The sequence below is a fragment of the Anser brachyrhynchus genome (assembly GCF_964034855.1).
Source record: "Anser brachyrhynchus genome assembly, chromosome: 26".
NCBI lineage: Eukaryota > Metazoa > Chordata > Aves > Anseriformes > Anatidae > Anser > Anser brachyrhynchus.
The window spans coordinates 5,208,324-5,648,243 of NC_137719.1; the positions used below are offsets into that span (position 1 = coordinate 5,208,324).

Consider the following 439,920-nt stretch of genomic DNA (forward strand, 5'->3'; position numbering starts at 1 on the left):
GCAGCGACGCTTCCCCTGCCTTCCCAGCTTATTAGCATTTTGTTATTGTTATTTGGGCTTATAAATAAAAAACGAACGCTCTCCTTTTGCAGAGCGCCGGTGAGCAGGGGGGTTCCTGGAAGACAGAGGGTTGTTTTTTTTTTTTTTTTGATGGTGCTTGAAATGCCTTTCCCAAGGGAGGCTCGCTTTGAGCTGGCAGGATCTGCTTCTCAGAGAGGGTTTTGATTATTTGGAGTGTTACCGTTGTTCTTTGCACCCTCTTATCCTCCTTGACAGCTCTCGGAGGAACCAAGGAGTAAATGACAGGGAGATGTGTACTCGGTCTGCTTTGCAAACGCCGCCCGTGCCCGCGCACAGGAGCTCCGAGGGCGCATTTTGGCAAGCTGCCCCCCCGAGGTGGTGTTGCAGGGAGCCTGGACGTGGGGATGGGACGGGCACCTCGTGCTGTCTGCTCCTTTTTCAGCTACATCCAGCCCCACGTGGGGCCAAGCAGCTGCTTTTCCCCTGCAGCCCCCCAGCTCCCACCCAGAGCAGAGGTCTTCACCGCCCTCACCCCGCTGTCCTGGCTTGCAGCATTGCAAATCATATTAATGCAGATAAAAATACCCGTAATTAAGCTCAGCTCGCGATGCCAAGGAAAACAAAGGTCGTAAAACCATCGAAGCCATGCACAAGGCTGCTGCATCATGGGGACAGGAGCACGGACCCCCCCGTGAGCCCATTGCAGCCAGCACAGCCCTCCGGCAATGCCCCCACAGCTCGGTGTCGCTCTGGAGCTATCTGCAGGCACCGGGAAGGTGTTTGCACGGGAAACTTGGTGCCCAAGAGGAGCAGAAGCAGGAAAAGCAGCTGCAAGTGGAAGTGCCCGGGCCAGCACGAAGAAGCCCGGAGTGACAGGTAGTGATCAGCCAGGGGAAGGATGCTCCTGACATCAGTCTGGGAGCAGAGCGGTGCTATAAATACGCCTGCTGACACAGCAGGCAGGGCTCGCAGCGGAAGATGGAGACAATAAAAACAATCAAGGGACTTGGGGATAGGGCCAGGGACCCGAGGGGACAGCGGAGCAGGACGCGGCTTTGGCCATCTCCTGCAAAGCCTGGGGGGGGCACAACGCAGAAATTCGTCTCCAAATCGCTTGGGCGCAGGCAATGCTGCTTTAAAGAGGGTGTGTTTGGGGAAGAAGCGTGAAGAATACCCCATTAAATGACGCTAAATAATGCACGGGGCGGGCTGTGCATCACCACCGCTGCCTGGGCACCTGCTGCTTCGCTCACCCTTGGTGCCGAGCCCAGCCTGGCAGCACCTTGCACCGGGCAGCGAGGATGCTTGGGGATGTTTGGGGACCTCCCTGGGGACCCCCACACTGCTTGGAGCCCCCCTGCAGAGCTCACCCCTCGCCGTGAGCGTGCTGCTCCGTAGGAATTCGGGGCTGTTCCCTGACACGGGCCCCATCCTGCTAACCCGCTCCGACAGCGGAGGCACGGGAAGCTTCATCCGATTATGTCAGATCCACTCAGGGCTCCTGCCCCACCGCAGACCACGGCAATTACTCTTCCCCAGCAGCCGGTTAGGAGATGGAAATCTCATTCCCCAGGACCGGCGCGGGGGCGGGAGGGGGCAGCCCAGGCCGGGCTCCGGAGCTTTTAGTGAAACTCGATTTGCTTCGCTGCCTGATTGCGGCTGAGTGTGCGGTGCTGGAAGTGGCCTCATTACCCTGCCCTTCCCCACGTCATTCCCAGGGCAGCTGCAAAGCCTCTTCTCCTCTGTGCCCTCGCCTCCAGTCCTTGTTTGCTGGGAACAAGGAGCTGCTTGCACAGGGAGGGTGCTGGGGCTCCATCCCAGGAGCTAAAATTGGGGTGTCCCTGATGCACCCAGAAAAATCACCCCATGGGGTCCCTTGGTCCAAGCAGGGCAGGGAGCCCCAGCTCGGACACTAAGGATAGAGCAGAGCAAAACCAACAAGTCCGGAAGAAAATCCCCAACTGCTTCTCTTCCAGCTCAGCCAGGTGCCGTGGTGGTGGATGTAAATGCCGGGTGTGATTTGGGGCTGTGCAGGCTGATGAGAGCACGACAAGGCTGCCAGCTCTGCTCAGCACCCCCGTTGTACCCGCGGGAGCCGGCCGCCACCCTGAGCATCACCAGCTCCATCCCGCCTTTCGCAGCCAGCTGGGGGGAGGCTGCATTTTGGGGCGTTTTCAACCTGGCTTGGAAAAACCCATTCGATTAGCCAGGAGCATCTCGTCCTCCCCAAATTATCGTTTCCTCTCCAGCAGGACGGAGCTGGGAGCGGGATCGATGGCGCTGACGGCTGTCACCGAGCTCCTTCTTGGGCTCCTTTTCATTCAAGGCTTCAGCCGATGGGATGCGGGCAGGGGATGGGGATTGTTTGCCCTGGCAGAGGTTAAAGAGGGAGAATCAGCTCAGAAAACAGCAGCGAGGGAAAAAATAGCCTGAGTGTGCACGGAGCTGTCGGGGCCCATCAGCGTCGGGGCGCTCTGAGGACTCCCGTGGCCGGTGGCTACGAGCTGGCTGCTGTCAGCAGTCCTGCAAACGTGGGCCCCGAGGAGGTCCCCAAGGGGTGACAGTGCCAGGATGAGACCCGGTGACACCCATGGGATCAGCCCCTGGGGATTGGCTCCTTGCAGCAACCCCGAGGTGGGAACCCCGCGATGGGACACAGCGTTTGGGGGGGGGACGGAGACGCAAGGCTCCCCCAGCAAGCGCGCAGACAGGCACTTGGCACAGCGAGGGGTTGCACGAGTTTCTTCCCCTCTTGCTCAAAACTAACACAAAACAGAGCTCCTTCTGCGAGGGGAGAAAACGAACGGGCAAAACCCAGGGGCTTGGAGCTAAAAGGCAGGAAATAAAATGGAGCACGGCCGCCCTGCCCAGTGCCCCCCAGCAGGGCTGGGTGACGGGGAGCTCGGCGCGGGGCTTGGTGCCATCGCTCACAGCCCCACGGAAGGAGGACACGGAGCTCGGCGTGCTGCTCCCCAGCCCCTGCCCTGCTCCCTCTCCCTGCGGGGCAGCTCAGGAGGCCGAGGGCAGGAACGCAGCACGAAGGGACTTGGGGTCACCCTCGTGCAGCCCCGTGCCCTCCCCATGGCCAGCGGGACCGGGAGAAGGCAGCGCGTGTCGGGGCGGGCTCCGAGGCTGGTCCTGTTCCCCCCCCCGGATTACACTGCTAATGTATAATCCATCACTTGAACAACCCTGACACCCGCTAATATGATAATGCTCTGCAGAATTAAAGTCTGGAGTCAGGAGGGTAGGCAAATCCAGCTCATATTAATGGGGCTTAGAGGGAAGGAGGGGAGGAATCCCCCCACTGCCTTTATCGGTCCCTCTGCAGAAACAAAGCGAGCTGCCCCGGCCCCATGAGAGGTCCCATCCTGGCACAGCCAAAGGGATGCTGTGCATGGGACCCTTGGCAATTAGCATCATTATTTCGGTGGCATAATAAAGCCTTTTTTTTTTTTTTTTCCCCAAATACAGATATTTGCAGGGTAGCACTGGAGCACGCTCCTCTCCCCAAACCCAACAGCCCCCCTCCGCTCTGCCTTGCCCCGCTCCAGCTCGAGGCTCCCCTTGATTTAAGGAGCTATAAATTCCCCCGGGATAAATCACAGAGGAGAGGCCGGGTGGCTGGCTGCTCCCGATAACGCCGGGGCTGGGACGTGCCACACTCGGTGCCTGCGGTGGGAGCGTGGTCAGGATTAAACCCCGTGGGACGCGGTGCTCCGGGCCCCCGCCTTGTCAGGGTGCTCGTGGCCGCCCTGCTCCAGCCCGGGCACGCAGGGCAGGGGCCTGGCCACGAGGATAAAGCAATTTTTAAGAAGGATTCCTCGGGTCTGCTCAGCGTGCAGGCTCCTGGAGGGTTCAGGGTGATGCTGGCTGGATGTCACCCAAGGGAGAGGCGAGGGGACCCATCCTGCATCCCCTGGGGACCCAAAGCTGCTCTGGGTCCTTGCTGGGCGCTGTGCAAGGGAAAAATAAAATAGAGGAGAGAGAGCAGTGGGGCCGGAGGATGCAGGGAGGAGAGGAGAGCTGTTCCCTTCCCCTGCTGGGCGCTGGGGCGCTGTGAAGGCAGATTTTTACCATCCCAAGGGGGAGATGGAGGGGTCCTGTGTCAGCCACAGCTGCTGGGCCCCGGCATGAAGAGGGGAGCGTGGAGAGGCACAGCAGCTTCTTTCCGTGGGGACCGGCACTTTTGGGTAAATCCTACCGGAGCAGCGAGCCGCTGCGAGAGCTGACAAAATTAAAGTGACGCCGGGCAGCTAAGGACACCACTTTTCACTGCTGTCTCCATTTAGGCTCTGTGAAAGCACAGGAACATCCTGCTAAGTCAGTGTCGGCTTTTTTTCTTTTTTTTTTTCTCATTTATTTTTTATTTTTTTAAGAGAAGGCAAGCCAGGGAGAGCAAAGAGCAGGAAAAGAATAGGACGGGAAGGATGTTACCCGAGAAGCCTCGCTAATGCTTAGTGCTCTGATCCGTTTGTGCCCCCCCCCCCCCAAATTTCTTTCTGAACCTTTTCCTGGGCCGGGGAGGACGGCAGGCTTGGAGGGCAGCGCTGGAAGGAGGCGGTGGTGGCCGGGGGAGCCAGAAGCAGGCGAGCCCCACGCCTCTGCACGGCCCTGGGTATTTGTAGGGGCAGGCAGAGGGGTCGGGACGGAGGGGACCCCATCCCCAAACACACCAGCGGTGATGCAGGGGGCGGGGGGGGGGGCACGGGGAAGGGCTGAGCTCGGGGCTGCCTGGAAGCGGGCTGTCTGCGGAGCCGTGAATGAATGAATAATTCCCCCGCTGGCCGCGTGCGCGTGCTGCGTGTGCACACACATGTGCGGGGGTGTGCGAGGCCTCCCACGCGCAGATCAGCTGGCAGGTCCCCCCCCCCCTGCTGTCCCCCCCCTCCCCAAAGAGCTGGTGGCATTTCTCTGGTTGGCCACCTCCTCGTGTCCCCGCAGCCCGCTGGGGTCCCTGCTCCCCATCCCCGGGGGTCACAGCGGGGCTGGGGGGTGAGCAGGCCCCTGGGGGCTGGGGGGGGGGGGAAAGGGGGGGGCTCACCTTTGGCTCTGCGGCGGTGGTGGCCGGAGAGGGGCACCCTGGGGTCCCCCCATTGTGTGCAGGCGGGGGTGGTTGTGGGGTGATGGGGGACAGGGGGACGGGGGGATGGAGGGATGGAGGGACACAGGGATTTGGGGACATGGGGTGGGGGGACACAGGGATGGAGGGACACAGGGATATAGGGACATAGGGATGGAGAGGCACAGGGATGGGGGGGGCACAGAGATATAGGAACACAGGGATGGAGGGGTACAAGGATGGAAGGACACAGGGATATAGAGACACAGGGATATAGGGACACACGGAGGGAGGGACACAGGGATATAAGGGACACAGGGATAGAGGGACACAGGGATGGAAGGACAGGGATACGGGAACACAGGGTTATAGGGACACAGGGATGAAGGGACACAGGGCTGGAAGGACACAGGGATGAAAGGACACGGACATAGGGACAGACGGAGGGAGGGACGCAGGGATATAGGGACACAGGGATATAGGGACACAGGGATATAGGGACACAGGGATATAGGGACACAGGGATATAGGGACACAGGGATGGAGGGACACAGGGATATAGGGACACAGGGATATAGGGACACAGGGATGGAAGGACACAGGGATGGAAGGACAGGGATTTAGGGACCCAGGGACGGAAGGACCCAGGGATGCAGGGACCCAGGGACGAAGAGCCGTCCCTCCGCCACATCCCCCCGCCCGCACCCCCCCCCCGGCCCCTACCCCACCGAAGGGCGGCACAAGGGCGCCCGCAGCTCCTCTGCCCCCCTCCCGTTCTTCTCCCGAGCCCCGCCGAGGGGCGGAGAGGGCAGGGGCGGGGAGGAGCGGGGCGGCCCCGGCGGCTCTGCCCCTTCTCCTCCGCCGGGGCTCGGCGGAGCAGCGCAGCCGCCCCTCGCCGCGCCCCCCGCCGGCAGCCGGAGGCGGGCGCGCAGCCCCCGCTCGGCTCAGAGCCGCCGGCAGCCGGCGGTGCTCGGTGCCCGGTGCCCGGTGCGCGGTGCCCGGTGCCCGGTGCTCGGTGCCCGGTGCCCGGTGCGCGGTGCCCGGTGCCCAGTGCTCGGTACCCGGTACCCGGTACCCGGTGCCCGGTGCCCGGTGCTCGGTACCCGGTACCCGGTACCCGGTGCCCGGTGCTCGGTGCCGGTGCCCGGTGCCCGGTGCGCGGTGCCCCCCGAGCGCGGAGCGGGCCGGGGGTGCGGGGGGGCTCCGAGCTCCGAGCCCCGCTGCCGGGCGGAGCGCCCCCACACCCCCCCACCTCGCCTTTCTTCGCAGAGCCGTGCGGATTTGGGATCTACCTGCTCGTCTGGGGGCTTTGCTTCCTTCCCCGATCCTTTTTTCCACCTTTTTTTCCCCCTTTTTTTTCCTCCTTTTTTTTTCCTTTTTTTTTTTTTCCTTTTTTTTTCCTTTTTTTCTTTTTTTTTTTTCCTTTTTTCCACCGCCCGTGGAGGAGCTCGTGGATTTACTAACATGATCTTGGCAAACGCCTTCTGCATCGTCCTCTTCGTAGGTGAGTGGCAGCCAGCCCTGCCCTGCCCTGCCCTGCCCTGCCCGCGGGCTGCGGGCGCTGCGCATCCGCTGCCTCTTCGTCCGGATCAGGAGGGGGATGAGGCGAGACACCGCACGGCAGGATTTCCACTAGGGCCGGGAGATTCTGCCTGTGCTCTACCCAAGCTTAAAGCAGAGGGTTAAACCCCGGCCAACCCCTCGGAAGCCCCCCAGGGGCACCGACGGCGGGGACGTGGCTCTGGCCAAGGCACCGCGCAGGATCTGCGGCCGGCGCGCGGCAGCAGAGCCCCCCGCACGATCCCGGTCCCCTCTCGCCTTGGCAGCACCGTGAGGATTTGCATTTCGGAGGATTTTCCCACCCCGAGCCCCCCAGCGCCCTTCGTGCCCCCCGTTCCCGCAGGCGCCTTTGAGCTCGGCGTGGGGCAGCGGGCTCGGAAAGTTGAGCTAATCGCGTGTGCGTGTGCTCGGGGAATCGCCGTCCCCGCTGTTGCAATCCGTGCGCCTTGCTTTCGATCGTGCGTGAGTTATTTGGGAGCTCTGGTGGCTGCCAGGAAGAAGGCTTCGCATTTCTAGGGCAGCCTCCTGCGGCGGCGGGGAAGGTGCAGCTGGAAAGGGATGGGAAGGGGAGAAGTCAGAGGTTGTGTTGGACACGGGGCGTAAAAGAAGCAGAGGAGCAGGGTCCCGTTTTCCCCCCCCGGGAGGCCAGCCAGCTGCCCTGCTGTGTGCGGGGCTGCGGCTCGTGTGCTGTGTTCCAGCCGTGGCTACGGCAGCGCCTGCACCCCGCTGGCTCTGCGTGCGAGCGATCCCGAAAGCTCTGCAGCAGCCTGGAAAAACTCCGCCGAGCTCGCCTCGGCTGCGAGGCCGAGGAGGAGGGACGGGGAGCCGCAGAGGGCTGGCACGCGAACCTCCCGAAAGGGCACCCACGGCGGAGGACCCACCCTGTGCAGGGTGCTCAGCACCTTCCGGGGATGCTCAGCGCCCTGGGTGAAGGGGGGGCAGGTGCTCATCCCCTCTGCTGCTCCCCGATGTAATCCTGCTGGCTGGGGGGGGGTGGGGGGGATGCTGTGCCGTGGTGGAGAGGGGTCTGCGTGCTGCCCCCACGCTGGTGCGGATGCGGGTCTGGGCGGCGGGGGGCTGAGCCAAAATTTGGGGTGTCCTTCCCTGTGACCTGCTGGGGAACGTCGGGGTCCGGGCACAAAGCTGAGCCAGAGGGAGCGAGGTCTGGGGGCACGGTGGGGGCTGCCGGGGGGGGGGGGGCAGCCCCATTTGTAGGCACGGCTGAGTCGCTGGTGGAGGTCTCACGAGGGGGCTTCAGGAGGGCAGGGACCCACCGGGATGCTCCACCTGAGGCATCTGAGCCGCGGTCCGTCCTCCTCGCAGGGCTGGCAGCCCAAAAGCCAGACCCTCAGCCCCTTCCCCGCGCCCCTGGGGCTTCCTGGGTGCGTGGCGGGGCCGGGCAGGGAGGAAGCCCAGCTCTCGGTTCAGCTCTTAACATCTGGGCTTTTCTTTCCGGAGAGACCAAAAAAAAAAAAAAAAAAATCCCTCTCGGCTGGGATAACGCAATTGCTACCACGACAGCAAGGCTGGGAGGCTGCGTGCTCCTCAGCAATTCTTTTTTTTTGTTGTTGTTGTTTTTAGTCAAGTTGCGAGGATAAATATTTCCCTCTGCCTGTGTCCAAAGGTCTCTGGCACGACCAGTAAGAGGAAAAAAAGCATTACAGCTAGAAGGGAACGGTGGCTACGGAGCCTGACGCTGCCTCGTTCCCTGGCTGGCGGAGGTTTGTGCCTCTGCCTGTGAATCCGTGCTGAGCTCCGACCCCCCCGAGCCGGCCGAGGGTTAGGTTGAAATTCCCTGCAGGTGTTTTATTGGTACGAGTTTAGCCAGGGGTTTGTCCGTGACGTGATTTGGTTTGGGTAGATCGAAGGCTCAGCCTGCCCCACCTTGCACCCCTGCAGGGTTTTGGGGGGCTTTGCTCGGCCTGGCCGTGCCGTGGGGCAGGAGGGGAGGGGGGGGGGGTCCCAGAAATAACACCTTGATTCCAGCCTGTCCAGCCGGGGCTGAGCGTGTGGCTGGCTTTGGGGCAAAGATCCAGGCTGCTTCGCCCTTCCTCCGGAGCAGGAGAGCTCCGTGCCCTGCTCCGCGGCGCCGCTGGCATCCGCAGCTCGGACGTGGTGGTGCTCGGTGGATTTCCTGCTGGCCTCCCCACCCCGGCACCACGCCGCCCAGGGCGCTGGGCCCCTCGGGAGGATGCTCCAGGAGCTCCAGAGCCTTTTGCATTGGAGCAAAGCTGTCTCCCTTCCCCACACCCCCCCGGCACCTGCGGACCCTGCCCGGGAGGCGCACGGAGGCGGCGAGGAGAGGGGAGCGCGGCCGGAGGAGAGGCTCAGGACCTGCGGCGAGGCTTCGTGGAGGCAGGAGCACGAATTGGAGCCGAGCTCTGGGCTTGGGGCTGGAGCCAGAGGGATGTGCAGCCGGGATGAACGAGGAGAGGCGGCGTGGTGCCGAGCTGTGGGATGGCTCTGCCTGTCTGGCAGCCGAGCGCCCTGCAGGAGCAGCTCGTCCCAGCTCACTGGGAGGCTCAAGGCTGTGGTTTCCTGACGTGCACGGACGCGGAGCCGGCCCCTTTCTTCTCGCAGCGCCACAGCTTCACCCGTCTCGTGGCGAAGAGCTTGCATTTCAGCCCTGGGGAGCGTTTGGGGATGCCAGCTTCTCCCCCGCCGTGCACGGACCCTGCCTGCTTCCCCTGTGGAATATAATCCCGAGAGGCCGAGGAGAGCCGTGGCCAGGGACGCCTGCCACCCCACCTTGGATCTAACATGGACAGAGGGGCCCTGTGGCTGCTCCTGCGCACCTGGACGCCCTCCCGACCTCTCCAAGGACACCGATGGTCTTTTGGGGCCACCAGCTGAAGCCCAGGAGGACAGGGTCCCGGCCCTGCATCGCCCCGTCCCTCCTGCAGAGCCGCCCGAGCCCCCGGTGTCCCCTCTCGTGCGGTGGCAGGGGACGAGCCCTGCTTGCGTGGAGCTCCCTGCGTGGCCCCGTGGGTGGGGGGACACGGGTGGCCCTTGTCACATGCCTGTAGGTGTCACTGTCCCCACGCCGTACCCGGACGAGTGGCCACGGAGAGGGAAAGGGGCTTGGAGCTGGAGGCTGACATTTGCTGCTCCAGGAGCCGCTCCCCGTGGCACCACGGGCAGTGACACCCACAGCTCGCGGCGGGGGCGTTGCACGCAGTGGGGTGTCCCTGCGCATCACCCCCTGGGGTGGCCGAGGATGCCCCCCACGTCCCGCCGTGCCCATCTTTGCTTGCTCCAGGGCTTTCCCTGCCTGCAATTGCAGGCTTGAAGACGGGGGCCCAGGAGTGGCAGGGGCCCTGCTGTCCCCTCCCTGTTCCCATCGCTCGGCTGGGGACTGTTGCAGCCTGTCCCCCTTCCCCATGCGCCCACGAAGGGACACCCGCCTTGTCTGGGGTTCTGCTTAGCCAGAATTTTTTTGGAAAGCAAAAAGCGAGCAAGCGATGGGAATAACGGGAGAGCTCAGGGAGTGCCTGGCAGGACGGGGAGAGCTCAGGGCCGACGGCCAAGGCAGGGCCCGCGGCGAGGGCAGGAGCTGGAGCACGGCCTCCTGGAGGGGCGCAGCGCGGAGGCAGGCAGGAGGCCGTGCTGGGGGGAGAGCTCGTGCCGAGCCACACTGCTCTGCAGCCCTGCCGAGCCCGGGAGCTCAAAACCCATGAGTCAGATGCCCTAAAAATCCCATGGCCGGGCTGAAAATGCTGAGCCCCAACCTAAAAAAAAACAAAAAACAAACAGCAATGCGCATGGGGAGTTTGGGCTGGCTTGCTCTGGAGATGTCGTGTGCGGAGGCTCGTCTCCGCGGGCACCAGGGCTGGAAACACGCCGCCTTTGTCCGTTTGCTCTTTGCTTTTCATGGGGAATGGAGAGGCCGGTGTCCCCCTGCGTCACAGCCCCCTGGCGAGGCTGCAGCTGAGGGCAGGGGCTGGGAGCGGAGGAAGGACGCGATCCCTCCCCGGGCTGCTGCGGGGTTTTGGGGGGCGCTGCGGGGTTTCGGAGGGTGCAGCTGAGGACACATCCAGGCAGGGGCTGCGAGTGAGGGAAGGATGTGATCCCTCTCCGGGGTGCTGCATGGTTTCGGAGGGTGCAACTGAGGACACATCCAGGCAGGGCCTGGGAGCGGAGGAAGGATGTGATCTCTCTCTGGGGTGCTGCGGGGTTTCGGAGGGTGCAGGGGAGCAGTGGAGAGGTGCAAGGGAGCGGTGCAGGGGTGCAGGGGAGCGGTGCAGAGTCTGCTCGCATCTCTCTGTGGATTTCGGGGCTGGCATCCCCCCCGAATCAACCCCAACCCTTTTCCCTGCACCCATCCGCCCCCCATCTGCACCCCGCTGCAGGGCACCTGGCTGGGGGCTCGAGTTCGGCGTCTCGGGGCGGGTGCGCACGGGGCAAGGACTTCTCCCCACCAACGCCCCCTCACCTCTCTCTGCCCTCCTCTCTCCTCCCCGCCTCCCCCGGGCCAGATGAGACCCTCCGCTCGCTGGCCGCCCCCCCGTCCCCCCCAGGGCAGGACCCGCAGGGCTGGCGGGCGCCCGTGGACTGCGTGCGAGCCAACGAGCTGTGCGCGGCCGAGCCCAGCTGCAGCTCGCGGTACCGCACGCTGCGGCAGTGCCTGGCGGGGCGCGACAGGAACACCATGCTGGCCAACAAGGAGTGCCAGGCGGCGCTGGAGGTGCTGCAGGAGAGCCCCCTCTACGACTGCCGCTGCAAGCGGGGCATGAAGAAGGAGCTGCAGTGCCTTCAGATCTACTGGAGCATACACCTCGGGCTGACCGAAGGTATGGGCGCTGCGGGGTGGTGGTGGGGTTGGGGGTGATGGGGCATGGGGGTCCCGGACTTATTCGGGGTCTGGGGGGTCTGGGGGTCGCTGCTTTCTCCAGCAGAATGGGGCTGGGGGTTGCGCAGGGGTTGGTGCCCCCCCTTGGTGGGAGGATGCTGGTGTGGGATGGGGTGGGGGCGGTGTGCCCACGGTGGGCTTGGGGCAAGGGGGAAATGGGTTTGGGGGCTGCGCTGGCAGCCGCAGCTGGCTGCTGCCACGTGGTGGGGAGGGAGCTGAGCGTGGGCGCAGGGCTCCTCTCCTGCCACTGCCTCCCTCCCGGTCCTGAATCGTGTCCCCCAAAGGCTGCGGGGTCGTTCCCCACGTGTGAGCAGGGTTTGCGGGCTGTACCCACCCCGTTCCCCCCTGCAAGAGGCTGGGGTGCGGGGGAGCCTTGGAAGCAAGCCCCACAGCCTCGTCTGCCACGAACGCTGGAGGAAACGGGGGCTTTTCCCTGTGGTTTTGGGCAAGCCCCACGTCTCCTCTTCCCATCTGAAAGGCAAAGTGCTCTGAGGTCTGCGGACAAAGAGGGTAGGAGGGAGTTTCCTGAGAGCATCCGGCCTTTCCCCTTCTGTCTGCCCTTTCCAGGGGCACCAGGACCGGCACCGAGGTCTTTGCAGCATCTCAGGGGCTGTGGGGATCCCCTTGGGGTGCAGAGGTCCTCGCTGCCCCCCAGACCCCCCCCCCCCCCCCAGTCCTTGCTCCGGGAGGGCTGGCAGCAGGGCGGGCTCGCTGGGATCGCGCCACGCAGGGGCGATGCTCCAGAGGCTGCCGTAATTGCAGCCTGGTGGAGGAGTAAATCAGAGGCCGGAGCAGCGCAGGTAATTGAAATTGGATTTGGCCAGGCCGGGGCTGGGTTGTGCATCGAAGGCAGGATTAGTTGCTGCCTGCCCGTGGGGGCTCCTCCTCGGCCCCTCGCCCCTCTGCGAGGCCACCACAGGGGCTGGGGCTGCCCCATCGCCCGGCTGGCTCCTGGCCCAGGGCTCAGAGGGGCTGGGAACTGGTTGGAGAGGGAGAAACTGGTGGTGAGGGGCTCGCCTGGGGCTCGGGCTGCTGCTCACAGGGTTTGCTCTGCTCTCCGGCCACCCCCGCGCAGCTTTGCCAGGCTGGGGACGGGCAGAGCCAGCACCAGTTTGACAGCACAGATCCCTCTAATGGGCTTACGGCCGGCTCTGCGCATGGAAGCTCTTAAATCCAGCTCCAGCCTGTGCAAAAATCTTGCTCCGGAGCCGCCGGGTCACGGCACAGCCCATGCAAGGGCATGCACCCGGCTGGGCAGTGGCAGCTTGCGCGCAAGCACCTGCAGCGCAGCGTGTGGTGGCAGCTTGGCCCCATTTCCACCGGGAATCTGGGCGTGGAAAAACTCCCGGTCCTCTGCTGTTCGATTGTCCTGGCTTAAATCCACCTCCTCAAGAGGAGTGCAGGGGATGGGGGCACGTTTTACAGCCCACGGAGGAGAATCTCTCCCTGGCAGGGGGCAGAGCATCCCCCCTGGCAGACCCCACAACCATTCCCGCAGTGGGCACGGGGCTCTGCCCACCCCCGGGAGCTGGGATTGAAGGCGGAGGAGAGGCTGGTGATGCTGGGAGCCTTCGGTGGCAGGGACGAGGAGTGCTTGCACCCCAGCGCGCAGCCCCCTGCGGCGAGCCCTGCTGGAGTTGCCTTCAAATCTGGGTCAGCTCAGGGATGAGCGAGCCCCCAAACCCGCCCAGAGCAGGAATTAGTGCTTAATTGTTCTCTACCCCTCATTAGCCGCCTTCCTTCAGTGGTTTCAGAGGGCTCTGCAGACATGAACGGAGGGAGCTTTGGTGCTTGATGGGTACTCCAGGACCTGTGCTTTGATTTGTGGGGGAAAAACAGGAGATTTTTACCAGGTCTGGAGACTCTGGGGAGATCCAGCAGCTCGTAGCTTAAAGATGCTCAAACCAGCGAGTGGGAGAGCCACGAGGAGCCCGGGGTAGGCCCTGACCTCGTGCCTTTAGCAAGGATGCTGCGCCCCGGCCGCCTCCATCCAGCCCTGGGGCTGCGGGCTCGAGGCAGCCCTGCCATTAAGGAGGGCTGCTTTCACTCCAGCCTCGTTCCTGGAGGTTAATTGCATCTCAGCGAGCTCAAGAAAAGTCCGCTGCCCTTTTAATGCTCGGTAATTTTCCTAGCAAGCAGCAGGGTTCAGCTAGTATTTAATTATTTATTGCATTGGCAAAGCAATATACCGTGAGGTTACAGTGTTTCCTAAATGCACTTTAATAAAGGTGCTATTTGTCACTGGAGCATTAGGAAACCCAGCAAAATGGGAGGACACGCTGCCCGGAGCCTCGTTCCTCCGGGACCGTCATCATCATCAGTCCCTGGTGGGGGTTCTTGCCCCCCCCGTAGCATCACGCAGCATCCCCCTGAGCACGGCAGGGCTGGAAACCCACGGCCCCAGCCCCAGCTGGGGTCTCCCCATCTCCCCTCCCCAAAATTCCCCAGGGACAGCGCTGAGGGGCTGCAGGGCTGGGTTCTTGCCCTCCCCCATCGCTCCTGACCCCATCACGAGCTTGTTTTCCAGCACGTCAAGTGGCTCCTTAATAATCCTTAAATATCCTTCAAATTAACGGGATAAATGCTGCTGCCTTGGGCTAACGGTGGCCGGGAGAGCTGCAGCCGTGGGGCACAGTGGGGTTACCCCCAGCGAGGGCACCAGGGCGCAGGATCCGGCCCCGAGGGCTGCCAGGCACAATGGAAATCGATGCTCCAGGCTGGTGCTCAGCCTCTGACCGGGGCTTTCCAGGTCCGGCCACTGATTTATTTTTATATATATTTTAAATATATAGTCTGTGTTTTTTTTTTTTAAATCTTGCGGCTCATGGGGTTTGAGGAGAGCATTTCCTCCCCCGAGAGCTGCGGTTCTCCTGAAATCAAATTTCTCTGGAGTTACACGAAGGGCGCGCAGCAAAAGCACGTGGGCTTGTGCTTAGGGCAGGGGGGGAGAAGCGGCTGGGCTGGGGATTCCCCTGGCAGGTGAGGAAGGAGGAATTTAGGGTGGGTAGGTCGGTGCTGAAACGATTTGCTTCTCCGGCCAGCTCTGCGCCCCCCCACCCCACGACAACCATCGCTGAAATTTTCCCATTTCTCCAAAGCGCACCAGAGGCAGAGCGGAGCGGAAGACATTTTTTACAGCCTTCTTTTTTAAGGAAATGCTTTTTTCGTTAACAAACAAACAAAGAAAAAATCCGGCCTTGAGTCCAGACCCTTAAAGCTCCGGCGTGCAGCTGGCCGGGGCTGTGCGGCCGTGCCGGCGGGACGTTGACCTTGCGCGTGTGAATTCGCTGAACCGTGGGGCTCAGCCCGAGCTCAGGCCAAACCCAGCTGGGGCAAGGAGCAGAGCTCATGGCAGCCAGCAAAAATCACCCAGAGCATGGCCCAAGAGGGCTCCTCCTGCCCCGCAGGGCTGTGCTTGGGGTGCTTCTTGCTTTGCCCTTCGCCAGCTGGAGGTGGCCGTGCCCGGTGCGGCCGCGCTCGCTCACTGCGCTCTTTTAATTTGCTTCCTCTTCCCCTTCTCTTTCCTCCCTCCCACTCCAGGAGAAGAATTTTATGAAGCTTCCCCCTACGAGCCGGTCACCTCTCGTCTCTCTGATATATTCAGGCTCGCTTCAATTTTCTCAGGTAATAAAAGCAACATGCTTCCGCCGGTTTGGCTGCTCCTGCCCTGGAATACAAACCTGCAACCCAGCTCCCTGCCGGTGAAACCCTGCAGCTCCCTCCCCTGCAGTTCACCCCAGCACTCCCCCAGCCCACCTTTGGCCTGCCCAAAATCCCCCTGCCCAAAATCCCCCTGCCCAAAATCTCCCTGCCCCCTTCTCCTCCATCTCCCCAGAGCTGGTGCTTGGGCATCAGCCGGTGCCGCCCCTTCCCGGAGCACCGACAGCGTCCTCCTGCTGGGCTCTAAATTCCCCCCAGGCTGTGATTTAGGTTTTTACCTCCTGGACTCCAGCCATGGGTGAATAATAAGTAGAGAAGGTGGGCTTTGGGGTTTGTAAGTCACTCGTTTGTCTTGCCACATCCACTGGGGTTGTGGCATGAGATGGGGGAGGCTTGGACGGGGCGCAGAGCCTCCCGCTGCCCGTGGGTCCTGCATGAAAAGCCCTTTGTGTCCTGGGAGCCGAGGGATGCCCTGTCCGTGGCCTCGGTGGCTGGGAAGCCGGGGGGGGACCCTGTTTGTCCCTCCCTGGGGTTGCTGGCCTGGAGCTGAGCCCTGGGATGCTGCTCGGAGGAGGAGCAGAGCCCTTGGGAGCACCTCTGCGCCCTACGCCCTCCTCTCCGAACCCAAACCCCACCACCACGGTCCATTAGGAACTTTTTTTTTTGCCATCTATTTCCATGACAACCCTCAGCTCTGCCACCACCCCTCTTCCGAATTAGGTCAGCAATGCCTTGGCTTCTTTCTCCTCTTAACCCTTTCCCTGAGAGCCACCCAGGGGTTTCGGGGAGCCTTGTGCTCCCCCCGGCACCCCTTACCATGCGCCCAGCTCATGGGTGCACCTCGGGGAGCCCCTCGCTGCCGTCACCCGCCGGGTTTTGGCTCCTGGAGCCCCTCTCCGAGGCTCCCCGCGGGGAGCTCAGCGCCGGTTCGGGATGCCGATGCCACCCCCCTCCCATCTCCCGCGTGCCTTTTTGGATTGCATTATCGTCAAGGAAATATTTCAGCTGCTGGAAAGTCGGAAAAGCGGAGTGTCTGGAGCGGGGGATTAAACGCTCACGGCTTGATTTATTCAGAAATGCAAGGCGAGAGGGGAAGGAAGCCTCTCCGGCTTTTGGGGAAAGGGGGAACCGGGGGCTACGCTCCGCAGATGCGCCGTGGCCACCGGGGTGGCCTCGCTGCTGCTTCCAGCCCCTCTCCATCCCCCTCATGTGGGGCTGGGGGTGCGGAGAGCCCCCCGGGACCCCCAGCCCTGACCCGCAGCCCAAGCGGCTGAAGCAAATGAGCTGTTGCTGTTGTTTCTGGATAACAAGGCTGAGCCGGCGCGCTGTTAATTGCCTGTGGGGATAGCGCAGGGATTACGTTACCTTGCGAGGAGGAAGGGAGGGAGGGAGGCGATGCTCGATGCTCGATGCTCGCGGCTGGGCTCTGATTTCTCGCGCCCCGGCTGGGAGCACGAGGGGAGCAGGGGGCTGGGGGCAGAGCCCCCTGAGCTGCATGGGGCAGAGCAGAGCATCCCGGTGAGGATGGATGGTGCCAAACAAGAGCCTTGCCCAGTGCCCTGCAGGAACAGAAGCCGTGGTGAAAGAGGCGGGCGTGGGCAAGAAGGAATTGGGGTAACTGGAGCAGCGAGATCAAGAGGCTCGCCCAGCACCAGGGTTTGCAGCAGCTCCCCGCCAGGCTCAGCCCCTTGCTTGGGAAGCACGGGGCCAGCACCCAAGAATTGGTGGGCACCGGGTGACCAGGCTCAGCCCGTGCTGCCTTCCTCATCGCCCTCCTCCTCCTCTGCCCCCAGCCCCGTCCTGTTCCGATCAGGCAGGGACAGCCGGTGGCACCGCGTCTCCCGCTGCTCCCGAAGCTCCTTGGCCCCCGTCTCCTGCCCGCCTCATGAAATTTTCATGCCTGTGCTTTATTAATGAGCTCCCCAGGAACCCTGCGCTCTCAAGCACCGGCTCTATTAAAATGCATCCAGGTCCCTGCAGGTCCGGGGCAGGGCAGGCGCGGTGCTCGGGAGGATTAGGCGGTAAGCCGGCACTTTGCATAGATCCCACGCTCGTGCTGGAGAGCTGCTGGCTGCGAAGGCTCCCTGCATCCCCCTGCAGAGCCAGGGGCTGCTTTGCACCAGCAGAAAGGAGAACTGTGCTCCTCCTTCCTCTTCAAACACTTCATCCCCTCCTGCTCCTCTGGCATCGGGGTCACGAGCTGGCTCCATCCTCAGCCCTTGGCTGGAGGGACCCCGTGGCACCGCCAGGCTGGGGGGGCTCCTGCAGCCAAATTCCTGCCCCGTCCCCTCTTTGGGGTTGCACAGGAGGGCGCAAAGCTCCTCTTTGCTCCTTTCTCCCCCTCTCACAGCTTTATTCCCATCACCCTCCGTAAAACATCTCTCCCAGCTTCTGTGACCTCCTTGCCTCTTGCACCATTTCTCGAGGCAGATGTGTTTATAAATCAAATATCACGAGACGCACTCACTTTAGGTGTGTTGTATCGAACCCCCCATCTCAGGGGGCATTAATCCCACCGGCGATGTGTTTGATGGCACGCTCAGAGCAGCTTTCCCCAGGGATGCTGGCGGGTGGGCTTGGGGGCTGGCAGCACCCCTTCTGCACATAGGGTGGGAGCCGGGGGGGTTGCACGGGACAAAACTGGGGAGAAATCAGGTTTTGTCTTCTAATTAGGACCTATTAATGCAGGTGTTGCTGCTTGCAGGAGCTCCAGGCTGGGGTGCTCATGCCAGGCTGGATAAAACTGCAGGAAAATGAGCCCAGGTTGGGTCCTGGGCTGCAAATGGTGCCCCCAAAATGTTCCTCACCTGGAGGGCCAGATCCTGCACGCCCTGGGTAGCAGCAGGGCCGTGGGCATCGCTGCACTCAAAGAGGCAAAGCGAGGAAGGGGAACCATGCTCCCCAAGGCAGCTGATTGCCATTTGCTAATTACCAGGGCCTTACAAACACGCCCGGTAGGAAACCCTCCTCAGTGCTGTCATTTGTCTTTGCCAGTGGAAGCCAGGAGACAATGGAAGAACCCACGAAATTGGCTGGGCTGCGAAGGAGAGGAAATTAGGGAAGAAATTGCTGGTGCAGTCAGGTGACTTTTAAAATAGCACCTGGCCTGCCAAGGGCAATTCATCATTTTGACAAAAACAAAGCAAAAAAAATAGAAAAAAAATCAGCGTTTGTTCCCACTCGGTGGTTTGGCTCTGTCCATCCTCTCCCTGGCTGCTTTATTTGCTGACACCTGGGATTCCCGGGGTGGATGCAGGACACGGCTGGAGCCTAGCTCTGTCCCCATTGTCCCTGCCAAGGCAGGACTTGGCCCTTTTGGGGTCATGGCTGGGGGTGACCTGGTTTTTGGGAGCCCCAGGAGGGGATACAGGGGCTGGCTGGGCCCCGTGAAGCTCATCAGATTATTCTGCTTTGGAGCAGGCTGGATAATTAATAATTATTCTTCGAATAATTGACTGGAGGAAAAAAATGTTGTAAATTCATGGCGTGAATTATGCACTGAGGACGGTTTAACCAGGTCCCCATGTGTGCTTGGTGTGTGTGACCTCCTTCCCTGTCGGAGGAAGGCTTCCAGATCGTGCAGGGGGTGAAAGGATGGGGGGACCGTGGCAGCGCATCCCCTCCCCACCTCCAGCACAGCAGGGACACGGCGGTGCCAGCCCCTTCCTGGCGGCACCTTGGGGCTCGAGGACGTGTCCCCAGCAGCTCTGTGTCCCTCGGGACCAGGCTCACCTCTTCCTCCCCTCTCACCCTCGGGGCAGGAATGGACCCGGCCACCAACTCCAAAAGCAACCACTGCCTGGACGCGGCCAAAGCCTGCAACCTGAACGACAACTGCAAGCGCCTGCGCTCGGGCTACATCTCCACCTGCAGCAAGGAGATCTCGGCCACCGAGCACTGCAGCCGGCGGAAATGCCACAAAGCCCTGCGCCAGTTCTTCGACCGCGTGCCCAGCGAGTACACCTACCGCCTCCTCTTCTGCTCCTGCAAGGACCAGGCTTGCGCCGAGCGCCGGCGGCAGACCATCGTCCCCTCCTGCTCCTACGAGGACAAGCACAAGCCCAACTGCCTGGAGCTGCGCAACGTGTGCCGGGCCGACCACCTCTGCCGGTAAGGGATCCGCGACGGCTTCTGCTCGGTGCTGGAAGGGGGATTTTGCACGGGGCCGTGGCTGGTTTTGCGTTGCTTTCTTGTTGCACGGCTCCTTTTCATGTTTGCGGGTTGCCCCGAGGCTTTTGCATCCTCCCAGCTATGTGTGTTCACCGGCTGGGTGTCCTCCAGCAGCCCAGCATTTTTTTTTTTTTCCGTGTAAAATGGGGAGGGTTAAGGGTTTCTGGCTACTTGTGGCGAGGTTGGTGTGCTGGGAGGGGGCCCAGAGCCTGGTCCCCCCGCCTTGTTGCAGGGTGAGCCCACGGGTTTGTGCAGGGCTGTGTATGGTTTGTGAGCTTTGGGGGCTCTCCATCTCCCCGAGGCGTGGGGAGGACAAACGTTCATCTTGAGGCTCTGTGGCACTGGGGACACCCACACCCAACGAAATCCCTCGGTGCGCTTTCAGCATCCACAGCGAAACTCCATCGCTGGCGAAACGCGCTCCTCTCCCCGTGCTGAAGCAAAGTCGGGGGAGATCAGGCTTTTTCTCCATTATGAAACTCATTATTCATAGGGCAAAAAACCTCCTGTCACCCTCCAGGGTCCGGATCAGCCTCGTAAAGAATAAGTTTGCTACGAGGAGGAGGGTCTTGTTGCCATCACGGTGATGGAGGTTCCCACAGCCCGGTGGCAAAATAAATAACGGCGCTTTGGGTCCTCCCCCGGCTGCGAGCAACTGCGTTTGAAGTGTGGGAATGTGGCTTTTTATCAAAAAGTAATACAATACGCCAATGTCTATGAATAAAAGATATCAGGGCTGCGCTGAGCCGCGGCCAAATTAATGGCAGCACCTCTCCGTCAGCAGGAGAGGCTTGCTCAGGCGTTAAATGCTGCGGATGTGCCCAGCTCGTGGCGGGGAACAACCCGTTTTGGGGGTTTGGGGCTGTTTGCTCTATGGGGGAAACGCATTTTCCGGCAGCAAATGATGGTGCCCGGCTAGGGAGAGGTGCCCCAAACCCTGATTTATTCCTGGATCTGGCTTTGAGCATCGGTGTGCAGAGATTTTTTGCCTTAATCTTGGCTGTTTTCTCCCCACAATGGGACCTGGCAAAGCTGTCCATGGTGCGCATTGACCTGTGCTGCAGGAAGGTCCCATCCTGTCCCTTCTGCTCGGGGGGGGGCTCCCCAAACCTTACACCCCCATCACAAGCAGCTGCATTAACCAGGCTGCAGCACGGGGGTGTAAGAAGGGTTAAGAGCCTGCGGCGGGGAGCCCGGGGATGCTGGGGATGCTGACACGCTCCAGCAGCTCGCTTGACCTCCTCGGTTTTGCAGCTGCGAAAGTGTTTAAAAGCGGTGACCTATCCGGGGGTGAGCGGTGCCTGCACCTGAGCTGAGCTCCCTCCCCGGAGGCCAGCAGGAAAACAAAACAAAACAAAAAAAAAAAAGAATTTTTTTTGCTGTATTGATGCTGCTTTGCAAGTGAGAGAGGGTCTGGCTTTTTCATCCCAGGTATTTGGGATGGGAACAGCTCTGGCAGAGGCTGGGTGTGCTGCGTGTTCCCAGCGAGCAGGCGTGCATGCACGGGATGTGCTTTATTGCCCGGCTGCTGGTTTGGGGTCTCCTCCATCCTTCCCCCTCCATCTCTGTGCTTCTTCCCCTTGGTGTTCAGCCTGATCCAAGCTGAGTCCCAGCACCTCGTCCTGGGGCTGGTTTTGCAGGTGGGGAGTGGTCTGTGGGGCTGGTGCTGGGGGCCTCCGCTCTCCTCTGCCTGTAGAAGTAACGAAGGGCTGGCGAGAGGATTGCTGCCAGGGTCATCACCGGGTGCTGCGATCACGTCTAAGCAGTGTGCAGGCTTTGTCCTGCTTCCCACAGCTTGCACCCACTGAGGAGCAACTGGGCATGAAACCCTCTGCACCTTTGCGCCCCTGCCCATGGCACATGCGGCTTTCAGTCCCTTGTGGGATAAGGAAACATGCCTGCACTTATCAGATCAGGATCACAGACTGATGCTCGTCCTTATCAGAGCACGGGACTGGCAAGGGCAGCGAACTCGGGAGCAGACTGGCTGCTGCTCCACCAGTGATGGGAGATGAGATAACACTCCTGCGTGGACTCAGACCCTAATTAGGCCTCCCAGCTGAATGCCTAATGAAGGGTGAAGCCCTCAGTACAGAGATGTGCCTTTATGGGGACATTCCCTCTGCACTTTGCAGTGATCAGCGCCAAGCTGGGTGCATGGGGATGCTCGGAGCCGGAGCACCTGCGAGGCCACCGAACCCCTCCGTGAGGTTCCCGGTCCCCAAACCCAGCTCCAGCCACGAGGGCAGGGCGCAATCAAGGCCAGATGGCTGCAATTTGTGCAGCTTTTCGTGCGGTGAGCTCTTCCCGGCACAGCGGAGGAGCCTGACAAACTCCCCGAGCTTTGTGCCTGATTGCAACGGACAGGTTTTAGCTCCCAGAATATAAAAACCTTTTGCAAAACACTAACCTCAGCTAAGGGGAAAGGGAAGGAGAGGGGAAAAAAAAAAGAGCTGATTTCAGCAGCTGCAGTTTGCTGTATTTTTCATCTTGCATCAGCAAGTCGGGAACACAAATAATCTGGTCTTATATGCTTCACTGATGCTGGTGCTGAAGAATTTCCCAGCCTCCACTGGCTCTTGCTCCTCAGCATCCAAAGGCAGGGTGGCTGTTCATTTTCCTGACTTTTCTCTAGTTTTCGGTGTATTTCAGGCAGTGTTTGTGGTGGGGGGGAGGGATGGATCTCGCCCGGCTCCTAGCAGGACCCCTGTGTCCATGTGTGTGTGTTGGTGAGGTTCATTTTGGTAAAACTGGGCAGAAATAGCCTCATTTTGGCTGTGGTTGTGAATCCAATTCCTGAGCCGTGCCCTGGGGAGGGGGAGCCCTGCTCCATCACTGACGACCCAAGGGGGAGACTTGGCTCCGTATCAATCAAACACCAAAACACGGGAGCAAAACGCTTTCTTTTAAGCCCGCGTCCTCGCCTTCACGCCCTTTGCTGAGCACAAAGTGCCATCTGTAATGGATGTCGCCTTGATAAACAGCGGCGCGCAGCTCAACTTTCTCATTATGCCACGTAATGAGAGCAGCTCGGAAGCGTGGCTCAGCTGTCTGTGGTCGGGGAGGAGCAGGAGGAGGAGGGAAAAATGCTCCTGGATTTAGCAGCAGCTCCGGGAGAGGCAGAGGGGAGCAGTGCTGGCATCTCAAGGGGGAACAGGGCATGGTCAGCGGGGTCCCCAAAGTGGGTGCCTGCATCAGGGCTGCAATTACCTGCAAAAACCTCTGAATTGGACCTAAAATATCAAATCTGTGAGGGCTGGGGGCTTTGGCTTCCCACCGAAGGAAGGAATGGGGAGGAGAGAGGATGTAAGTGGGGTGCCTCTCCCCGGGGACCCCGTGGGCACCCATGTGCAGAGGCAGCCAGGAGCGATCTCAGCTCCATGGCCACCTTGCTCAAGGCTGCCCACACTCTTAACACAATAATAAGTCAATTCGCACTGAATAATTAAATAGAGAGCCTTCATAAGTATTGACTTAATGTGACAGCAAGTCTATACTGACTCAGGGTTTGCTTATGTAAACACAATCTCCTGTTCGGCTTAGTTAGCAGTTCAATGAAATAGAACAGTCCTTCAATTAAAATCAAATGATGCGTGTGTTTAATTCTTCCCTTCCCTTACCGGGTAATGATAGGGTTTGAGCATAGGCAAGAGGATAAAAAAAATCATTCAACCGCTCTTACCCGTGATGAATCAACATGCAGTGTCCTAAAATACATCTGGTAACTAAACTTCTTAACTAACAACTTCCAGCCTAGCCCCTGGTCTCTCTGTCCTCGTTTCCTTTTTCTCGAGCTAGCTTGGCTCTTCTTACTCTGTGATTTTGGGGTTCTCCTTCGTTTTGTTCTCCTTTGGTTTGTTCTTTTTGCCTCTTTCCTGCTGTCCCCATCTCCCTGGGCAGCTTTGGGCTGGTCATGAGCACCGGTGCTCATCCTCCAGAGGCGTGATTTTCACTAAATCAGGTATAAAGCCAAGTTGGCCGATAACTTTTCCTGGATAAAACAAGTATTTCCACCCATCCTTTTTTCCCCTGTGAACTATTTCCTAGCTTTTACAGAGGGTCATCCGGAGCAGTGGAGTCCTGCTCTGGCTCCTCTTTCATTCCCTTAGCCGATGCCATCCCCACGCCTCGCTGCATTACCCGGCCATGCCGCCCTTGCTGTCGGATGCTCAGTTTTTATTTCTGCGTCCCCTGGCTCCAAATGCATCCATCTCCAGCAGGACAAGCGACCGGGAGGAGGGCACCCAGCGGGTCCCGGGAGCTTTTTATGTCTTGCTGGGCTTTGTGTGTTGTCACAGCTTCTCGAACATCCACCGAGCTGTGGGGAGGGGGGGCAGGCGTTTCTTCTATGCCGCCTCTCCGCGCTGATGTCTATTAAAGCCATTTTTCCTTGGTCCCTGTAAATTGTCTGTGAAAAACATGTCTTGAGTAATCTCTGCAGCTCGGACATTTTCTGCATGAAATATTCGAGAGCCTGATGCCGTTCGCTTTGATGGGTAGAGAATTATTACCAGCGCCGGGCTCGGACTTCTTATAGGCATGTGGTGATGGGAACAATTAGCACCCAATTAGGCACCTCGCATCTGTTCCGGGGATTTTTCTGCTCAAAAATTGCAATGTACCAACAAGTGGAGAAAAAAAAATAAATCTGAAATTCTCTGCTGTGCAGGTAACTTTTAACGTTGGAGAGAAGGTGTCACGTTGGCAAGCTGCTGAGGCTTTCCTGCGTGGTACCAAGGCAGGAGATGAGTTATCTGGGATGGGTGCCCAGAAGGAAACCCCACTGGGGTTGGACCTGGTGCTTAGGGGCATGTGGTTGACGTTGGTAGCAGGGTGATGGTTGGACCGGATGATCTTGGAGGGCTTCTCCAACCTTCATGTTTCCATGGCCTTGCAGAGGGGCTGGCAAGCACCTAAAATGCAAAATGCAAGTCCTGCCGCGGAAGGGTTGGCTTTGAAGGATGTATATCATTAGGGGGTTGTCCTGGAGGCCCTTCAGGAAAGCAGACATGGTCGAGGTCATGCTCGGTGTCTTCCTTTTTTCCCCATCACTGACTCCAGCTGCCAGCCCCGCTCGCTCCTGCCCAGCTCTCATGTATCGAGGCAGGGACTGGCTGAGCCCACCTGCACCTCGAGCCGCGAGCCAGCAGTTTGGCACAAACTCCTCCTGTTTCTGCTCGGATGGACTTGGCTCCGTCCCCTTTTTGCCCGGGCACTTAAAAGCAGAAATCTGAGAAGCCGTGGGCTGGTTCCAGTAAGGTTTATTCCTGGCAGTTCGAGCCTCATCCACCGACTGCGAACTCATTGTGTACAACGGAAAGAGTGACATCTGGCTTGGATATTCTGGAAAGATTACCAGCTGGCTTGTCATGTATTATGAAAAGAATAACATTTGCCTTAGAGGATGCTACAAGCCAGGAGCAGGGCCCCGGGGAGCAGCGTGACAAATTTTCATGGCACTCGGTGATGAACTTGCCACAGTTCTTTAAGGGAACTGACGTGCCTTCGCCTCTGATTTGGGCAGAGGGAAATGCCGTCGGAAACTTTATCTCCCGTGGAGCGAGGGAGGGAGTCCAAAATACCTCCCTGCGGTGGGAACCACGAGCAAGGAGCAGAGCTGGGGCTTTGCTGCCGTGTGATGCCCACCCAGGCTCTCCCCTCTGGGCCTCAGACCCCAAGGCTTCCCCACGCGAGCGAGCAGACATCCCTGGCTGCGTGTCTTGGTAAAAAAAGGGTGCCAGCTGCCTTACTGCTGATTTTTAGCATTCCCCACGTCTAGCGAGCGGTGCCCAGGAGTCCCATCTTCTCGTCACGAGTGCTCCAATAACCCAGATGAAGAGGCCGACCTTGCCCTGGAAATTTGTGGTCCGTTGGGAGGCGCTAAGTGGGTCAGACAGCTGGTGGAAGCGGGGAAATAATCCAACTGGCACCGCCAGCCGCCGGTTGATGGGCAAAAGCTGCGCGCAAGCCGGCCGTGGGAAGCAGCAGAAGGGATGCTGTGGGGTGATGCTGGGGTGTGAAGGGTGGGGGAGTTCCCGAAAAGAGACTCAGCTGCTCCATGAGAGAGGGATGCATCGGTGGTTTGGAAAAAGCCCCGGTCACGGGTGGCTGGAAACAGCAGAAGTCTCCAGGAAAAAGGCTGTGCCGCACCAAGCGCTGCGCTCCGGCACGGAGCAGCCGGTGCCCTGGAGCAGCCCCAAGCAGCTGGGCTTTGTTCCCTCCTCTGTCCTTCCCCCGGTACTAACACGTGAAGCTGCAGCAGGCTTCTGGCCGCGTGCTGGTGAGCAGGATCTGTCCCCTTCCCTGGCACTGGCTGCGATTAGGCGGTGCCTGCGCCCCCTTCCCTTTAGCGCACCCAAGAGCGGTTGTGATGAAAAGTGCTGGATAAATGTGAGGTATTGCTGCAGATCCCTTCTACCTCATTCAATCACTGCTTCATTTGTTCCTCCGTTTAATTTGATCAAAAACCTCCTGAAAACAAATCATTCCTATTTAAAAAACAACAGTTTCTAGCCTTTATTTTCATCAGTTCTTGTGGCTTTAGGCAGGTACTGCCGGATGATTCAATCACCGGTTGGACAAAGATGACATTTAATTAAGAAGGAAGGAAAAGGAAGCTAAAGAAAATAATGTATGCTTTCTTCTTTCTATATGACGCGTGAGAAAAAGAGCCGAGGAGATTTTCTGTTGTGAAATGCAAGGTCTCATCCACGGTGTCAGCAGCTTGGCCGCTTCGCAGCGATTGCTCCTTGTGATTGAGGTCCAGCCCGGGCCACAGTTCAGCCTCGTGTCTATCCATCTAATGACCAAGTCAATTTGGAAAACTGCCTTCCATCCGTCTGTCCATCCCCTTCTACATCCTTCACATTTCTTGATCCTTCCACCTCGGTGACTTGGTTTGTCCCAAGGAAAGGGACACGAGACTGTCCCAGCCCCCTGGGCTCTCCGCGAGGCTCCGGTTTGGTTTTTTTCCCCATCTCAGCCACAAAAGAAAAACATACAAACCCCAACCTCCGGCATTTTAATTGCACTCTGAGCTTTAACGTTTCAAGGGGAAGATAAAAACAAGCAGTCAAATTTTACAGTCGCGTAACGACGCCGGGAGCGGCGCGGCCAGATGAGGTGGGGAAGTTTTATGGGGTGGCAGAGGTGGGGTGGGGACTGGGGAGCAGCAGGGACAGGGGTGGGGGTCCCTGGGGTGGGGGGTACCTGCCTGGGGGTGGGCGCCTGCTGGGGTCACGCTGCAGCTCCGGAGCCTTCAGCTCTCACTGAGCTCTCCTCTATGTCCTGTTCATCCTCTTTCGTTTCCTTTATTTTTTACAAATTTCGCTGCTGAGTCGCTCGGTGCCGGCAGCGGAGGTGAAATCCCGTCCCTCTCCCTCCTGTTTCTGCCCCCAGGTCCCGGCTGGCTGATTTCCACGCTAATTGCCAAGCCTCCTTGCAGTCCCTGACGAGCTGCCCCGGGGACAACTACCAGGCGTGCCTGGGCTCCTACGCGGGGCTCATCGGTGAGTGCTCGGACGGGACACGGCGAGGAGGGCTCTCTCCATCCACAGCCCATCCTCAGCCCCTCATCTCTCCTCCTCTTCCTCTCCCGGGCGCAGGCTTCGACATGACGCCCAACTACGTGGACGCCAGCACCACCAGCATCACCATCTCGCCCTGGTGCTCCTGCAAAGGCAGCGGCAACCTGGAGGAGGAGTGCGAGAAGTTCCTCAGGGACTTCATGGAGAACCCCTGCCTCCGTAAGGCGCTCCCCCGTCGCCCTCCTTCCCCTGCCCATCACGGCCAGCGCCCCGTTCACACGGCCCCCACGTAAACGTCTTCTCCTGCCCACCCAGGAAACGCCATCCAGGCCTTCGGCAACGGCACCGACGTGACCCTCACCCCCAAGAAGCCCTTGCCCCCCATCACCGTGCCGCCCAAGACGGAGAAAACCCCGTCCCTGCCCGATGAGATCAGCTACAGCAACACCATGTACGACACAAGCGTCATCACTACCTGCACCTCCATCCAGGTAGGAGCCCAGCCCGGTCACAGCTGCAAACTGGGGGTGCTGGTGCAGTGCTGGGCTGCTCTGGACCTCCAAAAAACCCTTCTGCAACTGGCGCAGCTCAGTGCGAGCCACGAGCGCGCGGCTTGGCTTGCATGGGCTGTTGGTACCCAGGTGCCTGGCAGGATCCGGCCCCCCTGGTCCTGCTCCAAGTGGTTCTGCAGCACAGGAGGTGCTGTGCCCGCTGAGCACCCTTTGCACGGCTGCAGCCAGCACCGTGCCAGCGGTGGGTGCGCGCAGCCAGGGGAGCATCGCCTCCGCCCGCAGCACGTGCAGGCAGCAATGTCACCCTTGGGCAGCCTCTAATTAGATGCGGCACGCTCGAGTAATTACCTCTTCTGTCTTCTAGTTACCGCTCCATCAGACAATCACAGCGGCTCCACTTCACGCTGGAGCACAGGGACCCGGCACTGCCCCCCCTGGGGCAGCACCCCCCCCCCCTCTGCCGGGTGGGACCGGGGGTCCTGGTGCAGGGAAGGGAGGATTTGCATCCTGCTCCATGCTCAGCACCCGGCCTGAGCCCCAATTCTGCCCCGGGCTTGTTCAGGGTGCGAACAAGCGATTGCGTTCCATGTGGTTTTGGGAAACTGGGAAAATGAGTTTTCTCGTGTTTTGCTGGGCTTGTGGTTGGGTGCCTTGCTCCGGGGATGGGGGCACCGATTCCTGTGGGTTTCACAGTGGTGCTGAGCAGGGTCATTTGCCAGGGGAATGAACCTGGGGCTCAGACGGGGCTGTGTCCACGCTTGCAGCTTCAGTTTTAGTTGCAAAAAAAAAAGGGACCAGCGAAGATACTGATCTGCCCGGGGAGCCCAGCCCTGGGGTTCAGCCCCGGGTGCAGGAGCCTGCCCTGAGCCTGCCTCCTTCCTCCCCTCCAGGAGCACGGACAGAAGCTAAACAAGTCCAAAGAGCAGAGCCTGTGCTACTCAGAGGTAACCTGGGGGCAGGGGAGAGCCTGGGGAGGGGGGTGCTGCTGCGGGGACCTCACCCCAGGGACTGCATTTCTCACCGACCCATGGGCAAAAATAATAGGCTCTTTCCCCCCCCCAAAAAATAAACCCGAGGGTGTCGCTGACTGCCTGATCTTCCCTCGCCCGCAGACCCAGCTGACCACGGACACCATGCCAGACCAGAAGACCTTCGTGGACCCCAAGGCAGGCGGCAGCCGGCACTGGGCGGGCCGGATCCTGCCCGCCGTGCCCGTCCTCCTCCTGGTGCTGGTGCTATAGAGGGACGGGGACGCTCGCCCCAGCCTCGGCCACGCCGCCGGTGCCGGCTCGGGAGCATCGGGAAGCGAAGGCTCACCTCGGGCTCCGGACTGCAACGCTCCCAAACACCGGTGATGCCACCGCGGCACGGCGGTGGAAGGACCCTCGTGGCGCTGGGAAACTTTTGGTGGTTTTCTTTCCCCCCCCTTGTTTTTTTTTTATTTTCCTTGCCTTTTTCTTTTTTTGTTGTTCGTTTTACGGTGCGTTGGGTTTCTCTGCTGAAGCAGGAGCCCGATGGCTCGTGGCAAAACCCGCCCGCGCCCTCCCCCCCCAAAATGGGGAGCCAAAGCTGTGAACGGCACCGGGGAGGGAAAACGAGCGTCGAGCAGAGCTCGGGCAAGGGCTGGCTGCAGGAGCCACCAGCCCGGGCACGCTGCGGGGACCCCGTGGGGACAAGGGACGTATCCTCATCACCCTGCTCCGGAGGACGACCGCGCTACCGGAGCCTCTCCGTCTCCCTCCGGCCAGGGAACTCGCTCCAGCTCTCTACATCGTTACTGCCTTTGGGTTTTTTTTCTTTCCCCGTTGTCGGTGAGAATTTTAAACCAGAAAAGAAACCAGTATCCAAGCGGTGTGAGGTTGTCCTGATGCTTTCGCTCTGTCACTTGGAGAGGGAGATTTTTTTTTTGGCATCTTTTTATATTCCATCCTTCGTCCTGTCGGATTTGGGTTGGGATGGGCTCCGACCCCAGCAGCGGTTGGAAACCTCTATATGTTACTCAGTTTTCTTTTATATATACATATATAGTGTATGTATATAGTGTTCACCTATACCTACATATATGTATGTATATACATAACCATATACATCTACAGTGTGGCTTTTTTAAATTTCATTTCCCCTTTATTTTTAAAAAAAAGAAATGCTCAAATGGCAACGACTACAAATGTATTATTGTAAAGTTTATTTTTTTTAAATGATGTCTATAATGGAGGAAAAAAAAAAAAAGAAATAAACCAAGAACAAAGAACCAAGCAGAAGCAAGAGCCGAGCTCGGCGGGCCGGGGAGACGCCGGTGCTGGAGCTGCGGGGTGCAGGATGGGGTCCGTGTCCTGCAGAGCACCCCAAATTCTGCCCACCCTGCTGCTGCAGGAGGGACCCCGGGTGGGCTGGGGGATGCTCGGCTACCGAAACGCGCGGGTTTGGGTCAGTGGAAATGTTTTGCAAGGCTGCGAACAATTCCCTGTCTGTTTTGCTCCGGGAGACAAGCAAACAAGCAAACATTTCAAAGGAGCTGACACGTTCCCAAGTGGCAGGGCTTTTTTTTTTTAATGCGAAATAACTTTGGTTTTGAAAATATCATCTCCTTTCCTTTGTGTGTTGTGTTTTTTTGTTTTGTTTTGTTTTGTTTTTTTTCCACAGCCACCTGACAGCGCTTAAAACCCAACTGAAAGCTTGGAATTTGGGTCATACAAAACCTCGAGTTTCTCGAGTCAGACGCCCCTTCTCCCACATCACTGCTCGTGCTGGGGAGCAGAAGTAGGGATTTGCAGGCAGGGGCATCTCGGGGGGGCCGGAGGGTGAAGCAGGCTGCTTGCAGGGGCTCTGGTGCCCCCCCCGGGATGCTGCCGAAGGGACCAATATTCCCCTTCGCCAGGCAGAAACCCAAACCGCGTTTGATGTGCGAGTTGGCGGGGGGAAAATAAACATGTCACGTCTCTCGCAGGAGCCGCGCTGCAAAGCCAGGCTGCTCTTTAACATATCCTCTCCCCGAACAGCCAGGAAAATGACAGCTCGGAAACTGGGAGCCAGATGTGCTAAGCTTCTCGGCACCGAAAAAACATCGGCACGGCTCGGTGTGCGGGGGGGAGGGCGGCGTTTGGGGGGGCTCTGCGGCCGAGTTTGGGGTTCCTGGTGCGTGGGGTGTGCCGAAAGCCTGCTGCCAAAATCAGCCCTGGCTGGGATGTTTCTGCAGAGGGTGGAGGCAGTGCGTTTCTGTAGGAAAGGAGCTGAGCGTAGATGTGGTGTGGAGCGCTCCTCTTGGCAGCGGCGTGATTTCCTCCGCTGCTTATAAAGGTCAGAGGGAAACATCTGATGCCACATCTGCCGAGCGTTTCCCTACCCTAACCCCATCTGCAATCCTGACGTTTCTAGCTTCTCCTTCTTGCTCCCTCCTGACTGCCAGCAAGGCACCCGTCCCGTTCCCTGCAGCTCTTCGGGTCCTCCATCCCCAGCACAGAGCTCCGGGTGCCGGGGCTATGGGGTGTCCCCCTTCTTCTGGTGGTCCCCAAGTGCCAGGGGGACAAGAGGAGGGCAGCGCTTGGAGATGCTCTGTTTGCTGGTGCTGTGCCCTTGCTGGCAGGGTGCGAGGCGCTGATGATGATGATGAATATTCACCTGTACAAGACGAAGGCATCAGTGGTGCCGGTGAGCCCTCGCCCCGTGCCTCCGACCTCCGGCTGCTGGGAGCTGAGCTCCTCAAGGTGGAAATGCTGATGCCGGGCTGGGCACGCCGAGGCTGAGATGCAAAATCCCGTCGAGTTATCCTCCCAAAGCCTCGCTAAGTCTCTTTATTTTCTGAACACAAAGCCTTTCCTGGAGGGAGGGCAGTGCCAGGAGACACCGTCTGCTTTTGAAGCAGCAGAAGGCGGAGTGGGAATTGTTCTGGAGGATGCGGCGGAGATGATGCAGCGTGCTAAGTCGCTAACTTTCCTCCTGACAGCAGCTGCAGGATGCGTAAGGGGATTTCATTTGCATGGCGTTGTTTTGGGAACCTCCGCGAGGAGCAGCGCTGAAGGCACCGGGTGGGCGCAGGGTCCCCAGCCCCTTGCAGCCAGAGCCAAGCCTCACCTCACCTGGATCCAGAGCGACCCCGGGGGCATTTTGGGGACCTTGTGCAGGCTCCTCTGGGGCCCCCAAAATTTTGTGGTCTGCGTCGCAAACCCAGCACCGAGCTGCTCTGCACCAGGCCTCGTTGATGCAAGGTGTCCAGGCAGTATGGTGCCCACGGGCAGCAGGGATGCCCTGGTGGTTTTAAGCTCGCCGCAGCTTCAGCTCAACGGGAGGAACAGAGCCCAGCCTGCAAAGCCCCTGCTGAGAAGCCACCACATTTGCTCTGATCTCCTTGCAGAAAGAAGAAGGAAAAAAAAAAAAAAGAAAGGATAAAGGATTAAGGGCTGTTCAGCTCCCTGCAAGCAAGCTCTCTAGTGTGCTGATTTGGGATTTGGACATCTGCGGGACAGCCCACTTGGATTTTGTCTCTTCTTTCACAGCAAAGGCAGCTGCAGCAGCGCTGGAAGACTTTTCCGACAGGAGAGGTGCTTAGAAATGGACGGGACGGCCCCTCTGCCCCCAGTGACAACTTGATGTTCTCCTTTAGGCACGGAGAGAGCACGGTGGGGCACGGAGGTGCCGCCTTCCTCCTCCCTTAACCCACAAGTTTTCACCTTGGGGCTCTCCTGACACCTCCAGCTTTCCCACAAGCAGATATTTTTGCCTCATTAACTTTTCCAAGCTGATTCCCTTCACAAAGAACACCCCCCTCCAGACCCCCCATTGTACCGTGTTTAATTTTAAAGGCACAAAAATAACATCTCGCACTTGCGAGGTGGCCGGGGACGTGCACAGAGTGGGGTGTTTGGGTTTGGGAACTTCTCCATGCCCAAGCTCTCAGCTGCAGCATTCCCCCATGGCCGTAGGAGCGGGCACGTTTCTCTCAATTACCTCCCCGATGGCCTCGTTCCAGCAACAATTAGCAGCCTGCGAGGGACTCTGGTGTCCTGCCTTACAGCTTCCTAATATAATTACCGCAGCAAATGAGCAGTGAATTAAATCAAGGAGAAAGGCAGGGGGAGGAACCCGTTGTGTGTGCTGCCAGGGGTCAGCGCTCTGCTTGTCTCAAGGTAGGCAACCCTCGGGGCTCGGTCAAGGCTTTTCTCCTCCAAATGTGTGCTTGGATCAGAAATAAAACCCTCAGCTAGAGCAAGCTGCCGGCATGGGGACACCTTCCCGGGCTGCCACCGTGGGGAAAGAGCAGGGTTTAGCTGGTGGCTCTGAGCTGGCGATGGATGGATGGATGTGTAACTCTACTGTGAGACCTTACAGAAGCAAAAGGGTTTTTTTTTATTATTTTAAGGCAGATTTCACTCACCCACAGACACATAAGCCTCCAGCAAGGTACCCAGCCTGCTCAGCACCCACACAGCCCCACCAGTGCCAAACAGAGGGGCATAATCCTGTCCTCGAGCTGCTTTCCACAGCTTTGCGAGAGCAATGTGCAGCCCCCTCTTCCTCAAATCTTGCTGGCGTTTTTGCTTGTGTTTCCTTGCCTGCACACCCTGACAAGGGGCTCTTGCGCATCAAGGTGTGATCGGGGGCTGGCACACGCAGTGCGTTAAGGAGAGGAGCGCCCTGTGCTCGCATGGAGCTCCATCAAGCGATGCTTGGTGTCCGTGTGCCCAGCGCAGTGCTGGGGGAGCAGCAGGGAGCAAAGAACCGCAAGGTTTGAGTCCCTCCCTGCTGCTGGCGTGCTCTGGGACTCGGGACGAGAGCCGTGCCTGTGCAATCGGGGTTCCCTTGCACGGGGAAGGAGGCTGAAAGGATCCCTTCACCAGAAATTCCCTCCGTGGAAAGTGGCCACGGGCAGGGACGGCGTCGGGGAGGCTGCGTGCGCCCTCCTGGGCTGGCGGGGCGCTTGGAAACGCTGGACCGGCGACAGCAGCAACTTCTGCTGCCCATATAACTCGTTTTTTTGGAAACCCTAACTTTCACCAGAGCGCACAAAGGGCTGCAAGGAAGCAGACTGCAAGGCGTGGAAATCCCAGAGCTGGAAACCGGCCCAGGGAGCGCTCGGCCTGCTCCATTCCCCTGGTCCCCGCTGCTCGGGGAACTGATGCCTCCCCAAGCAGTAACCCCGGCTGCTTTCTGCAGGGCGTTCTGAGCACATTAATTACAGGAAAGAAAAATGCCTGTGCTTCCAGTTACTGCGTGGTAGTGAAAAATGACTGAGTGTAAAACATGTCTGCTAGATAATTAACTTCATAGATAATTTCTTCTTCATTTTGACTCAATTACTTCCTTGATATGAGAAAGTGCTGAAAACACTATTTTTTTTTTTTTGGATGTTGCATAAAACAATAATTGAAGAAAGCTGCTAAAGCTTTCCCAGAGAGAGCCTTCCTTTTCTTAGATAAAGGAAGCAGAGGATAAATTGCCTTTAATTCTTGCTCTGGAGTTACGGGGTACAGCTCAGCACTTCTACGCTCCTGCACCTCGGTGGATGAAAATTGCTCTGCATTTCTCAGAGCGGTGCCAAAATCATGGCAAGGGCCCGGAGGCACCACAGGAGGGTTTGCACTGAACGGCAGCAGGAGAACCACGTGCTGGGAAATGTTTGTGCTGGGAAATGTTTGTGCTGGCCTTCTGGTGACTTCGGGGAAGAAAGGATGAGCTGAAACGGGGGGTTTGCTCGTGTGCGTGGCTGCTGCTGCTCCTCGCCTCCTGCCGTGCCCCTTGCACCCCACGTGCCCTTTGCAGCCATCTCGCGGCTCCTCCGACTCCACGCTTCTGCGAGCTCGGTGTCGAAGTGGCAGCAAACCGTCTAATTATAACAGATTAATCCATTAGGGTTTCCTCCTCTGTTTACTGGATGGAAGTCGCCACTCCGCAGCTGTGCCTCGCATCCAACCAGCCAGCAGGCAATTTAAATATAGAAAGCAATTTAACCTAGTTGGAGACCAAAGCATCTTGCTTAATGCCGTGCGTAAATTCCCCAGCTCTTTGCTCCTGGCCATCGACGTCGCGGCCAGCTGCTCTGTGCCCCAGACACCGGCAGAGCAGCGAGTGACACTTGGGGACAGGGCAGGGCAGAGGGGACGGGATGCTCGTGGCTTCCCCTTCAGCCTCCTGGCGTGCTGGTTTTTTTTTTTTTTTCCTTCCCTCCCCGGGGTGCCCACCTCTGCTCTGCCCCTTGCTGCCATAAATTGAGCTCCGTGCTCAGGCTGGAACGAGGTCTCTGAGCCTGCTTTCTGCATATTTTTTTAAAGCACTGACAAAACTCTCTGAGCTACTTGCAGGAAATGCCAACCAGTGGGAGCGCTGAAAAAAAAAAATAAAGTGTTTTCAGAGATATTTTTAAAACTAGCTTCCGTTTGTACCAAAAATAGAAAAGTACAAAGCTAAGGTACCATCCGAGTTGGGGGGGGGGAGCACTTTCTAGAAAATTGGCTTTCTGTGGGGAGCTGAAATTTGCTGGGATGGGGCCAGAGCAGAGATTTCTCAGGGGGTGGGTGGGCACAGGGCACCCCAGGGTGCTCTGAGTCCTGTGCAAGATGGTAATGGGGTAAAAAAAAAACGGAATGAATATTCTTCCCTCCTTCTTCCTGGCCAGGTGTATGGGGGCTGGAAGGATGGATGCGAGGACAGGGAGAAGTGGGAGAAGGGATTTTAAGTCCCATAAAACTGCCCGCCTGGTGTCTGTGTTAAAAGCACGAGCCCCTCGTCTTTCACCAGGACGAGTTACAAGCACCGAAGCTCTTTGCTTAACCTTTGGCTTCGGGAGGAGCTCGTTTGTGCAGGAATTTCTTGGTTTTAGCTGGGTTTTTGCCTTAAAGGGCTGGATAATTTGGTAAAGGAGGCTCAAGAGCCTCTGCGGTGGCGGGTGTGAGGTTTTGCCGCGGTGCCAAAGCCGGAGCGGGGGCGATGCCGTGCGGTGCCTGCCCAACTCCCTCCTCCTGCCCTCAGGAATTATTCCCCAACGCCAGCTCGAGTGCCGCGTCCTCCCGTACGTTTAATTAGACTCGGCGGGTAAAATAAAACCGAGCAAAGGCTCTCCTAATTCCCCGTCTGCGCCTTCATTACTGAAGCAGCAGCAACTGGGATGTCAAGGAGGATTAAGCGGAGAGCCGGGAAGTCACAGGTGGTTGCAGCAGGCGTTGCAAAACCCTCCAGGCGTGCACGGGGAGCTGCTGTGGGATCGTGGTGGGGCAGGGAGCAGCAAGGGCTGCCCGAGGGCCTCCCCGATGACCCTGGCAGCATCAGCACCACCCCATCGCCTCCCCTTCGAGGAGCACGGGCCGCTCGGGTCCCGGTGCCCTGCAGAAGGGGAAGCAGCAGCGCGCTGGTTGAGGTCACTTGGTTGCAGCCCGTTGCACTTGGCAGCCCCGGCGCTGACAAATGGGGCCGGGGGCCCCGTTCCCAGGCCTCTCCGCATAAAGGCAGCATTTTGTGGTGCGCCCGACCCCTGGCCTGCGGGGCGCACAATGGGGCCGATTCTTCCCCGAGCTCCGAGCTTTACTGGGAGCTAAAATGGAACAAGGGCTTTAATGTTTCCCTTGGGCTCCGCGGCCCCGGGGTCCTCTCGGTGACCTTGCACAGTGCGATGGGGAGAAAATCAAGTTTAAGGGGAAGGGAGAGATGATTCCCGGTGGGTCTGCCTCGCTCCCGTGTCCTTCCCATGCCCGGGTGATGCTGGGGGCACCCAAGGGTGCCCTGCTGGTACCCGTGGAGCTGCAGCTCCTCTGCTTTTGGGGTGCGCACACATCGCTCGCCCCTTCTAGCCCAGCCACGGCTCAGCATTTTTGGGAGCCAAACCACAGCGGGACGGGGGCTGGAAGCCATCACCAGAGCCCAGCTGCGTCCCGCTGGCCCCGGCAGCGCGCAGGGTTCCCCACGAGCGCGCTTGGCCGGCGTGATTTAATTAGCTGCCGAGCATGACGCTGGTTTTAATTCCGTGCGTTCGGAGACGCATGTTGCTGCCCACACATACCAGTTGCCATAACAACTTTAATTTGTTTTGTAGCCTCCGCTCTGATGGATTTGGGGATTTTTGTTTGTTTGTTAATCTCCTCGCTTTCCTCCCCGGTCCCTCCTTCTTTCCAACTGCACTTGTTTCCCCCTCTCTTTTTTGCATTAACAGGCAAAAAGGCACCACTTGGGCCCTGCCCAGCCAGGCATCCCCAGCCTGGGGACCCTCCTGCCGAGCTGGAGGGATGCTGCAGTGGTGATTTACCCCGGGCATCCTGCGTGCCATCATCCCCACCACCAGGGCTGAAGCTGTCACCTTCCCAACTGGCCGTCCTGCTGCTGAAAGGCACAAAATGTGCAAGGCTTCCCCTTCGCCCACTGCCCTGACCTGCAGACCTTGGCTGAAAACCGTGAACAAACCTCTCGGAAGGCAGGGCTGGAGCATCGGGACCTCGGAGGGATTGTTTGGATTGTTTTACAGAGACTGACCATCTGCTGAATTATTTAGAGAAGTAAATACAAGGCTCGGGAGGGAGAGCCCTGCCCCTGGGCTGGGGGAGCTTGGCAAAGTCTCCGGGCTTTCTGCAAGGCTTTGGGGAGGGGGCACCCAAAAAATGAGGGGTCTGTGGACCATGGGGGGCTGAAGCCAGTGACCACCTTGGGCAGCCTTTGCATTGGAGTGGATGTTTAGCAGTGACGGGGCAGCTCCGGGACCCGTTGCTGGTGGGTGTCAGGCTGCCTGCCCCTTCCCCGTTCCCTTCAGCCCCTTCCCCTGCTCCTGCCGGTGCCCGACCCCATCCCACAACATCTCCCCGGAGCCCTGGTGTGATGCCAGCCAGGGAACGAGCCAAGAACCTGCTGCCAGGGGCTCGGGTTGGAGTTCCTGGCTTGCTCTGGGATTTCTCAGGCTGGAGGCAGGGAAGGGCTACGCCTTGTTCTTGCATCACTGCAAAAGGACAAGAGGTGCCTTGCTGGCCAAGCGGGGCACGAAGCAGGCTGTTCTCCCACGGGCAGAGCAGGGAAAATAGTTCTCCACAGCCCCTCTGTTCAGCAGCTGGGACGGAGCTGTGCACCCTGAGGAAGAAGAGAGCCCTGTGGGGAGGAAGGTCGGGCTCTCGCTTGGGCTTACACCGGCTGCAAAGGGGTCCGGAGCCCCTCGCTCCCCTTCCCCAGGGCCGTGGGCACCGGGAGCACAAAGCAGGGAGCGAGTCCTGCGCACGCATCCTCTGCCCCGCAGGTTTCTGCTCCCCGAAGGATTAATTTGCGCAGGGAGAGGTTTGCAGCGGAGCTGACGTTAATAACAGGCTGAGTTAGAGCCCCGCTGCGGAGCGGGATGTTAATGGCTCTGCTCGGCGATGGAAGGGGGCTGTTATTGAAAACGATCTCTGGGCTGTTGGGTTTTGCTGAACCCTGGAATTACAAGGAGTTTGTGGGGAGGTCGGATCTCCCCTGCCGCCACGGCAGGCAGGGGGGGCGGATGGCTGCTGCCCCAGCCCGGCTGCAGTAAGGGGTGGTCAGGACACCAAAACCCCAGGAAAATATTCATATCTGCAGCCTGGCAATGGGATAAACCTTGATTTTTCCTACCGGGCTGTTCGTGTGCTCTGGCATAGCTTGGAAAATCACAGCATTGGTCCTGAGCAGCCGCGAAGGTGCAGGGAAGGGGGGGTGCAGGGGTGGGGGATGCTGCAGAAGGGGGTGCTGCAGGAAAGGGGACACGGCACTGCTGGGGAGCAGCCCACCGACGAGATGCCACACACGCCGTCCCCTCAATGCCATCTCATCCCCAGGTCCCCTCCCTGAGCAGAGCACCGAGACTCCTGGTGGCTGCGGTTTTTACGGCTGCCCATAAACAGTCCCCTCCATCTCTCTCTCCGTTTTTAATTACCTAGAAAATAACCTCCATTCAATTTACAGCTCATTTGAAGCTACGAGCAAGGGCCCATAAATATTTAATGTGTTTAGAAGTGGCACCAACTGTCCAGGGTTTTTTTTTTTCTTTTCATTTTTCCAGGAGTCGCCTTCGGTTCAGCATATTTACACCCCCCCCATCTTTTACTTCTCCACCCAGAACCTCCTGTGAATAAAGGAGCAGGAGGTAAAAGACAGCTGGCCGAGGGCTCGACCCCCACGTTTTCTTAGGAGAGATGGACTGAAATCGGTGTTCAGGGCAGCTTCTCCTCTACTAGGGCAATTAGTAGGAGCATCTCCGGGCTTCCCGAGCATCCCGAGAGCCCTCTTGCTCTCTGAGACCTCCTCCCCGGGTTGTTCTCGGCTCCCCGCTGCACGGAGCCAGCTCTGCAGCCTGGCAGCCAGCGCCGCTGGGTTAAACGAGGTTTTGCTAGCAAAAGGGGGATGGCACGCCAGGATTGCTGCCTTCTAATCGTGGCTGCGTGTAGGAGCTGGTAGTTAGCAGAGAATTCAGCCTGAAATCTGACCTGCCCTACTTGCAAAGCTGTTTTTTCTTCAAATTAATAGTTGTTGTTGCAGCTCAGAAGACTGCCCAGGAATTTCTGTTGATGCCGTGGTTTCAGCCACCGGGGTCCCAGCAGAAGCTGGGAGTGGGGTGATGGGGTTGCCAGTTCCCAGGCTTTGCCTTCAGAAATCCCTTGGAAATGGGGATTTGCTCCTGCGTGCCACAACCCAGCACTAAAATCGAACGTTTCCTGCCCAAAAGCAAACTTCTGCCTGCCTGTGAAAGTTTCTGAAGTCTTGACGACTGCTCCAAGTCTTGGCTATAGCACCAAAAAGCGACTGCTGCTCCCAGATTTTTGTGGGCTTACCCAGAACATGCTTGGGTTGCGTGTATTAATTACTACAACACATATTTTATTGTAACATAATAGATATATTTACTGTACGAGGAGTGACAGCATTTATTAATTATGCACAAGCGGGCCTAGGAAACGGATTTGTTTGCTTTGATGTCTAATGCGGCAGACTTTTTTTTTTTCTGCTTGTTAAACTTAATCAAAAGCAATCAAAATGCGCTCCCATAAATTACGGCAAATTAATTTCAAACAAAAGGGAAAAAATATTAGGTAACACAAATGGAAATAACAGAGTACGCGAGATAGAAGTCATGCTAATTTAAATACCACATTCGGTTTCAAATCTTGCTTTCCTTCTGGAAGGACAGATCAGGGAGAGGAAAGGTGCAGAAAAGTGACACCGAGGGCTTTGGTTTTACCCCGAAACCACATCCCCCCTGACATCAAATCCCCAAAGCACCCTGAGGTCTTGCACTGCCCCTCTCCACCTGCCTACAACCAAAGCCTCCTCTCTCTTCTCCCTGTCCTCATCCTGCAAAGTGCTTCGAATGTTCAGAGCTTTAAAAAATTAAAATTTAAAAAATTAAAATAAGACGAGCATCTCATCTCGTCCTGTCCTCAGCAGCTGGTGCCAAAGGGCTCTCCCCCGGGCACCGCGCCTCCCCACGGCACCAGCACCGGGCTCTATTTACACAGTGCTATTGACTTTCCGAGGGTGAAATTATGTATGCCACTTTAATTCACTGTTAAATTAAATTATGAATGTTTGGAACGTAGTAATTTCTTTTGTTCTAGGAACAGATTGTTTTATATATCTGCCTATATTACCAAGTTATTAATTTAATGATTTCATAATAGCAGTTCATTCCTTTGGGTAATATAAAGAGAAAAGTGTGCTCAGTGCACAGCTTAGGCTGCCTTGCTTGTCCCTACACGGATTGCAGGGCTTTAGGAATAAAGACATTGTTTTTGGCACAGCTTAAGAGGTTGCGGAGCAGGATAAGGCACGCTGCTTGGTTCCTCCTCCTAGGAGGCATTTAGCAGAGCAGCTTTGGGATGCTGCCGGGCAGGGATGGAGCAGGAGCAGTGGCATCCCTCCTCTGCACCTTGGCTCCAGTGCTTCCACGTGCTCGGACACAGGCTCTGGGTTTGGATGCCCTCACAGCTTCTCCTTGTCCGAGGACTTGGGCTCACCCAGGTACCGAGCTCCTTCTTGTATTTTAACTTGCTTGAAAGCCGGACCCGCACGAGTGATGCAACTCACAGCTTCCAAACAGTTTGCCATTGCTTTATTGTCATTATTTTTTTTTTCTTGATAAGTTCAAGTCTGTTGCACAGGTAAAATAGAAAAGTTTTGCTTTTCTCCATGACTTTCACCCTGATTCTGCCCAGCTGCCTCTCTTTGCTGCTAAAAATCTAACAAACGCCAGAGCTGGCACCGAGTGTGTCAGAGCATCCTCGCTGGGTCTCCGAGCTTGGTACCAAACCCAGCAACATTTCAGTGCATTGCGCTTGAGGCCTGAGCTCCTGGAGCCAAGTGACTTCTCCTGAGCGTGTATTTACATAGACATGCATCTTTTAATCCTCCCTGGCACCCCCTGCTGTGGTGCAGGGAAAATCTGGGATCATTTGTCCACCGACACGCTCAGAAATCAAGGAGCAGCAGCAGAAAAAGCAGCAGCAAAAGCAGCAGCAGCGCCTGCCATCAGTTGCCCAAAACCAGGGCTTTGCAGCAAGGGGCTGGGGGCTCCTTCCTTCCCCAGAGCCCATCTCCAACGCCCCTTGGCTTCCTTAAACACACGAGACCTTCTCTGACCCCCAAATTTCCCACGGGATGGAGCCCGAAGAGGCAAAACTCCCGGTTTCGCAAGGGAAAAGCCCTCGCTGCCCAGCGCCCCGCCTCGCACGCAGCTGTGTAAATGGCAAAGCAGCAAGTAAATCAATGACCCGGTGATGAAGTGCAGAGAATCGCTGAGCCTTGAACAATCCCTGCCCAGCCCTGCGAAAACTCCCAAATAATTTCCATTCTAATCTGTGCTGCTTGACTTCTGAGAAGGTAATGGCTCCTGCGGCGCGTCCCTGTCCTTTAGAAGAACAATTTATGGCCTCGGCTTCAGCTTCCTTGTGCTCCTGCAAGGCCTGTGCAGGGGAAGCCTCTGCCTCGCTGCACGGTTGGTATTACCACACCATTGCACTCCTGCATGATTGCTTTCCCCTGGGCTTCCTGGCCCTGATCACCAGCTCAGCTCACCACCAGGTGCTGGCGATGCCGAGGGCAGGGATTTAAGAGGAGAGCTGGGGACGTGCCCCAGACGTGGGGCAGGGTGAGTGCTGCAGGGCTCTGCCCTGGGCAGGGACCTTCTTGGTGCTCCTTGAGCAAAAGCAAACCAGGCTCCCTTGGCCTGCTTCTTTCCAAGCTGTTTTGTTTGCTTGGATTTGTTTTATGGACTTTTTTTTTTCTTTTTTTTTTTTGCCTATTTCTTTCTTCCAATCCCGGATGGAAAACAAGTTCTGCAAAAAAAAAAAAAGGGGGGGGAAAATCCAACTTTCAGCTCCCCGTAGGCACCGAGGTCTTGCTGCGCGTGTTGCAAGCGAGCCTGCTGGCGCAGAAGATGACACCAGGGACCAGCACAGCCCCACAGGGCCCCAGGAAGTGTCTGCATGCGAGGGAGCCTCCTGGTGCTGCAGCGTGTCTGTGAGCACAGTGCAATAAATGCATTAAGCTTCTATAGGCAAGCTCGTGCATTATATATGTAACCCTGTGCATGTTGCATCTTTTTGTCCTGGGGTTTTTGGAGCCTCTGGGGTGCAGAACAGAGCTGGCTGTTATTCTCCTGTGTGAGCAGGGTGGGTGCTGGCTGCCCCCTGCCCCCAGCTGGATCTGGAGCTGTTAAAAGCTGAATAATCCCTCCATTTGCTGACTCCCTGCTCCCGTGGTTAACCAGCCTTGCTGCTAAAAACACGTGCCTTATTTTTCCAGTGGGAAGCCGAAGCCAGACACGATCAAACTCCTGGCTCTTGTTATGTCTTTCTTCACTAGATTAAAGATACTTCAGCCGCCTGTGTTTTCTCCCAGGAAGATACTTACACGTGGCAATCAAGTCACCTCCGTTGTCCTTTTGATAAACCAAGCAGCCGGAGCTCTTTAAGCTCCTGCCTGCTCAGGATTTCTTCCAGCACTTGCAACCTGTCTGCGTGTCTTCCTGGCATCCCTGGGGGCTTCTAGGGTCCCTGCTGCAGGTGGCTTTGTGTACGGGATTGCGGGCTGGGGACTTCTAGGGCTGTCTGCTGCCTTGGGGACGGCTCTGTTTGCTCCCTTGAGGAGATCCCTCTGCATTGCCGCTGATCTGGGGGTGCAGGGGGTGAGTGCCAGCCCCTCCAGCTCCTTCAAACACCCACCTGGTAGCCTTAATGATATTGAAAGAAATGCTCAGGTGGAAACCAAGCAATGCCAGTCAGAGGACTGATGCCACTCGCCCTGTAAGGGCTGGGATTTTTGGTGCCTCTCCCTGTAAGGTCTGGCTGGGATCATCTCTCTCGGCTCTGTGACGCTCGTGCAACCTCCAAGCGTGAAGTACGAGAATGGACGGAGCTTTTCTGCCTCTCCTACAGCTGCCTGGGAGAAAACCGCATTTTCTTGGTGGGGTTTGCTTGTTGCCATCAGGGACACACCACCCCGCACGTGCCCACCTCCTGTCTGAGCGTACATCAGCTCAGCGCACCGCAGGCACAGGCTTGCGCGAGCGTAGACCTGCGCTTCTGCTTACTGCCTGCTTCGGGGCTGAGCCCCGGGTGACAGCGCTTAAGGAGAGGAGCGTGGCGGAACTATCTGAAATGGGAACAACCATTCTGCTGCTAATCGCCGCCCCGGACCCGGCCGTGCCGCCCGCCATTCAGACACGAAGCGAGGAAAGCTCTGAAATCGGAGCTCGTGTTCTAATTTCCCTCACCGCGGCTTGCGCCGTGGATACGGGGCCGGATAAACGAGGCAGTTCAGACATTAGAATATTTGCAAAGTGGTGCTCTGGAGCAACAGACACTTGAAATAATCTGTTTAGGCACCGGGTGAGTTCGCTCCCACCAAAGGGCCGTCATCGGTGTCAAAGACACTTAGTGTCAGGCCGGGGAGTACCTACTCCTCGTTAGCTCCCCGACGCCCAACAGTAAACACATTTCCCTGTTTTGCCATCTTAAGGAGAGGAAAAAAAAACCTTCCTGACAGCTTGGTTAACCTTTCCCCCATCCCTTTCTCACTTGTAAGCGCTGAAGTTCTCAGCTCAGGGCAGCTGTGAAGAGCAGAAAAGGAGGAAGGAGGTGTGGGGGGAAATGTGTCAGATAGCTATTTTTTTTTTTTTTTCACGCTGGCTAAAAATACGGAGCGTCTCACACGTTCTGCCTTCCCCCTTGTAATTAAAAGGCTGGTGCATGCTGATGTAAAGGGTAACCCTAATTAGAAGGTGCCGAAGGAGGGAGTGGGGCTGAGCCCAGCACCCGGTCTTTGCGCTCTGGTTTTATGGATGCAGCAGAGCTTGCTGGGGGGGTGTGGGAAAAGCTAATTTATTTTAAATCAGGAAAATATTCTGCTGGTTTTCAGCCCAGGAACTGTAGAAGGAAGCGTCCCGTGTGGGATATTGGGGGGAAAAAAGTGGAGAAATGTTTAGGGGGAGGAGGAATTGAAGGAAACCTGTTAGCATCTCCCTGCGGGAGGATGGGGAAGCCGTGGCCAGGCAGGGGCCCCGTGAACCAGATTCTTTTCAGTTTTGGGAATAAATGTCGGCACCTGCAAGGAGCGAGGGCTCGGGATGCGTCAGGGAGCCTGGAGCCAAAAAGTGGAAATCTGGGGAGTGCAAGAGATTAATCTGTTTTGGGGAAGTTTTTGGCTGGATCCATGCACCCCCCTCCCTGGGGCTCTGTGCTGGGGACGCTCCCTTACGCGGGGAGGAAAAGACGCAAAGCAGAGGTTCCACGGCTAATTGTGGTTTTAAAGCAAATAATTGCACGAGTCAAAGTGGTTTACTGAATTAACTTGTTCTGCGGGGCTGGAGTTTTTTTTTTTTTTTGTTGTTGTTGTATTTGTTAAATACAAAGCTTTAACAACTCCTGTGCTGGTGGTGCACAGGGGGAGGCTGGCTCCGTGTTGCAGCGGCGCTGGCTCACTCTGGGATTTACCACCTCGAAATGTTGGCGATGTGCAGGGAATCGGGCACTGGGGACAGGAGGTGCTGCCGTGGCTCTGGCTGGAGCCAAATGTCCCCTTCCAAGCCCAAGAAGCGATGGTGCTTTGGCCAGCAGCGCCCCAGCAGGTGGCCTGACACGTGTGTGCCCGTCCTGGGCGTGAGGATTTCGCCCTTTTCCCTCCGACTCCAGTGACTCACTCGGCTCTTCAGAGACAGCTCTGGCTTGTGGGAGCTGTAAAATCCCCAGCGATTGAGAAATGCAAGACTTAAAACAAGGCTCTTTTGGCAAATACCAGGCGGCAAATCTGGACTTGGATTTTTTCAATTAAGCTTTTTTCTTTTTTCTTTCTTTTTTTTTTTTTTTCCTTTTTTTTTTTTTTTTAAAGGCGAATTAATTGATATTTACTTAGTATGTCAAAATAGCTCCAGTGCGTTGGAGTGCTGCTCGCCGTGCGTTTGGAACAGGGCGCTGGGGAACGGAGGCATGAGTCAGTGGTAAATGAATTAAAAGCAGCAGCTCCCGATCAAGGCCAATTACATCCCGTCCTCGGGAGCGGGAGGGAGGCACGCGGGCTGCGGAGGAGCGGCTCCCAGGAAACCTGCCCCGGCCCCTCTGGAGGAATTTGCCTCTTTGTCCCTTTGTAGCATGATTGGGAGCTTGGTAAAAGTGGTGCCTGACTTCTACCTTGGGTCTGAGGCCAAGCTGCAGCTTGGAGGCTGATGGCCTTCCTTGGAGGGAGGCCGGGAGGATTTTTTTGGGTTGGAGGAGACGGTCGTGGGTCGCATCTCATGTGGTTGGATAGACACGTCCTGTGCGCCTAGATGTGTTTTCCTCCCTGCTAGAGACGTGTTGGCATGTCAGATGCCTGCTCAGTGAAGCATGGCCTCTTCGAAACCTGAGCTACGCCTATCAGCTATATGTATATATTTTATAATGCAGGGTTGTGGAAGCTGGTGGGCGAGGAGCTGGGGTGTAGGAAGGTGGCTCATTACTTACAGCAGCCCTTGCACAGCATCTTGGAGGGACACAGGATTTGGCCAGGGCTGTGCTTAATGCCAGCCCTCCCCAGCTCCCATTGCCTGGCAGTATATGAAAGCCGTATTTCTCGAATTACCGGGGTTACAGCTTACACAATTAAAGCCCTTTCTTCGTGCCCTGCTGCCCTCCATCCTCCTTCTCGGCTCCCGTTTATCTCCTCTCATTTGTCATCTTTATTAGTTCTTAATCTCCCATCGGTGCTGCGGAGTTAAGAGCGGGATTAGGGGGAAGTTTAATTGGATGGCACTCCGCGGCCCTCCTGGCATCAGATTCAATAAAACTTTATGAAAAGATAAAAATCGCACCGGGTTTTATAGCTCTGGACAGAACAAAAGGGACTGGAGAGGAGAACAAGGTAACTTTTTTTCCCCCCTTCCTTTTTCTTTTTTTATTCCCTCCCGACGTCACACGAGCGGTTTCACTTGATTAAATGAGGAAGGAAGGATTCGTGCGCGCGAGCATCGGCGCGATCCCTTTTGCTGTGCGTAAGCAGCAAGCGGCCCCCCCGCGCCTGCGATCTGCCCTGGCAGCACGATGAATTGGGCTTCGGCACGTGAGAAAAGAGCTCTTATTTCACCCCAAAAACACGCTCCTGTGCCAGGGCAGCTGGCCAGGGAGGTTGGGGCCTGGGGAGCGGGGACGGAGCCGGGTGTGCAGACACCCTTGGTGTGCTGAGGCTCTTGCTTAGCATCTCTGATCATCAGAGGCTGAAATTAACTCTCTGTCCAGGCGTTTTGGTGGGCAGGAGAAGCTTTGGGCGCTCCAGTTGCTTTTGGGGCACCTAGGCCCTCTGGTCCCCCTCCATCCGGACCCGCATCCCCATCCCATGCCGCAGCACGCAGAAGGGACCCCGCTGTCCTTATCCGCTGCCTTTTTATCCCAAAGATAAGAGAAATGATTAAGGGCTTTCAGAGGAACCCCAGGGCATGGCGAGAGGATGAATGGGAGCTGATTGAGGCTGCCTCAGGGCTGCGTGCACGAATCCCACCTCGTCCTCTGCCACGGCCCCAAATCTTCCCCTTTTGGGCACTTTCCTTGCAGCCAGCCTGAAGCGGAGCCACGGCCCTTGCTCCGGAGCAGCGTGCAAGAGCTGCCGGAGTGAGGAGAGGAGGAAAGGAGGCACGGGGCACGGCTCCTGCCGCACGCAGGCAGGCGAATCACTGCAAAACGCCACTCAGAGTTACGGGAAATATCCGCTCTCTGGGTTATCTGCTCTCTTCTCGCCGGTCTTTCTTCTCTCCCGCACGATGGAAGCTGTTACTGGTAGAAAAAAAAAAAAAAAACACAACACAAGCTAATCTTCGTTATGGCTTTCCATTAGAGTTGTAATTGTTTCCATTCCTGTTAAAAAAAAAAATATCCTGGTGGCTGGTTTGCTCTGAAACACCCTGATACGCCTGTGTTTCTTCTTTTTTGGCTCCTCGGCCCAACTTTTTTTTTTTTTTTTCTCCTAAAGTAACATATGGGGGGGGGAGAGAGTGGGGGAAAGTGTAAAGAAAGAAGGCGGAACAAAAGAAGGCACAAAAATAGAGGAGTGGAGGCTGGGTGGCATGGGTAGGATTAGAGGAGAACTCGCTGCTCTCGCGCAGGTGTGCAGAGGGCAATAATTTTCCTGGGGGAGAAATGGCAAAATGCCTGAAAATAGGGGAAAAATAAACCCATGGGGCTGTGATGTGCATCCCTCTGGGCTGGGGCACTGATCCTCCCCACAGCCGAGCAGCTCAAGGGGTTTGTCCCGTCCCAGCCCACCCTGCAAATCCCCTCCTCTGCAAGCCCCCACCGCGGCTCCGGGGAACGCATCGACCGGCGAGCTGAAGGCAATTACGGGCAGAGAGAAAAATCCTCCGGCTGAATCAGAGCGGACGTCTATTCGGTGCCAGCTCCTCTGGGGACAGCGCGGGAAATAAAGGGACATTGTCAAGTCCTTTCGGGCCCCGAGTCCAATTTGGTCAGAGGCGTTTTACAAAACCGAACGGGGCGGCTGCGGCTGCCCGGCTCTTGCACAGACCAAACTCCCGTGGCTGTGCTGGAGCAGGGCTGGCAGGAAGATAAATCTTGAATGGAGCTGAGCTTTCAAAACGAGTATTTAAATCTTCTCCGCAGGTAGAAGGGACGGTCCTGCTGCTAGGGCAGGGAGCTGCCACTTAACACGCTGCTGCTGGGCTTCCAGCTGGTTGCTTTTTTGGGGGGGGGGAGAAATGCAGAACTGCTCCGTGCCTCAGCTTCCCCCTCTGCTGGGCTGATTGCATCCCTCTCCTGCCCTATTTTCATGTCTTTTCCCTGCTTGAAAAATCAGATTTTCAAGCACAGGTGATGAAACCATGAAGCAAGGTCCCTGGGGCAAGGGGCTCGCCCATCCCTCCTTTACTCCAGGGGCAGGGGCTCGCAGCTGGGTGGCTGCAGCGGGGTCTGCACCCCGTCCCCCCCCCCACCTTGTTGCTGTCAGGGGCTTTTTGGAGCTGCTGCTGGGCGAGGGAAGCTGGGGCTGGGGTAAAGGAGCTGCTGCGTGCCTGGGCTTTGTGCGGGCTGCCCTCTGCTCCGCGGCTGAGCAGCGCCATAATGGACTATTTCCAGGGAGAATGAAATGGTTTCCCGTTCGGTGACCCCGACCGCTCCTCGCAAGCAGGCTAAGTACTGATTCAAAGGGAAAAATCCCAATTTCCCTTGCCTTGTGGTGCTTGATACGAACAGCAGCGGAGCGGAAGCATTGTCAGAGTGGATCAGACCAGAAGCCTGTCTAACCCCAGCTCCCCGCCTCGGAGAGTCACCAGTCTCAGCTGCTTTACAGAAAGATGTGGAAAATCAGAGCGAGCAAAGGCTGCTCGAAAACAAGGCTTTTTTTTTTTTTTGAAACCAAGGCTTTTTTTTTTTTTTTGGCCCTGCTTCCTTCTGCTGCTCTGCACGGGGGAGCTGGTTCATGGCGAGAGAGGGGGCCGGGATGGCTGAAACCAGCCGCGCTAACCCAAACCAGCACGAGGGAGATTAAAATCAGGTTCTCCGCGTCTAAAAATGACCGAACATCATCAAGAGATGAATTAATTGCTGGCGCATCGCTAATGAAGCATTATGAGTCAGCAGCACCGCTCGGCGCTGGCGGTTTGATCTCGGGCAGACGGATAGGAAGCCGTTTGAAATGCCTCCCGTGGGCTGGTTTGGAGGACGTTTTAATTGCTCTCGTCCCCCGTTTGCCACACGAAGGTGCCATGGGAGCACGGGGTGCCCTGCGGGGTCCTGCCCCATGCGATGCTCGTGGCGTGCTTGGACCCGGAGCTGCCCCCCAGAGCTTTTGGATGCTGCAGTCCAGGCGTGCACCACGCTGCTCCGGGCCCTTCGGGGATTGCTGCCAGCCCGTGCCCTGTGCGTTATGAAACATGGAACAAAAGCACGGGGTTTTGTGGCCGTGCGTGGCCCTGTGTGCATCGAGGCTCTTGCTAAAGGCTGCTGCCCTGCCAGCTTCCTAAAATCCTCCCTGTCGGGGACATCGTCTGCAGGCGCTGCCCTTCCAGCCATGCCTCAGCCTCACCTTCTGCCATAACAGCTTGGGAGAGGGGGAAGGAAAATAAAACATTAAGAAAAAACAAAAAACAAAAAACAAGAGGCGGGGGGGCGGGGGGGTGGGGGGGAGGCTCTTTTCATCTGTATAATAGCCTGTTTCTGACAAGGAGCTTCTGTTCTCCTCCAGTGGAAAGCTTTTAAGAGCCCCGAGAAGGACAGGCAATTACAGGAAGGTTCGTGCACCTGATGGGGTGTTGTTACAAATCACTCAGCGTCCTCCCGGCGGCTTGGAGCGCGGCCATCGTGGGCTGATTGCTGCACCGGGGAGGAGAATTTTGGGGGGAGTGGGTCTGGGGGCCACGGGGGGTGAGATCCCCGCAGCACCCAGCCCGGGACCTGCCCTCGCCCCGGAGCTAATGGAGCATCATCTCCGGGATGGAGGGCTCCGCAATTAGCGCGTGGCATTAAGGCTGTTCATCAGGTGTGCGCTCCCAGCGCCGCTCCGAGGGGAAGCTAATGCTCATCAACAAAAAAATCGCTGAGAGCTCTAAAGGGCAAACCTGGGAGAGAAGGGGAAGCGCGCTGATGAATTTGGGTTCGTGCTCAAAGAGCAATCGCCAGCCGGCTCCTTCCTGGGAGGGCTGGGGCTGGGCGGCGGGGGCACCTCCGGGCTGGGGGGGGGAGACGGGCGAAGGATGCTCTGCAGGGTGGGATGGGTGGGCAGCACCCAGAGGTGATGCGGATTGATGCTTTAAAGCGCTCCCCGGAGCCCAGATGGTCTCCGCTGGACCCAGGGGAGGCGAGCAAAGCAAACCTGGCGGCGCCTCGCTGCGGCATCGGCTGCGGGGTTAAATCCAGCAAGGGAGCTGACACCACTTGTTGCTTTCCCAGTCCCAAGTGGGAGCAGCCGTGTTTGTCCCCAGTCAAAGCGGTTTGGGGAAGAGCTGTGGGGCGCAGGGCAGCTCCTCGCAGTGGCTCAGCCTCCTCCATCCAGGGCTAAAACCCTGAAAACCCCACGGGAGTGCCTGGACCTGGGCATCGCCTGCCTTTCCCTGGGCACTGGGACGGGACGGGGCAGCCTGGCCAGAGGAGCCTTGCTCTGAATTCGCACAGCTTTCGTGCTAATGAAACCCGTGGGCTCGGCAGAGAGGGGAGCAGACGGGGAGAGCACCCCGTGTCTCTGGCGAGGTTATTTCTGGCTCACCTTAATGTGCTTGAAAGCCACGGTAATACTGCAAAAAGCCTCGGCCATGGGATAACTTAATTAAACTTTACTTAAGAGAGTTAAATATTCATTATTGGGCTTCATTTGCTGCTTTTGCTGCGTGTCCCCCACGCTCCTGTTTTCACGGGGCCTAATTAGCCTAATGGCTGCTCCTTGTTCTGACCTGTTTCTGATTAAAAGAGAAAAAGAGCAAAGTGCCACTGCATGGCGTGACCCGGGGCCCTGCACCGAGGGGCCGGGTCGTGGCGTGGATTCACGGTGTCACGAGCCCCCCCGTGCTGCTGCAGAGGATTAATGGGGTGTGTGGAGAGGGATTTTTATCCTGGGGGGGATAAGAGAGCCGCCGAGGTGCCCTGTTTGCTGCCGGCAAGGTGGGCTGAGGAGTGGTTTTGGCATGTCCCTGGTGTGGGGCTCATCCTGCCCGGGTGCTGTGCGGCATCCGCATGGCAGTGCGAGCTCCCCTGCGGCAGGGCGCCAGGAACAGCGAGGTATTTCCTTGGCTGGACACACGCATTTAAATCCGAGCCTCGGTGCAGAGTCTGTTCCCACCGGGGGAGGGTTTTTCCACCCCAGCTCCCGTGCCACGGCTCCGTTGTGCAGCCCCTTGCCCCGAAAGTGGAGGGGGCAGAGGAAAAAAACAAGCCGTGTGCCCTCCCATCTGCCAGCACCACCTTGCCCTGAAATGCTGTGGTCACCAGTAGCCCTTCGAAGGAAATAAGCGGGTCGGGATGGATTGCAGGGCTTGGGAAGCCTCCGTGTCCCACCGGGCAGCAGGGACCCTCCTTTCCCAGGGGATCCCTCCCAGGCACCTCTCGCTGCCGGTGCATCCCCAATTTTGGGGCTGGCAGCAGGGTGGCCGTCCGTGCAGCAGTGCTGCATGCTTGGAAGTGCAGCCAGCGATCCCCTGACCGCCTCTGGGCTTGGGTTTTTGCCAGGGGTGCAGAATGAAGCCCCACAACCCTGCCCGCGTGGGCATCCCTGCGGCTCTGTATCAATAAGAGGCACTCGGCACCGGAACGCACCCGATCGATAGGTAACTGCATCAGGGCTGCCCTGTCCTACCGCCGAGTATCGCAGCGGCGTTTTGGACCTGAGCACTTGGTTTGCTCCGTTTTTGGGGCCGGGGAGAGGAGCGGGGCTGCAGGATCGGCCCCTCCTTGCTCCGTCAGGGAGCAGCGGTGCGGAGCTGCGGGGGCACCCGGGAGCAAACCACCGGCGGTTTCAGAGGCAGCTGGAAAAGGTGAGATTTGTATTTTGGTGACGCAGCGGCAGCGTAGGGCAGAGAAGCAGCAGAGGAACACGGATCGCCACAGGGTGCACCAGCAAAATTCTCTCTTCAGGCTGATTTTGAAGCCTGGGCTGGTTGGGACCAGAGCCAGCCCCCGTCAGCAGAGTTTTGCTCCGCTGCCATTGAGGCGGTGATATCCGTGAGAGCAGGGAAAAGTCCCAAACCCACAGAGCCTGCAAGCGGGGAGACTCAGGGGATGTCGAGGTGCCTCTGGCGGACAGCACAGCCGTCTGTTTTGTGGGATTTTGGTGCAGAGCAGAGAGGCTGGCTGGGGGGATCGAGCAGGATCCGAGCGTGCACAAAGCCCCTTGAACGAGGTTTTCCTCCTGCAAGTGGGTCAGAGCCGCCCTGCGGAGCAGGGACCTGCACATCAATTTTAATTTCCCACTGTGCGCCGCCTGCGACTGCAGCTGCTCTGTGCCTTTATTTATCAACCTTTATTTAAGGTTTCTGGACCCGCTGCCCCGGCTCTCCCCGGAGCACCGAGCGGGCAGCGCCGCCCCTGCCCGGGGGACGGAGCAGAGGCTCCTTGGCACAAGTGGCGGTCCTGGAGCAGAGAAAGAAAAAGTTGCTTTGTGGGTTTCTCCTTCCTCTCCCACGCACAAGAATCCGCGGTGGTTTTACGCATCACTTGGAAATGTTGCTATTTCAATGTGTTTTCACTTGAATCCTAATTCTGGAAAAAAAAAAACCTCTTTCAATACTGAGTTGATTTAATATTTTTTTTTTTCCCCTCAGCTCTGTGTTCCATTAAAGCTGCCGTTGCTTTGACTTGTCTAGGACGGAAGAGTGTCTCAGGAATCCCCACGAGTCCCTGACATTTCCACTGGCACCCTGTCCTCAGAGGGGGGAAAGTGAGTGAGAAAACCCACTCGATTCCCTGGATAAGGTTTTTCTGAGCAAAACCAGCTCAGACACTGCACTGCGTCTCCGCCAAGCTCCCATCCGAGCTGCTCCACAGTGAATTTCTTGCGTCACCGGCAACTGCGGGTCTCCGTGCACTTCTTGCCTTTTCCTTGCTCTCTGCCCAGAGGAGGGGACAAGCGGGGACACCGCCACCGCTGCCAGCCCCTGGTGATTGAGTCCTGCCACCGGCTGCTGTGCCACGCGAGCAGGTATCTCAGCCACGGCAGAAAACAAGATTATTTCTTGCGTCAGCCGCCTTCGTTGGGCTGCCAAGGACTGTGAAAACCCTTGCTGTAGAAATGAGCTTGATTCTGTAAAATAGTTACCATCAGGACAGCTGTCAGAAAATCAATAGCACGGTGTAATTATGCCCATAAATAAGCCGGAGGAACAGGACGGGTCAAAGGGAAACGGGGCGAAATGGCAGCTTTTGGGCCCGAGCGAAAATAACTCGTTTTATGCATGTGTTAGAGAGCGAGTTCCAGGAAAAGAATCCGATCCATATGGCAGCTCCCAGCCACGGCTCGACGCTGGGGATGGGAAGGCATTTGTCTGGAGGTGGGGGAGCGAGTCAAATCTGGCTGATACGTTCGCACCCGATGTTTGCCCTGATCATTTCCATGTGCTGACACAGATCGTTCCCACAGCGGGAAGGTGGCAGCCCGAGAGGTCCCGGTGCTCTTCCCAAGGAAAAGCCACGGCCCCGAGCATCGGCGGGCACGGCGATACGTGCGGGAAGGGCTGCGCCCCCCCAGGGCTGGGTGAAAAACCCCTCCTGGGTCAGGCAATTCCCAGGCTGGAGAGGAAGGGGAGGACAGCCCGGGGAGCGGCAGCAGGGGGCTGTTTTGGCCCCAAGCCCCAAAAACTCGTAAGCAGGGTGCAGAGCTCTGTGACGCAGCCCTTGCATGGGACGTGGGGACAGATCCGGGAGCATCTGGCTGAAGCAGCGTCTCCCCGAGTGCTTTTTGTCCCTTGTCCCCACGGAGCAGGCTGCTGCCTGTCTCTGCCCTCCGTGCTGTGCCACGTGGAGCTGCGTGGGCCACCGCAGCCTCACCATTCTCTTCCTCCAGCACTTCTCCTCTGCCCCCTTTGACCCAAGGAATCTTCAAAGCCTCCCTGCCCGACCCCTCCTCGCTCCCGACGAAGCCCCAGAGGTGATTTATGACTTCTGAGCTGCCAGCTCTCCCAGTTTTATTACGGTGCTCACAGCATTCGCTATTTTTCCGGAGAGCCTCCCTGTTTGGGCTCGGGTGGTTTCGTGCCAATCACAGTTTTCTTTCCTTTTCTCCGGAAAGCTGCTGGCCCTCGTCGTGTTGCGGAAAAGCTCGGAAACTCATCCCAGGAGAGCTGTATGGCTTCCAGGAGGAAAAAATGAGAAACCCGAAGCTGTTGGGTTTTAAGGCAGAAGGAAGCAAACGGCACGGCTTGCAAGGCAGGGCCCTGGGAGGTGGGTGGCACCTTGCAGCCTCGTCCCCGAGGTGTCCCCAGCTCTGCCCGCTGGGACCGTGGGGGGCAGAGAGGGTTTTGCTGCCACCTCCCATTGCAGGCACCTAGGTGATGCCTCCAGGTGCCGAGCTGGGTGCTCGCTGGCTGTCAATACCTCCTGAAAACCCCAAAATCTGCTCTGTGCCGTGCCCTGCAGGGCATCACCGGCCTCTTTTTGGGGTGTTGATCACACCATGTAAAAAAACAGAGCCTGCAGGGTCCGGATGGTGGGGCCAAGCATTGAGGGTCAGGGGGGACCAGAAGGGATGGGGTCAGCCCCCCAAGCTGTCCCCTGCTCTGCTTCTGTGCCAAATCTCTGCTGCTGGCTCTCCTTGCTGGTTGCTTTCCGTTATTACTCTTCCTTATTAAATAATTATCTCCTCTGTTGTGCTTTACACTTTCAAAGCACTTCATAATCGCTCGCTAATCCTTGGACGCGATTGCTGGCAGCCAGGGGAGCTGCGTGGGGACAGCGTGGGGCAGGAGAGGGGACACGGCAGGGACAGCCCCGGGGGGTGGCGGCCACCGGCTGTCCCCAGCCCGGCTCCCACCTGCGCTCCTGGCGCGGCTGCGGCCAAGCCATCCCTCAATCTGCCACCCCCTCCGTTTCCCTGCTTTCCCGGTAGCGAGCACATAATACTTGTCCTGCGCTGTGCCACAGCTTGCAAATAAGCCCGAAAAACGGGCACCGAGCCCGGAGGCAGATGCTTTCTTGGAGCGCGCTCGCTCGTGTTTTGCTCGCCTGCTTGGCTTCGCACCCCGCGCGGGGAACGCGCGGCTCCCGCTGGCAGGGCTGCTCCGTGCAGCCCCGTGGTCTGCTGTAGTCACAGCACTGGAAGCACGTCGCCTCTCTGGGAAGGTGCAGCTGCCCTTCCGGAGCAGAAAAGCCAAGGGCAGCCTGCTCAGGGCCAAGCACAAAAAGAAGAAACTTTGTGCAGACGGTGCCGGTGACGAAAGACAGCACTAACGATGTGCTCAGCTGGGTTGGAGCTCGGAAAACAGATTTCCCTGGGTATATCGAGCCCTGCAAGGTAGGGACCTGTAGCCACTGGTGCAGGCTGTGGCAGTGATGCTGCACCATGGGTTCTCCTTGCAGCTTTGACCCCACGCAGTCTGCCTTCACTGCTCCTCTTTGCAAAGTTCCCACTTCTCTTTGCTCAGCTGCTGTAGCATCCGGCAGAGCAAACAGGAGCACGGGGAGGGGGCAACGCGTTTATGTATAAATGGGGTTGTTCAGGGGAAAAACAAATTCAGGTTTGCAGGAGAAGTGTCAGCCTCCAACGCCGGAGCAGAGATTTACAATTGTTCAGGTTGGTGCTGCTGCAGATTTACAAACGTGTTCAGGAGCTGGAGCTCCACGAGATGCATGCTCTGCTGGGCTGCTAAAAGGAGCAGGGAGGCAGCGTGCACGGCTGGAGGGAGGAAAACAGCAAGCGTGGGGCTGTGCAGAGCAGCAGCTTCTGGCAAAGCTCGGACTGGAGTGTGAAAACTGCTTTATTTCATTTTTTTTTCAGTTGAAAACACACCGGCAAGAAGCAGTCAAACAGTTTCGGTGGTGGTGTTTCGTAGGCCAAAAGCCGTTTTATAAACCAGGGTGGGGATTTTTAAAGACGAAATGTTTCATGTTTTTTGCATGTTTTGTGTTCGCAGGGTTTTTTTATAAGATGTTGCAAAATCTTAGATGCCTTCCCATCGCTTCCCTTACAAAAGCAACCCTGGGCTCCCAGGCTGCAGGCATTCAGGCTTCCTAACGCATCTGCACGGGCAGGCTGGTGTTGTTGAGGCAGCAAAGCACCTCGGCGTCAGCCCAAGGTGCCCCTGAGCTTGGGACTGAGGGACACAAATCCCAGCACGAGGACCGGGGTTTGCCCCAGCCCCCTCCTCCCTTGTGCACAGGGCTGCAGTGGGCTGGCATGGGGCAAAGCGCCGGGGCAGCAGCCCGACAGTCTCTAAATGCCAATAGCGGGCAGTCGATGCAATCAATGCAGCGTCTCTCCTGGAAATCACCCTCTCACCAGGCAATTTTCTCTGCCAAAGGTCCTCGTTAATAGGGCCAGCTGTCGCTGGCCTTTCACGGGGAGCAAAACGATGCAGGACGCAAACGCTGATGTTACAGCCACCGCCTCCTCCTCCCGGCTTTCTCTCCTGTCCGGCCGTAGGACAGCAGAAATGCAAGGCAGAAATGATGGAGATTTGCTCGTGCACGGGCCCGCCAGGTCGCAGCATCACCTCTGCGTGCTCTCGGGCTGCTGACGTACCAGCCGGAGCTGCTTCGCCTCCTCTCGCTCGCCGAAAGCCACCCCCCCCCCCCTTTCCCTGAGACTGCGGAGGAAGGCAGCGATAAATTGCTGACTCCTCCGACATGAATATTGTTCAATTATTCACAGATGTGTTTTGGCCCCGGTTTGACAAAAGCCTCTGCTTCAGCAGATTTCTGTCTGCTAACCAAAGGCAGTCATGCTAATGCGAAATCAGCCGTCATTAGCACCGGCTCGCACCGGCTCCCAGCCGCTCCGTGCCTGCCGCTTTTATCCCCGCCGTCATTTCCTCTTATGATTTAATTAACGCCAAAGAAGCCTAGTTCTCCTGCAGCTCCAGAAAGGCCAAGAAATTTGCTTAAGGACCCCCCTGAACCCATCCCACGAGGTCTGAGGTGCCCCTTGGGTGTCGGTGTGAGCACCCTGAGCTCTGCCAGGCGCTGTGGGTGCGCGCCCCACGGGAGCAGGGCGCAGCTCCCCCCAGCTCATCCACCCGAGTTGCTCCACAAAACCCCTTTTTTATATTTTTTTTTTTCTCAAGGGCTTTGCATAGCAAATGTTCTTGCCCCGTGGCGTGTACTTGTCTTGCTTGTCGAAGGTTTTACACTGCCAGCTTTAAATCACCGGGGTTAACCTCGGGTCCTCGCCAAGCCTGCCTCGCTGCCCTCGCGATAAGCACCCAAACAATCCTATCTTTAATTAAACTGCCCCGGCTTTCTTCTCCGTCAAGTCCTTTTTGTGATAATAACCAATGCCAGGGCTTTACCATGCTCCTAAGGCTTGCACCTTTCCCTCCCTGGTGCCCCCATTTCGTGGGGTGACAGCTCCTGCCCGCCTCCGTGCTGGATGGGGTGCAGTGATGTGAAGATGCTCCAAAAAGCCTGATTTTGGGGAAGGGCAGCACGGGGTAGCCGGGAGCCGTCCCATGTGCTCCCCAGGAGCTTGATGCTTCTCAAAGGCTTCACGCTTGGGTCGAGGTGGGAACAGCTCGGGTTGATTTCTGCTCGATGCTGGTAAAGGAGCGTAGTTGGAAGGTGGAAAAGGCAGGGTAATGAAACCGCTTTAAAACCTGGACGTTGGGATAAGCGACACGGCTTTCTATTAAATATCCCAACCCTCTGGCAATGCTGATCCCGGCTTCAATTTACCCTGGGACTAATTCTGCCGACCCGTGAGCAGGACCGGCCGGGAGGCATTTCTCCCAGCCACGGTGGGGGGGAGAAGCTGGCAGGAAAAATACACCGGGGCAGCATCCCCACCGCCCTCGCGTGCTGTCGCGGTTCGCACGCACGCTGACCACGTGCGGAGGTTTCTCCATCAAGCCGACAGGCAATTACGGCTGACGGGAGCAGGCTGAACATTTTAACTCATTTTCAGGATTCAATTAAGCACACAGGTGCCCCAGCCTGGCATCCGTCCGAGGAGCCTTAATTCTCTTCCTCCCTAAACCCTTCAAGCCCTGAACAAAGCAATAACTAACCGGAGCCCGACTTCTGCGCGGGCAGGGAGAAATTGAAATTCCTTTTGTCCCCAGGAGCTGCTCGGCTGCCAGCCTGTCCCTGTATTTATGGGGCCGTGCTCATATATACATAGCTCCCCGGTGGCTCGGGGCTTCGGGGGACTTCGGTGTTATTAGGGACCTCATCTTCCAGCCCTGCTTCAGCCTCCCTAGGTAAGAGCAGGGAGCCCGGTCCCCAACCCCCAGCACGAGATGCTCACAAAATGCTTTTCTGGTGCTCCGGGGTGAGCCCAGCAAGGAAATTGCTCCGAAGCCAGGGTGACCCCTAAGTGGTCCCGAAATCCGGCACAGCGGCTCGGGGAGGCTGCCTGGAGCTGCTCCCGTGCCAGCACTGCTAATTCCTGTATGCTTACAGCCAGCCAAGCCGGCTGCTCTGGAAGCCGGGCTACCTCCTGGGTTCAAAGTTAACCTTGCCAAAGCGGGAGAGGAATTTTAATGGAGGGGAGCCGCTGCAGCTGCTGCTGGAGAGGGAGGGAGAGAGAGGATGCGCCTTCCCTTTTCATGGCTCCGTGAAGGAGATGCTGGTGGTAGCGCCTTGGTTATTGTAACAGATTCTTATTTAAATTATATATATATTTTTTTTAATAAAGGGAATGTTGTTTGCCTTTGCAGTGTTTTTCAATGAGCCAAGGAGGTTTTTTTTTTTTGTGTGTATTTTTTTTCCCATATATTGTAATTGATTTATTCTGTAATGCAATATTGTCTAACATTCACAGACTCATTTGACTAAATTATTCATCAGCATATTTTTAAATAATGCAGCAACTTTCTTTTTTGCAAATTCCTCTCTCATTCCCCGCTCCTCAGGCTGGGGCTGGAAACTAACCTGCACTAACAGCCTTGCCCCTCGCTCCGAGTGAAGCAGTTGGGGACGGATGGCTGAAGACTGATTAAAAAAGAGCCATTATCCAGAGCCCAGATTTAATAGCTGGCCCCATACCTACCGATGCTAACGGGGGAGCTCCGATGGCTCCGGGTGGGTGCTGGGTCCGGCATGGGGTAGCCGAGTGGTGGGGGAATGGACCTGCCCCGCTGCAAAGAGGTTGGACTAGGTGATCTTAGAGGTCTCTCCCAACCTGAATGACTCCGTGATTCTCCGAAAGAGCAGCGTGGGGGCCTGATTCGCCCCGGGGGGAGCTGCTGGGTGGCAGCAGGAGGCGAGGGACCAGGGTGGTGGGGACCCGCAGGAGAGGGACACGTCCGTACGGGACCGCGCGCGAATTGGCAGCTCCTTGGCAGGCGTTGTTGTCCCCGGTTGCATTCAATTATCCCACGGTGGCAGAAGGGGGGGGTTCCAGGCAGAGATATGAGGAATGGTTTCTTTCAATGCTGTCAAATTTACATAGCATTAGAGATCCCAGCGGCAGGGAGACGAGAGTAATAAGCCTTTTGCCTTTGAATCACGGAGCCAGATCTGATTTGCTTTCATTTTAAATTGAGTTTCGAGCAACCATTCCCCACCCTGCCCCAGTAAAAAGAGTAGAAAGGAGTGAGATTTGACTGAATTTGTTTAGGTAAGGGGGGAGAGGGACCCTGGAGGGCTGAGGGCCGGGCTGTCCCCAGCCTCCACGTCGGTGGGACCCGGCCGGAGAGGCGCGCGCGGCCTCATCTGCATTCCTCTGCGGCTGCTCCCGCTTCCGAGTCCCAGGATGTGATGCTGATGAAAGACAGTTAATTCAATTTCAACAGAGAAATTGATTAATGGACTGGATTAAAATAAATCCCTGATGTCCCAAGGTCTCTGCGAAGCATACCAATTCCCCGCTACCTGCCCTCACCCGGCACCAGCCCTGCGCGCTCTGGAGAGGGAAAAGGGGCAGAGAACCAAGGGGTGGTTAGGAAAGGAGGTGAAACAGCAGAGGGAAGTGCATCCACACGTGGTTCCTCCAGCAGCTTCAAACAGTGCCCTCCCTGCATACGTTTCCCCAGCTGTGGCTCAGTCCCTGATGCTGTGCTGCGTTTTGGGGGGAAGATGATACGGTTTGGGGCCGGGATTGTGGGGACCTGGTGCATCCCACTCCTGCCCTGCTCCCCCTTCCCACCAGCCAGGGAGCTGAACCGGGGCGCACACGGTGCCGGCTGACCTGGTTTCCTTCCCCAGGACCCCACTGGGGCTCGTCCCCATAACCAGTGCAGCGGTGGCAGGCACTCGGTACATGCTTTGGGCTCCACGTGCGGTCCTTTGCACCTCCCCAAAAGATGCACAGTCCTTTCTGCCTGCCTCTAATCCCTTCCGGGGGGGGGGGCCGTACGGTGGTATGCACATCTCTTCCCCATATGTATGTATGTGGATCCATGGCCACGTGTGAGCCAGGGTGTGCATGGGCGAGGAGAACAGCCCTGAGACGAGCCGAATATTTCATGCTGTCTCATCAGCATCGGGAAAAAAAAAAAGTTGTGGAAGGGAAAGCACGAAGAAATGGAAGCTTTGGAGGCTTTACCGAGTCATGGAGAAGAGAGGATTTCAGGATTTTGTGATTAGTTTTATGCCTGAGGACTCAAAACTTCCAGCCCAGCAATACCCGCAGCCTCCCTTACAGTCCTTGAGTTCAAAGGCAATTTGTCTGCATAAAATTGGAGCAACCATTAAATAAGGACCTTTGATACCACGGTGAGTGGCAAAGCACAGAAATGAGATGCACTGAGACCCAGCCCGCTAGGACTTCCCCGAGCAAGGAGCCTGAATAATGCGGAGCCGCGATTAATCCCATGTTGTGGTTTATTGTGCTTTGGATAGCAAACACAGGCGTGCGAGCACTGCCCCGAGGGCTCAGGGGCCTCGTTTCCCATTGCTCTGCAGTCATTTATACCCGTGCAAAGTGAATATAAAGTGCCGCTATTCTGGCTCTGCTGGCATTTGACATTCACTTAGCGCTGCCACTGCGCTGGGGATGGCTGCGGGTGTGGGAGCGGAGCCCCTCTGCCCGCCCCGCTTGCTCAAGGCAGCCTCTCACGGGCGATTTTTTTCCCTTATGGAAAGTTTGGAGGAGCCACTTGGCGTTTTCTTCCCTTTTTCCCTTGGTTCCAGCTGCACGGTTCATAGCTGTTATACGCGCTTTTGTCTTCAAAGCGGTGCAAAAGCTCATGTTTAAGGTCAGCCGCTGAATCTGGAGCTGAAAGATAGCCCTAAAAAGTGGAACAGCAATGCCACTACAAATTAAAAGCCAAAAAGCAATCGGATTATAAAACCCCTTTCCTTCACTGAGAATACGAACCACTGGGAAGGCAGCCTGGAAGCTAAAAAGGACAATTTGGGGAGATGTTGGTTCTTTCTGTTGCTTTCCCATCGTCTCTCCGCGGTTCAGGCGCGGGGCGATGCGGTGCCGCGGGTGTCCCTTCCCTCCTGCTGCTCCCTGAGCAGGGCTGGCAGCACCCCGCGGGCTGGCTGGAAAGGCTGCCGCTTCACAGCCTGCCTATCCCTTTGGAAATCTGGAGCCTTTCCTATGATCTTATTTTATTTTCCTTAAGAAGCGCAATCTGATCAAGGAACTGCTGAAACGTTTCCGTAATGTTGGATCGTTTCGTTTCAGTGCTGTCAAAACAGCCGCTGCGCTCAAGCAAAACCATTTCATTTTGATAATGCCAAAATGCTGCAATCCAAGGTAATAATAACAGAGGGCGGAGAGGGACGGCGGATCGGAGCTCAGCATCCCGAGCTCTGGTGCCCCATCGGGTGCCGCACGAGCGGGGCCCCACGTGAAATATCCGTCCTTTGCGCCGCGCCTGGGATGCTGTCACCGCTGCAGGGGTGTCAGCAGCCCAGCTGCCGTCTGCTTTTCCGCCACTCTTCGTGTCATTTTCGAGCCATTTAGCAAATTTTCGTCCTTGGGTTCCGAACGCGAGCTATCCCCGGGGCAGGGCTGTGCCGGTGACGGGCTGTCAGGCAGCCGAGCCTCCATTTGCAGCCGGGAGGGGGAAGGTGCTGGGATTTGACTGGAAATGAGTTTGTGGCTAAAGTGCTTTTTATTGAAGCTTTCAGAAACGTAAATGTCATCGGTCCTGTCAAAAAGACATACGGGAGGAGAATAACGGGGGCAACGTGCCCCGGTCTGCAGGGACCCCGAGGGGCTCTGCGCACCCGGTGCCGCAGGAGCAGCACAAAATTCCTTCCCAGTGATTTCCACCCTGGGAGCTGAGCACCCAGGCGTGCTCTGCCGCTTCCTCTAAGCCCAGGAGATGAGTCACAGACGGAATGGGAGTCGTTTAAATGTTTAGGAATTCATCCACCTGTACAGGAGCAGATTTTGTCGGTACGGTGGATCTGTGGGTGGCTCTGCTCTAAGAGAAGTGGCAGGAGGGGTGCCAGGCTGTCCCCCTGTTGGCTGCAGTTTGCCCCAACCAAAATAAGCCCAGGACGAACACAGTCCCAAAGTTAGCCCTCGAGGAGGAGCACTCCAAGCCCTGCTGGGGCACAGTGGCTTGAGGATGTCTCCAACAAGGGGCAAAAAAAGCTGCCCGGCTCCACCAGGCTCACACCAAATCCCCGTCCCACTTGTCATCGTCGCTGTGCCAGGACCACGAGGGGCACAGGAGGAGTGGAAACGAAGCTGTCACAAAAACAAAAAAAATAAAAAATAAAAATTAATATATAAGCCCAACTCGTTTAGGGAATCCTATCCATCTAGCTAGCTTCCAGATATACCCATCTATCACTCAGCCCTCCCCATGCTCTCCTATCCATCAGAGAGAGTTGAAATGAAACATTTTTATTGATCTCGACTCTTTTTAATTCTCTGTGTTTCTCAGTAGACATTTCCATTCCTTCTGGCCTTAGCGGGCCATTTCCCGGGGTGCAGAGCCCCGTGTTTCTGCAGCCCCTCGCTCGCTCTGTGTCACCCAGAGCAGGGGTAATATTCGTGTCTCCCCCGTGCCGTGGTCCAGCGAGGCTTTCTGAAAGCGCTTCCCTAAATATAGGAGAAAGAGAAAACAAAAAGGCAGCCAGGGAGGCTCTGTGGCAGGGTTTAACGCTTAGCCCCATGCCGGGTAGGGCAGGATTTGGGGGATGAAGGAGCAGCGCAGCTGCTGCAAACGCAGGAGTGTGCACCGAGGTGTGCAGCGCAGACCGAGCCAGCGACGCCGAGTATCCGCTGCTGTCCCAGTGCTGTGATTCAGAGAACCAGCAATAATAATATCCCGGAACCAGCCCGTGACAAGCGTGTGTTTAATGTGTCAGAGCCCAGCGCATTAATTGGCGTGCTGGAATTGTGCACGTGTGGCTCCGGGAAAGGCTTGGGCCGCCCATGGAAGCACGTTTGGATCCACGCTGAGATGCGAGCGCTGCTTCGCCTCGTGTTTCTGTAGAGCAGGCTGAGCCAGTGCTTCCTCTGCAAAATCCCTCGCAGCTCTGCCAGAGCTTTGGAAAGGATTGCTGAAAACCAAGGAGAAATACAGATGTGCTCTCAGATCCGGCAGCCAGCTCGCTCGCTGCCAGAAGGGCTGACTCGGTGGATGCCGGCTTTGGGCTGGGATTTGTGGGGCTGAAGGGGCTTCCAGGAGGCAGGTGCTGGGTGCGTGAGGGGCACTGGAGATGTGCCACGGAGGTAATTTTGGCACTGCTTTTCCCCACCCAAACCCCACTGCCCTGCGCTCCCTGAGCTCTCCTCTTCCCGACAGCACCGTGCTCGCTCTCGGATCGCTTTCCAGAAAAAGCACAGCTTTTTGATTTTGCTCAGCCTCTGCCTCACACAGCTCGCTGCCAAAGGGGCCTGCAGGTTCCCCTCAGGCATTTCATTCCCTTATAGAAGTTTTTGCTTTCCCTTCTGCATGCAGAGCCAAAGAAACACTGCAAAACTCGCTGGTGCCATGGGCGAGGCTGCCGGCGCAGCGGCCACGTGCCAGCAGCTCCAAGCCCGGCCTCTCCAAAGCTTTGCCCACCCTGCTGAGCTCCCGGAGCATCCGAGGGATGTTTTGGGGGGGGATTTGGTCCCTGTGTCTCAGCCTGATGCCCAGTGGGGACTGGGGGTGCTGCTCCCAGGGCTGCGTGCCTCATTTTCCCCATGTGCATTGCCAAAGCTCGGCGGCATCGCTGCCCTGGGCGGCCCTGGGGGCAGGATGCTCTCCCCAGCAATGATCCCGTCCTCAGGGAGAATCCTGCCTCCAGCAGCGATCCCGTCCTCGGGGAAAATCCTGCCGTCACAGGTAATTTGCTCTGAGCACCATCCCCAAAGCGTTCAGCTGCAGGTTTGCTGAGCAGAACCTGCTCGGGGACAAGCCGAGCGCCGGCAGAGCCCATTAGCGCTCAGCTGCGTTCTGCTGCTCGTTCCGCTCCCGTTTCCTTCCCAGAAACAAATTAAATCTCTTTTATTAGTTCCCTTTTTGTACACAACTCCTTGCACAATTAGTGAATAATTTTCAAGAGCACAAACTAATTGCCTTGCTCCGTCCTCGCCCCGCAAAGCTTTTTGCTTTCATTTCGCTTTCACTTAATTTCTATTAGGATCAAGAGAGAACAGAAACTCAACCAAACCGCCGGTAACAGCAAGAAAAAAGAGCCTGGTGCTCTGGAGCAGAGCTGGAAGGCTGTGCAGCCCCTGCAGGGTGAGCAGCTCAGCCCGGACCATTTTTTTCCTAGTGAACAGGACTGTGCTGATCTGCACTGGGGATGTTTTGGCCGGGCAAAGACGCAAAACCTCTCCCTTTTAATTAGTTCTTAAGGACTTTGCTTTGCTAGAGGCTCACTTTGATTTCTCGCTGCAAATCGGCGCTTCGCCTTGCTGAGCTCTTCACCCACCTGCCTCGGCCATGCCCAGGTCCACGACGGGAGCACCAGCTCCGTTCGGGGTCAGGACAACCAAAATCCGTCCGCCCTGACCCCAACCCAGCGCCTGGCCCCCTCCCACCCCTGCCTTTTGCACACTCGGGCACACGCTGGCAACGTTTACAAGCTATTTGCTTATTAACCATGGCTCGAGCTGCTGCTATTCCAGCGTGGGGCTCGAACCGACCGATCGATGCTGCCCCTTTTCCCTCTGATAGATTCCCGAAGCTCCGGGGACCCAATCAATTGAAGGCGACATAAATCACGCTAATTAAACCATCCTGCGAGCGCGTTTCGCAGCCTTCGGGGCTGGCAGCGGTGTGCACAATGTCCCCTTGGAAATCCGAGCGTGGTTTGCTGGCTCCCCTCTCGTTGCAGCGTTTGGGGTAATCGATTCTGAAGCCCTTGTCCTTTTAGGATGTCAGAGCCCCCCCCCAGCTACCTCTTCGGGGTCAGTGGCAGCCAGGATGGGTTTAATTAGCTGCTCTTTTCTCCGTGGAGGTGCTCGCAGGCTGCACTCAGCAGCAAAGAGACCCGAGCATCGCCCGCCTCAGCGCTGCTTGCTTGGGATCCTGCCTCCTGCTCCATAACCGCCGGGAGCGCGGGTGCTAAAGAAGCACCCTGGGGGCTAAAGGAGATCAGAAACCCAAATTACGGGGGTGCTGCTTCCCAAGGAGCTTTGCCCGAGCTGTCCCCGCCGCGGCTGCTGTCAGAGGTGTGCCACCGGCCTCCCTGTGAAGGCAGCAGCACCGCCGGTGCACCGCTCATGAACATTCACGCCGCGGCTGCTGTGCTTTCTCCCGTACTGTGCAATTATCATTTTAAAGGCTCGCAAACGCTTATCGGGCTGGAGCACGATTTAAGCGAGCGCTGAGCTGGTGCCTGCGAGGGGTTGGAGCTGCGCGGGGGGCTCCGCTGAGTGGGCAGGCGCGTCCGTCCGTCCGTCCGTCCGTCCATCCGTCTGTCCGTCCGTCCCCACCTGCGTGACAAAAAGGCTGGGACAAATGCAGGGCTACTCAGGGGCTTCATAACCACCTACGTGGGGCAGGATGGTCACGGTGAAGCTGAGCCGAGCAGCCGCAGCAAGCTCGGGGGCTGACGGCTGCCAGCGGGGCAGGGGGGACCTCGCGGCGCTGCCGTCCCTGCTCCGCCGTCATCATCCACGTCCCGGGAAACATCCAGTAAAAGCCTCTCCGCAGGCAGCTTCCCATGCACGCACGAGGTTTTTTTAATCACCGCTAAGACGAATTTAAACCAGAGAGCAAGCAGAGAGATGCTGCGTGGAGGGGGCTGTCAGAGGAGAAACGTTCCCATCAGATGTCTGGCTGCGCTCTGCGTGCCGCGCACAGACACCACGACGCTGCTTCTAGAGCCGGGGGTCCTGCCTCACGCCCGGGGCCTCTGAGAGCTTTTGCAAGAGGAAAAAAAAAATAAATAAATAAAGGGGCATGGTTTAATTGTTAATAGCTCCCGAGCATAAAAGCCAGTTGCAGTTCACACAGGGAAGAGGGCCCCTGGCAGCTCTGCAGAGAGCATGTGGCATCGCAGCTTGGCTCGCTCTGCCGAAGTGCTGAGCATCCAAAGCCGGGGCTGCTGAAGGGACGGGAAACGAGAACATGATTTTGCAAAAGCTACTGCTGCTTCAGGCTGGCTCTGCGTTGGGCCCTTTCCAGTGCTGACTGGGAATATCTTCTCGCCGGCTGCCCGCCCCCGCTCCGCGTTGCACATGCTGCTCGGCATATGCCGAGGGTTTTCACTGAAAAACCTGAAAAACCAAAACCTGCGCGAATGTTTTCAGGCTCGGCTAACCAGAACCAAGGTAGTGTTTTAGTTTTTCCGTTTGCGCTGCGAAGAGGTGTTTCCCACAGAAACCTGTGGGAACTCTGCTCTCCTCGAAATCTCCATCTGCATGCCCTGAATTTCGAATTTCTGTGCCTGGCCTCGTGCATCACGTACAGGGGAGGCTTCAGGCTCCACATCCCTGCTCAAAAGGTCTGTAGCTGATGCAGCAGGGCCACTTCCAGGGGCTGTGGGACCCCCACGAGGTCCTGCCGTCCTCCGGGGAGCAGCGATGGAGGGCGGCCTTTTGGCAGGTTTGGCTCCATCGATTTTATAATTAGCGCAGGGCCTGCGGAAAGGATGCTTGCAAACGGACTGTCTGCTGCCTTGGGTTTTTCTTCCCCCTTCCTTCACATCGGGTTATCTCCAGCATTATCACGAGGGGGTTTGCTCCTGCCAAGAGTGCTGGATGTTACAAGTGTCCTCTGAATGTGCAATCACAGCAGGCGACTCCCCCTTCCCTCCCTTCCCGGGTGCCTGACTCGGGATCTTGTCGATGATTAAGCTCAGCGTCTCATAAATTATGTTTCACCAAATTGCTACATTAATAAGGGGCCGTGTGTTCTTGGAGGATCATTAATTATAGATACATTTTTATTTTCCCTGCAAAATTGCCCGTGTCCCTCGCTGGGCTGATTACGCAGCCGCATCAGGTGCCGGGTAAGGGACGAGGCCAGGCTCCAAATTCGGTGGCTCCTGGGGTCCAACATCCCTGGAGGACACCCTGGGACCCCCCCCCCGAGCTCTCCTGCAGCAGCACTTTGTGCTTCAAAGCCGCCCAGGGCAGCAGATCTGATACCATCCTATCAATAAGACGCCTCCCACAGCAAAGCTGCCCTGCAGGCTCCTATTATCATTATCGATTCCTTATTAGCGAGCGTTTACGCCGGGCCGAAGGTTGGGGCTGAGCTCCCCGTGCCCTGGAGGGCACCCAAGGAGCACCAGGAATCGATGGCAGGGAGTCCCCAGGCGCTGGGGACACCCAGCGATGAGGGATTCCCTGGAGCCGGCGGGGAAGGGATGCCTCTACCCAGAGATGATAAATTCCCCATTTGCAGATTTATTACCGGCACTCAGAGGGGCGGAAAACGGGATCGTGGGGTGTTTTCCTTTTTCGTTAAAGCCGTTAAAGTTTTATGTCGTGCCGTAATGGTAAATGAAGTCAGCCCTGAAGTCTAACTAGTCGCTGATTAAATACCTTCTCTTCTCAGCTGCTCAAAAGCATCACGGGCTCCTCCTCGCTGCGGGCTTCTGCCCACCCCAGTAGGGCTGGTGCCACGGGTGGGGGCTGGCTCCTGGGGCTGGCAGAGCCCCCCAACCCCATCCCCAAACCCCAAGGGCTGGGTGCAGTCCCCGGGGGTCCCCCCGCACAGATCCCCTGCGAGCACGCACGCGCATCCCTCTTCTCCCCTGATCTCATCAAAGGTTTAGCAGCGAAGAGACAATGATATTTGCAGGGAGCTCACAGAGGCTTCGTCCTCTTTGCAGGATACATGCAGCACACTTCCCAGTACGTTAGGCAGCGCTATAAATATTTAAAGCTAAATTATCATTGCCCAAATAAATGAGCGAGATGCAGCTAGGAGGGGTGAGCCCCATGCCCCGTCCTCCTTCCCTTAGCCCGGGCGGTCCTGCAGGGCTTCCCCAGGGAGAATTGAGGGGATGCTGCTTCAGCTGGAGCTGGTGGCAGCTAAAATACCGTCTTCCCAGGGAGCTGGAAGGGTTTTTACTGGTAAAAACCCATCTTCTGAGACGGAGCTAAATATTTACGGGGGGAAACCTATAGATCGAAGGGATGGTCGAAAATTGGCAAGGCTCAGTAAGCTCGTGCGCGCAGCTCAGCTATACATCAGCGGCAAAAATAAATACATCGAGAGCTCCCCTTTGGAAAAACGTCCATGAATTACGGTTGCTTGATGTTGCTAATAAGGCAGTGGGCAATGTGATCAGCATGTTCGACCTTGGCTCCCGAGGCAGACACTTGCAGACCTCGCCTCCATCCCCTCTGAGAGAGCAAATCCCAAACCCAGGAGCAGTCACATCCCTGTCCCAGGGCACGGCAGGACCCACGGAGGGGCAGCTTCTCCCGGCGCTGCTCGGTGCTGTGATGGTACCACCGAGCCTGTTTCATATCGAGCGATTTCCTGCTCCAAACAACACTTAATGTCAATTATTGCGTGCGGCGCAGGCAGTTTTTCAATTAACTGCCCTATATAATTTTATGTTTCCAGTCTACTCGTATGTGGTTTGTGCATAAACCTTGCGAAATGATGGCCCAGGCAGGCAGGAGCCATGAATTTATTTTTAAGAGGACGCAGCTGAGAGCCACAAAACCCAGCTCTTGTTCTCTGCAGCCGCCTGGGGCCTCGGGGCTTTGCCCTGGGCTGCCGGCCCCTGGGGACAACGGGGTCCCTCCGAGGGACCCCACCTGCCTTCCCGCACCTGCGCTCAGAGCCACCTCTGGAGCCCCTTTTTGGGGTACAAATGGTGGGTTTGATCCCATTCCTGTGCCCATGCTGAGACATACCTGGAGAATGTGGGGCAACGGCGCAATTTGGGCAGGAATCACTGCACTTAGCCATTTACACTCTCTCCTGTGACCGGAACCAAGCTCAGTTTGCAGCTATTTGCCATTAACACACGAGCACTGGTTCATATACGTATATTCGCCCTAATAAAATCCAAAGCGCTTTTTTTTGTTTGTTTGTTTAAAAAACCAAAAAGGCTCCCAGCAAAGGAAGGCGTGAGACCCGTGCTCCGCCTGTCGACTTGATGAATGCGCCGCGGTCCGAGGCAGACCACTTGGCTTCCCCTCGTGCTCCCACTAATCCCCGTGTCCATCAATCATCGGGGGAAAAGCCCCGGCCCCTCGTTTATTACGGCTCCAACCAACACGCGTGGCAGCGGCGGCTTTTCCCTACAGCAGAGGCGCAAGGGAGCGGGGAGGAAGGAAACCTTTTTGCTCCTCTTACCCGGAGTTATTTCCAGCCTCCCGAATATTCGGGGGGGGGGGCTGGGGGGATGCTCTGCCCCCCCCTTGCAGCAGCCGAGGGTGTAAAGCAAATAACCGAGCGCTCAGGAACGAGTGTGCAGAGCAGGAGCCCGCGCCGGTGACCCGCGGCACTTAAGGCTCGGTAAATATGTTCCTGATAATCAGCCGGTATTTGTTTAACGCACAGTAATGCTGCTGCAAAGCTCCGGTGAAATACAGAGTTAATTAAAAATGTCTTTGAAACGGGGCCTCTCGGGAGAGCGTTTTGTGCCCTCCGAGGTGGGTTTTTCCCCTTCTCGCTGCCCGTCCCCGCCGTTAATTTGCTGATTTCCTCGTTTCCCTGCAGTCCGGGGGCTGCCTGCGGGTGGGCACCGGGGGCTTGGCTTTCACCCCCCCACGCACCCCCAGGATGGATTCATTCCCCTGCAGCAGAGCAAAACGAGCTTTATTTCGGCACAAAAGCTGCAGGGAGAGGCCGTGGCACCGACGGGCACGGGGACAGGGAGCCGACACCCTCGGGGGCTGCCACCTTGCCGAAGGTTTTCCACGTGCAGGGGGGGCACCGACGGCGCTGGGAGCGCAGGACCCCGCTCGCCGCAGCCGTCCCTTCCCCGGCACGAAGGCGAGGTGATTAAAAGTTAATATCGGGCCGCGGCTGGAGGCCGTAAGCCGGCTGTAATTACTCGGATGTGGGGATATTAAGGGCCGGTGTAATTATAATTCCAAGGTAATCGAGAGAACGCGCTCGAGCGGGCTTTGTGCTAATGCTGTGTTTTACATCGGGCTGCTCAGCGCCATCCCCACGGGCTCTGCCGCTCGGCCCCGGCAGGTTTTGTCCCCGTGCCACCCCCTCTGGTCACCCCCGGCCCAGCCCTGGCACCGGGACGGGAGGTTTGTGCTGAGCTTGGCAAGGGCTTGCTGCAGATGGGGGGAAAAAAATAGCGAATAAAAAGCATCTGATTGATTTTTTTTTTTTTTTTTTTAACTAATGGAAGGGTTGTGCTGGGGAACAGGACACATTTGTGGCCGGTCTCAGAGCTTCCTACGGGACCGTGGAGACTGCGGTCACTGTGCTGGAGGACAGACCCCCCCCCCCTCAGGGACCCGTGCTGCCCGTTCTCCACCAGTCAAACTGGGAGAACTGGGAGGGAGGCTTTTACGAGCTGAGGGTGCTGGCGTCCCCGAATGAAAGCGAATGGCGTGAACAAGAAGATGGGGGTGGGAGTGCGGGGGGGGAAGGAATGAGGCTGAAGCCTCTGAGCTGCTGCCTCCAGTCCCACCGTCCCCGGATGAGGCAGGATTAGCGACACCGCAGCCTCGGAGCCAAGGCAGCCGCTCTGAGCCTGAAGATAAGGCACGGAGGGAGAGAGGGGGAGAGGAAATCCTCTCCGGGCAGCCCAGCTCAGCCGAGGGTGCGGAGGGGGAGCCGAGCCGTCCCGCAGAGCCCCCAGGCTGCTGCCGCTCTGCCTGGGCCGGGTGGATTTGGTGGGGAGGGTTTGTCTCCTAACCGGAGTTTAGGTTTGGGTTTTGTTTAGGGTTTGTCTCCTAACCGGAGCGTGGTTTGCGCTCGTTTCTTCCTTCCGGCACCTCGGCCGCAGGAGCAGGAGACGCTGCGGGGAGCGGAGAGGGCGAGATGATCAGAAGTCGTTTGAGGAGCAATTGGGGTTGATCCGGGACCCTTTGGGATCGCGGGGCTGCTTCTGCCGCTCCCAGCTCGTGTCGGTTTAGCTCCTGAGAGGCAGCGTGCCAACACAGGGGGGCTTTGGGGATGTGCGTATTCCTGGGGCAGGCAGGAGACCCCCGTTGCATGAGGCACAGCCTGGGACCACCGGCAGGGGGGCAGGACACCTGTAGCTCACCCTATGTGCCCTAGGACAGGCTGCCTGCACGGCCTGCTTGGCTATTGCCTCCTCTGGAAGGTTTCCACGTCCTTATTTACAAGGCCTCTCCAGCCCAGAACAACCCCCTTTGGAAGATCAGTAGCGCAATCATCGCTGGGCCATGAAATAAGACCTGAGGAAGTACGGCGGAGCGTAATTTACCTACCGCACGGCTGAACCTGCTGAGAAATAAACCTCCGTCCGCAGGGAACGAGGCACCGTCTCTCCGATTGCGCTCTTAGATCACCGAGCCATCCCCGCGGGCAGCCAGCTCCTGTATATTTGGCGCAGCCTCTTCATCCTGCGCCGAGCATGATTCTTCCCCATAGTCCCTAATGCCCTGCACGCAGGATTTCTTCCCCCCCCCCCCTTTTTTTTTTATTTCTCCATCACCTCTTGTTTATATCAGGTGTCGCCTCCATCCCGGCGCTTCTCCCCAGCCCTTTCCATTATGCATGAGCACGGGCATCGCGGGCTGGAGCCGCGTCCTCCTCCGTTAAAAACCCTTCCCTGCTCCTCTCCGGGCTCTCCTTGCCGCCACGCAGACCTGCGGCAGCTGCAGCCCGAGCATCACCTTCTGCCTCCGCCGGCTGATCAGAGGCTTTTTTGTCGACAGCCAAAGCCTCGCCTCGCACCTGCACGGGGAGCACGGAGGAGCGGAGCAGCTGCGAGCCAGCTGCTGCGGGTGACGGCGGCGAGGGGGACGTCGCGGTTTGGGCTTCGGCTGCCTTGCATCCCTGGTCTGGCACCGGCCTGGCATCGCCTGCCCTTGGCGGGGACCGTGAGGACAGCCAGGGAGGGACGGAGGAGAGAAAGCAGAGGAATCACCTTAGGACAGCCCGACAACCCCGCTCTGCCCACGCCAGCCCTGCAGACCCCAACACGAGGGGAGCTCGACCCTAAACCTGCGCTGAAACGGAGGCTTCACATTCGCAGTAGCGGCTCAGCTCCCCGTGGGCTGTGCACTGCAAATAGGCTGGGGGGTGGAAATCTGCCTTCTTTTCTCTGCTCTTTCCTTGTGCTCAAGAGAGAAGAAAAGGAATAATAAAAAAAAAATGTTCAGGCTTTTTTTTTTTTTTTAAACTCCCCACTTTTTTTTTTTTTTATCCGAACACTTTCAAAGTTAATTTCAAAAAGCTGGGAACACTTGATAGTTTTAATTAATCTGCCGCCTAGGGAAATACAATTTGTGTAGCCAGAGCCTTTCGCCTGCCTCCGGATAGCTATCTCGCTCCGGGTAGCGCTGACGGTGGCAGCGTGGCAGCGATTGCAGCGGTGGCTCCGGCGCTTTTATTCCACTCGATCCGAGAGCGACGTGCGGCGCGTTCGTCCTGCCTGGGCTGTGCTCTGCCGGCAGGGCCATGATCCTGCACAGCCCTGTGGGACGCTGAGCCCCCCCGCCTCCCCGCAGCAGCCCCCCTGGTGGAAACCATGCGGGAACAGCGTGTTCGCCCCGAGTTCGGATCAATAGAAAACCAAATATTGAATGATTTTCTCCCCCCCCCCAACCCCCCCGGCTACTGGCCAGGTCTAATTCGAGACGCGCACTCAGGAACATGTTAAGAACACCGTGCTGCGTTTGAAATACAACATCACGTTGAGGATTATTTATTTATTTTATCTGCTAACTCACTTTAATGAATCAGAAGCGAGTAAGAAGCAGGGCAAATCACGCTGTCTGGCTTGCTGTGTGCCACCGGTTGGGGCAAAAGCAGGGGCTCAGCACCAGGGGAGCCCTGATCCTTGCACCAGCTTGGTGACCCGAACGGCCGGCACTTTCCAGCCCAGGGAGCGCCGTCTGCAGCCCCAGGTCCTCGGTGGGCACAGGGCAGCGAGGAGCAGGGCGCTGCAAACCCCGGGGGCGCGGCGGCCGGGCTGAGGTCCACGTTGCTGCGAGCCCCGGCCCTTCTTAGCCACACTTGGTCTCCCACGTGGAAACTCATCCCCGTTCTCAAGTGTTTGCTAATGCACCGTGTGCAAGCAGAAAGGGGAAAAAAATAAAATAAAATAAAAATTCCCTGGGCGCACAGGGCTCCCTCCTGCGTGGGGAGGCAGGATGAGGGTCCGGGGTGGTCCCTGTGCATCTTTAGTGACGGTGGAAGGAGCGCGGCCACGGAGCGCCCAAGGGGCCCTTTGCTTTTTGCAGCGCCCCCGTCTTGCTCCCATCAGGAGGTGAGCGGTTCGGGCCCATCACTCCCCATAATCGAGCATAAACACTGCGTTTTGTAGCCACTTAGCTGGGGCTGGCATTTGGAAATGACATTTAAAGGTCACTGCCAATCTTCCTGCACGGGAGAACATGGAGAAGAAGGGGCGCGGAGGAGAGGGGCGCCCGGCGCGTTTGCGGGGCTGGGAGCTCTATGGGACCAGGGGCTGATGTGGACGATTTGGGCTGAAACGCCCCAAATCCCTGCCCAGCTCCTGCCTGTCGGTCCTGGGCACGGTCTGCTGGTGCCAGGGCAAATCCCAGCCCTGGGTAACGGGACCGGGGGTGCAAGCAGCGGCCACGTGCAAAAGGAAAGGTGCTGAGCTGGTCCGTGCCTCCCCATCCCTCCTGCCCTGCTGCGTCGTGCTGGGCATCTTTCTCCCTTTCCCAGCTAAGGATTTCTCCATCCCTCTGCAAGGAGGATGCTGTTTGAGGAGATTCACAGCAGGATCTCCAGGGGAGAGGTCTCCGTGCCACGACGCCAGGAGCGGAGCCCCCCGAAACCTGTGCCCAGCGCTGCAGACATCATGCAGGAGGCAGCGGGGGGACTTCAAGCAACCTTGCACCATCAAAATTAGCATTAATTGACCTCAGCGTGACGGGGAGCTGCCGCGCACGTGGGCAAGCACGCGTGTCCTGCGTGGCACGGCCGTGTTGTGTCTGCCAAAGCTCGCCCCGGGCTGCCGAAGGCGATCCCCAGCAGCTGGGGCGCTCGGGGAGCCTTCAGGAAGCGTTGGTGCCGCGGTGCACGGCGCGGCGACAGCCCTGACATTTGCCTTATTACGATTATTGTTACTATTTCGCTTGCATTCGGTGCGGCGCATTTTCTCTCGTCTAGCCCACTTCACAGCAACTCCTCAAGTGGGGACATAATACACATTTTAAAGCACTGAAAATCACACTCCACGTATTCAGCTCCCAAAAATAAAAATGAAGAAGTCAATACAAATTAAGTAAGAAAGAAGAGACAGTCTGTTTCCATTCTTTAAACCAGGTTTCCAGGCAATTATTCTCCTATCTCCCCCATAAAATTAATAAGAATTCTGCTTGAACATTCAATAGGCTTTGGTTTTGCATAGCATCTTTGAGGCAAAAGGAGGACAGAATGCTTAATTAGTTTCCTACAGCCTCTCCTGCTTGCACAATATGTAGATAGCGTTGCCCGTAGGAAGCTGTACATGCACAGGGCAAAGCCTGCCGCGCAAGGGGGGGCTGCCTGGCTGGGTAATAAGGATGGGGTCGGGGGAGCAGGGGGAAAGGAGGCGAGCTGGGGCTCAGGACACGAGGAGCGTGATCGATGGCTGCCCATCGATTCAGCCTTCCCGAAGGGGGAAGGAAAGTGCTCCCGTATCGACGGGCGCTGCCGTGAGCTGCGTCCCCGCGAGCAGCCGGCCCCGGCGGGGTGAGCTGCCCAGAGACTGCAGGTATTGACCCCGTCCCCGTCGGTCCGAAGGCTCCTGTACGCCTATCGATAATCGAACAGCACAGGGAGGTCATTAAAAGATATGCAAATAGTATAAAACACCCAGGCGGCGTTGGCTGCCCCCAGCGTGCGCTGCCAGGTTGCGTCCTCGCAGGGCCGCGCGTTTCCCAAGCATCAGCTCAACGCCCCAAACTTTGAAAATAAAACTTTTCGAAAAAAAAAAAAAAAAAGAGAAAATCTTTTTTCTCTTTTTTCCCTTTTTTTCCAGAGGTGTCTTTCTCCTCCCCAGCTTCCTCTCCCCCCGTGCCCACGTTCAGCCTCCCCTGCAGGAGCTATCTTTCCTGCCCGTCTGTGCTCTCGGCAGCCTTTCTGCCTCCTCCGTAAATAGCAAAGAACTGGATCCTGTGGAAGCAGGAGCCTCAGAAGTAACAGAGCGATAGATAAATGGATGTGTCCATATGGAGAAAGACAAATAGACGGGAAGATAAGGAGACTGGGTAGCGAGCGGTGTGTGTGTGTGTGTCTGAAATCAAATTAAGAAATTTCTCACATATGTTTCGTTCCATCAAAACCTCAATTATGCAGACTGTGTTTCCTACCTCATCACCGTAAATAAAGCACAGTCTGCAAAAAGGACAACAATAATATTACACTAATATTATTGCCGCCCATAAATAAGCACAGCGAGAGATGGCTCTGATAATCAGGAGGTCATTTCCAATTCAGCATCGTGCTGCTGAGCACCGTGGCACAAAGTCTGCAGCAATTGTGTTCGAGGGCCAGGCCCTTCGCTGGGTAATATCAGCATTTCTCTGCAGCTTAGGAGAGCCAGACTATCAGTATGGATCCAATTAACTGCCTGCTTTTGGCCACGTCTGAAACCGGTGTAAATCAACATAATCCCATCGACATCAGTCGAAACACGATGATCTATATCCACTAAATAGCTGTCCATCCACCCATCCATGCATCCATCCATCCACCCATCTGTCTGTCCACGCATCCGTCCCTCCATCCATCCCTCTCCCTGCTGTTCACGCCAATTCACATGGCTCTACTGAAATATTTGTAAATATATAGAGATGCATGTGCATATGTGTTTATTTTTCTGTTTGGCTCTATTTATACACACATATGTACGCATATATAATTTTCTGTCTTTAAAATATTAAAATAAATTACATCTTTTCACAGAATACAGACATTAATTCTGTTTCCAGGAGATTTGTCAAATCAGTGGTCTGTGTTTGCATAACAAGCTCTTTGGTTATGCTGTGCTGCATATAAATTACCACGTTGTCAGGCTCCAGATCAAAATCATTGGGTTTTAAGCAGAATCTCTCACATTGATTAAGATGTGCTTTACGTTATGTGCATCCATTACATCTGGTGGTGGGGAGACGAGCCCTGGAAGCAGCTTTGGGAAGACGCTGGACGCGGACGAGGCTCAGAAACCTCAGAAACCCCTTTGCAGAGGGGTTCCCTCTCGCCCTGCCATCACTTTTTGGGACGTGTCCTGGAGGGATGGGCAGGGGTGGCCGCATCCCTTTGTGATGCGGACACTGGAGCCTCACATGCAGCTTGGGCTCGTGGTGTTATCACCCAGCCGCACGCACGCACGAGGAGTCTATTAAATGTACAACCCCCCGACTGTATCTCCTCCTCTTAAAAGCTGAACTTATCTGCCAAGGCACTAAACAGCTTGGGGTTTATAAAGTGTAATCATGAAGCGCAGTCCCCCTGTCGACACAGGCAACAGTCATCTGCTCGTTTGTTTTAATGAGATAAAATCCTCTCCAGAAGTCAGGGAGATGGGGTTTGAGTTCTTTGCTCGCCTCTGACTTTTCTTGGCACGGCTTGCCCAGGACCACGGGGACCAGCTGCTGATTTATCTGGTGCCTGTTGGGGTGCATGAGGTGCGCAGCACAAGGTGGGAGGACAACATCCCAGGCAGGATTTGCGCCGATAAATGCAAAACGCACAGATGTCCAGGAACCCAAATCTGGGAGGGCTGGCGTCTCTGCAGGGCAATGCCAACGTGTGGGCAAGCAGATTCCTGCCAGCAAAGCCAGTCAGCACACGGGCTGCTCTTATTTCTGCAAAAAGAGAAGATATTTCAATTTTTTATGGAGCACCAAGTAGCGCATCAGAGCTTCCCATGGGATGGAGATGCTCGTTTCTGCTCGGCTTCTCTGCAGCACCATTCCCACGTTGCAATCACCTTGCCAAGTCCAGGACTTCCTGGGGACATCTGGACATTTCTTGTCGGAGCCAGCCTTGCCCGTGCAAGAAGACTTCGCCAGCCAGGTGCCGCGGTGGATGCGACGGAAAAGCACCTTTCCCAATGAAAAACGAAGCCCTGCTCCGTGCCAGAGCCTGGCTTGCTGCAGCTCTCAGGCTTCCAGGAGGCTGCCAAGAAGCGGGTCATTCCGGGCTGTATTTTTAGCTCGCTGGCACCTGCCCATGAGGAACGGAGGTGAGACCTGCCAGCGCACTTCATGCAAGACTCTGGAGCAGCAGCAGATGGGAGCAGTTCCTGGCTGCTGACAGGGATGTGAATAGGAGCTTAAATTAAAGCAGCTAAGTTATGGGTGCTTTTTCTGGTAGTCTAGCCACGTGTGCCAGTAGTATTTTTCCTTAGTTTGCACAGAGGCACTGGGGAGCCAGCTACAGTTTAATTGTATTTCTTTAATTTTGCCAGCCAGGAGCCTAAAGGCAGAGGCACATGAAAGGAAATTATGATTCGGGAGAATTCCTCTTTTTGTTTACCGATTTAAAGTGCACTTCCTTGGTGTTTTTCCCATTCACAGCAGAGAAAGAAACCCACAGAAAAATCCAGCAAAATGAGTTTTGAAGTCCCCTACTGTGCCTGCAGAGAGGAGAGGCAGGGACTTGCTGGTGTCCCGGGGTGTCTCGTGCCATACAGCTATTATTTGGGGTTTGGGGAACCAGAGAGGCTGTGAAGCACACTGACTTGCTCCAGGCATCCTCAGGGTCAGAAACCAAACCCAAATCAAGCACACGTTGAACATTAAAAGTTTTGCATCCTTGGATCCGTGTCCCCTGCATAGCAGCACAGACGCACGTCTCTGCAACATCCCTTCGAATAACCCAAGGCCACCGAGCACGGCCGGCAGGAGGACCCTTAGGGCTGATACTTCTTCAAAGAGCATCTCCCAGTCCATAAATATTTCTACCCAAATGCAGGACAAAGCATAATGTATAAAAGATTGAATAGAAGATATATTATGCTATTGCATACCAATCCTGTCCTCGGGAATTTATGGCTTCGATATATCCGCTGTTAAAAGAGGGATTCTGGCTGGTGGAGGAATTCAATTCATCTCGAATCCATTGCAAACCATCAATATTATGGTTTGCCCATTTCAACTGGAAATGGGATCAATTTTGTTTTTATTTTTTGGCTATTTATGGTTAAAAATAAGTAAATTAAAACCCGTGTTGCACCACTGATATGGCGCCTGCTCTGGCAGCTCAGGTGGGATCTTTGCCTTTCCCACCCCACTTCACGGGCATTTTGAGTCTTGGTTATGGCTAGAAGCTGCCCCAAAAGTGGCAGCGCCCATTTTCATGGCAGCATCCTCGATATTTCCCCCACGCCACCATATGATCGTGCCCACATCACCTACAGGGTTGGCTTTTATCCTGCTCATTTTTTTTTTATGGAGCCTGTGCCTCTATGCTCCATCAAACCTCCCCAGCATGGAGATACCTGGGCTCAGCGCACGCAGGCTAACAGACACATCTGGAGGGAGCAGCGGGGAGATGAGGTCTGGGGGGGCTTAGCGAGCGCTTGTGCAAATGCCCCTGCTCAAGGAGCCTCTCCAAAGGCACGGCCGTGCGTAGCTGCTTTGCAACCTGCTCCTGTGCTGTCCACGCTCTTGCAGCTGGCTCCTCGGGGGTGCAGCTGGCACCCTTGTCCCTTGAGCACACACGTGAGCTGGCCCTGCTCACGGGTCACAATTAGGGTTAGGGTCACTCATAGTTAGGGTTAGGGTCACTCACTGTGGATGCGCCACCTCGTTTCCCATGCGCTGAACTTCACAGACCCAGGGGGCTCTCTCCAAGAGCAAGGCAAGGAGGCGAAGTCCTCACGGGGACGGGAGCACTGCACAGCGAGCACCGGGTGCGAAGGAGCAGCTGGTGCCCCGGGGAGCTCAAAGTTAAAGAAAAAAGAAAAAGAGTGGGGTTTGTTTTTCCAAAAAGCAATCTGTTCCAAAGCAATTATGCCCTGCTACCTGTGCTGAACTTCCTTGTTCTTCATTGCTGTGACATTTGCATGAGAATGGGATGAAAAGCATTTTTTCAGGCGGCAGATTCCCACCTGTTCTCCCTGCTCCTTCCCTACCCGAAGGGCTTGGCTGCTCCAGCACGGCCCCAGCAGGGACACGGAGGCAGACCCAGCTCCCTGTCCCACCCCTGCCTCCTCTCCAGCCATCTCCTCAATCCCAAACGCGCGCCACAAAAAAAGAATAAAAAAGAAAAAAAAAATAGCTGGTCCTTTTCTATTTGTTCGGTAATCATATTTGATTTAATTTCATGTTTCCTCCTCATTCTTTTTGCTGTGCTTGCTGCTCAGAAATAATGATGGCAATGTGTTGCAATTACTCCTGCCTATGTAGCTGATTCCTCTCCTTTCCTTCCCTTGTCATTTCCAACCCTATTTTTTTTTCCCCCTCCCTTTCATACAAAGACTCTGGCATTTCAGCTTACTCACCTGGAAACTGCTACATTTCCTGGTTCATTCTGATTAGATTGTGTCTCGCAGACGTGTACTGCTGAGCCATTTTTAAATAAGATGTTCGCTTAGCACAATCACCTAATTATTTGGAGTTTAGTGCCATTGTATTTTTACATAAGCTCTCACAATTGATTTTTTGGGGGCAGGCAAGAAGAGCAATTGTTCCCCCCAAACACCGACACATTTTACACACGTTGGTTTTTGTGTGCGCATCACATTTTGAGAAAAATCAATGGGATGTATTTGCTCAGCCCGAGACAGGACACGTGCAGCGGGGCTGGGGCCGGGAGGACAGGGCAGGAGCTGGCACCAGGCAGACACCCGTTATAAAACACAGAATTACAGAATGATTGGGGTCGGAAGGGACCTTAAACGTCACCAAGTTCCAACCCCCTGCCCTAGGCAGGGATGCCAGCCACCAGATCAGGTTGGCCAAGGCCCCACACAGCCTGGCCTCGAACACCTCCAGGGATGGGGCATCCACAACCTCTTTGGGCAACCTGTTAAGCAATCTGGGCAACCGTTCCTGTGCCATGGGCAACGAGCCTGCCGTCCCCGCATTTATCCCCTGATTTATCTGTGCCCCGTGCGTGCCCGCTGCCCTCTCGCCGAGGCTCTTCCCGTGCGCATCAGCCCGGCCCCAACGGGGATAAAGCAAATCCCAACGGGATGGGGCGCAGAGGGACAGGCGGAGGAGGAGGGCACTTCATTAGTGCCCCACGCTAATGAAGCACCTCCCGGCACCCACAGCGCACGCAGACATTAGCCACCAAAAAGCTCCCTCTGCTCTGAGCGCCGTTCCAGCGCCGCTGCAGCCATCTGGCCCTCCCGGGGGGGGGGACGCTCAGCTCTCCGTATTTAAAGGATTTGTAAATTTGTCACAAACCGGTGAAGCGAGGGGAGCGGAGCCGCGCAGCGGGGTTTGGTGGCCCAGCTGCTCGCCGCGCCTCCCCGCTGCCCGGGCGCGAGCACGGCTGGTAACGAAGCCTTTAATTACACTTGCCGCCAGCCCCATAGGAGCGTGGCCGCGGCGGTGTGATGCTCTCAGGCACTGCCCCTGCTATAGCAGTTTTTATTCCCCCTGGCTGATTTCTGGGCTCTGCAGCAACCTTGGGCCCTCCCCGTCTCTCTCCCAGCCCCAGTTTCCCTTCTGTATGAGCAGCAATTAACGCTAACGACATTTCTGCCACCCGCCACAGGTGAGCCCAAACAGAGGCAGGGCTTGGGTCTGACCAGGTGTTGGTTTTACAGCCAGGTAGGGCAGGCAAAAAAAAAAAAGAGAGAGAGGGATTTATTTCCTCTCCAGTTCAAGACTGACAAGGACACGGCTTAATCTAGGGCAGGCGTGCTCGAAATCCTTGTGCTCTAAAGAAAATTTACGGGCCAAATTTTTGCCACATTGGTATAAACTGCTTTTGACTTGGATTGCACTGGCTGCGCCTCAGATTAAGTGGAATCAGGGATGTAAATCAGGAGCAGCCCCGTGAAGCTTCCCGGCATCGCGCTGCTGTCACCGTGCTCACTGGTCCACATCAGCAGCATCTCCATAAACCCGGGTGACATTGCATCAGGAGCCGTGATCGCCCCGGTGTAAATCTGGGCAGGCACTTGATTGCGATATTATTTCACGGGGACAAGCGAGGAAGAGAGGAGCCGGGCTGCTTTTGGTGGGGAGGAGCCACAGCTCAGCCGTAAAGGGAAGTTCACCTTGGGTGCTTCGCCCATGCTTGGCCACGAGCAACTTCCCCGAACCGCTCGGATTTGGGGACGGATGGGGATTTGGGGACGGATGGGGATTTGGGGACGGATGCAGATTTGGGGACGGATGCGGAGTTGGGGACAGATGCGGATTTGGGGACGGATGCGGATTTGGGGATGGATGCGGATTTGGGGACGGATGCGTTGTGGTGTGGGGAGCTCGGGAGGCCCACGGCAGCACGCACTGCAGGTCCCGGTGCTTCGGCTGCAAGCGTCGTGCAGGGACGTGGGTGAGAGCAGTATCGATCAGACTGCGTTATGATCTCTAAGTAATTCTCGGCAGCCGACGGCTTTGTTAATAGTCAGGAGGCTGATAATGTGCGAACGGTCTCGGCTGGAGACGGCTGCAGGAGGAGGGGAGCTGCCTGCGAGTTCCTGGGTGCCAAAAAAAAAAAAGCAGCCTGGACCAAAAAAAAACCCAGCCTGGACCACAGCGGCCCTCCTGAGCTGCTGCGTGGGTCCGCAGCACCAAAGGGTTTGGGGTCTGCGAGGTGCTCAGCATCCTGCATCCCCCTCCCTGCCTCTCCCCGGCTGGCAAGGAGCTGGCTGGAGCTATGAAAAATGCATCGCTCGGGCTTCATCTTCTCCTCGCTTCGGGAGTTGCCAAGTTAAACCGCTCCAAATGATGATCTGGGCAGCGGCAGCCCCGCGCGAGCACGTCGCACACCGGGGCTGGGACGGCGGCAGCGTGCGGGGCAGGCTCAGCGCCAGGCGGGCACGGGCGCTGCTGCGCAAAGGGGGAGCTCAAAAATAAAAAAAGGATTTAAGGCTTCCCCACTCGGCACGCAGCGGCACGCTCCAGGTACAGGCTGCTCTGTCCCCCTGCCCTTGGATTTGATGCTGGTGCGGCAGAAAATTGGGCTAGGAGTGGACGAGAACTGATTTTATTGCCATCGGCGGGCTGCACGAACTTGGGTTGAGTCCGGTCTCAGCATTTCTGGCACCGCTGTGAGATCCTTGGCATCACTGAGAGAGTGACGAAGGCAGCAGGAAGGGCAGCGAGGGGCTGGGGGAAATTATTTGGGGTGAGGTCCCCGGGCCTTGTCACAGGGCCTACCGGTGCTGCCTTCAAGGAAAACCTGACTGCCATTGCCTACGTGCACTTCTGCAGCCTCTTTAAGGGAAAAAACGGGCAGATTGCACCTTTAGCCCGATTTCCTGTTAATCTGCCATTAAAATACCAGCCAGGGGACAGAAATAGAGGGGTCCATTCTTCATATGGACAGCAGGGCGCATAAATTGCCCTGCCGTTTTGGCTGAAACAAGGTCTTTGTCTGAGGCTGGGCTGACCTCTGCTCCCTGCACGCTCCTGGCGGGGGGACACCGATGCCACATCTCCTCGCTCGGCCCTGATTTCAGCAAACGCTGAATTTCTTCACATCTCGCGGCCTCCCCAAGTTGCTGGCTCCACTCCCTGCTGTGCCATAGGTGAATTCGGATGGGAACGAGCACCCAGCCTCCTCCTGCATGCCCAGGTCTCCTCCGAAGCCACCAGGGAGCTGGCAGAGAGAAGCCAGCGGCGCCTGCAGGGAGCTGCAAATCAGGCTCACCATTCGCACTATATACATATGGAATGAGGTTTATTTATGAAGGGGAGAGAGCCCATAAAGAAGAGTTATTATGTCCAAGAGGAGCTGATTTATAGAACAGCAAACTTGAGGCCGTAGCTCAGAGTGGGGAATGACAGCCCCTGACAGGTGGCCATGAATAAATCCAAAAGTTTTCCTGCCTCCGGTAGCCGGTGGCCAAACACTTCGGCAGGTTGGAGAAACCTCCACCTGCCGCGGTTTTTAATAGGCAAGGCGCGGGGAGGAGAGCAGCAGAGAGCTGCCATGCTTTGGTGCAATGCATTGTTTTTTTCTTTTTTTTTTTTTTTTTCCTTTGTATTTCAATATTCCCCAGCCCCGGGCTGATCTGTATGCAGGAGCCCGGTCCGGCCGCTCACGCTGCCGCTGTAGCTCGAGTGTCTGCATCGGTAATGGCACGGAGAGGAGCCGGCCGGCGGGGCTAGGTGCAGCCCTGACAGTGATACACGAACCCAACAAATCCCCAGCGACCGGCAAGTTTTGACAAGCCAGGACCACGGCGTGCGGCTGCGCGGCCTCGTGCAGGATAACCACGCCATGGTTTGGGGTGAAATCAGGCTTGTGGGCACTCGTAAGGCACCTTCTGAAGGACGTGAGTCTTGTGCCTGCCCTTGGTTTTGCATTCCCCTCTGTAACATTTAAGTTCTTTGGCCTTTTTCAACCACATTGTGCTGTCAGTGTACAAATCACGCGGATTTGGGGTTTCTGTGGGTTTTGTGCCCATGGCTGAGGCTTCCTGGGCAAGTCCCCTTCGCTGCACAGGCACTAACGGCTGCACAGACTCCTGCCTGAGAAGCCCCGGGGGATAATCGGATGCTTTCGCCTCTCTGAGATGGATATACAGGCACGAGGATGCTCCTGACTCCCGTTCAGCCACTTCAAGTGCTCGTAAACTACTCGAGGCAGCCGCCAGCCGCCAGCAGCGCTGCGCGCCCAGCACCGCCAGCCCCTCCGAGAGCCCGCCTGCAGACGAGAAGTTTAATTGCCAGCGTTGTAAAGCCGGGGCCAGGCACAAACGCCTGGTCCTGATGGTTTCCAGCTCACAGTATCGACAGATTTATTTGCCTGTAAACCCTCCCAGAGCGTAGACACGGGTGTTTTTTTTTTTTTGCAAGCACGTAAAGCAGAATTCATAACGACGCACCACAGCTAGACCCGTTCTCCCCTCCCCGGGTCACATCCCGCTCAGAACCGCGTTTCACTGGCAGCGTGGCCATACTCGTCGCTCCTCCCAGCGTCAGGGCCAGCAGCAGCGACGAGCTGAATTTATCTGGTTCGTCCCAGCCCCGAGATGCTGAACGTGGCTCGGCCCCGCCAGCAAACCCAGCTTGAGCCGGCGCTCCGTAGGGCTCCCTCCAGCAAAGGCAAGTGACTAATTAACTCCTGTACACTGCCGTAATTGCACAGCTTGCTGGCTTTATTCGCTTTGGAGGCGATCAATTTTTTTGCTTAGGAAAGGTGAAGCCACGCACGGCCCTGCTTGCCGCAGCCCCCTCCCAACCCACCCGGGAGGGCTGCTGCTCTCCTCCTCGCCGCCTGCCACCGCCTGCCTCCGTTCGAGGTGAAAGTACAGTTTAATTTCTAAAACCACCCAGCCGTGGACGCGGTGTATGAATTAGGCTGATAATGAAATATCCGTGCTGAATATTTGATGAAGAGGAGCGCTGCCGATCAGCGCCCGGCGGCAGCAGCCTGCGCCTCGGCTTGATCTAATTGTTCCCAAATATCTGAAGAACTGTTTTGCAAAGTTTGCAAAGGGGAAGATCTTTGATTCTTCGCAAACACAATGCTCTTTAGTTCCGATTAACGTTATGATCCTCGCTGCCAAAAGAGCCCATTCATTTCAGTGAGCAAACAAGAGAGAGGAGCAAAAGGGACTCTGGGCTGATAGCCTGCAAATAATGTTTTCCGTTTGCTAGGTCTTTCCAGCTCAGAATGGCATTAAAAAGGAAAAAAAAAAAAAAAAAAAAAAAAGGAGCATTTTTCAAAACTTCGCTTCTCAATTTATTGCATGGCATCCTGCAGCAAACAGCAAAATGAAATAGGTCCTTGTTATCTCTCCCCCCAAAAAGAGACAAGCTGTATGGGAGAAATAGATAATTTCTATCTGCTTTTTTTATATGCTTCATAAAATGCATTGTGCAGGCATGTAAAATATATGTGGCTTGTATAAATATGTTTAAAGACATAATTTTAAAGCCAGGCTGCTGGAGTTATTTGGAAGAGGCACCGCAGAGCACAGCGAGCTCTGCAGCAGCATCGCCCGGGGCTGGCGCGGGGGCAGAGCGCGGATGCTCTGGCACATGGGGCGTGCTCGGGCTTCCCCGGCTCCCTTTTTTTTTGAGGAAATAGAGACACGAGGAGGTGAAAGCCGCCATGGATCAGCCCGGCGAAGAGCAGGATGGGGAGCAGTTTGTCTCCAGGCTTTCTGCAGAGAATCGGCTGCTGGGGAACGTGCTCCTCCTCCTTGCCACGGCTGCCGGAGATGTTTTCTAGAAGACAGAGACCCCGCTGCCTCCAGGCCTCCATCTGCCTTTCCTGCTCCCATCCCTGGGAAAGATGCTCCTGGCACCGCTGTGGTGCCTGCGGAAATCCCCTCTGGGGCTGCCGACCCCGTCCTGCAGCCTCTGCTCTGCCTGATGTCAGCCTCCTCCCCGCTCCATCCCAGCGCCCCCAGGAGCCACCCTCCCCGTGGCACCCCCCAGGGAACACGGCATATTGTTTTCAATTGCAATATGCGAATAACAAAGTGGGAGAAGAAGTCTTTTTTTGGAGCCAAAGTCGAATAGAGAAAATATTGCGCTATGCGAAAGAGATAAGGAGAAGAGCTGTTTATTCCCTCGGTGGCATGAGGCCTGCCTTTGAAGCAGATAAATCTTTGCTGGTAATACAGTACTTAAACCAGAACTGACACCTTTTTATATCAATTGCTGAGAATTGCCTTTGTGAGGCTCTGATATAAAGGCTGCCTTGCCTGTTTCTTGCATACCAATTCCTCTCCAACCTGTTGGCTAACCTGCCTGCTCTGCCCCGCGCCGTGCCGAGGGGGCTCGCTGGATGGGGATGCTGCTGCCCGGCTGTGCCTGGCTTCTAACTCCGTTCCTGGGACCAAAAAAAAAAAAATGGGAATCTTGGCTTTTGTCCCTCATTCTGCCCCAAATCACCCCCTGAATTTTCGAGGAGCGTTTCACCTCTTCAGGCGCCGATGTTCTGTTCCCTCCTTGGCCCTGATGCAGGTATTTCTGTAAGGGCACCGGCGAAGCGATGGAGCCTGCGCTTATACAAGCATCGTTTGCATCTTCAAGCCCCAAACCCAGCCCTGCCACACACACCTCGAGCTGTCCCCAGCCCTGTTGCTGCCACGATTCCCCCCTGGGGACACTCGCAGCATGCCCACGGGGCTGGTGGCTTTAGGTTCTTCCTACATAGCCACTGCAGAGTCAACACAAAGCACCCTACAGCAGGGACACTTCTAATTTAGGTGATTATAATATTGTACAGCACACTTGTAAGTGCTACAAGCTTCTGAGAGAACAACAACAAAAGAATCCCCTCCAAAATCGTATAATGGCTGAGAAATCCTGTAACAAGCAGCAAGCTGCAGCATAATAAATAGTGTAGCTAAAAGTTCTTAATACCTTATTTTATTCTGATCAAGGATGCAGCTTATTGTGAAGAGAAGGGGAATGATCTGGGACTTTGGAGGACTCTTACATGCCGTATGGGTTGGGTCATCTTTTGAGGGAACAAGGAAGAAAGAGAGAGGTTTTGGAAGAGCTGGAGAAAAAAAAAAAAATGGACCAGATCATTATTTTTTCAAATATAAAAGAGTGAGGTTGGGGAATGATCCAGCTCATGCTCTGCTAATACACAACGGTGGCTGTGTTTGAAGGCTGCTGACTGTACCAGTTGTATCATCTTAGATATTCTCCTTATAACTCTCATCTGACACCGCTCACCCAAAGAAGGGATGATAATTAAAGACGTGTAAACCCTCCTCCGCTCTCTTCCGCGCACGAGCGCGAGGCTGGGAGCGGCGAGCTCCTGAATTCTAAGTGCGCCGGAGGAAGCAAAGCCATTTTCAGTATGCAAGAACTATATGCAATTTATTGATTTTTCCGCCCCTGGACTGAAGCTGCAACGCTGCGCATTCCCGACCAGCCCCGCTCACCTTAACCAGCACGCACAGCGGATCTGGGGGAACCGCTCGTGCTTCCTTCTCCCCCTTTTCCCCCTTGGGTTGCTGTTGAGCCTTGCAGCATGGGGACGGAGAGGGCTTCACCCACGTGGAGCAGACGCAAGGGTGCTGCTGGCATTTGGGTGTTGCCAAAGGAATTTTCGGCTGAATCCCTTATTTTTATAAGCCAGGAAAGCCAAGGCTGCACAGTGCTACAGACCCCTTGGCCCCATGGTGCAAGGCACAAGGCCAAGCACAGCAACCCCTGCCCAGTACAAGCAGCCAAAGCAGAGGGAGGAACCAGCCCCTTACCGTGATTAACCGCCGGGCTGGTAATTAGCTGAAGGAGGCCAGAGCTTGAACCAGAGCTGGAATCGCTTCTGATGAGCCCGATGGTTTGTGCACTCATAAAACCTTGACAGGATACAAGTGCAGTGGGGATGAGTTGCCTTATCCCTCCGCAGGTTTCCCAGGCAAAGACAGCATCAGACCGATCAGATTGGATTATTCCAGCTAATATTTTCCCACTCTCTGTTAATTACGATGATTAGAATTAATTACTGCTGATTAGAATCAGATTTATGTGTGGGCGCATCAGGGGATGCTGACTGTGAAGGGGGTGGGAAGTGGTCACCCTAAAACACCTGGCACAGCACCCAGTTTTGGAGATTTTCTGCCACATCCCCGTGCGACCTTGGTCAAATCTGTTCCCCTCTCGGCTCTTCCCGCAGCACACGAGCTGCTTCTCGTGCAGATTTTGGATTTTGGGGCTGCTCGAGGACAGAGGCACGACAGTGTCATCTGCAGGGACAGAGGACGCACGCTGCTAAATAAAGTTGGTATTATCCCTGCACAGAAGGAGGGAGGGATGGGAGCCCAGGGAGATGCAAGGAGAGATCGAACAGGTAGTAAATTTTCAGAATTGCCCCCAAAAAGCATATCTGCTAAGTAAATCCAATAGAGTGGGCTGTCTGTCTACATATAATGTATTCCTTATTAATAATGTAGCCATGATAGAGCCTCTTATTGATCTTCAATATATAAATCTAACCTCCCTATGAATAAAAAATGTAATAAGATCTTGGAAATAGACTAAATAATAGCACATGAACCCTAAATGACAGGGATAAATTGCTGCGCTGTGGAAATTGCTAATGGATGGCAGCCTGTGCCACCTGCCCGGGATCCTGCTGGCGACGGACGCGGTTTGGGCAGCGACACCGACCTCGAGCCTCCCGGTCCTCCCCGAGCCGAGGCTTAGCTCAAGAGCAAGGCTCAGAAGCGCCCAGCGCTGCTTTAAACAACAGGACGCGCTAAGGAAAGACACACAGCCCCCCTTCTCTGCTCTGCTCTGCTCCATCCTGCGCACCGCAGGCACCCAAGTGCCAATAAAACCCCTAATAAAACTTATTAGCGACCCTCAGGTGTTACAAGCGACCGTCGCAGGCTTTGATGCGTGCTCAGTTTGCTCCGGTCCGCCTGCTCCTCTTCCCCCCTCCCCGATTTTAATGCCTGGTAGAAAACCCAGTCCAAGCTGCCGCACATCTCCTGCCTTTATGCTGAAGCCATAAAGGGGCTGAGGCTGTATATTGGGCTGCCTGTGCTCAAAACTTTGCCAATATTAGGAAAAATAGCCTGTTTCTATTTTTTTTGGGCCCTGTGGCAGAAATTTGGTTTCCCCTCCGGATTACCCTAACCACCTGGGATGTTTCACCCAGTTTGCCCATTGCGTCTGCAGAATGGGGACGCTGGATTCTGCCTCCCCGCAGAGCGCTGAGGGATCCGCCAGCAGGTTTGTTCCCAGCTAATACACAACGTGATTGCTATTCACATGTCACGGAGAAACTTCTTCACAGCTCTTGCTTTTGCTTCGTGAAATAACCCCTTTTAGTGTTTAACTTTGCTCAGAAAGAATTATATCCCCAGAAACACTGGCTGTGCAACTTTCTTAATAGCAGCTGTCAGCATGGTCAGGCATCCTTTGCAGCGGAGACGAGCGATGCAATAATAACAACATCAATAATATCTACCTCTGACAGAGTGCTTTTTTTGTCAGTGGATTTCAAAATATTTTACAAGACGGTCCCATTTGCGGGATGGGAAGAGCAACACTCGGCTCCGGCATCGGAAGGAGCCGGGGGCGGGGGGGGGGAGCGGGGAGCCCTGCCCCTGGGGACCCCCAGCACCCAAAACTGGGGTGCTGAGACAGCCAAACCAGTCAATGCCAGGACATTAACACCACCAGATGGTTCACCTTAACACGAGGCGGTGACAGCATTTCGCAAACAGCCCCGGGTGGGGAGGAAAGGTGAGAGGGCAGCGGGGCCGTATCCAGCCCCCCAGCTCCTGGGCGAAGCAGCAGGGTGAGGATGACACCAATCTTTCTCTTTTCTCTCCCAAAACATTTGTGCAGAGGAGCAATGTGCATGGGGAACCAGAGAATATTTATCATCTCTTTGCAAAGTAAGTTAATCTTGCCTGCGCGCTGCCTATTGCCGGGGTTATAAAGCGGCTCGCTTGGCTGCTATTAAATCTGTTCATTAGCAGCGCTGTCGTGCCAGGCAGCTTTGGGCCGTGGCCATGTCCAAGCCCATCAATCAGACACTCTGCTTCGAACCTGAGAAGTCCACAAAGTGCCAAAAAGCACGGCTTTTTTTTTTTTTTTCCCCCTACGATGGTTTTTCGTCCCCTGGACTCCCCTCCCGCAGCTTTGCAGGGTGGCAGGATTGCCCCCGTCGGCGTGAGGCTGCACTTGGCAGCTGCCGTGCTCCGTCCCGGCAGGATCTGGCCGTGCTCAGAGCCGGATGATGGATCCTGCTGCACAGCGCCCGCCGCGGAGCGCTCTGGGATCCATCGGGCTGAAGCACGGAACATAAACGTGACGGATGATTACGGCCAATGCATTTGGGTCTACTCATGGCAGGACTGGGGTGCGCGTGCGACTGCCAAGCAAGCTGCAGAAACGCCTCCCTGTAGCTGCAAGGTGGTTTACGAGCCGAGGAGCACCCCCCCGGGTTGGTGATGTTGCTCCGGAGCCACCACGGCTGCTCTCAGCCCCGCGCTGCGCTCCGTGCCCGTGCAAGCGGTGCTGGCGGTGCCTGCCGTGGGCATCGCCCCGTGCAAACGGCCCTGGCCGGGGCGGCCTCGCCGCAGCAGCTCCAGCAGTTGCTATAGCAGCGTGGGTGAACGACGGAGGTGCCTCGAGTGCGGTAAAACGAAGGACACGCCGAGCCTTGGGGGGTCTTTGCAAAACGCGGCGCTGCCAGCTCCGCGCATCAGAGAAGAGCAACTCCGCATCGAGACCCAGCTCTGCCCTCCAAAGCTTTGCCTGCTGCCTGCAGCCCAATTTGCGCAGCTCCCCCGGCCCCAGACCCCATCCACCCCGCGCCAGCCCCGTCCCGGTGGAAGGAAGCGGGGGCTCAAATCCCCGAGCCCCCCCGGCACGGGCGGCCGCGTGCCGCTCGCTCCCCCCGCTGCGATCGATAGCGCTCGCTCCCGGCGCGGAGTGACAGCTCATTTCGTGGGACAGCTTGGCTTCACAATTGCTTGCTCAAGAGGAAACCTGATACAAAACAACAGGCTGTTTTTTTGGGGAGCAAACCAGTGTATTCTAATTCCGGCTTGCGCCTCACTTGCCGCGCCTTTTTCCACCCCCTCTCTCTTTTATTTCCATTTTCCAGCCCCAGCAGCTCCTGGTATTTGCGGTGCTATCGCTCGCATCCAGCCTGAGCTTTGGGGACGTGGGGCTCTGTGGGACTGCAGCGGTGGCAGTGGCACCGGGACCCTCCTGCGGGTGCTGTCTGCCTGTTTCAGGCCTCCTCTCGCCGCAGCACCAAACATAATCTGTTGTACAGAGGTCTGAGGTCCCTGGATAAAAGATAGCTAATCACTGAGGGAAATAACCCGCTCCGTTAGACTTGGAGAAAAACCTTTTCACACGCAGGGGAAAAATAATTAAGACATCGAGCTTTTATGGGAACCTTTCTGTGGCTCAGAAACAAAAGCCTGAAGCTGTGGCTTTGCTGTCTGCATCTCCACTCTGGCTTGCAGCAAAACCGCAGCGCCTGCTGGCGTCTCCGAGCATCCTGCCCTGCACAGGACCCACAGAAAGCCAGGGGCCGTGCGATGCTCATCCTCGTGGTATGGGGAGGTCCACGGTGCCCTCCCAAGCCGTCGGTGGATGGCGGGGACCCTCCTGTTCCCTGCCCATCTCTGGCTGCTCCCAGAGCCACCATCCGAGCTCAGGGAAGGGCTGCAGCAGCAAGGGAAAGTGGTTGCGATTATCGGGCAGACAGCAACAAATACATATGTTAAACACATGGAAATAAGAACAAATAGCGGGGATGGGAAAGCAAATATTGAGCAGGGTCCAGCACTGAGACTAAACAAACAGTGGGAAACGAGGAGCTCGCTGAAATGAGATGAGCAGCAGGAATATGAAAAACGCTGTGAATTGAACCAAGGAGCGAATCAAAGCAGAGCCACCCGGCGTGCCTGGCACGGCCACCCCGCGCTCCTCGGGTGAGAACCGGAGGCAGGCACAGCAGGACGGTGGGCTCTTCATCACCCCTTCTGCACAGAACATCCCTGGCACGCCGGGTTCGCGTGTCGGACGCTTAACTCCCCAGCCCTGCACAGCTCCGGTCATGCAGAGGCTCCGACACATGCTTAGCGCTAGGAATAAGTCTGGCTCATGTCTTCGGTGAGGACATCCAGCTACACATGGGCGTAAGTGATTGCGGGATCAGAGCTTAATTCTATCGAGCGTTTGGATACAGCTTGCTTGAAAGAGGCTGAACAATAAGTCTGCATTGTCCTCATTACAACCCAGAAATTCAAGAGAGTTCATTCCCTGATTTAAATCAGCTATGTTACTTGAATGAAACAGGCAATTTATTTTCAATTCCTTTTCTAGATTTCCCCCCCACCCCTCTCTTTTTTTTTTTTTCATCCGCTGACAAAGTCGCATTTATTTCCAGGGGAGTTAAGGAGCGGGGGAGCTGGGTGGGCTGTGCAAAACCCAACGCTGCCATTGCATCTATGGAGCTGGTTGTGCCTCCGGGGAGCTGTGGGCTCAGCAGAAAGCCCCTGCTGGGGGGGATGTCCCCCACGCCTCCACGAAGCAGGCAGACCCCAGCAGCCGGCGGCACCAGGTCGTTGGCGAGCCCAGGCTCTGCCAGCCTCCTCCTCGCAGCCCTCCTGGATGTCCGGAGCCTTTCCCGCAGCACAAAACACTTGGAGAGGAAAGGGGAGGACTGGAGACCGATCCGCCCCCAGTCTGGATGCAGCAAGCCTCTTTCCTGCTACAGCCGTCCCTCTTCTCCGTGTGTTTTCGGTAGATGCTGAGTGCGGTGGAAGAAAACCATCGATGTGTGCCACGGCTTCCAATAAAACTTATTAAGCCGAGAGAATCAGCTGGATTCCTCTGCGACTTCTTAACCCAAACCAGGCCCCTGACCCTCCGAAGACCTAGGCACCTGCCTGACTTTGCACGCTGTGAACAGCCCCCGGGGCTGGCAGAGCAGAAAGTTAAACACTCGAGTAAATATTTGCCCCATTGGAGTCCAAAATAGGCAACAAGAAGGTAAAGCGTTATTTTTTCTTACAGAAGAAATTCAAGTGCCAAAGGCTATTTTGCCAAGGGTCACCCGTTCCCACCTCTTGCTATGATCACAAAATCAGTGCCGAGCCCCAGATTTTGCTTGCTGCAAATGAAGGCCGTGATTTCGTATCCCACCTACAGGGGATATGGAAAACAAGCAACTAAGAACTGTGGATGTCAAAGCTGTGACTGTTTTCAGTTTAAAACTGAACTAAAAGAAAGGATTTAAATACAGTAAATTGTTTTGCCACTGTTTCTTCTAACTTCTTATCCAACTTCTTCCTCTTTTTCCCAATTACTTTGTGGGAGATTAATTTTAAAGACAATGTTAGGGCCTAGAAAAGGTGCAAGCATTTATTTGCCAGCCTAATGAAACTGCAGGATAAATATTTAGAGACGAAGAAAGGGAGAGCGATAAGGAACCAGCCCTTCAGAAGCAGCTACGGAAGATGAACACAGGGACAATATTTTCACAATAGCAGAATACAGGAAAAAGGTAAATCAATTGGTACATCAGCCATAAAAGGATACCAGTTCCTTTAGCGAAGTTAATGTTACGAGCAATTGTTCCCCAAGGCTTAGTTCTTTGGTGCCTGTTCCTTTACCAGACTAACCGGTCCCCCAAAAACAACTGGGCCTGCCTTTTTCTGGCCCGATTTTCCCCAGGGTGCTGGGTGTCAGGGCAAGGTTTGGGAGCAGCAGCATCCACCCAGGGGGATGTTAGGGGTTAAGGGGGGGCTGCAGGGATTTGGCACAATCCAGTGACCCCCTGCGCTCCCACCCCTGCCAGGGTTTGAGCTGGGGGAGCTCAAATGGGCCAAAAACCTCCGGAGGCAGCAACCACGTGGCAGCAGCCTCGTGCCAGGCTCAGCGGGTCAGGACGAGCCTCCCCATCAGGAAAACCTGTGTGCGCAAAACTTCCCGAAGTCTCCAGCTCCACATTTTTCATTTTCTTTGAAAAAAGACCGAGCGCGCACAAAATACATCCAAATGCAATCCAGCTCAGTGGCTCGGGTCATTGCACCGTGCATCCATGGGCACCCTTTCATTTTTTTTTGTTTCAGGCGTATTGGATACAAATTGCTGGGGTATGGTCAGCTGCTTAGGCTCGGGGAATTTTACAGCGGGGGCGAAACCGAGAGCACAGGAAGCAGGGGGAGCTGAAATAGAAAATTGCTGAAAAGCCTCCTGTAGCTTGTCAGGAGTATTAACTTAGGATGATGTAGGGGAAACAACTAAGTGGTTTTTGTGTCAGCTATACTGAATCAAACTTGTTCAAATATATGCAGGCGTGTGTGCAGTGAAGAATATAACCTATCTCCGGAATGGAAAGCAGGCTCTTAGTTGGAAGAGGGCTTTTTTTTTTTTTTTTTTTTTATGTTTTGCAAATATGAGGAAAGCTATGCATAAATTAGATCAGGCGTGACGGGGGAAAGAGCAGGTGGGGGAGTCGGGGAGCCCTGGGCAGGGATGGCAATGGGACAAGGGCCCAGCTGAGGGCAGGGAACCCCTCGAGCTGGCACTGAGCACATCTTGGTCCCCCCGAGCCCCCAGGGCCACCCAGCACACCCACAGTTTGCCGATACCTGTGACACCCCCTGTGACACCCCTGCTCTTACGCCATCCCTCTGCGGGCTCCCTCCACCCTGTTTTGGGGTGGTTTGGGGGCTGAGGCTCTGCGCACACACGCGTGGGGCTGTGCCCGTGCGTTCGTGCGGCGTGCGCGTGCAACGCCAAGCCAGGAGCTGGCTCGTTTCGGGCCAGCAGCCCGGTTATCTGCAAGCACCCTGCTGGCTGCTTTCTGGGGTGGGTTACAGGCTGCTGGGGGGATGCCAGCGGCCAGGATGAAGGAGCAGCCGCGCTTGGCACCCTCGCAAAGGGCCGAGGGGGGGAGCAGCGGCAGCACCCGCCTCTGCCGCGGCATCCGAGCCTGGAGGGCGGGTGGCGAAGTGCCCAAGTGCTCTCAGGGGCCCTGGCACAGCAGCAGGGCATCGGAGCCGCTTTCCTTTCTGCACCACTGCAGCTCAATGACTGGAAGAGTCGGCGGCAGCGAAAGGGCCCCCGCTGTCCTGGAGGGGCCCCGAAATCCCCCAGAGCTGCTCGCCCCCACGGCGCGCTCTGCGTCTCGCGGGACGAGCGCGTTCCTCGCCTCCATCTCCCTTCTGGCTGGCGTGCCGTGAAAACCTCTGAGTGCCTTTTTTTTTCTTAAGGCACGTGTTTTGCAAACAGACCGCGGGCAATTATTAAGGTGCAGAAATAATTGTGCGACCACGGGCAGCTTCTACTGGGAGGGAAGCCAACGGAGCCTGGCTTTGGCTTCCCAGCAGTTGCAGCGGGAGCCGTGCGGCGCTTTCCACACCGGGCACCTCTTTCTGCCACACGAGGCCCTGTGGACGAGATGCTCTCGGGGGAGACTTCTTTCCCACCACAACCTTAGGTCTCCTCCTACCCGAATTCTGCAGCTCAGGTGAGTATTTCTAATTTTCCCCAGCCTCCGAGTCCTTTCCCAGTGCCACTCTGCTGCTCTTTGCTTCAGCAAAGGACAAATGGGAATTGATGGCCAGCTTCCAGTTTGATAAAGATTTACACTGGAGAGGCAAAGACTGCTGCCTGCCTGGCCAGGCGTTGAAACCAACAGCTCCAACAAGGCCCCCGCAGGAGCAGCGCTCTCCCTTGCTGGGTGTTTTTTCCCTTTAAGCTTCTTGTTGCATGGGAATAGGGCTGGTGTCAAGGAAATGTGCAAGCACACGCTAATTCTAAGCGCTTCTTTAAGTGCTCGGCTGAATCAGAGTCATAAAAACATGTTCTGCACCTCGAGGACGTGCAGGAGGCTGACGCTACCCGCAGCCTGCCGGCAAAAACAGACCTTGGAGACAGGGCAGGGTGCTTGGTTATCATAACCCCCCTTAGGTACCGCGGGGACGAGCATCATCTGCCCCCCATCACCTTAAAACCACCGGCTGCAGGATTTTGCATGGGCTCTTGCTGGAGCCACGCGTCTCTGTGTTGATAGACACGTCTCCCAGGGGACGCGGGATAATGGGAAGCAGCTCCAAACGGCCACGCTTTAACAACGACAGCAGAAAGTTAGGACGAAACATAACCTCGAGCTTTGCTCGAGAAACAGATGGCTTAATGTTTGTTTGAAGAGCTTTTTGAGTAAAAATAATACTAGTAATAACATTTAGTCATTAGCAGCGCTGTGCATGCGAGGCTCGCAAAGCACTGTAACAGCACAAGGGGATTAAAGCTTATTTCTGAGCAAAGACACGGGGAAAGGTAGGTCAGTCCCGGCAGCAGCACTTTCAGCCAGTGAAGCAATGCAAACCTCTGTACCTGAACCTGCAAAACCCCAAGGGCCGACACTTTTGGTGCACAGAAGTGCCGGCAGCGCCAGCGTGGCAACACCAACCCCGTGTAATCGCCGCTAACGTGCCAGGTCCCCGCGAAATAAATGCATTCCTACCCCTGTAAGGAAAAGCATTTCTTTTAGAGTCTCTCCCAGAAATGTATTGCAAAGGATCCTTCGGTGACACGTGTTTTGCTCCAGCTCCCTTCCCTCCCTGGGAATAACCTTTAAGAGCCTTCAAGAGCAGCTGCACGACACTTCCAACCCGAAGCCTTTGGTAGGAAAGGGGAGAAGGGGGGGGGGGGAGGAGTGCAAATTGTTTGCTATATTTTTTAATAACATCTCGCCAGCTGACGTGCCGCTTTCTGTAACAATTACGCTTCTAACCCAGCCGCTTAATTGGATTTTGTTTAGCAACTTGTAAGACGCGGGCTTTCGGCTCGGTGACGCGGCCGGTGGCAGGGAAGCAAAGCGCCGCGACGCCGAGCCGGCTGCTCCCAAATCCTCCTCCCGTGGGGATCAGCTGCAGGGTCGTGGCCAAGGGGCGAGGAAAAACCTGCAGGCACATGAAACGGGCAGAGGGGCGACTCCAGATGCTCTGGGGAGGGCGTATAACGCACCTCTCCCCGTTCTCTTTTGAGGCTTTCGCCACGACACAGCTGAATTTTGGCTTGGTTTTGCTTTCTGGCTGCTCTCCGGGCGAGAGTTTCGTGAGCATCTGAGGTTTTCTGTCCCTGTGATTCCCTCAGAGGGGTGAATGTGTGAAGATGGAGCTATGACAGAAAAAAATAAATACAATAAAACAAGCAGAAAAGCAAAGCAGGGCAAGGTCCTGGCATTCCCGGGGTGCCTGCCCTGCAGCAACGGGGCCCGCTCCTGCTCTGCCCATGCCCTGGATGCCTCCAGGGATAAACCCATGGAGGCTGCCAGCAGGATCACCTTTCCCTAACATAAAAGTCACTCTGGATTAAAAAAATAAAAATCCCCAGCAGCAGCATTATGTTTCCTTTTTTTTTTTTTTTTTTTTTTTTCCTCCCTTCCCTCCCTTGGTAAGGCAGAAATTACAGCAAGATTGAAAGCTGAGATCCTAATACATTTTCCCTCAGGTGTTCTTAAGCTCTGAAAGGTGCATACGAGGACTTGTTTAACAGAGATAACGGTGACACCGTGCCAAATAAATTCCAGCTGTAAGAAGAGCTGCTGACACTTAGACAACTTTGAAAAACCTTCTAGTTAGAAACAATCCTGCCAATATGCCACACGTTTCCTGCGCTCTCCCTTCCTCTTTATCGCTCTGGAGAAAGCAAAGGTGCTGTCAGCTAAGCCCACCGGCCCGGGGAAGTGAGCACGTGCCTTCCAGGAATAAAGGGAGGGGAAAAAAAAAGAACAAATATTCCAGGTTTCGTGTGGTTTCCCGGCATCCTGGGAGCCTCTCCCTGGATGGAGAGGAAAAACCAGCAGGAATGAGGGCACGGCCCGTTCTGCAGGGCCCAGGTGCACACAAAGCCACACTCCGGATGAAGCAAGGTGAGGAGGAGGGGGCGAGGAGAACAACCGCATTTATTCCTCCTGCCTGCTTTCGCTCCAAACCTTGCTTTAATTACCCGGCGTGGTGACGGAGGCGCAGCTCCCACCGCACGGCCTCCCCTCCCGCAGCTACCCAGCAGGAGCTGCCGCAGAGGCGCCGCGGGATTAGACGCCGGCCCCGAATATTTCGAAGCCCAACAGGAACAAATCTGCAATTATACAGCTCAGCGATGCAGCCCCGTATTGGCAGCTGGGGAGGGGACGGAGCCGCCGCTTGGGGCTCCGGGGGAAGTTTCCCTGCCGACTCCAGGCCATCGGCGTGGTTTATTTCAACCGAGCAGCCTTTGCGCCGCGCGCCGGATGCGGCACAGGCGGGAGTGCAAACCCGTGCCCGGCTCTTGCACGGCCGCTTCCCACAACGTGGCACCGTGCAGCTGTCGGGAAGTTAATTAAATGTCATGTAGCATTAAGCGCGACAGCTCCGGTCGGCGTGGCGGAGGATTTTTGGGTCGGTGCGTTTGCAGGCGGCGGGGCAACCTGCCTGAGCCGCTCCGGCTGGAAATTAACACAAAGATCTCCCAGTCTGCAAGTCCCTCTACACCAAACGCACGTCAGGTCATCGTGTCCTCTTAGGTGAACTGACTCCGAACAATCCTGATGGATTAAGCCTTATGGTTTGGGTTTGCAAACCAGGAGCTCGGATTGATTTGGATCGGGAGATTTTATTACCCTAAAAGCGCACAAATGGGAGCCGTGGAACTTAAAATGCTATTTTTTAATAGTTGAGTTAGGCAACTGCTAGCCAAAGCCAAGACAAACCTCATTTTCAGCTGTGCTAGGCTGAACCGGCACTGCCATCGCTCACGTCCCCGCCATGCAAATCCGACACAAAACATGTAATTAATTTCCAGGCATCACCTCCCCGCTGGAAGGAGAACGAGGCTACGTGGCGCACACAACTCACGCCTCTTTACCTTTTTTTTTTTCATGTTATTAGCGGTCTGCAAAGGGAAAACTGTGCTAGATCATTGCAAGGGAAAAAAAATAGCGACAACAGCATTTCCAGCCTGCCTGAAAGAGGAAAGCACTGGCTCGCTCATTTTGGTTTCCCTGACTAATTGACTATAAGACAGTATTGCTGACCTCTTACTTAAGGGCTAAACACGTAATTGCAGCAGGCAAGCACACCAAACCGTGGAATATTACAGTGTGTGCTCAAGCATTAAGGCTCCTCTAAATAACTACCCACCAAGCGGAGCTCTTAAGGATATTTGTAAATAAGTGTTTGTTTTTCTCTAATGTTTTCCCCAATATTTGCCCTGCGCCGAGTGCTCCAGGCAAATGAAATCAATGTAGGAACGGTTTTCTTCTTCCCTTCTTGGGCCCGGTGATTTGTTGTCGGATTAAATATAGCATCCGCTTAATGGGAGCTGCATCATCAATGGGAGGACCCCGTCCAGAACCCGCGGGAGGTTAGGCTGGATAGGCTAATAGGGCTTTAATGCCTCTGCCGTGATCCTTAAATACATTTGCCATCGCCAAGCTACCGCAGCAGCATATCTGAATACAAAAAAAAAGAGGAGAGAGGGGAATTCAAGGAAGAGCATCTGCATGCCAAAGACTCGGACAAGGGACGGGACGAATGGCTGGGAAACGGAAGGAGGAAGGGCCCGGGGATGCTGTTAATTAATCTGAGGGGCTGGACCAAACGAAGGGCTGCAATTAGCAGTGGAGTGCGCGCAGCTCTCCCCAGTGAGGAGCGGCGCGTGGCTGAAGCCCCGAGCGTTTCCAACTATTTGTAGCAAACAATTTATTCATGAATTTAGCTTATTTGCTGTGCGAACGATCAGAGAGAAGACGTGGTGTTTTCCTGCACGCCTCTGCGTTTCTCATATATATTCAGGAGAGCACAGTTGCTTTAGGCTGGTGCCTGGCTGTTCGCATGCACAGCGTCCCTGCCTGCCCGGGGTCGGGCACACGCGGCCGCGCAATTCTCCCGTGACCGCAGCAGCCCCTGGGGAGGCCACCAAATAACTACAGACAGTGCCAGCAGCACGGTTTGGGGCTTAGGGATCCATCTCTAACCTGCATTTCTCCAGATCTTCAGGGTTTGGCTTAGAAAGTTCCAGTAAATGGTCAGCTCGCCCTTTCCCTTTAGGTTTTGGTGACTCTGGCATAAATCATCAGAATTCTCCTAATCCTGGCGATTTTAATCCATTTTCATCTGCCCTCATTAGGCCTTTATTCACGTCCCATTTATCTCTGCTGCATCCTCCAAATGAGAATTTACAGCCCCTGCCCTCCATTTTCCTGTTGATGCTTATTTACAATCGCATTTTCAGTGGAAATCAGCCCATTTATTCATTAACTTTAATACGTCCCCTTTGGTGCTCCGCTACCATTCAGAATTTTATCATCACTTACTAGGCCTCTTTCTACACGTCAAAACTTTATTAAATATGTTTCTAACAGGGTGGGAATGTATAAAAGACACTGAATGCTTTTAAATTGTGGCAGTTTTGCATTTTGTTGATACCCTACCCGAGCAATAAGATATGACAGGCAGGCAGTGCTTTCAGAGGCAATTATATCACACTTCAGGAGGCGGCATGGGGAGCGATAATATGGAATGGGAAGGAGATAAAAGGAAACAACTTGCTCTCTCGTTCTCTCGCACACATCCACAAACCCACCACGGTCCCGCGGGGACGAAGCGGGGGAGGAGGGAAGGCATCAGAGGTATTATCGCGGTTGATACAAGGCAGGATAAAGAGCAGAAGAGAAAGAAGGGGAAACTCAGCAAAAGATAGCTTCAGGTAATTAACCGAGAGATAATGGCCCGGATCCCGTGATGCCGGAACGAGGGCAGTTTATCCTGGCCAAGAAGCTGATGCTGCTCTGGGAAGTGGGGAACATCCGACCGTGGAGCATCTCCCATCTCGCTCCTGCGTGACTCAGCCACCACGGGAAAAAAGGAGCAGAGATTTATCTATTTATCCACTTAGTGACCCAGCCAGCATCGGAAACAAGATGTCTGTTTATCTACCCATACATCCACACGCACTTTTATAACCACCATCCTCTCCTCTGCTTCTCTTTCTTCCCGTTCTCTGACACATTCATCATAGAAAACAGGAGAGAAAAGGATGTTTATCTACCCAAAGGGCATGTTTCCATTCGCTTCGTTTTTCCCCCACGCTTAAAGAAAAAAAGGGGAAAAAAAGTGGTCTTTCTGAGATAAAACGTCTTTACAGCCCGGTGAGGAAAGGAAAACCACACAAAATTAAAATCTCCTTGGAGGCAGAGCGAAGGGAGCCCCAGCTGCTACGGGCTCCGTGTGCCAGGTGAGCTCTGATGATGTGTTTGCTTGACCACTGCAGGAACATCGAGAAGTGGATTGAGCCCCAGGGTTGAATATGAGAAACCCTGGGGGATTTGGGAGCCCTGAAGTGCTCTGCTTGTATGCGGAGCAGAAAAAAAATCTGAAAAAAATCAGAAAAAAAAAAAGTGGTGATGGTGTGCCCGCACCGGGAGGGACAGGGCTGCGGGTGGCCCTGTGGGTGCTGGCCCTGCTCTGCACCCTGGGAGCTGCAGCCTTCGGTACCCACAGGGCAGCAAGAGAGCGATATTGATAAATTCACAGCTAATTCCCCAATGGCAATACGGTATTTGCACCCCAGGGTGAAGCTCCCCCCTGTTCCATGCTCTGAGTTGGTTTTTGCCCCCAAACCGAAGGCTTTCGGTGGGAGGAGGGCGCGAGCACGGCACCGGCGCCTTCCTCTCCCCAGCCCAGCGTGCACAGCTTATTATTAGGTTAATTAAAACCATAAAAGTGAATGCTGATTTGCACTGAGCATTTGGGAGCAGATGGCAACAAGTACCGTGCTCCATAAAAGAGAATTGGAAGTGGTGAAGTGGCTCCGGCTCATCTGTGCCGAAGCGCCGGGGGAGCAGGGAGGGGAGCGGGCTGGGGCCGCCGGTCCCACGAGCTCCGGCACTGCCAGGCACCAACGTGCAGCTCCTGGGGACCTCTGAGGCTGCAAAGTCATTAATTTTTAAAAAATGAAGCCTGAGACTCTCGTGTTGAATCCTCCCCGTACGTGAGAGAGCGGGGAAGTGACGGGCAGGGGACGTTCATCTTCCCCGCTCCGCAGCTCTCCTGGGCCAGGGGGTGACAGCAAAGTTCGTGAAGCCTTCAAAGCAAGGGTGAAGCTGTAACTGATTTCCATTCCGCACAGGAACAATGTGGCATTTGATTATTTCAGCTGTGTTTTGCTCTGCAGAACCCCGTTCGGAGCTCTGCAGTTTCTGATCCAGCTGGTATTTCCAAAATACCCCGTGCAGGCAGAGAAGTTGCAGATACCCCTCGGAGCCGACACTGGCAGCTGGCAGAAGGCGGCACTGGAAAATGCAAGAGGAAGCAAAGCCTGGCTGGGTTTGTGACGCCACGGGCAGCAGAACCCAGCCCGGAGCATCGTCTGCCCCTCGCCACGGGGTTGGCAGCCCGGGCACCTCGACCCATCTCCGGCGTGCGCGCACACGGACAGAGCGAGGAGAAACGCCTCGCGGGGCAGGAGTGTTGAATGGAAGAAAGGCAGCAGGAGAAATGAGACAGTCTGAGCTCCTTTGTTCCTACTGCGCACTCGAGAAAAGAGCAGGTGGTGCTGTTAAGGGAGGGGGGAACCAAAGAGCTGGCACGAGGTCCCCAGGGGGCTGCACCGCCGGTCCCCCGTGCCATCCAAGCGCACCGGGCATCCCGGGAACAAGGCGAAGGGCTCAGGCCACGAAGCCTGGCTCTGCCCTGGGGCAGCTCCCCCGTTCGGTAACACCCTCGAGGGGGTCAGCATCCCCCCCGTGCAGCAGGAGCTGGGCTGCAAAGCTTGGGGTGCAACGAGCCCCAGGAGGGCGCAGCCACGTTGGGTTGTGCAGCCCCCATGGGATGAACCCTGCCCTGGTACGAGGCGCCTCTTGGATCATTTTTAGCACCACTTCCACGAGCAATTTAAGAGGCTTGGGATGAAACCAGAACAGTGAAAATAAGCAGAGAGAAGGGCCGGCTTTGCTGGTTTGGGGTGGATTATATCCACAGTGGCAGCCGGGCGTGGGAGATGCACCCCGAGGAGGTGCAGCTGCCTCGGGAAGAGGCTTTGGGTGCAAGGCATCAAGAGGGGAAGGGATCTTCTGCAGAGCAGGGAGGGATGCGAGGTGCTTTGGAAGGAAGCTGTGGTGATTGGAGCCAGGTCCTGAGCACAAAGAAGGGGTTTATTAGCAGGAACTGCGGCGCAACAGCAAATCCTCCCTCTCCGAGCGGCACGACGGCAAGGAACGGTTCCATCCAAATGTTAATGTTTTTTTGTTGTTGTTTAATTTGTGAACTTATTTATCTGGTAGTCTAGAAAGGCTGCCTTGTGCTCAGGATGCTGAGCACAGCCAGTCTGTGCTGCTATGATTAGATGGCTAAGACCCAACCTCAGCAGCTGCTAATCCTGACTATTAATTAGAAGATTTGGGGTAAGGATTCCAGCACGGAGGCTCAGTTAAGCTCGAGCAGTTTCTGCATTTTCGTCCCCCCTCCTCCTCTCTCCCCGCAGCCACCCATCCCTGCCATAATCCCCTGCAAAAGCCACGCTGCCAGCGGGCCCCGACCCCGCCAAGCGCCGGTGGCCGGGCGCAGGCTCCGGTCCTCATCCCTGGAAAGAAAAATCTGGGAGGCTGCCGCGGTGACACAGGAAAGTCATCCTAGCCTGAAATGACAGCGTCCTCTCCTCGGGCCAGTTCATTAATTTTTATATCGCGGTGGCTTTGAGAGCCTTCAATTGAGGTCAGGGCCCGCTTTCTCGGGTGCTGCGTGTGCGTGCTGCGCTGCGCTGCGGAGTATTTAGGTCTTGCTCACATCATTTGTGTAGCTGCCTCATTTCGGCTCTGTGATTACTCCTCTATGCCAGGGAAATTGGGGGCACAGCTGCCTCCTTGCCCCAGGCCACGGGGTCAGGCACCGCTGACTGCTCTGGCTGTCCCCAGGCTGTCCCCAGGCTGTCCCCTCTGCTCCGACCTTCATCCGAGCTGCTCTGGAGGAGCAGGATGCTCTCGGGCGTCTGCCAGGCTCCATTTTAACATGCAGAGTAAGGTGGCATCCCGAAAGCTGGGCAAACAGAGCCCGGCGATTGCCGTTCTTGGATTATTTGTTTGCACTGGAACCTAATTTGCTTTAATTGTGCGGCGCTCCTGAGGACGGGCACCTCGGGTCCCTGGGCAGCACCAGGAGCGCTCGGCTGCTCCCTGCTCCCGCGTGGTTTGAGGAGCAGCACGCCTGATGCAGGCTCTCCGATGACTTCCAAGGAGGGAAAATAAAAGGCTGAAGAACTTTTCCTGAAGATGATGGTGGCCGTCTTCATCCGGACGGCTTTGAGCTCCTCCGCAGCCACCAGATGTGCAGAAGCCTCCTGGGGCCACCTGCACCCACCGGGTGGTTTCGGCTGGCTCGGGGAGAAGGTCAGAGCCCGATGCTGATGCCTCTGCAGGGGACTGATGGCCCTCGAGCCGTGTCCTTGGCCAGGGAAATAGGAAAGGGGCTGCGGGCTGGTGCTCTGAGCAGGATGGGGACGAGGAATGCTGAGGTTTGTGCACCCCTGCTGCTGTTTGCCTGTCCCCAGGCTCAGGCTGGCTGTGAGGAAAGCTGTCCCCGTTGCTCGGGGGGCTCGCCTCGGACTGCGCCCAAGGCAGGGGCTCAGAGCCATTACCTCCGCCGAGAATAAAATATCGACGGCCAGAAAGCTGTTAGCAGGAACAAGAGAATTGGCAATCCCAACACCTGGGATCCTGCCTGTTCGGCTCGAAAAAAAAAAAAAAATACAAATTAAAAAGAAAAGGAGGGGGAGGACCAACGAGAGCGAATGCAAGGGAGATAAAGCCGGCAGGGCTGCGGGAGGTGAGGGACCCGTGGGCTGGCAATGCACAGCCAGGCCTTTCTCCTTTTTTTTTTTCCCTTCCCCTTTTGCATTTTATAAACTAAATTGATTTACAGAAGAAAGGAACACTCACCACATTCAAAGTGAGTATCTTTCTCTTTCTAAAGGAGGCAACGGCTTTAATTGAATTTCTGAGGGTTTGCTTTTTCCGTTCCTTTATTTTTTTTTTCCTCCCCTCCTCCTGTAAATCGGCGCGCTCCATCTGAACGAGCAGCAGGCACGCAGCCAAGCCTGCGCTCACGAAGCCGCCACCCGAACCTCCCCGGGCAGGACGGAGGGAAGCAGGAGAGGATTCCCCCCGCTGCTGGGACCCCTCGTGCTGCCTCTGCCCCTCCACCAGCCCCTGGGCGAGCCTGGGCGCATCTCCTTCACCCCACGGCTTCGACCACCGCTGCTTCACGGCAAGGTTTTGTCGGTAACGGCAATGGCAAGAGCAGGTCCCCAGCGGCACCGCCATCCCCCTCCCCAAAACGCCGCGAGCACGGCAGAGCCCTGTCGGCGCCCACCATCTGGGCGCCTTTCAGCTTTTTTTCCCCTTCGTGCTGTGGCTTTTCCTTCCCCCCCTCTCCGCTGCCACATTGACTAGAGAAAGTTTTTTTTTTGTTTTTTTTTTTTGAGCGGGAGATAATTAATTCCAAAATGAAACAAACATTTAACCTTGGGTCAAACGAAAGACTGAGTCGATCCCCAATGATTTCCCTTTTTTTAAATCCTTTTCCCCAAATAAGAATAAATTACTTTCACAGAACCGAAAAAAAAGGAAAACCACCGTGATTTGCCCGGCCCTGCTGCCAACAGCATCGCTCAAAGAAGCAGGAGCCGGCGTGAAGGAGGACGACAGGAATTCATTTTGGGCATCTCGCACCAACCGCCAGCCACCTCCCAGGCCGGGGGGACCGGAGCATCTCCACAGCCTCGTGCCACTGCATCTGTATTTAGCACAAGCTTCGTTATTTAATATTATTTTTTGAGAGAAAGAGCACAATTCACAGCTTGGGGTAGATTGGACAGGGCTGGATTAAGACTGAGGTCTTTTTTTCTCCCCCGCCACAACATTTTCTCTATTTACTGCATTTTTTTTGGTACATGAATCACACGATGAAAGAAGAGCTGCTCTTTGGGTCAAGAAATTCTCCTTCTGAATACCAGAACAGCGATCAACAGCCAGAATACCCTGTTTTTCTCCCATATTTCCTTCTCGGCAAACACCTACGGAGATGCTTAAGCGCAGCCCTCTCTCCCCGTCTGCGCGCACGGAGTCTGTGTGCACACAGCCACCGGCTCTAAATACCTCCCCGCGCTGTTCGTACGGTGTTATTGAAGCACTGGGATCACCGTCACGTCTGCCCCTCTTTTTTTTTTTTACACACCAGAAAATTAAATTACACACACACCGAGCCCCGCACGCGCGCGAGCGTTGCCACCCGCACTGCACTTTGCGCTCTGGTTGGGAGCGGGCTGCTTTCGTATTCCCGCCCATATAACAGCCCCTTGGTCCCCATAAAGCCACGAGTGGTGATTCCTGCGGGTAACAGCAGGAATATTACACCACAAGACACGGCGCTGCCACCAAGGCAGGTTTCTCTCCCCTTTCCCCGTTACACCGCGTACCTGTGCCCAGGTGGAGAGACCTGGAAATCGATATTGGGTTGGATGCTGCTACAAAAGATGCCAGGGTTTGCTCTCGGGGGCTGGGTTGCCCTCCTGGAACATCCTCAATAACACACCTGGAGTCCCCGAATTTAACAGAGCCCCCACCTGCGGGGGCTCTGCCCTGCTGCAGCTCGCCCCGGGGGCTGCTGCTCCCCCTGCGCCCCCGTTCCGAGAAAAACTCGGTGGGTACGGGTTTTAAGGACCGGTGCAGCAAGGATGGTCCTGAAATTCACCTCCTATGTCCCGTGGGGCTGGGGAGATCGATCCTGCCGGGCTGTCTCGGTGTGACCACCTTTCTGAGCGAGGCACTCGGACCAAGCCAGACAGTGCCCGCACGCTCGGATTCTCGTTTTGCTCCCCCCACACCTCCCCTTTGCCCATAGGAATCCCATCTCGCAGCTCGGTTTCTGCCTGACATTTGAAGGATGAGCTATTAACGATACCAAATTAACAACTGTTACAGAGTATATTTGAGAAGATCATAAAAAAATCAGTAATGTCATCGTGTCAAGCAAAGTTTCTGGTCTTTTTTTTTTTTTTTTAATTATGCATGTATTCTATTTTTTTTTTCCCCTTCCATCATTGATCTGAAGCTTTCAGGGGGCCATTAATATACCTGACCACATCAGAATCCTTAATTATTCCTGTCCAGCCAAACAAGCAATTCTCCGCGGGCTCCCAGAGGGCCTGCGATTGCTCCCGTGTGTGTTCCCTCTCGGAGCTCACCCTTTCCCTTCCTTCATTCCTTTGCCTTCTGCATAAATCAAAAACCTATTCCTCTTTTCCAGCCCCCATCCCTCCTTGCTTGGGAGCCTGAACAAAGCCTGGAGACCAAAGCACGAGGCATGGGGACGGGACTTTGCATGAGCATCAACGGCCAGCACAAAGCCGCGCGTTTTCTCCTTTTATTATAATTACCCCCAAAGTAAATCTGCCTATTTCTGCCAAACGGAAACAGCAGGTGAAAGATGCTGTCAGCCCCCGGGCGTCGCAAGGCTCCAGGCAGATGACCAAGTGCTTTCTTCTTCTTTTTGAGCTATTTCTAATGCGGGGCCGAAGTCCTGCTCAAAGCCGGGTCGGCCCAGAGCCCCTTCGCTTCTCCAACCAGGACCAGGGCAGGGTGGTCCCCAGCCAGGTTTGGGGTCGGTTTTGCTTTGCTCCCCCGGACAGCTCCGAGCTGTGCAGGTGCGGGGCTCGTCCCCACCACCCCCAGAGCCTGGCGGTGGGGGCTGGAGATCAAGGGGCCGAGCACAGGTAAACCAGGCGGGTCCTGGGGGAAACGGGCTCCGCGCTGCTGCCAGAGATGCTGTTTCTTCCGGCGACTGTAGAGGGAAGTAGATGACTAAAGAGCCTTTTTGCCTACGGCTGAAGTGGCCTGAATCCAGGATAAGCCCAGATCAATACCTTCCCCAGGAGAACTTCCATCCCGAGACTATTTTTGGGGCCGTGCCTGCAGCCAGCGTCCTGCATGGGAACCCTGCGGCTTGCTGGCTGCCTCGGCCCCTTGATATTGCTAATCCCCAGCCGTCACGTACGGCCCCAGCCCCAAAAAGCGCTTTTTGTGCCCCAAAGCTGCTCCTCTGCCCCCTTTCTTGTTTGTGGCAGGAGAACAGAGGAGCCTCGTCCCCCGCTGCAGCTTGGGGACCGGCAGCGAAACCCCCCCAATCTTCATCCCGCTGTACGGCAGCAGCAAAACGATCGTGATGTTAAAAAGCGTGGTTTATTCAAGGATTTCTTCTGCTGGTTTTTCTCGTGGCTCTCACCTTTCCTAGCCTTTCCCTCCTCCATCCTTCCCAGGGAGAGCTCGGTTCTGGCTGCCTACACAGCAAACGCCCGCACCGAAACCTCCGGTTACTGCTCTGGCATTTGATACATTATCAGTAAAGATACACAGAGGGAAGAAATATATTGTGCAAATTACTTGATAATGCACAGCAAGCAGGCAGCATGACCTTAAAAAACTGCCTGTTAACAGGAAAAGAAAAAGAGAGAAGAAAAAAGACAAGAAGACTTTGCTGGGAGCCTTGATAGTCCGGGTGGAAAATGAAATCTTTTTTTTTTTACGATTTCCAGCCTGCTCTAACTCTGCCCTCCGGGTCAATAATCTCAGTAACAACCTTTTCCTCCAAGAAAATGTTAGAGCTCACGCTGGTCCCCGTGGGAATTGAGGTTCAGGTGCCTGCGAGAGGCCGCTCATTGCGGAGCCGTGTGCCTGGAACCAAACCAGTGCCCGGGTGGCACTGGGACCAGCACTGGGGGCCAGCACGAGCCCAGCAGCCCCCCAGGATGTGGCAGCCACCCGGGGGGCTGCCACCGCCTCGCCTTGCACAGGCTTTTCGCCCCCGCCTTTTTATTATTTCCGAATTTATCATCATCCCCCTCCCGGGAAAGTTCCCCCGCTCAGCCTGGCGGTGCAGAACAAGCGGCCAAAAAAGAAAGGGATGGGTTTCCATGGCAACTGCCTTCCCCGAGGAGGGCTGCGGTCACCTGGGCGCGCATCCTGCTCGCCGCCAGCCCCTGCCAAACCCCTCCGGGGCCGTGGTGGGCAGGGGCCAGGGCCATCACTTTGTGCCCTATTCGTGCCGAGGCCGACGGCCGGGCCAGGCAGGACGATAATCATCATCATCATCATCATCATCATCACCACCAGGCTCTTTTCCCTCTAAAGGCAGAGGCGTCTCCCCAAAGCCCTCGGAGGGCAAGGGCTTGCCATCCTCTTCCCCCCCAGCGAAAGAAGGGCACGCCTGCAATTACAAGACGAATCGATGCTTTTCCTCGCCGGCCTTATTTCGGAGCTGCGGGAGCACTGCCTGAGATTTCGGTGCAGTTGGGATTTGTGATAACGCCCATTGCCAATTTGGGTTTTTCACCCCGCAGCTCACGTCGCGCGGCTTACCCCAAGGCCCACGCACGGTGTCAGTATTTGAAGAGATTCAGCGTAACACAACCTGACGTTCGGGAGCCGAACCGGAATGTGAATAATGCCTCTCTGGTGCGCTCGGCCCCACCTTTTTCCTCCCCTGTTTCCTTTCATGTGTGTCGCATGCTGGGGTTTTTTTACACCTCGGATCTGCAGAAGAGGGAACACAACTTCCAACAAGCCGAAATTGCACCGGGGGAGAGAGGAGGATGGCTCAGACAGTTCCCTGCATGAAACCCCTCCTCGCCTGCCCAGCATCGCAGCCTCCCCATCCCGGCTCTCCACGGGGTTTTCGCCTTTCTGCCTCTTCCCCTTGGACCCCCGGCCAGGCTCCTTCACGCCGTAAGATTGAGCCAAGCTGCTCAATAAAGGCAGCCATGGGGGGCTTTTAGCAGAGCTCCGGGTGCCGGGGAGCTGACGACGAACACATCTCGGTGTCCGGAGGAGAGGGTGATAACAGCTTTGGAAGAGATGCGAGGAAAGCGTCAGCAGCTCGGTGCCACGTTCAGGCGAGCGTTGGCAGGGCGTGCTGCGGGGCAGGCTTATGGTGATACAGGGAATTTGGGGTGAAGAGGCAGCACTGCCAGTGGACGCCTCATTGCGGGGAGGCAGAGGCAGGTTGGCCTTTTGCAAGCCATGCCCAGGGCACCCGGATAAGCAGGGTGCTTGAAGGGGGCTCCCCCAGCAGCCCCAGAACTACGCCTGCGATGCTCGGCGGTGCCTACGGGGCTGGGGCACAGCCAGCCCTGCACAGATCCCCTTTTACAACAGCAAGGTCTTTGCCAGGATGTGGTTGTGACCTCCACATCCATGGGGATATGCATGAAATAGGGTGGACGTGTTCCTCCTCTGCATCCCCATCCACCCCGAGCCATGCATGGGGATGCTCCGGGGCCCCCATGGTAGAAGCAGAGCACGAAGGGCGAAGCCAGAGTAGCAGCCTGGCTCCAGCAGAGCCACATTTATGATCCCTGTCTGCCTGTGCATCTGTAATCCTGCTGGAAAGATGCTCTGACGAGCTGCTGTGCATCCCGCTCCCCCCACGCCGCGATGGGGGAGAGCCTGATCGCTGCCCGCCTGGGCGTGCAGGGACCCGCACACTAGCAGAGGGCTCCTCCTCCCCACAAATCAAGCCCAAACGGGATGTCAGAGAAAAATCTGCAGGGCAGAAGGGTAATTTTTATTGTCTTTGAACAGCTGTGCACACAGGCAGCCTATTGTCATGCTGCTCAGGAGCGCCGGCTTGCTCCCCTTGCCTCGCTGCTGCGGCCCCGCTCGCAAGGACGGACGTGACCGCCGGCTCAGCCCAGCGGGCTGGATGCGCGCCCTGCTCCTGCTCCTTCCTCGGGACCACTGCAAAGCACAGGGGGAGGGAGGTGAGGGATCGCCTACTGCAGCCTCCTGCCCTATCCCTGATGGATGCTTTTCTGTCTTATTCTTAACCCCCGTCAGCAAACATCCGCCCCCTCCGCCCATAAGAACCCCAGGGAGGGTTTGGGTTTTCGCTGTGGCTCACCCGAGCACCCCAGCCCACGTCTGAGCTGCAGACCCCTCACCCTTTGCGGGAATATTTTCACCCTGGAGCACCACGAGACCACCTCAGCCTCCTGCAGACCTCTCCCAGGTGCCCAGCAGGGCCGCGATGCTCCAGCCGAGACCTCGGCACAGCCTCTCCCCTCCCGGCTCCCCACACCACCGGCAGGGCACCTCCGGGGGCAGCCCTGCCTTGGTGCCCAACCTCGGAAACCTCCGGGGCTGCCCAGTTCCCACCAGTGACCCCTGATGGTCCGGACCCCTTCTGCTGCCTGCTCCCGAGTTCATCCCTCACCACTTTGCAGCCCTGGACCGAGCACGTCAGGCTCGTGCGGCCCCTGTGCGGTGGATCAGGAGCATCAGAAAGCTCAGGAGCAATTAAAAGGAAAAGTTGGGTCTGTTCGAACTTCCCCAGCCCCGGTCGCGGTGGCCTCTGCTGCGCTGGCATATTTCGTGGCAGCGACAGAGACCTTGCCGAGTGTCCTTGCTCGGAAGGAGTGTGATGGATCTGGCTTTTACAAGGAACAAAGAGGCCATGATCTGACATCGGCGTGATGAATCGTCCTTTTTTTCTCCCCCAAATGATTACCTGAGAAAACTTTGCAGCCCGTAAATATTTACCGGGGAGACCACAGCCGCCACCTGTCCTTTCGGAGCGCGGAGAGATTTGTTTTAATTAGGGGCAGCACTGCTCCTTGTGCTCTATGTGAAGTCACAGCGCAGAGCACCTCCCAAAGCATTTTGCTGGCCTGGCAGGAGGAAAACCAAAGGGTCCTGCTGGCCGAGGGTGGTCGAAGCACCCCGGCACCCCAAATCCGGAGGAGGAGAAGCCCCGAGGCTCACCGAGGAGCCAGCGCCCACGCCAGCCGGGTGCTTCGGCTGGAAGCCGGCCAGCCACGGAAGAAAATGTCTTATCTCCAGCTTAAAAAGAATATATCAGGAAAAAACAAATGGAGATATATACGAGGGGAGGCGAATTTATAAACAGGAGCTTATCAGAAGGCAAAGCAGATAATAAACAGCTCTTCAGATCTAGGTCTCGAGCTCACAGAGGACAGAGGAGAGAATGGGATTCCTCGGGAAATGGAAAGGGCTGATAAGAGTCCACAGTGACTTAGCAAACATCATTTAATTTTTTTATATATAAAAAAAAAAACAACACAAAACTCCTTTGTCTTCACAGGAGACAATTACGCAGGGCCCCCAAACAGACTTTCAGCTCCAACCCGCACGAATTAGGAGAGGGAAAACCAAGCCGCTGGTGCCTCCCGGTCAAATTTAGCCCAAACGGACTGATTGGAAATCCTCTTTCAAGGCGGCTTCGAAGCAGGAGGGCGGCCTGGCGGGGGCGAGAAATCAGGGGGACAGCCGGGGAGACCCCAGCACCCCCCCAGAGCTGTGCAGGATGCGGCCAAGGTGCCTCGGGGCTGGGGGAGCCGAGCTCCCCTCGGGTCCAGCGGAGCAGAGCCCGGGCTGTCACCCGCAGAGCTGCTATCCGATGGGTTCTGTCTAATCAGACAATTTTTTTCGCCGTCGCTCTCGTTACCTGCGTATTTATTTACAGCCAATTGTTCCCTGTTTTCGCTGCGTTTATGTCCCGTCTTGTTTACGGTGCTGCTTAAATGCCTGGCGCCGAGGTAATCGTGTCACTGGGAAAGCAAAGCAAAGCGCACGCGTACGCTCACAGAAAGGGAAGGAAACGGTTTTCCTCCACGCATACACACACAAAAAGGGAAGGAAACGGGTTTCCTTCACTCCAGGGGCTGGAAGCTCAGCCCGGAGGGAGCTGCTGGGCTGCGGCTGGGGACGAGCCTCGGTACGGGGGCATGGGGACGTCCTGCCCTGCTCCTGCCCCGCTCTGGTGGCAGCAGGACGGGCACCACCACGCCGCTCAGGGCCCTGGGCTCGTGGGGATGTGTTTTTTCCTCCTTCCAAGGAGGATTTGGTTGGGCGAAGGCTGGTAAAGGCACGGAGAGACCGAACTGAGAGCACGAACGCCGCATCAGCACTTGCTGGCTTCACTTCGCTGCGTGTGCCTAATAACTGAGTTATAGTTTTTCAGCCTGATGAATTCATTTACTCCCGTTCAGCCTTTCTTCTTATTATTATTTTTGGTAGCCTTATCAAGGGGCGATTCTCTTTAAGCCATTATAATCAAATTTGCAGAGGCAGACCTGAATACGCAGCCTGCCACAGAGAGCTGCAATCCCTCCGACGTGCTGCCAGCGCCACAAAAGGCTCCCAGCCCTGCTGAGATGCCGAGGAAAAGCTCATTTATTTAACGCCTTGGCCAAACCCTCGCAGCCCCACTCCCATCCGTGTCCCCCAGCATCTCTCCCTGCTCCCTCCCACAGCCTCCTGCGGGCGCTGCCACCTCCGTATGCGCTGCAGTTTGCTGTTTCTGGCTGTTTCTTCCTACCCAGAGGTCATAAATTTACTTGCTCGGGTGTGATCAGAAGCAAATACAGCCCCACCGTGGGTCAGTGCTGCCTGCCCCAAGCACGGACCCTGCCGCGGTGCCGGGTGCCCCCAGCTGAAGCCCTTGTAACTCTACAGAAATTCACCGTTTGATTATTATTATATATATATATTTTTTTTTAGCACTCAGATATTTTACAGTAAATTACCTCAGTTTATAGCGCTTTTTCTTCTTTACATAATTGTTATAAATAACCTTCAAACAACATAAAAGCCATAAACATCGCAAGGCAAGGAAGAGTAAATTACAGAGATTTCAAAGCAGATGAAGGAGGGCTCGCACGTTGATGAGGTGGGGAGGCTGCCGGAGTCGTTCTGCTTGTTCTTTTTTTTTTGTTTGTTTGTTTCCCCTGGAAAAAAAAAAATTTGTTTCTCTCGTATTTCTTCAATACATATCCAACTGCAAATAAATATTTCCTCCCCTGGTCACGGGGGATTTGGGAAGCAACGTATCCAACCGCGCCGCGGGGAAATGTCGAAGCGCAGCTGAGGGTGCAGGGGGGCAGCCGGAGGGGGCGGTTTGGGGAGCACGGGGAGAAGGGGGGGGCACACCCCAGCGTGAGGGTGGGATGCCCCCAAAAGCAGCACCCAGGGTCGTTCCCATCGCCAGCTCTTTCCCTAATTCCTGGCAGGGTCGGGGACAGGCAGAGGGGATGCTCGCAGCCGGGAGGTTTCTGCAGGCTGGGACCAAAAGGACACGCTTTGTGCCCAAACGCATCCCTGCTCCAGGCGCACGGCACAAGGCAACAACCACCCTCGGCAGCTTGAAAGCCTTTTTTTCCCCTAAAAAAAAAAAAATATAGGAGAGAAACGTGCTGTTTCTATGCTGCAGCAGGAACGCCCAGTGAAGCATCCCCAAACTACAGCGAGCTCCCCGGTGCCCCCCTGCCCTGATGCAACCCCCCGGCGCCACGATGCCAGCGCCCACGCCCAGCACCCCCGGGCTGGATACGGGGAAGGAGGCAGCAGCCGAAGACGGGAATCCCCCCCCCCCCAAGATTTGGAGGCAGCCCCGAGCTGAGCACAGCACCCACAGAGCGACCACCTTTCCTTTCCTTTTTGCGGCACACAAAGCTCGCTCCGCGCGGCGGCAGGGCGCGAGGAGGTGCTGCTGGCACCAACCCCTCCTCTCCAAGCCCGCGTCACCGGCCTGATTTATGTCAAGATGTGCACAAAAAAAATTCCCCCCAGCAGCAAGCCACTGATCCTCCTGCTTCGGAGGAACCTCCACCAAGAGCCAGGCAATTTGGGCAGCGATGGGGGGACAATCCCCATGCAGGGAGCCCATCGCCTGCCCCCAAATCCCGTGCAGGAAGCCGGGCTCCGGGGATTTGGAAATAAATATTTGATCTTTAAAGATCATTTTGTTGCTCGTAGCAATCAACGCAGCCAGGTTTTTAGTGTTTGTTTATGGTTTATACCATATGATTCAATAAACCCTGGCTGAGAAACATGTGCATAATTAAGTTTAAAAGGCAGCCGCAGCTCCACTCCGCTGCTTGGTTCTCCAGCCAGGATTTATGTAACAAATTCTGTTTATTGCTGACACCGATTTCATCCTTCCCTCCCCTTCGTTCACTGAATCAAGAAGTTATTCGAAAGACTGAAGGTCTTCACCGTATGGATGCTGTACGGGAAAACGCAATCTCCTTTTTGCCTTAAACCCGCTACCAAATCTCGGGTTGTTTCTGGCATGGCGAGAGCTTCCAAGGGATGGAACGTCCCAACAAATGTCCTATATTTTTCCCCCATATGAATTATTTATTGCAGTTCAAGGCATTTCTAGGGCAATCTAGGTCTTAATTACATCTGGACACAGCCACCGAATGGGGGTTGATTCACGCTGTCCCGACGCACATTGTCCCCACCGCTGCAGCGCTCCCTCTTTGACTTTGTGAGCAAACGGAGCCTCACCGCCGGTAATTTTTCCTTTAATTAAAAAATACTGTTTTATCAGAAGCGGAAATCAGAAAAGGATCTGTTTCAATGAATTCTCCCACACTTACAAAAGCAAAGAGCTGAAATAATCAGAAAGTCGAACTCTGATGCTTTCAAACTGAGACCTCCGGCTTTTTCAGCTGAGAACGCCTTCTCATTTTGAAATGTTAATTGATGGTAAGAAGTATTAAAAGCCAGAGAGGAAACAAAAACGTTTCCCTTCTTTGCTGTTTTGTTGACTGAAGAAGCTGCTTTCTGGTTTCGGTCCCCACCTCCTGAAGAACTTTCGAGGTTTCAGTTTTACGGCCTTGCTCGAGGCAGGAAAATAAGGAGGAAAATTTGCAGCAGCTGCCGCTGGAAGCAGAGCCCGGCCCCGTCCGGCCCCGCTAACAACCCGCCAGGCAGCAGGACGTGTCACGGTTTTATGGGGGTTTTATACAAACATCTACACTTCTACGGAAGTTTTATGTAAGCGTGAGGATTTCGGCTCGGGTACCGGAGCCTGTTTAATTACCTGCCGCGGCACGTTTGCTCTTTGCCACCGCCTTCCTTCGCGCTGCTGGGAAATTGCTCCTCTGGGGCATCGTCCCCCGCTCCTGCGGGTTTTATCCCTCGGGGTGGCTGCAAAACCTGTCCCCGGGGCCCTGTTGCATTCCCAGCAGCCGCTCTGAAGAGAGATTTCCAAATCTCTCCCAAAATATTGCGCCCCCCCCCAAGCACACCCTCTTTCCCTCTCCCAGCCCAGCGCAGGGGCACCCAGGGCCGGGATGCTCGCCCGCTGCCGAGGCTGCAGCCGTGGTTTTGGGGTGAAACCCTAATTTCATTGCCCGTTTAACGAGCTTGGCTCTGCTGAAGCGTTTCCTCCTGCAAGGTTTGCTGGTGGGGAGTGATTACCGTAGAAAAAAAAAACCCTTTCACTCAGTTTGATTGAATGAGTCCTTGTTACAAACCTAACAAGCTCTTCCAAGCACGGTCGGTTTTTTTCCCTTCTCCCTTTTTTTCCGGCACCGGGTGAAGCACGAGGAGGGCGCTTCCCCCTGCCCGCCTCCGCCGCGGGGCACGTTTGTGGCTCTGAGCACATCTAGCACACCGAGCTGCTCATCTGAGCTCGCAGCAATAAAGCCAGGCTCTTACCTCACTCTTTACATCTCCGAAGTGCCGTACAAGCGTTAACTAATTAATTGAGTTACGGTGAAGTGCCTTTTATTTGTTCCCCCGAGGCGCAGGGGAAGGGGGGCTCCAGCCCAGCTCCTCCCCTCCTCCTCTCGCGGCTTCGTGCATCCCAAGCTGGGTTTTTCCACGTGCCCGTTGCTGTAGCCAAGAGGATGGAGAAGTGGGAGCAGCACCCAGAACCCGGCTTCGATTTCCCCTCAGTAAATTGGGCCGAAGTCCTGGGGGGATTTCTGCAGGGGGGGAAATTGAGCACGGGGTGCTGAGCACCCATCTCCTTCCCTCGCCAGCACGAAGTCCTTACGCGTTCAGTTATCAAGTCACAAAGCAGAAGACCCCGCAGGAGAAACCTCTCCATCGTTCCCCAAAAAACCCAGCTCCCCATCCTCTCCCCGTCCTGGTGCAGCCCCCCTCGCCTCAAGAAAGGGGAAAATTCCTGAGCTTTGTGCAGAAAACCCCGTTAACCACATGGGCGGCCGCCGTGCCGCAGAGCACGGGGCACAACGGCCCCGATTCACAAAGCACCGCGGGCGGAAGCCGATTAAACCCCAGATCCCAGAGCCACGGGTCCCTCCGAAATGCTGGGATCCCTACGGTCCCTGCTGCTGGTCGCGACGAGAAACGTTTCAGAAAGCAAAAAGGGCCCTGGCCTGAACGCCGCGGTGCTCCCGTGCTTCCAGCCTTCCCCAGGCCTCCTCCTGGCTCGGCCTCCCCCCGGGAGCACCCAAGTTTTTGGGGTCGCGTTTGTCCCCCGAGCCGCGGAACAAATACCTGAGCACACGGGGAAAGGTTAGGGGCAAATATCACGGAGGGAGAGGGAAATGCTCCGTCAAAGCAGATGAATTATTCAGCTCCTGAGCTGCCGAGTGAACGTTATCAGCTAATGATCTGTAATTATTAATAAATAATTTAAGCTTTAATAGCTAGGAAATGAAATGCCTAATTGCATCATAACATAATTAATGGAATTAGCTACTATGAATAAAATGAGTGGCGTGGGGTTTTTTTTTAAATTATTTCTTTTTTTAAGCAAAAATCCTCTTTCTCCAGCACGCTGCTGGTTATTTTTGTGCAGCGGCAGCCGGAGGAGCAGAGGTTGCTGGAGCTGCAGGACCCCCGCTCGGGGAGCAGCTCCCCACCTGCACGCCGACAGGGCCGAAAACCGGGAGGCGAATTCAGTAAAATGACAAAACTTTGCACAACCCAAACTACAGAGCTTCGTGCAACCCCCTCGTGTGCTGCTGCAGGAGGTCTGAGGCACGGTGCCCTCGCCGCAGCCCCCAAAATGCCCCGACAGGGATCCTCTGTGCCCAAATCCTGCCCGGGGGCGATGCCACCCCCCCGGGGGACCGGCTGTCACCGCCGCCGCCGCTCGGCTGTTAACAAGGGTTCATAAAAGCGAGGCCACCAGGCGCGACCCGTTCGTCGGGCTTTTTATTAGGCGATCATATATTTTCATTAGTTATGGTGATGAAGCGCTTCGGTTTTTTATGTGGTGTTTTAGCGTTTCCTTTCGCCGCGTTTCCCAATTACTCTGGTAACGTTTCAGGGCGCCACGGGCCGTTTTCCCCTTTTGCTAAAGCGGAACATTTTCAGCAACGGGGTGGCCATAAACGGAGCCAGCTCCCAGCTGCCGGCGGAGGGAAGCGGCCCATTAAAGCCTGGGAATTCAATTCCGGAGCCTGTTCATAATTAATATACCTTATAACACGCACACACCAAAAATATATATATATATATATAAAAAAAGGAAATGTTACTAGGAGATAATTATTTAAGTGATGTAGAGGCGAGCAAAACGCCTTGCTGGGATTTAAAATCCGGTACGCTGGGCTTGCACCAGGCCACCGCCATCACCCAAAAATCAAAGTACAGAGGATTTCCCAGCCCAGGTCCCTGGCAGGTACGGACGGGCAGGTTTAACCCCCCAGAGATGAAGATATTTATATTATTCCTGACTTATATCATCTGCGAATTTAGTCTTCTCTGAGTACAGAGCCCGCTCTGTGCGCTGTGCACAGAAGTCCCCCTGAAGGTCACAGCTCAGGACCAAGGTCACCAGCCCTTCTCCCAGAACCGAAGCCTAATTATTTCTCCCTGAGCCGCCGGAAGAAAAGCAGGATTTTTTTTTTTTTTAAAAAAAAAAATAAATAAAGGCAGAAAGAAAATCTCGCAAGCAGCCGAAACAGGAAAAAAATCGCAAGCCCTCGAAGAGTGACAGTTTGCGGAGCGCTGCCAAGCTTAATCGTCACCATTAAGCAATTATTGCACATGAAAACAGAGAGCGTCGGCAAACTCAGCCCGCTCTCGAATGAAACGGGAAAGGGTTAGACAGCATCAGAGGGTGAGGCAGCATCAGATACTTTCTTCTTTCTAGCTGAGGGATCAAACCACATTCCTAGCATAAAAGGCTTCCAGGCTCATAAATAAGAAAGCGACTGACAAGCGCGGCTTTATCTCCGCCTCGGGTTGCCCCCCCGCACGCCCCCCAAGCCCCGGCTGAGAACCGAGGCAGGAATTTTTCGAGCGGGGTTTTTGGCGGGTCTGCCCCCGTGGGTGACGGGGACCCGGTGCCCGGCGTGCTGGGACAGTGGCGCGGGGAGGGAAAAGGCGCCAGGAATTAAGAGCGAACAGATTTGATTCAGGCCAGAATCTTTTTAGGTTGGTTTTTTTTTTTTTTTCTTCTCCTTTCCTTTCATGGTAAATTTTCGGTGAGAAGGCAGCCAATGGTGGCGGAGCACGGGGATTGAAAACGGTTTCAAAGGAGCCTTATCATGCCGGGGACATATGCACATTGAGCCTTGTAGATAGGATGAGTGGAGGTCCCTTCTGCAGGAGGCAGACAGATATATACCGTTTGCATTTGCTTTTTCCTTTTCCTTTGGGTTGCATTTTCTTTCTCTGTTGTTTTTTTTGAGGGGGGGGCTGGAGGAGTCTGTCCAACCTGTCAGCATTTACTGGTTTGGGCTCAGCGACTTCAGGAATTCAATATAAATCCCTTCCTTAAAGGCACCGTAAAAAAAATGCAGCAGCAAACCCCGGCGTGGTTTTTTTTTTAAGAGACAGAACTAAAACTCCTCACCTGCATTCCTCACAACGTCAGGAAAACAGAGAAAAAAGGGGGGAAATTGGTTTAATACTTTGCTTTTGTGTGCTGCACGTAGAGCAATGTCAAGGGCGTTTGGTTAAACAGATGGTGGACGGACGGACGGATGGACGGACGGACAGATAGAGGCGGCTGGGTGGCTGGATGGATGCTGCCTCAGTTCGAGGGGAGGTGGGTGAGGACGTTGGGTACTTTTACGGTTTCATCAAGAGGCCTGTGACAGCTCCGAGCTTTTTAAAGCCCCCCCAGCCATTTCCGCAGGGTTACGAGGATCTCAGCTCCCGTTTAAGCGCGGAGTTTACGGCCCCCGTGCCTGTGCTTGCAGACGTGGCACCAGAAATGCCCCGGCCCCCTGCACCTGGAGCCCTGGAGGCCGCCGCAAGCAGGGCTCACTTCGGGCTCCTCGCTCCGCAGCAGCTGGCGCAAACACTGACCCCAGATCTCCCAAATCGCCCCCAAAACGCCTCCTCGTGCGGGGCCGCCTCTTAACCTTGTGAGGGAGGGGAGAGCGGGGTACGTCATTATACACCAACCACGTAATAAATACAGATCGGCCGCAATAAGCGAAAATAGCTGCTTTTACAAGGAAAGGACGGGTTGAACGTGCTGCCTGACGTGACGTTTCGGCGCACAGAGGGCGGGGGGGTGCCGGCAGGGTGCTGCGGTCCCCGTCCCTACCCCGCATCCTCCTCCGGCCCCGCCGCGTCCCCGCGGTGTCCTTCATGCTCGGGATCACCCAGAGCTCGAGAGCCGCAAGCTGAGGGGGCGCAGGAGCCTTCCCGGGAGGATTTAAGGAGGAAAGGCCGGCACGAAGGACGGACGGAGGCTGTGCGGCAGCAGGGACACCCGCGGGGTGCTCCCCACCGGGATTTACACCCTCAGAGGCACGGAAAGCCGGCAAGGATGGCAGAGCGGGGAGGGTTTGGGAACCCGCAGCTCGGCCCCGCGGAAATGTGCGCGCGGGGTTTTTGTTCTGGTTTTTTTTTTTTTTTGGAGGGCTGCTATTTGTTTTGGAGAGCTCGCTTTCCCTTTTCATTTGGCTTGGCAGGATTTCAATACTTCTGCCTTTCACCTCAATAAAAACAGCGAGTCAGGTGACAGGTTTTGATGATGGAGTGACCTTTTCTGCATGCAGAAAACCCATACATTTTCTTGTATTTGGGGGGAGAGCGCAAAGCTGCTTTTGATGAAAAACAAAGCCTCAAACTCCGCGGGTGATATCACCGTGAACCAGAAAATTACAGTAGTGCTGTGGGTTTTTTTTTTTTAACTATGCAGAATGACATCAGGACGCAACTTTCATTAACACTGAGCTATTTGCACGTGTAGAAAATTGCTGTTACCAACACCGGAGCCCAAGGGAGGCTCAGACCCATCCCAGGATGAGTTCAGGTCAACGTGTGGGGCATTTTGCATGGCTGAATCCCGAATTCCCCACTGCTGTTTGCCATCCTAGTCCTTCCCCATCTCCAAGTCTCCACGGGGCAGCCTGGGGATAAAAAACGATGCCTCCAGAAACCTTTCCAAAGCCATGCAGGCGCACTGTGTCCACGTGCCGCAGTCCCGTTCATTAGCACATTGTTGACGTTCATTAATCGAGCGTAAAACTGTAATTAAAAATAATCTCCTTTTCTTCAAGCAGCGGCAGAAGAGAAGAAAAAAAAGAGAGAGAGAGAGGCCGCCGAATACGGGGAAATAAAAACTAATGCATGAATGTGCTAATTGCAGCTGTGGGAACACGCCAGCAAAACAATTTGCTGTTTTGTGCCGCGGGGAAGCGCCGGGGGTCTGGCGGAGCCGCTGAGCACCGCAGGAGGGGCGCTCAGCACCAGTCCGGGTTGCTCCTGCCCTCGTTGCTGTGGGAGCTTGGGTGAGCCCCATTCCTGCAGGGATCGGGCTCCTCGGGGCAGGAAAAGCCGGGGAAGAGCATCCCAAGTGATGGAGAGGTCTTCGCGTTCCCCTAGGAATCGCTCTTCCCGACCCGCTGCAGCGGCGGCGCGGAGCCGATCCCGGCTCGCGCAAGAGCTGCGGTGAAAAGGGGGCTGCCTTTTATGTCGGCTGATTTATCTCCTTCGGTGGAGATTTCATTTCAAGTTGGAGGATGTTCAAAGTAAAGCCAGCCCCGTTACAGGCTTAATTGGACCATATTTCAATCCCGGTTCATCTATTCAGCGTGGATTCCTTATCCTGGGTCCATAAACTTTTATTAAGTTATATATCAAGGAATATACATATAGGGTATAGAGATACAGCCCTGCTTACATGTTTTTTTTTCCGAAATGAGAAAGGTTGTGGCTGCTCAGACGTGGGCTGAAGGTAATTGGGTGCCTGTGCCAAGGCTGGAGGAGCGGACGGATGGCGTTGGGGCGATGCTGTCCGCGCACGACCCAGGGGACCGCAGCAGCCAAATCCACCAGGTAGAGCCGGGTGAGCCCCTTCCCCGCTGCTCCCCGCCTCCCCTGGCTTTAGCTGCTTTCCCATCTTGCCCCTCCTCTCGTCAGCTGAGGTTATTTTGCAAAGACGAGTAATTACGAGCACGTTATCCCCACTCAGCCGCGTGTCGTAACGGCGCCTGCTGATGTACAGTAGCAGGCAGCTTGATAATGGGACGTATTTAAGCTGATTGCCACTGCAGATAAATGATTTCTCTGAATGGATGCACTTTTGTTAAACTTCTGAAGGCAAAAGGAAAAGTTACCATTATTATTTTTTTTTCCCCTTTTTTAAAAAGCACCCTTTGAAAAGGACGCGCCTCCCCCGAGATTCTCATTTCAGATTAGGATATCAGGTGTACGGCAAGAGATGTCTGATTCCCTGGCTGTCAGGGCTGCTGTTTGATATTCAAACCTGTCATTTGATCCTTCCTGAATAGCTGCCTCGGTGTCCTTGAGGATAGCTCTATTAAATGCCGAATCCGTTCCCTTTCCCTCCGTATCCGTGATGAGACAGAAGAACTCTGGCGGGCTGCATTAACGCGCCGCGATTGTGGCGTCCTCGAGTGCGTCGCAGAGCGAGTGGGTGGAGAGGGAAGGGGACGGGAAGGGGAGGAAAGAAACTCGGGGATAAAACCCACTCGAGCTGGAGTGCCTGGTTGTGCTGAAAGGCAGACTGGAGAGAAAATTGGCCTGAAGATCAGGAGGTGACGATATCTTTGTTGAAGACGAAGACGAAGAAGTGATTCGGCGCTTCGTGCAAAGAATTCGGTCGCGAGGATTTTTGGTTCAGAGCCTCACCAAGAGACGTTGGGTCGCGCGTCGGCGGCTGCAGAGCTGGGAAGCACGAGGTGCTCAGGAAAGCCACGGCCTCGCGCGGGGATTTCACTCACCCAAAATCCCATCGCATCCCTGCTCCGAGCAGGACGATCCGGGACGGGGAACCGCGTCCTCCTGCCACTGCCACCACACCGAGATCTCCCCGTGCCTTAATGGCACTTGATGAAACGACACGTTCACACCAGATCTCGGCGTTGATTGCCGAAGTCACTTCAAGTTAATTACAGAGTTAATTACCACCTAATAACTTTGTTGCTAATAGCTGTAACGGGTTTTTGGCAGGAGTTGTCAGAAGGGGCTGATTGGAAGGTCTCTGGGGTAGGATCCTCGCTCCAGAAATGGATATACTGAAGGGGAACGATTCCAATCTTTTTTCTTTGATGAACAGTAAATTATTCTAATATCCTTCACTATTGTATTCACTTATTATCCGCGGGTAATTAGAAGTGAAGAGCTGCAAAGCTGCCTCGGTTGCAGATAGGAGGCCACGGCAATGGCGCTGCCTTGATTTCTGATGCCTACAACAGATTGTGTCGTCAGCCCTCACCTTTCCGTCGCATCCCCAAGACACGCAGCGTGCCCGGCCCTTGCCCTGCCACAAGCACACCTGTATCCACACGCCGTCCCACCCCAGTGCAGGTAATGGCCTTTAAATGCCCCGCATCCTATTTCAGACGTGCCTTCGGGTCTGTTCTGCCAGGCAAATCGTGCGCTGCTCGTGCTTCTCCCTCCCTGCAGTGCAGTGGTTTGGGTACCTCCATGTGAGCATCCCCGAGGCTTTGCAAGCCACCCTGGGGAAGGCTCCAGCTCCCAGCACAAACATGGCATCAAGGCAGCGTAATGGCAGGGAAAAGATCCTCAGAGAAGAAACCGAGACTGAGAAATGTGATTATGGGCGCGCAAAAACAAGATACTCAGGTACGTCTAGACAAAACAGATTCGTAACAGACAAAATCCCTCATCCCCCCCGGCAAACGGATGGGATGCTGAGACTCCTGGGCTGGGACTCAGCCGATCCCCTGATTTTTACGGGGACATCTCTGGATGTCTCCTCCGGCACACAGGAGGTTTCTGGACCTGCCTTCCAGCAGGCAGCCTGCTGGCTCTGGGGAAGGCAATCCGTGCTAACCGCTCAGGAGCTGGGCCTGAGCGCTGAGCAGCCACGCGCCGCACTTGATTCGGATGGAAATTAGCAGCCAGCAGTTGCGGCGGGGGGCGAGGAAGCCTCGGAGACCAGGGTAGATTATCAGAAAACAAACGAAGAGAACAGCGCGTCGTCCCCAGCGAGGCGCGAGCACCAAAATCAAAGGCGCAGGCAGGGCTCGGGGAGGAATCCTCACGCAGGGGGAGGCGAGGTGCGATGGGGAGCGCGTGGCCCCAGCAGCTGCAAGCCTGAGCAGGGGCAAAACGCCTGCCGCGACTGTGCTGTGCTGTCCTGGAGCCCCCAGAGCCCCTTGGCCCACCCCAACCCCTCGGCCAGGGGGTGCCACGCTGCCAACACCCCACAAATCAAAGCACCTGGCAGCAGCAGGGCTCTCAGATCCTTGCAGCTCCCAGAGCACAACAGAACCATGCCCGAAACATCCGAGCAAAGGCTTTATCGCCTGCAAACAGCAGATTGATGGGAGATTCCCAGGGAGCCCAGCCAGGCTGCTGCCTGGCAGCCCTCTCCAGTAGCTCCCCTCCTGCTGAGCCGAAGATAAAGGCGGCGGCGGCAGCAGCTCTGCATGGGAAGGGGGCAGAGACACGAGGTAAGAAAACACGGCACGAGCTCAGCGCCAAGACATCCCTCCCGTCCGTGTCTCAGGGATCTGCTGCTGCTGTTGGATCACTCTCGAGTCGGGGTTTTGTTGCCTGCTTCTGCTGTGAATACCTGGGAGATAGACGTGCAGGTGCCGCATCGCCACACCACCAGCATCTTCCTCCTCCCTAACGTGAATTTTATCATTGCTTTCGGCAGCCCTGTTGCATTCAGGGTTGAACCACGGTGCCAGGCTCCTCGTGCGCACCAAGCAGGGGCTCAGGACTTGGGTTGCTTTGGCTGCCAGCTCCCGTGCATGCTGCTCATCCCTCCTTGGCTGGGGAAAGCTGCTGCAGACGCTGCTCCAACCCCTCCTTATCAGCCAGGCGCACGCCCCGACGTCGGGGGGGGAGCAGGGATCTGAAGGAGGCAGAGGAAAACCACTCGCTCCATGCATCCCTGCAGGGTTCGGAGTGGCGGGGCAAGGGGGGGAGGATTTGGTTTCCATTCCCCGAGCAAGCAGAGGGCTGGGAACATCAGGGTCTGAAAGCTGATTTCATGGAGCCGGCAGCTAAGCCAGAGCAGCACCAGGAGCCGAGCAGCCAGGGAGCAGCCTCAGCTCGCCCTGTTCTGGGGCTCCTTGCTCCACCTCTCAGCCTCGGCTGCTAAACTGGGGTGGAGCGGGGATTTCCTCCACCCTCCTGCGATTTCTGCCATCAGAAAGTTTTTTTTCTCAGCATGTTTTTTTCCTTAAACTTATCTTTTTTTCCCTAATTTCTCAACTCTCGTAGTACATTTCCATTTCGAAATACCGATGGGGAACCTTCCCCTCCCTCCTGATTCTTCTGTCTTCGTTACAATAGGAGACAGAAAAGAAGAAGAACAGAAGACGTGCTCACAGAAATGAAGCTGCGTAACTAGCCCATTGGATTAAAAAAATCAATTACCTTCTCCCATGGAGAAAAAAAATAATAGTGTCTGCAAAGTGGTTTCTTCTCATTTTCTTTTAGGGACACCCTTCTTTTTGGCTTTGGCCCAATTCTGTCCCCCAACCCAATGCACAGGGTGTCTAAAATTGTTCCAGGGGTGCTGCAGAGGGATGTCAGTGCCTCGGTGGCACCGGGCTGTTCTGCGCACACCTTTAACTTCCAAAATTCCCCGAGTCCTTACCGGCCTCCTGGAGCCTCCTGCCTTTTCCCTTTACACCAAGCTTGTTCGTGCTGGGCTTTGGTTTGCCCAGACCCAAATCTGAACGGAATAGATAAAAAGAGGCTTTGGATCGGCCCCTGACCCTGGCCGCGTGAGTGATTCCACGGGTTGCTGTTATCTGGATGTATAGTAAAGTAATGATCTGCAAATCAATAAACCCCTTACTATTATACTCCGCAAACATAATATGTATTCATTACAATTTGTAAATGTCAAAGAGAGAAAACTAATTCAGAATCCGTTCTAGCTCTCTGAAAGTATTCAGGCCCCATCGTGCACTGAAAATATTGAGCTTTCCTGGAAACCGGGCGCCGTGGCAGGTCCTGACACCTGAAAGCGCTCCCTTTCAGCCTGCTGCAGGATCTGCGCTCGACTCGCTGAATAGATGCAGCTGTAATCACCCCGCCGTGAATGATGCTTAAAATTGCAGCTCCCAGGATGCGGAGGGGAGAGCGGAGCTGGGAGCAGGTGACGGTGTTTGAATGTCACTTAAAGTTCACCTTCATTATTTTAATTGTCACTGTAAAAATCTCCCATTCAGGGCTGATTATGCTCGGGGAGAAATCAGAACTTAAACCCCAATCAGTCGGAGCTGGAGGTGTTGTTTCGCTGACATGTAAAGCAGCGCCTGAGCTGTGATTAAGCAGCGGTATTAGCGAGCTCCAAGCAGCTACCAGGAGACTTAGGAGCACGCAGGATTAACGCTGAATAATTTACACGGCCAAAGCCACCACGCCGGCGGATAAAAGGAAGCCCCCGCCTCTCGGATGAGGTTGTCCCGGGGCTGATTCGCCCCCAGTTTCTCTCCTCGTCGGATGAGAGGTTTGGGCACGAGTTGAAGGAAAGGATTTTCTTGCCTGTGAGATGCGATGCCAGCCCTCTCAGGCAAACAATTAAGGAAAAAAAGAGGGGGGAAAAAAAGGATGCTTCATGAGCTGCCTGAAGTGTAACGTCCTTCCAGACAAACCAATTTGCAAGGAGATAGAGCCAGTGGGATCAGGCAATAACTTAACAAGCGTCTCTGAAACAAACAATGCATTTAAGAACATGGCATTTTTTTCCTAATGGAGAAACATCAACTCTGTGGGGAAATAAATGTAATAAACTAATCCAATCTCCACAAACATTTGTTTTCTTATCTCTGGAAAATCAATATACATGTTGCAATTATGTCCTCCGATGAATCCCCCAAACTTTTGATTCTCTCTCTAGGCTTCCTGCTCAATTCAAGTTCATTACATTTCCTTTTCTTCATCTAGATAAATTTGGGGGTTTTGCGTTTCTGAGCCCAAGTCATGTTTTTTTCTCGAGAGGTTTCATTTCTCTTTCCCTTCCATCAGGGAGGGAGAGGAGTGCTACCCTCAGCTTTAATCTAATCAAATTAAATGTAATTTAATTGCTGTGCAAGCGTATATTTTAGGAATCCTGGCAACAAATAAATGAAGACAAAATCAAGGCAAATCCTCAGCCTGTCGGGGGTCTTCCTTGCTTGCTTGCCCTCCTGGGAGAGCCAGGAACATGAACAGAAAATGGGAGCTTCTCACTACATCACCCAGCACGGCCTTTTCTGGCCCATTTTGAGTCATTTTGCTTTTTTTTTTGGCCTTCTGGCCCTGGAGCATATTGCAGCACCCCTGAAAGCCAAAAGAAAACGGTGGCCAAAAGTTCCCTTTTAGGTGAAAAGCAAACAGACTAAATAGCGGTTGATGGATGCCCTGCGCCCAGGTACCTTGCGCATCTTGATGTGTTCAGACAGAGGACCTCCTTCTTGGAGCTCTCATCGCTAAGGCTGCAGTGACAGCCCCTTAAAGAACCATCATGTAGAGCAAATATTTTGCTTCCATTTACAAACGACCCAAGTTTCCTCGAAGGAGGCTGCTAAGAGCTGCCTCCAGGGGAGGTCACGGAGTAAACCGTAATTACGCTGCTCTCAGGAGCTGGATTCCTTCTCCCTTCCTTGCCAGGCAATAAATTACCCCCAAGTTTTTCCTCTCTGCTGTGCCGGCCTCCCTTTCACGCTTCTGCCCGCAGACGACGCTGCAAGACAGATGAGCTCTGCCGAGGGAGCAGAAACGTTCGGAGCACGGAGAGAGGCGCGCGGCGGAGAGGCGAGGAGCTCTGCCCGAACACGGCGGGTGTGCAAATCCCCTCCGGGGCACCTGCTGCGTGCTGGGCTTCCTGCAGGAGATTTTACCTTTGTGTGATGAATTTTGTCATTTTTACGCTTTGCTCAGGTTTTTTTTTCTCTTCTAGCTTTCTTTCTGATTTTTTTTTTTATTTTTTTAGGCTAAGACTCCCCGCTGCTCCTTTCCCCAGGGCACCTCCCTGCGGTGCTCTCCTCAATATCTGCCACGTGGCTCATCGCAGCACGGAGCCATGAGCACAAAAAGGGGGTCTGTTTGCTGCTCCGAGGACATTCAGGCTCTCAAAGGACCCCAGCACACCTCCTCAGGACCACGCTGGTCCCCCCATCAGACACATCAGGCACGGACACAGCGACAGGACGGGGCATTTGCCATCGCTAGTAATAACAGCCAGGTTTTGATGGGTGCTGGCACAAGGCTGAGATTTTCCTCAAATTTGCTTCCATTTTTGACGGGGCTGCGTGGGGATTTTCTGGCCAGTGTGTTTGGAAAGGGCAGGGGGCGGGGGGGGGGGGCAAGACAAATTGCATTCAAACGAACACGCAGCAGCCCGTGGGGCACGTGGACAGCAACGATTATCTTATTTAACGGGAGCCCCCTCGGGCGCACGGAGGCAATGCGCCGTGCAGCCAGCTAATGGCTCATTTGTAGGATTCGGTTGGCTCAGGGAGTTCATAATGTCCCCGTGTCATGGCAGCTTAGCTGAAGAATATGGATCTTCTACTTAAGGAGACACGGCCATACATCAAAGTGTTTAACAGCCTTAGGTCAGCATCCTTCTGTTTGGGCAGGTCTGGGAAGGGAGCCAGGGGAAACCGCTCCGTTCATCGCCGGACTTCTTGGAGAAGCGTTCAGGAAACCGCTCAAAAAAAAAAAAAAACAAAACGCACGAGGGCAGGCGTTTGGCTGAGGACAGCACGTTTCTCACCTGCAGAGCATCACGCAGGGAGGAGGAGATGGGAAGGGAAAGGTTTTAAGCTCTGGGCTTTTTCCATCGCATCCCTGAGCTCCGGCGCCGACAGCACGGGGCGAGCTCACGACGCTTCTGGGGCAAGGCAGGGCGGCGGGGGACGGCAGGAACCAGCAGCACAGACACGTCCCTCGGTGGGGGAGGAAGGCAGTGAGGATCTGGGGGGGTCTGGGACAGGCTTAACATGCCCTGGCCAAAAGCTAGGCTTCTTTATTTGATGCTTCATTTATTAATGCGGTGCTCAGCGCTTAGGGGACCACCTAAAAGCAGCCCAGCTTGTTGCTGCTGTGCCCTGCTCCTGGGGCCAACGCGGACAGAAGTCAAAGCCCAGAGAGGATTTTCACGTGCAGGGAAGAAAAAAAAAATAATGGAAATGAAAGAAAAGCGTGAAAGGAAAAAAAACGAAAAGCAGAAAATGTTTCAAACTCCTATTGTGGTTTTTATGAGTCCCTCTGTTGCCATCTCCTCCAAGGACTGCTATATTTTTTTCTGTAATTAACAGCAAGCTGCAATGGCCTTGCTTTAACGAGCCGAGAGCCTCCTTTAGATGCCTGCATGGGTTTTCCCCTTTCTTTTCTCTGCGTTTTCCCACCAAGCTCCCAGCACAAGAGCGAGCAGCTGCCCAAGGCAGCACCGCAGCGCCCAGACCCTTCCCATCACACGGGGTCAGCCCGGAGACGGGGACCCAAATCCCGACAGAGCTGGGGCCGTGCTGCAGCTGATCCCAACGCTGAGCCCCCCGGCGAGGCGGACGGGTGCTGGGTCCAAGCCTTTCAGCCTGGTTTCTCTTCCATTTTATTGCAAGCCGTCGAAACCAAACGTAAATACCGACAGCAGGAAAACTTGGGAACTTCTTCTCCTCCGTAGAGAGGAGAAAATTCTTGTTCTGTGCCACCCTGAGCTTTCCCTGGCCGAAGTGGGGGCACCAGGGCCAGCTGCTGAAGGTCCCCCCCCTTCTATCCCTGCCCTCCGCCGCCTCTCTTGGCGCAACCGGTGGCTGCGACGGAGAAACGCAAGGCGAAGTGGAGAGCCTGAATAAAACATGAAGGAGAAAGTAAATCCTTTCTGGCACCTGGTTACTTCTCTTCCGAGTGCAATATGCGAGGCTGCTAATTGCTTGATTTACTGTAGCAGTCACTCTGCCAACAGCAATAAATAATGTTAATTAATATAAGGTAACCCACTGACAGAGAGGCTGGTAATTACCAGGAAACCAGAGAGATGGGCCTTTTGTGGTGCTGTTAGAGGAGAGAAGAGCACAATTTCCTCCCTTGTATTTGGTTATCTATCATCCTTTATTTGTTTGCCTTCAGCACTACGTGGAAAGATCTTGGGTCCAATTTCTGTTTGTTTTCTTTCTCTCTTTTTTTTTTTTCCCTTTCCCCCAGGGATACTGTACGTTAATCAGAGAAGAGTTTCCTTGATTGCACACACAGAGAAAGGATGGTTGTGTGTTGTTTTTTTTTTTTTTTCCTCCGAGCATGTGCGGCGAAGAAAATCCAACGCCAAACGTTGAACATTAACACCCTGGTGCGCCGAGGAGGCCTGATGCAAACGGGCAGCTGCTCTCGCAGCGCTGCAGCATCCCTCCCGACCCTGCAAGGAGCCACGCGTGTGCTGAGCATCCTCACCCACGGCACGCAAACATTTCCTTAAATATTTCTGCTGAATCTAGGGAAATTTAGGCTGATCTCTGACCCAGCCGCATCCCTTGGGGAGATGCGGAGAGAGGGAAGCGTCTTAACGGCACGGCGGGACTGAAAAGCACTGATCTGTTCTAAAAAGGCAGCAGCCCCTCTGCCCTGACCAGCTTTCCTCCACGCCTGGTCCCTTCCTCAGTCGCTGCAAAGTCTGCCCAGCGGGTGAAAAACGAGCCCGGGACCGCGAGAACAGGGAAAGGAGACGAAACGAGAGCGACGTCCCCGAGCAAAGCCCACCAGGTAAACCCACGGCTCTGGGGCAGACGCTCAGAGGGGGAATTATAAAGATAAAAAGATGAAGAGGGGGAATTATAAAGGCAAAGCCGAAGCCTTGGAGGGTCTGGGGGACGATGTGTCCCCAGGGAGGGAAGGGGACGCCTCGCCAGGAGCCGGGCTGGGCTTGGTGGCCTCTCCTGATGCCCAGCAAGTGCTGCAGCCGAACCACGAGCATCCCGCTTGCAGCACCCGGAAAAACACAGGGAAAATTTGCTATACGCTGCTTGTTTGGATAAGTTTCGTTACATCCACCAAAATACTTGATCGTTTTCCTTTTCTCTTTCTTTTTTTTCATGGTACAAGACATCCCAGGCCCAGGCCTGCACCGGGCAGAATTTGCTCCCCGTCTATGGCTCAGCTGGGCAGAGGGGGAGCTCAAGACCTAGGAAACTGGGAGAGGGGAGAGGGAAGGGGAAGGAGCAGTCCAAGCTTGCCCACAGGCAGTGCTCGTGGTGCTTGTTCGGCGTTTCCCACTGAGCTGCCTGGAGCAGCGAGGCGCTGGAAGCAATCCCCCCTTTTCCACGGCGCAGCCGTGTAATTCCCGGCTCCGGAGCTCGCAGCGGGGGGAGCGGCCCAGCAACCCCCCCAAGCTTCTTCCCCGCGCGAGGCTTTGGGGATTTTAACAGCCGGTTTTCAGCCCCGAGGAAAGCTGCTGGGAAAACGTCCCAGATGTGATGAAATTACCAGCCCTCCGCGCAGCGTGCGAGTCGAGGAAACTCATCTGGAGGATTTTCATGTCGGATTTGTCCAAGAAAGCAACTTGAACACCCCAGCTCCTGAGGGAGAGGAAAACGTCTTTAAAAGTTTTCCGTAGTAAGAGGCAGGACCGCTCGCTTCATTTCAAAAGGCGCTATTTGGAGAGGGGCAGCTTTCAAACAAGAAGGGAAAAGGAAAGAAATTGCACGTACGGCTGGTACTCTGACGGGAGGAACTGTATCTCAGCCTCCTCTCCCCAAAGGGGTTGATGAATCTCAGGCATTACGATGCTAAAAGCAGAGGTCCTCTGGTGTTCCAGCCTGATTTGCCTATTACCCTTTCTAAGTTGCTAGTTCTCCTTTTCTCTAATTTTCTATTTGCTAATTTTCTAAAAAAAAAATAAAAAATGCTAATTTTCTATCTTTATTCTATTTTTCCCTGCAGCCTCCCATCGTATCGGGAAATATGTTCCAGCATATGTCACCGTGACTACACGAAAGCCATCCGGGATAATTTGCGCGCTCTGTAAAGGCCTGGCATTTGTTAGCGAGATGGAAACCTCTCCCCGGGCTGTTGGGAAGGGAGAGGCGGACGGCGATCTTCCGACGTTAGGCGGCAAACAGCTCAGCCCCGTGCCAGCGGCCGTCGGCAGCGCGCGCGTTAACCTCGTTTAGGGCTGTAACTATTTTCGTTAGCGGCTGATTTATTCCGTTTAACGACTCCCAGCTTTGGAGCTCGCCCTCTCCGCGAGCTGCACGGCGGCGGCGTGGGGCCGGACGCGGGAGGTCTGCGAGCCAGCTGCTCTCGGCCACGACTGGCAGCAGCAGGCAGGGGCCGAGCACGGCTTTGCTTTTCTCCGCGTACGGGAGCCAGATGGGAAACCCAAACCTCCCCTCCTGAGCTGTTTCTAACTCCGTGCTGCGCAGGATCGCATCCCCTGGCACCCGGTGCTGCCCTGCCTCGTGTTTTTGAGCCTTTCTGGCACCGCCGGCTGCAAGAAACACCAAGGCAGGTCTGGTGCTCGGGGTCTGCAATTGCTCATTTTTGTGGTTTTGTGTTTTTTTTCTCTGCCCCTTTCCTGCAGGAAACTGGGAGGGACAACGAGCAGCAGCGCCTGGCCTGAAGTGGACAGAGCCCAGATTGAACTTCTGGGTAATTGTTGGGGATTTCACATGTTTGTCACTTTGAAGGCCAGAAGAACACTACTGCCCACGCCGCCCCCGACGTCCTGCTTAACGAGGGCCGTAGGAATTCACCCAGAATTTCCCATCCCGGGTACAACAGCCTGCGGTCCGTGCTGTTAAAAACCAGGCGCCTGACCTTTGGTGAGGGATCCCACGATTAATTACCCGGCCAGCCAAAAGCGTGGATTTAATTCCAATTACACCGTGGTTGACTTCAGCTTGCAGCCGCTGGGCATTGCTCCGCCTGCGTGGCTTTAAAATCCCACACAGCTGGGCACGGAGCATAGACCCTCACCTGCCTGGGATGTTTGCTTCCTTCAAGGGTTTCTGCTGAGCTTTTCCGAGCCCCCGTTAATTTCACGATGTCCTTTAACTTCACAAATCCCGCAGAGCATCCCTCTTGGCCTGCTGGCTGCACCCAGGGGAGATTTGGGATCCAAAGAAGAACCATTTGGGGGACGAGAAGCCAGACTGGTGTAAAGGACTGGCAGAGCCTCACCCAACTGGGACCACGGGAGGGGGACAATTTGAGGAAGGGGGACCCCAGCAGGAACGGGGACAGAAGACCCCGTGCGTCCCTGCAGCTCCCACCCCGGGCACTTTGGGGAAGAAAAGGGCCCGTCGCACTGAAAAGGGACAGACTCGCCTGAGATGTCACCTTCAATTTGTTGGCAGGATTAGCTTCCTTTCTGATCGGAGAGGAGATTGCCTGTTTTTCATGTAAATGCTCTTTAATGGATGTTTAGTACAAAGCTGACAGCGATATGACAGATAGGATCCTCACGGGGGCTTTTTGCAATCACACTGTTAGTTTACTCCTTTAGATGACAGAGATCTTGATCTTTCAGTCTTTCAAGTGTTGTGTATTTAGGGTTTGGCGGGTGTTTTTCTCCTAAACACTGGTGTCCTTGACAAATACACAGAAAATAACAGAGCCAGGAAAAAAATATTAGTCTGCAATGGGGGAAAAAAAAAAAAAAAAGCCAATTTAACACCACTGCACCGGACGCACTAAACCCCACGGCTTTTCCCTGCCTGCACCGGGACGTTTGTCGTCCTTTCATCCCCGTCCGGGTCTCCCCGTGTGGGGTTGGAGCAGGTCTCCCAGGCTCCAAGAGCACGGTCCTCGTTTGTCAGGCAGAGGGGCTAAACTGAAACCGAGGAACAAAATTCCTCCCGTTTCCTCCGTTATTGTTCGTATTAAATATTTCATTAACGCAATATTGCGTGGTGCCAAAGCAGAGTGGATTGATTAAAAAAAAAAAAATCCATCAGACCATATTGCTCCCCTGCTCTTCCCAACGCATCGGCTACAAGAATTCAATTTCTTCAGGTGAAATAAGAAGAGCGGAGAGGAAGAAGGAAGCCTCACCCAAACAGAAATTAATGAATTAAACATAATCAAAACCAACCACCTAAGAGGCCAGCTGTAATCAGGGAGAACAGATGTAGACATATAAAGCTACTGATGTTAGCTAATGGGAAGGAGAGAAGGATCTCTCCATCATTTATATTTTCTAACATGCTGAGACTTAGGACAAGCTATTAAGGAGCTGACATTTGCAAGTGTATTTAAGCCCTGCTTAGATTAAAGCCTTTTATTTCTTCTAACTCTCTCATCTCCTCCCTACCACATTCTCTAACATTTTCCCCCTCCTCGGCGGATTTATTTCTGTGGAGTTATTCAGTATCTCCATCCACATCTATACATCTCCCCTTTTTTATCTCCCTCTATTTACCACGAAGCTATTGGCGAATAAATTAAGAACGAAATGAAAATATTCCTTCTATAAATAATTGATGGACACCTCCGCTGCGCGCAGATCCCACGCGGGTTTCGGTGCACGTGGGCACAGAACGCACAGAGCCTGGGGAACGGGAGAGGAAATTTCTGCTCCCCACCACAGGAACTCGGGGAGGAGAAAGGAGAATATTCCTGCCTGCCCCATCCTTCACCGGGCAACGAAATCGAGGTTTTCTCGTCCGGCTTTGGCACACCCACAAAGGGCCCGCATACAGGAGACGGGAATGGGGCTGTGCTGGATGAGCGCTTTTCTCCCAGAGGTTTGCAGGGGAAAGACGGTTCCTGGAGCCCGGACACGGGCACATTTGGGCGGAACAGCTGAGGGTAATTAAACTTTGCAGTGAGGAGATAACGTGAGAGATGCGGTTTTTCCTCCGAGCCTTTCACATCACAGCTGGAGGCATTAGATAAGGTGGAAATTGGCCTATTTTCCAGACAAAAGTAGCTTTGCTGAGAGAACGCAGGGAAATTTAAGATTTTTCCTCCCTCCTTTGAAACAAAAAAACCTGACATTTCCCCGCGGTTTTGCACAGCGCCACCACCACCCCGAAATCACAGGGGGTGCAACGTCTCCTGAAGCCGACGGGAAGGAGGAGGGATGGGAGCTGCCTGCTGGGTTGGGCAGGGTTGCGCGAGCTCATCGCGGGTTCAGCCCCAACCAGAGACCTCAACATCGACCGCCTCGCGGCACGCAACCTCCCAGCAGCAGGGGAGAGCACGCGGGTCCTTTGTCCACCTGCGAGCCTGGATTTGATCCCCCATCCTTTTCCTGGGGTGCTCTCTTTGCTCGCTGCAGTGCCACAGGACGAGGATGCGCTCGCTCGGACCCCGCGGAGCAGGAGAATGGTTTGGGTCGGAGGTACCCCAGAACGACCCCGGCACAACCCCAGCTCCATCCCCTGCTAACGACAGCCCCAGGGGCCCTCCCCGTGGCACCGCACACCTTCCTGACCACCAGAAAGGGGAAACGGCCGCGGTGCAGCAGCGAGCGCCCAGCGCAGCCCCTGCCAGAGCGGACGTGACGGCGCGGGGAGCCGCGGGCGGCCGGTCGCTGGGGATTAGCTTTAAACGCCACATCTGCTCGCTTCAGAGCGTGCCGGGCTGGGAACGCATCTCACCGGGCAGGGGATGCTTGGCAGAGACAAGCGGGCAGATGTGACTGACATCGGGCTGTCCCCCTGCTCTCCCCAGCGCCTCCCCGAGCCGCTCCGGCGTTTCGGTAACGCTTTCTGACACTTGTATTAAAAACTGCTGGCTTTAGGGGGGGATTTGTCAACTCTGGTTCTGGAAATAGCCCGCCTGGCAGGGGCAGGGGCAGGGGCACTGCTTGCTCAGGGAGCTCATCGCCTCGGGGCGCTCGGGAGGGCCGTGCACGCACAAAGCTGAGCACGGGCACACACAGACCATGAGAGCATCCGGAGGACTGGAAGCTGGCATTGAGAGTTAGACATTTTGGGGATGGTGGAAACCCTGCTAGCTTGTTACTAATCATAATTAATTGCAGTTCCATAAGCACATATGTATTAAATATATACAGACACACACACATATATATATCCTCTTCCTATAGACGCACACGTGCAATGCTCTCCTCCTTGGAGACCTCGATGAAGTAAGGTCTCGGCTCCATCCTCTGAGACTTTCTCAGCCAAAAAACTCAGATGTGGGGTCCAAAAAGGCCCCGCTCACGCTGGGCTGAGCTGCGCCTCCAGCCGCGCTTCCCCCAGGTGCCGCCGTCTTCTCCAAGGCGCCCCGCTTCTCCCTGCGGGCGGGGACGGCCGTTTACTTGGAGGGATGCTTTCGCAAGAGAGGAAAAAAAGTCAAACGACCTCAATCCAGGATATTGCTTCCTTCCTCCTGACATTTATGAACTATGTATTTCACATCTCTGGTGCCGTGTTCCATAAAACAACATCTGTCATAGCCGGCGGCCTTTGGAAAGTGCTCTCGCTGGGGTTCGCTTTGCAGATTTAGAGCTGGTGGAAGGGGGCACGGAGGGGGCTCGGCGGCACGTCCCTACAAAGATCTGCTTACGAGGGGGGCTGCGGAGAGCTGAAGCACTTTGGGTGGGAGCCAACATCCCCGTTTCATGCTCGGGCGTGCGAGGGGAGAGCAACAGTGGGCACGGGGCCGTGGCGAAGGGCACTGGGGCGCACAACCACGGAGAGCCACGGCCGCTGCTCTCCCCATCGCATCCAGGCACAAGGGGAAGGGAATCAAGAGCACAGCTCCCAGCTGAACACAACCCTTCTCCACCGCTTCCCCATCCCGTTGCCTTTTCCTCTCTTCGCTCCGTCGGACGCCCTCCCCTCCTCGCCCCTCTCGCGGCCCCGCGACCGTCTCGCTCCCCTGCTCCCGGCACGGCGGGCTCCGGAACCTTCTCCTGACACCTCGAGTCACCATGACAACCTCCTCCGATGACGGCGACACCGGCAGCATCGCTTCCCTGCCACTGGAGGCTCCTGCTCTCCTCCGCCATCGATTTCCTTCCTCCTTCACCCGGCCACAGGCTACTGCCGAGGTCTCCAAGGCGCCTCTCCTGCCCCGTCGTCGAGCCTTCGGATTTGTCTCGCGACCACGTGTGGACGCTTAGCACTAGTCCCTAAAGAAGCAGCTCTCGTTGCAGCGGAGTATCTGTGTGTCTGTGGTTCAAGAAGCTGGGTAATTCCCACCGAAAGCGACGCAGAGACGAGTCCTGACCCGCAGACGGACAGAGCATCGCCTCTGCACCTCCGCCAGCCGAGCCACATAAGAGACTAGCACCAGCAGAAAGAAAAAAAATATATATATATATAAAGAAAAAAAATATATATATATAAATCAAAATATAAATATATATATCAATTCTGCCCCAAACTTGCACTTATTATAACGGAGAAATTAACCTCTTCCTGCAGGGAACAGACCGACTCCAGCTGCCTGCTGGCGGCCGCTCGGAGGCCCCCGTGCAGCAGGAAGGAGCCGCGCGTTTCCAAGGAACACCCAAGAGACCTTTCAGCTCCATTAACAGCCCCGACGATAGCTCCTGAGGGCTCCAAGAAGGAAAACACGCCATCGGAGCCAAGCGTGTTAATAAGCGGGGGGACGACCGAAGGAGGAGAGCCGGATGCTCGCCATCTCCCTGCTGACTCCTCTGGAGAGAGCTCGAGCGGCTCAGTCGCTGGTGGGAAAGGTGGAGGAACTCAGGATGTGATTTCAGCAGGAAAAGGCCGGGGAACAAAATAAATATCTGCAGAGCCTACATTTCTAGAGCTTAATTACAGAAAGCAGCAGGAGGAATGGCTGCCGCCGAGCGCTTTTGGCCGCCCAGCTCCGAGGGGCTTGGGGGTTGTTGAAATTCAAGCAAGATCGGTGCTTCCAGCTGAATTTCGCTTGGATGCTCAACACTCAGAAATCAGGGCCCAGCTTCCAAATGACAGATTTCAAAAGCAATCGGACCTGGGCTTTGGATCTAGCAGCAGGTTTGCGTTTCAAGCGTCCCTCCAGGGTTTGCAATTTCGGTTTTTTTGGACCCGAACGCTGGACGGGCGCAGCGCTCCATTCGAAAGCCGCCATCTCGATCGGTTTTTACATTAAATTATCCTAACAGACCGAGGCGAGTTCCCGCAACACGTGCGTCGGGATGAGGGGAGCGAGCGCGGCGATCCAAGTGCCGTGTGATAAATACAGACAGATGGCGCAGGGTGGGGATGTGCCAATGCACGGGGCACGTTTCTGAGCAAGGCTACAAGCGATAACACCCGTCTCGTGCATTATCTCTCGCTTCCGTGGCTGGCCTCTTCCCCAGCCTCTTGGCTTGGCCTTGAGCCGTTATTATTCCCCCTGCACGTATTTAAGTTAAAACAGGTAATACACAAGCAGGTGCTCTCACGGACACCACCATAAAACAAAGCACGCCCAAGAGCTTCGGGTGAGGGGGCACTGATGCTAAGCAGCACGTTGGCATGCCCGATTTCCGTGGATTTTCGCTCTGCTTCCCCCCAGCAAACCTATCTGCAGAAGTCACTGTGCACAATGCGGAGCGGGTCACCGGTACAAGCTCGTGGCATTGAACGCACTTTTACAGACGGAGCCGTTTTGTTGCAGACCCCCCTGAAAATGCATAAAAGCTTTAAAAAAAAAATAAAAATAGAAGAAGAAATAGCAGAGAGGTGCCTGGGAATGAATCGCCTCCGTGCAGCACGGAGGGGCATCGCTGTGAGCCCCCTGGCGACACCAGGGCTGGAAACACCCCAGGAAGGACGTGGGGCATCAGCCTCCGAGCAGCCTGATGAGGCCAGGAGCTGTGAAGTTAAAAACTCCTCGGGCCTGCGGCTGAATTAGCAGCAGACGGAGGGGATACGGTGGGGAGAGCTCGGCTCCTGGCTCTGGTGCATCCCCATGCCACGCGCGTTGCACTAGAGCAAAGCACTCCGTCTCAGCCCGGCTGTAAAACCGGGCACGGGATCTCCTTTGAGGCTTAATTAATGGATGCTTGCAAAGTGCTCAGAACTCCTACGGGGAAGGGAAGGCCGCGTTATCGTGGCAAGGAACCTTCTGCTGAGTTTTATTCGCATTAGCCGCTGCTCGTGTTAAATTCATACGGCGCTTTGTAGGCAACTAAAGCACTTTCTCCGCTGCACATCATTCACCGCTGCTCTCGCTCGCAGCCCAAATCAAGTTGCTGAAAGGCTGCTGATGTCTCCAAAAAAAAATAAAAAAAAAAAAATCCTTGAAAGAAGCATTCTGTGCCAAGATAATTCTGCTTATATAACACATTATCTGTCTTTCTTTTCTCCTGGATTTTATTACTAAGAGATATTTGCATGAAAACAGGATCTTTGTTGCTTAGGAAATTCATCTGCTACCACTCATGGCCCCATTCTGCTGCGGTCGAGTGACAGCTATTGTGCTCTGCTCTCAGCCCGGGCTATTTATACATTCCCAGCACAGCACTGGCCCGCGTGTGCTGCCACCTCCACGGGAAAAAATATCCTTGCTTTTAAAGAAGTAAAAAATTAAATAAAAGCTGCTGCTTGGTCTTTATTGGCTCAAGGGGTTGTAAGAAGGGAGCAGACGATGGCTGGGTGTTTGGCTGCGTTTTAGAGCTAAAGAAGCCGTCTCGGCTCGGGGGTGTTTTGGGTGGAAAAGGAGCCGTTTTGGGAAGGGAAGCAAGCATGCTAAAGGGTGCTGAAGGACCGTTTAATCTAGGGGAGAAAGAGCAAGAACAAATAGCTAAACAAATTCAAACAGGAAACAAAGCACGCATTTTTATAGTGATGGCAATTAACCCATCGCAACAAACGGCCCCAAAAGCACAGGGACCAGAGTCCTGGCTGAGGGACGGTCCCAGGATTGCACCAGGGACGGCCGGGATGCTCAGGCCACCGGAGACCTCAGGATGCCTTTAGCAAGTTTAAGCATCTATAATTTTTTTTTTCCCCTTCATTAAGTGGGACTGCTTCCTGCGAGAAACATCTGTGTTTGCTTTAACATGGAAATACAGGGGGAAATAAAACATTCAACTTTTAGCAACTACAGAATGCTTCAAGCCTGGAATGCTAATGCAAATGTTTTTATGGGTTATAAAGCCTTGATTTCTCACGCTTCGTTCCCTTACGCCAGCCGGGCTTCCCAGCCAAGCAAACCCTACCAGGGAAGAGGAGTCAAAACGAGAGGAAAAGCGAGGAAATCGGTCACTGAGACAGAGCGGGAGGATGGGGAAAAAACGGGAAGAAGGGGATGCGAGGCCAGTGGCGAGGTGTGGATGTGGGCAGCGGCACTTCGAGGCGGGGGGGAACCGGCTCCAGCGGTGCTCGCACCTGGACCGCTCCCTGCCTACAGATGTATAAATCATACCGACCTGGTGGAGGGCATCCTTCCAGCTCGAAGCGTTTCGGCAGAGATAAAAGCGCGCTGCAAACCCCGGGACATCAGCGATGCCACCTTTGATTAAAAATTTACCGGCGTGAGCCCTGCCCGGCTCCCGCGCAGGCAGGGGCTCAGCACCCTCCCGCTGCCAGGGCCCTGCCCCTGCCCTTCCTTGCCTGGTTTGTCTGGGGGGAGGCATTTTTTTCCTCCACCAGGGCCTGGCTCCTCTTCTTTTCACTGGCCTGGCAAGAAGGGAAGCCTCATTGAGAAAACTAATTTGGGCCTGCACCGATATAAAGGCAGAGGAGTCAGCGGATCGGAGCTTTCCGCTCAGGTCCGACCTCGGCTGTTCTCCAGGCTTGAAAAGAAAGCAATTAATTCCTTTAATGGGCCAGGCAACAAAAGAAAGGGTGGGAGGGGAGGAGGCCGAGTACAGATCAGCAGGTTTGGGACCTTTAATTGCTTTTTATTCATTGATGCTTTGAGGATGCTGCGCCATGCTCCGCAGCCCTGATTAGACGAAGCCTAGTACCGGGTTACCAAAACGATGAAAAATCAAGGCAAAAGTCATTCACGGACTTCATGTTTCTACGCATCTCCCTGCTCTGGCTGCACCACAGCCCTGCCAGCCTCCCCTTTGCAAACCCTTCCCAAACCCAACCCCACGGCCAGCCCCTGGGCTTTGCCGGGAGCAGGCGAGGCGGAGGAAGGATGCGCCCCGCGCCGCGCGCGTCCCGGCTGCTGGTTCCTTCCTAAGCGCCTCCGGGCTTCTCTCGCAAACCCGCTCATCTCTTCTGGGAAAAGCCTCCTTTCAATTCTCCTCTCGTTAGCTGCTCCTTAACGTTTCATATTCCTGCCTGGGATCCGGGGCTTAGCATCGCCTCTGAAAAGCTTCTCTCGCTGCCCTCCCGCAGACCCCGGGATCAGGAGAGAAGCATCATTAGAGTAAACCTGGGATAAAAATACAGAAAGCTGCTATCGTTGGGAGCTTTGGGGCTTTTCCTGCTAAGGAAGCCCTCGAAAAGCCAGGCCTCGGTGAAATCATCCCCCCTCAGACACCCAGCCTTCTCTGCACCTCCGCTCTACAGCCTCTCCTCTTTCACACCCCAGCAAGTGAAACAGAAATCCAGCCTGACTTGTTTAATGCAAGCAAGGGGAAGGATAAGGCCACAGGAAGACGTGCATTTCTTCTGCAGCAACCGTGTTCTGAGGAACGATTTTGTTCCTTTTAAAGTGTTCATCGTATTGAGCATCCTACACGCCTCTTGGGCAGGCAAGACCTCAACCCCCTCTTGTCCCCTGTAAGGGACTCGGTGGGGCTGATTTAGCCAGCTTTTGGCCCAAAACGCCGTGAATTTCCTGCCGTGGACGCGCTCCCTCTCTTTTACAGCTCTCCTTATCCTCGGCAATCAGATCCCTGGTAGTCTGAGGGGAAGCAGAGCCTCTCCTCCAGCTGAGAGTCTCGGGCTGCAGCATGCCTCCGGGCCCTGGGACTTCACCGAAAAGCCCCGAGAGGCCAAGCCCCCGGGGCAAATAATGCTCCGTGCCTCCCTCCAGCCCCCGCGTCAGTCTCCTTTATGCCCCTTGCGATGTCCTGCTACTTGTGATGGATGCTCGCGTGGTGCTTACACGGGGGGGGGCCAACGATGAAGCCCTAATGGAAGGCAATACGCCTATTAAAGGTGTAAAATAACCCCGGCTGCTGGCGATTCCTCACCTTAACGGCAGCCCAGCGGATCGCCAGGATTTCCAAGGGGGATAACAGCTCGCGGTCCTCGGCCTGTATTTGAGGGGGCAGCAGCAAACCCCCGGGACGCTCCCGCTTTACGGAAGCCTGCCCCTGAATTCAGGACTATCCATCCAGCCCTTACCCCGCACGCTGCCTCAGCTTATTCCACAAAGCCAGGCCGTTCCCCCTCCCTTCACAGAATTATTCCCGCTCCCCGGAGGTGCAGTGCCACAGAAAAGCTAATTACGGCTAAGTTTCTGAGACGGGGGCTGGGAACAGCTCCAGAGCTGGCTGCAGGACGCCAGGGCACAGGTTGTGTCTGCGCTGGGGGCAGAGAGGACATCATTCACCCTGCGGCGGATAAAGCCAGGAATTATTGAAGATGGATACACAGGACTCACAGTCACCTCTCCAGCTGCACCTGGGCTCCTTTAACGCACGCGGGAAGGTTTGCTCCAAAATGATCCCGCGTCAAGGCTTTTATTTCGGAACTAAAAAAGAGAGTTAAAACATTGCTATTTCTCCCTCTTCTTCCAACAGCTTTTTTATGGCAACACTTTGACTTTTAAAGCAAAATTATATCCCTCCAGGCTTCTGATTGTGCGAGCGCATCTCATAGAAACACACGACTTATTTCCAAATGCTATTAAACATAAAAGCCAATATTGCAGCTAGCAGACTCGAGGATTTACACAGGGGTTTGTCAGCAGCCAACTGTCCACGCACCTTAGCATGGCCGATACCCGCGGATACTTTCACCGAAGGGTTTTCCCATTAGCAGGAGAGGCAATCAGGGATCTGTGCCCGCCTTGGGGTGCCCCCCACTCCGTGCTCCCACCTGGAGGGTGCCTCCCCTCCCAGCTGGAGGCACCGGTTCCCTGCCCGCCCTGCAAAACCAGCACGGATCAGCCCCTGCCCCGCACACAGCATCAGGCCAGGTGCTAGGAAGCACACGACACAATCTACAGGAATTTATCAGGTCTTTACACAGCTCGGCTTCCCTTGCTTCCCCTCCACACACCCACCATCGTGCTCCGTTGTGCCTTTATTCTCTTATTTTTATTCTTCGGCCTTTTATTCTCAGCCTTGCTTTGCAGGCGGCGAGCTGCGGCGCTGCACAAAGGGCGGCCGCTGGCTGCGGCTGAGCATCCCCGGCCCCGTCCCCGTCCCCATCCCCGTCCCCGGCTGGCAGCAGGGAGCTCTCACCCCGCTACCCAAGCTGGCAGCTGCAACAATTCGAGTCTCCGGGCCTCTTTTAATTGCTCCCAAGCGGCAGCAAGTGGGCGTCGGGGGCGCTCCAAGCTCGTCTGCTCTTTGCCCCCGAAGCTGCGGCTGCCAAAAGAGGGTTGGAAGAAGTAGGGTTGGAGACGTGGGGTTTGAAATCCGCCCACCTCCTCTCCAAACCTGCCAGCTCTCAGGCACTGGGAACCTGCAGAAAATTAGCGCCCACGAGCGACATCCACCGACTCCTCTTTGAAGCCAGACGGGAAGGGCAGAACCCACGGGCCGAGTTTCTCCGGCTCTCGGGGCCACGGATTTCATCGAAGCTTAACGGGGCATCCTTGGCAAAGGCGACCTTTCCACGGACCTTGCCTTGATGTGGAGGAAAAATCCCACCTGCCGGAGGGGTTTGAGCCAATCCATCACCCTCCCTGCAATAAAAGCCTCCAACAGACCTCACTTCTCAGGGGGAGCCAGTCGCTAAATGCTTTATTTCTTGTCCCCAACGCCCTTTGTCGGGCGACCTCGGGGTCTCAACACTTCATTTTTCTGCTGCCTTGCCAGCTCATGGAAAGGGGGAAGGCGAAGCAAGCAGTGAAGAAGCCGTGGTGTCTGCTTCACCCTTGGCACTGCCCGAGGTCAGCAGGGAGCCAGCATCACGGGCAGAGCATCGGCATCACGAGCGCACCGCGCTTCCCCTCGCCTTAAGCGAGTTTGAAAAAGCCAAGTAATCTTGCTGAACGTGGACAAAAAAATAAAAATAAAAAGCGCAGCAAAAAGAGCAGACGTCCGCATACTCATCCAAAGATGTAAGCTAAGAAAAATAAAAAAGGAAAGCCTCCGTGCCTTTACTTCTCGTTGGGGCGTCAGGAGGGGTCTGAGCTTGCTCACCCTCCTTTGCTGCTGATACTCTCTGCAGCACAAAATTTGCACATTAAAGGCAAAAATGCACGGGAAATGAAAAATAAAGGAGAAAATGCACGGGAGCTTGGGGCAAGCCTCCAGCCCTGGTGTGCAACAGCATCTCCTGCCCCAGCCCGAGCGCGGGAGCAGATGGTGGGGAAGGGGAGCAGGTGGAGCTCGCTGCTCCGTCGCTTCCCCTTAGAGAGAGACAGCGGGAAAAAGAAAAACCAGAGCGCAATTGCACAGGGGAGCAGAAGGGACTGGTGTTAAGGCATGGAGATAAAGGCTGGTGGAGGAGGATTGCCAAGGCACCGCTCCCGGGGTGCTCGGGCAGGCACAGAGCAGGCCGGCAGCACCGAGACCCTCTCCTCGCGCAGAGAAAAAACCCTTCCTGCCGCGCTGGATTTCGATCCCCACCTTACGGCGAGCGGCTCCAGGCAGCCTCGGTGGAAGCAAACCAAGCTCCATGCCTGGGCTGGGGGAGTAAGAGAAGCTCAGGATCCGGCCCGCGGGGCAGGGGCTGCAGCAGAGGATGCTCCGCACCCTGCGCCTTGCTCGGGGTCCCGGTTTTGTCACCTCCCCGCGGGGACATCCAGCACCCAGGAGGACAGCAGACAGAGGGGTCAGCGCCCGCCCCGCTCTCCCCCCAAGATGACACACGCGTGCCTCCTTTCTACGCACTTTCCTCAAATAAACTCATTATTTCCAATGCAAACATAATAAAGACGGCATAATGACTTCCTGGAACATTCACATTTTAATAAAAATTATAGAGGGGAAGAGATATGATGTGGCACCTGAAACTGAAACCCAGCTATTTCTTCCATCTTTATCATCCCCAAAATGTAATATTTTGACATTTAGAGAGAACTGCAGCATTGTGATTTCTTTTTTTTCTTTTTTTTTGTTGAAACATATTTTATCTTTCCCTGTGTATTAGGCAAGCTCTTCTCCATTTTCTAATTTCATTAACCGGCACCGAGAATAAACCCCTTTATTTCCCCCTGAATCCACCCACTCACCATTTTCCCATTCAGCAGAGCTCTGCACGTAAGGCATTTTTCAAGCGTGATTGCTCAGAGAGGAACGCCCCGGGAGAGGAGCGCGCGGAGCCGTGGCAGCGCCCCAGGGCCACAGCAAGGTGCTCACAAGGAAAAGCATCTTCTCCTGAAGAAACGACTCTGAGTTTAAAAAGCCCTGGCTGAAGGAAAAAAAAAAACAAAAAACAAAAAACAACAAAACAACACAAGCCGACGCTGGGAAGCGATGGGACAAGGAGAGCAAAGCAGCAGGAGGCCGCATGTGTTCGTGTCAACCCTGGTGGAAAACCTCTTTTAAGAGCCCGGTGTGTAAGGAGCTCTGTGATATATGACAGGGGCTGGGAGCGTCGTCTCATCTCACTTGTTTGTGTTTCGGGGAAAAGTTGCAGTTCTCGGCGACGACAGGTTTTATTTTTAAACTCAGAAACAGCGGGGATGGCGAGGCTGCTTCCTCCGGCAGGAGCCCTCGGAAGGCTCAGCCGTACGGATCGCTGCCCCCAGCTCTAATTAGGGGGGGGAAGAGCCGAACCTGCCGCGTGCGCTTTGATCCAGGGGATCTTCAGCTCCGGAGCTGAACGGGCACTAACAAAAAACAAGCGTAAAACAAAATCCATCGTTGGTGCTCGCAGCTTGCGAGGCAACTCATCCGTGTAATCCTTTCGGAGGAGCCGTCCCCGCGGAGCTGGCGGCGTCCCCCCTTCCCACGTCCGCTAAACCTCGCGGGAGGGTCTTTGCGCTTACGGGACGCGGCCACGGCAGATTGCATTTTCCAGGGGCAGGAACCCACAAACGCCCGCCGGGACACCGCGGCGTCCCCTGAGCACTGCGCAGACACGTCTGCACAGAAAGGGGCAGCTCCTGACCCCCCCCCCCCCCTCCCCGCGGCTCCTCCGCTCAGCACCGGGAGCTGGGGACCGCCGGCAGCAGCAACCGAAGGCGGAATTTGGCAGGGCCGAGCAGTGAAAAGCCTGCCCGCGGTCCCTCGATCCGCATTACGCCCGTGTTCGTGGCTCTGCAGCCTGAAGAAGACGTCAGGGAATTAGGAAGAGATCTCGGAGGAGGAACGAGAATGATTGATGCCGCGGAAGGGGCAGCGGTACGACTTGGCGAAGTAATAAGAGAAACACAGATGGAACAAAATCCTCCCTTGAAGCCTCATTCATCCAGATCTAAAAAAGGTGGATCCTTGCCACCTAAATCAGGGCCTCCTTGGCCAGAAGAGCGGATAGATAAATAGATAGATAAGGCGCCTGCTCTGCCTCCCTCCCTCCCCGGGGTCACGCTGAGGTTTATCATAGGGGCGCTGTGCCAGCTCCTCGCACGTTTCCCGTTATCCATCACCCCAAAAGCAGCCCTAAGGAACAGCCAGGGATCCACGACAAGCAGGATTTTGGAGGATTGCTGACTTGAGACATCACTTCATGAGCACCGTGCTCTGACCGAGGGTCTGGGGGTGATGGGGCGGTCCAAGGGGCACATCCAGGGGGGCAGCTTCGTGCTGGGCTGTGCGTAAGGAGCCCCAGCAGCTGGGGAAGCAAACAGACCTCTGATCTAGAGGCAATGTTCATATTCCAGGTTATTCTCTGGCTTCGCATTGAAACGAGGGAGATCGGTGAAGTTCCCCAGGAAATGGATGCTCCGGGAGGCGGGGCGGTGGAAAATCGAGATGGGAAATGTTGGCGTTCGCACCTCTGTCCCCATTCAAAACAAACTCAGCTTTTCTACGGCCGCTTTTGGAAACCTCGCTCCGTTTCCAGGCTTTTTTGAGGAGCCAAAAAACCACGTCCCTTCTGCTGACGTAACAACATTAAATATGAACAGTCAACCTGACACCAAATCTATACTCCTCTATCAGACAGGAGTTGAAAGAGAATGAATTGAAGCCAGAAAGTTGAAAAAAAAAAAAAACAACATTTTTTAGTTTTCGATTACTTCTGTCCCCAGGCTTTTAAGCCATTGAACCTCACTGGCCAGGATGGATCACGCCTTGTCTCTGCCATGGGCTGGAGGAGGGCAGCAGTGGGGTCGGGTGTGGGGTGGCACCAGCAAGAAACCCCATAACCCACCCACGCAGGCAGCAGCACCCTGGGAGCCCCATCGATTTCTCCGGTCCATCTTCTGATGCTGCACACATCTGTGTCGGCATGGGGATCGAAATCAATAAGACGAGACTCTTCTATTAAAGCAAACACACACAAAAAACGCGTTTCTGAGGCAGGGGGTGGTTTTTCTGCTCTTTGGGAAAAGCTATTCTTCACCGATCCCAAGCAAACCACGAAGAGGCGCTTTGAACTACGGTAGCTGAGGAAGTGCAATTTGTCAAGAAGAAGGAAAGAGACACGGAATGAAATAAAGGAAAATAAAACAAAAATCAGCTTGACAGAGGAGAGGGAGAGATGGTCTTCGTGCTAACCCCGCAGGGAGGGGGGGTTTTGCTGCCAGACCCCTCCTGCCATGGCGTTACCAGGCACAGCATCCCCCCACACTGATGTTTCCCAGCTTTTCACCACTGAACTCCTAGCGACAAGCCATTTCCCCCACTTCGCAGAGCCCGTGCAGGAGCACGGATAAGCAGGGATAGGGGCAGGGGCTGTGCCATCCCCGTGACTGTGCCGGTGATCGGGTGATTTATCGCCACCATTTGTGTGGCCGCGGAAGACAAATGGAGTTAATAAAGCCACCCGTCCCTGCCAGAGACATTTATTATAACGCTGGTGCAATCCTTCCCCTTTCCATCCCTGCCCTGGCATCAGCTTGGGCCAAGGGAAAGCTCCCAAGGGGTGGCTGGAGCATCTCACCCCGAGCATCCTCCCGGCCCCTTGTACCCCTTCGGCACGGGGATCCCATGAGAGGTGGGCACGGGCTGCCCCCAGAGATGCAGAAACCCTTGGAGCAAGAGCAGAGAGGGGCATTAGCCTCTCTTGTGTTTTTTTTTCAGGGAGCTTTTTCTTGCTTCTTGAGGCTTCGACTAAAATTCCAGCGAAATCCGACAGCAATTCGGCGTCCCTTTCCCAGGCTGGGCCCGCTGGGGGATCCGAGGCCGTTGCTGCAGCTTTCCCCGAGATGGAGACAGGACAAAAGCAGCCACGGACCTCAAGAGCCTCCGATAGGGATCTTAATAATTCTGTTCCCGCTAATCCTCCCGAATTAGTAAATACAGCTTCATCCTATTTGGAGATATCGCGCTACCCAGGGGTTTCTAATAAGCTGATAGAAAGAAAGAGCCGAAGTAGCTCAGCTAACCGTGCCTCTAAATCGCAGCATCAGGTAGTGGCTAACGAGCCCTTCCTGGTCCAAAGGGAGCCTCTGATCAATCCACATTAGGCAATTCCCCGCTCTTCTTTCCGTTTACCTCCTCAATAATCCCCTCCGGCGGTTAATCAGCACTTCACATTCAGAGTCACTTCAGTTCCACTGGATTTTCCTAATGCTGTTGGCACGTTAATATTTAACAGCTCTTGGACTCCGCCGTACAAGAGCCAACGGATCTGGGATTTTGCTCCGCCGGAGCTTTTGTTTCAGGGCAAATCTGAGGAGTCCCAGGGGCAGGCCCAGGGAAAAGCGGCGCGTGGCCTCGAGCAGCAGCCTCGAAAAACCTCCCTGGGCTTCCCCCTGCTTCACACAAACACCCCACAAACGCCTGGGCTGGCCCCAAACGCAGAGCAGCAGCTCGGCGACTGCACTCAGGCAGAATCCTCCCATTGCTCCTTGGCGCAAGACGAAATAGTCCCAGAACAGCGAGATTTCGGTGGATTTGGGGGTGTTTCAGACCTCGGCGCTGCTCCTCTCCCACATCTCAGCATTGGCTGTGCCTTCCCCAACGCCAGGCATCCCCGGCCAAGGCTGGGCCCTCAAAATACGGGAGGCATTTATGGCAGGAAATCCATTACCCAGCTGTAACGACGACTCTTATTAAATATGAATTGTGAGATAATGAACATTTTAATTTTATGTATCCCTCCCTTTCTCTTCCCCCCTCCACCCAACTTCTTTTTAAATAAATATTTAAGCGTCTTTCAAACTGCGTTGGCGGCGTGGAGACGAGCAGGTTGATTTAATCTGCAGCTCCCCCCTCCTCGCCAAGCAGGAAATCTCTCATCTGCGTCTCCCAAATCTCTGCCGAGGGAAGGAGGGGGGATTAGAGCACGCGAGGAGCCCGCCCGTCGCTTACCTCCTTTCTCATGCTCTTTTGGAAGTCCTTCAAGGAGTGCTATGAAGATGTGATTCATGCTTTTTAATCTCTCTTCCACCCCCCCCTCCACTTGTCCTATTAACTCTACGGGGCCTGAGCCCGGCGGAGCTGCCCTCGATCCCTTTTGGCAGCGTTTCCTCGCACGAAGCATCCCCCCCGCGCCCCACAGTTTGGGTCTGCTCGACCCTGAGCTGGCCCGGAGCCCTGGGGAGCAGGAAGAAATTAAATCTCTTACAACACTCCCGTTGCAAAGCCTGGCGAGCGCCGGGGGGCCTGGAAAGGAGCCACCGGGGCCCCGGCTAAGGTCACCTGCAGGGTGGTCCTGGAGGAGCAGAGCTCGGGGCTCAGCACCGTGCCCGGAGAGGTCTGTGTCTGGGAAAGGGTGCACTGAAGGAGAATGATTTACGCTTAATCCTTGCAGTAAAATAAATAAATAAATAAATAGCGACAGCAATAGCAAGCTGCTTGTGAAAAAAAAAAAGCCTGGAGATCCGTACAGAATAAACATCAGCGGAAAATCTAAATAATAGCCACGCCGCCTGAAAGAAGCCACTGGAAAGCCCTAACTCAGCAAAGCCCTTAAGCCCTCGAGTGGTCAGCCGAAGCCAACCGGACGCTTTGCGCGCTGAAAGCTCCTCGGTAGCGCCAGCCGGCTGCCAAGCCGGGATGAAAGCAGCGCACCTAAGGATGCAATGCAATCTTCCGTGCTATTTCCTTGGCTCCAGGAAGCCTTCCAGAGACCTGCTACCCATTTTCTCTCCAATTCAGCCGAGCGCTTTTGTGTTTTTGATTTTACACTTTGCGCCCCAAACCTCCGGCGACGGCAGGAAAAGGTCGGCAGATCAGGAGAGGCTCGAAACAAGGTGCTCTGCCCTGCTTTATGGCTCCTTGCTGCCCCCCAAAAAATGCAAATGCTTACAGTCCTGACCTGCCCAACTGGAGGAACCGCAGCCGCTCGGAGCCGCGCTGCGGTAATTGGCACCATAAAGCATCGGCTGCGGCGCTCGCGCTAACATACAGCTCTCCCGATTCTCAGGCGGAGAGCGGACGCGATTTCCTGAGCAGAAAGCTCCCCGCTTCCGCACTGCTCTGCAGCGGGGATGTGCTGAAATCGGGTTTGGGGAAACGTCCGAGCGAGCACTTCCCAGCCTGGGCATCACCCTGCGGAGCCATCAAGGGCATGGGCGGCTCCTCTACGGGGATTTGGCTCCCTCTGCGGTGTGGCAAGTAGGAAAAGGAAAAATCCCCTTCTTTTTGCTACACTTTTTGAGGGTGAACCCGCACCACGCGCGCTCAGCGCCGCGCTGAGGTTTTGCTGAGGCCAGCCCTGGCCGAGCAGAGCATCACACTTTTGGGTCAACAGCACAGAAACGATGGGGTTTTGTGGCCCAAGCTGCAAGCAGCTTGATCGCATTCGGTTGTGTGTCCATATCTGTACATCGTTTTGGTTTCTCCTCTTATTTCAGAAAAAATATTATTATGTTTAATACAAGTTATTTCTTCCTTTCAGTTTATGCTGATGAGTTCCCATTCAGTTCCTGTGGGTGCTTTCACCAAAATGAAAATTACAATATCAAAATAAAAATCAGCTAATGTGGTAGAATAAATGGCCCAGAGAGCATCAAAGAAAATGTACCAAGAGCGAATAATAAACTATCATAATTTCTCAATTCTATCTGTCCATCCACCTAACTATCTGCTAGCCAGGAGGAATCTCAATTAGCTGCTGGAAGGGTTTTTGTGGTTGTTTTACAGGCTCTTCCCCTGCCCCAAAGCTCTCACAACTCCTCCATACCAGATAAGTAGACAGAGGGAGTCCTGGCCAAGGAAAGCTGAGATCCTAACCAGGGACAGGAGAGCAAATGGAAGGCCCTGCCAGTGGGGTCTCCGGAGAAAAAAAGCGGGTTTCTGCCCCAAATCTCACCCTCACCTCTGAGCTCGAAGCATCCCCTTGCCCCCACGTACGCAATTCCCCCCGGCAGCCACGCGGGCTGACCTCCTGGCCTCAGCTCCCGCTGCTCAGCCCCTCCAACTGCCCCAGGCAGCTGTAATTAAGAAGGATTATAACGAATTTACCGCATGCCTTTTTACCCGCGCCCGTGAAAACCCCGATTTTTTATTTACAGTCCCCACGCACACGTGTGCGCGCATGAGGAAGGGACACAAAAGGAAAAGGCTTCTTTTTTTTGTCATTATTTGTGTCAAGCCTTTACATCAGGGCTTTCTGTCTGCAGCTGATTATAGGCGTCGAATTGAATCCTAACCGGAGACAGAGAGAGAAATTAAGCAAAAACAAAATAAAATTGCAGGGGCTGTAATCCCCACCGAACAGCCTCGCTGGGATCGCCGCGCGATGAATCCGTCCTGGGCCGCCGCTCCTGGGCTTTTGTTTACCTAGCAGTTTGACAAAGCCCATTTATGCAAATTGGAGCCCGGCTGCTTTTTGCTGTTTATTAATCAGCATCTCATTCCGGCCGTGTAAACCAGGCTCGGGGAATTTGTCGGATTTGATCAACGGTTTGATTCCCCCCACGCACGCACACACACGGGTCTTCAGCAAGGATTTTAGGTTGAAGGCAAAGTGCCTCGCGTAACACGGACCTCGCGGGGCTCCTGAGCTTGGGAGGAGGGAAGGGGAAAGAGGGAGGCGGGGGAAAAAAAATAATCGTAATTTCAGGAACAGGCGAGCTGCAGCACGGTCCGTGCACAGCACCGCTGTGTGCCTGGTTTTCCTTCCCAATTTCATGCAGCTGTAGGGAAGCCACCCCAAAAAGCCTCGTGGAGCAGGGCCGGCACCCATTTTGGGGTTTTGCAGCCCAGAAAGTGAAGACCAAAGGTGGAGGTGGCCCCGCGCCTGCGTATCGGGGCAATGTGTATCCACCAGCGGCAGCGGGGCGATCCCCCAGCACGAATCCCATCCCTCGCCGATACAACGGCCTCCCTGCTGTCACGGCAGGAGGAGGGTAAGTCCTCGGGGGACGGGCAGAAACATCAGTCCGTTTCGGGAGGCTTTTACCGATCAAAAAACGCTGCTGGGGGCTGGCTGACCGTGCTGCCGCCTTGTTGGTGCTGTGTCTGCAAGGGGTCAGCAACTGGTCCTGGGCACCCCGAGCCCTTTCTAAGGGAACATCCCACCTCTCGCACAGGCCTGTAAGGAGTCTTTTACTTAAACCGAACGAGAAAAAAAATAAATACAAAGGAAAAAAAAGCCTTTCTTGCTCACCTTGAGCCGCACCGGGACATAAATAACCACCGTTGGCTGGAAGTTTATGGGGCAGATTTGCGGAGGAGACGTATAAGCCACCAGCAAGCCAGCAATCCAGCAGCCTCCCTGCTGTTAGCTTTCCAAAAGAGGTGCACGTTGCCACGCACCCCCGAGCAGCTCCGTGCCACAAGCCCTTCAGCTCAGGGGTACGTTTTTGCCCGTCGCAGCAGGGGCAGGTCCGTGCTGGGCTCCCGGCTGCCTTCCCCTTCTCCCCGTGCCTCTGCCTCCCCCTGATTCCCGCAGGGATGGCTCCCTTCGCTCGATTTACCCCGCGTTTACCAATACCCGCTGCCTGGGGGGGCACCCCTCGCCCGCCGAACGCCCCCCAACGCCTTTCCAGCCGCCTCCCCTGCAATTTCTGCACGCGCGCGGCCCCGCCGAGCGGGCCTAAACACTGCAATTTGCCAGCCGCTTTCAGCCCAAATTGCCGGCAATTTCCCCGCGGCCCCGGCACCAAAAATTGCAACTCGAGCGCGAGGCCGGGGAGCACGAGGCGGGAGCCGGGGATGCTGCGGGTGCCGGGCGGTGGCACCGTCCCCCTGCCACCCATCCCATCCCCGCGTCGAGCCCCCGGGGAGAAGGCGAACACACGGGGGTGCGTTTCGGATAGAGCAAATCTCCCCGGACGGCGGGGAAAGGCGGCTTTTTGCGGCGCCAAAATAAAACAGGATCCCAGTTTGAACCGGGGCGCTTGCTGGGCTCAACGCTACGGCTTCCAGGCTGCTTTAGCCTGGCATTCGGGCTCCCCTGGACGCCGATTTTGTGACATCTGTCGCGATACTGCGACGGGCAGCCCTTCTTGGCTCCCCTTTATCACCCCAAACCCCTCGTCCCCGTCCCTCGCCCGTCACATCAGCCTGGCTCTTCCCCCCGCAGCCTCAGCAGGACGCTCCCCTCAGCCAGCTCTGGGACCCTGGGATTTATTTCACTTTATCACAAGCGGCCTTGGTTTGGGAAACCAGCCCGCTGCAGTCGGAAAGGACGTATTAATAATTACAGAGCGCAGGATAATTGCTTCCAAGGCAGTCTGAAGGAAATCTTTTCTCCCTCCTGCTCCTGATTACACAGTTATTTCACCAGCAAGTGGAAAAGTCAACAAGTGTCAAGTGTGGTGGTTAATTCCCGAGCCGATAGCATTTATTAAAATTGCTAATGAATCTAATAATTAAACACATAAATATAAGTTACCTCAGGTATTAAATCTAATTACTGGGACGGCAAAAATCCATTTTTGTGCATATGCATAATAATGTATGGGCAAAGTTAATTAGAAATGTCCAGATCAATATTTGAATAATTCTTAACCACTGGAATCCCCGTCTGAAAAGCAGGTCCAGGCACTGCGAATAAGTTATATTTTAGAAACGAATGCGTTCTCCTGATGGAGTTTGCCCCGGTAAATTAATAATACTCCAGTAAATCTGCAAAATAAATGACAAACCTGTTTGCCTGAACACTGCCCTTAGGGAAACCATTAATATCCCCTGTCGGCAGCCTCCGAGGGCAGACCCAACGCTCTGCCTCGGCTCGTGGCGAGCTCCCCGAGCAGCCTCGTGCCCAGTTCTCGGGCTCACGGCTTTGGGGTGCGGGATGGTTTTGGGGCTGCATCACGGCATTTCAGCCCAGGCACTGCTGGCACAGGCCTGTCTTAGCACAGCCCAGCTTTTCCTGGAAACACGACCTCGGTCACGGTCCAAGAGCTGTGCTGGTGGGACCCGGCGCTGATTTACGCCACTCCAGTCCCGCTCCGAACGCCGGCTTTAAATTCAGGGGTGCAGAACGTCCCCACCGCTTGTAAGGGTTGGGACCCCGCTTTGCGAGGAGCAGGAGCCACCCGGAGCCTTGTCCTGATGCTCAAGGGAGGGCACGGGACGCACAGGAGGGGGTTTAATCCCCCCCAAAACCGTTCACGAAACCACATCAGACCCGTGCACCTCCCCTCCTCTCGCCAGCTAAGGATTAGAAAGAGGAGAAAGAGCGGAGAGCTGCGTGTTGCCTGCAGCAGATGCCACACGCCTCGCTTTCCGTGGTGCTAACAGGAGCCTCCACCTTTTCCCTCGCCCTAGCACGCTCTCCCCTTGATTATTCATCTCGGCTGACGGGAGATAAAACAGATGTAAGTCGGCGCAGGACTCAAACACACATCTTAAATCATCTTGTCTCCTCGGCACACGCTGGCGGCGCGGGAGCGATGCTCGCGGCGCAGCCGGCCGCGCTGTTTCGGTGCACATGAGTGATTTGATTGCCGGGTTTCTCCCGTGTGTTACCGGCACGGCGAAGGGAAAGTTATTCAGTCATGGGTGAAATCGTTATGGGTAAATCTCTGCTCTGAATTACACGGGGGTAAACCCATTGAAGGGTAACTCAATTGAGATCAATGGCCCAAGTTTTTGCTTTCCTTCTCCTCCAAATAAAGGCCCGTGTAATATTTCTGAAGTCACAAGTAATGCTGCTGATGCTCGCAGCTGACAGGCGAAGCTGATCCACCGCCTTTCCAATATTTTGCACCATGCATTTCACGCAAGCGGCGCTCGGGCGAGATTATTGCGAGCGAAACCGTCCCCAGCACGGTGCCGGAGCAGCACCGAGGGCCGGATCCGCGCAGCACCGCGCTGAGCACCCCCTGCCAGGGGCTTTGCCCATGCACGAGCATCCCTGCGAGGCAACACGGCCGTGCAGGGACATGGGGGACCGCAGGGACCTCCTGCCTTGTCGTCACGGTGCGAAAAGCGATGGGAGGACTGCTGAAAGAAGAGATCGCCGCCTTCCCCCTGAGGTGGCTGCTCAGAACCTTTTTTGACGTTGAGCTGGAGGTTTGTTCGTATAGCTGTGCAGGAAAATAAATAAATAAATTTTCCCCTCGTTACGGGAGAGGAGCGAAGGTGGAGCGGAGACGCCGCTAATTGCGCAAAGCCCACGGAGAAGGGCGGTGGGACGCTGGAGGCTGCTAAATCGGAAGCTGTTCGGAGTGCTAAACAGCCCGGAAAGAGCCAATTGAGCGAAGCCACCAGAAAAACGGGGGTAATCCAGGACCACTTTCTTCTGAAGTGGATTTTACGTGCTAATCAAAGGCAGAGGCACAGCTGCTGTGGCTCCGTGTAATTACCGACACAGGAAGCGGGTAATTCACGAGAAAATTGGAACCCCCGAGGACGTTCCTGTTGCCAAGCGGGTATCGCGGGGGCCTGGGGGGAAAGTCCTGGGGAAGGGCTTCGGGGCGAGCCGCAGGCAGGTCCAGCCCCGGGTCAGAAGTTTAATTGCCCGTTTTGATGACAGGTCACTGAAAAAAATGAGCTATGAAGGCAAACCCACCCCTGCACAGACGCGCCAAGCACGCTGGAGGCACGAGCGGGGCGGTGCTGGCAGCTGAGGGGACAGAAGCTGTCGAGAGGTGACAAAAAAAAAAAAGCCCCGGAGACTACAAAGCATCGGTTTATTGAGCTGTTGGCTTCTCCGGCAATTAATTCCCCATTAAAACAACCTCTCAGCTTTTACATACCCTCTGCCTGCTATTTACAAACCTGCTCTCCACCGAGCGTGACCGGGGCTGACCAGAGCCCCCCCCCGCGCCCCCGGCTCTCCCCCATCCTCTCCGTCTCGTGGCAGGCAGGCTCGCTGTCTGGGTTTGTTTGTCTCTCGCCCTCTCCCAGGATAACACCATCCTTCAATCCTCCCTGACACATTCGTTTCCTGAGGGCGATTGAAGCCGAGAATGATTCCCCGACTGCTCACTTCTCCTCCTCCTCTCTTATTCTGCGGGGGTTTTGTTGCTGTTGTTCGGTGGGGTTTGGTTTTGGGGGGTGGTGTTTTGTTTTTTTTTTTTTTGAAGGGCCATAAAATAACATGTTTAGAAGTAATTGCGTGATAGGGATGTCTGCTCGCCGCGTGAGCATTGCTCATTTCCTCTCTAGGAGATATTTTCTCAGCACATTTTCCACGAAGGTTTCCCACGAGGGAGATAGCAGCCTGCACAGGGCGTCGTGCCGAGCTGGGCGATGGGGTTTGAGCCCTGCTAGCCCTCGAGGTTACACCGCCTTACCCAGTTGGAGCCAGGATCCGGCCCCAGCCTCTACCTGACCCCTTCCCTGCGGCGAGGGCGGCCAAACGCAGGCAGAAACCACGAGGGATTTCTGGAGGTGGCAGACGCCGACCACCCCGCTCCACCACCGCAGCATCAATTCTACTCCAGAGCTCAAGAGAGCTTCCATTTAGTTGTAAATTTATATGTTTTAGATTATACGCTGCAAGTGCAAATAAATTCCGTGTATTACCCAATACTCTTTGATTTAGTCAACAACGAGCAGGTATACTTCAAAGCAATATGCACTGCGAGAAACAAGAATTATGAACAGGTCTGCGGCTTTCCTTTTTTTTTTTTCTTTTTCCTTTTTTCTCTTTTTAACCTGTTACAGGCCACCCAGACGCCATTATCTCCCAATAAATATCCCCCCTGACACAGCCGTCATGTAGCTCATTATGGCCCCCGCAGTGCATGAATTACACGGCCGAGGTTCATATAACGATGAAGATATTTACGGCAGGCCGTACCGTTTCTTAGGAAAATATCGATTTGTTAACAACCGAACGACGGGATAGCCATTAAATCAGAGCGCTCCGTTCGTTGCACACCCCCGGCGCTCACACGAGCGCGGGTTTACTTTTTTTCCAGCTTTACGCCCATTTTGGTTGTAAAAAGTGCTGCTGGGGGGGGGGGAGAGGAAGGGCAGAGGCACAAAGCGGTCGGCGGCTCCTGGGGTTTTATCCGAAGCCCGAGCAGGTCATTTATTCGTGGTCCCGTAACCCACCCGAGATGAGAGGTGACGGTCCCCGCTTGGGACAGGGGCGGCGCGGCGGAAAGGCAGAGCCCACCCCGATTTACAGCGGCGGGGCCGATCCTCGCCCTTGCTGCAGCCTGCACAAAATCTCCTTGTGGAGGGCAGCGCCACGATCCCAGCTTTGTGCAGCTCTAGGGGAGGGAAGAACCTGTCCCACTGGGGTTTTTTTTTGTAGATTGGGAGAGACAAGGGGCTGTAGCACCACCTCGGGACTTCCCAGCCGCTAAAACAAGGTTTGCGTTCATTATTCTCGCGCTGAGGCCTCGGATAGAAGCACCGGCAGCCGTGTATTTTTATTTTTTCAGACGCACAACTTTCTCCTTTTATTGATGGCTTGCTTTTCGTTTTATATCCTTTCCCCTTGCCTGAAATGAGAAAAAAAAAAAAGTCCCTGCCACAGGCTCTAAACTTTATACTCCTTCACTTTTCTCTTTTATCTAACGCCAAGGCAGCAGGAGCTGGCACCAGCCCGAAACGAGGGCAGGGAGCAGCGGGGGGGACGGGGCTGTACCCAACCTCTTTCCCCCTGTTGCAGGCTTTCCATCAGGCCACAGAGCTGTGAAGTCGTCTTTAAAATGGGCGAGCAAGGACGGCGTTTTCCTCTGGAGCACGTACCTGTGAGATAGCGGCAGCGGGGCGGAGGGCAGGGGACACACCAGGGCTAGGGGAGAGGCAAAGCGCCGCGACTGACCCCGGCCCGCAGGACTGCTGGATTTTTCGGGGCCGGGCAGCCTGATCCAGCCGGGAGACCACAAACGCCTCCGGCAGGTATCGCGGCTGTTTTGTCGTCCTTCTCAAACCCAATCGCTCCCCTTGATCGAGGCGTTTCGGGCCCGAGCGTGCCGGGAGAGGAACGCGACCGGCGTGCAGAGCATCGCCCTGCCACAATCCCCGACGCCCACCGGCTCTGCCCAGGCCCCGGGAAATGGGGGGGCTTCGGGGGGAGAAAATGTCCTCAGCAGCGGGGAGAAAATGTCCTCAGGGGGAGGACGGCGAGAGGACAGAGCCGGCTCAGCTCGGGTCTGGTATTTACCTCCGGCTACGTGGGTATCAGAGATAAGAGCGCACCCGCAGGAGGGTGGGCAGCGGGGGGGGGGATATTTTGGTGCTCGATGTGCTAAACACGGGCCCGACCCCACAAATCCCTTCCCATCCAGGTAACCCTCGGTGACCCGCTGCTACACGCGGATGGGGGAACCAGGGGCGTTTAGGGGATGAGCGATAATCCCCTAAACGGGGAGCTCTGTGGGCACAGGGAAGGGGGCGGGCGGGATTTCCCAGCAGGGCGGGAGGTGGGAAAAACAGACCCCAAAATGATCCTGCTCCGCTCCCCAGCCCAAGGGATCGGCCCCACAGCTCTGACTCCCAGCACACCAAGCGGATTCAAGCCCTTCATCTCAGCACGGGCGCTGTGTCAGCACCAGAGAGGGCAGGCACAGGCCTTGGGAAAGGAGGAAAGCAATTAAAAGGGGAAAAAAGAAATAAAAAAAAAAAAAAGAGGCTAAATGGCAACAAGGTGCCGGAGTTTGTTTGAACTGTGCAGGAGTTTTTCAATGACACCGAAAGCCAGAGCCGCTTGCAGAGTGTAAAGAAAAGGCCAAAGGCATGAAAACAATTAGTGACAAACGTGCCTGGGAGGGGAAAAAAGAGGATTTGGTGCATCTGCTGGCCAGAGAATAAAAGTGGCAGTGGGAGCAGGTTTCCTCTGAGGAGAGGAGACTCCGGTCTCCAGAGGAGGGGAGCGATGGGGACGGCAGCCACACGCAGAGCGAGGGAAGCATGGATCGGGTGCAAGGCACAGAGCGTGAGCTCTCCGGAGGAGAAAAACGGGAGCAGAAAAGCATCGTGTGCAGCCCCCTGCCCGCCTGATCCATCCCCGGGGGGCTCACTGCGTATTATTTACGTTATTTACATTATTTACAGTACTGATGAATCCTACGCGTCCCATCGCCTGCTCCCCCCGCATGTTTTACACCACATCCCCGCAGCCTAAGGGCGGGTTTGCTGGGGCAGGGACGGATCCAGCACTGCCTGTGCTACATCCCATCCCATCCCCATCCCCATCCCCATCCCCATCCCATCCCATCCCCATCCCATCCCCATCCCCATCCCCATCCCATCCCATCCCATCCCATCCCCATCCCATCGCCTCCGAGCAGCCCCAGAGCACGCCGGGGAAGCGCCGTCCCTCACCCCAGCTCCAAGAGTTGGAAGCAACGGGTTGGAAGCGATTCCTCAGGCAGTTTCGGTTCTCTCCATCTCTACGGCCTTCGCAAATCGCTTTCTACACTACTATCTCCCCGCTCCGCCTCCTTTCAGCTACGATCACCGAGGGCAGCCTCCTGCGGGCTCTGGAAGGGATGCTGCCACGTCGCAGCAGCTCCCCTCACCTCCGACACCCCCCGCTCGCCCCCGAGCTGATGCCCCCTGTGTTTTGGGAAGCAGCCGCCCAAGATGCTCAGCACGCTGAGCTTACCGAGATGCTGAGCACCAAAATTACTGAGATGCTGAGCACCAAAATTACCGAGATGCTGAGCACCACGATTACCGAGATGCTGAGCACCAAAATTATTGAGACGCTGAGCACCACGATTACCGAGATGCTGAGCACCAAAATTACCAAGATGCTGAGCACCAGCACCTCTACCAGTGCCTGGCCCTGAGCCATAAGGCATTATTCCCCCCACCCACACCCACAGCCCTGTTTAGATAAACCAAATTTCTTCGCCACAGTGATAAAAGCCAAGCGCAGCCCAGGCGGGCACTGGGCACCCAAGGAAACTGCTCGTGACGGGCAGTAAGCATTTCAGCACACAGCGAGCTCGGGAAGAAAGGAAGCAGAGCGCAGGAGCTCTCCGACCGCCATCCACCTTCCTCTAAACGATTCATCTCCCTCCCTGCCTATTCCAGGAAGGCCCAATTACCATTTCCTTCCAACCCTTGAAATATTTGAAAGTTTTGGCTGGCCAGGCCCTGGGAGGAGGACAGGAGTGGGCTGCCCTCTGCATTTCACTCAGTGCCCCCTGCGCCAACCCCTTCCCTGCTTTCGGATAGGGATTAACCCGGGGTGAGGGGTAGACGTAGCCCCAAGCCACCCATTTCAGCTGGGAAAGGTCAGAAGTGATGCTCTGCAGGGTTCAGACCCCCTGGGGTCGGGTTTGGACCTGGGCAAGGGGCTTCACATCCCCGTGCACAGCTCCCACTGCTCCGCCACAGCCAGGCTTTAACCCGACAGCGATGTCAGCAGCGCTCAGAATTGAAGTTTTCCAAACGCGTGCTTAATTCAGAATTAATGGGATGATTTTTTTCCCCCTACGTTAATTGAAAGGAAAAAAAATGATTATTAAACACAGAATTCGAGCTTTGACAACTAGGTAGTAAATATCCATCCAGCACATGGCTGCTAATTCCCAATAAATATGTTTCTTTCAATAACCAGCTGGTTTTAATTTAACAAACAAATAGCTGTCTGGTGAAATCCAAATTAATTGACTGTTTGGAGACCTTAATGGAAAACAGCAGTTGTGTTTCAGCCCCCACCCTGGCCTGCGTGACCCCCCCCAGTCACAGCACAGCAGAGATGCGGGGTTGGATGCTGGCAGGGGAAAGCAAAACACCGCGGGTCCCCCCAGACCCCTTCCCGATGGCCACACGTGGCTCGTGTCCATCGCACGGCCGGGAGCAGCACAGCGCTTTTTGGGTGCTGGCCAAAATCAGCTTGCTCACGCCACATTGCCTCTTGGTCTCATTTCTGGCTGTTCCACGCGTTTGGGCAACAACAACAACACGAGAAAATGAGCGGCGTGCGACTTGCAGGGACCCTGCCTTGCTCGGGAAGCCACGCGACAGTTTGTAGTTAACTAGAAAGGAATAAAAAAAAAGCCAAAATGGGAGTTATTTCCCAAATCTGACAGCTCTCAGGCTGTCCCTGCGTGGATGTGGCACCTAAAACCGACCCTCCACCCCGACCCCTTTTGTCCCTGAGCAAAATTAGGGACAGCATCCATCCAGAAGGACAGCTGGTGCAGTCAGGATGATTTAGATCTGCCGCTTCGGTCAGGGATCTCCGAGCCCTCTCCAAGCAATTCTTTGACTTGCCCCCAGTCTTTCCAATATGACTTTATAACAGCCGGAACAACAGCTGTATCAAGACCCTGTTACATCAAGTTACATCAAGACCCCGTAACGCACTTCTCACGCTCCCTGTGCATAGGAACCCTGAAGATGCAGCTGGAAACCCCAAACCCAAGAGGCCAGCAGCTCCCGCAGCGATTTGCAGAGGGAAAACACTTCCAGAGGCAAGAGGCAGCCTGGCCCTGAGGTCGAAGCCTCGAGCTGCCGGGCGCCGATGCCCTATCCATGGGCCAGCACCACCAGCTGAAGCAGCATGAGGCTCGTTCAGCCCTGGAAGATACGCACCGAAGAGGAGGGAGGAAAGAGCCCAGAGGCGAGGTGACCGCGGTAATTCTTCATAATCCTCCTGCTGACGCTTTGGCTTCACCTCTGAAGCTGAAGCGGAGGTGAAAGGGAGGGAGGGATGGGGCTGAGCGCGCCTCCCGGCCCCTCTCACCGCTCCAGCACAGGATCAGCGGATTAAATGACGGCACAAAAGACTTGCCAGACATCATGCAAAACTGTTTAATCAGAAAATTGCCTCTTGACCAGCCTGAGACTTCCCAGCTGCCATGGAGATCCCTGCCTTTGTGAAAGGGCTGCGGCAGGGCAGAGTTAAATATCTCTTTATTAAATCCGAGTGTCAAGGATACAGTGCCAGCCTGTTTGCTTATTGCAAAGAACAAGCCGTGACCCCTGAGGTCCGGAGGCAGCGACAGAGCCGAGAATGAATCGCAGGCACTTCAGAGAGGAGCGATGATTAGATGCGGGGTCAGCCCGCGTGCCCCCGCCTCCTCCCCGGGCTTTCGGCTGCAGGGTCCCCGCGGGTGCGAACGGGAAGGGTCAGAGCCAAGGGACCCCCCCGGGGCTGATGTGCCCAAGCTGCTTCCGTCAGCCGCAAACCCACCAGGACACGCTGCCTCCTGCCCCGATACAAAAAGGAATACTTTGAAAAAGAAGAGTCTCGTAGCTTTGCTCCAAAATCCCAAGAAAAAGGAGAAAAGATGGTTGCTGGTGTCCCGGGGAGGGGAAAAAATACCCCATTTCCTTTCCAGTTTCTGGAGATGACCTGGTAAAGGATGATGCATAGAAACACAAACCAGCCCTCACCTCTTTGCAGGTCCATACAGACCTGATCCCGGCCGACAGATCGGGCTGGTCGGCCACAAAAGCTCCTGTACCTGCAGCACAGCAAGGCTTGGAAACCTGGTATCTGGGAGCAGCCCCCAGATTTTAATTATCTCCCGTTTCACAGCTGCAGTCAGTTCCTGCGACGGCTAAACAAACAGGTTGCATCAGCCATGGACGCATTCTGTTGATTTTCCTCGGGAAAATTGAGTTTTTACTATCATTTTTGGCAGAAATGCTAATCAAAACAATTACAATGAATTGGTGAGAAACTGAAAACATCTGCAACAAAACTATGGGACAGAAGGACACCAGGCTGGACACGTCCAAAAGCATGTTTTTCAGCAGAGGTGGGTGCCCTGTTGGTTTTTTCTACATTAAACATTGGAAAAAGCGGTTCAGAAGCAGATCATCTGAGGCAAGGAGCTTGTGCAAGGCCGAGCTTTCCCTTACATTTCGGTATACTGACAGTCACGCAGCCAGCCAATTATTTAGAGCAGGAAGGGGAAAAAGCCCAAAAGGGAGCGAAGGTGCTTCTGCATTAGAAATAACGGACTGATACATAAAAATAGGAATTTAATTCCCCCTTACCTATTTGATTTGGACAGTGCCCCCAGGAAAGAAAGAAATAAATCGCACTCCAACAAGTGCGGTGCCGATTTATCTTTCTGTTAGGCAGTCGGTTTTATTTTTTCCCACCTTTTTCTTGCCTGGAAGCTTTCGAGCTCCTGGTGGTGCCATACACAGACATAAGGCCTGAGGTAGTGCCCAGGCTAAATTAGCCCAAGCTTTATTATAACAAAATGAATTAAAATAATTGCTTGGTCCCTGCTGAAGCGCTCATTCTGGACTAGCTCGGTAGTTACACAAATGGCATTCCCACTCGTTTTTCATCAGAATCGGGATATTAAACAGCCACACAGTTGTACAGCAAGACACCAAATGGTTTTTTCTCCCAGAAAAATCCAACGTTTCCACGAATCGTTCACAGTATGGGGAATTTTCCACATCTGCTGAGCCTTGTCCCTGCCTGGGGGGCAGGGGGAAGGTCCGGTTTGCGTGGCGTCGGGGCTGCCGAGCACAGCATCCCACCCCGCTCCCCCCCACAGCAGTTTAAGGCTCGTTAGTGGGGTCCTCACTGAAACGAAATCCCAGTGACCGGGATTCAAACAAACTCAGCGGTGAAGGCTCAGAGTGATCAAAACAAATCAGTCAAGACACGAAAGACGAAAGGGTAAAGCAGAGGTGTGGTGGTACATGAGTGATTTCCGTGCTTTACTCCCCCCCCCCGCCCCGTCCTCTCCATCATTCCTTATGAGACGATTAAGTTCAGTCAGAGGCAACGTTGTGAGTTTGACGGCTAGGAGATCTGAGGTGTTCAGCTGTCAGGAGACGCTCAGCATTTAGCATCTGTAATAACTCGCAGGCACCGCGACACGAGGCTGCTCGGCACGCGCCGGCCCCCGGAAAGACGCCGCCTGCTCGCCAAACACGGGGACGCTTCTGCTCGTGGCGAGAGCAGGCGGCCCCGGGTCAGGGCAGAAGACCAAGGGTGAATTGAGCCTCACCAGAAGGAAAGACAGGCAGGAGCCGAAGATTGAATTTGCATCCATCTAAATGCCAGCCTGGACAGGATTTCCAGGGGAAACAGGCAGAAATACAGAAAAAAAAAAAAAAAAAGAGGATGAGGCACTGCCTTGGAGCCTCAGCACTGCATCGAGCAATGGCCAAAGCCCCGGCTGGGAGCCGGGCCAGCTCCCCAAGCAGACACACACCAGACACGAGCTCAGGTTTTCAGCATTCTGTTCACACCCAGGCCCTGTGAATATCAAGCAATAACATCCACCGCAGGCGGGAGCGGCGAACAGGCTCTGCCGAGCGGGTCCTGCGGCGATTGCCTTCAGAAGATTTACTCTATAGAAAGAGGCCGGTGCGTTGGCTTTACAAGCAAGGAACTGACCTCGCTTGGATATGAATTTAATGCTGAAAAAGTGCAGACGTTCCGTGCAAGCTTTTCCTGGCGGTCAGACCTTTTGCTCAGCTGTTTAGACCCCAGAAAGCGACTCTTAGCACGCATTTACCGAGACACAAAACCATTACCGCCACCACAGCTTCATTCCTCCAAACAAACCAAGCAGCACTGCACACGAGGAGCTCTGCTGGGATAGAAACACAGCCTGAAAAAAAGAAATCACACCCTCTGCCAGCACGAACATCCCAGGTATGTTTGAAGCACAGTGCCCTAGGGGAACTCAAATCCTTCTTTTCCTCCCCAAAACACCTCCTCGCAGGCGACAGCGTGCAGCAGCTGCAGGAGCGAGCTTTATGGACCCATCCACTTAAGATGCAATCTGGTTTATTGCCAAAATTGTCCTCAGCACTTTGACGAAAGTAGAACTTGGCCATTTACTGTTGCAGGAGGTGAGCGAGCAGTGAACTGCTGCTCAACTGCTGCCCACCCCGTGTCGGGACGCAATTTTCTCACACCTGAAATGCAGCAGAATCGGCCAAAGGACTCCATCGCTCCGCTATGAAAATGAAAGATCATTAACGAGGCAGTAAAAAAAAAAGGGGGGGGGGGAGGGAGGAAATGGAGGGAAGGAAAATGAAGAGACTTTTAGCAGAGGACGGCTTAGCACTTTTGGGGGAGATCGGCATTTCGGCAAGCGGCTCCGATGAGCACTCGGCTAATTTCAGCCCGGCGTTGAGGGAGTGATGGATGGAGGTAGTTACGAGCACCGTGACAGCAATAAAGATGATCCATGCCAACGCTCAGAGAGCTTCACCTGCACATCTTGTTCCTCCGCCGCCGCTCTCCCTGCAGGATGCGGGAGACGGGGAAGCACCGCGAGCAGGCACCTGCACCCCTCCAGCACCGCGCAGCCACCCCACGGGCTGTGCTGCAACGCTCGCCTGCTCCATGCTGGGAAGCAGGGCTGGAAATAACGCCAGGATTTAACAAACCATCACCCCCAGAGCGTGCCCAGGAGATGTCCCAGTTGTAGATGCCTTGGGTTTGGGGGAGCAGGAGGATGCGCACTGCCAGCCAGCGAGGCGGCCCAAGGGCAGGAGCAGAGCAGCTTTTGTCCAGGGTTCGTCTCCAGGTTCGGAGAGAGCAAAGCCTGGGGACGGTTTGAGGCTTGGCAGGGCGAAGGACATTGTAACTTCAGACAAGCTGGCAGAGCGATGCCGGGGAGCAGAAAAAGGGGCCTGCTGGCGTCAGGTGTGACCGGTGGTCCTGCCCTTCATTTCAGCTTCCCCTCCTCCCCGAGACGTGCGGTGCTCGGTCTCTGATCGGGACTGAGGATAAAACAAGCTGAACGTCAAACCAGTCCGGACAAAAAAATAACGAACAATTACAACACTTTCCAGCCTCACTTCCTTGGCACCGGTTCATCTTTGGTGGCTTTTGAAGAAGAAGACAGTTATTTCATCTCTCCATCCAAGCTGGCACTAAAAATAAACTGCTATTTTCCTACAGGTTTCTCAGGTACAAATCAGCAAGAGTGCTTTGTAATTTATTTGAAAGGAAAGAGTTATTTTCTTTTTTAATCCCCTAAGCAGCATTTTCCCCTTCTGCAATGTGCCAAATCTCTAGGATTTTTTTTTTTTTTTTTAGTTTTAGAAAAGAAATTAATGCATGGAACAAAACGCTGCCACAGAACAAAGCAGAGGGGGTTTGTTTGTCCCCAGCAAAGGAGCCGAGATGACAGACAGACAGCCTTCCGCTGCAGGTACACGCCAGATTCGCATTTTTCTCTCTGTCTTTGATGCCTCAAATTAAAAAGTGGCAGAAGACTAATTAAAAAAAAAACTGAGAGCCAGTGGGCTTGCTGCATTCATCTGATGTCTCAGCTGTCACACTTCAAGATTTAACCCTTCGGGTGGGATTCCTCCAGCACAGGCGATACCTGCGGGCGCTCACACCTGGAAGCAGAGTCGCTCCGGGGTTCGGCTGCAGGACAAAGGTTGCACTCACGGGGCTGGCGGAGGAACAAGGGAGCCTTCCCTGCCAGCAAACCTCCCACCCCAATTCCCGCAAAGACCAAGAGGAAGGCAGAGCCCACCCCACGCACCCCCAGCCTTAGTGCCCTGCAACCCCCGGCTCCCTAAAATCCTCCCTGCTCTCATTTTTCGCCCGGGCTACAAACAGTCCCCCGCCCGGCGCGTGGAGCTGGGGACGCTGAGCAGACTTCAGGCTCTATTTATGGCTCGGCAAAATGATTCAGCGAGTGACCTCGAGGAGAGTCCTTCCCCCCAGTGTGAGTCAAATCCTGTGCGCACTCACAAGTGCATCTGCCATCAGCGTGAGTGCACTTATCCTGCGCCCGCGCTGGTGTAAATATGAAGAGAACTTGGTTCTCCTCTTCAGCGCTACCCTCTACCCTGCTATAAAATGTGACTCATACTGGCAATTCTCCCAGCGGAAGGTTGTAAGGCTAAATTAATGTGTGCAGAGCGCGTTGAGATGCTGAAAATTGTTTTATGAATGCAGGGTATTAATAATATTAGTGTAGTTACCGTAGAAGAGGAAGGTGATTTAGTGCTATTTGTGCCTGAGAATTGCCATGCACAAAAATGATGCCATTACCATAATGAAGAGGGGAAAAAAAAAAAAGAAAAGAAAAAAACATTATCAAGATTTATATGTAGCAAAAGGTAGCAAGGTGTCCTCACAAACCACCTCTTCCTCGTCCCTTGTGATTTGCACACCGGAGTGGTGCCAGGAAGCCCTGCTGGAGACCAGAGCCCCGGTGGGCTGAGTGCTGCGCAGGCATTTGCGAGGGGCGAGCTGCTTCAAAGAGCTGCTAAAAGGCAGGTAGGGGGATGCACATCGCGCAGCGCAGCAGCACCCTGCTTCCCAGCCGTGCCCAAGACTCCTGAGCAGGATTTTCCCAGCCCCGAGCATCGCCCACGCTGCTGACCCTTGAAACGTCCTCGGCGTCTGCCCCGGGGGGGGGTTCAGAAACCCCCTGAGAAGCAGGCAGGGATGCAGAGCCACTTATTTTAGACAACCTCCAGTAAGGATTTCACCGAGAAATCAGCGTTCAGCACCCGGGCCGAACGCAGAGTCGGGGTGTGCAGGGTGCCCACACCTCAGGGATGCACAACCCAGGCTGCAGGAGCGCCTATGGCTCGGCAGCTCCCGGCTCGTGGGCGCAGCTCCTGAAGGTTAATACCAGAACTAAAACCTACCCACAGCGCGAACGGGAAGCAGCTTTCTGACCGCAGAAGCCGTAGCAGCTTGCTGAAAGTTGGAGCAAACCACCAGGATGAATCAGCTGGGGAAGTTTGCCCATCAATAACGGAGAGCAGGAGAAAACCGAGCCAGGAGATCCATCTCCTCTTAGCCAGCTGCTTCTGCCCGCGGCCTGGGGACTGCACAGCAAAGAGGAAACGCGAGCTCGCATCATGTCACAGGGGAGCAGCGAGCCGTTATTTATCAAAGCCGAGTGAACAAATACATTTGCATCCATTAATAGTTCCGTGATCAATTACTGATTGGAACAAACCGCTCCATCCTTCTTGATCTCCGAAGGCTCGCTGCTAATTTGGTCTATGGCACATTTCAGCTAATGAAGCCAAGCAAATATGAATCAATCCACTCAGGGAAACAATAATGCCTAGACTTAAAGTGGAAAAGAAAGAAACCTCTTCTTCTCGATATGCTAAATTGATCATCTGTCACTTCTGAGGAGGTTCTTTGGAGTTCAGGGGATATGGCAACGTATCCCGGTACCGAACGGTAGCGGAGGAACAGCCCCGTTCTTAATTATCTCCTGTGGGAAGATGGAAGAAAACAGCACTGTAGTAAACACTTAAAAACTACACACATTAATTTATGCTGGCTGCTGCCTTTGTATTTTGGAACAAGTTGGACTTTTTTTTTTTTCCTAATTGCTCGAAGAAACGTCCCATCAATCCTGTCGACACGAATAACGCCGCTCGAGAGCGGCTGCCCACGAGCCACCCACGCGGCAGGGGCGCTCCTGAGGGGCTGCCGGCACGGTGCAGGGTGCTGGGGGAGAGGAGACCCCCCACCAGCCCTGGGGGCACTGCACGAGTGCAGCAAAATCACCTTTCTCTGGGTAAACTCCAGCTTTTGAAGCAAAACCACCGAAATTCTCCCCTCCCTCCCTACACTTCCCACAGCAGAGATTCCCATTTAACTCCTTTAATCCTAAAGGAATACCCTTAGCTCTTTTTTCCTCACTTCGAAAGGAAAAAAACTAAATAAATAGCTACAATATCTTAATAAAACCAACAAGGTTTCTGGGTATATTTCTGCGGTGCCTTTGAGTACCTCCAATTGAAAGAGGATAATTCATTAACTTGATGTCTGTATGGTTGGATTATTCCTTATTATTTTGGCTGCAGCTAATTTTTGGCAGCAAGAGTGTACAGGTTTATTGCTTTCTGAAGAAGGTAGACCAGAGCATTCTCCTTGGAAGCAGCCCCGAATTGATTTGTCATTATTAACGGGATAATTCACTCGGATGCAGGCCGGCCCCCCTGCACTACGGGGCCGCCAGTCCCAGCTCAGGTTAGCACATCCTGATAAGCGGTATCAGTGGGGACTGAGCACTGGGAGCAGATCGAGGAAGGTGCAAGGCTCAGACCAACAGGGTCGGTGGGGAAAAGTGATGGTCCTGGAGCCCAAAGCGCAGGAGATTCAGCCCCGAGACTGGTTCAGTGCATCCTCCCTCTTCATCCCCCGGGTCACTGTGCGGAGGCATCGTCCTGCCGAGCATCTGCCTTGCTTCGGGACGCTCCTTACAACCCCAAATAATAGAAAAATGAATCCTCCAAGTTTTACGCAGCTTCGCTTGACTCCGATTCCGCAGGTTCGTGCTGTGCAGGCAGCCCGTGCCCACAGCCCCGTGCCGGGGGCGCAGCACCAGCTCCGCGCATCCAGCCGTCGGCGCCCTCATCCATCACCGCCGCTCGAAGGCAGCCCACGCCGAAGGTCCCAGCTTCATCTCCAGCTGGCTTTCATCCATCAGGCCGCTTCCAAAAACCCACTGAAGGCAACGCAAGGCCCCCTCTGAATGCAGACGGGGCCGGGCGAGCCCAGCTGGAGCTCGGGGTGGCCCGCAGCAAGCGGGCTCATGAGGAAGAGCGGCGGCATCCGCGCTCCTTACCTGTGCATCATGCTGTCACCCGGAGAGGAGCCCGCAGACTCGCACGTGCACATAACAGAGATGTTGTTTAGCAGCTTGTCAGCAGCTGTAAATTGGCCGAGGAGCGGAGCTGTTTGCATTCTCCACGGGGCTTGAACTGAGAATTAAACAGTGGCAGCAACCGCAGCTGCTGCCTGGTGGAGCAAATCAATTCTCTGCCTCCCTCCCAGCCTGGGTTCTTTGCAGCATCAGCCACGTAGGACAACATTAGGCGGAGACCTTCGGGGCCAGCAGGAAAAGGCAGTGAGAGATCAGGGCAATTAACCCGAAGGGTCCCCAGGGAACGGAGGAAGAAGGAAAAGGGGGTAAAACTCAGGATCCGAGCCCTCCATCTGTCTGCACACTGCTTTAATTGATCCGGGAGTCAATCAAACCTGCAGAAGCTCTTACTCAGCTCAGCTGAACTCAGCGCAAAGCAAGCAAATAAAGGGCAAAAGGGCAGGGTGGGATCCTCCAGCAGCTCTGCCCATCACGGAGGAGAGGCCTGGCACGGGTAACAAACGGCTCAGCAGACGGGGAAGGCAGGACAACACGGCATCCTCCCCGCTCACCAGCTGATTACAGGGTACGCCGAGACCAGGTTTATGAAGACAAATTCAAATAATTCACCTTTGTGCTCAATCTGATGAGGAGCGTTTGAGTACACAGCAAGCGCACAGCATCATCCTTCGGTGATTAAACACCTTCAGAAAAGCGTCCCAGCAGGGCTGGAGCTGCTGTCCCTGGGGTGGGGGGCACAGGCTCCCGGGGCCAGGGCTTTCAGCCTTCTCCTGACAGCCTCTGCTGTAGCCGCAGCCCTTTACCCTCTCTCCAGCCAACTCCGGCGGCCGTTCCCCGGGCCAAAAGTAATTAGGAGGAACAGTTTGTAAAGGCGGGCCATCAATAACCCACCTTAAAACGGTGACGCGTGGGAGCCAGGCAGTCCATCACGAGGCAGTGACGGATCGCCCAGCCAGCCGACCACAGAGAGAGGAGTCCTCAGCCACATTAATCATCCCCAATCCCGGGATAACCCCGGAGACCTTGCCAAACATTAGCAACACTTGCCTTCATCCCTGCCCGCTGCTTCTTGCCTTCCCCTTGCTATTTCTCAACATTAATTTCCATTTCTTTTTCCCACCGTGCCAGCACTCCCGCAGAGCCTCCCCGGTCCCTTAGGTGAGGCAAAGATGCGGATACAGATGGGAGCGGTGCCCACAGCCCTATTTCCACACATTTGGGTGCCCCAGAGCTCGCCCTGCAGAAGCTCAGCGCCGTGCTGGGACGCTGCCCTCCCCAGCACCCCCCTCCCCGAGCATTCCCTGCATGCAGAAGCACAATTAGTTCGGTGCGGTCGCCTTTTGCTCGGCAACATCTGTTTTGCATGGGCAAGGGAAAAGGAGGCAAGCGGTAAACATCATCTTTATTTTAGAAGGAAGACAAACATTAAAAGCCTCTGCACTGCCCTCTCCAAAGCCCTCTGGCTTTCTGATTTCTCTTCAGAAGACAATCCTGTTATTGCAACCAGCTCCGGGGAGCTGTTTTCTTGTGAGCGGTGCACATGCAGAGAAATTACGCTGCTCCTGAAGAGCTCTTACGTGCATAGAGATGCTCCGTCAATGCCCAGCCTGGATGATTAACCCCAGGCTTTGGCTCTCCCATTCAGGCTGAGATGCTCTGTGGAGGCGTCTGCTTTCCCCCGGCTTCAGGGAACAGAGCGCGAGGCAGCTGCTTCCCCGCTCGCTCCTTCCCCCTTTATGGAAAGGTCGGCGCCAGCACTGCCCAAACTGCACGAGGCTTCCAGGAGACTGCTGAGCCCAGCTTGTGACAGGAGATGGTTGAGGGGGGGGGACGAGGCTGGCTGCCTTTCACAAAGACAAGCCGGTTTGCCACCTTGTTTTCTAACCGGGAATGGAAAAACGCAGCTGGGTAACAACCTGCAAATGACGCATCCCAATTTAAGGGGCTCACGAGGGGAAAAAAGCATCAGAATGTTGTCTACAAGTCGGTTTTTTGCCTGGACATCTCTGGATTCAAGGGGATGCCTGCTAGGGAGAGGCGTTCAGGCAGAAAGCAATTATCTGCACAGGTTGCCTCTGCCCAGGGGTTTGCCAGTCCCCTCCGGCAAGGGCCAGCCCCTAACCAGGATGCAACCATGCTCCCTGCATCCCTACATCAGCGTCCCCCCATCCCCATGGGGAACGTACACGGGACAGCCTCAAACCTGGCAACCTCTAGGCACGAATGACCCTTATAACTGAGGGTTACTGCAAGAGGAAAGGCCACGTTAAAAAAAAAAATGCAACAGGTCTGGCTATGCCCCATGCACAACCTCCACGCCTGGACCCGGAGCGGTTCGCAGAGCTCCCAACCTCCCAGGGAAGCATCAGGTTTAGAGATCACTCTGCAGCTAATTCCTTCCCGGAGGAAACACGTGCCTCGCTGAAATAAACATCGCGTCAGCGGCAGATAGAAGCCTGTATCCTGCAATGTGATTCCTATCGGGTTTAATCTCATTCCTCAGGCACCACGCAGCCCACATGTGCCTCCTCCCCAGCAGAGGATGTCTGCAAACTCCTTCGTGGCTCTGGCTTTGCTTTTTGGTGGGTCCACCCGCACAGAGAAGGATTTTGGAGAGGCTGCAAGCTCTAAGCAAGGGGCTGGGTCAGGCAGGAGGTGATGGATCGAGCCTGGTATAAACCCCGGGCTGTTTGGCAGGATGTGGGGTGATGGGAAGACCAGCCTTGGTATCTGGATGCTCTGTGCTGTGCTTCTGACACAGGTGCTGGGAACATCTTGTTCCACCACTGCTGGTTGACAAAGATCAGGCAGCGTTAGAGGGGATAACTCGGCAGAGCAAGCCTTTGAAGCCCGGATTAGTACCCGTGGGTTATCTCCTCCCGGTTCTTAGGGCCGGGATGAGAGGAACAATCAGATCATTAGCGGTGCTCTGTAATTGTGCCGTGATGAAAGTAATCAGTGCCTGACGCCTCCTGAGCACCAGGAGCAGGGGACAGGCTGCTCTGCTCAGCTCCGTGCCCCCAGCACAGAGCAGCCCAGGACCTGTGCCAGCACCGAGCAGCCTCTCTGCCCCCAGATTCCTGCACACCGAGCCACAGCCTGGTGTTATTCCTGTCCTTATTTACTTCTGACCTAAAGAGGCAGAGCAGCTCTTCATCTCCATCCCAGGAGAAATCCCCAAAGGCAAAGAATTTGAGGAAGAAAGCGTTTCTTTTGTTGTAGCTACATTTGGCAGCAATCTTTTCTCTTTTCAGGAGCTCCAGAGATTGATTTCTGCATCATCCGCCTCTCGCTCAGGTTTCTGGCCCGATAATACCGCAGCACAAACTACAGACAGGTTACAGCAGCGCTCGACAGGAAACACCATTAGGGAGCGGGATGTGACAGCTGCCTTCCTGCTGCCTGCAGCTGCTGCCTGCCACCCGGAGCACCTCCAGCAGCGGAGCCACAGCGAGATAAAAGTTACAAGGCTCGGAGCAAGGCAGCATTGCCGAGCTCCTCGCTCCAGCCGCTGGCGCGCTGATCCACAGACCTGCCCAGGCAGACAGCAGCTCCTCCTGCTCCTCTCCTCGGGCAGAACTGCAGGAGTCTAAGCAAGGGCAAGTCCAGTGGGCGGCTCAAGATGATGTTTAAACAGAGAATGGGGATGCGCACGTCTGTACCCACACCGGATTTAATCTTATTAGCGAGAAGCACGCAGCGGTGCCCCCTGCCAAAAGCTGCAGCGAAACCCGGGGTTATTTCAGCTCAGGGCCATCCCGCTGACCCCAAGTGAGGTGGGGGCACTGGTGCCTGGCCCCGTCTTCCACCAAAAGCATCCCCCAAAGCAATCACAGACACCCAAACCATACGACGGCGCCACATCCGAGCCAGCACCCTGAGCAGATCCAAAACCCGAGCCGAGATTCGGATAAACCCATCCCTCGCCAAGCCTCGCCAAACCCCTCCGCCCTCGAGCTGGGCACCCCTGGATTTCGGGAAGGATGGGAACAGTCCCAAAATAAGGATGGAGGAGCCAGTTTCCCCACTGAAGGATTCCCCGGGCAGAGGGATGCTCCTGCACGACCGACTCCTGCCCCCTAGCGCTGCTGCAGCCCCGGAGGAGAAGGGAGAGAAGCCGGGAGAACCGCCTCGGGTCGGGGCTTTGAGGAAAAAGCCTCCGAGGAGGCCAGGGAGGTCAGGCAGGGGGGCAGAGGTCGGAGGAAGAGGGGCTTTGTGCCGATGTGAAGCGATGTTGTAGTGGGGATGGAGAACAGGGGCTCTGTCTCTGCCCCTCGGCGGTGCAGGATGCGACCCCAAGGCAGGGGCTGTCCTGACCCGGGTGCCCTCCCGGGGAGCACGTTTGATGTGGGGGCAAGATGTGCCTGGAGGAAAGCCAGACACCAGCCCCCGAGGCAGGACCCCGATTTCTGCACACCCCCCAAGAGCCCTTACACGGGGCCGGGACCAGGGAGGTCACAGACCCGGAGCAGGGAGGACCCTGCACACTCCTGCCCCCCTTCCCAGTCCCCTTTTCCTGGGCGCAGCTCCAGCCCTGCGGGTTTGTCGGCTGCAGCCCCCATCCACCTCCTGTCCTCAAGCCCTACAGGTGCCCTACAGGTCCGCTCACCTCTCCCCATCCACCCCGAACCCACCCAGACACCCTTTTCCCCATAACCACGTAAATCCATCGGTCCTTCAGCTGCAATGCATCACCCAGAGATGCGTCGGAGAACCATGCTCACTGGGACAGGGGGGCTGCACCCCTGCACCCCTCTGATTTCCCCATGGTGAAGCTCCCAACCAGTGCTCCGTGCTGCTCGGCTCCATCCCTCGTCGCTCCCCACCACTGCCACCTCGGCAGAGCGTTTCTCCGAGTGCTTTCGCTGCGATAAGCAGAACCATTAGGCAAATTTGTTATTGACTGGTTCATATTAGACTGCTTTTTTCCTACTTTCATGGCAACACAACTAATAAAAATGCACTTTCTGGATTTATGGGTTCGTAAAGCTGCTTTCGTGTACCTCGGGGAATCAGGGGATTAGAGCTGTATTAAACATCTCCAGTGAAAACGCCACTCAGGTGAAAAAGGGGAGGGGAAGGGGGGGAAATTCAAGGGCAAGGAACAAGTGAGAGCAAACCCGGCAAAAAATATGGTTTTAATATATTATCTAAAGAATAAAAAGCTCATAAAAAGTTATCGTCAGGCAGGAGGAATTCATAATATCACCGCTTGTGAATTCTGCCTGGGAACTTCCTCCATGGATGAGAGTCATTAAGTCAAAGCAAGACGGCAACGTGCAGCCTACCTGGATGGAGGGAAGGAAGGAAAGGGGGGGGACGTGGGGTCATTAGCAGGAATCCTTCCTCCCTCCAGAAAGAAATTAACGCATATCAAAAGCGGGAGCAGTTTCCCATGCGGCTGGAGGGTCTTTGGGGGATTCGTGTCTGGGCTGGGAGCGACGACCTTGCACAGCAGGGACAAACGGCCTCAGGTGTCACCAGGGATCACGCCGAGCCGCAGCCCGTTTGAAGTCAGCATGACACCTTATCTCGGAAATTTTGTCTTGTACTTGAGATAATTTTGCTAGTGGAAGTCATCTAATTCCAAGTATCTCAGACTTGTGGCCAAAAAAGCCAAAAGGGAAAAAAAATAAAGAGGGAGTTGTTAAAGCCCTCTTTTTCACTAAGCAATCACTTAGTGAAAAGTCATCAATACTGAGGCATCTTCACAGAGCCTTTGATCCCAGCAAAACTACTCTTTCCACTCCGGTTAAAAAAAAATTCAAGCTATGCCTCTGTAGGTGATCTGATCATCAGTTCCGAGGAGTTAGTCAGGATTTATGCTGATATGAGAGCAGAACCTACAGCGCTCACTACAAAGTGCTTTAGGATCTGTTACCAGCGGAGCTAAGCTATTAAGTTTCTTTATTTTTTTCAGCGAGATTTAGCAAAAGTTACTACTTTTTCAAGCCCTTTCGGGCCCGAATCTACCATCGGTGGCACAGCCCCACCCTCCCATGCAAGCAGGGTCCCAGCCCCGTGCCCACCTCCGGAGCAGGGGCCAGCCCCTGCGTTTCGGTGCTGTTTTCTCCTCCTTTCTTTGGCAAAAAGCCTTGGAAGAAGTTGCCCTCAGCAACCACTCGGTTTACAAACGCCACGCTCTCGAGACATCTGAACCAGGGGTATACGTTGCCGTAATTAATCCTCCGGGGGCACTCACGGCATCAGCAGCGCTGCCGGTGTTAAGGCAGCTGCTGCTGAGCAGCCTGCGTGATCCAACCAACACACATCTCACACCCAGCAAACATCCCTCGCGATGGGCGCCGCTAAACAGACCGCAAATCTGCCCCCACCTCCCCGCACGCACGTGGACGAGCACACAAGAACACGTCCCAAAGCAGAGCCCTGTCCTGCACCCTGCTTCGACCAAAACTGGCGTTTTTCTTCTCTTTTTCTCCATCCAGGGAGGTGACAGTTTTGCTGAAGTCCCTGCAAGCTCCTTAGGAGGGGGTGACCTCAGCTGCAGGCTGCTTATCCCCAACACACCCATAATAATATAAAATCACTGCTCCACCACCAGCACAGCAGTGCCCAGCGGCTGAAGGAGTTGCTTCTCTACACAAAGTCTGATGCTTACTAAGGAACAAGCACCATTTTCCTCGGGCACCCCCGGATTGTGGTTCCCTGAGGGTGCCAATGCCATCATTTTATTGGGATGTTCTCCCAGCCGGCGAGCGCCTCGGCAGCGATCTGAGCACAGCCCTCCTCGCACGCCTGTGTGCACAGCTGGGTACTCGCAGAGCTTTCCAGAGGTGAGCTGAGGCTCAGCAGGCCCTTCACAGCTCCCAGCTGGGCGTCTTCCTTTGCCTTCACCTGCGAGCAGCACTGTCACAGCACTACAAAGGCTGTCCTAGCAAGCTGCAGGACGCAGCAGGACCGCCCGCCCCGCTGTGCACTGTGATCTCCCCGAGAGCCGCGGCTCCCCGCGTCCCGCGGATGAGAAGATTCCCTCGTTCTGTCTTTTTAGAGACAGAGCAAAAACAAAAGACCATATTGTGCTTAAACCCCACGGTGTAATAAGCTCTATGATGATGAAAAGCGGAAAAAACAGCAATATATGTGATACCAGGTGAGAAACATCCTGTCTTAGCTCAGTTAATATCACTTATGTGTATGACAGCCCTATCATAGCAGCCACAATAAGATGAACGATAGGAGAGATCAGTAAATATTATCTTCCTCCTGCAGAAAGGGAGCGCGAGTCCCAGAAGCGTTTAACCAGTTTGCCAGGCCCCAAAAGAGAAAAACCTGACGCAGGATTAGCAAGAAGAGCTTCCCAGAGCACGCCGCTGCATCCGGCTCCTCCGCGCTCCCCCCAGCACACGGCTACAGCTCAGTTTTACAGCAGGGAAAGAGAGGCTCGAGCAGGGGGCTGCAACAGCCACCTACGTGGCTGCTGTCATGAAGCATCGTGAGTTTTTTTCTCATTTATCTGCTCCCCAGCTGCACATTAAGAAAAGTCCTCGCCTGGCCCATCTGCAGGGACCAGATTGTGCAAAGGGAGGAGCCTTCCCCCATTGCTTGCAGGAGGGGCAGGATGCTTAGATACCTTAATTAAAGCCGATCCTGAGCTCGAGATCGAGAATTGTCATGCTTAAATACCTTCAAGAGCTGATCCTGAGCTCTTGAGATCAAGAGCTGCCTTGTGTTTACGTGCAGCCTTGCCCCGGTGGGTTATTGGGAAGGAGAACTCCAAACGGCGCGCGGCTCCGCAGCGCGGTGTGTGAACACACGGCAGCGTGCAAGCGGAGGGTGGCCGGCCCCTCGCCAGTGCGGGCACTTTTTGGAGGTCACAGGAAGGGAACGGCCGCGGCAGATGCACCGGAGCTATGGATTACACTAAGGGAGACTTTGTCAGCTGTTGGAAACAGGGATCTATTTTAATGGCACAGCGCTGTTCTACACCGAGCACCCAGCTCAAACACGTCGGTTATACATACACGGACACAAAACGCAGTGGATTAAAAATCACTAGGGTATTGATTTTCATGTTCCAGGCCATAAAAGCCGATCTGGAATGGGAATTAATATCTCCCTGCCCAACTGCGCTGGTGTCGGGTGTGTTCCAGCGCACAGGGGAAGGGCCGGGTCCCGTCCCCAGCTCTGGCCACTGGTGGAGAGGGTCCAAGACATCAGCCACTACTCTGACATGGGGCAGCAATCCCCACAGCTCTATGCTTTTGAAAAAAACACCCTGGATTTGCAAAAACCCTGGCCTGCATACGGAGACAGGCAGAGAGCTCCCAGGCCTTTCACACGCTGGTGAGAGGCAGGCGAATGCCAAATGCAGCGATAAAAATTGCAATATGCAAATAATTTTCATCAACTACAGGCAATCAGCCGTGCTGCCGCTCGTGCCACAATTTTCTTCAACTTCCAAAATAGTTTTCTCGAGTCTCTCATTTTCTTTCCACAATTACCTTTTCTTCCTGACAATCAGATACTTGCAAACAATCATCCAGAGGACTCAGGAAAGAGCTATGCTAAACACAGGGTTGTAATAAGAGAAATTTCTTGTTAAAATATTACATTGCTTTTCAGGCATGTACAATGCCACTGAGAATTTTTTTTAATGCAGCAACACACGCAGTCCAGGATTACAGAGAATCAAATTTTGCTCTCCAGATTACCGTGGTATTGCCAGACAGAATCCCTCCGTGTATATGTTCTGGTTTATAGCCCAATTACCCCGGTAATACCTTTCCTCTGGACACACATTTAACTGTTTCTGAAGCCTCAAAGTCGTACTGTGCTACGATTAGGTAAAGACAATTCTATTTCAGGACTTTGGTAGCGACGTGCATTTTAAGTACAAGTCTTAAATGCTTTCTCACCAGATGGAGTTTGCTTGCATTGCCAGGTAGGAGGGTTTTACCGAGCATTATTTTAACTAACGTCGAACCTATTTGAGTCCCTCACTGCTGTAAAACATGCTGCAGTTCGTTCCTGTGCATCCCCCTCCTGCCTCGGTGGCAGGACCCAGCTGGGCACTGTAACCCTGCCCCGAGCACAGCTGCAAGCCTGCTGACCAAGCATCCCCGGCACAACAGCAGCCACTTTGCTTGGGAGATGCATTTTCCTGCTGTTTTCCCTCCTTTTTCCTAAGCAGGCCATTGAACCTCTCCACTCCTGGCATTTAATCACAGGTCTTGAAAGCCTTTGTGGGTGTTAAACCTCCATCACTGTTCATAAAACCGGGGAGCCAGAGCTATTTGCCGCTGGGGGGTAAGTACAGAGGAAGGAGAGCTGGGCAGACCCAGCCGACAGCACACTGAAGATGAAGACGATGGAAACTCCGACTGTCTCCGGTGACTGGCAGGGAACTTCCCCGAGCTTTTCAGAAGAGAGAGGACTTCTGCCTCCGGGAGCTCCCTTTGTCAGCCTCCCAGGCAGGAGGGGAGGCTCTGCTGGTTCCTTCTGGATTAAAAGGGCTGCTATTGCCTCCTGGAGGTGCCTGAACAACCGTGTTTGGAAACAGCCTCCCTCTGCCACACGTCTTCCCCCTTCCTCTGCTTCAAAAGGGAGGAAGAGGGCAGGCTGCTGATGTTCACCGAGCGGGGACTCGGCCTCCCTTTTGGAGGACGGCTGCCCACTGGTAGCTCCTGCTGGAGCCCGGCCTTTTTCCTACAGAAATTGTTCTGCCTGGGATTCAGTTACACTTCCCAAACCCTTCCATGCTTTCTGGGAGGATAACGCTCAAACTGCAGCAGCCCCGAGATTTCAAACCTTTGCCCCAGGATTTCAGCGTGTCACCCAAATGCGAGGGGGCAGCCAGCACCGTGCAGAAAGCCACCCCAGGGACTTGAGCCCAAAGCATCGTTCAGGCACCGAGCAGAGCTCATCCCTGTCCCAGCAGCTACCGCCAGGCTCCCAGAGCTCCACCACACCACCACGTGCTGCTCCAACCAAGCACTCATCCAAACGCTGACAGATTGATGGGGCTGGAAAGGAGAGGGGTAGGAGCACCCGGAATGCAACGCTGAGATATTAATACAAGAAACGTACTGATAACTTTCTCATTATTTCCACGTTATTGTGATTTCACGTAAACTTCTCACCAACACCGCTCCCGCCTGCCTCTACACTTGTTCTGAGCTGGATCTGCCCCCCAGTGATGCTAATAACGGCTTCCGGATCATTTTTATTCATTTTGTGTGTTTCACTCACAGTACTTCATGTGACTTATGTATCCCCTGAAGCTCATATTTCTATTTGAATTGCAGGGCAAGTAGTGGGTTTTAACATTCTGACTGCACACGCGTTCTCCTCTCCCTCAAAATGAAAGATCATTTGAACTTTGAATTGCATTAGCATGACATTTTTCTACTAAATTACCCTGGCTGCACTCAGTCTGAAAAGAAAACCCCCCTTTTAACTTCGTGTAGGTTCTGCGAACATCTAAACACCAGAGGCAATGCACGGGGGAGAGAAGAGGACGGGAAAGGCCTGCAGCACCACTTGGCATCCTCGCCCCAGGAGAGGCAGAGGCCATCTGCAAGTCCTCCAGGTCTGAGCCTGGGTTTACCAGACCTCCTCCCAGGACAGACTGGGAGCACTGAGGTCTGAACATCACTCACCAGCAGCCCTGCTGCTAGCACAGCTGGGAAGGATTCATTTTCACTCTCCAGGAGTGAAAGACTGGCTTCTGCAGGCCACCCACCCCTTGCACACTCCTCCTGGCCGCTGCAGAATTACCAACATAAGCACCACCAATATTTTGAGTCTCTTTTTAAAGCCCACTACATGAACAGCATATCCAGCGGTTAAAAATAAATCCCTGCTCTCCCTGTGTTGCAGGATGCCAGATCCCACTCAGAGACCTCCATACACATAAGAAATAGGATGGGATCCAATACTCGGGGGTAAGCTCCAGTCATTTTTAAGACAACCTCATGCTATCAACAGGTAAACAGCGTTTTAGGCCTGCAGAGACACTCCTGCTGCCTGTGCCACCTCAGCTCGCAGCCGGCTTTATCCCCCACCCACCAGCGGTTTGATGGCGTGATTCGCACATTTGCCTACCTCAGCTTGCACTGAGACCCTTTTTCACACCCAGACAGGCTCCTCGCAGGGTGAGGCTCCTGGCTCTGCAGACCTCTGCCTCTCCCATTTACAGGCAATGCATTTCCATCTGAAGAGGAATTTAAAAACTATTAGTCAGGGAACATAGCAGATAGTAACTATAGCAATGCATCACTCACAGCATGGTAATTACACACCACCGGGTTGCCTGTAAAAGCTGGTCTACCTGGCAGAAAATGGCAGTAATCAGCCTATTGGCAGCAGACAATACAGCATCATTTGTAATTCTTATGGCTGCATGTTCTTCGTTTCACAGGGGCTGGATGCTAATCAATGAGTTGCCATGGTTACCCGACATCCACGGCCATCAATACACAATGAGATGCAAGGAAATTAGAGGGGCCTTCAGGCACCACTGCTGGGGGGACCCTGCTGGCTGCAGCCACCCCCCCCAACACCACGCCAGGGGTCAGAAGCTCAGAGCTGGGGCAGATGGTTTGAGCTCTGCTCCTGGCTTCTCCTCGGTGAGCGAAGTGACACAGCAGCAAGAAGCCAACTTTTTGTTCTGAACAAAGCCACCCCCCAGCCCCGGGCACTGAAGAGGGTCCCTAGGAGAGGATGAGGGTGGCAGAGCCACGGAAAGATGAGGGGTGCCTCCTAAGAGGGAGCAAGGCATGGCCTCCATCCTGCAGCCTGAGGCTGGAAAACGGAGGAACAAGGACTAAGTGACACGGCCAACGTCCCACGAGGAATCGGGAGCAGCAGGCAGCACAGCCTGCCCCTACTGAATGCCAGCCCACGGGCTTGGCCAAAGTCAGAAATAAAACCTGCCCCAGCATCAGAGGTGTTTCATCCGAGGCAGGCTCGAGTTCCCAGGAATAGCAAGGCTTTCTGCTAATAACCTAATTACTTTAATATGCAGCAGCATTAAAAAAAGAAAATGACATTTGAAGTTTGCGAAATGCAAGTCAAGTTATGAATCAATTCCTTCGAATGTTCTTATTAAAGTAATTAAATCACCTGTTGTGTGCTGGAATCTCCTGGGAAACCAGGAGAGCTTTTCCTCTCGGGGGGCTCACAGAGGGGGCCTGCTATGGGCACCCAGCACCCAAACGCCTGCTCAGGGTGCTGCTGGCCACAGGGTGAGGGGTCCCGAGCCACACACGAGCACCAGGGAGCCCCCCACTCGGTGCAGCACCAGCCACGTGCCGCTGAAGGGCCATCCAAGCTTTTTGAAGAAAGCCTCTCGATAGCAGCGAGCCTTTTCTGAAGGCACCAAGGGATTATCGCGTGCGGCACCGCCTTTGTGTTTGTGTACAGCCACACAAAGGGGATGCTGAGCCTTGGATGCTCATTCTGTTCATCTCCGTTCCCTCTCTGCTCGAATGCGCAGGCACATCCACGGCGACTTAAAAGAAATGCCCACGGGGATTTCACAGGGCAGGCACACCAAGTTTCATGGATGAAATGAGATAAGCAGGGCAGCAAGAACACCGAGGGGCAGCCTGCCCGCTGATTACAGCGGGACACAGGCCTTACGACCAGCAGGCCCTGGCCCAGCGCTGGGAGAGCATAGAAAACATCCTGAGCAGATTGTAGCAGAAAAGAGACACCGCTGTGGTTTAAGGCTGGATGATCCCCTTTTACGTGCCGTCACCTCTGAGCTAACGTGAAGGCCAAGCTCCAAGAAGCTGCTTGCCATGCGTTGGCATGAGAAAAGCCAAGAGCAGAGCCCAGCGCAGGGCCGCGTTGCTTTACCAGCACCAGGCCCAAACCACGCACATGCAAAATGCACGAGCTCCGGCTATTAGCAGCGCTGCTCTCAGGTGGCTCTCAGCAGGTCCCCTGGCACAGAAGGAGCTTTGTTGATGTGCAGTAACACACACAGTAAACACATTTTAGCATGCATGAGAAGCAGGACCACAGCCTCTCAAGGAGAGGGCCAGGATGGGCAGAGGGGAGCTGACCGGGCTGCCCTCGGAGCCCCAGCTGTGCCCACCGAGGGCCTCTCTTTCCCCTGGCTTAAACAGAGCCTGTCCCAGCTGCTCAGGGTTTCAAAAGGGATTTTTCTTCCCTCCCTCAGAGTGTTTGGTACAGGTACATACGTCCCAGCTCCCCAAAACTCTACAAAAAAAGAGCAAAACGAGAAAGCCAGCACCGACATTCGGATCTAAGCACCTACCTGCTCCTGTTCGCTCATCCCACAGCCAATTCCCTCTCTCCACAGGAGCATTTTGGCTTTTTCTCCAGGGCCTGAAGCATTTCCCCCCCTGGGGGTCGTGTCCCTGAGGACCCCTGCAGGGCTCCTTGCCCACTCCTGTGCCCACCCACCTGGATGGAAAGGGCACAGCCCCTCCCGCAGCTGGGGGCAAACAACTTCTTCCTTGCCTTTTTTTTTTATTGTTAATTTTTTAGAGTGAGATTATTAAAAAAAAGGGAAAAACTGGCAGTAGGGACGCTTCCAAACAGCACCAGCAGCCTCTTGTGGGCACGGCGAGTCCTGCAGCAGGAGCCGGCGCTGCCTGCAGGGAGCCAACCCAGGTCAGACAGGGAAGGTTTGGGCAGGGAAAGGCAGTGCCCTCAGCTCCAGGTGTGAAAATAAAACTAATAAACGTAAAACTACAGAGCTAACCGTTCACAGGATGACTACATCGTGAACCATCCGCAGGGTGACTACATCGTGCTCAACACACAGGCGTGATACAATTAACCAGGAATTAGATGTAAAAGACCTTGCATTAGAAGGGCTTCACCTGACAAAATCACCTGGTGACTAAGCAATTACAGCAGCTTTCCGCCAAGCCCCCTCCCTCCCTGTTGCACTGCCTCGGCTGAGCACTGGTTTAAGTCACTGGGCACAGATAAGGCAGGTGATCTTGTCAGGAATCCCATTTTTCCCTCTGGTATCTGCAGCTCAGGCACAGCCACGATGTTATCTCTCAGCACAGACCACTGAAACCAGCTGCACCGCAGCCTGCTCCGGGCTAGCCAGGGACTTACTCAGAGCACTGCCTTTCATTTGCCTCCTCTTATTAAGCACAGTATAGACACAGCAAGAGATGGCCCACGAGCACATTAAGGGCTATGTAGATGAGAAGGGGGGGGGAATATTTTGCCAAAACCATCCAAACCCAAGAACTGGGCCAAAGCCAGCAGCATAATCCCCTCATTTCACAGCGGGCACAAAATTGCTAAATCCCACTCCCTCTCCAGCCAAATCCTGCCTGTTCCCACCTCCACAGCCCCACATCATGATCTTCTCAGCTTTGGGTTCTTAATTCAGCTCTTTAAGAAAGACAGACACTCCAAGAAGACACGGATTGCAGCACGGCAAGCAGTAGTTGGAGGTTTTAAGGAGAAGGATCAGGTCAGGGAGGAAACCCAGACCTGGAGCTGCAGGAGCCCCAGCAGTGCCATCGCAGCCTGGGGACAAGCCCAGCATGGGGCCATGCCCACTCTGAGCCCAATTTCTAGCAAAAGTCTCAGCTCTGCCCTCTGCCAGGGCTTCCCCACCATTTAACAGCTGGAGGCACGCAGCTGCCAAGCACAAGCAAGCAGGCCAAGCATCCCTCTTGCTCCAGAAACCTCACATCCCCCCTTGCTTTTCAGAAACAAACGCTCCACTGAGCCACAAGTGCAGCAGACCTTTTTCCAAGGGCATTTGGCATGGCCATTTCTCCCGCATCTCACAAAAAAGACAACCACCAGGCTCCAGGCTGGGCTGCAGACCACCACTTGCAGCACAGCTGTCCCACATCACCCATCCCCATGCTTTGGGGAGCAGCCAGCAAGAGGGTTTGCACCACTCCTGCTTCATTCCTTCCCCTTTCCGAAGCCCTCAGGTGGCTCTGTGCCTGGGGACCACTGTGTCCTGCCCCAGGAGGAACAAGCACAAGGCACACAGTAATCCTATCCCCGTCTGATTTAGTGCAACCAGCTCACCCCAGGAGAGAACCCAGGCACGCACGCATGCACCTACCTGGTCTGCAGACTGCCACAGCCCCTTGGGTTCCTGCTCATCCACCTGCAGCAAAACCCTTGGTGTTTCTAGGGAGCCCTTTTATGGGCTTCCCCCACCTGCTTGCACCACCCTCAGGTGCTCCCCAAGTGCCAGGAATTCACTAATTGCCCCCTGCTCCCAATTAACCCTTTCATGTTTCCCCTGGGGTACCCCCACGCCCATGGCTCTGCTTTTGTGGGCGTCCCTCCCAAAAAGCAGCTCGCACACAGAGGCCAATGCTGCTCTGACCCCTGGGGTGGGCTCGTGGGGGGAAAACGGCCCTTCCTTACAACCTGTTGGGCCTCAAGACCGATATTTGGGCAAAGTTATCTTCAGCGGATGTGCAAAGCCTGCCTCCCCAGCCAGGCTTAGCTTAAATCAACGTAAAACTGGTTTAAACTACTCTGGAGGAAAGAGAGAGAAGAATAGCTGCTTCGGGTCTTGTTCTGATTTAGTGAAACCAGTTTATATTTGTGTTTATGCAGGGCTTGCCTCAATAAATCCCTGGATTACTGCCTGCGTTTATAAGTGATTTAAGTTGGTTTAAGGGATTCTAGCTTGCGATAGTGTAGCCAAATTGGTAATTCACACCAGGGCAAAATAAATAAGCGAATGGCAGAGAAGGGCTCTCAGACCATGCTGACACTGATTTTCCTGTGCACTGCCTCCTGCTCCTCCCTGCTTCTCACGCACAGCCGTGCTGAATCCCCCAAACCATCCCCGTGGGGCCTTTTAACCCAGTTCAAACATCCTGTATTGGAGCTTGCACAGAGAGCTGGGGTCAACCGAGGCCCAGAAAGTGCCGTGAAGCCCCCCAGGAGCCCAGCACAAGGCAGGACGCGGGGTCCAGCCGTGGAAGCAGGCAAGGGGAAATATTTGGGCACCAAACAAGCAGATCCCCATTCCCCTTGAACGAACGATCGCTGCTATTGCCTCATCTCTGCTAAGGTCTGAGCACTCCTGAACCGGGACTGTGCTGGAGCAGAGACAAGGTCTGAGTCACGATTTAAAATAAAAACTTCTCTAAAAATACTTCCTGGCAGCGACTCCCTCCAGCACGTGGCAAAGTAACCCTGCACCCTCCGGTCCCGACCCAAATCTCAGCCCAGGTGCTTTGGAGCTCCATTTCGTGGCAGGGCAGACACAGAGGGCACGGAAAGCCCCTTCCCCATTCCAACGCAGCTCCCAGGTCTGGGTCCTTCCCGTGCAGACCCCCTCTCGCTGCTGGGTGCCCCTGGTCCCCTCGCCCTCCTGCCGAGGGTCCGACATCTCTGTGGGACCGAGCCCTGCTCGGCTGCTCCCGCTGCTCTAATTGCATATCTGCGAGGTGGAGAGCTGCTGTAACCACAGCCCTGGCGCGCTATAAAAGCAAACAGAGAGCCGTATGTGATCATTATGCAAAGGACTCGCTCCTTTATGGGGTTTGGATTATAGTTTGTAATATACGAAGCTAAACTGCAGAGTGCGTTTGGTTTTATGGGCGCCATAAACCCGAGCGGCTGGGAGGGAGCGAGCGAGCCTGGCAGCAGTACGGGGGCTTCTCGTACCCATCACAGGACAAGTGGTGCCGGGAAAACCCCAAAATGGGGATTGTGTCCGAGCCCCTTTGCCAAAGGGCTGCCCAAGCAAGCACCGTGCCAGGGTATGGGGTGAAGGAGCTGGGCAGCACCACCAGAGGAGCCACGTGTCCCACCCTGGCTCTTGTGTGGAGCAAAAGTGCACGAGGAAGGGAAAGGGCACTGCTTCCCTGTCTTTTTTGTGGGGTGAATATTCCCCACGGCAGAGCCCAGGTGCCCAGGAGGCTGGGGAACCCCCCAGCTACCGAGGAGGGTGCCGGTGGTGTCAGCCCCCCTCGCCCCGGCTGCAAATCTCCTCTTTTATTGTGGTAATTGCCAATGCTCCCACCGCCGTGAAAATCAAATTACTCGGTGCAGAGATAAGGGAGCCCCGCGCCAGGGGGAGGACGGGGCGGGTGGGGGCCAGGGGCCGCGTGGCAGCTGGCTATCACAGGGATGCAGGGGAGAAAGGGATGGAAAATACAAGGGGAGCAGCTGGGGGTTAGGTGATTTTTGCAGCCTGCAGAGCAGGATATTGCTGCTTGGGGAAATAAGAGGACCAGGGTATAATCAGGTTTTTCCTTGCTCGAGCTCTTTCACCACCGCTTCCTCCCCGCTAAATGCTGTCACCTTCAGCCCAGTCTGAATCCCAGTCCTGGCCTGGAAGGATTTGATAAATATTTAAGCAAAATGCTTTCAGCATGATACACGTACGGTGTGTGCTACGGCACCGAGGTGCAGGGGGATAGCTCGGTGCGGGCACCACCTCCACAGAAGCCCTTTGGAGCCGGTCTGGGTTAATCATCGCGGCTTTGCCCTGGGAATTTTTAATTTAACCAGCCCCTCGGAAAAGCAGGCACATATGTCTGCTCAGCCAGAGAGCAGCCGGCTGCTGCCGTGAGTTGCTCAAGGATCCCCCGTGGGAGAAGTCGTCTCCAGCCGGCGGGCGCTGGGAACCCAACGCGGGGATTTCGCACACGGCTGCTCCACGGCTCCGACCCCACCGCGGCCGCCCTTTATCTCCAACCACTCCCCCCACAGAGCACAGGAAACAAACCAAACCGAACCAAAATAATTTCCTTTCTCGTTTCCTTTCCCTCGGCCTGCCGGAGATGGGCAGCTCTTGGGGCCTTCGGGAAGGAGCAAGGGAACGTGGAGCAGCCGAGGTGCGCCTTCGTGCCCCGCTCCTGGGCAGCCCTGCCTGAGGTCAGGCTTCGCTCCGAGCTTCTCCAGCTGCTGGGGGCCAGGGAAAAAAAGGCAAAGAGAGACCCAGGAGCCCCCAGCCCTGCAGGTGGGGGCACGGGACCCTCTCCCCTCCAAGCCCTCAGTGTCGCGTCTTGGCTGCACCAAGCAGAGAATCTTGGGCTGAGCAGAGGAACACTGCCCCCAGGTTTTTTTGGGGGGAGCCCCCAAAGCTCTGCTCTGACGGGAGATGTAACCACGCTTCCCTCCGCAAAGATCCAGGATGAATTATTTAGGCCTGTAACGCAGCAGCTCTGCTGAATTATTTAGGGGGATTTGGATTTGTAGGCCAATGAAGCAGAAGCGAGCGGTGCTGAGCGGCGCGGTGAATAGTCCCAAGAGAAAGCCGGGTCCTTTTTCTTCTTTTTCTTTCCCTTGATAAGCGTTACAAAAGCAGCCTGCACAATCTTCAGGGTGAGTCCTGGGAGTGAGTAAGACAAACTGCCCTCACCGCTTTCTCCAGCAGAATATTTTTGCTGCCCGGCTGGTTGCTGGCGTGTGCAGGGCCGGGAGATAAGCGTTGCACAACCCAGCGCGCAGCGCCCAGGAGGGGAGGAGCAGGAGGGGGAGGCTGCCGGTGGGAAAACCTCTGCTCCTCTCCAACCCCTGCAAACCCCACCTGAGCTGCAGGGTCGGGGCAGCACAGGGGCATGGGGGGGCTTCAGTTTTGCAGCAGATTCCTGTTTCTGACCCCAAATAAAATACCTGGCTCCAGTGCACGCCTGCAGCCTGGGATTCCCCACCAGTGTCCCCCAGGTGCCATCAGTCAGAGCCTTCCACAAATCCTAAACATAAAATCCTGGGCACTCTGACAGATACTGTACCTGAGGGTCTGTGTGCATTTACCTTTTGTCTCAAATGCCCCAAGGAGTCACATTTTCCAGCTTTTCTCTCTGACCCTGGGGACTAGAAACTTTGTTTGCTATCGGAGCTCCTGCAGTGAAATGACGCCAGGATGATGCTTTAGGAGAATTCCTGGGTGCATGCAATGATCTGGGCTGGAAAAGCAAGCCTTTGCGGCGTGACCGGGGTGTCCAGCTGACAGACACCCAGATTAGCACCGCAGATCAATACCCAGAACCGCTCGGAATCTTATCGCTGTTTTGCAACTCCGCTGGGCAGGGAGGAAGCTGCTTTGTTTAGCTGCAAAAGCAAACTTTGCTTTGAGGCTCTGGGGACATAGTCTGGGCTTGTCTCTATTTTAGCATCGAGCAAAGGAAGAGGCTGAAGAGCTACCACGGAGCTGAGAAATGGACGTGCTCTTGTCATTAATTTTAATGGGAAAGGAGCAGATGAATCCCAGAAGTGGAAGAGGAAATTTCAGCCTGCCTTCGCTAGCTCGGGTGCGATGTGCTTTTCTCATGACCTTTTGTCTTTTATTTGCTGCTAAACTGGCTGGGATTGAAACCCTCAAGCACAACGCTGTGAGAGCAGGCTGGTGGGGTCCGAATGCCTGGCTGGGGACGGGGTGGGGGGTGCTGGCTGCTTCGTGGGGCTCCCCAAAACCGAGCCAAGAGCAGCGCCTGGCTTACACAGGCTCGAACGCCCCAAGTTGCTGCTAGGCTGGGAAAGCCACACAGAGTTCTCTGTTCATTCCAGCTTTGACTGGCTGTGTTTTACCTAAAATTAGGGTAAATTGTAGGTAAAAGCAGAGCAGAGAGCACAGCAGTGCTGATAAGTGTCCCGCCAGTGCCTCGTCCCTTGGGTTTGTCACTAAGCCCTGCCAGGAAGGGTATGGCCGGAGGGGTCGGCTCAGTGGGATCCCCCCTTCACCCCAACCCAGACAAGAAATGCCCACAGCACGGGCTGCAAAAGGCTTTTTTCATCTCCCCCTGCACAGCAGCCTGGCAAAGGCTGGCAGCACAGCCCCCATGACACAGAAGCAGCCACCACGAGCATCGGCCAAGATCCTCCCTGGCCGCAAACAGAAGCTCCTCTTGCTACCTTGCACCTCGCTGCCGTGGTGTTTATTTATTCACCCCGGGACGGCGAAGCAGGCTGCTCTCCTCTCCTGCATGCACATGTCCCTGCAGTTCCTCCGTAATTATGCTGAGCAGGTCCACAGGTTAATTGCCATTTGTAATCCGCCTGCCCAGCAGAACTGACCGAGCACCAAGCACTCACTCTTTGCTGCCGAGTTTCAGCTCCAAATCCCAGGCCTGGCCACGCACGGAGCTCCCCTGCACGCTGCCCCGCAGGGTGGCCCTGTGCTGGCTGCAGGGCCCTATTTTCAGCTCACGTCTTGCTAAGGACTTGATTTGGGGCAGTAAATGAGGGTGGATGTTCCCAAGCGCTTGGCCATCACAAGCGCATGCCCGTGAAGCCCCGAGTCCCTCGTCTCCTTCCTTTTAGCAAGGCTCAGACTTCCAGCAGCCCCCCGGTGACAGTCAGGGGCAGCTTTCCAGCACCACCACCTGCAAAAACAGAGCGAATTTCTCCCCGCGGCAGCACTCCCTTGAAAGCCGAAGGGCAGCCGGCTTTACCTGCTGCCTCTTTTTCTTGCCTTGGACGGGAAACACCCGGCCGTGCAGTTTGGGGAAGCAGAGCAGGGCGTGTGCGGGCAGAGCCTGCCCCAGCGCCGGGGCAGAGCCTGGTCCCCTGCCCAGCTGCTGGCACCGGGGCTGCCCCTTCCCTGCACCTCCAGCACTGCCCAGTCCGGCTTCCCGGCTGGAGCCTGCATCGCTATTTAAAATTGACAAAATTAAGGCGCTGTCTGATCAGTGAATAAAGGTATTTTCTGGGCAGCATCCTCATCCCGTTCCCCTCGGTGCCATTGGAGCCCTCCAACCCTCCGGAGCATCCCGCGGCTTCGTTTCCTTTTCCCAGGCTTGCCTCACTTCCAGTGTTGCTTCCTGGGCCTGCAGGGAGAGAAGCCATTAAATACACCCACTCCTTGCTTTTAGCACTGGTCTGATTCTCCCGTAATTCCCTTAAATGGGTATGAACTTAGTTTAAGCTAGATCCAATTTCAGCGGGTTTGTAAATAATTTGTTAGCAAAAAAGGGAAAAATATCCCACTTCTGTCATTTCTGCTTATAGTTTCGCTTGAAACGTAAGGAAAATGGTACTCTCATTCAATTTATTCAATCTACCCATGCAAATCCACTTAGGGCTGTGCCAGGATGCCTACGCAGGAGGCCTTTCACCAGGGCTCAGCACCCCGCGGCCGGGCAGGGGCTGGGCGTGCACCCCGAGCTCTTCCACGAGCCGCAGCTCGGCGAGTGCCCTTTGCTGTTCTTCTCTGGGGCTACCCTGGCCTGGGAAAGCTTCCAGGTGACTGGGGAGCGAGGTAACACCACGAGTCAGACTCGTTTGAGGGGGCGAGGACACGGCAGCCGGGGCGAGTGCTGGCTTGCGCGGGATGCATGAGCCGGGGAGGACGAGTTTCAGCCGAGGAGGAGCTGCAGGGCCCGCGGGGCGGCCACGCCGCAGGGGACAGCACGGGGACACGGCGGGGCTGGGGCACTCACCGCCCCGACCCCCCCAACAGGAGGGTGGTTGAGCTCCTGAGCTGCATCCCTGCAAAATCTGCCCAAGTCGGGACAGTTCCTGAAAAGCTGCAGATACAACCGCTGGCCCATCTGGTATAAATAACTTCTTGGCTTTGCTGCCGTGTTTTGTTATGACTTACTATAGAAACACGAAGCTCCATTTGAATGAAAATGAATCATATTTTTTTTTTTATGCCTTTTCCCCTTGAGTGAAATCCTGTTAAACCATTCCTCTGCACTCACTGGAATACTTTTCTTCTTCTCTTTCTCCTTCTCCTTCTCCTTCTCTTTCTCCTTCTCTATCTCCTTCTCCTTTTCTTTCTCTTTCTCCGTTTCTTTCTCCTCCTCCTTCTCCTTCTTCTTCTTCCTCTCCTCAATTTTTAGGTCCTAAAATAGCAAATTCCAGCTGACTGCTTTCAAGGCAACGAGGCGCCCGCAGGATTGTGGGAGCGTTGCTCAAATCAGCAGAGAAACTAACCGAGCTGCCAGGAAACAATATTAAAAAAAGACGGGGGGTGGATCTCGTCCGCCGAGCGCCAGCCCCGTAAATCAAAGCGCTGCGGTCGGAGCAGAGCCGAAACCTCGCTTCTGCCCTGCTCCACCCCGGCGCAGCTCTTTGTGCTCGCTGTCAGACGCCCCGCTCGCGCGGCGGCGTGGGGCAGGGCACGGACCCGGCCGCTCCGGTTTGCAGCCCCGCGCGTTCACACGGCGCCGCTCAGCCTCCTGCTGCCAGCTCGGCGTGTGAGCCGGGCACAGCAAGCCCTGGCGCCCGGCCTGTGCTGCTCTCCTCGAGTCGTGCCAAAGGCAGCCGTGGAGCAATGCGAGCCCGCTCCCGTGGGGACCTGCGGGCAGACGGGTGCCGCGCTGCGCAAACCAGTTTGAGACCAGTTCGGCCCCCGTTCCCAAGGCTGCAGCGATGTGCCGGCTGCCGAATCCCCCGACCCCTTCCCCATGTTGGCGCTGGGAGGTGCAGGAGCTGTTGTGGGGCTGGGGAACCCCCCCGGCTGCCCCCTCACAGGGTGCAGGTGTGTGCCGGAGCCGGAGCAGCCTCCCCGGCCACATACCTGGCGGGGATGTGGCCGCGCGGCACCGCACGCGGGGACAAGTCCCGATGTGCTGCCAGCCACCCCGCGAATTCCTGAGCGCTGCGTCAGCTGGCGGCGGCAAACAGGCCTGCTCGGCACGGGCAGGAAACCTGCCCCCGTGTAGGAAGAGATTAACGACGGAGCGAGGAAGGAGGAGGCGAACAGATCTCCCCAGGGGCAGACGTACGGGCAGGGGAGGGATGTGGGAACGTAGCTGCGCCTCCAGCCAAGCTGGGAGCAGCGGGACATGGGAGCTCTGCATGTGGGTCCCCGCTCCGCTTCCTCCTGGGGCTGGCAGAAGCACGCCCCACCACGTCTGCCCCCTCACGCTGCAGTCCCACAGGCAGTCCGCAGCCTGCGCAGACCTCAGCCCGCTGCATTTGGGGCGGTTTTGCTACCTGGAGGTCCGGCTGTGCGCAAAGTCCTGCCGGGCCCATGCACAGGCTGCGGAAGCTCAGCTCCCCTGCGCCCTGCGTTTATTTGCCTTTCCAGCTGATAAAACCGTGCACTTGGGGGGGGGGGGGGGTGTGGGGGGGTTGTTTGCAGAGCCAAAGCCACTTCACCGAGCATCAGCCTGAGCGCGGCGAGGCTGCCCTGCTGCTGCCGGCAGCTCGGCTGGCTCCGCAGCCGGCCCAGCTCCGCAGGCACCGTGCCTCAGTTTCCCCACCTGCCCTTCGGATATCTCTGGCCACGGCCCTGCAGATCAGCTCCCCGCGGTCGGAGGCTCGGGGAACGCGGCATTATTTCCGCTGTGTGGACGAGCTGTGGCTCAGCCCAGCGGCTGCCCCAGTTCGGGGTACTGGAGGCTCCACTTCCATGGTGCCAAGCGTCCCCCCGCAGCACCCCTCGCTCTCCCTCAGCCCCATCTATGGCCAGAGCCGGACCCGGGGGCTCGCCCCCGGTGTGGAGCACAGAAAATCCCCTTCTCCAAACCACAGCCGGTGGTGCTGGGGAGCTGCCTCCGAGACCCCCCCCCCCGTCCCCGGGCCGGCACCGCGCTGCGGGGCGCTGCTTGCGGCAGCCGGGGAGGGAAGGGGGAGCTGCGGGCGGGGCTGGGGGGGGGGCACGGCCGGGACACAAAGGCCGGGGGCTGCTCCGGGGCGGGCCGATGAGCGGGGCTCCCGGCTCCAGGCTCCTCCTCTGCCGCCGCCGCCGCCGCCGCCGCGCCGGGGATGCTGCGGCCGGGAGCGCACCGGGAGCCCCGCGGAGCGCAGCGCCGCGCCCGGCACCCAGCGGGCACCCGAGGTGGGCGAACCCCGCGGCTTAGGAGGGGGGAAAGGGGGGACAGGGGACGAAGGGGACAGCTCCGGGGGTGGCCTCTCGGGCTGCTCCGTGGCGGCCGGGGGCGCGGAAGGGAGCGCAGCGCCTCGCCTCAGGGGGGTACCGGGCACCGGGAGGGGGTACCCGGGGCGCAGCCGGTCCCGGGGCGCTCAGCACGGCGCTGGGAACAGCCTGGAGCCTCCGGTGGCACCGCTCGGGGCTCGGGTACCCGGTGCGGGGAGGGCTGCCCACGGCCCGGGGGGGGTGAGGACGGGAGCCCCCCCGGCCCGGAGGTGCCCCCCGGAGCATCCCAAAGCGAGCGCGGCCCCGGCTGCGCGGCCCCGTGGGGAGCGGGGCCCCCAAGGGCTCGGCTCTGCCCCTCCGCTCCCCGCCAAGTCTGGGAAACTTCTTCTGGAGGCGGCGGGGAAATTCCGCGCCTTCAGCGCCCGGCTTGGGGCTGCTGCTGCTCGCACAGCGCCCGAAGTCCCCGGGGAGGGAAGGGAAGGGAAGGGAAGGAGCGGGTGCCTTCGGGGTGCTGCTGGCACCCAGCCGTCCCCGGGAAAGGGACTGCGTGCCCGGGTCAGGAATTATCCGCCGGTGGTGCCCGGCTGCGTGGGGCAGGACGGGCAGCGAGCGGGTGGGCGGCGTGGGTGGGAGAGGGTTGGCGAGGCTGGGGGCTGGGGGCACCTCTGGGTGCAAGCTCCGAGTGTGTCGGGGTGCTTGGCGCGGCTGCGTGTGAGCGTGCAGCTGGGTACCGCTGCGCTGGCCGTGTTTCAGCCGTTCCTTGTGCGCACAGATGCGTGGCCGGGCTGGTTCTCGTGTCAGCGCCTTCCTCGGTGCGGGTGTGCAGGATGCATGCCCGGCCGTGCACCCACGGAAACACACGGGGGGAGGTCAGGGCTGCCCGCAGGACGCACGGCCCTCGGATCCTGGAAAGCCGGGGATTAACCTCAGCCTCTGAAAGCGGTGCTCCAGCGGGGCTGTGGCTGTGGCAGGACTCGGCTCCGGGCTGTCACTGCTCACCGCTCCGCACGGCTGCCGGCAGATCCACAGAGCCCGGCAGTGGCTGTCTCCTGTCCCAGCACAGCTTGGCACGGCATGGCACGGCACGGCAGGGCTCCCCTCTTCGCTCAGCTGGCTGGGGAGTTTGCACCTGGCCGTCTCCGAAGGAGCCCTGCAGGGAGCACCTCGCTTCTTGTCATGGCTCAGGAGTTTTTGGCCACGGGTGCAGCTTCCCAGCGGGGTCCAACACGCGCAGCTTGGCCCAGGCTGGTGGAGGAGCCCCCGGCAGCTCCCACCCGGCCCCACCGAGCACGGCCGTGCCCCCACACCCCAGTCCCAGCTGCATCACTGCTACGAGCCCCTTTTCCCCTGGGTGTTTGCAGCTGATTTTCTGTCGTCCCCTTCTGCCAACACCCCCAGCGCTGGTGTCAGCCCCTTCCAGCTGTGCCGTGCCCCGGGCACCTTCTCTCCTGAGGCTGTCGGAGCACCCCGGTGCCAGGAGTTCCTCTTTGCAGTGCTCACAAGTGAGCCGAGGCCTGTGCACCCCTGGGGGTGCTCACAGCGACGGGAGCAGCACCCAGCCCAGCTCCCTGAGCAGCTCCCGCGCCTGGCCGCATTCCTCCGGAGAGCCCGGAGAGCTTGTTTTCCTCTCCGAAGGCTGCGGCGAGTGCAGCGCAAGCAGGAAAGAGAGTCCTCGCGAGTCTCCGCTATCAGCCCTCCCGATAGCATCGCTCCAGACGCTGATTAACCTCCCTTTGAAATAATTGCCAGCGGAGAGCCTGCCCGGCTGCTCCCCGCCTGGACCCAGCCTCCCCCGCCGGCCCCGCAGCACCGACCTGCCCGGCTCGCACCTATCGAGGGCTGGGCTCCTCCGAGGGTCTGCGGAGCCCCCCAGTACCCATTTCGTGGTATCCCCCGTGCAATTAATCACCAGGGCCGCTAATCAGTGGGACAATGGCTTGTAAGCGCGAAATCGTCAGAGCAGGGGCAATTAATGGCAGCTGCAAAAGTGCACTCGGGAGAAAAACCGTGTCCGGGGGGGGGTTGGCAGCCCCTGCCATGCCCCCAGCTGTGCCCGTGCCCCTCCTGCTCCCCGGTGACCCCCTCCTCCTGGCACCGCGGGCTGCTAAATTGGTCCCGAGTCGTTCCTTGCCACCCACCCCTTAGTCACTCTTCCCTGGCAGGCAGCGCTGCGGAGCGGTGGGAGGCAAACGAATGCGAGACTCAGGCAGGGAAAGGAGGTTTCAAGCAAAGCCGTGCGGGTGCAGGGACTTCCAGGGCAGGCGTCCCGTGCTGAGGGTGCAGGGGACAGACCCCGGTGGGGGTCACATCGGGCGCACGAGGAAGCAAAAAGGGGGAGCCCAGCCCGTGCAGGTGCGGGGCAGAGGCAGGGATGCTGCCCCAGCCAGCCGCTGCTGCTCTCCCGTCCCGTGCCTCTCTCTGATGATATTGTTAGCCCTAAATCGTCGCTCTCCCCTCTTTGGAAGCCTTTCTTTTGCCGCGGGCAGGTACAGTCACGCTCAGCGCCCGCTCGGGTGAGGCACCCGCGGCACGCGGCGAGGTGGGCAGCTCTCAGCGCCACCGGGAGCAGAACCCAGCCGAGAGCTGGATCGCGTTCCCACCTTCCTCGAGACCATTCAGAAACCTGTCCCCGCCTGCGGCAGCAGGAGCCCAGCCCCAGGCACGCTCCGCGGGACGCTCGGTCACCCCCAGACACCCCGCGGTGCGAGGAGCTGCGTGGCCAAGTGTGAAATGATAGTAGCGCTGCTCCAAGCTGCTGCTACCGCCGCTTCCCAACCTCCTGAGCACCGTGTGTGCTTCTAAATATTTTTCCTGGAGGTGGCCAAGCCTCTCCTTGCCTGATTTACCTCCCGTTGCGTGCTCACGGGGCTGCCCTGGGTGCGTGGTGGGCTGGCAGCAGCTGCAGCGGGGCGCACGGCGCGGGGCGCGGCGAGCAGCGGTGCGGCAGGAGTGGGCAGGAGCTGCGTGGATGGTTGCCATTAGGGATTAGTTAAAAATAGCCGGGAATGCACAAAGATTTGGCACGTGGGTCACCGAGGCTTTCCTGCATGGCTTGTTTGCCGGCGGTGGGTTTTTGCGCGCGCTGACGTTAAGAGAAGCCCCCCTCGGGCACGGTGCTCGGCGGGCTGGTGCTGGGGAGTGCCGGACGTGCGCACATGTGGCCACCGCCTGGTTTTGGGGAGCAAAATCCAGGGCAGGGGGCACCCCGTGGCACTGGTAGGGCTGGGATTACACCAGAGCTGTCAGCGAGCCCCATCCCTGCTCCGCTGTGCAGCTGGGGGGGGGCCTCAGGGCAGCAGCAGCACCATGTTTCAGACCTTCCTCTTCCTCTTCCTCACACGCCGAGTTCTCCTCCTGGGCTGGACGGGGATCTCGTTCACCTCCTCAGGCCTCCGAGCAGGCCGGCTCCTTCCAGCAGAGGGTAGCAATGCGTGCGCCTGCTCCCCTCCTCGCAAAAGGGTCTCCGTAATTATTTATCCTCCTCTGCTGAACCTCTCGCCCTGGACAAGTGGAGTTCCTCTCCCCCACCGCTGTTTTCTAAGGCGTTTATCGAGTTTTTCCTACGTGCAGAAGGGATGAACGTGGCCACTGGCCATATTGCACAAGCAAAGAAAAGGATGTCAGAGGTTGGAGCTCAGAAGCTGGAAGGAGCGTTTCGGTTTCTAATCGCCTTTTAGCGAGACTCCGGTGGTAACAGCAGCAAAAGCCAGAACCGCACCAACAGACAAACTGCCCTGGAATGCCAGCGCCCGTGTTTATTTTTTTAAACAGTTAAACGACATCTCCATAAGCCAGTTATGGGCGATCTCGTTTAAAGGTTAATTGAGTATTCCTTGCAACTTTGAAGCACATTTCTCCTTGGAGAGACTCGCTCCGTTTGGCAGCCAGGCATTAAAGGGGTGGTGTTCACAATGGGCCAAGGCTGAAAAAAAAAGAGGAGGAGGGAAATAGGAAGCGAGAGCTGAATTTGCCTTTTTGGTTTTTTTCCCCCTTCTGTGGCTGCTGCGCTGAAGCCTGGCTGAGCGGAGCAGGGCTGAGGACTTGTAACACTCCGGAGAGCAAGAGAAGGAGGCGAGGGAGGATGAGAAGGCAGCGGCAGCACAGCAGATGCTCTGCACGGCAGGGACCGAGCCGGGCTTTTCATCAACAGGCAGAAGTTGCCTTTTCTCAGCTCCCTCTTGGCTGAGCGTCACGCAGGGTACAAAAATACCCGGCATTCAGGCACATCACGGCACAACTGGTACCTCAAACAGGGAAGGACAGCGCCGAAATGTTGCCTGGCTCCCTTCTGGAGCTCAGGCGCGGTGAAGCCAGGCACGGACCTGACCCGGAGAGGATCTCAGCTCGGTGGCAGATCTCGATCGAGGTCCTACCTCGAGGGCAGGAGCAACGAGGGCCGTGCTCCCGGCTGCTTCTCAGCCGCCTGGGAGAGGGGGGGAGGCAATAAGAGGCGAGAAGATTGCCAGCGGAGCCCCGTCTCCATGGCAGCCCGCAGCTCCACTTCTAAATTTTCCCCTGTGCACGGAGAGGATGCTTCTCCTCCGTGTGCTCCGGGGGGGCTGCGGCAGAGAGAGCCTCACTCGGGGTGTTTTCTGGCAGCCGGGGAGGGACTGGCTCGTGGAAGAAACCTGTGGCACCACCACCTTGTCATCACCTGGGGGGAACAGGCTCCCCATCCCTCGTTACTGCCCTATCCATAACCAGGGGACAGAGGAAGGGACGTGCAAAGCCCATGGAAGCAGAAAGCTGGGAGGAGAAGTATCTAGGGCACATCTCGAGTTACGTGAAGTTCTTGCTATTTTGGGCTGGACCCTTTGCATCGACTAGACCCCGACGAAAGCGCGTGGGAGACGTGTAGGACACGGGGGGCTGCAGCCCCTCAACGAGCTCGGGCACCCTGCAGGCATTAGGGGACGGTGCCTGCAGCTCCCAGCCCCGCTCGGAGGCACCTGCACGATGCACGGAGCCGCTGAAGCCGCCTCAGGCACGCCAGCCCCTCACAACCATCCTTTTTGGCTGCCCCCCCCCCCCGCCCCCCCCCCAAATCTTCACACCCTGGCAGATTGTGTTTTACAGGGTCGGAAATAGATGCGCGAGAAGGGGCCTCGCGGATCCCAAGTGAAAGCCGGGCTCAGCTGTCACCCACCCCGGCACCAGCTGCCAGCCCCAGACGGTTCCCAAAATAAGCAGCACCGTGGCGGGGAGGCGAGGCCCCCCCCCGAGGCACGGAGCGGCCGCTTCCCACCTGCCAGCCTGGCGGGGACGGGCGGCGAGGGACGCGATCGCCCGCACGGTCCTCCCGGGACTGCGAGCTCCCGGGGACGCAAAAACCCTTCCTGAAAAGTTGCCCCGTTAGCAGAAGGGTGCTGCCGGGAGCCTCGGTGCGGAGCTGGTCCTGCTGCGGGCAGGGTGCTGATCCCCGGGCTGCAGGAGGTGGCCGTGCCCAGGTGTGCCCCCAGCGAGCAGCAAACCTGCGGGAGACAACCCCCCGAGCTTTTCCGAGTTTCCAATTAGCGGGGCTTTAATTGCAGTATTAGTTGCTCATTAATGGGAAAAGCCAGATGCTCTGAAGTTAAGCTGAAAAGATCTTTCTCCCCAGCCCGGGAATATTTAACCGCATCTCGTACAAGCGTTCCCTTTGTACCGGGAGCATGACTGATCTGACTTGCGTGGGCGCCGCTGAATCACTGACGGGTGCCGAAATCTGCGCGAGGCTGCTGGCAGGAGCGGGATGGAGCCGCCAGGAGCTCCGGGTAGCTCGGGGGCCACAGGTGGTTTTCCTTCGCGTGGAGGCAGGCGAAGGCTGGGAACTGGTTCCCTGCCACAAGCTCGTGTAGAAAGGCAGCGCAGCCCTGAGCTGGAGGGCTCTGGGTTTAACCTAAAGCGGGGTGAGAAACATTCGGGCGCTGGTCTGAGCTGAGGGATGGGGACGCTGGGGCAGACCTGAGGTCACCGGCAGAAATAGGCGGCACAAGGAGCTCAGAGAAGAGCGACAGACCAGCCCCGGGTGGCAAGAGCAGGGCCAGCAGAGGATCAGGACCCTGGAGCAGCATGGGGACGTCCCGATGTCCCGATACCCTGATGTCCTGCTGTCCCCGTGCCCCGATATCCCGATGTCCCCATGCCTGGTTTGTCTCACTTCTCAGTCCCTCTCGGGCTAGGGAGGCAGCAAGAATAGCGCACCGCTTTTTGCAGCCCGCGTCTTTGCTTGTGCTGTTACTTTGTGCTCGGGCCAACCGTCCGGTACGCATTTGCTGCGAGGGAAGCACGAGGCTCTGCAGGAATGCGGACGCTTGAAGTCGCGGGGCTTTGCTGACTCGCCCCGAATTTCTGCAGGTTGTGCAATCGTCCCCGGGCAGGGCCAGGAGCCTCCCTGCCTGGCCGGGGCTCCCGCTCAGGGAAACGCGGCGGTTTCCCCGCGCAGCGTGAAAGGAAGCTCTGCACGGCGGGCGTTGAGTCAATATCCTCTAAAGCTCGCTCTGCCAATATGATTCATTGTCGATTTGAGAAATTCCTCTTATCCTAGCACTGGCTTCCCCAAACGTAGCTTAAGCCAGGCGCCTACAACCTCACAGCGCCGCTTTGCCCTGCTCACCCACGAAGGCCGCTTGTCGGCTCGCCCCAGCTCGGGACCGGGCTCTCCCTCGCCAGATGCCTTGCCCAGATGGGACACGGGTGCGTGAAGCTCCCTTGAGCTCTTCTCAAAGCAGATGAAGCGTTCAGCAATGATATTTTGCCTTTCCCAGCAAGGCTGGCAGGAGTAAGTGGTGGGGAATAAGTGACACCCGAGCCGTTCTCCTGCAGGAGCCGGGTGCGAGGAGGCAACGCTTGGTGCTGCTGCTGGGTTTCAAAACGGGTGCAGATTCCCTTTTGTTGCTTTTCTCCCCATTGAGCAATTGAACCTTCACCTCCAGGGCCCGAGCGGGATCCCGGTAAGAGCCCAGCTGCCAGGGGACACTGGCAGGCACGGCGCAGCCTCCGACTGCCGCACTGGCACCGAGCCCACCCAAACCTCTGCCAAACCCTCTGCTGGCTCCTCTAACAAGCCCCAGCCAGGGGGTGTGAATTCTCTCAGTGTTCATTGAAATAACATTAAGTGTGATGGACTCCCGGGCTATTAGAGTGGATGTAACATGTAATTGAGGCCGGTTATTCTTCATCTGGAGTGTCCCCCTCCGCTAATGGCAAATCAGGGCAGAACACATGGCGCGCGCTTTGTGCGCCCCGATTCAATTCACCCGCTGCCTCCGATCAAAACGATCCCAATGAATGTCAGTGAGTGAGCGGGGGACAATGACTCGGAGTGAATGAAAGCCTTGTAATGGGGCCCTGCGCCGGCACCGAGCCACAATTGAGCACCGCGAGGACGGCGGCTGCCTGGGCGGCGTTCGAATTCATTCCCATTAGCGCCATTAGGGCAAAGATTATGGGGTGGGGGCAAGGTCGGTGCCGCCGATGGGGCTCTCCAAACCTCATTGCTTCCATTTCTTTGGAGACTGAACTGAGCAAGGCTGGAGGAGGGCACTGGGAGAGAGGGCTGAGCGGGAGAGCCCGAGCAGAGGAGCAGAGGCAAGGGGATGCTCGCACAGCCCGGGGCGGCCCCTCTGTCACCAGCCTGGTGTTCGCCAGCATCGAGGACGTGCGGTCCTGTTTAATCCAGCAAATCCCGGTTTTGATTCCAGATCCCAAGCCCGGCTCAGTGGGACTGCTGCTCTCCAAGTTTTGGATTAAGCCGCCTCTTCATAAAATCATTTAGTCAGATGCTCCAGGTAGCACGTGCATGGCTTTTCACCATGGAAATGCCCACATTTTTCCCCTGGGGCCACATTCTTAGCGTCTCAAAGACCCAAATCGTTGAGCAAAACAAGGGCACATCACCTGGCGGCGATCGAGGGAAAGAGGAAGGAGACGGCTCCTGGATCCAGCTCTTGGCAGCTGCTGCTGCTTCTGTGTTATCTGTGCATCTCCCAACAAACACCCAAATGTGTGGGTGCATCTGCACAGAAACGATGAATAATAATGCAAGAGGGAAAAGGAGTAGGCGAGAGGGTGCAGGGGAGAAGGAAGCTCTCCCATAGCAGGGGGAGAAGAACAGGATCAGCAGGGAGGGAGTTAGGCTGCAAAGCCCGGAAAGAAACGAAGGCTCCCACTAAGGTGACCTGGCTGGGGAGAGCAGAGAGAGAGGAACTGCCTGTGAAAACTTCGCGAGGAAAAGGGAAAGGCTTCAAAGAAGCTGTGCTGCGAGGAGATAAGATTAAATTCCTGCAACAAGGGCAGCAACGGGAGAGTTGTTCTCCTGCGCATGATTGCAGGGCAGGCATGATTGGATTTGGGAAGGAATGTGGGATGCCGCTCGTTTTTTTTCTCCTCTTGCTGAAAAAGCAAGAGTGGGGCCAGCCCCGATTCCCCCTGCCCAGACAGCCTGGACCTGCTTTTGTCAGCAGCCTGTGCCCGGGGGGGCTGCGTGGTGCTGTGCTGCCTCCGGCCCCCTGCCCACAGCTGCACGCTTGCACCCAGGGGCACACAACGCGGGGCACCCACCGCTGCTGGGGCGCTTGCATCACTCCTATTTTTGTTTGTCCACCCCCATTTTACACTTTGCAGTATGCTTAACCTAGCTGAACCGTGGGGCTGCTGCCAAGCACGCAACCCCCCCCGTGATGTCTCTCTCTCTATGCATATGCATACACACACATGCATATATATACATGCTTGTACGTCTATAACGAGTAGTTTTCGGTCAGCTCAGCAAACCAATCTGGCTCCCTGTAGCGTCACACGGTCACTAGATGTGACGCAGGGGAAGCCACAAGCACACAGGGAGGCTGAGCAAGGCAGGGGACAAATCCAGCCCCCTCTGGGAGCACCAGCCCGTGCCCTCTGCTCGCCCGGCGCGCTGCTGTGCTCCCAGCCCCGCTGCCTCCAGCACCTTTTGCTCTCTGCTAACGCTGTACGGTTGAATGCCAACTCCTCCACGGCTTTCAAAGTGCTCGTTTTTAAATCGAAAGAGGGAAGGAGAAGAAAAAGACGTGCCCGGCCCTCCCAGGCATGCGTAGGAGGGCTGGGATTGATTGAAACGCCTCCTGCCAAGAGACTGGAAAGTCCCAGCTCTCCCTCCCCAGCGTTTCTCCCATCTTCTGCAGGCACTCAAAAAAAAATAAATAATAATAATAATAAAAAAATCAAGGCGGCAGCAGCCCGAGGGACACCCACGAGGTGCTCCGGAGCTGCGGACCTGCGCCGTAGGGCGCCAAAGCTCCCCGACACCTCTGCCATCGGTGTGCGTGAATAGACCGCTGCCTTCCCCTCGCTGGCTCACACATGTTGAACGCTGTCTCCGAGATGCCACAGCGAGAGCTGGCAGCTTTTGTGCTGTGACACTGCCTTTTTTCTTCGGCAGGCAGATACACACAGGCGCGGTGTCGGGAACACGCCGGCGGAGCAGCCTTCTGTGCCAATTATCCTGTTCCCTGCAGCGCTTCCTCCCCCTCCGCGCGCATTATGCCTCTTACCCTGTAAAAATGAATGAATCCGAAGTCATCGATCACTTTTAACATAGCAGCAGCCAGGCAGCAGCTCAGACCCCGCTCCTTGCTTACTTCTCTTAATCTCTCGAAAATGGATTTAGGGATTAAAGCGGATATTCTGTCTTTCTGGGACTTTTGGTTGACACTTAATCAATCTGGGTCCTCAGGGCACGGAGGAAAAGAAAACAAATAAAGCTGAGGGAAGAGCACAGGTTGCGGTTGTCCTGCTCAGGGTGCAGAGGAACCAGCAAAGGATCCCGATGGAAAGTCAGGACAGGAGGAAACTGGGGGAAACGCGGGAGCAGCTCCCTAGGGCTGTCAGGATGTGGCTGCATGGGACAAGCAGGCAGCACCCAACCCATGCCATTGACCCCATCCTGTGGGTGCTGAGCACCCCGGTGCAGAGCCCAGCAGCACTGAGCAGTCTGCAGGCAGCGGGGAGGTTTCCGATTGTTCGCGCTCCCCAAGTGACTCAGCCACCAAACAATTCCCCTTTTCTCTCCCGGCTTCCTATGCAACCTGGATTTAGCTCACTTTGATTGTGCTCTAATTTCTGCCTACCAGCAGCTCATCCCCCTTCTCCCCACCTCACCCTTTAATTACCCAGCTGGAAGGTGCATCTCCATTATCTTCCTGACACGGGGAGCCGAGCACTGCACAGGCCACCAGGAGCTGGGATTTTTTTCTCTCCCCCCACTAACAAAGAGAATTAATGCAGAGCCCGGCATACCTCCGAACCGTAATCGCAGCGCTCAGCGCACACACACAACGCCTCTCGTCGTCTTAAGTGCTGCACCGGCATTAAGCGTAATTAAGCCTCACAGCATCCCTTTTCAGGCAGGTTAAGAGGAGCACTGGAAATTGGAGAGAAATCCGGGAGCCAGAGGCTGCTGCAGGAGCGGCGCTGAGCGTGGCTGTCGGGAGACCAGATCCATCCTGCAGGGCACAAGCGAGTGTTGAAATCGGTGCCTACCAGGCACCGAAGATCTCTCTAAATCCTCATTTTCAGAGCTTGCCGTGCAGCCCCATGAGGCTCCTGGTGTGCCCCTGCACCTGGCAGCCCCCTTCCAGCACCCAGGCATGGGGCAGGAGGCACCCAGCCGTGCCATGGTGTGTGCCAGCCTGCCTCGGGGAGGCAGAGAGGCTTCTGGAGCTGTCCCCATGTGCTGGGGAAAGCCTTGCTCCTCCCTTAGCCCCACGGTGAGCATCCCTCTCCCTTTGCACACACCCAAGGCGCACGCACGCCCTTTGCACGAGCCCTTCCAGCTGCCTGTGCCAGCTTGCACCCAAACACACGTGCACTCGCGTCGGCACCGATCCAGCTCGGCCCATGGGTGCAGGATTGGCCTGGGGGTGCACAATCCCACCCGTCCTCCCCCCGCCCCAGCCTTGCTCACCCCTCTCTTTACCCCCGCAGGACCTCAGCTCCGGGGCGCAGCGAGATCTTTGCTATGATTGCAGCAGCGGCCGGCTCTGCCCGCCGCCCGGACGCCCCCCCAGCGCGCCGCCCCGCCGGGCCCCGCTCCCCCCGCCGCGTGCCCCCCGCCCGGGAGCAGCATGGGCAGCGTCAGTAGCCTCATCTCCGGCCACAGCTTCCACAGCAAGCACTGCCGAGCCTCCCAGTACAAGCTCCGCAAGTCGTCCCACCTGAAGAAGCTCAACAGGTACTCGGACGGGCTGCTCCGCTTCGGCTTCTCGCAGGACTCCAGCCACAAATCCGGCTCCAAAAGCAGCAAGAATGAGGACTTCTTTTACATCAAGGTCAGCCAGAAGGCGCACGGCTCCCACCGCCCGGACTACACCTCGCTCGCCGGCGGGGAGCTGGGCGGCCAAGCCGGCACCAGCGGCATGGACTTCGGGACGCCCACGCCGCAGAAGCTGATGCCCTTCCCCGGTCAGCTGGACGTGGTCAGTAGGGGACAGGGTGCCCCAGATGTGTGGGTCCCTGCCCCATCGGGGCTGCAATTATGGGGTGGGGAAGTGTGTGGGGCTGGTTGCTGATGGGTTTTATCACAAGGCTGCAGCTGGGGGGGTTCTGTGCTTTGGGGGGAGGCAGAAGGGATGAAGGAAAGATGCTTACGTGGTGTGGGTTTGTGCCGACGGGCTCTGCTCTTCCCACAGGGCGCGGAGAAGCCCGCTGCGCGACCCACCGCCTTCAAGCCGGTGCTGCCCCGCTCCGGCGCCATCCTCCACTCCTCCCCGGAGAACGGGGGGCACCTTCCCCAGCAGCTGCACCCCCCGGACAAAGGCAAGGAGCAGGAGCTGAAGCCGGTGCCGTGCTCGGGGGGGCTGTCCGACTCGGGCAGGAACTCCATGTCCAGCCTCCCGACGCACAGCACCAGCAGCAGCTACCAGCTCGACCCCCTCGTCGCCCCCCTGGGGCCCATCAGCCGCTTCGGGGGCTCGGCGCACAACATCATGCAGTGCGCCGTCATCCAGGACAGCAACATGATGAGCCTCAAGGCCATGTCCTTCTCCGACGGGGGCAACAAGATCATCAACCCCGGCAAAGCCCCCCACCACCACGCCGCCGAGAAGACCACTTGCATCCGATCGCCCATCTCCACGGACGAGTCCACCATCCAGGAGCTGGAGCAGAAGCTGCTGGAGAGGGAGGGAGAGCTGCAGGAGCTGCAGCTGAGCTTCGAGGAGAAGGAAATCAGCTCCTGCCAGGCCTACGAGGAGAAGCAGCGGCGCTGCAAGGAGGAGCTGGAGGGCCTCAAGCAGAAATGCAACAGCAAGCTCAAGCAAACCTCGCAGAAAACCCAGCGGACGCAGCAGGTCCTCCACCTCCAGGTGTTCCAGCTGCAGCAGGAGAAGAAGCAGCTCCGGGAGGAGCTGGAGAACCTGATGAAAGAGCAAAACCTGCTGGAGACCAAGCTGAGGTCCTACGAGAAGGAGAAGACCAGCTTCGCCCCAGCGCTGGAGGAGACTCAATGGGAGGTAGGTAGCGCTGGGACAGGGCCGAAAGCAAAGGCTGCACGGGGGAGGAGATGGCGCCAGCACCGGCAGCAAACCAGCGGCTCTTCCCCATTTTATACCCACACCTTTAGCAGCACGGGGGGGCTGAGCAGTGCAGGGGGGGCATGCACCCAGCCCATGCACCCTCCATACCCAGGAGGTAGATATTTAAGCCAAGGGGAGCCCCAGTCTGTCACCTGGCGGCTCTAAGCTGTGGCTCTGAACCTTTAACCCCTCAGCACTTCACATCGTATGAGGAAAAAACTTCCACATTAAATAATCATTAAATAATATTAAAATAATATTTAAAATAATTTAAAATTTAAATTATTTAAATAATTTAAAAAATCATATTTTAAAATAATATTAAAATAATTAAATAATAAACTCAGTCATTAAAATAACCCAGTGCTTCCAACCTCCAGCGCAGGGACTTCCAGGCTGCCTGCCCCAAGGGAGCGGTAAGGGGCTGCCTTCCCATGGAGTCTTGGCCTTGCTGTGGTCCTTTATTGAAAAGCAGTAAAACCTCTCACCCCACGCCGAAGCTTAATTTTCTTACTGATTGGGTGTCGCTGAGCAAAGACCGTTAAACAGCTGAAAAGTCAGATCACCCACTGAATTAAATACACCAAGCTATGTTCCCTGTGACTGCGCAGGGAGGAGCGCAGCTCGTGCCCGCTGTGCTTCCAGGAGCTTGGTGTTCTCCTTGGCTCCCTTTCAGGCAAGGGTTTACCGTACAGCTTGCAAAGACACCACAAGTTATAGGATATGATCACCATCCCCTCCCCGTAAGCCCCGCCGCCGTCCCACCCCCAGGGTCCCACCAAGAGTAGCTGATGCTGATACCCAAAAGCCACCCCTGGGATCATCGGTCCCAGCCCTGATGGGGCAGAGGGGGGAGCTCAGTGGGATTTCCCTGCCCTGCTCCCATGGGTGCCCCATCCCGTGGGGTTCAGCCCCACCGTGGGTGCTCCCCGAGCACCCTAACCCGGGTGCTGCCTCCCTGCCCGCAGGTGTGCCAGAAGTCGGGGGAGATCTCCCTGCTGAAGCAGCAGCTGAAGGAGTCCCAGACCGAGCTCAACACCAAGACCTCCGAGATCCTCAGCCTGAAGGCCCAGCTGAAGGAGGTGAGGGCCAAGATGGACGGGCTGGAGATGAAGACCCAGGACCTGGAGGGCTCCCTGCGCACCAAAGCCATGGAGCTGGAGGTGTGCGAGAACGAGCTCCAGCGCAAGAAGAACGAGTCCGAGCTGCTGAGGGAGAAGGTGAACCTGCTGGAGCAGGAGATCGTGGACCTGCGGACGGAGCTGGCCGTCCTCAAGGAGCAGCTGAGCGAGGCCCGGGACGGGGCCAGGCCCTGCCAGGCCATGGCGGACGATGCGCAGGCCCTGCAGGGAGAGGTGGAGAGGCTGAGGGCCGAGCTGAAGGCCGAGCGGGACAACAACGAGCAGATGACCTCCGGCTTCCAGCACGAGCGGCAGACGTGGAAGGAGGAGAAGGAGAAGGTGATTCACTACCAGAAGCAGCTGCAGCAGAGCTACCTGCACATGTACAAGAGGAACCAGAACCTGGAGAAGATGCTCCAGCAGCTCGCCGCCGGGGAAGACGGCAAGGAGCCCATCGAGCTGGACATACCCGGCGCCGACGTCCCCTACGAGGACATCATCGCCACCGAGATCTGACCCGGGTCTGCCTTCTCCTCCTTGTACAGTTGAGATGAGCCATGTATTTATTAGCGGAGCTGGCGGCCTGGCCAGCTCCCCTCCCTCCCCGCGTCGCCCCGCGGCGTGCCCGCCGCTGCCTGTCGTGTTGCAGAGGTGAAGAAGCCACTCGTGCCAATGGTGACGTGCCAGCAGCCCCCCTCGCCTCCCCCCTGCCCCCCGGTAGGACCGAGAAGCTGGTGATGGGGGCGGGCAGGGCAGCAAACGCTCGGGTAACGGAATGATGCAAAATGCCCAGGACCCGCGTGGTGGCACGGCTCTGGGGACGGGGACATCACCAGCTTCAAGAGGAAAGAGCCCCCAGCACATCGCCGCCACAGCCTGGGGAAAGCACGGAGCTGCTCTTGGGTTATTTATCTTTTATCAGCTGATGTTGGGCACACCAGGAGCCACGGAGCCAGCCCAAGTGCCCCAGCTCAGGCTGGAAGCCCTGACCCCCTCCTCCTGTCCTCCAGCTCCTGCAGTGCCTCGGGAAGGACCCTGCACACACGCACACACTGATTTGCACCCATGGACGGGAGCGACCCTCGGTGTGCCCCATGCACAGGGGGAAGCACCGGCTCCCGGAGGGACTCACGGCCGTCAGCTCACCCAAGGCACCTGCCAAGAGGTGCCCGGTCTCCAGAGGTGCCTCTCGGGAAGCAAAACGCCTTCCAGCTTCAGGGAGCAGAAGGTGGAAGTAGCCAGAAATCAGCAGGGATTTCTATTTTTAAAGAAAATCCAGAGTTAAATGCTTCCCACCTTCTCTGTATCTTTTTAGAGTTGCAGCAACCAAAAATGCAGATTTTTTCCCCCTATTCTCCCGTCACAGCAGTCACTCCTGCCCCAGGCTGAGCCAGCACCCAGCACCAAGCCCCTTACACCCAACACCCACATCGGCATCACCTCCCACCCACGACCACCGTGCACCCGCACGTCCCTTGTCCCCATATCCTCACCCGAAGCCCCCCAGTCCCCGCTGTGGAGCGCAGGGACCCCCTGGCGTTCCCACAACACAGCTCAGAGCCCCTCGCCCTGCTCCAGCCAGCCGGCACACACAACACACAGAAACCAGTCTGTGCCTTCTGTACCACCCCAGCACCCCGGCACGTCCCTGCTGAGCCCAAGCCACGGCTTGCTGGAGAAGAGCAAACCCCAGACTCCAAATCTGGCTTTCGAGATGCAGGGCAGGGATGGCCACCGCGTTGGGATGGATGGCCACCGCATCGGGACGGCCACCCTGTGCCCAGTTTTGGAGAGCCAAAAGAGCAGGGGACGAGGGATGGCTCCCAGTGCCTAACGCACCGGCTCCGCACCCAGCCCCTCTCCAGCTGGGATTTTCTGCATCACCCAAGCCATATCCTTGCCCCGAGCGGGTCTGTCCCCCCCGCACACCCCACATCCGAGCCAGAGCCCCTCTCCCACGAGCTTTTTCCGTGCCAAACACGCGCAGGCGGGAGCGGAGAGCCCTGCCTGGCCGCCCAGCCCCGTTCCTGCCCGTCCCCGTCCCCGTCACCCCATCCCCGCGTCCTCAGCAGCCAGCGCTGTACGATGTGATCGCCCGGAGGCGTCGCCGTGCTGCCTTTGCACAACGCTGTGTGTGACCGTATGCATCGCAGATGTGTCGCTCCCCGGTGTGAGTAGCGGCTGCCCTGCCCCCACGGCCGCAGCCTGTACATATAATTATTTTTCTGCAGGTTTTTTTGTTTTTCCTTTTTTTTTTTTTTTTTGGATGTTATTTCTGGTGACTGATGTAAACTACTGGTAATTTTATGGTTTTATTTATAAATAAATTTTTTAAAACTTACCTCGTGCTCTCCGAGTGCCTGCTTCGGCGGCGGTCAGAGCGCTTCTGCCACCGGTGAACACCCGAATTTCTCCGTGCCCCTCTCCAGGGCACATCACCCCCCGATCAATGCACCATCTATCACGGCAGGCACCGCGGTCCCCTCTGGGGACATCCTTCCACCTGGCCCTGCTCCTTTCCAGCCCTGCCAGTGCTTTCCTGCATGGGCAAGCGGCGTTATCGCTGCTTTGCAGCTGGGATAACCCATGCATGGCAAAGCAGCGAGCGAGCGCGGGGGTGCTGGAAAGGAGGAGATAATCCCCCCGCGTGCCGCCGTCCTTGCAGATGGGTCGATTTTTGTCCCTCCCCAGCGATGGAGCCATAGAAAACAATTACAGAGAGATACAGGGAAAACAGCTTGGCAAAAGCCGGCACATGTTTTGACTATTTAACACTGTTTTCCCCCAAAACTGGGAGCACAAAAAAAAGGGGAGCACTCCAACTGCGGACAGCACCACTCGTCCCAACCCGCCAGGCTGCTCCCACGGGGCCCGAGCCACGCACGGGCTGCTCCGTGCCCCAAAACCTTGGTCGGTACCAGCCCCAGCCCCGCTTTCTAGGGAAACCTTGGCATCGCCGGCGCTGCCTGGGGCGCGAGGCAGGTTTATTTTTAGAGCCTTTGAAAACTGCCAAGGAGAAAGGAGATAGAAAGCCGTGCGTGCGAGCCCGCTCTTCCCCGAGCGGCACCTTCTGTTGCAAAACACCTCCGGGTGCCGCCGGCTCAGCCGGGCTTATCCCGTGTTTGGGTTTAGGGCAGCAGCAGGGAGGAGCCCCCGGGCCGGCTGCTGTCCCATCTCATCCCAAGTTATCCCAGGGAACGTCCCCAGCCCACGGAGGACACAACAACGGGGCAGTGCAGCGGGGACTTAACGGGGCCACCTTTGTCCTGATGTAGTGCTGTGTCCCCGCTGTGGTGACAGCCCAGCAGCCAGGGCAGGGAGAGGGGAATGGGAGAGAGACGGAGGGAGCGGAGATCTCGAATGTCCAGGGCAGCCCTAAGGAAGCTGCTGGTGAGAAAAAAGCTGTGCCAACCCCGCAGGAGGGCTGGGAGCATCCCCTGCCTCAGGTGGCAGCAGGAGCAGGGCAGCGGCACCCGCCAGGACCCCGTGGGGTTGTGTCAGGGTGCTGTGGGACTGCAGGGAGAGCCAAATAGCAGAAAGAGCCGTGGCCAGGACACCGCTGTCGCTGCACGCCCAGGAGGAGTGCTGGAAGGAGCACAAAGCCCCAGTGATATGGGTAAAGCCATTTCCCAACCCCTTCTGCTGGACATGAGCGGGGCAGCATCGGGGTGTCGAGCACCAAGCACAGGGTGCAGCCAGGAGATGGGGGCACAGGGAGAGAAGCACCAACAGCTCCTGCATCGCCCCACGGGCGCTCGGGTTCCCTGCTCTACGTTAGCGCTGCTCCAGCTGCCCCAGCCTAACCATCAACAGAAGGAGTTTGAATTAGCTGTTGAACTAATCAGCGGATGCAAATAAGCTTGGAGACAGAGGAAAGCTGATTTGCATCTTCTCTTAACACCCCAGTGCCACTGCACCAGTTTCTGGCCACGGGGTGGGGGGGGGAGGCGCTGAGTCGGTCCCAAAATCTCAGCAGGGCCAGGACCAGAGCTGCCTTTGAAAGAGCAATTAAAGCGAGCCACCTTGCGCACGCAGGGCGATGGAGGGTCGGAGGCAAAGCTGCTTTTGATGTGCAAATAACCTGCAGCAGCTCTCCCCACCAGCCCCTGCCTTGCATCTGCCAGGCGGGCTGAAAACCCGAGGGCCGGGGTGGGGGAAAAACGCGTCCAATGTTTGCTCTCCTCCCTTCCTGAACCAGACGACAGCTGTCGTGTGCTGCTCGAGCTGTCGCGTGCTTCTCCGAGGGACCCAACGGGCTGAAATCAGGCGGCGGAGGGGGGATAAGGCCCCCAGGCAGTCCTCATTAGTCATTACTCAGAAAACAAAACAAAAAAAAAAGGGAAAACACTGTGTAAACGCACTAGGGCGGCAGCTGTGAGCTCAGCACGTCCCATTTAGCACGGTACCTGCTGTCTCCGTGCGGTGAAATATTGCTGTTTGCTCAGCACCCGGCTAAGCGCCGTGTCGGGGGATGTGGCCTCACGGCAGAGCGTCCCTCGCCCGCAGACGGCCCAAACCCGTGTTCCCTCGGTGGGGTTTCTAAAGCTCTCACCCCCCGGGGATGCGTTGATCCGAGACCATCACCTCGTGCCCGGGTCTCCTTTGCTGCCTGGCCCTTGGTGGGGCGAGCAGGAGGAGAGCTGGCAGAGAGCATCGCTTTGGGGACGAGGGAAGCCCCAGGGCTGGCCAGGCTGGGGGAGACACCCCCATTTCCATGCACATTCCTGTGGCCGGTGCCACCAACTGCAGCCCCTCGTCCCCATTTGTCTTGGGGTCAGGGTGCCCAGAGAGGCTTTGCCCACACTCGGACAGGAGCCTGCTGCCGGCTCGCAGGGGGACGCCCCATCCAAACGCCCTTTTGCTTTCCCTTCCCTTCGAGCTGGAGGAAGGGCCACGTTCCCAGCGCCGCGCTAAAATAGCTGAGCTGCAAGCCCCAGCCTGCTCCCGGGGCCTCTGGCTGAAGCTAGCTGAAGCTATTTTTGTCCTTCCCCTCTTGCAGGGCCCCGCGCCAGGCTCGGGCTGTTCGCTACCTGCAGGACCGGGGACCTGCCGGTGAGCACAGGTCGCAGCGATGCTGTGCCCGTGCTGGCAGCTGCATTTCCTCTAGCAGCGGGAGTCGGGAGGAAGACAGAGCCTCCTCTGCCTGGATTCGTGCCTCCAGAGCTAGCTCAGGTGTGCTTGGCCAGGAGCAGCACAACCTGGGTGCTCACCTGCACGAGTCTGGGGCAGATCAGGGCTGGACGCTGCCGCCAAACGTGCCTCCTTAAACCAGAGTTCGTAGCGGTTCGAACGGCAAACAAACCTGAATTAGCTCCCCCAGGTAGGAGCTGGAGAGCCCCGGCAGGCCGGTTTTGTGTCTGAAAGCGCAACCCTTGACCTTACAAAACCAGAACCAGCCCTGATACACGCATGCCCTGTTTTTTTTTTACAGTCAGTGGCTAAGAAGCATCACCGCTTCAGTGCTGCTTCCAGCAGGTCTTGTAATTTCCAAAGCACTTCTTGCACTACTATTTAATAGAAAAAAGCGTTGTTTCCAGGTGATGCAGAACCCGAAGCAGCCCTGCCCTGGGGAGCACAGTAACGGGGCTGGTGCAGGAGCTGCGGGCAGCAGCCGGCTCCGTCCCCTCTCCACGCGCCCAGGCAGGGCGGGCAGTGCCGCTGCGTGGCTGCCGCGCTCCACCGCAGCCTCTCGCGGCGAGCAGAGTTCTCCCGCATGCTGCAGACAGCGGCTACTTCATCCCCAGCACAGAGCCTCCTTGGTATTACATCCTACCCAAACCTTCGTCTGGCCCAAAGGAGCCATGGCCAGGGCAGGCTCGCCCGCGCGGCTGAGCCTTTTGCTTCTCATTCTTTCCCCCGTGCTCCCACCGGCTGCGAGTTAGCAGGGCGCAATCGCAGGGGATATTCACATAACGGCAAAATTCCTTTCATTTCGCTCTGAATGCTTGCGAGGGCCAGGAGCCCCGTTACCGGCGCACGCATACTCGCAGGTATCTCGTGAGAGGCAGCTGCCTGCTGCGCCGCGCTTACCCACCCTCAGGAATGCCTGCGCAACCTTTGTCCCCCCCCGCACACGCCACCCACCGAAGGATTTCAGGAATCCGCTGGACTTTGGAATTTCTCCTCTTCCTCCTGTTCTCAAAACCTGGGCTAAGCGCTCAGAGTGCTGCCCCCTGCTAATGAAGTTACTCACATGCCTCAACCACAGGTCTCCCTCAAGAGAGGGCTGTAAGCTGAGCTGGTGAGTGGGTAGAAAGCATCAAGGCTTTGTCCTGATTTTTTTTTTTGGAAGCCATCACATGTGTTTAGTATACTACATCCTCCTTCCTCTTCCTTCCTCCACAGCTTTAAACAAACACCATCTTTCAAGCTGCGGGACGATCACAAGGCCATTATTAATGCTGAGGACATGGGATTTGTAACTCAGCATCACTCTCGGTGAAAAACCTACTGTCAGAACCAGCTTGGACATTTAAATGAATTTTTAAAAAAAGAGGTAGTGTCTTCATCTACCCCCAAGGACTTCTTGTACTGCCACACAAGCAACAGCTTGAGCTGTAGCATAGCAGAATAGTTAATAAGAGAAGACCCAAGACAGCCTCAGGCTTTTATCAGTCAGAACAAACCCTTGTTTACAGAGCCAGTGTCAGAACAGCTCAGGAAGTCGGGGCACGATTCTTGAAAGATGAATGGCAACACTGGCAGAAAGGAAAGGCACTCCTGCCTCATTTCTTAAGTGGGCAGATGCAGACCGTTTTTGATGTGTGTGTATTCAGCAAAGGAAGGGAAGCTTGGGTTAACCCCAGCTCTCTGGGTTACATCAGGAAGAATCCCAGATCTCCCTGTTTCACACTGCTCTCAACACCTCTCACCTTCGCCAGCCTCCGGCAGGGAAATACTTAGGGCAGTTAATTCACGTAAAGGGACTTGCACCAGGGATTTTTGCACCAGGGATTTACGTAGTCGTGCCCCAAGCTGTCTGTGCACAATGCCAGAACAAAACTACCCAGGCCACAGCTCCCCCTCACCCTTAAAAGTCAACACACCCCCTAAGATCACTTCCAAGAAGCCTTTTAAGGTTTCTTGTAAGGTTTCCCAGCCTCCTGCAGCACAAACTGCCAATTGAGATGCGTGTGGAAACTCTGGGATCACGTTGTGATTGCAACAGCCACCCACTCAGCCAGCACAAAGCATTCAGTCGTGAAGCCGAAGGCCAAATCCCGCTCACCAGAAGCCACCAGCTCCAGTAATAACACGGCATGCGGCTCAAGCGGCCTTCGCTGCAGACAGGATTGAAAAGTGTTGGGTTTCAGCAGATTATCTATTTTCGTTTGTGTAAACAGGAACCTCAGCGACAAAGGACATCTTAGCCACTGCAGAAAGACCCCAGGTTGTTTTTCACCACAGAACCACAAAAACTTGTGTTTTGTTCAACACCTTTCATATTTAATTTATTTAGATATTCTCTACATTAAAGTATTCTCATGCCAACACTTCCAACCTCCCATCCCTACCTCAAGAAAAATAGACTTGACACAGCTTTAGAGTGGAATGCACTGGAATAAAGTTGCTATTGCGTCCAAGTTACAGAGAACACTGAACAAATCATAGGAAGAACTGCACATAGGAAACATCAGGGAAAGCTGGAATTAGCACACTATCATTCAAGTCATGTTAGCACCTTCCCAGACAAGCACCGAAGGCATTTAGAGAGGTGCAACATGCTTTGGTTAGCTAGACCAGCGCTTAGACTACATTATGCCTGGAAAAAAGCACGAAAGCCTGCCAGCACTGGGCTCTGAGCCTCATCTGAACCGATTTAAAATAAAATAAAAATATCACACTGAACTGACTAGCCAAGCTTGCTGTGTTTGGGAATGCTGAGCTCTCCTGACTAGCCAAATCTGTGCCTGGAGTGCAAACCACAACAGTTTCAAACCCGACTCAGGACCCAGTGCCACCTAGAGCATGCTTTATAGCAGAATTCAAAATATCCATTCGTACGTTAGGTTGCTTTCTCCTGTTGCGTTGTTTAGTATGAACGTTTTAAAAGCTGACCTCCCACCAGTACAACTGTGTCAGGTGTAAGAGTTTTCACATCACACAATCCCCTTCGGTAGCAGCATGAAGCCTTGAATTACCTACAGACTTGCCCACTGGGACACTACTGATTTCAGAATGCTTTAGCTGCTCTTACACATCTCTGGCATTTCCAGAATTCAGAAAAAAAAAAAAAAAAAGTTAGGTAGGAAATTTACTCTGCAAACATCAATTTAAAACCTTTAATTCAGCAACTGAGCCTTAGCATGCTGCCTTCAGGTAGCAACCCACTGGCCTGTGACCTCTGAAAAAGACCCTTTATTAGTAGAGAAGCGCCTGGTGTGCTCACTAGTGTTCTTAGTTCATGCATACCTCTACAAATCTTACGCCACAGTTAAACAACAGTGACTTGCACTTTTCAGAGAGGTACACTGCTGCGCACCACACTTCCCACATATTACCCTGGTCTTCAGGCACAACAGCAGGGCAGCAGAGTACCATCTGCTCTACCAGCAGCAAGGCAACTGCATACGATCAGACAGAGCAGATGCTTTGGACAAAGGAAGTCGCATTTGCTCTTTCATGTTTTCTAAACCATGTGCTCCTGGTTTGAAAGCAAAGATCTGCAGTTTCTGGTAATCCTCAAGACATTCCCTTGAAATGTCTAGAAAAGGTCCAGTTCAAAAAAAAATGCTTTGTGATAGCTATTGCACGTTTGTAAGAGCTGGCCTAAAGGTTTTCCTGAAGACCCAGGCTTTGGAAGAAGGGATATTTTAAAAACTGGTATCAGTGTACGTTGGAACACTGGCACAAATGTCACCTACTCTTGGTTTTAATTATAAGGGTAACAAGTAAACACCAACACATGAAAAAAGAAAACAAACAGCATTTCACGGAGCAAGGAGCTAGAGATGAAGCTGTGGCTAGTGTTTTGCAGTTGAATCTCGAGGATAGAATTCAGCCAGCGTTGTCTGAGGAATTCTCTTCAACATCTCCTTGGGGAAGATTCGCAAAAGCTGCCATCCAATGTCCAAGGTCTCGTAAACAGTGCGATTCTCGTAAGGACCTACAGAAATTAACCACAGACTGAAACATGTGGCAGGAAAGTATCTCGCTAACAGGGAGGTCTGCAAACAAGACCTTCTAGGTGTTAATGCAGACCACGATGTTCTTGAAACAGATCCTTACCCTGAGCAATGAAGTTCTTCTCAAATTTCTGCAGAAACTCCAGATAAAGAAGATCATCTGAGGTAAGAGCTTCCTCGCCAACTACAGCCTTCATAGCCTGTACATCCTTCCCAATAGCATAGCAGGCGTACTAAAAAGGGATAGAAACATTAGTGCTTTTACTTTGGTAACTAAACTACATCCTTAGTTTAACAGCAAAAGAGGCGCTCATTTGGAAGGATGACATTTGGGGTCCTTCAGATAGCTAAGTCTCCTGTGTCCGCCATCACAGCATTGTTATCATATTGCACAGCGCCCAATACACTAAGACTGAATCTACCTACGTTTAATACAGAAAAGAGCAATTTATACCACATCGAACATTCTCAGCAGTTACCGCATACCATACAGCACGCACATTTCGTGCTGCAGAGAATCTCGTGAAGGTGACTCACATGGCTCCCCAGCACCCATGCAAACATTTCTGTTCAAAACCCAAACAAGGGTCCCCCTAATCACTCAGTGCTTTAAAGCAGCCTCAGGAGTGTTCTGGGCCCCAAGTGTTTGGCTACATAGTGAGAGAGGCGTATTTGAAATATGCTTCTCCTTCTCTGAAGGGGTTTTTACATACCAGCTGGTTGGATACATCTGCGTGATCCTTCCTCGTCATGCCCTCTCCAATAGCTGACTTCATCAGCCGAGACAAGGAGGGCAAGACATTAATAGGTGGGTAAATCTGAAGAAAGAAAAGGACATCAAAAAAAAAAAGTCAACAATAATACTTCAAAAAGCACAGAAATTATCTTAAACAGGTCCCAACCACTGTGGTACACACCTGCCTGTTGTGCAGCTGCCTGTCCACGTAGATTTGTCCCTCAGTGATGTATCCAGTCAAGTCAGGGATAGGATGAGTAATATCTTCGGAAAAAAAAACGGTTTGACAGTTTTCAGACCTTTTAGATTCATTCTAGCAGTGATGTGCCAGCTTTTTCAAACACTTAAATAACTTCTAAAGTAAAATGCCATCAGTTAGTACCCCCATATATCACTAAATGCTCTTATGCAAGAGCCGCAAGTACTCCTGACAGAGCTGGAGAACAGTCCTGAAATCTTAAATGGGCAAAGTATTTCTCCTAACCATACAGAGAAGACAGCCAACAACTGCACTACCCAAATGAAAACCTAAAGGCCACAGGACCAGTCTTGCTGTGCATCAGAAATAGGGCAGCCTGGTCTAAGGGAGTCCTTAAAGTGCTAGTTATTAAAAACATTTGAAAATAACTCACCATCATTGGGCATGGTAAGAATAGGAATCTGAGTAATGGAACCATTTCTGCCTTCCACACGCCCAGCACGCTCGTATATGGTGGCCAAGTCCGTGTACATGTAACCTGGGAAGCCACGACGGCCAGGGACTTCCTCTCTAGCCGCTGAAACCTGAGAGTCAAAAGAAGCATTTGAGGAAGCTAGATCACTCGCACACACCTGCCATCTACCCTAATTAATCCACACTAGTCACTTAAAGGACCTATTCCCACAGATGATACTGCAATACAGCCACATAAACCACCGGTAAAAGAAATGCCACCCTGGCTGTGTATGACAGGACAAGATGCCAAGGCAAATCAGAAACTATTAAGCTGCTGAATGCCACTAGTCAAAGAAGTTTAGCTATGAAAAAAGCAATAGCTTTTTGACTGCTGAATATAATTGTAGGCAATAAATGAATAACTAAAAGCCTCACTGGCTAATTTAAGAACATTCTAAGGAATACTAATTGTAACAGCTTGAGCACAAATTTATATTCACTTTATATTATGAACCCTTTCTGCCAACACCCAGCATACGAGTTAATAAATGCATACCTCTCGCAGAGCTTCAGCATAGGAGCTCATATCTGTCAGAATGACCAGCACATGCTTCTCACACTGATATGCCAAGAACTCTGCTGTTGTTAGAGCTAGACGAGGTGTGATAATGCGTTCAATGCTGAAAGAGAACAGCACGGCCTATTTATGACAGGTACTTTAAGGCCGCAAAGTCACAGTTTGAAGTTACATACATTAAAACCCTCTGAAAAGTCTACTGCATGCACTGACTGGAGCATCAGCATCGCAAATTACGCTTCGCTGCAAAATGTCAACCTAAGTGACCCCTGGCAGGTCAACAGCGAGGCTCTCGCTTCCAGTTTATCTGTTCTTCTCAGCCTTTTCCCAGCCAACACAGGCAACTTACGTTGGATCGTTGGCCAAATTCAAGAACAGGCACACATTGTCCATGGACCCGTTTTCCTCAAAGTCCGATTTGAAGAACCGAGCAGTTTCCATGTTCACCTGAATCATAATATTAAAGCATCAGCTCCAGACCAGATTTTAGCATCCTTCAGATCTAAACACCTTATTACTAATCCATAAGCAAAGCTCTTTATACCACAAAGACTCCCCTGCAATCCCAACTGAATGAATTATTTCTACAGAAGTCCACCCAAGGGACGAAGTTTAATATTTTATCCTGACCAGAGAATCACTCAGCTACAGTACTACCATCTATTTGAGATTTTCAGCCATTCAGCCAATTTAGTATCATTTAGTGACACACACAACCTACCCAGAACACTTTCAAAAAAGCAACGTTCAGCTACTTGCAGCACTGTCTTATTACTTGAGCATCATTTTCCTCCAGTAATATTGACTTACACCCATAGCAGCAAACACGATGGCAAAGTTTTCTTCACTGTAGTCCATCACATCTTTGGATTTCTTCACCAAGCCAGCTTGGCGACATATCTGAGCTGCAATCTAAACAAGAAAGCTTATTAATCCATCTGCATATTTGATGCAGAATTTAACTTCCTTGCTTTTTAACCCCAGTGAAAGGCAAACTGCTTTAGCAGTTTTAAGAACAGCACTGAATACCCACCTCATTGTGGGGCAAGCCAGCAGCTGAGAATATTGGGATTTTCTGCCCCCTGGCAATACTGTTCATACCATCTATAGCAGAAATGCCAGTCTGGATCATTTCTTCTGGGTAGATTCGACACTGGGGGTTAATTGGCTGACCTGTTATGTTTTTAGAGAACACACGTTATTCCACATACATGTTTGAACCTTGATCAAACTATCACTGGTTTTCAGTACTGATCTAAGGCTCATGTCAGAAGCTAGAAACCGCACCTTTAGGCCCACAAATCTTTAGATGCGTCTGCTTAAATCTGAGCCTTTTGTTGATCTCAAGACTCTGGCATTCTACTTTCATGCGAACAGTAAGAGTGCTTTCAAGAAAAGTCTGTCAGGTTATTACCTTTTTTACCTCTGGAGGCTATATAGTTAAGAGTCTACATATACTTCTCTGAACAGGTTTCAAGCATCACTAAAGACAGTTACCTTCTTCTACCCTAACCACCTGCACTTATATGAATTTGATTCGAGTTTGATGCTGCACAGAAAAATAAAAAAGATTGAACATAGGATCTAAACGTTACAAGGAGTTTAAAAACAAATCTATTGTAACATTAAGAAAACAGAAACAACAGATGCAACTCCATACCAGAAATGGATTAACATACCCATTATGTCAAGGAAATCTTCAGCCAAAACAATGGGGCCTCTGTCTATAGGTTTTCCTGATCCATTAAATACTCTGCCTGCAAGAAACAGCAATAAAATAGAAGTGTAAGTTACTGCGAAAGTTAGTGGGTAGTAAGTCGCTCACTCTTCAAAGCAAGACACAAGTACTTACCAAGCATATCTTCAGAGACAGGGGTTCGAAGAATATCCCCAGTAAATTCACAAGATGTTTTCTTAGCATCAATACCTGAAGTTCCCTCAAATACCTGTAAAAATACCAGGAAAAAAAAAAAAAAGAAGCACAAGAAAAAGTAGTATTGTGCTTTACAAAATAATGCACTGGAATGCTGCTTCACAGCTTGAGAATTTGATCAGCCAGAGGGAAGAAAAGCAAGGCAGTCCCCTGCTAGCAGAGGATTTCAGAAGCAGCTCACTAGTACAAAACATGACATAAAAACCTACTTTAAACAAAATTCATGAGGTATATCAGCAGCAACCAACAAACCCAGTGCCATTCTTTTGATCTCAAGTATTCTCCTTTGCCAACAGGGTAAAGTTTTTCAGATAAGAAGAACTGTTATTAACAAGCAACAGCTGCCTAGAAGACATACCTGCATCTACATATCAGAGGAGCTGATCCTGAACCTAACGCTGTACAAACATAGTATGATTCCCTTAATCTAGCTGCAAGGGAATCAGGGTGTTGAGGGAGTGCAAATAGAAAAAGATGTCATTCTCCGCTCTAGTCTTCAATCTTCTGAAATTATTCATACCATTTGCACTTGGAATAAGTGGATTTTTATTTTTTTACTTACAGTACAAAAAAAAATGCATCACAAGACATCTGACAAAGTTCAAACACACACTGATTAATAAAACATTTTTCTGTTGCATCCAGAGACAATGCAGTCCCCAGTCTTACCTGAACAACAGCTTTGGAGCCACTGACTTCCAAAACCTGTCCACTTCTTCTTGTGCCATCAGGAAGAGTCAAGTGGACAATCTCTGCATATCGAGGAAACTGAAAATGAGCAAGAAAGATCCATTAAAACTGTTTATAGTTCCCTTTTTAATGGCACTATTATAATAGCAAAAAGATCAAGAACAAAGCGATTATATATGTTTCTTCATTTAAGTTTGACAACATTTGGGGGAGTTTGGTAGAACTGGAATGTTTCCTTTCCTTCTCCTCAACAGCTTCAGCTACTCATCCCTTTCTGCTGGCACTGGGACAACTCTTTAGCTTTAATACCAATGTGCTTATTTTCTTTTATTTCAGCAGTCAAAAGCATATCTAGCATTTAAATTGCTCAGGCGACCCGCAAATTTCACAACAGTCTGCATTTAAACTCTTACAGCTTATCCTGGAAAATATCCCTCAACAACTTCATTAGGAATCTTTGTCTTTACCTTAACTTGATCCAAGATAACCAGGGGACCATTCACACCCGAAACAGTTTTATAAGCTGGAAGAAAAGGCCACAAGTCAGGTACTTCCTCAAAACATCGGAAATATCCCACATCACGTTCTCAAAGTCTCACTCTTATCACCAGCCTGGGTTTTGCAGATTATGGGCTCAGCTCTGCATTGCTTCTCTGCTTATTATGAGCTCCACGAGAAGGATTCGGTGCTGAGCTGTGTTGCCAGCATTTTGCCACTACTCACAAAGCAGTGGAGGTAACATTAAGATACACGATTTTGCCATTTTCTTGTCTGTCACAAATTCATTGATGCAAGCCTGTATCTGGGGATAACCTGAATGCCGTTGAAGTTCACCCTGCCACCAGAAACACCACTACAATGTAAAGCTGTCATTTTAAATGAAAGAGAAACATTTTTTTTTTTTTTAACCACAGAAGAGTCCTGCCCCATGACAATGAAATTACTCAGATGAAAGCCTGCGAGTAGCCAAGCAAGCAGGTCTTGCATCTAAGCGCTGACCAGCAGAACTTATAATAGAAGTTGCACGTTTTTTGGCACACTGAAAACATTACTGCTGTGATGAAACCTTTTCATACCTTTTCTGTCTCCCAGGAAGGGCCAATGGATTATAGCATAAAAAATTGAACTCTGCTTTAGCCAAGCTCCTCCTACTCTTGAGCTATCCTGTGTTGGCTTAAGGATTGACACCGAATACAAGGCCACAGCGCACCGGTGCACCACTAGGCTCATGCCTTAAACATCAGCAGCTCAGGTATAAGCACTATATACATCTGTCCAAGGTACCAGTGTGCCCAGAAGTTAGAATTCATTACTCCGCTATCAGCACCGCAGAAAAGCTGTGGAAACAGTGAAAAACCCTGCCCTGCTCCAAGGACACGTGAGCATCCCAGCATCACTTGATCCAGGCAGAAGTAACGCCGAGTCAGAGCTTTATCAGGGTCACAAGGGAGCAGTGACCCAGAGCGATTGTTAGTCACTTGTCCCTGGAGGGGAAAAAATGAGCAAGTGGAGCCATTTACAGCACACGGAAGACAGCGGCACCCGTCCCTGGTCAAGCTGCAAGGCAGGGGAAACGGATGCCACAGAAAGGTCACAAATCCCACCAGAGGCCAAGCTGCAGGGAATTACCTGCCTTAGGCACTCTGCAGCGTTGCCCAGGCTTGGCACACACTCTTTGCGTTGTATTGACCGTCAACAGAGCGATGTTTATACCTAAGCAAACTGTTTGAACTGTTGCAATATAATCCCTTAACTGCAACAATCAAAGCTGCATTAGATAAGCTCTGTGGGTGATGGGGCACACAAGGAGCCTGAGGCTGGAACTCCCCCCGGTCCCAGTTTTAGCACTTGTCTGACGTTGTTCGGCAGGATTTTGATATTACAAAATCGGCCTTAATCAAAAGCACAACAGGCTGCTCCTTTCACCTGGGCAAGGAGAATTACACGGGCTTCAGCCTGAGGAGAGGCCTCTGCATGGCCTGCGAGGGTTGAAAGCACAGCAAGAAGTGGGAAACACCATCTTGAGCAACACATCTCATCCCATGACAGCCTTGTGAGCACTTCTTCCTCATTTCCCTCTGCCTTGACCACCAGAAAACATCCCTGACACCAAAAAGCACCGAGCCCCCTGGGAGCAGGCTCGCCGCTGACTCCAAACCCCCATCCCCAGGGGGACCAACCCGCACCATGACAACCCAATAGGAACAGAAATACCACATTTCCCACATGCAGACGGCAGCAATGGCAGTTTGGGCAAACGCCAAACCTGCAGCACAAAATGCGAATTGTGCAGGAAGCCACGGCGGCTCCAGCCCGGACTAAAGCCTTCGCTCCAGGGACGAGCAGAGCAGCAGGCTTGTGGTGTGACGACTTTTACGGATCGGTTTGGATTTTGCACCAGATGGAAGCGTTCAGGAAATAAACAGCACGGCCTAGGGAGCGCTCGCAGCGCTTCAGGGCCCGGCTCGCCCCGCACCCAGCCGCCTCCCGCAGCACCCCGCGACATTACAACGCCCCGCGGCTCCCCTCCTTCCTTCCACCCGATCCCCGGCCCCCTCTGAAAGGCCGTGCCCACTCACTGAGGCGCGGCTGGCTCACGAAGTCCCGCACCAGGACCGCCGCCTGCTCGCGGGCCCCGCCGGGCCCGGCGCCGTTGGGCAGCCCCCGGCCCGCCGCCGCCGCCCGCACCGCCGCCATCTTGTGCGTCCTGCGCCGCCCGCGCCCCGCGCGCTGCGCATGCGGCCATATAGGGGAGGGAGGGGCCGGCGGGGGGAGGGAGCTGGCCAGGGTGCTGCGGGGGGGGGGGAAAGGGGGGGGAAAGGAAAAGGGAAAAAAAGGAAAAGGAAATAAGGGGGGGGAAAGTAAATAAAAAAGAGGAAAAGGAATAAAGGAAAAATAAAAGGAAATAAAAAAGAGGAAAAGGAAAAAAGGAAAAAAGGAAAAATAAAAGGAAAAGGAAATAAAGGAAAAAAATAAAAAGAAATAAAAAAGAGGAAAAGGAAATAAAGGAAAAAATAAAAGGAAATAAAAAAGAGGAACAGGAAAAAAGAAAAAATAAAAAGAAAATGAAATAAAGGAAAAAAATGAAATAAAAAAGAGGAAAATGAAAAAAAGGAAAAGGAAAAGGAAAAGGAAAAGGAAAAGGAAAAGGAAAAAAAGGAAAAGGAAAAGGAAAAAAAGGAAAAGGAAAAGGAAAAGGAAAAGGAAAAGGAAAAGGAAAAGGAAAAGGAAAAGGAAAAGGAAAAGGAAAAGGAAAAGGAAAAGGAAAAGGAAAAGGAAAAGGAAAAGGAAAAGGAAAAGGAAAAGGAAAAGGAAAAGGAAAAGGAAACGGAAAAGGAAAAGGAAAAGGGGAAAAGGGAAAGGAAAAGGGGAAAGAAAAGGGGAAAGGAAAAGGAAAACAGGAAGAGAAAAAGGAAAAAGGGAGAGGAAGAGGAAAAGGAAAAGGGAAAATGAAAGGAAAAGGGGAAGAGGAAAGGGAAAGGGAAAAAAAGAAAAAGGGAAAGGGAAAGGGAAAAAGGAAGGGGAAAAGGAAGAGGAAGAAGAAAAGGAAAAGGAAAAAAGGAAAAGGCAAAGGCAAAGGAAAAAAGGATAAGAAAAAGGAAAAATGGAAGAGGAAAAGGAAAAAATAAAAGGAAAAAGGGAAGAGGAAAAGGAAATTAAGGAAAAAAAAGAAAAGGAAAAGGAGAATTAGGGAAACAATACAGAAAATTAAAAAAAAAGGAAAGTCTTGCTCCTAGACCTTTGCTTTAATAAAAAAGATAGTGGGTTATTTGCAAGCTTTTTTTTTTTCCCCCCAGGAAACCATTAGTCTGTCAACCTTCTATTTCCTTATGGATTATTTGTCTCTTCATACATGTTAAATGTTAATTGTTGGTGTTTGTTCTCCTCCCCATGACAGAACTATGTGATGTTACAAAACAACATTCCATCTCTTTCTGTGCTAACACTAGAAATATTTGGGGGAAATATTCAAAGAGACATTGGCAATTCTGTTCTGGTCTGGAGGAGAAACAAAGTACCAGGGACTGGCGAGGCTGACGGAAAAAACTAAACAATGGCACAAGAAATTCTTTAGCTAAGGGGGGAGAGAACACAATAAATAACCCCCAGACAAAGGGACAACGCAGTGGGGTGGATTGAGGGTAAAACTGGGAGGTTTTGGCCAGGTTTCAGCTCTCCTAATGCACATTACCTTGTGCTCCTGCTCGTTAACGGCCGACAGGGCCTAACGAAGCCCGGGCCTGACGGGCGCTGCAAGCCACAGCTGCTTCTGCCCGCTCGCAAGGCCCCTGGGATCCCAGAGCTCAAACTCCGATTGCTCAAAACCGATCATTTTGTATTCTAAATGCTTTTATTCCCTTCCGACTGGTCCCACAGGCTGAGGAAATTTCACCTTGTAAAATGCTGCCTGGTGCTGAGCAGAGTAGGGCCTGCAGTGGCCTGTAATGTTCACGGGGAATGAATTTGGCCCGTGGAGCCGGCAGGAGGCCTGTGGCCACCCACTACTCTCAGGTCCACATCCTCTGGGGGCTAGAGGCAGCCCATCAGTCCTCGTGTCCCGCTCCCTGCATCAGAAACGTTCGCTCTGCTGCCCTGCCTTGGGCCGGCCCTGACTACCTCAGGCCACACTCATTTTGTTTCCATACAGGTTTTGAAAGAAAAAAAAAAATCATGGAAGACATTTATCATGGTTAAAAAAAATAAATACTCAAAGAGAACTGCCTGGAAAAACCTCATGGGCACGTGGAAATGCTTCCAAAGCACGTCTGAGCAAGGTTTCCCATCAGCTCTGCAGAGCAAGCGACATGACACTGCGGTCTCCTTCGGCCAAACGAGATGGTGTCTGACCTTGGGGCCCACAAGAGAATGAGATAAAAACAATAATGTCTCCACAAGCCCCTCTTCACCTGAAGTATTTTCTGCACAAAGCCCACGTACAGCTGAGCAATTCTGAGCTCCCTCAGTAGATGGTAGTGGTGCACTGCTCATCCGCTGTCTACTCTGCAGATACTTAGAAAGTAATTTCCAGGCCTAGACGTTCAATTCTCAGCTCACAAAATGTATTTAAAGGCTTCAGCTTCTGCTGTAATGCACAAGCAGGGAATTCCTTGGTGGGATGCGCTATTCTCACGTTATTGGCAATAGTTTTGGGCCATGCAGAAGCCAGACAAATAGCTTCAGTGGCAGATTTACATGTCAACAGAGAAAAGGTGAATATGTTTGGGATTTATTTTCTTTTACTGCAGTAAATCTCTGTATCCTGAATGAATGATGGTATCAGTTTGGGTTTAAAAAAGAAATGAAGGAGCTTTATGTCAAAGGTTTAAGAAGATAGAAATGATGGAAGAAAAGAGATCACATTTTAAATAATATTTGCAGTACCTCAATCATGCACGGATATAATTTTCCATCCGGCTTTGCTTACGGGAAACCAGCCTTGTTAGTCTGAGAAATAGCTGGCTCCTGTCCCTGGAGATGAAGCAGGCAGGGTAAAAGTGCAGGGGAAGGCTGTGCTCGAAGCTCGACGCTGCCAGCGTCCTTCTGGATACAGGCAACGGCAGAACATCAGACGCAGAGGGACCCCAACTGCTTGGACCACAGCTGCTCAGGGATCGCGGCCTGGATCAGTGGATTTTGGCCTTAAAAATACTTCTGTCCACTATGAACACTTATCCTCACACTTTTAGTTCTGGAAATCCTGTGATGATTTGCGTTGTGGACTGGGTAAAGGCAGCTTGGCAGTGCCTTTTGGACCAGCCACAGCCCGAGGGCCGGGGAACCAGATATTTCTATATTCCTTCTGAGAAAGAGCTTTCACTCAGTTTATTCTCCTTCTGATGTTAAAAACATTCAGCACAAAAAGGGAAAAACAAGCTGAGAAGCGATTCCTTGGCGGGAGCTGCTTGTACCACCTCCCACGGGAGAAGCTCTTGTACAAGCAGCTGTGGGGATTGTTCGACACACGGCTCTTTTCCCTCCCTTTGTAGGTTGTAAAGCAAAGCAGAGCTCACTGCAAAGCCTCCACAAAACCCACAGCTGCTGCCTTTCCAGCCGGGTATCCTGCAGAAGCATCTCCCACCCGCACAGGGAGTCCCTCCCCACCCCACTGCTGGTGTGGCTCCTTCACCACATGCCTGCTGGGGGAGAGGGGATACAACCCCCGTCTTTCTTCACGTCGGGCTCCCCGAGTGACTGATGACAGTTAACCCAACATCCCTGGGGTGCATCAGGTCTTGCTGCTGACACCTGCCTGCATTTATTCCAGGATGTACAACACAGAGCCAAAGCTGGAGAGAGGAGAGATGCACCAGGGCCAAGCAGCTTTGGGCAGCGAGAAAATGGCCAGCAGCCACTGGAGGGTAGTCCAAGACCTAGATTATGACCTGTTTTAAAAATTTATTTCCTGTGGCCATTTAACAACGTTACCCTTTCCTCCCAGCCGTGAATCCACATGCTGTTATTCCACGGGGGCAGAGCAGGCTTGCCTCAAAGAACAGAGGGTCCCCAGGCAGCGGGCTCGGTGTGCTCAGACCCAGGCTGGCAGGGAGATGAGCATCACCGAGAGCCTGGCTAAATGCTTCTGAGATAAGCGCTCCCGCCTCTCTCCCTGTCCCTCCGGTCCTGCTCTGACGCAGGGGGAGCTGCAGGGCTGAAGGAAACTTGTTTGAGGTCCTAATTACATCTCCATGGAAGAGGGACACTCATATCCTCTTCTGATAAAAGGCAGCGATAAATCCTCCGGGAGCAGCGGCTCCAGAGCACACCGCTGCCCGCCGCCGCCAGCTCCTCGCTCCGGGATGCGCCCAGGGGTAAGGGGTTGTTTCGCCCTGCTCCGTGCAACAGGATTGCACTGAGAGGGGCCAGGGCTTGTGCCTTGCGGTCTGGGGGCTTCTTTACTCTGCTCGTCTTTATTTTCCGTACTTTCTTACTCCTCCTCTCTCCCTGTTACTTTATACATGTATATATCTATTCTCTTACATTCATTTTATTATTTTGTCTTTGCTCTTACCAGCTTAGTGACTCGTGTGGCACTCAGATCAGATGATAGAGGGTCTGGAGGTTTTGCTCTGGTTTTTTTTATTGAAAATTGATAAATAACATTGCCTGGGATTTCAGGAAACCACAGGAGTATCGGAAAGAATGATAGTTCAGGCTCAGCTCTGTTCATTTTGCTGCTCAGTCGCTCAAGTTGCTACCAGCTATAAAAACAAAAAGGGCTAATTGGTTGGTTGGTTTAGCACAAATTTCTGTCTGATGTTTTCAGTGTGACCGAGCAAGTGATCTTCTCTCAGCCCCTCTGAAGCCCTGATCTTAATCACATATGTTAGGCTTTCAAGTCCTGCATCTTGCCGTGACATTTCAATTAGGTCAAATGAAAAGACACACAAGGTAAATGAATTTTCTTTGAGACCTAATTTAATCTCCAAAGAACAAACAGGGAAGAAAAGATGTAGAGATTACCACAGATAAGCTACTGGCCTGATTTGTGCTTTGAGTCTTTGAAAGACGACTTAAGTGATGCCTTGAAGCAGAGACGAGATGTCCCGGGAGAGTGGAAAGGGACTGTAGAGCGCTGCGTCTCTTGGCCTCGACTTTAAATGTGAGATTGATGAAAATATGGTTTTTGATAGCAAAACCGGCGCTCACAGGGCACAGACGCTGAGCTATCTTAGGCAGGAGGGAGAAGCCTTGAACTCTCAGGAGGTGCTAACCCGCTGCGTCTCCTGCAAAGGTGGCGGGACACCCCCAGCCCTGAGCACCGGGAGGGAGCCAGAGGACCGAGCCCCCCGGCGATGCCCCCGGATGCCGTCCCCGCGCCCCGGCGCTGGCTGGCGGAGGGCAGGGCGTCGCGGAGGCTGGCGCTGGCCGTGGTGTTCGTGGCGCTGCTGCTGGACAACATGCTGCTGACGGTCGTGGGTAGGGCTCCGTGCCACCTCGGGGGGGGTCCTGCGTGCGGGGACGCCTGCGGTTGGCCTCCAGCCCGTGCTGGAAGGGGACAGCCACGGGGAGGGATGGGTGAGGGGGCTGCCAGGGCACCGGCGTCGAGCCAGCATCCAGTTCAGCTGCCACAAAAACATCTAAAATCACTAAAACCCTCCTTTTTTTTTTTTTCTAGTACCGATCATCCCCACCTTCCTTTACACAACAGAGTACAAAGGTGCTAACAGCTCTGCTGCCCCTCGCCAGCCTGAGTCGGCTCCTTCAGCCGAGGAGGCTTCTCCTTTCTCCTCCATGTTCTCCTATTTTGACAACAGCACCGTGACCGTCTCGGGCTCCACCAGCACCACAGAGCCGCTGAATGGGACCATGAGTGGGCACACGCTGCAGCCCCCCACAAGCCCCCCACCACCACCGAGCGGCTGCCTGGAGGGCGAGGAGTTCCTCGCCAACGAAAACGTCCGCGTGGGGCTGCTCTTCGCCTCCAAGGCTCTCGTCCAGCTCATGGTCAACCCCTTTGTGGGTCTCCTGACCAACAGGTATGTCTGAGACATGCTCAGCACAGCCCTTTGGGGACGGCATATTTCCCCATTCACACGTTCAGGAGCTATTTACAGACCCTCAGAGATGTGCGTGGCAAGGCTGGGCAGCAAGGCCAGGTCTCCACCAGGAGAAGAGCAATCCTCGGTGAGATCCTGCCTCTTTTCTCCCGTTCCAGGATAGGATACCACATCCCCATGTTCATCGGCTTCATCATCATGTTCCTCTCCACAGTCAGTGAGTATTGCCCTCCGCTCTGCCCTTTGCATGCAGCAGGATGCTGGGCCCTTGCCCCAGCCACTGATCTGAAATAAAAGCAGCACGGGAGAAAACGCACCAGCTGTGTGCCCACGCATGAGAAATGAGAGAGAGCAGAGCAGCTGCCTCAGAAACTGGAGACAGGAATGGACGAGCAGCGCCCTGCACCCAGCAGCACCCAAGCTGGGTTCAAGCAGAGGCTGCTCTGACCCTTGGCAGGGTTTTAGATCTGCAGCTCTGCCTGACGCTCTGTTTCTCCTTCCTCCACAGTGTTTGCCTTCTCCGGCACCTACACCTTGCTGTTCATTGCCCGAGCTCTCCAAGGCGTCGGTTCCTCGTTCTCATCGGTCGCAGGTGAATGTTTTAGCTCACTGCATGCTGCTACACCCGGCCTTGGCTCCTGCCCTACACCGCAGTGTCTGCGTTAGGTCAGTGATCAACTTGGGTTCCCTCTGCCCCCAGGCTTGGGCATGCTGGCCAGCATCTACACGGACGACTTTGAGAGGGGCAACGCCATGGGCATCGCTCTCGGAGGCTTGGCCTTGGGTGTGCTGAGTAAGGACACTTTGTCGGGCTTTTCACCAACAGCAGCTCCATCACACGCTGCTTTTGTTGGGCTGAGCATCCCCAGCTCGGCCCCAAAGGCGTCCCCGGCCCCTGCACTTCAGGGGCCGGATGCCTGCTGCTGCGTGACGCAGCCTTTCCCTTGCAGTCGGGGCCCCCTTCGGAAGCGTGATGTACGAATTCATGGGGAAAGCCTCTCCCTTCCTGGTCCTGGCATTCTTAGCCCTGCTGGATGGAGGTGAGGAGCCAAGTGGTTTAATCCAACCGAAAACCCAAAGCCTGTGGCAGACACAAACGCTCCCATCTCGGGAAGGATCTCACGGGGCTCATGTGAAGGCAGAGGCAGATTAACGCAGCATGGGTGCTATCATCAGCACCGGTTATTCTGTTATTGCTAAATCATATGTTTTCTACCGCCAGATGCATGACACAGCAATACAGTAAGAATTAGTCCCTCATTACTTAATAAACCCTTTGATTGCTTTAATGGCTTGAATAGCACACTCAGTAAAGCTCTCCGAACAGTGTTCTCTGTAGAAGGCACACGTGGTGCTGTCTGCAGCCTCTTCACCGTACCACAAAGGGATTGGACTTTGCCGGTGTGAATGGGGATCCGTGTTCTTTCTCAGAGGTACTACAAATCCAGGCCGTGACAGCATTCAGAGAGCAACAGCAAAGTTAGAGATAGCAGAAATGTGCATTTTTAGTGGAGAGCATTAAGCTAATTAAATTACAGTCACAGTTACCATCTTTGCCTAGATGTAATGTAAGACATGTTTAATGAAGCGTGTAAGAGCCTTTGGAAAATGAAATATAGGTTCCCCACACTTTAAACTTTTTTTTTTTTTTCATCCTATTCTTTTCCACATCTAATTTCTGCCATGCTCCATTTGTGGCTCGATGGTGGCAGCTCAGAGCCCGACAGCGAGCATTTCGAGATATGTTTCGTGCACGGATAAACCACTTGTAGCACGCTCGCTGGCTCCTGCTCCCACTTCAGCCGCTGGGAGCTCCCGCAGGGGCAGGGCTGGCACCCAGCTCCCCCCACGGTGTCCCACGGGCACAGCTCCCGCTTCCCCAGGGGGCTCTGCCGACGGTCAGCACCCCACTGAAGGAAAAGCCAGAGGGAGCCACGGCCTGAAATGCTGCCACCCCAGAATTAGGCTAACAGCAGCGTTTCCTTCCCAGCTTTGCAGCTGTGCATTCTGCAGCCCTCCAAGATCTCCCCCGAGGTGAGTACAGACGTGTGTGCGTGTGCCTGATCCCGCGGCAGGCACTGTGAGCAACGCGGGTGGGAGGGCAGCTCGTGCACCCCCCACTGCCCACGGCACCTGTGACCCCCCCGTCTCCACAGAGCACCCAGGGCACGCCGGTGTTCACCCTGCTGCGGGACCCCTACATCCTGGTGGCTGCGGGTAAGGGCGACGGCACTGCGCGCCTCTCCGTGCCCGCGTCTGCCGATCCGCTCCTGCCTGCTCCGAACGGCAGCAGGAGCAGCCCGAAGCAGAGCGTTTCTCCCTTTTCTCCCCACCAGGAGCCCTCTGCTTCTCCAACATGGGGGTGGCCATGCTCGAACCCACCTTGCCCATCTGGATGATGCAAACCATGTGCTCCCCGAAATGGCAGCTCGGTAGGCGCCTCGCTTTGCAGTCCTCGCTCCTCAACTGGTGCTTGGTAGAGTTCAGCTAGAGCAGGTCTGGCTTTGGCACTGCGAGATGGCTTGAATAATCTCGTGTATCATTTTGCACTGCGAGATGGCTTGAATAATCTCTTATATCATTTTAAAAAGAAGAAAACATATACCCTCAGCTGCACAGAGTGAGCGATCCCAGGCTGTGCGCTGCTCCAATTTCAGCTGGAAATGTCCTTAGTGGTGGCTATACAATGTGCTTTTCCCTATTATTGAAAAAATTGTATAGAATCAGGCTCCCCACAAGAGCAATAACGGCGGAAGGAAGGCAGTTTCGTGCACATGAAGCCTGTCGAATCCTCTGTTCTGCAGGGCAGATAATCGCGTCGTGCTGGGCTGGAATCATGGCAGCCAGATGGGTTTTGCAGAGGCAGCTCTGAGTAAAACAAGGCCATTTTGAGAGTCCCACAGAGGGCAGGGTGGTACATGCTAACTACCAGCTGCCTCGAAAATGTGATATGGAGATAGCATTGTCTGTCTTTGCTACAAAAATAAAAACTAATTGTTATAAAACCCGATTGGCTGGGGAATGACCTGGGGGATGCCCCAGGCTACACTTAGATCCCAAATTGAATTGCAGCCTGGGAGCAGCAGGGCCGAGAAAGCCCCTAATCGAGTTATTCTCCGCTCAGGCAGGAGCATCCATCCCTATAAGAGCTCGTGATGCTTCGCCTGAGCAAGTGAGGTGGCAAAGGTGGGCGAGGGTAAAGCAGCGTCCCAGGGCTGCCGGCTGCAGCCTCGCTGCCGGTAACTGCACGAGGCACCGGCTGAGAGCCGCACTCAGAGCTGCTCCCGTCACCGCTGAGCTCAAGGGGAATCTTTGGGGCGACAGGTTTAACTGTGTTCCGCAGCTGTAAAAGGGGGGAAAGAAAATTAACCGTGTCTGTGTGTTTCAATAAGGAAGTTGTCTTAGTGAAGGTGGTTGGTTTTATTTCTAGTCGGCAGGAGAATATATTAAAAATAAACAACTGGTAAATCAGCATGCAGGTCAAATATTTACTCTTGACTACATAATGATCACTGAGCTTTACACTTAAAGCAGTTCCTTTATTCCTGTGTATTTGGTGAGCCAAAAGCAGAAGCAAGGGGAGAGAGGTGGAAGAGGAAGAAGATCTGACAGGAGAGGAGGCCGAAAGCAGTGGGGCCGAGCAGTTCTGATTTTGCTGCTGGTTGTCTCAGGTCTCCTGGGTGACTTACTGCACCCTGGGGTGCAGCCGTGCCTCCCTCTGGCTTCACAGGGGCACCAGAGAGGCTGGGACAAAGGGTGATGGCAATGGAGGATGAGGAGAGCACCACAGCACGCGTGCCGGGCGCTATTTTGCCATGCCTGGCTCCCATCATATTCCACAAATGAGAGAGGCAGTCAGTGAAGGGAACAGTTTTGGAAATTCTTGCCGATTCCCTGCATTTCCTGGAGGATTACACACACTTTTTTATTCTTTCTCTCTCCTAGGGATGGCGTTCCTTCCTGCCAGCATATCCTACCTCATCGGCACCAACCTCTTCGGGGTCCTAGCTAACAAAATGGGCCGGTAAGTGGAAGGGGCCCGGCCCTGCTTTGGCACGGACTCTGTTCGTGGTGCTGCGACACCGAGAGCGTCGCCCTGTGCTAACTGCGGCCTCGTTGCAGGTGGCTGTGCTCCCTGATCGGCATGGCCGTGGTGGGAATCAGTCTCCTTTGCGTGAGTAGCACAAGACAATTCCGAGAGCGTTCTGTAGAAGAATCAGCAGGGGTGCGGGGGTGAGAGTATGGACGATCCCCTCCGCAGGGGGGGGACAACAAAGCCCCAGAATCTGCAACCAGACATTCAGAGCGTGCACGCGTGGGTCTGTTTCACAAGTCCAGGTTATGGCCCCTCCCCTCAGAGCCCTTCTGGCCCCATTCACACGTTCTCTCTTTCTTCTCAAAGGTGCCTCTGGCCAAAAGCATTTACGGGCTGATCGGCCCAAACGGCGGGCTGGGCTTCGCCATAGGTAAGCTGCCAGCATTCGGTCTGCAAAGGCAGCTCGGAGAAGGCGATGACTGACGAGGCTGTCCTTGCTTTGGGCAGGAATGGTGGACTCCTCCATGATGCCTATCATGGGCTACCTTGTGGACCTTCGCCACACCTCCATCTACGGCAATGTCTACGCCATAGCCGATGTCGCCTTCTGCATGGGCTTTGCGATTGGTACGGCCCAACTCTGACCCACGCGGCGACGCACTCGGAGTGCATCTTCGCCCCATTTATCACCCCCTCTCCGCCCCCTGTTCACTGGCAGCAACTGAGTCTGCAGCCCAGCTGCCACAGTCACAGATCCCCTCCAAACCGGAAAGGCAAACTTTGTTCTTTTTCTGTCATCTGACCTTTTTTACTTTTTAAACACGCAGGTCCATCCACAGGCGGTGCGATTGTGCGAGCTATCGGGTTTCCCTGGCTGATGGTCATCATCGGAGTTATCAACATTGCCTACGCCCCTCTCTGTTGGTACTTGCGCAGCCCTCCCGCTAGGGAGGAGAAGATCGTGAGTTTAAGTTTATTTTATTCCCTTAAAGTATAGGGGCTTGATAATCCAGAGGCTTGTGGCAGATCAGAATGAATTTGTCAGGGACTGTGTCCTCCCTTTTGGGTTCTACTGCGCCCTCAACAAAGGGCCGGAACACTCAGACAACAAAACCAGAAAAGTTTGGAGCTACGGTCCTTCTCCTAACTCACAGCTTGTGTTCTCTGGGCAAAAGTTGTTGGCTGCTTTGGCTTTCTCTGAAAGTGGTAATGCTTCTATTCATTATTAATCACCATTTTTACTGAAGTTTGACTTCTTTCTCATCCAGGCCATCTTAAGCCAGGAATGCCCCATGCAAACCAAAAGCTATACCACTCAGAAGCCCCTGCGAGACTTCCCTCTCACAGATGACAGTGACGTGGAGGCAGAAAATGAGGAATAGGAAGTGCAAGGATATGTGTCCTGTTTGAAGCTTAAGTTTACAGCCATGGATGTGATAGCACCCAAGAATAACTCCGACTCCCCAAGACCCGTGACACAGGATGAACGTGGGCTGTGGTGTTCTCCTGTTCTCCAGGCCATGCAACCCACATCAGGGACCAGGGACCCAGGATTTGGAGGCTCTGTCTGTTTAGCTGTGCTGCTCCTTTGCTATGTGACTTCCAGGCAAGTCACCCAAATTACATCTAATCTGTAAAGAACTTACGAAGATGGAATGAACTGTATCATCCTGTCCTGCAAAACAACGCTGTCCTGGGCACAGTCTGCCCACGTAGCGTAGGATACGATAACACCTCTCCCAGATGAGTCCAGTGGCATTTGCTAATGTCTTTAAAGTGCTTACTGCTCTTGAAAGAAAAGCACCAGAGAAAACTAAAATGAAATCAGCAGCAACATTTATTTCTCCAGAATGCCACTGTAATTCCCATCGTGAAACCTTTCTGTAACAACAGGGCCCCCTCCACCTGTGTCACTGCCAGTCTGCCAATAAAGATATCTTCGTACTGTTAATGTGCTCTGTGCTCGTCTGAAGACAGCTAAAAACGTTCATTGTCGTCTCGGTATAGCTTGATGTGTTTTGCCATTTATGTGCTGTTTATGGCTTCTTGTGTGTTCCTTCTACCATTCATGAAATTTAAGATCTCTTTAAGAAATTCAGGTACAAATAAGGCTGAAAGCAGTTTTAAAATCAGACAAAGACTCAACAAAGCTACTTTGCTCACTTGTATGGGTGAGATGGGGTAACAGGCTGTTTGTGACCCAGATCCATTGCAACGAGCAGTACAGTAGGTTGAGTTAATTGCCATTTTTCAATTTCCTGGCCCTGAGTTTAGAAAGAGAACAGCTGTACTGTTAACAGTAATGAAGTATAATAATCTTTAGAAGTACGGAAGTGATGTAAAGAGAGAGAGTTAGGTAATAAAAGTCGCCAAATAATTATATAACTGTCAAAGGAATTCACATGATCTTTTTTTTTTGCCAGGGAAACCACAAACTTGCACCTCCTCTGGCTCCACAGTTGGCAGTTTATGAACTCATTTCTGCATTGAACGAGCAGGTGTGTATGGAAGGTGACTCCACTTGCCAGAAAGAACAGTTAACTCTGCTCTGGAGCCCCAGCAGCACAATGCTCTTGCCAGGGGGAAACGGGATAATAACAATTAATCATCATTTGGTACCTCATGACTCACTACCAAAGGTCATAGGGCTATTGTCAGGGAACCGCACGTTCCCAGTGTGAAACCCTCGCCTTGCACGTACAGAATGGAATTGTATTTCTTAGGCTGACTGGAAATGACTAAGGCTAAGCCTGCCCTAAATAAATAATGGCTATTTTTATCTTCCACCTGCTTTCCTGCCTCGCCAAGAATATAAGGAAAGCGCTCGCCCTCAGCAGCGGCGGCAGCCATTTTGTGCCACCCCGGCCCCCGTCGCCACGGCAACCCGCCGCCATGACACCCCCCCCGCCGCCATGACAACCCACCCCCCTGTTGCCGTGGCAACCACCCGCCGCTCTCGCGAGACGCCGCTCGCCCCGCCCCTTCCGGTGATGGCCGCGCGGGCGCCGCCGCAGCAGCAGCATGCACTCGGACGATGTGAGTCCGCCGCTTGCTTCGGTCCCGTCCGCCGCCGCCAGGCAGCCGCGCCGCAGCCAATGAGCGCCCGGCCCGCCCTTGGGTCGGCTGCGTCCGGCCGGGGCAGCGCCCCCTCCCCTCGGGGGGTTGGGGGGGGGGGGCAGCCACGTGGGGGCGGCTGGGGGCAGATTTTGGGGGGGGGGGGCGGGAATAACGGGAATAGGGCAGGGACTGGGGGGGGGAGGGGAATTTGGGGGCAGCCAGGGGGTGGCCCTGCGTGTCCTCTCCCTGCCCCCGTTAGGTCGGGGGGCGATCTGTTACGGCCTGGCTGGGGGAGGCGGGGGGATTGGGGTGGGTCGGTAATGGGGTCGGGGGGCGCAGGGTGCTGGGGGGGGGTCCCTGATGGGGGTTTTGTCCCCGCAGGTTGTCTGGGACATGCTGGGGAACAAGCAGTTCTGCTCCTACAAGATCAGGTGAGCGCGTGCGGGACGGGCAGCGGAGCCCAGCGCTGGCCTCGGGGGCTGATGTCTATGGGGTGGGGGGGGTGGGGGCGGAAATTTGGGTGCCCCGAGGCGCCAGCGCGCTCCCTGCGCGCTGCCTTTCCCTCGTCCCTGTGCCGCCACGAGGCGTGCCGGCTGTACGTGACCCAGCGGGTGGCACAGCGCAGGGCAGCGCTTCAGGTGGCTCTGGCTTGCAGGACGAAGACGCAGAGCTTCTGCCGCAATGAGTACAACCTGACCGGGCTCTGCAACCGCTCCTCCTGCCCGCTGGCCAACAGCCAGTATGCCACCGTCAGGGAGGAGAAAGGTGAGCGCCCGGCTCTGTCCCCCCCACGCAGCTGAGGGTTCGGTGCCTCAGCGGGGGTCACCTTCCTCCTCGCCTCTTCCCCTTCCAGGCCGCTGTTACCTCTACATGAAGACGATCGAGCGGGCGCCTTTTCCCAGCCGACTGTGGGAGCGGGTGAGTTGGGAGCAGGCTGCTGCCCGCGCGTGCTCTGAGCTCCTGCACCAAAGGACGGAGGGGATCAGACTTCTCCCGAGCACAGAAGCGTCCCCGGGGCTTTGCTGCTCTGGATTTCAACCCGTTTCCCCCCCCCAGGTCCTGCTGAGCAAGAACTACGAGAAAGCACTGGAGGAGATAGACGAGAATCTCATCTACTGGCCCCGCTTCATCCGGCACAAATGCAAGCAGCGATTCACCAAGATAACGCAGTACCTCATCCGCATCCGCAAGCTGACGCTGAAGCGACAGTAAGCGGCGCCACGAGCGAGCGATCGCCTTGGGTTTCTGTGTGCGGAGCCCTTTCCTGGCTCTGCTGCACCTCCAGGCAGTTGGTGTTTTCCTGCAGGACGCAGGTTTTGGCAGGCTTGTAAACAAACCCCGTTAAAATTGACGTAACTGCGGCGCACTGTGCTTTTATAGGTGCACCTGAACCAGCTGCAGCCCCGTTTCCAAGGCTGCGGCCACTGGTTTTTGCCCTGAGTGAGCCATTTGCTCATCCGCTGCAGAGGAGGCTGAAAGGCTCCCTAAGTCGTTCTTGTTCCCTGCAGGAGGAAAATCGTTCCCTTAAGCAGAAAGGTTGAAAGGCGAGAGAAAAGAAGAGAGGTAACGTGAGTGTTTCATGTGCCGTCTGTTGCTTCTGTTCTCTGAGCGCGCTGACATGAGGCCTCTTTGCTCCTGCAGGAGAAAGCCCTGGTCGCCGCTCAGCTGGACAACGCCATCGAGAAGGAATTGCTGGAGAGACTGAAGCAGGACACGGTGAGGATTGCCCCCGTCAGAGCGCAGCAGTAGAACTGCTCCCCCTGCCCTCCGTCCCGCTGCTCCGCCAGGGAAGGGGGTGGGGGGCGCGTGTTGGTGCAAAGGGGAGGCAGCGCCTGCAGAGGAGGGCAGGGGCTGACTGCCGAGTGGGTTTGGAGCAGGCTGGAGAAGTTGTTCCCCAAAACGCAGAGCCCCTCGATCTCCCTGAAATGCTCTTTTCTATGAAATTCTCTTTTCTGTGAAGCGCGTGCTTCAGAATTAGGAAGGGGTGAACCTCCAGTGGAGCCTGGTTTGATGCCACCTCTGTGCAGGCCTCAGCCGACCCTTCCACCACCGGCTGTTTCCCCTCGGTACCTTACAGAACTTTATTTTCCTTTTCAGTACGGAGACATTTACAACTTCCCCATTCACGCCTTCGACAAAGCTCTGCAGCAGCAAGATGCAGAAAGCGAGAGCGAGTCCGACGTGGAAAAGGAAGAGGAAGGCAACGAGGAGGTAACAGTAACGCTCCCCCCCACAGCGCCACGCTTAATCCTTCCCTGCCCCGGTGCACCACCGGGCACCGCGGTGCGAATGTCACCAGGGTGAGAACAGAGCAGGAGAGGGGAATTTGGGAAAATCGTCTGTGTGTGTGTGCAGGTTCGAGGGCTGTCGTGGTGTGAGCTGTGATGTTATTGCGCTCAGCGCACACGTCCTAGCTCCCGCCTTCATTTCTTACAGGAAAGAGATGAAAGGGAGTTCGTGGAAGCGGATGACAGCGACATCAGTGACTTCGAGGTAGGTGCAGCACCAGGTGCGAGCTGCCAGGCGAAGCTGTTTGGAAGTGACCCCCAGCAGCCTGGTGGCGGGATAAGAGCCGGTGAAACGGGGTTTGTGGAACGCGAGACAGAGCCAGGCTGCTCCGCTGCGCCCCGGCTACTCTGGCAGGCCCGCTGGGACCAGGAATTAGGAAGTGGGATTGGATACACAGGGTGATTTTGCAGAAAGTGGAGGTTTAGTTAGCCTGCTTTGATACCACACACGCCTCTTCCTCTCTCAGGACATGGATAAGTTGGAGACGAGTAGCGAAGAGGAGCAGGAAGACGAGGAAGAAACAGAGAAGAAAGCGCACTCCAAATCCAAGGGAAAAACTCCCCTGAAAGGACCAACCAGAAGAAAACGTCCCTACCTTGAAATCGAGTATGAAAAAGAAACGGAGCCAGCCGCCAAGACTAAAGCCTCCTGACTCCCTCCCGGACTGGCATTTTTTACTGGCTGGCAGCACGCCGCGTCTGTCCTCTAGAGCTCCTCCAGCTTCACCACTCTGAGCGCAGCCACCAGAAGTTGCTTCTCCAATATTCTAGAGTAATAATTCTCTTTTTTTAAAGGAAATAAGGGTTCCAGATGTCAGGGTTTCTGTCCCGACCCCAGGCAGTTGCAGTAACTCCGTACAGCTCTGCACAAAGTGCAGTTTTAAGGCCGAAGCCTCCCCACAACCACGCGAGGCTCAGCTCAGGCTGCTCCAGGAAAGAACCTGGACTCGGAACACTGCTGCTGCGTTCTGAAGCTGCAGCGCCCGCAGGCGGCTCGCGGAGACACAAGCGAACCTCGTTCGGGGCAGGTATGAGGCTAACGGGGCAGAGACGAGAAAGACAACCTTAAAATAAATAAAATATTTTACTGTACAAAGCCGGCGAGCGATCAGCCGTGCCTCCTCACGTGTTCTCTCGCACTTTCCTGAGGCAGTCCCGCACGCAGCTCTCCTCGCAGCTGCCGTCCACGCCCTCCAGCAGGATCTGGAACAGAAACCATCCCTTTGCAGTGCCCTGGCACACTTAACCAAGGCTTACAGCGTTATCAGCCCTGCCCAGCGTTCCGTTGGGAGGGAGCGATACAAATCCTGTCCTCTCTTGTGCGTAAAGTCACCCATCAGTTAGGTCAGATACCAGCTCTGGAGCGGGCAGGAGCTGATGCTTTGCAAATGTTGTTTTACTGAAGCGGGCTCTTGCCTGTAGCGTGCTGCTGCTTCCCTTTTAAGGGGGCAGAGAGCAGCGCTGAAGCAGCGCTGGGTCCCCAGCTCACCTTCACCCGTCCTTCAGAGCAGCGATCCAGCAGGATGAGGCACTCGGTGGCCCCCCGGAGCAGGGCAGCCCTCACCGGCTCCGGCGTTGGGCCTCGGTCAGCGTGGACATCCCACATCATCCTCAGCAGGGCCTTGAGGAGCACGGGGAGCCGGCACGGCATCCTGAAAGGGGAACGGGCACGTGCGGCTTACCGTAAATCCTTTTTGTGAGCCGGGGAAAGCGCAGCCCTGCTCGGCAGCTCCAGCCGCTGACGCGTGAAGCAGAACTGCAGCCGGGCTGCGAGGGAAACGGGGAAGGCGTGACACGAACGCCCGCCAGCACAGGCGGCCTGGTTGGCAGCGCAGGGCTTATCCCACAGCTCTGCTGTGCAGAGAAGGTAGATCCAGCTTTTAGCCAGCGTTATTTTCCCTTGACTCTTTCCTGCTCTAGAAGCACGAGGGCCCAGCTTAACTTTCGGGCAAGGTTTTTCCCCCAGGAAAGCAGCAACGCTAATGATTGTTCCCTGTCAGAGAGCTCCCCCTCAAGGTTTCAGGGCCTCTTCCTCAAATAACGGTAACTTTGGTTCTAGAGGAGCCACATCCATTTAGCACACGCTTCCTAAAGCATTTTTCACCCCAGACTGGTACCTGGGCCAGGCGTGCTCTATGGTGCACCTCAGCGTCTCCAGGATTCCCAGCCTGGCTTCCTCCTCGGGGCCGTCGCAGACCTCCAGGTAGCCCACGATCACTCGCTCCAGCCTCTTCAGGTGCCGCGCCACCAGGACGCCAAGCCTGCCACCACGCAGCACGCGCTGAGCAGGGGGACAGGGATGCAGCCCGTCCCTGCGGGTGGCGGGTGCTGCTCTCACCTCCGCACGAAGGCGGGCAGGGTCCCGGCGTACACGCGCCGCAGCGCCAGGCGGTGCTCAGCCTCCATGTGGGTCAGGAGCAGCTGCAGCACCTCGTCGCAGCGGGTGGGAGCTCTGGGCTGCTGCTGCTCCTGCCGCCGCTGCGCTCTCTCCAGGACCGGCAGCAAGTCCAGCAGGCACAGCAGCACTGCCTGGGGCGGGACAGGACACACCGGGGTGGTCGCCCAGCAGCCCCCCCACCGTGCCAGCAGCTTCCAGCCACCCCCCCCAGTTCACCTGGGGGACTGCCACTGCCTGCGTCCCCCGAGGCCGGCCCCGGTCAGCACGGCTGCCGCCTCCTTTGAGTGCTCCCTGCAATCTGCTGCGTTACTCCTGGCCACAGGCATCGGCCGTTAACAGCCTGAAGCTACACCCGCAGTGCCTGTGAGCACTCCTCCCCGCGCCTTCAGCTGCCTGTCCCTTGTGGGATTGCTACGCAACGCCGCGAGGCACCTGAGAATTCGGTTCTGCTGCCCTACCTGGATAAGGGGGGCCTCTCGTGAGTAGAGGTGGTTGTAGAGGGCGTGGTACACGACCTGAGCCCTGTTGAACTGGCACAGATCAGCACCTGGCTGCCACAAGAGAGAGCAACATCATTCCTGTGCACCGCCTTCGCTGCCCACTTGCCTCCTGCTATTGAGCACAGGGCAAAATTGCGAGGTTAACGTAAGAACCAGGAACAGACGTTAGGAAATCCAACAGGCACCCAACCCCCCCCTTCCTTCAAACAACGCCCACAGAGGGATCTGCCTTCCCAACCCCTCACCACATTGAGAACGATGTGATGCAGGCAGCGCACACCCAGGATTTTGTTCTCCTCGCGGTAATCGTCCGAGATGAGCAGCGACGGGGGGAGGACGCTCTCCAGGTAGCGGCTGAGCCAGGGACGCGTGACGTGAGGCAGCGTCCAGGCGAAGACGTGCTTCATGGCAGGGTTACGCTTCCAAGTGTCTCTGGAAACACAAACAGAAGCTCAGTGAATGCTGGAACTGAGGAACTCTCATTTCCTATAACTTGCACCTCTAGGCTGATGGTAAGCTCCGATTTCCCTTCCTCCCGCCCCATTATCGGGGCGTTTGCAAAGTTCTTGGTCCCATGTTTATCAACTACTGCTTGTAACACGGGCGCTCACAGCTGCACCGGCACATTTCCCGAAAGCTTCCAGTATTTCCTACACGGAGAGCGGCCAAACACACCACCCTCTCCGCTGCTGCCCTCCCCTTCCTACTCACTTGGTCAACTCCTGTTTCAGCAGCCCCATCACCGCCGCGAATCTCCCCTCCTCGTCCTCCTTCTTCCCCCGCAGAAATTCCGCCACCGACCCGCAGTCCGCAGCCCGAACCAGCGACTCCAGCAGGTCCCCGGCCACCGACCGAGACCTCGCGCTCGTCCAGGGCCCGTCCACAACGTGTGTTACCGCGAAGACGTAGACGGGCGCTGCCACGCGGCGCAGGATAGGACCCACCACGGGGTCACCCAGAGTCTCCTCGGTCCTGGCAGCCTCCAGCTCGGCGAGGAGGCGCAGGAGCACGGCGCCCGCCTCCGCCGCTCGCTCAGCGACGGCTTCGTACACGCCATCCTTGCCGGGCAGCTCGGCAGCCTCCTGCTGCTGCTCGGGAGGCGCCGCGAAGCGGCTCAGCGAGGCCACCAGCTCGCCCAGCGCGGCGGGGCTCACGTCCCTGAAGAGCCGGCGGCCGCCCGCGGCCTCCAGGAGCGCCCCCAGCTCGCCGAGCGCCCCGGGACCCTCGGGGGTGAGCGGTCCGAGCTGCGGCTGCACCCGCTCGGCCGGCGGCGGGGCGGGGGGAGGCCGCTCCCCGGGCAGCTGCGGGGGCTGCACGAAGCCGGGGAGCTCCATGACCCCTTCCCCGGCTTCCTAAGTCCTTTAAGGGCCCCCCCAAACCCTTTAAGGGCCCCCCGCGCCCCCCGGCAGGGAGAAGCCGCGACGCTCCTCAGCACTCCCCTCAAACACAGCCTGCCGCCGTAAAGCGCGCCGCCCAGCGCGCAGCTGTCGCAAAAACCCAACTGCCGTAAAAGCGGGAGCGAGTGGGCGTGGCGCCGTGTGAATAAATTAGCATGGGTAATGAGGCACCGAGCGGCGCTGCGGCGGGGCTTTTTGGCCCCGAAACGGCTCAAAACGAGGAGCAGCGAGCGCAGAGCTGTGGTGGGCACCGGTTTGAGTCCGAAAAGGGCGGAAGCGCTGGGATGGTCGCAGATCGCTGTGACCACGGGATCAGTGGCACGGCGTTGGGTTCGGGCGCGGAACGCCAAAACCCGATCCTTCCGGTTCATAGCGCATGATGAATGGGAGTGACACGCGGTTGCGTGACGTGTGCGCCCTGCGTTACGACGTTGCACAGTCCCTTCTGAGCGCCGGGGGGTCGGTGGCCTCAATTATCGGACGTTCGTTTTTATGCAAAATTAGAGTTTTTTGGAGTTGTCACGGAACCTATCAATTCGTGATTCCCAGCCCCATTTCCCAGACCAGCGCCTTGCTCCGGAGCTCCATGCCCCCAGCCCTGAGCTGCCGCAGCCACTTCTAAAACGCCCCCCCGCAAATGCCACTGGATCCCCCGCACCGGCTGAGAAACCATGGGTTTAATCACTGCTTCACACAAAGCTGTGCGCTCCCTCCCAAAAACGGGGAGCCTCAGAGTCCGGAGGGGGTCAGGTACAAAAATACTCCGCGCAGCGAGGGGGGAGCGGGGGGGGGGGGCACAGCCCTGCCCGTGCCGTGGGCTCTGCCTACCGTGGGCAAGCCCAGGCGGTCCCGGCGGAGCACGTCCAGGGGTGGCATAAAAACCGACCGCCCCCCAAAACCAACGCGACGCCCCGCGAGATAAAAACCCCAGCTCCGAAATCCCGAATCCTTCGAGACGAAGCGTTCGTTTCCCCCGGGGACGCGGGGCCGGGCGATGGCGCGTGCAGGATCCGGCCGGCGGGGAGCGGGGCCGCTCACACCAGCTCATCCAGGAGCGTGCCGATGCCGGCGCGGGGCTGTGCCGGACCCGCCATGGGCTTGTTGCACATGGGGCACACGCAGCGCACCTCCAGCCACTTCACCAGGCACCTGCAGGAGGGGGGGAAAACGTGAGGATGGAAAAACCCCGTGGGGACGAAATCCCCGCCGCCCTCTGCCGCTGTACTCACTTTCGGTGGAAGGCGTGCTGGCACGGCAGCACCCCCAGCTCCTCCTTCACCTTGAAATCCTCCAGGCAGACGGCACAGGTCTGCTGCGGGAGACGAGATGGGGGGCGAGGGAGGGTGAGAACGCGCGGGACCCTACACAATACTCACGCACGGCCCCACTCCTGCTGGGATGCTGTGGCCAGGGAAAGCCCAGGGCGGTGGGGCCTCTTCCCAGGTATTTCTGGCAGGGAGTTTCCCTCCCGATTTCCAACCCCTGCTGCTGCTGCCAGCCACGCGGTGCTGGCACGTCCCTGTCCCGCCTCGGGGACCCAAAGCACCATCCCCGTGAGCCCCAGCTCAGCCCCAGAGGTGGTTCTGCGCTCACCCCGTGCACGTTCAGCCTCCGGGCGTCGCCTTTCAAAACCACCTGCGGGAGAAAAGGAGACAGATGAGGATCAGGAGCAGCCGGGACTGATCCGGGCAGTGGGTTTCACTGCAGCAAGCACTGAGCTGGCAAAAGTCCAGGCTGGACGGGCAGCGACCGTGTGTCCAGGCTGCTCACCCACCACCCCGAGCAGGGCTCCTGGATCCCATCGGGATTTTGCCAACGGGAGCCAAAACGAGCCGGGCAAGGGCAGGTCGAGCTCAGGTGCAGCAGCAGTGTGTCCCATCACGCTGCCTTTGAACATCTCAGGTCAGCTGGGGACGAGGAGCATCAGTCCCTGCTGCTTCCCCACCTGCCTGCGCCCACCTCCCGCTCGGCCCCAAATCGATGTGTGTGTGTGTGTAGGAAACAGCCGTGACTTTACCTCCTTGTACCCGAATCTCTCGCTCTGAGCCTGGTGCCGCAGTTTGCTAAAGAGGGAGAGAAAAAAGCACCGTGAGCTTTACAGCACCCTCCAGAGCCACCTCTGAGCAGCGCAACCCCGAAGTTTCAGGAGGCACCAGGGCAGCGCAGCCCTGCCCAGCCTGCTCGGCCCAGGGACGGGATTTGGGGATGAGCTGCGCCGGGGCAGGACCCGGTCCCGCAGCGCCTGCGGAGCCGGCAGCAGGGAGCGGTAACAGCCGGCAGCCCCGATTGTTTGCCTTAGGAAGTTGTTGGTGGCGCAGGAAGCGCTCTATTTCCAGCGCTCGCCCGCCGGCAGCTCCCAGCCCCGCCGCGACCTTGGCCGAGGCGAGGGCGCTGGGGAAAGCCGCCTCGGAGAGGAACCCGGCAAGGCACCAGGGGGGCAGGGGACCGCTCGCTTGTTGCCTTTGCTTCTCCTCCATGCCAGGCACCGAGACGTCCTTCTGCAGCCCCCCCAGAAGGGCTGAGAGACGCCGGGGATGGCAGCGGAGAGCTGGGGCATCCCGCAGCGAAGGGCTCGAGGCCCACAGAAACGCCAGCTGCTGCCTCCGGGTTTAAAAATAGCCCTGCCTGAGCGGGGAGGGCAACGTGAAGACATCCTCTGCCGCTCGGCGCCGCTCCTCCCCCTGCCCGACACAATGCGTCCCTCCCGCACGGTCCCCTGGAAAACAGGAGCCCCTTCCTGCGCTTCCTGCCCTGCTCTGCCGTGGGGGCTGCGATCGCGCCTGGCCCCGCTCCGGGCTCAGATCCTCGTGGCGAGAGGCTCCGGTGGTGTGGGACACCACAATGGGGCGCGGGGAAGGGCAAGGCGGAGGCACCTACGGGGCTGGGACGGCCCCCGGGGACGCCGACCCGCCGCCACGGCCCCACGGCCGGAGGGTGCCCGGCTCACCTGATGAAGTAGCAGCAGAAGATGAGGCTGAGCACAAAGACGAAGATGCCGGTGCCGAAAATGACCATGTAGATGTTGAGTGGCAGGTCCTGGAACGTGACGGGGGGCATCGTGCAGGGTTTACTGGTATAAATCAGGCCCAGACTGCAGGAGCACCCTTGGGGGAGGAAAGAGAAGTCAGCGCTTCGAATGGAAGAGGAGGAGGAGGGCCCCTGGCAGCAGCGCCAGCACTGGCTGCGGTCACCTCTGCGCCTCCACGGTCACAAACCCCTTCTCCAGCAGCACGAACGTGAGGCAGAATCCCGGTGTCTGGAAGGAAAAGAGGCCCCGGCCCCGGGCCTCCATCTCCATACAGATCCAGGGGAGCCGGGAGGGGATTCAGGGAGGGACGGAGATTGCAAAACCAGAGCAGCCGGCGCTTGGTGGGAGCCAGGAGCAGCCCCGGGGCTGATGCTGGGTGGCACGGAGACCAAATCGGGCGGGAGGGCATCACACAGGGGTGGTGGCAGCACGGGGACAGCAGCGGGGTGCCCACCCAGCGAAGTGGGACAGGGGCACGGGGAAGCACCAAGCCCACTGCCCCTGCCGCTCCTGGCAGCTGACGCAAAGTCGGCGTCTGGCACCGAGAGCGCGCTGCTGCTTGTTTCGAAATGGTGCTGACCCCACAAAAGCCGGAGCTTTGATTTCCCATCAGATCTGGCTCACGCGGGACTTCAAAGGAGAGCGGAGGCCCCGTCTGTGCTCTGCGGAGCATCTGCCCTCGATGCGCAGCGCAGGAACAGAGGGTGCCGGGCGAGCTCATCAAAAAGCTCCTACAGGAACACTTCTGGGTTTAATTACAGCCCGCTAAAATCCTCCGCCTGTTTCTCATGAGAGGATGAAAACTGCTTTCCACCAGGACAGCAGAGACAGGAAGGGAGCCCGGCACGGCGGAAGAAAGCTCTGCACGAGCGGCGGGGTCCCCGGGGAGCAGCAGGGGCCGGTGGCGCACACCGATGTCCCCGTGCAACGTCGTGCTCCCGGCTGGGCTTCTGCCGGGTGTCCGCTTCCTCGTGCACGTTGAATTTACTCTGAATTTACACGTGGTGTGCTGGCCAAACCCTGCGTGGCTGGAGAGAGGCAGCCGGCTCTGGGATCTGCGCTTTGCTGCTGTGTAGCACCAGGCAAAGCGCCTGGGCTGTAGGAAACGGGGTTTTCCTGCAGGGAGCCGCTCGCTGGCCTCCTGTCATCGCTGGACACGCTGCATCTGCCTCCTCACCCACACAGCGGGAAAGGGAGGATTTGTTTGTCGGGTCCTGCTCTGCCAGCCTTCTGCTCTCGAGACCACCAGGTGCAGAGGAGGACAATAAGTTTTGGTTGTTCTTTTTTTTTTTTTTTTTTTTCCCATTTCCCTACTGGAAATGATTGAGAAATGCCCGGAAAATAGAATTAGAAAAAAAAAAAAAAACACCACCACAAACCACAAGTCAATGAGGTAATGCTGGTGTGCGTGGCGGGACGCCGCTCGGCAGCTGTCGATGGATGGAGGTGGCAACCCCCGAGCACCGCACCCAGACCCCGTGCCCCTCGCGTACACCCACAGCCCTGCGCCCTGCTGCGCCCCCGGTCCCCGCTCCCTGCCCAGCTGCGCAGGGACTGCTCTGTGTTTCGCGCCCCCGTCCCCCACGGGTGTGCCTAAAAGCCCTTTGCACGGGCACCCGAGGGGGCAGCAAAAGCAGCAGCAGGGGGAAAAGGCGAGGTGGAAGAAGAGAAGCCACAAGTCCCGGCCCCGTACCCAAGAGGAGCTGGCCTAACACGTCCCCGCCAGCCGCGGCGCAGCTGGCAAGGCTAATTTTAGGCTCCCCAGCTCAGCAAGGCTCATTCCTGCTTCGGAGGCTTTCCAGCCCTCACTGCTCCGGGCAGCACGGCCCCGGGGCAGAGCCACGGGCTGGGAGGCGAAGCTGCTGCCAGGGGAAGCCCTCGAGCGGCGGGTCCCGGCGGGGGGAAGCGACCCCCTTCCCAAATCTGGCTCCTCCCGACCCTGGCCGGCCCCTTCCAGCTCCCCCCAGCGAGAGTTCAGCAGCAGGGTGGGCGCTGGCTCGGCCGTGGTTTTAATTAGCACAACCCCCTTCGCCTGACAAAGGCTTTCATATTTTTAGCTCGAGAGGAACAGAGCGAAGCCGGTTTTAATACAATGAAGGCCTGAGGGGCACCAACCCCAAACCGAAGCAACCCGCGTCACCAGCGTTAAGTCCACCCGGGACCAGTTTTACACCTGAAGCCAGGAGCCTTGAAAGCGGCGTGCTCAGACAATTATTTAGTTGAAAAAAGGAGAAGAGAGGGATCGCCGGACATCTGCAGAAGGGCTACGGACACACGCTGACTTTCTCCACCCTTGTCCCTGCGAGGAGGATGCTCAGGAAGGCGGTGCGCCCTGCCAGCAGTGTGTTTTCTCATGCCAACAGCAAAAGCTCCCCTGTGTAAGCAGGAAAGGTGCAGTCCGACCTGTCGGGGCACCGGGGTTGCGCCACCTCCTCCTCCAACCCCGGCAGATGCCGGCAGGTTTAGGCTGCCCGGCGGATTTAGGTGCTGAGCTGGCCCAAATAACAGCGCACGAAGCGCTGGGGCCAGCAAGGGGGTGACCCCATCCCGCTCCCCCGGCCAGGATTAACTCCCCTGGGACACGCAGCCGGGAGCAGGGCCGCTTCTCAAGGTCCGAGCGATCCGTCTCACTGGCCTGGAGAAAAACTACAGAGGAAAACCAGGCGCCTAACTGCGTCCCCGTCCGATTACAGCCCTGATGCTGCAACACCGCCGGGAACGCGCCCGAGAGCCCCAGGGATAATTTCTGCCACCGAACAACCAAAGAACGGATGCACGGCCCCAAAAATGCCCCCCACACCCAGGTCTACGCCCTGCAAAGCGCCAGGCTGAAGTCAGGAGGCCCTGCGGCATCCGGGGTCGAACAGCACCCCTTCAACCACCGTGCCACAGCAGCGTGCAGGATTTGAAACCAGGACAGACGCAAGCTCTGCGCGGGCACGGGGTTTTTGCTGAGCAGAGCTTCTCCCTCACCCCAATTCTTGTTCAATACAACAAATGGAAAACTCAGCAGGTCATTAAATAAAACCATTCTTTCCACTCCCACACAAAAGCCGTGGGCTTTGCATCACGAAATTGAATGCAGCTTCCATGTAGTTTTTGCTGTGAGGCAGGAACGGGCTTCCTGCAAAAGTCTCCCCTGCGCCAAGCGGCTCGCGGCGGGGCATAGCCAGGTCCCCGCCACACCAAGTTACCTGCGAAGTGCCCCAAACTACGGCTGAGCAACAGGAGGAGCTGTGATGCGGAAGAGGAGCTGCAATTCCAAGCCAGCACAGCGCGTTCCTCCTGTTCAGACGTTTGGAGTATGCCTATTAATGGCGAAAATTCCATTTCTTTACTGGGTATCGGACTTACTCACGCCACCGGCCCCTGTTCTTGCACGGGTCCTCAGCAGCACGCAGCTCAGCAATTTTGCCGCACTCTGCTGATGTGAATACTTGTGGGGTCAGGGCTCGAAGCCAAGACGCCCGAGCCAGATGCCCACGGGCGGCCTCCCAAACCCACGCCTTGGCCTCCGCACAAGGGCGGGCTCTGTCCTCCGAGCCCTGGGGAGCCGGGGAGAGCTGCGGCCGCTCGGAGCCTCTCAAAGCCCCCAGCTCTTACCGGGGATGTTTCCTTTACGCTGCCGAGTTTGCATTTTCTGCTGAGGAGCATTTAGAGCACCGAAGGAACCCCCTGCCCTCCCCACGAGGCCAGGCTAACTGCTGCTCACCCCCCAAGCCGCACGAGAGCACCCGAGGTGCGCGTTGCAGGAGGGGAAGCCACCGGTTGCGCGTTTAGAGCTTCAAAGGCTGCAAACCTTTCGCAAATTAAAACAACCCGGCCTTTGTTGCTGAGGCAGGGCTTTGATGGTGGAGTTCCCAGCGCAGCCTCCCGGCTCCTTACCCAGAGAGAGACCCACTTCGTGCTCAGCCACCCCCCCCCTGCCGCGGGCAAGCTCAGCGCCACGTTCCCAGGGATTTTGGGGGGCTGGCAGGAGAGCGGGGGGCCAGGGCCCTGCCTGGGGGCCCTCGGAGCCATGCCCACGCCACCGACATGGACACACGGGTGGGGGGCTTCGCTCCCACCACCACAACCAGTACGGCCGCCCCGACGGTGGGGCTCGCTGCTGGGGGGCTGGCGGCTTCCCCTGGCCCCGGGGGGGGTGACCCCAAAAAGCACAGCACCCCTTGCCTGGGGGGCAAAACTTTTTGGGGTGCTTGTTGGAGGCTGCCCGCTCCCCAGCATTGGTTCCCCTCCACCTCCCAGGAGGGGCAGCAGCCCCCGACCCCCCAACCCCCCCCTGGACCCCAAACCCCCCCGACCCCCCCAAACCCCTTGTGCCCCCCCCAACCCCTCCTGCCCCCCCCCCGACTCCCCCAGACCCCTCCTGGCCCCCCTAAACCCCTCCCGTTCCCCTCCCAGCCCCCCCAAACCTCTCCTGCCCGCCCCCCAGGACACCCCCAAGCCCCTTCCCGTCCCCCCCCAGCCCCCGGCCCCGCTCTCACCGTGGCACCACTGGAACGGGGGCATCCGGGAGCCGCTCCGCGGGGCCGGGCCGGCTCCGCCGTGCGCGGCTCGGGGCCATGGCCGGGAGCGGGGCCGGGCCGGGCGCCGGGGAACGGGGCCGGGCCGCAAACCCCGCCCCGGGCCGGGCCCCCAACTCCCGGGGCCGCCCCCGAGCTGCGGGGGGGGAACCGGCGAGGGGCTCCGGGACCCCCCCCGGGCATGAGGCGGGGTGGGGGGGTGTCAGCAGCACCGGGCTGGGGCCCACACGCAGCGTGGGGACCCTTGGGGCATAGGGAGCCAGGCCCCATGGAGCCCCCCCGGCCCCACGGAGTCCCCCCAGGCCCCACGGAGCTTCCCCCGGGGGCAGGCTGAGGGCTGGGGGTGTGCGGCCCCCAGAAGGGAAAGCTCCGGGCAGGAGGGCTCCAGGAAAGCTGGGGAGGCCCTCTGTTGGGGTGCGCAGGGATGGGGCGGGGGTGATGGCTTTATACTAAAAGAGCGGGGATTTAGGTCAGATGTAAGGAAGAAATTCCTCGCTCTGAGGGTGGTGAGGTGATGGCACAGGCTGCCTGGAGGAGCTGGGGGTGCCCCATCCCTGGCAGTGCCCAGGGCCAGGCTGGATGGGGCTGAGGGCAGAGGGTTGGACTGGGGTGATCCTTAAGGTGACCCTTCCATCCCAAACCACCCTGTGATTCTGTGCAGCAGCCCTTTGGGGAGCCTTGCCGAAGGTGCTGAGCTCCCAGTGTCTCTCAGCCTGGCGCAGGAGGTTTTGGACACCATCAGCACCTCCAGGCAAGCCAAGGAGCCTGCAGGTGACCGTGAGGGCAGCAGGACCGACAGTGCCCGTGCCAGGGACAGCCGTAGGGTGGGCTCTGTGCACCCTCCTCACCAGACACCCAGGGGATGGGATCAGGCAGCTTGGTGCCACCAGGGGCTGGGGCTGTGCTGACCCCCCGAGGTCTGGGTGCTTCCCACACCACACACCGATCTCCCAACACAGGTGCCTGGCTACTGCCAGCACGGGGGAGGGCACAGCACGCCTGTGATTTTACTCCCTGGCTCAGTTTGCTGATCCCCCAAACAAACTCTTTGCATCCAGAGCCTCCCTGATCCCAGCTTTGTCAGCCAACGGCCGCGCTCCGCATTCGGGTCTGACTGGCAGCAGGCTGCACAAAGGGAGCTGCACGGCAGCAAGGAGCACAAAGCAGAGCTGCAAAAATCAGGCAGGAGGCGATCTGCAGCCCCCAGGGCACCGCACAGCCTGCAGCCCAGGAGCGGGGGCAGCACACACGCAGGATGCCACCACAGATGGTTGCCCCTGGCCGCTCTCGCTCGCCCATCCAGCCCCTCTGCAAGTGCAAAGGCACTTTTTGCAGGCCCTGGTGGCCAGCCGGCCTTTCCGCGAGCCTGGTGGCTAGCTCCGTGTCCGCCTGCCTTCGGGAGACCAATATCGCCACCTCCTGATGGATGCTGACCTGGTGACCGCCAGCCCTGCTCTGCTTCCCAGCGGGAGCCCACCCTTCCTCTTTCTGTTCCCGCAGCTGGAAAAAAGGAGTGGGGGGGCTCAGCAGGGGCACTGGCCACCGGGGGGGCTGACAAGTCTTGGCCCGAGGATCTGGGAGGATTTGGGCTCATCTCGGCCCGGAACACCCAGGGCAAGGCTTTTCCACCAACTCAGATCCCAGCCTGAACAAAAAGCCTGTCCCAAAGCACACAAGGGATGGCCGAACTTCTTCCTTAGCGCTGTCTTTATTTTCACAGGTTAACACTAGGCATGGGGGACATCCAAACACTACGACAAAAGGCCTGTTTGCCAGAGCCCACACACCAGAGCTAATTCACATTGCTACGCAGACCAAAAACAAATGGGAAACAAGACGAGGAACACACACAGCTTCAGTCTCCTGGGAGGGAGGGACGGGACCGGCTTGGCAAATGCATCTGCCACGTGGGAGAGCCAACCCTTGAAGGCTTCCTGGAGCCGAATCGGGTAGGGAGTAACCTGAAACGTGGGGCTGAGTCCCTCCAGAGGCATCTCTGAGCGAGCAGGCTGGGAAGGAGGCGATACGTTAGGCCTACCTAAGTGCCGAGATTGCAGGTTGAGGGCCTAGACTTTACCACTAGGAATAGCTCGCATGTCTGGGGACCCCCTCAGCTGAGGGGGGGGCCAGGGCCGGTTGCACGGGACCCATTAGCTGCCAAGCATCTGCACTGGGAGGAAAGGCCTACCCCTACCACACAGCGGGCACCGGGGGCAGGTGGGCGCCGCACACACGCTGCTCCCACCGCACAACCCCGCTCGTCCTCCATCACGAACTCCTCTTCAGCCTCAGGGCATTGTCCAGGGCGACCAGCTGGCGCAAGAAGCCCCGGTTGGGGATGATACCGCGGTGGTCCTTCACCGTCTTTATGGCTTCTACAAGGGGCATGTGGTGGCGGATCATGAGGTAGGCGAGGACCAAGGTGGCCGACCTGCTCACCCCGACAGCACAGTGCACAAGGATCCTTCCTGGGGGCGAAACACAGGGGCTGTGTCACAGCAGACCAAATATCCCAATTAAAAAAAAAAAAAGAGGACCCAACCATTTGTCATGGTGCATCCTGGCACTGCAGGTGTGCAGCCTCCAGGGTTAGATGTAGGGCCCCAAGTTTAATAGGGCTGTGATGCACTGAGGTCCTCCTCTTGGCAAAGGGTGTCAGTGCATTAGGATCTCCCAAAACAGTCTGAATAGGAACTAGTCATACTCTGAAATCTATGGGGCCAGTGCTCTAATCTTGCCCATCTCCTCTTTGGAGCAGGCAACCTAGAGTAGAAAATAACCATACCAGTCTAGAAATATCCCTGTTTTCTAGGATGCTTAGCAATAGGACATTAATCCAGCTTTCCACCCACCAAAGGGAGCTTCTCCCCTCCCCGCTTCGTCCCACCAATCTTTACCACTGACCTTCATTCAGCGCCTGGTGGATGAAGTCAGCTGCAGGGTAGAAGTAGGGGCTCATGTCAAAGGAAGGAGAGTCGTGGGCCTCGATGCCCAGGTAGCGGATGCCCGTGCCCTCGTAGTACTCAGCGCCCCCCCTCCACTTGCTGTGCGAGGCGTTGAGGATGTGGGTGATGCGCAGGTGGGCCAGCTCGCGGCGGTTGGCTGCTATATCTCTGCAGGGAGGGAGGAACAGAGCAGAGATGTGCAAGTTTAGAAAAGTTCAACATTAAAGAAGATTTCCCAAGGACGGTGTAAGGGCTGTCCTGGTCAAACATTTTCATCAGAGGGAAAGGAAAGATGCCAGACTCAGACTCCAGAATTTTAAGTCAATGTCACAGACTCCTTGGGCACGCCACCTCCACCCGCCCCCCCCAGCAGCTCTCCAATCTCTCAGCACAGCTGTGCTCACATCCTTCCTCCTCCTCCGACCCATCGTGTCCTCCTCTCCCTCACATTTCCAGCTTTCCTCTCCCAGACCTCTGCATTTCAAATACCCCTCAGCCCCCCAGTTCCTGTCCCCCTCCGATACGTACTGATCGCCCAGGTAGAGGCCTGGCCAGACCTCATCGGCGTGGTTGCAGGCTGTCTTCCCCGTGTACAGCAGCCTTTCCAGCTCGAAGACGCTGAGGATGGGGTGGTTGTTGCGCTCCTCCCGCGAGCCCCGGCTCGGCGACCTGGTGCCGTTCCTGGAGAACCTGGACAGGAAAGCCATGGGAGCTGCCGAGACCCACAAGGCATACCTGTGGGTTCGTGAAGGCCGGAGGGGGGCCGGGAGGTCTCTTCTGCTGCTGCTGCCACCCACGGTCCTGTTACAGAAGCAGAGGAGGTGCCGTTAGAAGAGCCGGGGACCTCTCGCTCCAGCCCTTTTGTAGAAATGCTGGCCCGAAGCAGCCAAGCCTGACCTTCCTGGCGAGAGGGCTGTGTCGAGCCAGCTTCCCAGCGGCTCCCGCTGTGAGACACGCTCACCTGTGCTCCCTTCCAAGAAGCAATGCTGCCGGGGAGCAGCTTACGGTGCCAGGGCTGGGGAGGGAAGCTGGAGAGGCAGCCAGATTGCTGAGTCTCCACGGGCTGAGGTTTTGCTCCAGCCCCATGAGTTGGGTTGAGGCCATATTGGCAAGAGGTGCTCTGTACAGGACCACCTTCCTTCTGAGCTGGCTCGGGGGCTTTGCCTGCCAGCGGGACGATGCCAGCTCGAGAACTGACGCTGCCAACCTGTGATCAGAAGCAGTGAAAGGCGGCCAGCTCTGGGCAAGCCACCAGGATCGGGGAGGAAAAACCCCAAACAGGTGGAGGATTCCATATGGCACCACGCAGGGTCTGGCTGGGGCCCAGACTCCTGCGGACCAGGCACAAAAGCCTGCGGGGAGGGAGAGGCAGCGTTAACCCCTCCGAGCACAGCAGTCCTGCTGCTGCATTTGAACACCCAGGACAGGTTTGGGGTGGGAAAGAGTTAATTTCAGGGGATGCGAAAGCCCGTTTTGCAGAGCCCATCCTCTGGGACACGGCTCTGCTCTCAGCCCTTTAGATGATGCCGATACTTGTCAGGAAACCTCCCTGGCCAGCCTCGGAGCAGTGACAGTCCCTGCGGCCAGGCGGTAGGCAGAGCCCCCTGGTTTTGCTCCCTTGCTGCCCCACTGGCTTGCAGAGCCCCCCGACACGAGGAGATCGTTTCCCTTCCTGCCCTGGAGGGGCTGGGAGGTGTCCAAAACGCATCCCACCGCAGCCACCCAGCGCTGGCACCCTTGGGCCGGCCGGGCTGGCTCAGCTCAGCCTGCCTGCTCTGACATCTCGCCCAAGGCGCCGGCCAGCAGCCAACGGCGCAGAAGGAAGAAGCCTCCGGCCATTTCCTGGCAATGCACGGAGGAGGAAAACATTGCAAGGGCATGAGGCAGCTCGGGGGGAGACCAGAGACGCTGCACGTCTCCCTCTCTCCCCTGTTCTGCGGGGGGAGCAGCTCAGACCCTGCCTGGCACCCTGGGGTGCTGCCCAGGCTGCTCGCCCCCAGGACAGAGCACGGGCCACCTCCCCTGCCTGACGAATTTTGGACTCCTTCTCGCTGGGCATTCCGACTTGGCAAAGCCCACCTTGTCCAGGCGGCATTTGGCACGGCCGCGTGCCGGGCCCTTAAACCTTGGGTGACCTTGGCTGCAGCACAGCCACGCGCCACCAGCCCCGGGCAGCATTAGGGAACAAGCAGCAGAGGGGTCTGAAAAACCACCACACCCCCAGTACGAGGCTGTAAAGAGCCAGACAGACCCTCGTATTGCTACAGCTGGCTGGTAAAACAGCAGCCCGCACCGATCATGGGATGTAGCTCATGAAACCTCAGGCCCAAAGCTGGCCTCCAGCATCCCCCCCCCAGCACACCACCACGCCAGCCCCCCCAGGTGCTGCAGGGGAAGAGAAACTGCCCCCGTCCATGTCCTCCAAACAGACCCCCCAGCGCTCCTGGCACCCCAACCCCTCCCAAACACCACCTGCAGCCCCCCTGCGGGTGCCAAGCCCGGGGGGGAGCCGGCTCCCCACTCTCCCAAGCAGGCTCCTGGCTGTCCCCGGAGCCCCTCTGGCAGCCGTGCAGTGCTCAGAGGGAGGGGAGAACCAGCCAGAGGCTGCCTGGGTGCAGAGCGAGCTCCGAAGAGGCATCGCCGAGCGAGCACAGGCTGCTCAGCCCCGCACGCTCACGGAGACAGACAGACAGACACGGGGAGGAAGGAGACGCCCCCCCCCCCACTCTACCTTTGCGAGGGCTGAGGCTTCCCTGCTCAGAGCGAGGGTGGCAGGCAGATCCAGTCGGCCATGTCTTCCTGCTGCTGCCGCCGCCGCTGTAGAAAGGCTGATGTATGAACATCTATTTTAAGCCATGACATGTCCAGAGGCAGGTTTGTTTATATCATGCTGTGCATGGATGGCTAAGGGAGGAACGAGGGAGACGGGCACAGAGTCAGAGATCGCATGCAGGCATGCACAGGCACACACGCAGATGCCCATTACTATGCAGACGAAAACAGCGGCAACAACAACACACCAAAATACCGCTGCCAGCTTTGCTTTCACTCCTCCTCCAGCAAACCAAGAGCCACAGGCATGCAGAGAAGGAGAGAAGAAAAAGCCGATAAAGTGGTGCTGATGACATGGTTACCTACAGCGTAACTCTGTCGCTGTCTCTAGAGGATGCTCTTTCATTTCTTTTTTATAATTGACCCTGTCCAAACCCCTCGCTTAGGGTCAGTTTGGCAGAGCCAGGGCTTGGTGACATTTTCTTCGTTTGCTAAGAAAATAAGCCTGGGGGTGGAGATATGTGGTATCTATTTACAAATTCATGGCAAAGTCAGGGAATACCTTTTTTTTCCCTGGAAAAAAAAATCAAGAAATGGAAGCTTTTTGTTTTGACATTTTCTAAATGACACCATTCATTTCAGAAGCGCTGCAATATTTCGCTTAAGCATTTTCCAGGCAGAATATTCTCCATCCCCTTAGAAGTGCTGGCGTTCAATTTAAAAGTTTGACTCAAATCAGAAAGCAGGAGTGTGGTGGGAAAAACAATCTGAGGAAGAGTCGAAACACGCTGTTCCAGGCCAAACAACACATCCTAAGGTTTATGGTGTTCCCTGCCTCCCTCTTATTCAATTAAACAGGAACATTTTCTGTTTTGTTTTCAGCTGAACTTGTAATCGTCTCAGGATGCAACCTCAGAAGCTTTGGGCACGAACTCAGCATCACCAGCAACCTGTCCTGTCCCGTATACCGGGTACAGACATGGGGAGGTTTAGCTGGGCATTTCCACAGCCAGCAGGGACTGCGCAGGTCCTGGGAGCGCAGCCTCAGAGGGGCTCATGACTTCGGGCACATCACAGACCCGGGCGTTTTTTCCCCATGGTGCTAAATGAAAGGACAGTGTTAGGGCAGTGCAGTGAGCTGACAGCATGTGCAGGCTTGTAAGGACTTTGGACACACCTGGAGGACTGATCTCAGCCTTCACTGTGAAGTTTTGGAATCCACAACAGCCCAGAAGCTGGAGGATGTGCTTGGGGAAGGCATTTGGGATATACCCTGCACTTTTGCCAAACATTAACTCCTGGCTGCTGTAGGAGCAGGGTGCCAGGCATGAGGGACTCGGTCTGTTCCAGTCCTTTTGCACCTTCCGAAATATTCACCCAGTGCTAACAAGTCCCAGGAGAGCCCCGCACACAAAGCGAACAGACCTGTGAGAGCGGCAGGTCCAGGCTGCCCCCACGCCCCTCCTGCCCACCCCACTCACCCGATTCTCAGGGAACCCAGGCTCCAGCTGCCTCCGTCCCAAACGCCCCCTACACCAAGTGGCTGTGCCGCACGAGCACCCCAGGGGGACTGGCTCCACGTCCCTTAACCACACACACCAAGGAATTGCAGTCCCAGTAGTCCGAAAAACACGCTTCTACACAGAAGTGCCTACAACCCTCATCACAAAAGGTTAAATCTGAGTAAGAAAAAAACCAACACGAAATAAAATTAGACGGATAAATGTTTTGGCAGAGAGTTGCCCGCAGGGAACTTACTGGCCATTTAAACAGAGGGTTAGTAGTTGGTATGTTTTTACTCCAATAATAATACTGGAATTGCTTTGTAAAGCAGCCAGAAGTCCCCAGCAAAGCCAGTGACTGCTTCTTAGATAATGAAATCTCAGACGCTTTGGAATGCCTGGGCAGCTGCAGCAAGGAAAAGTGTCAGCAATCTGTCTTTTCGTAAGGGAAGTTTCTCAGACACACAACTGACCTCCCTGACTCGCCTCCTCTCCTTGTTTTCCATAAACATCGGTGTTGTAGCAGAGACTGACTCGCTCCTTGCTCCCTGATAGCATTTCTCAGCTCAGTGTGTCCCTTCCGAAGCACCTGTCCTTGGAGGCAGGAGGCGACCCGAAGCACTGCAACGGGTCCACAGGCTCGGAGGGGGGCACAAACACCGCTGGGGGGTTGAAACCTCTCTCCCACCTGCGGTGACTCTCAAAGCTGCTCCCCCGGGAAGTATCCAGCTCCAGGACCAGCTCCAAAGACGTCCTGCAACCCCGCTCTCCTCTGAGCTTTATCACCCCGTGATGCTGAGCCCCCTGACTGAGCAGGGCCATTGGTCCTGGGCAGCTAAAGCACAGCAGTGGGCACCCAGGAGAGGTAAGGGCCAGCTCTCCCCAGCCACGGGCACCACCACAGACTGCCGTAGGGCTGGACAGTTTAAGGATAGCACCAGCATGGATTTCCCACATCCCCTAGCCGGCAGACTTGCTTGCTGTGGGGTGCTGCTGTTACTACAGGGGTGGGATGCTGGCACAGGCAGCCACCTCGTCCCCGTGTCTCAGCTAGCATCAAAAACTGCTGCGTGCAGCAGGCCTGCAGCAGCGAGGACAGAGCAGCTGTTTTCAGCTCCATTAGGAGGGGAATCGGCTCCCAGCAGAACAAGCAGGGCACCCGCTGCTCCCAGCTGTCCCCGTCTCACCAAGCCAGAGCTCGGAGCAGGGAGGAATCGGGGTTGGGGTTCTGCAAAACCCGCAAGCGAGCTACAATAAAGGGCAGCTTGGAAAAGTTCACAGCTCCAACCACTGGAGGCTGCTCTGGTTATACATAAATCACCACCACGCGCATTGTCAAACATGGAAAACTCAGCCCAAGGAAATAAAGGGCAGGGGTTAGAGAGTTTCAGAGCTGCTATTTCCTGGCTTTATACTCCACATGCATGCAAATTCACCACGGTCTTCGCAGCTCTATTTTAAAGATCAGAGATCAATCACTTCACGCACTAAATGCTGCATGTCCAAAAGCCACCTGGAAGGCAGAGGAGCCAGAGTTTATTATACTCAATCATAAACAGAAAGAATATGTATTTCATCCAACGCGTGCCATTTGATAGACCCGCTGCAGAGGAGGGTGGCAGACGGAGGGAGCACAGAGGGCAGAGAGCGCTGCAGAATAACCACAGAAAATTAAGCCTCTTCACAGTAATGGTCAGGGTAGGAAGGTGGCGTTATTGAAAGGGGTCCTGCAGGATGGCAGAGCTGCATTACAGCAACATACTGAATTTGGACATATGTGATTCACCTGGCACTGAAATGGCCCTGGAGGGACTGAGTGCTCAGCTCAGGACCAGCGACTGCCAACTGTGGGAGGTCAATCCACCATGCTCTTCCCTAGCTGCATGGATGCAGCACTGCAAAGGTGGGGGCTGCTGCAGGCCGCCTCAAAAAAATCGCCGAAAATTTATCCACAAAAGGCTTCTAAGGTCACGTGGCCAGTCCATCCAAAGTAGTACCAACTCTCGATCAAAGCAATAAAGTAATAACCTTCACTCTCTTCTTGCCTGCATTTAGGGCAGGGGTAAAGGTTTCTTTTGGGGCTCCAGCAGTCTGGAAGCAAATTGCGAAGCTCGAGGTTACAGCCTTCCCAGGGGCTCTCCCCAGCCTCCCCAGTCTCAGAACCTTTTGGACACCATTTGAGCACTGTAAAATCCTCTCCCAGCCCTGAAACAGACGTCTGCTTCCCTGTAAGAAACGTGATCAAAGGCAATAAACCCTTGCAACGGAGGATGTGCAGGTAACACAACTCCTCGGTGCCCATTCCGGCAGCGCCAGCGAGAACAGGAGTTAAAGCCTCGTCACTCGGCTGTATCGATTCACTGCTGGAGGGGGCCACTTGAGTTCTGGCAACACTGAGATATTTTCCATTAAAAGAAAGAAAAAGGAAGAGAAAAAAAAAAGGAAGAGGAAATAACAGCACCAGACTCATTGTCCGACAGCTGTAAAACCTGCAGAGCCTCAATTTGCGAGGAAGCAGCGCTTGTCCAGAGGGAGAGAGACAGCTGCTGGCTTTGTTGCAAACTTGCAGTGTTTATGATTACTTAGCAGGGAGACTCTGAATTGCTCGTGGACGCATTTTGCCTGTCATCCGTTGTCTTGTTAATGTCAGAAGCAGCCTGGGATAGATTTGAGTTGCTATAGCATACAGAGGGAAAAAAATCAGTAAGAAAAAAACAGCCGAAAAAGCCCAGCAAGTTGCTGGCAAAGTCTGCTGTGAAATCCTGATGCTTTCTGTCTAACTGCTCACTTCAGCTTGTCACATCTTGTTAGGAGAGCAGGCTAGGGCACAGTCCAAACCTTCTTAAAGCTGGTGGGAGGTTTGCTGTTGACCTGATCCTCGTTGTGTTTAAATGCTCGGAAGGATGTCAGATGGGAAAGAACTACCCACAGCTGAGACAGCCACGATCCCCATTAGCAAAGAGCCTGAGCTGTTCGCACTTTCTAAAGGCTAATCTTTCAAGATGAAGGTCACATCTATCTTGCATAGCAAAGAGATCTTCAAAATAGAGCCAATCGGCACTGGAAACCTGCACCTCGAAGGCGCTGGGCTGGGAGCAGAGCACGGTGGGCTGGGACGGCCGCGCTCTGTAACCAACATCACCTCTGCACCGCGTGCCTCGAGCTGTGCGCTCCCGGAGCTGCAGACCTGACTGCGCCACCTCTGCCTCCAGGAGCTCCAATCTTGCTCTTGCAAATCCCGAAGCCTTTGGGAAATCTGCTCTGGAGAAAAAAAAGGAATTATATCTGCATCGGGGTAGAAGCTGGGGGCAGGTCCCTGACAAATTCACGCTGACTTCAGGGAGGCCAGGACCCGTCTGTGATTATTTCCCCCCTTCGGTGTTCTTGGAGCAAGAACTAATCGCTGTGAGCACGACATGCGGCAGCGGTGTCTTTCTGAGGTCTGCAGCTACTGTTAACACAATGAGTTTCTATTCACTGTGTCTGTGGCACTAAGCACCCCAACAGCCCAGCGACGATTTCTAAAGCAGGGAGAAGAGCTTAGGAGCTCAAATAGAAAGTCAGCGAGAGTTGGGTGCCTAATTCCTTTCAATCTTCTTTTTAATTCCTAGCCTTAGGGCTTTGAGGAAGTGGCTGGTTTGATTTGATGAAGAAAAAAGCTGTTCCATTAACAGGTCTGATGTTGGAGAGGTTTCTTTCAGCCTGTGATGAATCCCAGCACCCGTTAGCAGGCCACACTCGCTGCTAGATCATATTTTCCCTTCAGTGACATTACGTCTCAAACAGGCTTTCACTGTAATAACATTTGCAGTAATGAAATCACCCGGCTGTACGGTCTTCTTTTAACAGCACAAATATCTGAGCTGGCGACAAAGGGAGATTTAAATGTCACACAGACCGTGCTGTATGTGTCCATCAGAAGATAAGGTTTCTCTTTGTCGATGAACGGAGATGCAACGGCGGCTGCTGGGCGTTGGGAGCACAAAGGCTCACCGCAGCTCTGAATAGGGAATGAGGAGGCTCGGGGAGCTGGACGAGCTAATACAGAGAGCTTTCCAAATCCCATGCTGGCTATAGGGCTCCAGAAGATGTACCAATGACACGGCACTGAATTTGCAAATGAAAGGATTTAAAATCAGCTCCTCTCTTGCCTCCCGAGTTCGGGGTTTGCTCTAACAGTAGCTGGCGGTACAGGACTGGGAAGCGAGGGAGGGAAGAGCTCTGAGCTGGGGAAGAACAGCCCCAGCGGCGGTGTTCCACTCTGGAAAGCTTGCAGAAGCCTCACCCAAGTTACCATGCGCGATGCCGCTGTAGCCCAAGAGAGCTTCATACCCACCCAGGAACTTCAGCTCATTGTCAAATGAAAAACATCAGCTGGGGGGGGGGGGGGGTGAAAAATACGTTGGGTCAACCCAAAATGAACATTTGAAATTAACAAACTGCAAAAAAGCGTTTTGTCATTTCTTAATTGTTTTCTTGGAACAAACACAGGCACAACGGGTCTCCCCAGTAAACGGAAATTCTTATTTTCATTGCATGCACTCAAGATGACTTGGGCCTGATTTGCTTCAGCTGATTAGACAACGAACTGATGTTTCAAATTAGATTATCAGAAGTAGTCTTCCTTTTGAAAACGTTGCTGCTTGATTTTGTAGTATGGAAATCCTTTCCTGCCTATCCCCAGGAAAGCTCTCGTGTGATTGATTTCCTCCAATAGAAGTGCTAAAAATTCCCAGTTCCATCAATGCCAGTTGTAAAACTCCCAACAACTAAAGACAGGATTTTACCAGCACACTTAGTTGTGCCTCAGGGTTGTTGTTTTTTTTTCTTAAAAAAATGAGAAACTGCTCTGTCAATGACTTGAAGGGTTACATTAGAAACCATTACATTTTGCTGCTGGCTCTTATGGTAACATGACTTGTACCTCCAGCTCGGCTTTCCATCTGCTACCAGCAGAGACAGTAATGTTACAGTCAACACAGAAAGTACTCGTGTTTCAAGGAGAGGAGAGTAATAATGAAAGAAGAAAAACATTAGAGACGATGATTTAGCCCGAGAAAGGGCAGATCACATCAACCGATATGCCACGTAGCACGGCTATGAAAGGAATAACATTTCCTCGGCAGGAATGTTTGGTGCAGTGGGAAGAGGGACCAATTTCCCACCTCTGTCTTTAGCAGAAATGTTAATTTTAGCAAAAGAAGTAAAGGTCGTGAAGGACAAAAGATTGTGAGGCAGTAAAAAAAACAAACCTCCTCCTCTCCCCTCCCCAAAGACGTGACAGTCTGAGCTGCTTTGCCTAGTGCAAACAGGCAGCAAAGAACATTTTAGCTTTAATAATTCTAATTATTCCACAGTATTGTGAAACAAATTAGAAATCCAAATGAAATCAGCGTCCCATGGCACTAGGAAACGTACGGTCACAGAATGCAGGTATCTAAATCTATCCTGAGTTCTGTCTTGCTTAGACAAGACAGAAAATAAAGGAAAATATGCTTAGAAACAGGAGAGAAAATTAAAGCACATATTTCTGCACACTGACTACTGCAAAGTCATGCAGGGAGCTGAAGGAAAATCAGCCCTGAAACTGAGCCTCCTGCACACCACTCCTATGCCAGCGCTTTCCTTTTCCAATTTTTTCTCTAACTGATTTTTCCCTGTTTTTTCCCCCTCTGCCTTTCTCCTGGGGGATACGCAGCTGTGATCCCTGGGCCTGGTGCTTCCACAGCTCTGGGTCCCTCAGGAGCAGGGTGCCTCGGGAGCTGGGAAGCGCCAAGGGATCAGGCACTTAACAGGCCGTGAAATCCCCGAGGATTTGATGCAGCCGGAATATGAAGCCCTGACGCTCCCCCAAGGGCATTTGCGGTGCTCCCCCGGAGTCCCCGCCCCACGGGAAGGAGCTGACTGTAGGCAGGGAAAAAAACTCGCTTTTATTTACAGTAAGGGAGCAGGAAACCCTCAGCTCCCATCCTAAGGCACAGCTTTAACCCTGGGCTCGGCATTCAGAGATCCGGAGGTCTTTAACAGCTGTTCATGAGGCAGGTGAGCAGGAAGACAATTTACACAGCCACATATGAGAACTAAGGACCAAAAATAGTCCTTCTCGTGCAGGCAGCTATTTATCAGCATCCTCATCCATCATGCTGAAGCATGAAAGGCCAAATAAATGACCCTGCTCCTGGCCGCCTATATTCCTGCATGCTCACAGGAAGGCAAATACCTTGAAAGAACTTGGCTGAGCCTGGGAGCAGAGGGCAGAGGCTGCCCCCCATAAAGTGCCGGGATGAATAGGATATGACAGCAGGTAAACAAGCGTGGCCAGGTGAAGCCGTCCTGGCGAGGGCAGTCAGCACTGCGCAGTGCCTCCTGCCTGGTTTATGCTACCCAGGGGCAGGGGGTGCAACAAAGCTCTTCCTCCACCTCCACAACGTGCTTTGCACTAACAACAGTGCTAACCTGGCCGCAGCAGGCTGTTATCTCTCCACACAGACCTGGTGCTCGAGCAAAAAACACTCCCCTCCATTTTTCTCAGAGGAACAACACAAAGCAGAATTGGGGGCATCTGCTTGACCGTGGCCATCCTGCTCTGCCAAGGGGTGCTTTTACCTGCTGCCATCCAGCCCTCCCTTCGCAGCCAGTCCTGGAGCTACAACAGGAATCCCAAGAGCAGCCATTAATGCAGGACCTGCCTTTATCTTCTCCATGCACCTGGCAGGCACTGATGGAAATATCCTCACAGCTGAGGCCGGTGGTGCTGTAGCAAGGAAGGACGAGCCACCTGCAGCAGGTGTTCAAATGAATGCCCACGGGAAAGAGGGCTAACAGCAAGCGCTGCCATCCCCGTTATTAAAATACAGAGATCATGCCACTGAGCCACTACGGGAAAAATCCACAAAGATCACTTGCAGGGTCCTAAGTCTTGCCAGATGACTCACAAAGGGAAACTATCTCACTTCTGAGCCGCTGCCTAAAGGACCCCTGCTCTGCTAAATTGCCTTTCCTGCATATGCCCAAATAGCAGCCTGGAGATATGTTGATTGCACTCTGTTAGATAGTCCCCGTGTGCTTTGGGCAGCACCAGTTGAGCATTGCAAAGCCGATCTATCTTCATGTTTCTTGCTTTCAGTGATTTACGATGGCACACGGAAGCTGGAGGCAGAGCAGGAAATTAAAGCAGATTTCCCGGCGTGACCCCCGCCTTTGAATCCCTCTGCGCCTCACCAGCGGGTTTTTGCAAACTCACAGGAACAAAGCTCCGTCTGCACGGCTCTGTGGCATGATACCGTGTGCCTGACAGGGAGACCAGCTCGGTATCATAGGGCCTGGCTGCGTATGTATGGCAAGGGGCTCCTGTGCAGTACATGTGGGCGGTGGGACATGGTGCCCGCCCCGCAGAATTTCAGCCTAAGTAGCCAGGAGAGAGCAGGAACGGAGCACTTCTGTTTGAAGGGAACTGAGGCATGAAGAGAACAAGTGATTTACACCATTCATGTACGGAATATGACAGGAATTGGGAAGAAAGGAAGCTCTCTGAAGCCAGAGCCCTCACCTACCAGGACGTCCCGGGCAGTCTCCTGGGCCCCTGGCTGCAAGCGCCCGCCCGGCAGCACCGGGGGCCTGCCAGCAGCTCCCCTGCTCTCTCGAACAGGGTTTAAGATGCACAGCTTTGCATCCCGCAGCCCCTGCCTTGGCTTTACTGCTGTCACACGCTGACAGATACTTTATGAGCCCAGGGACCCAACTCCTTCTGTTCACTTCAGAAACACTTTGCTGAGCAAACGGAGGCGAGGGGTGAGCGGAGCCGGTGCGCCTCCCAGGCAAGGCCGGGCTCTTTGGGGTTGAGTCTTTTGTTCTTTTCCCTCATTGCCTCCGCTGGCTTTGGCGATCTTTCTTCATAAGTTTCCCAAAAGTGACAAGGGCAATTTATTATGTGCGCGCAAGGCCTTGGGAATCTCCTGGAGACATATCATTCCTGCTATTATCCTCCTCACACGAGGAGCCGTTGTTCTTGTCAAGCTCGCTCGCTTCCTCCCTTGCAAAGAGAAGAAAGGATGCCGGGGATTTTTCATTAATCATTTTTACGCCCAGAGCTGCAGCTCCCGTCTGCATTCTGATCACTTCTGATCTGTGCCACCATTTTTCACGGGAGCACTTATGAGGATTGTTTTATGCTGCTGATTCGAAGTGCGTTAATGACCAACCATTCAGTGTCCAGAGCAAAGCCTTAAATTTAACGTACACTCCGGTGGGGAAAATCTATTACGGCTATACATTTTCGTTCTTGCTGCTCTTCTTCAAGGAAGGTGCCAGTTGCAAAGAGTCGGGGAGAGAGGGGGAAAGCTCGCAGAAGGAGTTTGGTTTATGGCAAAAAGGAAGGAGAAGCGAGCGGAGGTTTCTGCACCTGAGCTAGGGCTTGGGACTGCCGTGGTTGAAAACTGGAAGATCTAGCCAAGGAATGGCCAAGCTGGAAGGGAGAATATTGCCAAAACAGAATTATTTCAGCTGATGGGAGCTCAGCATGCCCTAATTTCTAGTCTGTGAGGTAAAGCTGCTCCTGACAGCGTGCCAGGGTCTCCAAGCAGACGGCTTTTTTTGGGATGGCACCGAGCACCGGGTGCTCCATCTCAACCACGGCCTCTTCTCACAGACCTCTCGGAGTAACAGCGAGGTTACGCACGGCTGAGGCTGAGCTTGTTTGGTCCTGCCCAGGCTCTGATTTCCTCACCTCCCCGGGCATTCCCAGTTTCCAACAACCACGCTGATGAGCGCAGTAGTGATTATTAATAATGACAAAAACGTGTAACCTCTTCTGTCACGTCAGCTCCAAGTCCTTCCAAAAGGCAGCAGGACCAAGCAGCAGTCTCCCATTTCCTCTCTAGAGAGTGGCAAAATATGCTCTATCTAAAAATAACAGTAAAACTGGACCTTGAATACGTCCCTTCCTCACGCTGTGCCTCTGGGCTCCTCCCGGTGACTGTCTCCTGTGCTAATTTTGTGCTGTCTCTCTGCAGCAGGGCAGCAGAGCCTGATCCTGGCACCTGGAATCAGTGCCCCCTCCTCGGCGTGCAAGTACCGGCACCTCCGGCCACGCAGAATTCATCTCAAATGTAATCTTGTCTTTTTACACAAGGGTCAGGAACCGGCTCCTATTCTGTGTGTGAATGAGTGAATACACAGTGCATTGTAATTCTGACCCTCTGACATCTTGTTTTAATACAAGAAGCATAAAACATAGGAGCCAGAGATTGGAAAAGACCTTCTGGACCATGAAGTTCAGCTCTCTGAGATAAGATCTCATTCATACCCTATCACGTTTTCTCTTGAAACTGTTAGGCTTCCTCTGCCACTGCCCTTAGTTCAGGATCAGCCTTTTCAACGCGTAAAAATCTCCCAAATTTTGAGCATAGGTTTACTCACAGTGAGGTTGCTCTTGTACTAACAATGTCCTTTAGCTGAAATAGTAACCCCAGTACTAACCATAATAATAGTTAATTACAAGCCCAGAGGGGCTGTTGCTGGAACCAAAAATAACCATGGTAATAGCCCAATGCATTCAAGCTGGGGGATAGCAATAAATAACCTCTCGGATCCATCAGCAGTAAAATGGCACGTCCATGTCAGAGTCCAGGAGGGAGGAGATGCTGCAACGAGTGCAAGTGGCGAGGCAGGCTCCTAGGGCGCCGCTCCGAGCGGGTGCGATCGGACAAAGAAAAATGCGAGGAGGGGAGAAAAGAAACCTTATTCCCCTGTGTGGAGCAATTTACAGACAGCTGCTCGGTCCCCTGGGACCAGGCAGAGGGGGAGAGAGAGAAAGATGTTCTTGCTGCCTTTCAGGCTAGACCTACATCAAACTCGTTAATGTCAATAGGAGGGAAATTGAACTGAGCTTTGTTGTAACCCTAATGAATCCTTTGCCAGTTACAGTAAATTTATTCTTTTGATTTCCCTTTCTCCCCCCATCTTGTTTCATGTGGGCTTTTTTTCCCCCCCTTTATTTAATGTTCCTTTTCTGGCAGCTTCTTCTTTTTATTTCTCTCCAATTTAAAACACAGTTAAAAAGCTGTGGTTGATTCCAATTAAACACCCCCTTTGGGATTACTAAAACACACACACACACACACACACAAAGACCCCCTTCTTTGATTGTTTCCACGGCAACGTATTTAAATATCTCATTCACGGTGTCCAAGTGAAGAGCTGAAGGATTTGGAGAAGCTTTCTTTTTCTGCTCCCTCACCTCCCTCCTCCCCAGATTACTCATGCTATAGCGGTAATCGGTGTGATACACACGCTGCACTCGCCAGGCTTTGGCCGGAATGCAGAATGGATCTGGAACCCGTGGATATGCTCCTGGAATCCCAGAGGAGGAGGAGAACTGGGCCAATATTATGTCTGACAGCAATGCAGAGCTATTGTAATTACTTAGGTACTAGGAAAGTATCGTCAGCAACCAGACAGGCCAAATTCTGCCATTCCCTACACCAGCGGACAGCACAGTAACTCTGCTGGGACGCACGGGGCTGTGCTGGCTGGGAGGGGGTTAAGAAAGAAGTGGAGAGGGGCTGATCTCAGATGATGCAGGTACCTGAAAGCACCAAAAACAGCGAGAATCTGAAGGAGACAGTTGGGCCTGCAAGCACAGGTCTGGGGAGGTAAAGGAAGTTTTCCTCTCCTCTTCAGCACAGAGGTTTTAGCACTGCATGCAGACCCTTACTGAGAACAGTAACCCAGCCTCCAAAGAGCCTCAGTCTGTGAAATCCCTGTGCTGAGCGCTCCAGCGCAGGCCCACCAGAGTCGATTCAGAAAAGTCCATTAGTGCCAGAAGTTCACTTTCTCTGCCCACAAAATTCTTACGGAACGCAGAACTATAGTGGCTTTTCTGCTTGAATTTTTTCCGTGTTTTGTCATATTTCTGTAGGAAGAGCTTCAATTTTCCTTTCCTCTGTTGGCTCATCAATCTATGCTCTATGCTGCTCGCTCTGTTCTCCTGCAGGGCACACACCCCAAGGCCTACAACTCGCACACGGGGCTGAGCTGGGACCCCAGGATGTTCACTCCGTGCAGAGAGGTTTGCCTGTGAGTGGTCTGTCTACCAAGGCGTCAGAAGGCTGGGCAGACTGCAGCTGGCACGCTTTTAGCCACTGACAACTCCCAGCTTCTTCACAACGGGAAGCAAAAGCATGGAGTCTTCTCTGGCTGTGAGCAGGGCCATGTACTCCTGGGGTGACTGCAGCCACTTGTGAGTTCATGTAATGACATATTAAAGCGGGTAATAATGTATGTCTACGTTAGGATATGTACCACTTATGTATAGCAGGCCTTGCGGACACACCTGCCCCACCTCCAGGACTGCTCGGTGAGGGGAGGGCCTAGGCCCTACCTCTCAGGAGCCCATGTGCTCCTAGCCATGACTTGTACGTGCCATGTACCATGATTTGTACGTGCCGTAGAGCCATGCACACACGTGTAGTGCTGGATGTGCAGTCTGCCCACAGACCTGGGCACAAGCGATCGATAAACCTCCCCTCAGCCGCAATCACGCGCAGGCTGGGAGGCACCCGCAGCGCCTGCTGTGCCCTTGACATTTTCCCCCTTCCTTCCCGGCTGAGGAAGCTAACTCCAGTGCGAACGGGTTGCTTTGCAGCTGTTAAATATTAGTTCTGCTTTAACAAAGGGGGTATTTTATCATTAAGTGTTCTGTCTCCAAGGAGGGAAAAGGCCCAAAAGCAGAACTGCACAAGCCAAATCATTGTTGCGGTAATGAGAGGAGGACTCCTACAAGGCGCTCATTTCACCTGCTGTTCTTTTCCCTTTCTGCTGCTTTGTGTTCACTCCCTTCTCGACTCCAAGAAACACGGCTTCTGGCTGAGTTTTCAACACCCACACAATTGGCCAAATTTAGGGAAGGGAAATTTCTAACGCAGAGGTGCTGTTTTGTGTGTGGCCAATACAATCCCTGCTTGCTTTTGAGCATTTCGCACAGAAGATACGGCCTGTCTGTCGCTTATGAACTGTTTTTCTTTTGGAAACAAATAGCAGACATAAACACATAGTTTTCTTTACAGAAGAAAATTAGCCAGCCGCTTTGGTTTGCTCGTGCTTACTGGCATTCTTTGCAGCTCCAGGCCTGTGTTGCTTAACCAGCGAGGGGTTAAAAAGCAGTGTGGGCTCTGAGGGTGCCTCCAAAGAGCAGGGAAGGGAATAACCAAGTTAACAGAGGTGTGGTCTGCTTGTTAAAAGAACTCGGTATCCAGCACGAGCTCTTTGAGTGACCCGGCCTCATATTTTGGTCCCTTAATGGGAGCAAAACAGCTCTGGAGATCTCTCCCTCCTGGGTTCCTTCCAAGTCTCGCTGAAGTCAATGCACCAGAGCCAGGACCATAACATCTTAATTCTGATTTTTCTTAAAAAGGGAGAGAGGGAATGACAAAAGCTTGAAAACGTGAAGCAAGAGCAACTAGAAAAAATCAGAAATCAGAAGATGTATTATAGCATTGCTAAACCTGTGACTTTTTTTTTTTTTAAAAAAAAAAGATTAAAATATTTCTGGGTGACGCTCATAATTTCTCAATGCTTGGTAGAGACCATAGGAACTTGCGAAATAGTTCACATTTGTAAATATTTCATTCCTATGACTAAAACTCATGTGATTTAAGTGCACATTGCTCCATGTTCTAGTACAAGGACTGAATAATAAACGGCCATGTTAGAAACTACCTGGCTAGAAAACAACAAAAAAACCTCACTGTGCATTATCTGACTATGACAAGTGAGATGCTGGTGGGAGAGAGAAGGAAGACTGGTGGCTCACTGTAGATTTACTCAGGGAACTCTGCAAAGACAGGCATTTTCTGCAACTTTCTCCTTCGCTTGTTTTATTCCATTTCTGGGCTGTCATTTCAGCAACATCTTTAACAAATGAAAACCCTCTGTGGAGTCAATAGTAATTATAGGAATTTATCACAATTGCCAATCAAGGTGTGTTGGAAAGACTCATCTTTCTATTTTAAATTAGCTTTCACAGCACACAGACCACAAGTTATCTTTAGGAAATCAATTGCAGAAAAATGACAGCTTTTGTGGTGTTATGTGACCTCACCAGCCATCACACAGCATAATTTCCCCCCTCAGGCACTTGTGTGGCCTCATACAGCTGTTTTCTAGGATAAAAGAGGACAAAAACCCTCAACACAAAGCCTGAAATACTTCTCTCTGCACCTGAAGATAGGGAGGATATTGAACAAAATGCAGGCTCAGCTTAGACATTTTTGTAAATGAATTTGAGGAGAGAAGGCCCTGGCCGTATTTACAGCTTGGTCTGGTTTGCTGCTCCAAACCACACTGGCACAAATTCTGCCTTCAGCTGTGCTGATGCAGCTCCCATTTTAAATGGAGATCAAGCAGACACACCTGAAGGCAAAATTCAACTGTGCGTGTAGCTGCAAACACTTCCTCCGAGATAATTAATGCACATTTGTCAGGAGTTCCTTCTCTGCTGATAATGCTGCCGTGAGGAAGATCCTCTGCTGATATATATCAGCCTGAGATCCGACTCGGTAGGAGAGGACAGGTTAAGTAATTCAAACCAATAAGAGGCCGATGATTTCATTCTGCTGATAAAGTCTATATTCCTGTATCAACTAGAGTTATTCTGCCACCCACATACTCCTATTTCTAGGTTTTGGCCAAGCACATATGTCAGGGACTATACGAACCACAGACTGACACACTTGAGAAATTAAATTAGATCATAAAACTGCCCAGGGATTGCTGACTCCTTCCCTTGACCTAGCTGTGCATCTGGAAACAATTTATTACTTGAGTTTTACATCTGAACATGACCCTTTGTCTGAAGAAGAACCCTGTCCTGCATTTGCTTATGCAGACGTGCAGTGAGAGCGGGACCACCTGTAGGGTAACAGTACAAAAAACCAACAGAGCCACAGCAAACTGTTCCCTGACCCTGTCCTACGTTTCCATTCGAGACGAATTTCTGCTGCAATCCACTGACTTCACTGGCTTTCAGCAAGATCTGCTGTTTTTAAAGGAGCTCAGCTATCTGGCTGCCATCGATTCCAACAGCTGTTAGCACCTCAACAAATCTTAAAATTCTAAGCCTCGGTGATTTTTACACTGGCATAGCTTGGTAACCTCCAGTAGGGCTTTTCCTGTTCTGCATTGCCGTGGGTAAGCTAAGGAGAGTCATCACAGGTTAACTGTAGGAGCTCGGTCAGCTCTGGCATAGTTTAGCCCATGGGGTGATGCCTCCATCCCCAGCACTGCTCCTTCACCTCCTCCCGTTTCCTGCCGCCGCCCGCTCCTCTCTTGCACAACACTCGTGCTCCTGTTTCTACTGACTGGCTTTTGTCTGATTCTGACACCTACCCTGGAAGGGGAGTGATTAATTAACAGGGCTCATCATTTTACAGGAGCTACATAAGCAAGTATCTTACCCTGCATCTTAAGCGCTTTCAGAGTGCTGTTCATCCTTCCAAGGCACCTAAGTGACAGCTGTTTAAAAATCATATGGATGCCTGGCAGCTCAAAGAGACCGCGCTCTGTCAGCTATTGTGTTAACAGAAGTCTGTGCACTTAACAATTTACCTTTCCTTGGCACAATATGGAGCCTGTCATTTGTGGGGGAGTAGTGGAGCTGCGAACACACTGGGTGATATGAGAAAATAACTTGGGCTCCAGCCCTGCTGACAAAAGTTCCTCAAGGTTAAGAAAGACAGAAAGACGGAGAAAGAGAGAGAGAGAGAGAGAGAAAAAGAAATAGAGAAATAGAGAAATAGAGAAATAGAGAAAGAAAGAGAAAAAGAAAGAAAGAAAGAAAGAAAGAAAGAAAGAAAGAAAGAAAGAAAGAAAGAAAGAAAGAAAGAAAGAAAGAAAGAAAGAGAGAGAAAGAAAGAAAGAAAGACAATGAAAGCAAGCAGTTGATATATAATGGCTTAAGGATCAGGGAAAACACAGGGTGAAAAATAAAATGGAATTTGTGGAAAAAATCATTCCAATCCACACTTGCCTGTTCCAGAGGATGAGCCACATCAGCCCTCATAAACTGTCACAACTGATGGAGTGATTTAAAATTGCAGTGGAGAAGTACAAAAGGAATTTAAAGAGCTGTGAATAATTACTGTTGTGGGTGGCTGCGGGCTGTGCGAGCAGTGACTTGCAGATGAAACAAGCTCTGCGCTGCTGCTAGCACTGTAGCTGCCAGTGAGGTTTCCTCTTCCCCCATCTGGAAGGGCAACTGCAGACAGTGACAGTCCTGGAAAAAATCTTAACAGGGACGATGTGCAGCACACAGAAATAACATTCCTTTTATTTACACCCATGCGAATGGGGATTCGCTCCAGTGAGCTTGTGCATTTGTGCTAGTAAGTAAATCTGGCATCAATTTTGCACAGATGTGATCTTATGGGTAAAACCAAGATGCTGGAGGTCTTTGGTTGCTGGCCCTACCCCAGAAACACTAAATGAGGCACTGAGAGGCACAGCCAAACTACCAGCTCGGTGGGGGACACACATCACATACTATTCAGGGGCGTAACATCGAGTACCAGCATTGCCTGCTAGGGATGATTTATGCAAGAACCGCAGCTACTTCCCTTCGCTGACTGTAGGGGCAGTCCCACTGACGATCTGTCTCAAACCTTTACATAATCCGAATGCTGTTCCTATTAAATCCCAGTATATATCGAAGCCCGGATAAAGGACTGATTTCAAGCACAGCTCCATTCACTTCTCCTGTGGCCAGGCACCAGGGTGCCCGCAGCAGGGGGTCACACACCCGCACTGCCCTCCTGGGCAGCCCCGCAGCCTGTTTGCTCCCTCCTCTTTTAAGCCCCAAAACTCGTGCCTCACAGCCGCTCACAATGGATGGATAAGACCTAGTACTGTCGGTCTGATTCTCAGCTGGGGGCTGTAAACGCTGCCATACCATAAATACTACTACAAACCTTGATGGTTTCTTCAAAGCCACAGCAGTACAGAGCATCCAGAGGTCAGGAGCACAAAATTATGGCCTCTGCTGGGCAATTTCTTTCTTGGTTAATGAGGTATAAAGCAAACAAGTACTTTTAAAAGGGGCCTGATAGTCAAAGGAGCTTCACAGCAGCAAACATCTGGAGGAAGAACACCGACCTGCAATGTTGCCTTGAGCTCGCTTTGGTCCACAAACCAGCTCCCCAGGCCCCAGCTCCTCCCAGCGTCTGCACTCCCTGCCTGCAACCTGTGGGGTTGTAGCTCTTCCTAATTAAAGTTAGCAAAGCCACGATGTCCTTTAAGTACAAAATTTCAAGTTCAGCAGCGTGGAGGTGGGGACAGGCAGGTAATATATCTCTGGAGACGAAGAGGACTCCACGTTTCTGCGGAGGGAGGGGAGTATCCACAGGACGTGAAATTAAAAAGCCGGAACAGAAGAGGCCATCATTTAAATCCACCTGTTCCAGTTCTGCAAGGTGCTTCTTAGCTCCCGCTAAATATGCTGAGAGGGGCTGAGAGATAAATGGGGCAAGCTCAGCCTTTATCAGCACTCTTGCATCTCTAAATCTCCGCAATCCTTCCATTGCTGTAATTGTTTACTGGGTTCCCAGGCTTAGGGAGGCATTTCCTGCATTAAAAATATGCTTTCCCTTCTTCCTCCAGACTGTCTCTTTTTTTGGTCAATACCCACTGGGGAAGAAAGTTTTCCCTGCAGACAGATTACATTTCCTCACCCTAAAATACCTACGCGTGAACAGAAAGAGGGAGGGTAAGAGGAGGAGGCTGTATGGGGGCTGCTGGGCACACCGGGGTCTGATCCTCCCCGATCCCAGCCCCAGGAGAGGCGCCGCGACAGAGCTGCTCTCGTCCCAGCACCAAAGCCTGGTCCATGCTCAGCATCTGCAGAGCCGAGCAAACCAGCAGAACACAGCACGCTCCTCCTCCTAGCTACTCCTGCTATCCAAACGTGATTCCTCCATCTTCTAAGTAATGAAAAGGTCTCCAGTGCTAGAAGAGCACAAATAGAAGTTGTTCCACTCCCCCAAGCATCTGCTTCATGTGCTGGCTTTCTCGGCTCGCTTTAAATGACTATCTCCCGCACTTTGTTAATTACGTGATTACAGCATCCATTGACAATGGGAAAATTAAAACTCCATGCTGCCTTTCAGACAACACTTTATTACTCTGCAAAAGAGGCCGAATGCAATTTAGCAAAGCGCCGTGCTGAACAACCGGAATTGTTCTCTTCCACAGGCTTCCTCCTCCACTCCCACTGTTCCCCCAGGGACAGCAGTGTTTGCAGAGGCTTAATAAAGCAGGAAAGAGAGCAGGTGTGAAAGGAAACATCAATTACCATTAGCCCTGACAATGCTGGACGATCCCACCCATGGAGAAGGAGCAATGACAGTCAATTCTGTATTTCTTTCCTTCTATGCAGATAATTGAGTGCTTTGCTTTCTCGGAAGGGTGAAGCTGGTTAGGAGCCAGGGATGGAGGCGAGGAAGGGGTTACCATCGCTAATATCTGTGCTCGGGTGCGATGCTAGGCCTGGATTGAGTTCATATTCCCACACACAATGCCTCCCCGGAAGATTTTGCAACCTAAACAGACAGGAGAACCAATGGTCCTGCCCGCACAGTTCTCGTTAGCGATGAGGCATTAATGGTCACACACACAACGGTGCAGGAGAACAGGTCTTTTACAGCACCAAAGGCTAAAACCTTCAGAGGAACCGAGCTCCTGACAGCTTCTGATGATGGCCAAGGTTCTCCCGAGTCCAGGATCCCCTACAAACCTTGGGCTGGGCAGGATGCTGGGTTCCTGGTGACCTTGGGACGTGAGGTTCTTGGGGACCTCCCCGCAGGGGTTGTTTGGCAGCCTGGCCCTGGGCAACCTCCTCAGTCTTCAGCTCCGTTTCCTGATGGTCATCTTCTTCCCCCGACTTGGCCACTTGTTTGCAGCAAATTTCACAGGTCCTTCGATTGCTAATAGGAGGTATTTATTTCCATTCCTTGGGTGCTTCGGTTTTAAGTATAGCAATAATTCAATGTATCTCATTTGGGGGGAATGAAAGATTACCCTTATTTTCAGCTCATTTTTTTGTGTTTTATTTCTCTCTCTCCCTTTTTTATTGAGCTCTGAACATTAATAATCAGCCCTCATTAACTCAGTTAATTCTTCAAATCCTCATATTCTTCATGCCCAGCACTATAAAGCCAAAGAGGAGACTAATGAAAGCTGAAGAGATGGTTAGAGTTATTAAAAATCAATTTTTTTTTTATTTGGTAACCCTGGGGTGTTAATATTCTCATCTCACATCTTCCCAGTGTCATTCCTCCCAGAGGAACTCTGAGCTTTGTGGATTTGCAAGGCACAGGAGGGCCTCTGCCAAGTCTGCAGGAGCCCTTTGGTTTTGAGGTGTTAAGGTCCCACCTAAGTCACCTTCCAGGGCTTCTCCTGGGGGACTGCCGATGTCTCTGGAGTGCAGGAAGGGAAAAAAGGGCTTTGCAGTGCAGAAGACCGTAGCACTTTGCTGTCCATCCTCCTTACAGGGCTTTTCACTGCATTTAGCACAGGGGAAGGGCAGGGAGAGGCTCCGCTGCCACGGCCAGCTCTGGCACAGGCAGAGGCAGCCGGGGCTCCTGCCTCTCATTTCAGGAGATCAGCGGTAATGGAAAATGCAGAACATTAAACACCAGAGTGATTGCACTGCGGAGGAGGACTGGCAAATAGATTTGTCCCAATGCAATGGTGTGAAAAAGGGGTCACAAAGCTGAGTTTACTTCAGGATTTAGAAGTGAGAGAAATGTTTTTTGGGTTTTGCAACAATTCATTCCCGTCTTGTTTTCGATATGACTTCATTCCCCGAGCGTGCCTTTCCTTTTGGCAGCATCTTTAATTTATGAATGCATATGCGTGCCCTTTGGTCACCTGTCCTAATAACTTATCCTTCCCATTTCCTTTATTGGGGTGAGTCCAAGCGTCCCCCTCCAAATCCTGCTCATTAAAACACAGGGGAGGAAGACCAGCAGAGAGGCTCCCAGTTGCCTTTGTAGGGGAGGACAGCGCAGAGCTGGTTTAGGGGAGAGGGAAGAAAAAGGGGTCTGGAAAGCGGGCCACGAACAGCAGGTCTCCAGCTGGTGATCTGTATGGCATCCGCAGAGGCACGCTGCCTCGATCCCTGCTCATTATCATCGTGCCGAGCCGAGGAGCCATGGCAACCACGGCGATCTCCCTCCCTCCTCTTTCCGTGATGCTCTTTTAGTTCCTGAGCCCCTTCTCTGCCGAACGGGTGCTGATCTCGTTAGCTAAGGTGGAGAAACACCTTTTTTTCCAGCACCTTTCCCTAACATCTAGCTGGAACAGCCCTAGAAAAGCAGCCGTCTGGAGGGGGTGAGCCATCAGCTCCCCATCCCAATTCCATGGGACAAAAGACCAGGGGTACGGGACGGCCGTGCCCGCTGAGCTCTGCTCCTGCCAGACACCCTCGATGCCTCCCATGTCAGATTTCACCGACCAGGGCGGCTCTCGAGGGGATTTCTATTGTGTATGCTGGCCAGGTTCATGCGGGATTCACTTTTAAATCTCCTTTTCAAACAGATAATTAAAACATAATGGTGTTTACATTACAGATGGAGCTGAGAGAAAAATAATAATAGTAATAATAATCGTAATAAACACTACTTTGCCACTCAGGGGAGTTTGTCAAATGGCTCTTAGAGAGGCTTGGCACACTTTAATGAGTTTAAAGAAGAGGATTTACACTGAACAAACTTACTCAATTGTTCACACGCGACCGGTGAGGTGAAGAAGCAGTCAGGAGCGTGCAACTGGAGCAGCCAGCACTGATTCTGCAGCAGGACAAAAAGAAAAAAAATAAAGGAAATGGTATTAAAATCCCATAATTTTTACTGCAGTGGGTATGCAGAATGGAATTGCAGCTCTGCAGAGTCCAGAAGCTATTCTAAATTAATGGCTTGGCTTTTCCAGTCCATTCAAACAAGCTCATTTCATGCAAGATAAATTACAGGACCCTGCCACCCTCACTCCCCGAAGAGAGCTTTTTATAATTCACAATGTGTGTGTAAGGGAATGGGCGGCTGGGTTTTCTGACAGATATCCTGTGGCACAATGACCTGCTCTGGAGCTGCGATATTTGATTCACCCAACGCCAGCTGGAGCAACAAGTCTCAGCAAGAGGGGGAACGGACCACGGGAAAGCTCCCAGGACACCCAGCTCAAACAAAGCCCTAAGAAACGAGAGACGAGCTACATAAATGTCTTCCAAACGCTGGGTGGCTGCCTCAAGCCTTACGCTGCGGTGCAAAACAAGAAGCATCTTCTGGTAGCGGAGCCCAGAAGAGGAGAGGCAGCTTGAGGGCTGGTCTGATCTCAGTGCCATTCGCAAGGGAAGTAAAGACAGCCCTAACCTAACGAAGATCCAGTTGCAGGATCCCAGAGATTCCTTTTCTCCCTATTTTCTACTGGTGTTAAAATTGCTTCCATCAGCCTAAACATCCCATTATTAGAGCTAAGAGCCTGGCTCCCCACTTTCCTTACTCCAGAAGGGCTGAGAGGCAAGAGCTAACATCCAGGGGACTTTTTCTCTAAGCACGTTCCCGTCCCCCTTCTGCCAGCATCTTCTCTGCACTCCTCTGATGTGTTTTTGTCACCCATTTGGGCCACATAATTACACTCCCTTTTCTTTTGGAAAAAGCTGACACGCAATTATTTTCATGATTAACACTCTTGTGCAGCTAATTGTAATTATACCTTATAATCACAGTTATGATCGTCAATTACTCATCTTTGCCTCATTTCAATGTTTTTTCTTTATCCGAGTTTTTGGAAGTTGTCTTGACTGGCTATAGACGCACAACAAACTAGCCCAGCTTCCTAAACTTCAGTTTTTCTCCGCGGGGATTAATTTGAGGCCATAATAAAGGGCAGATCATTGCTGGTGTAAATCAATGCAGCTTCACTTGTGTCAGCACGGCAATGGTGATTTGCAGCAGTTGAGGTGTCAGATATTTTACTAAGAAACCAGTGTCATCTAAGAAAATATATGTGCCTGAGAGTCGTTTTTTATGTAGTTTGCACATATTGAGCAATGCATATTTTTTCTTTTTATATCTCTATCCCTTTATATATTTTAGGGAACTAAGAAAAATCTAACCACCCTGTATACCTGCTCGCTTGCACATTATGCAGCATCTCGAAACACCTTGAAAATACCCAGGGGACTGATTCCCCTCTTGCTCATGCCAACTTTAATGCGGCGTAGTTGTCAATTTGAATCGGATGGCTCCTGGTTTACACCCCAGTGAGTGTAAACAGCATCAGATGAATATATCAGTTTTACAGGGAGGATAATAGGATAAATTCTAATCCAGGCCACATACAGGAAGCTTGATAGCCAAAGCCACATACTTGCAGAACATGACTTACAGAATATGATTTCCAGCTCACAGCCTGGTCAGGGTTTTGCTAGGCTTGCTCTAAAGCACTGACAGGTGAAAATAGAGCTTTAATTGCAGAGGGTGCCCAGATTCATGACTTAATGGACCTGGACGATGCCGGGTGGAAATACAAAATGGCATAGTACAAAACCTGATGGAAAATTGTCAGTGTGGTTTCCTTGCTCCATCCTCCTCTGCCCTCTCTGGGCTGGCTCTTCCCAGCCAGAGCGTGCCCAGCACAGGAGCTGAGCTGCTGCTTTAAAACCTATTCCCCACTCCCGAAGACTTGGATGAATGAATAAGGAGGTGAACTCCCAACCTGGAGATTACTGCTGCATTAATAAAGCAACTGTGAACGAATTGTCTCTGCTGCCTGAGCCAACCAGGATTATTAAACCAGCTCCCTGATTTAATTAGAGTGCTTAAAACTCATGCTAAAAACAAAAATGCAGCTCTCAGCTAGAACCTGAGCTTTGTGCGGGATGGGTCACTGCGAAGGTCAGCTCTTCCCACAGTTTATTCATGGTTATTGAATCAAATGCTAAGGGGGAAGCGGAGGCTGCGCAGAGCTCTTGTCCCCGCGCTGCGGCTCCGGGCGCTGCCTGAGGCCAGCAGACGCTGCAGGTTATTCCTGCCTGCCCAGCAGCTTGTGCGAAATGGCCGGGAGGAATAAAGTCCACATCGGGCTGAAAAAAAAGCCCGACGCACGTGCGCCAGAGCTGCCGGCCTTGTTACGAGGCAGACAGAGCGACGCGGGTCCGGCTGCCACCACTTGCACCTTGTCCGCGCAGCAGGAGCGGCGCGGCTGGCACTCGGTCACCGCGGGCACCTCCTCGCATCAGCAGAAGTTTGTGACACCTGAACTGGCCGTGCGGCTCCTCGGCGGTGCCAAGTCAATTAGATGCCCCTTGCCTGAGCAGCAGAAAATGGACCTGAAGTAATGCCTCGTGACCGAATGAGCATTACACGCTGTTTAGTCTTTAACTCTGAGGCTGGGTTTGAACTGTGACCGCAGGAGAAAGGCACCGCCGCCCGGGAGCATAGCTGTAAGCTGACGGGAAGCTTTGTTTTCCTTTTGAAGAAAAGCCATTTTCAGAAGGCTCCGTACCTCAGCTGCTTTTTCCTGGCCTCGGACTCTGCCGCATGTTTTTCCTCACCTGACAAACGAGCGGCACAGCCGGGAGCTCCGGCAGCATCTGCAGACCACCACAAACGATGCTCTGCCCCTCCTGCCCGCGACGGCTCCCCAGCTCAGCTCTGGAGCTCACCAGCTCCGAGAACACAACGCAAACTCCCTTTAACAATGGCAAGCGTTGATAAGAAGGTGCAGGCGAATTAAGCTTCACAAAAGAAAAGTTAAATGATTCTATTGTTACCCGAGTAGTTTCTAAATGAACCCATCGAAGTTTGGAAAATTGTTTTAATTGATAGCCAGATTAACAGTAAGATAAATAGAGAGATTAGAAAGCGCCCGTTGCACTCAGCTGAGGCTGTAGGAAATTGTCAGCCTCAGCTAATTGTTCCGTTTCACAGTTTTAATGAAGTGCAGCCTCCCAAACTGAACTGCTCCAGGAGCAGAGCAGACCAGAGCACCCCGAGCCCTCCAGACCCGCTTCCACCTGCTTGGGACCAGCTCATGGCCGTAGGGGCTGGGGTGGCGGGTAATGAGACTGGGAGAGAGAGATGTGTCCTTAGCAGACAGCTGGCACCAAGGGACGGGTTTAAAGGAATGACTACAGGGTCAGCTCCAGGCCAGAGGACGTGGCGCAGCGCTGGAGCAATGCTGGGCGCAGCCTCCCAGGAGAGTTTGGCGGCTGGTGCTGGCACGGCGCTCCTTCCTCCCCACGGCTTCCACCTCCAGCTGGCCTGGAGCACAGGTAAAGCACTCTTAAATCTGCTGCCATCGCCCGGTGCTCTGCACCATGCAGGAGTGGGGTTTCCCATACGGGTGTAGGTCTCACCAGTCGCACGTTCCTCCGGCGCTAGCAGTGCTCTGAAGCCCAAAAATCTTGTACCAAGGAGCCAGGTACTGCCAGGCTCTCAAGGTCAGGAGTTTGACGCTACGGCACACAGAGAAGAAAAGCTCATTTAAAGCAGCCTGACCACAGAACAGCCTGGGGAGCTCATGCAACCTGAAAGACTAATCTGGGGGACACTGAGATAGAAGCTATAACTAGCGAGCTCTGGAGCAATCGCAGGGGTATGGGGAAAAAAAGGTCACTTTTTTCTTTTTAAGCATGTCCTCCTAGCTCAATTATCTATCTATTTTTAATAAACCCAGCAGAAGCCCTTGCAAGCCACAAGGTTTAATACCACTTGGTCTTGGGAGTTAGGAGAGTTTTTCCTGGTTTGCCACTGACTTAATAAATAACATCAATCTACATAAGCATGCCTGTCCATGTGTCCCCATTTCTACCTGTATAACAAGGATAATGGCAAGTGCTCCGAGTTCTAGGCATAAAATTTACCTCCTCACCATCTTATCTTCCAGCCACTGAAGCTAAGAAAAGAAAGCACAACTCTGCGGCTCCATCAGTCCCCAGCTGCCTCCACCACTGAATGCTTTAAGGAGAAGACACAGCCCAGCGTGCAAATATGCTCCAATACAATAGCTAAATCTTGTCATCTTCCTGCTCGACAGCAATGAAAAATGAAAACAAGTTGGGGTGCTTGGCTTATCACCCCTGCTCTCAGGGTTGTCTGCACTGCTCTCGTTTGCAAAGCGATGATCATTAAACAGACACGGTCAGTCCCGCGCTGCTCTGGCTCTGCAGCGCTCACAGAGGAATCATCTCGGGGCTCCGAGAGGGGTCACTGGAGTCGTGCTCAGGACCCAGACATTTTAACAGGGTGGGAGAGGGAGGCGATGGCAATGCCCCCCTCTGCAGCTGTGTTTCCTTGCATCCGTTCAGCTTCTAAGGTTGACGAAGGTTGACGGTCAGGCAGAGGACATAACCGCAGCTGAGAAAGGATGAAATACAAAAATTTCACAGGAAAAGCTCAAGGGAGCAGGGGGCAGCAGGGAAGGAGAGCTGAGATGCATAGTTATAGCTGACATAACGGGGAGAGAAAAGCAACTTGGAGCTGACAGGGAGGGAACAAATAGGTAGGGCTCCCACAACAGAAGAGAATTGCAGATTTGGTTATTGCACTCGTCTTTGCCAATTTACTACCACGGAAGGTACAAACCTCTGCCTTTCACCGCAAATGAAGATGGACGCGGATGTGTGCTGGCAGGCAGGCTTGCACAGAAGACATTCCTGCACACTAATGTACTCCGAGGAACCCTGAGTTTGTGCTTAATCGGAGGAAAAATACACCAATCCACATATCCTGCTGTTGCTTCAGGTCACCCTGACAAAGCCAGCAGCTGGGGCTCTGGGACCGGGCTGCTGGTGTATTACAGCTGCCACTCTTCATTTGTTAGGACGGCAAGAGTTTTGCATTAGCACGGTAATTCACGAGGCTGTGTTCAGGAGAAGACAGAGGAGATGCAGCGCACGGTAGTAACGCATCTTTGGTATGCATTAAGGGGATTCATCTTATCATCACTGTTCAGCAAAGTTTTTAACCATACCCTTAACTTTAAATAGCAAATAAAAATAGAGCCATCAGCAGGAGTCCTTTGTGTATTTATACACACGGTCACAGATCTTTTTATGGAACATCATTTAAAGCGCTGTCATACCAATAAAATGCCTAAAAGCTACCTAGAGATGAAGCAACTCTGCATTTGCATTTCCTACCTGGCTGTGCCACTGATTCTTTGAGGCATTTTGCACAGCCTGAACATTAGGTGTGCAGGCACAGAACAGCACGGATGCGATTGTTCGCCCAGAGAACTTGAACCTTGAGAACTGGTGTTCATGTTCCTAAATTCCTCCTCCCCAGGCGCTCTCTACACCAGCGATGCTTCTTTGACCACACAGAGATCAGAAACATCTTCCAAAAATTCAGGTTGTATTAAGAGCCTTATGCTTAATCCCTCAACTTGAGTTTATTGATAAGAAAATGCCAATTAAGATCCATATTCCCATGCTGGACCTGTAGTCAGAGACTAAGGAGATTATGTGATCATCCTAATTTCCCACCCAAGAATGTTAAATAGTTATAACTTTATCTCATACAGAACAGCCATGGCCCAGGAGCTCCAGGGTCTATTTTGGCCTCTTTGCTGCCACCACTGCAGATGTCCCTCGACCTTCAGTCGGGACGACGCGGGTGGCCTCTCCGTACCTTCAAAGGGAAGATTTCTGCACGGGGAGCGGGCGACGTTCATTAGCAGTCTGACTAGACCAGAACTGAAGTGCTCCACCTGAGTCCTCAAGACAGAGCCAAGCATGGATGACAATATTAATGAACAGCTGCCAGCACCAGGAACCATGGCTCTGCTGCCTGATTGCATGAGACAAGAATATAAGCTTACGTTCGCTAAGATTGCAGGAGACAAAGGGGTTTGTTTTATACACCTGAATCCACCAGGCACACCTAAAATCAGGGAAGAGCAGTAGGACATATTTGCAAGAGAGACTTCCAACCCACGTGGAGGGCTTGCAGCTGTACGATTTTATGTTTGATGCAAAATTTTATAAAGTGAGATGACAAACACAGGTCAGGGGACGTTTTATCATCTTTAGCAGCATGGGAGAATACGGATTGAACTAGGAAACCCCACAAAGCCTAATCCTTTGTTCTTACAAAACCCAGGTAAAAGCGGGAGGGATCTGGGGATTCAGAAAGACTAGCACGGAAGCTCACACGGCTGCTGATAGCGGCTGGGCAGGGGCTGAGATGAGCCTTGTGCTGTTGATTGGTTTAGTGCATCTCCATTAGGTACCTAAAAGCTAGACATGAAGGTAACCCATCCGATAACGCTATCGTGTTCCTGTTGCTCTGACATCTTCCATCCCTCTTCATTTTTTTCATGTACCCATTAGGCTCCGGTCCTGGATAAGATCTGGAGGGACAGGCTCCTTCTTCAGCTGCTGCTGAAGCCATTAAGCCCCTGCACGAGCTCCCGGAGCTCGCTCCTGGCTGGCGGCTCCGGGCTGCAGCTGCCTCCCGCTGCCCGCGCCTGCAGCACCCGGCAGAGCCGGGCTCCCGGGCTCGCTTGGCACTAATGCAATATGAAAAGCAGTCATAAAAAATAACAGCTCCGGGCTCTACAGATGTGGGAAAACCGACTCCAGCTTTGGTTATCGCAAGGCATTATTTTTACAGGAACAAAAGAGCGGGGAGCATTTTGTGAACAAGCACGACGGCGTTCCCTGGCTGCAGCAGCTTGCAGCCTGGGCAGCGTGAGCCCAGGCTTTCACTTGGCGTTAGGAGGCAATGAACTAACCTTTTCCGTTTCATTTCTGCAAACTCCAAACTAATTATCTTTTCATTCTTCTTCCATCCTTTCACTGCCAAGGGAAAGAAATCAGGACAGCACTCCTGGGCTTTCTAGATCTTGCAATATTTATCACCTGAAGCCTTGTTCCCAACAGGAACAGGCAGCACTGAATCTTTTGTGCTTAAATGAAACCAGCCAGGGAGACCGGGACAGGCACTGGGAGCATCGTTCTGCAGACAGCCCTGAAGGGAACACAGTGCTTCCATATGGGCAGAGCCGAACCACTTACTAAATATCAGATTTTTTTTGTCCCCTGAGCAGGCACCCAGAAGAGCGAGATAGCTGTAGGAAAAGATGGAAGAAACACGAAAAATCATTAAAAAGGGGAAAGATTGAAAAAAAGCGGTATTAGGGATTAGGATTCAGGCCAGCATTGTCTGCAGCCTTCCAAACCATATGATATATCTAAGGAAGAGGCAGACAGAACATCTGAGCAAAAATTACAGGTGGCTGAATTAATTAGCTCCAAATCCCAACACCCCCAAACATCAGGCGCTGGGATTAAGGACTCAAAGCTAGTTTGCTGCCGAATCCCAAACCTCAGATATTATTTGGATTCAAATTGGAAGTGTTGCAGATGGGTTCGTTTGGGGAAGGAGAGAGCTGCCTCTTCCCATCCTCCCTTTGGCTGAGGCAGAAAGGCACCTTCCTCCTCCCTTACTCATAACACAATATTAAACCAACTGCAGCCTTCCCTACAAGGTCTGTCCTTGGTTCCCATTGATCTGAACAAGCTTTCAGCTCGTCAAATACCCTGGTACTGCAAGATGGGCTGGGAGAGATTCATGCCACAGCAATGGGAAATTTGCCTCTTTCCATCCTCTGTGATTATGGGACATTATGTGTAAGGAATTTACTGTCCTTAAATGATGATAAAGTCCTATTGTGTGACTAAACTATGGGACCCAATGACAAACTGCACCTGATTTTAGCCTGAAACCCTGACAGTTTGCCAGTTTCGCTTGATTTTGAGGCAAAGCCCCTAAAAGGTTACCAATAACCATGTACATCCACATTCAGAGAAGTTAATAAAACCAGTTGATAGGTATCACAAGAATTAGATTCACTTCCTGGTCCCACCACCTACTCCCCGTGTTAAGTCATTTGATCTCTGTATGATTCACATCTTCCTATAAAATGGGAACAATCCTCCGTTGGTTAGCGGCACCATAGGTGGAATAAAGCACTCACGTTGCTGAGACATTCGGATGTTATCCTCAGCTAGGCTGGGGGAGAATCTGCGTAGGTTGAAAAGTTCATGAATCTTGCGATGAAAATAACCTGCGTCTCCTGCTAAATCAGGTGAGCAGCATTATTTGCCAGGACCATCTTGCACAGGTCTAATTATCTGCTGGCAAAAGATGTACAGAGGCATAACTGGCAGTGTGCTTGCTTCATCTGGCTGGTGCCAAACAAGCTGGTAAGTTCAGCGCAGCCTGTGTAAAGCATCCAGAAGTAGTACACAGGGAGACAATTAGTGTTCATGTGGCTTTCATAGTGGATGCGATCAGAAGGCTGGAAGATATTTGTGTTTATTACAGCATTGGGTACTCAGTCAGGACTGAAAACAGCCATCGCCGAGACGCTCGCTTGAAAAAGGATTTGATGGACAGAGTTTGAAAAAGCTTGAACAAGAAGAGAAAAAGAGGCAGCTTTGGAACAGTGTAATCACGTTGCAATAAAACACCGAGGATGGCAATTAATTATTGACCCTGGATCCCTTTCTTTGTCTTTCCCTTGTTTCCCAGGGCTCTGCAGCTCTCCCAAACAGCACGCCAGAGTTAATCAGGTATTTGCTCCCACCCGGGGAGTCGGCTACATGTCTCTAATGGACCCGGCACAGCTTGAACGCCATAGCTTCTCATCAGGCCTGGTTTTATATATAATCAGGCACACTTTGCGATCTGCAGGTGGCTCGGCAGGTTGCAACAGATTTTTACTGCTTTTCTGTTCTGCCTTGACCACACATCCATCCCACGGAGCAAGCTGCCAGCGGCACTGGGCAGAGCTCGCCTGGAAGAGGAGCACCGGCGACGTGCAGCCGAGCTGTGCGCACGCAGGGATGCCAGCTGCCCTCTCACCAGGCTGTTCTCTCAGATCCCTCAGCATCCATGCTGGTGACTGAGTCCTCTTGGTAAGAAGCACAGGACAAAGGCAGGGCAGTCCTGCATGCAGCTGCCAGAGCGTTTCTTCAGGCTGGGGAGAGATGCAACAAAGCCCTGGCTGAGGGTGGGGCAATGGTTTTTGATTCCAAGGAACTTCCAGGAAACTGGGATGCTCCAAAAAGCTAAGCACCCGTTCTTGTGCTTTCTACAACCGAAACAGCTTTAAAACAAACAAACAAACAAACATTCTGCCTCATTCCAAAATGCACTGAGCAAAAAGGCTTCAGAGGCTCTGCGTCCCCATCCCTTGGAAGGTGACGGATGAGCTGATAAACACGACTTATTGCCTCACCGGTGCTTACAACAGTGCGATGTTTTCTGTCAGGTTAAAACAGGGCGGAGATTCTCTCGGCTGTCAATATGCATTAGCACTGACGGGAGCTTTAGCAGGGAGCTCTCAGCGTGAGCTGACCCGAAGTAACGCCACCGGAGGAGAAACCCGGACGCGGCAGGACGGGGACCAGCCGAATTTCCTGCTGCAACTTTCTGAATCCACCCAGACGGTTGGGAACTTCTGTTCTCGGTGCCACTGCTTGCCGGAGCCGGCATCTGGGACAAAGATTTGTGAGTGTCACCTCCCTCTCCAGCACGACAATGGATTTCCACTGTTCCTCCTAAAACCAACTGGTGCTTGCATAGCAAGTCACTAGGGTTGGACAGCTCTGCCAACACCGCTGCAGCAGGCTCCAGGTGGTGCACTTACACTTCCTCCTACATCTTCTCTTGGCACACGAGCAAGCCTTTGGGTTATAAGAAACTCAGCAGTGGTTTCTCTGGGAGAGGTACGGCTGTCAGGAAAGCAGTGCTGTCGCAGTTTCTCTGACAACAGTCAGATCAGGGCCGAGCTTCTCCCCGTTGTCGGCAGCGCTGATCTGAGATCACAAACGAGAAGTCCCCAGAGATTTTTGATCAGCTCCGCTGCACGGCTGGCGTTCACAGGGTGACAGACCGAGGTGGCACGAGGGACAGCATACCAGAGGACCTGCTTTTGCAAACTGCTCTAAGATCTCGCTTGCCATACAAGTTCTGAGCACAATTAATGCTGCAGATGTCATCCTGTGAATACCAGCTCGATCCAAAGGCCACCGCAGCCTTGCCCAGATTTCAGTCATGGGCTCCTTGTAAATACGTTAGTGACATGGAGCTACAAGGCTCGCCGACTCGTAGCCAGCTCAATTACCCCCATGTATCCCTTATTCAAATGGTGCTGAGAGGCAGTGAAACCCAGGGGTCTATCTGTCTGTCAGTCGTTGTCCATTAGTGGGACAGCTCTCCCATCCGTCTCTGTTCCCCTCGTTACGGGAACAGCAGGTGGCAGAGCGGATGATGGATGGGCAGAGGATGAACCAGAATAGGATCTACTCATCATCCATTCGTGCACCAGAGCATGATAGATGGTCAGGAAGAGTTTTCAATTTAACCACAGGCTGAGTCACAAAGCCAAATCATGGGTCCTGCAAGGACCCATCTGCGGGAAAGGGGGAAACTCATCTGTGGCCACTGATGGGCACGGCACCGGGGAGGGCAGAGCTGGCTCAGGCCTGGAGATGTTGGATATACAACCAGTCTACGGGCTAGATACCCACATTTGAGCTTCTCATGGATAGCCATGGCCTTCTGTAGGGGGAAAAATCCTCCATGGCTTTTCCTAGAAAGTCAAAGTAGATCTTGCAGAGGGGAATCCTCAGGGTAGGCTGTAAGAGCTAGAGATTTGTTAGTTACAGCTGTAGGCCGTGGACCTAACTCTTGTACTAGGCACCATGCAGGCATACGATAAAAACTAACCAGCCCTGAGGGACAGCCAGGCTAACACTGGTCTATCAGGGCAGAAAACATGGGCCAAGACGGTGGGCAAACAAACTCATGCTTCAGCAGCTCATAGTCTTGCAAAATGCAGTCCAATAACTTGTCCTTGTGGCTGAAAAGGCAGGAAGGGGAACCTGGGTCTCCTGCGAAACTCTGCTGACAGCAGCAGAAGACAAACAAGTAGTCGGAGGTGTGATTAGAAGGGAATAAACTCCGAGCAAAGAGCATGTGCCAAAGAACTTTTATTTTTGCTAGTTATTCAAAATTTACCCCTACCTCTGCAGCTTCCTCCGTTTTTTCAGACGATCAAAAACCTCATTCCATACCAACATGCTCCTATTCTTTCCCTCCAGTATACAGAGGAGCAAATTCAATCTGTGAAGCTTTTGTCATTCTCTGACTTGCACTCTTCTCTTTGCTCAGGCTTGCAGTGTACCCACCACAATGATAAAACGCATCCTGTTTATGGGGGAAGAAAAGTCTACCTCAGCACTTTTTCCATGGGAGGAAAAGGGGAGAAAAGAAGTACATTTTAAAGCATTTTAGATTGTGACTTCTGCAAATTAGAAAAAGCACACTTCTCCCCCAGATAGAATACAGGCAATTACACTGTGAAAGCAAGTGCTATTTCTGTCCCTTTCACCTCGGAGCCTTACTAATGCTTTTAAGATGCATACAGATATATTTGTGGTAAGGAAGGTGGCCACCTTCAGCAGTTTGCATCCAGTTTATGAGATCAGAGAACGAGGAAATAGCCTTGCTTTGTATTAGTTTCCATACTAGTTAAATAAAATTCTGTGAAAGCCTAGGAGGCTGAAGTTCTTTTTTTTTTAATCCACAAAAGCCCACAAACTTTTCGCCATGATTCTCTCCAGGCCCAAAGCTACAACAGACTTCTACTCCCGGTTATTTGCAATACATGGGTGCTTGGGACACCGCAGCACCTGAAGTGGGTGCAGGGCTGCTGTCAGTGCCCACGCAGATGCTCTCGAGTGAAAAAATCACAGCAGCAGGGCACTTTGTTGCCAGCACTGAACTGCTTTCAGCCCCAAACCAGCTTCGTCAGCCAGGGTGGTGGTTGTGTGCACACCCAGGCTTTGCTTAATGACCCCAGCGTGCAGGGAAGCTGTCTCGTTAGTAATATCGCCTCTCTGAGTCCATTTGTTCCATCAGGATTGAGAGAAGACATATGTAAGATGAGCAAATAAATACAGGAATAAATGGCTGGCTAGACATATGGATACACACAGACAGATGGACAGATCGGATCTATCTGGCATCCGCCTGGCTCTGACATCTCCCTGCATCTGCACTTCATTCAAAACTGAGAACGCGCACCTGGTGGGCAGCCTGAAACCAAGCGAAGTACCTGCACCGGGACCTGGGGAGGGCAGAGCCTCAGGACGGCCTCCTGGGTGGACGACACGCTTTGGCTGTGCAAACGCGTGGCCCCTACCAAAGAGGAAAGAAATTCTCTCCCAGCTGCCTCAGAGATTTGTTGGCTTGCTCTCCCCCCACCTTAGCCCTACCTTTTGCAGGGGTCCTTCCCCTCAATGTAGGCGGTCTTCCCACTGCTACAGACTCAGCATTTTCCAGTTGCCCTTCCCTTTGCATTAGCAGAGTATTGTGCTATATTTTGTCCTCCCTTAGCTAACCTTTTATCACTCCATATGTGACTGGAGGAGCTATCTACCAGCAGCATATGTGTTTAATCAACTTTAATATTTCCACAGACTATAAGTAAGCAAAAATGTTCTGGATAAGGAATAATTATCGTTTTAATTACATTAGAGAAGATAGTTGGAATGCCAGAGGGTAAAAAGCTCTGTGGCTTGGTATACTACGGGGCTGGGTACTGGCAGCCAGGAGGGGACCTGCCTTGGCCATGTGGCAGTAAAAAATATGGATTGGGGAGCACATCTCTGAAGAAACCTCCACACAGCAGCACTTCTGGCATGGAAGGAGCAAAAATGGCTGAGACCGCCCTGCCGCATCCCCATCCCATCGCGGCTCAGAAGCAAACAACGAGTCCCGGAGATTCAGAACCTTATTCTCCTGGTGCAGATTTATAAACATACATAAACCATTAGGAATTAAGAATTTACATCTGAGTGACTTTTAATAACCAACAGAATTTCTCCTCTGGAGTGGTCACAGCGCTATCAAGCTAGCAATCTGCCTCGGGCACGATAAAGATAGGGAAACTGAGATCCAGAGGCGGCACACAGCTCGACTACGGCTATCATGCGCCAAAGGCATAATTCAAAATGCAGTCTGATTAAATTTATGGAATATCTTTAGACTTGGAGCTTGGATTTCTTTCTATTTGCCCCAGGGTATAAGCAAGGCATATTTTCCATTTTTTCCCTCTAAATCTACAATGTTAGAAACATTCCTTTTCATAAAGAAACAAGCGCGTAATGCTGAGATTCACATGTAATCACATCTCCGCAACAAATGCAGCCTTAAGAACAAACAGTAAATATTTGAGAGACTTGTACTGATGGAATCACAAAAACTGGCAACATTATAAATCCCTCTGGAGACTTTGAATATCTCCTGCCTATCCTTAAAAGCTTGCAATCCAAGAAGCATTCCCTCAGTAAATTTTGCATAGCTATCTGCTGGTGGTGGTGGGAGATGGTTGCTGTAAGCCTCACAGGTCTGTTCCCTACCTAGAAGCCTAAAGTGATTTAAATAAGGGAAGAATGAAAAGCAAATAGTGTGGCTTTCCCAGAGAAGGAACTGAAAACAAAATGCTTTGATTCATTTCAGGTTTGCTTTGAGGTTGTTTGTTGTATTTAATACTTGTGTTTCATGTTAGCCCTAAATTATAAAAGAGATCGTAAAGTTTTTTGTTTGTTTGTTTTTGCTTTTTAAAATAAAGATCACTTGCAGGATTACCTCAGCCATCTCTCTCTGTCTCCTTCCTGAGATTAGTATAATCATGAAAGCAAGGAGGCTAATGAACACTGAATTATGAATTATGCTCTTGGGGCCAATTTCATTAGAGTCATCTTTTTGACACATGTACACAGCACCTTCAATTATAAGTGTGTGATTATGTTCGGGATTTAACGTGCAGCTTGAAAAATACTCACTTTGGCCCAGTGATACCAATGATATTCCACATACTGTTTCTCCGCAGGGCTGAGTAACAAATACGCATCAGATGGTTATTCAAGCAAGGAAAGTTGTTTTTCTTCCTAGCTCTTCTGCTGCACCTCAGAGTTGACCCAGGGCAGCCCCTGCACTCCAGGCTCTGCATGTCTAGATGCTGTTGTGTTTATTTTGGCAGTGTCTACAGATGAAACAAGAAGATTATGCTATGAAGACAAAGGAAAACAACAGTCCTTGCCCCCGTATGCTTATAAGATCAACCAAATCCACTTCTGTAAAGGTTATCTCAGTTCTAAGCTGCCTTCTAAGCAAGGCAAAGCATGTTTGGAACCAGCCAGTATGTAAGATTTATAAAGTTTAAACTCTCCCTAATACACTTAATTTTTAAGTTGATGGGAACCCACATTACCCAGAAGATTGTCTCAGTCACACTTATTAATTTCCTGTGGCAGGTAGGTAGCGAAGCCCTTGAGGAATTGCTTAATGAAAGCCAGTTGCAACACCAGCACTAACAGCAACGCGATATGCCTCGCGTTAGCCTGTTTCGCACACTCCCTTTGACTGGCACACGCTGTAATAACTCAGAATGAAACGACTCCTACGTATTTTTGCAAAAGAGACGAAGAATTACTCTTCTGGCTTGCAATTCCTTTTCTTCAGAAATTACCCAGCCCGTTGCACTGTGCGTCTCCGTTCTGGGCAATGCCCCTCACCAGGCCAGCCTGAGCCCTGCGGTGCCGGCTGCTGCCCGGAGCCGAAACTGCTCAGGTACCGCACCGAGGTACGAGATCCACCGCCGTCCCACCTGGGTTTAGTCAGCAAGCAGCAGCTAAACTCCTTCAGAGCCCGTTTGCCTGCCTGTCTACGAGTGTTACCAGAGCTAATTTGCTGTAACTAACGCGGCCCTGTCAGTGTGTGGAGTTCTCTGTTGAGGCAAACCAGCCAGCAACGAGCAGGCAGTGTTCTAGCTGGGGAAGATTAGCTCCTGTTAGACAGGGGCAGCCCTGAGACTACACCCGGATTGTCACAGCAGTGGGATCGCAGCGACGCCGAAATTACCATTACTGAGAGAGCTCCACACACGTAGTGCATATGGGGCTGGCAGCATCCCAGTGCCAAACAGCTTGGGGCTGAGCAGCAGTGCTCAGCTCCGGGAAAGTCACAAGCACAGCTGTGCTCACAAAGGTGACGGCTCTGGGAAAGTCACAAGCACTGCTCTGCTCAGCGGCATGGCCGAAAGTAAGTACCAGAACCCAGGGATGGGCCACTCACCCTGGCCTACAGTAAGAACCAGTTGCTGTGTCTATGCAGGATCCAGAGCAGGCCTCAAGCCACAGCTTGCTGTGTGGAAGACCTGAAGTATTCGGTGGGGTTGTTTTCTTATTTTCTTATTTTATGTTCTGTTCGTAACAGGCTCAGACAGCGAAATATTAAAATATACCATGGAAGAACATCTAGTTTCAGTGGTAGATGTTCTTGGCTAGTAAGTGAGCCGGTCAGAGTGTGCCTGCCCAGGGTTTCCTCCCGAGGAGCACAGATAATTAGGATTAACTTTCCACAGTAACTAACAATGTGAATTCAGAATGACTTAGTTAAACCCTATTTAGCCTCATGGGGCCACACACATTCATAGCTGAAGTGATTTCAATTCCACCTAGAGAGAGCAATCGAGTTCCCTTGCCTTCACTTACTTTGCACCAGGCGGGAGCTGCTGGCGTGCTCGGAGCCCTTCCTAACGGCAGGGAAAATGTTGTCTCGGACGTGGTTCATGCTACCACGCCTCAACAACTCCTTCAGCTCTGGCTGAGGCTGTCCAAACCACAGTTTAATGCTGTATTGTTAATGCCATGTCGTTAATCTGCTTTGAAACTTGATTTGGTCAAGGTTTTTGATGTCTACTGGTACAAACTCTTAAGCTCTTTGTTGCTTCATCAGTAGCAGAAATCCCTACGAATGCATGTTGTGTATGTATTTGAGTTTCTAAATCCTGGCTATGGATTTTAAGCATGAGTATGAAAAATGCCTGGCTTTAATTTCGGTAGGCAGCTACAGGTGCTTCCTTAATACAAATAGTAATCAATAGGTGTCATGGAGAGCGGCGGTTAGAAAATCCGTGCTCTTGTTAAGCTTTCATATTAATTTTACATTCTGAAATTGATTCAGATAATCATCTGAGATTTTATGTGCTTATCATCAGAAACTTCAAGCCTCTCATACCGAGGTAGCATTGTTAAAGGTATTTAGCACGCACACAAACACAGCAGTAAAATTCATGGAAGCTTTGTACTGAAATACCAATGTATTCTGGGTGAGATTTACCTCATACTGGGAACAAATTCAAGGTCAACGTCTCACTTAGCTCCAAAGTCACGGCTCTTAAATTCTTAATGGGACTTTTCAAAATAGGACTATTTTACTTCAGGACATAGGAATGAAATAGGAAAAAAGCTTGATTTCACCTTTCTGCTCTCCAGCTTGCCATTTCCTTTGTGAAGTCAGTGGAACTATAGAGACATCACCAGCGAGATATCCCACTCTCAAACATCAAAAATCATTGCTTCTTGCAAGAGCAACAGATACACTGAAGTATTAATTAGTCTTTTCTGTGTTTATGATTTACTTAGCCCATCACAAACATGCTGCAGATAAATACTTAATTGCCACTACCGTAGATTTCAGAGGCCGAACCTCTTCCTCTGGTCACAGATTGAATTTATCACTGCTAATCAAAGGCACCCGAAGGATTCAGCGGAGGGCAGACATTCGTTGTTTCATTCAGATGAAACACCCTTCTCCTCTCTGGCCTTTGAGTTTGCCCCATCCTTCCTACTCTGCCCTTTGGCTACAAAACCATCACAAATACTTTTGGATCAGGCCTTCAGATTTGCTTTTGGATGCACATAAAATAATCATTCTTGAAAACAATCTCCCCGTGATTAAAGATCTGCTACAGCTAAAAATATTTAAAGCAGGAATCATCCCAAATAATAGACTTGGCAACACGCACCAGAGACGACAGAAATTGCTGGCACCGTGTAGAAAACAAACATCAAAAGACGAAATAGCATCAGACACTGAAGCACTAGATGGTTTTTTTTCTCCTTTTTGCTCTGTGCCATTTTGCAAGGTTGTTTGTGCATCTTTGTATAATACCAGCTAATCGCACAAATTCCTCAATTGAAGGCAGTCTTTGAAGTCTCCCTGGAATGGCACCGACACTCGTGTGCCCCCCATCCCGCTCCTGTTAGGAACCACCCTCTTGGTTCTAAATGAAAAACCCTATTCAGCGGCTGACTGTCAGGGGTGTTCCATTTTGCAGCTTTTATTCCACTTCATTTGCTTTCTTTTTCCCCGACAGAAAGCTTATGGAAGCGGCAGAATTTCCTTGCTCCTTCCTCCCTCCCTCTCCCCGAGGGTACTCTCTCAAGGTGTCTGCTCGTTCATGTGGTCGCCCATCGCTGTCACCGGGCTGCCCTTCCCTGATAACTCCGCCAATAATTGGTTCTAACGTACGTGACCTCAAGGTCCCACTAATGAAGGGCCTGATCTGCAGGAATTACCTGCATGCCTCCCCGAGGGCCCAGGCGCCCCGGGCAGAGGGCCGGCAGCACTCTGTGCCCAGGGACGTCCAGGCACCCTGCAGGACCCGCGTCACGGCTCAGCGCTGCTGCCAATTATTTTCCACAGGGACTCGAATTATCCTTGCGGTGCTGTAAGCCTGCTCGGAGCTTTCCACTCACGTATGGAAACGCGTGGCTTCCCCCTGCCCCTGAGAGCACGCAGCCCCAGGGGTCTTTCAAGGAGAAGGGGCATGCAGCAAGCTGCCCCGGGGTGATCCGAACGCCGCCCCACATCTGCGGCTGGTCCCAGGGAGAGCTGCTTGTGGATGAAAGCTCTCCGTGTGCCTCAGAAAGGCTCAGAGGGGTCTGACAACGTGTGGGTGAGACCACAGTGCAGATCAGACACGTTTCTGTGGAATCGGTGCTGTGCTCGGTCTTCCAGTGTCAGAACCCACGGGATGCGTACGGAGCAGTGGTAGCATGAGATGAAGCCGTACAAATCTGGGCTTTGTCCTTTTTACCCCGGGGAGCTGATCTCCTTTTGTGGCTGGGGAGAGGAACATCCTCACTTTGCTGCCATTGGCTCTGAGAAAGAATGAACAGGCCAAATCCCACTCCACTGATTTCATTTCACTTGCACGTAATGCAAGTGAACTATGAAGGAAAAAAAAAAAAAGGTACTTCAAATTATACTTGCCTACAGTGCTACATCTTCGGAGCCCCTTTTCAATTGAAGGGTCGTAACACGAGCCTAGCTGGAAGGCGTTAAGAGGTGCCTGACTACAGCATGTTTGGCAGGATCTGAGAAAAACCCTTTGGGGACTTGAGCAACAGCAATAAAATCAATTGCATCAAAGCAAGCATGGGAAGAGGGGATGACAGAGGACATAGGAAAGGTGAGGCAACGACCTTGCTGAGTGCTAAGCAGACTGAAAGGTAACAGCTCTGCAGGGCTGCACTCCTGGGCGCACCGAGCCTCGGTGCAAAGGGATCAGTTCATGAGACCGGGTGTGAACAAGAAATGCAAGGGAGTGATTTGCAGCTTGCTCATCTGCAGACCCCATGATGCAGAGGATCAAGGTCAGGGCAATATTTACACTCACGAATACCTACAAGCAGAGGATTCTGCCAGCTTTAGAGCCTGCTGGAGTCCAGGGGAGATTTCTGGCTGGCCTTCAGCACGAGGCAAGGCGGACAGACACCTCGGGGACGGGCACAAGCACAAGCACAAGCTGCTCCCTTGGTCATAAAGATGCATCAAAGCAGAGACAACGTGTGAAAACAGCACAGCCAGGCCATCAAGCAGCGTCAGGTGCTCCTCAGCACACTCATATCTCCAATTAAGTGAGACCTTTGCAGCCAGCACCATGTCTGGTAGGGTTTTTTCCCCCAGGGTCAGAGGATAACGGCCCTGGAACCTAGAAGACCTTCCGCGCAGCAGCACAGCAGCCCTGCAAACCCGCTGTCAGTTTGAAGCTTTGTTCGCAGCACTCCTCCGGTTTACCTCCCCGTGATTAGAGTTCCCAGTCTCCTAGACCACATGAAAGAGCCGGAGCTAACAAGGTTTAGATTTCACCTTCCACATACGAAAGCAAGAGCATTTTTACTACACTCACTTGGCTGTTTGGAGCTTTTTTTGGTTTTGTTTTTCCAGGGGGAGAAGTTGCTCTAGTGAGGAATCTCACTTCCTAAATGCACTGACAGTACGTGTACCTGACTATTTCTTCACTGGTATTTGTGCAAGCACCCTCACGTACACAATTCCAATAAATATGTTTGCACACACAAGCACCATCTCTAGCTGCAGCAGTATAAGCACAGCCAGACGTCAGTCAGCACAGCAGTGGGGGCACAGAGGCACGTACACCGCTGGGATGAGAGCTGCACAGATGTTGCAATGGCCACTGGCCTGCACACACCCGACCGCCCACACGGGCACGTACAGTACTTGGTGCGTGTGCTCAGCCACGCCTGTCAGCACAGCCGTCACACACGCAACGCCTGTGTATTTGCACAGCCACGTGCACGCACCCGATGCAGCCTCAGACACGCACATTCTGCAAATAAAAGGTTCAAAACCCTCTTTCCATAGGAGAAAACCTGGCTTACGTTCATGGAGCTGATCTCTCTAATTACAATGCTTCTCCTCAAATGCATAACATTAGCATGAATTATTAGCAGATGCAAAAATAAGAATTAGAGGTGGGAAAACCCACCCTAGCCTAAGTCTGGGTCCTGATATTGCCTACAGTCTGAATTTGTCTCTGCATTCGGTGCTTACCATCCGACTACCAGCATCCAGACATCATGTATATGATAGCTATGGACCTGCCATTGCTTCTAGCCTGTGATAGGCTACTCCAGTACTGCAGCAGTTCCTCCCCCCCTCCCCACTTTTACTATTCATATTAAATCTTCATCAATGCAGCAGATAAGTCAGCTACGCAGGAAAAAGGGGGAAAAGTTGTGGCTCAAAGTGCTTTTTGTTGCAGGACCCAAAGGTGGTGCTGTTGCATTTACTGTTAAGGGCACCACACTTTGGCAAACACTCTTTATTAAAGAAGAAAAACCTTAAATCAAGTTGCCTGTAGATTAAAATTGTGTATTGTTTAACTTCACAAGCCATATTTAAGTCTGACACCTGCATGTATGCCTTTGCCATTAGCATGTCTGCTGCATCTGTATTCCTGCCACCGCTGCGCTCGCTGCTAGCCAGGGGTGCTCAGCGGTGCGTGGCGTCCCTGCCGCCAAGTCCTGCTGCGGCTGCTGGACTCGGAGCAGAAGGACAGGCCCTCCAGACCCTGTGTACCCACCAGTCTCAGCAGACCCTAGAACCGCACCGCTTTGCAAACCCTCTGCCGTGCTGCCGTAGCATCAGCTTCACAGCACAGAGGCTGTCTGCGCCGGCTGAGCGCATCCTGGCGCCATCCAAGCCTCCGAGCAGAAGGAAAATGGCACCGTGCAGGCCACACGGCGTGGAGGAGAGGCTGCAGCTGCGGCAAAGGCATGGGCTGCGAGCAGGCTGCAGGAGACCCAGCTGAACCAGCACCGCAACCTCCTTTTTCAAAGCCGGGAGTAGCTCCTCAGCAGCCTGGCACCAACGCTCGCCTCGCACGCCGGGCGTCAGAGCGCTTCTCAGGGAGCAGCACGCCGGAAAAATGGTCAGATTTCAAATATCAGCAGAGGTCAGAAATGTCAATATAATAATGCCAAGCAGTTTTAGGGAGCGCAGGTTTCATTCGGCTAATGTTAATGGATGATTTCTGTTCGGTATTTAAAAGAACGGGCAAAGGTTAAGCTCCTTGCCGTAGTACCCCATGGGGAAGACTGTTCTTGTTCCTGAACAGGATGAAAAGGAGGACGATCAGAAATGATAGGGGTCAAAGCTTTGAAGACTAGGTAAAAAAAGACTAAATAAAACTTGAGAAATATGAAAAGCAAAGAAAAAAATCCATACAGTATCTCCTCCAAAAGAAAATGCTATTATTTTTTAAAACCATCCACTTGTGCTGTGACGCCCACGAGAAATTAGTTGACTAAGCCATCTCTACTCATCTAGTTCATAAATTCGCCTGATGAATGAATTGCTTGTCTTTGTGAAGGAAGGAAAAAGAAGACTGAAGCTGGAGCATGGAAGTACAAGATAAAAGGGGACTGTATAATGGAAAATGGAGAAAAATGATGGATGTTATGTACTTAAAAGACATATAATGTGTAACTAACAAAGCAAGCACTCACATGCAGGCTACTAGACTTACCCCGATGAGAATCCACAAAGATTTTCTGGATTTCAAATTGCTGATGGAAATTCCAGGGTCTGTCAGAGTTGGTCAACATTTGCTAACTGCAAATTTTGGGACAAATATTACCATAAATTTTAGGGAAATACCTGCAACAGGAAGGCTTTCCGTATAAAGGTATTCATCTACTAAGAGCTCAAGTTCGGCTCAAGTTTTACCTGGTGAAATCTTATGGACATCTCAAAATAATTACAATGAGCCACAATAGTAATGCTGTCCTTTAAACTGATGATTCTAGGAGCAGCATTCTAGAAAGTATGGATGATAAAAGATGGACAGAGGTCAATACCTATTTCATTTTTTTATAAAAATATCAAGAAATATAAAATGACAGGTACGTTCCTGTTGATCAGCAGACCAATGTCAGCTCAACCTAATTCCATACAACTCCTATTCCACACAACTCACATTTTCCCACATTTACTGCTAATTCTGTGCAACAGCTACCCAAATAGAACTGCAGTAAGCTCCAGCAGGGAACTTATTCTTCTCTTAGCATACACGAAGACTGTCAATATAAACATTTGAAGAGTGAATACGGCATACCGTTGTGTATTGGCCCATTCCAACCACTGCAGATAAATATTTCATGATTCCTTTGGTTCTGTCTTTGCCTTCTCATCTTTAGATTGAAATAAAGGCTGGTCATCAGTAAAACATCCCTTAACAGCTTCATAAGCCAAAAGCGCCTGGAAACACATCTCTATTCTCAGCAACCTCCTTAATGAATGTGGAAAGCTCTCTCTTCAGCTCTCTAAGTGTATGAGATTGATAAAGATTCTATTTACTTTTTTCCCCTTATAAGAACTTAATGAGACAAAATTGGTAGCTCGTAATCAGGCGTTGGCCTTTTCATCTCTCCGGGTTTTATTTACAAAAGCTTATTAGAGCAAAGCACACTAAGTGATATGCAGCGATAACTAGAGTATTGCTTAACGATCCCTAGCAGGCAGCACAAAGCACAGAAAATTAAACAGAAAAGGTGATTAAAGAAACGCTACCTAATGTAAACAGAACCCTTCCCACCACCACCAGAGGCCCCAGTGCTGCACGGGAACCTGCCCAAGCTGCACCTTCCCGGCGCTCGGTGGCATTGCTGCACCGAGACAGATGTCCCAGTGCACAGCCAGCAGATCCCGAACGGACGGGGCCTGATCCTCTCCGGTCTAACAGGGGCAGCTCCTCGCCACAGGAGCAAGAACAGAGCCACCCCCACTGCCCACTACACCCGATTTTCCTCCCCAGCACATTTTCAGTCCTGGAAAAAAAATGGCATCAACCAACGTTGACAGGTAAAAGCTTCCCTACATCCTGCATTCCCCCTGTAAAACGGGAATAATTGTGTCCAACTCTTCCGAACTTGGCAAACTTTTAAAAGCTAATTAAGAACAGGAAGGGAAAACGAAGGGCCCGAGAAGCTGGAATTCTGCAGGGAGAAAATCCATACCATGCTTTCAAGAGGAACTGTTGCTCCTTCATACACACTGCCAGATTTGCTTACAAATAGAGATATACAGTTGCTCCCTCTCCCTCTCTAATTTGCTGCTTCAGTTTCATCCTGATAAATAGAAACACCATGCTTGCGCAGGGAAAGAGAAGAAGTTACTGTATCATAGGAAGCAATCACACCGTACACAAAACAAGCACTCTCAGTAATTAAACTACTTCCAGCCCCCTTTCTCTGTTCCTTTTCAGCATTGCGCTGACGGGCTGTTTATCTTTGGCACAGCAGAAGCAAAGGAAGCAGCAAAATGTTCTCGCAGCAACTCACTTGCAGGAGGAGGGGGAGAGACAGAGAGGCTGAAGACAAACATTCAGTCTTGGGTGCCAGCACTCTTTCCTGAAAATAAATACTTGAGCAAGGATGAAATCTCTAGGCAACTGTCCAGGCAGCTATTTTGACAGAGACCTGTTGACTCGCTTGCTTGCCATCCTGAGTGCTTTGTCTTCCACCCAGATGTTTCTCCAGCACTGTAGCTGTGCTCCAGCTGCGCGCAAACGTGCATCTTGCTCTTGCTTTCCATCTAAAATGAAGTTTCTTCATTAGAGGAGCAGACTTGTGCTGACTTAATAAAGCAAAGTGATCTAAAAAGAGTAAAGAGTTTGAATACAAAGAATAAGAAGGAAGAAAGAACTAGATATCTTCTTCCTACAGCAAATGTGCCAGCCTTGCAATTAATAGGATAGCACGTCGGAAGGCAATTTCCAGCTCTATCACACGCTTGATGGGGGATCTCGTGTGTGTCACTGAAGTTCAACGTCACCCCACCTGAGCGAGAGGGATGCTACTCCTTTGTCTGATTTATCCACTTATATCAAATTCTTCAGGCTAGGACTGACTTTTATACATTTACACAGTGGGGATTTGATCCTAGCTGGGGTTCCCAGCTGCTCCCCTAAAAATAAGGGCCAGAAGAGCCCAAGATAAGCTTTCTGAATCACAAATCCAAGTGTGCAAAGGGGGTACTGGGGCACTGGCTTCAGTTCTGCCTCTGCAAATAACCCATTGCCATCGGTCCAGATTTGCAATCCGGATGCAGAACAGAAGGAAAGGTGCTAGCAGACGTCCCTGGTGAGGTTTATCTGCAATCTAACAGACCCTGCATTGTAGCTTGGTTCATCCCTGACCCTCCCCTCAAAGCACGTGGTTGCTGAAAATATGGGTCTTTGGCTCCGTGCCCACTCCCCGTTGACAGACAGACTGTTCAAGTGCTCTCAATTTGCATCTGTCATTATCTTTTGTGTGTGCCGAGGTTTAATGTGCAATAAATGTAAACGGGTGATGTATATTCTCCATTTTATTAGCTCTCATTTCTCCTTGGCATTGTACACAGTTATGCCTCACAAGAGCTGCTTTCTAGTCTACCAGAAAGCCCCCCAAATAAGCATCAGTTGCTATTGTTACTGGGTAATTTCTTCTGAAAAATCAACTCGTACGGTTTCTAATTATTAACGAAATTATTATCTAACTTCACCTGTTGTTTTAACTTAGCTTTCAGCAGCTTTGACTTGCAGCATGTCTGGCAGCTCAACAAAAACTGAAGAATTAGGAGCACAGGCCTGCTATCGGCCTGAATTGGTCAGAACACACGTAGGTAGCCTGCTCTCAGGCACAGCCATGAGCCATTAGAAAGGAGTGTTCCTATATAGTTTTGCTCGTAGTTTCTACCTTAATTAAGAGCGACATCCTTTGTCAACACAATAAGTAAGAGAACGTTCTGTTCCTGCCTAAATTCCCCACCGGTGCTTGAAATCCTTCCTTTCATCTTCTAAATATTAAAGGATGAAGGGGTAATACACAAAAAACAGAGCTTGCTTTGAAGCCATTCAGACTAAAGACCTGTAATTCAGGTAATGGTGATGGCCACAGCCTAGCTCTTCATCAGATAATCTATGCCACTCTGCAGGGAGGTTTCACAGCCCCCTTCCTCTCCTGATGTATTTTCCCATATGCAAAACCCCCGTGTGTTTCTACCCGTCCAGCCGGCATTCAGAGCAGACCAAGGAGAGCACAAGGCGAGGATCTGCTCTCGGAGAGAAGCTGCGGGCTGACTCTGCAATGCTCCGACCCCCAGCGAGCGCACACAACCCAGTGGCAGACACGAGGGTCTCAGGTTAATCACCAAGTGTATGCAGACACTTGTTAGCCCTAGCCGATGCTGCAGGAAAGATCTTTATTAAATACCTTGAGAGACTACATGCTCTCAACCATCCCCTTTCCAGTACCTGCATTTAACACAGCTCTCCTCTGCAGCTTCGCTGCCTTTGTCCAGTTCCCTCCACCCAACAGTGAAGAAAATATGAAAACTGCACATTGCCTCGCAGTTCCAGCCACAAGCTGCACTTGCCTCCCATAATAACTATAAAATGGTCGCATCTCCATTCAAGTCTGGTGTTTCTTTCTTAATCAGTGCCCGGGTAGTTTGGGGAAAATCGCCTAATCTCCCTCTCATTTCAGACTTCCCACCCGTAAGAGGCAGATAATAGCCCTGCCTTTTTCCCCCACGTTGCCTTATGCTTTTAGCATGTCACTGCATCAGGCACGAAACCAGCTCTCAGGTTACGGGAAAGATTCACTGTCAGAACAGCAGCAATGGTTTAAATTATTCCTCTCACCAAAAGTTGCTGTCCTTAAAACCTCTGCTGGGAGAAGAGGACACGTGAACTCTCCACAGGCTTTAGTACAAAATTTGGCTTAGTCCCAGCTGCTGCAGGAGGCGCTTAGGGCTAAGTCACCAGACTCGTGCTGCTTTGGAGCGTTCCTACGTCGTTACACCAGTAGGCTGGTGGTAATCCAGGCAAGGCAGTGACATTTTAAGCAGATTTTGCCATTTTGGCAATGAACATCTCATGGTCCTACTCTTGTTTACAGAGCATTTGGCACCGTTCAGTGTCTTAAATGTGAGGCGTTGCGGGAACCTCTGCAACAGCCGGCATAAGCATATGCAGGGGATAAAGGGTACCCAACGGCAGCAGCAGCACGCTTGGCCCTTCAGCCCTTGGGAGCAGATGAAGCAAAATGCTCTGGTCAGAGGAGCAACTGAACCTACTCACAGTCTGAGCCCTCAGTGTCTGTTGATCCTGTCTTGTTCGCAGCAGGGGCACAGCCACAGTTAAACAAGCTGCCAATTCTTCATGAAGCCCTAAGAAAACCTGTGATTTTCTACCAAGACCTTGAAGATAGGCTACTTCCAGGACACGGGTCCTTTGCATGCCTCACCCCATGGATAAAGATATTAATCAAATGTTTTACAAGCACAATGCATGCGTGCAGAGTGTGCCCACTCGTGCGTTCATGTTTTCTGCACCTAACCTGGATCTCAGTCCATTACTACTTCACTTATCATCAAGCCAACTAAGGCCAGATGGATGCATTCTGCTGACACTTCCTGGGTCACATTCCATCAGGAACCTGGCAATCAGTGAAAAATGGCATCTGCCTTTAGATGGAAATGATGCCTCACCATACAGGTCAGAAAGCACAATGCAGAAATGGGTTGCCTGGGACTGCGGAGGCATCTCACAATCCCACGAATGCTAACAGAGCCATGGACTCCATCCGCCTCACAAGGGGAGCAATAAGAAGCTGAGGCTGGCAGACGACAACTGTCGTGCAGCAGCACAAGCGTTGGTGGAGGTTCTGCAACGTCTCTGCCCAGAAAAGTCCCCACGTTGCAGAACCCTGCGAGTGGCGAGGCAGCTGGTGTGCTGCGATTGCTGTTTATCACGCTAATCACAGCCAGCTCGCTGACTCGCTGCTCCCACAGCTGGCTGCAGGATCCAGCTGTTGCTCCTTGTGTTATACTTGGAACATCATCTGAAGGAAAGCAAGAGGCATCTCAGCCTGGAATAGTTCAGCTCAGAGACTGAAAAAAACACACATACGCATGTTATGGGGCATATTTTGGCCCACAATGGCATTTAAACACTTGTTTCAAATAAAACCAAGCAGGGCTGAACAGAATGATCTTTTCCTACAGGTAACCGACAGCCAGATTTGCTACATGGGCCTTTTCTGCCCATTTCAGCAAGACCACCAGCAAAAGGAGGTTGGTCTAGATCCTGTCCTAAGACAAGGCTATTAAGCAACACACCTTCCTCCCTACCCTGGAGTTTTCTGTCTAAAGAGAAACAGACAGCAGATAAGTGGGAAAAGAAAATGTGACAGTAAGACACAGTATCATCTATCAAACTTTATCTTTGCTCTTCTAGTCCCTGGCAAATCATGGTGCACAAACTGCAACCCACCTTTTTATTTAAACTGGACGATGCATGCAAGTCAAGTTGAACTGTGTTGAATGCCTAATCCTTCACATCTGTTCAGAGCAAATGCTGACAAGTCCCTGTCAAAGAGAAGACACTTGGAAACGTTATTAATCTGATGGTCCTTGCTACTTCCCTAATCACTTTCACATTTAACACTGACTTGTGAGTGAGAACCATTTGGTTTGGTGTAGTCTGCTGAGCATCACAAACACAAGACAGTGAGGTCACGAACATTTCTTTATAAATAACAGAAGACAACCAAAAAGGGCAACTGATGCTGTGCTGTCACTGTGGCTGGGTCCCAATGCTATCCGATCTGGAGCGCAGAGGACAGATTTGAACGAAAAATCTCACTGACTCATTTGGGGCTGTGTTGCCTTGGCCCCCATCCCCGTGCAGCGACTGGGATCTGGCTGCACAGATCTGTTTGCTGGGTGGCTGCCTTACTCCCAGCTGTATCATTTAAGTACTCTTCTTTTCCTCAGCAGGGACACAGCAGAAATCATCCCTTCTTTGGATCTCCCGAGAGCAGACAGTCTGCTTGCAATTACTGGCAGGAAGCAACGCTAATGTTCCCATGCAGCAAAAAGATGCGCTGTGCTGGTCATTCCTTGAGAGGGCAACAGACCGCTGGCTCCAGTTCCTTGTAATGCTTTCTGGATCTCCCTGACAAACAAATATTACTCCAGATTTAGGATGGTGTAAGTAGGAACAAAGCTAAGATGAGTGACAACATATTAAAGCCTCCTATCTCCTATCAGTCAGCTATATAGTAATGGAATTTGGCAGTTCAATTTTCTTTCCACCAATTAAAATTCTCATTCCATGTTTAGGACCTACATGTAAATAAAAAATCGGAGGGGAGGCAGATTCTCTCCTTACATTTCCAGTGACTTCACGAGCACCTGTGAGCAGGATGCAGTGACAGTCGGCAGCTCTGGTTTCCATGGGTAGCATCGCCACGCTCCCTTCCTATCACCATGGATTCAGCTGGCATTAATAAGCTCCTGCCTGCACACGAGCTGCTGCCAAACACACGACTTCTGGCCGTGTGCTTGGCTGCACCTCCATGCAATCATGACTCACGGCTCTGGAAAGTGGCTACAGGGCAGAAAGAAAAGGGCACTGGCTCCTATGGGCTCCTGCCACAGAAACCCACAGAAGAGGAAATAAACACCAGCCTTGGCAGATCCACAGATAGCTCCGATCATACTCGTAATAACGGGATGCTGATGGTCTCCAACTGCTAACCACATTTGCTTAGGGAGAGCGATTCAGTGCGTACGGTATCCAGATAAATTCATAATTTACACCCTTAGGACACCTCAGTGAAAGAAAACCCCTACTGAGACCCAGTTTAAAGACAGACCGAGAATCTCGGGTCAGCACCCGAGGCACAAGGTACTGCCGGTCCAGCTCCTGCTCCTCTGCAGCGAGGGAACAGCCACACCACTCACCCAAAACCCTGCAGCAGGGTACATACTTACCACTGGCACCTTGGGTCATGCTTTGGAAAAAGCTCTCTTCGAGATTAGTTAGGAAACTACTGGAGAAATCATTTCAATGTACAAGAATTAAAGAAATAGTTTTTCAAGGTTTCCCAAAGCCTAGAGGAGGTGATTTATCAGGCAAGAGGCCATTGGATGTTTCCACATGAAAATGCCCACTTGCTAAGGATGCTTTACACTTCTACAGCTGTCACCTAAAGCACTTCACACAAATAACTGGCAAACCCAACAGGAATACTTTTTCCAGGAAAATAAAGCCTTTTCGGATAATATCCTCCCCTCTCCAATTTTAACTTGTTGTCACCTATTTTTTCCCCAGTTTCTAGAGAAAAGCAGAGCTTCCTGTTTTCCACTTTGAGTCAACTGTCCCCTTCCCTTTTCTTTTATAAAAAGAAAAGATGAAAAATGAAAGGTGGAAAAGAAAGTATTTTTGCTTACAGAGAAAATTCCCATAGGAAAAATAGAAACCTAGTTATTCCCTTTATTTCCCACATAGCCGCTATAACTTTTCCGACATTCTCCAGCGAACGCCATTTGCTAGGACGTGGCAATTTCTCCCTGGGAACACACAGAAAAGCAGCAGCAATACGCTGAACGAAGTACACCAGCTCTCCAAACTTTGGCCTTGCCACTAAATCATGGTTTTCCTTCTGGCTCCAGCTCTTGCGGCAGCTGTAGAGCCACGCAGAGCCATCGTTTATTTACCCATCACACAGGCTGGATGTTCCGCCTTTCGCTGGCTCACGCACAAGCACCTCCCAGCCTCCATTCCCCCTGCAAGCTTTCAGGCAGACAATTCTTCCCTTCTGCAGGGAAGAGGTGCCCGTCTGCAGGGGCCTGCTCGCAGTGCCACGGCCCTCAGCACCACGAGGGCAGGCGTGCGCAGGCCTCGAGCCCATTGCTAACAGCAGGAGAGCCTCCTGCGCTCAGCTCTGCGCTCCATCACTTAGTTTTCATTACAGACGGACGCGCCCGCCACCTCCGCTGTCTCTTTATCTCATTTGATCGCTCGGCAATCAGCTGCTCCCTCCAGCAAGGCGGCGGAGCTCGCGCCCAGCCGCAGGCCGGGGAGCGGCAGCACGGCAGGCAGGCCGGAGCAGGTTCCTTGTCCCAGGGTGGAAGAAGACCTGCACAAAGCCCGGAATAGAATCACAGAACGGGTCGGAAGGGACCTTAAAGACCACCCTGCTCCACCCCCCTTCCATGGGTGGGGATGCCACCCACTAGATCAGGTTGCCCAGGGCCTGGTTCGGCCTGGTGTTGAACACCTCCAGGGATGGGGCATCCACAATCCACTTCATCCTCCTGCCCTGTTTTGAGGGCCTTGACAGTACTTAAAGAGATTCTGGGCCTAAGTCAGCAATATATGAGCAGTGCTCGCCTGTAAATGTGGGGTCAAACTCTGGGCGTGTATGGTTGGACTAGAACACCAGCTTAAAGCTAAGGGATTGGCTTTTGCCTCACAAGGGCTGAAGAACGTGTTCATACCTTTCACAACGAAACAGGACAGGAGATGAAACCTTAAATACCACCTCCGCAGGGATTTTGTGTGGTCACCCTGCAAAAAACACCCGTTAAAGCTCCTTCCATTGTCACCGTGCTCAGGTCCTCCATCTAGTCATAGCAAGAGCTGGCTCAAGCACCTCCAGAGAGAGGCAGAGGTCAGTTCCCTCGGTTGACTCACAATTATGTCAGAATCGTTACACTGGAAATAGTTATTATTGAAATAAAACTGATTTTAAGTTTCTTTCTAAATTTCTTATTTTATGGATCTTACAATAAAACTACCAAATAGCTTAATCATATACTTAAAGGGCTAGAACAAGCTAATAAAAAGGAAGCATATTGTGAAAGATGGGAAAAAACAATGCCAGCAATCTGCAGTTTAAAAGCTAGAGTAGTAAAAAGGCTTAAGCATCACATTTATGGGACAGGTTCACCATGGGTACAAATTACATACTTCTATTGGAGATCCTAGTGCTAAACTGAGTTGAACCAGCTGCAAATTTACCCATAGGGCGATTCTGTTGCTCCCACAGATGCAAATTAACAACAGCAGATTTCATAAAAGATTAAAAAAAATAGTTTGACTGATATTTCTGTCCAGATCAGAAGCTGGGGGTGATGGAAGAAAATCGCTTGAATACATGGAATTGACTAACCTTGCCATCTCTATGGTTATGTTTTGTGCAGCATTACCCTGCTCACCTTTATGGTATCTTTTAGCATGTCAGTCACTTACCAATCTCTCCTCCCTCCTGTGACGCCTTGTGCTATTGTCTTGTGCTATTGCTAGGTCCTGACACTGCTTTCCTGCTTGGTGCAAGTGTGCAAGGCAGTTCAGAGGGCACGTAATCCTACTGCCGTGAGCTGCTCCCTCTTCACTCCCTGTAGCTGTGTATGCAGTTCAGTTCCCCACGCACTGCAGGAGACAATACTTCAGCCCAAATTCCCCTCAGTGACAGATGTCTCATTCTTCAGTCTCCTCACAGATCCTTAAAACAAAATATTGCCATTGATATATTCTTGCAAATGTTCTGGTCTGGAGTTAAAAAACATACAAGCAGCTCATGAATATTAGGACCAAATCAATTCATTTAGCATTTTATGTATTTCATCTTTGATCATGGTATTTCTGCTATAAGGGTATTCAAATTAAATCAAAGCAAAAAAGAGATAAAAGCTAGCTGACTTTAGTTGATCCAACCGTCCAGGGAAAAAGTACATATTACTGCATCTGGGTTACTGATGAAGGAAAAGAGAACACAAAGTAGAAGAAGGCTCTTCAGGACTACATGGTTGTAATTCATCCCTGTGCAGTAGTCCAAGGCAACACATACATCACTCTGGTCCCACTTAAGACCTGTGTACTTGATGAGGATAACGCCCCGGGGAACTACTCTCACCATGCACAAGATGTTGCCAAATGCAAACAGCGAAAAATGCAAGCAGTGTAATGTACTGCATCAGTTATTGTCATCTTAACTCTTACTGCTCCTACCTGCCTGAAATGCCAAAGTGCTCAGAGTCACGTCAGCACATCAGGTTGTCTGCAATGAAGCACCACTTCTCTCCAAAGTAGCTGGAGTTACTACGAGCTCTTCCATAACCACTCTACCTCAGGCCAGCGAGGATTCTTCCTTCCTCACCTTCTTTTCTGCAAGTAAAACCACAGCATCAGACCAGCATCTCCTTAAACATGCAATGGCAGACTTTGCAAAAGCACAAGGGCTGGTATTCCAGTGCTGCTCTGCTGCACCAAAGATTCGTGGCACAGATTCAGAGCCTTAATATCTCCCTTCCTCTAGTTTCCCATCTGTTTACAGCACCCGGTTATCTAAAGTGCTCATGAAGATTAACCACCAAGAAGGACGGGAACTGTGCAGGTCTAAACAAAACAATGAAAATTTTACAGACATGAATATTTGCACTGTAAACCTGGCTCTTAATGACATGGCAAGCAAGGGAAAAAGAAAAAAAATGAGGCTATGTACTTGATAGCAAAATCACAATCAACGAACATAACGCATTTAAAAATCAAATGCAGCTCTCGTGGCAGGTCATAAGTTAGATGCTGCCATTATACAGTCAACAGTTTAAAGTGACAAATAGATTTCAGAAAAGTCATACCAAATTCACAGAGAATTCACAAAGCAACAGGAATTAGAAGTAAAACAGAGTGCTTGCTGCAAATCACTCACTTGTCCCCAAAGTCAAAGCACTAAACTCCTTTCAGTGTTATCTGAAATTTAACAGCTCAAATTTCCTGTGATTGTGCCTACAGTTAAATAAATAGATGAGAAAAAATATATCCGATGTGGCACATCCCAAGGATAAATTCTAACTATTTTCTTCAATTTTTGGATCTTCACCGTCAAACAAGCAACTCTTTTCCCTAGCCTCACAACAACTGGTCAAGGAAAGGCCACACTTAACAGCTCTCCTCCTCACTGGCTGCTAGAGAAGATGCTCGTACAAGGCCCACGCAGCGACTATTAAAGGACACAGAGGCAAGCAAAAAAATTATATAGTCAGTCTTGCTAAATTAGTTTACCTAAAATTGTATGTGTGAGTGATTTTAATCAAAATCTAATTTCCCCTCTTTTTAGAGTAACTGAAATGAGATTTTTCTAATTTACTTTTCGCGGTTCAAGTTTCTCATAATTCTTCTATGGTAGTGACAGCACCGTGAAAAGCGTCTGCTGCTACAAAGCATTAAAAAAAATTAGATTTTCAAATTGATGTGCTAAATTAAAAATGTTTAATGTTTCTCATCAAAGGCACAGGAGTATGCGTAAGGCCTTCAGTACAGTTAGAGGCACAAGACTTCTTCATCTGTTTCTTTAATTCACATCCCAAGGCAACTCTGCTGTGAAAATTAACAAGCTACAAGCAAAGAAAGTGTTGTAAAATAGTGTCTTCAGAGAAACTACCTTTTAATTTCTTCCCCTCCCCATTGCTGGTCTGACCTTAAGGACATCATAAGAAAAATAGATGCTATGTTCTGCTTCTTACTGACTTTAGATGGAGTTTTACTGGATTCTTTCAGAGCATCTGAGACTCTGGGCAATTTTAATTCTCTGGGCTGGACTTGCTAATTCCCACGTTTTAGGAAATCAAATTATTCCTGCAAATTGAATAAAATTATTATTACATTCAAGTCTAGGCTCCTGACCTTGGTGGCTGCCTGTGAAGTGGCTCATAGTTGGGATGGGAATATTTGAATTGCTGCTGCCTTATTTGTGTTTTAGAAGCTTCTGAAGTGTTACGTGCTAGGAGAAAAATTCCGAGGCACTGCCGACTGCTCAGCCTGGCTGCTGCTGTTGTGCAACACAAGAAGCTTGGAAACATGGAGCAAGCTGGCGGTTGACCCTGTGGATTTACGCTTGGTCTCCTGCTGAGCCGAGCCCATTTAACGAGGAAATGAAGATTCTCAATGAAACGACTCCACATATATGGCTCATAACTTTACCACATTGCTTTAAAGCATGCTTTCCTTCCAAGCTATGCAAATCGGTCAAATGCCAGCGATGCCTACTGGCCCTTTATTCAACCATAGCTTTTATGCAATCACAGCGCTCATTACCAATATAGTGAACGTGCTTTTCGCTTTATTTGCATAAATATAATTGCTTTGATGATTAAAATGCATTTTTTCTGCCTAGGTCAGGCATGAACAAAGCCTTCTGGTGAGACAAGTGCAGCCAAAGAAAGCGCTATGCATTTCTCAAGCCCCAATTGCATACGAATGAGAAAAAGACTGCTTTGTTGTTTCATGTCATCCTCAAGCACCTGGCAACTTGGTAAAGAAACATACAGAGAGATCAGATACTGCATACAATATATGAAGGCGCTGGGCTGTGGTCTGCTCCTGTGCCCTTCAGATCTGCAAGAGTAGGGAATTTGTCAAGAAAAAGTAGTGGGGATGCTCCTAAGAATTGACTGTACCCTGTGCTAGAGAACTGCCCCATTCCCCCCCCCGCCCCCTAGATTTTAAGAAGCCATTCTTTCCCCCTATCCAGTGATCACTTCAAACCTGAGCATGCAGATGGTACAAGCTTGGAGTCTCTCCACTCCATTAAGATTCGTCAGCTGCCACCAAAGATGCAGAGCCTGGACACACAGCACCTCTCCCCAGCTGGGCCACCATTAAACTCAGCCATTCTCCATCCCTCCCTTCTGCTGGATTACCAGGAAAATTACATTTGCTTGAGGGAACGAAATGCAAAAGGGGATGCTATGACTAGCATTTACCATCTCTTCCTAGCCACAACCATGAATAAAATATTAGACTAGTAGGTTAATAGTTTATTCAAATACGCAATTCCTATCTTAAAAGCAGCTCCTTAATTTAAACCCTTTAAACTCTTGATTCCAAATTCTGTGCAAACCCAAGGCAGCTCAGCACAGCTTATCTGATTCAGAGAGAGGGAGGGAAGGAAATACATGCATACACACACTCTTTATGCCATTCACAATCTGCATACAGCATATCCTCCTGCTGGTAATAATTCTAATCTACTCATGTAAAAACTCCTGAATTTGTGTTATCCTTCAGCAGGATGAGATAAAAATAAGACATGCCAGACACGCGTTTCATAGAGCAGCAGAACAGATTCACACCCACTGATCTGGAAACCAAAAAGTTTTGATGACAGAGAAAGGTTGAATGGACCAAGACGTCTTCTGCCGCCTTCTCTGCCTATGATCACCAGCATTTTGTGGGTGGTTGGAAGAGGCTGTATGTGGGGGGCACCTTCAGTGCTAATAGGTTCAGAATAAGCATCAATGATTGCATTCAAAACAGCACCTGAAGATAATTTGAAAGGTGTAGTAGCAGAAAATTAAACCCTGTAAGATACTGTCTGGCAAATTAAAAGACATAATTGATTATATTATCTCATTTTTAAAATTAAGTGTTGCTAATTGCCAGAGACAGTACTTATTTGGTACAGCCACTGTATCTAACTAGCTGATCTAACTTTACATTACTGACACGCAACTGAGCCAAAGTTGCTAAATGTTTCCTCCTTTTGCCCACCATTTGTTTCCTGGATACACCGAGCAGGCACGAGGTGCTCTCTGACCTTTCTGCAATTCCCATACGCAACAGAAAAACTCCTGTGTGCAGAGATGTCAAAGGCTTAAACGTCCTAAAACTTTTGCAAGTTCACCAAAAGGCATTAATCTGGTGCTCAGGCCTGGGTTCTGATGGAGAGCTGCTCATATGCTCACCACAAACCGGTCCTGCGCAGCTCTAAACCACATCTATTTTTTTAGAGAGCTGGGATTCAATAATTGCTATCCAAAGACATTTTATAAATAAAACAGGAGTCAGGCTATTTCAATACTACATTCTTATTCCCCTGGTACATTTGGAAGAATGTACAAAGCAATTTGCCCCCAAACTGAAAAAGAATCCGGATATAAGCCGGGTCACCAGGCCCAGAAACGCAAGACCAGCGAATGGTTTGAGCTCCACCTCGTGCAGGTTTCACTCATCCCAAAGACGTATGGAATTTCTCCATCCATCATGCATTTGTGCCAACACAGATAATGTTTCCAACTGCTGAATTCACTAATTAATATCCTGAACTAGGCTCATTATGTGTTCAGTGTACACTAGGGTTCCTTTGAAAGACTGGAAAAGAAAGAAAAGGGATTCCCTAGAGGACAATACCCAGCCAGGAGGACATTACCTGTTCCTACATAGCATCTCCCTAGTGAACAAGTATCTGCTGCTTTCTGTGTCCAAACCAGGAGCATCCCAAACTAAGGAAATCAATTGTTGACATATGAGAAGAAATATGGATTAAGTTTATAACTGTGTTTAGAGCACCGGGGGATGAATTAGCCTAATTGGTGTATTAGTCTCAGTTACACAGAGTAATCACCACAGGCTGCCTCTGTTTTCATTAGAAATTTAATTAAGTTTATCAATGTTTGGCTTCTTTGGCCTTGTTTTCCACCATCTCCACAGGCATTCCTGTCTTTAATCAATATTTTTAGTGTGGTGGGAGGGGAAAGTTGTTGTCGTGTCAGGAGAAAAACTGTGGTAAAAAACCAAGTCTGTCCTTTCATACGTCAAAGCAGAGAAATCAAGGATCTACTTGCAGCCTCTGCTGCCCAAATAGTGCTCTGCTGATTCACTGCGAGGACATCAAGGCTTCAAGCATCAAATTCTAAGGGCATACCTACACTGAGCATGACCATTTCTAGGAGCACCTCAAAACCAGACACGTCAGTTCAGGCACAGCCCATTCTAACACATCTGCCCAGCCCAGAACATAGACACTGCAAAGACCAAGCCCTGAATGAAGGCAGGTACTTTCGATGTTGCCCACGTACATTAAGCCGTCTTGATCTTTCCTGACTATCTTCTCGGTCTAGCACTTGAAGGACCTGCTGCTTTGTGTTTTCATGCACATCGATCTGTCACAAGCCAAGCAAGCCCAGACCGCAGGGACCTCAGGCCAATGCACCGGCAGATCTGAACTGCAGCTAATAAAGCTACGTACTGCCAGCAACAACTCTAACCCTGCCCTCCCACCCTAAACCTAAACACTAAAGGTTATGAACACTAGACTAATGAGCTGAAGGCCTGGTTTCAGTCTATAGAGGCTGGTGGATGAAAAATAAGGTTTACAGCCAGTTTTTGTCAAATGGAACAGCCCCTGACACTGCAACGTAAAGCGACAGAGGCTCTGGTGCATCTTCTACCACAATCACTGGGTACGCTGGCATCAGGGGGACTTGTCTCATCAGTGAGTGGAAGTCTTCTCCCTTTATCACTACAACTTGCAACAGAAAACAAATACTTAACATTGCTTAACATTTGTCATCAGAGCAAGAGGCTGCAACAGTGGCTGCATGCCCTCCTGCATTGTCTAAATTAATCCACTGAGGGATATTGAATCACTTAATCATGGCGGAAACTTACTGCTTTGGAAAGGCACGCTTTCCCTTCATTAGATTTAATATATTTCTCATTATACAAATCTGCCAGTGCAACAATAAGTCTTGTTCATAAATCAGTTTGCCCTTTTGCTTCGCAGTCTCAGAGAACTTTCATCAAACAAGACATAAATGGGACCTGTAAGACAGGAGGTCAGAGCAGCCTTAACCAGATATTAATATCTATTCATTAAGTTTATTTTAATAGCCCATTTTAATAGCTTCTGTAAAACAATTATGGGTCCTTCCTTTCTCCCCCCCTTCATGTTGGTATTTTTATACCTCAAAAATAAAAGGGAAGAAATGAATAATTAGATTATTGGTTTTTATTGTTTGTATTATAGCAGAATCTAGAAAGGTTGAAAAGGTTTTTGGCCTCCTTGTGTTTGGTGCTGCACATTAAAGCTGGTTGATTACCATTCTAAACTCATTTCTTAGTATTTTAATGAAAGTTTTCTGAGAGACTTCTAGTAAAAAAAATTGTATTTCAATGCAACATCATTTGGCAGTTTCCAACAGCACTTCTGTTCATGCATATATAAAAAGATGACTGCACTTGCTCATAGCTTTTTCAGTAAGATATATACCTGTATTTTGTTTCATGACAGCGTATCAGTTATTCTACAACATCTGGGACCAAGGCATTATGAATCACAACACAACTGCACCCTGAAACATCATATAGGCTTATACAATAAGCACCTTGAGTTAATTCTTCACTGGTAATACAACAACAGGTAAGTTCTCAACAAAAACAAGAAAGTTAAGGAGGTGTGAATTTAATTCTTCAGGAATTACTGCCACAATCCCAAGTGCTTCTTTATAAGGTTATTGCTTACATTCTGCCCCAAATCCAGACCAATCCATCTTTATTCTTATTTATGTTTCATTAAGACCTAGCATCTCCCCAAAGAGTCTGAGCCCATTGCTCTAGATGCAATATCTGAACACAGTAAGAAACTCTCCCAGGCCTGAAGGCACACTGACACACACACATGTGCTATTGCTGAATTTTTGTTCTTTCAGGAAACTGGCCTAAGACCAGAAAACTGCAGGTGGGGAGCTTGGCGGTGCTGCTCCTGTCATTCTCTCCAGCTGACCCAGATCTGGGAAGAAACAGGGACTGCACCCAGCCCTTCTGGATGCCACTCAGGAATCGTTTCCACAAAATAAATGTGCTGTGAATTTAAGCTCAAGTCCACACATGGACTCCTGCTGGCTATATCTCAACACACAAGCAAATGCCAAGACAAAGGATTAATTTTCACTTTTTGGCCATCGTTAATGCTTCGTTGCATAAGCTACTCTTGTCACAGTCTGCTGAGACGCCATCTCCCCCACCTATTTCTCTCAATTCCTACATTTCCCAGGAAAAAAAAAAATCCCTTATTTATCTCAACCTTTCTCTGTTATGCATGAACAAGTTATGGGCTGCTTCCATCTTCATGAGTCATTTATCTCTAGATTTACTGCCCAACTCCATCTACTCACTCTCTCTCCCATACTCAATACACAGAACGCGTTTCCTCCCCGGGAGGACTACGCACTAAACCTGCCCGGTGTTAGTAATAAGTCTGACAAATAGCTCTGTCCCTCTGACCTATTCTCTGGTGTTATATCCTAAGCCAATTAAGATGTAAGATCTCAAGAAAGCTCGCTCTGGTGCAGCTCATAGGCAAATGGTCTCACACTCCAGTTCTTCAGAGGAGCCTTAGTGAAGCTACGTACAAGCTCCCCGTATTTCTACCTCCACATTAGAAAGTCAGTGTATAACAGGTCACTTTGGCACACAAGATGCCACAACTACTGGGAGACATTCCATAAGCTTGATTCATATCATGTGGAATTGTATTAGAACAAATCAAAAGGACCTTTTGGCTTCATAAACACATACATGATGGGTATTTAAGGGAAAAGACTTCTTTCAGGCACAACAGCAGTAGTTATTACTCATCCATTTTTTTCCCTGTTTTTCTTCTTTTTACTTACCCTCTCTTCATCACTTATTGAAGAATAACTTACTATTCCAAAGTTTGTGGAAGTATCTTACACATCCATATGCTTGAAATACCTGAAGCACCTCATTTTCTACCATTACACCAACTACACAGCATCAGCCTTTGCATTCCACATATGCTTTCAGGTTTCCATTTTCTTTCTTCTGCCTCTGGTTCGTGGCTCTCCATTTGCTCAGCAGCTGCAGTTCCTCACTCTCAGAAGCACTTTATATGAAGCTGGTACTTATGGACAGGAAAAAATATCTAGTGCATCATTTTACGTCTCCCTCAGAGTTCAAGGGTGGCCCGTTACATTTCAGTAAAGGAAAATATTTAGGACAGCCTCCATCTTCCATTTCTTGCCCTTACTCCTTACTTTCAAGGATTTAGCATTGATAGCGTCATGTTCAAGACTTAAGAGCTTTTTAATCATCTCAAGGCTTAATACTCCATTTCCAAGATTTGTTTTGAAAGTTCATTATTAGCCTTACAAAAAACAAACAAACAAAAACAACTCTTAAAAAGTATTCCAAGATGCACACGCACACATTTCTAGCTCTTCAGAAGCTCTGCAGCCTTACAGTATGTGCTACTGCTGCTTTTACTAAAAGATCATCAGTTCCCAAGGTGGTTCTTCCTTTTCACACCAGTCATATTCTCATCTCTTCCAATTCCTGGCTTTATAATATAGTTTTCCTACACATTTTGAACACATTCTCCCCCCCCCCCCATCCCTTCTTTTTTTAACCCCTAGGTTAAGTCTGTTGCTGGTGTACTAAAGGGTTAACAAAATGGTAGCAGAAATAATTATTTGATAACCAGTGTCTTTTAGTGGGGACATTAAGTATGACCTGATGGCTTCCATTGCACAAGGAAGGGGAATGAAGGGGGAGACGAGGGGAGGAACTGAGCTGCAGTTTTGGTCACAAGTCAGAAGCCATGTTCTGCTGTCAAAGGCCTTGTTAGAGAAGTGATCACAAAGGAATAACAGGGTGGGAGTACAAAAAATCTCCCTTGCTCAGAAATGTTTTGTATATTAAGTGACAGTTTGAAATGTTACACAGAAGATGCTTGACTGAATCTTGCATTATCTTTTTATTTTGGTTCTAATAGAAAGGCTGGTGAGTGGAACATCCCAGTGACCCTAGCATTAGTTACCAGATCACGAATTTAAGGCTTGTAGTTCTAATTAAAAACAATTAGACAGGACATAGTAAATACACAGTACATGAATGCTCAGTCTTTTCCGGGACTACTCAGGATAATTCAGCCTACAACAGAGAGAGGTGTTGACTTGTACACCTCTCCCTTTCTAATGATAAAACAATACCACCTGGATCTTTATTAGAGACTCTATATGCTCCACTCACATTAATAACAATGGAAAAAAAATAACAATTTCCTTGGAACAGGAGAAAAAATCCACCTTTCTTGAGAATGGAACCCATACAGATGGAAGTGGGGAAGAGCTTCCTACTAAAACCATTCACCACCACGCTCCAAACACCTAAGAACATATTTCCCCAAAGCATTGGACAACCGTTTTTAAGGTGTGAAGGGTCACAGATGAAACATTAAGCACTCTGAACAGTCAGAAACTTCTCTAGTTACCTTACAGTTCAATCAGTCACCGGCAATGACTCCAGGGGTGTTCAAGAGCCAAGCTGTTCTTCTCAAGAACTGTGGACAATGGTGAATAATGCCTGTTTGTGGCTTGTTTTTGATGTCCTACTACTATAGCTATTTTTGTCCTTTACGAATGTGGTAGCAATTTAGTAATCTATTGACTTGACTTTATTTTTTCCATAAACATACTGCCTGCCGGATACATAATTCAAATTCACATATAAACTGTGAGCTGTTTGCTTTAGCAACAGCTATAATTTAAGTGTAACCTCAGCAGAAAGCCATTCTGTGCCATCTCCCTGTAAAGTGTAATTTAGTCTAGATATGCAATCTTCCTCTCTGCCATTCTAATAGGGGAGCTTGTTTGCTAAATAATCATCATAGAGTTTTGCTCAAAGCACCAGTTTTACACAGAGTTGGGCTTTCTCCCCTTCTTCTTTTCCCTGCCACATATAAATGTTGCCAGGCTAAATGAATGCTCTTTAGAAAGCTATTACTGCCATGTAGTTTTCATTTGAAAATGTCACAATAAAGCAATGTTCTTTGATGCTGAGAAGTATGCCAGGTTGGAGTATGATAAAAACAACAAATAAAATAAAATCATACATCAGAACGATCCAAAGGGCAAACAAAGACACTTTTTAAAGCCTGGGGGTTTTTCCCCCTTTCTCTGCACCCTCTTGGTGCTTGACAGAAGCCCGAGCGCACGCCTCAGGACCAGCCCCAACAGCACCATTTGGCCGCTCTTTGGGATGTGGGCATCCCCCAGCTCCACGTGGCAGGCAGAGGCAGCTCAAGGCAGCCAAGGAACAAACCCCAGAGACTTACCCCAGCAGGCCAGACATAAATGCCACTAAGGGCAAGAATCCGGAGACACTGTGTCCATTGGGATCACGTTGAGGTGGGACTCAGAGCTTGTGCTTAAAACCCCTTTTTCCTTCTTCCACACGAGAGGAGAGGCACCAGCACCCACTCCGCCCACACTGCTTCTCCACAGCGTCGTCCAAAGCACACTGAATAACCCAACAAAAAATGGCCACAACAATAACCCCCCCCCCCCCCCCCACGCCCCCAGGGCGGAGAGCAGTGCTCGGACATGGCTGCTTCGGGTGAGGGACAGCTTTGTGGGTTTGAGGGCTTCTGGGCGCTGAAGGCAGGGGTTTCTGAGGGAAAATGTGCCTAACTGAGCAGGCTTATGTTTTATTTTTAAGGTGAAATAATCTAGTGTATGGCATCGACGTAGTGTTGGAGCTGCATAGGAGCTGCCACTGCCCAACAGGGAAATGGCGGCTGGTTGAGTAAGGGGCCTGAGACCTGTGCTGGGCCTGCAGCCCCTGATAATTAATGCCTTAAGTATCCCCATTGTTATTTAAGTTGTGTGCTTCAGAAAAGGGGGAGTAATTCAAGCACTCAGAAATGAGGAAGGGGTAAGGAGAAAAGCTGCCACTTCTTGTGTGAGTCAAAGGGCATCTGGCAAAGGGGGTTTCTCTGATCAACGGAGGGTCCTGAAGCAGCTCAGGGTGGAGGGATGGGTTTGTGGTGTGCCTCGGTAAGGGTCTGTGGTGATAGTGCCCGGTCGTGTTTATTCTCATTCTTCGAGGTGGTTTGGTAAGTAGCAACAAAAATAATGGGCTCAGGAGCTGTGGGATCTCAGCCGGCTGGAAAACTGGCTCCTGCTTAAAAAGTAGAGTGTCTGGATACTATTAAAATAGAATTTATGGATGTGGTGTGTTATGGCTGAGGTACTGTGTAGTGTGGCTCCAGGGCATCTTTAATCCTGAAGTTCTCAGGGTGCTAAATGAGGCCAAGGGGGCTCTGCTTGAGAGATAAGTCTTATTCAAATTTCTTACTTTCTTCCTTCCAAGGAAGGGAATAATCTTTTTCTGCTTATATTCTGAAACAAGTAGGAGGCTTTGCTGTATCAATTTCTAAAGCTGAGTACTGTTGGCAACCTTTTAGCAGCAGAGCTATGCAGGCGGCTTGTGTGGAGGTGAGAGGGAAGAAAACCCCTCAAAACAACCTTGAAAATCTACTGTCAATACAAAGGTTATACAACTCAAAGGCTATGCAACAGGGATTTTGAGTTACTCAAATGTCTAAGCTGACTATTGAAAAGCTTGTTGTGCCAAAGACTGCAGAAAGATGCTACCTTTTCCTGGTGTCCTGGGAATAGTAAAGATTGTAAGAGCTCATTTCTCTATCTGATATTTCCTGACCTTTGCAGCCTACTCTATATGAACAGAAAAGATCAAGCTAAAGACGTGGAAGAGCTCTCAGATGAGCAGGTTATTTAGTCTAAAAATCCTGTCACATCTGAGCTTTATCTCATGCTTTAATATAGCTCCAAGCTTGACTTTGTCACTCTGATTTTACCTGTCTTTTTTGTTTTGCTAGTCCTAATTGACCCAGAGTCTATGACAGTGCTTGAAAGGGAAAAAAGTGTTTGATTTTTGCTGCGTTTTGCCACTTCAGCCTATGGAGAAGTGATTTAAAGCAGGACAATCTGCAATAGAAGTGGCTGGGGAAAGACTTCTATCATTGTGGAAATCCCCTAGTTTAATGGGGCAGGAGGAACTCAGAAATGAGAACCCCAAAATACTTGAAAAGCCACCGAGGACTCAAATGTAACTGCTGATAAAAATATATGTACATAGTGGTTTCCTTTTGGCTGGTTCTTAGTTCACTTGAAAGTAAAAGTGAAATTCAAAGCTCTCATAAGAAAAACCATTGTGTTTCTGTGGGTAAATGGTAATATTATGACTTCAATAAAAGTATTTCAGATAGAAGTATAGCTGGTATGTCAATATTAGTGTAATGTTCCAAAACTGTTCACAGTGTTTCAGAGCATAAACAATGTCCAATGTGAATGTTTTGTTAAGGGAAAGTAAGCCATTCCTTTAGCATATAGCTCTGTCCAAGCCCCTCTTCAGACAGTAGAAATGTGTTGGTGTAAAAGATTTTCGGCTGTTTCCAGTTAACACTCGTCACCACAGCACTGCCTGTGTAGTGGATGGGAATAAATAGAGAGCTGTGGCTCACAGTGGCTCCTTAGCTTCACATTGATGTGTGACTCCTACAGAGCATGGTTCTTGTTTATGTGCACTGAGTAGGCTTGTGTCTTGTTCAGAGCAGATGGGTCTCCAATGAACCAGAGGAAGCCTGTACATCAGGGAGGGTGGATCAGTTGTGAATCTCTTTTAGACGAAAAGAAGATGGCAAGTAATGGCCTTGTTTGGGTCTGAGCACTGTCTCAGTCACTATTTCTGTAGGAACACATGCAAAGGGATAAAGGGAGGTGATGTGCTCAGTGTGCAGCAGCAAAGGGTCAGGCTGCTGAGGTTCAGATTTTCCTCTGTGCAGATTTTAGCAATATCAAAAATCTCATTTCTGCAACTTCGGTAATGTTAGTTTATACAAGTTTATCTAGTGCTGCTCCCTTTACTATTTTCTTTCATCCAGTTGTATAACTTCTGTTAGAAGCACATTATTGCTTCAAGACATGATGCAGAAAACATATCTTCCTGCTTGTAGTTTGTATATCTTCCTGCTTGTAGGGCATCTCTCCTGTGTCTGTCAGCCGTGGGTGCCTCACATCTGGACTCTTCTCTCCACTCTGCCATGAGCCTAAGCTGCCTGTCCCCTAACACAAGGCTGTGACCCTCTGTTCAGGGGGAACAATGCTGTTACACCGGGGGTCTCCTGTTGGCTTGTTAAGAGAAGTGCTGTCTTCAATTGCTTTTAAGTAACACACCGTTAAGCTGAGATTTTTCCTGTTTTCTCCTAGCCAATATATCACTCGCTCTTGCCTTCTGTTATCAGCTTTGACTTCTCCTGGCATTACAGCTGGCTCGCTCCTTTCAGTGTTGGCCAGGAAAGGGAGTGAGGAAGGTGGGGGCTCCAGCTGTGCTGCTGAAGCTGCGTGAGGAATTTGTCATTGTTAGAGACAGTTTTATATTTCCTTAATGCAGTTAGCTGTTCAGATGCTGGTGGGGCCATTTGTCTTATTTAGTAAGGCTTTAGCTCTGTGCATGTAACATAGATTCACCTCTAGGATGACGCTTATGGGTGTTTCATGCTTTTCACCATAGGCTTTGTAGCTGACTAGTTAGGATTTAATGCTACCAACGTCAATAATCGTAAAACTAAGCTGAGTAATGGCACTGATAACTTTTGGCTCCTTCAAGCAGCATGATGGCTAGTAACTGCATCTCCTATCCTTGTAGGCATTACAATAATGATAGTACATGGATATTTTACTTCATTGTTATTGGTAGTGAATAACAGTAAACAGCAAAGGCTGTAATACTTGAGTTTAGGAAAAGAGGGATGTCTAGTCTTAGCTGTTCTAGTTGTCACAGAACAAAGGATCTAATTTTGACTCTTACAGTGCTGGAACTGCATTGGTATCTCAGATTTATGCTCTTCAAATCTCCCTGGCTTATCTAAATCACACTGGTGTACTTGAAATAGCCCAGCAAGGTATTACTACCATGTGGGACCAAAAAGAGCTATTTTAGAATATCATTTTTAAGTCAGGTTTGCCACCTGAAGGAGTGTCTCTACTATTTAAATGTTAAACTGCTTCCAAGATGTTTTATTTAAACTGAACTCAGTTTTGTAACTATATGCAGTTTATAGCTAGAGGTAAAACTGGGGGATGTATAAACCTGTCTTTGTCAAAGCCCAATGTTAATTACAAATCCTTGGGGTTGCTAGGAAACCTTATCTTAAATGAATGTACAAGCAATCAGGCTAGATGCTGATATTAAAGTGATGCTGAGGAGATTTTGTCTTATTCCTCCTCTCTCCTGGCTGTGATAGGAGATTGATTTATATGAAGCCATGTCAGTTTAGGATTTAGGAAAGTCATTCCTCTTCTGAAATGTATTGGAAATGCAGTAAGGGGTGGGGTGAATGTTGTAATTTTGTCACATCTATTTTGTAAAAGAAGGGGTGATGCTGACAATACCCCCATTAAAATGTGTCCCTTATTTATTAATCCTGCCAGCCTCTTTGACTGGAAGCTTTAGGGTTTTTTTAAACTTGTATTTCTAATGAAGAACAATAAAGTGAAGTGCAGCTTGCCTTGCTCTAAGTCAACAAGCTTTTATTACTCCATCTTAAACTGGCAGTAACAGAATATGACTCTGCTTGCAGTCTGTACCCAAAGTTTTGCCTGTTTCAGGTGCTTTGAAGAAGCACAGTAAGGGACTACAAAGGCAGCTGCACTAGGCACAGCAGAGTCCTGTTCAGCAGTGAACAAAAACAGCCTAGAGAAGAAAACAGGCAAAGCATCATTGCCATCCAGAAAAACGGTGACTTAAATATTGAAGAGGACAGGGAAAGGGACGCCTCTTCTGTCCTGGAGTCCGAACTTCTGAGTTCTGGTGGAAGTGGCTCTTCCGTACACTGGGACAATTCAATGCACTTCATTGTACGATCAAAAATGTGTGTGCTTGTATGAATAAATGGGCTTCATTTGCTTTCTGCGAGCTCTGGCAGAAGTTAATGCTGAGATGTGGTTTAAATTGCCATATCCTTTCTTTCTGCAGCCTACATTTACTTCTGGGGCAAGCTGCTACAAGAACGTGTCTTGTTCTCTGGCATGCAAAAAGCCCAAGATTTCCCGGGTTGTGGGCAGCTCTGAGAACATAGGATGCTGAAGGTACAGCTACGGAAGGAGTTTGTGTTGAGAGGTGGAGATACCAGAGTGTTCTTGGCTGTGCTAGATTTTCTAATGGAAACTTCTTTCACCTCTTTTCCGTTTACTCTGAGTTAAGACAGAACGGAGGATGCTCTCGCAGTTCAATTCCACTGATTTTTTTTTCCGCTGGACAGAAATATCTATGAAATCGAAGCAGGTTGGAAGTCTCAATGGCTGGGTATTGATTCGAAACTCCTTGGCGAAAAAGGAGCCAGCACATTGACAAAATAAACATACCTTGTGCAGCAAATAGTTTATTGATGATCTGCCTGCGATGAAGTCATGGAGTCGACCTTACTGCCTTGACTTACAGGATTTTTCTGACTACAGTGTTGAAAGGGCAGAAATAATGCATTAATTTCATGTTAGAGCTGGGGGAATTACTTCTTTGGGTTTGTTTGTCATGTCAGCTTTGTTAATTACCCAAAGAGCTTTCTTGATAGTTATTATTACAGGCAATTTAGTCCTTTCAAGCACTGGAGACCAAACATCTGTAAACAAAAAAAAGTATGGGTCTGTTTGTACTGCTGTCTAACCTGGGCTTCTAATAATGTGTGTATGTTTCTGGGGAGTAAGTAGTCCTTACAGGGAGGGGGCAAGATTAAGAACATTCCCAGCAGGTATCTTGAGGGAATGTTCAATAAAAGATGTTTGCTGGAAGTTTAATCTACCGTTCCCTTGTCTAAGTAGTAAACTCTTACTCTGAAATAGCTGTACCGAGGACTTCTGGCAACTGTCCTCCACTTAAAAAATAAATGGCTGTCGTAATTCTGTTTGCCTCATCCCTCTGAAAAATCAGTCGGTGTTTTTAAGCTCAGTAACCACAGGAACTTCTTGTTTTGCATCGGTTCTACAACATCACATAGGAGTCACGCGCCAAGGCTCACCTGTTCATACTGCAGATAAACCTGTCGTGTTGCCAAAAGAAAATATTGTTTAGTGTATGCCAGAGAAATGCTGCTCCCCTGGGGAGTCTGTTTCTGACGTGTTTCTAGCTGCTCTGTCCCTTGAGGGAAATCCTGTAAAGAGTTGTACAGCAGCCAGAAATATTGGAAATACACCCAGTATGCTTCTATTTAAAACAAACTTGGGAGAATATACCACCGAGGCCTGTATGATGCCCACAGTTCTTCAGGAAAGTGCTGTGCCGAGCACCAGGAAACTAGCCACACTAATTGTTCGCTCCTTCTGAAACAACCAACTGTCTTGTTTTATTTGCAAAGTAATTTTGGGGAAGAAAAAGGCGAAACAGATCTAGAACTACTTCAGGTCTTAGTCCTGAAACCCTTCTGCCTGTGCTAAAGTGGAATAATGACACTTAAAACTTGATTTTCCTTTCTTCCTCCCCAAAGGACCTTTTTAAAATCATGTCAGTGAACCTTTTTGATAGAAGTAGCCACTGAAAAAATGGTCATTTTGAACAGAATACCTTAACAGGTCTATGTGGGAGTTCTGGCATGCATTCAGCCCTTTGACACAGCTGCTAACCAATAAAGTCCTCTTTATTCTGCCTCTAAATAACTCTTGGAAGTCTTTTCGAATTCCACCAAATTATTTCCCTTCATTCTAGCCCTGATTTATTCCCAGCTCATGATCAAATCTAAATGAGAAAAAAAGGAAGACTTTCCTGAAGCTGCCCTAATTGGACGGGCAGGCTCGGCCAGGCTCCTGCCTTCTTATATTCCGAATTTGCATTTTGAGTCATTCCTGGAAATCAAGCGAGTTTTCTCACTCGCTGCTGCTGGAGCCTGGGGTTCCCGTTCACCTCCTCGAATCACTAACACTGCAATGTAAGCCTTGAGATCATAAATCTATTTTTCTTAAATTGTGGATCGCAATGCAGGATATGGCCTCTTCTCTTCTGACATTTTGTAATATCAGCAAAGATCTCCTCAGCCGCAGCTGACACACAGAAGGGCAGGTTTTCATTTTAAAAAGGGAGGATTCACTACAGCTTTAGTTTTGTATCTCGGTGTTCATGCAGCAACATATTGATTGCTAGCTGCTGCTCTATTCCATAATTATGAATGACGTGTTCCAAATTTGGGGGGTTTTATGCCTCAGCTTAGTGCAAAAGCAGTGTTTTGTTTTGAAGAGGAGGGGTATTTTGTTGAGCAGCATGTCTGCCTTTACGTTAAAGCAGGCTGAAACTTTGCATGGTCTAACATCTTCAGAGAGCTCCTTTCAAGGGAATTTAACGGCAGTGAAAGAAGATTGACAGCCTTGGAGACAGAGGGTCTGATTGTCCTGCTGTTCCTGTAATGAGTACAACCCTAATACTCCTGACGTGGTTCTACATTTCTTGAGGTGCAGCTCCAGTACGCTGCCTGGCGGATCCTTGCCAGCCCTCTGTAAGTGGAGCTGAGCAGCCCAGATAAGTTCAGACAAGACACCTGGTCCTCTGCAGTCCCAGGTGACGGTGTGATGGAGGATTTAAATGGAAGGATCTGTTTTTAACCTTGGCCACACAAAGCTGCAGCAGACGAGGCCTGGAGATTGAGGCTTGCGTGTCCTATGTCAGTCTGTGTGAGCTCTGCGGAGAGGCTTCACTCCTCGACTGGCTGATTGAAATGAGGCCCCGCATGGGCTGGTTTGATAGTTACTGTCTCAGGAGGGGCTATGTCTTGATTAAAATAAGCTTTTATTTGTGTTTGTAGTTCTGTTTTGCTGCAGGAAAATATTGCTAATTCCTATAGATAGGAGCTGAGCTGACAAAATGGCTTGTGCTCTCTTTGGTCTTGATAAAGATCCTCTTGAAATCCAAGCATGCTAATGATTGACACTAATTGTTTTCAGTAATGTAGTGAATTTTATGGATAATGCTCATCTGAATAGATGGTCAGTGCAGATACTGGAGTGTGATCATACAGCAGTCACTGTGGTGCCAGTGTCCTTTTATCAAAAGGTCAAAATAATTTGTGGCGTGACTTTTGTTTAAAATGGTGTTTACCATGGATAAAGCTGGCCCAAAAAGGATTTAATAAAGGTGACATAATCCTCTGGAGTTTACTGAGATGGAAGGATGCTTATTTCTTAGATATACTGACAGATGGATTCCACTGGGGTTGATCTGGATTGATTTATCCACATCTTTTAAAACGTGTTCTGTTTCTCTCAACTTCTGCTTGTCACTTGGTAAACTGCTTGGCCTTGCCAAACATCTTCCACTGGGTTTTGTGGAAGCACCTCATTGCACCACCGAGAAGGGATTGACTCCATTCCCAATACGAGACGATTGCTGCTTTTTATAGCGAAAGATCCCCGGGGGCAAGGAGGGCGGGAGGAAACAGGAAAAATTCACTTGGCCATATTAAGGCCCAGGACTTCTCATGTTTTCATCTCTTCCCGTTACAGTGACTGTTTTTCATTCTGAAGTTAATAGCCTTGTTGGTACCTGAAAAAGGATTTTGATGACTGCTCAATAATTCTGGGGGCAGCGCTGCCTTCTAATGGCACAGGGCTTGTGTTTGCGAGCGTGAGGCCGGAGGGATGTGGGGAAAGGCTGCCTGCCTCGCCTCTCAGCCTGCTCATTGAAGTAAGAAAAGCTACCGTGATTTACCTAACCTCTCTGTGTAGGCAGGCAGATTTAGAGCCATTTGAATGGAAGAAGAAGCATGGTTTGAGCTAAGGGAGGTTAGGGAATACAGGTAAATTCAGTAGCGAGCTGACCGATAGGTTTATGCTGGTGTAGACTGTAAAGAACAAAAACAGCAATAATGAAAGCCACCATTATAAATCTGCTCCTTATTGCTTATAGCTTCAGGCTGACTTAAAATCAGCTTTTATTAGCTCCATATTAGGGGATTGTTTCCTCTGGATTTGATTACTAGGACGGATAGATCTGAAATCTGCATTTCCATATAGATAGAACTGCTCTCAGAACCCTGCTGCATTCCTGAGGAGGCAGAGGAGTTCACCAGGGCTGATTGCTTTTAAGGGACTCGCTGCAACACAGGCCAGGGAGAATGTGGAGGTGAGGCATTAGGAGGGGACGTGTTACCTGGAATCAGTCCACCAGACGTAGGTCTGTAATTGCACGGAGTTTTATTTTGTTAGACTAATGACTGTAGCCGCTGTCTGAAATCAGTGCTGTTACGCTGAGTCCTATCTTCTGATGAATAGAGAGATGTGGAAGAAAGGATGCTGCCACCCTGTTTCGGGGAGAAGAAACTTAGGCAGAGATGATGTTTTTTTCCTTCAGACCTGTAAAGTGCTGATTTTTCCCACGTTTTCTTCCGTGGGCTGTGTTCTGGCACTAGTGAAATGAATTCCTACAGAGAAATCAGCTGAGCTTGGGGCTGGTGGAGGTGAGCAGCAGGAACAGAAGGGATGAACTTCGGGATTAGCCCTGCCCAGCGAAGCTATTCCTCTAATCCTCCCGCAGGTTGCAGCTCCCGGGTGGTGTAAGTGGGGTTTCCCATGTTTTCTTTCCGTCTCTAGCATAGGGAGAGACCTGGAGGTGAATTGCTTTACCGTAGGGTCTTTTGTCTGTGAAAAAGGATGAAATCTCTTTCATGAAATTTTGACATTTGCAGACAAATGGTGTCCTGCAGCCTGTGCCAAATTCCCTTTCTTCACATGTAACCCTTGCTACAAACACCTCCTACCTTGATATTTTTAGTGACAAGTGGAAAATTGCTCTATTAGCAGAACAAGGGGAAGTTAATTCCTTCCAGCACCAGGTTTTTTTTAAGGCCGTGAAAACTTGGAATTGAATATGCAATAACAGGTAGAAAAAGACTGAGTACAATCATGTAAGAGCAGAATTACTCCAAATTGATTTTTTGCCTTCCCTCTTGTACTAATTTTGTACCTGTTTGATGTTGCTGGAATGAGCTGGCTTTGAATGGAAGTTAATGTCAAAGATACCCCTGCAGTCCAAAGGTGGGATTCAGCTGGCAGATTTTTAGGGTACAGATTGGTGAGCGCTGATGCTCCCATCTCGTCTCGAGGAGCAAAGCTTATCCTGCTGAGCTAGTCCTGTGCTCACCTACCGTTAAAAGTCTTAATCCCTCAGAGTGGACCCAGGGAACTTGCTTCATATCTTTTTGAGTAGGGGTTAACAACTGACATTGCTGATGTTGCATTGCCTTTCAATTCTGTACATCCAAACGTATAGAAAAATGGCAGTTGCAGTCCCCGAGTGCATTCCTGAGGTTGCAGCAGTGGCACAGTAGGAGACAACCGTGCTGTATGTGTTGCATTTGGTGCTGGGTATTACACGTGAGCGCATCCCTTTCTGATAGGTAGCCCTGCAGAGCACTTGTGACGTGAAACTTACGTTCCAGATAGGTCTCCGAACGTACCAAATTCAGCAGGTAAACGTGAAGACAGGCTTGCAGCAAGCTCATTTCTTGTTCTTGCTGGGATAGGCCAGGTCCTCAGCTTTCTTTGCAATGCATTATTCTCATATGTTTAGTTCATTCTCTACTACAGCGAACTTTTAAGACAAAGTTGTGGTATACCTGTAATGAAGAGCAGGAGGAAAGGAGCTGTAGCTAAACCACGCTTTGCACAAAGATGCTTGCTTTGAAACAGTGAGCTTTGTGTTACTGGTCCTTTGCTGCCTCACAGCATCAAATATTCATTCCGTGTCTGCATTTTGATTGAGATAACGTGATACAAGAAGACATGATGTTGCTTTAAGCCAGCAAAATCGCAGAGCTGTCGGAAAGGAGACCACAGCTACACGAAGCTCCTTCTTCAGAAGCAGCAGTTAGCAGGCGTGTCTGGTGTAAGAAGTAAGTGCTGGAAAAGCAGGGGATAGCCCAAGAAGAAATGAATTTCTCGTGAAAGACACGGTGTTTGGCTTGAAGATGTAAAATCTCAGTCCTTTTGTACACAGAAAGAAAAAGCAATTTAATCTGCAATACAACAGACTGCATAATAAACAGGTACAGGTACATAACCTGTTAACCCTGAACTGTTGGCTGCTCAGACTGTATAATAAAAAGCCCTGTCTATATTACCTGGAATTATTGCTGCTATAACAGACTGCAGGTAATAACAGGCACAGGTATATTGCGTTCACCTCTTTCTAGAGTCAGAAATGTTATTTTTCCCTCCTGCTATTCTTGGCTCAAGCTGGGCTGCTGCGGAAGGGACTGGGTTTGGCGCTGTTGGCAGCTTAGCGCAGGTCAGTAAGGACTGAGTGGTTTCCTTTCGACAACCGTTTTGTGACTGACGCAAATAATTTTGGTAGCTAAAGACATCCTCTGATTTGAATGGTGTCCACGTTGACAAAAACCACCAGTATGACCAAACACGTCTGCATACCAACAAACCACTGCGCTGTCTGCTTCCTTTCAGCTACACCTAGGGCATCCATGACAGCATTTTGCTAGCGGTTTGTGTCTTCAGATGGAGGAAGAAGTGTGGGGAGCCAGGAGGATTTGTTGCCGGAGCATGTGCTGTCAGCTCTGAGCGTAAACCAAGGCCACTGCTGGCAGTCTGCTGCTTTCACAGGACCAGCGTTCAAAAGCTCCTGTGCTTTATTTTCCTAATGCGCCTTCTCTGTAGCAGTAGGGGTGCTGAGCTCACCTCCTGTGTTTACTGCAGCTCCTGCAGTTAACTCTGCCTTCACATTCAGGGGAGAAACTATAAAAAAAAAAAAAAAGTTAAACAGTGCTGGGCACAGAGGAAGGTCCATCCAGTGATCAGTCACAGTCAATAGTTATCTAAGCTACTTCCCTTGATAACTACGTGTTAGCTCAACTTGAAGAAAGTAAATGTAAAAAGGCATTTGTCTTGACAGTTTTACAGGCCACAAACTTGTAAGGACATTTCTGCCAAAATCGTGTATTTAGCCTTTATCACAAATACTCTGGACAACAGAGAGATATTTATTAGGGCACGTTAAATGGCTGACCTGGTCAGGAAGCAGCTGGCTGTCTGCTCAGTGCCCTGGGAGACAAGAATCGCTGCTCCTGGCAGATGAAAACCCAAAATGTAGCTCACGCTGGTTTTGCCTTGGGAAGGAGGGATGGGGAAGCTGTTTCTTCACCCACAGCTGTTGATGTCAGACCATCATAATTTTTGCAGGCAGTCTTTGAGATATTGTGTATGCTGTGCATCTATGTCAATGGAAATTGTCTTGCATTTAAGACACTGGACTGGGGGATAGGGTTTAATTCTAGAATTTTATATATCTATATCAGTGCAAAAAGGCTAAGAGCCTTCATCTTTCCATCCTGAAATCCTGCATGTGCAAGACAAGGATAGTGTTCCTAAATCTGACTTCTGCATTAATATTTCTTGTTAGACTGCAGCCTTGATTCTGAGCTTCCTTGCTGCTACTGCTTTTGTACGGTGGCACAACGGGGCCCTTGGAAAAGGGCCTGGCTCGGTGTTACGTGATAAATAGCTTCACCACGCACTGCACAGAAACCGTGAGAGAAGGGAAGAGCTCTGCACTCTTTGAAAACATCAGAACAGAAGCATCACGGATAGTTCTGCCGAGACAGAATTTGACTAAGTCTTTCAGTTCACTGATCAATATGAAATCAACACAGGGCTGAAAACGAATCAGTGGCACTCGATAGCAGTGGCCATCACCCATGCTGTTCTCATTCACAAGCGCTAAAAGGAAAAGTGAGCAGACAACAGATCAAACTGAGGAGCGGATGATCCCTGCTGGAGACACAATCATTGACTGGCTTGGTCCCGTGTCCCAGAGGAGCTCGAAGCTGAGCCTCTCTGGAAGTTATAATCGTGTACATCTGCAACAAGGCAAGTCTTAGTGCTGAGAGGCTGTCGTCTGCCCCTTTGGATTTTAGCAAAGCTCATCTTTTATTTATGTCACGTAAAACCTTTTGTGAGAGGCTGTGCTGGAGGTTGCTGCTGATGGTCAAGAGGCTCTGATTCCTGACCTGATGCTGCAGCTGGCCGTATGCTTCTCCTCTACTGCGCGTGTGAGAGCAGCTCGGCCCCAGCTGCCATGGCTGTCTGTTTCGAGCAGGTTTAATACTATCCATGTTTCCTGGTTCCTAACTCAAAGCGCACTGAAATACAGCAAAAAGTTAACTTGATTTGAAGGAGCTCTTGACTAGGCTTGGGTTTCCTACCGGTCTGACCTTTGAGACGAGACCTCAGTGCTGAGAAAACAGCAAGGAGGCAAAAACATGCACCTCGCTGGATGCAACTTACTGAAGGTTCCATATGTTCAGTGGTTACCAAAGCCGCTTTAAACCCTCTGATAAATACTGAATTACAAGCCAAAACTTACCTTCCCTGCTGCCACTCAGGAAGCTTGTCTGATTCCATCCATAAAAGGCTTGAAAAACTAATAGAGTGATGGGTTTTATGGAATTATTTTTCAATCTCTGCAGCTTTTCCTGCTCATAGTTACAAAAGCAATAGGTGTTCTCCTGAGTTTACACATTGAGTAAACGGTACCGTAGCGGGGTGGCCTCAGTTTTGGCTCTCCTCTGACACAAATGTCCTTCTCTGAATGCTTTCTGCTACTGCATCTGGTCTCTGAAAGTGCTTTTCTCTTCTTGCAGTTGCATGACCTTTCGTTGGAGGATGCCCTTATGGTTAAGTCTGCAGTGTGGTGCTGTGACAGGGGAATCGACAGGCAGTGCTTGCTCGGTGTAGTATAAGGGCCCGTGTAGTCAGAAGCTGATTTTCATTTACTTGTGGGCTTGAATGAAACTACTGCAACTCCCACACCTCTTTGTCATCTGGAGCCAGAACTTCAGAAGCGTAAGTGGAATATTTCCTCTGGCTCCTGCGGGGCTCTGGCAGCCAAAGTTGACTCGGGGCGTATTCATTTGTGCCTGGTAGAAAAACCAGCTCCACTGAGGGAATGTTTCTTCCAGAAATTGGACAGGCATTTTAAAGAATGAAATAGATGTTGCTTATTATTTATTACAGCTACGTCCCCGAAGGCCGTAACTTGGAGGCAAGCAAGGCATCCCAACTACAGAATATGGTCCAGCTGATGTCTCTGGGCACCCTGCCTCCTTTAACCTTCTGCAACTGTTTGATCTAGATGATAAATATTAAGCCCAGGAGAAAAGTACTGTGCACTTCCATGAAAGTTCATGTCCAGTAGCTGTTGCTGGCATATAAATTTAGCAACGAAAACATAAAATGAGGTGGTAATTAAAACTTGCCATTTAGAAATTGATTGACAGTTCTTGAAATTGAAATTAATTCCTAGGGAGAGAAAACAGTGAGGATTTAGTACAGACCAGGGCAATACTTCTAGGGCTCAGAGAAACCTGCATCTCCTGAGGATCTATTTTAGTCCTTTCCTTGTAGGATCCCTAATAGAAAAATCAAACTCCTATCTCTTCAGCTGCTCCCTTTTTGCAATTAGTTTTCTAGAAGCAGAAGCAACTGAAACATCAAATTTCCAAACTATTACACATGGCTTCATGGAAAATCAGGGGTTTTCCACACTAGAAAAACCACCGGCTGAACTTAAATTATTTCTAAGAGCAACTTCAAGTTTTATAGCAGCTTAACTGTGCTATCCTGGGTTGGTATAAGGCTAGTTAAAATCACCTGTATTCAAAATAACTTCCATTCTGATTTCATTTAAAATCAAGCAGCTCTAGTCTAGTGAAATTGAGTAGCTCTGGTCTAGCAAAGGGGAATTTAACAGCCGTAGCAAACCGTATTCAAGTGTTACTTAAATCAGGCTGAGTGGAATGTGAATGCCTTAAGACAAACCCCCTTATTATTCATCAAACTTCCAGAAACTGCGCTGAGTAGTGTTCCATTAGTGGAAGGTTTTAAGCCTAAAGTTACTGTCTTATTAAATCAAATTTAAACAGTTATGCTCCTCTAAATACATTTAAATAAAGCATTTTCCAATCGTGAAACGATGATGTACGTAAATAATCTGAAACATATCAGCCCCACCATTTCTCACTACCTTCTCTTTAGGTACCTAATTACTGCAATTCTTAATGTTCTGAAGTCCAGGAAAGAAATCCGGGACGATTAAGAAAAGTAATCTCAAATGAAGAGGACAGTAGTGGGTGAGGAATAGTTAATGGATGTTTCTTGATGGCTACAGCCTCAGCCATTGAAATCTTGGGAGGGCGGCACTAATGATGCAGCTTTTAGCTGAAAATGAGCAAAGAGCACTGAATTAAAATGCTTAGGTATCAATAAATGCAAATTTCTTCTCATTGAGACTTCCTTTATAAATGGATGTTTTCCAGTCAAGCTGGCTTAATTAAAAAAAAAAAAGTGCAACCTTCTGCTTCTCGTGGCGATGAAATGCTATTTCTGGAGGCTGGAGGTTGCTATTCTCAGAGCGGAGCAGGCAGAATGGAGCCCGTGCTCGCCCTGCTCCAGCTCGCTGGTGGGCATCGTAAACAAAATCCATCTTTTTCTGAAGCCCTCGCTTTAGCTAAGCTTCAGCTCTGTTCTTTTCCACCAGGGCGTGTGTGTGGGGAAACATCCCAATAGCAGTAATTCTGCAAGATGGTATGTGCCATTTTTCAAGGTATTTTGGAAATGATTAGTTGCACAGGGATCTCTCGCCCACCGACGAAACAATCATTGCTCTGTGTCATTCTTCAAACATCTCTGTCAAGCTTTCCTTCATCTGTCTGAGTGCTTTGAGGGGAAGCTAACCAGCTGGTTCCATTGTTTTGGGGAAGTAAGGAGTTGCACTCCAGCATTAAAACTCACCTGAAGGAAAGTTTTTAGTCCTGACTTAGCTCCATTAGCTGTTAGTGGAGCTGCTCGAGCAGCTTCCCGTGTGGGACTAGTTCTACCCCCATGTATTCCAGCTGCTTCGACAGAGCTGCTGCTGATTTACACCGGGGTGCTAAGGACAGTTGAGCTCATGCTTGCTACACTGCTCGGGAATGTTTTCTTTCCGTCCCATTTTCTCTGTAAGAAACTCTAATTGATATTCATGCTCATATGTCTTATGAACTATGAGTCAGAGGAATAAAAGCACTTAATCATTTAATGAAATTATTGCCTCTCCAGGCATGAAAAAGGTGGTGGTGGTGGGGAAGCATAAAATGTTTTGTGTGAGTCTCTTCAAAAACAAGGCTGGTTCTGCTTTTGTAGCATGTAGGACTTAGTGTGTTCCTTTCTTGTACACTGGTTCACGGGGAGAATAATTGCTAATGCTGCTGCTGTTCTGCAGCCGTATTCCCGTCAGGCTTCCAGAATCAGCGGGCTGCACTTCGGATAGCAGTTGGCTGGGGGGGTGCTGGGGAAGGTGGGCTCTTCAGGAAAGGGAATTGCATTTCTGAACTGGAAGGGTAGCTCAGGAAGAAGACAAATAAAATCACAAGGTGTCACGGGGTGACTGGTGCCAGCTTATAGCTTGAGAGCAGCAAGTGCTCAGCTCTTAGAGGAGACTTTGAGCACTGTCTGTTTTAAGTGGGTGCCAGCAAGTGATGTTGGATTCACCTGGGCTGGCCTTCTGCCTGGCAGTTCAGTGCTGCATCTATTTCCTTTATCAGCTCACCTCCACCCGGTGGGCAGTAAGACAAACCCGAGGGTTTTCCAAACCACTCAGTGACACCTTTGGCAAATGCACAGGTGACAACCCGTGACTTCCAGCCAAATTCTGGTTAGGCCAATAGCTTCCTGTGCCCCTGAAGCCGCCTCTGCTGTGAAACGTTCGTTACTTCCAGTCCCAGCCTTGTCTGCAGTGCGCTCTCCGCATGTTCTTTTGCAGGGCCTGTGTTCTGTTTGGATGGATGTGTGAACACTGAGTGAATTGATTCTTGTCAATTATAAAGACTGCCAGGAGCCTGGAGACTCCCTGAGATGAAAAGCACTGAAAAAATGTGCAACATTAATTATTTATCTCTTGCTGTCATTATTGTATAGGGTTTAAATTACTACTTCAAAATCATTTCTCATTACACTGTTCTGTCATCTCTATAGATACAAAGAACTTATATACTGCAGATATTAAAGAACACAAGCCACTCTGGATTTATAAGGGAAGAGGCTCTTCTCCCCTCCCTTCTGTTCCTCCCACTAGCCAACTGGATTAGTTTGGACTAAATTAAATAGGCTCAAAAAGCCAAAAGAAAGAAGCAAATCAATATAGAATAAGAAATTAAAAATCACTTCATTGAATTTATTTTAATCTGCAAAGTTGTAAAGTGCTTAAACTGCAGATCCCACACTCTGAAGAAATCCGAGGGGATTCTCGATATGAATTTTGAATGCAGCGCTCAGGTTTGTGGTTCTAGCGCATATGAAATGAAGTTTCTTTTGTTCCCAGTGGTCAGCTAACTAGATTTGTACTGGAGGGTGGGAATGAAGAGGGTGGATGCACATCATGTGTTTTTGCACAGCGCCGGTGCCTTGGTGACAAAGAAGCCCTTTAGGTTCTGTGAATATCTCGCCCTGGAAATAAACAGCTTCCTCTTCTGCTGGACCTGTTTCCCCCCTTAGATGGTGCATTCTTTTTTTCCCGTGTAATACATCACTGAAGCAACTCATTCTGGTGATGAATTACTCGTACATGTTATCAGATGGGCCTGTTCTGATACTCCTGCATCATCCCGAGTATTACGCTAATATATCAACAGACTGAACTGTTGCTCCGATTATGTGCCTCAGCCCCATATATCACGGTGCTCACGCATGCACGCAGATCCTGCTGGGACGGTGCAGCCTGGAAATGGGGCACCGAGGGACGCCCCACTCGAGCTTGGTTCTGGAGCAGGGGTGTGTGGACGGGGCAGAACTTCAGGGGAGGCTTGCAAAGGGGATCATCAGCCGACAGCTCGCATTTTTAAGGCTACGTGGTTGTTTCAAATTGCATGACCCACATGTTAATGCGTTTCAAAGCCAGTGTCTCTGGAAATTTGGGCCTTTTATGAAAAGCGCTCGTACCCCGCAGCTATTTTTGAAGCATGGGATCTCCCCTCCCTCCCCCTGCTGAGAGCATCACCATGTTAACCCTCCAGCATCCTCGGTGCTAAGAGGGCCAAGCGCATCTGAAGGGTGTGAAAACAGAGCATAAAAGGCATATTTTTCAATCTCAGAGCATTCAGGGACAGGCTGGGGGGAAGGGTTGTCTTCTTTTGCTGGTTAGAAAGCGAATCTCTCTTGGTGCCAGGCTCCCCTGCTCATGTTCAGGGCTTGTGCCGCAGGCCAGTCTGCATTCAGGTGGTTTGAACTTGCCTTTAAACTTGCAACTCCAAAGGCCTGTACTTCTAATCCTGCTTAATGCTGTAGTTACTTAGCTCAGGTTTTGTTCAGATAATGTTTAATTCCTCTTCTAAAGCCAATCCAACGTAGCCACACCTCATAAGCTTGCAAAATCAGCCTTCAAATTTGCAAGAACAGGGTTTATTCTCCTAAGGTTCCTGGCACCGGTGCTCCTGGGACCCAAGCCAGCACCTGCTGAAGTCAGCAGAGGTTGCTCTAGAGGACACTAGGTCAAGTGTCTGGTACAGAACAAAAAACCACACAGCAGGCTTTGCAAATCTACTGCCATGTAGCTGGATTTTGTCCCAGGCAGTCTTTCTCCTGCCATGGCACCCAAATGCAAGCATCCTGTCGGAGGAAAAATGGGCTGGATGCTTTGCAACCTCAGCCTCCGACATTTGTCTCTGAACAAGATGCAGCTAGGAAGCTTACGTTATTTGCATCTTAGCCAAGATGTTTATGGATTTGTGGATAACTTTAGAGACAGTCATTTTATATTCAGGGCAATCTTTTGCAGCTGTCGAAAATGAATTGCAAAATTAAAAAAAGCAAGCAACTTGTAAGGGGAAAATAAGTCTGGATTTGAGTAGGAAACTAGAAAGTAAATAACAAGGATTATGCCACAGCTCCAGGGTAGCAGCATAACATAGTGCTGTGCTGAGATAGAAAACAAGACTGTAGGAACAAACTGGAGATGTAAGATTGATGGGAGCTCAGGTTCGGCCACTTCATATTTACGTGGGAACAGTGAGATCAAAGCAGGAAGGTGCGCTGTTTGGAAGCTGCATCCTCTGTGTCTGAGGACAGATTAGAAAACTGTCTGCGGAGGGGTCTGTCCTTAGCAGGTGACCCAAGCAGAAGAGGAATTTGAAAGCTCTGTAGACAAACTGTTCACGCAAGACACTTAGAGTTTGGTTTTAGTGCCTCTCCAGAGAGGGGTGTGTGGCAGCATCGGTCTCTGCGAGCGAGGAGGTGCCGCGCGTGGCTGTGTGCGGGGCAGCGCTGGGCTGGGCTGGGGACTGCGGGCAGAAGCGCTGAAACCCGCAGCGTGAAGCCTCGGCCCCCTGAGGTAGCCCTGATCGTTACTAAATTTGCCGATGACATGTTTAATGCGCCCGTTCTTACCAATAAACTATCATCAATCTTGAAAGGTGTTAGAGCCGAAGACGCTAGACAGCACGACTTTGGTAATTATCAACCCACTTTTACCCTTTCTTGATCTGCTCAAAATGCTTGGAAAATAACTGCCTCGCTTCAGGAATGTCACCTTTGTCTAAACATTTTTTAATACCCAACTCTCGCCGTGCGCTTGTCTCATCTGACACAGCTATAATTTATCTGGCTATCTGATGTCTTCAGACATTAATATTGTGATCCTGGGCTGATTGACCAAGGGCACAGTTAGGTACCTAAACCACCAGGAAAGCATTAAAACGTAGATACGGCGAATCTGTGCAGGGAATTGCTGAGAAACACAGCAGACCTTCCCAGCTTCTCGGTTAGTGCACGCAGCAGCCGTCCACCGTGCTGGTGGATAAAACCCATGAGCGCTGTCTTCCTCACCTCCTCTCCCTTTCTTTCAGTGCCATTTTTTTTTTTAATTAGATCAATAAAAGAAGCTGTCTAAATAAACTCCAGACTGGTCTGCTACAGGTGCTTTCTGCAGGGATGGCGAGCAGAAGAACAGACGAAAGGTCAGATAAGGAGGCGTGACTTGTTAGGAGGGGAGGCCTTTCCTGCTCAGAGTTCGTTATTCCTGCACGGTTCATCTTTCACCTGCCAGGTTAAACGAGCTCGCACTGGTACTAGGTGGGAATATCTGGCAGATGTGGTGCACGGCACACGTGATGTCTTTGTGGTTTAAAAATAGCGCGCCCGCTCTAAAGCGTTAACCAGATGAACACGAGCATCTGACATACAGGCAAGTGATTTAAGTCCTGCTGTATTCAGTCTGTCTGCATTCAGCTGGCGTGGCAATTGGCTCTGTACCTCGCACCGAACGCTCTTGCTCCTCCCACAATTCCTGCCGTCTGAAAGAGGACCGGCACGTATCGGTTATGCTCATTAGCTTTGCAAAATGTGACTGTGATTCATAATCATCTGCTGCTTTGAGACAAACAAAAACCAAAAACATGTTTCATCTCCCTTCGCTGGCAGCAGTTGTCTGGGGACTCAGGCTGGAGCCTGGAAAATCAAAGCCGTGCGGAGATGTTGAAGCTGAAGGAAGAAGTGAAATGAAACTTTTTCTAGCTTATGGGCTCCGGTATAGCGTCAAACTGTGATGGAAACGCTGTGTTGTTTAACCTCGCTAGGAGTTCCCCTGTACTGGGCAGCGAGGCATACAGCTGGATGAAGCGTGGGCACCGGAGGTGTTTGCTGTGCTGCTGTACAAATGCGCCCTGCTGTCACCTGTGGCAGCCTGGTTCTGTTCTGTTGCCCTGCACAAGGTGTTCCCTGGGATGGGAGCGGGAGGTGAGGGAGCACGTCTTTAGACCCTCACAAAGCTGGGAAACAGCAAAGTTACCGTGCTGTGACTGCCTCTCGAAGGATGGGCAAGCAGCCTAGCGTGTCTTCTCCGGGGGCCCTCCTTCATAGAGCAGGATGTGCTACGGCAGCATGTCAGACAGAGGTGAGCACGTTATCATGGTGGCATCAACCGCATTGTTCGTGTCAAGCCCCAGAGGAGAATGTAATGAAAATAGCTGCTGTTTCTTCTGTTAATCTGCAGTGACCCTCAGGGAGGGTTTGAGCGTTAAATTAACGTTACTGCGCCTGGAAACCACCAATGGAAAGGAGCAGGAGCTGTGACTTCGGTCATCAAGCTCAGTCTTTGCTTGCTGCTTCTTGGACACAAGGGACAGAAAAAAAAAATAACAACAACAAAAAAACCCAGCCCTGCTGAGCTCTGCCACTCAGCTGCTGGCTTTGGGGCATTAGAAGTGAGGACTCCCTATTTAGGTGCTTCGTGAAAACTTGAGCCGAACCGTTTCAGCTTTGCAGGCCGTGTAACTGGGCCTTATGGTTTATCGTTGGTTGTGCGTGTTGTTTGCATGTGTGAACTGTAAGATTTTGGGGGAAGGGTCGGTCCCTCCGGTACTTTGTGCGTTGATGCGCCACGAGTAGGTACTGCTACATTTTCAAAACAAGGGTGATGGTAACAACAATGCATTTCTAAAAGGAATCAGCAGGTAAGCCTGTGTTTATTTCAGCCTCACTGAAGAGTTTAAGCAGTCAGGTTAAAAAAAGAAAATTATATATTTGTGCCTCTTTGCTGGTTAGCTACTGCAAGTCAGCCAGCTGGGGGAGTGCAGTGCTGCTCTTGCAGGATTTTCAGACCAACTTGAGCTTTCTCTTTGATTTTTCCCTAACAGTGTTTTCCTTCACTGTTTTCTAAAAGCTGGAGGACTTTTTCCCTTTTCCCTTCATTATTTTAAAATAAATTAGGACATGGGGTGGGGGGTAGGGCTCAAACCGGTAGCAGTGTTGTTTTTTTTCCAATAACACGGAATTTGCCTCATGCAGCAAATAGCTGCTCAAAGACATCTTTTTGCTCGCTAGCTACAACACCCGAAAGCGAAACTTCCCTCATTAACAATTAATGGCGCTTAGGCTTCATGCTCCTGATAATGTCAGCATTGATTACATTTTTAAATGGCAAGGCCCAGTGGCCAGGGGTAGCATCCTGAGCCTACAGCAAGCAGGCGGCGCGGCGCGGAGGGGCCGTTGCCGCAGGAGATGTTGGTTGGGCAGGAGCGTGACGGAGGGGTCTGCACGGGCTGTCCCCGGGAAGCCCACGGTTCATCAGTGAGCTCTGAAGAGTTGGAGCTGGCATTTTTAATGCAGCTTAGGTAGGGCATTGCAAAAGGTATCTCGAGCAGGATGGCCACCAGAAAGAGCTTTTTTGTTCACGTATTGGTAGGGCGACACAGACCTTTGGACGTGGCAGCTCTGCACGTCTGCACGTCTTAATTTTCGTTTGGAAGTGACTTGGACAGACGTGTGTTCTCACATTGCCAAACGCTCTTGTTTCTAACCTGGAACTCCGTTTTTTTTCCTTGGAGGGCACAGTGTTTGTTATAATAGAAGCAGCCTTAGGCCAGCACCTGGCCTTTTAGAGGAGCCCCCTGCTAAGGCACAGGAGGGCACTGCATTGCTCAGCTCGGCATCGCCTCGTGCTTGGAAAGTTGAAGTTTAGGGTGGGACTTCTGGTAGGACTGGAATTTTACTAGCCTCACTGTATAAGGGCCCCAGAACTATATTAGGATATACCGGTGCTTACACTCGCCAGTTATTAGCTCCCCATTTTTCCATACAGGTTTACTTCTTCGGAGCTGCGGCCATTTTTTCTTTATTTTTCAATAAAGCGCTGGCAACACCATCTGAAATGTGACAAACAGTAAGAGTAGCAATTAGCCTTGTCACAGGTATCGAAGCTGGGAAAACTGTGTTTAGAGCCGCGTTAGTGGGACTGGAGATGTTAAGCGAGGCAGTTTTCAGGCTAATAGATGTGGTGTAGCTAATTAGAGGACTGAGAGCTGTATTTTTTCAGGAGCAAAGCACTTAGGAGTGTCAGGTGTCTCGTTAGACGTGGAAGGAAACCAACGGAGGAGTTGGGAGGTGTGGTGCCAGTGAACTGTACTTGCTAGGCATACAGCGTGGAGGGCCCAGTAAAATACAGGCCTGGGTAATTTTTTGCTTAAAGAGTTTAGCAAGCACTACCAGGATATTCATAACTGAATTAAGTTAAAGAGCAGGTATTCTTTTTACCTGCATGTTTTTATCTGCTGATCCGCTACATCTCCCTGCTTTCAGAGGGAGCGCTTCTCTGGCCTGCTGCTTCCCCCTCTCGCGCTGTTACAACAGCACGTTGTCCTTTCATCACTCTGTCATCTTAAAGGTCTGGTCCCCATCATCAGTTTTTAAATTCTATTTTCTTTCAGGATAATGAACACCACAAGCTCTAGGTAGCGTAAGAGTTTTGGCTTCCAAATAGAAGCTTTTTAGGCAAAACGTGCAAGCAATTCAACTCCTAGCCTAGGTTTTTTTTCCAGAACAACTTTGCTTGTGTTCCTTAACAATAGGCTTTGAGCCGTGCGTATAATAGATGTTAGACTAATCCCGATTAACATGTGCAAACAGAAGTTTTAAAACACCACGTCTCCATAAAATGCTCCTCTCTTCCTCTCTGCCGTAGTAAAATGCACAGCTGGAATAGGGGTAATAGCTTGCTTGGAGCATCTGGGGTGGTTTAACAGATTAAAGCAGCAAAAGCAAGGGTGGCCAGACTGATTTTTTCAGACAAGGAGAGCAAGACTGTCAAACTAACAAGCAGTGGTACAGAAACTGTTGTCTGGCCCAAGATTTTTAAGATCAATCGTCTCAAAACAGCCATGTTATTACTGGAAAACAGATTTTTTGTAGATAAGTCCTGAGGGTGTAGATTTTTTGCCATGTGGTTGTCTACTTGCAAGCTATTCTCCACTACCAGGAAAGCTTGATTTTTATCTGAAGTCCCCAGTTTTCAGGGACTTGTGCTTGTACAAAAAATCTGATGCCACAAACTGAGTTTGGACCACAAGCAGAACTTCAATTTTCCCACCTTTTGTAAATTTGAGAGCACTGCGCTAGGAACAGTTTTCCGGGGCCGTGCTGGCTGCTGCTGGTGGTTGGGGTAAGTTCTCTTTGGCTTAGAATCCTACCTGGTTTAAAATACTCTGTTTATTTATCAAAGCTTCTTCCTCAAAATAGTATTGATTTTTCAATTCAGCATCAGTTACGGAGCTGGAGCCTTGTGCAGTGGGTAATGGGAATTTCTGAACGAGAGAACAGAAAATGCCAAGCTGGGGTTTCGCGAATGTCATCTGGTAGATTAACAAATGTGAGAGGGAATGGCTTGTCAGGGAGCCTTCCGTGCTAGAGGTGAGCACAGGTCCAGAAAATGGGTTGTTATGGAGCTTGAGAGGACAAAGACAAACTGAGAGGCTATCAGGGAGGTGCATTTTTATGAAGCTTAAACATTTGAACAGCTGGGTGACAAAAATGCCTGGGGACTATCTTCCGCAGTCTCACTGCGTAGCCTGCTTAGCGTCAGCTACCTAAATATCACTAGTTATTTTACTGAAGTTATCCCTAGAGGGGCTATAATGGGAGCGAATGGGGAGTATATTTTGGAACCAATTAGTCTTAAAAGTCTGTGTTTTTTTTTTTTTTCCTTTTCTTTTTTTGAGCACAGTCTTCAGGGAGCTAAGTACCATGTTGCCTAATGGGCTGGGTGTCTTCTATTGCCTGTACTTCATCTTCAGGGATGGCAGCTAAACATGAATCCGTGGCATCTCAAATGAGATTTTAAAAGCCCGAGATTCAAGGAGCAAGGGGAAAAAAGGAAAGGGTTTTCTCAGCTTGTGGTTAAATGTACTGTACTACTGCATAATGGAAGAAAGCCTTAAGGGAAAAGGAGGCACCCCTATAAAGTAAGGAACGTTACTGATATCAAATCTCTTAAAATAAGTGGTACAGTCTGAACGCCCTTTTTGTACCTTACCTCCTGCATTTTCTTGCTGTCCTCAGTTCAACATAGCAGGTATGTGTTTAGCTTTAAGGACTGGCTCTCATGAAGAGGGATTTAGGCACTTGCTTAAAAGCTTTTCTGAACTGGGGCCCAGAAAGGCTGTAAAAGCACTGGGGTCCAGATCGGCCTTCAGCATCTCTCGGGGTGTGAAGAGCACAGGAGCTTCTGTGTGTGTGTGTCCTTGGGAAGCAGTTACTGAATTCCACCCTCAGCCTCCGGTCCGAGGAGCAGCCCCCTTCAGAGCTGCCACCAGAGAGACCGCGAGGGTCGGGAGGGGACAGAAAGCCTCGCGCTGGCTTCTGCGGACACCTCGGGGTGGCTGTGAGCTGTCGCTTCCATCCTCAGAGTTGAAAATAAAACTTGCATTATGACCTAGGCTAAACTCCCTTTTCAAGTGAGTATTAAAGCTTTCTTCCTCCCTTGGCAGAGAAGGTACCCTGCACCAGAATATTTCATTTAAAGAAGAGATTTTTTTGCCTAAGTTACTTCGTGTACAAACCTTCTTTGCTTAAAGAAAACCTCACCTTGAATGTCCTCTATCAAGAAAAGATCTTTATTTTTCTTGATGTTGCTTTTAGCAAGCTGCCACAAGTGCGACGCGTGGAAGATGTATACAGAAAGGCTCAGAGCTGCCTGCTCTGCAAGGTTGCTGTAACAGCTGCAATACCTGTCTCTGAATAGATTTTAAATAGGCCTGTGTAGGAAAATAGTATTTTCAACATGCGGGAAATCCTGACCTTTTGGAAATGCACTTTCTTGAAATAGAATACAAAATGGAAATTTGAATTCTTTTGCTAGAGTCTGAGTTGATATAAAAAGATACTGAGCCATCAATGATTATTTTTATACTTCTGAAGCATCACGAAAGATATTAAATATAGTATATGTAAATATGCATGATCTATTTATTTTAATTAGTGAAATGAAACGAGGTATTTGAAATCGATTTCTTGACACTTTTCCATTTTCAGTTTCTGTGAAAGACCGGAGCGTCACATACTGCATTTTTGATGTGCAGGTTTTAAAATTTCACCCATATCTGTCATCAAATGAAATGTACAATGAGTTTGTCAAGGCTGAGTCTTTCTTTTTTCTTATTTTTTCCCCGCAGGTTCCAGAAAGCTAACCTGCAACGAGCATACGGCTCCTCAGCGATCCTCCAAGCCAGCTGCAGGATGCAGAGCGCTGCTGGTAGCCCTCGGTGCGGAGGTAGGCTGGTCCCTACCCGTGAGATATTTGCAAAGCACGTGGCAAGGAGAGCCTGGAGCCCCCCGTGTTCCCTGCCCACCGCTGCCCCCGAGCTTCTGGCAGCCGGGGGGGCTTGCGGCTGGGATGCAGCTGGGGCTACTGCTCTGGCTTCGTGCGGTGCCTAGCATGAACTCGTTATCTACAGGACCAATTTGCTGCCATTCCGGTTTCACTTCAAGGCCCACGTTCTTCCTGTGGCTTTCCCTGGTCTCAGCTGGGGTCTTTAGTCATTTTCATAATGCAGCTGTACAGCAGCCAGAGCTGCTTTCTGTGTTCCGTGCATCCTTTTTCAATGCCCCTGCGAGAGGAGGGAGATACAATGCTTGCGTTACAAAAGAAGTGAGGCGCAATAAGGCTTCATCCAAAAAATGCCAGCCGCGAGAACAGGATATTCTTGCTCTTCAGATGCATCCTGGCTCGGTGCTGGCAGCTGACTTGAGCTGGGTTCCAGTTTGCTTTTCGGGTACACCTCATACCATCCTGACAGCAAGGTCAGGAGCACAGAGCAAGCCAAATCTAAAACTGAGCTGTGGCTGTTCTTTTTTCCAGCTTGCCTTGTCCACCTGTGGATAACTGATTTGGCACCTTGGCAGTACAGTGTGTATTTTGCTGTTTTAAAAGCAGGAAAAGAAGCTGCTCTTCCTTGGCAAATTCAAGCTGGGGTTTGTGTGTTGGTTAACTAAGGAGAGGGATTTATTTGCTGCTGCTTTTCTGCATAGTCTGCTATTCTGTTAGCTAAGTAGGGAAACTAATTAGTAAACAATGGGGAAAAATAAATTCTTATAATTATTCAATACTGAGCTGTGTACTGATTCAGTATCATACAGGCCTTGTTATCATGGGCTAGTAAAGCATGGGCAGGCTGACTGAGGCAGACAAAGGTTTTCTTGAGTATCTGAATGTTGTAGATTAAGCCAGGGAGGCTGTGTCTGCACACCAGGCACAGCTGTGGAAAGCAGAGTTATCCCTTCCTGTGGGACTTAGCTGATTAAAGAGCATCATGTTGGCGAAGCATAATTCCTTATCTCTGGCTTCTGAGGATCCGGCGTTCCTGACTATCCCTGTAATCCAGTCATTGCTGTGAAAAACAACACAAGTCTCTCCAGAAGCTTCTGAGTCCTAATGAAACAATTTAGTCAAATGGCAGATAATTTTAGCCTGAGATGAATATGACTTCCAAAATCCCTTCAAGATTTTATTTCTGTGAAGGATTTTGGGGGCTGCTGCCTGGCTTTTCAAATGCCACCTGTTATTTGGGCCAGGGATAAGCATTAAAACACTGCCTGTGAAATATCAGTAGGAAATTATTAGCTCTGTGGGGAAATCATTCTCCCAGTAAGGTGCGCTGTCCGTAGGATTTCCCTGGCTTTGTTCTCATGCAGGGACATGGGGCACACACAGCTACAAAAACTTCTCGCCGGGTTCCTGAGATGACATCTTCAGGGGGGCATTTCCACTTAAACGTCCTCTCTGCTGGAGCACGATGGATGTTGCCTCTGCTTGCGTGGAGCAGAGCCCTGCCCGTGGCAGCCTGCCTCCGCCTGCTGCTGCCTCTTACGTGCTCGTCTTCCTGAAATCAGGAGGTGTCTTCCTCTGTCTCCTACACTTTCCCCTTCTCTTCACGCAGAATTAGGTACTTGGTAGGAATAAGTAATGTTTTGGGTTAAAAATAATAAAGAAGCTGCTTGGTGACAACAAAGCCAAAACAAGGCCATCTGTTCCTGAAGTGCATGTGGGTTTGTGCTCAGCATACTCATTAATCAAGGCCAAACGTTTTGGGAAACTTTCCCATCCTTCCCCTTAACGTGACCTTCCAAATAACTTCAAAATACCGCTTTTGCCCCTTTCCAGTAAGAAACATGGACATTGGAGGATCTGATGGTCCTTGCCTGTTTGCCTGCTTATTTACCCTACTATAAAGCAGAAACAAAAGGAGGCTTTTCTGCTCATTTTTGTATATATTACTGATCTAAGTTATATTAGGGGTCTGCCCTTTTTTTGGTGTGAACTGTTTTGACTCTTGACATCAGCATTAGAGAACTTGAATCATCAGGGAGCTGGATATCTAACACAATTACCTCTAGCACTGAGGTCGTATAGACACCCCGCAAACTGAATCCTTCAGCTGTCAGTGTGCCTGGCTCATTCTACATTAAAACCAGAATGAGGTCTCTCAACTGCCCACCCCAAAGCATGTTTAGCAAGAGAAGGCCTGACGTTTGTTCTCAGACATGACACAATCCAATTGCTGGAGACTTTTCAGGTGTGTCCTTTGTGATCAGTCCTTCCAAATTAAAAAAGCAAAGTAAACTGCTGAGGAATTTTGGATCAACCTCATAAATTTGCATCAATATTTCTATAGCAAACAAGTTTGGAGACTTTTTGGGGAAACATCTTGTTTCATTAAAGCTCCTCTTCATTTTTAGTATTTTATAAGGTAATTTTTTTTTTTTTCAGTCTGAAAACAGCCTGGTCTGCAAGCCTTCTGGAGCAATGCACCGTAGCTGGGAGGATTTGCTAAAGCCAGGGTTCTCAGTCTGAACATGAGATAATTTAGACTCCTGTTACTTACTATTTTTCCATTATTTTTTTCAGACTAAAATACTGGTAGGGAAAAGTTTGAAATCATGAATCAGTTGGGCTTTAAAACTACATGATGAGATGGAAGATTGAGGAGGTGCACTGAGTTAACTTTTCCTTGGTCTTTATAGAGCCCTGTCTTATGCTTGCTGGCCTGTCGTGGTCTCAGCTTTCCCATCTGTTAAATGATGGCTATAATTAGCCCGTCTTTCACAACTTCTCATGTTTTGGCACTCTTGATACTTATCTTACTGTATTTTGATTCCCAGGGAATAAATGTGAGAAACAAATAAGCCGTTATCATTTCTGTACCTTTCTTCCTTCTGGCTCTTTCCTCTTCCTGCTGCTCTCCCGCATTCCTGTGCTGTTGAACCTGAGAGGGCCTCGGCTCCTGTTGCTGTGAAGTTGCTGGGAAGTAACCCTGCGTGATGAATACTTAAGTTGAAAACCTTACTGAGAACTGCTGCTTGCCATGGTTACCTCGTGACTGGTTGCATATGCAAATAGTCTCTTGGAAGTAACATCAGGGAGGATGTATTATCTCAACTGTAAAATCGCTAGTATTTAAGCACAGAAGCAGTATGCAGTGACGAGCTATTCAGTTCTGTGCGCTAGCAGCAAGTGGAGCCCAGCTGTCTGAACAAGCTGCACGAGCCTAGGATGCTGGTTAAGGGCGAAAAGCAGGGTCTCAGTGGGACTTGTGTGCTGTGTGTTTTATGTGGATCATCAACAGAAACATACCCTACAAATACAAACACGTTCGTCTTTAGCAATCTGAAACGAATGGATGAGGGGAGGGAAAGCCTGCAGTGGAAAGGAAGTTCTTCTCCTCCTGCTCTCAGCCTAGGGGGAACCAGCAGCCCCAGGGCACCATATGGCCAGATGCACGAAACTTTCTGGAGAGGCAGCTTAATTGTGAGATGCGTAACGGTAGGAATAATTTGTGTGCGACGAGAGTATCACTTTCCCCCTCTACCCTATGACCGTTTAATGTAAGTTCAATTTTTCTTTCAAGGAGAGAATCATACCAAATAACTGTCTTGCTCATCTGCTCCTGGAAGGTCTTTTGACAGGTAATTGGTGGCTTGCACTGACAAATCCACTTCTGAGTCCTTAGCAGTCAGTCTCGATGACTCTGCCTGCCTGCGGAGCTGGATATTAATGCCAATGCAGACCATGTTCCTGGGAAAGCAGGATGAGGTAGACAAGAGAACTTCCTCCTGTACTGTATGGCCTCTGAATTTTACCTCACCTAAATGAGAACATTAAATTCAAGACAATGGGAAAGGCTTTAAACTGAAGAAGATCCAGGAGAAAAGCTGACATGCAAGCGGATTAATGCTCATCTTGGGAGGATGGAGTTGATTTCATGTCTTAGTTTGCCAGATGACAATTTTCACTCCTAACTTTGGAAATTGGTTGCTGTGATTTTGCAGCTTCTTGTTCTGCAAAGGTTAATGGCGATCCGTGTATCAGAGCATGTCAAAGTACTGGCCTGCAGCCATCTGGCAGTGCTTCCTTGAGGGCAGTGGTAAGACACGCAGTGTACCTGCCTATCTGCTTACTCCTATAGCATCATTAATGCCTTGCATAAGCACTAATTACCCGTTTGTGATTTTGCTGGGGGGAAATAGCATTTGATATTATGCTGTACTGAAAGACAGGGGCTTTTCTGCTTTGGTAAGGCCTTTAAAGCTCAAGCATGTGATCAAGCTGCAACGACACAGGAAGATGCATGGAATATTAGTGAGTGGATATCAGTTAGTCTGCAGTAAGCGTTTGCTTTTAGCCTATGACAAGCATAAGGTGGAAGATCCCCAAGACAGCATGTTGGGAAGCTATGGTCCTTTTATTTCCTGTGGACCAGAAGTGACCACAGAGGCTGTTGCCATAGCTCAGTTGGTATAAAAGGTATTGCATGGTCAAGGCTAAGGCTGCTTTTTTTAACATTCAGTCACTTTGATATCCTTGCAATATGACAGCAGCTTGTTCACACTTTTAAGGTCCCTTTACTCTGCCAAAGTGTTGTAAAAATGCCCTCCTGTTCATCAGATTCATAGAAATATTTTAAAAATCTGTTTTAAAAGCCTTCTGTAATCATTTATGCCTTTAAAAAGTAAGAGTAAACTGCCATAATTTTGATTTTCTAAGCTATGTAACTATTTCTAGTGTGATATTGTATAATGCAGAGATAAACACTGTAACCTAGATCCACATACAATAGAACCAAGTACAAATCAATTTTTTTGCCATTTCTTCGTTCAGAGGGAAATACATGGACCTACTGAATTAATTCACCATATACAACCTCGTATAAATAGTGGGGTATTAGAAACATCCGTTTAATTATCTAGTTCTCATCTGCAGGATGGAAAGGAATATCTCCTGTGCTGATTACTGGGACCACTCTGAATCATAGTGAAATTATAAAGCAAAAAATAAGTGTGTTAAGACTTGCCTGTTAAGGCAGAATAAATGCTTTGACAGGAGAGCTCTAACAGGATTTTGTCATTGTTCCCCATCTGACATCCTCCCCTTTCAGCAGCGGCAGAGACTGCAGCAGGGAACCTGTGCTTTTTGCCTCCATTATTGTAGAGTGCTGCTGCATAAGTGAAGTGAAAGCTAATCTTTATTATTGTGGCTAACATTGCAGGATTCATTTCACTGTCTCTTTTTTTTTTTTTTTTTGGCTGGGTGTTTTGGAAGTGAAGGCCCAGACCACGAAGAATTCGTACCATACAGCCTAACATCTGCCCACCTAGCCCCCAGCCTACAACTCTGAAGATCTGAAGAGGAGGCGGCTTTCAGCATCCTGAACACCTAGAGAAGACTAGAAGTATCTCTTCACCTTGCTCCCATGTCCTCCAGGCCCCATTTTTCTGTTGCCCAGGAGGTTCTGAATGGTAAATCAGCGACAGACACCGTGCAGAGACTCCTTTCTAGCCAGCCCCTACAAATGAGTTGAGGTGATTCATATCCCCAGTGCTTTTCTTCCTGGACCTTTATACAACTGTAATCCAGTGAAGTGTCAGTCTGGCTGGAGCCAGAGCCCTATAAAAGAGCTGACCCTGTCGTCTGTGTTGAAAATATATGACCGATTACAAAAGTATGGCTGCCTTGGAGGGCTCTAGCTGTAAAATACTGCCTAAGGGACTGAAAATGGAACAGAGATGATGAACGTGTAATTGCGGAATTGAGATGCTTTCCAGTCCCAAAGTAGCATTTCACAGCTATTACTGCAAATGAGAGAGAGCATTTACTTTACTATTCATGTTCCTATCTTTTAGAATGATTTTTATTTATTTTTATTTTGAAATGGGCCTGTGTTCTTAGATCTAAAAATGAAACACCATATGGTTTCGGGGGAAATTGAGAGTAGGCTCCTGTTTTTGCTTCACAGAGGGGATGAAAGGTTTCCTTAATCTAGTAAAGAAAAGCATAACAAGAACCAGTGGAATAAGCTGAAGTAAGATAGATGCAAATGAGGTGCAACGGTGTGGCTTGCCAGTGGAACAAACTACCAGGGGAAGTGATATCTTCAGACTGAGACAAGACTCCTTTTGGAAGCTTTATTTTAGTCGAAATTGGGTTTGTTCCAGGAGTAAATGAATAAAATGCGACGGCTTCTGTTAAATGTGGGAGATCAAACTAAACTGTTTGTTTCTCCCCGGTACTACAATCTCTAAGGATGTTTCATGTTTTTCTGATTACAAGTTGTCAGTCCTCAGTTAGATAAACGTGTGTGCTAGATCTGAAGTCTTCTTAAGTAAAGAGGACCTTGCAGAAAGCGTTTTTACTAAATTGTTTTATATTTTACTCATACTCAGTTAACATAAATGCCCAAATGGCGTTTTTACTTAGTTGTTAATGTATCCTTTAAAAGCTGAAATGTCAAAATGAAAACTTGAAGCAGCCATTAAAAGAGTCTTTTAAAACTTGGCCTTGTTAGTAACCAGCAGAAATAAAAATGGAGCGGAGTTAAGTTTAGTGTTTAGACAGCGTTGGCAAAAAAGTCCTGGTGTGGGCAATGAATAAATGTTTTCATGTTGCTTTTTTGCTTTGTCTCTTCACAGGCACAAGTTTTATATAAAGACAGGAAGACACGAAGGAGGTGTTAGAACTCATGATCGCTCTTAGTGGGAACCATCAGATAGAGCGAAGTTGCTAGACTTGGGTTGCTGACGCAGAACGGGAGCTGTGCTGTGCGAGCACGGCAGAGCGGTTCCCGGGAGCAGTTCTCCTTTCTCAGGAGGGAGTTTTTTTCTCATCCTGTTTCCCACAGGGAGGTTTGCAAAGGTGAAGGCAGAACCAGTACCGGTATTAGGCCAGAGGAACCTATTAGGAGGAACCTTTGCCCTCCTCTTCATGGGAGGCAGTATTAGCAGCTCAGCTGGAAGCACTTTGAAGCAACTTTCAGATGCTAACGTTGATGTGATGTCCCTCCCCAGTTGGGAACTTCTGAACCAGCCTGGAGGGCTTTGAATGAGATTTTCACAGTCCCAAAGGCAAAGGAGAGCAGTTCAGAATTCTGTTTGGAAACAGTTTGCCCAGAGAAGTCGTGGAGTCTCCCTCCTTGGAGGTGTGGATGAGCCATCTGGCCATGGTCCTGGGCACCCTGCTCTGGCTGGCCTTGTGTGGGCCTGGACAAAATGGCCTCCAGCTCCCTGCCAACCTCAGCCAGGCTGGGACTCAGGAGAGACGATTATACACTGTATAGTGTGGTAGTCCTGAGATTCGAGCACAGAGGTGGGTGTGTGGGTTGGCACGTTACTGCCAGGGACCACTTCTCGGTCATCAGATTAAAAAATAAAATAAATAATGTGGGCAAGACAAATTATAACCGCTGTGTGACACAGAGAACAAGCAGCAAGGAGATAGATGGGTGCAGTTATGAAGCATGTGAAATGTCAGTCAGTTGGTTTAAAAAGAGTAAAAGAGTCCTCAGAGAGACTCTTTTTATAATGAACTTATATGATCTGACAGTCACACATTCCAAAATTGAATTAATAAATCATTCACAGCACTGGTTGGAATAGTTAATACATGTTTTGTGCCCCAGCAGAGAGGAAAATGGCCTGCTTTCCTTGCTTTATGACATATTAGGCCTAAACAGAATTAATGATAAGGCTTTCTTACTTTATTTACTGTAGAGAAGCGCTGTTTCTAAGGGAATGGTAGAGGAGGAGGGGAGGAATGAGCTATGAATAGATTATTTTCCCAATATGGGATTTTAATAGCATGCAGCTATTGTATTCATTGCCGTGTATACTGTGACAATGGGATTCATGGGGAGACGATGACTTCACATGTGGTGAGCAGGTGACAAAACGAAGCTGCTGCAAATGAGTTGTCACGAGTGTAATGTTTGCAGGAATTCATGACCTGTGCACACCCTCTGCACCTATATCTTATAAAAGCTGAAAGAACAAAACTCCCCAGCTTGTTTACTGACAGAGACTTTGGCTATATAAAATGCTATGGATTTGCTCTGATTCTGAAAAAAAACAAAAATTACACCTCTAGAGAAGTAAAAGATTGGGGTTGGGCGATAGGAAGAGCTGTATAATAAGTCCGGATTGCATGATGCTGTTAGTGAGCTGATTTCTGTGAGAGGAACTGCTCAAATATTTGGAACACCGCTCAGATCTTTCCTGTGGCATTCAACAAACTCCACAGAAGAGCGTTCTGTTTTAAGCAGTTGGCTGTATGGGATGCTTCCCTGGAAAACAGGTAAAACTGTCATAAGAAAAAATTACCTTGTCTCTGCCCTTACAGCAATTTTTCTCCCAGGCCCATGCACTCACTAAAGGAAATCATTTGTTCCTGTAATTGTCTCAATATTTTTGTCCATGCAAAGAGATTATAGAGCAGAGGACACTACGGCTAATTAAACAGCTAAAGATGGAAGTAAATAGATAAATCAGGTTTTCCCCCAGTTGCTGTAGAAGTTAATTATTGAAATGTTAAATGTATTAGACCCAGTGAATAATTAAACCAAACTGTAAATTAAACATCCCTTTGACATAAAATCTTGGGAAAGAACATGCTCGTTCCATTCCTCTGACACCAAAATACATCCCTTCTCTTTCCAGTGTAGGGCTTCCAGACTCCGGCAAAAAGCTTTCCCTTGCAACGAGAATATTGCTTCAGCAGCTTGCCTCCTCACTCGACATCTTTTTTTTTTTTACTAGTGAGCTTGAAAAACTTTTTTAAAAAGATCTTAAAAGTTATTTAGTAGATGTTTACCAGAGTGAATGTCAGGCTTCCTTGCTAACAGGAGCAGAGAAGGTGCATTAGGAGATGGCATGTGCTGCGCTTGTCATGTTTCTTGCATCCTTCCTAGCATCTGTCAGTGGTTGCTGGTAGAGAATGCAGTTAGCTGGGCTGGCTTGGCACCATAGGAGTTCATTCTGAGAACACAGCATCGGCAGGAAGATCACGTAACCCTTCCTAGGCGGGATTTGGCTGGCTGAAGGGGTTCATTTTGCTTTCATGACGCACACCGAGCGCTAGCAGGACATAAAAACCAAACTCATTTTTATCAAGGTGCTGCCTCCCGCCTCCCTCAGCCATTCCTTGCATCAGTTCTGTGCAGAGGGTCACAAGCAGTGTTGGTATTGCTTGTACCATTTATTTCCTATTTGTTGTAGCCCTCAGATAGAGTGCTGGGCACTCAGCAACGTGCTGAGTGCCAGAGGTAACTTGAAGGGGGTACATAATCAGTTTGACCTTGTAGCATGTTCCCGAGTGTTTTCCTTAAAAAGGACTGAAAGCTCCCCGTTTTGCAGAGTCTGGTCCCTTTTGTGGACCCAGCTGCTTTAGACACCCTAAGCTGGTCCATTAAAGAGGCGGTGCTGTGTGGGAGGTGCGGAGCTGAGGCCTTCCTGAGCGTCCTTCTTGTTCAGATGGGCAGCGCGATTCCGTCTGCTGCCGATGGCAGCCCCAGGTACTGAACCTCACCTCGGTCAGAGGTGCTTTGCATTAATACGCTGGGTTGTGAACCGCAGTAACGAAGGAGGGGATGTGTGTTCCTTGCAGCATTCCCTGTTAGGCTGGCAGTAACCTGCAGCAGAGAGGGCAGGTGGACACCAAGGAGCCGCAGTCCGGGGATCACGAGTCAGGGCCTTTGGGCTGAGCTCTGCTCTGTGTCAGGCTGGAAAAATAAGGTGGCAGGAGCAGGGGGTCGCTGTCGGGTGTGAACCATTGCTTGCTATAAACTCGTTGCAGAAAACTAACCTCTTCCTAATTATGCAGTTTTGTCTTTGGTGTCTTTGAGAACAGGGTGTGTGGTACAAATTGGAAACAGACAAACTGATAAATTTGGGCTCTTTGTGGTGTTTGGATTCATTGTTTTCTCTAATTACTGGCAGTAGAGCAGCTTCCACATGGTCGGGATGCTACTCTTTAAACTGCTGTGGGGAGAGACAGAGCAGTCAAGATTAGTGTGTAAAGGGGTTGTGACTTCTTATTAACCTTTCAATTTCTTTTACATGGAAAAAAAAAATCCTTATTTCAGCGTAAACAGTGATACTTATTTATGAAGCAAGACTACACCTAAGAGTTAAATCTGCCTTTCAAATTCCTTTCGGTTTCCACGGAAGTCTTGCTGTGCATAAAATCCACGCCTTTATATCAGCATGGGCACATTGACTCCACCTAACCCAGGATCTGGCCCCTTCCATTTAGCCAGGCTGTGGGAGTCTGAAGCAGCTACATGTGTTAAGTGGTCTGGCAGCACAATGCTATTGAATGGACCCTGGTGTGTCAGTGAGCTGAAATGGCCTTAAAATGGTCACAGTAATTCTCTCTGTAATTTGATTCTTAACATGTTAAAGCCACAACTGGAAAGAAAGGGCAGAAAGTTATTTTATGTAGATAAAAATAATGATTTTTGAAGCGAGCTGTCTTTTTCTTTATGGTCCGCGTTTATTCAAGGTAAGATTAATGAAATATTCAGCCAGTGTCACCCTGGACATGAACTCATCCTTCAGTAATTCATCCAACCTTTAATCAGACTTAAAAGAAAGTAATTGTCAAATTAATTCATCCCCTAGGGATGTTGTTTTGGATCGATTTTTTATTCCCAAGAAGTCAAGCCTCTGAGAAACTGCCGCTCCTCAAGGTTTAGCTTCTCATTTGAGAGCTGTAATGAAAAGGTAGAGTAGTTTGGTCAGGCCTAAATATTTTGTTTAAAGAGGAGAGCCCTGTGCACAAACACCTCCCAGGTGAAACTGGATTAATTTTTCATTGTATCTGAAAGGTGGCACTGAGGTCTTCTGCCTGCCTCTGCGGACAGAAGCGGTGCACCTGCTCAGGTAGCTCCTGTTGATCACAGCTCGCAGTCGGTGGTTAAATTTGGAGGGATCTCTGGAGATCTAGTGGAGATCTGGTCCAGCCTGGTGCTCCAAACAGGGTCAGCTTGGGCAGCTTGGGCAGGGCCGTGTCCAGCCCAGCTTTGAGCATCTCCAGCGGTGGAGGCTCTGTAGCTTCCCTGGGCAATCTGCTCAGGGCTCACTGGAGGGAAAACAAACAGTCTTATATTGAAGGGGAATCCCTTGTATTTCAGTTTGTGCCAGTTGTTTCCTGCGCTGTCACAGGCTACTTCTGGCTCAGTTGTTCCTCCCTCCCATCGGCAAATGGTGCAACGATAGAAAAAAAATAGTGGAGGCTGGGAAGGCAGAGACTAGAAAATAAGGCTTCTCATAGAGCCTGGCAGGCTGGCCGGAGGATTAGAAGGTGTGAAAAGTTTCACTGCACAAGGCAGGGTTCTTCAAACAAGTGAGACTGCAAAAAATCCCCCATTCTGGATGCCGCAGGCAATAAGGAACTTGATCCAAAGTCCTTAGCTGGTAAACAGAATCCCATTCGTCTTTGAGGAATCTTGTTCTTAATCTCACCTCCTGCCTGAATCAGAGATGCAGCGTTAGCTCATTTCCTTCAAAGCAACATGCACTGAGTGGAATGTGAAATAGAAATTTTTCCCAAGCAAGTGTCTTGACAACTAATCAAAGCTGTTTTCTTGAAGCCACCATCTATAAAAAACCCTTAAATAGCATCTGACTTGTAATGCTGAATGTGTTTTCTTAAGTCTTGCGTTACAACTGGAAAGGGTTTGCTTTCAGGGCTGTAGAAGCGGAGAATCTTTCGGGCATACAAGAGGTAGAGAATCTATGGGTTGTGAATTAAATAATTTTATTGGCGTTGCAAGAAAAATATACAGAAATGTGCCGTTTACTTTTCATGGGTTTATTGGTAGCTGAATGCAAGAAAGGTGATAGTGTGTAAAAAGTGCAGCTGTAATTTAGGGGGCCTTGGTTGTTAGTTGGTCTAGTGTGGGGTATCTACGATGCACCAAATACACATTCCTCTTCAAAATTGTTTCCTGCAGGAATAAAACAATGGTCCTTGAGGTACATGGGCTCTTAAAAAGGACCAAGAGATCAAAAATCATTCTTTATCCTAGGAAGCAGCTTCTAAGAGCCCGACAGCCAGTCCAAATGCTTTGTTTCTGGGCCATGGAGGCTGCTGTGTTAGCGACAGTTAAACACCCAGGTGTGTTTGCAAGCATAAGTTAGTTTAAGTTGATAAAGGAGAAATGTTTTGTAATCAATACAAAGCTCCAGTTTTCACCTCTTAATGTCTACCTGTGACAGCTTCCCAATGCTGTCTGGAGACAGTACGTACACGCTGATCAATCTTGATGGTATCTGAAGCCTGGATTATGAATCTCTTCTTTTATCTTACATAATTGGTAATGATGATATCGATGCTAAAACTGGGGGGGCTCAGGAGGCGAGGGCTTTAGCAGTAGGGAAGGATTGCCATGTAAACTGACCAGCGCGGAGCTGGCAGACCGTAGCCTGGTGCTCAGATGTTGCAGGGTGGGCAGCTCTAGCAGCTCCAAACAGGAGCAAAAATCCTGTTGCGGATCAACTGTGTGTTTATCAAGTAACAGATACTGGCAACATGCTGTCATCTGCAGACATAAACCACATCTTTATCCACAAATGTATTGGTAGAACTTCTAGCCAAAGCATCGGCACTTTTCCTGAATGCTTACACCAGCTGAGTGTGGGCTTGGAGCTCCTGCTGAGACCTGTAAGTTGAAGCCCTTCGTCTGACCAGTAGCCTTGAAGAGGCTTCCTAGGCTAAGAAAAGATTCCTTTTAGTACTACGTATTTAGCTTTCTCTTTCCCCAATCTTTACTTGACATCTTGTCTTAAAACTTGGGCTAAATGCCTTTTTCTTTCTGTAAAAATCCTTGTCCAAAAATCCCATCTGTCTCTGTCATGTTAGAAAAGAAACGCTGATGAAATATCATGAAGCCAGATTTTGATTTTACTGACATTGGGGTAAATCTGTTAATTCATTTTTTTTTTCTTTACACAACGGTAATAGAATCCTATATTAATCTTTTTTTTTTTCTTTTCTTTTCTGTATCTACAGCAATTATGCACATTTTTTTCTAAAAGCCAGGGTCCTGTTTAGACAGGAGGAGGAAGGGATTTTGGAGAAGTTCTTTGAGCGTGGGAAAATTGATGTCCTTAGTTCTATGAAGTCATCAATTCCCCAGTGACTGTGCACAGCTCCACCGTAAATCTTTTCCGACTACAATGAGATCACTGTGAAATGAACTTCAGTGGAATAATCAACTTTAAATAAAACTGCTTTAACTGTTAAAAATAGAGAAAAGTTCCATTTCTGAACTGTAACTTGCACCATTTGAATAGAAAGGTAAAATGGTTGCTTTTATTAAATTACTCAACTGTGGTGGTTGTAATGACACCTTAGATTATAGCAGAAAGATGTCTTTCCTGACATTATTTCTTGTACACATAATTACTCCTCACTGATAACAGTGCCTGCATTTCTAATCGGCGAATGTTGCCCATGTCCTCTAAATTTTGAGCAATCTGCTTTTGGAATGATTTCAGTCACTATTTAAACTTCGGCTGATAAAAGCTTTATTGTCAGAGTTCCAGTTCCTTTCCACAGTTATTTTTGTTAGCTAAAGGACAACCTATTATGCATGTGGGGCAGTAGCAAAAGGAATCCTTTGAAGGAGGATGTTTTGTATAAATTAGATTTCCCAAACCTGATGATTGAGGCTTTGGTAGGGAGGAGGCTTAATTGTGTGCATGTCATATGCATTCATTACAAAACAAAACACTGTTTGAAAATATATCCATTGATTAAATGGTTGGTTCAAGTCAGTAATGTTCTAGTTGCATTGCCCTGAGCACGTAATGAAGGTCTGAGAGAAGTATGGCTAGCAAACAGAATTTGTTAACGCCGCTGATGCCACTGTTAGTCCCGTGGTCCTTTCCAGTGTTTTGTGACACTTGCGTATGGTAATGTCAAAATAACCTTGTTAAAGAGCAAAGTTAACCTGACCTTCAAAGCACTTAGGCTCTTCTGTTTAATGAGGTCTGATTCATCATTACATTTGTCATCGAGACCTCTGCAGATCAGTCTGAATGGCTTGCAACGGTGCGTATATAATTTTGAGAAGAAACCCAAGGCCACATCATTACTTGCTGTGTAAATAAGCAAAGCTTCACTGATGTGATGGAAGCCTGCAGACGTACAGTAGCTGAGGTTCTTGCCTTGTGGTCTAACTTCACTCAGCTACAAGACAGCTGCTTAGAATTTCCCTTCTGATGGTAACAGAAAATGTAGAGAAAACATAGAGATTATTTGGATTTTATTTTCTGGATATAATATTTCAAACAAGCATGGAAAAATTCTACATTCTCTACACTTTCCAAACAGCCTTTGAGTACGGGTGTGTATGTCACTGACCACTGAATAACATTGAACACAATGTCCGACATGACTACCTTTGTGCTTCTGGGAATTCAGACCAACTCATTTTATTAATTGCAGTTCTCTGTCATCATCAGCAGACTGGATCAAAGAACTACAGGACAAAGAATGGCTTTTGCTACACAAGTCTAGCGTATACTTATGGAAAAGACAGTGCTGGGACAGAAGACAACTGGAAAGGTAAGTTTACAAGTTCCTTTTTGTCTCGGGTTGGACAAGGCCCTGGACAACCTGATCTAGTGGGTGGCATCCCCGCCCACGGCAGGGGGGTTGGAAGTAGGTGATCTTTAAGGTCCCTTCCAACCCGAGCCATTCTATGCTATGATTCTATGAAAGCAAATGTTTTCAGGTCATTCAGGCTTCTGCATACTTCACACCTGAAATATTTAATACCAACTAACGTGAGTTTCTTTGTTCTTACTCTGATTATCTTCCAGCTGATTTCCTTTAATTTGCTAATTAGTGAAGACAATAGGCTCTGAATTAACACTTCTACCATTGGTTATTTTAAGTATTTGACTTGGGAAAAATAATCAGATGGTTTGGCTGTAGAAGGCTGTAATGGGTAAAATAATGCATTTGGAAAAAAAACCACTCTGGGACTGCATGGAATGCAAAACCATTCTATGACACACAGAAAAAAATATTCTCGGTTGATTCATTCTACTTTTCTCAGCATTGCTGCCTAGAAAGGTCTTGGATCTCTTCAGAATTATATCAGTACCTCAAGTTGTATAAACTTTTGTCTCCAAAAGAATTTAGCACTACTGTAAAGAGGCTCTTGGTGTAGAAGCAATGAAATTACAACATTTGTTGATGTATTTTTGAATTCCGCTTCATTTATCAATAGCTTTAGTGATGCTAATAGCAATAGAAGAGTTGTAATAGGGGGCTTCTTTTTAAAAGCAAATAGTTTTTTCCAGTCTGTTACAGCCATACTTCCTTTAAGGCATTCTTTCTCAGTGACTGCAATGAGATGGATTTGTATTTATCACTAATGTTGTGACCTCAAGCAAAGATGGAAAATCAGAACTGAGCTTGTTAGGCAGGTATGTTTTTGAAAATACTTATACTCTAAACATTCTGGTTTTATCTAACATGCTGCAATTATTGCTGTAAGTTTTCACTGGCTGCATGAACATAGTCACCTTGACTTAATGCCTGTATATCTTAATATGCTGTAATAATGATTTCACGCATTAATTGCATTTCTTGATTGGCTTATTAACATCCTTTGTTTTTGTATTTTGTGGGAAGGTGCCTAGAAGTGTACTACCTTTTTTTTCAATGCTATTCACTATTGTGTTTGGGTTTTATATGCCTACTGTTCATCTATTTAAAACAAACAGTGTTCTTTATCTTTCTAACATAAGCAGCTGTAGCTTAGTACAGTCTTCTGACACCCTTCCAGCCAGGTGAGTGCTATTATGCAACCAACCTGATGAAGACAATTAATTCCCACATACAGCAAATACTGATGATTCCATTGCTGAATGCTGCATGATTTTAATACAAATGGCTTTGCTAGTAGCCAGCCAGTGTGCTTAATGGGCTTAAACAAAACATTAACAAATGACTCATGCTTTGTGTGGGCCAAAATGTCACTACCATTCTGAGATTGTGATGCTTGACCTACTTACATCTTTATCTGCAACGTGCCTTGTCCATTTCTCTTCCTGTACTACTTCATTTGTAGCCTTGCTTGCTCCGTCAAGCCTCTAACATACGCTGCAGTCACTTGCTGTCAGAAGCATTCACCCTTTCTTCCATCACTGCTCAGGAAGCCCATATCAATAAGATACTGTTGTTACATAGCTGTCATTTCTGCCCTCCAACAAATCTTGTCGCTGCAGAGCGTCTGGAGGTTGCAGATGCCTAATAATGTTCTTCCCTGCTCTGTCAATTGATTTCAAGGCTGCATACCCTTGTCAGACTGAATGCAGAGTGCAAGGTGCGGGGAGCCAGCCTGTGCAGAGGTTTTGCAGAGATCCTGGCAGTTCCACATAACACTCATTTCTCAGCTGTTGTTCATCTTCCCCACTCCGTTGCCCTGGTATTTATTTCTTAAAGGTTTGTCATCCCCTCTGTTTATGGGCAGGCTGGAAGGCAGTTGAAGCCCTCTGTCCATTCAGCACTGAACCATTGCTATGTTTGGAGAGTCAAGCTCACGTGAAGCTGTCTGCAGAGCACCCTCCAGGCAGAGGTCTTGGTACAGGACGAGATGGCTGAATCTGATGGATGCACAGGTCTAAAATGGAATTCACCTGCACCAAAGCTAAGTTCATAGCCAAAAAGCATTAGATACACATTAAACTCCTCCAGAAGTGGGGTGAGAGTTTCAGCTGTCTGAATCTACCTCTGGGGGTTGGAAACATTTGTGGTGTTAGAAGATTCACTTGTGGTTATAGTATGACAGGTGTTTTTCATTTTAGAACGGAAAAAAGTCTTGCAGATTATCCTATGGAAAGGAAAATCCCACCCTACCCAACCCAATTAAAATTCTACTTAAATTTTCATGGATTCAGGGAATAAAAACATCTAATTTGTGATAGAAACAGATTCACTGCCTACACTGCAATGTGATGTCAGACTGCAGCTTAGTAGATCTAGCCCAACAACTATTACATTCTTAGCTCTAGTAAAGTTGTACAAAAGAGGTTGTGCAACTTAAATGTAATTACATTTTTAGCAATATCACATGTCTACCTGGTGTGCTCTTGTGTGACTGGTTACTGATTCCCTGAGCTGGCAAAGATCTCTGACCAAGGGTGAAGTCCATGCAAAATGACTGCAGTAGGAGGTGGCTTTGTGGGGCCTGGTGGAAAGAAACAGAAAAGGCCTTGGGGTCCATATACCTGATTTTGATGTATGTACACATGCACGCATACTTTTGGAGAGCCTCTGTTTGATATTATCAATATTGTCCTATCTCTCAGGCTCTCCTGAACTTGTCCAATGCACTCAATAAGAAGGCATATTAATCCTGGGGGTGGAAATGAGGGGCAGAGCTGATAAATCAAGATATAAGTGTAAATGCATTTCTAATGAACACACATTGTGTAAAATAATGGCAGTATCACTGGCTGGGGGATAATTAAAAAGACAAAAGAGGAGAAAAAAGGGAGGAAGATCTCTTTACTGGATTGTTAATTATATGTAGCCTCATTGAAAGTAATGCACCATTACTCTGGGAAAGTGCAAGAATCGCCACCTTTTGCCCACACCTACTTTCTTTTGTCTCATTCCTTCTGTCCGAGCTCTTACAAAGTGGCAATAGTTGAACACTTAGATGAACTTTCTAAAGCTTCTGGGAGCCATTTTCTGTTCTGAACTTGGCCTGTTCTACCTTCTTTTTGATGCTTCTTTACCAAACTGCAGGAAGGCCTCATTTGGAACGATTCATGTGGAAGAAAAAACAGTGTTTAATGGGGAGAAAGGTAGGGAAATAGATCCAAAGTGGAAGAGTTAAAAGGGAGGGGTAAGGACTGACTGTAGGTTAATGGTTTAGGTGTGCATTTTGGATAGCAGAATTGTGTTATTCCTACCCATATCACACGGTACTGGTTTGAGCAGGAGCAGCAGCATGGAAGCCTTAAGATTCAGTGCTTCTGAGCTCTTTGGTCATGACAGCAATTAGAAACTGAGGCAAGGTAATTTGGCAAATCCGAAAGAAGAAAATTAAGACCTGTGTATCAGACAGGGAAATAGGAAGGTCTAAGATCTTGATTAAAAAGCACGAAAGACAGAGCATCTATATTTCCCTGAATTAAGGGAAATCTTGGGCAGGCTGACATGATTCCAAATTGAATTTATCATTTGTGTCCTAATGACATGAATATTCCAGTGACAATTTCAAGGTATTGGGCAACTCATTTGAGAGAATTTTCATTCATCATATTGACAGTGATGTTAATCAAATTGACTATCCTTAACAAAAAGCCCTGCTTCATTTGAAGTATATTGCTTTTCTGCCTGAGGGGAACACTTACGCAATTAACAAAACCAGATCGAATGCTAATAAAGAAAACAAATGAAGATTTATGCATAATCTACAAAAGGACTGCAATCATTTAATTAAGAGTATATATAGCAGTCTTTGAAAGAGAGTAAGTATTAGTAGTGATAAATGAAAAAAGGCCTTTGTGTGTTCGAATAGCAGTCAGGGAAGCAGATGGTTTCTTCTGCAACTTCAGTTTTAGTACTGCAGGACCTTCCATTGCCAGTGAGATTTTATTGCTTTAGATAAATTCCAAAGTTGACGCTTCTGCTTTGTATAGCGTACTGCTTAGGGATGGAGTTAATTTGTATCATCTGCTGGGAAGGGTGGTTGTCTAACAAGAGCAAGCGCACAGAAATTCTGAAATTTTGTAGAAATATTATTTCTGAGCTTTTTAAAATAAATGGTCACATAATATGTTTGACTCAGTTAAGATGTTCATTTGTGCTGAGCACACAGCAGGTATAGTACCTCCACACACTAAAAGGGACAGATGAGTATTAGCTGGCAGTGTAAGAGAGTTTATTCTAACGTGCCCTAGATGTCAGAGATGCCAGTCTTTAAATACCGTGTAAAATGGAAATGGCTAGTCTAATAATAGTAAAACTAAGAAATTTAGAGTCTGTTGTGCTGGGCTTTTATAATTTCTTTGGGACTCAGTGGGTAGTAATAGATGAAGCAGGTTAAATCCATCCCTGCTCTAAGCATGGGCAGCTCCACTGAAGTCAATAATTATGTTTTCACTTACAACCATTATTGAATTTGGCCTGGAATCTGAAAGGGAGCGACTGATGCAGACAGGATGGATTCAGCCTTAGCGGCAGCTGATGGGGAAGGTGGCTGGCAAGTCGGGAAGCTGTCGTGAGTTCGGCTGATGGGGCCTGAGCCAAAGGCAATCGAAGTCAATAAAAACGAGGCAGCTTTGGTGCTTTGTGGGGGATGATGTCAGGCTTGATCTTACACGTTCTGTTACTAATGTCAAATTTAAAGAGCATGCAGGTGTTGTGCAGACCTGGCTGTATATTCAGAGGTTTATGACTTGGTACAGGGATCAGATTTTCAAGACGGCTCAGACCATGCTGCTGGCCAAACTTGGAAGTGTTCCCGACGTGGAACTGTGTACTTCTGTGCACAACTAACGTGGTGTCTTTGAAACTGGATGCCCATAGCTGTGGGGTTTCTGGAAGCCAAAATCTGAACCTGATTTTAAACAGTCATACACCTTCACTTTTTACAGAAGCTTTATTACAACAAAATATTCGTCAGCTCTGTGGAGCTTATTAGGAAAAACTTTTTTGGGGAGGGACAACTTGCTAAATCCTCTTAGCAGCTTTGGCCTACGTCTTTGGTTTCCTTGCAGCCCCCTGCCACAGGATAGGGCAAATGGCAGTGGCTGACGGTATTCAAGATTTGTCTCCCTGGGTAGATGAAGGTGCAAGAGAACTAGTAAGAAAAAACACTCTGAGAATGAGATTTAAAAATCCCGAGTTAGTTGGCTGATACTCAGTAGTATTCATTGACCAGTGCCAAACTAAAAAAAAAAAAAAAAGTTTTTTTCCCTGTTCCCTTCTGCCAAGCAAATAATTACGAAGTTATGCATTTTGTTAAATGATTTGTTGCACTGAGGATTGACATCCCAGTTTCCAGCTTTACAGAGCTTCTTCATGCCTGGTGTTGTGGCTTTCAGATTCCTGAAAATTCATGCCAGCGAGTTCAGAATCTTTTAAAATCCTCAGAAATATCAGAGGAATTACCTTCCAGTCTGCCAGTGTGTTTTGTGTCAGGTATTGCAGAGACTACCTTCAGGAGGAAAGAACCGTTTCCCTGTGGCGTGTTTTCTCTTCAGCACTTTTATTAAACTGCTAATGGTTAAAAAGCAATAGAAGAATTTTAATTACTGTTGTCTTAGAACAGGGTTTGTTGCCAGTTCTTTGACCTATAGTAACCATGTGACTGTAGGAATCTGACTCAGGATTTGTATTTTATCCATATCAGTGTCCTGGTGAGTTGGAATGAGACTTCTCAAAGCATCGCTGTAGCCAATTTTTACATTAGGTCTTAACAAAAAAAACCGCAAACCTCAACAACAAAACATCAAACCATGACACTTTTTTCCCCTTCCACCTTAAAATGTCAATTCCTTTGAGTTTTTGTAAAAATCTATGTTTTCACATAGCCCTGTGGGTATTTTTCTATGACCTTAGTGTTTCTCTTTCACTTCCAGAGTACATGTTTAGTGTTCCATGTTCCTCTGGTTACCCGAGGCTGGGTTAAATCACACTGAGAGCAAGGCAGAGGCTGTGTGTGTGTGTAAAGCTGTGTGGCAATTGGCCCTGTAGTGATAGCAAATCATGTATTTATCTATTGAGATACAGATACATTAAAAACTGGAAGGAGGTTCTGCAACCTTTAAATCCTTTCATGTCACTTTATGTTCCTGCTGTTAAGCTTTTGCTATGTTAATGTCATCCTGGGTTGGTAATATTTACAGCACCTAAATCAATGTTGAGGACACACAGAATATTGCAGGATCAACTCTACTTATTTCAAATGCACTTTAATATTTTGACTGCCTGACCAGAGTTTGGGAAATAACTGTGGTAGAATGATAATGAGAAGTTTAACAGTTCTATGATGGTTGAAGCGGACTTTATGGAAGTTGATAAATTTCATCTTGTAGGTTTCAATTTCTCATTCCCTACAGAGAGATGGGGAGAATACATTGATACTGCATTTCAAATTGGCTAGATCAGAAGGAACAGCAGCTAAAATCCATTACAACCCAATTACATCTATCAGCTGAAGCTGTGTGCATTCATTCGTGAACATCAGCATTTAATCCATAAAGAGGAACTAATGAGAAATTTGAAAATGGAATCCATGCATCAGTAACTTTGGAGAGATTTTGCTGGGATTAATGAACTGCCAGAACATTGTCAACACACTGAAAATCTATTCTCTCTAGGTTTGTTTACTGACCAAAGAAAGATTTTTTTTTCCTGTTCTCCCTACTCTACAGCATGTTTTTGTCTTATTGGTAGTTCCTTTTTTTTTTACGTTCTTGGTGCAGGAAGCGACACTTTATTCACTTGAAGGATCAAATGCTTGTTTCTTTTCCATCCTGTGTGCATCTGGCTGGATGCTTGGCTAGCTTCTGAAGTCAGATAGGCTGCAGATGAACCTCTACTGCATCACTACCTCTCTTGCATAGGTCTACAAAAGACAAAGGCATGTGGGCTAGACCGTATTTTGTAACACAGAAAGAAAACCAAGGTATCAGCGACTAAATTTTATGTAGTACTATAGGCAAGTTGTTGAAGAGTTGCTAGTGTTCATTTGTAAGTTCACCTTTAAGATTCCTTTGTAAAATGCTGTGCTAGCTAATGGATTTTCTGATTCTCTAGAGCTACCAGTAGGTATCTTTCCAGAGTTGTGGATAAAAATGAGCCCACAGGAAAGCTGATCTCTCTAATGGGAATTAAAGCATATAGTAATTGCAGAGATATGGCTAGGCTAGCATGTATAAACAAGGCAGTAAACAATCACTCATCAAGATTGTGCATTTAAATGACAGCAAGTGCAGGCTATTTTTCTGAATGCTCCAAGGTGTGATATTGATACCCATCTGTATCAGTTAATGACCTAAAACTGTATTTGTATTTGGGATGTAGCTGAGATGTGTATTAATTTCTACAGGCATTTTACCTGGAGATGCTCTAAGAACATGTAGGTATTTCAGGACCAATCAGTGAAAATTCCTCTGAGCTTTTTTTGCCCATAGATGCTCTGCCTGTTCCAAAATAAATCTCCTTTATATTCCGAGCCTTATTTTTTCCTTGCTATCCAAGTGGTCTAGTAAGGTTTGATGGCTTAATATTTATTTCCTATTTATTTTGATAGATCTCTGTCATATTCACCAGCTGGATAAAGTTCCTATGCTTAACAGCAATATAGCAATATTTCCTCCCAGGAATCATTCTTTTCCACATTTAAGCAGCAGAGCTGATCTCCAAGTAGACAGATCTGACAGGTAGCTCCTCTGAGATCCCCTTTCCAATTGCACTCTTGATGTGGACATGACAGATTTGGGAAGAAAAGGATGGTGGGGAGAGGGCAGGAGAATGGAAAGCAGGAGAGGGAAAAAGAGAAAGCACACCATATGATGTGCAGTATATTTCAGCATTAAGCAATAAAGGATGGAGAGAGGTATGAAATAGAGAGCTGCAGAGCAAAGAACTGGGGTCAAAACCGCCTAGGCTGAAAGGTGGTAGCAGCATCTAGCACATTAAGCAAAAAATATGGAGGAGAATGGAACGAGAAGGGAATCCTTAGTGACTTCTTGTGTGAGCTGGAGCAAATCCCTGAAACATGATGTGCTTTGGTCTCTGCCTACAGAAGCAAAAATGTTCAGCAAACTGAAGACCTCCCAAATGAGGCCAAAGTAACATCTCTGCAAGTCAACCAAATGTGTTGCAAAAGACCTCCTGCTTTCCGTGAGGGTGCTGTGCAGAGGCATTAGTTGGGATGCTGTGAATGTTAGGTCAGGTACAGTGCTGTTTAGGTAGATCTGGCTGAAATGCTGTTTGGAGTACCTCCGCCGTGCTTTACCAAATGTAGATGTGCCCAAAAAGATATTAGCACGTTGACGAGGTAAAAATGTTTAGGCAATAGGAAAGGCAGTTGCTGTTCCCTCTTCAGCCACTTTGTGACTTTGAGCAAGTTGTTTCACACCCCAATATAGTAATTTGCCACCTGTTGTTCTGCACTGATAATATTTGCCCACTAAATGTAACAGATTTCTTTTTTAGAATGAACAGATACTTGAACTGTTTAGAAACCTGCTCACAAATGTTGCATTGAAAGAGCAGTTTAAGATGAGTAAATTGGGCTCACTTGCTAGATCACAACCACAAAAAAACCTTCACAATGATATGTTGGGACAAAAGCTACAAAGAACAAGGAATTAAGAGACCATAAGTGTGAATAAGGGTAATGTTCTCACAGCTGTTTTAAACAATTGCGTCAGACCATTTCCTTAAATCTCCTGGGGTTTTAAGCACAGAGGTTTCTTCTTTTCATTCATTTCTTTTTAAATGTTGAGCTAAATAAAAACTAGAAGTTCACAAACAACTGTTGTGTTCTGTTCAACATATGTGGCCACCGACTACCGCAGAGGAGTTATTCTCAGTTTGGCAACAGCATTTGCAAGCAATGCAGCCCGTTATTATTGCTTCCCTTGCACCTCACATTAGGGTGCAAATGACATGCCAGATATCCCAGTGCTTTGACAAGTAGAAGCAAAAGTGGAAGTGTGTAATAAAAAAGATAATGGTTAAGAAATAAAGCTAGATCCGGAAACATCTTGCAATGTTCACTGCATCAGTCGAATGTCTTAACTGTTCTGTGGCGATCAATAGAAATTGCACCTTTACAAGGACCGAGGCAGGTACAGGGGCCTGTCCTGCCGGAGCCTCTAGGTGCTGTGTAAAGGAGACGTGTGCTGAGAATCACTCCTTGTGCGGTGATGTTTCTTCAGTGAAGGCGTTATGTCCAGGAGGACTTCACACGGACACGTAGAGCCTGCGTGCAATGTAAGGTTAGCCTTACCTGTGGAGTCAGACACAACTCTTCTGTAATGTCTGATGGCTCAAATTTTGAGATTTTTCCTGCACAGATGCAGAAGGAATAGAACACTTAATTTGGCTGTGACTTGAAGAGACATTCTTAGAAGGAAAATGTCTTAATTTGGTAGTTCCACCATAGTCATATTAGCCCAATGAGACTAACTGAACTTAATGGGAGGATGAAATAGTCAGTTTTGGCCTCCTATTTGTCATTTAAAAAAACCTTTTGTTTGGCTGAGAGTAAGAGTGAAAGGTTTGCTGCAACTTAAGGAAAAAAATAGCCGAGAAATAGAAACCTCACTGAGCTGACAAGTAAAAGTACATCCACTTCTGTACTTGGCTTCTCTTAAAATAGCCCACGCATAAGGGTATATTTGTAGTACATCCCTGGCAGTGTCTGACTCCTCGCTAGGGCTCTCCCCGCAAACTGTGTTCCCCTGCTTTCTGAACAGTAAATAACAGAACTCTTTTGACAAGTACACCAACCATATCTTGATTAGCTTCTCTCGCTAATAAGCGTATCAAAGATGTTACAAACATTTTTGACCTGCATGTCACCTGTAGAGGAGATTTTAGAGACCTGGAATCTGGAAGACTCCAGGCTTGCAGATGTCTACCATGTCTTGCATGACTTGTAGCAGCTCAGAAATGGGATAGGGGAGGTGGAGTTGAATGTCCTTTCCAGAAGTGGTTCCCTAATTCCTTTTCAGTGTGAATGTCCTAGTGTGCCTGGATACAGATCACCACCCAGTGCTGCAAATCATCATTTATTGCGCTTCAGGAGACATAGGCTGCCTTTGTGGGGGGCCTCCTGTAATGTTCCTCGTGTTTAGGAGGACAGCATTCTTTATGCTTCTTTATTGATTGTAACCAACTTTGCAAAATAGAAAGGACAGACTCTTGTAGTAAAAATCAATCTGCTTGGTGGAACACCCACTTGTTTCAGATTTCTGAATGTATGCTGGTTTGTCTCAAATTCATGGTTGTCATAAAAAAAAACCCCTCCATAAATCATATTCCAAGAATGGATCTTAACTACCTACTGTTTTCTTTCCAAATACCTGTTGTTAATCATCCTGACATTCAGGGGCTGAAGCTTTGAATGCCACATGTTGCAAGCAGCTGAAAGCTTCATGTAAAAGGGAAATATGTATCTGACATAAAATACCGTACGCTAAGTATATGGACAGGCTAATCTCTTGATCAAGTATAAAATATGCACACTTTATCCATGCAGCTAGCTCAAAGAGCAGTATGTAAATACACACACGAGTGACAGGTAGATAAACAGTGATATACTGAAAGCTTTGCATGAATGCCCACACTTGCAATGCTTAAAGTATTTTCTGACATCACTTGAAATGTATGCTGAAGGGGTGATGCAAGGGTAGTTTATATCCAAAGGTCCAAGCTCAAACCAAGCGCTTAGCTGAGATCTGCCTTCAGAAACCCGTCAGAAGGGCAGCGCGGCCGAACCTGGCTCCCCGTGGGACACAGTCCTGCTCTCGCTGAGCTTTCACGAGGAGAAGGCACAGATGGCTCAGGCTGCGTACAGAGAGTGAACCCCAGGTGCATATTTTGCTTACGAACATTGTCAGTGTGAAGTTTAAGTTTGACAGGGATCCAATTACAGGTGAAACTGAGGTTTCTGGTGTCTGCTGGAGTCGTCAGTCCCTTTTGCAGGGCTCCTCTCTCAGCCTGCCACTTAGGTGGCTCCGTGTAAGCCTTCGGCCCTGCTCCTTCGTCTCCTGGAAATTCACTGACAGGAAACAAGTCGGAAAGCAACTCTTGTCTCTCTGAGGCTGATCACTTCCAAGCAAATATTTGCTTTCTAAGTTGAGGTAAAGGTGAAGGGATAGATTTTGACAGTTTCTAAGATAAATTCCCTCTTCAACTATCCAAACACTGCGGGTTTATTTGTACCTCTGAAAATAAGTTACTAAAAATAAACTGAGTTATGAAGTCTGTAACTTAGGACCTAAGTGATACTTAGAAGCTTATTTGATTGACTTGATTGAATGACATAGCTCTAGCCAGGACTTTTTTGGCAGCACATTTTTTTTTTCCCCTGGAAAATGCTCTGTGCATAGAGACAAATACTTTTCAGGAAAACATAGCGATTTTGTCAGACTGGATCCCGGGATCAAGATAGAATTTCTGTCTGAAGAAGTAACAGTATCGCAGGGTAACAAATAACCCGGCAATTATGATAAATGTCTGAAAGGTTAAAAGCCTTTGTTCAGGCTGACCCTGTGCTGCAGAAGAAATATCTTGCTCTGGCTCTTCCCAACAACAGACGTCGGCCTTTGCTCTGAGACGGCGGCGACAGCACGCGGGTGGCTGGGCAGGGGGGGTTTAAGAGCTCTGGTTGCCGTCGAGCAGAAGCCTCATCTGTGGGACTTCAGTCTCATTTTTCTTGACCTATTGTACATTTGATAAAGCTGAACAGGATTTCAGCTGCCACCTCTTAACGTAAGGATTTGAAAGCAATGGAAATCCAGTGGTGGTTCCCTGCAGCATGGGGTGGATGCGCACAGCTCTGTACGCGATCACCAGGTCTGTCAGCACTGGACAGAACCGGAGCTTGAGGGCCCGTACAGACCGTCAGGTTTAGGAATGGTGATGGAAGTCCTAATGGGACTCAAAGGGGAGCCAGAATGAGCTTCACATAAGGTTTTGACACCCCAGCTGTTGTGGTCGATGGCAGTGATCCATCTCCCCCAGACGCCTGCCCTGCAGGCTGCCAGCTTTGAGCTCCTTTGGCAAACCAAGCCAAGCCCTGGTCTGTTCCAAGTGCATGCTAGATAACGCTGTTCTCTCACCCCCTACTAAAGGACAACTTGCCCATAGTCTTTGTCTACTTGCTGCTCCGAGATTGTGTAGATTGTTTTTGTTTCTTGCCCTTTGTTGCAGAGCTCCCTGTACGAACCGCCACTGGCATCATATTCAAACATTTTCATTTCCCTACTATTATTTAACTATCTTTCTAATTAATTCTATGACCTGAAATAAATTATTGACTTAACAGACTCACTCTTGTTTTCTGTGACAGGTTCAGCAGTAAACAGGCCATTAACAATTCATAACGAGTAGCTCCTGTATGTTTTTTTGTGTGCTAATTTTGTTCTCTCTTGCTGACATCCTCGGTGTGCCTTGTACCTTGTCTGCAGGCCTGGGGAGTGGGAGATGCAGGGTGACTTGTGCATTATGCTTCCTACCAGGAAAAAGCCTTCAGATTTGGCAGAATGCATTTAGATTTTCTGGATGAATGAGTCACTTGGGAACAATGAGCGAGGATAATTTCTTCCTTCTGTGCTCCTTAATAGCACTGCGAGAAGGGCATATATTCAGTCCTTGGTCTTGAGGTCAGTTTCAAGAATGTTTCACACACGTATGCAGCTACCAAGTCACACTAGCTTGTGGTTGACTTAATGGCTCCCAGGAAGGTATTTGATCTAGACTAAAAACATCAAGAGATGGAGAATTCTCCAGTGCCTTTAATAGTTTACTTCAATTTTTAATAGAAAACTACTTTATTTATGCTTCAACGTGTATGAATCAAGCTTTAACCTTTTCCCTCTTATAGTAACTGAAACCGAGAGGAACTCCATTTCACTCAGCAAAGTTTATACTGCTCAAAAGCATGATAGAAGAGTAAATGTTCTTCCTACGCTCTTGTCTATACCTTGTGGTGTTGGATCAGGAGATCTAGCTGATATTCTCAGAAACACCACTGAGACTGCATGTAAGTTTGAACACAAACAAGTCCATTAGGCTCCTTACTTCTGTATCTGCTTGGGAGATGTGAACTATAATGCTGACCTGCCACGTATCCTACTATGAAATTAAATGTATGTAAAGCTCTTTAGGTTGGATTCAAATCTCACTGTGATAAGTGTTTTTTGGACTTATTTATGTTGGCTTGTGCTAGTAAAGAGATTTTTTGCAGTCACGACAAGGTGCATTTGCTCTGCCTGTAGGGGGCTGGAGAACTGCAGAAATGCATTCCAAGTGCAAAAGTCATTAGACGAAGCTCATGTGTCCAGTCGGCTCAACGCGGTGGCATCTCATTTATGTCTCATTGCCCACCTTTTCCTTGAAGGAGGAAGGAGACATCTGCTCACACAGACTGCTGCCTGAACAGCTTCTTGATCCTTCTGCAGCCAGCTCAAATACAGTATCTGGCATGGTCATATTTATCCCACCTTGGTTTATGGACTAGCTGGTCTACAGCTGCATGCTGTTGAGTCATCTTCGTGCCATAATATAATGAAATTCAATTCAAAATTGAAAGTGGTTTCAAGCAAATGAACTTTACTTCACAGTGAGGAGAGGCTGGGCACATGCAAGCTGGCAGCCACTGGTGGCTGCATTTTTGACTTAGTGTGCAGCAGTTAGCCTCAGGCATGACCCTGAAAAGGATTTTTACTGCTGGTTTCTGATTACTTGTAATTCCCATTAGTATTAAATATAGGCTTATAAGCTGTAGTATTCAGTGCTGCACCTTTTAAGTGCAGGTGCCTTTTGGAGAGAACAGCATAGCTGGTAAGCAGTATGCAGCAGCGCTAAAGCCAGGTTAGGAAGAGAAGCAAGACTGAAGTTAAACTGGAGTTCCCACGGCAGTTACGTTTGCTGGCACCCATTAATTGTGTGGGGGTGGAAAGGCTATTTAATTGAGCGCATAGATTAACTGGACTGACATCCCTGAATGCAGTCAAGAGTGAAGTGTAAGTTGACAAACATTTTCACGGCAGAGGCTTTTCGCAGCTTTAATCTCTCCCTTTAAAGTTTACCAGCTGGATTTTTACACCTCCAATGATTTACCAGCAGAAATACTGCCACTAGAACGTCTGGCCAATAAATGGATCCTGTCAGTTAATTAAGTTTCTACGTGGTATTAACTTTCCAGTCGCAAACCATTTGCATGGTCTAGAAACTAAGACTTTCAAGTACAAACCAGTGGTCACAGGCTCTAATTCCATTTCAGTCTTTGACTTGCTCTGTACCTCGAAAACATTAATTTATCTGCAAGGGGTGGGAGAATGTTGCAGCAGAAGGATTGACAAAGGTGTGCTTATGGCTAAGAAAATGGGCCAGAATGCAAGAAATTGGGATTTCATTTTTCTGTCTTTTCTTTCTGACCTTAATCATCATAATTGTGACTGGAAAATATACATATGTTATGATTCGTATGTTATGATTGTAAGAGCCCTGATAATGCCTGGAAAGACATCTACAAACTGCTACTGACAAACTAAGGCTGCCTTCTAGAGCTATGAGATCTTTTTTTAAGAAAAGCCTTTGGTAGTTGAGAAGTGGATGTGCATGACCAGTGAAAGCAGCTGATACGGAGATACCGCAATATATCGCCACAGGAAATACGAGCCTCAGAGATGAAAACTTCCAATTTTAAGGACGCATGTAATGAATGCAGTCAAGTGGAACAGCAACATGGCACTGCATAAAATAAAGTGGAATGTCGTGTAAATTGATCTGAAAATTACTGGTAGTTATACCAGTCTCTGACAGGTTGATTCACACTAATTCGAGAAAAAAAATCTTTTCACTGTTACCAGCCTGAATGCCCAAGCACGGGGGAAGAGGAGGTAACTAGCTGTGACAAGGCAAGATGCTGTCCTGTAAAGGCACCAGTCTTCTCCCTGCTTTAACTTGTTCCTTTGTGCTTGTGGAATTGCTGATCTTGAGACTGCGTACCTACACGGCAAGGGGACACTTCACCCTCCTGCAGGGGAACTGGGATGAACTGCATGGAGCATGGCCTTGGAGCGGGATTTGAGCTCTACATGAGTTCATTTGTTGCATCTGATAGCTCACGGACACTTGCATAAAGGGTTTGATTCTCACTACTGCAAAGCAGGAATTTTATGAGTGTTCAGAGAAGAGCTTGTAAGGAAAAATCCCGTGTGTGTATGGAGGGTGGTTCTCAGATCATGAGAATTTGCCACTTATCTCAGTAGAAGTGAAAGGAATACCAACCTGAAAACCTGTGAGCAGCTTTTTTGTTACTGTGTGAAAAAATTGGTTGTAGTTTTACCATGAGGTAAAACTTTACCATGCAGGGTTTTGATTTTCCTTCACAGAATACTGAGAATAAACGAATGTTTTCCACAAAGGCTTTCTAAGAAAAATTGCTTTAATCTGAAAACACTGAATGAAAAGAGGTCGTGATCAGTGCATCCTTGTTTCATTCCCTCTAGACTCCCTGGCGCTTTCTTCCCTCTCCACCTTGTTGCCTCTTAGCAGTCTCATTGCTCATCTTTTCCCTCAGCCCAGCCCAGGAGATGCGCAGACCACGTTCGGCGCTGACAGAGCTGGTTAGCTTACCAAACGACACAGACTTGGGAGTGATGAAGGCTCTGACAGTATATCCGTATATCCACGTGCTGCACTGTCAGCCTGATGCCTCAAAAAAGATAGGCCAAGCAAGTAAACAAGCCTGCTCTCAAATTCTTTGCTTTTCCAGAAATTTCAAGACAAACCAAATCCTTTTTCTTTCCTACTTACAATTTTTTGCTGTATAGACACAGGATCAAACTTAACGCCATTGCTTGCATCCAAGAAGCTGTGCATTTCATGTGACTTTAAGTTTTTCCTCTTACTCTTAAATTCTACAGAAGAAAGGTAAAAGCCTGACTCAGACAGGCTCACTATACGTTATTAAACGTGTACACTGTAGGAATACATCTTAAAATAGAGCAGATTCTGCTCTAAAGATTTTTTTTTTTTGCATTTTGAAGGAAAAGCTGGAAAATTGATAAAACCATTCATAGTTCTACCACCCTTGCCCCCTTTTTGCTCCGTCTTGAGATGTATTTATTATTAAGGAAGCTGGGCAGAAAAAAAAATAAATATTAAGTTGTTTTTTTTTTTTTACTGATGAGGAGCTTAGAGAATTCCTGTCAAGTAGTTCTCCCTACAAGGCATTTATGTTAATACTTTCCTTGTTGACAGTTAGACCTGATACAAAGTGTGTAGGAACTGGTGGCAGCAGTCTTTCAGTCATAATTAGGTTTTGCATTTCTAATGTGTACAGGCTGCGAGGAAAGCTTTCATGTTCATCTCTGCTGTGAGAGAGGTCAGGCGAATTTGCAGAAGTTCAGATGTTCTGTCAATCAGCCCTTGGAACAACTCGGAAAGCAGAACTGCCGGATTCTCCACGTGCTGCTGCTTTGGTCAGGTGTCAGCTAGTACAACCTCAGGAAGAACTCACAAGAGTTCGGTCGCGGTATATGGATATCAGGTTTGTTTCCTCTGTCAATCTTTTCCGCAGGTTCTGAATAGCAGGTGCATCTGCAGGCCCCCATAAATAATAAGTAATTCTTGCTGGTGGGATGCAGCCAGCAGGCTGACAGAGTTGGTGAGAGGAGCATACAGTGGGTCCTCTTTGTCTCTGACCTCATTTAAGAAATGTTTCCCCTTTGTTTCCTGTTATAGCATTTCAGCTCAGACAGGTGCAGATTTGCCAAAATGAATGTTAATTGCCTATTTACTGCATCCGAGCTTGTTCAATTTACTCACAGATCATTTCCTATTCAGAACCCAGCAGCAAATTTGGTTTTCTATTTCTCCTGTTAATCGCTTTACTATCTATGTAGGCAAATGCCACCGGAGCAACACTCCCACCTCCTGAAAAGCAACCATCTTTGTGCATTTAAAAAGCCAGTGCTGAGTCCCAGAAAGGGCAAGGACACATCCCTGAGAACAAACAACTGCAGGCAGCCGAATATGGATGTGAGCCCTGTAGGATGAATCAACAGTGCAGATCATTAGAAACCTGGGTAGATTTGAAGAAAGGCTTCGATCAGCATTTCTGTAAGCCAAAGACAGCCTTACTTTGCTTTCTTCTCAGGAGATAGCTCCCATATTCTCATCTTGTGTTTTAAGAACTTGCTAGCATTTTGTTGATTTCACCGTGGCCATTCGATAACTTGCTCCAGTTCATTCTTGCTGGTACAAAAAGACGAAAAGACAACTTGAAAGTACGTTTGTGTGTGGCAGAATTTAAAAGCTCAGGGAGCTGTGCCCCGGGAGAAAAGAAGTAATGTCATAGGGTGTTATACCTGTCAGGGCTCGAGTCTGAGGTCCTTTAGCTATTTGTTTCCAATAAATAGTCCAGCTTTTACATTTCTCTTCTATTTCCACTTTGTGACTTTTAAAAATACCTCACAGGATTTTTTCATTAGTTCAGCAAGGCAGCAGAGCAAAGGAGGCAAGATTGTTAGCTGCTAACCTGGGCGGAGGTGCGATAAATCTTCTAAATCACCTGCTCAAAGTATCTTCTCTGCTTTGAGGAAAGGGAGCAATTATATCAGTTTATCTGTACCATTCCACCTTCCAAAACAGGGAAGCAATTGTGAGAAGCTCCTCCCTCAGTAAAAGGGTTGTTTCCATCTCTCTGGTGCTGTAGTCAAAAGAAAAAGACCTGATTTCTCACCTCTGGCTGCTCTTCGTCTGTTGCTTGAGGAAGGGACTTCATTTGTGCATCGAGGAGAGAGACCAAAAAAAAACCCAAAATTGTTTAATGAAGGCTATGTGTTATTTTGTATTTTCTAGTCCAGTTCAGGTGGGTGACAGCATATGTTAAGGTTCTTATAAACACGAAGATGAGGGGTTCAAACTGTACAAATACTCAGCTGGTGTAAACCGGCCAAACACCATTTTGTTGCAGAAATTACTGCTTTTCCTCTGACCTACTCCATGTCATTGATGGATTTCGGTTTCTTGGTAGCAACCAGCTTGGAAGAGTTAATAGGTGGGAAAAGTTCATGAAATTCATCAAAGGCGCTAAAGACATGTTTCCTTCTGTTAACCTAAAAATAACTGGGCTTCTCAAACACTAACCAAACAGGTGCAAATTATAACATCTGGCATGTTTGCTGGACCGGAGCCAAAAAGAATCAAACAAGTTCTGATGGAAAAAGTAAGATTTGTATAATGAGACTAACTTTGCCCAATACTTGGAAGCTGGAAAGGAAAAAATGATGCTGTCATAAAAAAAAAAAAAACTCAAAAAAAAAAAACAACAATGCTGCAAATCTTGTGGTTTACTTACATAATATACTAATATAATAATTTAATAATAATAATAAATTTAATTAATTAATTAATTTAATTAATTTAATAATAATAAAAATTATTTAATAATAATAATTTAATAATATATTAAATTGAGAACACTCACACACTTAAGGATTTTTTTCTGTTTTGGGACCCTGATGTCCATTTTTAAGCTCTTCTTTGCATATACAGTTTTATTGTAGATCTCATTTCCCTGTGCTGCAATAGTTTTGTAGAGACAGAACCCAAAGTACTGTAGGATCACAGCTTGTAATCATTTGCACTGCCTGTATTTTTCACAGATGGGGCTGTTATGTTCCAGGAATGTAGCTGAGATAAAATATGACCGTGAATTGACTTGAATTAGATTGTTTCTTTGCCTTTTTTTTTTCCCTTTTGCTTTTTTTTTCCCCACCAGTAAGACTAGTAATATTCAATGTGGATTAAGGACTGCAGGTTAATGGGAAGCATAAAGGAGAAGGGCTGAAAATGGAACATCTCAGTGTAAAGTCTACCAGTCAGCTGGTAGCTCTCATCTAACATTTTCCAAGCAATGATATTCTTTGGTTCTTTAAATTATTACAAACTGGTGAAAACAATGAAGCTATTCCAAGGAAAGTATGGGTTTACTTAACTGATTATCAGAGTATTTCTACTTAATTCCTTTCTCCACGGTTAGAGTTTGAGATACAGGACTTCCTCAGAAGTTGTACTGCTTTTGTTCAAACCCCCAACCTCATCTACTTTTGAAATTGTGAAAGGAAGAAGAAAATCTTCCTTATGACATGCAGGAATTGCAGCTGAGCAACGCCTCCGACAAACCGGGCAGAAGCACATTGCCATCTTACACCTGCTCATCTCTTTCAACCAGCAGGTGAAGAGTTCTGCTGTATTCAGAACAATAACGTGTAGCCGTGATCAGCAAGGGATCGAGCAGTCATGAAGAGAAGATTTAATCTGGACAGAGTTCTTTGAGGAGGTCAGGTTTAAGTCTAATATTCCATAAAACCAGGAGTAACTGCGCTGTGAGGTGTTTGTGCAAGCCAGAGATGAGAGGGGAAGCAGACCCACAAGGCTGATGCCTTATAGCAAGATTAATCTGATTAGGGCCTGGCATTATGTGATTGCTTTGGGCCCAGCAGACCTCTTTATAACCTTTTTGTAAACACAAGATTTCTGATCAACTTGTCAAAACGTTACAAAAATGTTATTAGCTCTGGATCTTTGTTGTCAGGGTCAGGAAGGTCTGCTCCCTTCTGCTCTTGTTTTCGTGCTAGGAATGCAATTTCCACTCAGGCATCACAACATACACTGTCATTTTTTTATTTTTTATTTTTTTGTAGTGTTTTTATATCTGTCTAAAGTGGAAAAGCTGATATAAAACCTGACACACAGACTAGCAGTGCCTGTTTTTATCTTTATGTATACAGAATTACTTCTGGCTTCTGCAGCTTCCCTCCATGCTGTGCTTTGTTTTTAACCTTGTTTCTTCACACGTGGCTGCCTTATGTCAGGCTGCAGCCAGTGTGCCCGACAGTCGCAGAACTAATAAAGTTAGTGCTTGGGCTGCACTTGATCCGCAGAATGTAATAGCATTAAGTTATGTTCGGTATAAGGTGAGTTGCCATTGTAAGTCGGTTATGAGAAGAAATGTGATTAAGTGGGTGGGGAGCTCACTAGGAAATTCTCCACACTGCAACTTCCTTTGGCTAGCTCAAAACTGGATCCATAATGGGCCGTTGACTAGATTTTGTCATGCTGTATTAATTTGTTGATACCTTCACTTCTCCACACCACCAACTCCTGGTTTATCTGACCGAAGTCCACTGATACATTAATACCTGAGATCAAATGCTTCAGATAAGGCAATAACAATGATAGGACTAAACTTCGCCCATTTTTGTAAGCTATCAGATGCATAAAACACACAGTGTATGCAAATTTAAATGCTACTTTTTAAAAAGGCCATAAATATCATGTCATCTGAGGTAGCTCCCCTACACTACTTGCTTAAATTTGAGGTTGCCACAATTTGCTAAAATAAGGTACAATGAAAGTCACCTCTATGTTAAAAAAAAAAAGGCATCTGAGCATCTACAGTATTTTCAATGCATTCTCAAATTTAGTTTCTGTTGATTCAAGACATAATAAAGTACTTTAAAACTTTTGAAAATTCCATTAGTGAGAGTCTGTCTCTCTCGATGTCTAAATACAGTTTAAAAAAAAAACACAACTGGCTCATGAATGCCTAAGTTGTAATATACTTGCTCAAGAGTTTAAGCATGGGAATTTCAAAAGTGCTTATGTGATCTGAAAGTTTAAGCCCTGCTAAAAATCAGCAGGACACATAGTCTTAAATGTCTATCGGCTTTTGAAAATTGAACTTATTGCTCGTAATGCAACCAGTATTCTTAAAAAAAATGTAGCTTATCAAATCCTGAGGTATAACAGCCAGCAAATATATATGATTACAAAAAAAATGTAAACACTTTGCTACTCATTGTGTTCCCATCCGTTTCTAACAGTGTTGGGTGAAATCCCCCAACTCCTTTTCACTGTTATTTGAACCACTAATATTGAGCCATTTAAATTTTTCCACAAGAATGATTCATCTTTCCAGGCTATGAGAATAAATAAGCAAGATATATAAATCTCTATTGCCTGAAAAAAAGAATAAATGGATTTCTTTCAGCACTGCTAATATATATCCTTTTTTATGAAGGACTCTGTTCAGTGCCTATAGCTCTGAATTAGTTGTCTAATTCATGGAGCATCTCTGGATATGCAAATTAAAAGCAAGTTTTTGAGTGTTGCCTTTCCCTGTTTCTCTTGAAGGTGCGTTTGGTTGTTATGCTTATTTAGATGAGCCTCAAAAGAAGCAACTATTTTAGGTTTTGTGGCATTCTTGCTGACTTGAGCATTAAAAAAGTTATTCAAGAACATCATCATAAGTCATATTTTCTGCTGGTATGAATAAATGTTAAATTCCAGGGACCAACACAAAGCATTATGTATAACTTATGTCCTATTTTCAAATCTTAAAGAAGGCTTTAGTGGTTTTGTGCATTTAATTTTAGCTGCTTGAAGCTTTTATTCAGAACTTTGCGGGAAGTGGCTTTGTCACTTAAATGGAAACTCATGCAGGAAAGGAGCTCTTTAAAATTAAATTCATTTTGTCCATCAAAGTTTCCCAAAGTACAACTTTATTTGTTTCTCTCACAACATAAAAACAAGTAACTAGTTCTCTAGGTGAATATCCCTTTATCATGGAGATTAAATACCTGGAGCAAAGATAACTTTGGGGTGATGTTGCACTGGTTTAGCAACATACAGTGCTCTGGCACAACAGCTGAACAGAGGAGGTGACAAATACTGTGCCAGAAGGGATTTACCTTGAGAGAGCTGATCCAAAATTAATCCAAGACAACAAGATGAATAGAGTGATGCAAACGAGTAGAGCTCTGGGATCTTTAATGACCTCATGTGATCAAGAGCGTACACCAGATGATGTTGCCTGAAGCTTTATGGTTCATCAACCCATAAAATCACACTGGTAATTGATACAGCACTGACTCAGAAGTCGAACTGCCACCAACAGGTTCACCCATGCTGCTTCCTACAGCCTCGGGCTTGCTGGGAAGTAGTGCTGGTCTCATACAGTTTCTCTTGGATTGTAAGATGCGAGAGTGAAAAAAGGCATATTGTGTTTTCATCTCTAGTCCTGAAGGTACCCCCCAAAGAATTTACTGTTTTGCTTCACAGAGAAAGGAAAAGCTGTACCTCAAAGATTTCAGCCTCACTCAGTACTCCTGGGGGCTCTGAGTCCGCAACCAAATAGCGATAATTCAGCCTGACCGCTGCCTGCTTCCACTACTGCAATAAGCTATTTCTTTCATCCCAAAACAAAAGGGAATAGAATTCTCAAGCCACAAAAACCTGCAATATTTTAAAATCTGATTTAAACGTGGTTTTGTTTTATTTCTGAATAGTCAGAAATGCTTCTAAAATTTAAAATAGAAACAACAACAACAAATAAACAAAAGATGTGCATCCTCAAAAAAACCCCACCATCCTTCCCCAGACTTTCATATACCTTTGGCTTGGGCACTGAGATGCAATGCATATTTCCACACACAACGTGTACACGATTCTAACATTTTCTAACCTCTATAACACTGTCTTTGAAGACAAAACAAAAAGGCACAGAACTTATTATCCATCTGCCAGTTTTTATTGCACTCATACATACCCTGCTTGGTACAGAAACACTGGAGCTGTACCGCCTGCAGGAAGCGTGCTCATTAACCCCGTAGCTAGTTTTCTCATTTTTTCCATGTTCGTGTCTTAAGTCTTGAGCAAAATCCATTATCTTTGTTTACTGACTACTGGCTCAGCTTGTGTTCTGCTGGCACTGTGGACAAGAATGAAGTAGTACGTTCTACATATTAATATTTGTCATATACATCAAAAGGCCCCAAAGGAACGGAATTAAATGTGTGTTTACGCGTAACTCCAGTATGCTCGCTGCAACGAGCACTTAGAGGTTCTGATAGTCCCAATTGTTGCTGAAGTTTCCATAGAGTCGAGAAATCAAAAGGTGAAGTGCCAGGGTGTTTAATTTTAGTGGCTCAGGCAGGACTGGATTCCTGGAGACAGGGGGACCTTCTTGGATGTCTTTGGTCTTTCAGTCAGAGCGCCTTTCCTAGGAGTAAAAACTTGACTATTGCTGAATCCTGCCTCTGTATTCTGCTTGGTAGAGAGTGTTATGATGGGAGAGACATGAAATCAATCAAAAAAGCCTACATTCTGTATCCAGTTCCTAACTCCGTCATTGGTATGTTGTGCAGCTTGCTTTGCCTCTGCATTCCTCTGCTCTGCCTGTCAGATAGCTTAAAAAGGCATTTAACTCTGCCGTAAAACACCTTGAGCTCTAAAGGACTGTGTGTTCTAACTTCCCTTATTCTGCCCTTACGTGGAGCTGGAAAGACTTTAACTCAACCGCAGCACAAAGTCAAAATCTCTTGTTGTTCTGTGAGGGAACTCACGAGCACCACGTTTGTCGTGTGTTTGCGCTGGCAGGCTGTGGGCAGGCCTGCACTGATATTTGTCACACTGCAGTGAGAAGGGAACTTCAGCCTGTCAGCGTACCGGAATATCACAAGGAAGTTCAGGAAGCTTTTCTGTAAAATGAAAAATCTAATTACTACTGAATTGTCCATTATAGAGGGGAGGATAAACTCCACCAGGGATTCTGCAGGTATTTGAAGCAGGTAGCATGAGGAGAGCACGCTGCTGCAAGCTGTCCTGCAACAAGCACATGACAGAAGGGGATTTTTCTGGACCTCGCAAATGTTTTTTGTTACCTTTGCTGCTTCTGATTTGATGAACCTCTGTCATTGGTACTCTTGTTATAGGTGAGCTTGTCAAACGCTAGAAGCCAAAACCCTGAAAGAGCTCTCAGTGCTGCTTGCTTATATAATGCCAAATATGCTTGCATGGTAAGAAAGCCTATTAAATATTTAAACCCTGTCCTTTCCTCAAAAGCAGAACAGCAGAGATGATTTTCCATGGAATTTAACATTAAACTCTGGCAATTTGTACAGCTGTGCATATAAATGGTTTGCACATCATCTCCAGAGGCTAAGGTCACTGTGCCTCATACATTTAAATACTGCAAGTTACATAGCAACAACCTTCCCATTTCTGTTTCCATGTTATTTATTGAAAGGGACTTAAAAATTGGGATGAAGTATCATCGGTTTTTTAGATGAATGAATGGAAGTTGATTGTAATATTTTTTCTTAATCGCTTAATTTTTGTCTCTTCATAGAACAAGAAAGATAATAACAGTCCATCAGCGGTGGGGACTGGGTGTTATAAAGCTTTTTCAAGGAAAGAAATCAGAACAGACAACTGCTTGATTTCACTTAATGCAATTTGTTCCATGACTGATCTTCAGACCCCTGCTTCATTACCTTACACAAACTTAAACCTGTTTTCCAAGACGGAAAAGATTCTTATTTGCAATTAGAATTACCCAATTACACACCACTCATGAAAACACCATGCATATTTAGTTCCAACAGATGAAAGCTGACTTTTTAAATGCCAGAGATATATTTCTTCAAATAATAAACAGGAGTTAATATCGTGAAAGCATTCTGTACAAAAAAATCACAAATATTTCAGGATTGATTCTCACTCCCTGTACTTAAGTAACTCTGTAATGTTATTAATTTCAGTGCGAATTCTCTGGGGCAGCATTTCCTTGGGTGAAGGTCTGTTGAAAGATAAAGACAAGGTGGTTAGTTAACTCAGGACGAGAAGATCTGATCCTTTGCTGCTGACTGCTGCACTCTGCATCCTTTGTATGCTCCTAACGCAATTAGGCTTCAAAGTATTGCACACTAATACCTGTGCCTTTTCCATTTTTGTCTACAATCTACCTTCAAATAGAGATTATATATTGAAAAGGACTTTTCTCCATTTTCTTACTTTCCTGCGTTCATTTTGCATGGAGCTAATATTTGCTTATTTCATTCTTGCACATTTTATATACTTATTTATCATTTGGATAGATGTATGCTAATTGACTTGCTGGTAATTCAAATGCCTCCTGCTGTGGTTGCATCAGACAGAATTGGTTGTTTTTGCTGGCTCTCCAACTTGTTAATTGAGGAGCTATTCAATTATAGGTAATATACTTTTATTGCTAATAAGATATTCTGGTATTAACAACATCCCCAATTCTGAAATTAAATTTACAAGAATTATAAGAAATTTAGAACTGCTTTAAAACTGCTCAGCAGAAAGGTTTCAAAAATTAGCCTTACATATAAGTACTTGAATAAACAACAGCTTCAGAGAAATGAAAAGTAAATCAAGAAAATTCTGTTAGTTACCTTCTTATTTACTCTCACTTGTGATTGTTTTAACAAGGAAGTTTGTAAGAAGAACTGCAGGTATATCAGAATAAAAATGTTGTTCTTAATGCAGATTATCAAACAGAATATCTAAAGCGTAGTTAACATTGCTCTTTATTGTCTTAATTTGCCAAGATTAGATTATTTTTATGCATCAGTTCACAAGCTCATCTTGAGCTCTGATATTAGCTTCCTTCAATTTTTGAAGAACATTTCTGGTAAATACCAGTTCTTTTATTATTAATTTGAAAAATCTGGGAAGCCCAAACTGAGTCGTGGCACTATACATAAAGGTGATATGCAGTCTCCTAGCCTGAAAACACAGCAGTTAAAATAACAATGGCAAAAAAGTGGTGGCAGGAAAACAGTATGGTTATTGGCACCATAGATACAGGCACCTATAGTTACAGGTGCCGTGCCCTAAATGTGAAGCCAGTCTCCATCCTCACTCATTTGTTTCCTAATAGTTTTTGTCATTATTCTTTATTGCACTACTGATCAGTCGACTCTACTACTGTAGCTTATACAAATGCGACAGCAACCAACCAACCAAACAAAAAACCATGGAGCCTATGAGCTTCATTTTCAATGATACTGATGTAAATCAGGAGTATTGCTGTTTAAGTCAATAGCATTATATTGCTGTGAGTTACTTTGCTGATTCCTATGCAGGCAATGTGTGCTGTTTTGGTTAGGGGAAGAGGTCTGCAGGAATTTCAAGGGTTTAGGACAGGTTCGAGGTTTATGTCAAATAAGGCTGAAGTAAATTTATGCAGTTACTGGAAGCCAAATCTTCAGTTGGCACATATCAGTGTACCTTCATTGAATTTGGGTTGGCAATGCTTACAGTGATGAGCTGGGGGAATTATCATCTTCATTGCAGCTGGCAGAGCATTAAGAAAAAAAATCATGTTGTTTTTAGCTTCATAAACTTAATTGTTTTGTGATTTACTTGAGAAGACACACTTACATGTTTTGTGCAGGCACATATACAGGTTTGTGTCATGTCTGTGCATTTGTTTAGATGTGTATGTCTATGCACAAAAATTCACTTCTGGCTCCTACAAAAGGTCAATCTATAGGCTACCATTTTCTTTTCTCATTAGACTTTGACACAGGGAATGCATCTGAATTTTAATGCCCAGATGAATTCCCTGAAATACTCTCAGGTGCTTTACTATTCTGACCTTTCATCATTTCATATTTTGATTGGGATGGCCATTCCACCCTGCTATGTGTCTCATTGGAGCTGTAAAACGGTGAAATGAGTAGAAGGACTACAGCAAGTCACAATACAGAATACTGAAAAGGTCATAGTAGCCCTATCTCCCATGCTAGAGCTCCTGGAATATACAACACTTGAAGTATTAGTGCATTTTTTTGTGATAAGACTTTGACAAAAAAGGAGAAATAGCACCTGTATTGTTCTGTGTCACGGTAGTTAAACGGAATGTCACAGATGAGAAATGGTAAAGCTGCTCTCCACATGTTTTTTTGGGGGTCTGATGCTTCTGAGAGGGTAAAAATTAGTAGCATCCCTCTTGTTAACATCTGATGCCATTTCAGTGGTGGAAGAAAGAAAATTGGACTATATTCTTTGAAATCTTAAATGGATAGCTGTCTTTTAGACAATAAAATCCATCCATAATGACATAGTTAAGTATCATCTACAGCCTGGTTTCTGCCTCTTGGGATCTTATGAGTGAGTTTTTAATTTTCAGCAAAACCTTTGTAGTTCACCTTTAAATTGAATTTTCTCTTGAGTGCACCTAGTGAAGGAACCTCAGCACCTTCCCATGGGAGAGTATTCCACTAACATAATGAATTCACCCTGTAGAGATCTTCCCATCTAGAAATGTCTTCTTACTGTTATAGCTTGTATGTTATATTCATAAAAATCTTAATAATTGTTCCTTATTTATGAATGCATTCAGTAGGATTTGAGCATATGATATCAACTAAGTATGGGTACAGTTAGATTTAGGCTTAGAAGTACTTAATCTTTGAAGATGAGATTTTAGGAGTTTGGGAATTTGTGTTGCATGACTTCTAAGGACTTCGAGGAGCCATCACCTGATTTAGTGAAGGTAAGCAAGTGGACATATCTTGTCAGACCCTTAGAAATGTAATTTGTTTCACTCAAAACTGACCTATGGCCTATGGTTCTCTCTGGAAAAAAAAAAAATGAAGCAGTTGTCTGTGTTCATCAGGAGATTCTGACTCAGATTTGTCCTCCCTGGAAATTATTCATATGATGTGAGGGAAGGAAATGAGGATGAGTCCAAAGAGTCTACTATCCACAGCTTCCTTCATCCCTCCTAAAATAGGAAGTTCCTCTTCTCATAGTTCCACAAAATGGCTTCAGAAGTACAGGCTTCAGGACTGAGTGTCAAATCAATACAGAGCTAAGCTCAGGCTTGCTTATTTCCATTTCCACCTAAGCCAGTTCGTGCTTTGGTTGATTTTAAATGCCAGAATTTTTATCTATTTGACTCTGTTCATTTTTCCCCCCAAAGGCAAAAGATGTTCACAGCAACAACAAAAGGAAAGAGAAGTATGAAAAGATTAGTTTGATCAAAGGAATATCATGTCACACCAGAAGATTGATTTTTCCTTTCCTCCTGGACTGCCATGCCACTTCGCTCTGTGCTGGCCGTCAGGCTGTTGTGGAGTTTGCTTCCTTGTCTCACCATGCCTTGCATGCATGTCTTTTGATTATGACTTGTCTCCTTTTAATATCACACAAACAAGGCTCTGTCATGTCCCCGGTGCTGTCTGTCTGACCTATTTGTTCTGTGATGGCGAGGATAGAGAGTGGTTCAGTTATCACTTTCCTTGCAGGTAGGAGTCTCGGGACAGGACATTCAGTCAACCTCTCTGCTGACCTGTATTGTTTAGAAAGAGCACATATTGGAAAGAAAAATCTTAATATTTAAAGACAAACCAGTGCAAGGCTGAATGTCCTTTTTGTTTATATCAGCACTGAATCTTAACATATGATTAGCTCCTGCTGTGCTACAGTGCAGGCTGGAGTTTTGATGGACAGAGAGAATCATAAAGCAATAATATTTTAACACTTGGTATCAAATCACCTTTTGTTTAATGGGAATAAGGGAACAATCCAATTTTAATAATTCTAGATCACTCTGCCTAAGCAAAATGGGAGCTGGGGATGAGAGGCAGCGTTGGCTACCAGTGGGAAAACAAGTTTTAATCCTATAAATCACAAAAGGAAATTGCTAAGGCTATATCCCATACAATTAAGCCAATTTAAGTCTGACTATTAGGGGGAAAAGATTACTCATAAACTGTGGCATTTCAGTGTGGAGTTTTGTGGTAGTGTTGTATTCATACACACAACTTCAGTCTTTGGAGGCCTGTCTTTCACTAATCTTGTATTCAGGGCTGCTGGAAGCAACTGTAGTTCCATGAAAGTTCAATGATTACTTTACACAAGGGATATCTTGCTTCAATATTCTCATAGAGCCAACCTGCCTCGTATAATATCAGGAGATGAGCTATTATGTCCCCATTTCCATACTGCTTAGAAATAATACATTTCTGGGATGCAAAAATGAAGTAAGGTACCTCAAAAGCCAGGTATAGAAGCGTGTTTTCCAATATATCACCTGATTTATTTTCCTTTCTTCATGAATTATTAGGGGTTAAATCTTATGCTCACCAGCTGCTTGTCCAGCAGAAGCAGAAGGCTGGCGTGTTGCACTTGGACTCTGGCTTTCAGGCCGAAATTCAGTGGTATGAGATGCTTCGGCATGTGCTGGAGTGTTGGCACTTCTGGTCTGGAGCACGGTATCGTTCTCTGCTCTCTGGAATTCTGAAGGACATTTCACAGTTTGGTTTATTATAAATCTGTTTTTTTTTTTTATTTCAAGAATGAAAAGCAGAGTAGAACATTTTACTTCTTTTCCCCCGATAAATATGCTTTTATATGAGGGACCTATGGAATCGCAAGCATTAGAGATAAAATGAACAACAGTCAGCCTTTGTCTAGATGGTCCTGCAGATTTCTCATTCTAAATAAATTTAAAGATCCTAAGCCCAGAAGCTTATCACTTATGCTGTTCTTGTGCAAAATATAAACCAGTAACTATCGTCTCAGGTCCATGTCTATTATTCAGCAGCTTGTGGTAGGATTGTAATGGATGCCTTAGAAACATAAACTTGATTTAAAGATCTCAAAATCGCACAATTTACCACTTATCTGTTCCATTCATTACTTAATGCTGAAGTTGAATTTTATTTTTATTTTAATTGTAATGACTTCAGGGCTTTTTGTTTATTTGTTTTGTTTTGTTTACACTTTTGTCTGCTGTCAAAGTCTTTAGCAAGTTGTGGATTGAGGCAAGAACTAAGCAGAGAATTAAATGTTCTGCAGGTGACAGTGAATATAAGCTGATCAAAGGTAGCTTCGTGGTCTTAAATTCTCCTTTTGGAAGGCTGTTGCTTCATGGGTATTTGTGGGTGTAGCTCCTGCAGTCACCTCACGCATTTAACAGAGCGAGGGCACACCACACACCTGGTGCAAAACCTAGCCTTGCGTTGACTGATGGCTCAAAAATTGGCAAGTGAAGTGTTCAAGCTGCAGTTGCAGAGGCTCTGAGACAAAAAGGCATGGTTAATTGAGCAGCTAGACGAGATCTGGTGGAACAGGGTGAGTAAGGGAAGCGAAAGGCCCGGCTGCTGGCCTGCAGGCCCTCGGGCCCAGTAGGTGCAGGCCTGGAGCAGAGGCTGGGAGTCGTGGGGAGGCTGGGCCTGGAGGCGCTGGGCTGCCTCCACACCCTGCAAGGGATCTGGGGGTGTCCGGGAAAGGAATGGGGTGGATCTCTTGAGTGTGTTGTTGTGGTTAGTAAAGTGAGGCTGGCCAACGTGTTACTGAGAGACCTTTCTTTTTCTTATTTGTTTTCTCCTGTCCCAGTTAGCTGCCATAACAGGGAGCTGGATTTACATGATCTGAGTAGTCTTTCTCCCTGAAAGCTTTTCTGAGGGGGAAAAAAAAAAAAAATTGCAGCTATTTGTGAGCTGCCTTTGCAATATGCTCCACAGCTTGAACACTTCAAGCACAACAGATGAATTTTCAATCTCTAAAAGCAAACATTCTATATAGCAATAGGGCTTGCATTATCAAAGCGGTAATACAGTACAGGTGGGGATTTTGTTTTGTTTGGGTGGCTGGATAACAAACAGGCATTGTTATTTAAAAAAAGAGGGAGAGAGAAAAAAAGAGGAAGAATAAATTGTATAGGTGATTTTAACAGATTGATTTTATCAGCCCTCCACTGGAGCTTTGATAGCTCTCTGAGTGGCTGCGCTATAGGGAACACCGCAAAGAGATTGAGTAGCAACAGTTTGGTTTCCTAGAGCAATCAAGTGAAAGCTCTGAGTGACCTGATATTAAAAAATGAAAAAAAAAAAAAAACCCACCTCACAACAACTCAATAGATGCAAACATGAAAGCGTTTGTTAAATTGTTGTTGCAAGGATTAGAAAAGTTCAAAGAATGTGTTTTTTTAAATTGCACTCTTTTGTTGTTTTGTCATGATAAGCTACGAAGACTAAAATGAAACAGCAGATACAGACTCTTTTGTGATGCAAATGGTGTAATCTGGGCCTAAATATGAAAAACAGTGCTTGTTAAAAGAGCCTTTTGCTGCTTCACTGCAGTCTATTATGAAAAAAATATTATGTGTAACAATGTTTCATACACCCCTATGAAACTTCATAAGCGTTTTACAAAGCATGAGAAGCATTGTTATCTGTGTAGTGATAATGGTGAAGCTCAGGAACAGATCCTGAAACTGCCTGATACCATCTTTTTTCACCTTTTAAGATCAAGTGCAGCTGTTACTATCTCTTGTGAGGTGACATTAGTCTGGTCTGAAGATGCCAACCTCCATAATAAACTGGGTAAGTGTCAGATAAAAACCTTGGTCAATTCTCCCTGCTAATCGGTATAGAATTTATCTTATTTCATTGATCATGGCCATTATTCTTGCATGACTTCTGTACTTATTTCTTGCTTCAGTCCACAAAGATGATGAACCCATTTCAGGAATGCACTAAACTCATTCCATTTAAGCACTGTGAAGCTTAATGCAGATATTTTTTCTGTTTGAGTAGCTTGTGTCACCTGATTCTGGCATAGTGTCTCTTAAACTTAAATGTATTGGCCTTTACTTAAAGTGTTTTAAGTTAGATCAATGTGAATTTATTTTCCTAACAGCAAGGTTGAGATCCAGGTAGTAGGACTTCAGAAGTAAAACTCTGTATATTAGGCTGCATAAGCACTATCTGACACTGCCAGGAAAGCAGTTAGCACCGGTGTGAATGCTGGATTTGGTAGAAATTCTCAGCTAAGGCTGTCTAACATTGTTTAGTGGTGATAGGTTTCTAATTCAATTCAAAATAAATCCCTTCGCTGGGCTTAGAAATTCATGAAGGCGTATGTGCCCTCTCAGGGTCTCTGTCCTGATGGAGACTAGTGATTCCGTTCAGAATTCTGTGTTCTGACTGATTTAGAGATGATTCTGAGTCAGTTGAGATAAATGTCATGCCAAGTGATTCTGAGAGGAAGAACTCCAAACACTAATGCATGTTCACATGTTGTCTTGCCTATAGCAAAATCATCTGTCCCTTTTTCCTTTTGACTTCCTGCCTCTTAATGTGACGATAAAGCTAAAAAAGCTTTCAGCGAAATTTTAGCTGAAACAAACGCATGAAATGTTTCAGGTTTGAAGAAATTTATTTCACTGCAAATGTTCTAGCTTCTGGAACTGTTAGGGCTTCCAGCACTGTAGGGCTTAGAGCCCCCCAGTGTCGGGATCTGTACATACGTACAGCAGAGGGATAGTCCGTGTTTCGAAGGACTAATAGCCTAAAGTGGACCCCAGGGGAAAACCAAATGCAGGTAGGAAGCATAATAACTGGTAATATGTTCATAAGATTATGCCATAAATGAATTGGCAGAATTAACGTATTTTCTAATGAGGTTTCAGAAGCTGATATTTACTGTGGGATACATCCACCTGATTGGTACCAAGGTATGGATTGCAATATTAGGAACTTGGAAGCGGCATTTCAGGCTACGAATTTCAAGTGAGGAGCGAGTCAACAGTCCCCTGGAGGGTGTTTATTCTTATGCTGGCTGCCTGAACAATTAGCTTCTCTTTAGAAGGCAGTCTACCAAAGCTTGTACTATTTGTTTATCACTGTGAAGAGCAGCATTCATCAGCATCATTGAAATGAACATTAGAGTCTTAAAGAGCATCTTGCTGTTCTTTATTTTAAGTTAACATAGAATTATTGAAAATTACGCTTTAAAATACATTTTTTAAGGATAAAGCTCTTTTATATCCAATTACAAATAACAACCAATATTCCATAGAGCCCTTGATAACAGCTCCTGTTAGGCCTGAGGAGCAGTCAAGCAAAAAGTACATTGTAATAAGGTCACAAATGCTGTAAATTACTGGGTTCTCATCCTTGCATACATCTCACAGTGGGCCAAGAGGGTTTCACTTCATTAAATGTGAGAAGTCACAACTCATACTAAATCACGCCACAGCATCTGAATCATTAAATAGAGAACATAAGAAATTGCACCACATGGAGATGTTTCTCCTTTCTTCTTAACCTCTTATTTTCTATCAGCATGTTTTCCCGTGACTTGTATGTGGATTTCAGAGTTACAGCCTGAATTTACGGGGAGATGGGTAAACATCTCCTGCCTGGCCATAGCATATCCAGGCACATCTTGCCCGGATAACACGCTGGAAGGAAGCGGCCAAAGAAATCTTTGTGACAGGGTGCAGGGCTCTGCTGTCCGCAAAGGCTTAGCAAGCCTGCGCTGACCGCGTGAATCTAGGCAGAAATCCGAGGGGACCAAAAGGGATGTGGCATTGCTTAAATTGTTTTGCTTCCTGCTCTAGCTGCAGGAGTGTTACGAGCTTATGGTTTCCATCTGTGTTGTCTTTGGTCTAAGAAATTGTTCTGTAGGTGACTATAACTCAAAGTACACATTCCTTTGCTAGTAAACCACCCACCAACTTCTATTTTGGATCTGTTTTACATTCTGTGTGTCTCCACGTGGCCACTGTGCTCTGCCATCCATCATCTTAATCTGCACTTGAGCTTTCTGTACGCGCTGGCCCAGGACTACTGCTCAGAGCTGTAAGCCCATACTGTGCCACAGATCTCCCCACTGAGAGCGACAGCCCATAAATATTAGCTGAAGATCTATTAGGCCATTGCCAGGGTTCACTGTCCTAAGGCTGTACAAGATTTTTCTCAGGCTCGATCCTCTTTAAAAGCTTCGGTCAGACCTAGTTCCTTTCCATGTTCCGTCTACAGGCATTATCTTCTGGCTAAGGCTGGATATGGGATGCTTCTTGATCTTAGCCCGTCTGGTATTTCTTCTAACCCAAATGCATTCTGTGTTTCCTATAAAGGGAAAACTACTATCAGCAGTTTCTCTTCGATCCACTTCTGCCCCAGATAGTTCGTTTGGGATAGTTAGAGGGCTGACCATTAAACTTCACTGAATAGAAGAAGGTAAATAAGATGATTTTTAAAAAAATATATATTTTATTTTAACTATTCCAGGTTAATACCCCCTTTTTATTGTTGCTAGTGTATTTTTTTCCTCTTGCTCTGCATTTCACGTTGATCTTATATTAGCCTAACTTGCTGAACACGGCTTCTCACCGGTGCTAGCAGCAGCAGAACGAAGCTGAAGTCTTTGAAGCAGCCGCATGTTAGCAGCAGCTGGGGAGGCAGCCTGCCTGAGCTGGTGAGAAGCACATGAGTTCACTTCCTACATATGCCCCCAAATCTACTTTTGGCCGCAGGCAAATGCTCTCACTTCGTGGTGCTTTTGTCTTTGCCTTTTATCTATTGAATATTTGCATTCGCGGCTTTTGGGGTAGGGAAGAACTCTTATTATGTGTTCGTACGGCTCTTCCCAGGATAAAAACCTCAGCAAAGTTCAGGATCCCGTGTGCTGCCAGAATATAAATAGCAAATGTTTAAATCTCAAGGTGCCAAACCTCTTGAGTACCCATTATCCTGAATGAGATAAGCGAGGGCCCAGCAGAGGGGAGGTGCATGGCCTGTGCGGCTTGAGAGGATTCAGCTTCGCTGATGCTCCCTGAACTGTGGTCTTGCAGCTGGGATTTAGAACCCAGCAGCAATGCTGCTTTGGCAGGAGAGCCATTCCCTTCCATCATATTTAGAAAGCTCGGTCTGGTGCAGCCTTCAAAATTAAATTAAAGGCTCTTGCCTGCTGCAGCATTCAACTTGTGAATATTTATAGGGGATCCTGTAAGGCTTCCAGAGGGCAGACTTCCACTGAAGGGCGGCCACAGCATAAATGCACCTGCTGGTACGCAGCTGACACTACTGTGGTGTGGCTCTGACCTCAGAGTCCCACCTTGGTATCTTTCCCTTGAGCTTGATTAACACTGTATGGTTTCACATCCTTCTCTAATGAAGTTTGCAGCTCTTTGTACACAGGTGAAGTGAAAAATCAGGTTCTTTACTGACCGTTGCAGGGGCCATAAGCACAGAAAACCTACCCAGTCTTTGTAGTCATTGATACTGTGGTTGTTTCTACCCTGGTGGTACCTGCACATGTGCAACAGGACCAGAACCCTGGTGGCTGGAGTATGTGCATTCAGGGAGGGCGTCCTGATCAGTAAAACATTGCAGAATGGTTGAGGGAAATGCCAGCGTTCTCTCAGGAGGGGAAACAGGCACATAACTGCCCTTTATTGCGGTGTGTTGGTTTGGGGACAAACCCCATCCCACACTGTCAGTGAATTTGTATCATATCTGCGAGATGGAGTGGGAGGCTGGACATGCAGATTTAATGTTTATGAGAAAACAAGTCCATTTATTTTTAAAGCCAGCAAGTACCTCCTAACCTACAGGACTTCTCTAAATCAGTTCCTGCTTTACAGACAGGATCTGTGCTCAAAATTTACAAGTAGTACTGGTATAGTGTGCCAAAGATTAGATATCTGCATTTAAAAAAAAGGAGGAGTGGAAGCATCTTTTCCGTCTGAATTTATGTAACCTCAGCATTCAGCTTTTATGGCTGGCTTTGTCAGCTGCTATCGTATTTCTGTGCTCCCTGTTGGTGCTTCACGATTGCTATCGAGTCATCCCTTAACTGCTTTGCAAGAAGCTAAACCTTCTCTTTGATGAGCTCAAACTTTAAAGACAATATAGGAGCGTATTTTGGTCAAAAGATTCAGAAAATCACTGTAACTTATTTGTTGTTGTTTTAATAATCAGTTATTTTGATCAATTATTTTGAGTTCTGTTCCCATTCAGAGGAAAATGCAAAGAAGATGAGAGAAAAACATGCCACTATTAGAAATCCAAACTTTGATTTTAGCTCATAAATCATGTGCAGTTGGAACAGAGAAAACAGAGAACGCTAGGTAATAGGATTCATCAAGTTTTGCTGACTTTAATAATAAAAGCTGCCACCCCAAAGAAATAAAGTACATTCAGCATGCAAAGGGAATAAAAATATGAACTCATCTTGGCTAATGGCTCTGAGAAGTAATATAAAGATATGCATAGATTACTTTGAACCTTAAAGAGGGATGCATCCAATTTGCATAAAATGTTAATAGTAGTTTTAGGGGTAAGAGATTTACTTCGAAACGTAGGGATTGTTACAGGGAATTGTTAAAGCGGAGTCTGTCGCTGAAGGTTTTTTTGGAGTCCCATCAAATGTGCATGGTGACACCTTCGTGCTTTGGTTCTGCCGAGCTTAGCTTATGTGTACGTTACCAAACCCCCCCGAAGCTCCCTTTTTGGGTGGAACTTTGTTCCATTAAGATAGGAAAAAATGAGCAGGGATAGAAGGAGGTGTGGAAAAATATGTAGAAGAAAAAAATACATAAATATTGTGATTTGCTAAACCTCTAAAACAATACATATAATGAGAAATGTCTCTGCAGTGTTTGTTCCAGTTGGCCTTTGTTGTGGAGCGTTATTCCACAATTCTGACCTGCTTTATGTGCAGCACGTTACTCACTTCCACAGTTTTTAGTTTACTTCTGATTGTGGATCTCATCAGTAAAGGCATAAAGGGCCATCACTAGTCATTAGTGTCCATCGAGATTTCACATGGTCTTTTAAATAATAGATGGCTATCTGCAAGCTTTGTGAATTGACTTACAGCCAAATCTGTACGTGTTAGGTTTCCATCTGTCTGCAAAGTGTGACTTCAAACTTAGACCGTGATCTTGTATTTTCTTTTTTTAATTCCCACCTGGGTATGTGCCCCCTTCATTGCTTCAGCCATGCTGCGACCCATCGGTTACAACCACTGAAATGGACTGCCCTGAATCTGCTCCCTGGCAATCAGGCTGGTACGTAAAATAAAATAAAACTGAAGTCTTTTTCCAGCATGGAGTTCAGTCTCTTCCTTGGATCCTGGGGCAGTGGGTGCTGTGAAGGCAGTTGTCCCCATTTTTACACAGTGCCTGGAGCTCTGCCCAGGCGAAGGCGTACCCGACGCAGTGCATATGGCATCAGACAGCTTCTGCCCCAAACCCTCTGTAATTGAAGCGGGCACCACAGACCAACAACAGGAGTGCGGTGTTAGCATCGCTCCAACCTCAGTGAGCTGGAAAATGAAGAACAGGGCGACTGAGCCGTTTCCCGGGGACCTCGCAGGGAGTCTGTGGCAGATTCCTGTACAGTGCCGTAAGCGTGCATCCAGCTCCGTCCCCTTTGATTTCTCCTCTTTACCTGCAAGGGAAGTAAAGGTTTGTCCCCAGGCAGGCGCCTTCTCCTGCAGCAGGGTGCCGGCAGTCCCAGCAGGGCCTTGGGAGAATCCCTCTGGGGGAAGCAAGGCTGGGATTTAACCTTGGGCTTACCCAGCAATAAGAACTGAGATTGCACCCGATTTCTGTCTCCAAATTCCCTCTGATTTCCTCAGACAGAACAACTGCACACACAAAATTAAAATGAGGGAGACAGTGCAATGTGCGGTTCGGATGTGCTCTGCGAGGCAGGGTGTTTATTCCGATCCATCCCAAAGATTCATTTGTGACACCTCTTTAAAGTTATTGTTTCATTGCGTTTTCCATCTTTCTGCTTTCCCCACCACATGGCTTTGAACTGGGTGCTTATTTGCTAATTACCCCTTTTCTTGGCTTGCCACGTAGGTCTCATTGTTATTGTTATTAATGCTTTTACAGTAGTTTACGAGAGAAATCTCCTCCCGCCTCCCCTCGCAAAAACAAACACGCATTTTATCAACAGAGCTAACACGATTGCAGCTCTGCTGCTATGTTTTATTTATTTCCGTATAGGTTTGATTCCATTGCAGTTTCTCATTTTTGCCTGATGTATTATTCATGATTTATACAATATTGGAGCTTGTGTAGGACACCCTCATTTTATTAGCTGTGCAATAATTTTCTGAGGTATATAAAAGCGAGACACAGTAGGCTCTTCCTCTTCCCCATTTCCTTGTGTGTGCTGTTTGCAGGGAAGCAATAGCTATAATACGTGGTTAAAACAATTACCGCTTCTGCTTTCAACACCTCAGTGACTGAGATAGAATATAGCAGCAGGTAAAACGCTCCTTCCTTTCAGTACTTTATGATGCGATAGCTATTACTATCAACATCATTGCTAGTCCAGAAGTGGGTAGACGCCTTTGCCACGACTGGAATGACGTGGTGTCTGATTTGGTTCATGCACGAGGCTCAACAAGCTAACAGGTTTGGTTCAAGCTAACAGGTCAAACTAAAGCACTGCAATTACATCAATTGCATGGGCGTGGGAAAAAAAAAAAGGGGGGTGAGTTTAAGGAGTTAAATTTTCCTGAGTGCTTTAAGACCAAATTTTCCTGAGTGCTTTAAGACCAAATGCTGAAACACAGACACAGAAAGTGAAATACCTGTAAGTGACTCCAAGCCTGTTTGGAAAACATTTCCTGCCTGATTTGCTCAGACACATGGGCACCTGAAGTCAAGAGGGGAAGAGGAACCAGTAGGTTCATTTGTAACTGCAGAAAGCTGTTCCCTATCGACAACAATTAAACCAGGCTGTCTTGGAGCTCTATTTAAGGCCTTTATGTTGGCAGGAGCTTTGGGTATAGCTCCCCTTCACCTGGGGAAGGTAAGGTACTATGCTGAGGGCATGGGCCCATTCTGCCTGCTCTGCTCCAGGGATTGCTCCCCCTGGCAGGCAGCTGGCCCTAGATTATTCCTCACAAAGCTCACTGCCATGCTGTGGTTAGTACCTCTGTTCTGTATTCTGCTGTCGTTCTGTGCTTTCTTGCATCACTGAGATTCAATATACCTTTCCTACTGTGTTATTTTTAATTTCTTTGGAATGTAGAAGAATAAAATGTGCTCTAAATTTTTAATTCCTTTTTATAATTGCTTAATATCTGATTTTTTCCTGTCTTCCATATCCCTGGGAAAGTCCAAGTAGGCTTTGCTGCGCTGCCGTACTCTTTAGCCCCACGTTTTGCTGAGCAAAGCAGTGACCTTGCTGTGCTCCTGTGGCCGCTTGGGCAGGGGGAGCGGGTGAACCGGCACAAGCACCTGGTTGTTGAAAGGAGAGCGGTGGTGGGTAGCCAGGTACACGGGCTGACTTCAGGGGATTTCTGTCATTTTCAGTTATTTGGACTTTTAATAAGATGTTTTTGGTGGTGTCAATACCTGCTGCTTTATGACTAACATGCAACTGTTCTCTCTGATCCTATGTAGGAGCAGGCTTAATGTTCTGCTTTAAAAATTGATATTTTGTCAATATGTATCACGCTTCTGTAATATGAGAGTTGTTACAGCCTCTGCATTCTTGTGTGAACACATCAGAGCTAATTTCTTCTCTATCCTTCCCACTTCCAGTTCTTTCCAGTCCCAGGAATACGTCAGGGAAAGCCAAGGCATCAACCTAAATGGGTGCCTTTTGAGCTTTTCTGTGCGATGACCCTTTTCCTTACACTGGGGGAGGATCCTCTTCCAGCAGACAGTAGCTGCCACCGTGTCAACTCTCCCAGCCGAGTTCTAGATCCCAGAACAATTTCTCCTGCTCCCATTACTGGTGAATATATTAGACCTAAATGGTTCTGTCATCACGTTCCCCAGATGATAACATTTTCCCACCTTACAGTCAGTATAAAACTTTATGATATTATTGACTTGAGCACATCTCAGCCAGGCCTTGGAGTTATTGATTTAATGACTCTCTTCTTCTCCTTCCCCTCTTTTTTCTGTTCCACTGTTAATTCTCACTTTATTAGAACTGCTGGTGCTCCAAGCCTTTTATTGCATTAGTATGAACTTATTTCTCAGTATGAAACCATAAATTATCCACTGACCGTTCCCGTATTGAATGGGAAGGTAATAAATACACGGAAATTCAAAGAAGTTATGCTCAGATCTATTTGCCCTCTGTCTCCTGAGTCAACTCGTCTCCTTGAACAACTGTGCTAGACCGTGAAAAAGATATAAATGTCACCCAGCATCGTAGTGCCTGTTAGCAGTCGGTGGCGATGCTCAGGAAGGGAATGCCTGTGTAGCTGGAGTGGCAGAAAGGGCTTTATTTTAAAGCACCACCTTGGGGCAGATCGCTAGCGAGGCTGGCACTGATTTCATTCAGTTCCCCACAGACACAAACCAGTCCTGCTGGCCGAGGAGACTGGTTCCCTCCTTCTCGTGGGGAAGGTTGCTGGCAGCACAGGCTGGGTAAAATTCTCACCGCTGAAAAAACGAGCAAGACAAAGAAACCCTCTGTAATTCCAGACAGAAAACATGCGGTAGGAGATTCTTTTGAGTTAGTCAAGCAGCTCACATGATATTTGGTGTATGTGTGGTGTTTAGCATCGTCCCTGGGGGATGAAAGCTTAAGAAATAATGGATGCCCAGTTACTACTGGTCATGCTCTGCTTGTACTCTCTTAGGTCTGGGGAACCGAGAGAGGGTCTGATGGGATTACGTTGGCTGTAAACAGGATGCATGGTCTCACAGAACACATTTTTTTTTTTCTGTATGACGTTGAGGGTCACAGTCATCAATTTAGTATACTTTCTGTCGTGCACTCTGCCATTAAGATAAATTAGTTTGTGTGTGTGTCTGAAGAGTTGGAGGTCAGGAATTACACCAAAGGATTTGTTTTCTTCATTACATGTGTGTGGAATACGTGCTAGATCCAAGCCACGGCCACCCCTATGCTAACATCTTTTTGGAGCAGAGCGAAGCGGGGCTGCTAGGGAGCTGGACACAAAGGTATGAGACGAAGATGGTTTGGAGAGGGTGTGAAGAGAGGTGATTTAAATAAAAATGTGTAGACTCACTCTGGTCAGTGTTACACCGGTGTAGCTCTGTAGACTTCACTCCTGATTTACGGCAACACTGGAAGAAACTCGGTCCCTGCAACGTCTTCTGCTTCTCTCTGCATCATTCAGTATCCAGATTTTTTTAACATAAAGGAGAATGGTAGACAGTGGGTCACGTCAAAAGCGTGCATCTAAATAGCATAGAGAGAAGGCTCGTAGTACAACGCGTTCAGTAGAAAGCATACCGAGTGCAAACATGTGCACGATGAACTATATTATTATAGCATAAATGCGTGTCATATATAGTGGAGAAGTATCTGAGCATGAAGGAGACTGGAGGACGCAAGAACGAGGAAGGTGAAGGAAATGCTCTTGACCAGTGGTCTTTACCAGTCCCAGATTTAAGTAGTGTCAGCAGTGATTAACTCAGTAACGGCTGCAGCCCCTGCAGCTCCCAAAGCTCACCAGGCGCTCAATCCAATGCGGTAACGTTAAATCAAGTCTCAGGCCAATCATAAAATAACCGCTAGTGGTTAACACCAAGGGCCTCGCTGGTGGGGAACCCGGGACCTCCTCTGAAATTCGAACTTTTGGGTTGTGTTTAAGCAATCTTCTGAACCTCTGGTGAAGCACACAGGGCTGTGATTGGACAGACTGCAGGAATTCAAGTTGTGAAAGAAGTGCTGCATGCTGCGATACCATCCTGCTGGTGACCTGTGAATCCACGCTTAGCGCTTAATTCTCCTGCCTTTGCGGAGGAGTTTGTGCTGAGAACTTGGTGGGTTTTGAGCTGTTTACTCAGGCTGTTTAGAGTGTGTGATTGCTCACCTAAGTCACATGCTTTTGCATTTCCACTGTGTGCTTGGCTGGCTGAAATTTTAATGAATAACAGATTACAAACTGCAAATAATGAAAAGTGAATACTCCTGTCTGCACTAACATGCTATTTCTCCTGTGTAAATACATATATTATGGAGTCCCATACCCCAGCATTTGTCCAAATGACAGCTCGTTCACGGAAACTGAATTATCTCTGCAGCGCAGAGGAAGCTCTGTGTTTGCTAACACCGAGTTTCTTGTGTAGAACTTTGTCGTGAGTTTTCTTAAAGTAGGCAAATACTTCCTGGGGGGAAAAAAAAAAGGGTAAAGCCACAGGTTGTTTTTAACTTCTTAATGTTGTGCTACGTGGGTCTGCCCCTGCTGATGCTGGAGCTCAGAACTGCAGCTGGAGGAGGTTGCAGTGGCTCCGTGCCCTCACCTCTCTGCGATCCTCTTCTTTTTTTGCCTTGCCTTGAGTACATCTGTGCTGCCGAAAAACGCAGGAGGTGGCACCTGTGGTTCGCCATCAAGCTTTCGGTCCCATGCTTTTGTTCAGTGGGGTTGTACTCACTTAAACCCACGTAAGAGAAAAGCTGTAGGAATAATGGACAGAGTACTAAAAGTGCTGCCTGTCCAGAGCTGATCCTCCCACAAAAAAAGTCATTTGTTTCACTGACCATAACACTGATGTAAATGGTGAATGTATAAGCGTGGTAATGTATGCATAAGTATTTCTTTTTCATTAGAACTTTGATAAGTGTCCATCCGTGGCAAAAACCCAGAAGGTCAGGCGTGAACGTTTCCGAAGGGGAAGTGGAGTGAGCTGCGGGTGTGTTCGTTACCGTGCATGGGGCTGGCACAGACGGGAGCCTAATGCAAGCTGATCCGTGGTATTGAACCGCCAGCCCTGTGCTCTGCGTGTGCACAGCTGCCGCCTCCTTGGGTAAGGCTATTACAGGAGAAAGAGCAGAAATTCCAAAGGTTGCAGGGAATAATAATTTAGAGACAGTGGAAGGAAATGATTTAGAGGACCTCCTAAAGCTCACTCATTAGCTGAGGTCACTCCTCCCTCCCCTCGCGCCCTCAGTTCCCTGCAATAAGGCAGGTGTGGTGGGGGAGCTTTGCTCTGAGACAATCGAGTGAAAACAACTTCCACTCTAGTGAGTATTTAAGCTCAGCGTGAATAAGATGAAGTCACAAATATCAGAGCAGAGAAGTAGAAAGAATTGTGGAGTAAAATGGGCTGTGTATTAAGTAGATTTCAGCATGAGAGGGGACTGGGTCAGTAATTGCCTACTGGTCCCACTCTGACTAATTCTTTTGCTCGGACACACTATGAGGCACATCACTTTTTGACCCTGTTCTTAACTTCAGCCCTGCGGCGGCATGGAGAAGCAATAAAGCATTAAAACAGATTTATTTATACCCTCGTGTAAATCCAGTGTAAACATCAGCGAAGGAGATGGCCCCGTTCCTCTGTCAGCTTGAACAGCAGCAGGATGTAAAGCAGCTCTTCTGCCTTAGCACTCACACAGCCTGGAAATGAAAGGACAGACCCCACCGTAACGGTTACGTCAATCCAGTGATGTGAAACGTAACCGTGAGAGCACACCGATGTGACGGCCTCTGTGATTCTCACCCTTCTGAGCCGTGCCGTTGGCTGCATCCATCCTCTGCGGGGACGGGAGGCAGGCCGGAGCTCAGGGCGAGCGCTGCTGGATGGACCGGCAGCACACGTGAGCTTTGTCAAGCATGAACAGAAACATGAATTTGTGCTCGGACACCACGTGAACTCGCTGTCTTCCCATCCAGAAAGGTGTGTAGGCCCGATTATTTGAAGTGGGAACACAGCACACCTGGTGGAGCCCAGGCCCCGAGCCGCAGTTAGCTGAGCAGCTATGCTTGGTCTGCATCTGCCTTTTACCAGGCAGTCTGGGGAGCGGTTGTCTCAGCTTTAAGGGAGTTCCTCGTTAATAACCATCATGATTTTGTAGGCGTGTGTATTTTTAGCCTGTTTCTGTGATTCATGGTATTATTTTTTGAAAAAAACATAGTGCGACCAGCTTAAATTTGATCTGTGGCAGGTTTATAGATTGGTAGGATGTAGATTTTCTTTCTTTAGCAGGGAAGACTCGGTCAGATTTGTCTGTATCAGCATCAGTGCTTTATATGAAAATGCAAATGCCTAAAATAAAACAAGGAGCGCAATTTATGTGCAGATGACTGAGGGAATAGAAATCTCTCTGACCTCCTGCAGCATCATCTGGAATCTCCACCGGTTTGCAAACAGGCTGTTTATATTATTAATGTCTTGAATAATGAATCACTGTACATGTAAATGAGCTATTGGTATAACACTTCCGAATAAGTCTGTTTCAGGCACATTTCGATGATTGTTTGGCCATTAACTTTAGTAAATTTAAGAATGTGAAAGGAAAAGAGAAAAGGATATATAATTTCCTTATTATTTAGCTTTGTTTTAAATGAAACTCTTGGAAAGATGTATATCATTTTAATTTTTGTTCCAGAGGCTTTTATGTAAATTAATAGCATTGGAGAACTGGCAAGAACACTCAATTCAATTTGGAACAGCCATGATTATAAGCTTTACATTAATATAACAACAATTTAACAGTGGCTGATAGATGGGACACAACCATGTAATTATCAAAAGTGAGCCACTTTCTTGATCTCTAATTAGTTCTATAAGCAAATATAGTTTTGCTGGAACTAATTGCTGTATTATAGCTGGCAGTGAGGTGAGTGCTGAACTGGAGTTCAGGTACCGAGCATGGAGTGTTGCACATCCAAAGATTTTTCTATTTTCTGATTTAATCAGATGTATAATTCAATTATACATGTTGGGCAAAAGCAAGCATTTGTGCGTGTAGGAATAACCTTCTCCTTTCTGCAGTCTCCTCTGCTTTATTAATAGCCAGCAACGACCCAGTCTGGGGTTTGTTTCTGTCTGGGAACAGAGGTCTAAGGAACCACCGTTACAGTGAGAACTGTGAGCAGGTAGTGTTCTACACCTGCTTAGCAAAGACAAAGGAAATTATGACCTGGACGGGGAGCAATAATTTTTTTCCTCTCCTCTGCATTCCCTTGGTCATCACACAGCTTCCACTTGTTCGTGGCATCTCATTTGCTTGGTAGGTCTTTAGCCACGGAGCTCAGTTTGCTTTTAAACATCCATTTTCATCATGACTCATTATTTAATGAAGCTAAAAATGGAAGTCAGAGCACTTGTTTCAATTATTCATGGAAAGGCAGAATAATAATTCTATTTTTAATAGTGCTGTAGTGACACATCTCTTGCACATGTCTAAGTGTGGTTTTCTGTCACAAGGCCTCAAAACCACAGCAAATGGGACCTGTGCTCGTGTGCTGGAGAACTCTGATTTTGCAAGGTCTGTTTATGTTTTGTCACTGCACCATAAATTGTATTTTTCAGCTTTTATTGCCTGTATCCTCTTCGGAAATACTTTCTCTCATTAGAGTAAACCAATTACCAAGTGCCAGTGCTTTGTTCCAGCTCAATCTGAGCAATTGTCCTAGTACTAATTGCTTAAGGGCAACTACCACGATCTATCAAGATCATAGCTTGGCAATGCTAATGCATTTAGTGGGGAGATTATTGAATTTATTAAACATTTGGCCCAATGCAGCTTCTAACAAATGCATTTTGTGAATATGACAGTCCTGGCGAGTGAATTACAGACTCGTTACTTGGGCCTCTTGAATAGAAACCATGATTCTTGTCAAGGCCATTAGCTCCTTTGCAAAACAAGGGCTGTCGTTTCATTAAGTAGCTCTGCACATATCGCAGGCTCCAGCATGCAGCCCAGTCACTCTCTGTCTCTATCATAATTCCTCACAGAACCTGAGCTCTTTCTGTCCACAGGGGCTCCTGTATGGGAGGTGGGAGCTAGTTTTGCAGGACAGGCGCTTCTGCCAGGTGCAGAACCAGTTCTCAGGTCAGCAAACAGATGGACTGAGCAGCATGATTATTTATTCCTTTTCTATGGAGGAAATACCAACGATGGGATGGAGGTCCGCAGGGGGTGTATCGTTTTCCTCTGCTTCTGTATTTGTGGGAAGGGGCTGCTCCTGTTTATGCCCAGCTCCATGAGCTGCACATCAAGAGGGGATGTTCTCTGGTGGAACTGAAAGAAAAATAAGTGCCCCTCAGTTTTGTGTTGCGCTCTGCAATGTCAGAGTAGAGGAACTTTGTTTTTCTTTGTGCTGAGGAGAATGAACTGAACAGAGCTGGGAGTTTGTATCTTTGTTTATTTGGTGCTGTTTGTGCAGTGGGGACCATGTAATTACGAGTGCATGAAAGGAATCTAAACAATGCGAATAGGGAAGCTTTGAACATGAAAATGAAGTGCAACTCTTAGATCTGATTGCTCTGCTCTATTGTAATCCCATCTTTAATTTCACTCACGTTAGTGATTCCAAAAAGAAACATTGAATTTCCGTCCTTGCTGTTTCCATTTTCCTTGGTACAAAGCTTTACCATCACTCCTAAACAGTGCAGTGTGGCGTCCACCCTGGTGACGAAGCCACCCGAGGACTGGAAGCTGTGGGGTGAGCGGGGGGGCTGATCTTCCTCGCACCGAAAGCAGGGGCAAAACTTGAGCTGACTTCTTCAGCAAGCGGTCGTGCCCTAAGAAAAGAAACAGATTTCAATTCCAAACTTCCAAACGCTTGTTTTATAAACCGCAGGAAAAAAAACACTCCAGGAATTATGAATAATGCCTCCTCCCAGCATCTTTGTCACACATCTTAGAGGTTGGTAGCACAGCCTTTGTTGTCGGCAGGGTGTCGGGCTGCTGCTGCTGAGCTATCGCTTCTCCAAACAACCCCTTCCCCTTCCTTGCCGGTATTTCTTTTCAAAGGATGGGATTATGAAGCAGAACAGCGGATCGAAAGGTTGTTCAAGGCCCCCTGCAACTTCAGAAATACTGGGTCTGGCCGGTGTCCCCCCCCCCGCCTGCTCTGCTCGCAGCCCTGGGATGTGCGGTGGGGGCGGCCCGGGGCCTTTTGCTGGTCCATCTGCTGGGCCTGCAAAGCCCCAGCTCCGTGTACAGGCCTCGCGGGTCTCCTATGAGCCAGGATTACAAGTAGCAGATGGTCTGAAGCGCTCATTGATCTCGAACGTCACAGAAGATGTACGTAGCCTCCCTGTGCCTCCCGAGGGTTACAGGTGGCCGGCTCCGGGCTTTTGGCAATCGTCAGTGTGGGCAAGAGGAGGCAGGGCCGCTCCGGCATCTCCTCAAATGGGAATATTCCGTACAGGGGAAAAAGTGCCCTTAATCCAAGCTAGTGATTTTGCTTTTTGTGAAAAAATAAAACTGTTATTCTTGGAGAAAAGTCACACGGCTTGTGCTGCTCAGAAACAGCCAGATCACAGCTATCTCAGCTACACGGGAAAAAGTGCAAGCTCCTCTCTGCCGAGGTGACCACTCACTGCAGTAGGAAGAGTCACCAAAGAGTGCTCTATTCTGAGGGAAAGGATTGTTCCCTTTTCGACTGTTACTGTGATATAAGGTGGCCATGCTCACCTCTCAGCTGGCTGGGAAAGAACGTCCCCGGGATAGGTGCACGTTAGCACACGTGCAGCCTCTTCTGCTGAAACCCACTTGGCACCGAGTGAGCGCAGAGGGCAGAAGCGCTGGTGTTCGGCTCTTCTGCGGAGATTCGGAGTTGACCTTGGCTGCCGAGCTGTCTGCCACCTCTCCTGGAGCAGCAGAGGCTCCCTGGAAGCTCGGCAGCTCCTCCCGGCTTCAATTTCTGCTGAGGGCACAGAGGTACTCACAGCTTCCCGACCTGGTAAACGGCAGGCAGCTCTGAGCTGCTTCTGTCGCTGGGCTGCAGCACTGGGAAACACAGCACCGAATTTTCAACTATCCCTAATATTATTGCACAATAATTCCACTATAGATATAGATTACACACACATGTATATATATTTATGTGTTTGTTAAACCTCTATCTGAGAATTGCAGATACCCAGCTTCCCATTTACCTGGCCTTCCCCTTTAGGGCTCTTGATTAATAGATTTGGAAGTGGCCAAGCAATGCCCTGACATTAATCATATTCGTCTGTCTCCATATTACCTGAATCATTAGAGCTACAGATGTTTTCAAGTTCATTCAGCTGCATTGTAATGCTCAGCCCAAACAGAAAAGTCACTCCTCACTAGTAGTCGAAGAAATAAATTGGAAATTTGTACTTTTTCTATTGCACCGTGATATTTTCCTGGTTTCCGAAGTTGTTATTCTGATTAGATTCGTTTCTTCCCCAGCTGAAGTAAGAAGGGAGCTGGGTAGATGGAACTGCCTGGAGTGGTAGAGGTTAGCATGTATCAGAGTAGATTTCTAAGTGCCTCTTGCCCAAAAGCCAAGAAGAAAATGAAAGGATAAGACGTAAGGGATCGTTCATTCTAAGCCAGACCTGGGCTTCAACTGAACCAGTCTCCAGTCTGTGCTACTTGCTAGTACCAGGTACTTCACAGGCAGGTATGGAAGTTTATAATAAGGACCAAGAGGATGCTGTGAGCCCAAGAGACAGCTTCCTGTGTCTAAGTAGTGAGTCATTTGTGCTGTGCAAAAGACCGATATATAGCTGTTAACACATTTCTTAGTTTTATTGTTAGTTTTTCCTGCTGTAACTCTTAGTTCTGGTCACTAAAATAAAAGTTCAAGTGGCAGATCTGTTTGGGGGGCTACTGTGATATCTTGTAGCAGTTCCGGAAAGGAGCTGTAAGGTTTGTACAGAAAGTATTCCCTTTCCCCCGTTAAAAATGTTCTTGCCTTTCAGTATCCTTGAACCCCCCAGTTCCCGTGTTCTGAGAAAGTCTGAATAGCAGCGCTTTTTCTGCCTTCTCAGTAACCTTTCCTTCGTCTGTGGGCACACCTAGCCCCCAAGCGTCAGGAGCAGCTGAAGAGCCTTGCGTGAAGGTGAACTTGCAGAGGACTCATTTGATTTGTTTGCTTTGTGTAGGCTAGATGACTCTCACACGAACAGGTGGTAGATTTTCTGTCTATTGTAGCTGCGTTTGCAGCTGGAGGCTGCTTTCAAGAAACCTGAGCTCAGAGTGGCTTAGAACCTGCAGCCCCAGCATTTTGAGAGACATGCTGAGGGTTATTTAAGCAGCCTGTGATTTTCACTGGATACTTGTAGCTGACCAAAGCAGCTCAATTTGTAATTAATCAGGAATTCCCTTCTGTTTTCTCTGCATCATCAGCTGTAGCATCTGTTTATGGTTTGCAGGGGGTACTTTATTTCCGAAACCATGCACTGTTTTATGCAAAAAATAATTGCTGCACATTATGACTGTTGAAAAGTCAAAGATGAAATCTGGTTTTAGGAGATAACAAAATGTAGCATTTAAAAAATTATGATTGTTATCTTACCTGAATGTTAAAACATCACCTAGACTCATAAGAAGCATATTTCTCTCCTATCTGTGAATCTCTTACCTGTAGATAACCAAGCGATACAGATAATAGTGTGGGTCATGAAGTGAACAATAGGAGAATAATAATCTGGGCAAGACTGCAAGGGAAAGATATCCTAAGTGGAGGAGTGAAATTAGGCGTGTTGGAAGATGTCCAGCAGGTGTGGAGCACTGCCAGAGGCCAGCTAGAGAACTTGACGGATCAGCCATCTGATTCAGCGTGGCAAATCTCACCGTACGTTTCCTGCAAAGAGGAAATATATAGGAAATATATACCACCAGCAGTCAGCTCCTCATACACCGTGCTTCGCTTTTGTTTGCCTAATGGGGCTGTTTGCAAAGCAGAGGGGAGGAATCTGGTTCTGTGTGTTCAACGCAAACAGAAAAATGTCTAAGATGGTTAGAAATTGTGTAGGGATCTGTTTCCATTGAAATTAACAGCTGAAATGAATGCTTCAAAAGGAGCTGCTGAACTTGCACAGCCCAGGTAAACTTGGTTGTAATCGCTGTGGACCTTGGCGCTTGTTTGCTTGCTATGCCCAGGTACTATCAGCTCCCAGAAGTAGCTAACCTGTGGTCTGAGTGATGAAAGTATGGAAAAATCCAGAGTAGTGTTAGAAAACAAGCAAGAATTAGGACATGTATTTGTCTTGAAGCAAGGAAAAATGTCTGGTCAATCTTATTGTTTCAGTTAATTGATTTGGGTAACTTTCAGCCAAGCTTGATGCACAACAGCCACTGGGTTGTTTGAAAAGTATGCTTGTAGCTGTGCTAATCCAGTTTCTTCCTGGGAAAGTGCAAATGAAATAAAAATGCCCCCATCGAACCCCACTCATTTGTGAAATATGTTCTGTTTGTTACCTGCTGTCCAGTGAGTCCCAACTGGCACTACTAACACGACAGTTTTGAGTTTGTAAGCACAGGGAAAGAGTAGGAACAAGTGCTTGCCACAGCTTAATTTAACACGGAAAATGTGAAGTAGTTTTCCAGTTTGATTGTAATAGACCATAATAAGCCGACACAATTATGAACCTTTCATTATTATAAAAATTAGCCGTGCTTAAACTTTGTTCTTATTTTAAGGATTTGCCTTTTTATTTTAAAGTGCTTGTCCTTTTACCCAGGTGAACGCAATTTATTTCTTCTTGATCTTCACATAACAATGAATGCTGTTATTTTTTGCTCTATTAGTCCTCTTATCTTTCTGCCTGTGAACTATTGTTCAACCCATCTTGACTACTGGTGCAAACTGTGCTCTGAAGTTCAAATATTAAAAATAATATTAAAAAGAGCAGATCCTCAGTTGGCATCTGAATTTGCCTAGCCGATATACAACTCAGCCGTAGTCCATCCCATTAAATCATTAGAGCTAGAACTTCTGTGCTAGGGAAGGTCCTAGAAGCTAGCTCCTCTCCTGTTTTGTGGCATTTCTGCAAATAATAATTGGCACCTAACAGATTTCATCTGAGCATTTCAAAGTACGTTGCACAAATTATGGAAGCAATATGAGCTAAATGAGTTACATTATGATAATTTTTACCAGATTCGCTTATGAACAGAGCAAGCGAATCTCAGAGTAACAGTCCCCTCAAGGTTGTACTTTGTCAACAGGAGAAACAAAAATAGAAGCATGAGCTATCTTCCTTCATGTTCTCTGTTCTCTCAATTCACTTGGAATTTTTCTCTTGTAATTTTTCTTAGAAAGCTACTCAAGTGAGATTGCAGAAGCAGTTCTTGCGAGCAGTCTGTCTGATTATCAGTCTTATACATAGAGAATTCTCTCAGGTTCCACGTTCACTTTGCTTTCCAATAAAGACCTTTATTTATTGCTGTGTGAGTAGTAACCTCACTACAGGCTCCCACCAATGGTTTTCTGGGGCTTAGTTAGAGTCAAGAAATCCCCAGTGATCCTCAACCACGGATACTTCCCTTCTGTAATGAGGAAGAAAATGCCACTCATTGAGACTCGCACTCTTCAGGGCGTTAAATGTAACTTCCACAGACCAGTCCTGCAGTTGGCTTTTACCTCTTAGAGCGATCAAGTTAGCATCTGCTTAGGTCCCATTTACTTACCCAGGTCCATTTCCTATTGGGGTAGACAGATTGTTTTCTGCACACAGTCACGGCTGGAAACAACTAGCAGGAATTCTACTCTTTGGCTTATCTCTTGCTGCAGATCATAAAGGATTAATTAAAATTGTATAAAGCTGAAAGTGTGCCCAAGGTAAACATCAAACTACATGAAATTGTACTGAGAAGCGTTCAGAGTGCTGTTTTCTATGGCTCAGGGCTGGAAGCATCTTTGTACTGCACTTCGAATTTAATGTACAAACTAGCAGAATCTAAGGCATAAGAACATTTTGTTTGTTATTTTTAAACAGTTTCAGAATTTTACTTGGAGTCTCCATTGTCTCAGCAAAGCTGTACGCTCTCCCAGTCCTAGAGACAAGACCACAGGGACACGTGCACGCATGTTGTACTCTTTAAGATAACGTCAGCTTTTCTTTCTTCCTGACTCATTTGCACCTTTCAGAATGATTTTTTTTTCCTGCACACCTACACGCGGAGCTTGTCTTGCAGCTTGAGCACTTCAGGTACCACGGTGTCTTCTAAATATCGTTGGCGCTCTAAATTAGATATTGGGGTGGAAGGTGTGATGTGGCAGGCCTTTGTGCTGTGGGAATAATTAGATTCACTGCAGGCGCATGGAAAGGAAAGCTGCAGCAAGCTTCCCACCCTCCAGGTACACCCAGCTGCTTTAGAGCTGAGGTAGCCTGAGTCACAGGGCTTGTGTGCTGCACTCACAGCAGTGTTTGTGCCCTTCCCTCCACCCGATTTCTTCTATACTGAATCTCTCTAGCAGCAATGCCTCCACGCTTACTTGATGGAATCTACCTGATGGCCTGCATGACTGTCTCCCTATGACAGCTGAAGCACTTTACGACCATACACAGGCTAGGGGTAAAGAAGGTTCAATAATTATTTCTATTATTAGTGGCGGCACAGCCGTTCAATCAAAATTGACTCTGCTCAGGCACCTACAAAATGCAAGTCTGCTGTGTGCTAAGGGGATCCATGCAGGAGCTGTTTCTGAGCAAAACTCTTCCTGCAGGGCTCGACCAGAATTTCCATTTACTCTGTGCAGAATTTTTAAACAGCACAAACTTCAGTACTGGCTATATCTGTTCAGACCCCTTGGGTTTTTGATATTCTAGGGTTATTTGTGTAACTTCATAGTTGGACAAGTTAATTTTTATCTGAGTCTGCCATAATGCAATCTGTTCTGTCAAGAATATGCGCAAGCTAGAGCTAATTGTGGACCATTAATATAGTCAGAAAAAGACAGATGAATAAGGGGCTGATTGCTGTTCTCACCACGTGCAAATCAAATGACCTCTATGGGATTTGTCTGGGCCTACATCTTTTGTGCTAGAAGCAGAATCCAGCCATAAGAGTCCAGGATTTATAGTCCTGATAAGTTGTTCTCTTACTCAGTGTACTGTGTGCGAGTGCTAGCAGCTTTTCTGTACAAAATAACTAGATTTGCCCTTTGCTTTTCTAATTCCAAAATAGCCTCAGGCAGCAGTTCACCTTCTGGAAGAATAGCTTACAGAAACCTTTAGAAGTATATAGATACATAGATAGATTTTTACATTACAGCACAATGAAAGAGAAAGTGATGCAGGGGCTCCTCCAGGGCAAGACAGATATTTTGGCAAAGTTGTATGGGTACCCCTACTGCAGGGGAAGACAAATAGGTCTGTCTCGCCACTCGAAACTGTGACCCTTTTTTAATGCGGTGGTGTGTAAGCTGGCTTCTTATGGATGCACTGGGTGCCAGTGGAACGGATGAACGGACTTCGAGGATTGTGTGGGGACTGGCAGAATTTGCAGTGGTCCGATGGGACGGGAAGAGCAGGGGCTGCTGGAGGCGGGTAACTGCAAGACGCATCTCCTGAATGCTCGCACCGTGTATAGCGCTGAACACGACTACAAGGCTGGTTAAATTAGCACCAGCATAGCTGATTTTCAGACACAGTTATCTAAATAACTTAAAAGCAGAAGAACAAACAAACAAAAGAAAAACCAGCCCAAACCCACTTCTGCTTTCTTTGAATGCTAGATTGTCACTAAGGACCATCCTCTTCAAAAACAGCAGCGTGCTAATGATCGTTCCTGATTGGAAACTCTGAGAGCTAAAGCACTGTTTGCTAAAAGACAGCCATAATAAGCTTGAAAGTAAAGATTTCTGTTGAAATATTGACTTCGCTGTTCCAGCATGGATTGCACAGACACTTCCTATTGCATGTGCTGGCAAACGTCTCGCTGCGGCTACGGTACAGTAATGTCTGTGAATAAATAGGCAGTGTTTGGGTCACAGTGCAGAGCTCAGCTAGGAGGCCAGGCCTTAAACAACACCTTTGTTGTTCACAGGTAGGATTAGGGAATTGGATTCCAGAGAGCAGAGGTTATAATAAAAACAAAACAAACCAAAAAATAACAACAACAACAAAACAACAAACAAGGGGCCCGATTCTCCTCTTACAGGCTCTTGTTTGAAACTCCGTTGACCTCCTCAGAGCTGCCCCAATTCAGCATGTGAGAAAAGGCCCTCGGGACTACTAGTTCCCAAGAAAGACAAATTTAATTACCCCAGCTTAACAATCTTATTATTTAGATTCTGCTGGCAAAGATGAAATACCCTTCCAAAAAAAAAAAAAAGAGCAAAAATGTTATTTATATTAGGTGACTATTTTTTGTGACTCTAATATCAGAAATTTCACTTCAACTTTAATACTCTAGTGTGGTGAAGCTCAAAACAAAACTTGCTTTAGCCTTTAAAATCAAATTTCCAGATGGATGATTATTCACAGACCTCCTGTTAGCTTTCTATACACATCTATACGTAAATAGAAATACTTGGATCTTTCTGTATTTTACCATCATTTGGAATAATGTGGAGGAAGGAGCACCACATAATTTAGAAAGAAGTGTTTGGAGGTTTGTATGTTCCTTGGTGTTTTTTTTTTGTTTTTTTTTTTTTTTTTTTTCCAAGGAAGGGGCAGCAGTTTTTGCTTGCAGCAAAGAGAATCAGTTTTCTATTATTGCTATGACCTTTCTATCATCTTTGCACCTACGTGAAGGCATATATGTGGTCTTTTCCAGGTAAGCTCCAGTGGCAGTACTCTGCTTTCCCTTTAGAGTCTGACTTGGAGACACTGGGAAGGGGTGGGAACGTTAACAGTTACAAATAGCAGGAGTATGCAAAACCCAGGTGAAGAATGAGTGAAGCAGATGGGGGAATTTAAAATTCTATGCAGCACAAAGACCTTGGAAAACTGAAGAAAAATCAAAAATGCAAGTTGACTTTTAAAATGCATCTTCAGTCAGGGAAAATAGGATGCAATTAAGTTCTTCCAACAAGGCTTCAGTACCTCTAATGATAAGCTTTAAAAGACCGGCTTAATGAAATGTCACAAGGACACCAGCTGGAACAATTCCCTGTATCGAGTCTGCTAAGCAGAGCTTCACCTGATGGAGGAAAAATTACAGGGGGGGGATATGATAAGTGAGCGTTAGCATCTTTATCCCCGCTGTAAGTCCATGGAAATCAATGGTGTTATACTACAGATACATTTAGCTGGAGAATTTTACACAGAAACAGCCACAAAAGCAAATCCTTTGAATGAAAAGTAGCCAGGCCTCTCATATAAAATTAGAATTTTCCATAAGATTGAACTGGAGAATATCTGTCAAGGTTTTGTAGGCAGTGGGTACCTGTACTGTTACTTCCTTCCAGGGGTGGCAAATAGAGTGTTCTTCTTTTAAAAGGGGTGTTTTATGTTTTATGAAGCTTTCTGGTGTAAGCACTCTATTCTTTTGTATTTGTGTACTATATTCTCTTTTTTTTTTTTTAAAGCAAAAGATAATTTTGTTTCAAAGGCAGGACTGTAACTCAGGATATTTGAATTCTTCTTCAAGCTGTGCTACAAAATACTTGTGGACTCAGGGCCAGTAACATCTTTCTTTTTCTTCTCAGCTGTTTTGGTGGTGGAATTATTACGAAACTTCATTATCATTGCAGCAAGGAAGTGTCATGGCTGGGCATTAGGAAGCACTTTGTATCGTTAAGACTGGTAAAGCGCTGGAGTAGATTGGCTGCAGAGGTTGTGTAATTTTAATCATTGCAATTCTTCAAGAACAGGGCAATACTCAATTGGCAATTACACAGGTACCATTGATCCTGCCTTCAGGCACAGGGTTGGACGAGATGATATTTCAAGGCCCTTCCATGCCTGTTTCTGTATGACTCTGATCTAAAGATGCTGTTGTGATGAACATGGGTGTCTTGGAAAGGAGATTTTAAAAGGCCACTTACTACATGCTGTGTGCTCGAATTCCTTGTGAGCTTTTTGAAAGTGTGTTCCTCCACTGATAGATTCTGTCAATAGCCCCTGCTGCTGTCTCTCTCTCTCTCCCTCCAAAAAAGGCTCTGACAATCCTGAGTGGGGACAAAAACATGTCTTGTAGCTTCAGCTGGAAAATTAAATGTACACTACATGGTCATTCTGCACATAAACTGCATCATGTTTTAATCCTACCCTGAAATCAAATTCCTTAAGCGCAACTCCCTCAGGGTGGGAAACTAACTCTGAATACATTTCTTTTGACGACCATGTCAACCTGCTTTAAAAAAAATAAATCTATATTTAGAATGTATAATGCAAGAATCTCATCTTCTAAACAAGAAAGTAGGACACATTCTCAGTCAGGATGAAAAGAAAATGAAAAAAAGAAAAAAAATGAATAAGAAAGTTCTGAGAGTGCTAGTAAGGTAAACGCATTGTCAAACTGGCAGCTGTTTCTAACCAGATTCATGTAAATACAAATACAAACATACTTTGCTGCACAAATCACATAAATGCAGATACACAGCACAAAACGGAATGACAAAAGAAAAAAAAGGAAAGTGATGAATATTTCTTACGTTCTGCCTTGGCTTCTGGTGCAGAGTGTAGGTAGTATTCTGGCTTGACTCAGTAATTGTTCTTATACCACCTTGATGCTGAGGAAAAGCTTTGAAACCTAAGCAGCAAGGTTATTAAGCTTCTATGAGCAATCATAACCAAATTTTCAGCGCCCAGAACTCTTACCTTCAGTGAGGCTTTAAAGCATAGTAAACAGCCTCTCTTCTGGGTGGGTGCTGGAATCTGCTGTTCAGACCCAGGAAGCAGGTTTGAGTGCAGGAGACATTTGATATGACAAAACTTGATAAAACCACTCTAAAAGAATGGTTAAAGAAGATCTCCACCTTTCTTGGATAATTCAAAAGAAATCACAAATGATAAGAACATTTTACTGATGGCGATATATACCTATAGGGTATTCGTACGGACTGCTTATCAGAAAATGATTCTTAAGATGTTTTATATTACCACCTCTTTTCACTTGTGTTAGCTTAAAGGCATGTTACAAACTTCAGCAAGAATAATAATAAAGAAAACGCACAGGTTAAAGCGAGAGAGAGACTGTGGGTAATGAGGCTCAAACTTCTTGTTCTAAAACATTATTTCCCATAATTGGATATGATAACATTTTTTTGTGTTCATTAGGAGCCACTGAAATCACCAGCGTTATTAATTTTGTAGAAGTGGTAGCAAAGCCACAGTGTGTCAGATGTGATATATACGTGTGAAAGGATGGGTTCCGCGAGTTATTGATCCGGTTTCAAAGGATCGGCCCGGCCCTGTTGGTGCATGTGGAAGAATGCATCCCCGGCCCTGTCAGCTCGCCCATCTGCTGCCAGCGGAGGAGCCACAGCTGCCTTTCCTGACGTGAAGGTTTGGCTCTTGGCACTTAGGACTGCCTCAGCTTTTGCTGAGGATACAGCAGCGGCTTCGCTGTCCATGTCTGCCACTGCGGTCTCCGGGCAGCCCTCATTTCCTACGCCCTTTTCGTTCCCAGCGGGCACCTCAGCCCACAGAACCTGCAGGGGTCCCTGGGCATCAGCGCGGTAGCTCAAGCAACGCAGTTTCACTGTCACCAGCACTTTGTCGGGTGCTTGTCACTTCATTTCCTCTTTGCCTCTCTCCGCTCTCTCTCTGGGAGCCGTCCCCGCGAGCATTTCAAGCAAGCAGCATATTCACATGTCAACAGGGAGCGTTTACAGGCCTTAAGTATTCCGTGGGCCCTCGGCTGTCTACAAGCCCACGAGCGAGGCGATGAAGTGTGCGCCTGCTTTCAGCCCAGGCGGCTGAGGAGGACCGGGCCTAACAGCTGCTCACCGCCCGAGTGTAAGGCGACCGGACAGCGCGGCCCGGGGCCTGTCCCCGCACAGTTTGTCAGGAGTGCATTCTGATTGTGACAGGGCCGGTGAGAGGAGGCAGGAGAAGTTGATCGCTGCGTATTTAAATATGTTTCCGGGGCCGCTGACTGCTGCTGCTTGGAAATGTGGAAGCCAGGACAGGCACGTCATGAGGAGAGTCGGGCCTGGCAAGGTCTGCTCCTCTGGCAGCCCCAGCTTCTGGGTGCTGGCAGCATCCTCGGGTCTTGGATGGTTCTCAGGCAGTTCTGCACCAAGCACAGTTCCCATCAAAACGTAGTCTTGAGGTTTTCTTCTGACTTAGGGTACCGTTCCTGTTCCTCGCTTTAACCCTCTTGAAGAGCAAACTGCCCCATCTCCAATGCTAGCCAAAAAGAGATGATGTCTCTCCCTTCTTCGTTGCTTTCCCTGGGTGTCATTGGGCAGGGCGTCATGGCCACGCTGGAGGTCACTGTGGGTTTGTCTTATATGCAGATTTGTCTTATATACAAAATAAGTCTTCATGGCTGTGTCTAGATACTAGGTGTTTTCTCTAAGTAACATGCACAAACCGTATATTGTATTAAAAAAAATAAAATAACAAGCCCTGTTTTTTCATTAATGAGCAGAGATGAAATTCAGCCCAGTACACAGGGCCAGCACAACCTGAATGCTATTTGGATAATTTGACTGAAACTTATTTGGCATTTAGTCATCCAGATACTGATTCTGGAACACAAGGAAATTTTGGCATGTCCTCACCACAGCTTATCTCCAGCTGGCCCTACCGGCTCTCAGCACTGCTTGAGTAATTTCTAAATCAGCATGTCCTTTAATTTCTTTACCATTTGCCATGCATGGTGGATTTTGCCATGAATAAATCAAGACCTTAGATCTTTGTATGCCGAAGTGGAATATGATGATGGATTCCTTGATGGCAAAAGGATTAAAAAAAAAATTACATATTTTAGTACACATTCACATCAATGGCCAGATTTGTTGGAGCGTTATGCTCCCAGTCAATAGTACCCTTGTAGCTTGTTTGTTTAATTGATTGCAATGCTATGTCAACTGTCCCACGCAGAAGCCTCAAATATTTGCAAACTGAAATTCACATAATGTTTGGCATGACTTGATCCTCATTGCAAGACAGCTGCAGCTGCTGCAGTTTACACAACAGAGACTGGAGGACAGGAATCCAAATACACTAAATTAATTAGGGTTATGTCCATAAACTTTATTTAGTTCTGTCAGGTTTGTGTTGAATTGCGTTCCCTGCTTGCACTCAAACGTGTTGATTAAACAGTGCTGCAGTTCTTGATTTCTCATTTGCAGTGTTAAAGACTATCAGATGATTACGGTGCCCCGCTAGGCAAATACTTGTTTGTCCGAAGATGCCACCTCCCCTCCAGTCTTGCCCCTCTATAGAGACTGATCCCATGGGAGTTACCCCATACAAACCAGTGTTAAAAGGCTAAGATTATTTTTGGGAAAACAACACAAAACAGAATGGTTTTGTGTTGTCCACAAAAGGTGGTGAATGAGTGAATGTGGCTTTCTGCCGCTCAGTGGCGTTCCTTTGCTAACACCGCCCACCCCACCTTGTCTCCGCAGGGCTGGCTTAGGCCATTCCTTGGAAAATGGACCCTAAGGGCTCATAAGGAAATCGTGCTGTGGACTCAGAAGGGTACATTGCTCTCTACAAGCATAGTGTGCAATAATATGCCTTCATGACACCTTAGCAGTGCCAGCTTATTAATTGTTATTACTTTGATTAACCATGTTCCCCCATCATTTAAACCAAGGGAGGGATAATTCATAAACATCTGTGGTGAAGTCTTCTGAAAAGAAACTGCCTCCATTACTGATTTATTTTCCTTTGTATTTTCTCAGAGATGTCCATGTAGGTATTTATCCAATAGATCTCAATCTAATTAAACAGTTCATCAGCTGAAAAAATCAGCATTTGAATAATCCTGCTGCCTTTAGTGGGACTAATGTGAGGCTTAAAGTTATTTCAGAAAAGCAATTTGTCACTGCTTTTAAATATCTTTTCATGCCGGGCCCTTTTAATTGCCCTGTCTGTCTGAAAGCAGCCTCGTTTCTTGGATTCATAACAGATGACCAGAAGCTGCTCTTAGCCTGGCAGGCATCAGCACCAGCTCCTGAAACCCTTCCCAGTTGGTACAAATCATCCACAAATAAGAATTTGGCCCTAAGAGTTATACAATTAATCAAAGGCTTTGTGTGTTGCAGTTTATGTTCTGTGGGGTTTTCTGCACATCTTCAACGCTGAGAAGGAATCTCTGGATTTACTGCAGGGGGCTTTGGCTTGTCCCATTTTGATACAAACAGGAACTTTTCTTATTGCCATCATTTAAGTTTCACCTTTCTTATTCATACTCATGGCCAGCCACTACTGCTTTTCTTCTTCTTTTTCTTTTCCTTCTCCTTGCTGGTTTCACCAGCCTCTTTGTTCATTAAATACTAAAGAAGAGCCCCTCATTTAATACTCAAAACCAAACCTGGCTGGACAAATCTACCACAGTAGCAGACTTAGCAGACTGGTGTAGAGTTCAGAAAACTACTGGCTTTTGAAATTTTCCCAAGTTTGGTAGAGCCAAGGTAGCAGCTATGTCACTTGTCTCTGTCCATCTGAATTTTACACAAAGCATTAGATACCTCCCAGGATAGCCACTTCCACTTCCTTTATTCTTTCCTTTTTTTTTTCCCTCCCATTCCATTTTTTTTTGGTGGCAGCTAAAAAGCCATCCTGAAGTCTGAGCCAATTTATCAGTTTCAAAAGGAAGGATAATAAACCTGTCATTTGTGGCCTAAGCATAGGGCTTGCTGCTGATACTCTGATATTAAAGCTGATTTATAGAAGACCTGTCTTTCAGTAGTTCACACCGTCTTAAGAACCTGAGTTATTCTTGGGGGGAGGAATTGTAGGGACCCAAAGCAAGCGTTGAGCTGACAGAAGTATTGAGTTCTGACTGAAGGAGAGCATTCCCTAAATAACTCACCTGTGAAGATCTTTGTGCAGTTCTTTATTTCATTTTATCCTCCTCAGAAGAGGTAGAAGAATGTCAGAATAAAAAGCTAGGAAGGGGTCTGTTGTTTATGTGTTTTGACCTTCTCAAAAAATTTCTGAACCAGCTCTGGAAAGGATTTACTGAAAGCAGCCCAGATCTTGTGATTCTCTGGAGAGATGCTTTTGGGTTGCTCAGTTCCAATTACTCCGTGTAACCTAGAGCTATTGCTTCTTTCTGACCCAAAAGTGAATCCCTCGAGAGCTGAAACTTTGCAGTCTTGGATAGCGTGTCTCAGTGCAGGATCTTGCAGCCGGTAACTTTGTTAGATCCTGTCCCCACTAATTAGAAGTTGGCTCATTGACTGATGGAAAAGATTTTAAGATGCAAAGCTGTTTTGCTGCAGGTGGAAAGCTGTTCCTTAAGCTCTTACAAACTTTATTTCTCTCTGTGTGATTTCCATCTAAAACACCAGCTCCGCAGCTGGTGCGGAGCACTGCAGCTATGCTGGCTTGGTGGATTTATGCCATCATTTCTCTGAGGGTGTCAGGCCTGCACAGCGAGACATCATTGCTTCAGCGTGCGTTATTACACCGTCAGATTTATACAACAGCAGGAATTCGGTCTAAAATATGACTGGAGCTCTAGGTTGCAATTCCAACATTTGTTTATATTGATATGGCAACTTAAAAGCCCAGATTGAGGGGATGTTAAATCTAAGAGTTTGGTTCTAGAAGGCCAATAGTTTGTGAGCAGAACCTTAAAATCAGGCTTCGTGTTTAAGGGGGATCATGTTGCCTCGGCTTGCTTCACGCTGTGCCACCGCTCGGGGCGCCGCGCGCCTCTCGTTGCGCCTCCACCATCAGGGAGGATTTTGGCCCAGCACGGGGAAACGAGCGAGGTGTGAACATGCAATAGCAGCATGCCCCAGCTACCCTGTGAAGGGTCAGGGCAGAATCACAGGCACCTTTCTATCATCCGAATCAGACTGTTTTGGTTTCGCGCATATTTTAAAGGTCATCCAAAAGCATGTGTGAATAAAACTGGTAAGCGGAGGGCCAGGAACTTCACCTAAGACAATAGGACCCAGGGGTTAAAATAAGGACTGTGGTCCCAGCTCACAGCTATGCTAGTCAGAGGCTAAGTGAAATGCAAGGAATGAGGCAAAGCTGGGTAAAGCACCCTTGTGCAGTATCACAAGCTAAGGCTGTGGGGTAATGGAGAGGTGATGGTGTAATGGCAGGGTAGCTTCAGGCGTGGTGTAAATTACGCCCAGGGTATGAAAGCCACAAGCATGGTGTTTTATCCCAAGACGTGTCCAGGTCACAGAACAGAACCAAGAAGGCAAAAAGAAAGGCTGGCACGGTCTCTGCTCCACTGTGATGATATTAAAAATTAGGCAGGAAGAATTCCACACAAGTCCCTTAAGTTGTTTCCAGTGATGTGATTTGCACAGCACATCCATCATCAGATTATGTGCTATTTTCCATGATGTAACTTTACAACAGTTTAACAGGCCAGATATGCTTCACTGGGATAAACTACAGCAGGAAATTGCTCTGAAACGTAACTTTTTCATTATTTCCCAGGTTTGTGCTTTCACACTGTGCAGAAATATGCTTTCCAATCTCACAAGTCGCACTCAGCACTGGCATATTTGCATGTTTGGTGGAGTAGCCTCCCCCCCATCTCTCCCCAGCTTTTCTGCAACATGCCCTGCTTTCAGTTATTAATGAGTTCTCAATGTTCCTACACACTCTCCTGCTGAGAGACTCGCATCTCCCTTCATCAGAGAGGGCTGAATCTGCCCCGCGTCTCCTTAAACAGATTTCACCCTGTGCATTTAGGAACAGCATTCCCCTCCAGGACAAGCAGAGGGCTGGATTAATTAATTATAGTATTCAGGATGACACAGTTAAATTTAATTAGCTTATTCTTTTATTTCAAAATCTCTTCACCCACTCCAGCAAGTTGTTTTTTTTTTTTTTTCCCTTTTGCAGCGGATTTCTGTGATGGATGGGGAGGCCAACCTACTGTGCTTAAGGAAAAAAGGAAAAAGAAAGCAATGGTACAAATGTAGAGCATGGAATGTTTTCAGAAGAAAATATAAATCGTAATAACACTTCCATTATTGTAGCTGTCTGGTTTATTGTGACATCATCTCTCAGAGAATTACTTTACCCTTATGTAAAGGATGAGGCAAGTATTGATTAAGGAACTTGGAGAAAAGTTCAGCACCGTGGCTATATGGGAGCCAAAATCTTCAGAATAAGGCCCTTTGGGGAAAATGTGACGGTGATGTAGAACACAAGCTTCAAACAACAAGCTGTTTCAAACAAGGCTTCATTATAAAGTCTACGTGCACCAAAATATGGTTCGACTCAGCATTGTAATCAATGCATTTTCGTTTTGAGTGTTTAAATGCAGTTTTTAAGTACTATTTTCTGGGTAAAACCTAAGAACATGAGGCTGGTTAGGTCCCAGCAGGTGTTCTGTGTTCTTCCCTTCATATCCCAATGTAACCTGTGATCTCTTTTGGCTGCCTTTATTTTCCTTCTTTATGATTAGACTGCAGGCAAGTTACAGAGAAACACTTAGGGCTTCCTGGAAACTCAGAGTGGCACAGTACTCAGTGAAACACCTCAGTTGGAGAATATAAGAATATAACAGTCTGTAAAAACGGCAACCTCAAAATCTTTTAGTTACGCATGTCAGTAACTAGAATATACAGTAATGCTGTTTTCAAAATGAATATTCATTACAAGGATCCGGTTTCTGACCTGAAACTAATTTGGGATCATACCACGGAAGGCAGTGCAGGGTGCCAGCAGGTACTTTTCACTTCTGTACAGAGGAGACCTTTTGAAATAATTCCTGCAAACCTTTCAGACTTTTCTCTTTGCTAGCAAAGACCACAGAGAAAGAAGAAGAGTTGCTTTTCAATTCTGCATTAAGGACTTGAAAGGGTTGTAGGAAGCTGATGAAGAATGATTCAGGGCAACAAGAGGAGAAGTGCTGAGAGTGAATGGCCTGTATTGAATGAGCCTGTTGCAATGCATCACTCTTAATGTGAATTCTTGACTAGAGGTCATGTCTGAAAGCAGCAATAGCATCACGTGTCCTTCTGTAGCTCGGATCCTTTATTTTCTACAAAGAATTTTTCCTTTAAAACAGAAAATACCAGAAACAATGGAAATATCTTTGTGTCATTCAGAAGGGGAAAAACACTGTCCCTTCAACAATAACCACCGCAGCCATGACGGGATGGAGCTGTGATCATGCGTGTGTAATTTCTGAAGTCAGAGCTGGGCTCCCAAGGTACCCCTCTTCTAATTAGATTAACTGTTACTGTCAGGGCTATCTAATTGCTTGTACTGAAGAAAGCAAATTGCAGACAGTACGTATCAGTGTAAAATCAAACACAAAACAGGTGTTTGCTAATTAAAACTGAGATTTTAATGAATGACCTGTGTGGTTTTGGTGAATAAATACCACTCTCAGCATCTGCTATGTAATTAGGTTCCAACTTCTTCTTCTTTTTTTTTCTTCTTTTTTTTCTTTTTTTTTTCCTCAAGTCCCAGTAAATAACCACAGAATGCCAGGTTTAACTAAAACCTGGTAATCTTTGCTCTTTAATGGGACAAAAGGAGATGTTTCCTGCCCAGGTAACTACAAGCAATAGCAATCAAAGGAGAAGAAGTAAAAAGAAAATTCCCTCATTATATTTTAGATTTTTTTCTCTAAAGTTTGTACAATAAGGACAATAACACATTAGAAGGGAAAAGTTTGCATAAAATCCTACTAATGCTGCAGTTTGATTACATTTGGAGGAGGGCTATTGCCTGCACCACTTCAGCATTCGAGATTCTATTTTTAGCTAATTGCATTTCCTGCGAGGACAACCTCACTGGCTCTTTTTTTCTTCTGGACCTATTTAAAATGAAAGGAAGAAAAGTTAAATATTGATCCACGGATAAGTAAGGAGAAGGAGGTGAGCTGGGCTGATAAAGAGGTTCTTGAATACACATGCATAAGGCATTTTCCCTTTACAAACATTCATGCAAGGATCTCAAATCACTTTGGGGTGGGCAGGGGAGGGCGAACAAATGCAACTTTGCAGAGCTTTGCATTAACAAAATGCTTATTTAAGATTATGGGAGCCTTTCCATAGGCTTTGATGAGGTCAAGACAGATGGTGGGTCAATATCATTATCCTCCTTATTTAGTTTGGCCATCAAGGCTGCTCTGCCTGGGGAGAGACTTTGTATTACCCCACCCAAGGGAGCTCCCGTTCCTAGACTCCAGCTACCTGGTGCTTAAGGTGTAGCCCTTAATGGAGCTGGTTTGTACTGTTGGCAGTGAAATAGTCCCCATCTTCTGGATGAAGTTTAGTCACACTTTTTAATTAAAAAGGAGAGTGGCGTTTGGGTGGCTGAAACATATTTGCAGAAACCTGTTAATACAGCATGATATATGCAAATTGCACGATGAATTCTACTACATATGCACCTTTCATATCATATTTAGGGAAATCATAATGCATTAGTGAGACATTCCTGAAGCACCACATATATTAGCTGTGTTTCCGAGAGCTGGAGAATTTCATTTATCATCTTTTTTAAGTTTTAGAAGCGCTGCTGGGAATGCTAATGTCCAAGAAGTCATTCAGAAAATTCCACCAGTAGATTCGATTGAATCTGTACATGGAGAGTATGTCCTTCAAGGGTGAATTTTACCCTTGTGCAGCCAGCCAGTAAGTTGCTATTTTACATCACTCACGTCTCTCTCAGGACTGCAATGCTTTGTGAAAGCAGTATGAACATGGATGGATTTTACTCTAAGTGTACCTAGCCATTGGAGAAATCTAGCTGCAGGGAACACTTACATGAGCCCTGAAGGGCTGCAAAAGGGAAGAGTTATGTGCATGAAGTCAACGTCTATAAAATGGCGATAATACTTTTTTCTCCCACTGTTTGTTTTGTAAAGCTTTTTGTTGTTGAACTCCTGATGTGCATAACACCTACTACCAGTGCTATTTCAGAAGGGGAGTATTTGCTCAATCTTAGCCAAAGTTCATACGTGCTATTGTAATACAAATCGTGCTACCTACCTTATGTCTGTCTTTGGTATTGTTGCAATGCAAGCAGCGCTAACTAATGATAACTGTAAGATGCAGAAGAAATTCTTCCGCTGGGAATCCAGATGACAGTCCTTCACTACAATCACTTGGAAGTTGCACACTGGGCGTATCTACAGGGAAGAAAGTGTGGGTGGAGGAAAAATCGAGGCTTAGCTCATCTCTCCAATGAGACTTCACATTAGCAAATTGCAATATTTCAGCACTGAGACTTGTCACTTGCAGTTTGAAGGCTACATAGAAAATAACTCCCTCCCCCCAAAAGAGGGCATGAGAACATTACTGAATTTGCACAGAGATTAAGGTCTGTTTATTCAATGTGCTATAGAGATGAAGGATTATACAATGCTTTCACATTTTACAGAAATATTGAAACCTTGGTCATTGTTTTTCTCATGAATTTCTGATCATGAAAGAATGAAGAAAAAAAAAGGAAAAAGAAAGATGGCAGTGATGAAGTTTCGGTATAAAATAGAGCTATATTCTCCCCTCTTCCCTTTCCCTCCAGGCAGGCCTCTTGCCTGATTGTCTCAGGGCATAAAAGAAAGGAAAGTAATCTCAGTGTCAGGTTTTAACAATTTTGTTCCTCATTTTTATTTAAGTAATAAAACATTCCCAGCACAGATCAATCAGCAATTTGTTGGCTAGGATCCAGAATAGGTGCACAATCCGTTCTTAAACGTCTGATGTTACGCTGCTTTTTGTGCATATGTACACAAAATCAAAGACAAATGAACATTTATTTGTAATGAAACATGGGACGTGGTATTCTGCACTGTTTGGGAGCACTAGTACCTGGCAGTGCGTGTACATATGGAATTAGCACTGTACTTTATCCAAAGTTATTATTGGTATCAGAGGTGTCAAGAGATCTATTTAGAGGAATCAGAGAATTATGTTATTTCAAGCACAAGGCACAAAAAAGAAGGCTGGGTTTGTGCTTAAAGCATTGAAGTCTAGGGGTCAGGATTTCATTTTCCAGGTTCCTCTAGGTACCTGCAGGTCCCAGTTTGGCCTTTGTGTATTCCATAGCATCAGCATTCGTATATTCTTACTTATTCAGTGAATCTCCTTTCTTTTTTGACTATAAATTATATGAGGAGGAGATTATCCTACCTGGTGTAGATACAGCGCCTGGCATAATAGAGGTTTCCATTTTGGATAAGATACAACTCTAATTCAATAGTAATTTGGGGGGAAAAAGTTTATCAAGAAAAAAATGTTTAGAATATCAGAGTGTAGCGTATACAAAGATATAATCAGATGTGATCTTTACTGCAATAAAAAGCAGATTAGAAATCGAGATCCACAAAGTATTGCAATTACTTTAACTGTCAGAAATATTGGCAGGACTGCGATGGTATTTGCTTCTGTAAAAACTGGTGAACCTTTATAAAAATCCATAACCTCTCTTTTTTACTTATTTGTAATCTTAAGAGAATAAGTGGTTGAGTTTGTTTCTCGGAACTCTGCTGGTACAACAGCAAGGCAGGCTGCAGTGCAGCGCCTGTTGGAAGTGTGAGAGGCTGAAAGAATTCATGGATTTTGAATTTGTGCATCTTAAATTCTTGGGTTTTATGAGAGCTTGTGATGAACGTCATATTAGCTGTTCTGTTTGGTAGAGAATTTCACGCAGTTATTTCTGGATTCATTTTGTGATTTAAGAAGGCAACTGATCTCAGCTGTGAGATACCTAGGGATGATGAACGCACCTACTCCTTCAATGTTAAATCACCCATAAAGAAGTGGCACCTTAGTTCCTGTTTGAATCTTTCAGCTGTATTAGTCAAGAGTAGTCGTGCCTTTATCTGAGAGGGAAAAACCTTCCTACTGTCTACCTTCCTACTGATAGCAATTAGTTTGGTGATAGCCTGGATCCTGAAGGTTTTCATGGCATTGCTTCCCATAGAAATCTCTGCTCTGAGGGGGGGTTTGTTTTTCCAAAGGCCATGGGGCGATGAGATTGTGAATGGCTTGTGCATCCTGATATTTATCATATTTGGATGAACTCCTTAGAAGCTCTCAGGGAAGAGTGACACGCATCAAGTGGAAAAACCTCAAAGAATAGATCTTAAGGGTTTTCTCTCCTGTATTTGCTGCACAAAAAGGGTATAGCAAAATGGTCTAAACCAATCTACAAATGTGATTAATATGCTGAGCCACATGGCTGAACCAAATTACATCCCAATACAGGATAAGAGTCTGCAGGGTTATAAACAAGAATTTCCATGGCTTCATCTCTCCAGCTGTTAAAGAAAACACTTGACATTTAGCAGAATGCACTTGATTCTCGATAGAAAATGGAATTATTGCTTCTTCGTAGCAACTGCCCACGAGGCACCTTTCACTTGGTGTTCTCTTGCCAGATGCACTCTCTAGGCCCAAGTCAAATCCTCTCCTGGGGAAGTTCTGTGAACAAACAATCTTAAATGATTATAAATACATATCTAAAGACCTTCTAATTGCTATCCCTTTAGCTGCAACTATTCGGAAAGGAGAATGTTTTTGTGGAAAAGCCTCACTTGGCTTTAAGCAATTTGCACGAAGTCACCATGATAATTTAGCAGAAAGCCAGGGACTGGATCCAGGTGTCCAGGTTACGCGGGCCAGCTCCTCGGTGGGTTGCAGGTAGGCAGGGGTCTGCTGCAGAAAATGGATGTGACCCAGCGAACACCGGTATCTGTCACTTTATGAAACAAAATGGTATTCTTTACTACACATCGGCAACCTTTCCTCTTTCTTTTCTTATTTTTCTTTTCTGTGAAATCTTCCTTGGCGTGAGCTCTGCATCTGATGACTGAGACGCTCAGCCTATAAAAGATGTGCGCTCACCATTGTCTTATTTCGTAATCTCATCTTTTATTTGTATCATAATTAGTAAATATGAATCCAGGGGAAAAAAGCATGAAAACGAGGTTCTGGGGTCTTACTTAGCAACTGACCCTTTTTGAACATGCTAAGACTCACATTCAATGGTATTGCTAGGCAACAGAGCAGACATTTCCTTCCCGGCCCTAAGTGGATACCAGGATTAATACACGATCAGTCAAGATACACATTTATTCACCTTCCCTCACAACAGTAATAGGATTTTTCTGGCCCCGCTTTAATTCAGTAGATGAGGCTGACACTGAATTAAAGCTACTTATGCAGGTTCGCAGTGAGGAGGTGAGATCTCAGGGAGGAGAGGGAGGGTGATGGGAACGCACGCCCAACCGCGCATCAGCCGACAAAACCAGAGGATTAGAAACCCTGGCGGAGGAAAAAATGCCATTTAATAAGATTTGAAAAATCCACTTCCAACTATTCAACTTCAGTGCGTTTGCTCTCCCTCAGTACCCGAAGTTTCGGTGCAAGAAGTTGGAGCGGTGGCTAGGTGCTGACTTGTCGGCCACTGCTCGCTGGGGACCGCTCAGGTCATGGTAGGACAGCGCGGACCCATTCTGCACGTGGTTTTTCCCTGACAAATTGCTTTCCTTGTTGCCCTTGTTGCTTGTGGTTAAGTTGAAGGCTGACGGCTTTTCCCCTTTCATGATATCCTCTTTGCACTGCACTTCTCCAAAGTTTCCAAGTGGGTGCTGCTTTTAAAGGCAGGAAAACTGCTGTTGTGGTTCTTCTGTCTGCCAGCGCCTTCGGATGTGGTCTCCAGGAGGGCCATGAAGGATGTCCCCAGAGGGATGGCATGGCTGGTCCAATGCAACCCTCGTTTTGTAGCACTTCCCTGGCACCAGCAGATGAGCTAACAACCAGATTAAATTTTTAAGTGGGGAAAGGTCTATTAATCTATTATTAATTAATATTCCATATGCCACCTTGGAGGCAAAGTGGGTCTTTTTGAAGCCATCTGGTTCCTCGCTGCACTGGAGGAAAGCTATTGTGTGCTGTGTGCTCCCGAATGCGATCTGGAAAATGGAGCTGTGATGTGTGCGTGCTCCAGATGTCTGGTTCTCTCTGCGCCCACAGACGAAGGAAGCAGACAGCTGGATTGCAGCATCCATCTCATTAGAGAGTAACACGGCAGTTGTGTAAGGTCACGTTTGCCCAAACTGTTTACAGGAACTAAAAGTCAAGTGCTGTATTCTGCTCTGTTCTGTGGGTAGATGTGAAACTGGGTGTTGTCTCTGCCACTGCTGTCCCCGCAGGTATCTTGTGTCCCCTTGTGGGGACGGGACAGTGCTCATCAGGAAGCACAGACCAGCATGAATTTCTCTTTGTGTAAATTGGGAGAGTAACTTCATATACGGGGTTTGTAAGAAAAGAGGTGATTAAGGTATAACATGGGATATTACAGTACGCATGGATGCATTAGTCGTGAAATAGATAGGAGATGAATTTACTGCTGAGACGTGGAGCACTCCTTTAGCTCAGGAAGCAGAAGCCCACGGCGTTAGAGCATCCTACTTCCCATTGTTACATCCCCATCAATAACTCAGACCTTCCCAGGGAAAACAATTAATAAATTAAAAAAGGAATACATGTATTGCGTTTGGTTGGAAGAGCAGCGCCCGATGCTAGCACCGCAAACTGTAGGTGGGCTGGGAGAAGGCTCAGAGAAGCATCAGCGTATTCCGGTTACTTTGGGAGACAGAAGCTGGGTGAAGGAGCCCAGAACTTCTGTGCGGCCCGAGTCCTGCCCCTCCTGCCTTGTTTACATGCGCCTTCCATACCTGGCTGTGTGCGCTGGCTGCTGAATTTTCTAACAGAGATTTCACCCAAGGCACTTCCCCTAAATCAACAGGCCAGACTGCAGCGGAATTGTAAAGGCAGCATCAGTGAAAGCCATACTGCTCCGAGTGGGATTTGCATAAACTGTGCACTAAAAAAACCCTAATATTTAAAGTGCTGCAACAAAGTAGAAAGAAAATACTTTCAAGCTGTATGACAACCTTATGAATATGCAGATCAGGAGCCGGAGACAATCTACTGGTTTACGGTAAATATTGAGGCATAACTGTGGAGCATTAAGTGGCAGATTTAGGTCCATATTCCTTCCTTTTTATTTATTTATTTATTTTGGAACAGCACTTAGAGACCAATTTTATCGTAATGCACCGAATCTGTTGAGTATTCCAGTCAGCTGATAGCATTTTTAAATCATACTTATTTTGGCATTTCTTATTGAAAGCAATAGAAGAACAACCAGTGGTGATAAATTTGTTTGCGGAAAGCAGCCTTGCTTGTCATTGGTGTACACTGCTGTAACTAGGGCAAAATTACACTATAAATTTACAAATTTATTGCCCTTTTTTTTTCCCCCCCACTGGCAGTGACCAGTTATTCATACCCTACGTGCAGAGGTGTCCCGTGTTCTGTCAGGGACCGACTGCTGCGAACTCTGTCGCTGAGCATCAGGAAGGGGACGGGGGGGACCCCTCCGGGGAAGCGATGCCTGCAGCGGGCTCTGCAGAGCCCCGGCTCTCGTCCCCGTGCCTGGCCAGACCCGAGCGTGAGCGCTGCCAGCACAGCTGGGCAGGCAGCACTGCCACAAAGGGTGTCGCTGTGCTGGACGTCATCGTGGTTCCGCTTCTGTAAAACCTTTGAGGCTGACACGTGGCCCAGACGAACCAAGGAGATCCTCACCCAGTCCTAAAACAGAGCCCTGCTCAACAGGTGAAGGTCAAGAAATCCCCAAATCACCCTCTTGCTGTTGGGGTATCCCATTTAAACTTCTGATTTGGGCTATCTGACTGCTTTCTAATGATACATTTATCAAGAAGATGAATGTTGTTGTATGGTTTTTTCGCTTACCTGCTATGTGTCAGTCATTTCCCTGGAGCACAGCTACACGAATGGAAAGTTCCACCCCCGAGTTTGGCACACGAAGCGCACGCGTTACCAGCAAATTTGATTTGCCCCAGTACTCTAAGATTACAAGCATTATCTTTCTTTCTATAAATTTTAAGCATGTGTAACGCCACTGAATTAATTAGGTTACTTTCATTCCACTGAAGCTAGTCTTTTTAATGCATGTCTGGAGTATGCAGTTTAGTTGCTGTTACACCTTTATATTTTCCTTCGAAGTGAGAGAATGAAAGCAAAAAATGGTATGTGCTTTAAGTTGTAATCTCCGGGAATTTGTTGCGTATGAGGCAATAAATGACTGCTGCGATTGACTAAATGCCACAGCACTGCAGTTTATTTTAATTATGCTACAAAGGAATGAATATTATTGTTGTTATAGAACCACATCCCAGGGAAAGAAGAAAAGATAATTGTGTCCCTGTATCTCCTTGAGACAGTTCAGTAACATTATATTCCCTATCATTGAGATTTTCAGGGCAGCCAAATCCAGAAAGAAAACATGATGAGGAACCAACTCAGGGAGCCTGTGCACAAATAAAACAAAATAAATCTCATTACTTCCCTCCTCTGGAGCTGTGGCTGGTTCTGCTTTCATTCACCAGTGTCTGCAAGAGGGAATATTGGAAAACCTGGTAGGTTTAGGTTTGGTGGTTTGATTGTTTGGTTCTGGTTTTGCTTTTTCCCTGGTAGGCTTAGCCAGGAGGAGACTGTTTGGATGAGAGATCTGGCTGAGGATTTATAGCACGTTGTGAGGACGTCTTTTTTTTTTTTCTTTTTTTTTTTCTTTTTTTTTTCTTTTTTTTTTTTTCTATAAGTCAGGCAGAAATCTTTGCTGTAGCATTCAGCTTCTATCGGTTTGCTAACCACAACAATTAAAGGTCTTGACTTGTGTCCCCAAAGTACCATGTCTGTATCAAAGTATTTGAAAGCTTTTCTTAAAAAAGATAGCCAAACATTTTCATTTTTTGTATGGTTTTCCCCCTTGCAGCTTGGAATGTTACGCTTGGGTCAGGTTTTCAGGATTCTCTCTGCCACCACAGGGACATGAAACGCTGTTTCCCTTCAGAATGAAAATGGAACATTTCTAGCAAAACTCACTTAGAAGACTATTAATGGAAATCATTGAGAGAAATAGGAAAAGCCTGAGGTAAAAAAGCCAAATAGTACTTTAGCCATTAAAACAGCAGTTAAAGTTGATGGAAAGAAACTATTAAAGTATCCACAAGCTGAAATGATGAAAGAAAGAAGGAAGGAAGGAAGCATGGAGCCAGCTGCATCAGCTCTTTGTGTATTCTGTTAAGGGTGTAACAGAATAGTTCAGATGACAGCTGGAAGTAACTCTGAATCTGCGGGGATTTTACGGTCCTAAGTTGTGTAGGTATTTAAAAAGTTTTATCTGTTAGCCACAGAACATACCTGGTTTCAGTTAATGTTGGGAAAGAAAAGAATACAGGAAGCTGGGGGAAAGGAAAGCTCTTCAAATTTATCAATTAAAATCTCCGGCTTCCGAGTGCCAGTTGTTGAGCCGCGTAGTTCTCAGTTTGTCCCTGCTGTGTGTCCTTGATCTCCTTTGATTTCCCCTGGCTTACTGGATGCACAGGTATTGCTCAGGTTACCTAAGCCTAGCGCACTCTGAGCTGTTTACTGCATCTTTCACAACATTTTCCTATATAAATGATCTCACCCAGAAATAAAGTATGTTACATCAAATCCCTCTGCGGGCTTATACGGAAATCCTCTGGTCGAAAGGGAAACGCGTACCGTACCCAGACTTGCCTGCCAGTCGCTGAAAAAGATGCGAGACAGCACCAGTAAGTCAGTGAGATTTCCAGCCCGAGGAACAAAGAAGCTTGTTAGAATGAAAGAGCCAGCTGCAGGATTTTGTGTCCCTTGCTTCAGCTCAGGTGTGTTTCATTTGGAAGTGACGTGGTGTGGTTGGACTAATACTGTCAAATAGCGAATCTGCGTCTCATTCATGCCTCCAGTGCACACACAAATAAAAGCATGGAAAAACAAATACACTACTTCCCAGAAGAGAAAGACAGAGGTGGTTTCCTCTGAATATTTTCATTCGGATTAATATAGCAACCTGCAGGATCCATAGAAATAACAATTCCAACCAACAAGCTTACATTTAAAACCAAACCAACCGAACAAAAACAATGCACAACTTTCTCCAAACTCCCAGTTGAAATCTCACCTGATAATAACATCTCTCTCAGCCTATAAGAAGTGGGTGGGACAGAAATTGATGAGATTCTAAAGTTTTAGTAAATTCCCAGATCGGCTGCCTCCAATCCTGAGGCCGTGCCTGTCCAGAGGGCGCAAATGGGCGTTGCACCAAGTCAGTGGAGACGAGTTCCTGTGCTGCCCCTCAGCTTACGTTAAGCAAATATTTTCAAAGGACCTGAGCGAAAGGCTACTGAGTTAACAGGAATCTCTCCTCGTATTTCAGAGATTTTACATCAGCGTCCTCGTGCAGATGCCAAGCAGCCCTGCCATGACACGTCGTGCACTTCTAATGTGTCGCCAACATCTGGCTCATTTCGTGCCGCGGAATTTTGCCAGCGGAGCACAGGCAGTTCCTTAGACCCGTGGGGTGGAAAAAAAAATAAAATGAATCTTTGCCACATGGCCCAGAAGGCTTGGACACAATCACATTTTGCAGCAGTTTTTAAAAATTATATACAAATAACGAGATTTCGCACAGAACTATATTCAGCATACATGTCCCAAATGTCATCTGCAAAGATTATTGTCAACTGAAGCGGTACAAGTAAACCCAGGTACAAGTTTCGGTGGGCTGGAAACAATAGTGAAGGTCCACGTTTATTTCAGAGAAAAGCTTTTTAAGTTAAGTGGAAAAGCAGAGAAGCAATGAGAGTTGACAGGGGCACGTGGTGTGCTGGGGTGCAGTTTGTGCATGCCAGTGGCCGGCAGTTCGGCCAGGAATGGGCTCGGAAGATCAGCAGGACGGGAATGAACCCCGATATGCCTTCCTCAGTGCTGTCTTTATGGAGATGTCGTGACATATTCCCTGCTTGCCTTTTTCCCTTTCTTCTTAAAGTCCAGGACGTGGCCTTTAGGAGACATTTGTATCCATCCTAAAGCCACCGGTGGTACAGAATAGACCCATAATGGGGATAACGTATGGAGAAGGAAGATCGGCATGGAAGACCCCTGGGGAATGGCAGTCAAAATCTCCACGTTGCATAGCATTTATATGACAGCCTATAAAATGGAAATTTACAGGATAGACTATTATAACAGAACTGGAGCCTTTACAAAGTATGTTAAAGTGCTGCTTATAACAGAATCCGAATCCACACGTCCCAGGGAAGATAGTTACTTAAGTAAATTATCTGAGCCTTTGAACTGAAGGTTGAGTCTGTGGGTGATTTACAGCTCTCCAACAATAGCCGGTGACTCCACTTTCATCTAAACCAGAGTAAAATAAATAAATAAATAAATAAATAATCATCTTCCTGTCTTCTTCTAAGCGTTAATGCAGTCATCTCTTGCAAAAGAAAAAAGCTCTTCAGTCAGGTTAAAAAAAAACAAAAGACTTCAGCTCATCTTTAGCATCTGTTTTTTGATATACGACAGTCCAAACAGACACATGCCATGTATACATAACTCAGACTCTCAAGAATTATTTTGAGTTGATTTCTAAAGCTTTTCTGGTACCTTTTCAATAAGTTTTAAATACTGGGTAAAATTATGATCCAGAAAACAGATTGTCAAGACTTGTACTGCGTGTAATAGCAAAAGCATACAATGCTTGTGATATCCCAAACTTTGTTTATTCTGGGGGTGCAGATGTTGGAAAAGAATAGCATGCTTAATAGCTGAGGGAATATAATAAGAACAATAATTTCTCATTTCTGTTACATTCATCACCATGGTGTCCAGGCACACTTCTGTGGCATTTGAGAAGTAGATAATCCTCCTTTAGTTTCTCAAGTAGTTTTATTTTCCTTGAACTGATCTGAGTCAGGAATGGAGGGAGGGAAGTGGGACATCATACAGAAAGATTTAAAGAACAATGATTTCCTACCAATATTCTTGATTAGCTTTTAGGAAGGGCTTTGTACCAGATTACTGCTGGGAAAGTAAAACCAGTCAAGCCACCAAGAATATCAGACAAGGTGAATTGTCAGAGATACTGCAAATTCTTCAACAGAAGAAATCAAAGAGGACAAAGATTTTTCAAATGAGCTGAAAAGAGGAGGAGGATGTCAAGAGACCTAATAAAGGAAGAGTCACATCAATAATATGAGAGAAAACTGGAAATTAGACTGCAATCAAATGAATGGATAGGAGTTGTTGGGCCATTAGCACATACTTATAATACATATCCTTTATTATCTGAGTTTGTGCCGTAACATGGCCACATTTTCTTAGGAATACTTCCCTTTTTTCCCCCATAACACTTGTGTATGAAGAGAGCTCTCTTTAAAAGTCTGTGAAGCCACTATACTTTCAGATCACATCCCACATAAAAATTCCCGCTCTTATAATACCTTCAAAACACTTTCATTGCAATTTAGATTACCTGTATGTTAAGACTATTGCTTATAAACACAGCTCTCTGATTCTGATCTTTTGTTCCCCTCAATTACGTGCAGCATCTAGCCAGGGTCTTTTATCCTCTATTTATTCTGCCAGCTCTTCAGCTCAAGGATAATTTTTTCACCTCGTGTTTTTATACAGTGCCTAACAGCTATTCGTGTGAGGCCACAGTCATCGGGTGGGAATCTGCATGGGGTGGAGAGATGGCTGCACCGTGTGGAAATCCCAGCCCAGACAGGAGGGATGCAGAGGGCTGGGTAGCACGAACACTGGAAGGACAGGAGGTAATTTTTATCGTTGTTCGTACTACTGCCATCCTTTCTGGCTGCTGTTAGAGAGGTGGTGGTTAGGAAAGCGATCTGAAAGCCACAAAATGGACATAGGCTTCCTTAAGCCAAGTGAAACAATTCACTCCCCAGCTGATTTCCCTTGGTGTGGAAGACGAAGCGCTCCCACAATCATGTTATGCTGAAACCACGGCTCAATGTGCACCGAAGCAGTCATTTTCTCTGCCTTGATCTGGAGCATTCAATTTGATCTCCATCTTGTTAAGAACAAAACCATAATTAAAGAAGAAGGGGAGGGGGCTCAGCGCACAAGGCCATATCCTGCATCCAGATGAGTAATTAGGGTGCCCTAAATACAGTGGTTTCCCTTTATCGCTGCAAGATGACTAACTTTCATCAGGCGTATCCAAACAGAGCACTACAGAGCTTTAGCATTAAAACTGTCACTACCAACTCAAGGTATTTCTAACAGTCACATCAAAGGCAAAAGCTCCCACAGCGAGATCAGGAGCTGCACAGTCCGCAGCCTGGCTTTGTTATTGCACTGTTGTACAAAAACCCTCTCATTAAAGTTGCATTACAAGAAAGCAACAATAAAAGATTTTATCATTCCTCTTCTAGTCTGACCCTCCCCCAACAGGGAAAAAAAAAAAAACACAACAAAAACAACTAGAATTAAGCACCGAGAGCAACAGATGTGCTCAGAAATGAGTGTGTATTCAGAGATAATGTGTGAACAGCAGGATACAGCAGAATTAAAGTCAAGGTGTGAAAAAGAAGGCTCGGGATAGGGGGACTCGCACTAGGTGTGGGTATATATCTGTATGTGTCTGTGCATGTAGTGGAATGGCTCCATCACTGTTGCCTGGGAGAAGCAATTCACTTGAGGTAGTCATTTTAGAAGTAAGATCACCCTCATTTTGTCACTGCAGAAAATGCTAGAAATGCTGGAAATGCAGCCAAAGGCAAGGCAGCGTGCTGACAGCATGCTTTGTTGGTCTTCCTCACCGTTAATAACAGACGCAGAGAAATTATGCATTGCCGGATAGCCCTTGAATATCAGGACCTAAGTGAATACGTGGCCTTTGCAAACTGACCTAGAGGATCCAAATCTAGCCCTTGCTGTGCAGATATCTAAACCACAGAAGTTTTGTCCTCAGCTGAAAGTGAGAAAAAAACCACAAACATACATTTAGTTTAAATTACTTTCATAATGGTGAGCTGAAGGAGACTGCATTTTTGAACTTTAAAATGAGTCAACAGATTAAAAGATAAAACATTTCTATTTAAATCTTTACCTGAATTATCACCTTGAAATTTTTAGATTTATATATCTTGTTTTTGCCATCAAATGCATAATACTAGAATCAAAGGTAGTAAAACCATTGATCTACAGTAAGACAATATTAATATTACCATATAGCTTTTATAATTAATTTGCTGCCAGATGAAAGGGAAACACAAGGTCCTTTTAGTGCTGGTGATTAAAGCAAAAGTAAACCTTTGAAAGCCAGCTTTGCATGTACAACATGTTGCACTAGTTCCAGCAGATGACTTGGAAATTGTTAGTACATTTAGAGTCACATTGCAGAGCTTGGAAAAAAAGACTTAGTGAATTTTAGGGGGAAAATCTGATCTCTGCTAGAATAATGGGAAATCTAGTAGTGTAAAGCTTGCTAGACTCATATTCTATCTTAATTTAGTTGTATGTTTTCTTGCAGGTTAGGTTTTTAGCAAATGGTAGTACCCACACTAACAGATATGTATATATCAGACCTAGGAAAGAAGGGAGAAGCCGACTGCTCCTGTAAAGATTTTGTGTATTTTTAGCAGCCAATCTATCCTGGCTTGGTTTTGCAGCTTGTCTGTATATTCATTCGAATAACCGGATACCCAAGCTGCGACAAGCTTGATAATTTGAGTTATCACAGTTTCCCCCATCACCTTCAGTCTGAGCACTGTCACGGGTGCTTAAACTTAGATCAGGGTATATAAGTTGGGCGCCTCTGTTTAACTATCACTTGTGAAGGTGATGAAGCCAAATGCTTTGCTTTATGCCATGTCAGAATGAGCTGTCATTCCTGTTTCCAAGTTATGCTTTTCTAGAAATAGCATAAAGTACTTGAAAACAATTCGATTTCAGGTTGAAAATTGGAAGGAAGATGCCTACCTCTGTTCTGTACTTTTCCTCTGTGTTCCTCACACATCCTTATGCCGTGTGATAAAAGAATAAGGATGTAAGCTCCAGTAACCTTTTCTCATAACAAGTCCTGTGAGGTGCCAACATGTGAATCCGGGATGTCTGTGCACTGTATCTTTTAAAATCAACTTAACGACTGTGTTTTCATGGACTTCAGGGACTACGGATCCAGGCAGTCGTTTCATTGCAGCTTTCTGTCTCCTAGCCTTGCAAAGCTCAGCACGGGAAAAAGAAACGATGCCCTTTATGTGCACTGCACACTGGTTGTGAACTGAAGAAACCTCCCGCTATGGGAGCGAATGTGGTTTTCCTTCTGTTCCCCAAATACTTCATGCTGGATCAAATATAGTCAGTGATCCTGCAAATGGCATAAAGCTGTCCTAAAAAGTATATAGCTGGCATAAGCTCCATATCATGTACTCCGGTATTTTGAAAATCAGCCACAACTGATCCAAATAATAGCAGCATTGGGTTAATCTGACAGAGAATTCATTCAGCGTTAACGACCATGGAGCCATGGTCGGAATGATTTTGTGCGACTTTGTACAAACCATTTAGCTGCGCCATGAAATGATTATAAAGGCTTTCCTGATTCCCAGGTGCAGTTTGAGGCTTAATTAATTAATGCCTGCAAAGCACTTTAAGATTTTAGATGAAAGGTATCACAGAAGAGCAAATAGCATTATAAGTGAAATATTTTGAAGAAAAAACTTGGAGGAGTGATGGAAGTTTACTTGTAGCTTGAGTATTCAACTTACGCTAGGTGAGGACAGATGTATTGCCTACAGATGTTTGTGGTTATATTGATGTGATGGTGTGGTTTGCATGCTTAGGAGCTATCTTGTCTCTCTGCCCTTCCAGAAATAATTGAGAAGCCTAGTATGGACTCAAAACATAATTTGACATAATACTAAAATACACTCACAAAGGAATTTTCCTTCCAGTGCTGAATTTTCGTAGTGATTATAAATTAGTCAAGTTATTTACATCTTTCACTCTCACTTCACTTAATTAGAGTCAAATAATAATAATAAAAAAATCCTGCAAACTATTTTTCCTAGTGTTGGATTTTCTTTGCATAAAGATGCCCTAAAGGCCAGCTCTTTATACTCAGTCTACAGCCCTTGATAAACAGAGAAAGGACAGAGGGGAAGAAAATATCTAATACTTCATCCTGGGCTTTGATTTCCAAAAGGCAAATCATGTATGTTGCCTTCATGTAGCCATGTCCCTTACACTGACAGTTCTTCTGGTGGTTTTGTAGTTGGTTCAGTAAGGTGATATCCTGGGGCTGGAGACGGGCAGCTTTACCACTTTGAATGTCCCCTATCAAGATTAAAAACCAAAATAGGGTAGCAATTTTCTTATCCTTCCAAGTTCTCAGGACCAAAGTAATTTCTGCTGAATTGCCACATCCCTTTCATCCTTGCATAGTTTGTCTAATCTACATGTTTACAAGAAAGCAAAAGCACTTAGAAGTGAATGTACGAAACTGAGAAAAATAACAATACACTTTAAAATGGGTCTGTAAGTACTAATTATTAAGCTTTATTAATATTTAAACCCAGTGTGAATTTCTGAGCCACTGTGAAATACTGAGCTTCAAACTGACTTATTTTTCCATCATTGAAAATTCCAACACCATTTTCAAGTGACTTAGTAGAACCAATAGTAACAGCTGCTTCTTGTTAGAAAGCCTTTGATTGCCCCCGTGTCCAACTCTGGGTGTCATTTTACTCCCTTCCAGGTATCTGACAGTGTCTTGCCACACAATTGCTATTCATTCTGCAACGGGATAAAAAGTACCTTAAGTACCTTTGTTCCTCATGAGCAAAGAGTGTGTTACGATCTACTTGGATGAAAAACATTATAAAATGTAATGTTACGATCACTACATTCCATATAAATACACTTCTAAGCCTGGTTATAAATCTTCCATTCCTCTGGCTGTAGCTAACATTTAAGAGACATATTTGTAGTGTTTTCCATTCAGTTTTCCTTTAACAGCACCAAGGGGTTTCATAAG

General features: G+C 50.8%; 10 protein-coding genes and 2 long non-coding RNA genes across 32 annotated transcripts; 7 read left to right on the forward strand and 5 right to left on the reverse strand.

Moving 5' to 3' along the window:
* Positions 1 to 5,951: 5,951 nt before the first annotated feature.
* On the forward strand, positions 5,952 to 29,957 carry GFRA2 (GDNF family receptor alpha 2). The gene is made up of 9 exons (XM_080568733.1): positions 5,952 to 6,587; positions 11,119 to 11,433; positions 15,033 to 15,116; positions 18,914 to 19,262; positions 26,721 to 26,830; positions 26,927 to 27,067; positions 27,164 to 27,339; positions 28,251 to 28,304; positions 28,473 to 29,957. Exons 1-9 carry the CDS (start codon positions 6,548 to 6,550, stop codon positions 28,599 to 28,601), a joined length of 1,398 nt encoding a protein of 465 aa, XP_080424859.1. The 5' UTR covers positions 5,952 to 6,547; the 3' UTR covers positions 28,602 to 29,957.
* Positions 29,958 to 31,718: 1,761 nt separating this feature from the next.
* LOC308183114 lies at positions 31,719 to 43,103 on the forward strand. The gene is made up of 2 exons (XR_013942294.1): positions 31,719 to 32,483; positions 36,497 to 43,103. It is a non-coding gene; the product is annotated as an uncharacterized lncRNA (long non-coding RNA).
* Positions 43,104 to 72,925: 29,822 nt separating this feature from the next.
* On the reverse strand, positions 72,926 to 192,977 carry LOC308183113. 7 transcript variants are annotated; one of them, XR_013942287.1, is made up of 4 exons: positions 191,982 to 192,977; positions 184,608 to 190,284; positions 180,629 to 180,737; positions 72,926 to 78,761 (listed from the first exon to the last, which is right to left on the reverse strand). It is a non-coding gene; the product is annotated as an uncharacterized lncRNA (long non-coding RNA). The 7 variants fall into 7 exon arrangements; XR_013942288.1 differs by having other exon boundaries at positions 191,161 to 192,977; XR_013942289.1 differs by having other exon boundaries at positions 190,519 to 192,977.
* Positions 192,978 to 193,101: 124 nt separating this feature from the next.
* Positions 193,102 to 209,283, forward strand: LZTS1 (leucine zipper tumor suppressor 1). Its single transcript, XM_080568732.1, has 4 exons — positions 193,102 to 193,247; positions 204,231 to 204,721; positions 204,935 to 205,756; positions 206,788 to 209,283. Exons 2-4 carry the CDS (start codon positions 204,371 to 204,373, stop codon positions 207,454 to 207,456), a joined length of 1,842 nt encoding a protein of 613 aa, XP_080424858.1. The 5' UTR covers positions 193,102 to 193,247; positions 204,231 to 204,370; the 3' UTR covers positions 207,457 to 209,283.
* Positions 209,284 to 214,364: 5,081 nt separating this feature from the next.
* On the reverse strand, positions 214,365 to 223,392 carry ATP6V1B2 (ATPase H+ transporting V1 subunit B2). Its single transcript, XM_080568731.1, has 14 exons — positions 223,236 to 223,392; positions 221,124 to 221,179; positions 220,636 to 220,734; positions 219,886 to 219,979; positions 219,713 to 219,790; positions 219,067 to 219,206; positions 218,844 to 218,945; positions 218,383 to 218,480; positions 218,013 to 218,136; positions 217,434 to 217,584; positions 216,983 to 217,065; positions 216,779 to 216,883; positions 216,169 to 216,298; positions 214,365 to 216,046 (listed from the first exon to the last, which is right to left on the reverse strand). The coding sequence occupies exons 1-14, from the start codon at positions 223,351 to 223,353 to the stop codon at positions 215,904 to 215,906; spliced, it is 1,521 nt and encodes a 506-aa protein (XP_080424857.1). The 5' UTR covers positions 223,354 to 223,392; the 3' UTR covers positions 214,365 to 215,903.
* Positions 223,393 to 226,537: 3,145 nt separating this feature from the next.
* SLC18A1 (solute carrier family 18 member A1) lies at positions 226,538 to 236,045 on the forward strand. Of its 6 annotated transcripts, none has more exons than XM_080568477.1 (16): positions 226,543 to 227,465; positions 228,389 to 228,814; positions 228,912 to 229,133; positions 229,313 to 229,371; positions 229,663 to 229,746; positions 229,855 to 229,947; positions 230,105 to 230,194; positions 231,145 to 231,188; positions 231,311 to 231,371; positions 231,491 to 231,586; positions 233,100 to 233,178; positions 233,277 to 233,328; positions 233,557 to 233,620; positions 233,698 to 233,817; positions 234,018 to 234,151; positions 234,459 to 236,045. In XM_080568477.1, the coding sequence occupies exons 2-16, from the start codon at positions 228,450 to 228,452 to the stop codon at positions 234,570 to 234,572; spliced, it is 1,677 nt and encodes a 558-aa protein (XP_080424603.1). In that variant the 5' UTR covers positions 226,543 to 227,465; positions 228,389 to 228,449; the 3' UTR covers positions 234,573 to 236,045. The 6 variants fall into 6 exon arrangements, with proteins under 6 accessions (XP_080424601.1, XP_080424602.1, XP_080424603.1 ...); XM_080568479.1 differs by having other exon boundaries at positions 226,549 to 227,465; positions 228,389 to 228,573; positions 228,773 to 229,133; XM_080568475.1 differs by lacking the exon at positions 231,311 to 231,371 and having other exon boundaries at positions 226,538 to 227,465; positions 229,855 to 230,194.
* An 84-nt stretch (positions 236,046 to 236,129) lies between these two features.
* Positions 236,130 to 239,631, forward strand: MAK16 (MAK16 homolog). 2 transcript variants are annotated; one of them, XM_080568483.1, is made up of 10 exons: positions 236,130 to 236,226; positions 236,629 to 236,678; positions 236,903 to 237,012; positions 237,101 to 237,165; positions 237,304 to 237,455; positions 237,756 to 237,810; positions 237,889 to 237,963; positions 238,345 to 238,464; positions 238,684 to 238,740; positions 239,003 to 239,631. In XM_080568483.1, exons 1-10 carry the CDS (start codon positions 236,212 to 236,214, stop codon positions 239,186 to 239,188), a joined length of 885 nt encoding a protein of 294 aa, XP_080424609.1. In that variant the 5' UTR covers positions 236,130 to 236,211; the 3' UTR covers positions 239,189 to 239,631. The 2 variants fall into 2 exon arrangements, with proteins under 2 accessions (XP_080424609.1, XP_080424610.1); XM_080568484.1 differs by having other exon boundaries at positions 238,345 to 238,458.
* On the reverse strand, positions 239,601 to 243,349 carry TTI2 (TELO2 interacting protein 2). Of its 2 annotated transcripts, none has more exons than XM_080568482.1 (7): positions 242,145 to 243,349; positions 241,714 to 241,865; positions 241,392 to 241,480; positions 240,874 to 241,064; positions 240,653 to 240,796; positions 240,025 to 240,187; positions 239,601 to 239,738 (listed from the first exon to the last, which is right to left on the reverse strand). In XM_080568482.1, exons 1-7 carry the CDS (start codon positions 242,765 to 242,767, stop codon positions 239,658 to 239,660), a joined length of 1,443 nt encoding a protein of 480 aa, XP_080424608.1. In that variant the 5' UTR covers positions 242,768 to 243,349; the 3' UTR covers positions 239,601 to 239,657. The 2 variants fall into 2 exon arrangements, with proteins under 2 accessions (XP_080424608.1, XP_080424607.1); XM_080568481.1 differs by having other exon boundaries at positions 241,392 to 241,484; positions 241,679 to 241,865.
* Positions 243,350 to 243,487: 138 nt separating this feature from the next.
* RNF122 (ring finger protein 122) lies at positions 243,488 to 250,502 on the reverse strand. Of its 3 annotated transcripts, none has more exons than XM_080568495.1 (6): positions 250,346 to 250,502; positions 245,778 to 245,934; positions 244,848 to 244,893; positions 244,424 to 244,465; positions 244,060 to 244,142; positions 243,488 to 243,979 (listed from the first exon to the last, which is right to left on the reverse strand). In XM_080568495.1, exons 1-6 carry the CDS (start codon positions 250,368 to 250,370, stop codon positions 243,865 to 243,867), a joined length of 468 nt encoding a protein of 155 aa, XP_080424621.1. In that variant the 5' UTR covers positions 250,371 to 250,502; the 3' UTR covers positions 243,488 to 243,864. The 3 variants fall into 3 exon arrangements, with proteins under 3 accessions (XP_080424621.1, XP_080424620.1, XP_080424619.1); XM_080568494.1 differs by lacking the exon at positions 250,346 to 250,502 and adding an exon at positions 249,053 to 250,085 and having other exon boundaries at positions 244,060 to 244,139; XM_080568493.1 differs by lacking the exon at positions 250,346 to 250,502 and adding an exon at positions 249,053 to 250,075.
* Positions 250,503 to 252,076: 1,574 nt separating this feature from the next.
* On the reverse strand, positions 252,077 to 319,174 carry DUSP26 (dual specificity phosphatase 26). Of its 5 annotated transcripts, XM_080568488.1 has the most exons (6): positions 319,075 to 319,174; positions 277,369 to 277,441; positions 256,061 to 256,233; positions 253,858 to 254,130; positions 253,289 to 253,497; positions 252,077 to 252,852 (listed from the first exon to the last, which is right to left on the reverse strand). In XM_080568488.1, the coding sequence occupies exons 4-6, from the start codon at positions 254,034 to 254,036 to the stop codon at positions 252,653 to 252,655; spliced, it is 588 nt and encodes a 195-aa protein (XP_080424614.1). In that variant the 5' UTR covers positions 254,037 to 254,130; positions 256,061 to 256,233; positions 277,369 to 277,441; positions 319,075 to 319,174; the 3' UTR covers positions 252,077 to 252,652. The 5 variants fall into 5 exon arrangements, with proteins under 5 accessions (XP_080424614.1, XP_080424613.1, XP_080424615.1 ...); XM_080568487.1 differs by lacking the exons at positions 277,369 to 277,441; positions 319,075 to 319,174 and adding an exon at positions 264,210 to 264,347; XM_080568489.1 differs by lacking the exons at positions 277,369 to 277,441; positions 319,075 to 319,174 and adding an exon at positions 256,468 to 256,486 and having other exon boundaries at positions 256,061 to 256,157.
* A 56-nt stretch (positions 319,175 to 319,230) lies between these two features.
* Positions 319,231 to 380,259, forward strand: LOC308183008 (uncharacterized protein). 2 transcript variants are annotated; one of them, XM_080568498.1, is made up of 4 exons: positions 319,231 to 319,854; positions 344,782 to 344,879; positions 359,385 to 359,504; positions 378,895 to 380,259. In XM_080568498.1, the coding sequence occupies exons 1-4, from the start codon at positions 319,775 to 319,777 to the stop codon at positions 378,933 to 378,935; spliced, it is 339 nt and encodes a 112-aa protein (XP_080424624.1). In that variant the 5' UTR covers positions 319,231 to 319,774; the 3' UTR covers positions 378,936 to 380,259. The 2 variants fall into 2 exon arrangements, with proteins under 2 accessions (XP_080424624.1, XP_080424623.1); XM_080568497.1 differs by lacking the exon at positions 378,895 to 380,259 and adding an exon at positions 361,395 to 361,889.
* Positions 380,260 to 385,155: 4,896 nt separating this feature from the next.
* Positions 385,156 to 410,192, forward strand: LOC308183007 (uncharacterized protein). Its single transcript, XM_080568496.1, has 4 exons — positions 385,156 to 387,787; positions 388,609 to 388,798; positions 390,795 to 390,871; positions 408,591 to 410,192. Exons 1-4 carry the CDS (start codon positions 387,745 to 387,747, stop codon positions 408,629 to 408,631), a joined length of 351 nt encoding a protein of 116 aa, XP_080424622.1. The 5' UTR covers positions 385,156 to 387,744; the 3' UTR covers positions 408,632 to 410,192.
* The last annotated feature ends 29,728 nt before the right edge of the window (positions 410,193 to 439,920 follow it).

Coding starts and splice junctions, on each gene's coding strand:
- TTI2 (XM_080568481.1), bottom strand. CDS start 242,767: ATGGAGCTCCCCGGCTTCGTGCAGCCCCCGCAGCTGCCCGGGGAGCGG. Junction 241,866..242,144: donor CTGAAACAGGAGTTGACCAA/GTGAGTAGGAAG, acceptor TTGTGTTTCCAG/AGACACTTGGAAGCGTAACC. Junction 240,188..240,652: donor ATAGAGCACGCCTGGCCCAG/GTACCAGTCTGG, acceptor TTCCCCTTTCAG/GATGCCGTGCCGGCTCCCCG.
- MAK16 (XM_080568483.1), top strand. Junction 237,456..237,755: donor AAGCTGACGCTGAAGCGACA/GTAAGCGGCGCC, acceptor TGTTCCCTGCAG/GAGGAAAATCGTTCCCTTAA. Junction 237,964..238,344: donor AGAGACTGAAGCAGGACACG/GTGAGGATTGCC, acceptor TTTCCTTTTCAG/TACGGAGACATTTACAACTT.
- ATP6V1B2 (XM_080568731.1), bottom strand. CDS start 223,353: ATGGCGGCGGTGCGGGCGGCGGCGGCGGGCCGGGGGCTGCCCAACGGC. Junction 221,180..223,235: donor CGTGAGCCAGCCGCGCCTCA/GTGAGTGGGCAC, acceptor CTTTTCTTCCAG/CTTATAAAACTGTTTCGGGT. Junction 219,207..219,712: donor AGATTTCCTTGACATAATGG/GTATGTTAATCC, acceptor AAAACATAACAG/GTCAGCCAATTAACCCCCAG.
- LOC308183008 (XM_080568497.1), top strand. CDS start 319,775: ATGGGTTTGTGGTGTGCCTCGGTAAGGGTCTGTGGTGATAGTGCCCGG. Junction 344,880..359,384: donor TGGTAGCCCTCGGTGCGGAG/GTAGGCTGGTCC, acceptor TATTAATTGCAG/TTCTCTGTCATCATCAGCAG. Junction 359,505..361,394: donor GACAGAAGACAACTGGAAAG/GTAAGTTTACAA, acceptor TATTTCTTAAAG/GTTTGTCATCCCCTCTGTTT.
- RNF122 (XM_080568493.1), bottom strand. CDS start 249,188: ATGGAATTTTCGCCATTAATAGGCATACTCCAAACGTCTGAACAGGAG. Junction 245,935..249,052: donor TAGTTTGGGGCACTTCGCAG/GTAACTTGGTGT, acceptor TCCTCCCCCAAG/GGTGCTCCTGCAGTCTGGGC. Junction 244,466..244,847: donor AGAGATTCGGGTACAAGGAG/GTAAAGTCACGG, acceptor TTTCTCCCGCAG/GTGGTTTTGAAAGGCGACGC.
- GFRA2 (XM_080568733.1), top strand. CDS start 6,548: ATGATCTTGGCAAACGCCTTCTGCATCGTCCTCTTCGTAG. Junction 11,434..15,032: donor ACACCTCGGGCTGACCGAAG/GTATGGGCGCTG, acceptor CTCCCACTCCAG/GAGAAGAATTTTATGAAGCT. Junction 28,305..28,472: donor AGAGCCTGTGCTACTCAGAG/GTAACCTGGGGG, acceptor CCTCGCCCGCAG/ACCCAGCTGACCACGGACAC.
- LZTS1 (XM_080568732.1), top strand. CDS start 204,371: ATGGGCAGCGTCAGTAGCCTCATCTCCGGCCACAGCTTCCACAGCAAG. Junction 204,722..204,934: donor TCCCCGGTCAGCTGGACGTG/GTCAGTAGGGGA, acceptor CTCTTCCCACAG/GGCGCGGAGAAGCCCGCTGC. Junction 205,757..206,787: donor TGGAGGAGACTCAATGGGAG/GTAGGTAGCGCT, acceptor CCCTGCCCGCAG/GTGTGCCAGAAGTCGGGGGA.
- SLC18A1 (XM_080568476.1), top strand. CDS start 228,450: ATGCCCCCGGATGCCGTCCCCGCGCCCCGGCGCTGGCTGGCGGAGGGC. Junction 229,747..229,854: donor CTCGTTCTCATCGGTCGCAG/GTGAATGTTTTA, acceptor CTCTGCCCCCAG/GCTTGGGCATGCTGGCCAGC. Junction 230,195..231,144: donor CTTAGCCCTGCTGGATGGAG/GTGAGGAGCCAA, acceptor TTTCCTTCCCAG/CTTTGCAGCTGTGCATTCTG.
- DUSP26 (XM_080568485.1), bottom strand. CDS start 264,307: ATGGAGAAGATAAAGGCAGGTCCTGCATTAATGGCTGCTCTTGGGATT. Junction 254,131..264,209: donor GGAGGGCTGGATGGCAGCAG/GTAAAAGCACCC, acceptor CTTCTGTAACAG/GACCGTGGGTGGCAGCAGCA. Junction 253,498..253,857: donor GGCCTCTACCTGGGCGATCA/GTACGTATCGGA, acceptor CCCTCCCTGCAG/AGATATAGCAGCCAACCGCC.
- LOC308183007 (XM_080568496.1), top strand. CDS start 387,745: ATGGCGAGGATAGAGAGTGGTTCAGTTATCACTTTCCTTGCAG. Junction 387,788..388,608: donor AGTTATCACTTTCCTTGCAG/GTAGGAGTCTCG, acceptor ATGAATTATTAG/GGGTTAAATCTTATGCTCAC. Junction 390,872..408,590: donor CAACCTCCATAATAAACTGG/GTAAGTGTCAGA, acceptor TCTTACCTGTAG/ATAACCAAGCGATACAGATA.